The sequence below is a fragment of the Phodopus roborovskii genome, unplaced genomic scaffold, assembly GCF_943737965.1.
Source record: "Phodopus roborovskii unplaced genomic scaffold, PHOROB, whole genome shotgun sequence".
In the NCBI taxonomy this organism is placed as follows: domain Eukaryota; kingdom Metazoa; phylum Chordata; class Mammalia; order Rodentia; family Cricetidae; genus Phodopus; species Phodopus roborovskii.
The window spans coordinates 22,068,018-22,644,733 of NW_026126549.1; the positions used below are offsets into that span (position 1 = coordinate 22,068,018).

Here is a 576,716-nt window from a genome sequence, read left to right on the forward strand (position 1 = left end):
AAAGGAGCAGAACAGAAAGAAGCGCGAAGAGGTGGAGGTGTGCCCAGGCAGAGGGGAAAGGCGGGGCCCTTGAGGGAGGAGAGAGCCGAGGTTAAAGAGCAGGAGAGGAACCCTGGAGGAAGTGGGAAAGGAGTGGGAGGAGATAACAAGTAGGCAGAGGAGAGGCTAGGAGCCCGCAGGCAGGAGGGAGGGCTAAAAGAGCGGGAGAAGGGGCGGGATGTGGGGCGTGGTTGCACTGCTACCCCGCCCCTCCCCGCCCCCGCCCCCGAGCTCTTCGCGGCGCTCTGCAAATATGAAGAGACTCTGCCGCCGCGGCAGTAGTGGCCACTGCATCTCCAAGCTGTGCGCGCCGGGGCGGGCCTCGGGAGCGGGGCTGGAAGCCAAAGGACCGGGGCGGGACGCGAAGAGGCCAGGCTGAGGTCCGGAACCCCGCGCGGACCGGGGCCCGACGGCGCCGAGGGAGCGCGCACCCCGCAGTCCCGCGCTGCGCCCACCGGGTATGGGGCGCGCCGCCGCCTGAGGCCCGGCCTGGCGGGTGCCCGCCGGGAGCTGCGGTCGAGGAGCCGAGCGCGCCCCGCACCGGAGTGGTCCGCGAGCGCGCGCGGAGGGGACCGAGACGGACGACAGCGAGGCCCAGAGGAGCCCGGAGATGTCGCGTGTGCTCTGCATCCTGCTCGGATATCTATTCCCAGCCCTCCTGTTGCACGGTGAGTACTAAGGTGGGGTGGGGGGATCAAGTCTTTCCAACGTCCTCAGACGATGAAAAGAGTCGCGTTCCTTCACTGAGGACACAGTACGCCTGCCCGCCCGCCCGTGTGCCCAATCCGGTGGGTGCTTAGAGCCCCTTTCCCTCAGCAGCGCCTACAGTAGTTTTTGCTGCTGCAGTGTTCTTTCTGGAAGGATGCAAACCTCGCCCAGACACATTTTATCTCTCACATCCGTAGCTGCACGGCTGATGGAAAACTTTTTTATTCACTCTGTGGGCCTTTCCAGCTGTAAACTGTCACGAAATCGCAGGCGTTGCGGTCTCTTTTCCACCGCTGTCAGAGCGCAGCAGGGGCTCTTGGTGAGGTCCTGGCCTTTACGAGACTGTAAAGAGAAAGCTGTGATGGTTTATAGGGAGGACACGTCTCGCGGGTGTTTGTCTGCCGTCTGAGGACTAGTGTTTGTAGTCTGCCTGCACCTTGGCTCCTCGTTGAAGCTTACTGTGCTGCTGAGTTCTGGGCGCTGGGGGATTCTTGGTAGCGGGTGTCCTAAAAGCCAGACTGAAGGAGCTGCACGCCGAGGTCCCTTGTGCTGGTGTGGGAACATTCCTGTGCTGCTGCTTTGCGCTGGTTCTCCAGCCTATAGAAAGACCTTAGCCAGACATCTGCGCTCAAAAGGAGTTCGAGAAACTGCCCAGTGCAGAATATGACAATTGCATTGGCATGTTTTATGACAGGTGGTTATTGATAATTGTGACCGGCAGTTTGGTCATTCTGTTGTCCAGGGCATTGGTCAGACACCTGACATTTCAGTGACTTCACAGTTCTCCTTTCTTAACACTCACTGAAGACACCCAAACTTGCAGCTGCAGCCCCCCCCCCCACCCTCCGGAGACTCAAGGGAAGGAAGCTCAGGCTTCTGGGGTGCTATTTTCTTTGTAGCCCAGCAGGGACAGCTTTCCAAGTTCCCCTTAAGGCTTTATGAACCTGCCTGCCCAATTGATTGCCAAGGTGTACACTGAGCCCCAGCCATCCCAGCATCTTAAAAGTCAGGATGGAACGCTTGCAGTTCCAGGGCAAGAGAGAAGGTATAATTATAGGGTTGGACTTCTAGGCCCATCTGCTTAGAATTACAGAGCAGTTTTAATCTTTGGCTGAAACATGAAACAAATCAGAGCCAATGAGCAGATCAAACAGCAGCTGCCACACACACAAGAAAAAAGACAAGATGAAACAGATAAAATTGCCCTGTTGTTTAAAAAAAAAAAACCTGTTGTAATGTCTGTAGAAAAAGATAGTAGTACTGTCAAATGAAGAATTACTTAAAAGTTTCACATCCATAGACTATTTTTCATGAACTCATTGCCGGTTGAGCTTCAGGAACCATCTTCACAATTACTCTGTGGTCCCGCTCTGAGTCCCTTTTCCAACTGAGGTGGTAATAGCTGGTAGATTTCAAGAGCTTGTGTATACATGTGTATCATTTGGTCCAATGTAGCCAGAAATCTCCCACATTTAAGTCAGGAGTCTGTGATTACTCCCTGGGATCTAGGGAAGTCTCCCCAGTGGTTCCAGGAGATGAACAAGACAGAGGGAGTAACTGCAAGAGACAGCCTGAGCTGTGAATAGGAACAGGGCCAGAGAGCATGTATGTGTGTTTATGATGAGAACTGAAGAGAAAAAGGGAGGTTTGAAAAGCTTTAATTGGACAACATGGATAAGCTGTTACAAAAGTAATACAACTTCACATTGAGGTTACAATGATGCAATTATTAAAGCAAAAGTTGCCCAAAGAGCTACTTAGATAGGGGTTTGGTGGGATTTGGCACAAGAGGCACAGGCAAGTAGTTATTCAAGTTGCAAATGCTTATGGTCTAAGAGAGGTTGGCCATAAGTAGTAAGGATAGTATGAGGTGCCAGGAAAGATTTGAAATCCCTCTCTGCCCCACTTTTTATGTGATTGAAGTATTTTAACAGACAACAGGTATTAATCAAATTAACCCAAGACAGTGCTTGGTAAGCTGTACCATTTGAGAGTTAGGGATCTATCGGCTTCTAGAAAGTTATATAGCAAAAGCTAGAGCCTGCTCAATTATACCTTGAATGGGTTAATGATTTCTTTCCTGATATGTAGACATGATGTGCTAACCATGTAATACCATTTTATTATGAAAGCAATTTTGTAGATAAAAGCAAGTGCTGAATGGCTCTAAATGTACTTATAGCAACTTTAATACATTTCAGACTGCATGTATAGATTTGCATCATGGATAAGCAAGGTCAATGAGAAAAATCAGGAGGATTTCTGCAGGACTCAAGCCAGGATACTGGCGGCAGTGGCATTATGTATGGGACCCAGCATTTGTTCAGATCATAGTCACTTCAATTTCAACTCATTAGAAGTCATAAATCACCCCCAAATCCTATCAGTGAGCAAATTAGCTCTCACGGGACATGAGGCTTTTGACTTTTACTCTTTTATACAGCAATAAATGTAGTTCGAGACCCAAGTTCAAAGTGTGCACAGAAGTATGCCCATCAGTCTGCTTTTCTCCCCCTCGGATTCTGCAAACAACTGCACCTCATAATCCAAATAAAACCTCTTGAGTGTCACAAAGGTGCACAGCTGGCAGCTATCCATTATCACTGTGTTCTTTGCTTAGATGAAAAGGCAATAAGGTACACATGTCAAATTTTAGAACTCATTCAGCCTAGACACAGACGAACAAAGGTGTGGAGAATAAGCGGGCTACACTGACAGTACAGCCAGCACACTTCCACAGGGGAGCAGATGTTGGGAGATGGCGGTTGTTTCTCAAACACTATTTACTTTAGTAGACTTCTTTGACTTCTCAGAGATGTGGAGACCTCTTGTAATCCTTCCCTTTGATTTAGCTTATTCTATCAGATGTTTAGGGGCTGAGGGGATAGTTCAGTTGGTAAAGGGCTTGCCTTACAAGTACCAGGACCTGTGTTTGATCCTCAGAATCTACATAAGGATACTTGAAATCCCAGTGCTGGGAAGGTGGAGGCAGACATATCCCTGATATGTCTACTTGAGTAGGGGACTAGTGAGAGCCTGTATCAAAGAGAAAAAAAAAGTGATAGAGTGTGTCTGAGGCCTGACACTTGAGGTTGTTCTCTGGCCTTCACACACAGGAATACATCCATGTGAGCTTGCACACACACATACACACACACAGACAGAGAGAGAGAGAGAGAGAGAGAGAGAGAGAGAGAGAGAGAGAGAGAAAGAGAGAGAGGAGAGGGGGCTGTGGACTTTTAAAAACAGCCAATTAACAAACCAGTGCTTAACCAATATACTTCAAGAAAACATTTAAATGGAGCACAGTTGAGATCTTTAAAAATGCCAGTTTTTACCAACTAGGTTTTGTAACAAACATTTTCTCCCCTGTTCTCTCCCTTCTTTGTCATCGGATGGAGTCTTGAAAAGGATCATTAGGTATTTGTACGCAGTAGGGGGCAAGGACCTTGGACAGATGTTAAATATGCTCTTGCTAATAAATAAACTGACTTGTATCACGTGTGGCTAAGGAGTTCTATGAGGTCATGTGCATCCTTTCCCCCTAAAAGATAAAAGAACTCAACATGAGTGGGTGATGTGACCATGTGGCTGCATGCTGTTTGGGGACACATGACAACTGATACCGTTAAAGTGAAGCATAAAACACTTAAGAGCAGGGATGGAAGCTGGTATGGTGGTGATGATGCATAGATGCACAGGGCATGTGGAGCAGATGTGCCGTCAGCAGGACTGCAGTGACCACACAGGAAAGCACCTGCCACCTTCTGCCAGGACCTGGCGCTGCTGTGTCATGAGTGTAGGTACACAGACTATTGCTGGGTTCTCCCCAGATTCAGGGTGTATTATTCGGGAACATGGAGCGGTAAATATCTAATTATGAGAAAGGATCTGTACAAGACACCAGTAAGTGCATTCTGTTCTGTAAGTGCTCTCCAGTTTTGTTTATTCAGCTAGCCATTGTTCAAAAGGTTTATTTGTGAGTCCACTGCCTGTGTGTGTCACTGCTTACTGGGTAAAAGAGCTGAGGAGGGGCTTCCCCTTTTCTTGAGAATTCCTGAGGAATATCTAGTGGTATAAAGAAATGACTCAGAGAACCCAGATCTAGGAGGTGACACGCTGTGAGTCATTGAACTAGTCTGCTTTTGGGAGTCCCACACATGTACCACACAAACACACACACACACACACACACACTATTGTACACAGATAAATAGACACACATAGCCACAGGTGTATATATGGTACAGATATCATAGCTACCTATGATATACACACAAATATCACCCACCTACACCACAAACACCACATACGAACATGTACTGTAAATACATACCAAACATATGTCATGCCCATATACCATATACATACATATACATGCATATATGCTTGCACAAACATATATCATTTATATGTGGTACACACACACACACACCACATACATACAGAGGACTTGGCCATCTCAGTTCAACCTGTACCCAAAGGCCTTTGTAGGTATTAAAAGATATCCACTAATCAAATCATTGTAGCCAGAAATGTGAAATTTTCACTTTATTTTTTTTTCTAAAAGGTACACACAGTGTAAGAGTTTCTTCCCTTTTTTGTTTGTCATTGAAGAGAAACTCGGAACAAAAGCAAGAGTGTGGTGTGCACCAGGGCCCGGATGGTGTTCAGCCGTGCTACTGTCTGTAGCACACATTCTCTTATTCCAGGACCTGGGAGCTGTGCTGGAGCTTATCTCCCCGTATCCACTTCAAAGCGCGCTTTACAGTAATGACTGCTCGTTTAATTGGGCAGGGCGATTTCATGGCTAAGTAATTACCTGTAGTTAAGTTAATCAGTCTCATTTTCTGTATCAGTGCTAGTGCTGACTTGAGATACTGCACCCCTCTGATTATCGAGGCACACACATTATGTAAAGTAGGGAAAGCTGCAAAATGAGTTTTGAGAAAAGGATCCTTCAAAATCCTCCACTCAGAGACGATATTGCTAATGTGTTGACATTGCAGTTACTTACTTTTTAAAATTAAGTTTTAAATATTAAGGGTATGTCTCTGGAGACTGGTCTGACCAAAAATTAGTTCAAAAAAGTATTGTTTCCCTGTGAATTTTACACTGTTTTATCTTAAAAAAAAAAAAAAAATGACTTAGAGGATTTTACTTCCCAGTTGGTCTACATAGGCACATGGAAACCAGAACCTATCTATATAATTTAGTTCTTAAAATGTTATTGAAAACTTAAGGATTTGGATCCATATACTTTCCATATGTCTACAGTGGACTTGGCATATGAACCAAACACATGGTTGTCATTTAGCCCTTTGGTGAGTAAATGAATGTTGTCTCTCAGAAGGTAAGCAACCACTGCCTCCTTCCCTTCCCATCTCTTCAAAGGTCTTCTTTGGTTTCTCAGTCACCTGGCTTGCTCCTGAGAGCACCATGGGTCTAGGAAGGAGATATATGGGTGACAGTAGAAGCCCCAGCTTCATCCATTTGAATGCTCTGCTAGGTACCACCTTCCAAGAATGTTACCTATGCTGTCAAGTGATGTAAACAGCTGGGCACTTCGGCTTGCTATTTAGAACACAAACTTCAGTGTAAAAGTAAACCTTGTGCTTTCCTCTCATTCAAGCAACTCTGGGTCTCACTTGCTGGTGTTGGGTATTCTTACTGAGTAGCAGATGGCTGTGAGTATGATGGTGGATATGATCACAGCAGAATCTAAGATACCTGGGTGTAGCAACTCACCCACCTGTGGGAGTGTTGTTGCTCTTGCATCAGCCCCTGTGCACACATGTGAGCAGTCCCTACAGGATTCTGGTATCTGTGTAATATTTGGAAAATGATAATCTATAAATGCTTAACCTCACAGAACTTAATTTATTTTCCATAGGTGAACAGTTTCCTTGCAGACTTGCACATTTCTCCTACCCTCACATTCCCTCAAAAGAAAATATGCTTTTGCCATAATGATTTTATTTGGGTTCAGGCCATGCTTGAGATCATTTTCTGGAGAAGTTGTTGGATGACTGACTTACTCAAATTTCCCCTGGATTGGGAACAGTGATGGGAGCTTCCCTGTCACTGGGCACTCTGGCCAACTGTTCATATATTTCCCTTAGTGGTAACTAGTGATTGACCAAATGAGACAACATGAGAAGTCAAGTGGTAGGCAACCATGAAGGCCCCTGGGTTGACCAGATGTCTAAGCCTGGGCTCTTTGACTGGCCCATCAAGACTATGACTAGAAAAAGAAGTGGTGAAGTGTAAGGATGTTGGCTTTAGCATCTCTCAAAACTGAAATGGTTATATCAGATGGACTTCTGGTTCCTAGACCTTGAACAAACAGAAGTAGCACTAGAAAGAAGACCCTCCATATTTTTCACATAAACCAGAGATGGTTTTATTCCCCTACACAAAGAAAGAAAACAGACACTAATAGACTTAAGACATGGTATGCCCCTCAAGGGTTCATGTGTAGGAAGCTGTAAAGCGATGTCAGGTTGTGGATTTTAAAAGGTGAAGCCTAAGCCAGGCTGTGATGGTACATACCTATAATCACAGTTTCTTGAAGGCTCCAAAGATCAAGGCCAATTTGAGCTATGGAGTGAGTTTAAGGACAGATGGGCAACTTAGTGAGACTCTGTAAAAAAGTGACAAGAGGGCTGAGGATGGGATGTTCCCTAATCAAGCACTTGCTTAGCATACAAAGCAAGCTTAGCATGCAGAGCTTGCAAAGCTCTGGGTTTGATGTCCCCAGGATTGCACCTCTTTCTGTAAGTAGGTCCTTTGGTGAGGTCTAATGGGAGGGGATTAAGTCACTGGAGGCATTGCCCTTGGAAAGAATTAATGCTAGTCTCAGAGAGTGAGTTACATTCTTCCAAAAGCAAGTTCCTGTAAGAGCTCTTGGAGCCCCACCTGTTCTTGAGTGTATTGCCATCACAATGCCATCAAGCATGCTATGAACCAGCACAGCCACAGCCCCCAGCAGAGCCAAGCAAAAGTTAATGCTATACTCTATACTCAAAAATAAACTTAATTAAAAAAACTTTCTAGCTTCAGGTAGCTTGAGAAATAAATTTATACAGGTATTAACACACACACACACACACACACACACACACACACACACACACTATAAATTCACTATCACACTGTTGAGCATTCTCCACCTGCTGATCATCTGTTCCCTGGCTGACCTGGCTGCCTCACCAGGTTGCTAAGCTGTGTTCATGACTAAGAACCACATAGTAGGCTGCCAATTGTCTCCTACTTTCCAATTATTTGCACAATGGATTTTTACTTCTTTTATCACTGGCTAAAAACACAACCATAACTTTCTTGCTCTGCATGAGTTTGTTCTTTTTAATGGCCCATCTAATTACTAAACCATCACTCCTGCCTCTGCCTTTGAACCCCTGGCTTTATCCCCAGAGCCCCCTTAGTCATCTCTACCCATATCCTGTTCAGACCTCCAAGTCAACAAAACTTACCTTAATTCCTATTTGTACTTCCTCACTCTAAAACACACAAACAGTTAATAGGTTTGTTAAGATGAGCAGAACTCGTCAACAACCATGTGCCTGGTGCTATGTGTTGCACTCCCTGCTCTCTTCTTTGGAATCATTGTAGGATACTGGCTGCCAGCCCCAGTGTTTGCTCTCTTCTTTTTAGGATCATCATAGGATGCTGGCTGCCAGCACAGGCTTGATTCTGAATACTTGGTCCTCCTCGGAGCGCAAAGGGAGGCCAGCTCGGGACCACCATTGTTTTTACTGTTTTGTTAGGATGGAGGTTTTGAGATTGGCTTAAGAGTGTTGTTATTACCTGGAATAATAGTGCTAACAGTGCATGAAATGCACCACGCTAAATTAGACCACGCCCAAGAGGAAGAAGCAGCATTGTCTGCTCATTACACACAAGTGGGATGAAGCTCAGAGAGGTTGAGTCATTTGTGTGCGTTCATAAGCCTAAAGCATATTTCACCAATTGCAAGATGCCCTCCATCCCTTTTTTTCTGCTTAAAGATCTTTGTGGTGAGTGTACAACGAACAGCTGATGGGAGTCTCAGTCTCTTTGGTCCACAGGTATTAGTTAGGAAGAGTAGTGGGCTCTGCCACTGAGCTAGACTCCTGATTCATGACATTGTTTTGGCCTGTGGCGACTTGGACAGAGCATTCCTCTTTTCCCCACCCTTGTTTCCTGTGTGTGTACCTTGTACTCCTTGTTTTGAATTTAGTTGTAAGTAGCTGGTTTTGAAAATCCACAGAGTAAACTATTGAGTCAACATTCACGCTTTCTCTCTATAACCGGCTGAGAAGAGCCTGAGAAGAAAACCACTGTAAAGGGTAAACAAGTCTTACAAGAGAGGAAGGGGGTGTTAGCTTGTCCTCAGTGGGGCAAATATTTATCGTGGGAAGAATGACTGCGATTCTGTATTTTCTCACTCAATATGACATGGTGGCTTCAAAATGTGGATACCCACAAAAACATAATGATGTGTTTGTATTTTGTGACCAAGACACATGAACAGCAAACGTTTGCCACCAAAGGCCAGGATAATTCCAAAATCTCCTTGAACTGATAAATGTCAAAGCCATCTGAGGCTGCTTGTGAATGATCCATGGGCGTTCTTGAAGTATTATGTCATTGTTAAATGCAAGTGTTTTGTTGCTGGTAATAAAATAATGATGCATCTCAACCACCATTGAAGTCTTGGGTTGAATAAAATCCTGCAAGTGGCAAATCCAGTTTTAAACTCAAGCTGCCCAGCTCAGGCAACTTCAACAACCCCCCCCCCCTTCCCTTGCACTCCTGGCTTTTATTAGCAGGAGTTTATGAGAAAGCATTCACAGAGTGCAAAGGAGTTTGCAAATCAAATTTTAAAATATAACTTGGTCATCATGGAGATGTTGGCATTTTTATTGAATGCTAGAGTCACATTTCAAACAGAATCTTCTCCAGCTCTCGTGCCTTAGGACTTTAATTAAGATCTATTTGAAGCCAACCACATTATAATTGATCATATTATTGACCCATCAGATAGCAGATTACATTATATTTCATTCTTTGATTGGCTGACAAGGGACATGCAGGAATGTTCAGTGTCCTCAGGATAATTATAACTGTTGAAGTTGGTAGAGGTATGACGAATGGCACTTTTGTCCCCTATATTAGTTCACAACCAACTGACAGATCAATATGGATGTCAGACAAATAGGGACTGAATGATCAGAATTGTGATAAATATTCCCTGAGCATACATAGTGTAGATGGTGTTTATCACAGAGCAGCCAGCAGTTCACTCCTAACTGGTCAGACTTTCTACCTGGCCCAGTGCCACATCTGAACAACAGCAGGGCAGGGGCCTCACTCTGTCTCTGTCTCTCTCTGCTTCTCTCTCTCTCTCCCCCCCTGTGTGTGTGTGTGTGTGTGTGTGTGTGTGTGTGTGTGTGTGTGTGTGTGTGTGATGTTTTGTTAATGGGGTGGTTTGGGAAAGAAAGCAATGTCTGAGTTCAGCAAGCTCGCTTCTTCCTCCCTTGCCCAGGCCACCCATCTGGGAGAGTACATGTGAGTTGGGAAGTGATGCTAGAAGCATCGCTGCATCACTGGAGGAAGCACCTTCCCTCCAAGAAAACCTAGAAATGGAAGCCCTTGCTTCATAACTATGACTGTGAATAATGTCACGAGACAATTACCCATGTTTATTACTGCCTGCAAGCAGCTCAGGCCAAAAGCAGTGGTCTGAGCCTTAGATTAAATATCACATGTATACCACATGAGTAACTTTTGCCTCACTGTGATCTGACAATGGCAATGGAGAATACTTTTATTCTGGCTCCTTCTTTCAGTTTCTGTCTATCATGTTGGGGGCTGCAGGGTAGAGTAATGCAGTTCATGATGGTGGGAGCATGTGACAGGGGCTTTTCACTTTACGTTGGTCCAGAAAGCAGAGAGGGCAGTAGCACCAGGATTCAGGCTACAGCCTTCTAATGCCTGTCCTCAGTGACCTACTTTTTCCTGCTAGGCTCCTGAATAATGCCACCAGCTGGGGAGCTATCATATCAAACGATAAGCCTGTGGGGAGACATCCCACATTTAAAGCATGACATATCACCATCACCTTAGGTCAAGAATCTCTCACTCAGGTTTTCATTAGTGCCCATAGATGCCTCTGCCTGGTGGCTCCCAACTGTGTTTAAATAGTGCTAATGAGTAGAAGTAGTTTCTCTGCCAACAGTGCAGCATTTTACAAAGGGAACCCTCAGAGCTCATACAGAGACATAGGCCTTCTAACTGCTGGGAATATACACCAAGAATTCATCCCATCCCCTGAGTGTTTGAGCCACTGATATCTGAATAGGCGCACCTTGCAGGTTTTAAGGGTGGCACCCACAATGGCCTTGACACCACCTGTTGGGCTTTACCTCTTAAAAGGTCCAGCCCCTCTCAGCATCAAGTCTGAAAGCCAAGATTCTAATTCATAAGCCCTCAGACAAACCACAGCAAGGGCATGCATTGGAGTCTGTGGTGGCCAGAAAATATGTGACTCAGTATAAGCGTATGGGAGGCTAGCCAAGGAGCAGATCCCAGCCAGGAGTTTCAGAGTTGCCCCCTGGCCCCATCTCTTTCTATCTCTTCCAGGCTATGTTTTCACTGATGTTGATCTCATTACTCTTTCAATTCCTCACCTAAATATGTCAGTCTGTGAAGGCATCTTCTTGATACTCCCCCCTTCTACTCCACCCCTTCTTTTTTAGTGCCTCTGGAACAACGTTTCTCAACCTGTGGGTCGAGACCCCCTTCAGAGGGTGGAACAACCCTTTCTCAGGAGTTGCCTAAGACCATCAGGAAACACGGATATTGTGATTCATAACAGTAGCAAAATTAGAGGCCACAAAAATAATTTTGTGATTGGTGGAGGATCACTACAACACAAGGAACTGTATTAAAGGATTGCAGCGTTAGGAAGGTTTAGAGCCACTGTTTCAGACCTTGCCTCTCTGAATTAGCCCTGTAAGGTCCATTCAAGGATCTAACCACACAGATGCTTGTGAAGATGCGAGAAACAGAGGTGAATGCACCCGCACTCTGTCTGGCTTTGCAGGGAACTAGCTGGGTGGCCCCTAGCAAGCAAGGCTCTTGATTCTCACAGGCCTCGGTTTTCCACCTGGGAAATGATTTCTGGGAGTGTTCCCCACTTTGGCTCAGGAATTCTGAGAGAGTGAGCACTATGTGCAGCCTACTGGAGTAAGCCCCTCCCAGCTAGAAACCCAACTGTCCACCTGGCTCACACCTGCTGCTGTCTCTTGTGCTTACTTCCTGCTCTTGTTTTTCAGGGCTGGGAGAGGGCTCTGCCCTCCTTCATCCCGACAGCAGATCACATCCTCGGTCCTTAGAGAAAAGTGCCTGGAGGGCTTTCAAGGAGTCGCAGTGTCACCATATGCTCAAGCATCTCCACAATGGTGCACGGATCACTGTGCAGATGCCCCCAACCATCGAGGGCCACTGGGTGTCCACAGGGTAAGAGCTGGACTTGAGATAGGAAGGGGAGAGAGCAGTGTGGGAGTGACATCCTTAGGAAGACCCTCTGGTGGGTTTAGTTGCTGGCTTTGGGTAATATACAGTGACTGAGAATCAGGCAACTCTTGGAAATTGTGGTTGGTTAAGCAAACAGAGCTAAGTAAGGGCTGTAGAAATCTCTCACCAAAAGCAGCAATGGTATCAGCACTGCTAGCTATACAGTATGAGTGAATAGATCCTTGTTTACTGAACTCTATGGGACCACTTGCATATAAAGAGAAACCATTAGCAAGTGAAATTAAGCGTCTGTGTTTCACCAACCCTGAAACATGACTGCAAAGCTTCTTATGGTCTAAATATTCTCGCCATATTCTGGTAACTTAATCTAGGGCTTCAGGGCGCTGGGAGTAAGTTAAGAGCTGCCTCCTCTAGCCAGTTCTTAGATTCTTTGCTGTGTTGTGAAGCTGAGATTAATCCCAGTTTGAGCTCTGGCTTATCTTCCATTAGAGCTTTTAAAAATAGCCTAGAGGCAGATCAGTGATTTTCTTTCTATCCATTAAATTGTTGAGCATTTACAAGGCTAACTGGGATCTGATGACTCCACCCTGAATACAATTCCTGGGATATAGATAGCAGCCTCTAGAGACCTTGGGGGAAATAACCAAACACGTATGGACATAAGAAAAACAAATCCTATAAAATGATGACATTGAGATTTTTTTTTCTAAAAATGGGTCTCTTAAAATAGCTGTGATAAATTCTTTGCATATGAATTTTAAATGTAAAATTATAACCTGAAAATGGTTCATTTATTAGGTGTCTGCTATGGGTCAAGCAGTTGTGTATATTTTGTATATATAGTGGTAACTCAAGTAGACTTGGTCCCTATTGTCAGAGACTTTTGCAGAGGGACACAGAGAGGCAGGGCTGGGATGACCGCAGGTGCAGAAATGGAATGTGACAGAGCCTTAATTTAGGTGTCCGGATGGGCCCTGAATGTCTAATTTCTTCCTGTAGAGAAACTAGCAAAATTATGGCTGGATATACAGTGAGCATGGCCTGACCAGCCTGGAGACATCACTGATCCCAGTCCTATAACCTAACTTCCCCAGGGTGGCTCTAAGCTGTTTTGTCGAATAGTTTTGTTTGTTATTGTTGTTGATCTGGGGTAGGCTTTTTCTTGTTGGTTTTTTTTGTTTGTTTTGTTTGTTTGTTTGTTTGTTTTTGAGACAGCTTCATGGACAAACTCTGGGCAGAGTGATTCAAGGAACCCCTTCCCTGCACTGGTACAGGCTCTGCCGTATCTGTATGGATTGATCACAAACCATGTGAAAATATCCCTGAGCCCTTGAGCAGTTGTGCTCTATAGACCCAGCTCTGTAGTCACAAGTTTCTGGCTTGGGAGCCTAACATTTAAGGACATTTCCTCTTTGTTGACCAACAAAAACCAAAGGAATCCTGGTCTCTCTTATTATGTTAGCTTTGCTCCTACTTAATTGCCTCTTATTTTTTCCCCACCAAGAGAATAATACTTTTGAGTGGCTAAAAGGGAAAACTTCCATTTCTACCATTCCAAGATTCCATTTCAGAACAAAGGACATCTCGTACCACCCTAGACAAGGTCCATTATTTGAAGTGTTTGTGGGTCTTTTTGGTTTGCCAGGTGGCTGTTCCTTGTATAGACCAGCAGAAAATTTGTCCCCTTTTACGGAGAAAAGGGAACGTCCCTGTGAAGCCACTTTTTTCCCTCATATACAATGAGTGACAAACTCTTAGATTAGACTTATTAGGGCCAGTTGGGGAGGCTACATAGCCTAGATTCATAGTTAAGCCCTAACACTTGCTTCTTTCGTGAACTTGTATGTATTTCTTGTGCCTCAGTTTTGTCAGATGTGGATGGTCATCATACACAATGCCTAGGATGTGAACTTCCAATAGATTAAACAGTTGTAAAGGACATGGAAGGCACTGTTCTTACTGCAATGACTTTTTGTGCCCTTATTCTCTTACACATGCCATTGGATTTACTCAAGATTTGCCTGCTCTTTTCTTCAACAGCTGTGAAGTGAGGTCAGGGCCAGAGTTCATCACAAGATCTTACAGATTCTACAACAATAACACCTTCAAGGCCTACCAGTTTTACTATGGCAGCAACCGCTGCACAAATCCCACCTACACGCTTATCATCCGAGGCAAGATCCGCCTGCGCCAGGCATCCTGGATCATCCGTGGGGGCACCGAGGCTGACTACCAGCTTCATGGCGTCCAAATCATCTGCCATACAGAGACAGTGGCTGAACAACTCAGCCGACTGGTGAACCGAACTTGCCCAGGCTTCCTGGCTCCTGGTAGTTCCTGGGTACAGGACATAGCCTATGACCTGTGGCAAGAGGAGAGTAGCCACGAATGCACCAAGGCTGTGAACTTTGCCATGCATGAGCTGCAGCTCATCCGTGTGGAGAAACAATATCCCCACCACAGCCTGGACCATCTGGTAGAAGAACTCTTCCTGGGCGACATCCACACTGATGCTACCCAGAGGGTGTTCTACCGGCCATCCAGTTACCAGCCTCCCCTGCAGAATGCCAAGGTACCCAGCTCGCCACAGAGCCCTACAGAGTTTGCATCCCTTTGATTAAGTAAACCAGGTGGCCCATGAAGCATGTCAGAGAGATCTCAGGGGACCTGAAGAATGTAGGGTTCTACCTCTTAGAGAAAAGCAGTCTGGAATACTGGGAAGTGACATGTAGCTGGGAGTTGGGGTTGCCACCCACTTGTTTTGTGTTCTGGGAAGTAGTTGTGATGCTCATGAAAAAGTAACTCTGACATCTCAGAAGCTCCTCACAGCCTATAGGACAGCATGAGGAACATGAGGGGGTACCATGACAACCATGTTGGGAAGGCCTCCCATCAGCAGCACACACCCCGACACTAGAAGCCTCCTGAGACATGCTGTAAAGACCCTCTAATCTACTCAGGAGACAGGTGCCTTCACCATCCATACACTTGATGGGTTTCAGTGCCAACACTTGATCCAAATCCCTTCCGGACCCAAGTTCTTCCCATTTTTTCAAATGACTTGGAAAGCCACTGTGATTAGAAGGGCGATTGAAGAGGACACGAAGCAATTAAACCTAAGAACAGTTTTTATTATTGGAGTTGTGCTCTAGTAGTATTCACAAGTATCTCCTCCCCCAAGCTCCAAATCATGTGAGCCGGTGTGCAACTCATTCATTTCCACTCAGCTGTGAAGTGTGCTGAGCTGGGGGAGCAGACAGATTCAAGCCTGTTGGAGTGGTCAGGGGATTTACTCTGTAGCGTCCCCCAGCCATGCCAATCGGCCTTGGTGGAGCAAAGCCAGGAACAGTGGATCTAAACACTGAGCTAGGAATGGTGGGTCTAAACACAGTGACTTTTATTCATTTTTAAAGTCTTTCTTTTTCTTTCTTTTTTTTTTTTTTTTTTTTACAATTTTTTATTTATATTACTAACAGCCTTGTTTTGCACATCAATCCCAGTTCCCTCTCTCTCCCCTCCTCCCCTAAAGTCTTCTTTATAGCATTCATTTGAGTGTACTCATCACCCATCACCTGTCAGGCACTTCTCTGCTGGAGGTGGTGCCGGGCCACATTTCTTTCCACCTGCCATTGTAAGCTCATGGCATGGGGTTTTATTAAATAATCATTTTTAATGAAACTGAAAACGCTGCTCTGTGTGCAAGGTGACGCCTCATGGAGGGCCAGAGCCCCCAAGCCCAGGACTCTACGAGGCTGTGCCTGTTCTGTTACCCCAGACCATTATGGCAATCTGCCAAGCAGGCAGAGCCGTCGTCACCCCTTTCATCCTTTCCATGGACTTAGCAATGAGCAGCAAAGCAGCTGTGAGCCGGGCATGTAGGCTCATGACTAACCCTAGCACTCAAGAGGCTGAGGCTGGCGGGGTAGCTGAGAGGGCTGCCTGGGGTGTGTAGTGAGATAGCCAGCCTGAGCTACAGTATAAGGCATTGTCTTGAAAACAAACAAAAGTCCAAAGGGTTTGGGCTTGGGGGCTCCGGCCCTCCCTGGGGCATTATCTTGCATACAGAGCAGAATTTTCGGTTTCAATAAAGATGATAATTTAATAAAACTCCATTAGACGTGCTTACAATGACAAATGCAAAGAGTAAAACCTATCCCACCGATAGTGAGGGGTAGAGTGGCTATCTGCCCCCCATCTGACCTCATGCCACTGTCTGCACGCCCAGGGCCTGTTTCCTTGCCAGCATGTGCCCACTTAGGTCCTTTGATGTCTTAAGCTCCTTTTAAATGCCAGAAGGAGGAGAATTGTTTCTTGTTTCCTGTCCCCCCCCCTCCCCTTCCCCCCTCTTTCTTACCTGAGCCTGTCCTCCTGCAGTCTCTGCTGTACCTCCAGGGTGTGTGTGTGTGGGGGGGGGGTCTCTTGGTGAACCTCTTACCAACTGGCCAAGGTCTAGGCTGGGAGAGGACCCCTTCCCTAGATCAGTGTTCCTCTCTAGTCAGGGCCTGGCTGATTTGTGGCTCCTGGGGGTGGGGAGGGGTGTCTTCAGAGCCAGGTATCACGACCTGGCATGGGATTTTAGAGTGACAGGCATGATGCTGACCTTCTCTAGGGGAGTATTAATTTTTAATAGAGTTAAAAGATTTTCCTAAACTCTGGATAAGTTGGAAAGCATGTGGAATTTGGAAATGGGAGCCAGTCCTAGAACACAGCTGTCTTGTTGGCATCAGCTAGGGTCAAGCATGCTTTACCTGACCCCTTAGAGCCCTGGCCTTCTCTCCTATGCAGTGTAGGGACTGTAAGGATGCTGTGTATGCTGTCTCCTTGGGCTGGAGAGAAGAGTCCTGCTGGATGACAGCTCCTGGAGTAATGAGGGTCACTGGCCTAGCCTGAGAATGTACAGGCACTCTCTGATACCTGCCCTGAGATACTTCCTCCTGTCTTCTCCTCCCTTCTCAAGAATCAGGCTCTTCAAACCTCATGTCTGGGTCCAAGATTCCAGAAACATGAAGTGTGGAAAGAATTGAGGAAGAGATGTTTATACAGAATATACTTCATAAAAGGGCCAAGGAAGGGGAAGATGGGCATGTTTAAGGTGATCTCATTTGCATGAAACCCATAATTGGAGAAAGGGAGGAGCAGAGGATGTGAGTTAGGGGAACCTAGCATGAATTCTGAAGAAAGATGGAGGTGGTGAGCCTGAGATTTCCCTTAGGTGCCTTCTGTAATTTGTACCATGGTCTTGTAGAATCTAAACATGCAAAATTAAAATTCAGCATGAAGCCCTGCTAGAAGTCTAAGGAACGGTGATGCTGTGGATAAAGCTGTAGCGCACTGAGAAGGCGGCTTAGGCTTCGCTGAGCCCAGAAGACCTATGCTGTGGGACCACAGTGGCTGCAAGGATGGTTGCAAGGCTGTGAAAGACCTCAGGCTTGAGCAGCAGAAAGGGCCCACTCTTCTCTTGTTGTCCCTTGCCTTGTGTGCACAGTGAGATGCCCCTCAGGAAGTTTTTCCATCCTTCCCTAAGACAGCTAGGAGAAAAAGTGAACGGACTTGGCCAGCATCTTTCTAGACACTGGACATGGTAAAGTCCAGTTGCTTGTGCCCAGGGGACATTCCAGCAGCAGGTTGTCTGAGCTGCTTGTGGCTGTCTGGCCCAGCACAGGAAGCAACCTGGAATGAGTGTCTTCAAACAGTATACACATGTCTATGCAGGGGGGGGGGGGGATCCAGAATCTCTAGCTTTGAACTCTTTGCTTCCCCCTAATTGCTGGTCCATGGAGACCTGCCTGAAAATTCATTTAACGCTAAATTGAGTTTGAAACCACTAGTCTTAGCCCCTGTGGAAACAGGATACCACGTAAAAATAGAAACTTCAAGTCAACTTGTTTTTCTAGGCTTTAGACAGCTTTGCTGTGAGGCTCTGAGTCCTTTGGCAAACAAGTGCTGTTTGCAGACTCAGGTGTGCAGGGAGTTCTCTTGGCTGGAAATTGGCTACTCTTCATTAAGAAAAATCAGGATGGCCTAAAATAACCCCCAAAAAAGATACTCCACGTGGGAGTTGAACCCCAGCACAGCACTGCCCTCTGCCTTGAATCACTAGAGCCATGTAGTTGGAATGTACACCCAAGTTCAAGTGCAGTGATAGGCTCAAATGGTTATTATAAGCAAATAATCACCAGAAGCCTTAGAAATAGCAAGACTTTGAAGCGGGTGGGATTAGTCATTCTCCAGAATCCTCCATGGATCCATCTACAGGATTGTAAATCAAAAAGCAACCCCCCCAGGCATTGTGGGTCTTAAATATTCTGACCATGTAGCTGTCTTGGGGTGGGGGGAGGACAGCACCAGGCCTTCACAACACCTGACCCCCATGAAAGAAGAAAAAGGCAAGATCTCTGACACACTATCCAGTTCTACAGAAACCATGCTGGGAAGCAGCATCAGTTTGTAATTCAATCTCGTTTGAGAATAGTAGCTTTCTACAAGGTCTTGGCTTTTTGTCTACATGGTGTTGGTTCTAAGACCCCACAGGCATTAAATGACAGCTCAAGCCCTGTGACGTGGTATAGTGTGGACATGGAAGATCTGTATGCCTCCCTTGTACTTAAAACCATCACAGTATCTGAGACAATGTGATTCTTTATAAATGGCTGGTAAACTGTATCCCTCAGGATTCAGCAAGCTGAAACACTTGTAAGTTTAGTACAAGTGCAGTGTTTCCCCCTCCGTATTTTGGTCTGCATTTGAATGCATCCTCAGGTAAAAGCCTGTGCATGGAGGGGGCTGGCTGTATGTGATTAGGACAGGTGATCAGTGGAACTTCCTGGTATTGATGACATCAGAGGGACTGGAGCAGGCTCTGTGGGCAGTAGGCTTTTTCAGCCCATTGCTGCTGCAGGCTAGGTTGGTTGTTAGGTCTTTGAGCATATGCTGTGAGACTCCTGGGTAAGAAGGCAGCACACTGGCTTAGGGAAGGGTTGGAAAAGGGAAAGAAAGGGCACTGCGGGGATGATGAGAGATGGATGTGGTGATACAAGGCCTCAGGTTTAGAGAGTCATGGCCTGAGATGGTTTCTCAGGCCATTCTTACGTAGATTTTCCTAAAGAAAATCCTTCCCACTATTGAGGCAAGGTGTTCTGTAGGCCGCAGATGCTTCACTGTATATGCAGACAGAGAGCTGGCCATTGGGGTTTCTTGCTTGGTTTGACATGTCACACCGTGGCTGTGCTGCTGTGCCCTGATTGCCGATATCATCTTGTTATTTCTTGACTCCTCCGGAGGATTTTTGGCAGACAAACAGGCATGCAGGGTTGCGTTATTTAAGGAGTTAGCAAGCTAGGAAAGATTTGTTGTTAGGGACAATGCAAGTGGTAAACATTTCATCCCTTAAAAGGCAAGAACACTGAGAGGCCAGAGTGAAACCCCCAAGAAGCAGGAAATTGGCCATTTGAAAAGTATGTCTGAGCAGCTAAGGGAGAGAGGAGGGAAGCAGGCCAAGAAGCTTCCTCCGTGGACAATGGCATCATCTTGGCCCCTTTAAGGGATCAAAATGAGCCAGTGTTCATGTGTTACCTGAGTGTGAATATATTTATTTCTTACATTTATTTACTTCATGTGTGTACACATGCAGAAATTCAGAGCTTGGCAGGAAGTGTACTTATCCCCTGACCATGTCCCTGACTCTGGATCCAGACCCAGGAAGAACACTGCAGGATGCTCCCCCCACAGATAGCATCTCTCCACGTGGACAAATATGATGTGACTGCCATTCCTTACAAATCTTGTGACAGCTTTGTCCCAGTCAGTCTGTCCATGGGGAGCCTCATCGGGCCCAGCAGTATTCTGCTGGGTAACCTAGAAAATCTGAGGGGGGAGCTCTCGGGTCTTAGCCTGAAAGGACTAATGCCTAAATGGATGCTCACATGAGATTGTCTGCAACAGAAATGTCACCCAGCACATTGCAGACTGCTATTGTTAGCAGAACTTTCACCATAGGCTTATGGCTACCATGGCTTATTTGTGGCTATTCTGTAGGAGAATCATGAATACTTTATTTTTCCCCCAATGGAGCAGAGCCCTAGGAAAGGAAGTTTCCATCATTTACCCGCACTTCTCTCCTTGAACAAAACCTTTAGCCAAGAACTGCTGCTTTGAAGACTTGTGCTTTGTCCAGCCTGCTACTCTAATTGATCTTTCACAAGATCTTCTCAAGTAATTTCTTCCATTCTGGGAAGTCCATGGAAACAAGTGGGCACTGTCAGCAGATGCTGTTGACCAACCCTCCCGAAATAAATGTTGGCAGGAAATAGGAGAAGCCTGAAGAGCCCCCATCAGTCATCAGCTCCAGCGTCCTTTTCCATGGGGCTGTAATCCTTGTTGAGGGGACATTTTCTGTTTGCAGCAGCTCAAACCTGAGAGCCAAGTAAGATGAAGGCAGCATGCCACAAGCCCCAGGACCAAATTAGAGGCCTGAGTTTGTGAGGTCATCCGGCCTAAGTTATTTTCTCTCTGCACCTTGGTTACCTCAGCTGGGAGCTGTGCTGGTGTTCGGTGTTCTCACTGGGAGGGTAGAAAGCTTGAGATAAAGATGTGCTTGAAGGCCTCTGAATCCCAGGGTCTCTTTATACACAAGTTGCAGTTCTTGAACCCACTGCCCAGGAGCAGTGTGCAGACCAGGCACCCCCTGCTCCCTCCCTGCCAGCAATGGTTTGTGCTAAGGAACCACAAGTTCAATTTCCATTTTTAACACCAGTTCTTCATTTCACAGGACACATGTATCGGGCTTATTTCTAGCTCCAACACTCTTGAGTTCAGTCTACACCCCAGCCCTGATGCAGAATGGAACCAGAGTCACTTACATGCCAGACAAGTACCCTGCCTCTCCACAGCACCCTAGGTCCCTGAATTAAAGCTTTCTATAGTGGTTGCAAAGAATGGCAGCAAGGAGACACCTCCCAGCTCCTCTGATTTAAACTTTCAAATCATGTGTATCCAGAAACCCTGACTTTAAATAGCCCTTTCTAACGTGGAGGGAAACAGAACCATACACAGTCCAGTTGGTGAGCTGAGGGACGGAGATTTCTCAAGTGTAAAGCAAATGCAATTCAGTGGTGCAAATCAACTTTCTTTGGGAAAATCTCCATATGCAGTCTTCATCCACTATTCTGAAGCTCTGTCATTAAACTGCCCTAGAAAAGGAGCTGTAGAGCAATATGACATGCAGGCTTTGCATCCTACTTCTGTGAAGTTATTGCTATAGATCCCTTTGATTTTCAATCATTCCAAAGAGTGTAAGAATTTAAGAAAACAAGTTTTAAAGCTTAATTCACCTTACACACCCATGACGAAAACCATCAAAACCATCACCTTGTTGACCTCTTCCATGGAGGCCAAAAACCTTGCCTCTGCTTATGACATCTTTGCTTGCTTAATGGTAACTGCAAAGTTGCTTCAAAAAGGATAGGGGTGGGCAAAAGAGACCTTTCTCTAAAGAATTTTCACAAATAACAGGTATGCACTTTTTGCAAATCGTTAAGGAAGTATAAATTTAAACCACAATAGGATACCAAGTTGCCCGTTGGGACAGCTGTTACCAAAGCAGGGGAAAAGTGGAAAATAAATCTTGGCAAGGATGTGGGGGAATTGGAACTCTTATAGTTTGCTGATAGAGATGTCCAGTGGCGCAACTACTGCGGACTCAGGCTTGTTTCTCCAAATAGTAAACACTGGATTACTGGATGCTGGAGCTATTTTACATCTAGGTGTATACTCAAAAAGACTGAAAGAGAAACGCAAATGCATTGTCATTCAACCTTGGTCATGGCATTATTCCCAGCAGAGAAAAGGTGGGAAGCAGTCTAAGTGTCTATGAACAGAGTAAGTGATCAACGAAGCGTGTCTCTGGATGAAGTGATTAGGCCTTAAAACAGAAGGGCTTTCTGAAACATGCTACAACATAGGTGAGCCTAGAATACATTTGCTAATGTCACAAAATGGTAAATGCTGCATGAGTCTCCTTCTAGGAGGTCCTTAGTCATACTCAAAGACAGAAAGTAGAAGGATGGTTGTCAGGGACTAGGAAACAGGGGGAGGTAGATGGAAGTACATTTCAGTTAGGACAGATGAGAAGGTTATAGAGATAGAGAGTAGTAATGGCCACTTAACCACGTGACTTACTTAATGCCACAGAACTATGCACTTAAAATTTACTAAGATGGTTGGTTCTGTAACCTTTTTAAAAAGCCACAATAAAACAAAAACAACCAGTATAAGAATTTGGTGGTACTGGTGCTTAAGAACACATGAACCCAGATCCCTTAGGCCCCACTGGCCCAGCCTGCTTTTTCCTTCTGCCCAATTGAAACCCTTTATTTACCTCAGGGGCGCCACTCATCTGTGCCCTTCCCTCACCCAGCCTTTTCCTGTTGAACTAAAAAGCATTGATCTTTAATGTTCTTCTGTCAGCGTAGCGCTTTCCCTGAACCAATACTGGTGCTGGAGGGGGAGGCATATCTTTTCTGAGATTGCGACTTAACTTCCTAGAGAGGCCAGAAATGAAGGAGGCACAGTGAGTGGATGTCCCTAAATTCCCAGTATATGTAGAAATTCAAGTTGTGGAGGGTGGGATGGAGAAGCAGTAGAGGCTGAGGTGGATGAAAGTCAGTGATTCAGAACCTTGTAGGGCCTTCGGAGGAACAGGCGCAGTAGGCAGTGAGCATCTTTGCTGTGGAGATGAGTGCAGGGAGGGGATTCCCAGCTCTGTGTGGACCATTGGGGACCCTGTGGGTCCGTACTCTGACCCTGACTGAACATCAGCTTCTGATGCCTCCTCTTTCTGGAATGTGGCAGGCTACCTGTGGGTACTTTTGACCATCTTGCTTTGACAGTGCCTCGGTGTCATTATGAATCGACTTCATGCTAATTGTGGTAATATTCTGGCATAGTCTGCTCTGTGCAGGAGCCCCCAAAGTATATCTTGTTTATAGACATCAAGTGAACATTCCATCCTGGCCTTTAATTGTCAGAACAACCTGTTTAGGGTGAAAGCTGTGGAACCTTCTCCTGGCAGCTTACTGAGAGGACACAGCCTGTCAGAGATCAGGTCGGGGTTCTCCTTTACTTCAGTTTGTACTTTCCTCCCTACCGTGAACCTAAAGGACTGTGGCACGTGCAGGTACACAGACCATTGCCTTAGTCTCCTCAAGTGTGGGTGCTGAGTGAAAACCGCCTTGCTCGACCAGTTCTCTCCAGCAGCAGTTATGCAAGTGTGTATAACAGTGACCTCTGTGTAAGTGAGAAAGTTGAAGCCTAGGGGAATGAATAGCTTGTCATGACTACCAGCTGTGAGGCAGGCAGTGGGCAGGTTTAGGCCTTCAGGGTCTGGCCAGAACCACCCTTAACTGCTCTAAATCAGCACTGCTTCCGATGGGCTATGTACTTGTTGTCTCCCTGTGGTCAGCTTATCACAGTCTGGAGCTTAGTTTCTATTCTCCCATGTGTCCAACAGTCCTCTGCAGGACGGCCCAGGCCAGCAATGCACCTGGACCCTGGGATAGGGACGACTTGGCCTTCCCTTTAACTCTGCACCCCTAGTTATCACACCATCCGGAAGCCGCATATCACCGGAACAAAGGAAGCAGTCTCTATTATAAGTTGTAACTAAGGTCATTAATAGATGAAAAAGGTCACGTGAGAACAGGGTTCCCCCTTAATGGGGGTGTGGAAGAGACAGGTGGCAGCCACTCCCACACCGCCTTCCAAAAAGGCAAGCTTGTCAACATTGCCAAGTCACGTGTATGAGGGCAACAAGCCTACCTTGGTGAAGAGGTGAATTTTTGATTTCAGGAAAAATGCTGAGAAGTGTTCCCCTGCCCTGGACGGTGTGAAGGTGTGACTGTGGGCCTGGATACATACATGTGGGCTGGGTGGGAGTATAGGGCTGCAGGTCCCAGTGAAGTGAGCCTCTGTGATTAGAGGGCTGAAATCAAAGGCTCTGTGTGGTCCATGCTCTGTTCACCCCTTCGGCCTTAAACTGACTTGGAGAAAGTAGAACCATGGAGAGGAGCCTGGGTTAGAGTTATCCTGTGGGTTGGATAAGAGGCAGACTCATGGTGCTGTACTTAGGACCAGTTGCAACTTTCTACAGCCTAAGGTCCACAGTAAAGCCATGCCCTCACTTCCAGGAGGCATGCCCTGTGGAGTGTTTTAGTTGGTGTCCATATCATAGACATCAACTCTGATTACCCTGCTTGTCTTCAGAGCTGGCAACCCAAACCTCTGGCTTTAAGTCACAACTGGTGTGAGTATACATTCTGGCACACCCCATGCTCCACTCTCTGGACACCAGAGCCTGGCTGCATTTGATTTGGGGGTTAAGTGATGGTGTCCTGAGTGTCTAGTCTTAACCCCCCATTTTCAGGGATATACATGCATACTGAGCTCATGGGAAAACTAATGTCTCCAAATGTCGTTTCTTTGCTTCAGAACCACAACCATGCCTGCATAGCCTGCCGGATCATTTATCGCTCCGACGAACACCACCCTCCCATCCTGCCCCCCAAGGCTGACCTGACCATTGGCCTACATGGGGAATGGGTGAGCCAGCGCTGTGAAGTGCGTCCCGAAGTCCTCTTCCTCACCCGCCACTTCATCTTCCATGACAACAACAACACCTGGGAAGGGCATTACTACCACTACTCGGACCCTGTCTGCAAACACCCCACATTCACCATCTATGCCCGAGGCCGCTACAGCCGTGGTGTGCTCTCCTCAAGGGTCATGGGTGGCACAGAGTTTGTGTTCAAAGGTAAGTCTACTGCTTCTGCTTCTCACAGCATAGCTCAAGAACAACTCTGCAACATTTCTGTTAGGGCAGAACCTCAGAAAAAGAGTATCTTTGCTGCTTGAAATGCTGGGAATGAAGTTAGAGCCATGACTTCCTCAAAGCATCCTTGGAAATACCATTTGAGCTCCTTTCTGCTCAGAACAGACTAGTACCCGGCATCCACATGACACTCAGGAACAATGGGACCAAGCCATCACATGGGCCACTGTAATGTGAGTCAAGAATGCTACTGCAATGAAACTTGACCACTTCTCTGGTAGCATCAAGCTTATTGTGTGATGGTTACTTTTCCTAAATGGGAAATACGGATCAGGTGTCTGTGACTTCTTGATGCTTGGAGTTGTTACTTGCATTCTGAGCTGGGGCTGCCATGAGAGCTTGTCCCCAAGAGCATCATGGGGAAAAGTTCATGCTATGCACTGGGAAGCTGGGATCAGGAGGCACCTGCTCCTACCACAAGGGAAGTCTTGCTGCTTTATTTTTAAATTTGAATGTCTATAATACCAAATAATGAGGGTAGCTGGGTCACTGGGTGGCCACTGTAGTGTAGCACTGGGGGCCAGTTAGTGTGAGTTGTCTGTGTTTGCCTACAGGAAGTCCTGAGCATAGCCACCTCCTTTCACTAAGGTAAGGAACTTTGCTCTTGTACACTGGCCTTGTAAACTTAATCTGTCTTTTCACCCCAGATCCCACTGTGTTATAAGCAAAATGTAGTCCCTTAGGAGGACTCCAAGGGTTCACAAAGGCTGGGGCTTGTATTTTCTTCACATTTTTCTTTGTTTGCAACCTAATTGCATTTAGATGCCCAGCTGATATTAATCTGTGAAAATGCTAATTCAGATATAATATTTGATGTGAAACCTTCCGGATAAGTTGCTCTAGCCCTTTCTATGAAACGAGGGTACATGCACAAAACCTGTGCACATACTCCTTGTACTTTACAACATTCCTGATACCTAATGTAGTATCATCAAGGTGTGTAGTTACATTGTGACTGCATACTATGAGCTGGCTGGCTCTATTTGTTATGACCACCGTTCAGATCAGCATATGAAACTTCCTGCCAGAGCCTGCTCTTGTGATTACTGTGGTCAGCTGGGTAAGTGATCAGGTTGTGTTTTAAAAATAAAGCTTTGCTGAGGCTTTATTTGTTGTGTGTCTGCCTCCCAAGTTGTCTCCCTAGAGTCATGGACATCTCTCTTTTCCACAGTGAATCACATGAAGGTCACTCCCATGGATGCTGCTACAGCCTCCCTCCTCAATGTCTTCAGTGGGAACGAGTGTGGGGCTGAGGGCTCCTGGCAAGTGGGTATCCAACAGGACGTGACACACACCAATGGCTGTGTGGCTCTGGGCATCAAACTACCTCACACAGAATATGAGATCTTCAAAATGGAGCAAGATGCCCGGGGCCGCTACCTACTGTTCAATGGGCAGAGGCCCAGCGATGGCTCTAGCCCAGACAGGCCTGAGAAGAGGGCGACATCCTACCAGATGCCGTTGGTGCAGTGTGCCTCTTCCTCACCAAGGGCTGAAGACTTGGAAGACAGTCGAGCCCATCTGTTTGGCAGGGCAGCAGGGAGGACAGCTGGGCCCCTGTTGCTTACCGCCTTTGCCTGCCTTTGGACTCTACCACACTGGAGCATCCTCCGATAGAAGACATTTTCTCAACCGAGACTCCTTACCATTTATGACTTTCTTCACACAGAGAAAGGACATTGATTCTTTTGATGCACTTGAATGCCTGATGTCTGCCATTGCCTTTCCCCTGTCCCCTCTTCCAGCCTCTGAGTCATGAACAGTGTGTTTGAAGTTTCAGCTTTGAATTTCTTCCAGCCTGATCCCTGGCCTAAGAACTTCATAGCAGTGATTGCACTTTAAGTCTGCAGAGAGTTGGAGCTAGTGGGTTTCGGGGTGGCAGCAAGGGTGGCAGCTGGCTTCTTACCTCTGTCCTCGCACTCCTGTATGTGTCTCTGAGCTGAGCTTTGAAGATGAAAATGTCAAGCTTCTGCCATTGCTTCTCTTCTTTCTCCAAACCCCTTTTGTATCCCAAGTTTTCGACACTGGAATCCAGTGAAGAGTTGGCTTGGGACCACCATCAAGACCCTGTGTATTAATACAGAAACAATATGGGTATTGATATGTACATAAGAGAAGATGCAAGGTTCAGCTAAATCATTGTTCCTGCCTTAATGCCAATCCACACTTTCAGAAATGTTGGGTAGAGAGGGGTCTATAAAGCCTCGAATTAATTTAAATTGGGTTTACTAGCACTGGTTTTCACTTGTTGAGCAAAGATGCATGCCATATACTTGGTTTGGTGATGCAGATTATAGCCTGCTGCTTAACCCTCGGAGTAGACTGGTCCAGTTGGGAAATTCAGGAAAGCCTCCCATTCCAGGCGGTCAGGAGCAGCGGGGCTAAGGGCAGCTATGGTGTGGTAAATGCTTTAGGAGTGATAAGGAGATCTGTGGCAGTTTTCTCCAGGCACCCGGGTCTTGGCTCACACTGTGGTGGGGTGGGGACAAGAAGGCCACCTCCACCCTGCCATCTTCATACATACAGAGACAGAGCTTTTCAGTGCTCTAGTCCCTTACTGGTGAAAGAGGCCAGGATGGGATCCATGCACACTGGGGACCCACTCTGCTAGATGCCACCTCTGTGCAACATGGAGTCTTTGTGAGAAGTCACTCTGTTATTAGACACACTGACTTGATGTGGCTTCCTCTCTGCATTTACTTGGTTCTGCCCCAGCTGGAAGTTCCAAAGCCATCCTAGTCAGAGCTAGCAGATTCACAGTCGGTAGGAAAGAAGAGGGTATGGCTGCCCATTCCTTTGTGTGCTTGCAACCGGTGCTAGAAACACCAAGTGTTATTGCTTCCAGAGACCTATGCAGGCGAGTGGTGAGAAATAGGAAACCTAGATGTGACTGAAGGCACACATGGAGACCACGATCCAGGAGAAGCACCAGTCATGAATTTAAGAATCCACTTTATGAAGCAGTAGTGTTCCGTGTGGTGTTAAGTTATAGTGATGGCATGGAGTACCAGAGTGCTTTATATTTAGATTATATTTTAAGTCATGGTGCATACTTGAGGGGGGTTATCCAAAAGGAAAATACTAACTTAATGTCTACTAAGTTTAATAAACAAAGAATTTGGAAGTAATCCCAGGAAGTAATATGTCTTATTTGTCGGTTTAATTAATATTGATACTGTCCTCAAAGTGAAAACCTGTATTGGCTCTAAGACACTTCATGGCTTGACCAGGGGATGGGTTTACAGCCAGTCAGTTTACTGCCCCCCTTCCAGACTCAGCCTATTTCTCCTTAACAGTATGCTCCATATACCACCCCAAATGCATAGATACTAACACATAACAGAGTATATGCATGATGAGTCTACGTGAAGTTCGTGTGAGAGAAATAATAGCCATCTATTCATGACTCGCCAGCACATTCAAGTGTGTCGCTATATTTCCCATGTGCATTCATCTCAGATTGGTTACATCATATTCGCTTCAATAGGATTTCTAGAGTAAGGTCCTGCTGTAACCCACAGTGATCGTGATGTTATGCGATTTCCCGTGACCTTTAATCCACAATGGATTTCTAGGGCATCCAGGCTGGAGGGTCAGACATGACAAGACTGAGATCCTTGGTCTGCTTGCTGTTTACTAGATTTGCCTTGTTTTAATTCTGCGCATGTGATGGAGTGAGCACCTAGGAGTGCAGGTGCCTGCAGAGTGTAGAGAGATCCCCTGGGGCTGGAGTTACAGGTGGTTGTGGGCCACCCGGTGTGGGTGAGAGAAACTAAGCCATGCTCCTCTGCAAGAGCAGCACATGCTTTTATCCTCCAGCTCCCATTTTGTTAAAGACAGTGTCTTACTATGTGTCCCAGGTTGACCTTGAATTCAAGCTCCTTCTGCTTCTACCTTCTAAGTGCTGGGATGACAGGACAGTCCTGCTGCGCCTGGCTTGGAACAAGATGCCTTCTGAGGAAGGTATGACTGACTCTAGAATATTCCATTTATATAACAAGTTTGAAGTACACCATAGATAAGTGCTCAGGACCTGGCAGGTCTCCCTCTCAGTCGGTGTCGGGTAATTCTGCTTATAAATTCTGGATCTGGGGAAAGTCATAAATCATGGAAGATTCTTGCAGACCTCACTGGTCAGCTGTAACTAGGCTTTAGGCCGCTCCTGTAACAGAACACGAGATTAGATGATTTCTAAAGAATGCAGGTTTATTTTGGCTTGCTGTTCTGGAGACTGGGGAGTCTGAAATCAGACAGCTGCATCTGAGGAGGGCCCCCTGCAGCTCCGGCTTGGCAGCAAGCAGCACACACATTCAAGGCAGAGCATAAGGATGGACTTGCTTTATCCAACCTGTTCTTCTGGCAACAAATCCAGTTTCTTGAGATTGAAACCCGCCAAGCACAGAGTCAGTCCATTCATTATGGCTCCACCACTGACCCCCACATCCCAACCCTGCCACACTGAGGAATTAGGGTTCCCAATCATAAATTCAGAAGACACCATCAAAGCATGGCACCAGACTTCTTGCTTACTGCAGAGCATGCTGGGAAGTGTCAGAAAACAGGCCCTTGAGTTGACAGTAATATTTGGATGTAATCAAGACTTCAGACTCTAAAATTTAAATTGTCCCCACCCCAGCTCAGAAAAGAAACAGTTGGAGTCTCTCCTTCCACAGATGGAAGGGTCTGTTTTCTCAGACATGAGGCAAATTAGAAGTGGCCAACACAAAGGGAAACAACTAGTGTTGTTGGCATTCCAAGATGTCCATGATGGCCTACAGAAACAACCTGTGGGTCTTGGTGCTTCTGGTTCAGGAAGAACCTTCAGGAACCCCAGCATCTCTTTTACCATATCTTGAATGCATGATCATGGTAGCCAACACAGACCTTGCAATATTTTTGTTTTGAATGCTGTGTCCAATCCCTACAGGATTCTAGGCACATGGCACTGGGCCTCAGAAACCAAAAAGGAAACTTGTCAGACATAGGGCACCATCCCAAAGCAAAATGGAGAGGAGGACTGGATTGACACAGAGCAAGCAGAGCCCATGCAGGACACCTGCATGTTCATGGATGCCTTCTGAGGAAGGTATGACTGACTCTAGAATATTCCATTTATATAACAAGTTTGAAGTACACCATAGATAAGTGCTTCCATAAGACTATGTGGGCACCAAGAACAAACAAAGGCAGTTTGGGTAAATGCTCCCTACAGTCATCTAGATTCTAGAGGGAATTCATGAGCATTCTTCCTTTACCTATAAAACCACATGTCTAAAATCCCTACAGGGGCCAAGAGTGCCACAGTCTTGCAAATCAGTCACTGATTATGAGGGTAACTCCCTTTTCACTCATTAGCCTACTTACTTGAAGCTTCAGCTGGAAGAAATAATACTGTCTTAGAAAGAAAAACCATCAGGGAAGCTGTGGCTTCTGATTTCTCCATCACGGAGTTCAATTCCAAAGAACCTCATAGAAGATGTGATGGTACCTCCAAAGGCATATAACCAGACACACTGCTTCAGTTATGGTGTCTATTGCTGGGATGAAACACCAAGACTGAAAAGCAAGTTGGGGAGGAGAGGGCATATTTGGCTCACACTTCCACGTTGCTGTTCATCACTGAAGGAAGTCAGAACAGGAGGCAGGAGCTGATACAGGAACAATGGAGGGGTGCCGTTTACTGGCTTGCTTCCCCTGGCTTGCTCAACCTGTTTTCTTATAGAACCCAGGACCACTAGCTCAGGAATGTCACTACCCACCATGGGTTGGGCATTTCCTATTGATAAGTAATTAAGAAAATATCTTACAGCTTTGCCTACAGCCAACATTATGGAGGTTATTTTCTTATTTGAGGGTCCTTCCTCTCAGATGACTTTAGCTTATGTCAAGTTGACGTAAACCTATTCAGTTCACCCACCTGCACATCTGTTCTCCCACCTGCTCTTTAAAGGCAGTTGGAGGACCTGGCTAGTGACTTCTCTTTCCCAAACCAAACCTATGGTTTCCATGGACTCTGTCTGATCTCTGTTTGCGTTCCCTATTGTCCATGGACTCCATAGGCCTACACTCTGTGAAACGCCACTGGGGGGATTTTGACCCCTTCTGTTAAGGCACCAAGCAAGTTTGTGAGCACAAAGGGCATCCTGGCTACCCTAGCTCTGCCACCCATTACGGCTTAGCATTCACTTCTTGAGCTTTAGGGGCAGTAAACACTTTGCCCTGGCCAACAAATAGGGGATTGCTTCAGACTTTTTCTTATTTGGACAAGAAATAAAGCAGTGGGCAGTTGTGGCACATGCCTGTAATCCTAGCACTTGGGAGGCAGGTGGATCTCTGTGTGTTTGAGGCCAGTCTGCCCTACAGAGAGACGTCCAGGACAGCCAGGGCTACACAAGAAACCCTGTCTTGAAAACTAAAACCCAAAACAATAAGAAACAAAAACAAGAAACAAGAAACAAGAAAGAGAGAAACAGGAAAGGAAAGAAGAAAGGTAGGTAGGAAGGAAGAAGGAAAAACAATTGTTGAGGGATGTAGCTTAGTAGCAGTGTGCTTGACTGACACATACAAAGTCCTTCTGGGTTCAATCCCAGTAACAGGAATAGCAGGAAAAATAAATCCACTCACACCATTAAGATGAGAGTGCACTGGCAATACTTGAGTGGCCTTAGTTAAAAGGAGCTTCCTGCCAAGCCTGATGACCTGAATTTGATCCTGGGACCCACATGGTAGAAGGAGAGGGCCAACTGATCTCCACACATGTGCCAAGTTATGTACACGCCCACACACAATAAATAAATAAATAAATGCATACATATTTTAAAATCAATGACAGAGGGTTAACTAGGAATTTGTATTTTCCAAGGACTTTAGGCACAGAAGGCCTCGTCTTTCTGCAGCTAATGGGACAAAATAAGTAAGACAATTAAAAGTGGGTCTTCAGAAAACCAAAGTTGTGGTGAACAGGTGTAAGCCTAGTGTTTCTTTACAGATTGTCTTCCTGTCTGCTAAGCAAGCAGATCAGACTCTCATAGGCTGGGAGTGGTGTGACAGAAACTTTCCTTAGATCAAGGACAGAGACCAAAATACTGTCTCCTCAGAAAGAAAAGGAGGCTGCTGGTTGACAACTGGTGGGAAAATGGGAAGGAATCGACTACTGTTCCCTTTTATGTATGTGCACTGTCTAGTCAGGCTCGGAACAGTCAAGAGCATGAATCTGGGCTCCATTGTTGAAATCCGAAATTTCTTGGATGAAAAGTACAACTCTGCCCAGGGTTTGGATGGGGACAGGTGTTGCTCATTCTGTTCCTGTAGCTGAAAAAGAATGAACCCTTAAAAGAAATGATCTTGAACTTGTTTCAATCTTTGATTCAGCAAGGCGAAACACTTAAAGACAAGGAGATGCTAAAATGCTTTGGATGATGACTGTGTTTCTGAAAAAAGAACCATGTAGAGGGAAATGAGTTGATCTGAGTTATTCAGCTGCAGGAATGGATTCTGGGTTATACAAACAAATAGGGATGTCTTGGAGTGCAGTAAAAGGCATAAATAATAGAAAAAATAAATAAAGGACTTTTAAAGTAATTTCTTTCCAAAATATATGGCATTTTATATTGGCCCCTTCCTTGACTATTATTTATTTATCATGAAAACCACTTAATGATGTCATAGAGGATTTTGTAAACATGGAAGTTTAGACTTCGTGAAAGATTTGCTGAAAGATGAGAGATCATTCTGATTTCTCATCCAAGGCCTTTCAATAGCCAAGAAAACAAAGTCTCTGGTATGATATGAGGCATTCTTAAAAGATCTGCCTTTGAGTATATCCCAGCACACTCCACTATTCATAGTAAAGTTTAGCCAACCTCTGTTTTTCCTTATTAGCCTAAAACTAAATGGCAGGAAACACCCAGAGGCACCAATAACACTTCAGGATTTCGTGCCAGTTTAAAATTGAGAAGACAGAACTGTGCAGCTCCTTTCTTAGTACTTTGAAAAATTCCATTGAAATGAGAGATAACACACTTGAAAGGCAAACAAGTTTTTTTCACCAATAAATAAAACATCAAAGTGAATTTTGAGCCCCAAATCCAAGGAAGTTATGTGCATTTTCAGCATGAATTATCAGGGCATATGAATTCAGATGATCAGCTGGGTTTAAACCCAGCAATTCTTCCCTGCTCCCAAACAAGCTCTCACCATGGGAACAACACAGACAAAAATTAGGCCTTGCACTAGTCCAAATTTTTCTTTTAAATGGTCTTTGTTTCCAGTCATTTTTGCAGACCATGGTGAGGCAATATGTTAACTTTTCAGTTTCAATTCACTTGAGAAACAGCAGGATTTTTTGAGAAAAGGGTAGTGATTGAAATAATTAGGAACTACATAGAAAGTTGGAAGCCCAAGACAATACATCTAAGGACAACAGAGGGCACCTGCTTTCCTGACTTTATGATGTATAAGGAGGAAGCATCATCCAAGGCCTTTCCCTGGAAATTGTTTTCCCTGGCTGGTCTCTGAAAAGATCTGGAGGAGCTGGGTCCATTTTCTCCATTTATGTAGTGCATCTTCCATGCTCCATACATTTAGCTTTCTAGGCAAGTAGTAGAGGCAAGCATGTGCCAACCAGATAAGGTACTTGCAGTTGAGCCTGTCAACCTACCTGAATTCTAATCCCCCAGGCCCTCATAGTAGGAGAGAACAAACTGGCTCATGTGAAATTATCCTCTGACTTCTACAGTGTACTGTGGTGTGAACACACACACACACACACACACACACACACACACACACACACACACACACGACACAGAAAGAGAGCAAACAGACCTGTGTGAATTTGTGTTCCCCCTTACCCTGTCCACACACAAACACACATGCACACATACTAATCAGCAACTACCAATCTGCTTTCTGTTTGTGGATTTGCCTATTCTAGATTATTTCATCTTTTCTAGAACTCTTATCCTGTTTTGTATGGAATAACGAAACTTGGATTGATCTCGGGAAAAAAAAAAAATCCCTGATGCAGAAACTACCTTCGCCTGAAACTTAAGGCCTTGCTAACCGTCTGAATTAATTTTCATAAATACTTCATTACATGTGCAGAAGTATAGAAGTGTGGTCTGTTCCCTGTGTTTATGAATATCCTTGGGTGCCTCACCCACTTAACTGAGTCTTAAAAACTTGAGTTTTGTGAGTTTGAATGCATTTTGGGATCTTTTTTCTTTAACCAAGTCTACTTTATAGTATTCTGTCAATCTGTCTGTTACAAAATGACAACATCTGGAAATAGGACATCTCTGTGGTCATTAGATACATTAGATACACTTTTGATACATGGAAAGGAACATGTTGTCTCAACCTGCAATTCTACAACTTTATTACACAGCTCTATGGGGGATGCTCATTCCAAAATTTTTTTAACACGCAAGGGCAAAAAATAGCTATCCCTCCCCACTGTACATGTTAGGTCTGTGAGAACCTTCAATCATGCTGTCACCCAGCTGTTATTTAACAGAGGACATGCGAAGGTTCAGGTAAGCGAGTCCCAGATGCCATGAATTCTAAGATGCCAAATATTCTAAAGTTTAAACAACCGTTTGGGCAATTATCCTCTCATTTTTATAGGACCAGTGTGAAGTAAACTTTCACTTCTGAAGGGCAGAAGATGTGTAGGAACAAAAACAGGATAGCACATGGGAAGAAAGCTTGGATTCCATGTGTTTCTACTGATACCCAATGTGGTGATTCTCTAACTGATAGATGATAGCCAGTGCCAGCTGACATTACTCAACTCTCTAAGGCGTCTTATTTTGCTTAGAAATGGAGTTATTAAGAAATTCTTCTTTCTCGTGGGCTGAAATCAGTTTGTTTTTACCCATGGCCCTAGTTCTGTCCAAATATTAGCCTCTTCTTCCACTTGGTTAGCTTTCAAGTAACTGACTGTCCTCCCCATCCCCATCCTTTTGGAGGTGGAGCCTTCAGCATTCCTTCACGCTTTCCCAATCCTTCTTGGACACCAGTGCTTCAAATCCCTGCTCTGTTTTTGTTTTCCACTCAGTGCATGACACACCATTACTGTGCACGCAGGAGGCAGTGTAAAAACTGCAGGCTGGTAACGCTGCCTCCCTGTATAGCCCAGCTGTTCAGTGTAGCCCAAAAGTCCACGCAGCAAAGTCTTGGTCCTCAGGGGGAGCTTTTCGAGGTGATGGAATCTTGAGGAAATGGGGATGAGTAGGAGCAAAGGTATGTCACTAGAGTTCTTAAAGGACAGGCTTGGAGGAGGGACCAGGATATTCCTATATCTCTTTTGCCCCCCTGATGGCAAAGGAGCAATTTGTGCCACGTGCCATTGCTAAGGCTGGACTGCAGCAGGGCCAATGGAACAGGTCACACTGACCATGGGCTGAAATCTCGAAAGCCGTAAGCAGCATCAGAGTCTCTTTCTAAGTTGCTTATGTCAGTTGGAGTAACAGAAGGCCAATTCACACGTTTTCCTGAACTGGATCAATTCTGAATAAATAACTGGAATAAATAAGTGACTGTTCCCAAGATAAGACATTACATTTTATAATTGTTTTTCCTTAATGCTTCAAGGGCAAGGCTGTCTCTTTGATGCAATGTGATCTAGAAATGTAAGAATTCACCCTCAGCATAAATCTGAGAAGGTTCAGCTGGGGGGGGGTGGCTCAGTGGCAGAATGCTCACATAGCATGTTCATAGTTTTATGTCCCATCCCAGCAAACCCATATCCCCCACTCCTTGTTTAAAAAGAAGAATTTGGGAAGACTCTGACTTTTTGAAGAGGGAAAAAAGTCATGCATGTAATTCTGATGTCATGCACATAGCTATGCTGGCTATTCGAAGACAACTCCAGTTTTCTCCTTGTGTCTAGCATTCGTGGGATACATTGTTCATAACCCACAAAATCAGGGCACATTTCGTGATGGTTTTTACTAAACTGTTTTACCTTTGGAAGACTCAGCCCTAATGGAAGCTTGCAGAAAGTACTTACTGCAGTAGAAGGGCTAGATGGTAAGGGAAGATGTTTGCTGTCTTTAGAGGGTTAATGGAGCCAGGGACACTGGGGTTTATTTCATGAAAATGAGGTAGTTTGGGGGTTATGTATCTCCTAGGAAGATCAGCACCCTGGAGCAGAGGAGTGGGTTGTCAACTCAGCTTCTGCTTGTCCCTTATTCTTGGTTATTTGTATGTGAATGGCTGACCATGTTCTTGGCTCCCATCCTCCTGCTCTAGCTTGGACTGAAAGCTAAATCATTTGAACTCTTCAATGTGTGATCAGTGTGTTTCTTTATTTACTTATTTATATCCGACTTCATTCCAAAAATGGCCCAAGGCAACTTACGGAAATACCTACAACTCAACAAGACCAAACAGTATAAAAATAGCCATGTACATCTGGACAATCAGAATGGAAGGCCATGAAAATAAGAACAATCCAGATGTGGCCTTGGTATGCCTTAACACATGCTGTCAAATAGTAAGCTCTAGCGAGAGGTGAGTCACGGCCAGTGCCAAGCTCTCTGGAAGCAAAGTGGTAGCGTGGCTGAACATTTCATGAGACTTGAGGAAGTTAGTTGCTCCGGGGGAAAGAGTAACTGTTTCCAAGAGCACGAAGAGGTCTCTGTCTCCCTTGGGAAGCTCATTGAACGAAGAACAAGCCCTTGTTTATTTTGGTGTGTTCCATTCCTATCCAGGGACAAGCAGGCAAAATGATCTTTTCAGGCCCTAGAGGTCACTGTCGGATAGCTTTTGGGAAATGGAATCGGGATTATCTTCCTGTGTGTATCCCAAGCATGGAGGTTTTCGGTGGTGTTTACAGCTCTGGACTCATCTGAAATTAGCCTTCACTGGCCCATGGAGCTTCAGAAACTGAGCTCCTCTTATTTTTGCACACCTTTGATGTACGTGGCTTTTATGTTGAAATACTGCACTCACCACCACAGAGCTCTTTCCCAGGGATTTTGTGTAGCAGAATTCGACTTTCATCTTTCAGTTAAATCTAATTAGGAAAGTCAACTGGAGGAACTTCCCATAAAGTGGGATGTTATTATGTGCTAATAAAAGGCAGACTGGTAGAGCAAGTCTCTTGGTTGCACAAGTCATAAAGCAAGGTCTCGCTCCCTTTAGAGAGTCTAATTATCTGTCTCTGAGCTTTCATGTGACTGGGGCATGCTATTATTAGGTGTCAATAAATACTCACGGGATGCCATCTGCATGCAGAGTGTGCTCACTCTGCTTCATGCGTGCCTGACATTATGTTTTGGCTGCTTTGGCTAAGCAGCTCCAGGTTTAAAGCCCTAACCTGCTCTACCTCTTTGCAGTAAAAGCAATTACCGTGTGGTGTCCAGGTAGAAGGGTACCCACTTTCTAAAAGTACCCACCAAATGTCTCAGAAGGTTTATATGTGGAAGGTAGGAAGCATCTGCCTGCTGCTGTTCTCGTGGGGTCCTAATGTGGCTATTCCTGGGGGGCTTTGCTGTGGACATTGAACTATATAAGCATCTTCTCTTCCTGTTCATTCCTCCTCTATCCCTCCTGCTAGCCAGCCAACCCTGCTCAGGTACAGTGGACCCTAATGTAGTGGCCTTGGGAGTCAGAGAAACATTGAAGATGGGAATTCTTACTTCCAGTCACATATCATCCCAGTGAGCCCAGGAAATGACAGACTTGCAGACAGAATTCCTTTGGCCTCTCTCCTCCCCAACCTGCCCTCTTTATTCAGGTTGCTTTCTTCCTGAACACAGAGGGACTGTTAAAATCTTTCCTCTAAGCTAGCCTCTCCTCTGAGAAAGAGACGCCTGCTCCTCCTAATATAGGTTGCATGTGCATGTCTGCATTTTATGTGTGTGAGTGTGTTAGTGTCTTCCTGGTGCATGTGTTGGTCAGTATGACCTGTGTATCTGTATGTGTCTGTGTGTAGTATGTCTGTGTGTTCTGTCCCCATGTGTTTATCACTGCAGCCAGCATGGCTTGGTCTTGGAAACATGACTAGGGCAATGGAGGAATGAAGAGAGGACAGTCGCACAGATATGTGCACAGGAAATCTGGGATCAGGTGCATCCTGTCTATGCGCCAGTATGCGACGACCAGAAGATGTAGCACTTTTATTCAGTACGATACAGGAGGAAGGATGAGCTACTCTCCATGGGAGGTCTCTGGAGGGGAGCAGTCTCAGGCTGTCAACATCCAGGAAGAGGAAGCTGTTGCCAATGCTTTCTGTACACTCTTTCAACATTCACACATGGAAGGCTTTGCCACTTGCCTCAGCCTGACCTGGGGAAGGCTTTGCCAGTTTCCATGCATCTGAGACACTTGGGTCCTTGTCTATAATGCACATCCACCCAGAGTTTCCTCAGCTCCAAGGTTTATTTATGAGTATGTGTGTCTCTATGGTGTATGTATCTGTGTGTATCTATATGGCTTATGTGTTTCTGGTCTCTGGCTGTTGTATGTGTCAGATGTATATCTATGGCTATGATGTATTCTGTGAGTGCCAGTGGTATGTTTGCACATATATTGATATCTAGTGTGTGGCACATGTCTGCATGGTATATGTCACTGTATATACACATATGTGTCTATGTGGCATGTATATACCTGTGAATGTTTGGTTTGTATAGGTGTATATACTTGTATTTGTATGCTATGTGTTTGTGCATATATGTCTATCTCTTTGTGGTATGTGTGATTGTATGCTCTATATATGTGTCTACACACATGTAGACACATAGACATGTGGTTTATGTTGGTGTATGCATACATGAGGCTGTGTGGTATATGTCTCTGTGGGGGTATATGCATGTGTGCATGTGCGAATGTTTCCTTCTCTGCTTGTGTACACGTGTCAGTGTAGAGTATGTTCATTTTGTTGGGTTCAACAGGAACTTTCTTGCAGCCTTTTCATTCATATAGTGACCTAGGGTCCCCATCGAGGACCTAGTAGATGGTTCCTTCTTCACTATGCTATGTCATCCACTAAAACACATCACAGCATTTGCAAACAAACTCTGAAGAGTTACCTGCATGTCCTTTGTGGTCCTTACTGTGTGAGCTGAGCCTTCTGCCATCAAGGACTTACTTCTTTCTTTCTTTCTTCCTTCCTTCCTTTCTTTCTATGTAGTCAAAGTTTTAAGAAACGCCTGAATCTTTCCTAGAAATACTTGCAATGAAGGAATTAACTCAAAATAGACTTAAAATAATTCCTTTTGTTCCCGTTCTTAGCATAAAATGCAGCCTCACAATAGCCACACGGGAAGAATGATGTTCAAAAGGAATGAACACTAAGCCATCTGGTTCCCTAGCAATCCCAAAGCCCTGATTCAGTAAGAGCTGATCTACATGAAATTAAAGTTATAGGATATTATGAAATAGAATGGGAGCATGAACAAATTTCATCAGAGTTCTGGCAAGAAAACTAAAGAACTTTGACTTCCAAAACTGTCTTGCAAGTCAACGCAAAACATTCAGTTCTGTGAAAAATATATACTTTTCTTCAAATATGAACCTTAGTTTAATCCTGGATCCAAAACTACTGCTGGGTGTAAAGCAACCTATAAAGTCCTTTCTATTACTTAGTGCCAGCATATATGTAAGAACCAGAGAAAAGAATCTCTCCTGGGGAAATGTCACAATCTGGGCAGCAAATGTCCTTGGAGTAGAGTCCCTAACAAGCCAGGGAGCCAGGTTCCAGGTGCTGTCAGCATCACAGAGCCAGCTGATCTTTCCAGAAGCTCATGCTTACTGGTCTGTGACTACAGCTGACCTCTGAGAACCAAAGGTGCTGACCCAGCTGACCTGATGGAGCCAGTCCTAGTTGAGTGGCCTTCACAAGGTGGAGCCTCCCCCAGGAATGTGGTTGTGGAAACCATGAAGGCTGCTGAGCCCTTTTAGAAGTGAACTTTAATAAAGAGGAAGCAAAGTGTTGACTAGACAGTCCGTCTTGACTATCATAGCCATATTCTGTCAATCGCTCCATGAATCCTTCATTTAAGTCGTAGTTCCAATTATTAACTCCAGTATCAAAACCAGCAGTTAAGATTCTACAGCAGCAAAAGCCACAACTTAAAGAACTCAAGGTTAAAGGATGCTGCGGGCTCTTCACTTTGCACCTCAAGGTTGGGGTGTCTCCCATTCACCTACAGGAATAGCACTGGTCACAGGGAGGGGGAGGTTACAGGAACCCACTTAAGTAGAAACCCTTACCAGACAAGTCCACAAACCCGATGGTCCTGTGTAGTGACAACACACTTTCTGCTTAGATGGAAACTGCCTACTCACTTGTCATTGTGTGAAATAAACTTGGCAGCTAGCTGGAAGCCACCTAGGGGTGATGAAAAGCAATGAAGAATCCTCTCATGTTAACGAGGCTCCTGGGAGAGCAGAAATGAGCTTTGTCCATACACCAGGTCAGGTAATGCAAGCCAGGCCAGGAGGGATGATGGGGATACCATGCAGTGAGCCAGAAAGGGTGAGGTACAGAACACGGATAATGGGTAGGAAAGGCAGGTGGAGACCTTGCTTCTGAGTGGGAACAGGTGGTTTCTTGGATTCCTCAGGCCAAGCTATGCTCTTAGACAGGGAGCAAAGGACAGGTGCCTGGCTGGGTGTGGCCATTCTTCACATGAAGTCTACCTGGGTGACTTTTCCCTTCTGGTCCTGCTGTTTCAAGTTCTGGTTTTAGCTTTCCTCCCCTCTTTCTCTACAGTTCCAGGGGATCAACAAGGAAAGCAGTCTGCCAGAAACTATGTGTTCTAGTAACCTGCGGATCTTCAAGCTCCCACCTTAGGCCAGGGGCAAACTATGACTGAAGAAAGTCCTTAAGCAACTAACTGCCCTGTCTTCCCCACTGGCCTTTAGGCTGCGTTACTCTACCTCCAAAAGCCCACTGCTCTCTAATGTTAGCCCTGATCCACTCGCCACAGCAGGATGCAGCGCTCAGGGTTCCATCAGAGAATGGCTTAGGGATAAGAGTACATGCAGACATTTGGTGATGTAAAGAGGTTGACGATGTTATATAGGCGGGGGTCAGGATGAAGGGTCAGTATAAGCAGTGGCCCAGCAGGTCCAGAAGATGCTTTGGTGGACTGAGATGGGCAGTGGATCCGCTCAGAGGAGGCTGGAGAATCAGCATGTGCTATCTTAGTACTCTCAAAGCTCACACACCAAGATGACTTGATGCTCTAGTGTTACTGTCATCTCAAAGGGCCCAGAGTGTTGCTATTGGAAATATCCCCTGAAAATCTGTGCTCAAAAGATCAGATTGCTTGGGGATTATGAGGACTGGGTGTCTTGAGAGCTTCTCCACCAGGCTGGTGAATTGCTCCTCACCCCTGTTCCTCACAGGTCTAGCGTCAGTAGCAATGTGCTGTGATCCCACAGGCTCATTCAGTTGCCTAGTGAGTTTAGGGAGGCAGGGGGATTTGCAGGAGACAAACAGAAACAGCACAGGCTCTGGCTTGTGTGCGCTATGAAGTTCCTGGAACGCTGGGGCGGCACGATGTTAGCTTAGGCCACATGTGTTCCGGGGCTGTGCCAGCAGTAGCTGATCTTAATGGCTCTCCTGCTCCTGACTTTATTAGGCTGGAGAGGATCTGTGATCCCAAAGCTCGTAAACTCCCACATCAGGTGCAAGAGATTTCAGTGTCCCAGAGAGCATAGAGAGGACTCAATGCCCACTTGTCTAATGAGGCATCTTAGGGAAAATAAGAACAGCAATAGTGATGATGGGTGGGGAGCATCCACTGTGGCGCCTAGAGGCATTATTTGTAAAACTGATAGAAAACTTCACAAGACAGGTACTTTGCCTGTTTACCTAGGGCTTGGCAAATTACCCCACTGCTCGGAGGCTTAAGACAGCAGTTTGTTGTCGATCTCATGGCAGTGTGCATCAGGAATTCAGAAGAGCATGTCAAAAGAGAGCTATCAGCTAAACGTACGGGACCTCCGCTGGTATGGCTGAGGGCTGGGTTTTGAGGAGACAGAGGTTATCGGCTCTCTCTGACTAGATAGCTTCAACCTTCTCCCACTTCTGTCACCTCAGAATAGTAAGACCAGTTGAGGTTCTAGGGGCATGTGTTTCCTCTTTCGAGATGGGAAGTGAGATGAGCGTGTGCACCAGTGCTAGGTTTTTCAGGATCCCACTGTCACTTCCTCCTGGCGCTGCTGGTCAGTCTCAAACTCCAGGTTTCAACAATAGTGCACAGAGTTTCTGCTTTTCAAAGGGAGGCGTTTCTGAGGCAAAGCTGAAACAGCTTTCCAGTACTGTGATGAAGTACCAGAACCTGTAAAATTATAAAGAGGAAAAGTTCACTTCCGTTCATAGTCTCGGAAGTCTCAGTCCTTGCGGCAGCTCCTCAGGGTGGGGGCACCCAGTCAAGAAAGCATCCGGGTTGCTTCATGGTGGTGGAGAAACCAAGAGAGAGTGGTAAGAACCCCAAGATTTCACTCCAAGAGCTTGTTCTTAATTCGTCCCCACAGCACTACTCCGAGGACCACGCCTGTGGTATCACATGGGCCTTTTGGGGACATTCTGGGTCCCAACTCCTGACCTCAGCTCACCATGTCATCATTTTTAGTTTTCCTGGTTTGTAAAAGAAAAAAAAAATGGAGAAATCAAATAAAAACACAAATCAAATGGTGTATACTATGAGAGACTCAGGTGAGGGTTGGGAGTATGACTCACCAAAAGTATACGGCCCCACTCTCATGAAATCTGCATGTTTGGCTTAAGAAGAGCCATTGAGAGCTTTCCTGTCTTTCCCGTGGAACCTAGAACAAGGCCCAGTGAGTCAGGTTGATGCCTTCTTCCAGTAACTACGTAAGTGACTTACAGCAGAATGTGGTCTAGCCAGTGTACCTCTGACACGGTCAGCATTTCTCTTCAGCCTGAGAGGTTGTTCAAGGTAAGAGAAAGGCAGAAATACAGAGAATGCAAGCAGAATGCGAGCGAATGCAAAGTACCTGGCTCGGGGGCACGTTTCTTCCCCCGGAGGACCAGAGTGTATTTACATTATGAAATAAGCTGGAGTCCAATGGGAAGCCCTTGTTATTATTAGATTTCCTCCCGAGAAGGATTTATAAATGAAAACACAACTTGCTATTTTAGTGGTTTGTTTTTCAGGGAAGAAAAACCCTTTGCAAAAACAAATGTAAAAGGAAAAAGGCTTGGAGATGTGCGTTACAGAAAAACATCCATTTCGAGCGCTTGTTTACGCTCTTGGTTTCTTTGCTGAAGCCACCTTTCATCTTCCGATTGTTGGGGCTGGAGAGGAAGGGCTCTCTGCCTTTTCTTTTCCTCTGTTCTCCAGCTCCTGAAAGCCTCTTTCATTCATCAAGGACTGCAGTTCTGAAGGCACGGGCTCCTCTGCTGTGAGCTGCAGGCTGAGAGTGCCACCCAGAGGCACAGGCTGAAAGTGCTCAAGCTTTGAGCACTGGTGACCCGGGGCCCTACTAAGCTCTTGTGCTGCTGGCTGCGTCACCATGCACCTTCCAGCACACAGCCCTGAGCTGCCTTGACCCTTCTTGACTCTCTTGCCACACATGCCCTACATTGTACTCTGCCTCCTCCACTCTCCAGGAGAAAGGGCGTGGTTGTTGCTGTGGTAACCTGCCACATTTTTACAGGCCCTGAAAAAACGACATATCCGAGTAGATGTCCACATACAGGTCCCTTTATTGACATTGGTTAATTTCTGATTGCAAACATGGAGAAAAGTCATGACAGTGCATTCGAGGAACCTTCCAAACATCAGACTCACGGGAATTAGATCCAGCTTGACAAAGGAAAACCTGAGCTGCTTTCCTAGCAAAGAGACCAAGTAGCCTTCTCTTTCCTTGCAGCAGAAGGGCCTCCCAAGAGGCCCCAGCCTCCTGCTCCCACTCCAGTCTCACACACAGGCTGCTGATTTTGCTCACAGTCTAGAGAACTCAAGGGCTCAGGCCATGGCTGCCTTCGGGTCTTTACTGCCCAGTGAGGAAAGCAGTCACACCTTCACCGGCTTCCTCACATCTTCATACCTGCTTTACCTTCCCTCAAGCACGCTGTGTACATGGACTTACTGTGTTTCCTATTTGTATGCAACCCCAACCAAACCCTTTTCAAGCGAGAATGTCACCTTCACTTGTAAAGAACTGGGTGAGTATTTGAGCCTGAGATGTTTGCAGCTATGTCCCCGAGCCAGTACAGCTCCAGGCCCAAACAGCTGCACACATCTGCAGAGTGGATGTCTCAGGAAACGGGCTGAACAAACCCACTTCATGGCTCTGATCCCAACAGATTCCAAGATGCATTCTGGAAGCAGCTTTAATTTGGAAGATAAATGTTACTTTTGAAATATCATTCATATGAGATAGGAGTGATCACTTATTTCACCTTTGTATAACAAACAAATGCCTATGCAATCGTGTGAATATATTGTCTCGTGTAGAGGGTTTTGATCAGGCTGAAGTCCACTTCACAGGTGGATTTATAGAGTATGTTTTACAATGATACCATACAGAACCAGGCTGGTAGCTAAGTCAGAAAACCTGTTAGGTCTAGCAAAGTAGCTAGCTTTATGTCTTTTATCACAGAGGGGACTGCTTTCCTTAAAGCACTTGTAAGACAGAGCTCTGTAACTACCCATTTCCGGTGCTCCCTCTTTGTACAGATATCCAGTTGGCAGGCAAATATTCAAAACTGAGACCGATCGCTTTTACGAGAATTCCCAGTAACAAATTCGCAATGTCTCAGAACCTAGATGCAATCCAAAGCAGCCACGACCTGGTTTGCTGTGGAGGCTTAAGACGTGTGCACATTGCGCCACCGTGTGTTCACTATTGGGAACTGCAAAAACTATAAGGTGGGAAGGGGTTGGGGCCTCTCTTTGCATCATGGGCTTAAGACGTTGGGGCCAGTTGGGGTGCAGCTTCTTCAGCCAGTTGATGACTCATTCAGTCATGAATAATAATAATTATGCAGTTATAATGTATATTGATTTTTTAAAAAAAGCATTCCGCTGTTGGTCCAATGAAAATAAGCAGTGGTTTTATGTGAGGTGAGTTAAACTACTTACTCAGTGACAGATTATTTTAAAGCGTGTTATAATGCATCGGGTATAGATTTCTGAGTCGGGTGCTTGTGAGCTCACGGATTAGTTGCGTGGCTTTGAGCAAACTGCACAGCTTCTTAGCCTTTGTCTCTGTGCCAAAAGAGGTAAGGGCAGTGCTCCTGATGCACTTGGCAGTGTGCTCCTGGCAGATGGTTACCATCCAGCATCCGCGTCTCCGCCCCTCCTCCCTCCCATGTGGGCCTCATGGGTTTTCACTGGTGGCCTCTATCAGGAGTCCTCCGGGTCAGTATGGCTCAGAGCGCTGCTTCCACTTTCCATAGTTGGCGTGGACCTGTTTGCATCGGGGGTGATGGTGGTGGTGGTGGCAGCTCCATTTGTTCACACGGGTCTGCCCCTCTTTTCCGAGCAGAGAGGACAAACGGGCGCATAGTCTTCCTCCCCGCCCATAAACTTTCTCCTGGTCCACGCACGGCCTTTCTCCTGGCACACAGTCTTTTCTCGTGTACCCTTTTTCTCATCTCTCTGGTGGACAGGATGCATAGGAGAAGGAAAGGGACGGAGGCAGACCCTTCCACAGCAGCATCTAGTCACCTTCCTCCAGGTAGTCCCCTTTTCCTCCTAGGACCTCCCAACACTGCACCATCTCCTTGGAGAGGGACTTTCCATATTCAAACCATAACACTATGTCCCAACCCCTCAAAGCTTATGGACATTGCACAATGCAAAAGTGTATTTAATCTGTTTCTAAGAAGCCCTCCAAGTCTCAACAGTCTCAATATTGTTTGAAAGTCCAAGTTCAAAGTCCCCTGCAACTCTTAGCTATGATGAGTCTGTACAAACTTAAAACAAAATGTTCAGCACACAAAGGGTATCACACAGAGGACAGATTAGAGCGGCAGGGGTAAACAATGGGGAAGGAACTGGCAAAACAGTATGAATTCCAACAAGGAAGACAGGGATTCTGTAGTTTTACATCCGGTATCAGGAACCCATGGAGCTGCCCGCATTTCACTGGGTTTACAATGGGTTTAAGCAACGCCCCCTGCCCAGCCCAGCCCAGCCCCCATAGAGACCTTGATGCTTGGATTTTCTCACTGCTTAGGGATTTTCTTAGCAGATATCCCAGGGCCTTCCTATTCACACACATCCTGAGGCCTCTAAGGCATCAGTTTCATCTCCTCAGATTCACACATCATGCTATCACAGGCTGCCTGCAGGGCGTTGCCAGCCCTCTTTGGCAGCCCCCCTTGACCCTGAAACTCTCCCAACAGCATATTCTGCCCAAGCCTGTAGGGCCAAGTAGCTACACACGGAATTTCCTAAATCTGTGAGCTGCAACAATTCATCCGGCTCTTACATTTACAATTAAATATTGAACTAGGAACTGTTATGTAATTTCCCTGAGAAAATTAGTCTGCATAACAAATAACAAATTTACAGATAAAGGTTTGGAGTTAATGAGAATTTAGGAGTTGTTCTTAGCTTTCGTTGAAATAAAACCAATGCCATCCATTGATTTATTACTTTTACAAATAGTCTCAGGGAGATTAATATGAAGAAATCCGTCTTGTAGAGCCACCTGCCCAATGCTTCCTCCACCACTCCAACTCTGGACTGCACGCACTCCCTTTGGTCCCACCCACATGGGCTGATGGTCATCCCAACCTTCAACGCCCAGGAACTTTGTGTCATTCTTTCACCGTTTTCTCACACACTCTGTTCATACTTTTGTCAAGGTCAACCACTTCTCCCTCCCTCCAGTCACCATATGGCCTGCCACTACCATCTGCCTCTTCCCTGCTCTTATCTTTGAAGGAATTTTCCGAACAGCACCTTAATTCCCCTAGAGCAATCTGTTGGGGATAGGGAGTGAGGTGTGGCCTCTGCAGGTCTCATGGTGGGGAACAAACACACCATCTGCAGAACTTACATGGGAAGGAAGTTTTATTGGAGAAGGGAAGGGAGTGGAGGAAGGAAGAGAGAGGGGAGAGAAGAGAGACAGACAGACACACACACACACACACACACACACACACACACACACACAGAGCTGGGGCGGGGAGAAGAGACTGACAGAGATCTGTTTGCCTCCTTAGGGAAATGGAGGGAAGGGGAGAGCAGAAGTGGGCAGTTTGCCTCTTAAAGGGACCTCTGCACCTGTGCACAGAGCCAGGGTACTGCCTGTGATGTGCAGAGGGGCAACACACTGTGTCAGCCTCCCAAGGGGTGGAACCAGGTTTGCCTGGATTATTACACAATCCTTACCTTATTAGTCTAGGGAGAAGGGGGGGGCAGGAGTGGGATATTTGTGTCAATCCTCTAGTGTCCCCAGGCAACCTCTTGCTTTCTTTATTGGGAATAGGAATTATTATATATTGAATACATTTTCCCAAACAAAGGGAATGTTTTTTGGAACACATAACACAAAGTCTGTTGTGGCTACCTTTCTCCTTTTCACACCTACTTTGCTGATGATGGAATAAGGATATTGTGAATATTGTCTCCCTTGTGGTTCACAAGACTCCATGAGGGCAGGCAACACAGACCTTGCTTAACAACTGTGTCCCAGGAGCACAAGACTAATTAATGCTTTAAGCAGAATTGAGAAATAGGAAGTAATAATTCAAAATGTACAAAGGGGCTGGAGAGGTAAGCTAAGAACACTGGCTGCTCTTCCAGAGGACTGGGGTTTGATTCCAGCAAAGCAGCTCACGATTGTCTGAAACTTCAGTTCCGGGAGATCTGACACCCTCTTTTGACCTCCATGAACACTACATGCATATGATGAGCAAATATTCACACAGGCAGAACAGCAATATATGTGGACCTCATCACATCCCTAACTCCTTCTATTTCATTAACATTAATTTGGGGGCACATTCTATCAGTCTGTGTCAGTTGGCTTTTATGACTGTAACAAACTACTTCAGATGCTACACTTAAAAAGAGGTCAGAGGATTCAGTCCTCAATCTGACAAAGTAGCCCCTTTGCCTTTGGGCCTCTGGCAGCAAGTGGTGGCAGCAGGAGCACGTAGTAGGGAAAGCCATTTGATTCATAGCCTGGAATGAAAATGAAGGAAAACATGGGTTCCCACTATGTTCCTTGAGAGTGCTCTTTCATGGTTGCCAGCCCCTCTCTAGACCCCACCATCTAAAGGCTCTACCTCCTCTTGACATCACTGCTCTGAGGATTGAGCCATCAGCACGCAGGCCTTGGTGACAGTCTACTTGGAATTATTCATCCCAGGTCTGTGGTGAGTCAGAATCCAGGAACAAAATATTGTGCTGCATTTCTGTGTTCCTACCTCTTGCTTTGACAGAAGTGACAGCCACTTGGTCCCAGACTCTAGGACTTAAGAAACCTTTTGTTAAGACTTTTTGTCTTCTGGAGATGCCACCCCCACATAAGAAAGCATGTAACTGTCATGGTGACAAAATACAAATGTTGGAGATGTTTATTCTGTGTCCAAGGTGAGGGATAACATTGTGGTGACAGGAGCGTGTGGACTAAAATACTGTTAACTTCTTGGTGGCCAGGAAGCAGGGGGAGGCATGTCAAGATATAGCTCCTAGGGATCCATGACCCACTTTCTCTAACTGGGCCATGTCTCTTTTAAAGTTTCCAAACCCTTCTACTATAATGTCACTATCATGGACTAACTCTCAATACATGAGGTTGTGTGTGTGCGTGTGTGTCCAAACCAGACACAAAGCTAGATAACCTAACAGAGATGGTATCTCATATGTAGGTAGTAAGGCTACATAATCAAATGCAGAGGTGTCCCATATGCAGGGGGTACTACAGACTAAAAGAGAAGTAGGAACAGGTAGACAGGAGTCTTATCTTAGTTACTAGTTTATTGCTGTAAAGAGACACCATGGTCAAGGAAACTTGTAGAAGGAAGCATTTAATCGAGGGCTTGCTTAAAGTTTCAGAGGGTTAGTCCATGATTATCATACTGGGGAACATGGCACCAAGCAGGTAGCATGGTCTTGGAGCAAAGCTGAAAGCTAAATTTGATCCATAGGCAGGGAGAGAGGGGGGGGGAGGGAGGGAGAATAAAAGAGATAGTAAAATAGAGAGAGTAAAAGAGAGACAGACAGAGAGAGAGAGAGAGAGAGAGAGAGAGAGAGAGAGAGAGAGAGAGAGAGAGAGAGAGAGGAGAGACTGACCTGGACTTTTGAAACCTCAATGTCCACCCCAGTGACACACTTCCTCCAACAAGGCCACATCTCCTTCAGCAAGGCCACACCTTCTGATCCTTCCTAAACAATTTCACTAACTGAGAATGAAATATCCAAACATATGAACTAATGAGGACCATTCTCACCAAATCACAGGGCCCTAGGTCAGTTTAGCCTTGTTGTTAGAGCATTTTTTTTTTTCCCCAACAGATGCTGGTTGACTGGTAGATAGAGTGGCAAGGCTATTTGGAGAAGCTCTTTTGATTATTGTTACTTTTTATATTTTTGGTTGTGAGCCTAGCCTTTAACCGGCTGAGCCATCTCTCCAGCCCTGATTATTATTATTTTTAAACAGGAAGTAGGAGTTGGTACTCCCCACCCAAATAAGTAGGGAGTAGTCATTTGACTGAGGGGAAGTAGCATCTTTGCTCAGTGGCACTCAAGTTCTGCCAAGGTTTGCAATCGTTACAATGAGTAATGTTAGTATGCTGGTTTGTTTCCTCCAGACACCCGCACTTGCTCAAGAGCAGGAGGCCTATAAGAGGTGGGAAAATTTGTTTCCTCAGGGTAGGAAGGAAGATGGAGGGAAGAGTCCGAGAACACTTGAGAAAGTGTGACTATTGGAAGGAGCATGGAATTTAGGCTACCAAAAAAGACGGACAGTGTGGGAAAGGGCAGAGGCCAGGGAAATAGGAAGAATCTATCGAAGACCAGGAGATATCAACACAAGGGGTATGGGAAAAGATGGCAGGAAGTAGGAAAGTGGGCTGCTAAAGTCGACACCACAGAGAACACAGTTATTGGTTATTGGGGTTACGGATACTATTCTGGAAATGGTTGTCCTCATTAGGTTTCTGTTATTGTTACTATAGAGAAACAGTCATAAATTGCAAGACCAAATAGGCAAAGGGGATCTGCAACATTCTCGCAGCCTGAAGAAGCCGGGAGGGAGGAGGGCTTTTTTTTTTTTTTTTTTTTTTTTTGTTCACGATCAGTTGAGATCAGTACTCAACACACACTAGCTGCTCCTTAAAGAATTTGTAAAGAACGCACACACACTCTTTTAAATACCCGACTACACCCCAGGTAAATCCCCATCAGGCCAGTTTCGCAACACTGCACTTACGCACTGTCCTCCCCACCCCGCCCCAGTTACCGGCCACCTTCGCCCCAGGAAGTTTGAGCTCTTCGCTTCCCGTAGGCGCCCTTCCCGGCTTCCTCCGCGGCGTTCCCACGCCGACGCTCCCGGGGATTGCGGCGTTCTGGACTGCTTCCCTCTTCGTGTCAGCAAACGACCAAGGCAATGGCAGCCCAGAAGATAAACGAGGGGCTGGAGCATCTGGCGAAGGCAGAGAAGTAGTGCGTGGAGTTGTCGCCGGGCTAGTGACCCACGTTTCTTGGCCGTGCGCGCGGGCGGACCGGGAGGGAGGGCCGTGATGCTGTCCGCGCCCGGGGCGGTGTCTTCCCTTGTGGGTCAGTCCCCTGCAGTCGGCGGCGCGGGCCAGCGCCTCGGCATCTGCAGCAGGTGCCCGCATCACAGCCTCGTCTGCCCGGCACCGGGTCCCGAGGGGTTGCGGCCGCTCTGCTCCTAGAGTACTTGCGGGCTCGGGGGTGGCCACTTTATTTCCTTTTCATGACAGCCAGAAGTGACCCCATAGACGAAATCGCCCGGCGGAGAGCCATTGCTAGGAGACAGACCCTGCTGCCCACATGCGGGGGGTGTAGACTAATTCTGGAAACTCTCTTCCTTAGTCGTCCTAATCTCTGGGGGACAAGGTCTATATTTCCTTAGTCCTGTGTGAGTGACTCAATAGTCATCCAGCTGTACTGGAAACTGAGAATTCTTCTTATTCCTTTGACACCAACATGACCCTCCCCCACGTCCATGAATTACAACATACATATTTAATGATTATTGACTGTAAGAAATTTCTTAGTACACTGTTAGTTAGGTGCATCATAAACTAAGATCTTAACAACTTTCCAAAGTAGTAGTCTTCACTTTACAAAAGAGGAACGGAGGCTGCCAGAAACTTCCTGGAGATCTGTCCAAGGCTGCCCAGCCGAACAGAACAGGATTACGAAGTGGAAACCCACAAGCTCTTCCTTAAATACCGCATTGCCTCCAAACAGTGGCTAGGAAGGCCAGCTGTCGGTGCAGAGGGTGATCTCAAGAATCCGTTTTGCTGGTGGGATCAAACATAAAAGAACAGAGCATGAGCTCTTAGCCATAATGAAGTTGCATTATGTGAACTTCAGGGAGAAGAGATTGGCCCCCTGAATTAAGGGCCAGTTGGAACCAGAGTAGCATCCTTTCCGTAATGGCTTTGTTCTCATGACAGCTGTGTATGGAGCTGAGCCTTTGGCTCCTAGGTGTCTCTACTGGGATAAGAGTCAGGATGGGGTCATAGATGTGGTTGGTGGGTAATGTATTGGATTCAGGCCTAAAGGGTGTTTGAAGTTGCTCTAGGTAGAAGAGTCAGTGGATGGCAGGAAAAATGGGTCAGGAGTGTAGGAGAGGTAGTCGGATTTAACTCTTACTATTTTGGTGGCAATAGCTCTCATTACCACTTTTTTTTTTTTTTTGTCTCAGGAAAGTTTTCTTACTGAGTCTTAGAACAGAAGCAGTCAAGGTTCCAAACAGGTTAGCCATCAAACCGACATTAACAGGGCCTTTATTCCTAACTACTGATGCTCTGCTGCCTACGGGTGATCTGTAGTTCTTAAAATCTCTCCAGTACATTGAATGATCATGTCTTGTTTTTGGATAAGACTTCCAAAATCACATTACTAATGGGTGTAATGGGTGTTTTTTTGTGAAGGGGCAAAGAGTTGGAATTTTGCTTTGCTGCTTATTTCCTCAGTTTTATAGATTAGACATTACATACAATTGAAGGATTTTGTTTTTCCAGGAGATAAAATTCTTCACAAACTTGAACATCTGTTTACACATTTAAATATTGTTGCAGTATATATGCATGTGCTAAGTGTTAAGTTTACTAAATAAATTTTACAGAGAAAAGTAACTTCAGAGGTAGACTCTGGGTAGTTGGTACATAGGTCACAGGTACTTCTATGGACCTGTGAAATGTATAGGGCCCAATCTCTCAGTTGCCCCTGAGTGTTATATATAAGCAGGCTTTCACTAGTTGAGTTGAAATTTAGAATAAGATGGTGTTCAGCAATTCTCAGGAACACCCCAAGTTTGAGACCTACTGGATTAGCTTGAACTGTGAGTTTGAAGTTATTTTTAAAATAAAAACAAAATACTGCAAAGAAGGCAAGAAAGATAAACAGTTACAAGGGGTACCCTTTGCTTTGGCTACTAGGCCATGGTTAATCCTGAAAAACCTCTCTCTCCTCTTTCTCCCTCCTGCTCAGTGGTGGCTGACTCTCAATCAGCCTTTGGTTACTCCCCTTGCTTTTCCTCTGAATGTTGTTTCCTTAAGCCTCTGCAAACTCCTCAAGGGATGCTGTGATCTTGGTATAACAGATACTCTTGGCTCTTTAATTGTACTCTCCCTGGTAGCCTCTCATCTGCAAAGGGCAGTATACTTACTTACTTCCAGGTTCTCCAGCTTGTTAAAGCACATGTTGTGGCACCCTCCAGACAGTTTCTGCCTGCGTTGATCTGGATTGGATAGTGTTGATGCTGCTGATCTGCAGACCATGTTTGTTATATTTGGGTGATATATAGGCATTTCAGAAGAAGGAAAACTCCATTTGTGGTGGGCCAGGGATGGAGGAAGAGATGAGGGTGCATTTATTGTGAATAAGTCTAGATATAGTTGAAAAGGCGGAGGGATCTGTGCCTTTTTTTTTTTTTTTTTTAATAAGAAATGTTTCTCTTTCGTTCTAGTCTGAAAACTGGTCTTTTAAAATGGAAGCCAGACTATGACAGTGCCGCTTCTGAATATGGAAAAGCAGGTATTTGTGACTAGAGTCCTCTTGCTGTTTTGTGTGGTGTTAACATAATCCAATAACTTTGTGTTAGCATAATTTCAGCGCTTCCTGTCAGACTTTACAAGTTAAAACAGAAAAACACAGAAGAAGAACTGTGCAGGCCTTGGCACATTCCTGGACTCACTCTTTTCAGATGTGTCGAGTGCTGAGTCAGAATCTGGTCCATGGTCTTGACAGTAGACATGGAATAGTGAGTGTCTGTCCAGCTGTGAGCATTTCGTCTGTGGGTGCCAGCTTCATTCATGGGTATCCATAAGTGTTCCTTAGTTCTGTCTTAGACTTGTACTGTTGAATAAAGAGTTTTCTTTCAGTTTTTAACCTAGTCTCTTTGGAGGATCCCTGCATATCGTGTGTTCTCCCACATTAATGTTTACAAGCTTCATTTGAGAATCAGTTAAGCTGTATATGCACATTTCAGTAAATGAACCTGCATATAAGTATAAACTATCTAAAATGTGCAGCAAAGGGAATTCATTGCAAGTTTAGTGTTGTATTAACGAATAATATGATGGCTGTGAACATCTGTTATCATTTTGGTATAAAGTAATACAACTTAATTGGATGCTGGTGAGATAACCCAAAGTGAAGGTGCTTGCTGCCGAGTCTGATGGCCTGAATATAGATCTACGTGGAGGGGTCTCAGTCCCACAGGTTGTCTCTGCCATCCTGGGCATGTGTGATAAAAATTTAAACGCCACATACTTGAAGTTCCTCAGGCATATTTTCATCTGAGACTATGTTATTGAGTATGGCTTTGAGATCTCCTGGAGCAAACACTTTTCACCAAATTTTAGTTTATCTCAAAAAGAAGCAAACAAACAAACCAGGTAACTACCGTTATTATATGCAGAGGGTTTATTTTCTATTCAAAAGGAAAACAGAAGTCTTTAGTCCTGTATTTAAATATTCCTTAAGCTTTGTTTATTGCATTGTGCAAATTGATTGTACTTTGTATTTAAAGATAAATTTGTTTGAAATCAAACTTTATATGGATTTTGTGAGACACTCTATGGTCTTTTTTTAAGACTTTTTTTTTAAACCAGAGATATATTTTTCAAGTTCGCTCTATGAAGGAAATTTAACAGCTTGCTTGATGTCTCCAGGACTGTGTACTGCTTCCAGCAGTAAATATTCTGAATCAGGTCTCCTACAAATTTGTCCTTGTTTGCTTTCCATAAGAGTATATGCAGAATAGAGCCAAGTGGAGGAATCTTTATTAAAAAAAAAAGTAGGGACAAGCACAAATAGAAGTAGTTGTTTGTTTTCCACACTTGGCTTAAGAGTTCTCTGAGAGTGTGTGTTTAAGAAGTAATAGTTGAGGACACCTATCCAGAAGGGAGGCTGAGGCAGGAGGGCCTGTTCAAGTTGGAGGTCATTCTAGGCTGTTTAACTGAGTTCCCAGTCACTGGGTAGTACATGTGTGGAGACCCTGTCTCAGAATGACAAAACAAATGAAAGATGCCACTTTTCTCAAGTCAGTATGCTTCTTACTTTTCATAATCTACCCTTGGTGACTTTTCCAAAGACTGCATTACTGTCTTCCAGGGTCATCCTGATTGCTTCACCCTCGTGAGCTTCCCTTGTAAAGCAGCCAGCAGTATACGTTAGCCCTTCAAGAGTTATAGATAGCTAAGTGAAAAGCAAAAGACTGGTTGGCACTTAAAGACTGTGCCCAAAGGGAAGCTTTATTAGAAGACTGATGTGTTGATTGGGCTTCGGTTTGTCAGTAATGCAGTGAGCTGGAAGAAAAGAGGCTGGGGAGTGAGGTGCTCCCTTGGGTGGAGTGAGTACTAGAAGGAGCACCAATGTGTGGCTAGAAATAAACAGTGAAAGCCTTAACAAGCTTCTAAGAGTATACTCAGAAAGATTATAAGTTGCTTTAGGTAAAAGTAATATTTTACACTTCCATGAGACTCCCTATTTGAAATTACTGTATTTTGTGATATGTCACATATGATGCAGATTTAGGTAATGATTCATTTGAGGGCTGTTAATGATGGAAATAGAAGGTCTTACTTTTTTTTCTTTTCCTGTTTCAGCTGTTGCTTTTAAAAATGCCAAACAATTTGAGCAAGCAAAAGATGCCTGCCTACGGGAAGCTGTTGCCCATGAAAATAATAGGGCGTATCTTTTTTAGCTTTAAACAGAAATGGGACAACTAGATTTTGACACATTTTCCCTGTTATAAATTCAGTGTTTGAGGTAAAATGTTTTGCAGTTAGAAAAGGATGAACAGTGTGTGTGCTTTAAAGCCCATGGGAATACTCAGTGAGTGTCCCTGGCTGGGCATGTGTTGGTGCAGGCAGCCCCACTGGCCTGTTATTTCCTACTGCTCCTGGCTTTGTTGACAGGGATTTGTCCTGAGGTGGAGATTTATAAACATTCTAGAACGAAATGTTCTTGGTGTATCTTAAAGGCTATCGTTTATACATGTCCATTTTACACGCAAAACGAAACCTTGTCTTAGTATTCTTGCACTTCATCCTGCTGATGTGTAGTAGTTTAAAGGTCTTTACAGTGTTTTGTCAGTGTTTGGGTTGTAAGGGCCATTAGCAGCGCTGGGCTAATGTAACCGGGTGGACCAGTGACTTAGTTAACTGTCTCTGGAAAGTAGATCTCTGGAAACCATTGATTTCTTCTTTTTTTCCTTAATTTTGACATTGTTATATCCATTCAGCCTTTTTCATGCTGCCAAGTAAGTAATTTGCCACCCATTTTTTATGTGTTTGCAGATGTTTTAAAAGTTGGTGTTTTGCTCTGTGTTTTTAAATACTTATATTAATTTAATTAAAATCATTATTTTCGTTTGTTATAGTCATCAGCCAAGTGTCTCCTAATTCTAAGAAAGATTTTCAAATTAAATTCTGCATAATACTTTGCTTGTGAAAACATAAGTGACTTGGAAGTCATTTTCCTTCCTTTAGTTATTGGTTGCTAAGTGCCCATAGAAGAGATGCGAGCCTTCTCCTTTTGTGGAACACATTTATTTGTTTGAAAACTTAGAATTGGGATTGTCTTTTAGCCTTTCTGAGACAGACTTAATTTGGCTGAATAAAATAAATTCAGTGTTTGATGTTCCTAAGGTACCCTTGCTCTATAAAGTAAATGAATAAAAGAGAAAGCAAGGAAGGACCTCCAGTGTGGCAGATGGGTCTGGTGTGACATGCTATGCTTGAGCTCCTTTGTGCTGCTCAGTTGCTGACCAGCATCTTCACAGGTTTCTCCCTGTTTCTTCATTAAGGTCTCATCAGAGACATTGTATTCTCTTTGCAGAGCTTATGAGCAAGCTGGCATGATGTTGAAGGTTAGTAATACTGTATCAAAACAGCCATGGAGGTAAAGTGAATTAGCAGACCGCCCAGGTAGAGTCATGTTGCAGTTGACAAGTTTCCTCCCTGTAAAGTCAGAGGTGGTGAGGGTTGTAGGAGTGGAAGCAAAAGCTATGTCATGATATCTTGCCTGGGGTAGCACTAATTGGATCCATAGTGAATATCCTGTGGCAGTTAAGATATTGAAAGTGCCACGTGCAAGGAACCGTATTGGGAGGGAACAGGGAAGAGCAGGCTGTAGGCACTGCAGCCAGGACAGAGGGAGCTGCTGAAGACAGCTGCATGAGCTTTCCCTGCATCTGAGAAGTGGAGGGATATAGTCTGTATATAGTAAAGTTTTACAAGGATGTTTGTTTTGTTAAATTACTTGTAGGTTATGAAAAGGAAAATTAGCTTTATAATTTTTTTTGGGTTTTATAATGTCAGGTTGGAGTCAAGAGAGTCCCAAACTAGTTATTGCCACTTATCTTACTCCTTTTGAATGGGATAATGGAATATTTTGATCAATATGCCACAGTTATGCTTCTTTATAGGAGGTTAGGGTTACTATCCTGTTGTAGTTGTAGTGAGATGTGTGTGTGTGTGTGTGTGTGTGTGTGTGTGTGTGTGTGTGTGTGTGTGCGCGCGTACGTGTGTGCGCGTACATATGCCAGAGCTCAATCTTGGGTGTCTTCAGCTACCCACTTTGTTTATTGAGACAAGCTCTCTGGTCTGGTGCTTGCTAATTAGGCTACTGGCTGACTGGTGGTTCCTGGCATGCACCTGTATCCACCTCCCCAGAGCTGAGATTACAAACACCTGTCATATGTTGGGCTTTTTGTTGAGTTCTAGACCTAGATCTCAGACGGTACCTACTCTGTATTGCTGTGTGTATATCAAAACATAAATATGTGTAGGTAAAAAAAATTGAATTGTTAAAACTGCACTTCTTAAGTTGAGACATATTGTGCCCCGTGCTGCATACTTTTCCTGAAGGAGATGCAGAAACTGCCTGAGGCTGTCCAGCTGATCGAGAAAGCCAGCATGATGTACCTGGAGAACGGCACCCCTGATACAGCAGCTATGGCTTTGGAGCGAGCTGGAAAGTACGTACCCACAGCTGTTGTGGTTTCCCTGGCTTTGCAGAGGACTCCTTTTTCTTGAAAAGTTCTTTAAGAAGCAAGTTTCTTAATTCTCACAAGTTGTCTTCTCTATCTAATTCAGGCTCATAGAAAATGTAGATCCCGAGAAGGCTGTACAGTTGTATCAGCAGACAGCGAATGTATTCGAAGTAAGTTAGAATTTCATTTGTTTCTTTAATTACTCCTAATATTTTCATTCATAATATATAGGAAAAGAAAAATGCAGTGGATTCTTTTTAAGTTTTTTCTGTATATACAGCCCAACTCTGTTCCTTTTTTCTTCTAGAGGATAGTGAATGGGCTAGCAACTTTAGTGCTACCGTCTATTGCTTTATGCGGTTGTTATTGAAGGGCAAGAAGAATTCCACATTAACTCTGCCGACACTCCCTTTTCTTTGATTCCTCCAGAATGAGGAACGCCTACGGCAGGCAGTTGAACTTCTAGGAAAGGCCTCCAGACTGCTAGTACGAGGACGAAGGTATGGCTCTCAAAACTGTATGCCTATGGGTCATATATATTTTGAATCTATATTTGGGACTTGTACATAACCTTGGATCTAGCTTATCTACACCTAAACCAACAATGGGAAAAATGGGCATCTTCTAAAGAGTAGGCACATGGAATGTAAACCTGTTTTTCTGTCATCTAATTCCAAAATGTGTCATGCTGCTGTTGCCTAATAGTAGCTCAGTAGAGTGAAAGAAGAGTTTTTTCGATCTGCTCTTGCACTGCCTTGTGTTTCTCTGGATAAATGACAGAGGCACCCTAAATACCCATGATACTTGAGTTTTGCCATTAAGTGGGTCGTTTTAGTTACCCTGTTTTGTTTTGTTTTTCTTTCCTGTTTCTGTGTGAAGTTAAAGATGGTTCTTTCAATTTCTGAGAAGAATTGTGTTAGAATTCTGATGGGGATTTCATTGACTCTAGATTGCCGTTAGTGGGGTGGCTGCTTTCATAGTAGTAATCCTAGTGATACATGCTAATGGGAGGCCTTTGCATCTTCTGGTGTCTTCAGTTCTTCAATAGCTTAAGGTCTTTCACTTGCTGGCTTTGAGTTACCCCAAGGTATTCACGAACACACGTGTGCATGTGTGTGTGTGTGTGTGTGTGTGTGTGTATGTGTGTGTTTGTTGTGAAAGGTACTGTTTCTCTTACTTCTTGCACAGTATATTTGTCATTTGTATATAAGAAGGCTACTGATTTTTTTATGTGTTAGGAATTGTTTAATCTGCTGTAGAAGTTTCCTGGTGGAATTTTTAGTGTCTTTTATATACACCATCATTTACAAATAAACATATTTAACTTCTTCTTTCCCTGTTTCTGTCCCCTTGATCTCCTTTTTTGTTTTATTGCCCTAGCTAAGACTGTAATTACTGTTTTGAATATGTGTGGAGAGAGTGGACATCCTTGTCTTTTCCAACTTTAGCAGAAATGTGTTGAGTTTCTCTCCAGTTAGGTTGCCGTTGGCTATGGGCTTGCTCTAAATTGTCTACATTATGTTGAGGAATGTTCCTCATATCCCCACTCTCTCTTGTACTTTTATCATGAAAGGGTGGTGGATTTTGTTGAAGGCCTTTTCTTCTAATTAGGTGGTCATATGGTTCTTGTCTTTCAATTTGATTAATACAGTGGTTTATATTTATTGATTCATGTATATTGAACTATCCCTGCTTCATTGGGATGAAGCCAACTTGATCATGGTAGATAAATCTTTTTCATATGTTCTTGGATTTGGTTTGCAAGTATTTTATTGAGAACATTTACATCTATATTCATAAGGGGTATTGGCCTATATAGTGGCCTTATAAAAAGAATTAAGAAATATTCCTTCAGTTTCTCTTTTATGGAATAAATTGAAACATATTGGCATTAATTCTTTGAAGATCTGAATCTTCTCAAAGAACCAACTCTTCCTTTCATTGATTCTTTTTATTGATATTTTCCCTCTTGTTTCTGTTTCATGGATTTCAGCCCTGAGTTTATTGTTTCTTCTGTCTACTCCTCGGGTTTTATTTCTTGTTTTTCTAGAGCTGTCAGGTGTGTTAGTAAGTTAATAACATGAGATCTCTAGTTTTTTTGATGTAGTTATTTAGTATTATGAACTTGGCTCTTAGAACTGCCTTCATTGTGGTCTATAGATTTGGATATGTTTTGTTTTCATTTTCATTCACTCCTTAAAAGTTTTCTTTCTTTTTAATTTTCTTCTTGATTTCTGTCTTGACCCCGAGTTGTTCAGTTCCCATGAGATGTCTGTTGTTTTTCATTCCCACTTTTAATCCATGGTAGTGAGATATGGGTAGGCTGTTGTTTCAGTTTCCTTGTATCTGTGGAGATTTGCTTTGCGGCCTTGCATACTGTTAATTTTGAGGAATGTTCCATGAGCTTCTGAGGAGAAAGATTCTTTAGAGTTTGGGTGGGATGTTCTGTAGCTTGTCTGTCAGGTCCATTTGTTTTATGCCATTATTTAGCTACAGTGTTTCTCTGTTTAGTTTTTGTGTGGATGATCTGTCTGTTGGTGAGAGCTGGGTATTGAACTCATTCACCTTCACTGTGTGAGGGTCATCATGTGACTTTTACCTCTGGTAGTATTTCATTTATGAACCTGGGTGCCATTGTGTTTAGTGCATAATAGATTTGTAATGTTGGATTTCTTCTTTGATATGAAGTGTCCCTGGTAGAAAGTGACACAGAGAATGGAAAGCTAGAAGGAAAGCAGTATTTTATTTTATTTTATTTTTTAAAGAATGTAGGATCTAAGGCACAAATAGTTCCATTCAGAAAAGCTAGACTTGTGCCAATTTTTTTCTTAGTTTTTACTTTACCTTAATTTATGTGTAGGAAATAATTTTCATTATTGAAATTCTATTTACCAAGTTCTCATTTAGTAATATTTAAGACTTTAAAGAAATTTTTATTTTATTAAAATATAATTACATCATTTCCCCACTTCCTATCCTTCCTCCAATCCCTTCCATATTGTTATCTCTGCTCTCTCTCAAATTCATGGCCTTTTTTTTCTTTAATTTCTATTGTTTTTTACACACAAACACACACACACCATACCACACCACACCCAGAGGCAAAGAAATACAGCCTACTGAGTTTAGTGTTAGTATATTTTTTTTAGAGCCGACCACTTGGTATTGGGTAACCATTTAGGGAATTCATGTTAGAGTAAAATTAACTCTTCCTCTCACAGCAGACCTTAATTGCCTGTAACTCTTTATCTAGGGGTGGGGCCCTTTGAGTTTTCCCCTTGCATATAAGCTTGCTGACTATTGTTATTGTTCAGTCTTGTTTAGACAACCCAATTTTGTTGTTGTTGTTTTCAGGTCAAAGCCAATATTATTAGGGTTTAAAAGAGAAAAATTCCGGGGAATGCTAGATTTAAATCTCAGCAGCTGCCTAGAGATGCCTTGCCTGCCATTCTGCTGTCTGAGTTGCTATTGTGGCAGGAGGAAGGGCTTTAAAGAAAGAATAAGAAAGCCCAAAGTATCAGAAACTTGGGTTCTGGCCACCATCTGGAAAAAAGGAAAATTGCACTACACACCTGCTCTGTTTGACATCTCTTTTGTCTTTAGGTTTGATGAGGCTGCACTGTCTATCCAGAAAGAAAAAAATATTTACAAGGAAATTGAAAATTATCCAACTTGTTATAAGGTATTCTTTGAATTTGTCTGGTTTGGCTTTACTTTAGATAATTTTACACATTAGTATAAAATATTTACTCTAAGATTCTGTGTAATTTGTTTCTATAAAATAGTAATTTATAGTCTTGTGTTTCTGATCATGACAACCTACCTTCCTTATAATAGCAATACTCAACAAAATACAAAAAGTATTTACCCCACACCATGAACAGTAAAGAAAAATGGGTGGCCTGTGGAGGGCACTGAATGCTTGGAGAAGCCACCAACTCAGGAGAGTCCATCCCTGGAAGTTTCTGTTTTCTATGCCCTGAGATGCCCCTAGTCATGGTACTAGGCAGGAAAGACTGCAACTAAAGCGCCAAAAGAGACTTCCTCCCTGAAACTGGAGGGATAAGGGAGTCCCCCCCCCACACACACACACACACTTGGTTAAGTTGAGCTCTGGTTGTGGATCTGTAGCTGATGTGGTTCCAAGGCATGGCTGGTAGACCTGGCAAGGGGAGCCAAGAGAGCAGGGACAGATCGCAGAGAGGAGAGTGTGGGAGAAGGGCATCCCCTATGTGTGTGATTCATGCACATCTTGGCTATGTTTGCCTGTGCCAGACCCAAAGTAGGAGTGCCAGCTCTGAGAATTGAAATAAGACTAAAACCACTAAGTCTCATCCTGCCCATGAAAGTCTGGTGTATAGGACAGACCCCAAGATCAGAACAAAGAATTCAAGCAGGTCAGACTCCCACCCACCAGAAGTCATCTGTAGTCTGTGTGAACCTAGGATGGTGGAATGTCATTAAAACATCACACTTTTCCTGAGAATTACAGCACCATATGTGGTGTGACATAGTTACTGTAGCTGTTTTACAACAAAGGCAAACACAGGTGAATGGAAATGAACTGTCTTAATATAGAAAAATACTTTTATAGATGCTGTAAGAGTGAGCCATTTGAAAATTTTGAGACATAGTATCTGAGACAAATTACTAGATGGAATTAAAGTTATAGCAAGACAACTGATAATAGTTATTGTCTTGTAGTTGCAACAAAATGCTCTGACAAAAGCCACTTCAGGAACAGAAATTATTTGGGGATCACAGTTTGAGAATACATGTGCTGGGGCAGCAGCTGGTCGGTCATGTTACATCTGCAGTCAGGACACAGGGCTGTGATTGTGCTGCTCTCTCTCTCCTCTCTCCTCTCTCTCTCCCTCCCTCCCTCCCTCCCTCCTTCCCTCCCTCCTTCCCTCCCTCCCTCCCTCCCTCCCTCCCTCCCCTCCCCCCAGTCCAGGACCTAAGCCTTAGAATGCTGCCCCCTGCAGTGGGCAGGTCTTCTCATCTCAGCCTTATAGAAACAGTCCCTCTCACATGGACAGTCTCTGGAAACTGCTGAAAAGCTTGTCTCCTATGTCCTTCTGAATCCTCTGAAGTTGATAATTAGTATTTACCTTCACAGCTACGACTCAGTGATACTGAAGACCAGCGTAAAGAATATACGAGGGTGGTTTCAGTGCGTTGTATAGACTGGGCACCGTAGTGTATATCTGTAATTCTAATTCTGCTGAGGCAGGAGGATTGTGAGTTTGAAGCCAGCCTGGACTGCATTAGTAGGTCCTGTCCCAAGAATCAAAACAACACCACCAAAAAGAAAAAAAAAAAAAAAAAATAAATTAAAAAAAAAAAAACAACCAGAAAAAGTAAAACGCTTTATGAAGAGCTATTCTCCCAGGAAGTTGTTATCTGTGGTATTCTTCATCTTCTAAGCAGTGCCATTGTCCCATTGTCTCTGTTATCTACAGTTTCTGTGGTATCTTTTTTCCTAATATCTGAAAATTTCAGGCTAAAATTGTAGAGTTACAGGTCTTCACTGTTTTATTCTTTTTCAACATTAATCGCATATAAATATTTGAAAGAAATTCTGTGAATGTGCACTGGCTGCATTCTTAGACTTTGATGTAAACAGTTTGCCCTCTGGCCATTAATGCCAGTGTCAGCAGGTTCTGGTTAGAGCAGACAGGCTCAGGCCTGTCTCACCTTCAGTGTCCCCAAACCCCTGTGGAAGTTACTGTAGAACTTGGTGTGTTTCTCATGAGTGAACTAGTGCTCTGAAAATTAAATTCGTTCTTCTAAGTATTCCAAGAAGGTGGATATGAAAATAGGTATTGGTTTGCATCACAGCCTTCCCTCTTGTTTCAGAAAACAATTGCTCAGGTCTTGGTTCATCTACACAGAAATGACTATGTGGCTGCAGAGAGGTGTGTCAGGGAGAGCTACAGGTAAGGTTTGGCTGTTTTCACTGAGCAGTGTTGACATTCCTTAGACAAGTTTTGTTTGTAATCCATGAAACATTTACAGACCTTCCAGGAGATAAGACTGCATTGCAGGGCTCTTTGTTGTTGTGTCTCTTGTGTGTGCCCAGCAAACCTGCACTGCAGAGCTCCAGTTTTACCAGTTGCTTTCTTACATTGCTCTCTGAATGATTTGTCAGTTACCTTTGCCTTTAAATGACAACAGCAGCAAAAAAGAATTGTGATATGTTGCAAATCAGGTTGAGGCATTTTCTTGAGGGGTCATGAATAAGTATTGGTAATTTATTGTGGGAGTGTCTTGAGCACTATAGGGTTCCCAGTGGTATCCTTGGTCTCCACCCTCTGGTTGCTGATAAAACCCCAACACCTCTAACTATCAGAATGTCTGTAGACCTGCTGGGGCAGTTATCGCTGGTGAAGGAGTCTTAAGGGAGAGCTCAAGTGTGGTTTGTGCTTCCCATAGCATTCCAGGGTTTAATGGCAGTGAAGATTGTGCTGCGCTTGAACAGCTGCTGGAGGGATATGACCAGCAAGACCAAGATCAAGTGTCAGAGGTCTGCAGCTCTCCCCTTTTCAAGTACATGGACAATGACGTAAGTGGGCCTTTTGGGTTAACCTTCCTCTTGAAATGATTTTCTTCCTGCAGACTTGTGAGTTTTCTACCTCTATACCTGTATTTTGCACATCAAAGTATGCTCATAGAGGAACCAGCCAATCCAGGTGAACGTCACTATGTTTAGGTGGTGTGTCTACCAAATGCTTTCATGACCACTTACTTGCTTCCTAGTTTGGTTGTCATGTGCACACTATAAATTCAGCCCCATTTTTCACATCCTCTCTGCTGCCCTGCTTCTTGGTTTATCCAGTTGCTGTTGGGCTCTCTCTGAAAGAGGCCCTCATGTATAGCTGTAGGCCTGTGGGCATCCCATGTCTGTGATAGCTGTGTGAGACAGGCTATTAATTTATCATCTTCGAGTCTGACCTGTAGAATGGAAAAGTTCAATTTGTCTCCTAGACTATTGTGAAGAATCATCTGGTCTTCAAATGAGAAACATTGGATGAGAATACATCCATATTATCTACAATTCCCAAGTTAGGTGCATAATTGATACACCTACCACTGTCAGCAGGTCTGTCGAATCATGATTCCAGAGCATTTCTCTCAAAATTCTGGTTCATGAGAATGGATGATTAAGTTCTGGTCTTTTAAAACTTCTGTTTATTACTCTGTGCATGTATATAGTATGTGTGAACACAGATGCCACAGCACACATGTGGAGGTCAGGACAGCTTTGTGAAGCTGCTTTTCCTTCTGTCCTGCTATGGGTCCTGAGGATTAAATTGTGCAGCAAACACTTTCAGCCACTGAGCCACCTTGCTGACGTCATGCACATGCACTTCTTTCCTCTAAAAGATTTTTGCTTTTAATTTTTGTGTGTATGAGTGTTTACCTGCATTTATTGCACCACATGTGTGCCTGGTGCCTGCAGAAGTCAGAATAGGGTGTTGGATCTCCTGGAACTGGAGTTAAAGATGGTTGTGAGTCGCCATGTGGGTTTGGGAACTGAACTCAGATTCTCTGCAAGAGCAGAAGTCCTGACTACTGGGAGCCATCCCTGCACTCTCACCCTTACCGTCATCCACCCCACCCTCACCCACCCCACCCTCATCCACCCCACCCTCACCCACCCCACCCTCATCCACCCCATCCTCACCCACCCCACCCTCATCCACCCCACCCTCATCCATCCTCACCCTCACCCACCCCTACCCTCATCCACCCCACCCTCATCCACCCCACGCTCATCCACCCCACCCTCACCCACCCCACCCTCATCCACCCCATCCTCACCCACCCCACCCTCATCCACCCCACCCTCATCCACCCCCCCACCCTCATCCACCCCACCCTCATCCATCCTCACCCTCACCCACCCCTACCCTCATCCACCCCACCCTCATCCACCCCACCCTCATCCACCCCACCCTCACCCACCCCACCCTCACCCACCCCACCCTCATCCACCCCCCCCACCCTCACCCACCCCACCCTCATCCACCCCATCCTCATCCATCCTCACCCTCATCCACCCCATCCTCATCCACCCCCACCCTCACCCACCCCACCCTCATCCACCCCCCCACCCTCACCCACCCCACCCTCATCCACCCCACCCTCACACTCATCCACCCCATCCTCATCCACCCCACCCTCATCCACCCCATCCTCATCCACCCCACCCTCATCCACCCCCCCACCCTCATCCACCCCCCCACCCCTCACCCACCCCACCCTCACCCACCCCACCCTCATCCACCCCACCCTCATCCACCCCACCCTCACCCACCCCACCCTCATCCACCCCACCCTCATCCATCCTCACCCTCACCCACCCCACCCTCATCCATCCCTACCCTCATCCACCCCTACCACTGGCCTTTTTATAGTTAACTCATGCTAAGACACTGTCAGGATTCCAGCTTTCCAGCTTTAATAACATATCTTACTGTTGACAGTATGCTAAGCTGGGCCTAAGCTTAGTGGTCCCAGGAGGGGGTATCAAGAAGAAATCACCAGCAACTCCCCAGGCCAAACCTGATGGAGCCACCAGCACAGCTGTTGAGGAGGAGGAAGACGAGTATTCAGGAGGCCTATGCTAGTACCCTGCCTGCAGAGGAGATGAAAAGATGGGAAATCCTGGCAAGCCCTTTCATGGGATTAGGACTCATCTGTGGACATCTGTCATGGAGATTATGATGTTGAGTGTTAATACATGTCAAATTTACTTTGCCATCTTTCCACTCAGCCATTGTATCTACTACCTGTGAATCACCGTCCTTTCCAGTGTAAGAGTGGAAATGAGCAGAAAATAAGTCATATTTTAATAATTGATTTTCAAATGTATAGACAAATTATATTGTAAACAAGACAGGAAATAGACATATTTACTCTTTTCTCTTGGGTTCTTGTAATTTATTGTTAGGTAATTTTCATTGCATTTTATTTAACGTTGCCTCTAAACATGATTTTTTTTTCTTTTTGTAAAAATAATTGTTTCAAAACTGGCCTGGTTTTTCCCACTATCTTTCTGTGTTTTCACATGGTACCTATGCATGTTCTGGCTAATGTTCTCACGAGCATCCACAGAGCCCAAAAGAGAGGCAGACAGCAGGTCCTCAGCATGGGTGTTCCAGAGTCGCCCATGGTGATGGTGCATGGTTACACCTTCCACCCTTACAGGGGTGACAAGATCATTGATGATCACAAAGCTGGGGATGTAGTTGTCACTCTTGTAGGCGGGTTAAATGAATATGGAATATCAGCCCCAGATTTGATGTGCTACATGAAGACCTAGGAATGGCAGTTATCTTCCCATCTTGTCGGTTTGGTTGCATTGTACCCATAGCCTCAGCTGGCATCATGAACCATGAAGCAGGACAAAATCACAGAGGGGAAACCTGAGATTCTCTTTTTAGGGAATAAAACATAAGAATAAAAAGAATGCTTGAGTGGAGGGAGGGCTTGTCTCATTTGAAAAGGAAATTTAGCCATCACCATGTTAGATCCATTTAAGTTATTGAGTCTTTTCAGAGACAAGCTTGGAACAAAAGCTTTATAATATTTAGCTCAGTGTGTGACTACAAAATGTCGAAGGCAATATATTAAAATGATGTTATAAATATCTTCAGCCCTCCCCAAAGCATTGTCTTTTTTCTTAACAATAAATAAGATGGCAGTGTTCAAGCCATCCAAAATGGGATTAAGACCATTTATGTATCCAGTATGACAAGTAATGTTCCTGTCAGTCTGGTATGCATGCATTTCTTACCTCCTCCAAAATAATTTTTATTTGCAGTTCATCAGAGTAAAAAGCCAAAGAGGGTTTTGAAAGACATACATTTAGGACTGGATTAGCAATCTTTTCATACCTCATAAATTTTCCATGATTATTTCCTATTTGAAGCATTCCTCTTTTTGCCCTGTATGGTTTAGAGCCATTTCATAATCGATGTGAACGGAAGAGCTGCAAGCAGCAGCAGTGTGTACTAGGCGGCAGTGCTGACTGCAACAATTCTGTCACCAAGGTCACCACTGTCTCCTTATGCACACCTTATTTGCAAATAGTATGCTTAGTTTTGCTGGATTTCCAAAATCTAGGAAAAGCATCTTTATGCTACCAGTCCTAGTGGCAGATGTTCAACAGACTAGCATCTTCTTCCAGGTGTGCTTGAGAGAGTGTGGATGTCGTTGTGCAGTCCCTGCACAGATTACAGGTCTGATGTGAAACACTAATGTAAGTTTTATACTTTCCACTAAGTTACCTGCATAGTTCTTTGGGTTTCAAGTCATTGTCTTTAATTGCATTGAAATTATGAATAAAGCTGTATTTTGGCATTTTTATTTAAAGAGGAAACAGGTATTTTGAAGGTGGCATCCATGTTGTGTTACATTTAGATCCAACCACAAACATTAGTGCTTACTGAAGCAAATTAGCACTTTTTAAAAATAGATTTGGCTGTACTCAAAGGTTACTTTAGACTATTGTATGGTCCGTGATATTTAGTAAAACCTTGTAGTGGTCAGTTGTACTCATTCACACCATAAACAAAAAAAGGAATCATGAGTGCATTGTGGATCGACATTGTAGCTCAGTTTTAAAACAACAGGGAGGGGGGCCGTTATATGGTTATGCCTCCTGCCAGTGGGCACCATCGTGCAGGATTTAGAGCTCATTATATGTTGGAGTGTTTGTTCCATATATACACATTTTATTTTTCTGCCCCCATTAAGTCTTTGTTCCTGAGAGCTTAGTCAGACATGGAAAACTTAATGTTTACAACAACAAATGTTTCCCAGAACTCTAGCATCCTCCCTATGAAAGTGAAAGTCTGCATGAATATGCTAGAATCATCTAGTGTTTAGTTATTATATAGTAAGTGAAGTCAGTCTACAGAACACATTTAATATATTGAATTTGTAAATATGCAGAGTATGGTATTTGTGTATGGAATCTGTGCATTATCTTATTTTTCCAGCTTTTTGGTGAGTAAAATATTAATTTGTTTATTAATAGAAATTAGAGGATTGCTTCTGAAGAAAGATAATTATGAAAATAAAACTCAAGACTATGAATGTTTTTAGTCTCCTTTGCTTGTTCACTCTCCTCAAGGACACGTTTTCTTAATTACTTAACATTATTTTAGTTATCTTTTAGAAGAGCAACAGTATTTTATCTTTCTTCAATTGTTTTTTTACCCTGTAGGAGCCAGGGACTTTTTAGAAGTTACTTATATTATTTGAACTCTTAAAAATACCAGTCATTTATGTGCTAGCACACTGCTATAAGGACTGCTCTCTGGGGAGGTTGAAGACTACTGAACACCATCCAAAGGAAGAGGTCAGATGAAGTACATGCGAATGGTATTGTTTTGCAATTAGACTTAATTAGAATGTAAATTACTAATCGGGTTTCACCTACAATTAGCTAGATGCTTGTTTGCTATACAGTTTTGTCCCTAACTCTGAGCAGAAATTGATAATATAATTTGATACTTAATTTTTGGATAAGTTGTAGTAAGAGAAAATAATCCAGAGAGATTCTTGGACTCTGATTTTATGTTTCTTGGGATTCAGTGAAGTGTTCACTGCTTTTTGGTCACCAGAGCATTTGTAGTCCCATGAAATGGCTGAAACATAATGGGTGGCCATTGTTCTTATGTGGCTAGTAACAGTAAATGTCCCAAACTGACTTTAATTTGATGGTTTAAAGGCATACTAAGTTGAAAGGAAAAAATTGAGGCAAACATTGATTTTGAAAATGGGACACAATCCCTCTCCAAAGGAGTGTGTGTGCGTATTTGAATGAGTAATGGCCAGTAGATCTTTTGCATTGAAAGAATGGATGAATTCTTATATTCCAGGGTGATAGAATTAGAGAGTTACATATACATATTTAATTAAATTCTCATAAAGCTTAAGATTTAAGCCTTTCTTGTATTCCCTAATCTCAGTGGGCCTAAATTGTAGTTTTAAAACTCAAGTTTCAACTCAGTAAACCCCTAACTAACCTATGATGTTAACACATCCACCTTACATGTAGGAAACTTGAGTGTCAGATTTTCAAAACCTGAATTTAAATTCTCAAGCGTAGATTATCAAAATGATTATAAAGTCCATTTCTGAAATTAGAAAGCAACATTGGCATTGAACTTGACCTGCTTTATCAACATGAAATGCATGTTTTTATACCTATTTAGGTAAAGTCACTAAAAGTTGCCAAAAATGGAGAAAAAGCACACAGTCTTGGGAGTTTTAGAATGCTGTTGGGCAGGCAACAGTGTCAGATGAGGTGTGGCCCCCCTGTGGGAGTGGCTGCAGGCTGAATGCACTTCCTCACAGGAACACGTGACCTTCGATCGCTTGCACTCCGGTGCCACTTCCACAGGGAATACCAAGCTCCTACCTTTGGGGTCGAACGCTGTTAAATATAAACCAAGTAAAAGAACAGTGGGTCTGGAAAGGAAGCTGATATAATTCCCTTCGGAAATGAGGTTAATTAGAATGAATAGGCCTCAAGGCCATGGTCAGGCCTTGAAGTGGGAGAGAGAGCATTAGACAGAAATAACGCATAATTATTATATAAACAAATGCCAAGCCAAATATGATGGGACCTTAAAGGGAAGGAGAAGTTTCCATTTAAAACCTGGAGGGGGCTTCATTAAGAGGAAACAAGACAGGGAAAGAAAGAGAAGCGCTTGAGAGGGTTGGCCAAGGGGGGGTGGGAAAGCCAGGGGTCCTTAGAGCCCCTCCCCAAGCAGATCTCTCGAGGACCCTCTGGATTAATCCCCAGAACAGTGAAGATTGGACTTTTATGAAACCTTTTAGAGATGGCAGGAAGTTCCGTGTCACATATGTGATTTAGTTCCTTCTAGCATACATAACATGGTGGAATGGAATCATGTGCTGTTTAGGGACTGCTGTTAGTCTACAACAGAGACAGCCACTTAATTCTGCCCCAGACAGAGCTGTGTAGAAGTCAGGCTCGATCTCCAGGCTGTGGGATTCAGCCTTATAAAAGTGGTCACTGTCTTCTAGGGTCAGACCCCAGGTCTAACAAACTTAGTTTCACAGTGCATTGGGCCATGCCCTATTAACAGCTTTTCCATTAATTTTTTATTTTTTTGTTTATTTTCTATAATCAATGCTTTGTAAATTTGGAAGAACAAGGTCCTGTAAGAACAGATGGCAATCTCTCAGTACATAGTTTGAAATAGCTTTATTGCCCAGTTGGTTTCTGCATCGCTTCATACTTCATGGATTTTTAGGACATAATTTAGTAGTCATTGATGAATTCAATCCAGGAGGCAGTGTGTTGATCTACTTAGTAGAACAGCTGCCCCTGCAATGTGATAGTCACATTTTATAAAGGCGGACTTCATTAAAAAAAAAAAAAAAAATCAGGAGGGGACCATGTTATTCTGCAATAAATAATTCCCAACTCTGGTTTCATCCGATAAAGATTCTTATTCCTGCCATGTGTCTGCCACAGATTACCTGGGAGTTCTGCTCTTGGGACAGGGCAGGTGAGCACCATGGGTCAACGTGCCACAGAAACGCGGAGAGGACCTGAGTAATCTTGTACCTGGAATTATTTGAATGAGGATACCCCACCACCACCACCACCATGGGCTCACACATTGGAATACTTGGTCTTCAGTTGGTGGCTGTTGTAGAGAGGAGTAGGAGGTGTGACAGTCTTGGAGGAAGTATGGCACCTGGGGCAGGCCATCTTAAATCATTCTCTCTGCTTCCTGTTAGTGGATCAGGATAAGAACTCTCAGCTGTTTTTGCTGCCAGGCCTTCACACCACCATCATGGATGCTAACCCTCCAAAACCATAAGCTCAATTAATGGATTCCTTTTATTAGTTGCCTTGGTCATAGTGTCAGCACAGCAATAGAAAAGAAACTAAGAAAGAAATCAGAGAAACATCACACTTTACAGTAGCCACAAACAACATAAACTATCTTGTTTACCAACAAGTGAAAGACCTATATAATAAGAATTTTGTGACTCTAAAGAAAGAAATTAAAGAAGATACCAGAAAATGGAAAGATCTCCCATGTTCTTGGATAGGTAGGATAAATATAGTAAAAATGGCAATCTTGCCAAAAGCAATCTACAGATTCAATGCAATCCCCATTAAAATCCCACAATTCTTCACTAACCTTGAAAGGATAATAATCAACTTATATGGAAAAATAAAAGATAGCGAAAACAACCCTGTACAATAAAAGAACTTCAGGAGGCATCACCATCCCTGATGTTAAGCTCTACTACAGAGCTATAGATCTGAAAACAGCCTGGTATTGGCACAAAAATAGACAGGTAGACCAATGGAATCGAATTGAAAATCCTGATATAAACCCACACTCCTATGAACACCTGATTTTCAACAAAACAGCTAAAAGAATACAATGGGGGGAGGAAATCATCTTCAACAAATGGTGCTGGCAAAATTGGATGATGATGTGTAGAAGACTGCAGATAGACCCATGTCTGTCGCCATGCACAAAACTCAAGTCCAAATGGATCAAAGACCTCAACATCAATCCAGCCACACTGAACCTCTTAGAAGAGAAAGTAGGAGGTACACTTGAACAAATTGGTATAGGAGACCACTTCCTGAACATAACTCCAGGAGCACAGACACTGAGATCAACAATTAATAAATGGGACCTCCTCAAACTTAGAAGCTTCTGTAAGGAAAAGGACACAGTGGACAAGACCAAACAGCAGCCCACAGACTGGGAAAAGATTTTCACCAATCCTACATCTGAGAAAGGGCTGATCTCCAAAATATACAAAGAACTCAAGAAACTAGTCAACAAAACACCAAACAACCCTATTTAAAAAATGGGGCACAGAACTGAAGAAAGAATTCTCAATAGAGGAAATCAAAAAGGCTGAAAGACACTTAAGAAAGTGCTCCACATCCTTAGCTATCAGGGAAATGCAAAGCAAAACAACTTTGAGATACCATCTTACTCCTGCCAGAATGGCTAAAATTAGAAACACCAATGATAACTTATGCTGGAGAGGATGTGGAGAAAGGGGAACACTCCTCCACTGCTGGTGGGAGTACAGCCATTTTGGAGATCAGTATGGCAGTTCCTCAGCAAAATGGGAATTAGTTTACCACAGGACCAGACAATCCCCCTCTTAGGCATATACCCAAATGATCCACATCCATGCAACAAAGACATGTGCTCAACTATGTTCATAGCAGCATTATTTGTAATAGCAAGAACCTGGAAGCAACCTAGATGCCCATCAACTGAAGAATGGATAAAGAAGATGTGGCACATCTACACAATGGAATACTACTCTGCAGAAAAAAAATTACGGAATCTTGAAATTCGCGGGCAAGTGAATGGCACTTGAAGAAACCATCCTGAATGAGGTAACCTAGTCACAAAAAGAGGAACATGGTATGTACTCACTCATATATGGATTTTAGACCTAGAGCAAAGGATCACCAGCCTATAATTCACACCACCATAGGAACTAGAATACAAGGTGTATTCTAAGAGATTCATATAAAGTCCCTCACAGAAGTAGGGAGAGAAAGTCCTCCAGATCACATGGGAAGTGGGGGGCGGGCAATGAATGGAGAGAGAAGTAGGAGAAAGAGAAGGGGAGGAGAGGAAAGCACATGCAACTAGGAAGATTGAGTCAGGGTAGGAATAGGAGTGAGAGAGAAAGAGACAGACAGAGAGAGAGAGAGAGAGAGAGAGAGAGAGAGAGAGAGAACGAACATAAAAGGGAGCCATTATTGGTTTGAAGAAAAAACTAAACCTAAAGAAAGGTCTAGAGACCTACAAGACTGCCACCAACTAACAATTTGAGCAACTGTGGAAAGGCTACCATAAATGCCCTTCCTGGATAGTGAGATCAACAACTAACTTATTCACCATCATGAAGCCCTCATCTAGTACCTGTCGGAAACAGAAGCAAACACCCATAACTAAACACTGAGTTGAACTAGAAACCAGATGCAGAGGGAGAGGACAAGACCAGGTTGCAGAAACACATAGAGACAGCTGACCTGAACAAGGAGGAGCTAACGACCCCTAGACTGATAGCTGGGAATCCAGCATGGGACTGACTCAGACCCCCTGAATATGGGTCTCAGCTAGAAGGACTGAGCAGTCTAAGGGACCTCAGACACTGGAACCAGGATGTATTCCTGGTGCACAAAAGGACCTTGCGGACACATCCCCCATGGAGGGATACTGCCTTAACCTAGAGACAGGAGAGTCCTAGTCCCTACTTCAAATGACTTGATAGATTTATATGACCCCACCTGGATGGCATTGCCCTACATGTTGAATGGGGGTGGGGGGGATGGGAGGGGAGAGTGGTCAGGGTGCATGTGAGGGGGCAGAGAGGGTAAGAAGGAGGGAGGGAGGAAAGGAGAGGGGGGAGGGAGAGGGAACTGGGATTGACATGTTAAATAAAAAAAGAATAATAATAAAAAATTAAAAAAAAAAAGAAAATAAGATGCACCTGAATTGCATCGCTCATCTGATCATGGAGGGCCAGTTGTCAACTATCTGAACACACAAGGGAGAGCCTACTACAGTAAGGACTACACAATCTACGAGTGTCTTGAAACATTTGTGATCAGTTAGAGTTAATCTTTCCTAACTCTCATGGGACTTTATTGCAATACAGAGTGATTCCATACATCTTCATGTTTAGTCCTTCCTAACTATTTTAGGTGACTAGACAAATCCAGGGTAATTGATACTCTGAATGTTTTCAGTGTTGATGTAAGAGTATAGTGTTAGCAAGTTCCAAGACTGAGGCTTCAGTACATTATTCTCAGCTGCCCTTTGGACTATATCCAGGTTGGAATAATTTATCTGTGACTCAGATAGATCATATACCTACCAGGAAGTCCTTTTCTTTTTCTGAACTTTTCCAGGCCTTGGCTGTAAGCAAAGCAATTTACATTCTTCCCTGTGATTTTCGGCCAGGTGTCTGCTCTTGTCACTGTTTTATGAGACCCAGTTCCTGGGAGCCCTGTTACATGGGCTGGACTGGTATTTGCTGTTGTCTTCCCTGGAGCTGGCCTGAGGTTCGTTGTCAATAATTTCCTTTTCCCATGGACTTCACCGTAGCTGTTCGTTAGCTGTTCGTTATGAAACACGGGTACCCACTAACCCCTACCTCTCAGGGGAGAAAGCAGAAACTTATTTCTGAACTGTTTCCATATCTGTTTTTCTAGAAGAGGGTCATCATAAAATGATTTACAAAAAGTAGCACATCTGGGAAGCATTATAAACCAAAGGGTTTCCTAAAGATGCCGGAGCTGCACCAAGAGCATGTGCACAAGCTCTTTGTCCAGGGAGAGAAGCTAGAAGCTAGAGTGATAGATTTGAGGGGCTAGGCTTAAGGAAGTAGCAGCTGAATGTTTGTGTAAGAATAATAAACAGCAAATATAACATAAAAAAAAGAGTATAGTGTTAGAACACAGGTCTGCCCCTTTAAGACAGTGGTCAGTCTTAAGGTTCAGATCCCACAGTCTGAAGTTATCAGGGCACTCTTTTTCTGAGGCTCACTTTGGGTCAGAGAGTAAGAAGCTGTTCCACAGTTTCTAAAGCTCCTAACTTAAGACCCAAACCTTACCTGGCTTTTCCATGCTCTTTGCCTTGGATGCTATGCCTAACTAGATCATGTAATATAAAAACTATCACCCCCAAGAAATTATAATAATCAAGCTTACCCTTTGTGGATTTCTCTGCAGGCGATAGTGTGTGTGTTATTTTTCTTTTTTTTAAGGATGCTGTCTTTCTCCCTACCCCTCCTATTCTCACTTTTAATGAAGTTCCTCTCCAGTTTTAAGGGAAGCCTTCACTTCCCTTTAAGGCCTCCTTTATGTTGGTAGATTTCCTGTTTTGTTTCTAATACATCCCCTCTTATCTTGGGGCCTGATCCTGGTATCAAGGTCCCTTTTCCTAATAAACCTCATTTCCTGAAGGGTGACAACATGCCAGCTTTTACATCCCCAAACCTGCCACTCTGGTTTTTTAGCAGAGCATGGCCCCTGAAGGTTAAAAATTTCCTGGGCCAGCCTGGTCTATATAGCAAGTTCCAGGCCAGCCAAGACTACATAATGAGATACTGTTTAAACAAATAAACAAAATTTCCTGGAAGAGTCCATGCTGAGAGATATCACACAGCCAAGAGAGGATCTCAGGCATTTGGATTGAGGAAGGGGAGAAAGAAGAGGTCACACTGGTGACTTCTCCATTGTTTCTGATCGTTCAGGCTCAAACCCTGATATCTGACTCCCGATTTTTCATTGATAAAAAATAATTGGATTCCCGGGGGAATCCGCACTAATTCTGCATAATCCTTCCCCAGGAGAGGGTTTGGCCAATGTATATCCTTATGCAAGGTGTTTTGATGAAGTGCTGCCACGCCCTGCTATTAAAATTTCCATGTCCACTACCTTTGCTTCCCCTTTGTGAATCACTTGGTGTCCTGCTGATACTGTCCACGGAGAGCACCTGCATGACAAAGGAAATTAACAAGAAGTGCTTTCTTACCTTACTTTGATGCTTGGTATGCTATACCGAAAACACCCACTTTTCCTATTTCACACAAAGGGCAAACATGACAAAGAACACATAAACAGATTACTCTTCAGGTCTTGACTTTGCAAGATGTGCTTTATTTCAGGCAGCCCTGAACCCAAAGTACACAGGAGTGGTTTTTGACAGATTCTAGCCCATTCAATGATTCTTCTCAGAAACTTTATTTTTAATATCGAGTGAAAAGTATATTTCAATCATAAATTTTCATGCTACATCGCTAATTCATGAAGAGGTTGTGTTTTCAATGACAATAATTTAAGAAAAGACCATTTTTTTATTTCCCCAAGCTTAATATACATATTTCTTTCATAATTACGAACTTAAAAAAACCCGTCTTAGATGTAAAAATGTGAATTGGAATATGTAAACTCTTTGATAGGCCTGAAAAACAGCAAGGAAAATGTCATACTGGAAAAAATCACTGCCTTAAATCATGGAAATGGGAGGAAGCATGTGAGAGGGTGGGAAGAGGCAGAAGGAAGAGCCTGTGGTCTCAGTCCCTGGAGTTACCAAGCCGAGATGTTCCCATCAGGCTGGGCTGACCGCTGCTGTCCTTCTGTCTCTGGCACAACAGGAGCCATCTGAAGCAGAATGGTCACCGCAGCCTGGGAGTAGTTACCACCTCAAAGCACGAGTCTATGTAGTTGGTTCGCTGAGCGTTGCTCTTTTGTTTTTGTTTTCCTGAGAAGTCACTGGTGTTTAATAGAAAGGTTTCTTCCTAGTCTTCAGTTGAGATAAGGCAGTAGGAGTATAGCTAATGTTATCTTTTTGCTTAGGATGAGGCTGTCCTCCCACCAGCATCTTCTGGATCACTGGTCCAGTCTTTCCCCTTGAAGCTTGGGCAGTGCTGCTGCCTCCTATTGCTGTTGCACTTCTGGGGTCACGGGGCTGAGGTCTCACAGGGGTCTCTGCTCAGCAGCTCCCCGGTGGTGGTGGTGGGAAGAGCTCTGTGTTGCACTTTGACCATGATATCTGGGAAGGTGAGGTCCCCAGAGAGTAAAAGTGCCTTACCCTTGTCTCTGAGTGAAGGGAACCTACATGAACCTTTCACATATTCGATAAGAATGCAAGACACTGTTGACTGAGAAAACTCTAAGCAAAGAGCCCTGATTTCAGAGAAATGAGAATATAAGAACTTCAACAGTGTCTTCTGCTAGGTGGCTTTCATGACAAAGAAAATCAACTTCCTTCAGCCACCTGCCAGACAGAAACAGTTGCTGCCAGACTAGAAATGCTTAGCTCTTAGGAGAGTGTTGTGCTTTTTCTTAATTAAAAACAAAAAAATCCATATGTTAGCTCCATCTGCAGTCTGGGTTTTCAGGTATCAATTTGTTTTTTCTCTAGTCCACTTGATCATAGTTTCTGGTGATCGATACAGGAATATCAATTTGGCATAGAGATCTTCTTCCAGCTCCAGCTCCCCTGTCTCCCGGACTAAAAATATATCTGTGCACAACTTCAAAATTCGATCCACATTTGGAAGCTCTTCAAACATGATAGAGTGAGAAATCCCACTGAAGAATTCACGAACAAATTTCCCAATTACAAGGACAACTGATGCATATAATCCCATGATACTGAAAGAGATAACAAGGAGAAATAGTGTCCCCCAACAATTAATATGGTTAGGAATACATGTTGGCTACACTGTGATAAAATGCAACATATTGGGTAGAAAGGTAATTGCATTGCATTGCACATGCTTTTTTGAAAGTAGCTTTGTCCCCTTTAACAATCATGTCTGGAGGTCTATTTTAAATAATGGCATGCTGGATGCAAAGTTCTTTCTTTCTTTTTTTAAAAATGAGGTGAATTTTGAAAAATGTAACATGCTGTATTTGTATCTTAAGGGGGATAATGGATTGGACTGGATTGTGATGTTTAGGCATCACAAGGTAAGGAAGTTGTCTAAATCTGTTCAAAACTGTGGTGTCTTATTTGATCCATTTACTTAGGGCCAGGAAGCAACCCAAGACAAAGTTTGGTGATACTACACCAAATTTCATGAAACCATGTCATAACAAGAAGGCACAAAACAAAGGGGTCTCCAAAGGCTGTGTGAGTCACACTAGGCATTTTGATGTCTTTGGATCTCTTGGCCCTGTGTTTTGAAATGAAAGTGCTTTGTGACTTTTAACAGTGTAGAGACACAACCCAACTCCTAGGAGGAAAAAGTCTGCTGTTCCAACTTCATAATACTCAGACAGTATAACTACTAATCATTACATATTTTCTTACCCATAGCCAGCCAAGAAGCCCAGACTCGGGGGGCTGACTTTGTCATTGAAGACCACCAGCTCCAAGGCTTGGGAACCCTGATTGTATATCCTATTTCCGGTCAGGTTGAGGACCCACCATTCACTATTGGATTTAGTGACATTTTCTCTGAACAAAATGATGGTGATATTCATGAAATTACTTTCTGGAAGAGGAGAAAAACAAAATGAACACAGTGTGAGAGTCTCAGGATTTGATGCAAATTAGAAAGAAGTTCCCAGGTGACAAAACCCAGTAACATATGTAGTACACAATTCCAGAATGTGAAAGATACAGGGGCATGAGAGGCAAGTGGAGAGGAAGTGGGCACTAGGCATTGCTCAAATGAGAATTTAGTCTCTGTTACACATATGTAAAACAGCCAAACCACAGAGAGTAACGGAGGGCCCGCTACCTAAGTAGCTGTGCTGATCACCCAGAGAACTGAGTGCACATAAATTCCTCACCATCGGACTTCAATGCAACTGATCATCTATATTGCCAGCAGTTAGCAAGTGTTTCACCAGAAGAAAGGCACTTTACCAGGTGGTGAGGAGTTGTAGAATGACATGGAATAAAGTTCTTTATTTTAATGGGAAGAGACTGTATACACAATTATGGTTATGTGGCAACTACCATAAGGCCAGCGTCATCAAGGTCTATTCCCTTGGAGAGAGCCACTTCTGGGTGATGGAGTCTGTAACAGCTTAAAGAAGAAATGGCAGGAGCACCAAGTTTTGCTGGTTCCAGTATGTGGAGGGAGTGAACAGAGACATTCATTTTAGGAAGGATTGATATCAAGAAGTTCTTCAAAACTATGCCACCTGTTATTATTTATTTGGGACTTTTTGGTAATAACTATGGTTCTCAAGGCCAGAGACAGTCACAAGGGGACCATCTGGCCCTGGGTTCAGGGAGTTTCAGGTTTTGATCTAGTTCTACTGAGTATGTGCTCAGACATGTCACCCACACCTCACCATCCGCTTATGCTCCACAAGTCTGGGGTGACATCACTGAGTGTAAGGAATGGAAGGGGCTATCAGGTAGGAGGAAATCTCATAATGCTGCAGGATGGGAGACAAAGAGGACTGGGAGTGGGTGTGGGAACAGACGTCTAAAGTGGAATAAAGGTAAGATTTTCACAGTTCTGAAATGGCTTCTCATTCTTACCAGATAGAAGTTGCTTTATAGGCTTTGAGTTTGAATCACTGGGTGCCTTCACATAGTACGGGTAAATCTTTTCTATTGTCCTGCATGTTCAGAAAACAAAGAGATGAACTTTAGTTGTTTCCACATCTAAAACTGATGTTTTTGTCCTTATAGAAGACAAAGATAAAAGTCCTCATACAACCATATGACATATAAATATCTTAATATATAGGATCTTGTTATAACCACAGCTCACCAAAGCTGAGAGTCAGTCAATTCTATCCAGACATACATGTAACTCATGATACATACAGTTTGGGAGTAGCTGCTGGCCTTTCTTATATGTGTGACCTGTTAACTGAAAAAATGACGTTTTGTCTGGCTAGGATATTTTAACAGTTGTCTTTAGCAGTGAGTTCATTTCTGACTTTAATTTTTTTTTATTTCAAAAATACCTACAGTCAGGAGGAGTATCTGGTGAAGAGTGAGCACCAGGACAGAGCATGTGACCTGGACCCTAGGTTTTGTTTGTCTCCTGGTAGTTGCTTGACTCCATACTCTGTTCTCTCATCTGGGAATGATGGAGAGTGAAGTGCTGATGATCTGTAAAAGTCCTGAACATCAGGGATTCACGAAGTTCAGGAGGACTAAGTATTCAAATGACTGGGTCCTAGTAAACTTCATGTTCAGTGCATCAGCAGGAGTCCAGGTCAGCCTGGACTAAAAAGCTGGAAAAACAGCCAGGGAGCGTGTGGGCTATTCCATCAGTTTTGGATACGTATCATCTTCCCTCTGTGAACCTTATTTATCTTATGTCAGTTTGAAACAGAGCACCTATGTAGTATGTTTTCCCCCCACCAGTTTTCTGTCATCCGTTGTCTTCCTGTCTCCCCAACCCATTCAGCCAGTTTGACATTCAGCTGCCCTGAGACAAAAGCCATAGGAGGAAGGGGTCTGTCCTTGGCTTTTGATGATTACAGTTAAGAGCAAGGTTGGTGCTAGGCTGGGAGACAGAGGCAATCTATGAAGCCATTTGCAGCCCACTTTCTTCCTTTGGAGGTGAATGGTCTCACTGGGTACCAGGGGCAGGCAGTAGACATGTTGACAGAAAGCCTGGATCATTTATGTGAAGTCCTTGTCCTACACCTTTAAGTCAGTGACCTTCAACATGTCTAGACATAAGGGGATCAGCACAGTGACATCCCAGTGGATGAAGATGGGGTCTAGTGACTGAGGAAGAGAGCTGCTGGCATTGGTCACTGAGAGCGGGAGAACACTGTGTCTCAAGGAGGAAGGACAGCAGGATGGCGCTTCACCATGGATGGAGAGTGTCCCTGGAGTGACCCCCACTATCATTAACAACATACATGAAACTACAGGGAAAGTGGATATACAGCCCTGGAACTGATAATGGGACCTGCCAATCAAGGTTCACTTTCATTCTCAAACAAGTTGGATTATTTTATACGTCTCTACAGGAAAACCAAGTGACAGCTTCACATTCTGATGAAAGCTGTATTCACAAGAGTTACACAACTTACACTGGCGTGTTTGAACTCTTTGTGTCATTGCCGGCGATCATTTTGGCTATGTTATTTCGTGTTTCATTTGCAAGAGGGAAAGAAAGCTTATCGGTTGCTATTTCTGCCTTTGCACCCAGAGTCATATTTCTGTGAAGGAAGGAATAAGAAAAAAAAAATCTTAATGTTAGCGATGGTTCTAAAGTCTGGATTTCATACACACCGACTCACTTTAGGATTGTATTAAGTTTTCAGTGAGTCCAGAGTTTTCCATTCCAACCTTCCTAGACACCTCGACTCCATTTCCACCCTCTTAAACAGTCAAATTAATAAACACTAAGGGAGGCCTCAACCCCATAAGACAGAATAGAGGAATCAGAGTCTGCTGGCCAAGCAGAAACAGTCCTGAGGTGTTCATAGGAATCTCAGAGATAATTCTTATGTAATGTCAGTCTCCATGGTAACAATCAGACCTGTGATTTTGAAAACCAGGTTTAATCTGAAGTTACCTTCCTTCTTGTTATGGTTTGGTGGCTCTTCAGAGCAAAGGATAAAAGCCAAGTTTTTGGCCACTGGTAGAAATTTTTGTAATTGAGGGATCGGAGACATTAAGGAGAAAATAGGATTAGAGGAAGCATTCTGAACCTGAATGACCTTTTGGAAAGAGAACTTTTAATTTTCATGTGAGTTCACTTTAGATTCTAAAAATTCCTCAGGACTTGTCAGGATTCCTTCATTTTGCTGTTCAGTTTTAAATAAGATTCCACTCTGTTCCACTCTGGGATACTCCTGCCTCCGCCTTCTGAGTACTAGAATTACAGGTGTCAGCTATTGTATCTTAAAAGCCAGGAGTTCAAGTGTGGCTTTAAATGAGCCTGCTGGTAGCTTCCTGGGCTTCTGGTCCTCAAGACTATGATAAAGGAAACTAAGTAACCATGTTGTGTTGTGCTGAGGTCCCCAAAAGCGGAAGACTAAAGCACTGGGTGAAATGTCAAAATGCCGGAACTTTAAGACATATTTAGTTTTTCCTAACAAGGCCAAACTTGGAACCTGTGCTCAGGCTGGGCACTGGTGGGGTGGGGGTAGAACCTCAGTTGGCCCGCCTGCTTGTACCCGAGGGCAAATCTCACACCCACACAACAGACCTCCCAAGGCTTCTCCAGTGGGCCCCCCCCCCCCCGCCTGCAAACAATGCTCAGACCAAACTCCAACTTTAGCTGTGCACACCTACTCCATATATTTCCTAAACCATTCTTTCCCTTCTCTCTGTACTTTTCTGTCTCACTCACAGAATTCATTACTGGCCTCTCTTAAAACAAAACAAACAAACAAAAAAATCTAATAAAAAATTCTTAGTCATTGGTTCCTAGAAAAGCCATATTTCATAAATGAAACGTGAATTTTAGCATCAAAGGGAAGATGGTGTCAACAGGTGCTACTGTTTGCTCGCCCAGCCTAAGGTAAGAGAGTAGGGTTAGGGAAGGATGCATGGAAACACAGTAACTACCTCTGAATACTCCATGAAAAAACAACAGAGAAGCAACTATTGGGGTCGGTGAGCTCCTGTATCATTTTCTGCTTACTGGGAGGGCTGATGGTCCACAAAGAATTTGAGTTTCCTTCCAGTTCAGCTACTGTTATGTCTTCTTTTTCATAATTCTCCAGAAATTGCATAGCACCCTGCATGCACACAAATACACACATGTGAATGGATTCTACTCACAATGCTCATAAAGGAAGCAACTGATCTTTCTTTTAACTGTTTTTATGATGAAGTCTCCCTAGGAAGGAATGCTAGCTACATGATGCCCAGGCTTTTGGTTTCAGAGCATGGACATGGCAGCTCCAGTCACATGCCCAACAGCTATTCAACCGCATAATTCACATCATGTTTCTGTTAGCATCAGGTATCTGTACTGGCCTGCCGTTGGGGGTCCTGACAGGATACATCCTCAGCTGCAGTCACTATGAGCATCACCTGTGCACATTAACTATGTTCCATTTTAAAAGGGCCCTGCCCACCTCCCATCTTCCTCTCTTTCTTCTTCTGTCTGTTCCTCTCTCTGTGTCTCTTTCTCTTTCTGCTTCTCTGCCTATCTTTCTGCCTCCCCCGCCCAGCCTCTCTTTTCTCTTCTGCTGCTCCTGTCTCCAGAGGCTGGTCTCCCACCCTCCTCCCCATCATTTTCCCATTCACTTTCCCCTAGTAAACCCCACCACCTAAGCTCTGTCGAATGGTACCACCTTTTAAATTACAACAGTTTCCCCATTGCCAAGGAATCCATGCACTAAGGAAGCACATCACATGTTCCTCATGGGAGACAAGATTGAATCCATCCAGGCCCCCTCCTAAGGGATGCTGATTGCTGAATTAGCTTTGCTAGTATAGACTTTTGGTGATGGTATTAAAGAGAAGCATCTGTTTGCCTGCTCTGTTTTCATGAATTAAAACTATCATCTGTGAAACCATTTTATGATGAAAATCATGTTATTATCTTATTGGAATGTGAACAATATAGAAGCAAATAGCAGCAGCTACAACTCCACCACCAACATACTACTACTACTATGGTCTTATGTAATAAGGGGCACGTTTCTCTTGGTTTGACATTTTAAAATGTAATAGTCTGATTCTTTTCCCATTTTCCATCCATGTTTTATTTGAGAACTTGTCATAAAACTCATAGGATTCTTAAAGACATTTTACAAGAGAAATTGCTTAGGAAATCACCAGTTAAGATAATAAATCGTGCAATGTAAATATGGTTAGGAGTGCAAACCTTTTCTCTCAGGGTGACTTCTGGGGAAACCAGTGCCAAGCATATTCATGTAATATGTTTGGTATGATTTCCTTCACCAAGCAGTTTTTATAACACCCAGATCACTTCAGTTTCTTATATCAAAAACAATGTGCTCTTAAGTGAGTACCCACCTGTTGCTTTCCCATATTAATTTCTTAATTCAAGAGTCCCAGAACAGGCAGGCCAATCAAGATAAACATCAAAAACTGTATGCATATGTTTAAATGAATAAAGACCTGTTAAACTTTCATTAACATGTCCCAAATTAAATTTGTGTTTGCTATCACTTATGTTATCAAAGTAGCTGATGGCAACCAAAGACCTTAGAAAAAATTCTCTTCTCACCACCAGGGGGCACAGAAAAGCTATCCAGCTGCCTGAACCAGCAAGCCAGCCTACCTGGCAGTCTCCCTAGAGTTCTTGTACGCATTTACTTACGGTGTTGGTGGTGAAAGACTTTAGGAATGCTCTATACTTTGAATTGTCCATAACTTTCAGCTGGCTTTGCTGGGCACTCATTGTGAAGATAGGCTACAAAACAAAGGCACAGGGCATAGTCAGCACTACACTGTACCTCCTTGCATTTGGGTTAAAGTAAAAATACTTCATAGTTAGGAATGACTGATTCCCTGAAGGCAGTTGGCATCAGAAATCTCTTTTTATGCAGCGATGGGGATCAAACAAACCCAGGCCCTTGCATATCCTCAGCAACAGAACTTCCCTGTCACCAAGTACCTGCACTTTCTTTTATAATATATCATGTGTCTGATCATCAGTGAACATTTAGATAAAACTCGGGCATCAGCTGCACAGTGGCAGCATATGTCTTTAATCCCAGAACTCTAGAGGCAGAGGCAAGAGGATCTCTGTGAGTCTCAGGCCAGCTTGGTCTACAGAATGAGTTCCAGGACAGCCAGGCTCCACAGAGAGACCACATCCCCCACCCCCTCCCAAAGCAAGCAAGCAAGCAAACAAACAAACAAACAAAACTGGCATCAATAACCATCACTACAGGTCCTAGTCAGGACTCTCATGCATGAATACTGCAGTAGGAAAGGTTCCAAAATGAGCGGGAAGCTAGATTACCTGATACCCTCCCAGGGTGATTGTGACTGACACATCCAAGGGCTGGTTGATAACCCCTGCGACAGATTTGATCAAAGACATGAAGAGTAGTGGAAACCACACAATACAGATGAGCAGGACAATGATCATGCCACCCATGCCGTACTTCACCGCTTTCTTCTTCTTCTGGCCCCGGGGCTGGGGGTATCTCTACAATACAGGGATTCAGAAAGATTCAGCAGCTGCCCCAGAGAAGGGGGAGGAGGCAAGATTGGGGGGCTGGGGAGTGCTTCCCCACAGTCCTAAGGATACAAATTCAGTCCTGATTCCTTGGAATTGAGGTGTGAAGCTGTACCAATGCCAGAGAGGCCCCTGAAACTTAATGCATAGCATACACTCTCAAAGACCGTTTTCTGGTTCTTAAGATCTGTGTGTTTCTGCAGTCAGGGACTGACAAAGCCCTCTGAGTGCTGGACATGGCTTATGAGAGGAGAGGAGGAATTCACGTGGTAGGATCAAGAGCCAGCACAGGGCTCAGGCTGTATCACTTCTGTTTGTCACACCATAGGCTCATTAAGTTTCCCCCAAGTGTGGGAGACAAGTGGGAGGCCTTGCCTGAGTGTCCAAGGTATGTAAATGTTACCCTGTGAAGCCCTTCTCCCTTTCAGAGTTACAGATTAGCTGACACTGTGGCTGGGGCTGGGTTTGTCCCCTCTGATACTCACGTTGAAGTTTAGTCATTACAATGAGCATAAAGAGGTGACTACAGCCTTGAATGAACCCATCTGGAGATAACATAGTGACTAGCTATCTTGAGAGTTGTTCTGCTATGAACGCCAGTCCAGCTGAGTCTCTTGTGTTTTCCTTGTCTCTCTATATGATGTCCTGTACAACCTGGGGGTTTTGCCAGCAAGAAGTCTGTTACTCCATGAAGTCTGTCACCCTCTCCATGATGAAACAGACTCCTAATTTACCCTATCTGCATTCCCTGATAGACTACGTGAGGTGAGGATCTTTCAAAGGGGCTGCCAACTCTTTATCCCTGGCTACTTCCTCATTCCTTCCTAGGTAGCTCAGTGCTTTGTTCCTGGAAGACTGGAAAGCCAGAGTGCTGTTCCTGTTATATACCTAATTAGTTTCCTAGAGCATGTTGGGAAGTGGCCACATGGGGATCAGTGGAAAGTTGGCACAGGAGCTAGAAATTCACTCTCTTAAGTTCATGGCAAAGCGTTGCCTTCCAGGAAATTGTTCTTGCTTTACAGAGTGCATTATAATGATCTTATCACAGAACTTCCAACAGAAAACTATAAAGAGGCACTTGGGTCTCCATGTGCTGAGTACTGGATGGACTCTGCAGAGAGTTGGGAAGGCCCTGGGGAAAGATGTGGACCAAATCTGGGGCCAGGGAGGACACATGAGAAAGAGATGTCAAATTTCACATGAGCTTATGAAGGAGTTAGACCAGGAGAAGTGAGCAGGAGTTTTCAGAGAGTAAAGAAACTCACCAAGGCCTTAAAGTACCCAGCAAACATCCCTGTGACAGCAGAGATGAGACGTGGATTGGGGCAGGGGACTGTGGGGCAAACAGAAGAGTAGATGCTCCCTTTGTCCCCAGCCAACTCACTCTTTCCACTGACTCATTTAGCAAAGTCTCCCTTCCTCCTGGTGAGTCTTCTGTCTCAGGATCAGCTCTCTGGCAAAGTACCTGTTATACTTGTGCTTACCTTGAGATAAGTTATTCACATGTGTGCCTTTTCTGCAAGACCCATGCTTTGGGGCTTTGCATGCTGTAGCAGTTTGGGCCACATAGATGGTGCTTAGGAAGTGTTTATGGCAGATTGGAAACAAAAGCCAGAGACTGTCATTCTTCCTTTTATAGCCCTTTGTAACAGGTTGTTCCAGCCACTTTGACTTACCCATGCCCTGGAATCTAGGCTGCCACGCAAAGAGAATGTGGCCTCAGTTCCCCAGGGTTCTGTCCCTGACTCCCACTGGATGTGAGGCCATTACAAGGGTAAGCCTGGGCTTCTTTGAGAATAAGGGAAGGCATCATCCTCCCTTCCTGTAGATCTCACCACTGTGGATCCAGCCAATGGCAGATTAGAGAAGGAATTGTGGGTACTATTTTTTGTTCTAACCCACTCAAGAATGCAGCGTGATCATAATGTTCACATGCTGTCAGGCATCATGAGTACCATAGAGATGATTTAACAGTGTGGGAGGATGTGGGATGTGTGGGGTCTGTGAAAATACTCTTATCTCCAGAACTGTGAACCACAAATAAATCTTTTGTCTTTTTGAGTTGACTTGTCTTAGGTGTTTAGTTATAGTATCAGGAACCTCACATACAGAAGTAGACTTACTGTCTTCATGGGGCCTTCAGTATTTATTGGAACATTTATATATTTGTCTTTTTGTTGGTTTATTTCTGACAAATATCATCCTAGTTTCCTATGATTGTCTCAAAAATCCACAAAGTTAAAAATAGCTGTTATTTCTGCTTCTTTTTATGTGAAGCAAGAGATTCTTGATTCCTCCTAGTGTTCTCATGTGTACCGATTTCTAGGAACTTTGTTACCCTGGTTGCTACTCTGTATCTCTTGGCATCCCTATTTTCCCTTCTGGTTGAATGTAGTTTGTCTTTAGAGAAACACAATGAAGGCATTCTCTATGCAGTGTTAAAAAGTGGTGGGACCTTTGCAAGACATCTGGGTCAAACAAGGAGTCTTCATGAGTGTCCTCAGTTTTCAGTGAGGAATGGTCTCATTATCATGGCAGGTTGTCCCTTCTCCTTCACCACACCTACTTTTTTTCTTTCACTGCTTTCTCACCACCCATAGTGAGGCAGGAAGTCAAACAGATGCTGCCCTCTGGGGCCAGGAGTCAAAATCAGTATCTTTTCCTTACAAATATCCCCATCTCAGGTGTTTGTTACAACAACAACAAATAGACTAAGGCATTCTGTCATCTTTAAAAATAAGGACAAGAGGCTGTAGAGATGGCTCAGTGGACTGGCTGCTATTTAAAGACCAGGGTTCGGCAACTGTTGGTAACTCCAGTCCAGGGGATCTATAACCCCAGTCCCAGACACAAACCTGCAGTTTCCTGAGGATCACATCGTATTTCCAGGTAAAGAACATGCTCCACACCCCCTGCACAACCCTAGCATTTTTAGGGGCTTCCAGTTGTAGTTTACTGGAGTGCAATCCCACCAAAGGCTTATCAGAGCCTGCCTGCAACTTCACTCATCAAAAAAGAGAAAAGAAAAAAAATCATAGCAGCCTCCTGAGATGGAACCTGAGAGCCACCAAGAGAGTGCACATGGCTAATGCCAACTGGCTGCTTTGTCTGTCTTTAGAGGAGTACACATGTGTGCGGACTGGTGTCGTTAACTTCCTTCTGATTGCTTTTCTTGCTCATAGCTCTTATGCTTAACCTATATTAAAATATCTGTGACAAAATCTCCACCTCTGCTTCATGATAAAGTCCTGAAATTCTCTTCAGCATGGAAGCCACAGCTTCTAGTCTGGCCTGGGCTGAGATCCCTAAAAGTTTAGGGAATTCTTGAGCAGCAGGGTGGAGTCATGTCCCTGTCTCCTCATCCCAGACATGTCTCAGCTCCTTTAGTTCCAGAAACATCATGAACAATGTACCCCTGATGGACTGGAGGTCTGTCTCACCACGGGGAGCTGGGAATGCACACTAGACATACCCATTAGAAGAGACTCTTTGAAAGATAGCATCTCTGAAGTGAGACAGGAAGACATATTCCACTTCTTGGCTAAATTGGGTACCATTATACAAGATACTCTGGTTCCATATGATAAACTTTTAGAATACCCAATAAAGCTAATCTATTCTGAAGCTTACTAGTTACCTAGAAGAGTAACATTTTCTTTTCTTTCTTTTAACAGGGAGGTTTTAAAATGCTTATCCCTCCTCTAGAGGAAAGAGGATGGCGAGCATGAGTCCACACTGCCCAGCCAACCCTAATTTTTCTGCACTTGGCTCCCCCTACTCCCCCAGTGAGCATTCAAGCGTCACTGGGATATGTGTCAACACATCTCTTCTTTCAGATCAATTACAATACTATTGCCAAAGGAAGAAAACATCTGGATGCTGTTGCTGACCATGGCAAAAGTGAATTTAAAGCTTCCAACCCCAGCGGGCTGGAAATCAATACTGTATTTATAGCTCATGGCAGGCTTCATCCCCTCCTCCATCCATTTGACCACAAAACATGCAGAATCTGCGTTAATCTTGTAACCGACCTGTGCTCAAGAGCGGTGGACAGGAAGGAGGCACTTTCATGGGCTCTTTACCTTTTCTGACTCTCGCCAGCACTTTAAGATGAAAATGTGTGCATAAATGTCTTCCACACAAATCCAGCTGGAGAGGCTCAAGGTCGTGTCTGTCCACACCCAGTCCATCACAGCCCGCAGCTCTGTCAGAAATGGGACCAGGCGGAACCTGCCGGGAACCACATTTAGATAGACAATTACAGGATGGTCACTTTGTTTACCTCACCTCTGGAGTTTATGCAACAATTTGTTTAAAACACCATGAGTTTTAAAAAACTCTCAAGGCAATCTTCACAGTAAAATCCAACTGCAGGTTGTAACTGACTGGGATTTCATATTAAAAGTTGATTCTGTTTCTTTCACATGTGTTTGTACTGTAAAAATCAGTTTAGCAGAGGGCTGTTTGAGTTCCTTTGGCTTTGTTGATGGATGAGTCTGTATCAGATGAGTATATATCTGATAAATATGAGGGCAAATGGGGATGGGTGTGGGGGGAAGCAGAGGGACCAGGAATGTCACTGGAGCCAGAGAGGGGACTCATGATCACGGGTTTGCTAGGTTAATGAGGCTAGCTGCTTTCAGTTTTATTGGGGGAATGGGCTAGCCTAAGCTCCAACAGGCTCTGAGAAAAATTCCAAGTTCTGTGAATGACAGAGATTTTTCTCCCAGGCTGGGGAAGTAGGCTGCTTCTAGGATCACCCACAGAAGTTTTGTTATCACTCAACACCCCTGGGAGGGGGCACTATTTCAGCTCTGCAGATTACATATTCTGCCAACACCTAGGACAAGCATCAGGCCCAGGACTGGGGTGGAACATGTGGTTGATTACAACATCTGAATGCACTCAATTCCTCTCCTGAACTGTCACCAGGGCTCAGGACTGGTGCCTTGGAAGGGCCAGCTGTGCCTAAAGCCACCTTAACTCTTACAACATGGTGTAACTTTGGGGGGATTGCAAGGGCGTGCTATCATGGGAGTCATCGCATGCAAGAGCTAATGCAGCTTGCTTGATGAACTATCAGAAACAGACTTCTTCATGAATGAACTCACGGCACACGAAGAACGCCAGAGATATTCTGGAAATGGTTGATCGAAGTCATTCTGTTTTACTATATTCAGAAATGTATTAGGACTTAAGGGTTATCTATGTCTACTCTGCTCCTCCTTTATTGCTTGGAAATTTCATAGGTGCATATCATGTGTTTTTATCCAATCCACCTCTCATTCTCTCCCCTATCTGCCTCATTATGTTTTCAACCCAACTCCATGTGCTCTGTTTCATTTTTGAAACCGGTGGAGTCCACTTAGCACAATCAATATGAACCTGTGTTCAGGATCATCTACTGGAGCATGGGTAGCCTCCCAGGACCCACAACCTTAAAATAAACTGAGTCTCAGTCTCCCAGCAGTCATCAATTGTCAGTAGCAATTCAGCTAGTGTGACACATCCTTGTTCCAAGATGAGATTTTCTGTTTGGACTGACTGACTTTATGCAGGTCATGGTGTAGTAACTTCCTTGCCGTGTCCGGAAAACATTGTTTTGTTGTAGTCACCCCACTGCCTCTGGCTCTTAGGATCTTCCTGAAACCCACTCCTTCAATGGCCCCTGAGCTTTGGGAATAGGGGTAACCCCACTTTTTAATCCCCAAACATTATCATGGTGACTAGGTAAGTTACTAAAATGAAAATTAACCCAGTGTGGGTGATTCTAGGGCAACTTCCCGGCAGGCATTCAGTGATGACATGTGGAAAGATGCTTAAAGCAGGCAACTGTGTGTTGCCAGCACTGCAAGAGTTTTTGAGAACTTAACACCCATGCCTTCTCTCTCTGTTGCCTCCTTATGGAAGAAACACAATGCCTCCCCACTGCTCCCGCTCCATCAGTGAGAGACAAGGCAGTGAGTGTCCTCACCCTTGAAACAAGAAGAGGTTGACGTAGTTGTAGCTCTTTGTGAGGAAGTTTCCGAGCACACGCGTTGGGTAGCCACAGCGGATTTGATAGGCAGACAACCCAAAGTACACACACTTCACAAAGTACCAAAGCTGAGCCACCAGGTTCTGGCTGAACTTCCTAAAAGGCAAATTTATGGAAGGTAAAAGAATGGGACACCTTTCTTGCACAGAAGGCAACAGTTTAGAATAAAAACCAAACCAACTTCCCCTCTGCCACTTAGGACAATTCCACAGAATTCTCTACCTACTGGGTTACTCCCAAGTCAAAAGGTGGGGTAAGAAAATCTAACAGTTAAAAAACAAAAAAAAGGAAGGCAAACCTCTGACTTCTGGAATGGAGAACCCTCTATGCATTATTAACATTTAGTTGATAATGCTGAGATTACATTAAGTTATTGTTGAGTGAATCAGTCAATAAACATTTCATACATATATGATATAGGTGCTCCAGTCCACATTAAAGCACACTCTTTAAGAAATTACTCTTTCACTTGAAAGGATCCATAATTTGGAATACATAGCAGGAAGAATTCTGAGATACTTTCATGTATCAGAAAAAGATGGATAAATTCATCAGCTGCCTGCTTCATCACATTTGGCTTGTTCCTTTGATTTAAGGCATTGACACTATTAAATATTTATAGGAAAGGTTTATTATATATTTAAAGCTAACAAGTAAGATCCCCACCATTCTTCCATCTCTAATATTTGTACAGAATTGCTGCCTTACTCAGTCACATGACTTGAGATATGCTCTCCTACTATGCATGGCAGGATACAGACGTTACCAGATTTTTGGGTGCCTTCAGGGTGATAGTTGCTTATTTATTTAGATTTAACTTTAGATTCAGAAAAATCCTCCTGATTCCCTTTTCCTTTTAAAGTATTCACAGTCTCATAGTTTATTGTTATACAGTAACATGGGACTCAAGGGAAAGAGTCAGAGGCCAGATACTCTGATGAGAGCTATAGCCACTCACTGTTAGGGACACTTTGGATTTCCTCACTACATGTTTCATCTGGGCTAGTTCCCTTAAGTGGTGCAGAAATATTATTAGCCAAGCCAATCTATAGATTGTTCATATGACTTCCCTTAGGATGACTGCTTGGTTTGGCCAGAAAGATTAAACTTGCTATCAAACAGGAGGCTTTCCCAGGATGCATGGGGATGTTTAAAACAGCAAGTCACAGTTAGAGGAAGCATTTCCAAAGAGATTCCCAGTGTAGCATTGCTGGCTTGGGAACACAGCTGTTCAAGCCAATGACAGAGAGATAAATTCTTATCTATTTCATAAAAAAATAAGCCCTGTTACATGGCCTGGACACGTCCACATCCATATTTTATGGACTACTTTTTCTATAACCTAAGATAGTGGATCCATTCTGTTTAAAGGTATCTGCTTTGTTTTTCTTTTATTGATTGACTGAGTTGTTCACCCATTAAGCACGAGACATGTTTGAGATGGAACTGTGGGTTTCAAAGACCATACAGGAGAAAAGAGAGAATTTTGGGTGGGGGAGACTTGGGAGAAGGGGAAGAGACTTTGAGGTACTAGAGAACTCAGCTTACTGAGGATGTTTAGGTCCACATCCTATTCTAGATGTCAGGGGAAAACTAGTAGCCACCTTTAAGCCCTGTCCCTAGCAAAGGTCAGCTGCCTTATTCTTGAAATATAGTCTTGCTGTATAGTACAGGTTGGCCTCACACTCATGACTGCTTCAGCCTCCTGAATGATAGGATTACCATGTTCTCCAGCTTGCTTGGTAGTATCTACCCTTTATAAACCATCTCATCCCAACCCTTGGTCTATTTTAACCATTACCCATAGTTGTTCTGACAGAAACAACATCATAAATCATAATGGGTCTTCCTGGTCCCCTTCATGTGCTTTTTGAACTCCATTATCATCCCGGAAGCAGATACAATCACTTTCCCATTATCATCCCCCAGTATGTCTTTGAACCAGCTGAATAACCCCCACTTCTCATATGGCATCGCCTCATGTCCTCTCCCCCTTTGAGGGGTGCACCTAAGACCAAACTCAGTTCTCCTTGACATCTGCTAGGTTGTATAGACAAACACAACTCAAAGGTCTTTGGTCTGCCCTGAATCTGAAGTTGTCACATCTCTTATTCTGAATCCTTTGTTTCTGAAAACGTGGATGAAATACAGTTAAGGTACCCAGGAAGACAAATGAATTCCTACACTGCCTCTGGAATAAAATTCCCCGAGACCTTTGCCTTTCGCTGTTCTGCTGTCCCATTGGTTGGCTCTCTGTGTGGGAGACCTTACCTCTCAGTCACACTGGGTAAGATGAAGAACATCCAGAAGTGAATCCCAAACACAAGAATGACCTGGAAAATGACCTTGCCCAGCACAGTCTTCCTGAGGTAGAGTGCGCGGTCCACCACCATGGTTCCAAACTGAATGAGAACCATCACCAAGAATGGCCCGGGTACCTGGTCTTCTGATAGAGAAGAGGTGATATCTGCCGCTGCTGAGTGTTTCTGGGGAGGAAAGAACAGACTAAGCCTGAGTGGCAGTTCCCAAGATGGAAATCTGTTCCTCCTAGTCAGTGGATGAATGTAGACTCTTGCCCCAACCTACCCCAAAGGCCCAGAAGCCAAAGACGATGATGATGAAGTCCACAGTGTCAGCCAGGAACATCAACACATATACATCAGTCACAGCACTGTAGTCTGGGTGGATGAGGTCATAGAAAAACTGCCGAATGGGTACATATATTTGTAGAGTTCTGCAAGACAGGTCCACTTGTTTCAGGAGGGCAGGAGGGGAAAATGACTGACACCAATCTAATTCCACTTCTCCTGCTCCTCTTTCTACCCAGGTCCCATCTTCCATGACCTTAACATAGGCAGAGTCCCCTGCTCAAGGAGTACGGATGAGTTTACTGCCAAAGCAGGCATGGCCTGGAGGGTGCCACGGCTCTTCTCTTACTCGAAGCATAACAGAGTGGCATAAAGACCTAAAAGCCAGGCACTGGGTATGTGGCTGTCCCAGTCTCACTATTCACTCTATATGAGCCTGTGCTGAATTCTCTCTGTTTCAGCCCCATCCCAGAGGAGGATAAAGTGAAGGAGCCCATGAGGGTGCCGAGACCTGGAGGGTTGTATCTGAGCATATATCAGATGTATCCCATCTCTTCTGATTTGGGGTCTTACGCCCATCATGTATCTCTCTGCTGCTCTTGGCTTTTGTGTTTTCTTTCTCTGCCATCACCACTGTGTCTACAAGCCTCTCCCATATGTTCACTGTGATTTGGGTCCTGCATTTAAATCAAAGCCCCATTTAGGTGCTGCAGGCTCTCTGGGTCTGAGTCTGTCTACTTAGGGATGGTCCTTCCTTGGGTCACATTACAATCCCAGCTCTGTTGTGTTTTTCTCCATGTTGGTGCTTGGACATTGCCTCTTCGCATCACCAACACGTAGAAGGACCCGTGAAGAAGGCTAGGGTCCAACTGTAGGACACTGAATAAGTAGGCTGGCCCTATGTTACCTAGCCCCAACTCTGGAGGAAAGAGGGCATCATGGCTCCCATCCGATGTGAACCTCTTGTTCCTCTCTGCCTGGCTGGGCTTTCAGAAGCAATGCCTGAAAACTTACAAAGTGAACCCTTGACATATGCACTCATTCACAGATGATTTCTAAAGCAATAAAGTAACCATGGGTCTCTTGGGTCACTTTATCCTGTCTTAATAAAAGGCTTCTCAGTCTTCACCTCTGGTTTATAGGAAGCCATTGGTACCAGTCCCCCATTCAGAGTGCACAGCCCATATGCTTCTACTCACTTCTTTATGGTAAATGCCTTTGCTTTGATTAAATGCTCCTGAAGTTTTTCCATGTAAAGTTCTCTTTTGCTTTTTTGTTTAATGCTCAGAACACTGCTTCCTCTCTGGCTACTGTTTCGGGTGCTTGTGCTACCTAGAAAGAGTAGAAAAAAGAGAGAGAGAGAGAGAAAAAAAACCAGACTTGAGTACTAATAGTGAATCTGTCAACAGAAATCAGTTTGGATGCAGGGCTGGGTTTCTCTTGCACCAGAGGATGCAAGGCATGACTGTTTTTATGAGTGACAACTGAGTGTTTAGGAAGCAGACCTCTGCTATCATGAGGCTGGAATAGATCTGTGGGTTCATACCCAGTGGGTCTTCTCTGCATGTAGCATTAGCTCAGGAAAAATGAGTGGGAGAATAGCTTTGCTTGTGCTCATTAGGTCTCAGCTTATCCAGATAGCGAGCAGGTCATGACTCAGGCTTATTTTCATATCCTAATTTCTCTAACTGTAAAACCAAAATGACTTGGTCTCCCAATATCTGCCTCAAAAGTAGGTCATGAAGACAAATACATGAGTTCCGGAGAAGCATCAGACATGAGCCCATAATTACAGAGGCCAAATTATTTCCAAATAGCAATTTTCTGATCACACTCAATGTTTAGTAAGAAATTAACAAGTGGCTTAGGACATAACTACAGTTTTGTTAAAAGTCCCCAATCGAACCTGATTCTTGTGGTACATGCTGGTAATTATAGTTATTTGGGAGGTTGAAGCTGGAGGATTTGTAAGCTCAAGGCCCACATATGCTACAGAGTTTGAAGCTAGCCTGTGAAATGAAGGTAGACATATCTCAGAATAAAAACCAGTAAAACAGAAAAGGGTAGTGCATTTGCCTAGTATACAATGTGAGAGAGATCCTCACATTGGGTTCAGTCCCCAGTAGCCTCCTCCCATTAGTAAAAATCTAAATCCATTTTCAAAATCTGTTACGATTTATATCCTACTTAGAAGAGGTTCTATAGATGATGACTAAATTATCATGTGCCTTGCATTGTGTGCTGGATGCCTTCCTCTATTGCCTGAAACCCTGGTCCCTGGATGGGCTCATACATCTTGAACAATGTAGGGTCTGTATGATGCCAGAGAGTGTTTTTTCCATATTACAATATTTTCTCTTGATTGCATCCACCTGCTCCCCACTCTAGAGGCAGAGGCACCAGAAAAGAAGACTGTCTGGGGCTTATTTCAGTCTCAAGGCCATAGAACAGATACCTCTTTTGGACCTATTTGAAGAGAAGCTGGACCGTGGGGAGATCTGGGAGCTGTTGCAGGAACGTTTTCTCCGGATGGCACCTGGCTGTTCTGGGAAGGTCACATGCACAGACTCCACAGAGGCAGCCAGGTTGATGGACTTCAGTGAGTCTGAGGAACCTCTTCTGTCATGATCAAGGGAGAGCTCATCATCAGACTCCTCCTTGTCTGTGCCACTGTCAACAACGTCATCTTCATCCCATAAGCCATGACACTGAGAAGCAGAGAAGGTGACAGCTGAGGCTGGTATCTCAGGTGGCCCAACTGGCTAACTTTCTGACAGTATTGATTCCAACATTAAATCACTGAAATTGGAAATCCAGGGAGGCATGTCTAAGAAAGCTTCCACAGAACTGTGTGTGAGTATTAGGAGAGTGGGTTGTTGGTAAAAAAACAGTTTGTATAATTAACTAAGACAAGGTAGGTAAAGTCGGGAAGATAGAGTATGGATGAAGTGATAGCTTCTTGATTTGTCAGAACCTTCCAGGACATATTTGAGTGCTTGCTAGAAATAGCCTTACTACCCACTTACTAACCACAGGTGAACCCAACCTTAGCTTCCCACATCACAGGTGTCTGCACTTTGTAGGATGATTCTGTCACTCTTGGAGCCTACATGGTGAGGTGAGTCCTGGTTTTTCTCAAGACTCAGAACAAAACTACATATATTCTACTTGAAATTTGTTGACAAGGTGTAAGGAAGGTAAAGATTCTGGTATCTACTGCACATCCTGGTTTATGCTGTAAGAAAATGTGCTAAAGAGCTGTTAAAGAGGAAAAAAAATGTACAGACCAGAAGTCTGAGAACCCCTTGATCTTTCTGGAGAGAGATCCTGTTTGGACCACACATGACCTGTGTGTAACATGGTTCCACTTGTGTGTGAAGTACCTCAGTGAGCTCCTCCCCTGAGCCCAGGATACTCTATTTTTATATGTATTCCTCAAGGTTTGGCCTGTTCCTCCCTGTGAGTCATCATTAAGAGAACAAGGAAGCTGAGCATAGTGGTACATGCCTGTCACCCTATAAGTCAGGAGGCTGAGGCAGGAGGATTATAACTTTGATAATAGACTGGACTACATAGTGAGTTCTGGACTAGCTCTGAACTTTATTCTAAAAAGGACCTGATAAGGTCTGATAAAGGTGTGGTTTGATTAAATGAATTACACATTTAAAGTATTCTGGAAAAGGAAGCAAGATAGAAACAGAAAAAAAGCAAGACTGACAAGCACATTGGCTCTGAAATGTAAGCTTCATAGTGATTTTTACATAGTTATAGTGGATTGGCTTGTTTCTGTTAATAGGTTTTTGTGATTTACAACTTGTAGTACATGAGAAGAAAAATGTCCACATGCCTGTTACAAAGAAGGCAGCAGATAGGAACAAATAGAGAGACCTTGGAACACACAGCTCTACATGAGACATCTCCATCACATCCCTCCTCTCAGAACTCAAGGAAAGCTGCTTAAGGGGAGGCAGAAGGAGTGGGAGGATAGAGGGGATGGAGAACACCAGGAGGCAAAGACCCCCTAAGACAACTGAGCAAAGTGCTCTGAGCTCACAGAGACAGAAGCAGCAGTCACCGGCTCTACATAGGTCTGCACCTCTGCATACATATTACAGCTTTCTTTCAATTTAGCATTTTTACAGGACTTCTGCATGTGTGAGTGAGTGGGTCTCTGATTCCTGCGCCTTCCCTTGAGGCTCTTTTATTTTTCTATTGACTTGTTCAACTTAAATTTGATGGTTTTCATTTTATCCTTTTTTGTTTGTTTGTTTGTTTTTTGAGACAGGGTTTCTCTATGGAGTTTTGCAGACCAGGCTGGCCTTGAACTCGACAGGGAACCACCTGCTTTACCACCCAGCTTCATTTTATCTTTTTTATTTGTTATGTTATGTTGTTATCTTTTAGACGTCTGTTCTTTTTCTAATGAGAGACAGAAAGGGAGTGGATGCAGATGGGAGAGTAAGTGGGGGAAAGAATGGGATGGGGTAGAGGGTGGGGAAACTGCTTTCTGATTATATGAGAAAAGAATATGTTTAATAAAAGGGAATATATGTATATACATATATTATATACACATACACACTGGTGGTGGTAGTGGTGTGTGTGTGTACATATAGTGGGGGGCTGTCGGGGATGTATATATAATAAAAGAAAAGGGTAAGAGTGACTGTGTCTGGGATGAATTGCCGTGCAGAGGTCTTCCTCAGGCCACGGGGCCAACAGCTTCTTCAATAGCGATATTCTATAGGCAGGCACAGTAGTCTGTGGCTTGTCCCAAGATGCCTCTTACTCCCAGCTGTAGCTTCATGATAAGAGACTGCCTGGTAAAAGCAGTATCCCTAGAAGATGGGCAGGGGTGATGGGGAAGAGAGACAAGGTGTTGTCTCTGTTCTCTATTGCTCTGACTTGAACTAGAGCCGAAATGGCACCGCATCTCCTTCAAGCAGTGCTCTGCAAAAGCTGGTCCTCGCTCAACCCTGCCATTGGGCCCACAGCCAATAGCTCTAGATCTTCAGCAAAGTTGCAGACAGAACTCATCCACATGAGGGCAATGAAGTGTTAGCACCAGGTACCTTCAGAATGGAGCGGTGGAAGAACAGAGCGAGCAGCTGAATGAGGTCGTAAAGGACATATCCCTCTTTCTTCTCCACTCCTATGATGTTCGGGGGAAAGTAGGGCTTGTCCTTGTTCAGTTCCAACTCCTTGTTCCAAGGAAAGAAGCCAAACTGGAAGAAATATTTTACTACAATTGCCACCTACAAATGGATGATAGAAATAAAAAAGTCATTTCTTCTAGGAATAGCAGCACATAGTAATGTAAGAGTTAAGAAAACATGCCTGATACACAGTTTCAGAGGTAGAAAGACTCACAGTTATATAAAATGATGTATACTTACTATATAGGACTATCTTAAAGCTATCGGGTTTAAAGTGTTGGTGGTACGTTTCTCACTTCCAGGAGGAGAGCAACACAGTGTTATTAAAAGTATCAACTACAGCAATGCAAAGTCATTGCAAAGTCATCACATCACTCCTGTTGACATTTGAATGATTGGTCATTTTCTGCTTCCGAAGAGGAAGTTTTTATGTTGACTTAATTATACATTCAGTTATTAAAACAAGGAAGTTAGGGCAAACTTGAACATGAATATATTTATATATTATATAAAGCTTTAATTTGTAAATTTTTCTGAAACACCATGCACTTGTGGGGAGTTGGTGAGGTTCTATCAGTTTGTTCTGGTGTTGAGAGGAATGAAGCCTGGTCTGCTATTATGCAGTTAGACATCATTTCTTTTCTTTTTTTTTTTTTTTTTAAAGACAGAATTTTAGCCCATAAACTCCAAAGAAACCCTGAATTTCTTTTCCAGGTACCCCTGCTTCTCAGAGTGCTGTGATTACAGGTGTGGGCTACCACACCTGGTTTATATGATGCTGAGGACAGAACTAGAGCTTGCATGTGCTACACAAGCACCCCTCAGCTTCACACCAGGAAGGTCTGATGCATAGAGCATTCTCTTTCCTCCACTGTGTCTCCTTCCACACTAATCTTTAAAACATCAAGGAACAGAAAGATTTCTCCCGGCTTGTTTCATCATGTGCAGCATGACTCTTGGGTTTCTGCACACAGTTCAAATTATATAGGGAAGGAATGTCAACTGGATCTCTCATTTACTTTATTCTGAGACAGGCCATGCAGCAGACTGCCCTACCTCAGTATAGACGATGGCCATCATCCAGAAGCGCCGGCTGGGCCTGGGCACAGATAGCATGGCCCAGAGGAAGATCAGAATGGGCAGCAGGAGGGTGATGATAGAGGCAGAGATCATGTGGTTGAGGATGATCACGAAATAGCACACCATTTCTGAGCGTGCTACCAGAGTGTTGTACATGGCATAGAACAGCAGCAAGAACCGGGGCTGGTCCACATAGAATTTCTCAGATTCTTCAAGCTCATCATCATGGAACATCCTGTTGACATAAGCACAATTGGACACTTGTGTCCACTTTTTCCAAATCAATGACTTGCCTTTATGATGACCTCCTGCATTGGGTATCTACACATGCTTCATACAGGTTGATTATTTTTTGTTTAAAATACTTGGGAAGTGTCTGAGATGTTGAAGGCCTTCATATCTTGGACTATTAAATTACATACTGGAAATTGTTAGATAGTGAAATCGAGTTTCAACATACAGTTAATTAGTGCCTGGACATACATATTCATACAGCCTGTGAAGATCATTTTACAGAATATTTTCCAATGGTTTTATGTATGCACAAAGTTTAATGGCACAAATTCATGTATCTCCTGTGCTATGTGGATGCTTTTTGAGCTCTTATGGATTTCAGAGCATCTTGGGTTTTCAAATTAGGAATGTTCAACCTGTCTTAGACCTTATTACAGACAGGGGTATGAACACAAATGTGACTGGATAGCTTTTGCTGAGTCAGTCACTCAGTCACAGTGGTGTCCCAGGATTATACGTTTGCCTTCTATGTCTAGGGCTTTGTGCATGTGTGACTCAAGTACACATTTGTGATAGTTCCCAGCTAACACTGGGGCCCTGCTTCCTTCTCTTACTTGTTCATCAGCAGCTCACTGGCTGTCAGTTCATGAGTCAGGGGTGGTAAGATACTTGACTCCAGCTTGTCCGTACGACTGTCATCAGGGCTGACCACCATGTGGTTCTTGGCCCCGGAATCATCTTGGGAGGCAAAGGACAGATGCTCAAAGCTGACAGCCTTGCTGTAGGAGGGCGGGGCCTCCACATCACCATCATCTGTGGAGAACTGAGGCAACTCCTCATCTGGAGTGAGGCTGACCTCCTCTACCCCTGCTTCATACTCTGCCGCATACTCCTTGTCTTCTGCATCATGGAGCTCAGACTCCAGACCCTCTACCACCTCCTCCTCAGCTTCAGCCTCCACCTCCTCAATGGTTTCTGTCGTCCCTTGGCGTGAATACAGCATGGTGCACTGTGTGGGCTCACTGTTAGGAGAGAAGATGGGCAGAGTACTTGTCTTAGCATTTATACCAGCTTGAAACCTGTCCCAATTGTTAGGACCTCAGAACGCCCAAGTAAAAACCTCAAGCATGTGAGAAAAAGGAAATGCCCCCCTTTTGTGTAGCCCATCTGTTTTATTCCTTCCAGAAATTCACTCCCGGTCTGCAGAAACTGCAAGCAGTAGCCCTTCCAGATGCAAAAGTGGACAGTGAGCATGGCAACCTTCCAAACTAGAGCAAGTGACACGCCTTGCAAGGAGCAACCCAGTTTATGCATAGAAGTGTTTAAAATAGGATCGATATTCACAGCCATGAGCTCCAGGTTCATTTCCAAATCAGCACACATTTAGCATAGCATACCTACCTCCATCATTCCTTACAGAAGAGAGCATACGGAAAGGAGAAAGCCATGCTTGATTGTTCCGTAGGTTTTTGACCGAGATGTGTTCTACTCTCGGTCCTATACAAGGGACCTGCCCAGGTCCATTGAGGATGACAGAATCCATCAGATACTGGCTGAATTCAAAAAGCACATGCCTTAAAAATCCCTCTTCTTGTTGTTGAACTCTTCATTCTTTTCTCATCCTTTGCCTCATTCTTATTGGGGTAAGCACCTTTCCCACTGAATCCTTACCTTCTCCCTGGTTCTCAGACACTTCTCATGAGTTCTTGGTCTTGCACATGAGGCCACCTATTACTGTCTGGTCCTAGGGTGGTCACCTTCTCAGCTGCCTGCTCTTTCATATTTTCACAATCCAACAACTCTCTTTCTCTTCCCCCCTCTTTCTTTTTTCCTTCATTCCTTTCATTCATTATTTCATTCTTTATTTTATATGATACATTCTTCCTGTAGTTTCCTCTACATACATTTCCCTACTTTTATTGTTGGTGCCTACTCTGGTTGCCCTGTGCCTTTTCTCCAGAGCTTTTCATCTTGTTTCTAGCTTTTTCCTACCTTTTCCTGTCAAGCCCATGCAAGAAAGGTTAGAACAGAAAACAAAGCAGCCATATCGAATTCATTGCATGCTGAAACCCATAGCATGCCTTTTCTTAACTGTTTGCCCTCTGAAGAGGAGATGAATATTTGGGATCTGGTGAATGACAGTGTGTCAGATTCTGAAATACATACTGCTGCCTGACTAGCATTTGTGAGGAAGTAGGCTCCACAAACACAGAGCTTCTCAAATGCAGGATACCAGTATAGACATGTCAACAAATGATGAATGAATGGTTGACACACCTTCTGTGGTATCTTGTAACTGAAGAGTGCTGGATGACCATGCAGGCACTAAACATGCTCAGGGATTTGGTCTTAAGTTTGTAAATGGCCCCCTGTCCCTCAACAGAAGGCTCTAAGAATGATAGCCCTCACCAAAGTTGCTAAGACTTATCTCAGTAACACACAGCCTGCTAGGAAGCCATTCGATTGACCAACACCCCAGAGAATGTTCACGTCATGGGAGTCAGATAAACATTAGGTCTAACTTCCAATGTGACTATAAATGACAAGCATAGTCTCCAAGGTCACCTGAGGGCTTTGAAGAAGAGTGGGTCTTCAGGACTCTTCAGAGTGGAAGGATATAACAAGCTTGTGCCTGAAAGAGGATGTCTCAGAAGGCAAAGCATACTATTGCTCCTGCAGGGTTCCAGTTCAGTGGACAGTACCATAGTGTTAATATTCAACTGCCAGCAAAAAGAAAGACACCACCTCTGTCGTGTGAGACCTGCAGCGGTCAGGATGGAGTTGCCTTTGACTTGGGTTATTTTCATGCCAGGACGAACACAGTATACTTAGAGTCCCTGGTAACAAAGCTACGATTTGTTGGAGCTGGGGGAAGGGTTTTGCAGTTGTATGCAGACAATTTCATTTCTAACTGAATGTTGCTTTCTGACAGGGTTTAACTGGAAAACTTAAGCCCAGAACAATTCTTTCCAGACAAGGTAGATGGCAGTCTATAAAGCTGATGCAGGGTTCTACATAACGCTCTTTTCAAATCCAATGGTAAAGTATATTCAATTTTCCGTTATATCTACATGCCAAATACAGACAGATTTATTTTACATTAACTGAAAATGGCTATATTTGACAGATTTTTTCCTAATATATATTGATACATATGTTACATCAAATATATATCTTTGAAAATGGAAAGTGAAAAATATTTGAAAAATGGAGAACAACATTTCCAATCAGGGTTTTGAAGCAATCCCTAACAGATGAAACAAAGGTACAGTTTAGTTCATGGGGCGTTGTTGCCTTGGAAACAATTTTGTCAAACAAAGTGCTATGGTTGTGCATTCTGTTAGTCATGCAAATTCTTAAAATCAAAGCAAAAAAAAAAAAAAAAAAAAAAAAAAAAAAAAGGAAAATTGACATCCATCTCATGAACTTATATTTGCAGTGACATCCACAGGGAAGGGGTGTAAGGTATGGAACAAAGCATGCACAAGTTAAGCACCTTGATACTACACTGCCACTGTCAGCTGATGAGGAAGACATGTCCATGCTGAACATTTTACGGAGCCTAGGCCGAGCACGCTCGCTTGTTTTAGGAACGGGGTCTTGTCCATCTAAATCATCAAGGGTGGACTGCCTTGAGATCAGCAGGGTTGCTTCAGTGTAGCAGCTAGCAGCGCAAACAGTTACAGAAACACAGAGTTAAAACCCAGTGGTGCACCAAGTCACACAGGGACAACTGACCAACACACCGCCATGCGGCAACCACACACAACAGCACCACCGACAGATGACCGTGGCAGCGGGGGCTCCAGGACAGGGAAGGACCTGTTTGGCAGGATAAATAAACAGAAGAAACTGGAGTTGAAAAAGAAAACTGACTGGCTAGGGATAAGCTAACAAATGGCACTGTCTGGGGGAGACACAAAGCAGAATAAGGACAAGACCTAGGAGTCATCTTACACAGTTCATATCTTGTAGCTTTGCAGCGCAATTGATTCTTTTGTGACTGAAGAAAGTATGGTTTCTTTGGAATTGCAAGCCCAAATCCATGGAGATCATTTCTCTAGTCAACTGCACATGCAGAAATAACTGCATGTACAATTCGTAGAAAAAAAAATTAGTTTTGTAACACAATCTTCAAAATGAGAGCTGGAAGCTCAGGAATACCACCACAGATGGACTCTTCCACTTTGTTTTCTAAGTCATATGGACTGAGACAAACCAGGCTCCTTGCATGAAGAAGGGACATAGATCTGCTGTGTAACTAGACATCAACCAACATAAAAAAAAAATACTCAAACCAACAAATTCTAGCAATGCCTGACATATTCTATCTGTTAATGTTTAGCTTTTACTAATTTTTATTCCAGATAATGCTTCAAGTTTGGGCGGGTGTTCAAGGGAGAGAACCCATTCACTAAACCCCTCCATTCCTGGCACCCAAAGGAACTGCCATAGTGGAGAAGTAGGGAGATGCTTCCATGGAAGGGACACAACTTCTCGGGTGGTAGATTTCAAATGACAGTCACTCCTTTATATCTGGGTATGGTCTTCAGAAAGCTGTTAACACCGTTTGCAGTAACAAAAGCAATGATAAGTCACACACTGGATTTTACCAGAAACTATTGGAAATCTGCTCCCTATCTGACCCTGGATTTAAAGGATTTTCATCAAAGGAAATGTATATTCATCTGGTAAGCTGCCATTCTGATTCCATGTACTGTTGTCTTATGTGAAAACTTTGTGGCACAGATGTTGGGACAGAGGCTGTAAAGGGAACAGGCCACACTGTGGCCATTCTTACTGGAAGAGTGTGGCCATGTGGTCACCAGACCTATCTGCCCAGATATTCAGGTCTCTGAGGAATCTTCTCTGTGACATGCTACCTCTCCCTAGTGCATGGGTTCCCAGAGATTGTAATGGAGATGGATTTCTCTCTGAAAACAATGAGTGTTGCTCATCCACTATGAAGGACAAATTTGTTGATTCATGAACTTGGCATCTCCTTTTATATCATGTTAAAAATGAAAATCAAAATACATTACAGATGATAATGACTCTGGCTTCTCATGCATTACTGATTGACAGTTTTATAATTTTGCAAATATTTTAATTTTGTTCTCTAAGAACGTGATCTATAAGTATGATATCTCATGACTCCCAATTTTTGTTCTGGTGGTGGTTTTCTACTAAGATCATATTTAAAGGAAGTTGCTTGATTTTATTTGAACTGGATTTTTCTTTGTAACCTATTAAGTTTTGATTTATAATTGTTTAATTTCTTAGTTGAACATATTATAGATCACTATAAAATTAAAATAGGAATCATGTCTGTCAGTATTTTTTTTTATATTTTATATTTTATTAATCTTTTTTTATTCCTTTTTTCAAAGTTTGGTTCTAAACCAGCTATCCTAAAACAGGCTCATGTATGATATCATGTAAGTCTATAAAAAAACCCTTAAGTTTTATGGGAAATTTATTCATATATATCCTCTTTGGGAGATGACAGATGACCTCTTCAAAATTCAAAAAACGTGAACATTGTTATCCACTTTCCTTTTTAGCTGTCAAATGTTGGGATCCAGGTAACAAAACTCGTCTTTTTAGATAATAAGCAGAAAAGGAGGTAAGAAGGAGACACCGAAGAAACACTACAAGTCACATTAAGGGACAGTATATCTTGAAGAAGAAAAAATGAAAAGGAATAATAAGTTATATATTGCACAAGTATATAATTATATTCTTCACTGTGTGGGTGGGAATAATTGCAGTTGACTATGAGCATGACTTTTGCACAAGTAAACCAGATTGGTCTGAAACTTTTTAGGCATCGAAAGCAATAAAAATGTAGTTTGCATTAGATGGACACATGTAGAGCAGTGTGACCTGAAGCTGTGGAGCATTTTCAAGTGTTAGGAAAAATGAATGAGAGGAGGATGGACTGGTGAAGCATATACGCCATCTGGAAATGTCTCTAGAGAATTGCAGGGTTCTTCTCACTTCAGTGTTCATCTCATCCTGTCATCCCCATGAATTTTTTTAATGGCTGTTAGTTATCATTTGGTACTATGATAAGCAGTGTATTTGTACACAAAGATTTTCTTACTCACCTTCATGCACCCCTGCATAGGAAGCAGCATTAGTCAACACTGAGAGGGTTCAGGGCATCTACACATGCCTACCTCTTCCACCTTGGCCCTGGCAAGGCCACACACATCTGCATACTCGTGCACATCTGCCCTGCAGGCTTCACTAGCATCATCATCGCTGTTACTATGATGGCAGTAGGTACTAAACTCAGTGTCTCACTCAACACTGATCTGCATTGTATCACTAAACCATGTTCTCAGCCCATCTTCCCTGATGGAGGGAGGAGTTACTGTGAGCTAGACTCACATAGGTAAGCACTTGATTCAGGATACAGAATTTAATTAGTGGAGAATGATTGCATTTAAATGCTTTGGTCTACAGATGTTAGGGAGACTTTCTGGAACAAGATCAGAAAAGAGGATTTACAGCTTCTACCCAGGGCAGACATTATGGTTCACAAAATGTCTAAATGAACTACAAAATAAACAGCGAGTTTGTGCTTCAGCAAAACTTGTGAGAGAACAGGAGTAAAGCTTCCCTCCCACAAAGACTTCAGGATGGTCTCACAAGACACATAGAGTGCTAGGAATGAATTGAAAGCTGTCATTGACATTGCCTCTTTATAGCTGTTGCTATTACTAGTAGTTTCAGAAATTAATGTCTGAGAAAAGTGCAAAAGTATGGGCAGAAAGAGAATGGAAAACAAAGTTTACTTCTATGGCACTTTGTCTCCTAATAATTATTTTATTCTGGAATTAAAAGGCATCATCTCAAATAGGAAATAAATGGTTGACCTTGAAACCCTAAGAGGAGCTGGTCCAAATATTTCCTCTTTTCATTTGTGAATTTACAGCTTTAAAGTAACTGGACTATTCCCAAGTTAAGGAAAATATAATCTTATTATTTCTGAAAAGACCTTAAAAGATTATCTATTTGGGAAGAGATGAAAGACTATGTCCATGAATAGTTTTATCTACACAAAACCAATATAGGCAAATACACACAGACACACACACACACGCACATTTAAATTAAGCAATCTATTTTAAAACTTGAGTCTTTACATATTTACATATGTAAATATGATATATTCTTTTGTGTGTGTGTATGTGTGTGTGTTTAAATAAAACAAATTATTTTTCATACCATTAGATTTGGGTCTGTGTCAAAGGCAAATACAGTGAATGGCTTGCTGTATTTGAGTATCTGTAATTGGTTAACTCAAATATGACAGTTCAGGGACAGATAAGAAACTATACTCCAAAGTAAGAAATTATTTATACACTTCTCTTCAATGAGTACAGTTCTGATTTTCAGAATTTTTGTTTGTTTATTTTCATCTCTGGTGGCAATGATTAAATTCTGGGCCTTCCATGTGCTTTGTAAATAAATGGCCAACTAAGCTACATCCTCAGTCCCTTTGATTTTTAATTTCTATTTTTGAGTTTGGTATGGATACCCTTCCTACCTTTTATACAGGGTGAAATATAGTCAGCATTTGTGAAGGAAAAATATGGTTGGCAGCCACTGTGCCTAGTGGGTGTGTGAATTATGAATCTGGGGCCATCTGAAGGTCTACTGTGATCCTCAGTAGGCAGAGGAGGAAATGGCCTTGTGTCACAGAGCCTTCTCAGATGAAATCATGCAGGGGATGACTCTTATTTCTATTTGCTTGTTCTAGAATTGAGTTCATGGTCTGGCCTAGAAAAGGGGTTGTTTTAGTTATCTTCAGGGGTATAGTTCTTGGCCTATAAGATAGTTGCATTGTGCGGTTCACCCAGTTCAGATACCCCCCTGGACACTGTCAATTTTCTTCCCAATACAGTGATTTGGGATTAGTCAGCCCTATGCAATGGGCAGTAGTGATCTCGAACGCCAGGCTGCAAAGGCTCCTGAGGATTTCCCTGGTAGATAGTACACTTGCCTGGAAGGAAGGGAAAGACATCAAGAGACACACAATGGTGGTACACAACTTGGGTTCTGAATAGACCAGGGTAATTTTAGATCTGGTTCTGCTTTTACAGACTTAGGCCACACCTTTTAGTCACATTGTAGTTTATCTTTGTCTTGGCAAAATATGAATAATAATGGCACATGTCATTTTATACTATTTTAAAGAATGAATCAAAGCTGGCTTCAGCATGTACTCTGATTAGCATCGAGTCACCTGTTGTCTTCTTGCGAACAATGCATGTGTGATAACAAATCTAGAGAAGAGATTTTATTCTAAACTTTGAAGTAACAATTCTGAAAGGACAGGATCAGTGATATCAAGAGAAGGTAGTAGATGCTAGAACAAAAGATAGCTTGGGGAGCAGCCATTTTGAAAGGCAGTAAAGTTGTAGCCCAACACAACTAGTAATGAGTAAGATCCAAACATGATGAACCATTCTGATTTGCCTGAACCCTATAAGCCTCTAAACTGTGCAAGTTATGTGGACAAGTACTTCAAGCTGTTCACTGTTGGTGTCTGCTTTTACCCAGTTCATCCTAGAGCAAGGCAATATTCCTTCAGCATCGCTGTATGGATCTGTAGGGCCTAGAACACTAACCCTGTTCTTGGTTAACTTTCACTTCATTCAATCACTTCTCACATTGGCTGACATCTACCTCATTCATAAAAACAAACCCATTGTTGAGAAAGTGAAATACCTGGAGATACTGTCATGGGAATCTAAGCTATCCATCCTGTGAGCTGCCTGGGCCCTGGAGCCAGCTCCAGGGTGCTCGTCAATCGTGTCCAGTCCCGATTCTCTGGAAAGGTTCATGATGTGGTTTTGGTAGTACATGTGGATGCTTTCCCGTGTTGGAACATTGCCCTGTGAAAAAAGGGACATCACAGTGGTTCTTAGGAAGGAACTGTCAGCAGTTCTCAACACAATGGACATCATCACAAAAGGCCTCATGAAAGCACTTGTTAGAACAATGCCAGCCGTTCTCAAAACTGACAATCTTAGCACGTGCATACACCTACAGTAAGGACTGATGAGATGCTAGTTAATTTAGGGATTAATGTCAGGTCATTTATAGTCATTAGTGTTAGTCAATATTACTAGATGTGATCTTCATTGTCAACCTGACTGAATTCAGAACCACTTAGGACAAACTTCTCAGCATGTCTCTAAGAACATTTATAGAGAGGCTTAACTGAAGAAGGCAGACCACTTGTTAATGTCAGCAACATCATTCCATGGGCTGGGATCCTGGACTGAATAAAAAGTGAAAATAGAGGAATCCAGCTATGCTACATAGGTTTGACATACGATATAGTCAGCAGAGAGGAGGGACCCTCAATTAAGAAAAGTTTGGCCTCTAAACAAGTATTGTCTTAATTATTAATTGGTAGGGAAGGGCTCAATCCATTGTGAGTAGTACTATCCTGGGGCCGTGGTCCCGGGTTCTATACAAAAGCAGGCTGAGCAAGCCAGGAGGAGCAAGCCAGTAAGCAGCATCCCTCCATGGCCTCTGCATCAGCCCCTGCTTCCAGGTTCCTGCCCTGTTTGAGTTCCTGCCCTGATTTTCCTGGATGGTGAACAGTGCTGTGAAAGTGTGAGCAAAATATACCCTTTCCTCTCCAAGATGCTTTGGTCTGGTGTTTCATCACAGCAATAGTAGCCTTCATTAAGAGACCAGCAGAGTAGCAACATCCCCCCGCCTCTGTCTCTGTCTCTCTCTGTCTCTGTCTATCTCTCTCTTCCTCTTTCTCTGTCTCTCTCCCGCTCTCTGCCTCTGTCTCTCCCTCTCTCTCTACCTCTGTCTCTCCTCTCTCCCCTCTGTCTCTGTTTCTCTCCCTCTCCCTCTCTGCCTCTGCCTCCCCCCATCTCTGTTTCCTGCCTGTGATGCAATGTGACCCCGCCTTACTCCCCCACTGCCACGGTTCCCCTGCCATCACCATTCTATCCCTTCAAGCTGTAAGGCAACCCTCCTTGCATCCTTGAATTGCTTTTGCCAGATAGTTTACAACAGCAAAAAGTAAGGTAAGTAATATGCTGGGTACGAGACTAATTTTGCTATATTCCAACAATTTCCAGAAATTAGTTCAAGCTTAGTGTAGAAAATTATCAAATCTGTTTTCAATTAATTTCACCTAGGTAATTTATTTTTACTATTAGAAGTGATTAGGTAAGAGCTGGTGAGAAAGATAGGATTTTATTTTAGAGTTTCAGGTAAGGCTGTCTTAAGTTTCAATTGCTGTGATAAACACCATCTTCTCTCTTATACAACCTAGGATCATTTACCCTGGAGTGGCATCGCCCTCACTGTGATGTGATGTGGCCCTCCCACATCAATCATGAATCAGGAAAAGGCCATTCTGATGGAAGATCTTCTCATTTGAGGTTCCTCTTCCCAAATATCTCTAGCTTATGCCAAGTTGGGGTTGGAGCAACAGCAGCAGCAACAAAACAACTAACCAGGGCACAGGTTGACAATTTGAAATCCAAATGCTCCCACATTTGAACCCCTTGAATGTGGACATGATGCCAACAGGTGTGAAATTCTATTCAATGGCTCCTGTACAGTTGCACTTAAAACATAAGCACACTTGAAACAGTCTAAGGAATTACTTTCAGGTCATGTATATGATGAAATAGAAGTAAAATTTCATGTCTATCATTTGGGTTCCCTCCCCAAGGAAGGTGAAAAGATTTCAAAATTGGGAATTTGAAACTCCTCTTGGCCCATGCATTTTGGGCTGGGATGTACAGCCCAAACGGACTTGTCAGCTCTTTGAAAGTAGCAAGTAGCAAAAGGAAGGCTGGTGACAGCATTACCTTTTTAATCTCTCGGGTCAGCATACACCTTTCAATCCTCAGAACTGTGGATATATCGATATGTTCCCTTGAGATGGAGTTGAGCCACGTGGTGAAACTGTCCACCGTGGCCAGAAATAGAACCCAGGTGAATTTCAGAATATTAAATATCCTCTTGATGATATTATCTAGGCAGAAGAAGCATGACACAGTTAAAAGGGCATGGGACACTACCAAGATATGTACTACTGTGACACTGTGAGGTATACCAACCCCAGAACTGGATCTTGCAGGATGTTCCTAAGGTGGACTGGGCTCCTTTTAGAGACAGAGGGGAACTAAGACTAAAGTACCTGTGCAGTCTACACATCAGTGACAGAGCTAAGCCAGATTCAGGTGGTATTTGTCATGTCAGCTATAACAGGTCTCCAGACAGTCTCTCAGGGTTCGTGGGGATTAACAGGACCCCAGAAAATATCAGGTACCATGGATGGTCAAGTCCTTTACATAATGTTAATTCTAACTATATCCTATGTATGGAATATGCCAGCCTTCATAGTTTGAGCCATCTCTATATAACTTTTAATACTTGCTACTAGGTGTACTTTAGGAAAGTGGTTGCTACACTGCATTATTTAGGAGAAGACAGAAAAAGGGCCTAGGTACATTCAGTACACATGAATATTTTTCTCAAAAACATTTTGGTATGTGGTTGGATGAATCTGATGCATATGGAATCTACACATCTAGAGGCCTGACTGTAAGAAGTAGTAAAATTAGAGATTGATATTCAAACATTCACCTAGGATAAACTCAAGAATAGAAATAGTCTGTGCCTATCTCATGGGGCCTTTGATGCTTTTCTACAAGTATCTTAGGATTGTTTGTAGAAACTGTTTACTGTCCATGCACTTGTACTTCAGCCAAACCATCATATCTTTTGTATAGCTCACTCCACAGACTGTGTGCTCATGTGCTACCGGCTCATCTTCCTAGGACAATCAGATGAGATTTTACATTAACAACAAAACTCCACACACGAGATCCATCATCTCCAGCAGAAGCCCTGGGATTGCTAGTGTGGGTGAGATTTGTCCTGGACTGAAGACCCTGGAGAGCTGTCACACAGCAGCTCAGCTCAGAGCCCAGTTGTGTTCAAAATGTACACACATCTCCCAGCAACTCTGTAGCGGCTACAGTTTAAGACCTTTGAATACCCAGGAAGATTGGAGGAGGTTTCACAACTGGTGACTTCACCCTTTGGAACATCACTCAACTTTAAAAAAGAAGGAAACTTTTGAAAACCACCAATGACCACAGAAGACACTGTGTTACACCAAATAAGCCAGGTGTGGAAAAACACACACCAGACGGTATCACTTATACTTGGAATCTAAGCTAGTGATACGTGGCCATGGTACATGGCCAGGGAAGGGAAAGACTGGAAGGAAGTGGGTGAAGGTAAGCTTGCAGTTACATGGGAGAGTTATGTCTAGAGATCTGCAGATGACAAGGGATGGTCATTAGTAATTCTATACTACGCTGTAATTTGCCAACAAGCAGACCTAAGGCCCTCTAACTGACAGGGAGGCTGACAGACAGGTTTATGTGCTGGCCTATAGCAGAAACTTTGCTATGCACAGTACAAAGAAACTATTTGTTATATGCGTCTTATAAATACAACGAGGAAGAATCTGAACAGGAGGTCCTTCTGTCTGTCTTAATCATCTATGTAAGCTGATGGCCTCTCAATCACTTGCTAGCTCCACAGGCCCTTTGCCTACTGTGATCAGCTGTGACTACTGAACAGCCTATCTTTGCTCCCCACTAATCTCCTCTGTGATTTAAAGGCCACAATGTGAACCGGAGTTTGGCTCTATGATGAAGGAACAGACCTGCTCTGAATTAATTGGTCTAGGAAGAATGGCAAGTTTACTTCTGGTAAGGTATTGCTCTTTTCAAAGGCTCAAACAAGGAATGGGGCCTCCAAGTAAATGGCATACCTGATGACATGATCCCACACTGTAAATGCTTATCAAAGTATGCATGTGTATCATTATTCTCAGTTAAAAAGATAAATTTTTTAAAAGGTCTATTCAAAAAAGAAGAAGAAGAAGAAGAAGAAGAAGAAGAAGAAGAAGAAGAAGAAGAAGAAGAAGAAGAAGAAGAAGAAAACGTCCAAGCAATTTTTTTTCATGCTCTTATTCTGATGGCTTCTATTCAGCACCAGCCACAGGCACATACTTCAAGGACCTTAACAACCAGATAGGGACCCAACATTTCATTTCACCCAGTGGTAGAGAGGCTGGGTCTACTCTCAGGAGTCCTTCTCCGCCTCAGCCGGAATGAAGTTCCCAGGGAATGGGATTGTATTATGCAGTCTGGGTCCAGACTCAGTGTTGCATTCAGTACTTTGCATCAGACCTTCATTACCACATGTGGGGCAGTGCCATTTTCAAATGCTCATAGCTTATCTCTGTCTCGATTCTGTTACCTGGTCCATCGGATTTCTTTTTGATTGGTCCATCCTCTCGTTCATCCCATTCCACTGGACCTGCATTATACATAATAAAAGATGTTTCATTATATAGTCTTATGCCATTTTTATGACTTAAGAATATTCACAAAAATTTGCCAGAACATACAATTGAGAATAACAAATACAGCACTGAATAAAAACAATGGTAATGAGGAGTTTGCCTCATTAAATATTAAAACTAACTCATGGTTCTTAAGCACAAAAGCACGCTTGACATAGAGAGTCAGAATACAAACCAAATCAATTATATCTACTCCAAAATAGGAGCCAATAGCTTACTGCTGCCTTATTTGTAACATAAAGAGGTTTTAATAACCAAGTAGGGCTAGCAACATTGCTCATCTATCCAGCTGTATGAAAATATCTCTCAACTGCACAGAGTAGTAAAAATTCAAGACATGAGTAAACACATTAGGGAATGCAGGACATTTGCTTAATATTGGGGGGGGCAGAGACTTTATTTAGTGAGATATTGACTTTAAAAATATCAGAAATTTAGGCATGTTTTGATATCAAACCAATTTCACATTGTCTAGAGAGTCATGTATCACAAACTCAATACAAACACTGAACAGAGAAGTGTAATTATAAATATACCACAGGAAGCAACAGAATGGCAAAGGACAATTATAGCTGTATGTGGACCTTAAAGTTGAAAGTATGAATTATATAGATAATATAAAGTTAAAAACCGCCAAGATCATTAGGCATGGATTAAACTAAATTTCAATGAAAACACAAGTTATCTGAAAAAAGTCATCAAAAAAAAAATAATAAAAAGAGCAGTGAAGGCCTTAGTATGAAGCTATAAGAAATATACCTTTCTTTATCTGACATATTGGAGTATAAATTATTAAAACTCTATGGGGAAAAGCTATTAAAATGTTTAAGGCATATTTAGTCTTTCTACTTTTGAGAATCTATTCTGTAAGAGCACATGTTACTCTTAACTTCTGCTATACTTTTAAATGCATCCATGTATAACTAACTCCATTTGAATTTTTTTGCAAGGATGCCTATTTTAGCATTGTTTGCTGTAGTAAAATGAGAAAGCAATCTTTTTGTCCATTAATGGTGAAATAATTGAATAAATTATGCATATCTGTACTATGGAACCTTTTATAGCCATTAAAAGTCCCAGGCAGTTTCATGAATAGTTAATTGGAGAAATGTTCATGATACATTACTAATGAAAGTTCAAGATGCCTTTGTGCACATGAACTCAATTCTGAAAAGTTAACAAACACCTTGACTTGCAAAAGGGGAGAAAGCCAGAAAGCCAATGCCCCATTTGAGTAGGATGATTTTTTTCTGAAGACTGATTTGTGTGTGTGTGTGTGTGCGCATGTATGTGCACGCACACACACCGGATTCTGGATCTCTCTCTGTACCACTTGGCTTGTTATATTGAGTGCAGATTTAAGTCATCTTTGCAAAACAATCAATACAATGCAGTTAAAGCCACCAAGAGATACTGGGAGAATGAAGGTAAAAATGAACACATTTTATAATTAGTTACATGAGAAATTTTGATTTTTTGACTTTCTTGATTTCATAAGGAATCCATGATTACATTATATTTGTACAGAATGAAACTAGAGCAGATAAACTCAAGGGTCCCTTTAGTCACATCATTTAACTTCCACTCTCCTAAAAAGCACCCACTGTGATTAATACACAAAAGTGTTTTTTCTTTTTAATCCTTCTCTTACATTTAAGCACTATAACCCATTCCTGTTTAAAATGTAAAGTACTAGGCTGAAGTACTTGGGTTTTCTTTGTTCAGTTAGTGGTTTTAAGTAAGTGCCTGCTGTTTTGTAAAATGCTGTTTTTCACTAAATAATATGACAGAAAACTACTGATTGTATTTGTACAGGCTAGTTTTATGCCAATTTGACACAAGCTAGAGTCATTTTGGAAAAGAGAACATTAATTGAGAAAATGGGGACAAGCCTGTGGCACATTTTCTTGAGCATTAATTGATGCAGGAGGGCCCAGCTCATTGTGGGGTGATGTCACCCCTCGGCAGGTGGTCCTGGGTATTGTAAGAAAACGGGATGATTGAGCCAGGAGGAACAAGCTAATAAGCAGTCTCCATAGCTCCTGCTTCCTTCATCAGGCTCATGCCCTTTATCTTCTCAGTGATGAATTACAAGCTGCAAGGTAAAATAAACCCTCTCCTCCACAAGCTGTTTTCGGTCATGGTCTTAATCACTGAATAGAAACTTAATTAAGAGAGCAGTCCATAATACATCGGTAACATAATCCCTTCGAAGTCTTCAACTCAATTAGATTGAAAATCCCATTCTTGGCATTTGGTGTTCCCTGCAACACTTCCTCTCTGGTGCAGAGGCCGTGGCTGCTCCCTGCCCAGAACTCACCCTCCCCAGATCCTTTGCGTCTTCCTTTTTCCTCTTCTCTTGCCAACTTTTTTTTCTCTTTCCTCCTCTGTCGGAGTGCTGTTTTAGGATCAGTAATCCAGGCTTGATAGACGAACTGAAAGCAGAAAGTCCAATTATTCCCTAATTTTTAAAAGTATCTTCAAATGTAAATGGACCTAAGCCAAGCTTCTTTGATGTAAGTTTTTTTTCCTTACAAGTATCGATTTCCCTGCTTATGTTAAGTTGATTTTTGCTGGTATACATTCTTTTTTCTTGCTTGTTTGAGACATGGTCTGGCTGGCCCAGAATTGCTTCTGCCTCCCAAGTGTTGGGATTAAAGACATGCACTGGCCACAGCCATTTTACTACTCTTCATTTGCTACTGTAAGATGTCATATGTAAACAGATGTGGGGACATGCTTCACTTGGCATCGAAGATGATCACGACATAAATTTGGGTAAAAACAAACCATCATTTCCCTGAAACACCAACACCACAGAACTCTTGCTTTGCTGAAGCCGGGAGGTCTTGATAAGCAGCTTTAGAGGAGTTTCTCCCACCACAAACTTCTTAGTCAAAAGAAAAATGCCACCTTTAATATTCTTATTTGCTTGGGGGGGGAGGGGAGTAAGTTTTACATCTTTACTACTCTTCTAGTAGTGGTTACAAAAGAAGCTATGCAGATGGATGGGTATTTTTAAAGGAAAATGTCAGTGTGAAAGTGAGATATTCCAGGAAAGCAGAGAGGGAAAACTGGTGCCTTGGGTTGCTTTTTGTCAGATGCATTCAAGAGCTGAAGACAGTCACATCAACATTTTACAACCAATAACCAAGAAGGAGCCCTTTGGAACAATCCACCCTCCACATCCCCCAAAGCATGCAAAAACAAACATTAAAACAAAACACAAGACATGATACATAATATCAGCCCTCCGAAAACCATAAAGGCAAGCAGGCATGCTTAACATGCAACACCCGGATCTCAGGGAAGCTGGGTTTTCCATTGTCAAGATAAGAGTGCACATGGGGCAGCTGTAAACCCATATATTGTCATTTTATCTTAGGTTATTTTCATATTTCAGAAAATTTTGGGAAACACACCATGGACAGATTGGCATTCTGATGGCACTAGAAAGGAAAGATTCAACTCTTCTACACATGGAATGTGAGGGTACAGGGTCCAAGAAAGAACACTTCCTTTTCCTCAGTGGTAGAAATCTGAATTTTATAGGCAATACACACAAATGTAAAATTGGTATTACTTCTGGATAACAATTCTAGGAAGTAAACATCTCATATTATGCTAAAGTGTACTTTATGAAACTTGGAGATGAACTGATGCCTGAAAGGATCAAAGCCAGGACTGGTGGGTCTTTGCTGATCATGTCAGCTTGGGGTATAGCCATTTATATCTCAAATTTAGGACATTAAAAGGCAAGTTTGCACAATATGGTTTGTTTGAAAAGAAACAGAACTAACAAGTAAGTGTTCGGGTTTAAGAACAGCATAGGATGACATTTACTTCAAGAAAAGTGTTATACTACTATTGTTTGTATAAAATGAAAGAACTCCAGACAGAAATTTAAAGGTGATAATTTGTAAGTGTAGCAGGTGCACGACTTTAGGACAGCCTTTGTTCTGAAGGGAAAGCAAACAGCTGGGAGGGAGAGAGGAGGGCCGAGAAGGGCAGGGTGAGCAGACTTTAAGAAGGGCAGGGAAGGGATGCCTGGTCGTCTGACATGGTGAGGGAATCTATAGACTCTACATCCCCCAGGGGATGAAGCCCATCAGTGTGCTCTTGGTGAGAGGACATGCTGGTCATGCAAGTATAGGAAGCAAGAAGGTGCAACCAACCACACGGTGCATCGTTGAGTCCTTATTCTCAGGCAAAGCTATCTTAAGATCACCATTTTGAAAAAAATAAATATTTTAAAGTTTCAGACATTTGCAAGAAGGCCAGTTTTGCCTTCTCCTATTTCAGAAAAGGGCTCTGGCCTTTACCAAGTTGAGAAATGGAATACTTTTGCTGACCTCACAAATTATGATATTGCAGCTCTAATTTTCACCCAGCTTGGTGGCTTGTCTAGGGAGCTAGGCTCTAGCTACATCAGCCAGAAGGAAGAAGTGCTTGAAAGTATACACAACAAGTCTGAAGGCTCAGTTAATAGTCACTGCCATGAGTGTGTTCTCTGACTTTATCTTAAAGCTTATTTTTATTATTAGGGGAATGAGATTCGCTTTTACAAAAAAGGCCATCAAGCAAAACCGTATATGTCCTTTTAAACAGAGAGTGCTTCATTGGAGTGGAGATCCACTTGAAATGATACCATTTTATAATTTATCCTCTAATGATACTGGGACCCAAAAGTTCCTTTACACTATTATCATCATTTAATCACCTTTAGCTTTAATCAGGCTTTTACTTTAATAATTTTTAGGTTATGAGTTGAGACACTTATATGCATTCATATTTTTGGTTGTGAGCCTAGCCTTTAACAGCTGAGCCATCTCTCTGGCCCTGCTTATATGTATTCGTAAAGAAGCAAAGATAAAGTCCCCGCAGAAACAGCAACAGTGACTATTAATTAAAGTCGGCCTTCCGGAATTCAGAATGAAAAGCAGTTAGAGGGTTGGCCTCTGAGGCTCTAGGTAGACCAGCAATATGACCTCACCTGGGAGCTTCAGAGACACTGAATTTCAGGTCCTCAATGATCAGTGGAACCAGACTAAGCATGGAAAGAGATCTCGGGAAAAAGACAAGGTACACTGGTCTCTGTCACTATCCCAACTGTTTGCTTCAAGGATCATCATATCATAATGACCCAAGAGTTGTAGAGCTCACTCCTGACTGAGTTTGGAAGAAAAAGCATACTATGAAATACAGAAACATAATTTCTTCTTTGTGATTTTCAATAATGAAGTGAATATGATATAGGCAGCTGACGACATCCACTATGTATTAGATGAATGAACAAGTGTATTGTTAAACTTTATTGAGAAGCACTGTTGTGCTCTGGGAGTGAGCAGCTGGAAAAGGGATGTGCTGGATGCAGAAATTAGACAACTGGGTCCAAATTAGGAAGCCAGAGACTAACTAACAAGTAGCTGAAAAGGGTTGGGGGGTTGCAGAACCAGAGGAGATTTTTTTATAGGCTTATTCAGAATTTCTTACCAGCTTTCTGAGAAAAAAATTAGTATATATGTTTTACATGTTTTACTCACTATAAACTAATGCATGCAACCAGATGTCACCCTTTTAAAATGAGATGTAACTCACGCAAAACTATGAGAGATAGTACATGTGCATCTGCATTTTCTCTTTCTATGTATAATCTCTGGTGTCTCCTTTTAAAAGTAGTAATATGACAAGAAGTCTGGTTCCTAAGAACTCTTTTTTTTTTTTTTTTTGAAAACTTAGTTTTTTACATCCATATGATATTTTCATTGTACAATTCATAGAATAGAGAAAATGTAGATATAACAATGTTTTACTAAATTCTATGGAGCAGAGAGTCACACACTACACATCAGTAAAACATGAAATACCTTTGCAGCTCTGATTAAATACTGAAGAATAGTTTTGGGAAGTTTAATGACAGACTTTGGCAAGGCTAAAATGGCTGATGCAAACTTCCCAATAGCTCTCTACAAAGAAGGACAAAGCAAGAGTAATTAGTAGAAAAAAACCCCAAAAGTTAACAACTTAAAATATGATGTCACATGAGTTCGTCTCTACAATTAACATCGAGGTTAAAACATGCCAATCATTGAAGCTAGAATAAAATGTGCTGGGTTTATAAGTTAGGAAAAAGAGCACACTCAGTCATAGCATGTAGTCCATAAACACAGTGAAGATGGTCCGTGTTCTCTTCTTTGTTGTACAATGAGTAGTGGTTAGCATAAAATGCATTGGCTAAAAAGTAAGGCTTTTAAGTCATTAGTATTTGGCAAGCACCCTCACTCATGCACACAAACATGTCCCCAAGCACACAGAAGAGCAATGGAGACAGCCAAGCAGCACCACACCAAAGAAACTCCACAAGTCATTTGGTTCAATGTCATCAGGAAGACCAGGTATGTGAGTTTGTCCATTTATGAAAGTCTGTCTGTCTAGGGAACAGTGCATGGCCTTACCATTGCCAATCATGAAATGTTGTGGACGCCTTTCTGTACATTCTATACTATGACAAATGTAACTGTTCCAACCTGTGGTCCATAGGTAGGAGAAAGAAACATGTGCACAGAATTTATGCCCTATGCTCTGACAAGGCTTCATCTTCAAGAAGGATGGATTGCATTCGGCCCCCACTAACACTGTGTTGGCTAGAGCTGAAATTAAGGCAGCAGGTACCTGAATAGAAAAAATTCAGCTGAAAAAGATCAGAACAGGGCTGAATGTTTAAAGGTATTATTTAAATAGATTCTGGCATCATTAGCAATACAAACGAAGCTAATTTCAAAATCCAATGTAACATTTAAATGATCATTTCAAAGAAGAGCATGTGCTTTACTACATAATCAACTCCTTCACACAGGGCAGGGCCGTGCATCCAAACAACCAGAACCAATGCTGAAGAAGCTGTCAACTTGTAAGAGAATTTTTTTGTTTAGGGCATCAAAAAATGCTTCAGTGTCAGGGATGAAGTGCTGGCCCACACCCTGTTCAAATGATGTGGTAAGTACGACATTCCTGAGAGGGAGCAGTGCTGTAGTTTGATTAGAAATGGACAATTTCAGATGTCCATCAGCAGACTCTGAGAGCTGTATCACAGGACTACAGAGAAGGTCATCTGTGTCTGTAAGCAAGACTTCTCAATTAAAAATACAATTGCAGCGATTCTAACTAGCCAAGGGCATCAGGCATCATTGTCCGCATCTCTCTAGTTACCTGAAATGCTGACTTCCGTGGGGGTTCTTCATCTTCCTTCTTAAGTTCTTCTTCTTCCTCTTCTTCACTATCCGTTTCAAATAAATAATAGTCTCCACTCCTGACCACTAAGCAAGACAAAATATTTGCTTACTTCTTGAAAGAGACATGAGAAGCCTGGGGGCTTATTCATGAAATGTCCCCCCTCAAGACACACAGATGGCCCTCAAGAGGCCCACAGCCAGAGATGTTAGCAGGAAAAAACAGATGAAAAGAACCCACTTCATCTAGTGCTATATGGTGCTGACATGGCTGGGTCTACAGAGCATGAGGCCTTGTCTGTGCCATTTATGAGGCTGGCCTCTATGGGGTTGACCTGGCAATTTCTTCCATCTTCACCGTTTTAGAGGACTTAATCCATTTGTCATGGAGAGGCCAAAATATTTGAAAAACCTCGTTCCACAATTCATCAGTTTTGGTCACTTAGACAGAGGCCAAAGTGAAGTGGAGTATTTGGCAGGGTGTGTCACAGACAAACCAACCAGGGCAACACAGGATGGAGATTGGTGCCACTAGTCTCCACTTCACTTTATACTGTGCAGACCTGGCTTCTCCACATGTGACACATGAGGCAACATAAGACAAGACATTTGAAAGAGTTAATAAAAACAAACAAAATAAAATAAACAACAACAACAACAGCAACAAATACATTGCCACAAGGAGGAAAAGGGTAGGCAACATCAAAAATGAAAACAACAATATCTATTCTGACTACTTCTACATAGCTATGGGACTGACTGCGGAACAGCAGCCTTGGTCCATAGGGTTTGGCTCTGTCATGCTTCTGGTCAATAAGCCATTCCTTGGGAGCATAATGAATACCAAGGAGAACTATAATGACCATCAGGGACAGAACACAAACAGTATGGCCTGCTTCTGCCTCATCTGACACTTGTCCTGCAAGAAAATATGTCTGTGTCAGGAATGCTAATAGAGAAATCAGAGATGTCTAGAGACTTAGAGACACTTAGAAAATTCAATCTTTGTATGTTTGAAAACATTTAAATTTAATAGAGAAAGAGACTCACTTCTGATGCTACAATAACTGTTCCATCAATGTGGGAAAGCATACACATGTTCTCTGACTGTATTTGGGATTTCAAACTGCGGAGGCATCTCAGGGGTGGTGAGATAATGTGATGTCTTAAATTATGATTTGGACTTATACCCCACAAGGTAACCAGTTGTGTGAATTTCACTAGCTATGGTTGCAGTTGAACAATTTTGTCTACAGTATCAGATGACTCCGAGCCTTCGTTCAGGAAGATGCGGAGTGAACAAATTGGGCCTTATATCCTTGAACAGAAGCACTGTGATTTGTTATTCATGTTTTGAAGAAAAAAAACCAGGCCTAGAGTATTGGGTCCAGGCCTGAGGGAATCAATGCAATTCAACAGAAGGCAGTAATAAGCAAGAACAAACCAAAGTCACAGCATCACATTTGACAGTGAGGAAGACCATGAAAGGAACGCCTTCACTGAAGCTGAGAGATATTGCAGGGAGGTCTTGTGGACTCTACATCACATGGTCATTTGGGACAAACACAGGGCATTCATTATAAGATGGAACATTTTACCCTCATTATAGGCACTGAGATCAATGATAGCTGAAGTTGTATTCAATCATACCTTCTATCACTTTTATTCATATAGGTGAGCCCAAATAATTTTTCATATCAAACATTGATTTTATCACTATAATATCACCATTTTATTATGTAAACAAGTGCAACTGGTACATTCAAAGAAATTGAATTTTTATAAGTATCTTAGTACTTCACAAAGCACTGTTGAAACAAAACTAGGAAAATCCTTTTCTTTAGTGTGTGCTGCTAATAATAATTTTAAAAGTTCTTCCATGTACATTAGTGAACATTGGAGATGCACATCTTTGTGCACATACACAAATCACAGATGTTTGTGTCACTGATAAATTACTTAGCATGAAACGAATCTTTAGAATCTCACCACTCACGTCCGCAGAAACTTGGCTCTTCAGGTATATATCAGTAAAACAAGGTTAGGTGCTAAGGTCGGATGGAACTGAATCAGACACACACTATCATTGGAAGGAAGGTATTATTGAACAGCAATAATGCAGTCCTGTGTGCGTGCATAGGCTTGGAACTAACAAATTTGTCACCACAGCTTACAATGGCATGTTGGCTTCTGACCAACAATATCAATAAGGATCACCATCAATTGACACTGTAACTGTATTTAAACTCAGCATCTCTTATAAGCTATTTGAAAATCCAGCCCTGTCATTTAATAGATCAGTCAGTGGCTTCTAATAACATTCTTCACAATCTAAAGATATGTTCTGGAGCAGCAACAACTAAAAACAGTCAAGGACACATCCTGTCCCCTTTTGTTCCTTTCAAACTTGGAAAAGAAAATATGTTATACAGTAGAAACTTAGCACCAAAGTCAGAACAGGATTCCAAACCATGTGTTACAGACAGCCCTGCATTATTGCACTGTAACATGTTGTAACAAAGCACACAGAGTTGAATACTAGAAGAATCTGATATAATGAGGGTGAAATGAATCAGAAAAATCTAAGGCTATTAACCATCACAGGGAGTTAAGTTGTCACCAATGTATACAGTGACTATCAAAGACCATATCCAATTCTTTTGAAATGATTTAGATGCCAGAATGGAGAAACCACCACAGCGACCACAGTGGGAATTTACCCCGCTGAAGAGCAAAATTCAATGTGAAGTGATTTCTGAAATGGATAGGTCACTCTAAACTTAGCAAAGGCCCTTTAAAAACAGGGAAGTAGGCACAGTTTACTTGTGACTTGATAGAATAGGCATTCAGTGCTATTCAGTGTTGTTACATTAACTAGTGTGCCAGTGAACCACAGAGGACCCACACTGGATTTCAACTTGGGCAGAAAATTAAATGCAGTTTGTTGTAACTCTCTCTCTCTGTCTCTCTCTCTCTGTCTCTCTCTCTCTCTTTTTCTTTCTCTCCTACTGTTGAAATTCACTAAGGGTTAAATCTAATTGAATCCAAAGATACTAAGCAAATTTCAAATGTCATGCCATTTAAATCAGCTGGAGTGAGAGAGGCCTATCGACTACAGGTCACTGTGACACTCATAACTCAGGATGGAAGCTGGGATTTACTTAGTTTTCTAAAGGTTTCCTACTGGCAGGGCTGTTCTCAGCCACGTGTCATTTTCCCTGTCTGATCAACTAGTTGTAATTATGGGCGTACAGTAGAAGACAAAAACAGCTAAAGATACTACACATTATTTTCAAAATAATAATTTTTCCCTCTTCCACCACATTAAAAAAATCCAGAAATACTACATTATAATGGGTCATTTCACTATAAAGCCATTGACCAAGGCTGACCTCTTTTTTTTTTTTAAAAAAAAAAAAACTAAGCATAATAAATATAGCCAATGATGTCTGTACCCACACATCCATTTTTATCATTAGGAAGGAGGCACATTGTAGTTTACGTGGCTAGCAGACTTCATTTTCCTGGTTTTGCTACTAGTTGGTCACATCTGAGGCTGTTCTGCATTCTGGGCCTAGGTGTTTGGGGTATTGATTGTTGAGGAATCATATTGAGGTTAGGAGGGGTTAAAGTACAAAGTAAATGCATTTTAGGTTATCCCTCATCTTTATATTGAACACACTCCAAAAACTCTTAGATGCAAATGAAATCAAAGCTCTGTTTAGACAGGGAGAGAGACTCATGAACAGCCAAACCAAGTGCCTTACAAAGGGTCACAGACACTTAGAACAGAGCAGCCATCCTTTGGAGTCCTGTGAGGAGACAAATTTATCCCTAAGAGCTTTAAACCACACAGTGGATAGGAAAAGAACTCTGGGCCACAGATTTAGATAACACACTCAGTTCTTTGCCTTCGGGGGTAATTCCCTCTATATCACAACTTTGGCTTTCTTTAGCCAGAATGCTAACTTCTCTGGCAGATTTGATACATGGGGCCTGGAGGCCCATTAGCACTGCTGTATTCTTACACTCTGGCCCCCTATCAAGTCACAAGGGTCAAACCATGCATGGGACACACAGGTCATGGGAGTCTGAATTCTGGTCAAGGATATAAGGGTTAGAATTGATGAGATTGGAAGAGGATCAAGAAAACCTACTGGAAGCATGATCAACCCAAGGCCGCCACCACTGCTTTTTTTTGCCCTTGGCTTTCTGTTTGTCTGCTTCTCCTAAAATGAAATATGTCCAGATATTAATTCTTAGGAAGGGAGCACACACGTTTTGAAAACCATGTTTAAAAAGAAAAACTCAATTGTCAAATCTAGGTAAATTGCAAAAACACATCAGAGGTCAGGAAAAGGAAGTCTACTAACTATACAAGTACTCATGTACTAACAGTCCACTGCAAAATGTTAACAGTACACTACATGTTCACTTTCTTCCTAGGATCCGAGGGCATACATAAGGAAATATTAAAAAAGAAGTATTTCTTTGTCAAACATGCATCATATACTGAATTTTTTTCAGTAAATTATCATGAAAGAATCATTGCCCATTTTAAAGAGTCACTTAGTGGTAAATAAGTCATTTAATGTACCAAGAACAAGAAATAGAACTTTTTCTTTTGATTACTTTAGTACATGATTGGAAGATAATTGTTGCTAATGAAGAGATTCTAGGAACTGGAAAGAGACCATGCATTATTTTTCTATTGCCTTAAGTAGGAAAGCATGCAGGCTCCTACAACAAGACTGTTAGAACTGTAACTGAATGAATCTATAACTAAATATAATACATTGTATGTGTCACAGTAAATTTCATTGGAATGAATAACAGCTGAAATTTGAACTATGAATATGCACAAGCGACATAAAATACACATGCATATTTAATTTTCATATCAAACTTATGGAAACCAAAAGCAGCAGACCTAAAACTTCTTACCCAAAGGAACAAGTGGAGCAAAAATCATGCCAATCTCTTTAGGAACATGTCTGAGCTAAACCAGACCGTGTTCTTGAAAGGTATCACATTAAAGAGTAGATGCTTGCAAAATTGTTCATTCACTAAATATGCAATAAGGAGACCAACATATCCATTCACCATGGGAGAGTGAAACACCATGAGACCATTCACAGAATGGAAACGAATGACATTTTACAGCCCTACCAACAGCATGCTCCTATCAGGTGTCAAAACACTCAAGCAGAGGAAAATGTGACATACTTTCATCATCTTCTTCTGAGAGTTTCTGGATGTCCTGGCCTTCCCCTGACTCCTGGGTCAAGCTCAGCATCCTCTCCTTACCCTTTTTGTACTTTTGTTGCCGGGCTTTGATGCGATCCATCCTATAAATAAGGCAGCGTTAATAACAAGAAGAGTGCAGGCACAGTTTTGCCAGGGTCACCACTGGGCTCACATTGTTGTCCAAATATCTGAATATATAGGCAAAGCCATCAGTTTACTTTGAAGTACTTAAGGGTTATGAGATCACACACACACACACACACACACACACACACACACACACACACACACACACACTATCCATGTAATATGACCAATAGTCATGATGCTAAGATTTAGTATGAAGTCCTTGATATCTGTTCTCATGTTGTATCAAAACCAGTCTGAACACAGCATATTATAACCAAAGGCTTTATATAATTTTTTATATTTCATTTATTCTATGTGAATTGGTGTTTTTTTCTCTGTGCATGTATGTATATGCCTCAAGTACATGTCTGGGGGATGCAGAGGCCATAAAATAGTTTTGGATTTATTGACGATAGAGTATAGAGGGGTGCTGGGAATTGATTCTAGGTCCTCTGGAAGATCAGCCAAAACTCTTAAGTGCTGAGCCATCTCTCCTACCCCAGCTTTGCATTCGTAACCAAATAAGAAGAGTCACAGGTCTCACTTATGGGAAGTAAGAGCTCATTTCAATGCGGCCCCATGTTTATTCTTCCCTAAGTATGAGCTAGAGGAATAACAACGGTTGTAGCACACTGCATGCACACTATAATTTGCATACACACCTTAGGTTTGTGTGCAAACAATCATGCCATGGAATAACATATACAAGGAAATACCCTTTAAGGGAAGAAAAGTAAGAACTGTGTTCACGATGGAATGAAGCTGCTCTTCCAAATTCAGGGGACTTTCCTGGAAGGGTGGGACAGGGCTTCCATTTTCTTGAAAAAGGTATCTAGGATTCAAACTCCATGGCTACTAGATTCTAAATGCTAACACTCAAAATATAGATGTGTGCCAGTCCTTAGAAGTTCTAGTCATTCTTTTCAATTGAAGTCTCAAATCTCCTGAGTCCTGTTAGCCTACCACTGTCCCATATGGGATGGTGTGGTAGGAAAAGCACTCTATCAAATTGGGAAGAGCTGCTCATATCAGGTTGCTTCTAGTTACAATGGATGGACCCTATGTGTCAGAGTTTGGGCATTTTCCTGAGCATGCATTATAATTGTAAAGGATGCTTCTGAAGCCAACTCCATATTTATTTCCTGGACTCAGAAAGGCAGTGAATCTACTCCTAGTACTTGGCTCTTAGTCAAGATTTTTTTTTTTCATTAGTCTATCAATCCTTATACCTGCTGTGTGCCCTGAATGACAGCAAATAGTTTTAGAGAACTTAAATGTCCAGCTAGGGACTCTAATGGGAGATGTAATTCTGAAAACATGTTTCTCCTATTGGTTAATGAATAAAGCTCTGTCGGCCAATAGGAAAGCAAGATATGAGGGAATAGGAGTCAAGGAGGATACTGGGAGATTTAGTAGGGAGAGTCTAGATGTAGAGTCTTGAGAGAGAAGAGGTCCAGACCCTCCCTCCGGTAAGATAGAACATGTGGAAACACTTAGATTAATAGAAATGGGTTAATATTTAAGACGGAGGTAGCCAATAAGAAATGCTAGTAACAGGCCAACAGCTTTATATCTAATACAGCACCTCTGTGTGTTATTTGGGGCTGATGAGGCTGTGGGACCAGGCTGGAAGGAAAACTACTAGTAATAAAATGGCTCCTACAATGTGAGTACTAAGAGCTTCCACTTTAATCTTAACAGAAGCTTAAGAAAGGATTTTAAAAAGAAAATAAAGAGACAAACAAGTATGCCTGATAGCAGCATTTTTCTTGGTTGGGCTCTGTTTTGCTAGAGACAAGCAGAGATTTGCACGGCCCCTTTAAGGGAGGTTTCCTGACTCGGCATAAGCAGCAAACCCTGCTAACAACTGAATGGTGTGTACAAGAGAAGGCAATGGCAGTGATCACATCTTCAAGCTGGCAGCATGCTGCTTAATGGCAGCATTGACCAAGATTACCACTCAGTGCTGGTGGTAAATGTACCCCAGCCATCTTGGAAAGATGGCAGCTAATGCAGCTGTGGCTTTCGTTTTAGCAATGTTGTTTAGCAGATAAAAGATAAAGATTTACAGTAAAGACAGATTCCGAAAAAGAAAAAAAACCTCTAATGCTTTACAGTGTGTTTTAAAATATACGTAGGCTTGGGAGAGAAAAAAAGATACAGGATAAAGTGGTTTAAAAAAGTAGAAAGAAAGAGAGTAGCTGGGTGTGATGGCATAGTCTTTAATTCCAGCACTCGGAAGGCAGAGGCAAGCAGATCTCTGTGATTTCAAAGCAAACCTGGTTGGTATGCAGAGTGAATTACAACAGGCAAAACTTACACTGAGAAACTCTGTCTCTAAAAACAAACAAACAAACAAAAAAACCAAAAAAAAAAAAAAACAAAAACAAAAATAGAAGTAGAAAAAATATAGTAATAAAAAAGCCACATGAAGATGAAAAGCATACAGAGAGTCTGGATACTGTATGCTAGTGTGTTGTTTTTGAATTGCTCAATTGCTAAGGAAGGAACAACAATTGCTACAATACACTTGATTATCAATGCTGCTGAATTAATCCAACTTATATAATTTAAAAATGCTTTGGCTTCAAAATTTAAGTCTGAGGACAGGCTACTGGGGAAAAGAATTTCTATTTTTATTTCCACAGAAAATAAAAAGCTGTGTATTCCTTCCAGACTAACATGGTTTGATCAAGCAAGACCCTTGAAGCAGTGTCCCAGGTGATCTAACATTCAAAACAGCTGGGACAAGGCAGCCTTGCAGACCACTACAGCCAGGATTTATGCATCTTCTTAGGATCCTTATGACAGTGACCCCTACCAGCAGGAAACAGTTTGGAAAGAATGACCCCCAAATTCTCAAATATTGTTTATAAATGTTTTTTTCTCATTTAAATGGGGTTGATTATAAGTGGTTAATGATCACAACCAATCTCTTTTTAAAGGTAAAAGGGGATTATGATATAGAAATTAATACTTTGTTTTAGAATGGATTTTCATTTATTGATAAAAATTTAAGGTCAATTTTGTGATACGTATATTTCTCCTCTTGTTTAGGTATTGTGTTTAGATTATAGTCACCTATAATAGTCAAAACATATAGTTATGTTAGTATTTCTAGATATACAAAGATATATTTGAGATGGATAAATATTCTTCAAACCTTTCAAAGTCCTACAGAATATGGCATTGAGGTTTAGGATTTTTCTTAACAGTGAGGCACATCTGTTCCTGGCAACACTACCTATGTCAGAAAGGAAGATGGACATTGAAGAAACTCGTTATGGAGTTTACTTCCAATATGGCAAGACTAGCCAGATACTGCTCTTGCTTAGACTGTTTGACTTTATGCTGTATAAACTGGACATGCAGGACCCACAGAAAAGTGACTGCTGAAATAAGATGGACAGTGCTACAGATTTCCTGCTTTATGGAAGAGTCTGCCCGACATTCTGCAGGACATAGAGAAAAGTGACTCATAAACTGCCAATACAGGTGGACAGTTTAAAGTTTCCTGCTTTGCTGAGAAGTCTGCCAGACACACTATGGCCTATAGGCTAAAGATGGAACATTACAGAAAAACTTTGGGTGACTGACCAGACAAATTGTCTCTGTCATTTCTAGAGTTTATATATTATCCTTCTGTGGTCTTTAAGGGAGTTGAAGACATAGTTATGCTTATAGTTTTCTTTAGTTATGATTAAAGATAAGTTAAATATAAGACTTTAGACTCACAAAAATAGAATAGGTGATGGAATATTTTCTTTAAATCTTGCTAAATGTTAATGGACTACATATTGTTAACTATAATTCTTATTTGACAACTGTTATGTTATATATTTTACTATGTTAGTTAAAACCCTTCTTTTTATTTTAAACAGAAAAGAGGAGATGATGGGAGATACCATTCTGTAAATATGTTTCTCTTATTGGTTAATAAGTAAAGCCCTGTTGGCCAGTAGGAAAGCAAGATAGGAGGGACTAGGAGACAAGGAGGATTCTGGGAGAAGTAGTAAGGAAAGATAAGAGATCCAGACTCTCCCTCCGGTAAGATAGACCACGAGGAAACACTTAGATGAACAGTAATTGGTTAATATTTAAGAAAGAGGTAGCCAATAAGAAACACTAGTAGCAGGCCAACAGCTTTATATCTAATACAGCGTCTCTATGTGTTATTTAGGGCTGATGCTGCTGTGGGACCAGGCTGGCGGGGAAAACTATTTGTAATAGGACTCTGAACAAAATATGTGAATATGTTGTATTTCCCTACTCTTTCCCAAGATGGTGGCCTCCTCACACAATCCTGCTAAACTGCTTTTATCTTCAGTATAGCAGCGTTAGTGTCTGGTCTTACAGAGCAATCAACACTCAAAACACAGGTGTGTACCAGTCCTTAGGAATCCCCTTCACTGTTAGAAAGGGATACAATTTTCAGGGGTCTGAAATTCCCAAGAGCCAAGAGAGGATATCCAGACAGAAGAATGTGCTTACTGTCTCTTTAGCTGATCCATGGACTTTTTCTCTTCCTCAATTCTTGCCTTTACAGCTTTCACAATTGTAGCCTGGAAAAGTTCGGCCCCTCTACAATAAAATTGGGAACACAGAACAAATCAGTATTCTTGTGGCTGTTCATCTTTTCCTGAAAATGATCATTAAAGATCAGAGGTCATGGCGTCCCTTCTCTGGAGCTCACAGAAGTTTCCTGGCTGAAGTCACCCAGTCCTTCTGGATGAGTGACTGAACAGGAAAGGAATAGCCCCTTGGGAGTTAGTGAGGTGTCTGTCACCCTGGGCAGCCAGTGTAGAGAAAATGCTTTGTTTCTCAAACACTAAATTACTTCAATTGTGTGTCACACAACACTTATCAAGTGACTTTCACTTCTAGTACAAAACCTAGCTTCAAGCTTCTAGATTTCTTAGACCAGTGGTTCTTTGCCTTCCTAATGCTGTGGCCCTTTAATCCAGTCCCTCACATTGTGGTGAACTCCAACTATAAAAGTATTTCATTTCTACTTCATAAATGAAATTTTGCAGGATAGTCTTAGGCAACCCCTGTGAAAACACATTCAAACCCTAAGGACCAAAAAACCACAGGTTGAGAACTGCCTTCTTAGGGGGATGTTGGCCATAAGGGAAGAAGTCACTCATTGTCTCACACCTCACACATACCCTTTCTACTGTCATTTTTTTTCTTTTAGAACAGGGAAAGGAGAAGAGTCTTCTTGCCAATGGCATGCCTTATGTGGGGTTTCTTCCTTGATTTCTTGCCCTGCCTGAGGAATGTACACATTTTTTGCATTTCTATTCCTACAAGCATTCTCTCCCCTTTCTTCCCCTCCATCTCTCTCTGCATGTGTGTGCTGCATGTACATATATGTGCAGATCCACCTGCCCATGTGGGTATATGTGTAGGCCAAAGGTTGATATTGATATTTTGATATTTTCCTTAATCACATTTCCACATTATTTATTTAATTATATGTGTTTGTGTGTAAGTTTGTGTGGGGGTGAATACAGGTATCTATGGAGGGCCAGAGGTGTCAGAGCCCTCCAGAGTTACAGTCACTTTTGAGTCAATTGGCATGGGTACTGGGAATTGAACTTGGGTCCTTTGTAAGAGCAGTATGTGCTCTTAACTCTCCAGACCCTTTCCATTATTATTATTATTATTATTATTATTATTATTATTATGATGATGATGATGATGATGATGATGATATGATGATGACAGGATCTCTCACTAATGTGAAACTTGTCATTTTGCCTAGATTGAATGGGCAGCAATTTATATGATTCTGCCTGTCTCCAACCTGCAGGGCCACATTAAAGGCACACAATGGCACACTTGCATTTTCAGATGGATGCTGTGGATCTGGAATCAGGCTTCCATGCTTTTGCAACATGCACAATACTTACTGGGCATCTCTCCAGACACAGGTATTCTGATTGCAAACAAACACACTAAAGCTCTGCTAGTCTGAGGAGTGAAGAAGGCGTTAGGTTCCCTCCATGTTTTCCTCTGTATACTCAGTCACCACTGTTCACGTGCAGCCATATAAAAGCCTTCCATGGTGATGCCACTGTAGCTGTTCCCCTAGCCCTCTTCTCTAATTCTGCTCATTCTTTAGATTGCTTCTTGAATTGAAGGCAGACTAACTCATGCCATGAAATTGCTCACACACCCTTGGCTCTCATGGCCACCCAAATGTTTCTTACATCACACCCACTAGTGTCTGAATATCTGTATCATGGTGAAATTCTTATGCACAAGTGACAATGTTGGGAAGTAGAGCCTTACAAAATGACTAACTTATGAATGGGATGAATGTCTTAGTTAAGGCCCAGGAAGTCTCTTGTCCTTTCTACATAGTGGAATGGCTAAAGGTTCTCATTAGACACCCAATCATGGCACCTCAAGACTTGTCTTCTAACTCCCAGAATGGTGAGGGCTGCATTTATGGTATGTGCTGTCTGCCTGCCATACCATACTTTTGTCATGGCAGCCCCAAAAGTCTAAGACAATCCTACCCCACTCTGCCATTTTTGAAAATGATGTCCTGGGGGACAAACAATAATTTTGCTCATAAATCACAGGATTACTATTTTAAGTTAAATGAAGTCACTGCTCACCTATATAATGAGGGTAGTACATGCCACAATGCTCCTTGAATTTAAGACAGATCCCTACTATGTCCTTTCTCTATGTGGCTCCAACTTAGGTGACAAAGGCTTGGATCACATTCATATAAATAAACTTCCTGGCAAGGCAGAGGAGATGAAATCTAGAGAAATTATTGTCATAATCACATAATCGCATATGAATGTATGTATGAACCTTAATTTCAAACTCAGAATTTGGTAATTTCAAATGGGAAATTAATGTAATGCTTGCCAGATGGTGAGAATTATGGGTTCAATGCTGTCTGAGCAAGGCTGGCTTCTCCAGACGAGTACATGCATACTCAGCCACTGCCGCCTTCATGCAGTGGCATGCCTGTGGGCTCTCCATAGCCTTTTTTAAAATCTAAAGAGAAGGGCAAAAACTGGAGGAAGAATGGATCCAAGGAGATAAATGTGACAATGTGAAGTGGCTCGGAGGTGTGAAAGAGACTAAAAGGAAGGGAAGAGAAAGGCAGGGTAGGGTAGAGGGCTAGAGAGGTGCTAGGTCCCATAGCCTGTATTTGAGCTTTCTGAGAAACTACCACACCATTCTCACAACAGCTATATCAATGTACATCCCTACTATTAATGTGTAAGGTTCCTTTTTTATTTAATTATCCTCACTTGCACCGAGTTTTTGGTATTTCAATAGTAGGCATTCTCATATAAGAGTAATGATGCCAAATTATAGTTATTTTATTTGTATTTTGCTGATGAATTGTGAAATTAAATGCTAGTTCATAAATTTTTAGGGCATTTGTCTATATTCTTTCTTTTCACTCCACTTTTCCCTTTTTGCAATGTGTGTATGTTTGTGTGTGTGGGGGGGAAATGTCAAATGTACTCTACCACTGAGTTGAATCCCAATCCCTATTCATATGCTTTCTCTTGTGTTATGTCTGCTCAGATCATTTGTCCATTGTGTGAACCATGGTCATGGAATTTTTTGTTAGGACTCTATTTTAGATGCAGGTGTCAAGTGCTTTAGGGAATGGTTTTCCTTTTCTCTTGTGTTATGTCTGCTCAGATCATTTGTCCATTGTGTGAACCATGGTCATGGAATTTTTTGTTAGGACTCTATTTTAGATGCAGGTGTCAAGTGCTTTAGGGAATGGTTTTCCTTAAGGGAACTCTAAAACATCTTGTGCGTTCTTCAAGCAATGTCAGGTAGAAAACATTGAGCATTCTTATAGGCGAGTTGTTGGTGAAAGTAGCCTGACCCACCTGGATGCAAGGATCTGGGAGGCTTTTATGTCAGCCACGACATGCAGAAAATAATAACTCATGAAGACTCTTCTCTGAAGCAGGAGGAAGGCAAAGCAGATGCTGTCCCAGATGATCCCTGCCTCCCCGCTGGGCAGCTTGCATTTCGAGTCATCTTCAGCTGTGGCATCAAGCAGGAGAGAACCCACATGGAAACGAACATCCATTTGCATCACTGTTCTATAAAGTCTACAGAGCCAGGTTTGGGAAATCCCACAGGTACAAGAGTGGAATTCCAATGGGCTGACTTATTTATGAGCTGACACTTCACAAGCAAACCTCTATGCCCCTCAGCATAAGGGAACCCCAGTGAGCTGCTGACACTACGAGGCATAGGGAAACCCTGAACATCCCTTCTTCAAGGACTCCCCATCAGGGCTACGGAGAAGCAATGGCTCAATGATAGATGATGCTCTAATATAGAAGAGTCCTACCTAGGGTCAGCTGGTTTGATTATGAACACTGGTTTGTCTATTAGCAGGGTGTGGCAGCACATCTATACTAAGTAGCAAGTTGTAGATAGTAGTTACATCCTCTGCTAAGGACAGCCTGATTTAGAAGCCACAGCCAAAGAATGCAATTATGTAAGTAGCCTTTGGAGCATTGTAGAAGCACACAGGTGACATGACCTGTGATTCTGAGCTGAGGCAAGTGGCAGAAGGAATTTCCCAATGTTCCTGTGGGAAAAATCATCCTAGATATCCCAGGACTCTTCCCAGTTGGTTTTCTGTGCCAGAAGCCCCCTCAGCTTCTTGAAGAGAGAAGGTCCGGAAGCCTGTGGTGCCCTGAGGACTGACCATTCTAACCGGGGCAACTGCAGCCTTGAGAAGGCAGCTGGTATTGTTTTTAATCCTCTTGGAAAATGTATGTGGAGGTACCTGTACTGCACCAGTGTGGCAGGGTATTGGGGAGCCCCTTCTGTGAAAAGCAAGGCACCACAGAGTATAGCTTCATATTTCCCATCTCAGGGAGGGATTTATCTCATTTCTTTGTGTCTCCCTCTAGGTTTTAAGTCAGAACAACACAGCTTCCCTTCCTCTTCCATATTTCTTCTCCCAAAGGGTCCTCTCATACTTACGCATTTTATAGCCTTTCACCGTGCAGGCAAGGCTGAACGCTTGGATCAACCAGCAGCTGTTTCTCACAAGTGCACTGATGTATCCGCAGGCTCCTATCTGGAAATGAAAGTAGGAAAGGAAACCTCAAGCTCTGAATCCAGAAAAACAGATCTGATGACTAACAAGCCCAAGGTGCAAGAACTCCCTAGAACCCAGGCCAACTATTCCATAAGGGGCCTGTAGTATCTAAAATACCACCCTCCATTTCTAATGCATAGAGGAAGCATTAGCTGCTCATAGAGCAATGTAAATTCAGGGGGAATTCCTCCCAGTGGGAATGGAAAGGGTCTCTAGTGTGATGCACTGCCCCTTACAAAAACTGGACTACTGTAGGACATGCCTTGACTCTGTGGGTAAGACAAGGACTTTCATTAGAGTAGAATGATTTTCTCAGGGTCACATGACTCAAACATATACTGCTCCCCAGAAGATCACTCCAAATCTAAGCTAAAGGATAGTAGAGTTCTTGGGGCTGGTACAGATGATACATGGCCCTCACATTCATAGGTCCAAACATCCTGGGAATTAACCAACCTTGGATAGAAGATATTTGGTGTGGGGGAGGACATGTATTGAATTGATATACATTATTCGCTGCCATTATCCCCTATACAGTTCAGTAGAGCACTCATTTGTGTACCAGGGACTTGTAGTGTGTATCTATAAGTTATCTGGAGAAGATGGAAAATGCACAGGGGGATATGAATGGGCGCTATGCTAATACTGTGAAATACTAGGCAGCTGAGCATCTGAAGTCTGGGAGTCCATGGAAGTTCTGAAAAATAATCCTTATGAGAAACCAAGGGAAGACTATGTGCTCTGCAACTTGTTTGGCCAATCCTCTTAGTGAAGAAGTCTTTTCTGTGGATTGGCATGTAGTTCTTCCATAGTAATGAATTTCTTTTCTTTCTTTTTTTTAAGGATAAAAATTTTATTTTGACTCACAGTTTCGGAGATTTCATTCATACATATACATATACATACATACATACATACATATATATATATAATTTTTTCTTATTTTACATATGGCTCCCAGTTCCCTCTCTCTCCCTCCCATGCCCCCCCTGATACTCCTCCCATTCCATCTCCTCCCACTCCACAGGGAGAGTGATGCCTTCCAGGAGGTCTCAGTTAGAAGGCCTGGGCAGTCTGAGGGACCTCTGACAGTGAAACCAGGATGTATTTCTGGTGCACAAAAGGACTTTGGGAATAATGAATTTCTTATGCCAAGTTCCAATCCCTAGCTAGGTAGTGTAAATAAACAGTAACCACTGCAAATCAACACACAAATGCTATTGGGCAAACTGTGCACATGGCCCAGGATGGTCAATTAGCATTATTTCCCAAGGGTAAACTTTGCACATGGCCCAGGATAGTCAAATAGCATCATTCCCCAAACAGGGGTTATTCAGCTCGGAGTCTGCAGTCCTGGAAATGAACATTTCAAACTAGGCTCTAATCCCATGCCAGAAAGGTTTTCTTTTCTTTTTCTCCTGGGCAGGGACTGACCTCCCCTTTAGTCTCTAGAGAGACGTTCTTTTTTTTTTTTTTTTTTTTTTTTTTTTTTTGTAGATTTTTAAAATTTAAATTATTTTGCATACCGATCCCAGTTCCCTCCCTTCCATCCTCCCATGCTCCCCACAAACTCCCCATCTCATCCCCCTTTTGCTCCCCAGGGAGGGTGAGGCCTTCCATGGGGGAAATCATCCAAGTCTGTCACATGATTTGGGGCAGGGCCTAGGCCTTCCCCCATGTGTGTATGCTGAGAGAGTGTCCTTCTTCCACCTGACAGGGAATTCCAGAAAACATCTCAATTTGTCTCACATCCTACAACTCTCTCTAGACAAAAGAGTTCACTTCTGATGAACATGATAAGATAAGGCACCCAGGTGACCCCAACTCAGTCATAAAAGGGCTACTTCATAGTAACACTATGAGAGATGGAAGCTTGGGATTTTAGATTTTATTTGTTGAGCGCATTGACTTCCATCGTGTAACCCTGAGATGGGAGAAAGGAACGGAAAAGGTTCTGTGTAACATGGCCAAACCAGGAGTGGCGAGCAGGCTCTGAAGCCTCATGTGGCAGTGTCTGGGCTGGGGCTTTCGAGTCATGTGAGAGGTTGAGGCTTTTAAGAGCCACCAAGGGGACTGCCATTCTTATACTGAAACCAAGAGCTCATTATTGCAGTGGGAGCCACTTACTGACAGTATGTTTTTCATGGTGATCACAAACACGTTGTATGCAATCAGCCAGTCCCAGTAGCGTAGGATGATCTTGATGGGTTTCAGTAGCAAATCACCCCCAAAGAGCAGGAAATAGAAACAGGCCACCAAGTAACCCATGCAAAATATGCTGATCCTGGTTGTTCCCGTGATGAAGATGATGGTGAGGACAAACCAGAAGAGGTAGCTGAAGATGATCACTTTGGACATGTCCAAGTAAGACCTGGAAGACACACCCCAAGCAACGCAAAGGTGATTGCAGCACAAAGAACTCCTCTTTGAGAGGCACAAACCTCATATTCAACATCAGGCTGTCCATCGAAGCATTTGGCAAAACATGCTGAGGTCTTTGCATACCACTGCCTGCTGCACAGGAAACCCCTACACCAACAGTATTAGAAAAACAGGTAAGCTGGGAAAGCACCATGTGTAAGTGTGCTTCTTATCATCTCATTTGTGACTCGTTTCTCACAAAATAAACATTTCCTGGGCCAGGTGGTGGTAGTGGTGCACACCTTAATCTCAGGAGGCAGAGGCAGGTGGATCTCTGTGAGTTTGAGGCCAGCCTGGTCTCCATAGGGATTTCCAGTCCAGTCAGGACTGTTACACAGAGAAACCCCATCTTAAAAAAAAACAAAAACAAAAACAAACAAAAAAACAAACAAAACCCTGCCCCTGCAAAAGAACATTTCCAGCCTACCACTTGAATATTCAAAATTCTTTGTCTTTCTCTGGAAGGCATGAATAGTTATATGGAAAAAAAAAAATGATTCCAAGATACAGGTGCCTCCTGCCCGGCAGGAAAGTGAGCAATGAATTACACTCAAGGAACTAAAACGTATTATTACATTACAAGAGATACATACTGGATACAAAGATTTCGTTAGAAGTGAAAACAAACCCTCCTCATAGATGGAAGATGTTTCTGGATGTCACTGGGTTGATGCAAGGCTCTTTGGGGCATTGTCCATCCACAGTGGCTTTAGTGATGACCGGTGAGACTGGAGTATGGGGCCCACGGTTTTCTATGATGATTAGTAGCTGTGGAAGCTTCCAGAGCCTGGGTCACTCTGCAGGCAGCAGGTGGTATAACTGCTGCTCAGGGCTCAGCTCTGCTTCTCTGAAGCCTTGCTCTGGAAGCTTTTCCTCTTGGGTTTTAGGGAAAGGATTGGGGAAGACATTCTGGATTCACGATTTGTTTAATGGGCTGCAATTCTGTAGGAGTTGATAAATAATCTCCATAAAGTGTGGTCTATTTTTGACCTTGCCAGCAGCACTGGGAAATGGGATGTGTCTTAATGTATCCATCCATAAGTGAACTTTTGACATGTACTGATCTTAAGAGTAAAACAAAATATGCATTTTTTTCTGAAATTGTAATTATAGCACTTCTTTAATTGTCTAAACAAAGCAGGAAAGCCATATTGAGGATTAGCAACCTGCTAGTTTCTCACACAGATACAGTAGAATGAGACAGTTTGAGCCCCACCAGAGGTGGCTGGAGGTGCCACTCTCTTGTATGGCTCAATATAAGTAAAGCACTTGGAAAGGAGTCAGACATCTAAACAACTGGGCTATGGAAGCTAGTTAAGTTATGCCTATATATATGCACTATATAGGCCCAGGAATATGCATAGGAAATGTGGACTCCCCACCACCAAAAAAATCAAACAAAACAAAACAAAAACAAACCCTCAAAACCACAAAAAACTCAGAAGAGCCTTTGCCCTTTATGCGTACACTTTAGAAAAGCAGATAAGGCAGGCTCTTACAATGACAATGCCAAGGAGTATGTGATGCATGTCACACATCTCCCCAGAAGTTGGGGTCTCCACATAGGTGTCCTGTGTACCCCCATTACATTCCCTTTGCCTCTGTCCACTTCTTCCCAGCAGTGGGAGAGGGCAGACATAACCCATGAGCCTAGAGGCTGGAGGATCAGACCTCGATGTTAGGTTACTACACCGTGGCTGAGGTGAGTCTAAAGAGCTTTCCAGGATGAGGACTGCTGGGGAGCCTGACACCAGGCAGGCCTCTGGATGAAACTAAGTCTGGAAAACGCACAATACTGAAAGACTGCACCAAGAGACAGACAGCCGGCTTACATCAAAGCTCCCAGGAGAAGCACTCAGAAAGCCAAGACTAAGTGTCACCTGACTGGAACGAGGGGGAAGGCAGAGTGCTGGGAAGGGAGCCCACACAGGGCTCAGGGAGACACGACATAAGGACAGAACCACACAGGCCAGCTCTGGGGGCTTCATACCTGAGGCTCCTAACCACACAGGTGAAGAGGAGAGACTGGAGTGGTGAGGAGGGTCGGGGATGAGGGGTGATGAAGACAGAAATAAGGAGGAGTGTGATGAGGAGGAACAGGGATGAGGGGGGACGGGGTGAGGGGTAATGAAGACAGTAAGGAGGAAGGGGTGTGATGAGGAGGGGTAGTGAGGAGTGGATTGCTGAGAAGGTACAAGGGTAAGGAGAGGGGTCGGTTAGGAGGGACAGGGGTGAGGAGGGGTGATAAAGACAAGAGATGAGAAGAGGAGATGAGGAGAGCAAGGATGAGGAGAGATAAGTAGTAAATAGCAGAGGTGGAGTTCGAGAGAACAGATGAAGGGTCAAGAAAATAGAGGAAGAAAGAGGGAGAGGGATAAGAAGATGGACAGAGAAGGGGGAGGCGGGAGGTAGATGAAGGGGTGGAGAGTGTTCTTGCTGGAGAGCTGCCTACTGGTATTGTTGGGCTAAGGTGTTTTCTGTTGGAAGAAGAGATTGGGGCCACACAAGACATCGTGCCGGGACAAGAGGGACACATGGGTGTAACTCAGAGACTGATCTACTTTCCTGGTGCTGCACTAACAGACTACAGTAAAGGGGCAGTTTGAGTGACATTGCACACAAAGACCGCCTAGAAAGAGGTGACGCTTCCATTACCTGCAATGAATGAAATCTGGTACAGGGTTATGCTGGCTGAACGAGGCTGCATCAAGGTTCATGCAAATCTCAACATTGTCCCCGGCCATGATGCGCACAGCTGCCTTGTTTTCATCCTCAAAAATCTGTCGTTGTAAGGAGGCACAGAGCAGCAGCATGAAGTCATCTGGCAAGACAGAAACAGCCACCTCAGGTTCTAAAACACCACACACCACCACCACATGGCACACATGAGCCTTAGCTCCTAAGTAAGCTGTGTCCCCAAAGAGCATACTAGCTTCTAAGGTTGGGACCAAGTCCCCATTTCCTGACGCCAGCAGGGGACAACAGAGGGAGCAAGATGTATGGAGGGCTAGCAATGGTGGCATCTGGATGCTGCCATGTTCAAATACTAGATGCCTGCCTGCCTCCATGAATCTTGGGGTGTGGTACATTTCACCTACCAGTGCTGAGGAAGCCACCAGAGCACCAGCTCATTTTTTCATGGGGCTAGATGTAGGCATTTCTGTTCTTTACTCTCACCAGCTCCTTTCCATTTGTAAACAGACTTTCCTCAGAGCTCACACTGAGCAGGTGGCAAAGGAAGTAGACAGCTCATGAAAGATCATGGACACAGCCTTGAGCTGACTAGAGCAGACCTCCCGGCTAGGTCTCTAGGCTGCTAAAGGTACAGGTGGTTTCCTTGTTTTTTAAAAAAATCCTCCTGAACCTTCTGCAGTAGGGGAGTCACTATGGAATTTTCCAGGAGACTGCCACTTCTAAGTGTTTTGGAAGTGCTGCTCCAACCATCCATCTTCAGTTGTCCTGGAAGGCCTTGTACGCAGCTCTCCTGTGACTGACATCTGTGGGCTCCCCATCACTGCCACAGCCCTGTCTCTCATTTTGGTCTTCCTGCCATAGTGGCTGGAAAGGGAGCCAACCTGCAAAGTTTCCTCTCTAATATACTTTGCAAGGGAGCGGTGTTGGGAAGTGAATAAATTATTTCAGTGTTGATTTATTCATTTTGCAAATGGAAGTGAGCAAGTAGAAGCTATTGGTGACTTAACATTAATACACAAGACAAGCTTCATATAATTCTGAAGTTCAGTAGAGGAACAAAATGTGATAATAGCTAACATATGAAAAATAAGGAACAAATATGAGGCCAAATACCTACATCCTGTGATACCACAGCAGAAACACTTACAGACAAGAAACACAGGGTTGGGCCGCACAATGAAATCCGGGAAGTACAGCCACTTGATGATGTTATCATTGAAGTTGGCACCCTTGAATCTCCACGGGTAATCTGCAAGGGGTAGGGATGAGCAGGCACAATCAATTTCCTGGTGCATCTCTACCTTCTCAGTTGTCCACTGGCTATGGCTGTGCTAAGAGCAGATTCTCTAGGCAAGGGCTCACCTCGGCAGGGGGCAGGTGGGATGCCAATGCAAACAAAGTACTGGAAGGTGATGATACAAGCCAGGAAACAGCAGTACTTGGGCCAGACCTCAGCAATGGCTTTTCTTCTGCGTCGATACAAGACACCAATCAGCCAACAGGCATGAATCATGGCATAGAAATCCATCCGCTGTCCAATTACATTCACTGACATTAAGAAACAGGTCTGTATAAAGATGTTTAAGAGACAAGAAGGATTGGGCTTATCAGAAAGGAAAGTGACACCAGAGTCCAGCATTTCTCAGTCTGTCTGTATGGGTCCCCAAGGAGTCTTACCGTTTAGTGTCTTTTGTCATGAAAATAGAAATGCTATATGATTACTTCTGAGAGGACTAACTGAACCTTTCAGAGTAACAGCTTTATCAGTGGCAAGGATGAGAGCTATGATATCCTTGTGAAAATAATCACCATTGCAAATTTGGTCCATTAATTCCATTATAGATTACCATTATAGAATTCTACTCTTCCACTCACTTTACAACTACTCTATAATTCTATGATCACCATTTCAGGTTGCAAAAGTTCTCCTCATAGTTTATATGTTCAAAATGCACAACAAAAAAGAAAATCTATTATATTCTTAAGAAATTGAAATGATAGTGAAGATGTGTTTAGATGGCTCAGGAGACCTAGGGACCATGTGCATTGCTACAGAATAGGATACTGACTCCTGGCCTTTGAAAACACAAACTTAAGCTAAGCTGACCAATCAGCTTCAGTGGCGTTGTGAATATGCAACAGGGATGTGTAGTGAACCTTCAATGACCAACAAGCCCAAAGAAACTATTTAAATTTTCATGAAAAGAAATCAAACACATGAACAAGAAAACTCACCTCTAGGCCAAACTTGTAGAAGAAGTAGTTTATAAAATATTTGGCACAGTTGACAAGTCCATCATCTAGATGTAACCTTGTGATGTCATGAAAGATAGTTTTGGATACTGGAGCAGTTAGGTTATTTCGACCTCGATAGTACTCCTGATGGCGGTAAATAGTAACTTCAAAGGCCAAAATAGCCAACATCAGGAGGTTATTCTACAAACAGAAAGTGAGAAAGCACATCTATGTATGCTAAAGGTCTTGTGATTCAGTACTTCTCAGCAACTATAGCAAAATACCGTACTTAATTCTTGATACCTAAAAAACAATGTTATATTATATCTCACCTGTACTCAATGTAGTATTGTGCCTATTTCTTCATCTTATTTATTGAGGACCTACCTTTCTTGTGAATGGGACTGACTACTGTGGTAACAGGATCCATCCTCTCTGGGTATAAGACTGGATTTTCTACTGGCTTGCTAAATACATGCCACATGCTAAGGGAACAGCACCCAGATCCCAGAGTACAGTCTGACCTTGTTTGCAACCCTTAAATGCAAAGTATCACAGGGACATCTGGGAAAGGCACTGATCTATGAGACAGGAAGACAGAGAGTGAACTTAACACCTCTGTACTCTGGCATGGGGGCGGTATGATGAGAAACAAGCTCAAGATGGAAAAGTCCTAGTCATAACAATAGTCATGACAAGAGAGTTGACACATGGAAACAGGTGACAGAGGCCATATCTCAGACTTTCCAAATATCAGGTTGTTTTATTTGACAACCACTTGGGCAGTAACTATTATAGAAGATCTAGAAATTACAGAATGGAGTGTTTAGTACATTTAAAACTCTTGGGTGCCAAGTGCAGTAGAGATTTCATCTTTAAGTGTCTTGTCAGCAATCAGGACAATGATTAAGGTTGCTTGAGTTACTAATCAAAGTAAAATGTGGAAGAATGTACAAGAATCTCAATGGTTTTGTTCTCATTAAATCTCTATGATTACTTTCATTCAAAATATGCTATATGATTTTGTAATGTAAGTATGTCTCCTTTTTTAAACATCCAAGAAGCAGAAATTAATAGCAAGTACTGCTCTTAATGCTATTATGCCTCATTCTCAGAAATAATCACTATTGACAATCTGGTAGATTTTTTTGGTCTAGTGTTTTTCTCTGTTTCTAGAAAAGATAATGCTGTGCACAGCATTGCAATGTTCTCCTTTTCAAACACTTAACTTTACATTGTGGACTTGCTTCAGTCTTGATGCGCCCACCAACTTCGCACTTTAACAGTAACATGAGGAGCTAGTGAAGGTATTTCAGTGAACTGAGGGCAAGTTGCTAAGCCAAGTTTGTTTCAGCACAATATAATACTGATTTTAATATCTAGTCATTTTAGACATCCGCTAAGAAGACAAAGTCACCAATAGAGGGGCTAGGAAGCATCTCACAGTGGTGGGAGAGGGACCACAATCCATAGCGGTGCAGACTCAACAAAGCCTTACCCTCAGGTAGACGAGCAAAGGGGAGGACTTCCTCAGGCCGACCCACTCGGTGGGATCAACCGGGGCACTGTAGAGAAGAGACTTGTTCAACTCGTTAAGGGGTATGTTGGTTTGATTTTCATTGGGCTGAAAAGAAGAGAAAGTGGGGTGACAACAGCTTGTGAGATTGACAGTGTTCAGAGTGCCCCCTTCAGCTATGATCTGTGGGGTTGGGAGGTGAGGGCCCATTTCAAGTGAGGAGGAGACTCAGGTTAAGAGCAGCTTTAGGTCTAGCAAGGGGCCAGAACAGATCTAATGTGGGTAAGGTGATGTAAGCTAAACAGAATGCTCTTGGTGTGGAGACCCCCCTCAAATATTTCCCCTGATCCTCTTAAGATCAGCGAGGAAGGACCCCCAACTTTGAGGCTCACCAAGGAGCAGTTGACAGAAAAGTTCTCAGGCTTAATGGTTTGCAGCTGGTACAACATTTTGCAGACGATGATCACACATGTCCAGACAGTGCAGACACTAGAAGCCACTCGGCGGAGTTTGGCATATGGCAGAGCAAATGCCCAAGAAATCAAAAATACATAGTTGAACAGAGACACCTGGAAACACAAAATCAGAAATGGAGACAGAAATGCATGGCATGGCAAGACATTCACAAGACAGGACAATGTGATTCCAGTTCAGCAAAAACTGGCTGAGTTCTTGTGTATAAGACACGGTCCTAGATGCTAGGAATTCCAAGGATGTAGAGGAGCTGTGTTCTTGAACTTGTAAAGCAGACAGGCATACAATCAGGTAGTATCAATATAATGTAACAGTAGCTAAGTTATAGATGTTTCTGGGCTCCTATTATAGCATCCTGAAGGGTCCTCAGTCCAAAGAGGGGATTGACAAAAATCTAACACAGGCTGTGGAAGATGCAAAGCACACTCAGGGTCAAGGATACAGAAACAAAGGAGGTAATATGGTGAGGATAGGTCACTGGGCTAGTTATAGATGAGGATGGAGATGCAGGTGAAAGTCAAGCTTTGGCTCATCCCCTTTGAACCATTGAAATGGCACATGAACTCACTCTGCAGGAAACAGACCTTATGTCAGAGAGTTTGAAGGGAAGATAAGTACCACAGAAGTAAGGAGGGTAAAATGTAAGGGTTAGGCTAGAGGCCAGAGCCCAGATCTTCAGGAGCCTCAGAGGTGTAGAGTTAGGGATTCCATGGTTGCATGGGATCCTGTGGTTCTATGATAACATTTAAAAAAAATCCATGTGCTGGATTGGAATAGGAAGTAAAAGTAGCTTGACTTGATGCCTGACTAGTTTGAGCATGGTAGATTAAGTGGAGAAAGTATGAGACATGACAGACATCCAGTTATTTTGGGAAGTCTGAGTGGGTGAAGTACCAGGGCTGAGATTTGAAATGTCATGAATACACTGATCTAAGGGTAAGGACGATGAGTTCAGCTTGACCCTTGGCTCTGGGCTGCACATGTGCTTCTCAAGCAGACAGATGTCCACAAGTCTAGTCAGTCTCCATAGATCTCAGTTTCTTGAAGAATACAGAAGCACCACTATCTTATTTAGCCACAAATCATATTAATTTATTTTGACACACTCTCAGGGATACCCACTATAAAGTTGAGTATGTACTAGGTACCAAGCTCTGTGAGCTTTGAGAGAACAGGCTCCAAATCTAGCTTTAAAAGTGGAAAAAAAATTGAGAAAAACATGAACAGTAAGGAACAGCATATATGCAGTATGCTACTCTTCTCCTTACCCAATTGTCACTACTGAAGGCAAATGCTCTCTCTGAGAATGAAGTGCTGAATTGATAAGGTAGAAAGATATGTTGCCCTAAATTAACCCAGGGCAAAAAAAGATGCTGTTCGTAAGAATAGCCAATAACCCAGCAAGTGCTTGGACATAAAGCAAATGTCATGTTTTATCAAAACATTCTGATCCATGGATTGACTCTTAGCCAAAGGTGGTGCAAATTTGCTTGTTAAAGAGCAAATTGTATTAAAGGCATTTACAATGAAGTAAGCCTCATATTTCTGTCATTGTGTGTTTTAAAGACTCTTAATATAAAAGTGCATGTAATTTGCACTGAACTTATCATTTTCTAAGTGATAGGTAAAGATCATAAGTCTTAATTCCTAACCTGGTTCAAGGTAACAAATGTCCCGAGGGTTTCCCTGCCCTCGGGAAGCATGTAGAAAATGCTAAATCCATAAACGTCCCAGACAACATCACACTCATGATGATGTACTACTCATCAATGGGAGCAGTGGGCTGCAAACAGACCAATGTCTCACCATTTTTGTGTGTAGATGGGCAGTCACTGGGCTTCAGAAGTGTATGCACTTGCCCCCTAGATGGGGACTAGGCAAAGTAGGCTGTGCATAGGGCCTGGAGCTAAATGGGGACACAGGGAAGAGACAGAGGAAGAGAGGAGCCAGGAGAGGGGACAAGATGTGCATCACAGGACATGGTCACCAGTGGGAGGCAAAAGAATAGGGGTGAGGAGTTTTTCCAGGGAAGGTATTTTTATAATACCTCACAAACAGGAAAACGGGTTCAGCATTGGGAGCTACTTCATTCAACAAATGCCATGCCCCTCACTCCACACTCCTGTTCTCCTGCAGCATCATGATCTAAGGAGGCTGTGAGCTCAACATCTCCTTGACAAGAATCTAGTGGAATGCTCATCAAAAATGAATCCATGTTATATATGTGTTTGTTTTTGTGCCACTGAGTGTGTTTAGAGGCCAGTAAGCTAGAAAAGGACCAGTGAGAGAGGAAAAATGAGGCTTTAAGGAGGGGGGCTTAGGGAGGGGACTAGCACATATGTGACATGAAAATAGAAGGGACAATACTGGAGGAGAATGGTACAGGGGGGATGGAGGCCAGGGGGATATGAAGGGAAACAGGTGTGGGGGAGAACAGTTCAAACAAAATATGTATAAAAATGACACAAGGAAACTTGTTATTTTGTATGCTAGTTAAGAAAAATATATAAAAATCAATAATAAGAACAAATGGAATGTTTGGTCTGCAAACAATCCAGATGAGTCAAAATTCCCAAGGAGATGCTGTTTGTCTCTGTGTGTAACAAGCTTCTGATTAACCAGGGTCAGGGGCAGATTTTGTTGTCATAATGTACTTTGCACAAAACACATCCTCCATGTTTCCCATGTGCCAAGCGGCTGGGAGTGTTGTGATGGAACTCGTCAGAAGTTTTAGGCAGTAGGTTCTTGACCTAGGTTTAAGATTTTGAATTGTAACCATCCAGGGAAGTTATAGGTCTACAAAAATGACTGATCCTTGGCTAACATCATGTGCTCAAAAGCTATCGGATGAATAAACTGAAGGAACATTTGTTTCTCCACAGTGAATATGAAGGAACTGTTGATGGAATGATGATCCTTTTCTTTATAAATCAAGCATACTATCGGTTCCACACCTTATGAAGGTAGCAAGTGAAATGAACTTGAGTAAAGAGTTCATCATCTTTTGGAACCCAAGTCTACTCCTTGGCAACACAAACTGGAAGTTTATCCCTTTCCTCAAAGAGAACTTTGGGAGATATATGCCCACGTGGTGCAGAAAACCAGCCCACTTCACACATGTCAGAAAGCAGCCTTTTCTATATGGCTGAATTAAATGGAAACTAAGCTTTCTCCTCCTTTCTCTTTCCCCTTCTCTTCTCCACTAACCTTGGCTCCTCTGTATAATAAAGCCTATCTATTCATATATGTCTTAGTCCCTGAGTGCAAGGAGCATCATAATACGAGTGCCACAGATTTTCAGACAAAGGGGATGAGGACCTGCTGTGCTCTGTTCAATCTGGTAGTACAGCAAAAAAAACACTTGCCTCTTTCACAGTCACCCAGATAATGTATGACGAGACAATTTTGATGATGTGCAGCTCCAAGATCCACCACATAAACACCTGCAACTTATGAAAATACTCCAGGAACTTTAGGAAGAGCACAGTGAGGCGGTCAATCACCAGCAGCCACTTGTTCCTTAGATCTGCAAGGCAGGAAATACAGCCAGGAGCATGGCCATTGTCTGTGTTATTAACCAGAGCATATCTTGTCACTTTCAGGATGGAATGAGAAGCTGCCCAATAGTCAGGGGATGAGTTCTTTGAAGCTAGAGAGGAAGTACCCAAGATCTCCCTTCCATGCCATGCTGCTAATCATGAACTTAAGTTGAAACACAAGGGACCATGTTATTATATGCCTTATAAGTAAATTTGTGCAAAGAGTTTTGTCTTGATTGACTTCTAAGACTGTTAAAAAACCTTCATCAAGCACAGAGGCAAATAAGTGGATAAGGCTCTTCAATCTACTTTAATAAGCCTGCCTGTCAGGTCTGCTATGGGCAGAGACAGCTTGTTCATCCTCAGAATCAGTATGTTTTCCTAAAGTGTGATCAACTTCATGCTAATCATCCTCTTTGTTTTTAGATTTATTTATTATGTATACAGTGTTCTGTCTGCATGTATGCTTGCATGTCAGAAGAGGGCACTGATTCCCATTATAGATGGTTGTGAGCCACCATGTGGTTGCTGGAAGAGCAGCCAGTGCTCTTAACCTCTGAGCCATCTCTCCAGCCCCTCTAATCATCTTCTTGATCAAATAAACCATTGTACATTTTCTACTTTAGGGACTCAGACCAATATAGCCCTGTATGGGTCAACCCCAATGGAAGCCACATAATCTTGCCTTTTCAATTCTGGACTGTGTTAACCCATCAGAGGGAGCTGTAATGTGACTGTCCTTGATCTGAACATTTGGTAAGGTTTTAGTTACATTTAAAAAATGCTTTTGACTCAGGTGGACAGTCAACAGAAAGAACATTTCAGAGGTGTGTACAACGTGGAAGTAAGAGTGAGGAGGGAGTTTTGATAGGACCCTTTCAGTAAAGCCCAAAGTCCTCATTAAAGTAGCATAATGAAATCCTAGCCTTAACTACTTGTCAGGCAGAATTGCAATCCAGATGTGAAAAAGGCATCTGGTCCTTGCCTTGGGTCTTCTGAGATGAGTTGGAGAAGGTAACAAGGGTTCGGGACATGCCTTTAAAAGTAATTTTCCTCCTACGGCAGTTTGATTCTCTCCTTTTGTACAGCAGAGACCCAGCTAAGACATGCATAGCATTTCCCACATTGCCCCAGAGGCAACACCCTCCCCCTTTCTAAGAATTATGACAGAGACCAAACTCGCTACCTTTTGCATTCTCTGCCAGACAACATTTCTCAATAACCATGGCCACTCTACTCTATTCATTCCTGGTTATTTCTAAAAAGAAAGCTGGGGGAAAATCTACTGACTGAAGATGGAACCCTTAAGTCAGTGCTGTTCAACACACTTCAGGGCACTAGCCTAAAGGAACAACTATGCAACTGCACACCACCTCTTGTAGCTCCCACACTCTGAAGTGTTGGACCAGAACTAGTAATGTATTCATGATGATCATTTTCCTTGACAAGCCTCAGAGCACCTTTCCCAAGAACGAGTCTCTGAAGTGACATCTGGGATTGTCAGTGGTTCTGTGCAGGGGCCTATAGCAGGACAGATCCTATGAGAGTTCCCATGAGCAGCAAAGACCAGAACACACTCCTCTGGGTCTCCTCATGGACACTCTGCCTATCATCATGAATTCTTAGCCAACTATCTGCTCTCTTCTCTTTAAGTTAGATGAAAAGTAAATTATTGCAGTAATTAGAATATAAATACTATCACGATAGCAACAAAAACTACTCTTCAACTTGTATTAGACTGAATCACAGACATGTCTTTTGGAGAAAGTCATTCTTGTCATTTATGCTGTTAGGGTTACCTGAGGTTTCTTCCTCTTCTGATTCCTCTTCCTCCTCCTCCTCAGACTCATCACTGTCTTTTCCTGGCTCACCCTTCTCTGCCTTCTTGGTACCTTCTTCTGGCCTCTCCTCCCCAGCCTCTACCAACTTCTGCACCTCAGGCTTATCCAGGCTGGTGGTCATATTCATGACGGCTAAGTCTGGGAGGCTTCCTTCAGGGTGGGCCAACCTGTGGGCAGAGAGCAGTTGAGTAAGAAGAGGAAGGTGCTCCAGAAGGTGCAGTCAAGGGGCAAGTAACAGAGGCCACACCAAGGCTAATCAGTACGTGGACAAAGACCCTGTGCCGTGAGCATTAGCTTCTCACCACGTTTTGTGGGTTTGTTTTAAGTTCTTTCTAAAAACAAACTGTCAACTCAGCTTTGCTAGACTTTCTTATTCAGGTTCTAGTGATTGGTCAGGAATGAGAGCTATTGACACCTAAACTTGACATTTTTTTTTTCCTGGAGGAGAAAATGGTCAGAGTTTAGGATGTAGAAGCATGAAATGGCATCGTGTAGTGCAAGCATTTCATGGCTTCACAGGGGGACTTACTCATTCTGGTGGATTGGTAATTTTTTCTTGATGCTGCTCAAAGTAATTGAGATAGAAAGGAAAAAAAGGAGATGAGAACAGAGGAATTATAAGGATGTCAGAGATCACATATCATGCTATATATCATCCATCCACTACCACATAGGGCTATGCCAGGTGCAGTGATGACCTAATGCCAAGTGCATTCCAGAATGGCACCAGTAGTTTTCGTCCACTAGGTATTTAGGCTTAGCAACTGATCCAGGTGGACAGGATGGTTGGTTTGTAGGGGAGAAGATTTATAGGCTCCCCACTCAAATGGCATCATGCTCTTTTAGTAAGGCTTCGAACCATCTTACAGGAATCGTGTCATTCACAGGTTACCTAAGTCTTTTCAAATTATTAAATAATGTATGCTCTTAGTCAGCCTTGGCATTGGCTAATCTCATGCTACTAGCTGATAAAGCATGTGCAAGGAGAGCCACACACTTTCGGGAGTGGTTATGGCATCTGCATCACATCCCGTCTGTGGACCACTGATGTGAACTGTGGATGGGAAGCTGCAGGAGATTCTGTAGGAGCCAGAGCCAGAGCAAGAATGCAGGGGATCGGGATTTACTGCCTTGACAGCAGCCAGGTCCCATAGTTTACTTCATAGCAGACAGCACAAGTGAGGGCTTTGTCCCACACTGTATTTTTGAGACAGAATAGTATGTTGCTCAGGTTGCTCTCAAAACCCCCAGGTCAATCGATCCTCCCTTTGCCACCCAAGTGGCTGAAACTATGGGCAGGTACAATGTGCCAAACTTCTTAATTGCCTCAAAAATGGGAAGTTCTTTATTCCTATTCAGGTGAATGTTATGAAAGACACTGTAAATGATGCAGTGCATTTAACAAACATGTATTATGGAAATGCTAATCATGTCTTCCAATTGTAATAATTATTCTATATATGTCAACCTGGTTATGACACAATAGACAATATGCTGCTATAAACCGGATTGTAGAATTTCACAAAATTAGCTGTTCTGAAATTTGGTTAATTTCCTATCAAATAAGAAATTTGTCTGGATAAATTCTAAGCTATGTTCATTGCCAGAATACTTGAAAACACCTATAGTTTGAAGGCAATGCTGTCTTAGGACCATGTTGCCCTTGGGCTTTTAGAGAGTATCATAAAAATACATTTTCTTTAACAGGGGTCAAGCAGGTAGATTACTATATGCCAGGAGCACACTGCTAATTTAAGACAGAAAGTATCTGAGGGGAGTTCAGCCTAGGGGTGTGGCTGGGATGGGGGTGTGGCTAGGAATGGGGGAGTGGCTGGAGATAGGATTATGCTGACATCCTACCCTAGACTTAAGCTAGTTAACTCATATTCTCAATTACTGGAAAGATGATTAGTTTTAAAACTGCAATGATCACTTCTCGTTTCCCTCCTCCTCATCCTTCTTCTTTTAAAGAAATACTGTGCATCACAACATCAAAGACATCTGTCAATCCATCTGTCAGGGCTCTGCATGACATGTTTGGGTGTAGCAGCAGTATGGGGTCAGAGTTGTCAGTATACACTTATTCTGAAACTGCTGCAGCCCTGAACTATTTAAGTAGGACGGTGTCTGTCTTTAGGACAAAGACTTTGGTCATTTATCCTATGGAATGGTGATCTTGGATTACATTTTAAAGATAGCATAAACTTTGAACTGACAAGACAACTTTCTAATAATCCTTGCTATTTGTGGGATGAAACTCCTAGTTATGAGACTGCTGCTGGGGTCACTATTGAGGCCACATAAGAAAATGTCTACAGTAAAGATGGCTCCAAACTGCTTACCATATCTAGGGCACATAAAGTAAATGAAGGAAGGAGAAGAAGATGCTGGAATGAGTCTTTTGGAAGTAGTTCTACACTGACTTCTGGACACTTCTATATAAGAGCTCTGGGCCAGGCAAAGTTGAGAGCAGAAGGCCTCTGGGCTCTGCAACTCATGTTTGCTGCACTCTGATTTAATTCATGAGAAAGGGCAGAGGGACATTGAGGTAGCCTCTGGAGCAATGTCCCTTTATGTCTTAGGATCAGGGGAAGGAAAGGGGAAGAGAAACGTGCCAGAGCTTGTTAATGCTCTGAAAATTTCATTGGCTGTTTTCTTTCATTATACATTCAGGAGAACATGTGCACATGAAACACACATAATGAAAACATTTTCAAAGCACAATTGGGTGGAGCATGTTGTTTTAAAAACACCATGTAATCTTTTCAGCTCTGTCATTTTTATCTTTATTATATAAGAAGAATGCCAAAAGCCTGGGGTTCAGGAGACAGAAAGCCCAGGGAATCCCCAATGGGAAGAGTTTCTACCTACGTGGCTTGGCAAAGTACTGGGCCTGCCTCCTTAGCCTCAACCTGCTCATCTGTAGGATGGAAACAACTGGGATATTTTGAAAATTAGGGCGGTTTCTGTGGATGGTTCACATAAGCAGTAGTTACGAAGGAAACATTTAAGGCAAAACCCCATCTTCTAAGGAGAGACTTCCATGCTTGGGTGTTGTCTAAGTTCATCCTAGTGAAAAATCAGGGTAAAGCATGTGCTCTTGCAGGGTCCACTCAGTGAAGGCCAGGGGAGAAGATGCTTCTGCTGCCTGCCTGTCTGCACATTTAAGAAAATCTCTCTCAAGGAAAATGTCCAGTGTTTCTCGAGGGCATGTGTTCTTCACACTTGCTCACTGTCCTGTGTGTGGCTCTTAACCACTGAAAACACGGGGCTCAGGATTGAAGGAAGTGACCTCCGCTACACACAGCAGCGTGAATGTCCTCCAGAAAACTGATGTCACTTTGAGCCAGAGAAGCCCACTTTGGGGAGATATTCCCTGAAACCTCAGGCTGCAGAACTCATAGTGCTTGTCATTCTTTTCCGACCTCATAGAGCACTTAATGTCCAGAGGACAGGCTTTTATCTGGGACCTTAGATAGATGTGAAATGGTTTCAGGAAGTCTTCCTTCTGCTTCCTGACAACAAACCATTTCACCCATCTGTCTCCACAGAAGTTCATTTTTTAACCTCTTTATGTTTTCTTTTTTTCTTTTTTAGTTGTCTTTGTGTACTTGTCTGTCCATCCGTCCATCCATGTGTGTGTGTGTGTGGGGGGGGTTGTGAGATTTACACTCTGAGGTATGGGCTCCTCACTATTAATTTTCGAATAGTAGTATTTTTACTCTGCTTGCCCTAACAAAGCAGATGACTTTCGTCACATTTTTTAGTCCAACTCTTTCATTTAAGAGCAGTACACACACTGCTCCACCTGTATCATCATTTTTATTCTTGGTATGTATTCTGTGGGACCCTCTAGAAGGCACCAATCTTGTTGTCAGCCATCTCTACATTGTGCATTTCCACATGACAGCTCAGTAACTGTTAGTAAGGGCACTTGCTTCAATGAAAGAAACTGTGTGCCATGAATGCCAAAGAGGTTTACTTTAGTACTAGGACTTGCTTTGAGAAGTTGTATATTAAACTAGTTTCCATTAAAGAAACTGGAAAACTGGCCATTGCAAAATCCCTTAGCCCACTAGTCTAGAACAGTGGGCTATTCTAACTGGAATGCGTGAAATATACATTGCACAGGTATAAGACGTGCCTGAAGTTAGGAAAGAGATGCACTGCAGATTTGTAGTGTTCACAATATTAGTGGCATCTGGAGTGGTTTTACAGAACTAACACAATTTCAAGAATATTGTATTCACATAGAAACAGCTGATCTGTGAATTTAGCATCACATCTTACATGTATGGTGTCACACTGATTTCTCTGAATAGAATCCAGAGAGGTGGTTCATTACTGAGAATATATAACTGGGAAAATACTCAACTTTATATTTTGACAATTTTCCCACAATTTAATAACATTAGTCTATATCATTTCCCAGTGGCTCAGTACATGCTATTTTCTTTTATCACATATTTTGGGTAAGGTAATATCTATTTTGAATGTAGGTATTTTGTATGTAGGTATAACTCTTTTTTTTTCAAATTTACAAACTCACTTTCCTAATTACATTTTTCTCCTTATAAAACAATATTGAACTTAAGAATATGTAATAAAGAGATCATTCTACCATTCTAATAGAGTAGGGAATTCTATTAAAATGTAGACACATTGTAAAGGTATTATGAAACATGTTTTGAAATGCCAGTCAATGTATTTGATTAAAGTTTTCTCTGGGGGGGTATGCTAGCCTTTCTTCTGGCTTTCTCCAAAAGTGAGAGATTCCACTGAAAAAATAAAGGTAGAGATAAAGCTGGAATATTTGGGGATTTAAAATATTTGGGGCAAGTCTGAATCTTGATATGTATCCCCCAATAAAACAAGTGATGCATGCTCTATGAAAAACATCAGAGAGCTGTCTTTTGTTTGGACACGGGCATTAAGTAGCTGGTAAAGATTCCCAATTAGAGCGTATCTTTCTTATCTACCCAGTGGCTATACCTGAGCTGGGATTGTTTTTTTCTCATACTAGCTTCCAGCAGATACCAGACAGCCCTTGTACAATGCTTAATTTTATTTACTCAGGTAACACCCATCATAAGGGAGGACCATGTCTAGTTATGTTATTTGTATTTTCTGTGGTGTGGGGACACATACTGTGTAATCTATGAATAGAAAAGATACTTCTTTAATATTTTGATATTTCTCATAGAATTGCATTTGGAAATTGAGTTTTTAAAGACCACATACCGTGGCCATTTTCTTTCACTCAGGATGTACCTACCAAATATCAACTAATGAGTAGGGTTGAGGGTTCAGTGATGGGACATCTCCTGTGTATGGCAAAGGACATCTAGACCCAAGAAGACCTACACCTAGCAAAGGAGATAAGACAAGCAGGGTTCTGGAAGGAAAGCTGACAAAGTGCCGCAGGGATCTGGAGGGAGGGCAGACAAGTGTCAGCAGGGTGTTGGCATTGATGGGATTGTGTGGAGCAGGCAGTTCTTGAGCTGAGCTCTCTCCTTAATGATCAGTGAGGTGTAAACCTCTCAGAAAAGCCGTGACCAAATCCTACCAAAGACCAAAATCAGTGGGACGTATAAATCGGGACCCAAACCAAATACTGAGCACCAGCTGAAGACCCTGGACCACCTCCACAGCCACTCTGCAGCACCATCAAAATGGCTTGGTTTGCAAAGTGCATCCACAAGCATACCTGGGGCCACCGTCCACTGTCTGAGGGCACCACTTTACTTTATATGGCAGTAAAAATGTTTAACATGTGAAGAAACATTTTTAAACAACAAGAAGAGAGAAAACATCAACATACCCACCTATTTATTATTAGATACACGCGGCCATTGACTTTGGCATGGCTACGCCAAGAGATGGAAGCACAGGGATGCAGTGGGAGACAGGTGGGAGAGAAAGAGGAGAGAGTTAGACAGAGGCAATGGAGTACGCTGTCCCTTAAGCTTTAGGCACGTGTGTCATCACCCACACAGATTCTGTGCCTTGTGGAAGAGTCCAGGCAGCAAGACTAAGGAGCGACATGAAGTCAGACACACACAGGAAAAGTGCTCAGAGACCACATGTCCATCCAGCCTCCTCCCTCCCATCTCACAGACTTCATTAAAACAGTAGTGATGCTTAACTTTGAAGACACAGGTTACCAAAGAAAAAACAGAAGCTGAAGGATTAACTTCAGCTCCTTTGTCACATTCTTAAAAAAATTAAAGTCAATATATTTTCTTTACAGTCTTTAAAATGTAAGCTAAAATGTATTTAGTATTTTCTAACATGAATCATAGATACTTTGTAATGACATCAAAGTAATTAAAATGGCTCTTAGGACACTCTTGTTACATAATGTGTATTATTTTTCTGATATGTATTATCAGTTAGTAAGTAAAATGACATTTCTGAGATTGCCCTCTGAGAAATTATAAGTTTTTCTTATATATGAATATAATTTATTTTTACAATTTTAACTATAACTTCTATAAGGACAAATACAGCAGATTGTACTTCATGTACAAGTGATGATTGTCTATACTGCATACACATACACTCCAGAGTTGTATAAGACAGGAAGAAGTCAATGGGACACCAGTAGGAGCCATAGTGCTACAATCAGCAAGTACAGTGAGTCCATTATTCCCCATCTGAAACCAGTTTTCACAGAGCTCTCCAAAGCAAAGGGGTAAGAGAAGGACAGCAGGGAGGTCAACCCCAACTCTGAACATATTCGTTTTTCATCTTTTAGATTTTAATGCAGTCATTGATTAGAACTCAGGACAAAAACTTACTGGGAGGTGAAAATTATCAGTAAGAAAAGTATAATCAGAGAGAATTTTTAAAAGATGATGTACATACCAAATACTCAAATTCAAATTTTGTGACTCTCTTATAGAAAACCCATAACCCATAACACCAAGGTTATTTAACTTCTGGAAAACTGATTTTTTTTTTTTTTTTTTGCCCCCTGACCTGAAAGTGAAATCCCTCCTCCCCTCCCTTTTCGCATATGCTTAAGTTGTCCTGGAAAGGTCACCACTCCAGGAATGCTCAAGGCTTAGCCATACAGGAAGAAAGGACACAGTCATCTGGGAGGGGTTAAATTATTTAGGGCTGCTGTTTCTTACTGAATTGACAAGCAAATGTTGAATTGCTATAGCTGTAGGAAGAAGACAACATGTACTTATTATGGGCAGTAATCCTTGCCAGAATCTGCATAATATGCATGGCAGTATATTTATATTTCAAGGGAACTCTGGGCTACATTCAAATTTCATATACATACTCAGTATACATCTTTTTTTCAGGTGGTGTTTTACTATTGTGATGAAACACCATGACCAGAAGCAACTCGGGGAGAAAAGGATTCATTTCCCTTACAATTCCTTTAAGAGTTCATCAATGAAAGCAGTGTGGGCAGGAACTCAAGCAGGGCAGGAGCCTGAGGGCAGGAGTTGTTGCAGAGGCCATGGATGGATGCTGCTTCTTGGTTCTCCATGGTTTGATCAGCCTGATTTCTTATAGAACCCAGGAGGACCAACCCAGTGATGGTCATACCCTCATTACTGGTCCCTCTCCCATCAATTCAATCATTAATTAAGAAAATGCCCTCCATGCTTGCCTGCAGCCTGATTTCAGGGAGTCTGCTTTGTGTCTGAGGGTTCTAGCTTGTGTTAAGTTGACAGAAAATTAGGCAACACAGATGATTATTCTGGTAGAAACCTGTGTTGAGCTTTGATCTGTAATCTGTAAAACTGTGGTCCTGAAAACATTTACTCTTCTGTACAAATTATATCCCAAATCCCATTTAATGATGCATCAGAAAACCCAGACGTGTGGAGATGATGGCAATAGTGACAGAAAGCCTCTACACACAGGAAGATATTTTAAAAAGAAGAAAGTTCTCATTGAAGATTAGAAAAAGCTTTAGGACAAAAAAAAAAAAAATTCAAGTCATCATTAGCAATGAGAGCAACAGTTACCTCTCACAAATGAAAGATTCCTCTATCCCCCTACCCATTTTTGTTTATTTGTTTTTTTTTTTTTTTTTTTTTTTTTTTTTTTGGTTTTAATTCTCTTTGATGTCTACGTTAGCCTTGAACTTATGGCTACACATCCTCCTTTGTTTGCCTCTCTAGTGATGGGATTATAGACATGGTCCACCCATGCCAAGCTTAAAATATATTTCTATATTACTTGAATATGAGTCTTGAAAATTTGCTGAGCATACTCAAATTAAGCATGCATATTGTCATAATTCTTGTAAATAGTTTTAGCTATAGTTATCACATCAATGCCAAAAAATGGTTAACTTGTGATATTTTCTAACAACTGTAAATTGTCACTGAGGGTCATTTTACCCTCAACAAGTTGTCTATGGAATCTTCAGTTCTAACAACTACTCATTGTCAAATATAGATTATCACTGAAGAACATAGGAGAGTTTGGGTTGCCCACTCTATCTCCACAGGGACAAGTTTGCATGGAGATCATCTCATAGGACATCTTGTGGCTCTGCTGCTCCCTGAAGCAAGGTACTAGGGCAGACATTCCAGAGACAGGAGAGGTGGCTTCTTCCATTTTCTCACCTGTAGATGGTGTTGTCTTCTTTGCTGGGGATGGACTTGAGGTCTGTGAGTTCCAGGAACCGGTCATGGAAGTAGTGGAGGTGTAGGATGCACACCAGCAGAAAGGAAGTGGGGATGAATATACGTGTGAACAGTTCTGCCACAGTAAACTGCTTCAGGCCAAGATCCTCAAGCCTGGCAAAGAAGGCAGAATGGCAGTGGTAAGCTCTCTGAGGCGCTACTGACCAGCCTCTCTCTCACAAGTCACAACAGCCATTCTCTTTGCTTTCATTACTTACAACTCTCTCCCTACTGTTCACACCAATCCAACTAGCCCATCTCCACAGCATTCAGTAACAACTCATTATAGCTGGATTCAGCAGCCGCAGCTCTGTCCTTGTATCTTTGGAGTATTAGTCTCCTTCTAATAGTTTTGGGGTCAAAGCAACACACATTTCTGGCTTGCTCTTTGGCACCACCTCCTTCTTTGTACTATACATAGCAACTGGATTCCATCAGATTCAGTTTGGGGGCCCTTTTCTTACACTCTTCTTGGTGGACCTCATCATTCCCTGCAAAGTTACCTACCCTTTTGGTTGCCAAAATGAAAATGCTTAGTAACATCACCATGATTTACTGTGCAACCAGGCCCACATTTCTACTGGACTTCAGATTCAGCAGTGGCCTTGGCTTCCTTCTTTTCCTTGGCATAGCTATTCTCCACTCTGGCCTCTCCTGAACCATTAAATGATGCAGACATCTGCCTTGTGCAAAGTTTAGACACCAGGAAGCACCCCCTGGTTCCTAGTATGCTCCTTAATGCTTGTTTCACCCCCTAGTGCCTCTGTGTGTCACACACACACAACCATTATCTGTCGCTTCCTTCCACATCTTCTGTGGAGGACCCTGTCTTTCTCACAGGACAGTTGCTAAGTGCCTGTGATGTGACTTTGTTTCTGTTCGCCACAAATCACATTCCCTTAGCTACTCAAGGAATCTTTCAAGATTTGAAGAAAATTCCAACAAGAATAAAATACAAACTGCTTGCTGTACCACAGCCTGGGCATTTGTTGTGCCCAGCCACCTCTCTTGCTATCCTCTCCCTTGCTCTCAGAAGGGGAACTTCTTTTCATCTCTCCAAGGTCAGCTGCATCTTGCCTTAGGGCCTTTGCATCTGCTATTCCTTCTGCCTAGGATGCTCTCCCACATCCTAGACTCGAAATCCCATTTTCCTCAAAAATGTTTGGTGTCTGGGCATCAGGTAGAATTTAAAAGACATCTCTACAAAGAATGCTGAGAGCACCACTCCCTTTATGGCTGTCTGTAGCACTCCAGCAGCCTAGTGTTTCCTTCATAGATTACCGGAAGTTTTTAATGCCCCTACATGCATCAAAGTAGATTGCTTTTGGGCTTCCCAGGCTTCAACTCTCTTTCTTGTTTCCTGTTGTATCCTTGGCACGGGACAAATATTCAACACACATTTATAAGGAATCCCCGTGGGTGTATTTGTCTAATCATACACAACCCTTTTCTTTTATTCTTTCTCTTTGACACCTCTGCCTTTTCAGATCAAGACCCAGATATAGCTAGATTTCTAAACTAGTTACAGAGATTCGTAAGAGAAAAATCAGAAGATAGCACTCTGCTGCAAGTGGTGGTATGCAATTGTGTCACTCTTGGGCAGCAGCACAGCAGGAATATTTTCCCCTGTGTCACCAATTCTATAGAGTCTAAGCCTAGACACAGGGAAGAGGTGGATAACTCAATCCATGAACTTCCCATGGGCTGGAAAACTGCTATAACCTGGGCAGCAAAGGGCATGGCATTATGCTAGGCAGCTGTGTTTCACATTGGATAGGCACTAGAAATTATCTCATTAAAATGAGGCTGAAGAATCCTTTGCCTGCCAGCCAGCCATCATGGAATCTTCACCACATTTCAAGCTCAAAATTTGACAAAGGGACCATAGCAGAATGGAGCTCTCTAACTTGCCTTTGAAGACACCAGAAGCATCACATTTTTCTAAAAATTTTCACTGGGCTTTCAGGAACAACATGCATTGGGAGCGTCAACATGTTTGCCCCCTTCCCACCCCATCCTAGGCACAACTCTCTTACTTTTCTTTCTTTAAGCCGGTCATGTTTTGCCACAGGCCTGGGAAGTTCTCAAACTGGTAGGTGTATATAAAGATGAGCACCAGCATGGTATAAATGACCACTGACATCCAGAAGTATTTCAGAATTTTCCTCCACCACTCATAGTGCACCTGCAAGTCAGACATTGGAAAGCAAAGGAAACAAAAACAATGGTTGGGAAAAAGAAAAAATGTCTCATAGATGGTGTCTTTGAAATAAAGTCTATTTTAGTTTTACATTTTTAAGGTTCTTTTTGCAGTTTAGTTGTGTTAACAGATGTTAGAATTCCAGTTGAACTGGCCACAGCCAACTGTCTTTGCATAAGTTGCTGGGTGTCACTGCTTCTAGGTACTCTTCATTGAGCACATGTTTTGCAGAGTTCCTAGACAGTAGCAGAAACCTCTCAACACATATCATCTCTAGGAGATCTAGGGACGGTGGCCGTCACATTGTTTGCTTTTTACAGAAAACTGCACCCATTTTGACATTCAATATTTCATTTAATGAGCAACACTGTGAAATAATCATCAGAGCGTCTATCATACCTTGAAGGTATTCAAGAGTTCATCAATTTAACATTCTCTCATTTTCACATATAAAGAACTCTTGCTATTGTCATTGTGTTAGGTATTCTGTTAGATGCCCAAAAGAATATTATATTGTTATTCTGGCCGATATCTTTGGACTCCCTTTTCATATCACTTCAACATAAGTTTTTGAAGAGGCTAACTCATTTTAATATGATTAGTGCATGCTACAAAAGCTCTTGCTGTCTCCCTTTTCTCTGTCTCCCCCCACCCCCTCCCTACATACACACACCACACACAGTTTCTTCATCCCAAAGCCTACAATATGAGCAACTGGAGAATCCTTAATTACTTAAGATTATCCACACATTGCTCTTAGATTACTAAATGTTAAACTATGATCTAATTACAAAGAATATTTTTCAAATCAAGACTTTTGGGAAAACTTATGAATTTTATTGCTGTTTTATAGAATCTAAAATTTTAAAATAAACCTGCCTGACGTAGTTCTAATTTTTAACTCTGTCATGGGTTTTTTTTTTTTTTTCACTTTTTAGTGCAAAGGATAATACTTGATAGTGGATGCTTATATGAAATGCATGGCTTCAGAATGGCTGTTTTAACTGCCTGGAAGTTTATTGAGATGCATATATATAGACTTTGGCTTTTTTTCTTTTTTTCTTTTAAATATTGGTGTGTTATTTTTTTCTGCTAGTCCTTTACAATAAAGTTTATAAATGCTATTGAAGGGTAGAATATAGGATTGATATACATAAATACCTAAAAGATTATTTTAAATTTATTGCTGTGGATCAAAGGCTATGAACATTGACTAAATAGAAATTTTTTAAAAGAGAGAGAGAATACACTGATTGTGTCATTCTTGACCTTAGGATTCTGAGCTTCATCAATCACTCTCTATCATATGGTCATCTCTATGGAGAGAACTGTCTGTACTGGTGGGTCGGGTGTGAGAATGGGAAACTTGGCACATGTGTTTACCTACCTGGTACAAGGCCACACAGAACAGAAACAGCACCATGTAGATGATTTTGTACATGACGATTTTCCCCTCAAAGCTGACAAAAAAGAACATGCCCCCGCAGACGTAGATCCAGTACTTAATGAACAGGGCCACCACCAGATTGCCCAGCACCTTCATGATGTCCTGGTCATCATCTTCTTCTACTTCTTCTTCCTCTTCCTTCTTTAGCTCATGCCTTTCTTCCTTTATCTCCTCTTCCTCTGCCTTCTCTGGGGGCTCTCCTTCTACTTGTATATCATGGAGTTCCTCATCTTCTAAATAGAAGACCATGTCATTAGTCCTGGCTAACAGCCATGCTTTGGCTATGGATGTTGCATGTGGACATGGAAGCATGCATTTTCTGGTTATTAAATGATTTTAGATGGCTCTAAAATATAAGGTAACATTGACAACTAACTGACAGTTTTTATAACTTTCTTAAAATAGTGTATATAAGAGAATATTTTATGCTCATTTCTCTGTAGCCCCTTTTACATTTTCAGTATTGAGGGTCAGACAGTAGAAAGATAAATGTGTAACAACAGTCAAAAAAAAATCACACTATGCTGTCATTTCTGATTCTAGTTTTTCATGGCTCCAGACAACATAAGCCAGATAAGAATGAGACTGATACCAGTTGTCTTAACTAACTAAAGGCATAACAGTTAAGGCCAAATACAATTTAGTTTAAAATAAACTGTAACTATTATTAAGATAAGTGTAAATAATTTAACAGCTTGAAATGAAAGGAAAAATCAGGAAATTATGTCAAAGTTACCTGCATTGTCTTTCCAAAGGTACCTAAAATTTGAATAATTCATTCAAGAAACCAATGGATTCCCAGAGAGAGGGGAGTACAACTGAAATGGGGCTTCGACTGTTTATTCTAAATTATGCATTCTTTACTAAAACTGAATAATTAATCATTGTGCTGAATAGACATTCAAGCTCAGATAGACAAGATCAAATCTTCTACAGTATTGTTGCTGAAACAAGAATCATTGGTCAGCCTTAATAAGAACTAAGCAAGCAACATTAGCTGGTTGGTGCTGGGTTTCTCGTGGTTTACTGCACTAGGGTTGCCAGCCCAGCTTCTCCTACCTAACTTCACATGGTGACACTGAACGTTAAAAAAAAAGAAAAATTAGTTTAGTTTTAATTATTTTTGAGTGTGACAGGAGGGTGTGTGTGCATGAATGCAGATGCTGGTAGAGGCCAGAAGAGGGCAGCAGATCCCCAGAGCTAGAGTGACAGGTGTTGCCTAATGGTGGGTACTGGGGAATTGAACTCATGTCTTTTGCACAAGTAGAATGCATTCTTAACCACTGAGCCATCTTTCCCGTCTCCATACTTCTTTAATATAATATAATCCATTTTATAAACAATAAACATACTTATTCACCTGCTTGGGGAATTAGAATGCAAGTTCTCATTTATCTGTACAGAAAGACCAAAGCTAAAGATATTTTAATAAATCACTACTCCTCCCTTTCTCCCCGCCCTACCCCGCTTCTTTTCTGTCATATTTTTAAAAAGCCAAGAATTTAAATTCAACAATGTGAGGTAGTTCACTGGTTCCAATTCCTGTTAGCAGTATGCCTTCACAGAAACTTTCTCTGATATTTAGTGTTGTCTTCGGTTGAAAGTCAAACAACACACTCAGTTCCCAACATGTGTTCTCTAAAAGTTTCTTTCTGTCTGCAGAGGCCAGAAGGGGCATCAGATCCCCTGGAACTGGAGTTCCAGGTGTTCGTGCTGGGAATTGTAGCTGTGTCTTCTAGAAGAGCAGCCAGTGCTAAGTCATCACTCCAGTCCCCCCACTTACCACCTTCTTCAAGTTCCTGACTTCCAATCTTGACCTCAGACAAAAGTGCTTCCTTCTCCTGAAGGGCCTTCTGCTCTGTAAGATGTTGCCTCAGGAGCAGCCAGAATGTGATAGTGAAGAGAATCTGAGAGCAGAACAAGGGAGGGGGAAGGTTAACAGCATTTACATTGCTTTCTCCCATGGTTGTGGGAGCACAGTGTGCAAGCCTCTCTAGCAATCCCTGTGCATGTGTGCATCACTCACACACTAGGTCATGTGTAGCACTGTTGAAGGCCCTGCGGAGATGAACAATTTCTACTTAACAAGAAGCCCCTGGATTCCTTCAAGGTCAGTGTCAGAGACTGATTTCTTCTTAACAGTCAGGCCTTGATAGAGTTCAGTATGTCTTGTATAACAGCCCTTTGACTCTTCAGTATTCCTTGTTTTAAAGATTCCACAGATATGGTAAAGAACATTTCATGCCAGAAAATATATCGGTTTGTTATTCCTATTCATCTTGCAGTGGCTGAGAAGGAATCCTAAAATCACCCATGTTTACATTAACCTTCTCTGGGGCTGGGGAAAAAAACTACAATTCAAAGAGCTCCTTTCTCTAGAGAATATACTGCCTAGCACATAGTAGGGACAGTTTTGGTCTTAGTGTTATTGAACTATGTTTCATATATCACACAACTTACTCATTTCAAGAGTACGTGTCAAAGCCTGGGGTGTAGATCAGTACATTTTTAAGTCTAGTGTGTACATAGGTAGGCTGGATACTTAGCATGTATGAGGTCTGGATTAGAGTCCTAGAACCTCCTGGGAACGATCTACTTAGTGGGTTTCAGACTGCATCCAGGGTTGCACAAACACTCCTGAAATCTATTTTGACATCTTTTTATTACCCTCCCCAGAGCAGCACAATTTCCATCATTCCTTCCTTTCATATATTAGTTCTAGATAATGATTAATTTGCTTTTTGTTTGTACTTATCTATATAATGTGGGCATTTAAATGGAGAGAATTACACAATTCTTCTGTAAATGACTTATTGGTGTAATAGGTTTAATAACATTATAATGTGTATACAGTTCTTCATTCCTTTTTGCTTTTATATTAGGGAGCAGCATCTCATTTTATAAAGATACAAGCATCTGCTCATGTACTCTTCAGTTGAGGACATTTAAGTTGCTTGCTTGCCTGCAATGGGTAACATTGCTATTGACATCCATGTAAGTTTTCCCCTGTCTCCGTGTTGCCCATCTTTGGCTGTGTGTTTAACTTTTGGGGGAACTGAAAAATGTACGCTTTCCAAAGTTGTTACACCCATTTCCACACCCGCCAGCAGCGTGTGACAGTCCCAATGTCTCCACATCTCAGTGACATTTGTTCATATTTGCTGATTCTGGACCTCTCAGTGGATGGATGTGACATGATGTCTTGAGGTTTAGAAAAGGTTTTCAGTAAATATTTGCCAAGAAAGAAAAGAAAAAATTTATAAGCTAAGAATGAGTTAGTTTTCATTTGCATCATCACTGACTTCACAAAGTCATCTATGCCAATTATCATTTTCTTTCAACTGAAATCCATGATAGTGATTCCTGACAAGCACGCAGAGACAAAAAGAGTCAAGAATTGGAGGACTGGTGCTTCAGAAAATTTGACATTACATTTTGGAAGTTTCTATTACGTGAACTGTAGCTGAAAACTAAAAAGAACCTTGTATAGTTAACATGTAGTCAGGGGTTAGGAATAATTAGGAGCATATGGGGTCTTTTCTAAAGGGAAGAATTTGAGAGAGTCTGGGAGTAAGAGTCAGATTTTGGCAATGCTGCCAAATGTTCAGCCCGGACGTCCTGAAGTACAGCTCTTTGAGGTCAGAGGTCACATACTTTTCTTCCTCATTTTGTGTCATGCTGACTCAAGCTATACTCGCGAAGTATGTTGCTAGTTAGCAGTATTTATTTGTTTACTTGTTTAGTTATTTGTGGGTAAAACAGATAGTAAAGATGATATTTAATCTTCTGAAATCAAAACCATTAAAGTGTTTCCAGCAAATACATATGCAATGAAATGATGCAGGTGAAGTCAGGACAACAAAGAAATAAAAAGCAAGTGTTATATCATTTCTGCTGCTAACAATGCTTTTGGAACATAATTAGTAACCTGTCAGAACAATTCCCCAATTTCTCTATATATTTTATGTTGCATTTCTATTTCACAATACTATTTCTACATCTACTGATACAGGAGAAACTTGAAGTAGTACAATTGAGGCTATAAAAAACTTACTAGTAAACTTTGGGACTACTGAATTACACAGACTATATATAATTACTATTATATTTCAAGTTACAAAAATAACTCACACTGTACTTTTTTTTTTTTTTTTTGTAGAAAGGCTGTCATATCTAAGTAAAAACTAAAAGCATGGTGTCGTTCATGTTATCTAAGTCAGGCTTGTTAAACTTTTGATCCCAGCTTCTTAGGAGGCTGAAGCAGGATTGCAAATTCTAGCCTCACTTGGGCTCCAGAGTGAGTTCAGCCCACTGGGCAATGGTATGGCTCAGTCACAAAAACAAAAAGCAAAGGAAGGGCCAGAGAGGGTAGCACAATGGTGAGATCATTGGGGTTACACTCCAGTTCTGAATAAAAAGAGAGGTGTCTAAACACTGTAATTCATGTCTAGGCTCTGGTATTTTTATTCCTAAATCATTTAGAGGTTATTTTCATGAAACTTTGCTTCTGGTGATTGCAATCATTATTGCTGTTCTTTCTTTCCTGTCTCCTCACTCATTTACCTTTGAAGCAAGCTCTCCTGGTTTTTTCTTCTCTAGAAATCCCGGGACCTTCTTAATTTCAGGAAGTTCAAAGCTCCATATGTACTGCAATACCAGCAGCAGATTCGCATAGACAACCATGAAAGGAGAGCTGATCATGGCATATTTCCTTCTGTTGCGTATCATCCAGAGAGTGCATGACCAAATCAACAAAACAAATGTCAGCCAGCTGTGGTAGGTGATGCTCCATGCCTGCAGAGCCATGGGGACAAAGGACAGCTGTCAGTACAACACACTCTGGGGAATTCAAAGTTCCCTACGCAGAAAAGGTAGTGACATTTAAGTTAAGGGAGACCAATATGTGGATGATGGAGAGATCCCAACCTGCAGGCAGGGAAGGGAGGAGAGACACTGGCTTTGTGCTTCCTTTAGGGCGATCAAAGGCCTTTCAGGCTAAATCTCTTTACCTTTACACTACTTTGTAATATGAATTTCTTTGTTTTCCTCAATAATTTAGAGTTGGTGATTAGTTACGCCCATGAATGAGTGTGGGCTACAGCTGGATGAGAAATGGGAATCTTGAGGACCAGAAGTAGACATACATGATAAAAATTAGAAAGTTTACTTGAAGAAACTGCATATTAGTTATCTAAACACTGAACAACCAGGGCAAGTTGACAAAAGGCTGACGGCAACTTCTGTCCTACAAAGATAAAATAGTGGTCAGATCCTATGGGTAAGTGACGTCTTTTCCTTGTTGCCAGAAAGTTCTCAGAAACTGAGGAGTTGATATCTCAGTGGCAGCTGGCAGAAGAGCTGCCCATCAGGTTCATGGATACTGTCAATTCCAGGAAACCTGCGACCTGATTCTGGACTCTCTCACCCTGTCCTCTTCCGTGAAAAGGCCCTTTGAAATGTATTCTGGATATGGTCGAGGCTAACTGAAGTCAATCCCATCCCCAAACCCAGAAATCACCAAATCATCCCCAGGCCTGGGAGGTAGCATTAGTTTGTTTTGACTCTGGAAAACTGACAAGAATGAACTGAAATGAAGGCCAAAGGAGACAAATATCTCTCCTCAGAAATTTGAAATAAAGCACAATTTCCTTTATAAGTGAAAGTTATTTTTATTGTTTAAAATAAATTAGGGATAAAAACTGTTTTTAATCAAATTATGTTAGTAACTTATGGCTACTATTGCCTGGATTATTATCATGACAATATTATCCTGTAGAAATAGTATCATTCTCAGTACCTCATTTAACTGAGATTCTCCAAAATTTGCCATATGCTTGGCCACAAAGCAAGTTTCAGCAGGTACAAAAAAAAAAAAAAAAAAAAAAAAAAAAGAAAAAAAAAGTGGAGAAAAGAAATAATCTCCTGTATCTTATCATCTTATCACATCACATGAATTAAAGCTAGATTTCAACAATAACAGAAAGCCTACAAATTCCGAGAAACTGAACAACTCTCTAATGAGTTACTCCCTGGACCAAGGAAGAAATAAAAAAGAAATTAAATACTTCCTAGGAGTCAATGAAAATGAATGCATGATATACCCAAACTTATGGGACACAATGAAGGTAGTGCTACAAGGACAAGGAAGGTTCATAGCACTAATTGCCTTCATTAAGGAATTAGAGAAGTCTCATATTAGTAACTTAACAGCACACCTGGAAGCTGCAGAACAAAAGGAAGCAGACACACCCAAGAGTAGTAGACAGCAGGAAACAATCAAACTGAGAGCTGAAATCAATGAAGCAGAATCAATGAGAACAATATAAAGAATCAATGAAACAAAGAGTTGGCTCTTCAAGAAAATTAACAAAATAGATTAAACCCTTATCCAAACCAACTAAAAGGCACAGAGAGATTACCAAAATTTAAATAAAAAAGAAAGAAAAGGAAATGGGGAAAAAAAGGGGGGGGGTTCATAACAACAGAGAATCATTCCTCAAAAACCTGTACTCCACATAACTGAAAAATCTGAAGGAAACAGAGGAATTCCTTGAAAGATTCTACTTGCCAAAGTTAAATCAACACTAGAGAAGCAATTTGAATAGACACACAACACCTAAGAAAAATAGAAGCAGTCATTAAAACAACAACAAAAAAGCCTAGGGCCAGATGGTTTTAATGCAGAATTCTACCAGATTTTCAAAGAAGAGATAATACCAATATTCCTCAAATTATTCCACAAAACACAAACAAAAGGAACATTGCCAAATTACTTCTGTTAGGCCACAGTCACCCTGATCCCCAAACCACACAAAGACTCTACAATGAGAATCACAGACCAATTTCACTCGAACATTGATGTAAAACTATTCAATAAAGTACTGGCAAACTGAATCCAAGAACACATAAAAAAGAACCATGATTAAGTAGGCTTCATCCTAGAGATGCAGGGATATTCAATATAAGAAAATCTGTCAACGTAATCCACTATATAAACAAACTGAACAAAAATCACATGATCACCTCATTAGATGCTGAAAAAGCGTTTGACATAATCCAACAGTCCTTTATGATAAAGGTCTTGGAGAGATCGGAGATATAGGGACATACCTAAACATAATAAAGGCATATACAGTAGGCCAATTGCCAACATCAAATTTAATGGAGAGAAATTCAAAGCAATTCCACTAAAATCAGGAACAAGGCAAGGTTGTCCAATACCTCAATATCTATTCAAGTTATAGCTATAGCAATAAGACAACTAATTAAAGGAAACCAAGGGGATACAAATCAGAAAGGAAAAAGTCAAAGTATCATTCTTCACAGATGATATGATAGTATACATAAGTGACCCCAAAAATTCTAACAGGGAACTCTTATAGCTAATAAACACCTTTAGTCAAGTGGCTGAATACAAGATTAACTAAAAAAAAAGAAAATCAGTAATTCTCCTATATACAAATTATAAATGGGTTGAGAAAGAAATCAGAGAAACAACCCCCTTTACAATAGCATCAAGTGATATAAATGATTTTGGTGTAACTCTAACCAAACAAGTGAATGACCTGTATGACAAGAACTTCAAGTCTTTGAAGACAGAAATTGAAGAAGATATCAGAAGATGGAAAGATCTTCTATGCTAATGAATAAGTAGGATTAGCACAGTAAAAATGGCCATCTTACCAAAAGCAATCTACAGATTCAGTGCATTCCCCATTAAAATCCCAACACAATTCTTTACAGGCCTTGAAAGAACAATAGAACAATATTCAACTTCATATGTAAAAGCAAAAAAAAAAAAAAAAATCCAGGATAGAAAGAACTTCAGGATGTATCACAATCACTGATTCTAAGCTCTACTATATTGCTGTAGTAATAAAAACTGCATGGTATTGTCATAAAAATAGATAGATATTTTAATGAGATAGAATTAAAGACACAGATGTAAATCTTATGGACACCTGATTTTTGACAGAGAAGCCAAAACTATACAATGGAAAAAAAGGAAAGCATCTTCAACAAATGGTGCTGATATAACTGGATATCTGCATGTAGAAGCATGCAAATAGATCCGTATCTATCACCCTGCACAACACTTAAGTCCAAGTGGATCAAAGACCTCAACATAAATCCAGATCCACTGAACCTGACAGAAGAGAAAGTGAGAAATAGCCTTGAACATACTGGCCCAGGAGACAACTTCCTGGACAGGACACCAATAACACAGACACAAAGGTCAACACTTAATAAATGGAATCTCATGAAACGGAAAAGTTTCAGTAAGGCAAAGGACACCATCAAGGACAAAATGGCAGCCTACAGTATGGGAAAAGATCTTCACCAATCTCATATCTGACAAAAGGCTAATGTCCAAAATATATTAAAAACTCAAGAAACCAGATGCCATCAAAGCAAACAATCCAATTTAAAAATGGGGTACAGATATAAACAGAAAATTCTTAACAGGAATCTCAAATGCCATAGAAACACTTAAAGAAATGTCAACTCCTTTTGTCATCAGGGAAATGCAATCAAAATGACTCTGAGATTCCATCTTATACCTATCAGAATGGCTGAGATAAAAAAAAATAAGTGATGCTGGAGAAGATTTGCTGGCTCCATTGCTGGCAGGGGTGCAAACTTGTACAGACACTTTGGAAATCAGTATGGGGGTTTCTGGAAAACTGGGAATCAATCTACCTCAAGACTCAGTGATACCACTCTTGGGTATATAGCCGAAGAATGCTCAAATGTATCACAAGGACACTTGCTCACTTATGTTCATAGTAGCTTTATTTGTAATAGCTAGAACTTGGAAACAATCTAGAAGCCCCTCAACTGAGGAATGTATGAAGAAAATGTGGTACATTTTTTTTTTTAACACAATGGAGTATTACTTAGCTGTTAAAAACAATGACATCAAGAATTTTGTAGACAAATGGATGGAACTAGAAAAAACATCATGCTGAGTGAGGTAACCCAGACCCTGGAAGACAAACATGGTATATACTCACTTGTAAGCATAAAACAAAGGATAACTATGTTACAATCCACAGACTCAGAGAGACCAGGTGATAAGGAGGGTTTAAGAGGGCATGCTCAGATCTCCCTAGAAAGGGAAAATAGAAGAGATTTTGTGATTGAACTTTGGGCAAGTGGGGATGTGAATATGAGAGATCAGGTTGGGGGAGGGGAAAACTACTTAAAACTGGGGTATTTCTGGGTCAGATAAAAGCTTGGCACAGGGGAATCTTCCAAGAATCTACAAGGAAGGCCCCGGGCAAGGCTTTTAGCAACAGTGGATATGTGGCTTGAACTGGCCATCTCCTGTGACCAGGCGAGACTTCAAGTGGAGGGAGTAGTGCAACAACCCAGACACATGGCATTTTACACAGTCTGTCCTGCCTGTGGGACATCTGGGGTAGGAGTGGCCTAGAAATTAAGGTGTTGGCCAATCAATGGCTGGTCTAGTCTAAAACCCATGCCAGGAGAGTGAATCTAGCCTGACACTGCCTGGAGCACTAGGACCCATAGGCTGGGTGATCCAGAGACCTAAGATAGAACCAAACATGACAAGATGAAGAAAAATGTCAAAGTAATGATGCCTAATGATATTCTGCTGTACTCATAGATTGGTGCCTAGCCCAGTTGTCACTGAGAGGCTGATTCATCCAGCAACTGATGGGAACAGATGAAGACTCAACCAAACATTAATTGGAAATAGGGAATCCTGTAGAAGAGATGGAGAAAAGACTATAGGAGCCAGAGAAGTCAAACACAACTAGAAAACCAACAGAATCAACTAATTTGGGCTCATAGGGACTCACAGAGACAGCACCTTCATTCAAGGAGTCTGCATGGGACTGACCTAGGACCTCTGCTTACAGGTTATGGTTGTGTAGCTTGTTCTTCTTGTGGGACTCCTAATGGTGGGAGCAGGGGCTGTCGTCTCTTACTCTGTTACCTGCTTTTGGGACTCTTTCTCCTACTTGGTCACCTTGCCCAACCTTAATACATAGGGAGGTGCTCAGTCTTGCTGAAACTTGATATGTCATGTTTTGTTGATATCCATGGGAAGCCTGCCCTTTCCTGAACATTGTTTTGACAATGGGTCATTTTTCTATTAAGAAAAAAAAAAAAACCTATACTAAAAGTGGCTGCATGTAAAGCTATGTTTCTTTAAGAAACAGAACAAAATTGCCTAGCTTAGAGAGTGGAGGAGAAAAACAAACAAACAAAAAACCAACAACCTCAAAACTGCTTTTATGGGTTTGAAATCAAAATTGTCAGTTGCATTCATAACATGTTTGATACTTAACAGTTTCCAGCTTGCTGAGGTTAAAAGATGGATGTGCAGCAGATGGAGGGAAGCAGTCAGAGGTGGGGAGAAGTAATTCCATTTAAAGAATGGGCTTGGGAAGCTCCCAGTGAATACTTTTTTTATTCCTTCCAGCCACGTGGGGCAGTGCCCTGCTAGAATCTGAAACCAACTTACATACAAGCTCATGCAGGAAGCACCTGGACTGAGTTTCTCACTAAAGTTTCCGGGAGCTGATGCCATTCTACCATCAGCACTGTACATTTGTACAGTGCTGTACTCCTCAGCACTGTTTCCACCTCTGCTCAGGGTCTGCAACTCTGTATCCTAGGCAGGCTAGAACTTTCAACCCTTCTGCCTGCCTGTGTTCCACCCAGCCCTGGCTCTGTGCCCCCAGTCTCTCTCTCTCTCCATCCTGTCATCTCCTGTCATCACCATCAGTAGTACAGAGTCTCACCATTGGCCATAGGATTTGGAGGAATTATACTTTAGATAAGGGTATTATGTTTCTAAAAAGGAATCCTTTCCTCCAAGATAGTTTGCTTTCAGGGAAGAAGGATGTTGGAGCATCCTTTATCTTCCATGTATAAGCCACGGGACCATTTTGAAGCTGTGGTTTGGAGATGGAGGTGAGCAGAAGCATTCGTGAATGGAAAACTTGCAAAGAAGCTCGTAGGAGCCAAGGGATCTGGGTGCTTGTAGTGAATACAGGCAAATTCTCATCCACATCTAAGATAATGTGGGACTACTCCCTTCTATGACAGAAGTAAAAATAGCCCACATCAGCCCTAAATACCCTTAATATATTCCAGAAAAGCTACCCTGTGTGTTCTTTTATGTTAGCAAATAGGAGCCAGTTAAACCTGATAAGTCAATTTGAGACAAACATGTTAACATTTAAAAAGAAGGTGAAGTGAAGATGATAAAATTTTGGAATCTATAACATTAAAAAAATCCCCACAAAAAATTAACGTACCCAACCAATGTCTGTCACGGTCTAGGTAAGTCTGAAGTCCTGACCCTGGTGAGAGACTTGGGGTCTGAACCTACTGTGCCCCAGAGGCCCCTGCGCATCCTTACCATCATAGCAATGAGGGCACAGATATAACTTTGCTTCATGATGAACTGGAATACGGTGACCATGGCGTGAATTCTCACACTCTTCTTTTCTTCCTGGCTCCCTTCCCCTTCTGAGCCTTCTTTCTTGTCCTCATCTTCCTCTTTCTTTTCTAGATAGACAAAGACTTCATGTGACTAAGTATGCATGTCATTGACATTTATCACAATGTCAACCTCCACACTACATCACATGGTTTGGACAGATTCTTCTGGTCTAGGAAGTGTTTCCAGCTAATACAGCCTTTAGAAGTGAAACAGATGCTGTGAGTACTGGTTGGTGGAGATAACAACCCAAGGGATGCTGAGGAGAAATGTTCTACTGCAGAAAGCAAAGAGAGATCCCTCTAAGATGGTCTCCAAAGATTCCATCCTCTGGTGTTAATGATTCTTTCTATCTTGTCCCTTTAAAAGAATACTCTTGAAGAGGTGGACTGTCATTTCTCAGATTCAGTTTGGTTTTGTTTTCGTTTGTTTTGTTTTGCTTTGCTATGTTGTTGGGGCATGGGCCTAGGGCTCAATGTAAGCTAGGCAAATGTCTGCCAGTGAACTACATTCCCAGCCAAACAGATTCAGTTTGATAGGAATGTGGCTTTCATTTCAGGCATCTTCTTTCAACAAACCACTATCTTTCTTTTATAGAGAAACCATCTACCATGTTGTAATTTCCCAATGGACAGGCGGAGGTAGCCAGGAGCTGATGCATCCAGCTGGCAGACAGTTGGAAAGTCTCAGGTCAGTATCAGCTCCAAAGTGGGGTTAGAAGAAGATTCTGTGCCAGGAAAGCCTCCAGATCAGATGGTAGCCTCAGCCACAGGAATGACCAGAACCTGGTGACGGACCTCACACCAGAGGATCCAGCCTTGTCACACACAGATACCTGACCCAAAGAGACTGTAGAGTACCAAACACTGATCTATATCAGTAAGATGTTACTTTTGACTTTCTTGGTTAAATTAATCATGACACATAAGAATGAGGCACAACAGAGTTAGACTATGTGAAGAAGAACAAAACTACAATGACTCAGTTTCTTCTACACAGGCTGCAGCCTGGCTGTTTGGACAGTAGTCCAGTGTCTTTAATTTCTCCAACATTACAATTGGATGAGGCTAGGGTTAAGAGTAAACTTCATGCCCAGCAATAAAAGGATAAATCAAATGGATCTGAGAATTAACAACATGCTAGGGTCTTGGTATGATGTGTATGTTCCTTACTGAATACTGCAGGTTATGATTTAAAAATTGCTCTCTATGGTCTAGAAAAATTCTGCTGTCCAGGTTTCAACATGCAGTTCCATGACACTTGCTCTGGGTTGCTAGAGAGAGCATCTGTGGCCAACAAGTATTCAGATCAGATCACCAGGGTCTGTCTATGAATGACCTCTTTCCACTGCTCTAGTGGTTAACAGGGAGAGTTGTCTGCCTTACTCTCTTTCCTCTCTCTCCTACAGGCAACACTTGTCTTCTTTTCTCCCCCCTCCCTTTAAAATGCCTGTGACTGGGCACTGTGCCAATGTTCCGAGACTCTGCTTTATGCTACGTCTCCCCTCACCAGGGGTAGAGGAAATCAGCCAGCTTTCTCTATTTTAATGGACTGAAAAGAGCAACCCCTTTTTAAAAATTAACTAGAAAAATTAACTAGAAAAACTACCAGCCTTCACATTAACAACAGAAAAGCCAGCATGTAGTTGAATAGGCAAATAGATATAGACATAAATGTGTGTGTGTGTGTGTGTGTGTGTGTGTTTTGTATGTGTATAAAACACCTACACATAGGCTTAATGCTATAAAAAGTTAACATGTTGCCAGGTGAAGTTACTCATGCTTGTAATCTCAGCTCCTGGGAGGTACCTGCAAGGGAATTACTATAAGTCCGAGGCCATCCTGATCTACATGCAGGACAGACAGCGCTACACAACAAGAACCTATTTCACAAAAGTTAGCATGCTCAAATTCTTCTTTCTCACATTTAATTTTCCAAAGCTCCACCCCCCCCCACCCGGTCACTTATTTTGTGTGAAAGAGTCAAATGTGAATAAAACCATGCTGTTGTCAATCGCGTTCTCAGGAAATGAGCTTAACTTTACTGATCATGGATGGCAATAACCTGTCTTAAAAACAGAGACTGTTGCAAGAACTAAATTGTACACAAACAACAGGAAATGTTACCCACTTTATGAAAGAGAGAGTGGAGCGCAACCCTGAGCAGATCTGAGGGCATTACCTGAGGACTCCTCTGAGGGCTCCCATCGGTACTGGGGAGTAGTGTACAGGTCGGTCTTGGCGGGACCATTCTCTAGGGGCAGACTGGGGTGGATGGTGTGGTAGTCCACAGGGTTGCCGTTCACAGTCACCAGCAGGCCCTGCGGGAAGGACCAGGAAAGAGGACAGCAGTGATTGCTGTTTGGGCTCTCTGTAGTCACTCCTTTTCCTTCCCATAAAAGCTGAACCATTTAATACATCTCCAAATATTTTTATCAAGATGGATCCTATGTGATCTCTCCAAATTTGGTCTCCACAGACCAGTGACAGGGAAATGCATATCCAATCTTTCTGCACTCCTGCTACAAACCATGTAGCAGACTCTGACCTCACGATAAATACAAACTCCTGTGAAAATCTTGTGGAGCCCGTCCTGCACATCTTCCAGCCATCTGCCTAAGTGGCCCCTCCATACCTTTCCTGGGTATCCACCCTGGTCCCAGAACCCACTTGCTTTGCACAGGGCTAAGCAAATGTTATCCTGGTCTCAGACATCCCAACTGCAGGGCTGTGGTACCTTAAGTGCAAATACTTGGATATTCTTTGCCTCATATTTATCTGGCATTATGTATTTGAGACATAGATATTTGTACAGACAATACTTCCCATTTATGTAATAATTAGCACAACTACCAGATGGGAATGTTGTAAAGACAGACTAGTCAACAGGGCCAGGAATGATAACTTGGTCAGTAGGGTGCCTGCCTTTCAAGAACAGGGACCTGAATTTGATTCCAATAATCTATGCAAAGAAATCCAGGCATGGTGTCATTCCCTTGTAGTCTCAGAGCTAGGGAGATAGAAACAGTTTCACTAACCAGCTGGCACAGACTAAAGAAAGTTCCAAGCTAGTGAGACACACCACTTAGGAAAATAATAATAATAATAATAATAATAATAATAATAATAAATAGTTGGGGAACAATTCCTGAGGAATAGCACACAAGGTTGTCCTCTGGCTCCCATACTCACACACACACATATGAACATTTATCTGTACATGCATATGCACTTATACATACATGTGCAACCCACAAAAACAGGTACACATATGTACACACACAGATACACACACACACAATGGCAATGCTTCAAATAGGGCTTTTTCAAATTATAAATATCTTTTATGTATTATATTCAGCCTATCATATAACATGAGTCAGATTTTTTTAGAGCAATAAAGTAAATACAGTTTCTGGGAAAAAAAAAACCTGAAAAACTGATGGGAATTTATAGATAGTTCAATATACTTAAAAGATCTAACTCCACTTGTCACATTTAAGTCACTTACATAAGCATAAATGACAATTCTAAGGATATACTAACATCAGATGGTTTGTAGTCATCTTGGGTCATGGATAAAAGCTGTAAAAAGCAAGGCGGACAACATGTTAATTGGTAAGCGAAAAGCAGTCTAAAGTACATCTTCATTTGTACATGTTTCTAGACGTAAACCCAGCCTCTTACTAGTGGGATGCTAGTATGTTAGAAGGGCCATGCAAAAGACAACAACCATTAAACTGGATATCATCGTTTATCATAACCATTTCCCAACTCTGATGTTCAATTATACAAACAGATAAGCAATCATAATCCATGAGATTGTAAACACTGATATAGACATGGTGAGCTCTGCTCCACAGTGACCTTAGAACACTCTGTGTTTCTCCTCGTGACTTTATCCAGACTTTGTATATGGCACACTATTCAGATGTCCTGTTCTCTCACGCAGAATGTTAAACACACACACACACACACACACACATTTACTTCAAGGTTAATATTTAAGAAAACTAATGTAGTCATATAGTCATATGCTGCTTAATGACCAGGCACATTCTGAGGACTGTAGTGCATCATTAGGCAACTTCATTTTTGTGTGATACGATAATTATACTAACCTCAGAGGTACAGCCTAGTCCTCTCCCAGACCATAGGACATAGACCACCATTCCTAAGCTACACACATGACAGCATGCTACCACCCTGAAGACTAGCCCCAGTGAAAACACAAAGATCATTTATACATCTCAAATTAGAGAAGGTGCTATGAAAACATGGTATGACAGGTCATAGAAATCTATCTTTAAGGTGCTCTTGTTATGGAGTGTGGAGGACGAGATGGCTCTGAGGGAGCCAGCAAGGGGCAATAAATGCATATAATGGCCTAGCATGCGAGTGCACCTTTTGTGGAATCTATAAACACTGCACACTAAGGCTACACTAGCTATTTTAACAGTGTGATCATAATATATGAACCATATTTTATGTTGTGATACTGTAAGGCTGTAAGAATTTCTAAAGTCATTATAATCTTAAAGGATCAATGTACAGTATGTGGACCATCGTCATGTCGTGTTTGGCGCCTGTTCATATTGGCTTGTAAGGGATGTTCTTAGGAAAAGCTGGCTTATTTTGTTTTCTGTGGATGTCCAGCATTAGCAGTCTACAATCACCACTATATTTGGGGTCCTGGCTTTGATTTTGCATCAGGCATGATGGCTTCTTAGCCATTATGCAAAGATCAACATAAGAACAGGAAAAATTGTAACCTTTTCTCCCTCAACAGGGGGTTGGGAGCCTCAGGACCCCATGAGACTTAATTTGCCCATGGTCTAGCTATCCTGTCACTATTATTTGGTGAAATAGGCAAGATAACACCTGGGAGACAAGGAAACCTCCTGGGTATCTCAGGCATGATGCCTGTCCCATGGTGCACCACACCTGTGCATTTCATCTGCCCTATGGTGCAACCCACCTGCCCCATGGTGCTGTCCTTCCTCACATTAGCTTCTCTGTTTCTCACTACTCAGCATAAGATGCATTATTTACATAACCGCCTAAGTCACGTTATTTACATAAGTCAGGAGCAATGTGAGCTGACCACTGGTTTTGATCCCCACATTCAACAAGGAATGCAGATGCAGAAAACTAAATATGAAGTCCAGTGTTCTTGCTCCGTGCCTTACTTTTCTCTCATCAGTTGGGTACTGGGTTGCATACCACAGGCTCCGCCTCCTCTCTGCTGTGTTCTGATTAGAACTGCAGTCCAGGGTGCCCTCCTCTTCCTTTGCCATCTCATCCTGCACCTGAAACACAGAGTCGTGGGAGGAGCTCTGCTTCTCAAAGCACATCCACAAACTGTCAGCCTTTGCCCCAATGTGTTCAAAGTTAGTGTATGACAGATAGGGTTTGATCAAAATAACAAATACTGTCCTAAAATAACAAAATATTTCATATGACCATCACTATGGAATGTAACTATTCTTATAGGTAAAAAGCTAGTCCATGCTGCTTGACAGGAATGTCCTAATCTCCAAGTCTCACAGAGGGCTCCATAGGTACAAGCCTTCTATCCTCAGAGGCCAGACATGTCAGCAAATATAGGAATACAGGGTTGAATGGTCACTAAGACTAACTTCCATGTCAAACTTAGGCTTGAATCCGATCTGTACCATCCAGTAAGTGTGTGATGTCAGAACACTTATCTCTCATGCATTATTTCCCTCGCCTGTGAGACAGGCATAATACTCACTCTTTAGTTATTTAATGGGTGGGAAGAAGGATTCACAAAATCAACCAGCATATTGCCTCTTGGACTAATGAGTGCAGACTAAAAATTAATCTTTCATTGTTGTTGCCAACTGGAAACTGTTGCAGCACACGCAGGTGTCGTGATGGGGAGCTGGCATTGGTGGGGTACTACCTATGCTCACTCAATACTTGTAGCATTACACCAGTAAGTGGAAAACACTACAGTGTTGCTGAAATTGCGTTGAGTAGATGGTTGGTAGTGACAACCACATGTCCCAGAGACTCTAGGTACTTTGTAGATAAGATTAGGAAACATTTCTAGATTCTTACAAGGGGCTCTTGCAGCCAGATGCGGATCAGCGTGGCCAACGTGTAGTACATCACCAGCAGGAGGATGGGGTTGGCATGGTGATACCAGGATAGCTGTGGGTTTACTATGATCTTCCAGGTGCTGGAGCAATCTGTTTGGATTATGGATTTGATTCCAAACAACCTGTTCAAAAACAAAGAAGTGTGGATATTTGCAGTCAACCATGGCAAGTTAACACACTTGAGAGTAGATATAAAGCTACACAATGACATAACATGTACTGAGACATTGCACACTTTGATAAGTAGGAAGGAGACAAGAAGAAATGTTAATGTTTTGGCAGGTTAAAGCTGGGCAGGGAAGAAACTCAGAAATGATAAAGTGAGATCAATCTCACCCCTTATCCCATCTCCTTGGAACTCTTAACTTCCCGTATCTCCAAAGTGGTGTTTCCCTTTTGCTCCACAATTTTATTTGAATCATAATTTGAATTTTTCTTAGTTACTTTGGTGCTAGTTAAATTTTGAGTTCCTCTGAACAGGGAATGTATTTTATCATCTTTCAGGACAGGATTTATGAGCAAGCATATGCAAATGAAGCAAGTGCACTAAGGGTTAGGTGATCACAGTGTGGGAGTAGAGACTAAAAGGTGGTAATGTTCCTGGAGAGATGGCTCAGCAGTTTAGATCACTGGTTACTCTTTTAGAGGACCTGAATTCAATTACTAGCACATACATGGCAGCTCACAACCATCTGTAACTCCAGATCCAGGGGAATACGGTGCCCTCTTCTGGCCTTCATGGGTATTGCTTTCATGAGGTGCACAGATATACATGCAGAAAACAAAACAAAAACAACAAAACATCCATACACTTAAGATGAAACTTTAAATGGGGCGGGGAGTAGAAGGAAGGAAGTCAGGAAAGAAAGGGAGGGATGGAGGAGAGAGAGAGAGACAGAGACAGACAGAGAGAGAGAGAAGAGAGAGAGCGTGTTTGTTTCCAGGAGAGAGAGAGAGAGAGAGAGAGAGAGAGAGAGAGAGATTGTTTCCAGGACTGCAAGTACAATTTCCTGAGACATGCTTCTGTTGCTTAGAACCTACCCTTGTCACATTCATATGTAAATTTGACACTGTATTAGTCACAGGATCTCTATGTTCATTCAAAATGCAGATTGTGCTAAATCCTGACATGGCTATTAGAAATTTACATTTTAGTTGCTGATCAACCCTATCAAAATCATGGAATTATGGAATGCCATATATGTGATAACATGCTAGTGAGGTCAACTAAATAAACAAATATTTCATTTCAGGTCAGACATGGCATGAATAATTTCTCAGTGCCAATATTATGGGAACAAATATTGAACTTGGTCAGAGTTCTACAGCTCAGACATGAAAGCCAAATATTGTATAGTAGAATTTCTGTGAAATTTATTTTTATCAAATTCCAGTGATGGGCAATTTGAGTTTTTCAAAGTTTAGTAATTAATGATGTACTTTGAAAGAATAACTTACTTGTATGATGCTTGTTAAAATTTGAAATCATTTATTTTAATTCTAATTTCTACTATGTAGCTTGACTGTTCCTGATTACATAATGGGAAAGTGTGCAAAATATGTCTTTATATGGGATGTTGAGAGTATGACATATTGATGCCAATAAAGGGTTGGATTTTGCATATGGATGAGTTCCACCTCTTTCTGTTGTTTTTACTGATCCTTTTCAAATATTTGCTCATTTCTATGTGTATAAGTGCTTTTCCTGCATAGATGTATGTGCACTATATGCATGTCTGGCACCCAGGGAGGACAAAGAGGGCATCAGATCCCCTGGAACTGAGGGTACAGACAAATGTGGGTATCATTTGGGGGCTCAGTATCAAAATGGGGTCTTCTAAGAGCAGCTGGTACTCTTAACCACTGAGCCATGTCTCCAGCCCGTTTTTACTGTTTCTAACAGAAATTACTAACTTCCTTCCTTCCTCTTCCTCCCCCCTTCCTTCTTTTTTTCAGATAGGCTTCACTATGTAGCCTTGGACGGCCTGGGTAGATCAGCCTTGATGACAAAAATCTGCCTGCCTCTGCCTCCCATGTGCAGCACGATGCCCATCATGTGTCCTTTCATTTGGATCAGCATGCTCCACTCATGTGTGAGATCATCAAATACCACATGTTCTTCTCTTATAACCACGACCCCCCAACCCATACACACCCAGTGCTGTGTTGTCTATAACAATGAAGGGCAGCAAAGGGCATTGCTGAACTCGGGTTTCAAAGAAGCAAAAGGAAAATTCAACTCTCTTCAGTTTCACCTACACAAATTGATTTAGTACTTCCTATAGTAAACTTGCTTTATTATAGATCTTTTTTTCCTTAAGTCTGGTAGGAAACTTTTATTAAAATTATATCTGAAGTAAAAAAAAAAAAACACATTGAGTCCAGTACTCTAAAATCATATTGGATTACATCAATATGTACAAATAATACATACTAATTAAGAGAAAAATAAAACATATAAGAAGAAACTCACAAATACATGTATTTATGATTAAATCAAAAGGTGATAAAGTATTATACTCCATTTAGAACCTAAAACTTCCTGAAAATGTTTTTGCAGCCCTAGTTGACAATGCAGACTTCTATAGAAAGTACATGGAATGAAAAGCTCATCTGAGAAGCTGGATATTTTGGGGTTAACCTGAGTAGGAGATTTCAACCTCCCAGGCCGCATCCTTCAGCTGGAAGAGGCTTCATCATCCTTAGCTTAGGCCTGGTTGGCTCCATCAGAAATTCAATAGTAGCTCCCCACAGTACACACCAAAAGCAAAACTATTTCATATCACCACCAGTATTTCATCCCTTCCAGTCAATACCATGACTTACTCCAGGATTTGCACATTTCTCCACCAACACTGAAGAATCTGACTCACAGTTTGATCTGTAGTGCATGGGCCTCAATAAACAGGCAAAAGTCACAGAATGGTTTCTCTAACTGTTGACATCACTGCCACAAAAGCTGACAAAAGCAATGTCTGGGAGGAAGGGTTTACTGTGGGTTATGTTTCAGAGCATGTGAGAAGGCATGGTGAGGACATGAGTGGCCACATCCCCCCGCATCATGGTCGATCAGGAAACATCAAGCTCTAGCCAGAAGAAGGCCTGGGTTAGAACCCCCATCTCCACTGGTCTATACTCACCATCTGGATCACATGTCCGTCCCAATGGTTCTATAGCTTTTTAAATACTGCCACCAGATGGAGACCAAGTATTTAAACACAAATATGTTAGGGTCATATCAAACTCAAACTACAAAATATGGTTACAGACTATCCATTAATTATCCATTACTAGAATTTTGATTTTTAGCAGGGTAAATAGTGTAAGTCATATTCTCTCTCCCTCTCTCTGTCTCTGTCTCTCTCTCTCTCACTCTATCTATCTCTCTTTCTCTCCCTCTCTCTCTCACACACAAGTATTATATACTGTAGTAAATGTCTGTAGATTGACATGTGCCTATAGGAGGGCAGGAGTTATGACATGTGTCAATCTGAGTTATCTAACACTTAAAGGTTACAGCACTTAAAGGATTATTTCCGTTTGATCTGGCTTGTTGCATTTTAATATTGGGCATAGCTCCCCCTTGAGGGTAGAACAGTGTCCAAGTTGCTTCAGGAACTGAAGGCCTGGTGCAGTGAGGGGACATTCTCACTTGGCCATGGCATCTTTTCTTTGGATTCAAGAGGTCTCAGTGAATTTTGAGTTCTGTTGTCTTGAGGACATGCCTCCTGTAAAAAAGGTTTTGTGTGCAAACATATTACCTGCATTAAGACACTAAGGATAACTTATATCATAGAAGTGGTCATGGTTTTGGGAGGAGTAGAGACTAAGGGATGATAATGTTTCTTCTTTTGAGAAAGAAAGGGAGAATGTTAAGGATTCCCACAGCAGTATCCAGAGAAATACCACTACTATGTAAGGCTTTACATCCATGAATTTTATCATCTTCGTTTGGAAAACAAAAATATTCAGAATAAACACAACTATCAAAGAACTGTCATTTAACATGCATCTTGGGTCACAAGATTCTTGCAAACAAGAATCTTGCATTCCACCCTTTCAATGAACCCAAAGTAAATGTATGTGTTAAGAGTAGGCACTGCCTGCTCTCCTCTATTCTTCCCCTGACTCAATCTTCCTGCTCCCTCATGTTCTCCTCTCCCCTCCTCTTCTCTCCTTCCCTAACTCTCTCTCCCCTCCCCCATGCTTCCAATTTGCTTGGGAGATCTTGTCCCTTTCTCCTTCCCTAAGGAACCATGTATGTCTCTCCTAGGGTCCTCCTTGTTTCTTAGCTTTTCTGGCAGTGTGAATTGTAGGCTGGTAACTCTTTGCTCTATGTCTAAAAACCAGATATGAGTGAGTACTTACTGTGTTTGTTTTGAGCCCATTCCACATAGAGGGATACTCCCTCAGCCTAGACACATGGGGGAGGGCGTAGGCCCTGCTCCAAAAGATATGACAGACTTAGAAGACTCCCCATGGAAGTCTGCTCCCTGGGGAACAGAAAGGGGATGGGATGGGGGTTGGTGGGGGAAACAGGGGAGGGGAACTGGGATTGACATGTAAAACAAGCTTGTTTCAAATTTAAATAGAAAAAAAAATGAGTCAGCCCTGCGTAAGACTATCTGAGAGTCCAGGTGCTTTGGGCTGGAGTTGTCTTGTTCCTAAGAGTTTCATGTGCTGGGGTACTGATTCGAATAGTGTGATGATGTTCAAAAGCAGATCCCTCAGATGGGACTGTGGGACCCTCCATCTCCCACTGGCTTCTCATTTGTTGATGTGACCTCTCCCACATACACTCCAGACATCTGCCATCAGTCCTCTATAGCCAAGCCATGGCTGACAACATCCTCTCCAATCTCTAGAAATGTGACCAACACATTCCCCCTTTTCTTCATAATATTAGAATGCTTTGGGTGTTCTGTTATAGTAATGAAAAACTAATTCACCTGGCAACAGATTCAAATACCCAATTGAGACAAAGTATGAGCCCACCTGGCTGATCCTCTCAAGAATCCACGAGGGTACTTTGATCAGAGAACTGTTCCCTCTTTGTAATGCAGAAGGTGATACAGAAGCAAGCAGGTTCTTCCATCACATTCTTTGGATCTGCCTTCCTCCATAGGCCCCACATCCTCACGGCTGGTCCTCATGCTCTGCAGGGCCTCATCCCAGATGTCTGCTCATCCATAGTCCCACAGAGAAGTTATGTTGCTCACTGTGCCTCTAAGGCACCCTAGCATCTGATAACACGCTGACGATGACCTGACAGTATGTTTGTCTCTACTTGCACACAGTGGCAGATTTATGTGTAAGCCACCACCTGTTTTCAGGTTCACTCAGACATCTGCTCCATCTCCACTGGAGCCAGACCACATGTAAGAAACACTAGTGCTGTTCCTGCCCCCATGTTTCAAACGTTACTATAACCGTGAAAAATACTAGCATACACTCCCATGTCCACTGTGTTTACAGACACTGTCCAGAAGCACAAATTTATTAATATTCTTGGGCAATTAATACCCAGAATGTTTTCATCCTGTAAATCTGGAACTCTAGCCAACCAACAATCCCCTTTTGTCTCTTTCCCCAGTCCCTGGGAGCCACCATTCTACTTTGTAGTCTAGGGAACTAGATTCAGTCAAGAGGGAGCTAATTTGCTTTCATTTTTCTTAAAGTTTCAAACAGCTAGATCGTGTGGTGACTCTGTGTGCACTCTTCAGAGCATCCATAGCACAGTCTGCCAGAGTGGGTGCACTGTTATAATTCCCATCCCAATGCAAAAGGCTTCAAAGTCTGACTACCGGTCTGTGTGTGTGTCTGTATGTGTGTCTGTGTGTGTGCCTGTGTGTGTGTGTGTATCTGTGTGTCTGTGTCACTGAGTATGTCTCTTTGTGTGTGTCTGTGTCTCTGTGTGTGTGTATCTGTGTCTCTGAGTGTGTCTCTCTGTGTGTGTCTGTGTCTGTGTGTGTGTATCTGTGTGTGTGTGTGTATCTGTGTGTGTGTGTATCTGTGTGTCTGTGTCTCTGAGTGTGTCTCTGTGTGTGTATCTATGTGTCTATGTCTCTGAGTGTGTGTCTGTGTATCCTTCTATGTGTCTGTGTGTATTTCTGCATCTATGAGTTTGTGTCTGTGTTCTGTATGCGTGTGTGTTTGTGTCTCTGTTTATGTATGTGTGCATGTTTGTGTCTCCATCTATGTGTGTGTCTGTGTTATATATGTGTATCTGTGTGTCTATGTGTGTCTGTGTCTGTGTGTGTGTGTGTGTGTGTGTGTGTGTGTGTGTGTGTGTGTGTGTTGAGAGTAGCCATGCTGGCGGGTGTGAAGGCAAAGCCATGCTGGTGGGTGTGAAGGCAAGACACTACACTTTTATCTTTTTCTTCTCAAGAGTCTAGAGCTCTTTATGACCTTGTGTCTCGCAGGAAGCCATTACGTGAGCATTAGCTCATGAGAATGAGCAAGTGTGTAATAGATTGATAAAAATCTAAGGCAAGTGCTAAATCCTCTAATGAAGCCAGGAAGCATAAAATGATTACTTTGGGACAAATAATCCTCCAAAGAAAGCATGTATTAGTCTCATGGCAACCTCTCATCTTTTGAAATCAACACGAAACTGGATGGAGAAAGAGAGGGAGAGAAGCAATGGAGGACAGACAGCAGCATCACATCCAAGATGCAGGACAGAGGCCAAACTTGGAAGAGCGGGTGTTCCCTTTAGCCGATCATGTGACCAGGATGCCACTCCTCACACTGTCAGATGTCTAGTGTTCTTAGCCATTGCTGTTCTCGTCTTAATATCTTCTTTTAGGAGACCTAGAATGAAGTTTTCTTGCTCATATATCAAATTCTCTGCCCACAGACATTCCCATTACCAGTTCTGCACTTGTAAAATAGGAGGCAAGACCTGAGAAGCATGCTCAGAAATATGTCTCCAATTGAGCACCCTCTATTCGTTGTGACCACTCACTAGGTATGAATTTCTTCTTGCCTTCTTTGCTTAGAAGATACAGCTCTGGGACTGTCTCCAGATTTCTTCTTGTTGCTCTGAGTTATAAACCTTTCTTCAGTCCTCCAAACACTGTCTTTGCACTCATCCACTGCATTCATGCTCAAAATGTATACAGTCTTTTCATTTATGTAATTATGCCTAGTGATGTGTAAAGCTAGTACATGTAACAGCTGCCACCCATAACCTTGTGGATCCTGTCATCCATACATAGGAAAGAAGAAAGCTGTAGAACAAAGAACTATTACCCATTTAAAAAGACCCTGCATCTGCTGTCCTGGGGCTGGGTTTTAATCAAGTTTGTTACTCTATCCTGATACATTTGTAAAATATAACTAAGTGGTCAGTAGAAAACCCACTACGTATTAGGACATTACACTGATACCAGTGATCCCATACTATGGTGTAATCTTTACATGCTTTCTCTATGTGCATGTTTTACTTGTTGAAAAACTGTTTTTGAACACACGGGCCGGTGTTCACCTACTACTTTCAGCAGCAGTGACTTGGAAAATCCATGAGTCCCAGTCAGGCTGGGTTTGGAAGTATCTTGTTAATGCCTTCCTCTCCATCCCTCACTGCAGTTGCTTCATTCCAAGTGATCAGTGAGGCACAGTCAAGGCTTTTAAAAACGACCACGATAAGTAATGATGGCGATTAAGATTCATTTTTTTCAGTGGAGATGCTTACAATTAATTTTGAGAAACACTTAATCAGATTCCTTTTTGCATTGTCCAAGAATGTGGTCAGATAGCTAGTTCTAGAAGCTCTCATTTAGAAACTCTACCCCACCAAGACACTCACTGTTTTTTCCAACTTGTGGTGGTTTGAAAGAGGGTACCCCATAAGCTCATATGTTTCAATACTTGGTGCCTCAGTTGGTGGAACTGTTTAGGAAGAATCAGGAAATGCAGCATCATGGGAGGAAGTTTCGGGGACAGGCTTTAGATGTCAAAGCTCAAGCTATTCCCAGTATCTTCTCTGCCTGGTCGTTATGTCCCAAGATGTGAGCTCCTAACTGCTGCCCAGCACCATGCCTCCTCCTTACTGCCATGATTCCCACCATATATGATCATGGACTCACCCTCTGAAATTGTAAGCTGCAAATAAATTATTTCTTTTGTCACCTGTTTTAGTCATTCACAGCCATAGAAAATTAATTAAAATACTCTTGTCCCATGTTCCCGAGAAGCACAGAAAACCAGGGGCTGCTGGTCTAACAAAATCAGGCCTCATGGAAAAGATGGAGAGACCCCAAAGCAATTTCTGGCACCTTCTCCCTACTTGTTGTAAGTGTATCTGGAATCATAAGGTAGGCTGGCTAAGCTGCTCATGCTTGCCTGCCTTCTGATTCCTAGAAGAACATATTAGAGAAGCCAAGAGACAGCCAGCAACTGTAAGTGCTATAAGTTTGGATTAAACTAATATTCACAAATCGAACTTGGAAATTAATATTGATATCTAAATCCAGATAAATTGGTGGTTTTAAAAGTCTTTTGAAAATTAGCTTGCTTAAACATCTGTGAATGTTTTTAGATGTGAAAAAGCCATTTAAAAATAGTTATCTTAATATTGGAATAATTTAAAGATAATAAAACTTGTTAAGATCCCAAAAGCAGCCAGGATATTTTATGAGTTCAGTCATTATCAGAAACATTCATTCAAAACCAGAGTCCCACACAGAACCAAGCTTTGTAAGAATTCACACCAGTGCTCTGAAATCTTAGTTTCTTTCTTTAAAAAAGATTTATTATTTTCTATTTATTATACACACACATCTCTGTTTAATTATGTGAATGTCTCTTGATGCCAGAAAAGAGAAATGGTTCCTGTGCAGCTGGAGTTACAGGTGGTTTTGAGCCTCCAGACATAGATGCTATGAATCAAACTCTGTAAGAGCAACACATGCTCCTAGTCACAGAGCCACCTGCAGTCCCAAAACTTCACTTTTAAAACAGGAAAAGGTCCTGATAATGTATGTCTTAGCATCTCTATATCTCTGTGTGTGTGTATGAGAGAGAGAGAGAGAGAGAGAGAGAGAGAGAGAGAGAGAGAAAGAGGGGGAGGAAAGGAGAGAGAGACAGAGACAGAGACAGAGAGAGAATGAGAGTTTTCTTAATGGTTTTGAACTTTCAGATTACCTGGCTTTGAAAAGGCTGGAATATTTGGCCACATAAGTGGGTATGAATTGTTTCACATTTTAGAGATTTCAAACAAACTACTGTAATATAGCTTTGTTTTTTATTCCCTTCATAATTACTCTGAGTCCTTAAATTGTCTACTCAAAAATGAGAGATTTAAGAAAAATCATTATCTATGCTTTCAAATTCTCACACACTGTAAATGGCATGGACATGCCATCTGCGACCTAGTAATGTGGAGAAACTCAAGAAGATCATTTTCCCCTTGTGCCAGGTTTAGTACTTTTATCTAGATTGCTGAAGTTGCAACAACACAATATTGAAAGCAGACTGTGGGGAGAGACAGAGGAAAGGAGGGACATTTAAGTGAAACCGACAAGTGTGGGTGGACAATAGTCTGCCCAAGTATTTGAAGACCCCAAAGAGACTTGCCACCTACGTCAGTGATTGAATGGACAAGACAAATACAAGGATTTAAATTTTAAGGTAGATGTGACAATAGGAACAATGTGTGTCAGGAGACATATAACTGCACACTGCCAGACTCGATTGGCATTAGCTCTTGCCACCCTTGATTCTTCTGACAGCATTAAGAGAAAAACAGAAACCTAGGGACATAGCTACCTGTTGCCATTACTCTCTCCCTCTCTTCCTTCTTCCTGGACGTTGTCCTGAGTTTGGGAGGTTGGCATACCATGTTCATTGACATTTACCTTGTGTTTGTTACACATATATTTTTTTAAAGTAACTGTTATGCATGTAATTATTGTGTATTTACAGATAATGCATATGAATTTTGCATGTATTTAACCATCTATATGTAAAAAATTGCATTTGATTGAGTATATTCTTTTTGCCACTGAAATGCACACAAAGGTGTCTTAGTTAGGTTTTTTTTGGCTAGGATAAACACCATGACCAAAAGCAACACAAAAATGGAACATGGGCTTCTCTCCAGTTGAATCTGGAGATCATGCATTAAGTGGGGTAAGGGGATTTCTAGCTGGTTAGCTAATGACAGTATTATAGTCTTTGGCCATAGACTAATAAAATATCCCTAGATAAGTGGGCCTTTGCAACCCATTTGGGTCCCCCTCTCTCTGGTACTGAGAACTTATTTTCCCACTTTATTAAATCTCAATGTCTTGGGTGTCCATCTTCTCTCTTTACCTACTCTTTCTTTTCTGTGTTACTCTCAATAAGGTTTGACTTTCAGCTCACCTACTCTTACAAGTATCCTTAGTGACCAGGGGCCCTGGAGGCCCCCTCTGCCATAGAAGCACACAAGAAGTCAGCCACAGACGACCTCAGACATTGCACCTCACCTCATTCCAAGCCTGCCATCCCTTCAACTTTGACTCCCAGTCTCAGGACCTGTGAGACTAGCTCGTGTAGAAGCCATCTAGTCTAGTATTCATGTTAAATGACATCTCAAATGGACTAGCTCTGAGGCTACACAAATGACTCCTGAGTTTTGGTGAGGAGTTGGAAGACAGGATGGAAAACAGGCATTCCATATTTAGAACATTGAGCAAGAAGCCACTAAGGTGTTTGTCATCAAATACAAAAAAGATGTAGCTATAAAGCCAGAGAAGCCTTCCAAATGTCTGTTTTCCATAGTTCTAGCATTCTTTATGCCTTTGTCTCATTAAAATATGACCATAATGTTATGCTGGCAATAAGCCTGTGGCTAAACTTAGCTACACAGTGAAACTCCTAACCCAGTTATTCCACGGATCATTTACAGTCCAGTAATTTTCACTGAAGCTCAATTCTGACCAGCATATCTTCAAAATATGGTCCACTTCGGAGAGCAAACAGGAGTCTTTGTATGAGTTTCCATTGTGAAGATCGCTTGTTTACTCTGGTAGCGCAACATTAGAAACTCACGCAAATGGACCTAATCTGTCAGGGCCACTTCCATTTCCATTGGAATCTAAAAGTGAACTTTGGATTTAAGGAGTGGTCTGTGATGGTTTTCCCACTTAGGTATTGAATTGCAAATCCCCACAGTGCAGAGGAGCCCCTCTCAGTCAGTCCATGGACTCACTCCCCTCACCATCCTGGCTATGTTCCTTCCCTTTAATGCTGGAATGTATGACACTGAGTCTCTTATATTTTTGGTTATGAGCCTAGCCTTTAATGGCTGAGCCATCTTTTCAGCCCAACAACGCTGAATCTCAACAGGAAATAGTAAAGCCATTGCCCAGGAGGCAAACAACACCTTGCCATACTTACTGGACGGCCAACTTAAAGGCTTATGGATCTACTTCAAATCATGAATATGAGCTTAAAAGAACACAAGCTGCCACTCATTACATGACACCCTCCCCTACTTTTCTTGCCAAGACACAGAGCAAAGATCACATGCTTTGAGGAAAACATTGGAAACTAGCAAGCAGTTCATGTGAAAACTATGGTTCATCTGTTATTAATCTCCATACTTTGTTGGTAATTTCTAGGTTATGTGATGTCATGTACAGAGAGTAACACCACAGGACCTGACATATGATATGTGCTCCAAAAATTCTGGCTACTGCTGTTCTGAGTATTATTGCTGTGAGGGTGACATAAGCTTGGCTTATGCTGGCACTGGTAAACAAGAGTCTATATGGGTCCCATTTAAGATGAATTTGAGAACTATACTCCCCAACAGAGAGATTGTATGTCTCTTCATAATGTCTTTACAGAGATGCTGAGTGGGAAGTTTGGGTTGATGTGTAGAATTATGAACACTGTAATTATGTCTTACTGTTAATATTATGCTGTTCCCAAAAGTATATTAATTTCATCTTGTCACTATAATCAAGGAGAGGACAAAGAGTCACTGAGAGTGACCACAGTTGCAGACAGATTTCAGCCAAACCTTTTGCTGTGGTCTAGGAGTACTCTCAGCCCTTCAGAATATGTATGTCCATTGGGCAAGGAAATATTCTTTACAGAAATGGTCTGCAATTTCTGACGCCAAGAGGAAAGGGACACAGAGGGGACGCTCCATCTCATGGACAAACAGGGAACCCAAGAACTGGTACTGTGGCAAGATTTGACCTCTGTGACAGTTATCCAAGTTTAGAGCAGGGATGGGCTTGGGATTCAGGGGAGCCCCCAGGGCAAAGCAGGAGCTCCTAGAAATTCTCTCAGCTATATCCAACTCTGATCTAGTTTGCAGAGACCTCCATCACCTTTGAAATGCTAGGATGAGCGGCAAGGGAGTAAATGGCAAGGACTTTCAGTTGTCACCACCAGCCACAAGACTTTCCTTTTAGAATCTTTCAGAACCAGTGGTAAGGGCTGTCAAAGCTTCCCTGATCCAAAATTCTGAAACAGAAACAAAAGGCCAAAAATCTAATTGGCGGTGAGTGCCACAGAATGAATTTGTGATTATGAATTAAATCAAGGACCCACTTTCAGAAAAAAAGTGACTATTCATTCACAGAGAGCAACATTTCAGATTGCAAACATCTTACAAAATTTCCTCCGTGTTAGGCAAATGGCTCAGTCAGAATCAGACTGGAAACACTTTTAAGTAATCTTACTAGAAAAATTCTCTTGAGTTCCATGGCATTCCACTGATTTGAATATAGTTCTACCTTTCCCATTTGAGTTTCTGGTACTTTAGCCTCCTGTTAACCCACATTGCATCATACTGAAAATGCAGCCAAGACCAACCCTTCTTTTTTCATTAGTTTCTTACTTAAACTTTAAACATGTTTCCATGTGTGTGAGAAAATGTTAATCTGACAGATTTCACACTACACTGTTTTTGCAAGCTTGGAAAAACTTTACACTGAGCCCCCTGGGATCAGCATCATTCCTTTGAAGTTTTTAAAGGTGCATACACACATCTTCACTATTCTCCAGTTTGATGTAATTTTATGCTACATTTGCGAAACACTGCTTTATAATAGCATTCTGTCCCAGGGACAATTTTGTACCTGACAGAAATGTTCCATATTCAGGATTACTATGAACAAATTAAGGCCATTTGGAAATGTTTTCTACGTAACTATTACAGGCATTAGCATTATTTGTAAGAGCCAGAACTTGGAAGCAATCTAGAAGCCCCTCAACTGAAGAATGGATGGAGAAAATGTGGTACATTTACAAAATGGAGTACTACTCAGAGGAAAACAAAAACAAAAACAAAACCAATGGAATCTTGAAATTCTCAGGCAAATGGATGGAACTGGAAGAAACCATCCCGAGTGAAGTAATCCAGTCACAAAAAGGCAAACATGGTACGTACTCACTCATATACGGATTTTAGACATAGAGTAAAGGATCACCAGTCTACACTCCACATCAGCAGAGAAGATAGGAAACAAGGAGGGGAAGAGAATAAGATCTCTGGAGCAAACTGGAAGCATGGGGGGAGAGGGAGTTAGAAGAAAGAGAAGGGGAGAAGAGTAGGGGAGAGGAAGACATGAGGAGCAGGAAGATTGAGTTGGGGGCAGAATAGAGGAGAGCAAGAAAAGAGATACCATGATAGAGGGAGCCATTATAGGTTTAAAGAGAAATCTGGCACTAGGGAAATATCCAGAGCTCTACAAGGATGACCCCAACTAACAACCTAAGCAATAGTAGAGAGGCTACCTTAAATGCCATTCCCTGATAATAAGATTGATGGCTACCTTATATGCCATCTTAGAGCCTTCATCCAGTAGCTGATGGAAGCAGAAGCAGACACCTACAGCTAAACATTGAGCTGAACTCCTAGAATCCAGTTGCAGAGAGGGAGAAGTGATAAGCAAAGGGGTCAAGACCAGGTTGGAGAAACCCACAGAAGCAGCTGACCTAAACAAGGTGGAGCTCATGCACCTCAGTCTGATAGCTGGGAAGCCAGCATAGGACCAATCCAGAACCCCTGAACGTCGGTCTCAGTTAGGATGCCTGGGCAATATATGGGGTCTCTGATAGTGGATCAGTATTTATCCCTAATATGTGAATGGGCTTGGTGAGTCCATTCCACATAAAGGGATACTCTCTCAGCCTAGACACACAGGGGAGGGCCCAAGCCCTGCTCCAAATGATATGACAGACTTTGAAGATTCCCCCATGGAAGGCCGTGCCCTCCCTGGGGAGCACACAGAAAGGGGATGGGGTAAGGGTTTGGGGATTGGGGGTGGCAGAGTAGGAGGAGAGGGAGGAGGAACTGGGATTGACTTGTAAAACAAGCTTGTTTTAAATTTAAATTTAAAAGAGGGGTATCACGGTAAATAAGGATCAGGATAAACAAATAGGATCAGGATAAACAAATAGGCCGAATAGATGTTTATTCAGGGAGAAATAACTTACAACCTAGACAGATGAACACCAGGAAATTCAACCCGATCCTCTCCTGTCCAAGTCACGCCAGAAAGAGAGCTCCTTTCCTGGCCCCCTCCGACCTCCTTCCACAGGTCACTTCCGCCCATCGCTCCACCCCCCAATGGGTGTGGTCAGTGCCAGAGAAGGACTATCTCACTACAGAGGGGGTCAGAAACCCCATTATAGGCATTATTTCTCTGATGTTACATCTAGGACTCACAAGAGTTTACACTTGGTGAGAGCATTTTAAAGTTAGGGCTTCTTTCCCTGTGTGGATGTTCTCAGCATGGGGAAACCTGAGACATAAGTGAGAAGCAGGGCGCTAGGGGCCTGTGACCTTCCATGCTCTTATGCCATTTCTTGCATCTTCTAGGGGATACCAGACACAAGGCAGGATTTGTAGACATTTCTGTTACAGCAGGTGGATCTCTGTGAGTGTGAGACCAGCCTGGTCTACAATAGCTAGTTCCAGGGCAGCCTCCAAAATCACAGAGAAACCCTGTCTCGAAAAACCAAAACAAACAAACAAACAAACAAATAAATAAAAATGAAAATTTCTCTCAACTGGCTGCAATGTCATTATGAGCTTACGTGGCTCATTTTCAAGTCTTTGAGTGTGGATGAGAGATGATGTGCAAACTGGAAAGAGAACATCAACAGCAAAGCATGGGGCATGCTTCTCCATCAGGAGCTGCATGAGCTTCTCATGACAACATCTGCATTACTGCTAGAACACATGCCGCTCTGAGGCTCAATGACAAGTCAGGTCTCCTGGCTGCAAGTCAGGACCCCATTTAAGTGTCACCAACAACTCCACACCAATGCATTTGAAAATATACACAGAGGATTCCTTGAAAGACATAAATGACTGAAACTTAACAAGTCTTATAGCCATAGCAGAGATTTAATTTGGGGGTGGGGGTAAAAATCATCTATTAACAAAAATTTCAAATCTAAATGCCTCAATAAAAAAAAAAAAAAAGACAACAGCTATTCTAATCATCGAAGAGAAAATAATTCTCAAGTCATTTCATGAGGTTAGCATTCTCAGTTCACTTTATGAGGCTACAATTATTTGGATAACCAAACCAGAAAAAAGGGAGCCAATAATAGGAAACGATAGAGCATTGTCTACTATAAATACCATTGCAGTTTTGCATATACCGTGCCTTAAGTTCTCTAACCTCCCACCTCATTATCATGTCTATTCTAAATCATTTTAAAAGGAAAACTATCTATTTACTAATACCACACTTAGAGAAAGTCACTGATCTTATCAAATGTTGTTCAGTTTCTTAGCTATCTTGGTATATAGAAATTCTCAGACACCAACCATAGAGTGACAGGGGTCAGAATGTATTTTAAAATTGACAATGACCTTTCTTAGGAAATAATTTCCTCGTGTATTATCTTATTCCATCATGGCTGCCTCTGGGTTTGGAATTCAGAAAATCTATGCTTTGTGTCTGCTGATATATAAAAGGGCTAAAATACTAGGGTTGGGTAGGGACACTGACACACACACACACACACACACACACACACACACACACACAGAGAGAGAGAGAGAGAGAGAGAGAGAGAGAGAGAGAGAGAGAGAGAGAGGGTTGAAACAAGAATTGGGAGCCCAGTGTGCAACCTTGCAGGACCCAGGGGTTTTCACAGCCCCAGAAGACCAGGAGCCAGGGTGCACATTGGGTTACAGTAGCCCATTGCAGCAAATGCCAAGAAAAAAGTTTTCAGAGAGGAACTGACCTATAAATATGTAAACTCGCATTTATCTGTGGAGAATGTCATTCATTTTCCTTTGGCTCCCATTGCTCGTCTTTGTGATGAACACACACAAACATTGTCTAGGACCCATAGACTAATTAACTTAACCACTAAAATGATTATCAGTGTTTGTTTACAATTGTGTTCCCTGACAAACTGCCAGTGAAACAGTCCTATAGATAGATTAGCAACAGGACATGCTGACTGCTGTCACAAAGGGACAAAAAAAGTGCCGATAGCCTTGGGTTTAAGTCGACATTCCCAAGCATTAAAATGAAACACTGGGTTCTTTTCACATAAAGTTTTTGCCAGAATGAAAACTGAGGTGCAACCGAGTCTTTATTTGCTGATTCAATTTACTGGCCCTTAGATCCAAGGAATGCAAGCCAGGCATACACAGTGATGCCAGCTGCAGCTGGAAAAACCTGGATGTTCTACCCAAAGCAAAAGTCCAGGCTCCTAGTAGAGAAGCTCATTGCATTCCTTCATTTTATGAGTGCACTCTGCTTCTTTACACCAGGAGAGAAAGATGCACACCGCGGGGCATTTATTTTCCCTTTCAGGTAAAGCTATTTTAAACAACCCCACAATAGGATAAAGAGCACAAGTGAGTGACACTGAACTTTTAAATGTGTGTCCTTTAACTTTTTTCTGGCTTGTCACAGAGGAAGCTTGCAATGTTGGCATCCCAGAATTTGCTGCTTCTTTTGTTTACATGGCTTTAATGCTGACATAAACAAGGGCTTTTCCTTCATCAAACACAATTCATTTCCTGATCATGATTTGTTGAGCTAGCAGATAAAGAGTAACAGCATAAGTCACTGTGGGTTCATTTAATTGTGGAATTTTCATGAGGGTGACCCAGGATCTTTCCTGTTGCTTCCACTGATTGATTTTTCAACTGTAGTTTAGGATAAATAAAAAAGTAACAAAAAGAAAACAAGAATCGAGTAAAAGAGTCCAACATTTCTAGTGAGTCTGAACAGGCTAGAGAAAGTTCAGAGGACTGGAATGAGTTATACAAACAGGGGGAAAGTTCCAGAGTGCACCTGGTGCTTTTTCCCAGAGATGAATGTTCACGAAGAGGATGGAGAAATGAAGGCACAGGTTCTGATCATCCAGCTGGGAGGTTAGACTCAGATAGCCCACTCCCCTTTCCATCACCCAACCTATCTCAAAACCCGCTGTAGATAACTCAGAAAAAGGAACAAGAGGTCAGTCCAACAGCACACACAGGCTGTTTTTAGCCCAACATACTTTAGAGATGATCTTCCTTGGAAATGTAGAGATGATCTTCCAGTACCATGGTCGATAATTTACAATGACCTCACAATAGGATAAAAAGTGCAAATGGCACTGAACTTTGAAATGTTTGTCTTTTAACTTTTTTCTTGTTTGTCACCGAGTAAGCTTGCAATGTTGCCATCCCAGAATTTTGTTCTTTTGTTTACATGGCTTTAGTGCTGAAATAAACAAGGGCTTTTCCTTCATCAAACACAATTCACTTTCTGATTGTGATTTATCTAGCTAGCAGATAAAGAGTAACAGCGTAAGGCACTGCTGATGTCCTCAGTAAGTACAGAGAAACGAAGCTCTGTACATGCAGATGCACAACGCACTTACAGAGCTCCCTGATTATCACAGCACAGCAGCACGCTCCGGTTCTCCCACATGCATCCTTGTCTCCTACTCTGTGCCTTCTGCACTCTGAATGCTGGGTCTGCACTGGATAGAAGTGGTCCTGCACTCCCAGATTCCTAAGCTTGGTGATCTTCACTGCTGGAGATGCAGGGGCATCTCTGCATGTTGCCTGTATATTGGAGCTGGACTTGATATCAGTCCCATCATTTTAGTTCTGCTGTTGCTTCATCTCACAGAGCAGAAGGTCTCCGAGGATACGTCATTCATCACAAGCTTCTGTAGGAAATTTCTGTAGCCGGGTTAACAAGTCTAATGGGACTCTCTACCAGTAGCAGATGATACATTTTTGAAGCATTACTTTGCTCATCATAAATATAGTCATCACTGACAAATAATGAATCCTGAATTTTGCTTAGGTCACACCACCACTATGTGCACACATGGAAACAATCTCTACCCCTCTCCTAATTGAATACCATGTCAAACTTCCATACCAACCCCGGTCTCTCCCACACATTCCAGCCATCCCTTCTGTATTTCCTGTTGGGTAAAAGAAACGGTAATTTCCACTGTAAACTGGATGAACCTAGAAGGAATCCAGCGATCTCTTGGGGCTACTGGGTTAAATGGCAGGGTGACCTAAAGAGGAATGGAATCTAACAGCTGTGTTACACAGAGGCATGGATTTTAACATGACACATGCATGATGAGAGAACCATAGTTCTTCAGGTTAGCATAGTTTTGTTCCAGACTATGGGAAGTTCTGCACTTTCCAGATGGACCCAGTACTTCATAGTTCTGTGGAGACTTTCCTCAATCAAGAGGACCAGGGCTTCAGTTGTTCACCATGAGTTTGGCTTTGAGTAAAAGCTATGCAATGTTCACCATGGCATCATTTATGACAGCAAAAATGAGGAATAACCCTCACGGTCAAAACTCAGGAATGGACCAGGACATAATAGCTGTGTAACCAAGCATGTTGCAGCCTACCAAAAAAAGTTCATTTTAGGAGAATGTTACCCAGCCAGGAAAATAACAAGCAAGAAGTATGGTATGTTACAAAACATATGAACAGGACTTAAAGTTTGTTTATTTTAAAATTCTATTTATATGTACATTGAGAATAATTCAAGATACCGACCAAAAGAAATCAGCAAATTTATTTTGGAGAGTTAAAATTCCATTTCAGAAAGTGCTTAATTTACTATTTATTGGGTTTTCATACCATGAAAAAAACTTTAATTACTTTTTTTTCTGAAAATAAAGGTGATTACTACCAGACTGCACACTTGAACATTTAAAATAAGATAAAAACTGTTTTTTTTATCCTGGGACCAACTTATCAGGAATGTGTATACAAGGGTTGGAGTTTTGGTATTTATAAAAAACAGTGACAATGCCCTTCAAGATGATATCTGTCTGTCTGTCTGTCCATCCATACATACATCCATCCATGTCACTGTTAGTCTCTAGTTTGGTATCTTCAACTTAGATCTAATAATTTTAGTGTTAACAATAATGCATTGCAGTGATTCTAAGGGAAAAACTACTGTCATAAATTTAATATCCAAAGGATACAATGTAACATTTCATGATCATCAAGTTGGGAACAAACACTATTTCAAGGGAGTTTACTGTTGCCATGCTTTGTCCTTTTTATATACTGATGAGCAACATAACCTGCATTGCTGTAAGAGCTGAGAATAACAGACCTATCTACAAAGTATCCATAATAGAGCATAATTTTAATTCTGTGGCAGTTCAAAACAAGCAATATCCATACCCTGTGACACTACTATTACATTTGCTACAGGATAGCAAACCATGGCCCATGGGCCAAGTCTAGTCTATTACCTGTTCTGTTTCATGTGTGGTTTAGTATAGTTAATACATTGTAAATTGTTGGAGGAACTCAAAAGAAAAATAATATATTTTAAGAAACATTAAAATGATACAAAACTGAAATTTCAGTGTCCAGACACAAAGTTTTGCTAGGGCATGGTCCTATTGGTTCTTTACATCTAGTCTTGGCTGTTTCACCATAGTACAACTTCTCCATATACCTGTGACAGAATTTATGACTCATAAAACACAAACTGATCCTTTACAAACAGAAAAGTTGTCAGGGACATAGATGTGTCTTCATGCTGGTTGTACATAATCTTTATTTCCCACCACCAGCCTCCAGATGGCAGAAAAGAACCTAAACCAGGAGGAAGGAAATTTGCTACCCAACATAGGATGTTTACATTTCCAATTAGTCATTCTCTAAAAAGCCAGTCTTTTCAACAGTACAGAGTAGTTTTATATATGTTCAATAAACCAAAAAATTAAATGGCTAAAAGGAACTGAAGGATTAATTTAGCTCACTGCTAATGTCTGTACTAAAGTTTAGCTTTTATTCACTCCTACCCAAAACAAATATTATGCAATATGCACCATTAAAGAAACTCCTAAGTTTTAATGTGTCTATATTGCATATTTCTCTTATTAAACTGAATTACAGTTCTTAAATTTACAGGTTAATACCATTAGTTGAGCCAATTGGGTTTGTCATTACTGGAGTGCATGCTTGTTGAGTATGCATGTGAGTTTGTGCATGTGCGTGCCTGTGTGCGTGCGTGTGTGTGTGTGTGTGTGTGTGTGTGTGTGTGTGTGTTTTACCAACTCTGTTTTAACTGAATGTGTGTAAATGCTATTAGGTTTAATAGCATGTGTTAGTTCTGTAGGGACACAAACACAAACTAGCATTTTCTTTATACATGAATCAATGGGTCTATACATTATTCTTCCTAACTGCTACCATGTGGTAACCACACTGGGTGGCAGATTGCAGACCTCTGTTGCTGAGTTGGTCATAATATCCAGGGTCTTTTTTAAGACAGGTTCCCCATTTCTCAATGAGAGAACAATACTGAGCCACTTTCAAGGGGTGTAGCAGAGACAGGAATTTTGGCTGCTCCCATTACTCATGTTCTCAAATACCTTTTGTGTTCCCCTTTCTTTCTGTAACTTTGAATTGTGTACTTTTGACAGAGAAAGAACATAGGAACAAGACAATAGATAACTCCATACTGAGCATGCAAATAATACTTTCTACTCCCTGTGTTGTTTTTCATAGTCTGTCATTTTTGTTACTAAACCATCAAAACAGAACATTTGTGACGTTTGGATTTCATCACAACACTTCACCCTTAAACGTAGCACCTAGAATAATGACAGCCTCATACTTACAGATAAAGAACTAGTAATAAATCTAAGAAATGAGCCACAATTCCTTAATATCCACTAACCACAGTGTCCTTAACTTAGCCCTGGTATATTTCAGGGACTCACTTTTAGCTTAACATTGAGATGTCCTGCACATGCATCTAGGTGTGCAGTCCTTTAAACTAGACTTGTTCTTAACACACTCTAAACATGATTAATTTTTATCAAAACTAAACTGATTTTTGAATAAAGAGCCACATTCTGGGTTTTTCTGACTGTTTTCATTTGGGGAAATTTGAATTATTTCTGAGCTTTACATAGTTTGTAGTTTGGAGGTCAGGTCTAACAGCTGGACACCAGGACACTATGTGCCTCAAGCACTGCATGGCACTAAGGTCTCCTGATGTTGGGGAGATATATATTGGTCCATTGATGAAGGTATCAAACACTCTGTAAATTGTTTCCCTTTGCAATTAGAGACATCTGTGAGGCAACAGCACAGATGTCTTCATCCCTATAACACTTAAGGGAAAAAATTTGGGCTATGGCCAGAATCAAACATTTCATTTGGAATGATAAAGAGTAACTTTCTACTCCTTTCATTTCATTTCATTTCTTTTCTTTTCATCAGCTGCCACGGTCCTGTAGGGCAGTTTTCCCTTTGAACTGAGAATGGCCTAGAATTTTCCCAAAAGTTAAAATAAGTTGTATGTTCTTTGATTCCAATTATCACAGTAATGAGTTGGCATAATAACAATGTTCAATTCAGGCAAATAGTTATATATTTCATGTCCTCTAAAATCCTGGATTCCAGTATTTTTAGTTTTCTGTGTTTCTACTGTCAGTTTGCTATTGTTTCTGATGCTTGGTTTGTCACGATATATTTGGCCTGTGAGGACTTTGTCTAGCTAGATGCTGTAAAATGTTTTTGTGTCCTCTGCTCAGACTGCATATCTCTCCTGTCTGCCCCTTCCTGTCCCCAATGCCAGCAGCACCTTCATCCCAGAATATCCCCCTTTCCTTCTAGACTGTGTTCTCAGTAAAACTGCAGGACTAGACTGCTTCCCTTTGCCTACTGCACTGACTGGCAGATTCACAAGGTATTAGGAAGGCTGAGAGGGTTAGCGAAGGAATGAGGCCTTCTTCTGACACATTGATGCTTTCTCCTACCTTGCATAGTAGTCATTGGGTGGAACTGCTTCTTGGAAGAACTGAAACTGGTACAGATAAAGTCCAATCAGGTGCCCAGCAGTGAAGATTGCCAGTAGCACACAGAGGCAGCCGAACAGCAATGGGTCAAAAGTCCGACACCAGGACCACCAGGTGCACAGACCCAGAAATACAAAGAAGTACACAGCTGAGGTCAAGGATGGCAACATCATGCCTGAGGAGAAAAACAATGCAGCCATGACAAGGACTGGACATTTGCTTGCCAGTAGTGAATGCACCAGCTGGAAATGATGTGAATTTTCTTCATGTGCTTTAGATATTGATCAAGACTTAAACACTATTAACCAGAATTTCTCCGTATCATCAGAATCCTAAATGCCCAATCAATTATAGGAAGAAGCCACACATAGACTGGGTAATGTTATGAACTTATTTAAGACCAGCAGTGAAGAAACCCTGCCCTCCCATTTGGGCTGAGGAAACACCACCTTCTCTGACCAGTAGAACTGAATATGCACTTCAGTATTTTCCTTTTCTAACTTGACCTCCAAGTCACAGGAACATATATACACTCATTCCAACTTTTCTCTGTGAAGATTACTTTGTAAAGATGTGTGAGCATTTGTGTGTCCTCAAATGCCTATAGGTGTCTGTTTTAGTTGTGTGTGTGTGTGTGTCCTCACTCACATACTTATAGGTGTCTATTTTATTTGTGTGTGTGTGTGTGTGTGTGTGTGTGTATGCATGAATGTCTATTTGCATGTGCATGTGTGTTCTCACATGCCTATAGGTATCTATTTTGGTTGTTTTTTTTTCTTGTGTGTGTGTGTGTGTGTGTGTGTCCTCATTCATATGCCTGTAGGTGTCTATTTTAGTTATTTTTGTGTGTATGCATGTAAGTGTGTGCATGTGTGTATTTGTGTGTTCATATTCAGTCACACGCCTGTGGGAGTCTACAGATGTCAGAAGAAGGCATTGACTAAGTGAAGTTAGAGGTATAGGTAGTTGTGAGCCATCTCCACCTGATGTTGGTGCTAGGAACCTAACTTGGGTCCTCTGAAAGAGCAGCAAGAACTTCTAACCACTAAGCCACCTCTCCACTGAGCTTGACTAGGACTGCACGACCACAGTACTGGACTTTTTTTCCAGCTAAAATTTATATAAAAATAAAAACAAAAAAACATTATATATTATAGACAGTATAGCCTCATTACAATTTTGTTCTACCTGGTGAGGCAACTTATTTATATGTAGCATAAAGCGACTTTATCAGGGAGTTTGAACAGTCTTCTCATTAAAATATTGGGTTTTATTTGTAGAAAACTTATATTTCCCTCTTGTTTTTTTTTCCCTACTAAAAGGAAGTTATTTCACCTTTGCAACTTTAGTCTGAGTGAGTCCACTTTAAAAATTTCCCAGTGTGGTCCGGCAGTGGGAAGGAAGGAGGGGAAAGGTTGAGATAGCATTGGATGACATTATTATGGAATAAGCAGAATGTGGCCAACATTTAAAGGAAGTTACTCTCTGTGGAGGGAGATTGCAATCTAACTTGGGAAGAAAAACTGTATATCCTCGAGAGTTAAATTAAGATTTCAAATACTCCATGATGTAAAGATACTGTTGGCCCTGTGCACACACAAATAACTAATTGCCAACAGATCAGAGTTCAAAGTTTCCAGGAAGAGAAATAGCTCTTATTTTAATCTAAACATATAACATGGGCCCACTTAGATATGGAAAGGATGATCTGGCAGAGATTAGCAGTCTCTTTTGAAAGCTTCAAGACCGGAAATGGACAGGAGCAATGAGGCCCAGGTGGTTTCCCAAATGGCTGGCTTTACAAGGGTCATGGTAGTATGCTGAGGCCCAGGAATCCATTGTTTTCTTCTTTTCCTTTAATCCTGACCCGTGACTATCTCAGGGTGAAGCCACTGTGCGACACACTCACCTGAGGAGCCCAGCAGGATGGTTACCACGACCTTGCCTGCCGTGGTTATCATGTTGCCAATAAACTCCTTAAGCTTGGAGGCAACGGAGGCAAGCCTGCGGAACATTTTCAATTTGGTGCTTTCTTCCAGCTCGTCTTCCATGCCCTCTTCTCCATCTAAGTCCTCCTCATAGATCAGTGCCTCCTCTGAATCCATCTTTTCTCCTCTAGCCTAAGGAAATGAAAAACAGAGAAAGTGGCAGTTCAAACTTCTGCGGACCCATGGTTCCTACCTAGTCATTCATTCGGGTTAGCATCACAATTCAGTAAAATAGCCAGTCTCTAGGTTTCTTGGTAGCAAGTCCTAACCACCCTGATCATCTCAAAATAAATACACAGATGATATCCCCAACTTAGGGTTCCTAGTGCCATGCCATGGTCCTGTGTTCCCTGACTACACCCATTCTTTTACAGGTAGAAAAAAACTGCCAGGGCCAGTAACTATCTTCACTATGGTCTCTCTGGATGGGCTGATTTTTTCCAACTCTAGCCTGCTCTGCTGTTGGCTGGTTTTATGGACCCACAACCCACAGGAGCAAATTAGGGCAGAGGTGGGGATGGGTGATGATCAGAGCGCTGGAATCTCTCTTCCTTCTTAAGCTCATCTTTGTTGGTCATTACAGGATTTCTGGACTAGGACAGTGGTCTTGGGCTGCTTGGCCAACAGTGCTGTGGCTTCCTGTCAGGTTCTTTGAGATGCCTCTGTGGTGACTGGATCTTACAGAATTCAGTACCTTGGTACTGAATATTTAGGGATAGAGGGAGAAGCAGACAACAGAAAAAATATGAGTTTCTAGGCACCATTTTTAACTGAGAATGTAAAAGGGGTTTTGACTGTTTTTAAAGACTACATAAGGATTTTTTTTCTCATTAGAATCATTCCTTAAAGGGGTTGGGAGTTTTCAAAGGAATCATATACAGAAGCTATCCTCAAAGACAAAATGAGTCTGGCCAAGATGAGGGACACTGCATTGGCCCTAGGCTGACTGACTGCATGCACTTGGCCTGGATGATTAGAGCATCTGGCTGCGAGCCAGAGAGACTCTCAGCCTGGGCACACATCTGGGAAGACAGTAAAGCCTGGATTCTCTGTTCTTCATGCCACAAGGTCTTTCCTGAGATGCTCAGCTCAGACACTCACAGAACTCATTCATGAGGGTCTGAGTTCACTAAGGAAGATGGGCCCTGGAGGGTTGGTACCAAGGTAAGGACATTCTGGGTGGCTTGGAACATTCAAAGACAGTTTGTTAGCAAGGAGAGGACAGACCATAAGGGGCTTGAGTTAGCTGTGTAGTAAAAAAGGCTGGAAGGTACTCCTCTACCTGACCTGATGCAACAACACATGAACACTCACATATCCATGAATATTCATGTATATACCCCACATACACACATGCACATCTCTCAATCAACTGTGTGTATGCCTATAGGCACACATACTCATGCACAGCCATGTATATATCCACACAGATACACACACACACACACACACGCATACACACACACATGTGTGCATGTGCATCCACACATACAAACATATGCACCCCCCTCTCCCCAACAGGATTTAATCCTGAGCTGACAAAAGTCCATACATGTAAAGGAGGTTCTTTGCCGTTTCATGACATATCTACATGAGTTCTGCATCTACAAATTCAGAAGCCAGATTAGTAACATCTGAAAACACTGAGGCTGTATAGAATGTGCAGTCTTTTCTATTGCCATTATCCTTTGAACAGCTATCTGTGAAGCACTGATGTTTGGTTGGGAAGGTGTGCATAGGTCCTGATGCTTTCACAAAAGGGACTTGAACAAGTGTGAATTTGAGCATCTTCAGACCTCTTGTGGCAGCCAGTAGATGAGGGTGTTTATATCTTTCCCTGGACAGAAAGAGGAGCTTGCATTTATTCATTAACATGATTCATCCACACAAGATCCAGTGTGTCTGAGAGTTCTGGTGAGAGCATCAGTTATATACTCAGAAGCCAATAAACCAATAAGCAAGATAAACATCCCAAGATAAGGGCTCTTCAGAGAGTTAAAGTGGTTTGCAGCTATTGTAGGTTCTAAAGTTAGGGAGACCCTCTCTGAAGAGGTGTTACTTAGACTAAGATCTAAATGTCACAGAGTCATCAGCCATGTGAAAGTCCCAGGAAAGTGCATTCTGAGCAGAGGGAAGAAGCATTCAAAGCCTCTTTCTGTGCAGGGGAGGAGAGTTTATCTTGTTGCATGAGTGGATGTCCATGGCACAGGTCACAGAACTCGATGATAAATGTGAGGCAGGAGGGGCCGAGGAAGGGGGGAGTTAGAGGCAGCCTAGTATGTTTACCTTTAACGAAGAGAAGGTACAGCTAGGAAGAAAGCAAATGTTCTTTAGGTCACCCTCCCTTATTTTCAAGTTCAGCTCCAAGATACTAATAAGGTTGCTAGCACAAGTTTAAAGTGAAAATGGGAACTTGGAGGGTCAATCTGGAGTAAATTGTCCCCAGGACAATCTTTCAGATGCTGTCTACTTAGGCCTACCTTTCCACTCATACCCATATGGTTTGCCTAGGAGCATGCCATACTGAGAAAAGGTTGGGAGCAAGAATCCACAGGTTCTTTTTATCTCATTTTCTTGTGGATATACAATCTCCAGCCAGCCCATAAGACCTCTTCCCTACCACAGCAGATCTGGTTCTCATGCTAGCCCTCCCTCTTAACTCCATCACTCTACAAGCAGAATCCATCATGGGCAGCTTCAAGATGATGCCATCTCTACTGATCACAGAAAAGGAGCTTCCCTTCCGACATCAGTTCCTTAATCACCACCACTACCACCACCACCACCACCACCACCACCACCACCACCACCACCACCTGGGAAGGAAGTATTAAAAAAGATCTTACTACACTTGGAGGAGTGAAAACATGGTAGGGACCTCCGGAGTAACAGGAAGAAACACATTCATAACTTGCATGATAGATGTCTCATTATTCCATTAGAGAATGGCTAAGATGTTGATTAAATCAGAGCAGTCTGCTGCTCACAAGCCTTGGTGAGTTCACACAAATGCCTTCTCTTGACCTCTCGGACACAGGAAAGAGCATGGGAGGTTTAAGAGCACACCAATGCATTTCATGGCTCTAGATTCCCTAGGAGTTTTACACCAGCTTCTCTGAGGCAAATTCTCTCAGTCATGGTCAGAGCTGCCACTAGTCACATTAGGGAGCATCTTAAGAGACAGGACTTTTACCTCATTAAAGATTCCTCTGCTGACCTGTAAATTCTGGGGTTTGGCAGGAGAAGTATGTTTACTAACAAACAGCCTTGTTTGTTGGAGAAATCTGGCACCTTATAGGGACATGACTTGAACTCCATCTTGAAGCAAACAAGGAGCAAGCAGTAGCCAACACAGATTTATCTCCTGTGATCCTTAAGCCACCTCAGGATTCAAGTAGCAGGTGAACCCTTTACAGTGTAAAATGTCTAATAAAATCTCTTAGAGAATTATTACTTTTGTCCAACATAAACTTATTTAGACTTTTATGCCCTTTACAAAAATGTTGATTTTGACAGTAAGTCCTTGTCCCCGTGACAACATGGATGGACTTCCAGGACATTGTGCTCAATGAAACATGTCAGTCCAGAAAGACCAATGTGACATGAGATTACTTGCTTATGGATTCTGAAAGCCAAACTTCAGAGTGGAGAATGAGGATATCAGTTGCCAGAAGCTGGCCAGGTGGGCAGATGCAGAGAAGTCGTTGGACAGAGAGTATAAAATTTCACTCAGTAAGAATGTGCTTTGGTGATCTATGGCATTCCAGAGTGTCTATAGTACTAATTAATAAGTATTTTAAAATATATAAAGAAGGAATTGAAAGTGTCCTCAACATAAGAAGTAGTCATAGTAATAGATGTATCAACTAATTAAATGTATCAAATAATTGTATCATTTGATCATTCTACAACTTATCCATATATTGAAACACCACATTGTACCCCATAAATAACTGCAAATATTACATGTAAATTGCAAGTAAAGTATAACAGTACTGCTGAAAGGAAAAAGTTCCTGATTTTAGCTGTAGAGGTAACATGTTAGGGTGTATCTTTCAGTGCTGTGGACATGGTCTCCTTCCAGGACATCTGGCTTCTGCCCCTGAGGTGGCATGTCCCACGGGCTGTCCTTTCCCACTAACTTTGACAAAGACATAGAACTACTTTTGATAGGACCTGTGCTGCTATCTTTCTCACCCTCAACACCATATGATTCCATCTAAGGGCATAAACCAGAGACTATCTGGGGACCATCAGGCCAAGAGCTCGCCAGGCTTCAGCCCAGACTCACTGAGTGAGAATTTGCAAGTTCCTGGCAGGGAACATCAAAGACTCTCTCTTATCAGTTCTCGACAGCCATCTTGGCTCCATCTCCTGGCTGCTTGAGGCCACCAGCAGGGGTATCTACAGTGCAAATCCCTTTTTTAAGATTCTATTCTCTGTAAAAAAAAAAAAAATACATTGAAGAAATGCATTTCTTGTGCTTCTTCAGGTTCCACTGGAGCCTTAGCTGCCCCCCCAACCCGGAGCTTCTGCTGCAAATAAACTCATAGATGCCTATCAAAGTCACATGGAATAAGCCAAAAGGTCTGAGAGTCCAAGGGAACATTTTCCAAAGTGTCACCCTTGTTTATGCATTATTTACTTTTTAAAGTTAACAATTTATCTTAACAAAATGGGTTCATCTCACAGAAGAGTCCACAGACGGGAGAGGAAAGTGCTGTGACTCATCACAGAGGACAAATAATCTCTCCTGTGATGGCAAGAAGAGAGGCAGGGGCAGAACAGCTGGCGTGCCAGCACCTACGCTACATCCATCTGAAGCAGTGACACATTACACACAGAACTTTTTATTCCGTCACTGGCCTTGCTTTGGGAACATTATTTTCCCACTCGGTAAGAGCGGTGTAAGTCTCCTATCTCGTTTTGAAAGTGGGTGCCAATGTTTCTTGCAACCCCTTCCAATAACTGTGGTAGTTTAGTAAAGTCAGGAGGACAACTGAGGTCCAGGACAGGGGCCAGTTAGGTGGCAGAGGATCTGTGGGAGTCTACAGATATTCCTGCTCCTGAGACTCAGTACCTCTGGGAATATTTCTGACACTGGGAGAGAGAGAGCTCCAGGTTAAACTACCAAGTTAGAGAGGACAATGGCCTGAAAGAGTACCTAATATCATTTGAGAGAGAAATGAACAACGGTGATGGACTAAATTAGATTGGCCATTTATTTTAAAGGAATTTTCCTTTAAGTTTTTCTTTAAGAAATCACTTACTAAAGCACAATAAAACCAAACCAATCGTCAGGTGTTTAGACATGTATCCTGCCACACACACCATGAGAACCACTCAGTATATCTTCAGTGTCAGGTATTACTAATATTACGGACTGACTTGCCTATTTTCCCTCCTGGGGATCTGCTAAGCATAGCTCTAAATGCTAACCCCGGGGCACTGAGAGATGATGGCAAGAGCAGCACTTAGAGAATACTTGATTCCTTCTTGGAACCCATATTACAATGTGTGCTCTAAAATGCAAACCAAGCAATCATCTTTTGGTCTCAGTTATGAATGTGTCACAAAGTCAAGCAGGACTGCAATTGCTCTGGAACTAACAGATTTCCTTTATTCCCCATCCACACACACACACACACACACACACACACACACACACACACACACACACACACTTCCCCATCCTCTGTGCCTCCATATATCCACCCATGTATCCATTCCTTATTCTAACCAAGCACTCCATTACCACTCCCAGTGGTATGCATGGGATGGGTTACAGAAGAGAACCTGCTGTTGTGTGTGTGTTTTGGTGTGTGTGAGGGATCAGGTAGGAATGAGAGAAAAGAGGATTCACTGCCTGAGACAACAAGTAGACATGATTAGAAAGAGAACCAATTATTGAGGAGCAAAGCAGAAAACAAAAGGCAATGCTTGTTAGATATTATTCACATGGCCTGCCGCCACACAGTAAAGGGTATGATAGGCAGGAGACTTTGGAATGAGCATCTTCTTCAGCCACAGAAAAGCAACCATTCAAAACAGACTGCTTACATCTAGGTCCATCCCACCATGGGTCAAAGCCCTAAGTACAGAAAGACCCAAATCTGTGCAATCAGTTCTGGCCCAAGACTCTCTGGGTGCTTGACTCCCACTGTCTTATGCTCTGGACCACTCTGTCCGAACTTCCATGTGAGCATGCCACATGCTCAGAGCATGCTCAGAGGACTGGGAGTTCCCTAAATTCCTGAACTTGGCCTTCAGGAGCTGTGAAGAGAGTCTCCTGCTGTACCACCAGAAGCGGCAGCGTTGTGTGTCTGGAACAGCCACAGACAGGACATTTCTCTCACTACATGTCACCAGGTGTGAGATTTGCAGGTGCCTGGGCAGCTGCCCAACTTCTTGCCACTCTGAACAGTTCCATGTGGCAAATGTCTGCTAGAAAACGCAGGGCCTAGGAAATTTAAAGCCAGTGACTTGGGATTAAATCTCCAGTTAGAAATGAGCAAATGCCAAGTGTCTAATTAGAAGGTGCTAGGAAAATGATTAATTTCTCCCATTCTTTGTTTCTTATTCTAGATTAAAAAAATAAATAAATAAAATCATGATCCAAACTTCAAAGCCTCTGGTGAAGGCACAGCTCAGACACTCAGAGGAACATTCTGTCTTGTCTGCCAAAACCTTAGTGTCTTGGCAGCCTGAGGAATGATGGGTGCTAGAAGGCAACATGCAGGTTTTGAACTTAGCAATGAACAAAACACATTAGCAGGAGTCTAGAGAAACAGGCTCAATTTTCAATAGCACTTTCTGGGATATAATTCCTTCCTTCCCTCTCTCCCTCCCATCCTTCCCCTATCTTCCTTCTTTCTTTCTTTCCTTCCTTCCTTCCTTCCTTCCTTCCTTCCTTCCTTCCTTCCTTCCTTCCTCCACTATCTTCCTTTTTTCCTTCCTTCCTTTCTATTTTTTTCTTTCTTTTTGAGACAAGGTCTCATGTAGCCGAGGCTGGCCTTGAACCCCTTCCTGATCCATCCACCTCCACCTCCCAAGTGCTGGGATTATAGGTGTACACTACCACACAGCCTGTATGGAATATTCATTTATATTTTATACATTTTATGTATAAAATGTGCCTCTTTGCTCAGGCCAAATTATGATTGCACTTTCTATTTGAAAAAAAAAAAGCTTCTGTCAGAGAATTAATTGAAAATATTACTTTCTTAAAAGCAAGGTCTCAAACCTTATGAAATATGGAGAAACAGTTATAAGTACAGAAATCAGCAGGTAGGACATTTTAGTGATACCACGTGCTGTCTCCTTGCATAGTTAAGCTTTTCTATACAATTTGCTTTTCATGATGCAACTCTTATTATTTGTTTTTGTTTTTTAAGATTCCAGGATGAGAATCTTTCTCCAAGGGATGATTAGCAGATATGCTTCTGAATAAAAATGAACACATAAGCCCTCAGACACCCCACTCGGAGTCTTTTCTGCATGTGAGGAGGAGGACCTCTAAGACAATGCTTCCCAATAGCTAATGTTATCAGTGGATCAAGAAAGCTCTAAGTGCTTCTAGGAAAAAGTGCTGTGTTTGAAAAGGAATTCTCCCAGGCACCAGAGGATTAATCTTGCCATCTCTCCACCCAAGAAAAACAAGGAAGAGACAATGCCAGCAGACACTATTCTCTTCTGTCTTCAGAACTAAACATTCTAGCATGCACAAGCCAAGATTTGGAAGTAACAGAAAGTATGCAGGGTCCTTCAGAAGTGAAATGAATTTCTCTGCTTACTTTGGCTATATGTTCCAATTCCTCTCAGGCTGACCCCAGACTGTCAAGCCAGAAGTATTTCCCTAAGGGTGAATCCTCAAGATTCACTCAGCACCCTTCCCCTGTCCTACCCATTAGGCTGGAATGTGCTGAGAATGAGCACTAATATCTGAATTAGTGGCAAACAATTATCGATACTTTGAATAAAAGGGATTAACACTATATGTATGTATGAATATGCATGTATATACATGCATACATATATCTTGCGTATCTCTTCAAATCCATTTCAAACATGACAGAGTTGTCACAGGCCTAAGTATGACAATGGGGTGAGATCAGCATGGAATTGATACATGTGCTTGTGCTATTCTTTCTCCCTTATCAGAGGTCCCTTAACTACAACCAACCCTGCACTGACGGCTACACACATTCCTCATTCTACAGAAGTAGCACCTATTCATGACTTTAAGTCCATCCATGTTGAGTTATTAGTGGCACAGAGGGATTTTTCACTGAGTCAGGTTGATTTAGCACAATGAATATTAGGTTTTTGTAATTCTCAAATCAGAGAAAAAAATAAAGAAGAAGTAATTTTCTAAGCCTCCCCAAATAAGTATACACTGTGCTGTGTGCTACTGATTCAATACTTCATTTTATAGTTGCAGCAAAGACATAATGTATGACTAATATTTTTTGGTGCTGCTGCTGAGCTCAGAGCTTTAGACATGTGTGTCTACTGAGCTATACCCCAGTCTTCTAATACCACTTTATAGAATAAGAAAGGCAGTACTTGTGTCCAGTATTACCCAGCCACATGTTTTAGCCTCTATGTCTGCTCTCAAAGATCAGTTTCCCACAAATATCCTTTAGGCCCTATGTAGAGTGGGGGGAGCACCAAATATAGCCTTGTCTTTACAGATACCAATAAAGAAAATTCTAAATGGGCAAAATTACAGCTAATGTGCTTACTGCCACAAACCAGGGTGCTTTGGGACAATGATTATTTAATCAAAACATTTTCAAAACTGCCATTCCCTCTTAAAATCACACCATCAACAGGAAGAAAAATATTTCCCTGTTCTATCTGGTTTAGACCTGAATGAGAGATTTGCTTAGCAGCCACTCTGCTCTAATTTCTTTTTACACTTTGTACCTTTTTTTTCCACCTTAAAATATCAGAATATAGATTGCCTATCTTTAATTCATAAGATTTTAGGAAGCAATAGAAATCCTAATTTTCATATTATAGAATTATATTCCCTCCATATTATTTTGTTTGTATTAAGTACTTGTGGCAATTTCCTGCTTATTTGTGCAGTATAAAAACCCTTTACTATAATCCAGAATTTTCCTTCTTTGATGCATGCATGGAGAATGTCCCTAATGTATGCAAAACTTTCTGCCAGATCTTAGGACTGAATTATCTGGTAGACACAGTGCCAACTGTCCAAACCAAGTACTTCTGAATAGTTCTTTTCTTTGAAAGTTTTATCTATTTTATATAAATCTGTCAACTACTTCTTAAATTGTTGCCCCTGCCCTCACAGTGCGCAGCCTTTAGAACAGGGCCATGCTCTGAGGTGAGTTAGGAGGGCGTGTGGTGGAGCATGTGGCATGTACCCTCCCAAGACACAACCTCTAACATCTCCTCATCTAACAGGTGTCCCTTCATTCATTATATGAATTCTCTTACCTTTTAAGGTAAATCTTTCTCCCTTTTGGTGTACTGTAAAATTGCTTGATTCAAATACAAGAAGGAGGTGGGTAAATCGAACAGTTACACAGCCACACCTCAGGGTGAAATTGTACAGGCTGGAAAGTTCATGGGGTAGGGCAATTAGGACCACTGTTTCTTCAAAAGTTATTGTGCACTACTTCTCAAACATATTCTGCAATAGTGAGCTGCAGAGCACGTGGATTGTAACGCTGGGGATGACCACCTGATACAACACTAGGGCACAGTGAGGCCAGATGATCATCTGGGGTGTTGAAAGCACAAGCAGGCTGTTCCTGACACCACTGTGAGTCCATCATGCACGAAAGATGGCACTCGTATGCCCATCACCTGTGTCCTCATCACCAAGGTATGGGTGTGAGTACGTCTGCCCAGCAGTATCACCCAGGCTGCTCTGTACAGCAACAATGCTCACTTGTGCCTCATGAGCTGGGGGCCTCACATCACTCTACATGCAGACTCCACACAGTCACAGAGGGAAGGCCCTGGGGATCAAAGAAGAAAGATGCAAAGAGTCACACTTACCAATTCTTCATTTTCACAGTCAGAATTAAATTGGGCTACTTCTTCCGTGTCTGGTTTCTTAACAATGTTTCTACAAACCAGCCAGATGGTCAAGCTTGCAATGAACATCCCAACGTCAGGCACAAACACCCTGATGCCGTTGCCGGCATCAGCTCCCTTCAAGCTGTGAAGGGAAGAAGACAGGAGGAAGTTATCTCACATCTGAATGGTAAACATCTTATTGCATACATCAGTCTTCTTAGTGATTTAAACCCCTAGGTACTCATTTATGGTTACCAGAAAGCTCTGCATTGGCTTCAGAGTCTTCCAAAATCTCCTGAGATGTAGGCAGATCCCAAAGTTTCCTGAGGGTTTTAGCACTACAAAGAACAGAGGAGCTGTGGGGGGGGGTACAATCAACCCAAATGGACCACTCCAAACATGCAAATAAATCACACTAACGTTACACATGTACACTAAAATGCCTTTGTTAGTCATCTGGATGAAGCAATTTAAAACCGATTTGTAGTAACTGCTAGAAGACAGTGTAAGGTAAATATAAGTCAAAGCCAGAAGGAAAATAGGACAAACGAAACAAAACAAAACAAAACCACCTCAAGAATCTTCTAATCCAAAATCTTGCAATTATTTTTGTATTTAACTATTTTTTGCCTTCTACATTGCTCCAAGAAAGGTTGATATAGTGTATTTATTATTTTTTAATAGTAGAAAAATGATGTTCAGCTGATGAGGAGAAGATTTGGGGTCAAGCCCAAGCCTGACAAGAAGCAGCTGCTTTGCAAATTCCCACAATCCCCCACTCTCCTTCTGTGCCAAAGACATCACACCACTTTCTTTCCTTATCACATTTCAGTGAAATGAGATTCTAGGTCATGACTTCAGAAAAATAAAGACGGATACATATGTATAAAATAACGTGGATTTGGTTGTGAAAATATAAAACTCCTTTTCACCAAAGTGAAGTCATATTTTGAGACAGCAATATGCACTGCTATTTGATACTCTTATGCTTACATGCCATAACCGAGATTCTGAAGCATACAGGCTGTAGATAAGAGGAGAAGGTACTTCAGTTGGAAGAGAAGGACGAATCTGTCTGGGAGCATCATCCAGATGCTGTGACCTTGGGGCATGTCCAAGGGCAGTGAATATAGGAGTAGACGTTGGCATACTGAGATGCTAGCTCTGCTGGCCAGCTTATGCTTCAGCTAACAGGTATCTAGAAAAGCCCACACTGCTTTTTAAAAACAACTGAGGTCAACAGCTACTCATAGACTTGCCACACTTTTTGGCACATGCCACAGTCCAGGTCAGCCCTTCCAGTGTAAAGGATGATAAAGCAGCATACACCCATCACTATGCAGGCATGTCACACACTAGGAACACATCCTACTGTGTTCTGATCACGAAAATGTCAAGGAAGCAAGGGTGTTGGGAGAACTAATGAATTGAGTAGAGTCAATGAGTTACAGGCAGTGATGCCAAGACACTATGTCAACGAAGCAAGTGTGATGTTGAGTGGGGTCATTACAAGTGGAATTTTCAAAGGCAAGTTAGGCTTTTGAAGACATTTGCCAGAGAAAAAGTTTGGTCAGAAACATGAAGCAAAAGGTAGGCTGATGGATTTGCATATTACATAATAGTGTATGTGATTCAAGCAGTTATCCCTTGGCAGGCAAGGAGACTGTTCCATGTTCCATTGGTTGCTTGTGCATATTCAAATCCTTGAGTTCAGTCTCCTATGTAAAACTATGTGGTAATCACATATAACCTACACATGTGTTACAGACATCCTGTTTGCATAAATCAGTGAAATTAATGTGCACTTGTCAAGAAAATGTTAGCTTAAATTATGCTTTTTCCAGGGTACATGCCAATGACCAATTTCACATATGAAAATAACTATTTAGTTCATCATCTTAAATAGCAAAGTATTTCCTTTCCAATCTTTTAAAGATTACAGTGATCTAATCTCTTCATAGAGAACTATGCCCCTGAAAAAGGAATTTTAAAAAGCTACCAATTGAGACTAATCTTCATAAACAGTAGAGAAGATTAAATTACTGCATGTTCAGAAAATATACTATGAAACCATCAGTGAAGGGAACGTATGGGAGGCCAACGTTTACATCTATGAATCTGGCTCACAAATAAAACGGTGGTATAGCAGGTGGACAAAATGCAGAATGTTTAGACATTCATGACAAATGGGCTGGGCTGAGTGACAAGTGAGTTTTCTAAGGTTTTAAGCCTGTTATGATTTGTGATGGACAGAAAAGCCCATCTTCAGGCTGTGTGTGGTGGGGCATGACTTCAATCCAAACACTCCGGAGGCAGAGACAGTGGGATCTCTGAATTTGTGGCCAGCCTGATGTGTGTAATTATATATAAAGCTAGTAAGGCCTGTCTTTAACATGCTATGTTATTTATACTACTGAGAATTCCCTGTGAAGAACACATCTGGAATACAAGAGGTTGACTACTTTGACTTGGAAGGTTAATGACCAACTTATAGCTTAATGCCCATGATCGTCTGACTGACTCTCTAATCAGATCCCACTTTCTTGTCCACACCCAGAGAAAAGGCAAGATGGGTAGTGCTCATAGGCTTTATTTTATCTCATAAAATGGCATTTAAGGTTTTCCCAACTCTAAAATGTCCTTTTGACTATTTAAACCCAAAACACAGAAGAAAGAAAATGCAGAGAGGAACAGGACAGACAAAGAAAAGTGGTATTTCAGCATCCAGGAAAGGACACCTACAGAGATGGTGAGGGGTGACCAGGCTGGGGCTCGGGCTCACTGTGGAAGACATACTGAACACTGTGCCACACCCTGGGTACCATCACCAACATAGAAAAAGAAAGCCCACAAAGATCAATTCCATTCCACACAGCTCTTCTCAAGGAGCAAATCCTCTTGTACAGTTAGCAGAAAGGTCAACTGCAAGTAAATTGTGGTAACACAATTAAAACACCACATGGCCATCCATTAAACAAATGAAAACTGTCAAAATGCTTTCACATAGTTTTCTAGTGAAGTTCAAGCACTATAAATTGCTAGTGTACCATTGTATACCTTAAATAGGGCTCTGTATGGTATGTGCTACCACTGAGTGGCTTTCGGTGACATTAAGAGCAATGAAATGAATGCATATCTAATTACAAAAACTTACAAAAAGGCTGATTCTCTCTCTCTCTCTCATGCACAAACACACACACACACAGAGAGAGTTTTTAAATTTAATATTCATTTTCCCACAGATAGCTAAGTCACATGTAGCAGAATAATGTATTTGATGTGAATGGGGGACTTCTTAAATTAGATTTACAACTTCTTTCAGTATTCAAGTCAAGGGCTTCTATAATTAATGATTCATTTATAAAAAGCAACAATTGCTTCGTTTCTATCAAATTGAAACTAAGCCCTTTTTCCCTACTGAGAAAACAGTCAAGCCCAGGGCTCTAATTATCACAGGGGATAAATTGTGCCTCCACCATCTGTATACTGGAAAGCTGCAATGCTTCTTAAACACCCAACCCTCTCAGCTCACTGTTACAATGCCACTGTGTACACACTTCATCCTCACATCAGTGTGCTGCTGGATTGTCACATGTCATTTAAGAAGAGACTATTGAAAGGAGCTGCTGGTTCCTTGACCTGGATCAAGAGACTCACGGCTGTGGAGAGGCAGATGCAGGGCTCGGGGCATTGTCACGTTTTTTTATGTGTGTTCTGCTCATCTGGAGTGTGCTGGAGCTACCTGGCACCAGCACTTGGCCTCTCAGTGGCCCTGAGAACACTGTCCTAGATCACTGCCAGCTTCACATGAACCTTGTGAAGATAGCACATCCTGGGTACTGGTTAATGCTGCAAAGCAAGAATGTTTCCAAGTGTGACCAGTGACTGCATGCTTACCAGCACACTACAGATGCTGACAAATCCAAGCACAGGAAAGAAACAGAAGCCAAGCAACAACAGTGTAATCCAGTCCCCTTACTCTGTGTCTCTCTTGGTAAGATCCTTAACAGGACTCCCTCCAAATCTGTATCCTCCAGCTAACCTTTCAGCCTCTCTGAACTGTCTACTCCCTGGAGGCTCTATGACATCTTTTGTCCGTGACTACACTGTTTAATTGGTGAAGATGCTGGGCCCACTGGAGGGAGGCTTGTAAGTATTGCTGATGGTAACCAGAAATAACAGTCTCAAGGTTGGAAAAATGCTGCGGCGTTAAGAGCACTGGCTGTTCTTCCAGAGGACCCAGGTTTGATTCCCAGCACCCATATGGTGGCTCATAATCCTCTGCAACTCCAGTTCCAGGGGATCTGCTTCCTTCTTCTGACCTCTGTGCAAACCAGGCTCATACAAGGTGCACAGATATATGTTCAGGCCAAACATCTTTACACGTAAAATACTGAAAAAGAGATTAAAAATAAGAATTCTCAACTGTTCAACCACACTGGTAATAAGCACACTGTCATTTCAGACTCAGACATCCCCCTTTTCTTCTACTGGTGTACTGGCCATCTCGGTAAAGATAAAATTAATTTTGTTGAGATACACAGAGAGAGGCAGCAGCAGAGGACATAAACACTGGGCCAGAAAAACTAAAAGTCTTTGTGTGTGACTCAAATATAACAATAACAAAGTAATCATCATGAACTCTAGAATACAAAACCTCAAACTGAACCCAATTCCTGCTAAATTAACTTAACAAATGTGTGTGAATGTCTGCCATATCACAAGAACTTTGGCAGGCTCTGCACTGACAGTGTGGAGGAAGACAATTGTTTTTCCAGAGCAGGAGAGTCTGAGAAGGAGGCAAATTCTTAAAAGTCCCAGGAATGGGGTGTGTGTGTGTGTGTGTGTGTGTGTGTGTGTGTGTGTGTGTGTGTGTGTGTGTGGTGTTTGTGCAGTGCTCAGAGGGCAGCATCAAATGTTTCCTATCTCACGCTACAGCTTATTTTTTTGTGACAGGGTCTCTTATTTAACCTAGAGCTTGCTGTTTAGTTTAGCTACACTCCCTGGTAAATAAGCTATCAGGATCCACCTGTCCTTGCACACTACACCACCAGCACTGGGGTGATAGATGTGTGCTGCTGTCATGAAGTTACTGGAGACTCAAATTCAGGTCCTTATAATTATGTATATTTGAACATGTGTTGCAGTAGACCAAGATCAGAGTGTACATCTTGGAGTAGTCATAGTTTAAAAAAAATTGAAAGCCATTCTCTGGGGAAACTCTTTCCTATTTGGTAGGAGGCTCTGGAGGGGGGAGAGATGAAGATTCTACGTTCAAATTTCTAAGGACTAGATGTGTTTCACACGGTAGACTTCTCAAACCTCCAAAATCATGTGTTATGTAGCATGGGAGGTAGAAAGCGGGTTATTGTTCACTCTCTCAACCACATGGGGAGAATATCCATATTCACTAAAATTTTCTCCCCTAAATGAGCAGGTGAGTTTGGGTCAAGTCAGATTTGCCATCAAAAGTAAGGGCAAATCTTCTAGTTTTCATTTGAATTTTGAAGTTGCACGTGAAGGATATAAAAGTCTATACCTAAGTTAATTATATCTAACGAATAATAATAATGAAAAAAATATGATTGATACTGCTAAAGGAATAAAACAGTGTATGACCAAAACCTCACTGATGGTTTAATTGTCAAAGGTAAGAAAAGGGCAGCACTAGAGACTGAAATCAAGGTAAAATGCAGGTTGATTGTTTTACATTGATAATAACTGGAAGTCAGCATTAGCATGATTGGTTATTTGTTTCACACTGATAATATACTTGATTATTTGTTTTGCATTGATAATAACTGGTGGGTAGCATTAGCATGTACTATAGGTAGTTACTATCCTAAAGATTTCTTTTAAAGGGGATTAATCCTCAAGGGTTAAAATCTAATGCCATTTGACAAACATATATTACCTATATCTCAGAATTTGAACATTTAAAATATGTTCATGTACCCCCCCAACCCCGGGTCTGTGCTGAGCCACCCTTTATGTGGAATGGGCTCCCAGGGTCCACTCCTGTCCTGGATGAATGCTGATCCAGAGGCCCCATAGATCGCCCAGACCTCCAAATGACACCCACGTTCAGAGGGATCTGGGTCAGTCCTATGCTGGTTTCCCAGCTATCAGTCTGGGGTCCATGAGTTCCCCCTTGTTTAGGTCAGCAGTTTCTGTGGATTTCTCCAGCCTGGTCTTGACTCCTTTGCTCATCACTCCTCTCTCTCTGCATCTGGATTCCAGGAGGTCTGCTCAGTGCTGAGCTGTGGGTGTCTGCTTCTGCTTCCATCAGCTACTAGATGAGGGCTCTGGATTGGCAGCTAAGGAGTCTCCCTGCTGGGCTGCCACTGCTTGGGGTTATGTCCCTCACTACTGTGCAGGCAGGGAGCTGACTCAACATCAGCCTCAGTGTTACACTAAAGTATGTAATGAAAACAAAACAAAACAAACAAACAAACAAAAAACCTGGAGAACTACATGATAAAGCAAACCCTGAAGGGTAACCTGGCAGAAAACTGATGCTTGCTCTGAGTGAACACAATTTTTTTTTAAAATACCTGCATATCACAGCAACAACCAGAGCCATTCCAACCTTTCTTGGATTAGAACTCCAAATACAAATACATTATATAGGATAAGGATACTCTTCCCCAACCAAAGCAAAAACACTTTCGAGAAAAAAAAAGAAGTGCTTTGAGCCATTCCATTGGAAAAGAAAAATGGATGAACTTCACCATGCAGACCAAGGCACATGTGTATATCTGGCCTCCTTAACATCTTGGATGTCATACTGCTGTCATATGAGCAAAATTCAAATAGGAACTCAATTTAGATAATAATTAAAAGTAATTTTTACTTGCTTGTTTTATGCTTTCAACAATTACTTTTAGAATTACTTTTCAGTAAATACTTTATTTTGATCACTGTCATTAATCACATAATGTGGAAACTGGGATCCAGACAAAGAATGGAAGAAGTTATAAAATATTAACCGTGGGCCTCTGTGTGAATGAAGTCAGTCAATGCCTCCTTCTCTTCACATTGCATCACCTAAGCAGCTAGTGCATCTTACTCAACGTTCACACTTGGGAGCCTGAGATTTGCCTTCTATAGAGCTCTAGAGCCATTTCTTCACAGCTGAATGGTGAGATCTTTAACACATGGGTTGAGAGCTGACCAAAGGCACATATAAGAAGACCATTACCACTGCATCTGCTTAAAATTGTTTATTTATTTAGATACAAGAGCACCACTGTTTCCCCCTAGAAGTATCTCCTCATGGGATGTTCCTCAGAGGAACGCAAGGGCATCTCATAAGCTTTCAGGTGGCAAAAGGTCAGTGACAACACATCTGCAAGGAGGAAGCAAGTGGAGTGTGCTAGCCTGTTACAGATGTTTAGTGGTTACAGATTTATTAGCCTTGTCTGTGCACTCTTGTTAGGGGTTCTCTTGGCCAAGTATCACTGTAGCTGTAACCAGTGAACTTTGCCTCTTTCACTAGAGTGGAAACTCTGGGGTGTGTTTTTGAAAACTGATCTATTTGTTGCAGATTTTCATTTAATCATCGCTCAAGTTAAACTATTTAAAAAAATAATCACACATGATCTCGAAAGACATCACAATGAAATACGCTCATCTGTGTTTCTTATATACTTCATAATTTATTGCGGACATAATTTATTGCTATGACTTCTATGGGTATTTCCCAGGGTATGACTGAAGACCATCTACAGGTAGTATAATTTGGGAGGTGACAGAACTTTCAAGAGGCACAGCACAGTGAATTCCTTTAGATTACCTGGGGAGAGCCTCACAGGTATTATTAGGTATTGCTTTTTCTGCTTCAGTTTGATATAACACACACACACACACACACACACACACACACACACACACACACGCACACACACACCTACTTTTGTTTGCTGTCTTCCACTTTACCAAAGGCCATGCTAACACCACTTATCTCCCTGCAACAATATTTCTATACCTATAATAAGAAATATGTCTCTATGTGTAATGAGAAAATAACACCTACAAGTCCTCTGTTCTTATCATTCTTGCTTCTTAAAAGAAATTCCAATGAAGGCAACAATTTAAAATAGTACCTTTGGAACTGTTAATAGTGATATTAAGTCTCTCGAAAACTCTAAATTAAAAATATTGATTTACCTTAGTCTTTAGATCCTTTTGTTGTCACTGACACTTTAATGGTTGGCTGAAATTATCAACTTGACACAATTAAGTCACCTGAGAAGATAATCTTCCTAATTCATTATCTGCATCGGTGGGGGGGGGGTGCAGGGGGCCTTTCTTACTTGTTAACTGATGTGGAAAGACACAGCCCACTGTAGGTGGTATCATTTCCTACCTTAGGATGGTTCTGAACTATGAGTAAAAAAACTGGGCTGACCCCAAGCAAACAAGCTAGCAAGCAAGGGATTGTGTATTTCTCTGGTGACCAGAAGTCTAAAGTTCCCCCTGCAGTGACTAGTTTGCAGCAATGGACTGTAACTGCAAGTGTGAGCTAAAAATAAATCCTTACTCAAAAAAAAAAAAAAAAAAAAAAAAAAAAAAAGCTCATGTAACAGTTGACACTTTTTCTGTTTGGTATGTTTGCATATGATAGTTAGACTAGCCATACAGACAATGCATTCAACCTTGGCCTCTATTAGAACCACAATTTTCTCTTTAAAAAATAAGATGTAGGAGATATGGAGGTCTTTGTGGAGCAGACAGGCACTAGAGGAACGTGGGATGTAATGCTGAGCACAAAGGCTTGTCCCTTCAAGAGAAGGAATGGAGAGCCTGTTTTCTACCGAGAAGGCTGCAGTGGACATGCTTTCTCGCCTGATGAACTGTGTGCAAGCTGTGTAGCTGGTGATTTCCTATGCTGAACTCTTCTCCAGACCCTTCTGGTAAACTTGTTTTTCCCAGTCAATCTATAGGACCTATCTTCATGGAAAGTGTCACATATACTTTACAAAGAATTTCAACTTAATCACTTCTGCTTTGTATTTATTTAGCTTGCTTTGCTCCTCAAGGAGAGTTTGTGTATGCTTTGTCGTGCTGTGGGACTGGGTTGAGTTAATCATCACAAGGGTAGTTTTCACCAGATTGTTCTGTGTTTAAATATGCCTTTAAAAAACCACTTAGGTTTAGACTCCCGAAGTTTAAAGCAACATGTCTCCTGAGTTGCTATGGGTCAAAGAGATATCACCACCCCCCTACCATACACACACACACACACACACACACACACACGGAAAATTATCATTTCCAGGGAACCTTTGCAGATATTCCTGAGCTCTCAGGGAAGCCTTAAAACATTAGTGTGTGAAGGGACATAAAGTCCATTATTGCACTCACAGAAGACTAGAGCAAAACAGCAAACTCTGATGAGTGGCTTTGGAGCGATGGAGAAGATCACCCAGAAGGGATAAAAAGGAAGAGGAAGAAAAGCCAAACCCAAGACAAGGTAGAAATAAAAAGTGAACAAACACTAATAGTCTGAACCTAACAAAACCTCAGGACAAATGGAAGGTCTTGGACAGGCCACAGCTGTGATGTGAACCTGTTGAAAATAACATTGAAATTTTAGAAAGCACAGGAACAGCATTATGACCATAGTCAAAAAGTCACTTTCAAAAAAGAAATAAAGCCTAGAGGTCCATGAGCCTTCCCCAACATCTCAATAGAAACTGCTGCTGGCTTCCTCCCCAGGGAATTTCCTACTCACAAAGTTTATGCCAAGGATAAAATTAACAATGCTGCATGTAGTGGGAACTGTTGCATTTGTGAATCATTTTACTTGGAATTCTGGGAAATTGTGTTTTAACAGTTCAAGGTCAATGGCAAAAGGACTGAATTATAGTTTGTGCCTAAGATATTGGGAGACTTTCTGCTAAACAAAGATTTGTTATTTTTATAAATTAATAAAAGATAAGCACTCCTAGAATGAGCCAAGGTTATTGCAATTCATATGCCTTTATCTTTGAACTCCCATACATTTCCAGCCTAGTTCCAAGATGGGAATATCTTCTCTAGCCTGGCCACATTTATACTCGGACAGTTCAAGCCCCACATACCCATCTCTTCCCCAATGAAACAGGAACCTTCCCAGTTCACCAAGATGCAAACTGCTTACTCAGTCTGTCCTTTGATTATAGCCCAACTCTGCTTTTGCCTGCATGGCCCTCAGAGATTCAGTCCAATGCTAGGTACCCTGCCTTGTCCTCTTACATTCCCCCAATAGTACAGTGGATTTCTCTGGATTCCTTAAGACACAGGATTTGAACTACTGATTCTTCATAATTGCCTCTCCCCTCAGATACCTCAGATGGCTTCTGTTGGCCCAGAAACATGTGCCTATGAAGTGTTTATGGACCATGTGCTATAGACTCCTTCTGGCTTGATGGGCAGGGCAAGTCAGTGGCCTTGTGACCCAACTCAGTGACTGTATCAGAGATTCTAACTAGGACAGGGTAGCAGGATACACTGCTGCTTGGTGTCATTCAGGAGCAGGCAGGGCAGCAGAGCAGCACAATTGTAGGACTAATTGTGACAATGCCTGCCCCATGCAGAGGAAGAATAGATCTCTGCACTCTGCACTGGGAATGAGCAGACTCTGCAGCACTGTAAATTTCTCCCCTAACTTTTAGGCAACAAATAGAATTGGTTTTGCTATTTGTAGCCCCCCCCCCCCGCAATTAAGGGAATGACTGTGAAAACATACAATATCCATCCCTGTAAGAAGGCAATAGCGACTTTGATTGTGTGTCCCAGAAATAGTGACTGAGCCAAACAGAGAAAGCACACAGGCCTACCAATATTTTTCTTCAAGAAATTAAACACCTGTTTTATGAAAGTACTGGACCATCCAGCAGCCTGGGGCAAAGCCTGAGTTCTCAATTTCGAATCTCCAAGGGCCAAAGTCTCCTCATTCTCCTTGCATTATGGTCTGTGTCCATTAGTGTTCCAATGCAAAAGTGTTAGTAAATTCATTGCAATAACCTTCTACCTCTTATGGAATCTGATTATCTTTATGGAGCTCTAAGTAAATAAATTCAACTGGTCAGAACAGAGTGCAGGGGATTTCAAACCCAAATATTTCTCATGATGGCCCAGTGAAAACAATCCCTTCTCCCTTTATGGCAAGCAGATCAATATGTTGAATCTGGCACAAGCCCTTGCAGGCCTGTGAGGCTCCGCTGTATCTTAATTCAATGCTTGAACTTCCCTGTGCCACTGGTGTGTGCACCTATTGGTGTTTTCCATCTGCTCCCTGAATAGTGCCCTCTCAGGCTTCTCACTACTCACACAACGAATAGGGGATGCTTGCATTCCACTGAGGGCTCTACTCTGCTGTGTGCATGTCCCGAAAGGATCAGGCTACGGTTGGACTTTGTTCTGTTGTTTGATAAAGCCTCAAAGAATATCAGGTTATATTTAATTAAAATTATACACAATTTATATATGTGTATTTTATGTTTATATATACACACAAACACACACAAATCTTGAAGAAAGTTAAGTCATTTGTGTTAACAATGCTGCCCACAAGAACCATAAACTAACAACAACAACATCAAAATAGAAGAAGGCACAGAAACCTTCTTTTAAATGATTGCTCAGAGAAGTCCAAATGACTGCCAAAACAATATAGTTATAGATAAAGCTCTTAGTTTCTCTTAAAGAGTTGAGGGTAGACCCTTATTGCTAAAGACACCACACACATAACACAGGACTTGGATGATCTGAGCTGATCTGAAAGACTTTCCTGTGATACAGCTTCCATAGTTACAGAAACTACTATGTAGGTAGCTTAGAGGGAAGCAATTAAATAGTCCTACTCAGCAACAACATCTACAAACCATGGCATGACAAGATATGCATGTGTAATAGAGATACTCAAATACTGATGGCAACCAAGAGCTATCTAAATGGATTCAATGTCCAGTAAACAGGAGGAAAATTATGCCTGGTACTGGAAACCTACCAGTTTTCGGGATAAAGGAGGGTCATGGAACTTAGAAAAGAATCTACCACCCACACTTTGCTAGACAAGCACAATTCTTTAATCAATAAGTCAATCAATCAAATCCTCCACCTTCTTTTTGTTGTTGTTTTGTTTGTTTTTTTGAGACAGAGTTTCTCTGTATAGTGTAACCAGGCTGGCCTCAAACTCACAGGGATCCACCTGACCCTGCCTCCCAAGTGCTGAAATTAAAGGAATACATTACCACCACCTGGCTCAAATTTTCCATCTTTAAAGATTTACTCTGGTATAGATGATTCTCTCTGAGATTTACCCAAACTCTACACATACTTCTGAGTATTAAGAAAATGCATAAAAGTCTAGTTGGCTGGTTGTTTTATATGTCCTTCGTATCATGATATTGTACAAAGTGTTTATAGAAGAGGTAACAACTGTACTTAAAAGAAATATATACACAGTAAAAATCAGTTTTGATTAAAAAAAATCACACACACAACCACACATACCATGAAACCAGAGATGTTTCTGAAAGGCTTCAAGGATGAGCTGATAGAAGGAAGATACTACAATATGGCATGAAGGCTGGGAGCTCAAGACAGAAATTGGGACTAGAAGGGATAGAGTGAGAGCAGAAAGTGCTCATGGGAGGAGAATTTACTGGAGAAATGGTACAGAAGACCTTGGATATTAGACTGGATGTAGGAGTGAGTGAAGTACCAAGTGAATGTGTATATTGACACAAGCCAACCATGTCAAGGACCCCAGAGCCCCAAAAGGATGGAAGGATAAAAAAGCCTTTTCCTCAGAGATGAAGCTCAGTGGGAAACAGCATAGACTTCCCTTCTGATCCATTAGTGGATGTTAACAGTATATGCAGAAAATGTTTATCATAACTTTCTTCCTCCTGAATGTCCACAGTCTGAAAACTGCTCCAATACAGACACCGTGTCCCTACTGAGATTAGCTTAATCCGTCCCCACGTCCAAATGGACAGCATAAACCCTTTGTTTACTGGCAGAGTAATCAATAATCCTGCCTCTGATTCAGGCAGGCTGTATGCAACAGCCCAGCCTCTCTGTTCACTCTTTATAATAAACAGGCTGAGCAGGGTGGCAGAGCCAAACAAAAGCCACGCGATCCCAGCTTTCTGTCTGTTTTTGTCTTTTCTTCATTCCCTCATTGCCCAAATCAGGTCTGTCCTTGGAGCCATGCTTGACTCTACAAATGTGGACATGGAATTAAGTCCAGAGGCAAGCAAATGACCCACTTACAGATGCATTTAAGTTTTCCAAAATGTCCCTCTTGAACAAGGAAAGGCTACATGGTATTCTCAGGAAAGGAGGGCTTGATCTATGGAATAATAATAACAACAACAACAACAACAACAACAACAACAGGTGTGTGGAAAGACAAGCCAGGGTCTGGAGTCCTTCAGACACAGAGAGTTTTCTCTTCCAAGGATGATAAGCAGCATGGAATAGGAGGATGCCAAATGGTGGGAAGGAGGTATGTCCGCCCCACACTCTCAGAGTACAGCCTGGTGAAGCTTTCCTTGGATCTTTTAACCAGTGAAAGAGCAATAGCTGAGATGGACATCATAGAAGACAAGAAGGAAACATGGTATTTAGTAGTCATGGAAGGTCTTTTTGTCTCCCCTACCCACTACCTATGGCAGGAAGCCACAAGGCTACAGGTCTGATGATGTAATTGTTTGTTAGGCGGTTTGTGTACATTAGGTTAGTATGAAAGTGTAAGCATGTGTCTGAGAGGTGGATCATTTGCCACAATCTTAATGGAAAACTGACCACTCCTATTAATGGCAGCTTCATAGAGGCTGCTATTTTTATGGGAGTAAAATGTCTTTGTCCCTAGATAAGATGTATCACTCAATGATGGAGGCAAAGAGGAACTATTTTATGTTAATGAGAGCCATGAACGATCTGGTTGCAGAATATACATAGAATGCAGATCAATACAAACACAAACTCTGAGCTTGTAGGTATGCAACTATCAACACAGTTCTCCCTAACACTGCCTTTCCTAGACCCCACGCTTCAGTTCTATCCTGCATCAACCACTGCTTGCCATCTCATGTTTTCTATCCAGTGTGCTGCTAACACCCAGACTTGAACTCCCTAAGGGATATGTTCTACAGCTTGTCTGTTCACACCACTAGTGAAACCCGAGCCACAACAGGGCATCTCCAGTGCATGATGTGGTGCCAATGTAAACACCGGGAACTCTGCTTTAGTTCTGACCACTGCTATTTATTGCCTCCAGGACCCCAAGCTAAAGTGACCCAATCTGATAAAGATGGAGCTTAAAAACCAGGAGATTCTTTTCTTCAGGCATGTTTCAAAAGAAACATTTTCATTACGGATTACATTTTTTTTTTTCTAAAGAAAAACAGATCATTTTACCAGATGTCTATTAAGGGAGATCCCTGCTGGGAGGAGTGAAGGTCAAGTTGATTGTTTCACAAGCTGGTAACTAGAGTTCTAGGTAAAACTCAACATTTCAAAATGTAAATCACCTGCATTGATTTTATACACATACACCCCCCCACACATATTCACACTCACACCACACCCCCCCCACACACACTCAGAGATAGGCACATACAGAGAAAAGAGCAGAATAGCCTCTCTCCCTCCCTCCCTCCCTTCCCCCCCCCCCTCATATTCCCTGAACAGAGTCTCTCACTAAGTCCAAAGCTCAATGCTTCAGCTATGATGCTGGATGGTTGAGCTCTCATGATTTGCTTGCCCCACCTTCTCCCCTCCTACCCATCATACTGTTCCTGTGTACTAGGCTTTTTATAGGTCCCCATACTTGCAAGGAAGTCCTCTTATCCACTGAAACATCTGCCTAGCCCCTACTCTACCTCTGCACAACAGGGATAACCCACCAAAGCCACAGGTAGCCTCATTATCCAGCAAAGTGCTGCGAGATAATGGTGAGCGAATGCTAGATCTCTTCTGGCCATGTTGAAGCCCACTGTAGTAGTTTGTTTATAACTGGCCTCCATAACCCCATAACCCCATAATCCCATAGAGAGATGGCACAATTAGGAGGTGTGGCTTTGTTGGAGTTGGTGTGGCCTTGCTGGAGGAAGTGTGTCATTGTGGGGATGGGCTTTGAGCTTTCATATACTCCAGATACCACCCAGTGTGTTAGTTGACTTCCTGTTGTCTGCAAGATGCTGCAGTCTCAGCTCCAACAACACATCTGCCTGCGCACCATCATGATCCCTACCATGATAATTGACTGAACCTCTGAAACTCTAACTGAGCTCCCTCAATTAAATGTTTTCCTTACAAGAGTTGCCGTAGTCATTGTGTCTCTTCACCACAATAAAAACCTAAACTAAGACATTTATTGGCCAAATTCTGTAGCCAAATACTCTGTGCAGCCCTGTCAGGAAGCCATTCATTCATTCATTCATTCATTCATTCTCTATCCATCTGATTAACTAGCCCATGTGGGTACTGAGGTACTAAGATTATTAGTCTATCTTAGATGATTAAGGATTTTCCTGTGTAAAGGAGGAGATGCAGCCTCCTCAGAGATAGAACCAAGCTTCTGGATCACGTATACCTACATTGTGAACAATTCTAGGAGAACATGTGTTCATCATAGCAGGCTATTTTTGGTGTTTTATTTTACGTTTAAAAATGTTCTTTCAGAGTGACAAGGTGTTTCATTTCACAATTCTAAGAAAGCATCAAATAAAACAATGTTAACAATGATATCATCTGTGTCTGGGAGTGATAACACACATTTACTGAGAATAAAGCCTTGAATTTTAAGTGAAAATGGGTAAGAGATCAGTAAAAGCCTGTTATTTTTAAACAGGCAGCAGTCAGCTTGACCTAAAAGCAGGAACCTGTCATTCTGTGGGCAGGCTGCTGGACTCCGGGCTAATTACCTGATGAATTTTTATTTTTCTCAAATGAAATCTGCAGCTCCCTTTGGAAGGAGAAGACATGCCTAGACCCTATTCTGATCCTACTGTGGTGCCTTTTGCTATCACTTTTTGGCCTTTGTCCCAAATGGAGTGTGAGATGCAGTAGCAAATGCCTCTTCAGGTAGAAGCATTTAAAACCCAGGACACAGTTGTCCAAGCCTATTGCATCCTACTGAAGCACAAGTACTACCATTGACACTTGACAAGGATGCATGCTCCTCTGCAGTGTTCCATTGTGTCCAAGTGAGAACCAGACCTTTGCTGTGTTAAGAATCTGAGAATTTGGGCCATCCTAGTTCACAACTTGCTTAGAATAGGGAGAGTACAATTGATTTTACTCTGTCACATCTGTCTAGCATAATTGTGACTAGGCTGGCAGATGGCTATGCATTATAAATACTTATATTTATATCTATGAAAATCTGTACATAAAAGCAAGGTTTTTGATTGAAACCCAAATATGTTAAGTATGTTTATTCTATATTAACAAATAGAGTTGACTCTTGATGTATAGATATTAATATTGTAATATTTCAGAGGACAACCAACAAATCCAGGCTCTCCAAAGGCTGGCGATGAAGAAAAGAAGCCAGAAAGGGTGGTGGGACACTGATCTAAATAAAGAAGATATTTAAACCAAGAAAAGTGACATTTTTTAATGGGATCAGGAGATGTAAATATTGATTGGGCCTTCAGTGATCCTAAGACTCACATGAAAAAAGGATCAAAAGATTCATGCAGAGATTCCACGCTGCATCCTTCCTCATTCTTTGTGGGGTTGGCCACCTCGCCCCCATATCCTTAGACTCACTTCCTTGATATCCTTAGTAATTAACTATGAGAAGTTACAGAAAACTAAATTTCGATGGTGCTAGGGGAGGAGACATGAGTATAAAGAAATAAGCCTTCAAATCTGCTTATGAAAATGGTAAAGTTGATGCTGTCACAGTAGACCTGGTGAAGTCTTCTATTACTACTGAAGAAGCAATGAAGTATTTTTAAGCACACTATTACTTCCTTTCTATGTTTTGAGTATCTCTGTTGGCTTGGTAAGTTAAATTAAAAAAATGGTCTAGTAAAAATATGCTTTTGAAACAAAATAAAATTAGAATTCCCTTTCTCTGATTCAATGGCTATGCCTGTATTGAAGGTTCTATGTGGGATGCCTCATGCCTTTAGGAGAAAGCCATTTGCTACGTCTGCCCTTTCATTTCCAAAGGCAGGTAGCTCGGAGGAGCAGCACTGACCAGACACTGCTATCACCTTCCTGATGCTACTAGGAGTCATTTTCTTTTCTTTTCAGGAGATGCCAGTGTTGAAATGCTTAGGATTAAGTGACAGGATCTTAGCATTCTCTTAAAGCCAGTAGGATGTAGCTTTTTTTTTTTTAACAATAGGGAATAATCAATATAAATACAAACATTTGTATTAAAACAAGGTGATGAAGGCAAGAGAAGGTCAACTCTACTTGCTAGAGTTATAGAGCTCATCTTTCGGACTACTTTGTGGTCCAAGACGAATTTTCACACCTATACTCATTTTTTTTTTCTTTATTTCTCCTCTGTGTAGAGGTGGGCATTTTTCTTAAAAATCTTATTTGTAGTTTATGTTTTTTTGTTTTTTGTTTTTTTTGTTTGTTTTGTTTTGTTTTTTTTGAGACAAGGTCTCATGTAATCCAGACTGGCCTCAGACTTGCCATATATCTGAGGCAGGCCTTGAACTACCAATCTTCCTGCCTCTATCTCTCAGGTATTAAGATTACTAAACAAGAATTTTACAAAATAAAGCTCTAACTTCGCAAAGACCATGAGGCTCAGAAACATAAAATGACATCATGTCCAAGGTCACAAAGTCACATCAGTAATGGCAAGGCTATTGATTCACAATGGAAAAACCACTTAGACATAAAATGGGGACAGTAGTGGCTAAATGTGGGATATGCTAATCCCTGCTTACCTTTCAAAGCCAATCTGCCGGAAGGCCTTTTCCCACGTTGAACCTACAAGGTAAGGAGACCACAGTCAGCACACTCATGGACTGAGTTTCACTCTGCTGCCTCACATTTCCATGAAATGACTTCCTCCCTCAAAGTCATCGCGCTCCCACATCCAGTCTGCAGATGACCTTTTGCATATTTTGTTTTCCCTTTCATTTCATGCTTAATTAATAATACAGTGACACATAGATGATTAGATGCCTCACATCAAATATTCATCATCCCTTTGTAATGCAAACATTCAAAATGCTCACTCACAGCTATTTTGAAAAAATACAGTAAATTATTGTTTGGTTGAATTAAATACTGTGTAATGCAACATCAGAGTTTATTTCTTCCATCAAATTGCAATTTTGTACTTGACCACTCTCCCCAACACACCCTCTCCAGCTTTTAGTAACACCATTTTACTCTTCTTCCACGAGATACATTTTTATAGATGTCACAAACATTACAAAAGCAAAGTCAGACAAATAAGATTACATCAAACTGAAGTTGGCAAGCAACCATAGTCCAAACAGCTCAGTGTGGACAGTTGGAAAAAATGTGAGTACAATTCTCATTAAGAATAATGTAATAAAAAAAATAATGTGGTGAGGGCTGGGAAGATGGCTGGATCCTTAAAGTATTTGCTGTGTAAACATGAGAACCAAAGATGGGACCCATACAGCCCACAGACACGCTAGCTTTTATTAAATACTATTCTGGTGAACACTATGCATGTGTTGAACTTAAGGATTTGTGATAACCTGCAGTATTTTTACATTTTTATTTTAGTCATAATGGCAAATAGCCATCTACCTGGCCCTCAGTTTGTAAGTTGTCTATGCACCAGCTGATAACCACCATAGATCATGTCCAGTTATTTACTGATGCTTTACAAGCACAATTGGAGAGTCCCACCTGGAGTCTACCAAGACCACTAAGAAGATGTTCACACGTGTGAAGAAACTTTTCTGGTACTGAAGTCACTTTCTTGAGAAGTCTGCTTTATTTCCAAATTGCCACAGAAATGTCCAGGAGCAGGTGGGCTTCCTGAAGAACGGGAAATCACACAGGACCAAGGGATTCCAGGGGTTGTCTGGATTAATCTCAAGAGATGCTGCATTAGTCTTGAGACTTATGCACTGCATAGGACAGTGCTTCACCAGGAGCCTGAGTCTACGCTAACTGATCACAATGGAGTGTTTTAGATATTTTAACAGACTAAATTTCAGAGATGAGTGATAGACTGCTTTAAACCAAATTCAGACGTATTTTTTGGAATGATATCACTGGAGTACAGCTGAGTTCCAATTTGCTTTTTGAGTGGGATTTAAGTCTAACCAGGGCAGAAATTTCTCTTGACCCCCAGCCTAGAGATGTGGCCTTCATCTAAAGAGCTTCCTTTCTGTGGATGTCATGCAAGATGATGGAGCATCCTTATCTCAAAAATTCTTGAAAGAGAATGATCTACTCTAGAAATCCTACCAGTTCAGGCAATGGTGGCTAAAAGCCAGGTGCTTGAGCTGGCTGCTGCCTGGACCACATTATGAGGTGGGAACAATGATTCCTGTCAGAGGGCAAAGCTGATGGTCAGGAACAAAGCAAGGATGGGTAGCAGTGAGGTGATGGTGAGAGGGCTTATGTTATTCTTCCTGACTTCTGCTTCCAGTGAAAACCAAAACACCTTAATTCCCCTCATTTACATCATTTTTCCAGATCTTCTCCAATGTATTCTCAGTTTTTTTCCTCCTTTTAATTCTAAGCAAACCTTTTTCCTAACTGATTTCACTATTGTCAAGGGAAAATGTAATTGATTTTGAACATGTAGCTTTCACTAAGAAACAAGGCCTAAATAATATTTGAAAAATGCAAATCTAATCTAACAAGCATGACAAAAATCATAGTTTTGGGCTCAAGACACCCAGTACTCTTTGAAATAAATGTGGTTAAGCTACTGGTCTGTGCACCATGGAGACGGTAGAACGGCCAAGCCACTGGCCCATGTACTGTGAAGATAGTAGATGCTTTCTATCTGTTTCCAGTATCTTGCTTTTTACATCACAGCCTCATTCACTTTCACTATTGGTACTTGATCACCATCTGCATGTGCTAGAAATGGTCTGGATACATTAAAATATGGTTTCTGCCCTTGAGCCCCAAATACATTGGAGGTTTGGATTTTTATGTCCTTGGTGAGCACTTAGTCATGATAAAACAAGAAATTCTCAATAAATGGAACAGACATACCCAGATCCTTTGGCACAAAGGATATTTTTGGCAGCTCATTATGCAGTTGCTGAAGAATTCTTTTAAAGCCATTAGCCATGGTCTATGGCAGTAAGCTGATATCATTAGACTTTGCCAATGTAGCCCCACATGTCAAAAACAGCAGAGAAAACAAAAGCACATGGCCAACTTCCTGACTGAACACTTTTCCAATGAGATTTACAGGGGTCCCTCACCTGTGGTTTTCCATGCTGTAGTACCAGTAACCCACAGTCATCTGTGGTCTAAAATATTAAATGGAAAATTCCAGAACTAAATGGCTCACACATTTTAAATGACTTTCATTAGAGTAGATTGCCATAATTATTCTATTTTATGAGCTGTTATTGTCATTAACCTTACTGAATCTCTTGTAGAAATACACTTTATTGTAAGTATGCATATAAGAGAAAACACATATTTGTAGGGCTTTGTGGCATTTTCATTTCAGCGTCCACTAGGAGTCTTGGGACATGTCTCTGCAGGTAAAGAGGATCACTACCCCCACAGAGGAGTCTAAAACAGGCTATATTTCCTAGGAGAAAGCCAGCAACACAAAGAAACTCCTAGCATACAGAAAGGGAGGAAATTCATAACAGAGTATTTCCTTTCCGATCTTGGTCAATGAATTACGATTCTTCGCTTTCAAAAACTGCCTGTTAGTGCACCAACATCCTATTCAACAGAATCATAATCTAGAGTAGAAGACTGGAGTCAGGCTGGAGTCTGATGACATCCACTTGAGAAGGAAGCTCCAATATCTGGCCTGTGTATTTCCTGAGTAACAATACTCCATAGCACCTCTAAGCTGACTCTCAGGAGTTAATTCCTACAGAATATGGCCATACTGTCTCCCCAGAAGACATGTCAGCTGTTGCTTCTTACATGCAAAGAATGCACTACCGTTTATTCTCATCCTGCAACTCTGTCTGATTATTAGTTTTTTAAAACTTATATTAGTTTATTTGTGTGTGTGTGGTTGTGTAGTGTGTGTGTGTATGCTTGTGGGTGCATGTGTATGTGTGTGTATGTGGTGTGTGTATGTGAGTACATGTGTGCACATGTGCATGCGTGCTCTTACCTGCTGAGTGATTTACCAGCCCCTTATTAGTGAGATCTTATTTTTTAATAGATTCTTTTCATATGGTGTATTTTGATTATGGTTTCTCCACCTCCAACTCCTCCCAGATCCACCCTACTTCCCCACCCAACCAAACCCACATCCTTTCTCTCTCTCTCTCCCTCCCTTTTCCTTTCTTTCTTTCTTTTTCTTTCTTTCTTTTTTTGTTCATTTCTTTGTTTTTCCTTTCTTCCTCCCATCCTCTCTTTATCTTTCTTTCTTCCTCCTCTCTCTTTTCTTTCTTTCATTAGAATACAAATAGCATCTAAAATGAGGATAACAACAACAATAATGATATAGTAGTAAAAACAAACAAACCAAAATTGAACAAAATAGACAAATGAACGGGGTGGGGGGAGGGGGGACAAAAAAAAAAGAAACACACAGAGACTCTAATTCTCAGATTTACATACACAGAAAATCCATAAAAACAAAAGATTAAAAAGAAAAGATAAAAGAAAAAGTTCCCAAACTAACGTTGAGTTCATTTTGTGTTGGCCACTTACTGCTAGGCATGGAGCTTCCCCTTAAATGTGGTTTATATCCCCAGCAAGACTCTGTTGGAAAAATAAGTTTTCCTTTGTGAGTGGTTATTGGTTGGAGATGGCTTCTGGGCTAGGGATGGGGACCTGTGTCCACTTCCCCTCTCAGCACTGGAACCATATCTGGCTTAGACTTGTGCAGGCCCTGTGCATGCTGCCTGTCTCTGTGAGAGTTCATGTGTCCACCAGCTGCACTGTGTTTAGAAGGTTTTGCTTCCTTAGCATCCTTCATCCCCCCCTGACTCTTACACTCTTTCTGACCTCTCTTCCACAGGGGTCCCTGAGCCATGAGGGGTGGAATTTGATGGAGACATCTCATTTGGGTTGAGTGTTCCAAGGTTTCTTACTTTCTGCAGATTGTCTGGCTATGGGTCTCGGTATTAGTTTGCACCTGCTGTAGGAGGAAGCTTCTGTGATGGTGGCTGAACAAGTTACTATTCTAGGAGTATCACTGAATGCTATTAGGAGTCATTTTATTGACCCTTTAATTGATGTTAATTTCAAATTTGAAATATTCTTTAAAAATGTCTAGTAATCCTTTAAAGTGTTTGTTTTCCTGTAAGTTAACAACAAAACAGCTAAAATCATTATACTCTACTAGTATACACATTAGCTTACACGCATTAGCTAAGTAAATTCCCTGAACATTCAATGAAGTCAGAACTACTAAATTCTATCCTATGTTCAGGTGAGAAAACTGTGGTTCAGATTAATGCTAACTTCACTCTGCTTGGTCAAATGTCAGGCACTGTATTCAGGTCACAGCTACTTCTTTGACTGCTTGGGTGCTTATCCCAAACTTGACTTGTTGTTCATTAACCCCAGAGCTATATTCATGGTATTTGGAGGCTGGGTCTTAGGAGGTTATACAGATTAATGTGAGTGAGGTACCCCTAGTGGCATTAGTGGCTATTGAAGAAGAGAGACAATGTGAGGGGCTCTACTATGCTGTGAGGCGGATCCTCTCAACAGAGGATTCACCATGCCACTGGACTTTCAGCAGCAGGAGCTCTTTAAGCTTCTATTCTAGAGTTATCCAGTCTGTGGTCTTCAGTTGTAGAAACAGCATCCTCTTTGTTATCTTTCCCTTGTTCCTGTTCCTATCACTATCTCCCACTTGTTCTGGGTATGGGATTCAATTTTTTGCCCTCCTTTGCTCTCTGGATCTGACTATTAATCTTAGAAGAAGGATGTGGGTAAGCTATCTCTCATCATTCCTGTCTCTTTCCTTGATTCTGTTCAATATTTAAAAATGCACATCAAGGTCTCAAACGTATAAATAAATGTCAGTAAAAGTTCAAATATGGACATGTGTCTCCTATAAGATGGAACCGGACTGACCATCCTCCCCACCCCCCATTGGTATCATTTTGAAGCTGTAGAACTATATTTGAAGAGGGACATGGGCATTCTAATGACCACTCTGCTTCCTCAGACAAGTCACTCATGGGTTCTGCTCTTTCATATGATGATCAGAGGACTTCAACACATTTTTATTCTTTCCATAAATGTTACTGTCAGAAAAGCAAAAAAGCACCATCTTTGCATGTATATGGGAGCTCCCTTCATTACTATGTCTCCAGACTGATTCTTTTCATCTGCCATTCTTTCATCCAATTTCATTACCCAAGTAACTGTTTTCCTTATAGTTTCAAGATGTAACAGAAATACAGTGTCAGACAAAGAAAGCACATATTTCTTCTAGTTGAGTGGTTTTATACCAAGCAGGTCTCAGACCCTGAAATAACTTGAACTTAGGCCCATCTCCATTCTTTTTTTAAATAACTAGCAGAAAAGGAGCAATAATCCACAAAGTGATGGGTTTTTCCAGCATACTCCTATAAAACAGGAGTATTTTCTTATACCATAGGAGCTTTCAAGCAGGCAGACATGCCACCTGGCACACAACTTAGTGAGACTGAGCTCAGGTATCAGGAAATTATCCGTATGCAGGCTCTGCCACAGGCTTCATTCATTTCGTTTTTTAAACTCTTGAAAGGAAAATATTTTTAAACCTAGTTTTTAAAAAATCCAAAATTTAACCATGAATAGAATATGGAATTGTAAGACGAAAGTAGAATTTTCTTTAATTTGACCAATTGTGTCATGCAACGTATTCTACAATGAGATACAAATATTTCGTTAAATAGTGGATTAAAAACAATCTTTGACTTCTGGTTTTAAAAAAGAATTTAACTGTCGGTCTGAAAGGCTTCCCATTGAACTAGTTATAGATATAAGGAAAAGACATACACATGCACACTCACACACACAGGGGGTTGGGGTAAGTATACATCTATTTTTAAGAAGCATCTACCAGAACATTGATTTCACTGAACTATGTAACTCAAATTCTAGTATTCTTTGTATGTCTCCCACAGAAACCAAAAAATCCACCTTCCTTAAAGAATGTACAAATATATTTCTTTTCTTTCCTTACTGTCTTCCTCTAATTTAAAACCAACTTTTCTGAAGGGAGTTAGCTATTGACCTTCTTCCAAAGATATTATGTTTTGAGGAAGCCACATTCGTTTCTCATCAATGTCATCATCATCCTTTCTTCCCTTGACCTCCTCTTTTCACTGCCTTTTACATCCAATCATACACCCAGACACAATTAGGCAACAGTAGGAAAGTATGATTGGGGATTGATAGGCAGGAGGGTTCCCATGGTATTACATCTTTTGAGAAATAGTGTACTGGCCAATAAGGAAGTTATAGGAATAGTTATGGTCTGACAATTTCTGGCAACTCCCCAACATAAGCAATGGAAACAACCTAAATGTGCATCAAGTACAAGTGTATAAACACACAATTTAAATGCAGTGGCCAGTATGTAATTTACATTTTTATGTTGACACAAAGCAATGGGAAAACTTAGACTTACAGTCTTTATGTGATTAGAAAAATTATAGTTGACATGTTGTCACAACCTATTCAAGCCCATGATGTTCCCATGACTTGGGGCTTTCTGTTCTTTATGCATCTGCTTCGGGGAGAATGTTTACATTTCTTTTATCACAGAATGGCCCAAAATAGAAAATGGAGAAAATCCACAACATTTAGAAAGCAAGGCCAGAGAAGAAACTCAGTTTTTAAAAGGGAGGCACAAGAATGTGAAGGAAGGCGGCTTTGAGGAATGAGAGACCAATTGTAGAGAGAGGTTTTCATGTCTTTGGGGCCTCAGAGGGAGACTAGTAACTCAAAGAAATGTAGGGAGAGGCCAGGAAGTAACTCTCTGGTAAAGCATCTGCTGGAGCAGCATCTGACCTCCAGGTTCCATCCTCAGGTTCCAAAAGGAAATGAAGAAAATTTCAGTGGAATTCTGGAGAGTACAGTATGAAAGATTAGTTTTCAAAGTGGTACAAAGTTAGAGGAGGAAACAAGGGCAGATTTCTGTTTTTAAGGTCAGGTTCTACAGAGGTGTGGAGGGCGACAGAACAAGCAAGATGTTGATGGGACCACTTAAATATGAGCAGGGATAATGGTCAATATGGGCCATCAATGTGATGTCTAAGCATCTTCACAGTCAAAGGGAGTGGAGAAGGATGAGCCAGAGAGGAAGGGGAGGGGGGTGCCATTTCTCATCAGTAGAGAGACCTCTGACTTGTCATGGACATGGGACAGAGAGAAGAGGGTTGTGGTAATATGTACTACATTGTGATACTCTAAATGCAACAAATGGCAGGCAGGGAGTTAAGATCAATCATGCAGAACAATGAGCTATGTGTGTTACATGAAGAAGGCCTCTGGTGGATTGCACATTTGAATAAAAATTGTTTTACAAAATCCACTGATTACTCTTAACAAGGGAGCATGATATATAGAGAACCAAGATGAAGCAAAGTAAGCCATGTTTCAGATTATATAGAAACACCCTAAGTGGATCTTTACTGTTCAAGCTTTGCATGCTGGGGCTGCTCCTGCACTGCCTCCACAGGACACTCTAAAAGCTACCTTAAAAAAAAAATCAACCTCTGATGCCCATTTGTAGATTAGCCTTCTGCACATGTCTAATGAAAACTGATGAAGACATTTCCAGTAACTGTAATTCCACTCATTTCAAAGCCAGGTGCACGGGAGTTTGATAAGTCTCTTAAGTATTACACATACTTAGAAAACCAACTTCAGGTTTTTACCACACTTACCATATGGTGCATGAGTTCTCAAACAGACTTGGAATTCCAAAGTGCCTGCATGAGGCTCTAATGTGCTTGATCTTATGTGAACTCCATGAGATGACTTGTGATAAAAATGTAATGAAGTAAAAACAGATGGGCAAAGAACTTAATAGGTGAAAATACTAGAAAGTGTGAATTACCACCTTTCCCTGACTGTTCTTTGCAGATGTTCTTCCTTTCAGGAATGTAGGCAGGTCATACCATCCCGAAAACTCATGAGCAACCCTGACCTAGTCCAGTTTATCAAAGGGAAGACTGGACTCAGGGAGAGTCCTTGTGGAGAAGTCTCTATGATGGGCATCAGGAGCCTTGCAGTTTTGATCTTGTATGATACAATATCTTTATGAGTTCATATCCACATGTACTTAATATTTTTAGGCCTCAAATATAAAATGTTTCAGAGGGCATTAGTGACACAACTTTCATTATACCCTTCACTGGTTTATGACTGCATATGTCTTGAGTCACAAGATGAAGGTGACACCCTCAGTTTCGGTACCAATGTTCTCTCAACGTTGTTAAAGAAGTAAGGTCCTGAAATTCTGGCAGGGAAGATGACAACAATTCAGCCCTTAAGGAAAGTTAATTTGGCTTTGCATCCACATGCCACATTGCTATGAGTCGGCCATCATATTGGGACATGCACTACAGCTTCACAAGTTGGTCAAGGCATTCCTGAAAGGAGGGTCAGCACCCTCCTTGTACAACTCCAGCCATGTGGTATCTCACACAAAGTAGGTTATAGAGAAAAAGGACTAACACAAGGTTCTTGAACAGTATTTTTTGAATGTTTATTTTTACTTATGTATATGTGTATGTGCCTGGGTAAGTGTGTTTTATGTACATTCTGGTACCCACAGATGCCAGAAAAGTGTGTCAAATCTCCTGGCGCTGAAGTCGCAGGGTTGTGAGCTGCCCTACATGGGTCCTGGGAACTAGACTAAAGTCCTGTGAAAGAACTGCAGCATTTTAATAGCTGAGCAATCTCTCCAGCCCCCTCAGCTAGTATTTTTTTAAGACATGCTAATTTTTATTTTATATGTATTAATGCTTTGCCTGCTGCATGTAGTGTCTGTATGTGCCTGGTGCCAGGGGAGGCTAGAAGAAGGAGACAGATCCCCTGGAACTGGAATTGCAGAAGGTTGTAAGCAGTCATATGGGTGCTGAAAACCAAACCTTGGGCTTCTGTAAAAGCACCAAGTACTCTTAATTGCTGAGCCATTTTCTAGCCCTTAGCTAGTATTTTAAGCGAATAATACTACAATATGTTTAGTGACCCACAACCTTAGGACATTAATTGTTCAAAATAACTACAGTCCAACTTCCTATCTTAATCCTGCATTGTAACCACACACACACACACACACACACACACACACACCACATTCTTAAGCAAAGCCACTTATCAAGGCCTGTATTTAAAAAAAGCCTTGTCATAATTTATTTGTATTATAGCATGTCACTATGCTTAGAGGTTTCAGTTGATCCACATTGTGTCATAAACTTTTCCTTTTGGTTTGTGTTTGCCAAACTCTCCTAAGATGCCTTACAGGAAATGCACAAAAAGCCTCACAAGGTCAAATCCATAAACATATCACTCAAGTACATTTAAGTTCTGCATAAAGAGGAGCTCACCAAGCTTACAAAAGCACTCAGGCTGGTGTCTACGAGGTCGTCCTCCACATGTAAACATGAGTCAAATCTTGGAGATCCTGTCATTTCTAAACCAAAAGAAGCTCTTCTCTGCCAGCTTCCTGTGTGTTACAATGGAGAGGACACTGAGGAAGTGAATGGAGGCACAAGCTTGGCTAATGTGTCCTAGAGAACAATCATATCTGCTCAGTCGAAACAAGCTTACATCCGTTTGCGAGAAGAAGAAAACAGAATAAAAGTATGTTTGCTTTTGTTATCTGTGCACTGTTACAGAGCTCTGGATTTCAATGGAGATGAGTTCTTGGTTTTTTCATCAGGTAAAGACTCCCTTATTAACATCCATTCAGGCATCTGTTGCAGTTTGACAGTTATCTGGTATGACTGTGACTTTCTTTACATAAATCACAAATTCCATATTGTCAGTAGCATGTGTCACATGTGCCCATTTATAAATCACAAACAGAGCAACATAGGAGACACCAACAGCTGGAAATGTTACAAAAAAAAAACTAATAAACTCATGACCATAGTTTTGTCTAGCAATATCAGCTTCAGCTTAGCTTTCACTTCCTGACATGAGTCAAATTCAGACAGAACCCCACAGTTCCGAGTTATCAAATGGGGACTCTAGGTTATTATAGATGTCCAATTTTAATGTAATTGATAATAGCCAATCAATGTATTAGCTAATTATATGTACAAAAATCTCATTTTATTGTACATCACATATTTAAACAACGTGATTTCACAATTGTTTTCAGTCCTGAGAGCACTGTCCATTCCTCAAGGATTAATTCTATAATTACCTTAATTAGCTTTGCTGTTAGCAGTTAAGTATCACCACTGAGTAGACTGTTAAGGACTACTGTGGACAGTGACACTTTGCTGAACCAATAGAGGTGTTCAGCAATGGAGAAGGGAAATGTGGTGTGTTTGCCCAACAGAACATTAAACAGCCACACAAAGTGTGAAATGACACTTGGCTGTAAATAAACGTGAAATAAATCAAGGCACAGGAAGACAAAGTCCTCATGATCTCATTCATATGTGGAATCTAAACAAGCTGAGGTCATAGAAAGAGAGGGCAGGAGTGTGCTACCGAGACATGGAGAAGAGGAGAAGCAGGGATGGGAGAGATTGATCAAGAGGATAGCCACAGTTAACAAATATTGTGTCGTGTAATTCATGGGAACACGGTCAGGAATGTGAATCTTACCATTTTCTAGAGAATAGTTCATCAAGATAATCATGCTACATAATAGGTATATACATACAAGAGATGAATGATGGGGGAGTAAAGATAAGAGTCAAAATGCAATAGTTTATGTAAAAAGGGAAGCTCTTGTATGCTGTTAAAAAGTCCTCCCCCGTCTCTGTTCCTCCCCCTCCAGACTTAAGATTGGGGATGCACTACAATCTGAATTGATTTTTTCTGATGTCTTTCATTCATTCTCAGCCACACCCACGGCCCAAGTTGACTGGTTGGCTTCTTTGGAGTACGGGTTTCTGTCTTTCAATCATCAGGACATCTTTCCTAGCCAGCTTCATACTTTGGTTCAGTTTACTTTCCATCTGCCTTTGAGGACAGGGAACACTGCTGGTTGGCTGCTCTGTAGCTGGATATCCTGGAGGCTGGCAACTGCTTGAGGTCTTCTCAGTTTGGTTCTGAGGATCCACATCTGCATCCTGGACTTACCTGTGGTCAGGGTCATGACCTCATTGATAACTCTAAATTCTAAACCCCAGGCCTTTCCCATTGAATTTCTGATTGTTACTCATTTATGATGTACCACATAAGTGAGTTTGATGGTTACTTTAAATGTTTACTTGACAAGAGAGTCTTAGTGAGGGACTGTCTAGATCAGGTTGGTCTTTGGACATGTCTGTGGAGAACCCTTGATCATATTAATTGAATTGAGAAAACCCAACCATGGTGGGTGGCATCATTCCTGAGGTTTGGGGTCTGGCATGTGTAAAAGTAAAGAAGGCAAGCTGAGCAGTAGTGAGCATGCCTGTATTCACCTCCTCTCTCCTCGCCATGAACGTGGCTAGCTGTTTTGAGTTCTATTGCCTTGACTTTGCTGTCACTGTCAACCTGGAATAGTGAACTCAAAAATCGTTTTTCACTTAAATTGCTCTTTGTTAGAGTGTTCTGTCACAGCATCTGGAAACAGAACAGATGGGGCTTATTTCTGATGACTGTATCAGAAGAAGACCTGCTCAGTCAATCAGTAGAAATAGCCTCAAGCAGGAGGCTGGGAATCTGGTCCCAACAAATGAAGTGTAGAGGAAATATGGGCAAAACTTGTAGCCATCTTGGTGAAAGCCTCAGAAATCAGACTCCACTATATGCTAGATTGTGCATTATAACCTTCTGGTCCTCTACTGGGAGGAAAAGAACAACTTAAGTAAGAACAAACTGATAACAGGAGTTGAAGGAGGGAGGACTCCTGGGTCATTTTCTCCATGCCCAGCAATCCACACATCCCTACCCCCTCTCTCCAGCAGTTCGTACAGACCTGCACAGCCAGCAGGAAGACCAGAGTAGCAAGCAACAGTTTTCAACACCATAGATCAGAAAGAATGGCTCACAAATGACTATGAACATGGTAAAGGAACACTTCTAGATGGGGTCCTCCTCCCTCCAGAGGCATCTTCCCTAGCTAGCTGTGGTGGTGTACTTGGGTCAGTGGAGAAACTGAGGCAGGAGGAACAGCCGAGCTGAGGAATTCAAAGACAACGTACTGACTTCCTGTCTCTATTAAAATGGAAGGAGGAGAAGGGGAGGGAGAAGAAGAGGAGGGAGAAGAGCCTGGAGAGAAAAGACAAAAATCCACTACTTGCCATACAACCTTCTTCCAACCTGTTTGTGTGAAGGAATGCCAGCATTTGTATGCTGCTGTTTTTTCCCCTAGGAATCAGAAGGAAGGAGAAGCCTGTACACTGGTCATGGGGTCACACACACACACAGGCCATAGAGGCAGGCTGAACACTTCCAGGATGTCTTTCCTTCGATTCTACTGCTCTCTCTGGACACAGCAGCTGCTTCCCCCAGCACTGGCATCACAGTCGCCTTCCAACCTTCTCAGATGCCACAGGTTCTTCCAAACATCTTCTTGAAAACCAAGACCTCTTATATCGTGGGCCCCCCAAAACATACATGGGGGCCTCTGACTTCTGAAAAGAGCGATAGCTGAGGATCAGTTTCCAGGGAAACAGCCCTCTGCAGAACACTCAGAGATGAGGGCCCTCCCAGGTCATTGGATAAGAGCCGAGGTAACATAACGCAGCTTGCAACAGAGGAGACTTTACTCCACACCATGCTTCTTACTGATGAATTTGGGAATATTATATCCACATACAAGGACGTCTGACTCATCTCCTTTCCTCCACACCATGCTTTCTACTGATAAATGCTGGGAATATTACATCTGCACACAAGAATGTCTGACTCATGTCTTGGCACATAGCAGGGTCCCTGAGGTGTAAATGTGAAGCAGGCCAGAGGCAATCAATACACATGTAAAGACTGAAGTGTACTTCCAAGTGACTTAAAAAGCCTCCACACACAGAGTGAATATTTTTCAAACATGAGGTATTAAGTACACACAAGATGGAAGGTGAGTTTTCCAGTCCCTCTAGATTTGCAAGAGACACAACCATTTGTAGCTCACAGGCATTTGGATGGTGATCAACTACAAGGAAGGGGCTTTTTTTTTTTTTCTTTTTTTCTTTTTTTTTTTACTTCATTTTACCCTCTGTACTTTTCAAGTCATGTCAAAGATACAAAATTGCATCTTTAGGGGCATAAAATGAAGACAGCACTTGCCCAAGTCCCAAAAACTTAAATAGTGATTAATTCATTTCGTTGAGGTAAGATTAACCCTATATTTCCTTACTGAGAATACCACACAATGGCACACTTGCTCTGACTTTTCAATCTGACACTATGGCCATTAAGAAAGTATGGACAAATTCTTAGTATTTATTTTCTGTTTCTTTTTATTTAAACTTGAAACAAGCTTGTTTACATGTCAATCCCAGTTCCCATACCCTCTCATCCTCCCCTGTCCCCCCAGTAACCCAAATTCCATCTTCTTTCTGCTCCCCAGGGAGGAGTCTTCCATGGGGAGTCCTCAAAGTCTGTCATTTCATTTGGAGTAGGGCCCAAGCCCTCCCCCATGTGTCTAGGCTGAGGGAGTATCCCTCTATGTGGAATGGGCTCCCAAAGTCGATTTGTATACTAGGGATAAATAACTGATCCACTACCAGAGGCCTGATAGATTGCCCAGTCCTCCTAACTAACACCCATGTTCAGGGAATCTAGGTCAGTCCCAACTGATGAAAGCAGAAACAGATACCCACAGCTAAACACTGAGCCCAAATCCTGGAATCCAGTTGCAGAGAGGGAGGAGTGATGAGCAAAGGGGTCAAGACCAGACTGAAGAAACCCACAGAAACTGCTGACCTGAACAAGGGGGAGCTCACGGACTCTAGTCTGAGAGCTGGGAAAATAGAATAGGATAAATTCTTTGATTAAAAACCAGTATCAATGTTTTCTAGTCACAGATAGGGAGAAGAGAAACTGGACTAAGGAAAAAACCCAGAGGGCTTCAAATCAAAGATGTCTGGTGAATTCCAAGTCAGGGGTCTGGTGTAACACAAGACAAAAGAAACCCCACCCTCTTGCCTGGTAAACAGATAGCAATTTTAATAGAGAAACTGAGGCACAGTGCTCTGCTCTGAGCAGAGTCTTGGGGAAGGCACTCTCTGAATACACTCACTTGATCCATCATGTAGATTTCTCAATTCTACCTATTGCTGCTCACTTCTATTCTGAAAGGAGGGGGGCAGAATTTCACTTCATGCTTTTAATCCCAAGTCCTCATAGTCCATACAAATGCAAAGGTTTATTGTTCATGAATAGATGTCCTAAAAATGGAACACATAACTTAGGCACATATGTCTATCCCTATCACCACATATTCTACAATCCTGCAGATTTTCCTGGACCCAACCCTGTAAGCCAAAAATCCCCATCATGTATCAGTGACTTAAGGAGATTTGTGACTCCCTTCTTTTAAGCAGTTGTTTCTCCCTACCTTACTAAGCAGCATGTATCTTCCCAGGCTGTAACTCAGAGCAGAGGAACACGAGGGTTGGCCTGTGAAGGGGGAGAAGCAGTACCAGGGAATACAAAGCCTGGCATGGTATGTCAAAGCCAAACATTCCTCTGGCCCATTCATGAAAAAACATTAGCACCCCTCTTTGGATGATGGTTTAGTTCAGATGCATTAGCAGGCAGATGCAGAAAGGATGCTATTTGTCTCTGTGCTCACTCAAAGAGATTTACAGCCCCACACTAAGCTTTAGCTGACTACAGTGTTCACTTGCAGTGAAAGGGTATCTGCATGCTGGTCTTATGTAAACACAGTGCTCCCTGCAGCTGCTGTATAGATTACAGCACAGAGAATATCTGTGTGCATGTGAAAAGCCCAAACACTTGAGCCTGCTACCCTACTGAAATGTAGAACTTAATGAAATGAAAAGTTCTGGGGAAAAACGAGTGAGCAAACTGCTAATGCCCACAGACACCAAGACACAATACTGGATGAAGGGGGCGTCAAATGGTCCATTCTGAAATACTGTAGCCGGATGGAAATTATTTTTTTCCATCTTCAAGTGATAACCGGATGTTTAAACAACAACAACAACAACCCTTTCTTGCTGTAGGATTAAACTAAACAATTTTTTTGTATTTCACAAGTTGCACTGGGGACCATTTCTATAAGGTTTAGGCAGGAAGCTGGCCTGCAGCCTTTGTAGGACAGGGAAGGAGGCCGTTGCAGGGGCCTGACTTCCTACCCTCCCTACTCCATCACTGCTGTCTCTCAGGGCAAACGCCACTAGCACCTTTAGTTTTTCAACTCCCGTGTTTAAGGGAGTTTGATAAAATAGCACAGGCAGATGGGGTTTTCCATTGTACATGGGATCTTGGATTTACAGAAGGCAGGGGTGCAATCTCAGCCCGTGGAAGATGGGCCGAGCAGTAGTACTTATAGGACCCTCTCGTCACCATGGAGCTACATGACGCAATCACAGTTGCTATATAGGGGTCTTTTTTACCTTCTAGAGAAAATGGCAAGGGAAAACTTTTGTCAAAATTGAATATTGCTGTCTCCCTTTGTCCACAGGGGTACTGTCCAAGACCCTCCCAATGGCTTTCTGAAGCTACAGGTGGCACTTAACCCTATATATGCTGTGCTTCTCTCTAGACACATATCCCTATGACAAAGTTCCGCTTACAAATTAGACTCAATATCACATTTAAAACAATAGTAAAATGTCTTAGGGTTTCTATTGCTACATTGAAACACCATGACCAAAAAATCAAGTTGGGAAGGAAAGGGTTTATCCAGCTTACACTTCCACATTGGTGTTTGTCATTGAAGGAATTCAGGACAGGAAGTCAAACAAGGCAGGATCCTAGAGGCAGGAGCTGATACAGAGACCATGGAGAGGTGCTGCTTACTGGCTTGCTCCCCATGGTTTGCTCAACCTGCTTTCTTACAGAACCCAGGACCACCAGCCCAGGGACAGCACCACCACCATGGGCTTGGGCCTCCCCCATCCATCACTAATTGAGAAAACACCTTACAACTGGCCTCATGGAGTCATTTTCTCAGCTGAGGCTCCTTTCTCTCTGATGACTCTAGTTTGCATCAAGTTGACACACAAAGCCAACCAGTACAAGTAATAAAATGGAACAATTAATAACAACATCCTGTAAGAAAACTGTTAGTATCACTATTCCAAACAAAACAAGGCTCATGTGAATATTGCATCTCAGTAGCAGATGTTCCATCTGATGACCTAGATGAAAGTTACTAAGTGACTACTGAGTATCCAGCTTACTCAGCATGAACCCGCTAGGCAGAGGGATCATTTGTGATTTGGGCAACATCAGGCATTATGGTATAAGATTTCTTCACTCCTCTCAGAAAGTTTCACAATTTAAAACTTATAAATAAAATCTTCCTGTAATTCCCTCTTCAGTATTTTTGAAGCATGTTGACCAAAAAATACAAAAATGAAATTGGATAAGGGGAGAATAACCACTATGTGCAGCTATTAAAGGCATGGGTTTCAAAAATTCCAACTTAAAGGGCAAATGTGTCCTGGGTCTCCTTGGAAGTAGCTCAGAGATGCTTCTTTTGATGTTTCTCAGACCTTTTAGCTTAAAATAAATGAAAAACTATTACCTTAAAATCATGACATCTCATATTCCCTCCACTAGACTATAATGATAAAACCAGAAACTCCTGACACATAGCTCTCCAAAGATCAATCTTAGGTGTGGATGACCACCAGTAGCAACTGTTCTTATCTCTATCTAGATGTGGCTGGCCACCAATGGCAACTGGTCTCACCTCTATCTGAGGTGTGGAATACTCTGAACAGTAACTGTTCTAATCTTTTCTCTACTTGTGTGTTACCTAGTTATCCAAATATGCATGTGTCTACGATTGTAATTTTCCTATTTTCAAGTATCTTTTCTTTTGCAGAACCAATATACATTAATTTAGATATTAGATAATAATTAATCCTATCATTTAGAATTGAACCACTACTTCTAGTTTTTATTTATTTATTTATTTATTTATTTATTGTTCTTTCTCTTTATGGTGTGTGTGTGTGTGTGTGTGTGTGTGTGTGTGTGTGTGTGTGTAAGGGAGAAGGGGGAACAAAGAGTTCATATATCCGCTATGTAATGGACTTCCTTTAGCTTTATACACTAAATCTGTTAGGAGCATATCTTCCTAAGAGGTGCAGTGTTTTTAACAACCACAAAGTGTTCCTCTGAATAGGATGCTTAGGCTATTTCTCCCTTTTCTTCCCCTCCTCCATTTCATTCTCTCTCTCTCTCTCTCTCTCTCTCTCTCTCTCTCTCTCTCATTTATTTCTTGAGGTTGGAAATGATGCTGAGTGTTGAAGTCCTACTGTGCGTCCTTAGACACGACTCACACTAATAACAAGCCATAGAGTATGTGCGGTTGTGACACTAGCTTTTGTAGAGCTATACATATACATATGGTCACCATATCATATGCATTCATCATGTACATTGAACCGCAGCCATTTGGAGGCATTTGATTATTTCTGTCCATAAAAACAATTCCATGTGACTCAACAGACTATACGTATCACATGATGTTTGGAGAATCTTCACCACACATCATGATAAAGCCACTAGTAATTTCTCCTGTTTGTATATATGAAGCATGTACCCAGGCAGAGCATGCATGTAGACCCATGATGAGCAAGCCATGCCTGTCCTCTGTGAGTACCTCCCAGCGTAGAAGAGATGCTAAGAAGATAAGTAGTCCCCTACGCATTGCAGAAGTTCTAGAAAATAAAAGAAAAGAAGTAGTCTTTGTTGGTGACAACCAGGGAAGGGTTTGTACGCACAAGTCATAATTGGGCCAAGACATTCTAGGTAGAGGCGGGTACTAGGTGAGGACCGTGGTGGCAGAGGGACCAGCCATTTCTTGTAAGAACTCACAACATAAAAGGTCAACACTTGGGGGAACTGCAGCCAGGGAACAGTGGGACAAGTTTGGAGGTTGCAGGAGTGCAGTTAACTTTGCCTATTTATTCCATAGGCCCAAACCACCTTATTTCCCCGTTAACTAATATCTTTTGTTGCAATGTTAGTAAGACAGCCATTTTTTTTTTTTTTTTTTTTTTTTTTGTATTTTCACAATATATTTGCTGTTTAAACTTCTTTGAGACTGATTGCTGGTCACCATATCACATGAAGAGTGGGAGTTCTGAGGTACTACACAGCAAAAGTGACTGCAGTTACTAGTACATTTTTAAAAGCTGGGGGGGGGAAGATTTTAAAACGACACAAATGTTTTTAAACTGATTCAAACACTGCATAATATTTATATGTACGTATATTATGTGATATCCCATTAAGATGTACAACTTTAATGTTTTTAAGAATCTATTGGACTTTTAAATTAAAATGAAAATTTGGAAAAAAATGTGAAAATGTCTTTGCAGTTGCCTGTTTTTAATCGCTCCTCGTTGTCCTAACAGAGTATCCTTTATGAATGTATTCTATGAATATATGCTTAGATTACTAATGATTTTTTTTATTTTGCAATGTGCTTCTCTATAGGTTAGTGTGTGTGGTGTGTGTGTGTGTGTGTGTGTGTGTGTGTGTGTGTGTGTGTGTGTGTGTATGTGTGCATCTAACAGACAGATAAATATATATACACACACACATTGTGCTGCATACTACAGGGTCCCACTATCACAAGAACAAACTATTTTCCATTTCCTTATATTGAACTTTTGTGGCTTAAACAGTCATATAAAGACTTATTTCATGTGTGGTAATGAAGGGACAGAAATTAAAGTGAACAGATAGCATTAAGTAACTGTTCAAAACCCCAAACAAGTTCTGCCTATTAAAATCATGTACATTATTGAGGTCCCACCAAAGTGTTTTTATAAGAAAAACTGAGTGCCCTTTTAAAACTCTTGTGACATGGTGGGAGTAACTGCTGTGATTGTTCTAGTACATGACTGAGGAAGAGTGCACATTGTCACCCCTTGCATCGAAGAGCAGGATTGAGTTCTCACTGCTCAATCCTGGAACAGAGCAGATCCAGGTCAAAGGAGAGGCTCCAGAACTGTGCCTGGGTCCCAGGAGAGGGCTCTTGAGTCCACTGGCTCTCATGGCAAGTATACCACATGTCAGGAGGCATAAGAAAGAGGCTTTGTGAGCTGAGTCCCACACTAAGTCAGGCAGGAAATCCATCTCAAATTCCATTTGTAAAAAGCTGAGAACATTCGTTAACATGGTAAGGAATTCTGAATGATTTTATTTGAGTGTTAGACATTACCAATGATTGTGTGTATTTGTGTGTGTGTGTGTGTGTGTGTGTGTGTATGTGTGTGTGAGAGAGAGAGAGAGAGAGAGAGAGACAGAGAGAGAAAGAGATCTCCACTGGCCATAGCAAAGAACACTAGCAAATAATTCCCCAGAGCCAGTGGTTTATTCAGACCTCTCAGATGGTACCTGCTGTGACAAGGACTCCATCCTTTCCCTGCCCCAAGATACCCTCTAAAGAGGTAGGAAGTCTTTTGTTTGTATTTTGTTTTGTTTTTGTTTGTTTTGTTTTTTGTTTTGTTTTTGTGTGGGGGGGGATAAATATTTTTTAATTTAAATTTGAAACAAGCTTGACTTACATGTCATTCCCAGTTCCCTCATCCTCCCTTCCTTCTCTATCCCCCCCCACACCTATCCCATCCACCCCCTTTCTGCTCCCCAAAGAGGGTGAGGCCTTCATGGGGGATCTTCAAAGTCTGTCGTATTTGGAGCAGGGCCTAGACCCTCCCCCATGTGTCTAGGCTGAGAGAGTAACCCTCTATGTGGAATGGGCTCCCAAAGTCCATTCTTATACTAATGATAAATACCGATCCACTACCAGAGGCCCCATAGACTGCCCAGTCCTCCTAACTGACACCCACATTCAGAGGTCTGGGTCAGTCCTATGCTGGTTTCCCAGCGATCAGACTGGGGTCCATGAGCTCCCCCTTGTTCAGGTCAGCTGGTTCTGTGGGTTTCTCCAGCCTGGTCTTCACCCCTGTGCTCATCATTCCTCCCTCTCTGTAACTGGATTCCAGGAGTTCTGTTCAGCAGTTAGCTATAGGTGTGTCTGTTTCTGCTTCCATTAGCTAATTGATGAAGGCTCTAGGATGGCATTAAAGGTAGTCATCAATCTCATTATTGGGGAAGGGCATTTAAGGTAGCCTCTCCACTGTTTCTTAGATTGTTAGGTGGGGTCATCCTTGTAGATCTCTGAACATTTCCCTAGTGCCAGATTTCTCTTTAAACCTATAATGGCTCCATAATAGAGGCAGTCTTTATCTTAAATGCTTTGCCCTTTTCCTTTATTTACTTTTTATTTAGTAAGTCACTATACAGCTGGAACTGCATCTTATTTAAAGTATTTGCTGAGCACATACAAGGATCTGGGCTTAGAACCACAAAGTAAACAAACAGTCATAAATAAAAGTAGTAACATGACACTATGTGTCAGTCACCAACCAAAGTTTTGTTTTATTATTCAAGCCTGTCTCGAGATAGGGAGTGTTTCTCTATCCATTTTATAGATGTGGGAACTGAGGCCAACCAAAGGTCCATTGATCTACTTGGCCAGTTTTCCATGGTATTAAGCAAGAGAGCCAGGATTCCAAGGCAAGATGTGTGGCTCTAACGTGTGGCACTCGAAGCAATACTCGTTAGACATTTACTTCTCTGGTCAAACTGCTTTATGTTTGGGTTCAGTATACTGTTCTGCATCTGAAAAGATTATAAGGGTAGTTTTGCTGGGTTTCTCCTAGGGAACAGCATGCACTCCAGACTCTCAAAGACGCTTCTTGTCATACTCATGAGCTCACAGATCATATGCTGTTGCTGGCTAAAATACACGATTTGTTTCTCTTGTAAGAAGTGCATAGGAAGGAAGGGGATGGTGTTCTGATCTCAGAGAACATACTGCAATGGGTAGAGGAGGAGTCTGGGGCTGACCACTCCTGGACAGCCTTGGGAGACATGGAGAGAAATGACAAGAGGCAGACCCATTCCCTTCAGAAGAGCTACCGGACAGAATCAGATGAATACTTCGTGAGTACTCAAGGAGAGACTTTGTTAGGGGCCGTGTACATGGAAGTGCGGTGATGGATGAGGTGATATAAAAGCCCCTTTGAGCTGCAAGCAAAAAAAAAAAAAAAAAAAAAAAAAAAAAGCCTGCTGATTCTCTGTAAAGGAAAATGAGATTTTTTTTTAGCATTCATAAAAGAATGGGAATAGTGGGATGGGATAGTGGGGTCACTACTCCAGAGCCAGGGCTCTTAATTCTGCTGCAGTTGTAAGAGGTCATGGTGACTAAGCTGTGCCCCTCCCACCAGGGTATGGAGCCTAGCCAGGGCTGCTGAGCACCCCAGTAACAAAGATGACCAGGCTCCCCCACGCCAGGCTCAGCCTGCCCAGCCCACGTGGAACTCAGCAGAGCTTGAACTTTTCAGTAGTCTTTCCTGTGACATATGAGGAAGGTTTTGGCAGTGGTAATAATGGGAAGTAATCCACTTCAACTGCTAAGCTGAAGATTCTCTTTTCTGTGTGCTCTCACTGGTTGGGATCTTTGGAAACAACTTCGAAATTCACTGCAGAGGGCTCACAATTTCACTTTTTTCAGAGCAAGAGAGTTGATCTGCTGCAGTGCCTCAGCCTGAGGGGCTGCATCTGTGGACCCAACTGTTGGTTTTCTAGAACACAAAGTGCTACTTCTGTCTTCAGGCACGAGAGCCTTTCCCTAGAGTCTTTTTGTCAGAGTGGATCTGGCATCAGAGAGTGCAGAAACTGCAGCCTCTTCATTCCCTTTATTCTTTAAAGCAAAGCAAACTTTATCACTCACAGCCCTTCACTGATCTCCCAAAGGCAGAGTTTGCTTAGCAATGTGCTGGAGAATGGACTCATTGAGATTTCTTTTCAAAATATTCTTGAAAAGTTTAACGTGCAGGGGCAGGGGATGAATGGAAGTCTCAGAACACCTCTGGGGGTGAGTGGAACACAAGCAAGCAGGCAGCAGCAGGCTTGTGATGCAGTGCTGTCCATAGGAAGATGTTCTGTACCATGGCCCCCTTAATTCCTCTAAGGTGCAGTTCGGCTAACTTCTCCTGGCCAGAGAAAGCTGAAGGCACAAACATAAGCTGTAAAGCTTTTACCTGAATGCAGAAGAAAGAAGCAGATGCAATCATCACAGGGCAAGTGACCAAAAGCAAAACCAGTGAGATGTACTTTTGCTAGAGAGAAGAGAGAGAGGAGAGGGAGGGAGGGAGAAGGGAGAGAGGGAGAGAGAGAGAGAGAGAGAGAGAGAGAGAGAGAGAGAGAGAGAGAGAGAGAGAGAGACACTATGTTCTACTGGGTTCTGCTCTAAAAGCACAATGGCAGACAAAGAGAGCAAGCATCCCTTCCCTTCCTGGGAAGCCTCTCTGGCAGAAGCCTGCAGGGAAATCTCCCCAGGTTCTGAGCATCACCCAGCTTCTTCCTCCCTGTGAGGTCATTATCCAGTTTTCCAGATTGGTTTATTTATCTTTTTAAAAATATTTGGGTTATGTTTGCTGAGACAAGGTCTTTTGATGCAGCTCATGAAGTCCTGGAACTTGCTATGTTGCCTACCTGGCTGGACCCAAGTTTACAATGCTCCTATCTCACAGCCGCCTCAGCACTGGGGGCAAGTGTGTAGCCACCACACCCTTGATAGCCCAGAGATGTGAGCAGGTCCTAACCTTATGTTAGTATATGCTGTTTCATCTACAGTGACAACTCAAAAAGCACACGAAGAGCCAGTTGACTATCACAAAGAGAGATGAGTATTTAGCTGAAGAATAAACTGTTTACTAGGAAATTACATGTAATGACCAGGGGATGGCTCACAGTTAAACACTGCTCCTCAGAACAGCCCAATGGAGCCAGGATCCCGTGAGGATGAAGGAGGGGTGATCTCCAAGGGTAGTGCTTACCACAGGCATGAGGAGGCCTGGGAAATTCCCTTCTGATTTTGGGCTGTGCATCTTAACCAGGGCACTCAATACCTCTTGCAGATTGTACTCCTCAGGCAGTCTGTTCCCATGACAATACTGTCACCTATCTTCAGCCAATCACATTAGTTGGGAGTTTTGCATAGGAAGTGGTTGGATTTTGAGTACTGGCCATTTTGCTGAGTGACACCCCTCTCTCTCAAAGGTGTTGTTTGGATTGTGGTAAGTAACATCACAAATAAAACAGTCCTTTAAGAACTGTTTTAATACAGTTGATTGTGACACAAACAGTGGCTTTCCAAGAGAAGACCAGAGATATGAAAAATGGCTTTCCACAGTAAGTTCTATATAGATGACTAACAAGTAGATCTCACATACACAGGCCATGCTTTACTTTTAATAAATAAGTTAGCACTGAAAACTGAATGTAAATGTCCCATTTTATAGGGATTTAAACTTCTCAACTCCTCCAAATAGGAAGTAAAGCAGTCATGGGCTAACAGAAAGAGGGCCAAGTTTGAGATCGGAGGACATGTGGTCTAATTGTAATCGAACACAAAGACTAGCACTGATGGTGCCTGCAAGCCTGGGCTGTCTTCTTTACTGTTGCCTTTCCAGAGCATCCTCATTCCCAGTGTTACTCAGCCAAGCTGAAATAATAGCGGGTAGACTGCTTTGTAAAAGTCTGCAGAAATAGACAGCATAAGGACGTTCATACACTAGACATTATTAGGTATTAATAGAAGCAAGGGCTGACCACAAGCTAACACCTATTTTAAGCCCTGGCTTCTGCCAACATTCAGGGCCAGACAGAGGAAGGAAGGGCTCGTAAATCAGTCTCCTTGAGAAGACTCTTTAGGAAGTGGATGCAGATTTTGTATTTTTAACTTTGGGTTTTAATTAGTCTTGCACAATTCCAAAGAGTGTTAAAGAAAATATTTAGGCTTTATCTACAAAGAGCAAACTATTGTTCTGGAAGGTGGCAATAAACATTTTGAGTCTCCATGATCAGAAAAGGAATTGTGGGTGAGCTTATGCAGTAATTCATTTTGGACAATAGAGATTTTCCATAAATCAAGTTTCTAAAGCATGAAAGAGACAATGAGGCAACAGTGATTGATTCATGCTTTAAGACAAGCTGCAAGAGAAAATGCCCGAAGCTGGGAGCTTTGATGACTTTTAGTTTATGCTCTATTAAAATGTTTAGTTCAAACCACTGCTTAGCTCATGGGCTTTACGTGCATTTGTCCCAAGAGCTGGAACCAAAGAGGAGAACACAAAAGGAATTTCTGCTACATGCCATGAAAGTTATACATGTGTAATGGGAACTGTATACACGCCGGAGTCTCTAATCAACTCTAACAGTTTGGGCAAAAGCAGTGTGAGGTACATACGTGCTTTCTGATTTTCATCAAAATCTGCCAGCTATCTGCCTCAGAGATACAAAAGTCCAAAAGGGCAGACCAGCATTTCCTAGGAAAATACCACATTTTAAAAGAAATATTGGTGCTTTCCCTAGTTTTGTCATAGACACGGAGGTTTTTAATCCATTAAAATAAATGTTTAAATGAGTGTATATCAGTGACATGTGTGGTACTCAAGATGTACAGATTAATAAGCAGCTGACAGAGTCCCGGCATGAATTAGTACTAAAACTCCAGTGTGTTCTCCCAAATAGACCGGATCATTAGCAACCAAGCAATACAAATCAGCAATGTCACTGGGTCTAGCCTTAGTGTTCAAGGATGCCAAAACAAGTGTGCTGTGTGCTGAACCTTCCAGTAGAAAGCTTTGGTGTTCCCCACAAACATTTCATACAGGATACATGTGAAGTCTGGAATCTTATGAAGACCACAAGGCAGGGCTCATTATTTACTTGTGCCTGTCAGTAATGCTCACATATCCAAAGAGATGTGTTTTCATTGCTACATAGTAGTGGAGTTGTAGAAAGAAAACATGGGTTTAAGTTTTCTTTAAAACTCAAGAACTTTTGCCAGTTACTAAAAACATAACCTAATTGAAATATATCAACTGTCTTGAAATTTAAACAACACATCCATCACTTCCATTTAGAGGCATTACATCCAACTAGATTGCTTCCCTAAACAATAATCTTAAGTAAAAAAAAAAAAACAAAAAAAAAAAAAAAAAAAAACCACAAGTTAAGTATAGTTTTTTTGAGAGGTCATATCAATGCATTAATTACCCGAAAAGAAAGTCAAGCATTCCTGAATGCCTAAACCTGAGTAGACTCTAGAAACACCTGCCTTGCTCTTGTCATGTTAAGTATCCAAACACTGTACCAGAAATGCTTACTGAGCCCAGCAGGGAGCCCAAATAGAGACAGTTAAATGGAGGTGAAAGCCTAAATGGTAGCTCTCAACCTACCTACAACATTCACCACAAAATGAGCCCACCATGAAGGAAACTGCAAGGCAATTGACTAGCAGAGGCAGGAAGACACCTTGCCCAGGAACTCATGTCCAGACACAAATTTGCTGCAAGAATACACACAACACACATGATCTGAATGGCGGGGTACATTCTATACACCAAGACGTTATCTTACCAAAGTCCTACTAAGCTCTGAGTGTTTCTCTATGACAAGTTTCTCAAAATGAAAGATGAAAGCAAAAAACAACAAAACATCTAAGAATCTAAAGTAACACAACTGGAAGTCAAAAGTACCTGCTAAGACTGAAGTCACTGGAATTAGAACATATGATGTAGGAAACTTGTTACATTTACATATTTACAAACATGTAAATATGGAAAATATTAAAATGGCAGGAGATCTTTAAAACAATAAAAGAAAAAGTCCAAAAATAATTTGAAGAATATGAAAATATAAATAATTAAAAAGCATAGTCACTATTACCAACATTGTTTTGGGCACAAGGAGATAGGTGACTAAGTAATTAAAGACGGAAAGAAATTATCAAAGCATGAAGGACAAAACCCCTGGTCAAAGTTCCAAATCAAAAGAAAAATCAAAGTATTATTCAAGTAGAAGCTATATACACATCTTCCAGCTTTAACTAGAGATGTTCATTATTTAATGTTACCATGGTAACCCAATGAAACACAAACAAGACTGAATGAAAAGAAATGGGCACAGATCCATGCATCATAGTAAAAGTCAAAAGCACTAAAGACAATGTATCTTTAAATTAGCCTGAGAGGAAAATGAGACTTTGTAAAAAGGCAGAAAAATTAGCCAGGACACAACCCCAGAGGCAAGAGTACATGGGACATTAACTTTAAAATCATCTGAAAATGTCCATTTCTTGGCAAACGGTAGTTAGAAGACTCAGACCCACTCTCTCACTTTAATAATTCAAAATTAACAAAGAGGCAAATATTAAATATTTTTTTTAAAAACAGTTGCTCTTGAGCCACAGATGATGGTGGTTCTCTAGATTGAAGATGACAAATGGAGCAAATCTATCATAGGCTCAGATTCCTGTCACAGATGGACACCATTGTGGGAGGTAGGGAGGTGAGGGAAGCCAAGCAGTATCTTGGAGGCTTCCTCAGTACTTCAAGGACACAGGGCAGAGAATCCAGGGGACCAAAGATATTATATTGTACAGGGAGGTGTCTCAGTGTGTAGTGGATGGTGGAGAAAAGCTCAGAGACCTGTTTATGTGACTAAGCACACAAGACAGGAAACCACTGAACCTGAAAAAGCTGTCTTAGGGTTTCTATTGCTGTGAAGAGAAACCATGACAATGTCAACTCTTATAAAGGAAAACATTTAATTGTGGCTGGCTTTCAGTTTTAGAATTTAGTCCATTTTCGTCATGGCAAGAAGCATGGTGGCATGCAGGCAGACATGGTACTGGAGAAGGCACTAAGAGTTCTAACTCTTGATCTGCAGATAGCAGAAGGAGACTGTGTACCACATAGCTTGAGCATATGAGACCTCAAAGGCCCACATCGACTGACTTCCTGTAACAAGGCCTCCTGATAGTGCTATTCTCCATGGGCCAAGCATTCAAACACATGCATCTGTAGGGACCATTCTTATTCAAACCATCACAGAAGCCCTGAAGAGATCACACAGCAGAGTACCCACCCTACTGACAGGAAAAGTAATGCTTCATTGCCACCAGCCTAGAACTTTCGAAAGCAAGACTTCAAAGAGTTAAAATGTCCCACTCCAAATGAAGCTTAAGAGTGTGTTCAGGATACAATAACGTCTCCCCCCCCCCAAAAGTTAGAACTATGCAAACAATGCATCCAGTTGAAGTTACCTAGGAAAGATCATATTAAATGCTCTAGACTACAGAGGGGCACACTGAGATTTTGAAAATGTGGGCGCCTATTCAGTCATATTGTCAACCATCACATATTTTAAAAAACTATTTGTTAGTTTTGTTAGAGTGGTGAGACTTGTTAGAAGGTCAGAGACCTACAATTAAAATGTGTGCGGGTATTAATGCAATCACATCATATTATTATTATTATTCTCAATCATATAAATCTGAACTATTTTATTTTCTGACCCTAAACTCTTTAATTATTAAATCTTATTCACAATACATAATTAATTTTATCACATTAGCATTTAAGCATACTGTATGGATTCTTTAAAAATGTATTTCCTTGGCTTAATGTAATCCTTGCCAAATATTGCTACTGAAACAACAGGTTCTAAATTTGCTGCACTGGTGATGATTTTAAGGTGATACATTTGAATGGCTGCTCAGAATCCATGTGTTCATCACTGAGGGTGAGGACTGTGAGAAAGTGGTTTGAGACAGAATAGAAATCCCTACTGAGTACTGTGAAAAAACACAGGCAGATTTTACTGTCGAAGGGGAAATGGTCTATGACTGACTACAAATCCATAGTTGATTCCTTCTTTAAACTTCAGAGTGAGTCCCACTACAGCTCACAAAGACAGGATTCCCTGGCCCAGTGTTAAGTCCCTACAGAAGCAGCTGACCTTAGGTGATTGCTACAACTTACATGCAGACAAAGCATGCAAACAAGTGGCATGTTACTGCAGGGATGCACACTCGGGCCCACTTTCACACCCCCAGGCAGGCATGGGAAGATATGGGAAGATGTCAAAACCTATCAGTAACAGTCACATTGGTAAGAAGGTTGCTTTGATGAAAACCACCTATTATCTACTCCAGAAAATAGAGGGAATGGATGTTTACCATACAAGACCACAAGCCCTTAAAAGAAAGTTCAATATTAATACTCTGAGTGCTCATACAGAGACAGTCTCATATTTGGTAGTAAAAATTGTAGTTGCATCCATTTTGAGATAAAATGTCCAAGAAAGTAATCATTAAATGTTGAATATTTTAATTGGCTCATAATTTTAAAAAACCTAACATTTCACCCTCATGTCCTGAAATTTTGTAGTGGTTTAAAGAGACACTAGTGCAGGCTATGAGGGATGAATCTACTGTCCATCTGCCCTGTATAGCAAAGTGCAACAAGCTCCAGTCTCATAATACCACCCTCACTGTGCTCAAATAATGCTCAAGGAAAAGAGGCTGAGTTGAAAATACCCTGGTTCTTAAGTAATTTTCCTAGTGACTATCTAAGGACTATATTTCATAGCCCAAAGGTGACAGAAGGGCTATAAGCACCCCATTGCCACTCTCCTTAGTCCATGAGTAGAGAAAGTAGGCAGAAGAACAGAACTCCATTTTCCTCACAGGAACTGGCAGCATTAACCCTGCCCCACACTGTCCTGTTGCATCCAGATTAAAATAAATATAAGAAAATCATGAACCTGGCCATAACTCTGAGCATACTCTGCAGGGAAGTCACTGTACTCACATGGTGAACAAAACCAAGTGAGCAGCCAGAGGCTGGAGCGTGGCATCTTCTTCCTGCATCCAGACCTGGAATTACTGCAGATTTCCTAACAGGAAGGAAGACACATTCAGGGCACTGATACTGACATGGTCTGGGATGTCTCTTTCATTCCTTAGTTTGCAACCTCCCAAATGACTGTCACTGATTATGAACCTAATAGGCAAACACAAACAGCTTTCCCACAGAGTTGAAAAGGAAAGATACATTCCCAAGGGTTTCACACACACATGCACACACACACACACACACACTCACACACAAACACGCACACACACGCACGCACAAACATGCACACACACACATACACACTCTCACAAACAAACGTGCGTGCACACATACGCGCGCACACACACACATTAGATTAGGAAGAATGAAGCAGTTGAGATGTTTTTCTTCCATCAATCTTAGGAAAGTTAAAGGAAATGTTACTTTAAAAAATTGTTAAACCATGATTGAACTCAGTTTGCATTGGTAGGGGTTGCTAATGATGCTAGTTATGCCCACTTGTTGTGAGAGTTAATATTGCGGAGAGGTGGCCAGTTATGTTTAACTACAGCAAGAGGGTTAGGAAGCAACACATATTTATTTTCCTGTTGTGAATTAGCATGGTCTAGGGATGGTAGGTAGCACACTGATCATGTTTTCACTGGAAAAGCTGTGAGTTCTATATGCCAGTCACCATGCTTCAAGTAGAGGGCATAGAGAAATGAGGGAGCTGCACATTTCTCTGGAGGAGTCTATAATACAGAGAAGAGGCACCATAGACACAGACTAAACACAAGCTTGAATGACGGGAAGGAAAACAAGGACCGAGGGAAAGAGACTATGGCAGAAAGTATCTCACTATCTTTGGTCATTTCAGCTGAAATATTTGGCCACCATACTGCTTATGTCCTTAGCTACTTTTTGAACTGGGAAAGGGGCAGTTCTCTGCACTTACTAAAATTTAATCTATTACCCACATGTTGACAGGATCCAGGTCTGTGTCTCTAGTCCTGGGGATCAAACCTGGGGTCTCCCATGAGCTCAGAAAGTTGCTTTACCCCAAGATGCAATTGTAGCTCCTGAAGCAGTTATATTTTTCTAAACCATAGATCCCTTTACAACACCATTGAATGGTCATTTCCACTTAATAGAATAAGACTTCTTACATTGTTGAAGCTGTTTCAAAGAAGAAGATTTAACTTGACCTTCACAAGAGTCTGAGGAAAATAATCATGACCTTGAGAACTTGTGGTTGGTTAAATGATGAAGCAAGACCAGAATCTCCTTTTTTGACCTCTCCTCATCCACCAAAGCCATAGCAAATAGTCAGGAAACCTCTAATTAGCTGTTGTCACTGATACTTCTTTAAAAGGTTTTATTTTTAATTATGTGTGTATGCTAACAGATGTTTGTATATATAAATGCAGATGCTCACACTGGACACAAGAAGGTGCTAGAATCTCTAGAGCTGGACTTGCAGGAAGTTGTGAGTCACCCAAAGTGGATGCTGGGAACAAATACAAGTTTTCTTTTAAGAGCATTAAGTGCTCTCAACAAATGAGCCATCACCCTAGCCTAGCCACTAATTTTTTTACTGATTAGCTACAGTTTACACATGAAATTAAAAAAAAAAGATTTGTTGTATTTTATGTGTATGGGTGTTTTGCATACATGTATGTGTATGCACCACCTGTATGCTGCCTAAAGAAATCAGGATAGAGTGTCAGATTCCCTAGAACTTGAGCTAGGGGTGGTTGTGAGCTGCCATATAAGTTTCAGGAACCCCACCCAGATCTGCTGCAAGAATGGCCAATGCTCTTAACCACTGAGCTATCACTCTAGCCCATTTATTTTACTATACAAATACACATTAATAAATATATTTGTTGGAAAATATCAACAGTTAATTGTGAGTGCACAAGCATGGGCACAATCATTTTAGTATGATATTATAAGAACACATCTGCATATTTCCTTCAAGTTTTACTCATTATCTGGTTCTCCTATTGATTTCCACTGACTTTTAAGATTTAATAAATTTACTGATTTCATTAAAATTATTGTGATGTTTTAGTTTATCCTTCAAATAAACACCATGACTATTCTATAAAGAGAGGAGAAGAGAAAGAGAAGAGGGGAATGGAGGGAAGAAAGTGGAAGAGAAGAAAGGAAGGATGGCAAAATGAAGAAAGAGAATGCAAGGGAGGGCTGGAAGATAACTTGAAGAGCTTGCAGAGAACAAATGTCCCTTCATTGTATTTCCAGGGAATTGAAATACGCAGGCTGGAACAGAAAACTAATTCTAGAACTAGAGCCAAATTACTTCAGACCCAAGGTTAGCATTAGTACCTGCTGACAAAAGGGCCTTGGGGAAGAGGGATGTCTGGGTTTGGTAGTTAAAAGGACTATAAAGAAGAAATCACTGAAATTGTTCCCCTGAGTGGCCTGGCAGCCCCCATTTAAAAAGCTCTGTGGAGGCCATTTAGTCTGGCTTGGATTCTACTTCTCTTGTTACCTGGTACCTGAGAACTCTGAGGCAAAGAAGGTATGAGCCCAGCGCAACTCTACTTCAGTATTTTCCTTCATTCTGCTCCACATTCCTTCTCTGTGTAAATGACTTTACAGAGGGTGGGATTTGGAAGTAAATTAAACACAAATAGTACCGTGTGTGAGGAAGAGGTCTGCACAAACAGGGACACCACGTGAGAAAGACTCCTGCTTCTATGACCTCCTCATAAGAAGTTCTAATTGGGGTTGACGTTGGTATTTCAATTTCCTACTTTTCCGGATATTTTTCTAGGTAACTGTCTTAGTCATGGTTTCTATTGCTGTGAAGAGAACTATGATCATGGTAACTCTTACAAAAGAAAATATTTAATTGTAGCTGGCTAATAAGTCCATTGCCATCATGGAGGGAAGGATGGTGACATGCAGACAGACATGGTGAAGGAGATGTAGCTGTGAGTTCTACATCTGGATCTGTAGGCAGCAAGAAGAGAGAAAGACTGGGCCTGGCTTGAGCATCTGAAACCTCAAAGCCTGGCCCCAGTGACACAATTCCTCCAACAAAACCACATCTACTCCAACAAGGTCATACCCCCTAACAGTGCCACTCCCTATGAGTCTATGGAGGACATTTTCAATTCAAACCACCATATTAACTATTACCTTTAAAATATTACAAAGCCTGTTTTCATGGATCTTCTGTATTTCAGAGCTTCTGCTCCTTGAGAACAAGGTTTTGTGGTTTAATTTTTTGTTTGTTTGTTTGTTTGTTTAACTTCCATATTGACCACATCTGGAATGGTACAGAGAATTTAGTGAGTGACCAGTAGATTGTAACTGAATAACCATGAGTGGTGTTTTGCAAGGATGTTTGACATCCTTTGAAAGGGTATTCTTTTTCTTTTCAAATTCAGTTTCTATCACTATTCCATAGATTCAGATATGAAACTTTGCTTGATTGAGCCACCTGGGAATAAATTATCCCATGAAAAGCCTTTTCATAATCCAGATCCATGATTCTCCTCAGCCTCAACATCTAATAGTAATAATACTCCTTAGTGACATGTTACACGATCAACATACCAAAACGAATGACCTTTTATACATTAATAACAAACTATCTGAAACAGAAATTAAGTAAAGAATCACATTTAAAACAGCCTTAAATTGGACCTACTTAGTAGTGAACTTAATCAAGGAGGGTAAAGATATGTATGCATCCTGCAAACTATAAAATATTCATAAAATCTGAAGGACAACTAATATGAAGTTGTCATGTTCATCCTTTGTAAGCATTAATGTTGTTAAGATGCCTGCATTGGTTGCTGTGGTGGATTGAGTAAAATAGCCCTTATAGAATCATATATTAGAATACTTAGGCACCATGAAATGGCACCATTTAAAAGGATTAAAAGGATTAGGAGGTGTGGCCTTGTTGGAGGATATGTGTCACTGCCTGTGTGTGGACTTTGAGGTTTCAAAAGCCCATGCAAGGCCCAGTCTCTCTCCCTCTCTCTCCCTCCCTCCTTCCCTCCCCCCCTCCTCTTTCTCTCTGCCTGTGGATTAGGATGTAGCTCTCAACTTCTCAGCACCATGCCTGCCATGCCTTCCACCACACTCCCTGACTTGATGATAATGGATAAGCCTCTAAAACTGTAAGCAAGCTCTAACTAAAGTTAGACTAGATGAATCCACATTAAAGAGCTACTGTGCTTCATAGCTGCATATTAAAAAATACTATACTTTATTTCAAGTTGCTAAAAGATTTTAGCAGTTCTTACCACTAAACCTAAGTTGGTGAAGTGATGTGTATATCAGAACCCTGATTAATCGGTGTATGATGTATCCACAGATCAAAATACCCCATTACGCCCTATAAGTAAACATGATTATTTGATAATTAAAAAATACCAGAAGAATAACACCAGCACTTGAAAGATGGAAGGATAACAAGAATGAAAATTCATTTTAGGATATATAAAAAGCTCAAGGTCAAGCTGGGCATCATCAGACACAATTTATGAAAAGGTAAATAAATTTAAATTTGTTTCATCTTAGTAGAAACAAAAATTCTGCTTTACCCAGAAGCACATACAAGTAACATTTAAAAATATAGACATAGTTTGGTATGAAGTTAGTCTCTGAAAGTTTAAAACATAAACACAACTATGCACTCCATGAATATTATATATCATTTTATATCACTGAGTATGAAATACCACTAATCCCATCACCAATGAATTATATATTTGAAATTTTGTCATTAATGAAAATTTTACTGCCAAGACTCAAAGACAAAAACTAAAATTCTAAGTATAAACTAAATGCCAAGTACTGTTGATTGATTCTGTTATAGAGAAAAGAAATGAGCATGTCCTGTCAACAGACTCGGTGGCATTTATTCTTATTTGGGAGATGGAGATGTCTCGTAAGACACATCTCACCACCACACTGACTAAACAGTTAAGGTAAAAGCTATGACTCAGCTGTTCTAAATGGCAAGTGAATCTGTCTTTCCATTTTCAAAGTCTTCCTGTTACAAAGGCATCCTTACTGCATCCAAGTCAACAGAGAAACCTAAATAGTGCTATAGGTACTCCATTGCTACCTGGACTGTCTGTCTTTATTTCAATGAAAAAGAATCAAGATTCTTCAATAACGATTAACTATTTGCATTGAAAGAAATGTTACATGTTCATCAAACTATGCCAAAAGGTCACACATTGATAATACATTGCAGATGACATTGACATAAGAAATTAAGGGTATAATGGTATAATGGTAATGATCAAATTGGGGTAAACCAAGCTTTTCATCTACTCTGGAACAGTTTCCATCATAAGACTCTGTGCTTGGTTTTGTAGAAATGTAACTGCTCTTCTTTATATGAAAGTTATGATATCCTAAACATGCCATCTTGATTTAGTATGCACATTTAATATTAGCCTTGGTTTTATTCCAATAACTCAGCTGGATTCATTTAACGAATTCCAAATGTAACTTAAGGACTCTCTTTATGTCATCATCAACACTAATTCTGTCTGAATGCTACTGTTCCTAAAGTCTCAAGTCTCTTCATTTAGCCTCTAAAAGTATTGAAAATGAAAGGGATATTCTAGTAAATCCTAACATGCACCATGTATGAAAAACAGTCTTTGGTGTTAACAAGCAGCTATTACAATGCAATAAATGCATTTTTATAAGTATATGATAACCATGCATTTACTGTTTTAATGAACTGTATAGCTAGGTTATTTTACTGACTATAAAAACTATTCCAATTCTAGTTTTAAAATTATATTATCGATAATATCATTAAATGAGTGTTAGCCAGCCAGATCTTTTGACACAATCTTTTGCAGTTGGGACTGTGTCTTTTTCCCTATTCCTAAAGTGTTAAAAAATGGCCTAAGCTCTGAAGACTGTTCAGTTTGGTAGAAGAGGTCATTATTCTGAGTCTATTGAAATTTCAAAGCAAGGGAGCTTATATATGATGCAATCCTCTGGAGATTCTTATTGACTATGCTCTTTCCATGGATCATGCTAAAATGGCAATGACAAAGGCAAGCGGGTACTTTGCTTTTATGCTGATGAACCAACAAAGAAAATTCCAGTTTAGTGTTAAAGATTTGCTCATGAATAAGAAGGGCAATGCTCTTCCAACCTGAGGTGTCAAAGTCAACAGCTAGATGGCTATTGTGTCTAAAGGGAAATCAACTTGAAGAAAAACAAAGAAGAAAATTACAGGATTTTCTCTTACAGAATCCAATAATAAAAATATCTGGGGATATTTTCACCTTATAATATCAGCTTCCAGCCATGTTGGCTTTCTCTAGAGAATACAGTTGTGAGCGAGCAATGTAGTCTGTGGTAAGTCATCAAAATGCACATCTCATCTCATAAATCCACAGGGGCTCAGAACTAAAGCAACAAATGACCACAGGAGTTAGACAACAAACCTTACATTATGGGACAACACTAATAACCCAAATTGCTGCGGAATCAGACATGGTGCTTCCTTTCCCAGCTTTCCCAAGTTCCTGGTGTCCTCTCCACAAATTCACATGGTCCTGTTTGGTTCTTCAGTCTAGGTCTCATGGTCAATGATCACACAGAGTTTACAGTTGCAGTGTTTCAGTCCATCTGTCCATCACTTCTGGTAAGTTTGTGATGTGCCCATCTCTTTTGCTTTGTCCAGCTGTGCTCTACTTCCCTTTCTACAAAGAAAAAGTTACTACCTTCATAGACAAATTCTCAGCAGTCACCCTGAGACATTAGGCATCATTTCAGTTTCATGGGATGTATATTTCCATCCTCATGACCTATTTGTATGGAAAGGCCATGCTTGCTAAAGTCCTATTTATCTCCTACATTCTTACATTCCATGTGTCCCTGTTAGCAATACAAAGGGGTTTTCCCCACCAAAAACTGTTATTTAAGTCATGAATCTGTCATTCAATCATGAAATCCTATCATTTATAAAGTCTTAAAATATTAGAATTGTATCTGGGCTATACACTTGCTCAGAAACTTCCTTCTGGGTACAAGTAAACAGTAATATCATTAAAAAGAGAAGGGCTAACTTGATAAATTGGATAGCTTTTAAACAGTGACATTTCCCCTTTGGATCAGAAGCAGCATTTCTGCATCTACTTTTAGACATTTGCTAAATACATATTAAACTCAGAGTCAAGATATTTATCTGATATATAACATCTGGAAAATGTGTTTATAAAAGAAAAAGAAGAGGAGGAGAAGGAGGAACAGGATTCTTTTGGGGGCATTGGTCCCTCCCCACAAATAGAGAGCAATGTAGCAGTTCTTCTTATCTACAGTTTTATAGTCTATAATACAAGTTACCTGTATTCAACTGCCAGATAAAAATGTTAAATGGAAAATTCCTGAAATGGAAAACTCAGAGGCTTTAAAATATACCATGTTCTGCCCTTGTGACCACGAACTAACTTGTTGACCAGCATGTCCATGAGGTATATTAACCACCCACCAGTTATAAAGCTGCCATCTGTCACAAGATTGATCTTCATGCCATCACATTGGCCATTTTCAAATACCTTTACTAAATATGGCTTCAAAGAACAAGAATAATGATGCTGGCAATTCTATTACAGATTGGTTTTTTATCTAGCTCTGTTTTGTCATTGATAAAGACCCTCTACTGTCTAATTTGTAAGTTAATGTTTACAAAGAGCATTGCATATATGTTTAAAACAGCATGCACAAGATTTAGTGCTCTCTCCAGTTTCAGACATCCTATGTGGCTCTTAGAACACTGTAGGCAAGGAGGGCAGTCCTGAGTGAATGTGTGTTGTTAACAGGGGTATGGCCATCTCAAGGACTAAAGTCTTGGACTAATAGGAACAGCAAAGTCGCTCCCAGGGTAGGCTCAGGAAAATGACAAGTCTTATCTCCTAAAGTGGATGTTGATAGTATGAGCAGAAAATGTCTACCATAGTTCCCTTCCCCACACTGCCACAATGTTTACTGCCTGAAGACTACTCCCCAGCAGAGACAGTTCCTATGGAAACTAGCTAAACCTGTCTCCTGCCCAGCAGTAACCTGTCCTCCCATTCAACTATGCACAATAAGCATGCTGAGCTTGCAGGGTGCTGAGGCTTCTCTATCAGAGTCCAATATGTTTCTCTTTCTCCATTCTCTCAATGCCTTGGTCAGGTCAATCCCTGGAGCTGTGCATGGACACATCAGACTATATACTCTAAAAATAACAAGGGTTATGGTATTGCTATGATTTATTTTCACACTGACCTCATTCATATCAAAACAAAATCATAAAAGACTTACAAATTGAAATTAAATCAAGCTTAGAAGTAAATGGCATACTACTACCTTGACAGAAGTTAGTTAGCTTCACAGTTTTGTACTGAGCCACAAATAGATACCATGGCTCACTTAAAACTGAAGGTAACAGTCCTCACCTCTAGATGTTAGCTCATGGTGCTGTTATTGGCATTTGAACTCCTCGAAGACCTACATTTGCTATTTTGCTGTGGGTTTTACAAGCTTAATCAGAATCTTTTCCAAGAAGAATCTCAAATTTAATGTTACAAAAAAAAATGTAGAATGGGGGTTGAAAGAAAAGTGATTGAAAGTGGCAAGAGAAAAGGGCCAAGTCATGTGGAAAGGCAGAGCCCTCAGAATTAACCACAGAAACTGTTAAAGCCAAAGGTTTGGAAAGATGTATTACAAGTTCTGAAAAGTCACAACTGCCAAACTCATACTATTATACCCAATGAAACTATCTACTAAAATTGAAAAAGAAATAAAACCTTCCTATTACAAAAACAGACCAAAGGAATATACTACCAGGAAGTCAGTTCTACAGAGAATAGTGGAAGGAATGCTTCAGACTGCAGAGAAGGAAAAACACTCTAAAAAGAAAACAGGAGGAAAGTACACAACACCAGAGAAGTTCATCAAAACAAGCCTAAGAAAACACCACAAAATGAACAAAATCATGGGAACCAATACACACATTTTTAATGCCTCTGAATATGAATGGCTTTGGTTCACCAATAAGAAGACACAGATTTAGACTGGATATAAAAAGAAGGATCATTTTACCTTACTTTCAAAGACAGATAATACCACTGGATGAATGGGAAAAGGTATCCCAAGCAAATGGAACTAGGAAATAAGCTGACACTGTACCCTAATATCAAACAAAATAGATTTCAAACTAATAGTGGTGATAGACTAGACATAAAGTTCATGTAACATTTAAGACAATATGACAGTTCTCACCATTTATGCACCAAACAGTTACACTCATTTTCATAAAGCAAGTATTTCTAGATGCGAATAGAATACATCAACAGTGGGGGATTTCAGTGTCTCGCTGTCACCAATAAAATAGTAGCATCATCCAGACAAAAATATAACATCAGAGAAATACCAAAGTTAAGTGAAATTATAACTCAAATGGACCTAACAGATGTCTACAGAATATTGCATCTAAACACTACAAAATACCTGTTCTTCTCAGTGGCTCATGGTACTTTCTCAAAAAAAAAAAAAAAAAAAAAACAAACAAACAAGCAAGCAAACAAAAAAACAAAACACATAGTATGACATATAAGAAGCTTCAGCAAATCTAGAAAGGTTTAAACAATATCTTGTATTCCATCTGACCACAGTGGAATACAGTTAGATATCACCAAGGAGAAAAACTAGAGAAAGCACATAAATTCAAAAAGATTAAACAATGTACTTTTGAACAATGAAAGGTGAGAAATTAGAAGGAAATAAGAGAATTCCTAGAATTTAATGAAAATTACAATAAAACAAAGCAAATTCTACTATGGGGCAGAATGAAGGCAGTTCTATGAGGAACAGTCAACATTGTAATTTCCTGCATCAAATACTTTGAGAGATTGCAAATAGGTTAGTGATTCACTTTATTGCTGTGGACAAACAATAATGAATCAAACTTCAAAGCAACAGACAGGGAGAAATGATTGAGATACAGAACAGAAATGGAGTTGGTTCTTTGAACAGATAAGCAGGATAACTAAATTAACCAAAAGAAAGAGAGAAGGTCCAAGAAAGAGAGAGAGAGAGAGAGAGAGAAAGAGGGAGGGAGGGAGGGAGAGGAAAAGGGAGATATTGCAAAAGATACCAATGAAGCCCATTTTTAAAAGTAATAAAAATACTTATTTCCACTAAATAGAAAACTTCTTTAAAAAAGATGTGTTTCTATATGCATATGATCTACCAAAATTAATCCATGATGGATTAAATAATTTTAACAGACCTTACCCTGACGAGTTCATGTTAAACATGACACAAACTATGGTTTTTGAAAAAAAGGGACTTTGAGAAAATGTCCACAACCAGATTGCTCTGTGGGCACTGATGATTGATGAGGGAGGGTCCAAATTACTTTAGGCAGTGACATATACGTGCTTGTGGCCCTGAATGCTATAAGAAAGCAAGCAAGACAAGCCAGTAAGCATCACACATCCATGGTCTCTACATCAGCTTCCACCCCCAGCCTCCTGACTGAAGTCCCTGCCCTGGCTTCCCAGGATGATGGAGCATGACCTGAGTCTCCTAAGGTGAAATAAACCCTGTTCTCCTCAAGTTGCTTTTGGTTATAGTGTTTTTTTTTTCTCAGCAATAGAAAATTAACGAAGGCAGACCTATAGTCAGAAACAAGATTGAAGCAGTCATAAAATCTCTTCTAGCGACAATCAAAGGTCCAGACAACTCAATGCAAAATCTTACCAGAACTTCAAAGAAGGGTTATTAACAACAATACTCAAATTATTCCATAAAAATTAATAAAAGGGTGGGTCTCTAGAATCCTTTCATGAATCCAGTATTACCCTAATACCAAAGCCAGACAATGGCCTCCACAAAAAGTACAGCAGAAAGTCCCTGATGAATGTAGAGCCCCACAAAAAAAAAAAGTCACAATAAAAATACTGGCAAGCTGAATTCCAGATCACATCTAAAAGAATTATTTGTGATGATGGAGTTGAGGGAGCTGGAGTGGGGGAGTGGGGGTAGATAAGATCAAAGTACATTGTATACATGCAAAATAAACAAATGACTTTTAAAAGAAGCATGAAATGTAACAAAAGTTATTAATCAAGTCCTTTTACCCTGATTAGAATACTTGTGGTTTGGCTTACGGATGCTTTGTTCTTATTGCTGTCTTTATAGGAAGAAGATGGAGAAACCCCACATGAAAACTGGCAGGCTCTGTCATCCAATCTTACCCCAGTGAATTGTTTCCTGGGCTCTTGGAGAAGGATTTCCCTGTCAGGTATAATGATACAGGTCCACAATGCCAGTGCTCAGCTCTATCTATAAACTAGTTTCTAAAACCAAGCCCCTCCAAAAAACATTCATTTATAAACCAGGGATTACATACAGTGTATTAAAGAACAGTGGAAGGTAAGGAAGTTTGACACAATTGTCAGCAGTGTCCTGCATGTGTGCAAACACTTAGCTAATAACCCAATCTGTGAGGATTCATTTATATACATGTATCTGGCAATTTTACAGTAATATTTTAATATAAATAACCTTACATATTTTCATATTCTGCACAGGAATCACCAGGAAAAAATTAAATGTCTCTAAAAATAAATTAAAATATGAATTATACAGGTAAGTAAACCCTAAAACATAAAAACAGGAGAACTGTCCATCTAAATGGTCAAGCTTCTACTTGTGGAAGGGTGGTCTCATCTGAGAACCCACAAACACACACTGGTCTTTAAGGAAGTCTGAATAACAGTTAAAATTGTAAACATTTTTCTGGAACATTTTAACTATACTTAGTTCGATCTTAGTAAGGGCTTCCATGATGCCCTTGAAACATCCTTCAATTGTACGGTAAATTGGAAAACACACAGTTATGGTTTTGCGCCCTCTGTCTATAATTTGAGTTGGAGTTTGCTCCCATACCACACAGACTGGCCTTAGTGCTTTTATTGTAAATAATTTACACCAGTGATGCTGAATCATGAAACTGAGGTCAGGGAAAATGTTATTTAAGCAAACAAAATCAATCCCAAATCACTTTAGACTTCAAGCCCTGTGACTTATCTGACAAGAGCTGGTGGGTTTGATGTGGGAGCCGATGAGTATTGGGGATGACTGCCCCACACTGGGAGCATCCCCACTGCCCTGAGCTCATGACCCTCCTTGCTGGAGCTCTTCTTCCACCAGGATAGCCTTTCTCTCCTTGTTTTGCCCAGACCAAAAATGGCAGCCAAATATCCTTTATGCAAAGAAAATAAATACCAAGTAACTTAATCTGGTAAATACTTTTAAGAAAAATCAAATATACTAAGCACATATTTCCTCCTGACCTGAAAAGGGGAGACAGGGAACTATGAGAGCAGTGGAGGGCAGCAGTGATAGTAGGGTGCTTCTGGACCACACTTGGTCCAAGGCAGCTCAGCTGTTCTCATCCATAGCTCAGAGGGAAGCCTTGGTGGCAAGGATATCACCAAAAAACTGGTCACCAACAAAGCATGGGACCCAGGCCTAGAAAGTCCCAAGTCCTAAGCAGCATAGTGAAACTGTCTCAAAATTAAAAGTAAAAGGAGGCTTAGGGATATGTCTGCCCTTGTGTGCACAAGGTCACAGGTTCAATACCAGCACTATACAGTTTTGTTTTGTTTTGTCTTGTTTTGTTTTAAAGAAAGTCACTAAAACTCATCTTATAACAGGTACATTTCCTATTTAGTTGATTTCAAGTGGTTGCTTCACTCTTGTACAATGATTGGTATAAAATTAAGTGCCAGCCACCACAGTAGCTCAGGTTACCAAAACTGAATAAAGCATGAGAGTTTGGACCTTCCATTCAGTAGTGTTTTTTAGTAGAACAGGCCATCAGTGCTCAGACAGGGCAAGGGTGGTGATTGGTACTTAGAGTATTTGGGGACCTTAGAGGCATCTGTGCTTATCTGCCCCAGGGATCATGAAAGTGTCCTGGAGAAGGAATGGCAACTTGTCATGAAGGGTGGACACAGAAACAAAACACAGAAATTTGGAGCATGCTTGACTGGGTAGTGGGAACCTGGATAACACAACTACTAGAGGAAAGAGACACAGAAGCACATGTTCTTGGCCTACAGGCATCCTCACATTCTCACCATCCATCTATGTGTCCTTTGTAGAAATATTTAATGACAACTCAAAACTCTACCTGAGACTGAACAGCTGTCTATACACAAGGAAGGCAACAGAGATGCTGCAAGACCAGACAATAAAACTGAGAACTGAGATGCAAACAAAATACATCTGGAATACGGTGAGCAATCATACCTGAGCAATATTGCCATGTTGATTTAGAGAAAAATCTAGCACTCAAAAGATGCTTTACAAACTTACAACACGAGTGTGCATGGTGTTCACACACACACACACACACACACACACACACACACACACACGAGAGAGAGAGAGAGAGAGAGAGAGAGAGAGAGAGAGAGAGAGAGAGAGAGAGAGAGAGGTGGCTGGAGGGGGACAGTGCTGGGTATGAGGAAACATGAGAAAGAGTAAGAGCAAAGGTAACAAGGCCTGCTTGAGCATCAGACTGTGTTTGAACTCTTCAAGTACACCTTACTTCAGTGTGAGTGATAATGACATTCAAAGAAAGAGATCTTATGTTGAGGTAGAACACAAATCCAAATGCAAGCTAGGATATCTTTTCTTTCAGGGGCTTAGAGGTTCTATCAGGAAATAAACTTGATGGTTTCATTTTTAAGGATCTGTATGATTTTTAATGGGTGTGACAGGTTGTAACTATCATTACATCACTGTTTCTGTCACTGAAATAATCACTGAAAGGGAAGGAGGATTTAATCTGCATCTGATTTCAGTGGCTTTGGTCCATGGTTAGAATGACTCCCTTGTTTCTGGGCCATGGTGACACAGAGCACAGTGCCAGAAAGACATGGCAGAAGAACATTGCTTACCTCACTGGAGCCAAAAAGCAGAGAGAAGGAAAATCAAGGGGAGAAAGGACAAGACACATCTTTGTAGAACAAGACTTGAGCATCTTCTACCAATGAGTCCACACCTCTTCCCATTTCCCAGAGCTACCACTGTGCTGTAAATCCACCCAGAGATTGATCCATTCATTAGGTCTAAGTCCACAGGATCCAATCACTTCCCTAAAGCACATTCTGAACCATAAACCTGTGGGGAGCTTTCATATCCAAACCATAAGAGTTACCAGAAAAAAAGAAGTCTCAGCCCTCCATATTGGCATCAGTCAGGCCCCAACTATCTCCCTTGGCAAGACACCCTCAGCCACAAAGAACAATGGCCAGGCTGAACATTCAGCAGACAGTGAAGAACTTTATGTAGAATGATCTGATACCACAGCTGTCTCAAATACCCCAATGACTTCAGGGTAATGAAACAATGATGCTATGTATATTTGGGAAACCATCACTGGAACCAGTGGCTCAGGGGCTCATTCTTCAAGAGATTTCTCACAAGATGCACCAGCCCATTGTCGTTGGTTATTTGCTTTACATTTTCAGGAATAAGCTTTTCTCAATTTCTCAGGCTTCAAATCTACAGATCCAAACCAAGTACAGACTACAGGATCCTGGGTATAAGCACTGTGATACAGGGCTATGGCTAGAGCCACCAAACAGAAGATATCATGGAAAATGTGGTCAAGGAGGGATGTAGATGTGGTTCATCTCATCAGACTGCAAACAAGAATGTCTCTGTAACTCTGAAGGGGAAAAGATAATCTCGATAACGAATATCAACTGCCAAGCAAATAAGTTACTTGCGACTATTAGCACTCTAACTAGTGTTAGTGCATAAGCTTACCTGTCTGTTTGTGTAACATAACCCCCAGAATATAAGTAACCAAACACCCAACTATTCCATAAAATATTTCTGTGGAAGTTAAGCCTCAGAGCATCTGATACTATGCACTCTGGACTCCTGAGTTAATTCTGGCTTTTCTCCTGATAAAGTGGACCAACATAACACATTCTCTGTCTCTGGGCCCTACTTTCTCCATTAGCGATAGAGCACTCTACCATCTTTATCATTTAGTTTAATTTAATCTGCTATGTAATCTCTTTAAGATACATACAAAAGATTAAATTAGATGATGTAAGTGATAAAGTAATGATTGACTTAACAACACTTCCTCCCAACACTTCTACCTTTTACTTCTTTTTATAGAATTTTCTAATATGGAAAGAGCAAGAAGTGCTGAGTCATCTGCTTATTATCTATTTCTCCGAGCTGAAGACATGGTCTTAGTGGCAAGCTTTGAGGCAGATGAGAGAATGAAGGATTCTAAAGGATAAGGATACTGACATCCATACCACACTCAGTGTAATGGCCTCAGAGCAGGAAGAGTGAGGGTTTCCAGATATTCATCGATGAAGAACAATAGAAAATTCTGGAATGTGGGTAGAGGGTTACATTCTTGGTGGTTATGGTATGTGTGAAAATTGTCAAAAACAACAAAAGAAAATCAAAATAAACTAAAAGAAAAAAGGATGGAAGGAAGGAAGAGGGAGGGAGAGTGGGAGGGAGGGAGGAAGAGCACATGTGCATACACGTGCGTGCATGCGTGAATTCACACACACACACACACTCACACAGACACAGACATACACACACACACACACACACACACACAGAGTCTGTTTTGTGTTAGCAACAACTCATGGGCATGAAACCTGCCTTGAAAGCAGCCCAGAGACACCCTCCTGGAGAAAACTGATTTTCCCTTTCAAAGCATAAATCAATTGCAAATAACTTCTTTGGTAGGGATGGGACTTTATGTCTTCTTTCCATTCTCAGTGCTAGGATTATGTCTGGTTTGAATATGCTATATTCCTAAGCAGAAAAATAGTAGTAGGTTTTCCCCTTGGTTCATGACCTTGGTAATCGCAGGTTCTTGGAGACTCTAGCAACGACTTGTATGGGTTCTATCTCATGGATTGGGAACACAGAGTTACTAAAAATACACATTCTTTGAGTGAGTGAGTGAGTGTGTGTGTGTGTGTGTGTGTGTGTGTGTGTGTGTGTGTGTATGTGTGTATTAAAAGCTCTAGTAAATTTATTAACATTTTTTATTTATTATTAGTTCTTTGAGAATTTTATATAATGTGATTTGGTCATATTCACCTCCTCTCTTGCAACACAGCATAGAGGAACCACAACTTTGGGGTATAGCAGAATTAATATGAAACAGGCAAAAATTGTCATAGACAATTGTGCAGTGCCATATGAGGTTCATCATTTTCTAATTTTATTAATGGATCTGAGTTTGTTCTAGAATCTTCAAGTCTTGTGTGATCTTGAATAATAAATATCTATTTCTGTAGTAGTGTCAACAACAGCAGATTATTTTTGATAAGCACTAATTTATAGTCATCAATATAGGCTGATTAATTCAGCCTTCTCAACAACAAACGCTATGGCAAGTGTACCCAGCTTAAAGTGGAGGAACTGAGGCACAGAGAGGCATAGCTCACTGTCATCTATGATTATATTAAACAGTGTAAAAATTCCATATTAAAATTTCTCATATAGTAAGATGAGACATTCTATTTGAAGCATGCCATGTAAGTTTTTTTTTTTTTCTCACAGAGTAGTATTCCATTGTGTAAATGTGCCACATCTTCTTTATCCATTCTTCAGTTGAGGGGCATCTAAGTTACTTCTAGGATCTTGCTATTACAAATAATGCTGCTACAAACATAGTTGAACACATGTCATTGTTGCATGGATGTAGATTATTTGGGTCTATGCTTAAGGGTGGGATTGCTGGGTTCTGTGGTAGACTTATTCCCATCTTCCCAAAGAACCGCCATATTGATCTCCAAAATAGCTGTACAAGTTTGCACTCTCACCAGCAGTGGAGGAGTGTTCCCTTTTCTTCAAATCTTCTCCAGCTTAAGTTGTCATTGGTGTTTCTAATTTTAGCCATTCTGGCAGGAGTAAGATGGTATCTCAGAGCTGTTTGCTTTGCTTTTCCATGATAGCTAAGGATGTTGAGCACTTTCTTAAGTGTCTTTCAGCCTTTTTGATTTCCTCGATTGAGAATTCTCTCTTCAGTTCTATACACATTTTTTAAAATAGGGTTATTTGGTGTTTTGTGACTAGTTTCTTGAGAGTTCTTTGTATATTTTGGAAATCAGCCCTCTATCAGATGTAGGGTTGGTGAAGCTCTTATCCCAGTATGTGGGCTACTGATTGGTCTTGCCAGCTGTATCCTTTGCCTTACAGAAGCTTCTCAGTTTGAGGAGGTCCCATTTATTAATTGTCAATCTCAGTCTCTGTACTACTAGAATTATGTTCAGGAAGCAGTCTCCTGTATGAATTTGTTCAAGGGTACCTCCCACTGTCTCTTCTAAAAGGTTCAGGAATCTTGAAATTTGCAGGCAAATGGATGGAACTTGAAGAAACCATCTTGAATGAGGTAACCCAGTCACAAAAAGAGGAACATGGTATGTACTCACTCATATATGGGTTTTAGACATAGAGCAAAGGATCACCAGCCTATACTTCACACCACCAGAGAAACTAGGATAAAAGGAGGAATCTAAGAGATTCATACAAGGTCCCTCACAGAAGGGGAAAGGAACAAACTCTCCTGAGCATATTGGGAGTGGAGGGGCAGTGAGTGGAGTGAAAACTAGGAGAAAGAGAAGAGGAGGAGAGGAAAGCATGTAGGACTAGGAAGATAGAGTCAGGGGAGGAATAGACAAGAGAGAGAGAGAGAGAGAGAGAGAGAGAGAGAGAGAGAGTGCGAGAAAAGAGGGAGCCCTTATAGGTTTGAAGAGAAAACTGACTCTAGAGAAATGTCCATAGACCTATAAGACTGACCCCAACTAACAACTTGAGCAACAGTGGAAAGGTTACCTTAAATGTCCTTCCCAGATGATGTGATTGATGACCAATCCCCTGAACATGGGTCTCAGTTAGAAGGCCTGGGCACTGGAAGGGACCTCTGACAGTGGAACCAGGATGTATCCCTGGTGCACAGAAGGGCTTTGGGAGCACATTCCCCATGGAGGGATACTCCCTTAACCTATAGGCAGGAGGGAGGGCCTAGTCCTTACTCCAAATGAATTGACAGATTTGGGTGACACCCCTCCTGGAAGGCATCACCCTCCCTGTGGAATGGGGCGGGGAGAGATGGGAAAGGAGGGTGGTTGGGGGGCATGGGAGGGAGGAAGAGAGGGAAGGAGGAAGGGACAGGGAACTGGGATTGACGTGTAAAATAAGAAAAATAAATAAATAAATAAATAAATAAATAAATAAATAAATAGTAAGTTAAACGCTACTCTGTGACTACAACTCCAATGGAAATGAAGACCAGCATTGACACAGCATGGGCCCAGGGCTTCACTCTGAGGGTTGCTTCCTCTCCACAGGATGAACCCCTCAGCTCACTCTCTTACCAGGGTGTGGGTTTTGGCTATAAAAGTCATATGCACTCATTCCAGGACTAGCAACTCTAACAAGGAGGAGTTGCAAGAGTCCTTTTGGTCTTACTTCCGCTGGAGCCTACTGATAACAAACTTGTCTTCCACTGGGATTTTGTCAGCTGCTACCCAGAATGCCCTGAGAAAGACATGGGTGAGTGCATGAATGGAAATCAATTTGCCTCAGTCACCAGGGACTGAAGGAATCATTACTTTTCGACACATCTGTCATTACATATGTACTTAGAAGGCATGCATATGCCCACATGCACCTAGACAACTGCAGGTGAGTAGACATTAGACCACTGTTGACCCTGACATGGAGTACCAGAGGAAAGCCACAATTTTGTTGTAGGTTTTAAAAATTGTTTTAATGGGGGTAGGGGGCACCTGCAAACTCCATCAGGAAAAGAAAGGGGCTGCCTATGGCATCTAAGTCAAGAAAAAATGGAAGTAGGGGAAGGGGAGTCGAGAAGGACAGAGCAAGGTTCTCCAAGATGCCACTTCCAGTATTCCAGTAGCTCTTCTAGTGACGACAGACAGCAGAAAATGACTTACAAGAAGCATGTTCACTTCCTCTGTATTTTACCTCCCATTTCATCCACATTAATTCTTTCATTCCCATCATTCATATATATAAAAATCAAAATAAAAGAAAAATTCCTTTGGCAATATTGTTATTTTCATCATCAGATAACCACATGGCCAAGGGTACAAGTACAACTAAAGTGATTAATGATTAGCAAAACCCAGGTGAAGTCTGTAGCTATATCATTGGATGACATGTCAATGAAGACCCAGATGTGGGAAGTGCATATAGATACAGGTGCTTCTCTGTCTCATAACCAGCAGGGTGGGATGATGTCACTCACCCACATCAACCCAGCAGTCTTACTGCCATAAACAGTTGCTTCATCATTTGGGTCTCAGTGTTAAATATGTTGTCAGAATGGAACATGAGAGGAAAACACTGCTTGCTTGTGGGCCAATTAGCATGTCCTCTTCGAACAGAGAAAACAGACCATAAGGGGACAGCAGATCCATCTATTAAAAGACCCAAAGGCAAATACACAGACAGATAAGAGAGAGCTCTGGAATGAACTCCAGACACATAAGTCCTTTGGGACCAGAAATATCCAAAGTCTAACTGGAGGCTTGACAGAAAGAAACTGTCCCAAACAACTGCTAAATAGGGAGTTCCAAAAAGAGGGGAAGAGTAAAGACCTCAGCTGATCATTATTAAAGATTCCTGCTCAGGTGCACAGCCAGGGGTGAGAACTTGCCTGGCAGTATGAAGCCTTGATTTCAAACCTCAGCACAGGGTTGGGGAGTAGGTGCTGGCCTGGACGTTCAACCCAGATGCATGATATGTGTTTGTGAGGGAGTAGGTGCTGGCCTGGGTGTGCAAATCAGAGAGAGGTGTGATGTGTGTGTGAGGGAGTAGGTGCTAAGGCTGAGTGTACAGCTAAGCTGTGTGGAAAAAGTGTGAGAGGGAGTAGGTGCTGGCCTGGGTGTGCAATTGAGTTTTGTTAGGTGTGGGTGGGTGGGCAAATACTAGCACAGCGTGTGCAACTCTTTTGTCCTCGAAGAGCCTATGTCTTCATCATTACATTTCCTGCCTCTGCAATTACAGTACATTTAGCTTTGTGTTTGTACAAGAAGAGAAAGAAAGTAGAATAAACAGCCCTACAGGCAGGGCTTGGCCAGCTAACCAGACCTGCCATTCTGTGTATGAAATGATTTGACAGCACTCCTGAGTAGGAGGAGCCAGGAATGAAAGCTCCTACTCACTGCCTCAGTTGCTGCAGATGCCTTCAAAGACCACAGCTTTCCAGATCCACAGCTCTGCTAGTCTTACAGATATGGTTCAATAATGATACAGGATCCATGGGATGCCCTCATTGTAGATGAGAAAATCCTCTCTGCAGTGAGGAAAAACTGTAGTTCCTGGAACCAAAATGCCATGATCTCTAGTATCGTAGGCTAGTAGATGCCCTGTGGGTAAGCTTCCATATGTAGTTATTATTATCAGAAAATTCTCTTGCATAGTTTTGAACCTACAATGTTTCTTTCCAAATTGGTCTGGCTTGGAAATTTCACTGACATAGCTACATATCTACCACAGAGTCAGACACAGTTCTTCTGTATAACCGGCAGTGACATAATCAAAACCAGACCCACATTTATTTAAGTAGCATAGTTCGGACAGAATGAAAATATTTTAGTTAGTGCTACAACACTTTGGGGGGAATTTTACAGACATCTCCCCTGCCCCCCTGATCCTTCACCTATATGAGCCCTGTTTGGGGTGGGGGAGCGGTAGAGAGGAACAGAGAGAAGGAAGGAAGGAAGGAAGGAAGGAAGGAAGGAAGGAAGGAAGGAAGATGGAGGGGGAGAGAGAGAGAGAATATTGTGTTTTAATTCTGTACAATGGCACCTTTAAGAAATCTGCCAACCAGAAGAAAACAAAACAAAAACAAAAACTAAATAGTGGTGGTTTGAAAAAAAGAAAAAAAAAAACTCTTCACTGCTTCCAGTTAATATTCACAGGACTTAAGGAGGGAGGAGGGCTTTCAAGGGCTCAATATTTATAAATGCTACTGTTGTCCCCCAAACTCGTGTCTTGGATTACTAAGAGAAGAAGGGAGCTTTTGCCATACTGGGGTGAGGATATGACATTAAGGTACAGAAACAAGTCATTAAGAAACAGAATTAAAACACAGATGTGAGCACCTGGTGGTGTGGGATTTGAACACCACTTGTTGGAGAGATTTTCTTCTCATTTACTTACATCTTGAAGACAGAGGAAAGTATTCATGGTGTGTATCACTGATGATGAAAAAAATTTGTCTTCTCATTTAAAATTTGGATGTTTAAATCAAAGACTTTGTGTTAGCAGCCCTGACAATAAAACCGTTGCTCCATCTACTAGGCAAACAGTCATGGCAGGATGGAAAGCCTATGTCCCCCCCCCAGCCTCACACCCTTTTCAAGAGTCTTGGTAATTTGACCATTAAACATTCTCCAGGCTTTCACCTCATCTGTGCTGACCCTGGAGACTAAACAAGTGCAAATCTCTGAAGTTCGTGTTCCTCTTTTATCCCTTTTCAAGAATGTATTAATATTAATGTTACACAGGAAACCGAACCAACACAAACCTGCACCACCTGATGAGCCACCACTGGTCCAGGAAGCAGCAAGATATTTCAGAAGAAATTTATGACATCTATAAATTCACCTTCAAGGTACCTATGGCTGGAAGAAAATAACTCGAGTTTTAAAACTCAGTCTTTAACCTAGTCCTTTCCTATTGGTTAATTCATCAAAAAAAAAAAAAAAAAAAAAAAAAAATTGGAACTTCAAAATGGAACGTCGACGTGAATCCAAATAAGATTCAAGTTGGAATTTAGTTTCTTGAAACTGAGTTTGCTATTATAACTTCCATTTGTTGATTCTTGCAAAGGAAAGTCTCATTAGATTCATAGACAGGTTATACTTTAGAGTGGCTTACACACTGATAATAAATGTCTCCAATGGGGACATAAGAATAACCTGGGTATTGAGAAGCCAAACACTTAGGAAGTGGTGTGAGAGGCAGCTGTGACCCACAATAATGGGTGGCCAAGGAACATCAAAACATGAGAGGAAAGAGGTCAGTCCTCACAACAGCAAGGAGGTCTGTTCTCCCAAATTCTGCCTGGGAAATAGGGGCATGGATCGATGTCACTACGGTCTCACTTACTTGAAGCAGCCTTGCCCAGGAAAGAAGAACCAAAGCAAGAGAGGGGGGTGTGTGTGTGTGTGTGTGTGTGTGTGTGTGTGTGTGTGTATACCTACAATTCATACTATGGAGGTATGAATTGTAGGTATACACACACACACACACACACACACACACACACACACAAAGTAAACACATTTATTAATGTAGAGAAGAGAAAGTTGTCATTTCATGTCACATTTTATGTCTTTGTACAATCATAGGAAAGCATCATTACAGGTAAATACGGAAATACCCAGACAGAGTCCAAACAAGACAGTGAGTTTTATCTCATAAACAGAAGCACCTGGTGAGTCTTCTATGTCTCTCAACATGACACTATTTGCAAAAGGACATTGGCAGATACCTTTCCATGGGTATGTAATGTCTTCAGGAATGAAAATTATGTTTTTAATTATCATTCTAAATAATTGCCTGAAATTTTTGAATATGCTAAAAAAAACTCCTCTGAGTTATATATTTAGGTTGGATAGATTTATGGTGTGTGTATTACATACTAGTTTAAAGAAAAACAGCCCTATCTTAAAATACAGATTTAAAATAAAAATATGATTTGGGCAGGAATTTCTACTAAAAGAATTTTGAACCTAATAAATCTTTAGTTCTGCAAATGTCTAAAAGTTGTAGAAAGAAGGCTAATGAATAATGTATGACTATAAAATCCATCACAGAATCCTACACAGTATTTAACTTAACGACCTTTGATACATGAAAAATCCTGATCTTTTTATTTTACAGGGAAGGTGTGTTTACTTCCTAGTCCTTACTCTTGTACTTATGAAAGTTCAGGAAATTTCAAAGCCACAAATGGGTTCCTCAAAGAAAAACTGACAAGTCAAAACTGTTACTAGAGCCTACTTCAAATATCTCAGGGTCTGTTTAGTTTTAACTGAAAACACATGGATTGGATCCCATCTACTTGAAATGGTTACATTTTTTTTTTTTTTTTGAGATGAATACAAATTCTACTGAAATTGAAGTATGATTTACTTTGGGGTGATAACAGTTGAACAAAGTAAATATATTAACTTTCTCATACCTTAAGTTTACACTCTGAGTAATACATTTGCTTCCTTATAAACCTCAAGTGCAAAATACCCAGTTTGAAAATAAACAGTATGCTTCATGCCATTTCTCACAGATATAACAAATGCGATACTGTGCTTGGCACAATCAAATCATGTTAATATTGCTAAATTTCTATACTGTCCTCACAGATCGGCTATTCCTGTCTCACAGCTGAGTTCCAAGGGATCTATGCAAATCCAGATTTTAGATTAATACAAACAGCTATATTTTACAATCATTTAGGATCCCAGTATCTCACAAAAGTTGGAGATCCACTGTTTGACTCATGGTCTCATTTTCCTTGGCAAATCCTACATATAGACATTAATACACACACACACACACACACACACACACACACACACACACACACACACACACTATTCTATACTAGATGAGCAAATGACCAAAGTTACAATGAATTCTGTAGTGCAACCATGTCATAGATCCGTATGTATGTGATGACAGGTGGATCCATTACACGCACACCCTAGGGAAAGCACAAGGCTAGTACTCACAGTTGTAAGCAGGTGCGATGCGGTGCTGTGCTTCCAGGCTGGCCAGTGTGATGTGGAAAACGATGTGAAGCAGCAGGAAGGAGAGGCTGGTGATGCACAGGGACAGCAGCAACCGCCCCGTGTGTCCTAGGGAGGAAGCATCAGAGCGTGAGGGAGTGTGCACATGCTGCCCAGATGCAAGCCCCAAGACTGGCTCGAAAGTGAGGCAAAGCAATTCTTATCTTAATTATAAAGAAGACATCTTGTTTCCTTTGCAATATTATATAATTAAAATTCACTATAAAGGAATTCTTGCTTTCCTGTTCATTATAGGGCATTTTACTGTGGGTTAGAAACAAGTGCTGGATCATAAAATTGTATCGAATAACACTGCCAGCATAGAAAGGAACCATAACCTTCTCCTTATAGAAGTAGTTTAAGAAAGTAAATATAAGAAGAAAGTAACCTAAGACATTTTACCAAGTTATGATAACTTCAAAAATACATAATGATAATAAGAAAACTATATATCTATTTCACTTATGAGCATGGACATAAATTACAAAGCATGTTAACCATGAAATACAGTAAAATAAAGCTTGTCATATTTATCAGAGTATAGAGCAAGTAGGTTTAGCACAAGAAATCCATGTGATTCACATACTAGTAGAATCATACTAGTTTTCTTTGGTACCACAAAAGAAACATTTTATAAGTTTCAAAAGCATTAATGATTTCAAAGAAACTAAGAATGTAAGGAACCATTTATAAATGTCGAATAAATTAACAACTGAACAAGCATCTTCTTTATGGTGGTCACTTAGTCATCAACCCATGGATGTCAAGAGAATGAATGAGGAGTCTACATGCCATCACTGCATGAGTAGGCAATGCCATGAGTAAAGGAATTATTAAGTGTCAATGACAAGGATTACATGCTGATAGTATGATCAAAAGACTGCTTTCCAGACGATGAGGATCAGTAGCTGAGTCTACATACCAACTGTGAGGAGAAATATGAGAATTCAATAAGGCACAATAAGATACAAAAACCACTACAGGCCCTCTACATCAGCAACTGCAAAGGTACAAAATCAGATAACAAGTTAGTTGGCAATCAAAGTTGTTTTGTAATGATTTTGTGAGCATGTCAACTCAGCCCAGACAGAACACAATTATTCAATTAAACACTAATCTAGGTCCTGATGAGAGTTTGCAAAGTCACAAAGTTCATAGTAAACTGAGGCTAACACAGAGGAATATTCTTTATCACCTGTCAGGCTGAGTAACACAAAGTATGTACAGAAACGTTCCCTACAGTGAGGAGCTTTAGTCCAAGGCTCATGAACTTGGGCTGCCCATCACCTCTCTTTGACCACCTACACTGAGGATTATGGACTTTCTCAACCAGTTTATACAAGAAATTGTGAAACCGATTTTTTGAAATAAATCAAATGCAGGAAAACATGTGAATCATGTGTTCATAGATTTCCTATGGCATTACCACTCTTTGATTGAACCTTGGCTAATAAAAATATTTAGAAACTAACCTAGTAAAGAGTTTACAAGGCTTTTGTGGAAGTATAAAATGATTGAATATAGGGATTATTTACATTCACAAAAGAGATAGTGTATGATAAAAGACAAAAAACACAAATTTGCCCTACATTTGGTCTGTAAATCCAATGAAATTTCAAATAAAATACCAGAAGAAACCTAAACTTCCAAAAGCCACATTTCAATACATATGTAAAAGGAAGTTAAAGTTTTCAATATTGTTTAAATATTTATTTAACAGTGAAATTATACCACTTCTGTCAGTTTTGGGAAATAAGTTCAAAGGTGAATGTTATTTTGGGTCAGCTGGAATTAGAAAAGTGGCTTCGTCCCTTGTAAACTTCTCTGAGAAATTTCTGTACAGACTCTCCCATTCCTTTCTCATGTCATGGCTTCTGTGCTGATTGGCCACACAGAGCAAAGCCCTTTGTTAGAGACAGGTGGAAGATCAAGAAAAGTGGAGAATTCTAGGAACCAGTGGCTTGTTTCTGGTCAAACTAACCCAACATGAAGCTGCCTTATTTTAGTATTTTCATGTCTTCATTAGTTGTCAATGTTTGTATACTTGTCAGTATTATTGTGCACCCATGTACATGAAAGACACAGATGTATGTAGAGGCTCAAGATGATCTTGGGTGTCTTTCTCTTCCTCTATTTTCTCTGAAATAGGGCCTCTTACCAAACTTGGAACTCCCAGCACCAGCCTTACAGGATCATGTTACCACCACTGACTTTTTCCATGAGTTTTGTGAAATATTTGTTTAACTATGCAAAGATGTGTTGCATTTGTTTACCTATGTAAAAACCTGCTGCATTCATTTATGTTGTGGAATATTTGTTTAACTATATAAAAATGTATTGCATTTGTTTAATTATGTAAAGATGTGCTGCTGTTTTACCTTGCCTGCCTAAGGCACCTGATTGGTCTAATAAAAAGCTAAATGGCCAATAGCAAGGGAGAAGGTATAGGTAAAACTTTTAGACAGGGAAAAGTAAGTAGCAGGAGGAATTTAGGCTTGAGAAAGGAAGAAAAGGAGAAGATAGGGAAACACCAGAGGCCAGGCAGCCAAGCACAGAGGAAGCAGAAAAAGTAGGACATATAGAATAAAAGAAAGGTAAAAAAATCCTGAGACAAAACAGATGAATAGAAGCAGGTTAAATTAAGTTAAAAGAACTAGTGGGACAAGACTAAGCTAAGGTTAAGCATTCATAGTTAATAATATCTCTGTTTATTTGTGAGCTAGCTGATGGTCCAAAGAAAATTCCAATTACACTACACATGAATACTGGGGTTTCAAACTCAGGTCCTCATAATCGAGCTGGCACTTCCTGATGGAACCATTCCAAGCTGTGTTGACTGATATTTAACAACAAATTTATTTTATTGTAGCTTTGGAAAACAGAGCCTCAGATCAAGCTGTTCTCAGAGCATCTTCATCAAAGGCCTCTCTCCTGGACTGTGCCTGACCACTTTCATATCGTGAGCATTCTGAGCTGGCACATCTCTCGTATGTGCATGACTCTGCAAATTTCCTCCCCTTATAAGGACACCAGTGAGGCTGGATTAAGGATCCATTCTAATGACCTAATTTTAATTGATGTTAAATCCATGAGTGTGGGACCTTTCCCCTAAAAAAAGTCACATTCTGATGTAGCAGAAATAAAACTTCAAAATATAAATTTTTGGAAGAATATAATTCTGCTCTAAACAGTGGAAATCCACATCTTATCTTTGATGTTAGAGGGAAAATGTTCAGCTCCTTACCATTAAGCATACTGTTAGCTATGGCCTTCCATGTATGCTCTTAATCCAGATAAGAAATTTCATTTAAATTCACAGTTTCAGATTGTATTTTGCTAAATACTATCACTGTGTCAGTTGAAATGTTAGGTTTTTTTTTTTTCAATTTTTTCTTACTGATGTCAGGCATTCAGAAATTGGTTTTGGTAAGAATGTGCCTAAAATCTGGAATCATCTGATGATATGTCAACTCATAGAAACATGAAGAAATAGGGCATATATATAAGCACAGGCAACGGAGGTAACTTCAAGACAATTTCCAAAAGCAACTGAGCCACAAATGGACCAAAAAAAAAAAAAAATCAGTAACCCATCGCTGAGATGCCACACTCCATATGTGCACACTACTTCCCCAACCATCAGGATGCCAAAAAAAAAAAAAAAAAAAAAAAAGAAGATATTAAAAACTAACAAAGGGACTGAGTATCTAAGTGGGAGAGTAGAGTGTTTCTAAATAAATTTTATCCTGAGTTGTAAACAGAGTTTTGCTTATTTATATTAGCTTTCCTAAAATGGAGATCTAAACAAAACAACCTTAAACTATTGTTGCTTCATAGATTCCATTCAGGAACTGGGTTTTTAAAATTACTTTCTTATTGGATTGAAGGTCTTCTCCATGAGATGGAACCTACATCTGACACTGCTAAGCTGGCCAAGAACCTGAGATTAGATATGTCATGAGGTGGGGGAAAACAACTACTATTATTCTATATTATTATTCTGCTAAAGAAATATAACAATAAAATGACCCTTAATAACATACTTCTACACCCACAGGTCAGTACATAACTCAGAGCCTTACTGGAAAAACTTCCTCTTGACCTAGATGGGAACTAAGCCAGATACAACTGATCAACGTGCAGAGAGTGAGAGACTTTGGGGCTCTCAGACCTAAATGGGATGTCTTCACCAAATCTGTCCACTTAGGGCTCAGGCATCTATGTGACAGGGGAGATGGCAGGGAGTGTAAGAGCCAGAGAGAGTGGGTGACTCCAAGGAAACATTGCCTTCCAGGTATAAGAAGAATGATGCATATACGAATTCATAGAGACTGTGGTGGCATGAATAAGGCCTGCACATATTCAAACCAGAGGGGACCCCAGGACTGAGAGGGAGAAGTGAACACAATCTCACACTAAATGTAATCAATGGCATTTTTGCAGACTCTTTGTCTATTTTTTCTCTGTTTGGGAGATATATATATATATACATATGTATGTATATATATTTGCCTTATTGGTCTTTTGCTTGTCTATTTTGGGTTTCCATGTTTGGGGAAGGGTTCTTTTGTTTGTTTCTTTGTTTTTAAAGAAAGAGAGGAAAAAATAACATGTAGTTGTGTGGGTGGAGATGACTGTGAGGAATTTGGGGAGGGGTAAACATGATAAAAACATACTATATAAATTTTTTCAGTTAAAAAACACAAAATAATAAAATAGTTATAAACTTCACCCCTCCTTTATTGTATTCCTGAAAGAAACGGGAGTGGTATCATTCCCTTAGCCAACATTTCCAGCTCTCTGGATTCCAGGTGTTTGAGAGTAGCAAGCACATAGGGAAGACCCTAGGCTCTCCAGATGTGCCAGTTTCCTTAAGCTGACTTTGAAATATTCCACTTACGAAGCAATCTCAGCCAAAGTCTCTGAAATTTTTAAAGGGAAGCCTTGGGCCTTATGGGAACTTTCCTTCCCGAGGAAATGAAAACTGCAGTATTTTCATTGTTATGGGTTTCCAAGTACAATCATGAACCCAAGGCCAAATCTGGAAGTGGAATTTTAAGAATTTGGAATCTTCTGTGGCTCATTCTCAAGGTGTTATGTTTGTGATTTATTGAAAAGCTATATGGAATGACTATTCAATTTTATATACCCAACATTTACAGAAAAAATCTTGAGAAACAAGTTGTTATATTAGAACTTTTCATAGCATGCTGTATAAAGAAACACATGAAAAACACACAAGTTAGGAATGAGATTGGATATAGTCACCCACTAGCTGGAAGAAGATACCTCAGACTAGGCAAGCTTCTAGGTCAAGCACATGGAGCTGCTAGCACCATGATTTCAAATGATGGGGGTTTCATTGAGGCCAAGCTAATAGCAATGGGAGAGACAACGCTTGACTCCATCTTCAACACTCCGAGGCCATCCTTCAGCACACATCAAAAGTTTGTGTTTTGTTTTTGTTTTCTTTTGGTGAAAAGAGTGAATCATAGGAAAGCTGCTGTGAACAATGCAGGAGTGAGCAGAAGGAGGGGTGGCAGACTCATTTCTCCAGTTCTCGCCACCTTCATGAGAAGGCAGCGATTCCACTGTGGGCCTGCAACCCAGCCGTGGAATCCCCACCAATCCCAGCTCAGGTCTCCATGACCAGGATGGACTTTGAATTTTATTTTATTGACATATTATTGAAGAAAAAAAAGTAAGTTGCTCCCCTGTCCTCCTCTCTTTTTATGCCTTATTACTTAATACCTTAAAACTAGACTCACTTTATTCTATCTGCTTGTACATAGGTATGTGTACCACGTGTGTGCCTGCTGCTCACAGAGGGTAAAAGAGGATGTCAGGTCCCCTGGAACTGGAGTTCCCTAGACTTACAGATGTCCATGGGCCACCATGTGGGTGCTAGGAACTAAGCCTGGGTCCTCTGAGAAAGCAAAAAAAAAAAAAAATGCCTTTAACCACTGAGTTGTCTCATCAATTCATCAGTAACTTTTTAAAGTATTAGCACCTCTTCTAAAATCTGTTGCTCAATGAAAGGGATACAAATGGTACTCTTGATACATAGGGGAGTGAGGGTCAAGGACCATGGGAAGAGCCCTGAGGGCTGCAGTGTGATATGCCCACATTTGGTTCTCTGCTTCCTCTGAACCTGCCATTTCCTCTTGATTCACAACATCCTTCCTTAAAAACTGACACCCCACCCAGGGGTCCGGGGTCTTCTGGTCTCTTGTGGTGAATAAAGTTGGTGGAATTCTGACACTTGGAGCTATGTCCCTGTCATATTAGCTGCTATCCTAGGTTGGGTTACCTGGAAATAGCACTGAGATGGAGATTTGAGTGCAGAAGTTTCCCGTAGACATCTATACTTCCTGACATTGACCCATGGGAAAGCTGACACCTGTCTGTATATAATCTAAACTGTCATTCTGAGGCTGAGCAAGAGGCTACTGTCAACATTGTTCTTTGTCTCTTTGGCCATGAAAGAGATGCCACTGCCACCCAACACTGAGAGGCAGAGTGACCCATGTAGGATAGTGAAGAAAACAGCACTGACCCAGGAGAAATCAACTGTCAAAATCCATATCTGCTGGAGCAGAGGCCCGAGCTGATTCTTTGGGAGCTAAATGCAGAATGGTCCTTCCAAAGGGTTTAGAATTGACACAAAGGGAGTGAGCTGCTCCATCCCAGAGCTGACCAGAAAACAGAAGCATGCTGATGTGAGAGAGTGTGATGTAGGCAAAGCAGCTTCCTGCAGGTAAAGATCACAGGGGAGCAACTCTGATATGAACGGGATGGATCAGACTCTCCTGGAGAGGATAAAGGGAGGTGGATGTGGTACACGACAGAGTCATTGAGACTTTCTGGTCTAGACATGGATTGGTCTCAGGTAACATGTGAGCATCCTGAAGACAGGAATTGCCTCCAGCACACAGGCACAGGCTTAGGAAAGACTCATGGTCCCATCTATAACTGCTGCTATAGTCGGAATAACTGTTTCTTAAGGGACCATGAGTTCCAGTTTGACACTACTGGGAGATGATGGAACCTTTAGGGAACTGGACCTCATAGGAGATCCTTATATTTTTAGAAATATGTTTGTCATGGGCCCTCAATAGAAAGCAAAGGGACGAAGCCATCCAATCTTGGACTCCCAGCTTTCTGAGTTCTACAACCCCACCTACGGTGGTTTGAATAACAATGGCCCCCATAGACTCAGATTCAAATGTCTGGTCACCAGAGAGTGGCACTGTTAGGAGATGTGGCCTTGTTGGGTTGGGTGTGACTTTGTTGGAGGAAGTGTGTCACTGGGGGTGGGCCTTGGGGTTTCAAATGCTCAAGCCAGGCCCAGTGTCCTACTCTCTCTTCCTGCTGCCTGCTGACCCAGATGTAGAACTCTCAGCTACTTCTCTAGCACCATGTCTGCCTGTGTAACACCATGCTTCCCACCATGTTGACAATTGACTAATGGACTAAATCTATGAACTGCAAGCCAGTCGCAATTGTTTTGCTTTATGAGAGCTGCTATGGTCATGGTTTTTCTGCACAGCAATAAAACCCTAATTAAGACACCACCACTCTTTATAGACAGCATCCAGTTTCTGATACTTTGTTACAGCAACAGAAAACAGTCTAAGACAAATACTGAAATAAATTTAAGCTGAGTTTCTTGAGATTCTCAAAGGAAAAAAAAATAATATCCTAACCTGTGAACAAGACATTTCTTTATAAATAGAGATATAGCATTCCATTAAAAGATGAGTCACAGACATAAAAATATTTTTATTTCATCATTTAAGCAGATAAACTAAGGCCCAGATTAGCTAGATAAATTTAGTGAATTTGATATTGCTAAGTTGTTAATCCAAAACACAGAACATAGCAACAAAAATAAATTTAAAATAATACTTAAGAAACACAGAGGGAAGAATAAAAAAAATCAGTCATGCATTTGAGAATTCCAGGAAAGCAGCAAGAACAATGGGGAAAAATCTTGATCTTTTAATTGTTTATCTAATGATTAGTTCATGGTATAAATATATTGCTTTACAATGACCATGTGCTGGGCATCTTACCCTGCAGACTATGATGTTGCTAGCATGGAGCAAGACCATGTAGTCTGATAGCAGAGCAAATACTAAGTGAACCAGAAAGACAGTGACACTTAGAAACTAGACATGCACTGTTGCTTGAAGTTGATCAAGAAGAGCTCTTGCAAAACAGGCATACACACTGAGTGTGGGCAGACTGAAAGATCTGAAGCTTGCCACAGACCTGGACATTCTAGATTCTTAGCTTTGAGGGCCAGAAGTGTTTCAGGCTTCATGGGATACACTCTGTTGATGGTGCTCAATGCTGGGCTTGTAGCATTTAAGGGAAATCACGACTAATACATGGGCATGTTGCTCATGGCTGTTACTATAATTTGGATTCTGAACATCATCAAAAACCTTGTTGTTGAAAATGTGCAATGTTCCAAACATTGAAAATGTCTGAGGGGGAAGCTAATGGAAGGGTATGGAGCAGTTAAATGGTGGAGCCTGAAAGGTCAGTAGGTCATTTAAGGATGTTAATGAAGGCAATAGTGGGACCTTGTCCCCTTCCTTTTCTTCTCTTTATTTTTTCCCCAGTACTTTCCTGTCATGATGTCTTACTTCACACAGCCCGAAGCAACTGGACTCATCAGTCAGAACTGTGAGCTAGAAATCCCCTTTGTCTGTACAGCATAACTATCTGATGTGTTTTGTTAAGAGCCACAGAGAGATGACATAGTTATGGTTCAATAAAATCTTCAACATGCTTCCATGTCATAAAATATTTTACAAAACATTTAAATTAGTTTTTGTGACACAAAAACATTTGTGAATGTAGGAAGCTTAGGACTGGTGGTTGCCATTTGCTGGCCATTTTCTGTTAGTACATTTACAGAAAAAAGAACATTTGAAATAAAAAATGTTTATGAGAATCCATAAATAGAAAGGTCTGTATTTTGATATTCAAGAAATTTCCTAGTTGGCATCCCACTGACTCCATAATAATGGAGATATGTTCCTGTTCCCTATGCCCTGCCTCATTTGATCAGGTCATAAACTCCCTTGTTCCTGTTTATATATATACTGGTCAGCTCCCTGAAGATGACCATGTGACTTTTCACCTTCTCTAATTTCACCATGTCCAGAAGAAAACTACAGTCAAATCAGTTCTCAAACATATGCTGAAAATTTAACATTCTAAGGTAGTTGGAAATTTTGTAGAAATATATTAGAGGGCGTAGAAGGGCATCCAGATATAATGTATCAATACACACAACATGGTGTAAGCATACTTAAGATTTCTGAAAATACAAACTGAAAACCAAGTCAAAATGGATAATCTAATTCCATATTGAAATATAGTGGCTTTCCTTTTATGTTCTCATGGCTTTGTGGTGTTTGGTCGAACTTCAGACAAAAGGACTAAGAGGAAATAACTGGGGTGTTTACTAGGTACTGCTTTGAAACATTCAGACTGGAGGACTGACCTTACCTCACCTCTGATACTAGGATTTCACAAATGTCCCAGACCTTCTGCCCCCTATGTATCCTCTCTACTGCATTCACAACACTCATACTGCAGAGAATGGCCACTTGAGAATAAAAGGCTGTAGTCATTTTGGGGAATAGGGGATAGCTTAGAAGATGAGATATATAGGCTAATATTCCTAGTTGCCTTAGGCACCTAGGCTAAGAAGAAAGAAGAACCTTCAACATAAAACAGTGAGATGAGTTTGCTTTGGTGATGAACTCAAAATCATAGCCTTAAAAAAAGGTATTCGAAGCATGAGAGCCAATTTGTGCATTTCCTGAGGTGGTCATCCTGCAAGTTCCTTGAGGGAGGAACCCTGGTTACCCTCTGGATACTTATAGTACAGTGTTCTGCACTTAAGGGATCCCATTAAATGCTCCTGAAGGGACATAATAAGAACCGAAGATCACATACAGGAGGAAAAATGGTCCCTGTGTGCTGATTACGGTATGTGTTGGCAAGGCTGTGTCACATTAAGCCAACAAGAAGAGCTCTTCTTTCTTGTTATTTCATTAAGCCATATTCGCCAAGTCCTATGCCAAGGGACCTACAAATGAAAACGAATGGGTAGAAGACAATTAGGAGCCTCTTCCTTTCTCAGCAGGCGTGTTCCCTGTGGTGCATTTATACAGCAATTAGCAGATGTGCACTGCACAGGGATGTCTTGAAGTCCCTTCAGGAAAACAATGACTCGGACCCTGAAAAAGTTTCCTCCCTGATGCACACCATTCTCTTAGGTTAGGTATAGCATTGGCTGTCTCATTTTTCTCCTCCTTTCACTTATCTTTCAAGACCACTGGTTCAATGTTAACCACTTGCCAGGCACAACACTTTGCATAACAAAGAATGCATGCCTTCACTTTCTTGTGAACCAGGACCAAGAGGCCCAATTGAGGGCTGCATGAGGAATACCGGGTTCCAGGACCCAGCTCAGAACAGTTCCTGTCCAGGGGAGATGGATCTTGGGCACTGCCACTGTGCTTTGGGCTGCCTTCTTTATCATCACCTTCATATACATGTTCACCATGATGATGACATGACAGCTTCACTAGCTAAGAGAAGGGACTTTCTGCTTGATTTTCCCACAAGGAACACACCAGGTTACTATGACTAACTGCCTTGGGACCAATTGTGTTTATTTTCGGTGACCCTGGATTTTCCTCTTGTGCTGTGGAAGCCAGTTCAGGGCAGCTGCTGGTCAGCACTGTGTTCTGTTCCTTGTGTGTGCTCCCAAACAACTGGGCGATGACTCATCTGCCAGGGAGACTCCCGGAAAGACAAATGGTCCTCAGCTTCTCTCTATCATGCCCCAGTAAAGCAACCTTTTAATTAATGGGTCCATTGCTATAGTGATATTTCCATCTTTAGTGATGCTGGCAAAAATACAACTCAGTTTCTGTTTCCAGATCTTCAGTGCCTCTCTGTTCTTTGTATAGGTCTAAGATTAGATGCCCTCCTTTAAGACTTTCCACAGCTACCAAGGTGAGCTGGACACGCTTTCCAATATGCTGGATCCTAGTTCCCCATTCTGAAAGAGCTGCTACTGGTGGTGTTTCTCCTCCTCCTCCACCTCCTCCTCAAGTATCCACATAGAGGGATACTTTCTCAGCCTAGACACAGGGGAGAGAGCTTAGGCCCTGCTCTAAATGATATTGCAGACTTTGAAGACTCCCCATGGAAGGCTTCATCTCCCGGGGGGCAGAAAGGGGATGGAATGGGTGATGGGGGGACAGGGAAGGAAGGGAAGGTTCAGGATAAGGATTGATATATAAAACAAGTTTGTTTCAAATTTTAATTTAAAAAATATCAAAGGGGAAAAAAAAAGAGTGCGGGGCTTAAATAGCCTGGAGATCTTTTATAACAGGGAGTTCAGCTTCCAGTCAGATGTTCCAACCCATTGCTCAGGGTCAGTCAAATCATGTGTGAATTGTAAATGGTCAACAAGTAGTTCTGGGTGAGCTAGTGATAAGAGTTTTTGTGTAATGGAAGGCCAGGACTGGCTCAGCAGCTAGGCATGGGGGAAAGCATAATGCCTTATTTTTTTTATTGGCAATATACACAGCCCTGACTTTTAACATGACTTCTTGGGTATTTAAATAGAGTAGCAATATATCTAGAACAATGTAACCATAAATGTGACAGATACTGAAGTGCATCCCTTCTAAAATGCATATGTCCTAATGCTGGGCCCTTAGAATGAGGCTGTATTTGGAGAGACAAGGCAACAGGAGGCCCTATGGAGAGCCCCATTCCAGCATCAATGTCAATCTTCTAAGAAGAGGACAGGGGTCTGCTGACACAAACTGAGGACAAGGGGATTCAGAAGAGTCAAACCTGTAGTCACCTGGCTCTCAGATGCCAACTACAGAGCCACAAAAATATAAACGTGTTTATCATTGAGTTTAAGCCATTTTATTAGAACAGAACAGAAGGTATGTGTGCAGGTACTACACAAAAAGCAAGTGATAGTTAGAAAAAAAGTCTCTAAATTCTCAAGATGCTCGTGATGGGAGCTGTCATTCTGTAAATATGTTTCTCTTATTGGTTAATGAATAAATCCCTCTTGGCCAATAGGAAAGCAAAATAGGAGGGACTAGGAGACAAGGAGGATTCAGGGAGAGGTAGGAGGAAGAGTCAAGATGTAGAGACTTGAGAGGAAGAGGTCCAGGCCCTCTCTCCGGTAAGATTAGACCATGTGGAAACACTTAGATTGGTAGAAATGGGTTAATATTTAAGACAAAGCTAGCCAATAAGAAACACTAATAACTGGCCAACAGCTTTATATCTAATACAGTGCCTCTGTATGTTATTTGGGGGCTGATGCGGCTCTGGGACCAGGCTGGTAGGAAAACTGCTCGTAGTATGTATGCTCTTAGCTCAGTAAATCATCAACCAGAGCATGTCAAAGGGCTGGTGTCTTCTGTTCAGTCACTGAAGAGTGAACACCCACTAATCACTAACACATGTGATACTTGCTGTGGCTAAGCTTTCCATTAAATCACATGCAAAACAAAAGAAACAAAAGGCCAGCAAGCCTAATCACTCTCTGCTTTGGATTCCAATGGTGTCAAATGGAGTGCCAGGGAATTTTCGGCACGTAGTGCATATTCAGGGGGTGACTGGCAGACCTGACTGCACAGCCCTCTGAAGGTCACACCTTTACCCATACCCAGAATGCCTTGTAAATAGAGAAGCAAAACATACTGTACTGCATCGGAAGCAAACCTGAACAGCACCTTCCAGTCACAGGGGTTTACTCGGATGTTTATTCAAAGACAGTTTTCTCTGAAAACAGCACACTTGTCCTGAATAGACGGAAGGAAGTAAAAACACCCATAATCACTCGTGTAACATCAAATAACAAGATCTGAAAGCTGTCAGTCAATTCTCTCCCTTCAAGGCCAGTTCTTTGAGGATGGAGCCCATCTCTATCTTGTTCATATTCCCACATTTATTGTAGAGAAAGACTGGGCCTACAGTGAGAGCATAATACTTATTTGTTCATAGGATAATTATACAGTGTATCAACATCTTCCCAGTGAATCAGCACACAGCTGAAATGTTAGACAAGTTTTAAAATGCATCAATTTCATGGGTTCCTTCATCTCTTGCTTGTAAATCTGTAGCACCCAGGCACCATATTATGTGGTGTGTGAACATAGAGGGCTTGTCTTGTAACTAACTATAAGGTGTTGTAACCCACCCTACACACAGAGCAGAAAATGAGCCTCAAATGATCACAATGCTACAATATCTTGGAATTCTTAAAGCTTTCCTCCCTCTTTGCTCTCTTAAATTTATGACTACATATTTCACATCTATATTCATTCAACTATTTGACCCAGATATATTTAAACTTGATCATTATTTGTTACTTTTATGTAAAGGGTCCTAATTCCACTAATTCCACTAAGTTACTATACATTTAAATTTAATGAGTCTAAGATTATATATCAGCATAAAATTAGCCTAAACTGACAATCAAAACAGACTGTACCAGACTATTTTTTCTCCAATAAACTGAAACATAAATACACATTTTAACTGAGAAATAATTTCCATAGATAATAAAATATTGTTAACACATATATTTAAACAGTGTTTATACATTCAATATGCTAAGTATTTTACCTTAATATCTTAAATATCTTAAATAGCTTACATTCTATTTTAAAACAGGTACAATACTTTGCTATGATCATGGCTATGCGTTTTGGTGTCATATTCATTATGTAGCACTCAAACACTATGGCTTCCCAAGAGTTAGCCTGGAAAGCTCCTTCCACACCTTTAACGGGAACACCCACCTAACAACAGCAATAGCTGCACTTAGACTTGAAGTTTCTAAGGAAATCCTGTCTTCCACATTCCTTTATGATGTACATTCAGCCCAAAGATAAGTATCTAGTCTGTTGAGGACAAGCAGCTCACCAATCATGTTTACTGTCCTTGTTCTTCTGACCAAAAAATGAGTTTGGGGGGAGAAATTAGCTACTTGTGCTTGGGTTGTTTTATTTATTAGAATGTTCAAAAAACATTTTTGACATCCTCTCAAACTTCCTGAGAGTTTTCATTCTAAACACTGGCTGGTGTTTGCCTACAATGTCTAAAATGAAAATCAGGAATAGTCACTGCATGTCAAGTACACATGACATGCAGCAACTCAGCCCTTCGTGATCATGACTCATATCTGCAGAGTCAACCTGCAAAACCTTTCACAGTGCTCTGCTACACTTCAGATCACTTAATAATTAAATAGATATCAGCACTTGTGTGGGAAATATGTCTGATTTTCATTGTACACTCTTGGATGCCACCCAAGGTAGTGATTTCCATAGAGTTTTGGAGCTGATTACATGACAGTATGAAATACAGCATTTCTTTGTGTGTGTGTGTGTGTGTGTGTGTGTGTGTGTGTGTGTGTGTGTGTGTGTGTGTGTGGTATGTGTGTATGCACCTGTATGGACAAATATATGCACCTGTGTGCACCCCAAGGCAAGAAGAGGGCATCAATATTTTATTCCTTTCAGTTAGGGTCACTCTCCGAAGCTGGAACATATGGGTTTTGGTTAGGCTGGCAGCCAGCAAGCCTCAAAGATCCTGTTCTCTCTATTCTGCCTCAGTGCAGTGGTTACATGTGCCAAGTGATACATGTGCCAAGATTGTGCTGGGCTTATTGCCTGAGCACAGGTGTACACAGTAGCCTCCTTATGCTCTTAACCACTGCACTGTCTCTCAAACTCACTTGTAGCATCTTTAAACCAGAAAATAGAATGCTTTTTTTTTTAAAAGTGTATGGACCAATGGGTCTTAGGTTTGACTATAAACTAGCACTGATTATGAAGGTAAGCCTCCCTGCCTCTCTTCCTTCTCCTGGCAGGGTTTTATTATGTGGTTCAGGCTGGCATCCTTTTGCCTCAGTCCCCCTTGTGCTAGGCTTATAGACACACACTGCTGCCCTCAAACTCAAAGCATTCTTTCAAGATATTAGCTATTTTGCATATTCTAAAATTTTCAAATTAAACCTTTCATTTCTTCATTTATTTAGTTTCCAGAGCCCATGACTATGTTTCTTTACAAACTATTCTGATGATGTGATTAGTGGATTATGTGTGATGGGGAGATCTGCCAAGGTTACCCAGGTGGTCAATGGAAAACACAGCATACTTAGAAAGAGGAAGGCAAGCAAGGAGACTAGACCATTCACCACTGATTTGGAAAGCAGAAGAGTGAGAGCCTTAAACACAGAAAGCTAATGGGAACCAAGAAGTCACATTCTCCTACAACCTCCTTAAGGAAGAACCCCAGTTCCTGGTTGTAGACCATTTCAACTGCAAACCTACAATGACTATCAGACAACACATCATCAGGGCTTAACCCAGTAAAGTCATAATCTGCGACATGTGTCTAACAACTCCTTTATCAATGATCTACCAATATTTGACATTGACTTTATTGTTCTATTAAATCTAGTCAAAAGTTAGCCACATACCAGGGAAACACACATTTAAAAGACACACATTTGGGAAGTTGTGAATAGAGCAGATGGACCAGCTACTGTTGGAAAGGGATCTGTAGCCTTCTAATTCATTAGGAGCAGTTACAGTCCCCCTGGGTGAGCTGATATGCAAGCTGATCAGAAACCTAGCTGTCCTTTCAAGTGGTAACAGGGGAAACCTGAAGGCTAGGAATGTGCCAAAAAATGCTATCAAAGAGCCAGAGTGGTACTAAAGGCTCTTTCCATCCTCAAATGTGTGATTCCTTCTAAAACAGATGTCACTCAATAGGAGTTCCAATATCCTTGGTCAACGTTCTACTGAAAAGAGCTAACAGGATTTCAGGGCAACACAAATTAGCTCAAAGCAACAAATGGAACAAAGAAGTTAAACAGTGATTTATACACTAACATGGAACACATGCCCACTTCCTGCTATGGACCTTCAGCTCCTCCACTGAGTTCCAGCACCCTTAGGTGCTTAGTGATGCCCACAAGAAAGACAGGTATGGGTCCATCCCGTACCTGGTTCCTCAAAGGCCTAGCGGGTCCTTATCAGGGCTGGTGTGCCTGTTGCCTCCCTCATATGCACAGCCCCCAAACCTTCCTAAGTTCATGAGAATCAAAAGAGAATATGTCTATTGAGAAGCATGGAAAGTCAATCCCCATCAACACAATGATGTTTGTAAAATCCTCTGTGCCCTGTAAGGTAATGTGGAAAAGTTCTAGGGATCAATAAAGAATAGATGGTTTTATCTTAAAACATGGTAAGAACTGAGTTACAATATTTTAACATGCTGGCTGGGTAATGAGTGCAAGGCTCCAAGTTCAGGTCACAGGCAGTGGAGTCTTGCCACCATGCTCACTTCCATTTGAGTATATGCCACACGTGTGTGGGTGCTTGCAGAGGCCAAAATAGGGCATTAGATCCCCTGGAGATGGAGGAACGGGTGGTTTTGAGCTGCAAGATCTGGGGTCTGTGAACTGAACTCAGGTCCTCTATAAGAGCAGTGCATGTTCTTAACCACTGAGTCACAACTTTTAATGAAGATGGTGTCTTCTTTTATCCACATGTATGAGAATTGCACATATTCACTGGACTTTGTCTTAAAGTCACCATTGCAAGTAGCTAATCTTTTCATTCTTGACATTAAATGTTATTTCTACTTTTCCTCACTTTTCAAAAACAACTGTTTCTTTTCTTTTTTTCTTCTTCTTTCTGATGCTTAAGTATAGACTTGGATGGGGAGACATTGTGCTATATAGTTTGTGTAAGAGTTCCCTAAAGACCCATCCAGATGTTGAAGGTTTGATTCCCCCACCAAAGGTGCTCCTGGAAGTGATGGAACCCTTAACAAGTGACTTCTAGTGGGAGGTCTTATGTCACTGTGGGTGTGGATTCTATGAAGTGTGAGAATTCAGCCCATCATCTCTCTCTGCCTATTTCCCTCCCACTTCCTCTCTCCTCTCTTTCTTTCTTTCCCCCTAGACACAGACTTTATTCTATATATGCCCCACTATGATTTGCTTCTCACCGCACGCTCTGAAGCAACAGAGGCTAGTCCATGAATTTCCACAACAGCGAGCCCAAACAAAACTTTCTTCATTCTGAAGTGATTGTCTGAGGTATCTGTCACAGCAACATAAAGCTAACACACCCAGTGAAGCTGAAGGAAAGCTCCAATGAGGCCACAAAGTTGATTGGTCAAGGTTAGAAAAAAATGTGAGATTAAAGATGCCAGGCACTCAAGTACTCAAGTGTAGACAGAACCACGTGGCAAGCAGCTCAGGAGAGCCAACCATGTGAAAGGCTCTCTGGATCATGGAAGACATGAAGTTTTTTACCCCCAGATTTGAACAGTCTAAATTTTAACAAGATGGTCTACCCTGAAGGCCACTGTGTCCTTGATATCACTAGAGGAAGAAAGGGCAGTTTGAAGGCAGAGTATAGAAAATCCAACCATCAAAAAGAGAGTTCTTCAAGAAAAGTCTATTGGTATTCTGCACAACCAACTGTCTGATGGTGCTGATGTTCTAAGGACAACTGATTCTCATCAGAATGTATTTAATTACAATCAAGTCATTTGCGAAATAGGGATGCTTTTCCACTGCTTATGTTCAGGGCAGTTTATCTCTTAATAGATGCATGTAATGCCTATCTCTGTCCTCCCAGGGCTAGAAAGCTTGCTGTAAACTTTTCACTCACTTCTTTTCTTGGGAACCACAGGATGAGTCATGAGCATCCTAATGGACTAGTGTACTACAAACAGAAACACTCCTCTCTCTGCCTGGAACATCTCTTCTCAGCATGGCATTCATGGACTTCTTTCATTCTACAATTCAACAACAATCTGGTTATCAATCTCAGGCCATGGTACCAGTCCACTAGTTTTGAATTTTGGATTTGTGTGTGTGTGTGTGTGTGTGTGTGTGTGTGTGTGTGTGTGTGTGTGTGTGAGTGCTGCATAAACTGGGTGTACCAAAATAAAATAAAATGATTTACTATCTCATTGTTCTACCAGGCTAGAAGCCTGCAGTTATCAGTAGAGTCATGATCTCTCAAAGGGCTTGTGTAATGGCTAGTTTTATGTCAACTTGACATGAACTAGGGTCATCTGAAAGAAGGGAACCTCAGTTGAAGTAATGCTTCCATAAGATCAGGCTGTAGTGTATTTTATTAATTAGTGGTTGACATGGGAGACCGACCCATTTGTGGTCCTGAGTTCAATAAGAAAGCAGGCTGAGCTAGTCACAAAGAGCGAGCCAGGAAATAGCACCCCTCCATGGCCTCTGCATCCGCTCCTGCCTCCAGCTCCTGCCTCCAGCTTCCTGCCATGCTTGATGTCCTGCCTTCAATGCTTTTGATGATGAACTGTTCCATGGAACTGTGAGTGAAATACACCCTTTCCTCCCTCAAGTTTTTTTGGGTCATGATGTCTCATCACAGCAATGGTAATCCTAACTAGAATAGCTTGGTCACTGCCTGATTCTCTGAGTTTCTGATGGTTGCAGGTAAGCATTGGCTTTCATGAGTGCCACTGCAGTCTCTGATGTGGTCATCCTGTGCTACATTCAATGTGTGATCATATGCATATGCACTCATTCACATCCACTCTCCCGTCCTGCAAGCAGAGCCTTTACAGTGAGTCAAGGGAACAGTTACTGCAGTGTGACTCTATGCTCACCTCAGCCCATCTGCAGAGACCCCATTTCCCAACAAAGTCCCTTTCAAAAGTCCTGGGAGCTGGGCCTTCAAAATCTTTTTTTTTTTTTTTTTAATTGAGGGGCACAGTGCAATCCATAGCAGAAACCTCAAACACAGTATCTAAAATAAATCTATTCATGCTATTTCTTCCCAAATACTTCCTCATGTTACCACACCCATCCATATCCAAAAATTCAGGGATTTTTTTTTGTACTTTGGAGCTCGCATCTAATCTCACTGACTCTCAACTCCACTCTGCACTTTTATCCATCCCTTCTGCTTTCTTCGCCATTAGATGGGAATCAGGGAAGGCCACAGCCTGTTAATATCTTCCCATGCTTACCAAACACTTTTCACACAGCAGCCAAAAAGCTCTTTGGCAGCAAGAGTCTTGCTGCAAAACCCCTCTGTCAAACTCTTTAGGGTTTCTTCACCACAGAAATGGAATCAGAATCCCCCAAATCCTGCTAGGTTTGCATGTTCCAACTTGACCTTAGCTCATTGTCGCTGTACCCTTTTAGCATCTCTCTAGATCACTAGGTGACTCTTTTTCTACTGCCTGTTACTTACATGCTTCATAACCTGCCAACTTCATACCCTTGATTCTCAGCATGAGTAGCTGCTTTCCCCCTCTCTGTTTCAGCTTGGATGTCTCCTCAGAGAGACCCACTTCTGGAAAGCATCCCTCCAGCTCTTCTCACACCAGCCTGGGAGGTTCTGCTCTGGATTCTCCTGTGGGTTTCACAAGGACGGTCTTGCAGTGTGCTCCATGGAGTGGAGAGCACTTACTACACTGTCTCTAGACACATGTATGGAGCCACAGAATTTATGTCTGTATCCATCAGGATGTTATAACTCTTGGAAACACCTTTGCTTACTAAGGATCATGAGGGTGCAACATCATAAAACAGGAAGTTCATCAGCATGAGGTCTCCGGTCCCGGACCTGATTGTACCTCACACTGGCACAGCAACTATCTGTGAAATTAGCATACAAGGTTAAGGCCCCCTTGGGGCTGATTTTATTTTTTCTCCATCTGATCCAGTACAGATTTGTCTTTCCTTTCCCTCTTTCCTTCCTATCTTTGTTCTGTAATGGGAGATGGGAGTAGAATCCATGCTCTCTCTCTGTCTCTGTCTCTGTCTCTCTCTCTCTCTCTTGCTTCTTTATTATATTATTATTATAATTATTCATTTAAATTTGAAACAAACTTGTTTCTCCTCCCCAGGGAGGATGAGGCCTTCTATGGGGAGTCTTCAAAGTCTGTCATATCATTTGGACCAGGGCCCTAACCCTCCCCCATGTGTCTAAGCTGAGGGAGTATCTCTCTAAGTAGGATGTGTCCCCAAAGTCCATTCGTATATTAGGGATAAATACTGATCCACTATCAGAGACCCCATAGACTGCCCAGTCCTCCTAACTAACACCCACATTCAGGGGGTCTGTGTCGGTCCTGTACTGGTTTCCCAGCTATCAGACTGGAGTCCATGAGCTCCCCCTTGTTCAGGTCAGCTGGTTCTGTGGGTTTCTCCAGCCTGGACTTGACCCCTTTGCTCATCACTCCTTCCTCTCTGCAACTGGGAATCCATGCTTTTATACACACTAGACAAATGCTCTGCCAGGGAGCAATAGCCCCAGGCCCTAGTTTTTCTTTTCAAAGAGGCTTCTGTGAAGCAAATAACAAAGTCAACTTTAATCTCCCAGTTTTCAAGTTTGGAATTGGGAGAGTCATTTGAAGAAGACAAGCCACAGCACATGTGGCCCCTGGCAAGAAAAGACAAAATAGGAGAGGTCACTTTTAGAAGATGAGATTTTGGTTTCTAATTATGTTGTAAGCAGTTCCGTGATTTCTAATATTTGCCCTCAGTGTTTCTCTGATGGGTGGCATTAACATCCTCGAGTCACCACCACAGCTCCAAGGCTCTATTTCCTTTGCTGACTCCAAATGTCCTCACCAGATTCCCCACAAGAACCGTTTTGCTTGGCTTACATGGAATTGGCATGTGGAAAGTAACCATTTCCCATCATTAGTTTAAGTCAAAAAGCAAAATTAGTTATTACTAACTTGCACATGCACAGACTAGTCATTTGCCTGCCTGCCTCTGGCACAGATGAAGTACTGTTTTTTTTCTGGGAAAATAAACTCTCACAACTCTTATGGTTATGAACAAGATCATGGTGAGCAACTGTTGTTCAAAGCACCTAGTAATTGCAGAGTACGGTTCTGAAGACATTAAAATTTCTAGTCTCTAGCCACTGGCTAACCACGTAAATATAAGTTAGCTTAAAGGCACGGGATAAATGACATTTTATACTGCACAAAGTGAGTTTTTATTTTTCTAAGCAATTAACTGGCCTCACTCATAAACTCCTTTGTTAAAACCTGAGGCCTCGAAGGCAACTATCAGAATACCCAATACTGGTTGTTTTACAAAGAAGTTTCTTTCCTGCCACCCTGTGCCCTCTTATCCTTTAAGGTATCTCTGGTCTGCTTCCAAACTAGGCAACTCAAAGCATAAACATAAACCTGAAGAGGGAAAAAAAAATCAAAGAGATGCAAAAGGTATAAAAGGTAACGAACACCATTGGGAGCAAGAGCTGCTCCGTTACCTGAAGCAAGCGCCTGGCTCAGCAGAAAAGCAGACATTTGTGGCGCCACAGGAGGAAATAACTTGTCTGAAGTGAGTGAGGGACACAATCCAAACCTCAGGTCCTGTGGGGCGGCAGCATGATCGTCTACAGGTCCACAATGAAAGAAACTCCATCACTCTCTACCTGTCTCCCAAGCCATGCTTGCTCCCTCAAAGTCAGGGTCTACCTCTGTGGTGAGGGCCCCGGGGCTGGGGATGTGGCTAGTCCCTGGGGAATAATCCACCTGGCCGTCCTGGGTGTAGTGTCTGTGTGGTACTCTCCCTTCTAGGTTCCTGTCTCTTCCATTCTGGAGAAGACATTTCATTCCCTTCAACAAAAGCCTCCTGGACATGGAGACCATGCACGAGAGTTGCTGAATGGCTCTCTTCTCCTTGCAAGGGCTTCTTGAGAGAATTCTGTTCACAGTGGTATTAGGATGGGAGTTGACCTTCTCCAAAAAGGCCTGATGCTCTGGCCTCCCCGAGACAACTTCCAGGCTCCACACTGTGTTCTGTTTGTGGTTGTTTTGTTTTGTTTTGTTTTGTTTTTGGATGGAGTCTGACTGTGTAGTCCAAACTGACAACATGTCATGGTTCATCTTGCCACCTCCCCAACTCTGGTACTTCTGACCCTGCTAGATCTTATGGGAAGCAAGTAAAGCAGATATCAATATCACTTGTTTTATGTGATATGTTTACAGGTTGAGGCAATTTCTGATGAGACCTGGGTCAGAGCTCAGGCTGCCTGAATGTATATAGAAGGGAACATAGGGGCAACTGCATTCAATGCTGGTCACCTTATTCCCTTATTCCTCACTTTGGACAATCTTATCCAAAAACAAAAAACAAAAAAAACAAAACAACAACAACAACAAAAAACCTCTGCACAGGGAACAGGAAATGCCTTAGAGAAACCAATGGCTGGACTGTGTAAGGGTGGGTGTGAGATCAGCTGCTGTGAGGACACACAGCAATTGGGGCAAAAGTCAGTGCCAGTTTACAGGGCTCGGTGAACAGAAAGGAGCATCTCTAGCTCACCTCTAGGTGAAGGTGGAACTTGGAGCTAAGGGTGGCTGGAGTGACTAAGGACACTGTGAGAAAGCCATTGCTCTGGGCTGGTCTCTATCTATTGTCCATAAGCAAGAGCCACATCAGCCCTCAGACACTGGCTGCTAAGGGGACCACCCAGGCAGAGCAAAAGGTGCATGCCACTCTGTGCTGGCGGGTGTGGGGGACTTCTGGGGTGCAAGGTGCAAGAGGTTACATGGGGAAGAGGGAGATTAAACTGGCAACAAAACAGGAAATGTAGTCATTTACAATTTAATTTTTGAGATAATATAGGCCTTGCATGAGAGATGTTCCTAACAGTCATCTGGCTTTGTCTTCAGCTTCACATTTTATTTGGATGAGTTTTTCCCCTGCATTTTTAACTGGAGAAAATTGAATTTAAATAACAGTCTTAGGTAATGGCTTTCTGGGTAAATGGGAGTACGATGGGGTTCAAGTTCCATTCGGGGTCTTCTTTCACAATTATGCTGTGCAAATGAATGTAACAATCATTAACCTTAGCTGAAAATGGTCATTCACAATTTCTCCAGCACCATGAGACCTTCACAGATCATTTAGAGGCCAGCTCAGTGCTGAAATTGCAGCTTATGGCTGGATAAGTGCTTTTTCCATTTCAGGGGTTTGCATTTTACAATTTTTTAAAAATAGCAGGATAGACTCAAATATAACCATTAAACATAGCAATAAGAGTTTAGTAAGATATTAACCCTGTCAGGTATATGGCTGTAAAGATTTTTCCCATTCTGTAGGCTGCCTCTTAAGTTCAATGCCGGTGTTCATTGTTGTTCGGAAGCTTTGCAGGTTCACAAGGTCCCATTTTTCAACCGTTGGTCTTAATGCCTGTGCTACCAGGGTCCTGATCGCCAAGTCCTTTCCTGTGTCTGTAAGTTCAATTCTAATTCCCTCCTTTCTGTTCTATCAGGTCCAGTTCTTATATTTATGTCCTTGATCGATTTGGGGTTGAGTTTTGCGTGTAGCTCCTTCCTCCCAAGGCTCAGGAGTCATTATGGAAGATGCAGCAAAAAGACTTTAAGAGCCAGAAACGATGGATGACGACAAGGGAAATGTTTTCTAGACACAGCAAGCCAGTTGCATGTACGAACTCACAGTAGCTGTGACAGAATGCGCAGGATCTGTACAAGCTCAAGCCAGACCAAATATTAGTATGGCGTAGGACAGATGCGAATGAAGTCTAGATCTTTCCTCATAGGCACACCTGGGGTTTGTCTTGTCGGTAATTTTAGATCCTGTCAACTTGAGAATGTTAATCGCCACAAACACCTACTGATTCACTTCAGAAAATACACATCCAAGGCTCCAGTGCCAAGAGTATGTTTGGTATTGGGAGTAAGCCGAAAAGGTTTCAATAAGATGCCAGGCAGCATGGTACCTGGGTTCTATGGCACCATCCATCATGAGCTTGATAGTCATTTACTTAAATAATTGCAGAAGCATTGTATTCGCTGTGAAAAAAATCCCATTAACTTGTAATAACCTCAAATTAACTGGGAATTACATTGATTTTTCACAGTCATGCTTAAAATTTGGTGTAGACCTGCTTTGTATTCACGCTGAGACTGATCTGAACTTGGCTCGCACAACAGCCCCACTGGGCCGATTTCCTGCCAAGTCAAGCACATCATATCCAAGAGGGAGCTCTGGCTTTTCTTCCAGCAGCCCTGCTCCAGCTAAACTCTCAGACGGAGTCAGTGTGCACCACCTCCAAGCCAGCTGCTAAAACCTGAAACCAAGAGCTTTCCCTGAACGTCCCTAGTTTCTCCCTGTCACATATCAAATCTGTCTGTAAAGCTGATGATTTCTCTTCTAAAACAGATTTGGAAAGAGTGTTCATTTTCCTTTGTGCTGGTTCTATCAGTTTCCTCACTCCAAAGGCCTCCCAGCCACCACACGAATGCATACGTGTGTGTGTGTGTGCTCGCGTGTGTGCGCGCGTGTACACGTGAGAACACACACACACAAATGCACATACACACACAGAAACACACATGCACATAACTCAGATGCCTGCTTATTATGTGTCTGTGTGTAGGTATGTGTGCACACAAGTGCAGGTGCCCACATGCCCATAGAGGCTAGAGGTTCTGTGTCTCTCTGGAGCTGCAGTTACAGATGGGTATGGATCACCTAACAAAGGTGCTAGCCACTAGGGCAAAACTCAGATCATCTGCCAAAGAAGCACCTGCTCTTAACCACCTAGCGTCTCTCCAACCCCTCAGGTGCATTGAATACCAGCAATGCGGACCTTCTCCACTCCCCCGTGAGCATCTCTTTAATGACTAATAGAAGGACTATCTCACTACAGACTATTGCACTTGGAATGAAGGCTAATGTCAACAAAGGAGGAATAAAAAATGCCATTTGTGGCAACATGAAAAAAAATTGGAGGGGACACTGTGTTAAGTGAAATGAGCCAGGATCACAGACGAAAATACCACAAGTTTTCACTTAAGCTAAAATAGGTTAATATCACAGAATCAGAACATAGAATTCCGGTCACTACAGGCTGGGGAAGGGAAAAGAGGGTGTTGGAGGGAAGTTAGTGTCAGTCTCAATGCAGGAATGAGCCTTGGGGCTCCATAGGATAGCTTTGCAAACACAAGGCTGGTCAATAGAGTATGGAAATCATGAAAACTTTAACTTGGAAAAGGATTCTGAATGTACAATAGCTACAAATTAATTCAGAAGAAATACACAACAAAACCAGGGTGTCTCTGGAAGCACTAGCCTGGGCTGAACGGCAGGACTCCACTCAGCCTTGGTTCTGAACATGTAACATGATATACTGTACATGCCCTCATGTACAAGCATCCCCATGGATGCTTGCTAAGACACTCATCTCCAACCTGGGACCGGTGTGCTATGAATTACAGTGTCTTGCTGTACATCAAGTTTTCTGCTTTTACAACAACATAATGGTTCCATCATAGAAAACCAAGACTTTTAATATTTTCCCAATGTCATTCCTTGCCAAGTACCAAATTGGTTTACCTTTGGATTATACTGTTAGGATGTCTGATACCAGAAGCAGCCCTAAGACTTGCTGTCCTAAGTTTCACAAGAAAATCGTTTTCATGTGGAATTAGACCTGAATTTCCAACAATTTCTGAAATGGCTATTGACACATTTGGGCTACTTTGCATTATGTGATTATTTATGCAAAGCAGAATCCTCAGAGTTCATGATTATAAAATCAAAACACCTGATCAATTCTTAGAAACACTGAAGATGCTCCACATCAGTCACCCAAGATTTAACTTCTTATGTGAAAGTCAATAAGCACATACATGCCTTCAGATTGGAAATGTGCTTTCTTCGATAGTAGATCATAATATTATGTATATATGCCAAAGATCATTTTAAAATAATTTTCTTTATAGTTTTCATTAAACAATTGATTCCAGTATTTCTTTTATATGCTTAAATACCCTGGGTCACAAGGAAAAACTTAGAAAGCACTAGTTTACAGGGGTGACTATAGTCACAGGATTGTATTATAAAGCTTATGAAAAACTAGGGGAGAGGAATCTAAAGTTTTCCAGGATCAGGGAGAAGATACATAAGGTTAGAGTTGAGAGAGAAGGTTCTAGAAGCAGCATAAGCCACATTTCTATGTGTACAGCCTGAAAAGTTATCAGAAAACCTGACCCTAGCTTTTATAATTAGGGCTCAGTTTCAAAACTGATATGTGCAGCAAAATGTCTTAGCCAGCGGACCGCTGTGAGACCCACAAGGGACAGTGGGCCAGCAGAGTTAGGGACACCCTAACCAAGAGCACTGCACCTGGATCAGGCACTCGAATCTCTTGATGGCAACAATGCCTTCAAAAAGACAAGAACCGAGAGACCCTGGAACACCAGTCCAATATAAAAAACATTAAAAAAATAAACATTTAAAAAGCGGTGTTCATCAGCCTGGTTTGAGTCTGACACACTGTTTACAGGCATCGAGTTGTCTGTCTGTACCCCCACAAATATGCCCCATGATTATATGGAATATGTGCCGACTAGAGGTTTAAAAGGAGACGCAATAGGAAACAGGCTCGAAAGCTGAAGGTTTTGCTTCCCTCTCCAGGGTGCTTTCTCCTCCTCTCCACATTTCAGCTCTCTCAACCCTCCTCCCAGAGACTGTCCTTGCCCCTCTCCTATGTGGCAGGTCCCCTCTCCTACATAGCACCTCGGGATGGTCACTTCTTAGTGACATGCTTCTCTGCCCTTCACACCTTGGCGAGGCTTTGAGTTCCATGAGCTCTAGAAGCCCTGTGTCAAGAGGACCTGGCTTGTCAGGCTCAGATGGCACTGTCTGCTTTTTGATTCATGAGGACACCAATCAAGGCCTGGGGCTATCTGGTCTGTATATGAAAACAAACACCTAGAAAAAGGCATTTCACTTAATAATAATTTTTAAAAATAATACTCCAGTAGTATTACTACTCCAGTTAGTATTCCATTCACCTACCACGTGTATTCAACTCTGCTCTTAGCAAACTTTAGGGAGCAAGCTCACGGAGGTTATAGCAGTGAGGGGGACAGCTTGCCTCCCTCACTCTTCTTCCGTTGGACCATCAGGACCTTACACAAGGTTGCATGTTTGTCTCCAAAACATAAAAGAAATTCACACATCATGACTTTTAAAACGAATCTTCATACTTAATTCTGACATTTCGCATGCTTAAAAAAGCAGTGGGCTGGGCTGAAGAGATGGCTCAGCCATTAAAGTCTAGGCTCACAGCCAAAAATATCAAAAAGTAGTGGGCACAGCTTGAATGTTTCTTGCTTTATTTTGTTTGAGCCCATAATCTCTTGAAAAAATAGGGAGAGAGGAAGGGAGGAAGGGAGGGAGGTACGGAGGGAGGGAGGGAGAACTGGGATCGACATGTAAAATAAAAAATAGCTATATTATATAATTCTGGAACTTATACTACTTTGATAATGTTAACAGTACTCATAGATGTAATGCTTAAATTGATGTATTTACATGTTTTAATTTTTATCTAAGAGTAAAGTTAAGGTATTTAGCCTCCAGACTGACGAAGACACTAAAACTCAACAAACGCTAAACACAGCATGTCAGGCTTTTAGATGAGTCAAGAGTTGTCCACCCGTTGCTGTTTGTAAGCCATAGTTCTGGGAGAAGTGAGAACAAGTGCTAGACTGTTTATCAACCTATGAGTGGACTTTCATATCTTATAATCTGTTTAGCTTCATAGATACATGGCAGCTGAATGCCAAGCCAACCCTTATCCTCACCATCAGACAATAGTCTCTCTCCCGCTCTCTCTCCCTCCCTCTCTCTCTCTCTCTCTCTCTCCCTCTCTCCCTCTCTCTCTCTCTCTCTCACACACACACACACAAAGTGGGCTCTAACGATACTGAAGAATGTAGTAATACTGATAAGTGCTACCATCACTGATGACTTTCCATGTGTCAACACTTGTGTTTTATGTATGTTTTACCAATTATCTGATTTCATTTGTGTGAACAACTTAGACAGTGAGATGCTTCTGTGATGGCCTAAAGTAAAACAACAAATGAGCACAGTAGACAGCCTTATGTCGTCCCGTGGCTCACAGCCCTCTGACCTCCACAGTTTAGGGATATATCTGGAACAACTGTGTTTGCGAAGCCTCTTAACTCAGTCACGGAAATATCTGCAAAGGTGTAAATGGCTCTGACAGCTGCTGGACATTCACTGTACATAGATGAAGATAACTGTGCCTCCCCGTTCTGTTCTCCATTACCGGAGAATACAGACTTGGGGGTTCCAGCCACTGAGTGTCTCATGGACCAGAGATTCTGGCTGGCACATGTTCAGTGACCTAGAATTCTAACAACCCTGGTCTTAAAAGTACAAGGGATAAATATAAATACTTCTGTGATGACTCTGAAATATAAAAGTGACAAAGCAGCTGTGAAAATTCCTGAGGGATCTGGCCACTTGTACCTGTCTTTGCACAATGCTCCGCCAAGCATGCATTCTCCTTTCCCAGGACAGTGAAGTACAATTTTAAAGGTGTTGCTTGTACAACAGATCTATATCCCTGAACCCGTGTGTGTGTGTGTGTGTGTGTGTGTGTGTGTACATGTGTGCAGATCTAGAGCAATCTGAGGTAGAATATTACTCATCCCAGATTGTCTCAACTCAAATAACTAAGACATCTGCTGGACTCTGCCTCTTACATAACTGGCTGAAGAAGTAGATTATTTGAGTGACTCACAGAGAGCAGAGAGCAATGGCAGGGGCCTTCTAACTATACACAGTGCCAGGTACACACAAAAAAAGTAGATGGTGCTGATTCTGCCTCCCTCTCTGGAAGGTCAAAAAACATGGGGAGAAGAGAATGATGAAGCAGTGTGATCAACAGCTTTTTGGGAGAGGGAGAATAAAAATGGTGGCTACTTTAGGGAGGTCCTGTATGAAGCCCGCACCGCACAGAATTGAACACTCTTTCCACGTGACAGATGTGTGGCATTCTAGCTTCGTTTTAATGATAAACAAGTCTCTGTTTAGAGGCACAAAGTGAATTAGCACAGCCCTCAGGATTTGATTCTAGGCTTGCCTGAAATCTAAAAACACTAGGGTTTCAAGACAGGCCTCTGGCTGGTGGTGGCAGGCCTCTGTGAGTAGGGAAGGCTTCCCCTGTCCATCTGCTACAGAGACAGCAGAGCTCTACATGCCTTCTCTCTATATATGTTTGCATTTAGAGTGTGATTACCATCTATGTTAGCAGAATGTTGACATAGAGAAAGCAAAATTTGGACATGGTTTTTGACAGTACACTGTAGAAACACTTCCCATGGTAAATGTTTGACTGTTGGAAACTGTCTCAGATGCTCAGCATCAAAATAACAAGAAGTCGGTCTCAGAACATAAACTGTATGAGAACCATACACAAAGAATCCACGCTGGAGAGGAAACCTTTTCGTTCAGGTGAGCCAGTCACAATGCTCTGGCTGCTCTCTGAAGAAGTCAATTTTTGATTTAAAGTTTGTGTGCCACTGGATAGGCCTTAATGGGCTTAGGATGCACCCGATAACACCACATACAGTCACTGAATGTTGAAAATGTCCACGCCTGGAAAACGTTCATTTCTTTCAACACCCCACCATAGATAGTATCTGCAATCTTCTGTCCTGCAGAGTGTTAACAGAGTAACCGACAAACGTAAGCCAGCAGTTTGCTGAGGTGAACCAAAAGGGGAAAACGCTCATATTCCTTTATTAGGAAACTTTAAAAATCCAGTAGTTCCTATGATCCCTCTTCCCTCTGGGGGGTGGTGGGAAGTGGGGAGGTGGGGGGTCGGGACAGGGCAAGGAGGGGAACTGGAGTTGGAATGTAAAATGAAGAAATAAAAATAAAAAGAAAGAAAGAAAAGAAAACAATTGAGTAGTTCCCATTGTGCTTCGTTTGGAGGAGTCTGGTTTTCCTCAATGCTGGGTGTGAAAACTCCTGATTTAGCCACTGGTGTCTGTGCCCACTGCTGCACCAAGCACATGGCATCTACTAAAGTCAAAGGTTCCTGTTACTCGTTGGGACTCATAGAGAAGTGATATTATTGCCTCCTCGCAAACCTGAAGAAAGGAAATATTGAAGTGGCTCAGTGAACAAAAACATTTGATACATGAGCCTGATGACTTGAGTTCAAGACCTGAAGAAACCAAGATTCATAAACAAAACAACACAACAGAAACACAAGCAGCTGGGTGAGGTGGTACACATCTCTCATCCCTGAGCCATGCTGACTGCATGATGAGAGGTGGAGATGGGGAGCTATCCTGGAGTACACTGCACAGCACCACTGAGAGAGGAAGGAGGAAGGTATAGCAAGTCAACTCACTCTAGAACAGTGGTCCCCAACTTTCCTAACGCTGTGACCTTTAACACAGTTCTTCATGCTGTGGTCACCCCCAACCATAAAATTATTTCATTTCTACTTCATAACTAATTTTGTCACTGTTATGAATCAGGGTGTAAATATCTGATATGCAGGACATCTGATATGCAACCCCCAAAGGAGTCTTGAACCACAGATTGAGATACACTGCTCTAGAAAACAGTGTAGCCATGCCTGTGTGATGTGGATACTACTTAGGGAATTAGTACTCTAATTGAACACATACTGCTCCCTCAGAAATGGGAGCTCACAGGCCTCCTAGTGAGAAGAGCCAGCAGACCAAATACCTAGAGTAGAAACAGGAAGCCCCTCTTACCTCTGAAGAAAATGTCCTTAGGTCACTAGAAATTAATATCCTGATGATTAAATCACTACCCTACAAAGCCATCTTTGGAAAAGATGTGCTAGATAAATGGTACACATAATGGTAAACAAACCAAACCCAAAAGAAGAAGGTAATTCCAACCCCAAGAGCCCAGACATCCTTCCTCCAGTGAGCATCCATTAGTACCCAGATTCCCACTGTTTGTCAGAGGGCTTGTCTTGGTCTGGTTTTTGCTGCTAATAGCACAAAATCCCAGCCTGGGCAAGTTACAAACAAAAAGGTTTACTTTGGCCCTGGGTCTGGTTCAAGGCATCTGGGGAAAGCAGATCGGCTGCAACGTGTTAGGTGAAAATAAGCTGCACCCAGTCACCATTCGTGAGGCTTCATTCAGTCATGAGGACAAGGCCTTAATGGCCTCACTTATTGGTCTCACTGCTTCGTAAGTCATGGTAGGGATGAAGTTCCTGAATGAGTTTTAGGGGTGCCCAGATAGAGCGGGACTTGAAGTCCCAACCCCTGGCACTTCTTGTTCATTCCCTCTGGAGAAAGGCCAGTGGCTGAGGCAAGCTGGCTCCCAAGAAGGGGCTCTTAGCCTGCTGCACACTGGAATCATGTGGCCTCTTCTGGAATAAGGGACTTTTCTGCCTCTCTTCCTGGGACTCTGGTCCAGGTCAAAGTTCATGATCACTGCCACACTCCCACAGGAATGAGAACCTTGGCAGCCATCAACAACACTCTTTGTTCTCTCAGAAGCCTTAAATTCTACTGATGCCAAAGGTAACAAAAAGTGAAAATGAAAACAAAATCCAGCTTTGCTTATTCACAGCAGCTGGGGATGAAGAAGTGGGTAGTGAGGGCGCGGAGACTGGCCACATTCCTGAGAAAGTTAACCTCCACTGTGAACCTTGGTACCCAGGATTCTGTGCATCCACATCAGGTAACACTGTCAGAAACTGGAACTAATCTTACTCAAGGCAAAAGGGATCATTAAGAGGGAAATACAACTGAACGGATCTGACAGCTCCTTGAGACTGAATTATTTTAATAACAACAAGCATCTTAGAGGCAAATAGAAGCACCCCTCTGTCCTATCCTTGAAAATCGAGAACGATGATTAAAACAATCTCATAATCGTATTACAGTAAATAGAAGCTGCTATCGAGTGCAGAGTTGGAACTTTTAAAAATATTGTTGGCTTTTAGCTTCTAAAATAAAACCTCGTGCTATGGACTTCAGTTTGTAACTCTTTCCACAGAGCAGTCACATATGTACCACAATTCATAATATCTATTTAAAGACTGTGTACTAGAAAACGCGACAAACAAGAGGGAACAGGAAACAGATGAAGGTTTTATTGGTAATTTATCAGTCTGCAAACTGCTTAAACTGGAAAGCCATTACTGAGCTGTCCCAGCACATATAAAGAGGGAATGCAGTCTTGAGTGATAAAATCCACACTTAATAAAACCGAGCAATCAGGGTACAGTTAGGAGTGCTGGGCTGGGAACTAAGTGGGACTTTTAATTCTCCAGAGGCCAGGAGAACTTGTGATGGACTGGAATGAGAGAGAATTTGACAAGAAGTTTGTTAACTGTGCCTTTTTTGTTTGTTTATTTGTTTGTTTGTTTGTTTCTGAAAGGCTTGTCTGTCCCAAAAACCCTCTGCTTATAGGTGCACTGAAGATAGCAGGTCCCTCCCCAAGCTGTCTGAACAGCATGGCATTGAGGAAGATGGCCTTTGTGGGTTTCTTCCAGGATTCAGTTACAGACTAGAACACTAAAGCTTTAAAGAAAAAAATAACTGTATACAGCAGTTTCTTAGACGCAATAGGACACACAAAGCTTTGGGCATTCCCATCTAAATAAGCTTGTTAAACACTAGTTGTTTTCACAAGAAATAAAAAGTTTGCTTCCCCCCCCAAGACAGTGCCCCTTACCAGCAGGAAGTAGTTTGGAAAGAACGACGCCCAAATTCCCAAATATTGTGTATAAGTGTTTGTTTTCATTTAATTGGACTTTGTTATATAAAATTAAATAAAAAAATTATAAATAAAAAAAAAAGTTTGCTTCCAAGTTTGCCTTTTTCCAAGTCAGTAAATGTCCTCTTAGTAGGCACATGCACAAACACACGCGCACACACACACCCACACACACACACAGAGAGAGAGAGAGACAGAAAGACAGACAGACAGACACAGAGAGATGTTTAAGCGAGGTATGAGAGTGGCCCTGTCATAGTTATCTTTCATTAGATGCTAGTGCTCTTAAACACACTTAAGCCAAATCAGAGTGTAACTTTCTCTGGACTCAACTCAGTCAACACAACCACTATAACTGATAGCTATCCACATATCCACTCGCTTCTATGTGTGAATTGCTTGCAGGAGAAAGCCACAAGCCTTTAAACTGCTTAGCTGAGCAGTATTATTTCTAAGTTGAATTTTCCTTCCTTAAAGTTTAAGCCAAGATCACTCAATGGCAGGAAGTAAAGAGGAAGTTTTCCCATGGCAAGTGTAAGTCGGAACCCTTATTCAAGGAATCCCAGCCATTGCAGAGTTCTAGATCCAAGGCAAGCCCTTTTGTTTACCTATCCTTTGTACAGTACCCAATGGGATCTGTGAGTTAGGAGTCACTATACAAGCTTCCAGTGCACACACTGACCACCACCAAGGCAGGTGGGCACTGGCACAGGGTAGCAGGAGGCAACATGGTAGTTAGGGAAGAACAGAACATGGGAGGTTGGAGTACCAAACTGCTCTGCTGCTTGCTTATACCAAGTGACCCCATGAAGATTATGCTAATGACCCAGGTTACAGCCTCTTTCCCTGGTAGAAATGCAAATGTAAATAAATTAGCAAACACAAATAAGATTATCTCCATACTAAGAAGAATAGGAAATGGGCATTGTGGCTTCAAAAACACTAGAGCCTTGACCCAGTTTGGGAGTCACGGGAGTCTTTAACCAAAATAACTGACTGGTGGGGGAGTCATTTGTCTTTAAACTAAATAACCGAGTAAGGGGGTGGGTGTTCATGGCAAACCTAATTTACAAAGTCAGTTTCAACGACCAAACACTCTGCCTCCTTTGCTGAACCTGAAGCAAAAGGGAAAGGAAGGGAAAGTGGGAATGCAGTGAAATAATAAACAGGAATTCATTAGCCTGGTGCTATCTGAAGAAATGACCAGACAACAGCAACTCAGCAGCTGGTAACAAAGGTAACGCGCTGGCTATTAAAGGAGGGTGGGGGCAGGGGAGGCCAACAGCCAAAGTGTTAGAGACCTCATCTGAACAGCTCTCTTCTGAAAGCCGTCTACCCAGAGGAAGGTTTGGGTTGCAGTGGTGCGTGTCTCCACGCAGAAAATGTCTGAATTCTCTCAATTTCCTCACCTCTCCCTTCACTTGCCTAATCCCACTCCATCAATTAGACTTAATTATGCCCTCTGCCCTCTATCTCTCTCTCCCTCCCTTTCCATCAGCACCCTCAGGACTGAAAGCCTATTAAAGTAAAATAAAATACTGACTATGCTAAGACCCACCTCAGGACATATCACCCTGATAAATTATCATTTAAAAAGCTCCTTCCAAGCACATACACAAAGGCTGCTATTTAACTGAGAGCTGGGACTGGCTTTACATCAGCTGTACTCCATCAAGTCTAATGTGCCCAGATGACATCCACTTGGGAGTCTGCGAAGACATCCGGAGCTTTGCTGGCTGTATACAATCTACAACAAGGTCTTAGTGTGGACTATGCCAAACCAAATTCATAATCTCCACTAGCTCCTCCACTTTCATAGCAAATCTATCTCCTCACTATAAGTCAACAACTTCTAGCTATCTATGCTCTTATTAATGCTGAAACGTCTTACTTATTCATTTATCATTATGTTAACTGTAATGTCATAATTGGATTGTTAAGTTTTTGAGTTCACAGATATTGATGTATTTTAGTATGTTCTATTATTTTTAGTACTGTTCCAGGCAAGCAACCATGCCTCAAAGAAGCCTTTGGAGACATTCTAAATATAAGATATGGCATATCCAAAGACCCAACTTAACAAACCCTCCAATACAGGTAGAGAAAGTAATGAGTATATTTATGGGATGATAATTAAGATAAAAGGAGCATCTTCGGTATTATAATGCATTTCTGGGTTGTGATTAAATCAGTAATGTAAGCTGTAGTTTTCTGGCTATTCATTGGCAATGTAACAGTTTGGGGCCCTGAATGCTGTATAATTTCTGAGGGTTGTTCATATAGAAAGCGCACAGTTCAGTGTCTGGACATCTCCACATCTAACCACTTGTTAACACAACTGGAGTGGCTATTTTCCTCATGAGTTCTCTCCTCCCACTCTCCCATATTTTCATTTCACCGTTACTTGAGTTCTGGCAGAAAAATCACTTTTCTCTCTGATAAATGGCTTTTCAGAAAACTGAATTCTATTAGTCTCCTTCTCGGGGAAAAAAAAACTTACTACTTCGCAATCACATCCCTAGGTGATGCCCACTACAAAGGGTCTTTTAAAATGATTTCTTCCCTACCATTATGAAGAAGAACAAAAGGGTTTGAGGATCTTGAAAACATCACAGATGAAACTGTTGTGGACAAAATGGCTCCCTCTGGTGGAGACAAAATCCTTTGCCTAGAAAAGGAGTCAGCAGGAACCAGAGCCCCAAGACCCAGGCAGGTGGGAGAACACTCTACATCTGGATTCCTGAATGGTTTGGATTCCAGTCTTACTGTTAGAAGCACCCAGCAACGTTTTAGAGCAACCTGCTTGGGACCCCAAACAGTGAGTGAGGTATACCAAAAATCATGCAAGGTCTGGAATCCAGAGATGCTACCCTCCAGCCACAGGTAGAGTGTACAGCATGACTCCTGACTTCTCCAAGTCCAACCACAAAAGAGAAATCACCATCAAAGGTCAAGCTCAGGAGCTGTGGAAGTCCCTGCAGATGGGAGCAGGGAATGATCTTGGGAGGCCAGGCCCTTAGATCATGAATAGACAAAGACACGATTTCAAAGCAAAAGCAGAATTATGGAATCCATCCTGTGTGCCAGACAGCCACATCCATTGTTTTCAAAGGTCAGTGGGTTTTAAACTAAATAGCCGGGACTGGAGGAAACAGCGATGTTAGTCATTGTTTATCTTAGCATATTATCTCCTCACATCTGTGGTCTTCAGTGTTTGGATTAAATCCGCTCCCGTTGTTCCACTGTGTCAAGGTTATGGGTTGTCTTAATGTGGGAAAATACAACAAAATGATTGTTGCTTTAAGACTTCTTGAAAAATGTAAGCACTATACTAATTTGGAAAGCTGAGTGAAGAATTCTGTAAGGAATTAACCAACTTGTTATCTTTTTAACCTAACTCTCCAAAATAACAGCATCCCCTCACTTAATAACCACGATAATGCGTAATCCAGCTACATTAAAAATGCTATTAAAGATGAGCAGAACATGGCATTGTTTTTGCCCATGACAGCCATGACCCAGCTGCTGTCTAGAGATCCATTTTCCCTAGCCACTGAACTGCTAGCATTTGTAATCAACTGCTCTTCTTTTATACCCTGTTCTCTGTTTCACACCTCTATGAAAGAAAGATGCCGCTACTCCACAGCAGTTTGTGGAAGGCAATAAAGGACATGTTCAAGCCATACTTCCTCTTAATTAGGAATTAAAGTCAACCGAGCATGCCTGAGAGTGATATTGAGATATGACCCACAGGAGGATGGACGCTAGGTCTCAGTCTACCTCCTCCAAGCCGAGGAGGCATGTTCTCAGAGAGGCAAAGCCACATTCCCACACTTATATCCCTGCTGCCTGGGGTCTGGCCGTATGCCCTTTTTACATATAATCCTACTGACTCTTGACAACTAAAGTCCAGGCAGCCAGTGTGAGCAGAGGAATCTTTGATCTGCCAATGTAAGCTTCTTAGGGCTCACGAAGAAATGAAAACAGTCAGTACCCTAGATACAGAACAAGGATACCTGTGCAAATCTGCCCAAGGCTAACTAGCTCAGGATGCAGCCCAAGGTGGGACTGCAATATGAGGCAAGATGACATGCTTGGGTGGGTGACATTTTATCAGTTGTCCAAGAAGAGGCTATCTGTCCACTAGGAGCACCCCAAAACAAGCCTGCTTGACAGGTAGTTTGCTCAGGTGCACAAAGCAAACAAATAGATACTGCAATAAAACCCACAATATTCTGAATACTTTGGCAAATGACACTAAGTAACTCAGGCTTTCAAATATCACAGGGACTTACCAACCCCTTAAGACCAGTTAAGTAAAATGAGAAATAAAAAACATTTCTTCAGGGAAGAATTTATTAATAAATGAAAAATTGTATCAGTAAACTCAGACACCTTAAAATAGTTTAGCCAAATCAGTGCTTTAGCATAAACAGCAGAGAGAAGATGTTCCAATACAAGTTAGATTAGCTAAGTATCATCCAGCCTGATCAAAGTGTCTTAGTGTGCTTTGTAGTTGATATATGGTATCTGTAGAATGAACAGCTGCTAGTCTGGACAAGTATCTTGCAGTGGGTTGAAGAGTGATGCTTACAAATGTTTCTCTCCTGAGGCCCAGATTAATCCAAACAAATGATGATTTGAAAATGAAGGAACTTCTTTATCCTATGCATCCATATGTGGTAGCAAACACACACACACACACACACACACACACACACACACACACACACACACACACACGGATCAGACAAAAAATATAAGGCATGTAGTCTAAAACATGAATAATTTATACATTAGCATAAATATGCTCCATGAAATCTGTTACATCATTATAGTAAAATTTATTAAAGTTCAAAATGCAAGCTTAGTTGACCATGCACTATTTTATACAGGTGGAAACCTTATTACAGTGAATAATTTATTATCTATCTTTGGAGATGTTTTTCTTCATGTAAGAGATAAAAAAATGATTGAGTGAGAGAGATTGAATCTATGGAGTAAAGAAGAATTGAACATAAGAAAATGTCATGAAATTCACTGGCTAGAAGTATCCATTTTCTCCAGAAACTAGCCAGAATACTGCACACACTTCCTGAACAGAACCTTACTGTAAGTGAAAATGACCTCACCAAAATATTAATATTGATGTTTTCCAACAGTCATGCTAACATTCCTTTCAAGTCTTTTCATACTTTATATATTCAAAATTGGAGCTGGGCCTGATGGTACAGACCTGTAATTCTAGCTAATTGGGAGGTTGGTGGAGGAGAATTACAAATTCGAGGGCAGTATGGGCAATTTAGTAGACTTGGTCTCCAAAAACAAAGCCAAAAAAGAAGTAAAAAGGTGTGCTATGGACACACCTCAGTGATAGATCAATTACATACCCCCAAAACTGTAAGAAGAACAACAAAGATACAGAAATGTAGGGGAACACTGTACCTAGGTAAGCTTCTGTTTACCAACTATTCTTTGAGGTATTGTTGCACATTAAAGGAAATAGTGAAAGTAAAATCATCTTTGTGGAGTATAAAACTAAAACTCTGTCTTGGTTACTTTTCTACTGCTGTGAGGAGATATCATGACAATGGCAACTTATAGAAGAGTTTCTTGGGGTCTCACAGTTCCTGGGAGTTGGTGTCCATGATCATTATGGTGGGGAGCATGGTAACAGGCCGGCCGGCACAGGACAGGGACAGCTAAGAGTTTGCATCTCAGTCTCCAAGTGTGAGGCCGAAAGATAACTGGGATAGCACGAGGCTTTTGAACCTCAAGCTGCCCCCAGTAACACACCTCCTCCAACAAGGCCACACCTTCTAATCCTTCCCAAACACTTCCACCGGTTAGGAACCAAACATTCTAATACATCCCCCTATTGGGGCCATTCCCATTCAAACCAGCACAGTCTCATTAGTGTTGAATTAATAATAACTTAAGCATTAAAACTATAAAAGCAAGTGGGAAATCCAAGATGATGGATGGCAGATAAGACCTTCCAGAATCTCTGGGAAATTAATTGAGGAAAACTGGATAAAAATTTCTAGTCTGATGGGAGAGTGAAAGATGGAAATTTAAAAAGTGGAACAGGAGAAATGCAGTTCATGTCTGGAAAGTCGGTGCAATCTGACAGCTCCCTGCGCCCAGTGAGAGAGGGGTGTATGTGAGCAGACCCATGCTTCAGAAAGAGAACCTCACAGCTTTGCACCACATTCTCAGTAACAAACATTTTAAAACAGCATCAGGAGAAAGGGAAAACCCAACAGGAAAACCTTTCCTCTAGGTACTTGGCAGGAGCAGCAATGGGGCCCTATCTTTTTTACTTATTAATTTTTTTTTTTAACTTGGGAAGGAAAGGGTTTACTTCATCTTACAGCTTATAGTGCACCAAGAAAGGAAGCCAAGTCAGGAACTCAAACATGGATGAAGGAACTGAAGCAGAGGCTATAGAGGAATGCAGCTTGCTGGCCTGCTCAGTCTGCTTTCTTTCTTCTTCTTTTTATTGAAATGGATTTTTTTCATACAGTATATTCTGATTAGTTTCCCCTCCCCCAACTCCTCTCAGTCCCTCCCCATCTCCCTTCCCATCCAGATCCCCACCCTTTCTGACTCTCCTTAGGAAACAAAAGGCATCTGAGGAATAATAATGAAGTAAAATAAGATAAAACAAGGAAGTCAGAATAGGACAAAACAAATAGAAGAAAAAGAGCAAAAAAATAAAATAAAATAAAAACCCCACAAGAAACACACATAGATGCAGAGACATATACATATACATATATATGTGTATATATATATATATATATATATATATATATATATATATATATATTCACATACAGGAATCTCATAAAAAGGACAAAACCAGAAGCCATAATATACACATATTAAAAGGGCTGAAGCAGCAACAGGATGCCACTGCTGAGTCAGCAGCTGGGCAGTCCCAGACATTTGGCACCCTGCACTCTTACAAAATGCACAGCTAATATGCAGTACTATATAGTGACAACTGGACAGCAAAATACCTTTAGTCTATAGGAAGAAACCTGATGTCAAAACCATGCACAGAAAAGGCAAGTTGGAAAACTAGTCAGAACCAGAGTCTTCAGAGAAACACAGACATGGATTCTAACACTAGGAACGACAGCCTAAAGATGGATGCCAGCATCTATGATTAAATCTCAACCTCAGCAGCATTTACAGCTCAACCATTGAAGAAATTCCCAAACATTTGCAACCTGGACTGTAAACAACTGCCTGTGCATCTGGGAGCCTGAGAAGTAGTGCTGCAACAAGCAATCAGACATTAATCTACATCCAGGAGCTGAGCCACATAGCATGAGCACCAAGCCTGCATAGCATGGGCATAGGAGAGCTGGCCCGGCTCCTCACCAGCCCACTGCACTGTGGTGCAGGCAATGATATGGACATAGGAGAGCTGGTCTTCTACTGCTCTGTGGCTACCTCAAGGCTCTCCTCAGCTGATAGTTTCTGGCATGGGTGTAGGTAAAGAAAGACTCATCCTCCATTGGGAGCTGGACACCAGGAATTTGAGCATGCTCCAGTGAATATATGGACCACAAAAATTGACTTGGGTTTTGTTGTTGTTGCTGTTTTAGGGGAGTCATGAGGAATGGGGGTGGTCATGGGAAGACTGGAAGGTGAGCCCAATAGGGACATATAATATAAGAGTCCCAAATAATCAATTTAAAAAAATTACTAATGTCATGGTAATGGCATCCAATGAGAGTGAATTAGATGAAATAAAAGAAGAACCACAAACTCTAAAGAGAATCTAAAGCAACACAAACAAATAGTTGAATGAAATAAGAAAGTCTATGAAGGATAGAGAGAAATACTGAAAAATACTAGGAATGAAAAATTCAATAAGACAAAAGTTAAACTTGAATTTAAAAGCCCAGGGAGAGGGGCTCAACAATTAAGAGCACTGGCTAATCTTCCAGAGGCTCAGATTCAATTTCCAGCAGCCACATGGCAGCTCTCAACTGATTGTAACTCCAGTTCCAAGATATCTGAAGCCCTCTCCTGGCATCTGCAGGAATCAGGCATGCATGTGGTCCACAAACATATATCCTGGCAGAACATTCAAACACATCAAAATAAATATATGTACTTAAAAGCTTGGAAGAAAGTCTACAAGGACTTGAAGCAAGGAAAAGGAATTCAAAAGTGATGGTATAATAAGTAAGAAGGCACAAATAGGGCATTTCAGACTTGTGTTATATGACAAAAAGACCAAATCTATGCACCATGGGAATAAAAGTAGAACTTCACGCTAAAACCATAAATATTTTCAATAAAGTCATAGCAGAATTTTTCCAAAGTCTAGGAAAAAAGGTGTCCACTCAGGTACAGAACATTTAGAACATAAAAAACAGTATAAAAAATATATTGATGAAAAAAGTACACTGAAATGTTCAAAAGAGAAATAACAAGTCAAAAATGTAAAGCATAGTACCTCTCAACAGAAACTTTAAAAGTCAGGAGCTTGGAATGATGTACTCATCCTCTGAAATTGAACTTCCAATCAAGTCTACTATGACATGCAGCAAAACTATCCATCATAATTAAAAGAGAAAGAAAATACTTTTCATGATAAAAGCAAGATAAAGAAATCTATGACAACTCGACAGAAGATACTTGAAAAAAAATCTTCAAACTGAAGTCAAAGATAAACGCAACCTCTAAGCTACATTTTTTTCAAAAAAGTGAACAAACAAATAAAAATCACTGGAACAGTAGCTATGCAAGTAAGGAAGTGGAAAACACTAAACACAACAAAGTCAGAGAAATTAATACATAACTCTCAACAACTCTGAATATTAAGGATATAAATACCTGATCAGAAGACACAGATTAGCCTCCAAGAAATGCATTTCACCATTAAAAATAGACACAGTCTTAGGATAAAAATATGGAAGAAAGTCTCTAAGAAACAGAACTAGAAAACAGGCAGGTGCCACTGTTCTAGTATGTGACAAAACAGAGTTAAAATAAAAATTAGTCAAAAGGGATAAAGGTCATTTCATAGTGATTAAAAGAACAATCATGAAGGAGAGTTTACAATTCTAAACATATACACCAAATTTTATAAAATGCGTACACATAGAGGTGAAGACACAGACGAACACCAGCACAATAATAGGTTAATTCAGTACTCCACTCTCACAAATACAAAGGTTAATTCAACCACAAAAATAAATAAATAAATAGAGAAAATGAGATGCAATTTGGAAAGGAAGAAATCAAAAACCCTTATTTATAGATGAGAGAAATGATGGATGGATGGAAAGATTAACCCACAAAGACTCCACCAGAAGACTCTTGATCTAATAAACACATTTAACAAAGTAGGATGCTATAAAACTAACATACAAAAGGAAATACCTTTCCTATAATCAAGTAACAAGAATGCTGAGAAAGAAATCAGAGGAACAGTCAATAGTCTTTCTATCCATAAGTAGTAAGAATGCCAAGAAAGAAATCATAAGATCAACTTCACTCAGATTAATCAGATAATACCTTAAAACAAATGGGACATATGTCATACCCCATCCCCCCAAGTCTCAGGAATCATTGAAGAAGAAGAGAGAAGAAATGATGGTAATAACCAGAGGCAGTAGATGAATATAGTGAACGGTGTTTTCCAGATACAAATTAACTCTCAGTGATTAAGACAGCATACACAAGATCTGTATTAGACAAGTCTATTCAAAATCCCAGCATGGAAGATAGAAGTGATCAGGATATCCACCCCAACAGAGGAGGTATTGTCAACTTATGGCCACTAAAGAAGAATGCTGACTCATCTTCCTTCAAGGATGCAGACCCCAAAAGATGGCCATTATACAGTAGATGGCCCTATACTTGCATACATACTGGCAGCACTAAGTGGACTCAATATTGGTTTGTTTAAGAACACACGAATTGTGAGTAAATAGTAATAGAAAGGATAAAGGAGTAGTTGGAGGAGGGAGGATAGAGCTTAAACAAAACAGTACATGCACACACATGAAATTCTTGAATAATTAAAAATTACCTGGAAATTAACCTAATCAAGGAGGTAAAAGACCTCTAATATGACAACTGTGAAACATGGAAGAAACTAAAGAAGACCCAGAAGATCAAAAGCATTCCCCTACTGATGAATTAGAAAAGACAAAATTGTGAAAATTACATATAGTACTAAAAGCAATCTGCAAATTAAATTCAATCCTCATCAAAATCCTAGTACCATCCCTTACAGAAATATGAAAAATACCTTAAAATTAATAGGGAATAACAGGAATCCCAGATATCCAAATACTCTTGATTAAAATGAAAAGTGTGGGAGGTAGTTCCTCATTCCAAGGTATACTACAAAATCATAGTGATAGAAATGGCATGATGCTGATGTAAAAACAAACACTTGGTCAACAGAATAAAAAGGGGACCCAGGTATAAACCCAAGCAATTATAGCCACATACTTTTTACAAGAATGTCATAAATATACATTGGAGAAAAAGTGTCATTATCAACAAAGGGTGCAAGGAAAACTGGATATATAAATCCAATAGAAAGAAGCCACATTCTTATTTCTCATCCTGCATGAAAACTGACTACAAAGGAAACAAAATCCTCAATGCAAGACCTGACCTCTTAAACTATTCAAGGAAAAGATAAGGAGAACATTTCAAGAGGAAGGCACATACAAAGACATTTTGAATATGGTAGTGATTGCTCATAAGGATAAAATAAGGGTAAAAAAATGATAAATGGGTCTTTATGAAGTGAAAGAGCTTCTGTACAGCAAAGGAAGCAATTAGCCAAGGTGAAGAGACAGACTAGAAAATGGGAGAAAATCTCTGCTAGCTGTGCATCTGACAGATGACTAATGTCTAAAATATACAAGGAACTAAAACACTGACTAAAAATTTCAAACAACCCAGTCAATAAATGGGCAAATGACATGAACATAATATTCTCAGATGAAATGCAAACATACAATAAGATTGTGAGTCATTGCTCCACCTCATTAGGCATCAGAGAGAGAAATGTGAATAAAAGCCACATTGAGATTCCATGTTGCCCCATCTAGAATAGACGTCATGAGTAAAATAAGTATAAGAAATGCTGGGGAGGAGAAAAGGCAACTTAGACACTGCTGGTGGGAATGTCAACTAGTCCAGCCATGGTGGGAACTAATATGGTAGTTCCTTAAGATACTGAACACAGATCTACAATAAGGACTGGTTATACGATTTCCTTAGTATTTACTAAGGGACTCCAAGTCAGCATGTAACAAAAACACTTGCACACCAGTATTTCCTGCAACACTTTTCACAACCAATGACTGGAATAAACAATGAAATGTGGCATCATAAACATACAATAGGAAGAATTAAGGAATGTCATTTGCAGGAAAATGTAGTGAATTAAGCCAGTCTCAGAAAGGCATATTTAGGGGGCACAGTGGTGTTTGTGCTCACAGACATGGACTAGGGGAACCTAGAATGCTAAACACACAGGGTTGTTCCTTCAAAGGAAGGAATACAGAACCTTTTTATTGTCCAGATATATTTTCTAGCCTGGTGACCTGTGTGCTATCTGTGTGGCTAGTGACTTTATCGACACTGGATCCTCCTCCAATTCCTTATCATAAATTTGTTTTTTCTTTTCCCTCAGTCAATTGCAAGTCTGTTTTTCTCAGTCAATCTATAGAACCTATTTTCATGTACTTTATGAGTTTTGATGTCATTGCATTTGATCTATATTTAGCTTACTTTGTTCCTCAAGGGGATTTGTGTTTGCTTTGTTGTGCAGGTGGGACTGAATTCATAACCACCAGAATAATTTCCAACAAATTGTGCTATGTTTATATATGCACAAAATAAACCACTTTGTGTCAGACCCCCAAAGAATGACCCAACACTGGCTACTGGGTCATGTTGTGACTAACTTCTTTTTTGCCTCCTGTGGCTCATAACTCTATTGTCTGTGAAGGTGGCAGAGATCCCAGCAGACATTTAATATATATTTTATTTTCAGTTCATAGATTTTAGATACACAAATTTACATATGTACATATGATATCAGTGTAGAAGGGAAGTAGCAGAATGAATGAATGAAAAGGGGGAATAGATTAAGGTGGGAAATGAGGTAGACTTACGTGGTTATGGTGGGGAATGAGGTATACCTATATGGCAGTTTGAATGAGAATAACCTTATAGGTTCATATATTTGAATACTTGGTCCTTAGTTGGTGAAACTGTTTGGGAAAGGTTAGAAGGTGTGGCCTTATTGGAGGAAGCATGACACTAGGGGCAGCCCTGAGGTTTCCAAAGCCCACAGCATTCCCAGCATGCTCTCTGCTTCCTGCTTGTGGATCAAGATGTGATCTTTCAGCTGCAGTTCCAGCCGTCTACCACCATGCCATCACTCTGCTATCAAAAACTCTAACCCTCTGAAACCATAGCCTTTCTTCTATAAGTGGCCTTGGTTACTGTGTTTTATCATAGCAATAGAAAAGTAACTATTATAACCTACAATTTGTACTTGTAGGGAAGTATCCTCTTACTATACCATGTACCATTTAATACAAAGAAAGTCAAAAACAAAATAAATATAATAAAAAGGCAAGTGAATGTTTCTTTCAAAGCTCCTTGTACATACCAGCTCTGTGGTGATACCTCATTTAGACCTGATTCTTAAGTTTAACATTTGAGACCTCCTTAATATAAACTTAGAAGACAGTACTAAATGCAAAATGGAGTCCATCACTAAACAGAAAGCAGATATCATTGGATGGAGGGTCTTCCAAGACATGTTACTCTATGCTTTACTACAATACGACCCTTCTGGAAGGAAATTCCAAACATTTGTTAAGTAATATGAAGTTTCCCTCTCTTTCTTCTATCTTTTACATGTTTTACTGACCCTCAACTTCTAGCAGAAAACAAGTCCTGCTGACTTATAATATGCACAGCTGCTCATGGGTGGTCTACTGTGAACAGATTTAGAGAGCACTGAGTGGTTGCTTAGAGGAGAGCTAGTTCTCACAAGCCTCTAGCTATGTTCCACTGACCTGCCAATGCTTATACAGTGGTTACTGTGTGACTTTGCCTAAAGGAACCTTATTTAATACTCAAAGGTAAATCACTGTCTACTTATACTCAGGTATAATACTTATACTCAGGTATACAATGGGTAGCAGTACCTCACATGGGGGTCATCTTAAAATATGACATTATCTTAAAATATGATAATGTGAAAAATATGGCACTTAAGAAAGTGGGTTTTCACCTTGTAATACCCCAACAATACCACAATATAAATACCACAAAATATTTTTATTTTACCAAGCAACCATTCCCTAATTTCTTATCTCCTTCCAATTAGCCAGCACCCCATTTCCCAGCAAAAGCAGCAGGCAACTCAAATTTCTGTGGTCTAGGCACACCTGGAAGTGACTCTGAAGACACTTTCAATATTGATTAGAAGGTTACAATCTAAATTTAGCAAGAAGATGAATTCACATACACACATAATTTAGCTGTATTTAGACTTCAAAATATCTTCTACAGTTAAACTTATTACCCTAAGGTCACTCACTGCACAGTGAATTTATAGATTATGGTGGCTACTTCTGTTTCTTTTTTGTTGTTTAGCAATTTCAGCTCCCAACATGTTCAAACATATCTGTCACATAATGAACAAACTGACATTGTATCCAGCTCCATTAATGAATATTAAAAACCTGTCTGTGCTAAATTGTCTTGTAGATGAATGCATAGGGTTTTATGCACTTAATTTGTGCAGAATATTATACACAACATCAAAAAGTGAGCAAATCTCTGGCCCACAAATATTTTTAAATTTCCCAGGCAACCACTCACCAACCACTCATCCTTCCAACTAGCCAGCCTTCCCTTTCCCAGGGACAAAGCCCTACCACACCCAGTTTTCAGAGACCAGGCTCCTCATCTCCTGCAGTACATGCACTGGCCTACACACAGCCTTTGTAAAAGCTCTGGCTGCTGAATATTTGATGAATAGCATATGCTTCGAAGATGGATCTACTCCTGCCATTTGCAGCCCAGGCAGCACCTTGGTACTGTTCTGTGTTTGATAAGATGGACTAGGCAAGTGTTAAAAAGTATTGTTTTCATGAAAAAAGGTGATAGTGCAACTTACCTTACTGACCATGCCTAGTTGTTACAGGACTCTGGTAATAAGTAACTAGCCAAAAGCATGGATAGCTAACACATCACCATGGGATGGGGAAGAGGACACAGTACAACACAGCAGCAAAGCAGCTGGTCCTCACCCCACTGCCTCTGATCAGAGTTTGCTGTGGCTAGCTATGCCTCACCAAGGAGCACTTCTGCTCACTTATTCCACCTATAATGCTCCAAGAGCCAGACCTGGCTCCTTCTAGCTTTCAGTACCTAAGGAGACAGCTATTGCTCATCTAGACCCCTTGGTCCTATGTGGATCAGATGCTCCACGGAGATCAGTACAGCTAGACACTGGCCTGCAACAGGATCTACTAGACTGATCCAGCCACGATGATGTCAGATGTGTGAACTGAAGGGGAAACACTCAAGGATGTTGAAGAAGGTGGGGAGGAAAGGTCTTCTGAGGAAGATGAAAGAAAATTTCCCAAGGAGAAGTTTGAGAAGCAGCACAAGGGGCCTCGAGGGAGGCTAAGGGAATCCTGCGCATGGTCATTAGACAAAGGTAGGAGTCTTTTTTCAGAAAATGTTTATCACTAACATATATTCCTAAAACACTGTGATATTTGCTGCATGGCCCAATCACCTTATCACTGGACTCCTTAATATACCAGGTTATGCAATTCTAAGCCAAAGCATTCATCTTTGGTCAGTAAAAGAAGAGTCAGAATTCAGCTTTCACCTAACCTTTGGATAGAGCTCTATGTAGAAGGTGGCCTGTGTTGTCATTGTGCCTTACAGGGTTCCCAGGAATCCCATGTTACTGTTTGTCCTTGGCATCACAAGATGATGTTAGCATGTAAGAGCTACTAAATTACCAATATAACCATGAAAAGAGACCAAGACATAGTGTTGGAAACGATGCTTTAGTAGACACATATTCAGGGCCAGTAATTGGAGGGAAGCCAGTACGGAGAGAGGAAAGGTAGAATGAGAAGTTAGGGTGTTACTAAGTATGGCAAAAGTACCAGATGATCTCACAGAAAACTCTGGGGTTGAATCATACAGAGCTGTCCCAGAACTGGGCAAGGGGTATGATGGGACCTATAGTAACCATTCATGGAGATACAAACCATACCCACAAGCAGAACAGGAGAGCCTGGGATGAGGTAGAACCTTTCACCATAATTGCACACACAGATGAGCCTTCTGCTGCCAACACCCCAGGCAAGACGGATGGCCAATGCCTGGTTCTTAATTAGTGAGGGATCTGGGCAAGTATGTACTACAATAGGAGTGAAGGCATTTCCACCAGCAACTGGAGAAGAATTTTTCCAGCCTCCCTTGCATTTGAAAAATTTTTATTTTGCACATATGGTATGTCCCCAGGAATACTGTGGCAAAGGTGGAAATGTTGATATTTAATTGTGACATTCATTTATAAATTCCCAAAGGAGCCTAGATAAAGGCTGGGCAGACTTCTATGGAAGAAAGAAATAAAGACATCCCAAAGCCTGAAGCTTGCATGTGGTACTGAAAGCATATTCTCATAGCCAGGTCTTGTGTCTATAAGGCCTGGGACCCTGGATGGGAGTCCTGAGAACTCTCATGGTGGCAACTTCTAAGTCTGAGTGTACAGCTATTACAATTTGGATTAGTGTCCTCTCTGGGCCTATCCATTGAAGACATGGTCTGGTCCACAATACTCTCCGGACTTGGTGGGAACATTGGGAGGTGACAGTCTATTTGATGAAAAGTTAGGTCCAGGGGCCCTATACCTTCCTGTTCCTCTTCCCTCTCTGCTTTCATTAATGAACAGTTTCTTCTGCCACACTCTTAACTACCATGCTATGCTGCATCATCCCGTCCCCACTCCCCAAAAACACAGTCAGCCCTGCACTGAAACTTCTAAAGCCATGAGCCAAAATAAACCTTTCCTGATTGTAAGTAGATTATCTCAGGTATTCCGTCACAGTGAGCTGACTGACACAACAAATCCTAATAGAAGCCATAGTGGTGAATATCACACACTGCACTTTAAACTGTGATGGCTCCAGTCCTAGGCTGTTAGGAGGTACTACTCCTAAATACTTCAGAGTACATAACATTGGCAAAGTGAAGTGCAGAAAATGAATGCAAGCAAAATTAAGAATGATGAAAGAAAGAAGGAGGGCCTGGCTCCAGAGCTGTTAGAACGAAAGGACTGTGACTCCACTTCCAAGTCACTTGCACAACACACTTATGATGCTCAACACCCAATGAGCCAAAGCAAACAAACAAATACGTTTTATACCAGCATGTGTTTCTGCTTAGTACTGACAACTTATACAAAATAGCAGTTTAGAGGTCAATCATTGTCTACGTATGTGTTCTAATGCAAGGAGAGGGCACGTGTAATATCTATACTTATTTTTAATGCTTTTTTTTTTTTTAAAAAAAATAGGAATCTACAGTAGGTAAGGAATAACTCACATGGATCTGTATTATTGCATTGTTTATATCAGAAGCACTCCTCAATGAATCAACTCTTTAGACTGTCAGCTTCCATCATTATTCAGTAGGGAAAATGTATAAGTATTAAGGATGGACTGTGTAGAATACTTGCCTCAGTTCTAGCACCTTACCACCTGCTTGACCCTCCTGTGATTATAGTTAGCCTGATCTGAGAGTTCAGCGTAAGGCTTTATCTTGAGAGGTCATTCCACATTCATCTGTCCATGTCTAGTCACATGGATGTGTTCAAGAGAGACTGCACAATTAACACATCCATCCTGGCTAATGAGAAAATTCCAACTTAGTCTTTTGCAGGATTTGAAGCAAGTTTGCTCAAAGCTGAGGTGGGGGAGCAAAAAATATGTAAGTAAATCAGTCACCTTCAGTAGAATATGCCTAAATGGAAAATAAATTTTTAAAGCCAAAGGAGAGCCATGGTTCCTTCCTTGGTTTAGGCTGTAAGTGCTCCACACTAAAGGCTATTGAGAGTCACTTATGGGCTAACTTTATGAACGGGAATGAGGATGTGGGATCCAGTTGGAGGAAGAAATCACTGGGAGCACGTCTTTGTAAGTTGTATCTTAAAGCTCCCACTGGCCTCCAAGAAATAAACGTCCTCCTCTGCCATAGCATTCACCTCTGTGATGCTCTGCCTTCCAACAGACCACAGACAGAAAAATCCAGAAACCTGAAGGCAAAAGAAACCTGTCCTCTTTTGAAGCATTTCTCTCACGCATTTGGTCACAACAGAAAACCAGAAGCCTCATTTACAGCTATTTTCATGTCAACTGAGCACACATCACAGCTCTGGCTCGTAGCCACCTGTGAAGCTGTGATTAGCAACTCTGTGTAGGAACATGCCAAGCTCTCAGCAGACACAGAAGATGGGAAGCTGAAATTTTCAATAGTTTGTCCAACAAAGCAGAGCCAACAGGTGACAGGCCTGTACTGTATCCTGAGCTGTGACCTGCTTACTTCCTCCCACAAGGCCTGGCCAGGGAGATGACAGGAAATGGCTGTCAATGGCCAAAGTATCACACTTTGAAGGATAGATCAACAAAGGGAAATCAATTCAAATGAATAATACACTGTAATCAGAATGGTTGGTTCATTTCATTGATACCATTTAAGCCAAATAAAGAAATATTTGGGGCTCTCGGAATCTATTCTGTAATCATGCAATAACACGACCTGCTGTTTCCTGAACCAAGAGTTATGTTGCCTGAAAGTCTGTCTGTTTTTCTGCATGCCAAATTCACAACAATAATGGGATAATAACATGCCCCAAACTACAAAAGGGCAGAAGACCTAAACATTCTCTAATTGATTTTTAAAATGGAGACATGAACTTCTAACTAGTTTGGTTAGTGTTTTCTTTGGTGGTAAGCTAATCTTATTGGCAATGAAACACTTACTGAGTATTTTATCCAATTAAATATTTTTTTGCCTTTTGGTTTATTATGACATAGTAAAAACATTGTAATAATAAGCCTAATGGTCTAAAGACTATTTATAACAAAAACCAGATGCAGGAGTGTTTTAAACTATCTGCTACTATTTCCGTTCTGATGTCTAAACACAGCTTTACAAGTTACAGACCTCTTTGCCTCTTTAAGTAGGGAAACTGAACACCATTTTTCTTTTTGCAGGGTGCTGTTAGTATTCTGGCTAAGTGTAGCCTGGGTCAGAACCTTTGGATAAGATATTTTTGGTGTATGTGTCGGGGGAGGGGAGTAATTTATAAGATGAGTACAACTTCCTACTGAAGTAGGGCTCGTACTCAGGGCTACATTCAATAAAATATGCTTTTCTTTTTTATAACTTTAGCTGAAGTTTACAAGTACTAGCCAGGTGTGCTGGAAATTCCACCTGCTTATGAAAACAACAAAGCCCTTCATATTTTCTACCCTAGTCTACCACTCCTCCCTTGCCAAGTGCTGTAAGAGATCCCACCAAGCAGGAAAAATATCAGTAATAACGTTAGGGTGTAAAGGTGAGTAAATGGAGTCAGAACAACCACCATCTTGGTCCAAATAATAAAATAAGATTCATTCAAAAAAGTAAAGTTATTCAGAATTGTTCCAAATAAGAAGGTAAACAAAACCACTGCAACCCACATATTTTGAACAAACAAAACCACAACAACAACAAAAAACCTCCTCAGGTAAAGCCTGCAAAACCTGGCATTACACAGTTCTGGTGTTATTCCCTTGGCAACCTTACTGACATTGCCAAGGAGATGGGCTACTCAAGTCCCTGCAAGACCCCCAAAGGCCCTGTGGGTCAGCCACCTCTGGGCATGAGGTTCTTGTCAGAGGGGTTCAGTATTGGGGTTCATCGTCCTTTTGGGTAAGAAATTTATGAAAAGAGTTATTAATGGTGTAGACAGACAGACAAACAGCATGGTAAGGTTCTGAGGAGAGTTGAAGTCTGTCCCTGTAGCAGGGATAGGATTCTTTTTTTAGAGGTCTCATAGGAAAGGGCAGTACATGTCTGTGGCCAGCCTACGGGCAGGGATACTGCATTCTAGGGAAGGGAATCTTGTTAATGTGTGAATTAGAGGACTCAGGGAAAGTGAGGAGAAGGGACACATTTGCTTAAGATGAACCCAGTTCACAGAGAGGAATAAAACACCCCTAGTCCTCTGACATCTTGGTGTCTGGTAACTTGAGTTCTGTAATCTCCCTTAGGGAAGAACTGGGAAACCAACCATTCTTCAGGAATCCACACACCTTGAGATTCTGTTAGAAGACCAAAGATTCTCTACCAGCGAGGTTCTCATTTCCTTTACAGAAGCTGTGGTTACTGTGAGAGAGAACAGCTGAAGGAGGTGTGCATGGCCAGCTCAGCTCCCGGTCCCAATCCTAACGCATACACCTATGCCATCACAATGAGTATGGTCTTGCTCAAGACGACAACTTTGTTCTTAGAAATGCCTTCAGTAATAGCCAGCACTGTCCCCTAATATGTGTGTGTGTGTGTGTGTGTGTGTGTGTGTGTGTGACATACCACTTGATGCATGAATTAATCATATGATGCTTCTAAGATGTTCTTGCAGCAGAAACCAGCTAATGCTGTGTAGGACATGTCAGCTCCTTCATCTGAAGTATCTCTTTAAAAAGAACTGGTCCCAAAAGATAAATAAATCTTCTCCAAAAAGAATGAATAAAAGTTATCTATCACTTTAGACAGTGAGAACACATGTGAAAAAAATAACTTACTGGAGAGCCAAGCAAGCAATTTCCAGTGTACTGTAAATATCACACTACAGGTGGATGTGTGTCTCCTCCCTAAGCTGTGGGCACACACATTGCTGATAATATTAGAACTATCATGTACTAATCAAGAGTGTCTGGCACATGCAAATGGAGATGAAAGTTGTCCATGTCACTTACTAACATCCTCCAGGAGAACACCAGCCCCCCAGGAAAATCCAAGCTGGACCTTGAGGACAGTGCTTGTCTTTAGTGGTTCTAGAATCAGCTAGTGCCTCAGGATGCTGCCTTCTCACTTGGGGATCCCACATGATAACTTGCGTGATCACATGTATCCATCCATTCAAGCATCATGACAGTACATGTGTTTGTCATATATATCAGCACTACAGCTCTCATCCAATGAGCAGGACCCTCCAGACACTGCTTTGTACTAAGAACTTGGTCCCTTTCTTCCGAAATCATATGGCTCCTTTAATAACCAGTTTTATCCACACCCACTCTGAACACTACCCAAGTCAGATTCATTTCACAGGAACAGTGATTTGCCATCACAGTTTTCATCCTCTTATCACTAGAAAAGTGCAAAGGTGTACCCTGAAATCACCTTAGAAAAATAATAGCATAGTTGTGGTTAAATAGGCAGTTTCCAAAAACCAGTTACACTGAAAGCTAGCCAGCTGCATAAAACCCAGGGTGTGAAGGGCCACTTGAGTGAAATACCACTCTCTCATCACCTTTTCATCCTCCACAAAACTCAGCACAGTTGATTAACATCTGTTGAAAGGCAGATCCAGCCCCACTTGATATGACAGGGTGTCAATGTGATATACACAAATGCCATCAGTCCACACCAATATCTATTACAATAACCTATTGAAGAATAGGCTCATCGTGTCTTTCCAGACCTGTGTTCTCAGAGCCAAACAAGCTATCAGCCAAAAAGCTTTTGCTAACTGACCAGGCTTCCTTCTTTCCTTCCGAAATCCCAGAGGACTTAGTCCCGCCCAACCATGAGTCAGAAAACCATAGAGGCCAATAGCCAGGTCATGCACACAGTGTACTGGGCTTGCTGTCAACCCACCTGGGACTCAGCCTTCACCTGCAATATAGATCTGTTCTAAGTGTAGGGTTTCTTTTTTTTACTTATTTGTTTTATTTTATGTGTATGAACATTTTTTCCTACATACATATATGTGAACTATTTCTGTCTCTGGTGCCCTTACCAGTCAGAAGAAGGTACTCTAGTTACATGTGCTTGTGACACACCATGTGGGTGCTGGGAATTGAACCTAGATCCTTTGCAAGAACAAGCTCTCTAAATGGCCAAACCTTCTCTCCAATGTCATGTAAAATATTTTTAATAAAACAGCATATCCCCCAGGAGTTTAGTGTGAGAATTAAATTAACTGATACATGCAAATACTAAGATGCATTTGACAGTCCCAATGGCTCTCTATTAATAGGCCAATTAGCCTAAATATTATTAGATATCTTAAGGGCAAAACATTAAGGAATCTTGTAAATCACTTAATTCTTTGCTGTTATTTAAAAGGAACTAAATCTTTCAGTGAAGATTAGCAAATGAGAAAGAGTTCTACAAGCCTTATGTTGGGATCCAGAATTACCCTGACACTGTTACAAATACTGCTGAACTTCAAGATACTGTGTTTTTGAGTACTTGTCCCAGCCTTCTTTCAAACCATGTTTTACCACTTATCTCCCATCTGAACAAAATACAAATTATGTTGACCAATACAGAGTCCTTGGGATAGACAGTATAAGAAACCTATTGTGTGCCTGAATGAAGAATTTAGTGCCACCTAAACTTGAAACACTGGGCCATGTGTTAGAACTATTAATTAATTAGCACTATTAAAGAATTTAATGGAGGACTGTCTCAATCCTTAATCCAAAGCACCCTGTTTATGAACAGCAAGAAAACCCTCATTTCCTCTCCTCCAGTATTACATGCTTAAATAAAACAGCCATCATTGTAATTGAATGCATAAAACATTTTAGCAGACTTGATGTCTTCAATTACTCACGACTGTCTGATTCTAATTAAATTGAAAATAGCAGAGTCCTGTGGCCTTTTGTACCCTTAGCTTCTGTCTCCAGCGTACCTGTGTATGCAATAAGCTATTTTTGCTGTTATAGAGACTGGTATGAGTATCTGTGTTCACAAACACTTCCCAAGCACTAGCCTCTGAGGTAAAGCCATTCATTCTATGAACACTGTCTGGTTGACTCCTCTAGTCCAGGCACAACAGTAAACTTATCAGTGTATCCCTGCTATCTTGATATTTATTTACAAAGCCCCCCCCAAACCACATCAACATAGGATAAAACATAAAAGTCCAGGTGACCCTTCCTTCCTGCCTAATGCTTGCTCAGTCTCCAGTAAACTGCTTTTCATTGCTCAGTAACTTCTTATAGCTATGGTTAGAAAAGTATTTTATCCGTAATAGAAGATGTCAGCCACTTTAATTTTAGCAATGTTGTTGTTTAGCAAATAAAAGACTCGGGGCAAGAAAAAGATAAAAATTTACAGTAATACATATTAAGATAAAGAAAAGCCTCTAAAAACAGTGTGTTTTAAAATATATGTAGGCTTGGGAAAGAAAAAAAAAGAGGATAAAGTATTTTTTTTAAAAAGGAAGGAAGGAGGAAGGGAGAAAGGAAAGAAGGAAGGAAGGAAAAAGCTGGGGGTGGTGGTGCATGCCTTTAATCCAAGCAATCAGGAGGCAGTAGCAAGCAGATAGCTCTGTGATTTCAAAACAAACCTGATGTACAAAGTGAATTTCAAGGCAGCAAAAAGTTCACAGAGAAACCCTGTCTCAGAAAATAAAAAACTAAATAAGTAAAAGGAAAAGAAATAGAGTAATGAAAAAATCCACATAAAAATGGAAAATATGCATAGACTGGATACTGCTGTCTTTAAAATGCTTGTTTGCTGAGGAAAGAGCTACAGCTGCTAAAAATACATTCAATTATCAATGCTACTAAATTAATCCAACTAATATATTTTGGAAATGCTTTGACTTCAAAATTTAAGTCTAAGGACAGGTTACTGAGGAAAAGAATTTCTATTTGTGTTTCCACAGAAAATGAAAAGCTGTAGATTCCTTCCAGACTAACATGATTTGATCAAGAAAGAACCCCCTCCCCCAAGCAGTGTCCCAGGTGATCCAACATTCAAAACAGCTGGGACAAGGCAGCCTTGCAGACCACTACAGCCAGGATTTCTGAGTCCTCTTAGGATCCCCAAGACAGCACCCCCTACCAGCATGAGGAAGCAGTTTGGAAAGAATGACACCCAAATTCCCAAATATTGTTTATGAATATTTGTTTTCATTTAAATGGGGTTGATTATAAATGGTTAATGATCACAACCAATCTCCTTCTAAGGTAAAAATGGAATTATGGTATAAAAATGAATACTTTGTTTTGGGATGTATTTTCATGTATTGATACAAATTTAATGTCAATTTTGCGATAAGTATATTTCTCCTCTGGTTTAGGTATTGTGTTTATATAGCTTATTTAAAACTGTAATGTATAATTATGTCCTACAGAATATGGCATTTAAAATGGTTTAGGGATTTTCTTAACAGTGAGGCACAACTGCTCCTGGCAACACCAACTGAGTCAAAAAGGAAGATGGACATTGAAGAAACTAGTTATGGAGTTTCCTTCTAATATGGCAAGAGATGGACACTGAAGAAACTAGTTATGGAGTTTCCTTCTAATATGGCAAGACAATCCATTTGGGCAAGATACTGCTCTTGTCTGGACTATTTGACTTTATGCTATATAAACTGGACTTGCAGAACCTACAGAAAAGTGACTGCTCAAACAAGATGGACAGTGCTACAAGGTTTCTGGTTCATGGAAGAGTCTTCCAGACATTCTGCAAGACACAGAGAAAAGTAACTGACAAACTGCCAATACAGATGGACAGTTTAAAGTTTCCTGCTTTGCTGAGGGGTCTGCCAGACACACTATGGCCTATGGGCTGAAGATGGAACATTACAGAAGAACTTTGGGTGACTGACCAGGTGAGTTGTCTCTGTCATTTCTAGAGTTTATATACTATCCTTCTGTTGTCTTTGATGGAGTTGAAGACAGATAGGTATGGTTATAGTTTTCCTTAGTTAGGATTAAAGATAAGTTACATATAAGACTTTAGACTCACAAAGACAGGATAGATGATGGAATATTTTCTTTAAATAATGCTAAATGTTAATGAACTAAATATTGTTAACTATAGTTCTTATTTGATAACTGACTTATTATATATTTTACTATGTTAAAGTTAAAACCCTTCTTTTTATTTTAGACAGAAAAGAAGAGATGATGGGAGATGTCATTCTGTAAATATGTTTCTCTTATTGGTTAATGAATAAAGCCCTGTTGGCCAACAGGAATGCAAGATAGGAGGGACTAGGAGACAAGGAGGATTCAGGGAGAGGTAAGAGGAGAGTCTAGATGTAGAGACTTTAGGGAAGAAGGTCTAGACCCTCTCTCTGGGAAGATAAGACCATGTGGAAACACTTAGATTGATAGAAATATTTAAGACAGAGCTAGCCCATAAGAAACACTAGTAACAGGCCAACAGCTTTATATCTAATACAGCATCTCTGTGTGTTATTTGGGGCTGGCTCAGCTCTGGGACCAGGCTGGTGGGAAAACTGCTTGTAATACCCCATGAATTTGAAGGGCACACTAAATGGTAAAGAGCTGTTGTTTGAGAAATCCAGAGTGAGAAACGGGGTCAACAGAAGTGGCTTGTGGCTGCAGAGGGAAATAACTGTGAGCTCACACTCTGTAAGTGAATCCCATGTGGCTATAACCAAGTATCAAACATAGGCAATGATGAATAAAGAAACTTATCTGGCTCTGCCTCTAGAGGCTCCAGAGTCAAGACCATGCTCCTTGTTGCTACATGGCATCTGGTGAGTCTCTGTTGCATCAATCAGCAAGAGAGAACATGCACACCAGACCAAGACCATGCTTTTTTAGCTGCATGACATCTGGTGACTATCTTTCCACTGTATCATATAGCAAGAGAGAACATGCACATCAGACCACAACAATCCTTCTCTTCTCAAGAAGCTAGTAATGGTGTCACAGGGCCCCCACCTCATGACCTCATCCAACTTTAAACACCTCAACACATCAACAATGCATGAATTTGGAGATTAAATTTTTAGCACACAAACTTTGGGGAATACAATTGAACTATATCAATGACAATGATAGATTAAAGTTGCTCTGTATGTCAGTGGAGAGAGGCAAGGAATTATAAAGGTAGGGGAGAAATATACATCATCCTCTTGGAACTCAATTATAGCCACTTTACCCAAGAGAGAAAAATGAAAGATAGTTAGCATTGAACCAAAGAATACAAAAAGATTAATGGACACACAGTGCAGGCTCTACCCTGATACTACCCATGGGCACATAACAGGGAGATGACCCACTCATAGCAGGAGCATCCCAGGCAGGTATGGGACAGAGGATGAAGATCTTGCCAGAGATGAACCTCTCAAACACTGGTGCCCTTCTGGTTTCTACTGACAATGGTACACATGGGAAGAGGCCTAATTTAAAATAATATCCATAATTTTAGTTCTACACTGACTGGTCTAAGGCACATTGGGGCATTCTCATCTCCAGGGGAGTTGCTACTGCCAACAACTCTGTAAAATGCTTAAGAGTTTCATCCAGGCATAGGGGAGTCTCAGCCCACTGAGGAGTATTCAGGAATAATCAAAAGGAAAAGATACTAAATGCATCACCAAGGTTTTCAAGTTCAAGCAATACCATGAATTGGTGGGACCAATAACTCCACAGGCATTAATATTGATAAGAATAAAACTGCCTCATAGGATGGTAAATAAAAGTGGAAATAGAGAAGTGGGGGGAAGAGGTTTCTGAGCAAGTGGCATTTGAAGTGAATCTAACTATGAAAAATGACCATAACTCAAAAGCCAGAGAAATGCATTACAGCCAGAGAGAATTAAAGCACAGCACAATGGTCTGTTTGTGCTATAGTAACAAAATAGCTGAAACCATGCAAGTTATAAAGACTATTTTTTTTCTTAGAGTTCTAGAAGGCAAGAAGTCTAAGAGCATGACACAAGCATGTGGCCTGGCCTGTACACTGCATGGTAACACTATGGGGGACCTGCATGAGAAAGACTCATCATTCTAGAAGGCCCACCATAATGTCCTTCATTGTGGAGCCCTTATTACCAGTACCTTTTGAATATTTGCACCTTTGGCTCTATTACCATGCAATTGTATTTCAGCTTGAACTTTGGAGGGGACATTTAAACCATAACATACAAAGTTTGACAATTTAAAACTACATACACAACTGGTGAGATAGACCAGTAGTTAAGAGGTTACCTGAGTTCAATTTCTAGAACCCATACAGCAGTTCAAAATTATCTGTAACTCCAGTTCTAGGGGTTCTGATAACTTCTGATCTCCATGGGCATCAAGCATGCACACAGTGCACATACATACATACAGGCAAAACACTTATACTCAAAGAACAAAATTTAAAAACAATAAAAATGACTAAAATGAACTGCATGGATTCTATGCCTAACTACTGTCTGTGGGATGGATTTACACTTTGTTAAATCTCTATCTATTCATTTATCCTCATGGAGCCTAATAACCCCAACCAACGTGAATATCTACTTGTTAAGGGGAAAACTCAGGCACATTGATAACCAGTTGAGTTCATCTCAGGCTGTGCAATGCATTAGTGCCTGCACCCTTGGACTTCAGTGCTGGGCTCATTGTCATGTTTAGTCCTCAGCTTCCATATGGGCTCATCTGCTAAGCGCCCAATCCTCCAGCCTCACCTGTGCCAGCTAAGTGAACATCTGTAACAATATGCCTAGAACCTGAGCCCCAGCTCAACCAGCACCAAGAGAAAATGGCTTGGCAGTGCATCTGAAGCCACAGCTGGCAGGGAGCAGAGAAATCAGGACTGTGCAGAGAGGGTATTGGACGGTGATGGGCTGGAGCTGCTATGGTCCCCAGAGACCACCTATCCTTTAGGACTCTACAACACATACTGGATAACCATTGGATCCAAACTGCCCTGGTCATGGGGAGAAGTCTATATAAGGTGACTCCCTTCAGCCATCTCAATGGGTCTTAAATGCCCCCAATGGGACATTTGAATTGGGCCCAGGAGCTGATGAAGGCATTGCCCCTTGTCAGGAATACTATAATAATACTGCATTAATAAAATCAATTATGTCCTAAAACATTAAAATGTCTGTCCTTAAAAAATAGTTAGGGGCTGGGTCCCACAATCCCCTTTGAGGACATGTTCTCCGCGAAGAGAGTGCCCCTATCACATGTGATGTTATGTGTTCAGCCCAGTACTCTGCCACACATAAAAGTGCCAGGGTGATAAAACTATTCAGGGACACATTATACACAGCACATGGGGTTATCTCACTAGGGAGAAATGAAATTTATACAGTCAGAGAATTCTTGAGTTTGAACCTAAGTCTGCCCTGAAAAGCCATGTTGCTCCTATGACAGGTACACAGCTTGAGTGCACGCACTCCATGCAGGACCTCATACCAGCTAGGATTGTTTACCCACTTTGCCTTTATACACAGTCTCTAGAAATTTATGAATTTTGAGCCTAAAGATCAGAAAAAAAATCATGTAGATTACATAAACAAACAAGAAGATGAGGTTATGTTAACACCAGTCATGTTTCCTGGTGCTGAGGTGCAGGAAAGAGGAAGATGAAACACACCAGGATGCAGCTTCCGGATGCTGGTGTAGCGATTTCCTAATGAACCTGTTCTTCCCTTCTCTCCCGATAAGACCAGGATCACCAGACACCTGCCTGCTTCTCTGTGCACTGACCTTGTAGCTTTCATTCACAGGATGTCTGCATGAGTGGAGGATTTGTAGTTTCTGACTTTATGTCGCATGTACCATCTTCCTGTTAGTGACAGGGCCCAATGTACTGGGCCTTTCCCAATGAACACCTCCAAAATAGTTGCCAATTTAGGATTATTGACTAGGGAAAAGGGAGGAAAATTCAGGGGTTGTTACCCAAGTGTGAAGGAAACTCTGGTTACCTGATCTCACAAAGTCTTTGCAGCATGTGTTTCATGCCCTGGAACAGGAGTTGTCTGGACATTATAATCATCTTTCTGAGGCCAGAAACCCTCCGTTGAACTCTTCAGGGCAAGGTTATGGTGGATGGAGTTCCATAAACATTTGAGTTCATTGTTGGAAAAGGATTTGCTTAAACTTCTGTTTCTACAGCTTTTCTTAATTTGGTAATTCAGAGATACAGTGAATATAAATATTCTCTTGGGGTCAGGAAAATAGGTGCAGCATCTGCAGCTCTAGCTACTAGAGTGAATGTACAAAGCATTATTTAAATTCCACAATCAGGGAGGAGAATAAGTCATTTGCCGTTCTTTGCACACCATGGTCTCTGCTCTTTCTCCCAAAGAGTCCATCACTAAAAAGGCAGTCACCACCAATGGCCTTTCCCATGCCACTGAAGGTCAGGACAAAGCTAATTCCCTTTTCCTGTCTTGGAAATACACAGCCGTTTCACTCACCTACAACATTTGGCATGACCCCTGTTTCTTGTAATGGCGATGTGTTACAAAAACAGTTGATTTCATCCAGCTCCAGGGAATCTTGTTTTCATATTTGTAGAAGAACTTCAATTACACATGAGCACAAACTGGGAAGTGCTACCTAATTAGATCCTCCAAAAAAAAAAAAAAAAAAAAAAAAAAAAAAAAAAAAAAAAAAAAGGCTACTGTTCTTTTCTCTGCCTAGCAGAGCAATGAAGAAGGATCTAAAGCCTCCCAGGAACCTGCTGTGGATACTATCTACAACACAGTTCTGCTGCCACTGTGTATTTGAGGCATTTTAAGAAAACAAACAAACAGAAAAAAAAAAAAAAACCTCAACTGATGAACAGCAAGGAATTATGGAAATCAGGCTTCCATTTGGTTGGTTCTCCCATGAAAAGTCTGCAATGGGCCAGATGTTGCTCTGCTCTTTTCAATGACCATGCTCTCCCCAATAACACAATATTCAAATGCATATGCCAGTTTTGCCATACCACATGCCTTATTTTTATTGACAGTGCTCTGAGTTAGTTTTCATTAACCACAGATCTCCAGACTTTCTTAGTAAGGTCTACTCAGTAAGGAACTAATGTGGAAAATTCCTTTACACTGTGTGAATATATATCACTGTGATTAGTTTAATAAAGATGATGACTGGCCAATAACTGGACAGGATAAGGTTAGGTTGGAGGACACTAGGAAGAAGAAGGGCAGGATCAGAGAAGTCACCAGCCAGAGGAAACAGGAGATACATGATGAAAGAGTGGTAATGCTCTGTGGCAAAATGTAGATTAATATAAGTGGGTTAATTTAAGTCTTAAGAGCTAGTTAGTAAATCTGAGCTATGGCTGAACATTTATAATTGCTATTACGGCTCCATGCCAGTTATTTGGAAATCAGTAGGTGGGAAAGAAAAGCCTGGCTATAAACTCACATAGGGAGAATGGCTATGTAAGTAACAAAGGCATGTGTATCCCAAACAGATTTGTTCTACTCTACCTGATAGTGATTACAACATTGGGCCCCCATCTCACTGAAGAAAGACAAGGGAATCCAGAAGCATATCCAAGCCACATAACTCTGCTGTGCAGTCATAAAGGAGCTTACCTTGCATCGTCGCTTTGGTTGGTTCTGAGAACAGAGGAATGAGCAAGAGGTAGATAAGGTAGACAAAGGAGAGCCCATTGTATCGGAATGCACACGCTGTGATGGGAAGAGAAAAGGGAAGAGAATGTCATTAATAACCACAGGCTAAGACGACAGCAGAATGTGCAATGGTATCAAACAGCACATGGCTTCTCTACTTCACCTGCTAAAGTCAATCTCAAAGCAATAAACAGGGTTGTGTGTGTGTTCACCATTGTACTGAGTATGATGTGAAACAGAAAAGTTAAAATACCAGGCCTTTGCTCTTAAATCCTAAGAATGAACTTAAATTTAACAGTATAACTCCACTAAAATTAGTAAAATAACTTGCTAATAAGGACACAATATCAAAATACATATAAGCAGAAAAATGTTGGGAAGAAGAAGTCTTATAAACAATTGAAGTCACATTGTTAATCAGAATTAAAACTGACTGTTATGCTGTAAGATGTTTTTCATTAATTTAATTGGACCCATAAAGCAAAAATCCATGGTATATTTGCCAAATGGGAAGAGAAAAACATGAGAAATCAAAGAAAAATGATCATGAAATGACAGTAAGAGTGAACAAAAGATCAGAAGGTACTGGTACTCTAAAACAACCAGAAAACAAAGAACAAAACAGCAGCAGTTAAGTCTTACTTATCAGCAATTACCTTAAACATCACTGCATTAAATTCTCTAGGCAACGGTTATAGACAAACAGATGAATAAAGGAGGGGTCAGGTTGGCTACATATCATTTTCTCCTCCCTTCCATATTTAATCCCCCGCTCTCAACTTCAGCTCTATAGCAGCCCACCTCTTATGGCCTGCCCTCTCTGTCAGCCCAGATCTCAAGTGTATCATACAGCTTTCCCTCCCCAACATTCCTTCCCTCCATTCATCTCTTTGTCCCAGCCCTCAGTTCCAGCAAGCAATCCCTAGGAACCCAAAGGCCACTCACTCCTGCTAGGGAAGCAGGTAAACTCTTCACTCTCTCTCAGCTCCTCCAAATCCAACCCCAAGTGTCATGCCCAGCTCTGTGATAGACCACTGGCTGTGGCCTCTCATCACCCTCTGCCCCCATTCCCAGGGGACTAAACACACACAGGAAAAACAACCTGCTTTCCTCCCTCCTAAGGCCCTCCTCAGCCCATCCCCTTCCTAAGTGTCAGCTTCCAATAGCTAGCAGAAGCCCAGAAAATTTCCCTACCAAGCAATGCACAGCCACCACACTCTCCTAAGAAATAGAGAGGTGACAAACACCAAGGAAGAAAACACCCACCCAACAAAGACAAGACCTGACATCAGCTCCTAGAATTACAATCAGATGCCCAGACACCAGTGTAAAAACACAATCTGTAACAGTCAGGACAGTATGTCTCCACTAGAGCTCAGCAACACTGCCACTGTAGGCACTGAGAATTGCAACATAGCTGCAGGCCAAAGACATTAAAATAGCCTTTATGAATATGACAGAGGTCCTTAAAGAGGAGACTGACCAATCTAAAAATTTTGCACTTCCACCAGCAGTGGAGTAGTGTTCCCCTTTCTCCACATCCTCTCCAGCATGAACTGTTGTTGGTGTTTTTGATTTTAGACATTCTTTTTCTCCCATGTAAAATAAAAGGATATTTAATATTTCATAGCCACAAATATTAGTTATTAGATTTTCTGTTCACTTCTTATATTAATTGCCTTTTACAAAATGCTAAAAGATTGCCACTGTCTATCAGGTTATTGCTGACATTTCTTTTCAATTACATGATACTTATTTCATCCATAATCTCCTTGCACATTTGACATGCATAACCATAGATGTCACTTAAAATTTTGACATAATTATATTTATAATAAACAAATTATAAATTCATTTTTTACAATTTTTATAGATCAGGAGACAATTCATTAATATATGCCACAAAAGCTTTCCTGACACTTAAAAAATATGACTATAGCAACAGAGAAGATCTAAAGAAAGAATGTCTTGTTAAATTATAGTAAATCATAATATATCTGATAAAGGATAATTTTCCTGACTATAGAACACATTAAAAGTTTTTACCCTGTTATTACAAATTTCATTAAAACTACTTTTTCTGCCAGATACCCACACAGTAGCAAAGGATATTCTCACAAGAGTGATCTTTAAATTATGACTCTATCTGTATATTTTAAGTTTCCTTGAAGCATCTGAAAATTTCTTTGAAATCAGATAAAATTATCTGCAAGTGTTTGAAACATTCAGATTGCCTTATGACTATGAAGGAGACAAATACATAACTTAATATATGACCTTGAATCACACTTACTAATTTTGTTTTGAACACTACTCCACTGCTGGTGGAAGTGCAAAATTTTTAGATTGGTCAATCTCCTCTTTAAGGACCTCTGTCATATTCATAAAGGCTATTTTAATGTCTTTGGCCTGCAGCTATGTTGCAATTCTCAGGGCCTACAGTGGCAGTGTTGCTGAGCTCTAGTGGAGACACACTTCTGTCTTTAGGTTGGTGAAAAGGTAAAACAAATACGGTAACTGTGATTTTAGCCATTTTGACAGGTAAGATGGTATCTCAGAGTTGTTTTGATTTGCATTTCTCTGATGGCTAAGGATGTTCAGCACTTTCTTAAATGCTTTTTGGTCATTTGAGATTCCTCTACTGAGAATTCTCTATTTAGTTCCATACTCCACTTTTTAATTGGATTATTTGGTATGTTGGTGACTAGCTTCTTGAGTTCTTTGTATATTTTGGAGATCAGCCTTCTGTCAGAGGTGGGGTTGGTGAAGATCTTTGCCCATTCTGTGGGCTGTCCTTTGCCTTACAGAAGCTTCTCAGTTTGAGGAGGTCCTATTTATTAATTATCGATCTCAGTGTCTGTGTGTTATATTTAAGAAGCAGTCTCCTGTGCCAATAAATTCAAGGGTACATCCCACTTTCTCTTCTAAGAGGTTTAGTGTGTCTGGATTTATGTTGAGGTTTTTTTTATCTATTTGGACTTAAGTTTTGTGCATGGCACAGAGATATGAATATCTCTGCAGTCTTCTACATATCAGTATCTAGTTATGAAGCACCATTTGTAGAAGGTGCTTTCTTTTTTCCATTGTATAATTTTAGCTTTTTTGTCAAAAATCATGTGTTGGTAGGTGTGTGGGTCTTCAATTTGATTCCATTGGTCTGCCTGTCTGTTTTTGTGTCAATACCAAGCTATTTTCATTACTATAGCTCTGTAGTAGAGCTTGAAATCAGGGATGGTGATGCCTCCTGGAGTACCTTTATTGTACAGGGTTGTTTTGGCTATCCTGGGTTTTTTTGTTTTTCCATATAAAGTTGACAGCCACTTTGGAAATCAGTATGTCGGTTTCTCAGGAAAATGGGAATCAGTCTATCTCAAGATCCAGCAATTCCAGTCTTGGGCATGTACCCAAATTATGCACATTCATAACACAAGGACATCTGTTTAACTATGTTCATAGCATCATTATTTATAATAGCCAGAACCTGGAAGCAACCTAGATGTTCCTCAACTGAAAAATAGATAAAGAAAATGTGGTACATTTACATAATGGAGTACTACTCAGCAGGAAAAAAATAAAACAAAACAAAAACAATGAAATCTTGAAATTCACAGGCAAATGGAAGAAATCATCCTGAGTGAGGTAACCCAGACACAGAAAGACAAACATGGTATGTACTCACTCATAATTGGATATTAGACATAGAGAAAAAGATTAGCAGTCTGTAATCCACAACCCCAGAGAAGATATGAAACAAGAAGAACCTAAGAGAGACATACATGAACCTCCCCCATGCCCCCAGAAGGGGAAAGGGACAAGATCTTCTGAGTAAATTGGGACCACTGGAGGGGGGGAGTAGAAAAAGGAGGGGAGAAAGGGTGGTGGGAGGAGAACATGAGGGAGCAGGAAGTCGAGTTGAGGGAGCAGGAAGTCGAGTTGAGGGAAGAACACAGACGGAGAAAAGGGAAAGAGATACCTTAATAGAGGGAGCCATTATGGGCTTAATGAGAAATCTGGCACTAGGAAAATCTCCAGGGATCCACAGGATGACCCACACTAAGAATCTAAGCAATAGTGGAGAGGCTACCTTAAATGCCCTTTCTCTATAATGAGATTGATGGCTACCTTAAATGCCATCATAGAGCCTTCATCCTGTAGTTGATGGAAGCAGAAGCAGAGATCCACAGCTAAGCACTGAGATGAACTCCCGGAATTCAGTTGTAGAAAGAGAGGAGTGATGAGCAAAGGGGTCAAGACCATCCTGGGGAAACCCACAGAAACAGATGACCTGAGCAAGTGGGAGCTTACAGGCCCCTGTCTGACAGCTAGGGAGCCAGCATCGGATTGAACCAGGCCCCCTGAATGTGGGTGTCAGTTTGGGGGACTGGCAATGGAACCAGTATTTATCTACTTTGGGAGCCCAATCCCTATGGAGGGCTACGCTCTCAGCCTAGATACACAGGGGAGGGCCTAGGTGAGGAGGGAGGAAGAACTAGGATTGGTATGTAAATTAAGATGGATTTTGATTTAAATAAAAATTAATTAAAAACAAAAAAAGAAATATATAAAAACACAAGCAAAAGTGGAAGGAAATGAATGAAACAGTTCAAGACCTGACTTGAAAGTAGAAATAAAAACAGTAAGGAAAACCCAAAATCAGGGTTTGAAGAGGGAAATTGGGAAACAAAAATTTAGAAAAATGAACAGAAACCTCTGAGGCAAGTTTCTCCAACATAATTAAAGAGAAAGAAGAGAGAATCTCAGGCACTGAAGACATTTTAAAAGAAATGAATACCTCAGTCAAAGGAAATATTAAATCTAAAAAAAAAAATCCTCGCACAAAACATTCAGGAAATCTGGAACACTATGAAAAGAGCAGATCTATGAATAATAGGCATAGCAGAAGAAGAAACCCCTGTCAAAGGCACAAAAAATATTTTCAACAAAATCATAGAAAAATTTCCCTAACCTAAAGGATATGCCTATCAAGGTATAAAAAAACCATACAGAATACCAAATAGACTGGACCAGAAAAGAAATTCCTTAGCAGGCAATAATCAAAACACTAAATTTACAGAAAAAAGAAAATATTAAAAGCTGCAAGGGAAAAAGACCAAGTAGCACATAAAAGCACACTTCTCAATGGAGACTCTAAAAGCCAGAAGGGCCTAGACAGATGTGCTGTAGATGCTATAAGAGACCACAGATGCAAGCCAAGAATATTATACTTAGCAAATTTTCCAATCACCATTGATATTCCATGGCAAAAGCAAACTTAAGCAATACCTATGTATGAAACAAACTCTACACAAGGTGCCAGAAGGAAAAGCTAAAGAGGTTAACCACACCCAAAAAAAAAAAAAAAAAAAAAAAACCAAGCAATAAATAATCCCAGGCTAACAAATCAAAAGAGGAGAACACACATATACACACACCACCAACAACAACAAAACCAACAAAATAACAGGAATCAACAAACACTGCTCATTGGTAGCTGTCAACATCAATGGTCTTAATTCACCAAGAAAAAGACACACACTAACCTAATGGATGCAAAAACAAAATCCATCTGGTGCATCCAATAAACACATCTTGACCTCAAGGAAAAAGAATGTAAAATGATATCACAAGCAAATGGACTTAACAAGCAAACTGACATAGCCATTTTAACATCTGACAAATTATACCAAACCAAAACTAATTATGAGAGACAGGAAGGACACTACATACTCATCAGAAGAAAAATCCACCAAGAGGATACTGTGGTTTTTTTGTTTGTTTGTTTGTTTTTCATTTAAGATACACTATTTATTTTGTTAAAGTCAAGCAAGAGAATCTATTGATATGTGGTAAGCATCAAGCACAAATGGGCATTTTTGCCAGGGGCAGAGTTCAGGGTAAAGCCACAAGAACTGACCACAAGAAGGTCAGTGTGCATACAGAGAGCTCCATAGTTATGCCCATGCCAATGCAGGCCAATGACCAACCATTAGCATCAGATTGTTTCTTATGCAACAATATCACTATTCACAGACATATGTACTTGACTCTCTGGAGTTCTTGGGTCCCTGCTAATCAGATATGGAACAGGCAAGCAGGGAATGGACAGGAAAGTCATAATTGTTATGTGATTGAATGCAAGCATGCTAGAGAACTACATATTGTTCTCCATAACAGACAATCCTGGAGCAACACGAAAAGGCAGGTTACCGACAAAACAAAGTTCCAGTATGCACATTTTACACACAAATCATTAAAATGTTTACATCACTGTATTTGGGGATAAAGAACCACAGGTAAGTAGCTTGGTGAAAATTAAAAACAAAACAGCCTACAATTCCTCGAAAAGTTTGTGAACAGCCAGCATCACGTTTTCTGACATGACCCACGTTGACAGCAAGGGATGACCTGGACTTCGAAATGTAGAAGTAGCTTTGTCTAATAGGAGTCAACACTTTTGCAAAGATTTTCTTCCATCTGACAGCGATAGGCTGTCATCAAGGCCATGCAATAACGTCTATGCAATAAACACAAAGGAACCCAAGTTCATAAAAAACAAACAAACAAAAAAAAAAACCCTACTATACCTTAAATCACATATTGACACCCACACACTGATAGTGGTGGATACCTCACTCTCACCAAAAAACAGGTCATCCAGACAAAGACTAAACAGAGAAAAACTGGTAATAAACCAAACCACATAAATACCAACAAAGAAAGAGATTACAGACAAATTTCCCTTATGGACACAGATGGAAAAAATAGTCAATAAAATACTTGGAAACTGAATCTAAGAACGTATCAGAAATATCCACTGTAATCAAATAGGCTTCATTTCAGAGACACAGGGATGGTTCAACATATGCAATCAATAAATGTAATTCACCATATGTGAAAGACAAAACCCCATAATCATTTCATTAGATGCAGAAAGGCCTTTGACAAAATCTCAAATCCCTTCATGATAAAAAGTCCTGGAGAGATTAAGGATACAAGGGACATAACTCAACCTAAAAAGGCAGTTTAAAGCAAGCCCTTAGCCAACATTAACTTAAATGGACAGAAATTCAAAGCAATTCCACTAAAATCAGGAACAAGACATGGCTGTTCACTCTCTCCATACCTACTCAATATAGTACTTAAAGTTTTAGAAACAGCAATAAAGAAAACTGAAGGAGATCAAGGGGATACAAATTGGAAGAGAAGTCAAAATATTATTATTCATTAATGATATGATAGTAAGTATAAGTGACTCTAAAAATTGCCCTAAGAAATTCCTAAAGCTGATAAAGAATTCTAGAAAAGTATCCGGATACAAAACTAACCCCCAAATATAAGTAGCCTTCCTATATACATATGGAAAATGGAATGCAGAGAAAAAACATCAGGGAAATAACACCCTTCACAATAGCTTCAAAAAGTATAAAATATCTTGTGGTAACTTTAACTAAGCAAGTAAAAGATTTGTGTGATAATATTTTTAAGACACTGAAGAAATCGAAGGGGCTATCAGAAGGTGGAAAGATTCCCTTTGCTCATGGATTGGTAGGATTAATATAATAAAAATAGCCATTCTATAAAAATCAATCTGCAGATTCAATATAATCTTTCCATCAAAATTTCAATGGAATTCTTCATAGCTATTGAAAGAGCAATTTTCAGCTCTTTCAACACACACACACACACACACAAAAAAAAAAAAAACAAACAAATTTTACTACAGAGCTATAAGAGCTATAGTAATAGAAGCAGCATGGCATGGTATTGGCATAAAAACAGACATGTTGATCAGGGAAATATAATTAAAGACACAGACATAAATCCACACATCTATAGACACGTGATTTTTCAGGCACCTGTCTGGGAAAAAAAAAAAAAAAAAAGAAATGGTGCTGGTCAAACTGGATGGCTGCATACTGAATGAAAATAGATCCATACTAATCTCTCTGCACAATACTCAATTCTAAATGGATCAAAGACCACAACATAAAGCCAGATACACTGAACTTGATAACTTGATAGAAGAGGAAATGAGGAATCGCATTGAACTCATTGACATAGGAAAAGACTTTCTGAAAAAGCTCCAGGCCCTAAGATCAACAACTAATACATGGTATCTCATGAAACTGAGAATCTTATGCACAGCAAAGAACACTCTCAACTGGACAAAGTGGCAGTGTGTTGGTGCAGCATATGTTGGTGGGCATGTAAACATGTGTGTGGGCACTTGGAAGCCAAGGGTACCTCTCCCTGATTAATATTCTCCCATTGTTTTTGAGACAGGGTCTCTCTGGACCGGAATGCATCACTTCAATTAGATTAGATGGCCAATGAGAATGAGCTTCAAAAATCCCATTGTCTCCATGCACCCAGCACTGGGCACATGTGTTGTGGCAGCTGGCTTTTTCAAGTGGCTGCTGCGAATTTGAACCTGTCCTCAAGCTAATGAAGGAGGCACTTCATCAACTGAGCCATCTCCCAAGGCCCTTAAATGTTTTTTGTTCAATGTTAGTACATACCATATAGCTATGTTACTGAATTTTATAAATTTTGGGGTCAAGAGGAAAATGAAAGTGACCCGTGACCACTTTAATAGCCATTCACAGAGCATCCCCTATCTGTCTTTCTAGAAGTTTGCAGCAGCATACTCACCCTGTCACCTCCCAAAGAACAGTTTCTCTGTAATAGAGCCTTAGCATGTGACTATGTGGGCAGAGTAGCCAAAATGGGGTTTGTGGCCAGCAATCTAGTTTGAGTCATCACAAAGTGTTGACCTTGGCACCATAGCATGTCCATACTGTGCATAGCTTTCTCTTAGTTAAATGTCAAGGCCCAGGGGAAGGCAGGCCCACAGCCTCAGACCCCTCCATGCACCCTCTATTCTCCACACTGGCCCTTCTCAGAACATGACAGCAAATGTGCTGTATGTGCCATACTGTGCCTTGTTTCACAGCCTCAGCCTGTTGCAGTTCATAACATTCACTGACGAAGTTTGCATGCTGACAAAGAGTCCGTGATTAATTCTGGAGATGAACAAAAGAAGCCTACCTGAGGCTTCTCACTTCATATCCTTCAGTCACTGCCTTAGTCAGGGTTTCTACTGCTTCCATGAAACACCATGACCAACACGCAAGTTGGGAAGAATGGGTTAGGCTTACACTTCCACATCACCATTCATCAACAAATGAAGTCAGGACAGGAACTCAAACAGGGCAGGAACCTTAAGGCAGGAGCTGATGCAGAGGCCATGGAGGGTCTTATTGGCTTGCTCCCTGTGGCATGCTCAGTCTGCTTTCTTATAGACCCCAGGACCACTACCCAAGGAAGGCACCACCCACAAAGGGTTGGGCCCTCCCACATCAATCACTAATTTAAAAATATATGTCCTACAGGTTTACATACTGCCTGAACTTATGGAGGTATTCTTAACTGAGGTTCTCTCCTCTCAAATGGATTTAGCTTGTGTTAAGTTGACATTAAATTACCTGTCAATTACCATTAATTACAGTGTAGTCCAAAGAGCTCAAGAAGAAAACTAGGATAACCCAGTTGAGTGGAGAAATAAGGTTTTAAAACCAATCTTGGCAAGCCCTACTATGACTGTTATGTGGTGTCTTACTCCCTCCTCCAGAGTGCAGGCTTGCCTGATAATACTCCTACTGAATACAGTAAAAGGTCTTGGATTCCTTGTTGAGATGCAAAAGGATTTTGGCATCTCCTTGGCTGCTCATCCTTGTTCATTCAGATGGAAGCCAACTGCCCTGAGTTGAGTTGCCTAAAAAGAGGCTCATATGGTAAGGGAATTAGTGCTCCCAGCAACAGCCATCCTCAACCACCAATAGCCCAGATGTAGTTTATAGTCCAGCACTGTCCGTCCTGACTGCCACTGAACCAGATGACCCAGGACAGATTCTCTGAATCCTGGATCCAAGAAAGGATCCTGGGTTTGTTGCTTGAAAGACACTGTTGGGCTAATGTCTACACAGAAATATCTAACTAATACCTAAACTCAAAAAGCAAAAACAACACACACACACACACAATCTGAATTTCTTTCCTTTGTCTGAAGTAATCTCATTTGAATATGATAGTAGCCAAATTGTTAGATGTACCTCTTCACTCCGAATGTGGGAAGAGGCAACTCAAGAGCAATTTAAGCTAGTTTACGAAGGCATAAAAAGCAATGTCAACATGAGTTATCTCCATCTAGGACAAAATATGCCTTTGAATTTGGCAATAGGGCACATTCAAGTTTGAAAAGCCTTAGAAGTCAAAGCGGTCTCCTTTATCAAGAGTGATGTGATGTGCCTGCCCTTAAGACTTAGAGATGAGGCACATTTGTTAGCCCTAATGGGCCATCACACTGTGGCTGCATAGTGTTCTCACAGCACCGTATCCTCTCAAGGGCCCATCTAGACCCATGTAGGCCTGTTCCTGCGTCAAAAATGTTGCTGTGGACAGAGCAATAAAAACACAGATCAAAGTTCTCAAAGACAGAAAACAATCATCTTTCGGTAAGAATGTCATGCGATCTCCTGTCACCCTCGCTATTTTAACTATCCAAAATGATAGCAAGGTTTCTCTAGAAATGTTATGACAGTAATCTCTCATTTTACATAAGGACGTTGTCAGGCTTAGAGCTCGAGCGATTAAAAAGCAGCTAATGAGTGAAGTGAGGTGCCCTGCAAACACCAGTCCTCCCCCTTGTGCCGTAAACATTTCGGCTTACCTCATTAATAACTTTTAGTTTCTAAAAATAAAAGTTAGCCCCTGGTTATAAAATCTACAAGTAGAAAACAAAATGATATATTGCACTTGGATGATTTATCAGTACAGAAAGGTGAAAAATCTCCTGCAAATATGGAATTGTTTAGATGGCCACACAATGTTTATGAAAACACACATGCTGTCATATATGGATGATAATTTCCCCATTTATAAAACATGACACCAAGAAGTCTGTGCACACTTTAAACCAGCCTTCTACAGTAGTTCCAAACCATCCTTTTAAGCTGTAATGTCAAAGCTCAGAGCTCTTAGAGCCAAAGGCTTTCCCACCACCCTCCCTTCAGCAGAGGCCAAATGACATCTCACCAATGGCCCAGGAAACGGGGTCTGATATGCTTAGAAACGCTATTCCACTGAATAGCTTCTCAATGCACCAGGGGGCTGGCTTACTTCACCAGTTGCCAACGCAGCACCAAGCAGCACAACATTAGAAAAAGTGTCAAGTGACAAAATAGTTCAGTCAACTCAGCCTTTTGAAAGGCTGTCCTCTCAAAATGTGGTTATTAAAAAACATCTTTAGAAGAGGGAGGAACAGCTGCAAAGTATACACAATGAAACAGGAAACAATTTAAACAATCGTAGATTTCCCCCCCCCCCCCCCAAGGAAGCCAAACTATCAAAGAAACAAGAGACAGGAAAGGGGCTGTTATGTCACCTGATTCATTGTCTATTTGTGTGAAAGTCTTTTCCCTATTTTGTGTCCGGTTCAAACTGCAAGTATCTCAAGAAGGGATGCTCTGAGAAGGATCAGACGGGATGCACTTCTTCCCCCTCCCCGACAACTCTGCGGCCATCGCAGGTTAGCCCCAGTGTTTCCTCCAGGAAGTTACAAAAGCTACTACTTCTTCAAATGAAAGCTGCTCCAGTCTTAGTACCATTCAGCAGGACCAAGCCACATGCTCACCACTATCAGATGCATTAGATTCTGTATTTACACCCCAAAGTACCCAAATACGTGACACAAAGTGATGAACAAAATATGTTCAGAGAAGAGTGTGCACGCTCTCGTGCTTGGGCACATGCTTAGATTGTCTTTACATTTTAGTCCAGGTATAGGTGACAGCTGTTGGAGTCATAATAAGGGGCATCAACACAACACCGAACCTGTCAGCCATGCACTTCTTTGGGCTTCAAAAATTGAACATACTATAGAGTACATAAAGTTTACTCAAGAAATGGGCTTAACAAATGGAATATTAAGGAAAAGCCCGAAGGAGAAACACAATCCACAGGAAACAAACGCCAGTAGCCTCACTACATGAGAAAACCATAATCACTACCCAGACTACTAAAAACAATTATTTAAAGAAAGACCAGGTGAAAGCGTCCTACATATAAAAGAAAAAGTATTTGATTTGAATGTTTTACCTTTTCAAAACAACTTGAGATGCTATAGATACACAGATGGTGGAAATTAGAATAGATAATACTAAAACAATTTGATTGTGGGTGGTCACAAGTTTAAAAATTCACTGCCTCTTTTTCGTTTTGTTCACATTTTACATTTTTTTCTTTTGTGATTTTTTCATTTGTTTTTCTGCTGTTGGGGGGTTGTCAAAATAGGATATTGTCTTTTAAATTAATATAAAAATGTAGCATTTTATTTTCTACTTCATATTTGTGTGTTTATGTTGAAATTTCTGAGCTTATCACGATTAAATAATTTAAATGCTAAAGAATAACTACTTTTTATTGTTTAAAATGCTTTATACCACTCACTTCTGTACATGTGTGCTCACATCTTAAAATTTAAATCTAAAACCTTATATTGAAGTTTAAGCATATTGAAGCTGCTAATTGTCTCATTTAAGAGAATAAGACTATTAGCACGGATGTGGTAGCACAAGCCTTTAATCCCAGCACTCAGGAGGCAGAGGCTGGGGGAGCTCTGAGAGTTCGAGATCAGCCTAACACCAAAAAGAAAAAGAAAGAGGAAGAAAGGAAAAAAGTAGAGTGGGAAGAAAGGGGTTTATTTTACAATAAAGCCCTGCACTGAAACCTACAGCTCCTGGGTCTACTAAGACAAAATCTGTTCCCATATCACCAGGACAGGGACTTACTGGAAGGCTAGGCTGGGAGAAGGGCCATCCTGGACCTACTCTCTTCTCCTTACCTAGGCAATTTCTTCTCAGTTGAGCAGGTGAGTCAATGTTCACAGCCTGGGAGGCTGTAGGTTAATGTCTCCTGGGCTCATTCACTGACTCAGAAATCACTAGCCGTCTTAGGGTACAAATTTGAAAAGTTCCACTTGGTCCTACTTTTATAGAGTTCGACATTTCACAAAACAATCTACATGTCTCTCCATGCCTTTTGATTTTTAATTGTCAATTATAATATGTTATTATCCATATAGAGCCATTATTGTGTAAGAATACGTGTCCTTGATCCTTGTCTTCTTTTGGCATTTTTAGTCTTCAAAATTTTGAGTCCTTTAGATAGTCTGGATATTAATCCCATTAGATGAGCAGTTGTAAGTATTTCCTTCCACCTATAGATGTCTTCCAGGTCAGTTACTTCCTTTTACTCTATAGAAGTGCTTTAGTTTGATGTGGTCCCGTTTGTCGATCCTTCTTTAGTTACCTGTGCCTTCGAGATCCTATGTAAGAAATAGTCACTGCCTACACCAATGTCTTCAAGTGTTTGCCCTCCATTTTCTGATAGTAACATCCTAGCTTTCAAATGTTGTGCCCATTTTGAGTTGACATTCATGTACAATCAGAACAAAGGAGCACATTCTGTTGTTCTCCATGGTGGGGGTTTCCCCAGGGCCACCTTTGAAGATCTGGAAACACTCATCACCGTGAGTAGATTCACGTGTACTGAATGCATGGGTCAATCACCACGCTCTACCCCACAAAGACTAAAAACTTTAAAGCTCAGTGGGAGACATAACGATTTAAAGCACTCTCCAGCTTCCTAAGACTTTGACCCTCATGGTTGTGGCACCGCCCAACCATAAAATCATTTTGTTGCTACCTCATAACTGTAATTTTGCTACTGCAATGAACTGTAATGTAAAAATTTGGTATTCAGGATATCTGCAATGTGGACTTCAAAGAGGCTGCGATTCACAGGTTGAGAAACACTGATTTAAAACCTATTCTCTTTAGGAATAAAATTATTGTAAGAAAGTCTAAGCACATTTACTTTTTAAAAAGAGATTTACTTAGATCTGTATTCAAGTGATGCATGTATGTGTGAGTATATGCTGCATGAGTGAGGGTGCCTGAATAAGGCAGAACAGGGTATCAGATGTCCTGGAGCAGGAGCTTGTGAACCAGCCAGCAAGGATGCTGGGGACTGATCTCACCCTCTGGAAAAGCAGTGAACTCTCCCTGCCATCTGAACCATTTCTCCAGCCCCAATAAATAAGTTTAGTTTTTACAACTTTTAAACTTGTTTCCCAAGTTTTTTAAATTAAATCAGTGTTTACTATTAATTACACCTTATTTTTAATTGCTCTTCTATAATTTCCCTCAAAACTTGTCCTTTTTTCCCCAGACATATATGCAAATTCACTCTAAAGTGAATTTTACATCAGTGGTTTACTGTAAAACCCATGGTACGGCCAAAGTCTATGCCTTCACATCTCTTAATGTCACCTTCTGTTTCAAAGCTCAACTTTATAAATGCAAAGAAAGTTCAGCTTTATAACTTGTCTTCCCCCAACATGATTTAGCCTAACAGGTTGAATGACTGGATTCCATAGTTTAATGTATAAAAAAACAGCTAAATATTTGCAATCTTGCGTGGCTTACCTTAAACTAAAGTAGAACTTGCCATTTTCATTTTCAGAAATCAGAAGTCCATTTAAATCCCATTTGAGCACTCATGCCCAGATGGATGCCTGCCATGTGTTCATCCCTGAGCCCCTGAGACAGCTGTGGAGAACAGTGTTGGCAGAGGCTAGGCCGGCCTCCTTCCATGGGCTTTCTCTAAACGGCAGTGGAATTTCAGTAGAGGGATTCATTTATGGCCCACCACTGTGTTCACCTTCCAAGGATGCAAAAGACATAGTTTGCTGCAGGCTTTAGAATGTTCTATATTATTCTTGGCAGCACCCTCCGTGGACTGATGTGTGCATTAGAATGGGGGGGGGTTCATTCTGCTATCTATGAAGTCATATTTCTCTCATCTTCAGCATATAGCACTGCTCCCTCCTGTATTTTTTTTTAAAGATTCATAGCTGCAAACTGAAGAAACTACTGTTTTATCCTTGCTGTTCTCTGCAGTGTGTTTCCTGCTCCATCCTTGGGATACCCTAGTGTCTCAAGCTGACATAAGAGCTATTACTTCCAACTCTTTCTGCTGTTCCCCCTCTTTATGTGTGAGCTCAGCCTTCATCTCCATCTGCTCTTGACATGGCACTAAAGAGAAACAGCTTCTGCTTTTGTGGAGCCCTTGCTACCAATACAGCATCCCAAATGACGATGAACTGGACAAATGCCTCAAACCTGGCTTCTCTGCCGGTCTCTTGGATGGTTCTCTGTCCACTCAGCACCTGTCATCTCTGTCCACTCAAGAGGCACACCATGTGTCTTACTGACAGTGGTAGGTAAAAGGACCCCTTACAGTGAACAAAGCAATGAGAATTTAGCTTACCCATCTAACATCACCGTGTCCTAGGCTGCCTCAGCCTTGTGATTTTGTGTGATCTCCATTCCTTTCAATATATACTATATTCTCCTACCTTGAAACATTACGACAGTTTAAATATTTCAGTGCAATGCTTTATCCAGAAAAGTCAAGGAAGAATCGCACCACAATTTCGTCCCAGTACAGATTCACATCAATTACTGGACTAGAAATCGTTGTTGTTGTTGTTGTTTTTGTTTGTTGTTGTTTTTTACTCCTTAACCGATAACTAACAATTCTTAGATCTCATGTTTCCAGACACGCATGATGTTTTCTGCTTCTCGGCCCATTTCTGTGACTTGCATTTCACTAGCTCATGCATAATGTTTCCAAACGTTCCCTGAGAGGTGTCAATCATTTTCCACCAAAAAAAAAAAAAAAAAAAAAAAAAACAAGTATAATGCACAAGCCACTGAGACCATTGGTTCTATGGAAATCACACACAAATTGAGTCATGGAGGCTAAAGCACCTGGAAAGCTTTCTCCAGAGAAGTCACCTAACCCTGCAATTCTTGGCCTAGCACCTGTAAAAACCAATCAATACTATTGCCCCCCCCAGCTCCATTTCCAGCCAACTCCATTTGTTGCCTCCTCCCCAGACATACAGATCTCTAGGCTGTCGGCCACTTTGAAAGAGGGGCTGTTTCCTGTTTATTACTCTATTTCCAGTTTCTATTCCAGGCTCTGGACATAATAAGCATTCAGTAAATATTTACTAAAGTTTAAATAATTTCTTGCCTCTAATTTCTTTCTTCTTTGGCCTGGACTGTCCTCTGCCCAGCGATACATCACAAATTCATAAAAGCTCAGATGCTTGCCTCTTCAAGAAAAGCCCTCAGAACGTCAATAAAGCATTTTCTGAGTTGTTGTTGTTTGGATTTATGTTTGTTTGCTTATTTGTTTGTTTTTGATTTTCAAAGTCTCTATGCCTAGTCATGGGGATGATTCAGAAAGGATTGCCATTTAATGGAACTCAGTGCCACAGTTACAGAGAATGGCTGTTGCCATGGAAACGAACATGGAAACATCTCCACACTACAAAACTGAAATAAAGTAGATTGCAAAGTTGTATATCATTTGTCAGGCCTATGACGTCGATACTATGAATATTCCCCACTTAAAGGAAATGAAGACTCAGAAATAATATTTAATTCACTCAGTTTCAAGGCAAAAGGACAGTTAATCCCAGTCAGACTGGCTCCATAGTTCCTTCTTGTCTTTCCTCTCCTCTGCCACTTGCTTTATAAGAACATATTGGAGGATAACTAATCTTGGTTGTCATCTTGGCACACCTGGGAAGGAACCTCAATAAAGGAACTGTCTCCACCAGATTGGCCTGTGGTCCTTTCTTCTGAGCATTTAGGCATTTTGTTGATAGCAGAAGGGCTCAGCCTACTGTGGGCTGTATCATTCGTAGGCAGGTGTGGCTGGGCTGAATGAGAACCTGGAAGAGAGCCAGTAAGAAGCTTTCCTCCATGATTTCTGCTTCAAGCTCCAGCCTGAAGTTCCTGCCTTGGTTTCCCTTAATAATAGACTATAACCTGTAAGGTAAAACAAACTCTTTCCTCCCCAAATTGCTTTTGGTCATGATGTTCATTACAGGAACAGAAAGCAAACTAGGACAGCAACAGACATAGTCTTCATTAACACACTCAGACTATTAACATGGAAAGATTAGAGAATGGAGGAGTTTTTGATAACCTATGAGCAAGCCTCAGGCAAGAGAATGGTGGGGGCCCTGAGTGTGAAGTTGTGGCTGTTCACACTAGAGTGAAGTAGACACACCCCTCTGTCGGGATCTCCAGCTCTGTTTTCATTTTAGTTTAAAAAAAAAAAGAAAAAAAAAACTCTCAAAACTAGACTATTTTAGTAAATTGCATCAAAATAGTTTGTCAGTAAAAAAATCAAATGGAGAAATCTACTTAAGATTTCTCATTGAACAGCAAAGGGAAGGAAATATGGTACTGTAACTTCTAAGCCTCTTCCATTAGAACAGATGCCATGTTAAGGTTGACACCTTGCTTTAGTTTGCTTAGCTCTTCCAGGGGAGAAATAAAACCTACAAAGCAAACATTCTTCGTTTTTACTTTTCAGAAAGCCAAAGGGCTGCTTTTCTTTTTCTTATTTTTCTTCTCACTATCATCTGGAACACATTAATTTTGTTGTAGTTTGCCTGGAATTACAATCTTGGAGAGGGCCTGAGAAGAGACTTTGAGGGAGCCTCTGAGCATATGTCTAAGGAAAACTCAAGTGACTCGAGTTGACTTTGTTTTTGTCTTGAAGTTGTAATTCCAGGTAATCAACAACAAAAATTAACAGGTTCCAGATGTTAAATGGAAAACAAGGCAAAGGACCCTAGCAAGCCATATTTAACACAGAGACAGGAACAATGGCCAATGTACTTGATTAGTACAATCTGTAGCACAATGACAATCAGGTGACACTGTCAGGCACTCTATTGATAGATGTGAGTTTGTTCTTCAGAATTCTCAGGGTTTGCCCAGCTCTCAACACAGCTTGGGCTCCACTGGGTTGCACACTGATCTTGCCTCTTCATACCTTACCAACAGGTAGGGACTGTCTCCTGGCTCAGCTAAGTGTAAGGGTGTCAGAGACTAAGACCATTGGGAGAAACAACTTCAATGTTCTAACTTTATTTCATGTCCAGCTTCACAAAGCTTTATTGTAAGATAGACAAGTTTCATCACATCACAGCTAGGGCTGAATTTCTCCTTTAAAAAGAAGTGTATTTATTTGGTTGTTGCCCTCAGTAAATTCTTCAGGCACAGTGAATGAAATCCAGGCAAGTGGCAGGAATGCTCTGCTCAAGGAGATAATAGTGTCTGTGGCTTCAGAGGTAGACACAAAACAGAGCGATGAAAGACCTAGTCTACACATGAAGCTCATAAGAGGAACAGACCTGTGGACACTGACACAGGCCATACTGGGAGCCATGATGACTTCAGCAGTTATCACAGAAATCAAAGTTAACTCCTATGAGGTAGGGACCATGATCACTCTTCTCACAGAAAAAGGAAACAGGAAAGGAGATGTCGCATGACCACAAAAGAACTAAAACTGGGGCTGCCATCTAGAACTCAAAGGGCTCTTTTTTCTTTAAATTAGCACACACTCATTTAAAAATTAATAGGTTTGGTGTGGTATTTTAACTCCTGTCTCCAAATACAAGACTTTCACTCTGTCCTTGCTTTCAATGCATTATTCAGTTCCCTACAAAAAGTCTCCTATTCCCTTCAAATGTGTTGGGAAAAATCTAGAACCGAGCCAAGCCCACTTGTTAGCCCCCAGCCCTTCAAGAGCCTGCTAATGCCTTGAGGGAGGGGTGGTCTCCAAACACACAGCTTTTTGGCTTTGTCTTTTAACTGCTAGTTGACAATCTTTCTTGTCTTGATGATGATGGGTTTTCTACTCAGCCTCCACTGGGTGCCTTCCTCTTTCTCAGCTATGGCTTTAAATTCCTAGACACTGTGCCACTGGCACACAGAACATGCTACTCTACAAAGGAAGGAACAATGTGGAAGGTAAAGATGTGTTTCTCCTGACAGCAACAATAACAACAAGCCCTAAGGATTTGTTCAGGAATCTGATAGGGTTACTCTACGGGACAGGAGCTATAATATCTCTCTGCACCTGCAGCATCAAGTACAATGTCCTGGCAGTAGGGTATCAGCCAACACATATGCTACAACTGAATTGACATGACTTATAAAAATAATATTTATAATATTATATACAGATCCTTAATTAACTACTAACATACCAACAATGGGAAATATTGAAGCTATTGGTGTCATAAAATTTTATTAATATGGAGTTTGCTCTTAAAATACTGTTTATTCCAGAGTACAAGCTGATCCTACATTCAAAACAGCTGGACAAAACAGCCCTACAGACTACAGCTAGGATATCTGAATCTTCTTCGAATCCCCCAAGACAGCGCCCCTTACCAGCAGGAAGTAGTTTGGAAAGAACGACACCCAAATTCCCAAATATTGTGTATAAATGTTTTTTTTTTCATTTAATTGGACTTTGTTATATAAAATTAAATAAAAAATTATAAATAAAAAAAATTGATTTCAAAAAAATACTGTTTATTCAAATTTGAAAATCAAACAGAAATTTGAATCAAAGGGTAATGAGATTAAGTAGAAAAATATATAGAAAAATTGTTGATATTAATTTCTAGTAAATATTCTAAAGAGAAAGACAGCTATAAAAAAAAGCACTATATGTTATGATAAGGGATCTTGGCTTCTCCAGCCAATTTTTCTATTAAAAATAATGTATTTATGTGTATGAGTGTTTGTATGCATATATTCATGTCTGTGCACCACACGTGGGCCCGGCGCCTACAGAACCCCCAAAACAGCACTGGATCCCATCAAACTAGAGTTACAGTTGGCTGAGTCATCTCTCCAGGTCTCAGACTTTCTTACAATTAAAAGCAAACTCCAAGTAAACAATCTAGGTTTTAATGGAAAGAGGTGGAAGAGTTGAAAGCATCACATTTAAGTGAAGCAGCTTTACAATTGTTCCTCCATATCTAAGGTTTTCATCGAGGCATTTTTAAAATTTCATGTGCTTCAGCTAAAAAGGAGCAGCTAATACCATGGATAGAATGATAGGAAATCAACTAAAACCCTTTCCCAGGGTCTGAATGTTTATATGCCCTACCACAAAATCCATATACTGAATCATAACCTTCAAAGTGGTAACAGTACTACGTGGAGTAAATGAGGGGTGGTTAGTCTATACAAATGCTACCCTCCTAAGTGGGATTAGAGCCCTTACTGAAGCACCCTGGAAGGTTCCCCTGCTCTACCATGTGAACATGTCCTCTATGAAACAGGAAACAGGCCTTCATTAGACAATCTGCTGGTGCTTTGGTCTTAGATTTTCAAAAGTTTTGTGAAGAAAAAAATTAGTTGTCTACAAGATACTCCTCTATGAAACTAGAATACGCAGTCACAACAGACCTTCAGTGCCATAGAAACCCAGAGCGCTACTGCAACTCAGGTGTGCAGGCACAGCCATCTACTGCCTCTGCCCCTTGCCATCTCTGCCCCTTGTGACCCAGGGCTTTGTTTATCTGATTCTTGATGGCGACCACATTCTCCTTCCGTAAACAAATAAGATTACAGCATATTTCTCAATGGAATCTCCTTGCATGCAGGGGAGACCAGGTTGGTGCTCTGGTGAGCTTTATGAACAGATAGGTCTAGTCTCCAGTTTGCTGATGTGCTTCCAACACCTTTCCCTCCCCCTCACCACTGCCAGTCCCACCACACTGTCCTAAAGTGTTCTATTCACAGATTCTTGTCAAGAACAGATAAAACTCTACAGGGGGGTTTCATCTGCACTCCTGTCTATCCAGGTGAAGGCCTTACCTTTCTCTCTAGGAGGCCATTCCTGCTTCTCAGTCAAGGTGTAACAACCAAGACAGCCCAGGATGGCACATCTTGCCTTCCCTTCCATCTCTCATTGTTTCTTAAGTCCTCCAGCAACAGAGGCTCAGCAATATGCTGAGTCTCTTACTGTGGCTTCTTCATTTCTGTCTCTCTCTTGGTCTTTCTTGCTCCCTGTTTTTCCCGTGAGAGTCACTCCTGTATCTCCTGCTAGAAGTTACCACCATCTGGTAATACACTGGGAAGCATTTTCCCTGCCTGGGACCTCCATGATTTGGACAGAACTCTACAGACTTCCAAACCGTGGCCCAGGCTTTTCCTGTACCAACTGTAAGCACCTGAAGACCAAAAAAAAAAAAAATAGTGTTCATTTCACACCTGTTTCCCTTCAGCTGGAGAGAAAACCCTGAACCGAATGCAAGTAAATAAAATCCTGGATCCAGAAGGATAAGAGACACCTCCCACTTTGATACTGTTCTAAAAATGGTGGTGAAACAAAGTACACAACACATGTTCTCACGTGAGAAATTCAGAAAATTCCCTGTGGCTTTCCACGCTCTGGGTTTCTATATCAGCCAATACCTCACCTCAGCAACTCAGGCTAAGAACTTTAAATGAGGAGGCGTGCTTTGACTGAATTTAATGGTTAGGGTTTCTATGCTCTGAATGTTTTATTCATTGATCCCTAACAAAATCAAACTATCCATTGTTTTCTTTACCAATTATAATATTTCTTAGCTACAAATAAAGGAGGCAGTCACAGCCTAATAGAACACTGGAGATAAACTCATGCCAGATAATGGACAAGAGGGGACCATATTAATTAGAATTATCTAGAATTAGGAAAGGCTAAAAAGAACATCAGAACAGTGGGCTAACAGTGGGTAGTTGGTAATTGTTCCTGATGCTCTCAGAGCTTTAATTCATATGACTTTGTCATGAACCTCAAGGATTATTATAGTTCAAGAATACTTCAGGAAATAGGACAGTTGACAATGACCCCAATTGTCTCTCTGAATATAATTCATTTTCATTTGGCTCTAACCAAGAACGCTTAGCAGGATAAATGAAAAGTTTGTTACCGGGTATGACTTAAAATATGTTGGATTAAGCTAAAATGGAAGAATACAATGTACAGTCAAACATTCTCAATTGAAAAGATATGACTGAACTAAAGATATTATTCATTTCCCCAAGAGTCTAATTGGTGATAGCAGCTCTTGAGTTGAATTACCAAGGGTCCACCTCAGCTCCCAAGATGTCTTCCTGTCCCAGGACACAGGAAAGAACAAGAAAAAGATAGCACATAATAATTTGACTAGAAAATGCTTTGAAATGAGATATGATATTTTTAAACTTGTATTCATGTGTTGTATTATATGTATTGGGTGCACACATGAGCACATCATGGCACTCATGTGCAGGCTAGAGGAAAAATTTCAAGAGTCAGTTCCCTCCTTCAATTTTATAGGTGAGTCCTGGGGCTCAAACATAGGGTATCAGGCTTGGCAGCAAGGACCTTTACCTTTTGAGCCATCTCATTGGCCCCTGAATGGGAGTTACAGGCTGGTTAAAGTCCCCTACCATAGACTGGCCTGTCTGTACACTCCCTATGCACACACTCCAGCTTAACACATGGACTACTGAGCTAACTGCACGTGGATGTAGAAGGATAAAGCATGCATATCCTTCAAAGTGCCCTCTGAAAAGGAATGCTTTTCACAGGTCCTCAGGAGTTGGAAAAGGAGACTCTGCAGTCACCCAGGGTATAAGGAGGTAAGTAAATCCCTACCAGCTCGGTTCAGTCCCTCCCAGCTCCCACCCACATACCTCATCAAAGGCCAGGCCCATTAGGTTGCAAAAGAAAAAATCATTTTCTCCAATGGAGTCTCACTAACCACACTTCAAGGTAGGCCCATGACTACTAATAGAATTCCAATACAAAATCAATGCTATTTTAATAGACTTTTTTGTTTCATATTGCTTTGTTTGGGTATTTTTTTTTGTCTTACTGGTCTTTCTTTTATTTTTTTTACTCTGATTTCTTTAGAGTTGATTGTTTACCTGTTTGTTTTCTAAAGAGAAAAAGAAATGGAAAAGAATTGGGTGTGTGGGGAGGTGAAAAGAAAAGAGAATCTGGGAGGAGTTGGAGAAGGGGAAACCATGGTCAAATTGTATTATATGAAAAATGTTTTCAATTAAATAAAAAAAAGTAAGACCACTAGCAGTCAGTCGTGTGAGAAGAACCAACTGATCCCATGAGTGATGTTCTCTCAAGGGACAACATAACAATGATAAAGGAACCTTCCAACCCCTCTCCTCACTAGAGTGTACAAGAGTCACAATAGGAATTCTGAAACCTGGTCTCATGGTATGACCCTGCCAGCCCATGTTCTTGTGAAGGAAGACTGGAAGGGGTAGCGGGAAGCATCTCCATCTGGACACCATGGACATTGCAGCCTCTAGAGTAGCTCAGCAGCCACAGGTGCCATCCATCCTGTATCACAGACTTTTAGTCACTGCTCTTTCCTGGAACAGATGGAACCTGACCTTACAGGATCCACTGACAGATCTCCCCCAGCAGAGTAAATACCAGGGAAGAAAGGGGAGTGGCAGAGAGGAGAGTGAAGAGTAGAGGAAGAGGAAACAAGAAGGAAGAGAGAACAGGAAGGAGACAGGGAAACAATAAATGATTTGCAAAAGTAATGAGGGGCTGGGGGTATAGATCAGTGGTAGGGGCCCTTGACTCATGTGCATGAGGATATAGGTTCAATCTCACAGAAAGGAAGGGGGAAAAATAGGAAGGTGGAAGGGATGGAGAAAGGAAGGCAGGGAGGGAGGGAGGAAGGGAGGGAGGAAAAGGAGGGACGGAAGACAATTTTTATACTTGGCTTCCATCTTGGAAATGTAAATGAGTAAGAACTCTCAAGGCAAGAGGCACCATTTGACAGGATCTAATGCTTTCCAACATCCACAGGACAGACTGCACAAATGCTTCAGAGATCTATTTCCGACCTGAAGGGTGAGGAAGTCACAGGAAAGGAGAGGGCACGGAAGTCAATTACTTCTAGGCAAGCTGCCCAATAAGTTGAAAGTATAAATACAGGCAAAAAATAGAAGCACAGCCTCTTTATCTTTCCAATCAGGGTTTCACAAGCACACCCCACTTCCTCTCTCAGGGTAGGTGCAGGGCACATCACTCTTAAAGAGTGAGCACTGTGCATTTGCATTGGGAGAAAAGCAGAGCTGCAGAGAAAGCAGCATAGGCATGGGCCTTTGGGGATCAGGATACTGATGTGCCTGGGATGGCATCACTTTAGCCTCTGTTTGAAATTGCACAAGTCTTCTCTATTAAACAGATGGAGAGAATAATAAAACTACAAGAATAAAATATTTGGTCATTAACAAATTATTTTTACATGGGACAATTATTCCAAGGTAGGAGTTTATTTAGTGAACAATCATTTAGCAGCGATTCATCATGTGGTGAATGTTTCTGATTCTGTCGTCTACAAAACAGAAATGAGAAAGCTACAGAGAGCGGGGACGTTAATAAGATGGCATGAGCATGCGTGGCACAGGGCTGGTCCACTGTGAGTACCATAGAAGGGCTCATTCTCACAACACTAAGGGTTACAGACCTGCTAGATTCCGGGTTTTTGCATTCTGCTCCCCAAATTAGGGGCTAGCAACTGTACCCAGATTTCCAGGAGCAACAGTCCCAACTCAAGCTATGAAGCAACCTCACTTCTCAGTCACCCCATGGACACCACACCAACAAGTATCTTCCATTTCAATCCTAAAGCTTAGTATTTCATGCAGGTAAGAGGTAGATCAGTGACCTCTCTGAGCTACTATAAAGCATAGTAAGTATCCCGATAAAGGACTCTTGGAGAGCTTTTGATTTGAGGCTTTATTTCACTCTGAAGGATACTTAAAATGGCGTTTTCAAGAGTGTCGGGTACACCTGGGCCATAGAGACAGTGGGGACTCCAGCACACATTTGATTCGGCAGTCAAGAACACATCATCACAGGCACTGTGTAATAGAAACAATGAACCGGAAGTAACCACGAGGAAGTGGCTTGAGGGCCTATGAAGGGAAGCCATGCTGTAGCACACTAGTCATCCATGCGAGATGCCACTAGAATACTTATGAATAGGTTGTTCAGTAAATAGAGCAAATTTCAGAACATACTTCAATTTTGTTATGATTTTTGATAAAAGCTCAAGTAAGGATGCTTTAAAATACTAGCAGTTGTCACCACTCTGCTGTACAAAACAATTGATTTGTATTACAGATCTGGACCTATATTTGTATTCTCTAAAATTAACATAATTATTTTCAGAGCCAGGAAGAGAGTACTTAATTTAAATTTGTTATTAGTTTCCATGAAGAAAAAAAACATATTTTACCCAACCAAGAATAAATGTGATGAGGAAAGGCAATTTGAATTGAACTTAGTAGAAACTGAGTAGAGTTTCTAACCCCAGGAAAGAGGTTAACAAATGAGGTTCAGTCCTGCCTTTCAGTAGGTTATGCATGACAAGGGTAGCAGCTGAGAAAAATGTGGCCCTCACCGCCCACCTTTCTAGCCACACTATTCGCATCCCTGTGCAATGAGAGCATAACAGAGCTCATATCTCAGGCTTCTCCCTATCAAACTCTGCTCACAAAAATATGCTGTCTATGTGAACAGGTTATCCTTTCAAGCAAACCACCCTTATCAGCCCAAGGCTGAGCAAGCCAGAGAGAATTTTATTATTGGACAATTTTCAAACCAAATGGTTTCTGGCAGCCCCGTGGCTTTATTAGCTTTACTTACCCACAGTCTTTGTTACAGTTGCCTTGCTGTGAAGAGACACCATGTTCAAGGCAACTTACAAAAGAAACATTTAATAGGAGGCTTGCTTACAGTTTGAGAGAGTGAGTTCATGACCAGCATGATAGGGAGCATGGTAACAGGCAGGCAGGCAGGTAGGCAAAGCATTGAGCAGTACTTGAGAGCTTACATCTGATCTACAAGGAAGGAGTAGAGAGCAAGAAAAACCACCTGTCAAGGTCTTCCAAAACCTCTAATTGCCCTAATGATACAACTCCTAGAGAAAGGCCATACCTCCTAATCCTTCCTAAACAGTCCACCAACTTGGTACCAAATATTCAAATATGTGAGTCTATGGGGGAACAGTCTCATTCAAACCACCACACCCTTAATGATAACTTTGACACAATGTTGTGGAGAAGATTGTTAGGCACCTTGCAGACATTATCCTGGCATTTACAGAAGCCCCAAGCCTCCTAAGTAAGAGACAGCAGTTAACTTAGAAGATGAGGTAATATAGCCAATGCCGTCCCCATGACAAACATTGATCATAATAAGTAATCTTGATGAATATCTGAAATCACTTAATACTCACATTCTTGTGGCTCCAGCAACCTAAAAGGCTGAAGCAGGAGGATTCCTTGGATTCTGGACCAGGTATAACCACAAAGGAAGAAAGGAAGGGAGGGAGAGAGGAAGGGAGGGAGAAGAGAGGGAAGGAGGGAGGGAGGCAGGGAGGGAAGGAGGAAGGAATGAAGGAAGAAAAACCACTTACTGCCAGTGTTCACAACTAAATGAACAAACAATAACTAAATATGATTTCACTGTCATTTTAAGACTATGAAAATCCAGCAAGAGAACAGGTTGTGCTGATGAGATCATATGATGGGCATTCTGGATAGACTCTTCCATAAAAGTTTTCCTTCCCAGGTCCTAAGTAGTAAGAAGATTGAATTTTCCTTGGCATTCATTCCGTTCACTCAATGTCTTAAACTATCTTAGAAGAAACTTTTGCAGCCCTTAGCATTGTAAGGCTACATCACAGTCTTCTCCAAGCTAAGTACCATGGAAGTGAGATAGGTATGTTCTCTGCAGCTAGACAAACAGCTGATTATTCAGCATTGATGGGATCAAAATGTCTCTGCCTTGTAAACATTAGCCTTCAAATTTAGGAGCACTTAATAAAACACCCCACGAGACCCAAGGATATCCAGATGAAGAGTCCATAAGGATCTTCTCAGCTCTGATATGCTTCTGAAAAATCTAGATCTCAGAACCATGGTTCATGTTCCACCAACACTACACCACCTCCAGCCTGGGGACCAGTGCTGATGCTCCCCCACCATTCAAAGTCTCCTTTTGCATGTGGAGGGGACATGTATATGTTCCTATGATGGGTGTTTGCCACTTGGAGTCAGCTAAAAGAGCCACTAGCCACTGAGGCTCACGAAGAGTAAAACATCTGCCTTCCACATGTAGATCAGAAATAAAAAGCACAAAGTTGATGTCTAGACATTGGCTTCCTTCCTTTTATTCTTCTTTAATCCAGTGAGAAATTGGAAGAAATAATGCTCCTTCCTTGCCAAATGATGGCAGGAGCTACTCTGAAGGACAATCTTCATGATGCTGGGCTTTGGTGTCATGGAGTGCCTGAACAAGAATATGCTATACACCCTACTCTGACCTAACTTTTGGGGGTTTTATATTCTTTATTTTTGAGATTACAAGATAGTGACATCATTTCCCCTTTCCTTCCCTTCCTCCAAACCCTCCCTGCTCTCTTTCCAGTTCATGGCCTCTTTTTCCATTAATTGTTGTTATGTGCATATATGTATATATACATACACGCACACACATACATACACATAGTCTCTCATTGTGTGTGATTTTGCTTGTATATATGTTTTCAGGGATGATATTTGGTACCAAATAACTAAATTGGTATGCCCCTCCCCGGGGAAGACTATTTGTCCCACCCTCAGCATTCCTCGGTAGCTAGCCTGTAACTCTTCGTGTACAGATGAGGCTTTGTGGCTTCCCCCTACCCACTCAACAAGAGGGAAATCATGCCTGGTACTGGGAACCCAGCTTTAGTTTTAAAGGGATGACACTCAGCAAATGGAAGCAACTCACCCCTGATCTGGCTAAGCTAGAGCCCAGGTCCTGTTTCATCTTTCATCCTCAGAATTAAATCATGTGGCCAAGAATATTTCTGAACAACGTGAGAGCCGTAGGAAATTCATGGCCTACGAATAAAAATTATTTTATTCATACCAAGAAAGAATCACAAAGGAGAAAGAAGTAGGCACAACCTATTTTGTGGTTTCTCGAGCTGGATTACCCTCCACTTGAACCCCTCAATGGAACGCCTGAATCCTAAATCAGGACCCGTTGGGAAGGTTTTATCTAAATAGCTCAGCAGTGAAATGAATTGGCCTCCCCTTTCCTCACTGGTCTCCTTGACTTCCAAAAATAATACTCTGGCCCAGCTGTTCGTTTATTTGTAGGTAGTTGAAGTAGAAGATTATAAACTAAATTCAGATGCTATGAGGGAGAATTGTCAACTCTTCCAAGTCTAACACTGAGAAACCTTTCTTGACTCAGGGCCTGGATGAAAGGCTTTGGGTGCAGTGCGGCTTTGACTTTGTGCTCCACTGACTGGAAGGAACGGAGAAGCACACAGACTGTCCTGAAATGGCTCAACTGTAAGCCAAGCCAGCCAGTGCTAGCTCCCACAGCAGGCTTACAGCTTCCATGTGGCAATGCATAGTCCCATCAGAGCCCTAAAGTGAAGAAACCTCAGGTAAGAGCCACATTGCCTGGGTCAGATGAGCAGTCAACCTGACTGCAGCCAGGCTTTGGCTTCTATGTTAAAAACATTTGGCATCTGTGCTGTTTGCTTGTTGTGCTCAGTCCAAGGTCAGTATACATACAAAAGCAGACGCCAAAGGAGCTCACAAGGGCCTGACTCTGGGTGACACACCTGAGAGTCACTGGGACAAACACCTCACTGTGCTAAGGTCCTGGTTGCTCTGTGACAAAAATCAAGAACCTTTTCTAAGGATTGTTATGACCACACTGGTCCTATGAGAAGCAGGAAGTGGTAGATTTTTCTATTTCTCATATTTATGGTTTATTTACTTTTTCTCCTTTAGCCCTAGCCTCTACAGACACAAACATAGGCACCTCCATTCTGTCTTTCAAACAAGATACATCTCAAAACTGAGGAAGGTATAGACACCACAATATGACAAGGCACAGCGAGTCACTTGTGAAGCCCAGGAAGATGAAAAAAGCCATCAAAAGACCCATCCTTCATGAGTTCAGTTATAAGAAAAATCAGAAAACCTTGACCTTATGGATGCCGGCGCTTAGGTCTGCAACCTCTACTTGTAGAAGCGAGCTGGTAAGCAGAGTTTACTCAAACTGTGGTAGAAAAGTTTTAAATGTCTAAAGCCAACCCAGAGTTTTGCTGATTAATTTCTCTAAGACAAGTCAGTGGGAAACAAAAGTAGCTAGAAATCTGGATCCAGCACAAAACAGCTCTTTTAGATACTAGGCAAATATAATCCTGACTTGCAAACAGTCCCCACTCCATTTTCCAGGGACAAGTGTCAGCAAACCAGCTCATCAATGTCTGCCCTCAAGAAGAGAACAGCTGCTGCACCAGTATTGCCACACTTTGTAGTTTGGGGGTGGGAGGGGCTGCAAGAGCTCAAAAGAAGACTGTTATACAACTTAGAAGCCAAGATTTCAATGTCCATCAAGCGAGTTTATTTGGAGTGTACCTTTCAGGAATGTATTTTGGCAACTGGTTCATTGTGGCAGCCAAGGAAGGCGGCTACAACAGAGCAGTGTGTGCACTCCAATCGTTTCCTTATGGACAAGGTGGACTAGAACCAGATGCACCTGGACCACATCTACAGTGTACTGTAGAGTAGGTATTGAGGTGCCAGCCCTCCATCAAGAAAGCAGAGGGTGTGGTCACACACCCTGCACAGCATAAAGAGACCAGAAGTTGCATAGGAAGAACAGGAAGGCGCTGTCACGCCATTACACAATAATTCACCACTACCCTATGGTTTTTTCTGTATTTTCTTTCTGTCACAAATCTACTTCAGTCCTTTTTAACACTATATTCTTATTGTTTTATCAGTAAGATAGTTAAGCACATTGAAACCCTGTAACAAGGAAAACAGATACAACCAAAGAGAAACCCATGTTTTCTTCCATGTACTTCCTTATTTGTGGGCAACAAGGAGAAACATGAAGCTCTTTTTTTTCACCCCCTAGTCTTCTGTGATGATCTTTAACACAATAGCAATTATAATTAATATCATATCATTGTAGTATAATGTATTAATTATGACATGCTAATTTCTTGGACAAGGATGAAGTCATTATGAAAGTACCATCCAGTATGTATACTCCTAGAACACAATTTAAAGAAAAAGTAGAGACAATGGTAAAGATCATGTACCAAGGATGTTAAGTTACACATTATTTACAACATTTAAAAATTATTAGTGAACTAATATTTAACAATGTAAACTAATGACATCCCAGTAATCAATGATAGATTATCATAAAGAAATTACTATGTGTGTTTTCCCCAAATATGGGTAATTGACAAGATCTCTCTCTCTCTCTGTCTCTCTCTCTCACACACACACACACACACATACAGAGAGAGAGAGAGAGAGAGAGAGAGAGAGAGAATCTCAAAATGTTAATAATTGTTATATTTGGGCATTAGAATTATATATTTCTTCCTATGCATCCTCCTTATTTTCCAATATTTAAAGATTTTTTTCTTTTTTTCTTATTTTACATATCGATCTGTTCCCTCTACCTCCCCCCTCCCTCCCTCCCATATCCCCTGGCCACCCTCCCATCTCACCCCCCCTCACTCCATAGGGAGGGTGATGCAGTCCAGGAGGGATCAACAAAATCTGTCAAGTTATTTGGGGTAGGGACTATGCCCTCCCTCCTGCCTCTAGGTTAAGGGAGTATCCCTCCATGGGGAATGTGCTCCCAAAGTCTTTTTGTGCACCAGGGATATATCCTGGTTCCACTGTCAGAGGTTCCCTTAGACTGCCCAGGCCTTGTAACTGAGACCCATGTTTAGGGGGTCTGAGTGGATCCAATGCTGGCTTTCCAGCTATCAGTCTGGTGGTCCATTACTCCCCCTTGTTCAGGTCAGCTGTATTAATATTTTCTACTAAATTTTCAAAACTGAAAAAATTCATAGAAGAAGGTTTCTCCACACTCAACATTTGATTCCATGTTCTACAAGTCTGTAACTTAGATTCCAGCGTACACCCTTCTAAGTCAGGTTCCTTGTGCAAGAGTAAACCTATGCTTCATACAAAGTTTAAAGTGCATTTTAAGTTAAATGATCTAGCATTTCAGGATGCGCATGTGTGTGCATGTGTTGATAGATTACTTTTAAAGACTGACTGGTTTACATAGTTCCTATGATTTATTTAACCAATCTCCCTAAGCCTGGTTTGACATTTCACTAGCCCGTTTTGAGTCCTGCACTCACCAGTCATACACCCATATCTCATACTTGTGTTTATATCTGCTGCTCAACCTCCTACTGCATTATAGAGTGGGCATATTTTAACATTTTAATAGAGAATACCACACCGCCCTCCAAAAACAGTCAGAAAACACAAGCTCCATACAGAAGTCTTGGCAAATATCATAATAAAACACATTACTTTGTGTGCTAATTAAAAACCTAATTTAAAAAAATAAAAGAAGTAAAACTGAGAACAAAGTCCCTTGTCAAATGCACCCTCACCAATAACAACTCAGCCCATTTATTTTTGCCATTTATTTTCTAACGGACAAAATAAGGTATCTTGTCATTTTAATTTACATTTTTATTAATAGTAAGGTTTATTTTCTTTTTCTGTAACTTATTAACAATCTCTAAATACTTTTGTTGTTTTTATATTAAGTTTGGATTTTTAAAGGGACTTCCATTTATTATATAGCATACCAGACAATTTGAACCAACTCATAATATAATCCACAGAGTAAAATATCTATATAAAACAAAAAATAATCTGCTTGAAATTAATACAGGACTAACATTAAGTTGGGATATTTTAAAATGCAAGAAAACAATTTCAGATATAAAGGGAAGCCAAAGCACAAATATGCTGCTCCTGCCTCCTCAATAAACATATGTGAAGCTGTATCATGCTCTGTAGAGAAATCTGGGAAAGAAATTTAGAGCTGGAAAACATTTTCTGCGATTACACACAGAATGAGGTTTTTAATTGAATAGATCCATTGCCCTGAATCCACAATAATTTGATTCCTTTACTAAAATGATTGGTTTCAACAAATTGTTCCATTTGACTTTTTCCTCCCATTTGAAGGCGTTTTTAAAAGCAATAGAATTAATTATTACAAAAATGTTCAAGAAATGGAGTCAAAAGTCATGAAACTAATTGACAATTAAGATGATAAGAGCACTGAAACTCAGCCAATGGCAGAGGAGGTCAACCACATGTTAAAAGCCTGCCCACACATTAAGAACTGCAGTTTACACCATGTCAAAAGGCCATGATGCTCACTGTGGTAGTCTGAATGTAATTGGTTCCCATAAGGGTTCCCCAAAAGGGAACAGCACTATTAGGAGGAGTGGCTTTGTTGGAGTAGGTGTGGCCTTGTTAGAGGAAGTGTGTCATTGTGGGGGTGGGCTTTGAGGTTTCCTATGTTCAAGATACCGCCCAGTATCTCAGTCAACTTCCTGTTGCTTGCAAGATGTAGGACTCTCAGCTACAGTTCCAGAGCCACATCTGCCTGCATGCTGCCATGCTCTTCACCATGACAATGGGCTGAACCTCTGAAAGTTTAAGTGAGCCCCACCAATTAAATGTTTTCCTTTTAAGAGTTGTCGTGGTCCTGGTGTCTCTTCACAGCAATAGAAACCCTAACTAAGACACACACTTTGATTCTTTTTCAAGCTGTGCTCACTGCATCTCCCCTTTTAGGCTACTTCAGTGGCAGCCTTGAAAACTGGGGGTCATACAGCAAAGAAGAAAGACAATGAATTAACTCCAGGAGTTCCTGGTGGGCGGGGAGGTATTCCCAGCTTTGATGGTATGCCCTAGAGGTTCCTAGATTCAGAGTAGAATTCAAACCCTTCATAAACCTTATCCAGCTAAATGGAAGCCCACACTATTCCATCTTCATCCCATTCAAGTTCAGTCACGATGCCCTCAATGAGACAGCTCAAACCCTTTGCCAACCCTCTCTAGTCCTCAGAAATATTCCTGAAAATTCCTAATCCCATTAAGAATCAAGAACTCAATAGGGTTATCAGAAACTGAAACTACATGCAAGTCCCCACACATGACCCACATGGACCATGACATGCTCTTAAACAGAAATGAATGAGGGTTTCTTCACCTGAGGGTGATGTAACTGTTTTTATAAGGAACCATTTCATACAAGCAATATCAAATATAAAATGCAACTATTTTATGTCTAAGACTGTTGATAAAATATTTATTTCAAATTATATCTTGTTTAACAGTGGAATGTTTTGAGCAAATGGACCCTGAAAGTTTCATTATTCTTAACAAATAAAAATATATTTGATACTTTAAAAAAATTGTAATACATTTTATTTTGTGTGGGGGGAGGGTACAAACAGAGGTTAGAAGACAGTGAGAATCTGGTTTCTCCTCCTTGTTGGCCTCAAGGATCAAACTCAGGGTGTCAGTCTTTGCAGCAGGCACATATATCCACTGACCCATCTCACTGCTGGAAGTCATCATGAGCTATATAGGAAGAGCCTGCCTCAAAAACAAAAATAGTAAATGAGCATAAAACCAAAAATCTACACTCAGTAAATGGGTTGATCAGATTAAACTATTTTATATATGAAGCAGGGGCTGATGAGATGGATCAGTGGTGGTTTCAGTTCCCAGCACCCATACAGCCTTCTGTAACTTCACCTACAGAGGATCCTGACACCCTCCTCTGGCCTTCATGAGCTCTGCACTATTGCAGAATAGTTGTTTAACTTGCAAAAGTGTGTTGCATTGTTTTAAACTATGTAAAGATGTGTTGCATTTGTTTATATTTCAGAGTATTTGTTTAACTATGTAAAGAAGATGTGCTGCATTTGTTTAACTCTGTAAAGATGTGTTGCTTTTTTTGCCTTGCCTGCCTAAAGCACCTGATTAGTCTAAGCTGAATGGCCAATAGCAAGGGATGAGGTATAGGTGAAACTTCTGGGCAGGGAGCATAGGTAGGGGAAAGAATTTAGGCTTGAGAAGGAAAGAAAAAGAAATACCAGGGAGATGGCAGGGACCAGACAGACAAACACAGAGTAAGCAGGGAAATAGAACATACACAATGAAAGAAACGTAAAAATCCCTGAGGCAAAACACAGATAAATAGAAGTAGGTTAAATTAAGTTTAAAAAGATAGTGGGACAACCCTAAGCTAAGGCTAAACATTCATAATTAATAATATGTCTCTATGTCTTTATTTGGGAGCTTGTTATTGGCCCAAAGAAAATGCCAACTATACTGCACACAGGAAGAGAACATACTAACATGCAGGCAAAACACTCATTCACATAAAATACAATAAAAGCCTTTTTAAAATTTTTAACAATGTGAATCATACTAAAATGTCTGAAATTTATAAGTAAGTTGAACATCAATTACTAAGTCTACAGCTTCCAGAGCATGTAGCCTCTCTGCACAGAGTCAGTTAAATAATGCCAGCCTCATAGTACAAATCCATAGCCCCACATCTCCCTCCTTGTCGTCTATCATCAGCACACTTATAACTGGGCAACATCCCCCTATGGCCTTCCCCTGATATTTTTTCTTAGTGATTGTTCTAATACTAGTTTATTCATTCCTAACCAAGGGTCAATGGCCTGGATAGATACCTGACCTCAAATCACTCATCAGAGTTCGTCCTGGGAGAGGAGGCCAAAGCTACAGCTGAAGAAGTAGATTCAGTAGCAATTCAGGGAGACACTAAACCTTAAAACTTGTGGGAACTTGGAAAGTAAGGAGGCTGCTAGGAAAGGATAAAGAGATGGCCTTCACACAGGGTAAGGAACAATAGGGAAAGAAAAGGACCACCCAACAGTCCTGACTATGGCATACTGATATTCTACAAATTTCTTTCCTTTGTGTAAACTAACTTAGAATCAAGAAGGCCCTTTGGATTTATGTTGGCCAAAATTATCTTTATGCTTTTGTTCTATTCATTAAGAAGAGATAGGTGCTTTAAATAATTTATATAATGACCTCGTGACTAGTTCAACATGAATATTCTAGATATATAGAGTCACAAGGTCTTTGTCACCAAGGTTTGGCCTCAGATATGAATGTGGTAGGGTGTCTGCTTCAGCAGAACCTACTGTGTGCCTGCCATCCCTGCATGTAATGCCTCAAGCAGTCAAGCAGAAACTTCTGACAGACACTTGAGTATGTCACCTGTCACATTGGTGGCAAATATTTGGGAGATCATTCATGCTTATAACTATTGTCACCATTACCACCACCACCACCCCCCACACACACACACAGCCCTCATAGCACAGGTAAATCACATTTTCAGCACCACAGAGTGGTTAGAAGCTATCTTTTCTCTAGAAGGGCTCAGATATGCTTCCTATCAGCTCACCGTCAACAAAGAGGCAGGGTTTCAGCCATGAAGCCACAAACAAGCAGGGCAGGTAAGATATCAACCTTGATGCTGCAAATCACTAAAATCATGTGTGGTGTGTAGTCATAGCACTTCAATGCCTTCTCTTTGGGATCCTCCTCCCTCGTGATCTACAACTTGGGAGTGGAGGCCAGATCCTAGGACCTAGGTCTGACCTCACTCAGCCAGTGCAGCCCCTTCCCAAGCATAATGGTTGACACAAGGGTCCCAGAGGAACCATGGCATGCCCTCTCCATAGCAATGGAAAGGATAAATAATCTTTATGGAAATCACCAATTCTGTCTATTAATGACCTCCTCTTTTTGCCATTTGGCAAGAAATGGCTTTATAAAGAATCATAATGACAGAAGAAAATAGGGCCACAGAATGCAGAAAAGTGAGGTCTAGATGCCTGGACATTGCCATGATTGAGGAAGTACTAATTAATTAGTCTATTTTTATTTGTTAATCAAGACTTGGTTTTGTTTCTGAAAGTTGTAACCAAAACCCATGGCTACAACCCCCAAACCAATAAACCAATATTGACCCACATTCCATTCATCAACCAGTGTTTTGGCTGGAAATGAAGTTGAAGATCAAACTTATTCCTTTAGCCCACATGTCACACAAGCGGACTATTCTAAACTGACTTAAAAGGGGGTGTATCACTCTTGATGTGGGCTGATGGATATGAAATGGTAGCTTGTCTTAGAAACACATTTTGGCTAGCAGAAGCTTCATCTCACAACACACTTCCACTCTCGATCCATCCATCTCCCGATAAGTAACTCCAGTATCTATAGTTCAATGTCCTCTGCTCATTTGTAAACCTGAAAGCTCTGAAGCACAATTAGATTAACCCTCATCTGGAAAAAAAAACAGTGGCCTATTGGGCCACATCTAGTTCCAAATAATCTAGTCATTCTTCATCAGGGTTATTTGGTTGATTATGGTAGGCATGAAGAACCATTTCCTTAAGACATTCAAGATATACATACTTATTGAGAGAAGGGATGCAAGTCAATATTATTGCCCTGTATGGAAATTAATTGTGAGACTGAGACACATGCTCACAAACGCAGTCAGCATTCTTAATCTCATTAGTATTTTATTTTCATGAAGTATATAAGCTTCCTTATATAAAACCCAAATATGCCAGGGTATATCGGTTGCTGAACATTAGAAATTAGGGGGAGGGACATGGAATTTAAAATAAGCAAGTGAAGGTAGGTAAGCATTTGGATACAATACTAGCACCTTCACTATAGAACACTTTTCTGCTTCTCTTCAAAGTAAACCACTCACTCAGTTACATTCATTTTTGCAAAAGACGTCTTAGAATGTTATGGCTATGATTCTATGGGCAACAATTGGCAGATTTTGCCATACCTGTTCTATAATGTGCCATTTATTACACTCCGGTCAATTGAAATTCATGTTTAATGACACAGAGACCAAAACATTGGCCCTGTTTAAACTTTGTAATGTAAGTGATGATATCACTAAAATTTCCCCATGGCTTCCCTTCACATATTGCTAAATATTAACCTTGAGCTAAGATACAAGTGGATAGAATCACAAAGAGTCAATACTAAACCCTACAGCCAAAACCATGTTCCCTCCACCCCTGCCCCGGGTTGCTGCAGACCAGGAAGAAGTCAGAATGCATGCTTGTGGCCTGACAGTGACATCAAGGACAATGTGACTGAGTAAACTCACACTTCTTCTATCCGTCTGCTCTAAACCTACATACAGCACCATAGATTTGGGAGATGATCATGCTAGGGGTATTAAAAAATTACTGTGATGAAATTAGAACATTGACTTGATAAAGGCCTTAGGACCTGTATGTTCCTAAAATCACTGAGAGAAGGTTCTCGTGGAATCTGTATCCAGTGAACAGTACTCAAGAGCTATGTATTGGTTCAGGGTAACATGTGAACCAAATAATTTATGCCTCAAATTTAAAAAAAAAATTATATTTCCAATCTAACAAGAACCAGATTTCATGTGCAAAATCCCACAAGGAAAAAATGTGATTAGAAAAATACACTTAAGCACAAAGTATTAAGAGCAAAAATGTCACTTCACCTTAGAGTTTAAAAGAGTTGCATGTACAGTCATCCTTTGGTGTCTACAGGGAATCAGTCCCAGGGGGTCCTACTAAAAACAAACCAAGGATGACTAAGGTTCTTACATTCATTATAAATGTAAATCATGTTCATTCTAGATGTAAATTTTAAAGAGTTGTCTCCAGCTCTGGCCAGCTGACCTCCAGAGGAGGAGCCCTCAGAGGGCCAACTGCCCACCATTTGGATTTACTCTATCACCAAGATGCAGTGTGTATTGCTTATCCTGTTCTGAATATAGGTCTGGGCACTGAGGATAATGTACATAGCACAGCTGGTTAGTAACAGATCTCAGGGCCAGCAGGACCATGCTCCTTCTACTCTGGCATAGTGCCACTCAAATACATCAGTGAAACACACACAACACCAAAGGAAGTGTGAGTGAGTCACATGGGTTTCATCTTATACAGGAACAAGGTCCGTTTTCCATGGAGAGAACCCATGTCCCATCACAACTTCTCTACCAAGGTGGGCGTAAAACCTAGCACATCCACAGGGGAAAGGTGACATCAGAGCAGGAGAGTCATGCACACCTCTCTTAATGCATTGAGTCAACAGTGAGAGCAATCTAAACCGTGCATCTCCACAGCCCAACAGATGTGCAGCTGGGCTTTCACCAGCATTTTATGGTTCACATGGTCAGTGAAGGGGGTGAAAGGAGTCTTTGGCAAATGGCACTATGCTGGCAAACTGTCTTAGCAACCCTCTGTAAGACTAAAGGCATTCTTAGTTGGCATGCGCTTGAGTGTCCCTGTTCCTGTGGCTATTTATTAGGTGGGAGAAGTCTCCCACAATTTTAAGACTCAGAATCGGGTGCAAGAACCAATGCATAGCACAGCAAGGTGATGTGGGCAAGAATCAGCCAGTTCTTGATAATAATAAAAAATAATAATAAGATGCTTATATTTTGATTTATGGGTATTTTACTTTCTTGGATTTCTTTGGCTGAAGTTAGATCTGGCTTTATAGATTATGTAGGACAAAAATTATTATCCATCAGGAAGAAAGTCAGAGAGCTAGAACTGAAACAAATCTATCACTTTCACGGCACATATAGAGGAAACAATGTCCCACTTGCCACCATTGCATGGTAGGTGAACAGTGTGATAAGTTCTAGGAAAGCAATTTGGAATCTTCTCTCTGTATTTCCCTGAGAAGCATGCAGGTGAACAGCTTAAAAGGGCAATCTCATTTGAATTCATTCTTAGATAAAACAAATCCTTCTGTTAGGAATGAAAAAATTGAAAGATTGACCTGGCCAGATGGCTCAGGAGGTAAAAGCATTCGACAAGGGAACCTGATCTGGGCTTAATCCACTCAAAAATGAAAAAGAGACTTAATGCCCCAAAGTTGTGCTCTGACTTCCATATATGTGCCTTGGCATGTGTGCATCTACAGCAACCCATGCCAAAATACACACACACACACACACACACACACACACACCACCACCACCACCACCACCACCACCACCAACAACAACAACAATAACAACGACAATAGTAATACATTTGTCTTTTTAAAAAGAATCACTCCATGTGAAGCACTGATCCAGCATGACTTATAGCTACCAGGACAATAGGACTCATGCTGAAGCAGTCATGAATTTGTTTAAATCAAGTAACTCACAGAAGTTCAGTCTACTAACTGGTCCATTTCAGGGTCCTGACCTCTCTTCAAATCAGAACTTGTGACAATGAGGAAAGTGATTGTTGCTTCATGTTTATAGGAGATGCTGGTTGAGTGGAAATGAGCAAGAAGATTCAGTGTGTTGACCAGATGATGCAGCCCACCAAGGCTGCCTCCGTGACTCCTGATGGGCATCCGGATTTGCTCCTGACTAGTAGCAGGCTGCTCTGTTCCACAGGGGCATATTCTTTGGAACACAGAGTGTTGGCTAGAGTTAGTTTTAAATTTCGATTAATTACCAGAATATCAAAACCCATGAGTGTGCTGTTCTGTGCTCCTTCCATGCCCTGTGCCCACTCCAAGGCCTTTGGTATCGCCAGGTCCCTTTCTTACACTTGAACTGTCAGTCTGAAGAAAAAGGCACCTTATAGATCTTGGAAGGAGGAACGGCTGAGCCCTGGGGCTATAGAGAGCCACGCTTGGCATCCAGGCTGCAGATCTCTGGGATCTGGGGGAACTCCCCTGGGGACAGTTAGAAAACTCCCAGCACCACCACCTCATATGAGCCCTCTATGTTTGGAATTTGCAAAGAGGCTTTGTTTTCCTGACCAACACCTGAACTGACATGAGTGTAGTTCTTATTTTTTAAAAAATTGACATTTCCTCTTTTTAAAAAATTAATAATTTATACCACCTAGCAGAACCAGGCTTCCACGGTACGTGGCAGCAGTATGCTGCTGCTTTGGGAGCTTCATGAACAGTCCTTCAAAGTTTGAGCCAGCTGGGCTATACACTAGGACCATACGTCAAAAAACAAAACAGGCTGGGCAGTGGTGGCCAACATCTTTAATCCCAGCACTCAGGAGGCAGAGTCAGCGGATCTCTGTGAGTTTGAGGCCAGCCTGACCTACAAAGTGAGTTCCAGAACAGCCTCCAAAACTACACAGAGAAAAACTGTGTGGAAACACACACACACACACACACCACACACACACACACACACACACACACACACACACACACACACCAGGCTAAGGATATAATTCAGCGGCAAAACACCTGTCTAGAATGAATGAAGCCCTCCATTCAATCTCCCTTTACCACAGAACAAGAAAAAAGTAGAAGGATTGAAGAGAGGGAAGGCAAAAGAAAAGGAAGACCAGAATTCCAAAGGTTGTTCACATTTGTGTATATTTATTTATTATTTTTATTTATGTGTATAAGAGCTTGGCCTGCGTGTGTGTCTGTGCAACACCTGCATATTGGTAACTGTGCCATCCAGAAGTGGGTGTTGGAGCCCCTGGAACTGGAGTTACAGACTTCTGTGATTAGCCATGTAGGTGCTGAGAATAGAACCAAGGATTTTCAGAAAGAGCAAGCAGTGTTCTTAACCTCTTTCCAGCTCCATATCTATGCATACAGTTCTAGCTCAAATGGTTGTCTAGATATTTTGTACCTATGGCATGGAGTATTGGGATGTCTGCCAAGTTAAAGGTGGCTTTTTAACTGCGCTTTCTAGTTGTTCACTTGGAGTTTGGGGTATCAGAAGGATCCTTTGAGATTGAAAAGAACGCCGACAGTTATTGACACAACCACATTGGCTGACTGGAATACTTTTAAAGAGGTGCCAACAATACTTTACCCAAGTAGACCCAAACCACCAGAATATAGGTGTCATGTCCTCAACACATACGCCAACTCTAGCATTTGAGCATGCCGTGGTACTGAGATCCAAGCATCCCAATGTGACCTGTATCCTCTACACATCCCCTGAATTCTCATGGATTGGCCTTGCTGTAACTCTAGAAGCCATGGTAACAATTTGTCCATGGTAACAATTCATGGGCAGGATCTCACTGTTAGTATGAAAAGTCACATACTTAGTCATAAAACTACTTTTTGCCAAATGAACTACAGAAGTGAATGTAAATAACGTCTAAGGATGATGGATATGGCTTCATACCTTCTTCTGTGAAATGCATGAAGCTTTGGGTTTGCTAGGAAACCTGGATCTCATCTCCCATGAAGACAGTTCTGGGACAGACTGAAAGATATGACACACATGGGGAAAAGTTCTGTGCCTGGAACCGTCACACACAGCCTCTAGACTACTGCATTCCTAACTTCTACCTATTGTCACCTCAGAAGCAGATCTCTGTGTTTAGACCTCTAGGGATGCAAGACACTGTACTCACTCATTTTTGTACCTAACATGGGGCCCCACACAGTGTTAACCTGCATGAACACTTGACTTCAGCTGTCTGATCCACAAAATGACAAAAGCAAGCATTTGCTAAAGGGTGGGGAGGGGAGGCTGTGCTCTGTGCTTCAAGAAAACCACCCACCGCACTTCTGCCTCCCAAGAAACAATGGACTATAAAGAGTCCTTTTCACCAGGCAACTTAGGGGACTCGTTCACATACAACAGATTTACCAATGCAGAGCAGACCTGGCCTCCAACTACTGATGTTCAGCTCATAAATTGCCAGCTTGAGCAAATATAATTGCCTGCTTGAGCAAATATAATTTCTAAAGATTTGTCTCCTTTTATTTTATTTATGTGAGTATCTACATGTGTGTAAGTGTATCATCTGCATGTCTGGTGCTATGAAGGACAGAAGAGGCCAGGTCCACTGGGACTGGAGTTACAACAGTATGTGGGTGATAGGAGCTGAACCTGGATCCTCTCCAGGAGCTCTTCATCCCTTGACCAAATATTGTACTTGACAGAAGAAACTACCCAAAGACTATCAGATAGGCTACCTAATCCTTAGCACTTTCTCTGTGACATGGAAGCTCTCGAGGCCACCTCTACTGCCCCCACAATGTGACATGGGGAAAAAGATACAAAAGAGAAGAGACAATACTTGTCTGATTTTCCTGTCATGCAAATGGCAATACAATCATTTCAGACATAATTTCTTTATTCCACCCCTTTGCAATATTCACCATGCTACTACCCTGACTCTAATAAAATATTTAGGTGCCAATAACCCTAGAAAAGCCAAGACTGACAACCTGGCTGATGAAGAGTGGATGCTGTTAAACCAGTGTTGACAGACACTGTTTCCTGTACCTCCAGGATCTTATAATGTACCTTAAGGGTTGGTGAGGATGTTGTTTCTTTCTTTTCCAAGAGACTGAAAAAGACAGGTGTCTTTTTCATGCATATGAAGTCACACTTATGTGCCACCCAATGATGCCATTCTAATCAGGAGAGGTGGGACAATGTTACTTCCCTGAGTGGCTAGGAAAGATGCCCAATGCCCACAGCTACGTTACACTTGTCAGGAAGAATTAATATATAAAATTTTATCATCTAATCATAATATGTCACAAAGAGTGAAATAAGTCTAGAGGGCGTCCACATGGTTCAAGATGCTCAAAGAGTTTTCCACACCTTGCTGAAAATGCCAGCACTTCCTCTAATGTAGCTTTTAGCTCCTACAAATGGAGAGCAGAGGAGGAGTTCGTGGCTATGAAGTTAAATGACCATGAATGCTGCCATTTCCTAAACCTAATAATAAATCAGGACACACATAAAATTTATAACCACTAAGTTATCTTGTAATTTGCTGTTCTGTCTTCACCAGAGAAAATGATAATAGGTTAAGCAAATGTTTCTTACAAAATATTTATGACCTCTGAAATTAGAGTAATTTGAATCTAGGTATTTAGGAGGAATGCTTGGTTGTGGACAGCTAAATGTGTTTTCTTCAAAACAGAATTCAGAAATAAATGCTCCCAATTCAAAAGACTAAAATAAAACTAAAATGTTCACTTACTAGATGACCACCAATTAAAATTAAGTTTTATAAATGGATATTAAGATTAAAATAGCCTGCCAGGTGGTGGTGGTGCACACCTTTAATCCCAGCACTTGAATTGAGATCAAGGCCAGCCTGGTCTACAGGAGCTAGTTCCAGGACAGGCTCCAAGGCTACACAGAGAAACCCTGTCTTGAGGAAAAAAAAAAAAAAAAAAGATTAAAATAGCCTGCAACAAAATAACATTAAAGACACACTTCAAAGAATGAAAGTCCTTGTATCGATTTCTCTCTGTTCCCATTATACTTTGTAAATCTTTTTAAAGTCAAGAAGGATAAATATTAAATTAATGTTTAAATAAAAATATTTGAAATAGCTAAAATGTCCAAAATATGTGTTCATGAGGTCTGAATTTACCTCATGACAATAGTATATAGCCACTGAAATAATAAATATACAGACTGTGTAGTAAGGTAGAAATATCATTATGGTATCATATTAGCAAAGAATAATAAAATTAACATACATATGAAGTCCTGGTTAGCAATTTAGACATATTCTAAACCATTAAATATAGATAAGTTTTGTTGCTTTGATGAATAAAAAAGATATACTTTTCAGAGCTCAGGTAAGCATGTGTAATATTGTATGTGGCACATATTTGTTGGATGACTGGATGGCTGAAATTCCAAGAGGCAATATTTCAGTCTGGGCTGCAGTTGAAACTGTGTGTTATTCAACATGTGCCTGGCTGACAGAGCCACCTTAGATTCAACCACATGACTACTCCTGTTCCTCTGGAGTCATAAAGCCACTTGATAAAGCCCCAGGAGGAATGAAAACAATGACTTAAGCAATTAGTTCCAAATTCTTCCTGAATTTGATGCATTTCTTAAGTCAACGTCTTTTTTGTCAGGCCATGTGATACAATGTCTTACACAACCGACCAGAATCCAAAAATGCCATCTGAAAACACCTAGAGGATATAAAACCTTACCACGCAAGTCTTTACAGAAATGAGCATAATGGTTGGATGCCTCACCCCCACCAGTCCATTATACGGGTCCCCAGAAATGGAGTGTCACCTGCCCTCTGGATTCTGGCAGTGCTTTGCTCAAGTGAAGTTCCAGGAAGAGCCCTTGGAGAGACAAAGAAGTGGTCTTTCCAGATAGAGGAGTCATAAAAACTCAACCGGAACCCAAGCCCTTGATGTTCCCCTCACAATGAATGAAACACTAGAATCCAAACACCAAGGCTCTGTTTTAAGCACTAGACTCTGCTAAGAGGCACAGTCAGATTTTCTACTTTGAAAGACCACTCTGTCAGAAATGGAGGAAATATATTAGGCTTTTACAAGACTTGGAGCTAGTACTTGGTTGCCAAATGTATCCTGGATTAAAAATTAAAAACTGATATCTGAAGACTGTGTTCTGTTCTACCTTTTCCTGATGTGTGACCACACAATAAAAATACCTCTTAATTTTCTGAGCCACCCCCCCCCTGTAAAGCCTATTTTCTCATTCCATTTCTTCAGCTGTGAATTCAAAAGAAGTGTGTTTATTTCACAGAGCATCAACAACTAGTAAATAATTCCCACAAACATTTACACACACACACACACGCACACGCACACACGCGCACACACACACGCACAATGCCAAGCCCTACGGTTTACAGGTACCCTGAGTGGAGATGGAAAGACTGAAATAAGTCAGTATCAACCCCAGCCTTCTTGAAGTTATAATGGAAAAGAGCCTTAATACGGTCCATCAACATGGTCCGGCACATACAAGCAGCTTCTTCCAAGTCATGAACACCACCACAGTGGCACAGTGTTACAATTCTGACCATGGTACTTCCACATGTCAAGATGCTTGAGGAAGGAAACAAGCCGTTCTTGTCCTAGACAACTGAATGACTGTTTACCAGACAAGTTGCTGCTTACTTCTCGGAACAGCACACTCCATTAACTCGTAACTGCTTCCTCAAAGTATCTGAGGAAACTAAAACACGTCCAATCTCAGTAAGGACTGGCCTTCAGGAACGAGCAACCTGACATAAGGAAGTCATGGTGCAACCATCGAGAAAGAAAGGAGGAAACTTCAAAGCAAGAATTCGAGCTCTGTGCTGGAGAATGAGCTTAGAGCCCAGGAGAGAGCCACATTCTAGCTCCAGCTGACTGTGACTTGGGATTCTCTCTTTCAGCACCTGCCAGTTTTCCCCAAGTGTTGCAATGTCCCTGCCAACATTGGCGCTCATCTGCTCGACTGAATGAAATGGCTAGGAGTGTGAGATAAGATAAGCCAAGACCAACAGAGGGAGCATTTGTCACATCCCTGACTCTGGGGCTTCCCATGTCATTCTTTTACATAACTGCAAAAGGACACTATAGCCTCCGGGAAGAGGAGCAGACACATACATGACCAGCCACTGTCAGTGTCTGTGTGCCAAGCCAGTGTTCATTTCTGAGCACCATTTACTTTTTTGTTTTGTTTTGTTTTAAGTTTTGAGTTTATGGCTAGGAATGTAAGCCAATCCCTGGTGTGGGTGTGTCCAAGTCTTCGACATTTATAGTACAACATGGTCATGTTCAACGCTCATGCTCAAGCATCATTCGGTCGTGTCACACAAGCAAACTGAAGAATAAAACACGTTTTAAGTAAATTCACGATTTTGTGCAGGGTGGTGGCATCCATGGCTCCTGGCCACTCATGGTAGCACTGTATGAAGTGTAAGTTGCAAGTTCTTATCTAGCACATGCTAATCACACATGTTCACATGCTCTGCCACTGAACAACCCCTGAGACCCTGTGTTATTCTTGAAATTTAGCAGCCAAGTTTTTAAGACACTGAGCACAAATAAGTGATAGCTACATTTTCTCGGTATCCCTACCCACTGCAGGGGGATAGCCCAAGAAACTGACCCAAACAGCCTTCTACACAAACACTGGCCACTTTGGTTTAGACCATTTGTCCCCATGCTTTGATATCCCCAGAGATGTCAACACTGTTTAGTTGTTAAATGAAAATTCCAGTACCACTTATGGGATGAGTTGTGAGAGAGGTTCTAGAGCCACAAAGCAATACTCACTATTGCCATTGTTCCTGACTGCTTGCCAGAACTAAGTTATAGGACCTATTGCTAAACACATCACACATCACATTTACAGAGCATAGAGACATAAAGATGGACCTGAGCTAGAAGCTTCATCTCTGCTGACTAGTTCCATGTGGTGCTAAGCAGGCTGCTGATAATCACCAGTTTTGTGCCCGGCGTGCTGTAACACTGACCTGCCAAGCAAGATGTGCCCTCTGATGTAATAGTGGCATGAATGTTATCAAGGTAACCAACTACTTTCTGACTGGATTTGAAGCCCCCACCACAGGAACTCATGCCTGGTAGTATAATCCTGGTCAAAAACCCGTGGCTGGGAACAATTACTGTTATTATGGTAAATGAACATGCTATCGGGCTTCATCATTATCTTTTTTGTTTATATCTACACATCAGTGCTGCTTTCAGTTTTAATCAGAGAAGTTTCATTGTACCATGATGATTATTAATGCAGAAAGTCATAACTTGTCTGAGTGCTGGGAACAAACACCTATTGCATGTTCATCCCTAAATAGAACATCTACAGCATGACACTTGGCATTCACAAAGCATCTCAGAAGAGGGGTCAAAAAGCATGCAAGAGCAGAAGACATAAAGGATGCTGTGACGTGACACTGACATTGTACTCATGACCTCACAACAGCAATGGTTATCTATAAGACCTTTGCAAGATAGAGTCTTTCAACGTTCTGTCTTTGGTGGTCAGCAGTTTCTTGAGGCCCAACAGGTAGCTGAGGGGCTACTGGCAGCTAATGGTTCTCTGGGGGATGAGAGGCATTTTCTTCAGTGGTAGAAGAGCTAAACAGCCCATGTTCCAGCAAAGAACTCTTAACCTATGATCATGTAAGCAATCCTAGTTAAACTCGTTGAACAACATACAAAAATGCTAGAAAGCAGGAGGCCAGGGGAATTGGGAAGCAAGAGAGCAACAGGAGTGGAAGACAAGTAAGAGACGCACAGGGATGGATACCATCAAAACACATTACATGCATGTATGGAATTGTCAAAGAAAAACTTTTTTAAATAATATTAAAAGTCTATACAAAAGGAAAACACAAAGATTGTAAAAATTCAGGGTCCCTAGAAATAGTTGCTTGGGAGGAATGGCTGACAGCTGACTCAAAGGGATCAATACCGAGCTACAGATATCTGGATCAGTACTGGCTACTGACACCACAGGCAGAATTATAAAACACTGTTTCAAATTGATCCCTATCTGCGGTTTAACTTTTCAATAGAAAAGAAAAATCGGGCAAGTGAAGAGATCTCTTATGGTTCTATTAAGGAATGAGATTAAAATGAGGTGCCAACAACTAAATTGGAAATACACAAATAAGAAATGTAGTAATACTTAGAGGCTTTCACCTTAAGTTTACTGAAAATTGTTCAACTTTTTTTGGGGTGGCAGCCAGAAAAGAAACCTAGAAAGCAGGAAGATCCAAAGTAAGAAAGAGATAGGAATCAAGAAAAAGCCAGGCATGCCTTTCTTTTGACATCTGAAGTAAACAAAAGCAATTGCTATTTTAAGGAAAGTACTAAGCGCTTGCAGTCTCCCATTACTGTAGTGTTTTGATGACTGCTGGGAAATGTATATAAAATTCAGGAGGGGGAAGGGAAAATTGACTCAAGCCAGAGGATGATTTTTTTTTAATGATAAAAGGAAATGAAACTGCTGATAAACTATTAAAACCTAACTTCAATTACATTTTGATTAAGAAAATACTCTTCACACATATTGAAATTTACTAAGCATTGTGACAGTGTGACACACACTACAGACTCTCCAGAGTTTACTTGGCCAGCATTCTTCCCTCAAAATATACCACTATATTTAAAATACACATTTCAGGACTAGACCTAACCCGAAAATCTAAGTAGGTCTATATTGGTTTGATCATCCCAGTGTTGTAGTAGTCAAATACTATCTGTGATTCATTCCCCTCTATGTAATAATCTTGAAACCCCCACCACCCTGCCTCTACCTACCAAGGGCTAGGATTCCAGGTGTATTCCATTACACCAGGCTTGTATCCAATTTAACAAATGTTTGTAAGGACTGGGTCCCATCCTTTCAACAAACAATATGGTAGAACATTGGTACACCAACACTTGTGTTTGGTTTGGTTTTGGTCTGCTTATTTTCTTACAGTTCGGGCTATCAAGGCTAGTCTCTTGCATGTGGTTGGCAGGCAGTATTCTACCACAAGTGTACATCCTCAATCCATATGTGTGTATATAAATATATACATTATATATTTGTTTGTGTAACTGAGCCAGAATATGCTATCTAACTTGGGTTAGTCTTGACTCCACCACTCTCCTACCTCAGCCTCCTGGTAAGTGAGATACATCTGGCTGAGTGTGGCATAAAAACAGCATAAAACATTTCTAACTGAAGTCTGGAGAAGAGCCTTGTGAAGAGAATGTAGTTAGGTGGAGGTCACCACTTATGAAAATGTCAACATCACTCTGAAGAAATGCAATAGCCAATATGGTGCTGCTTTGACTATTATTGCTAAATAGGTTTGGAGTTACTAATGAATACTCCTAAAACTAGAGATCTCAAGAAAATAGCAACTTGCAAGAAAACATCTCTGCTATGGTAAGCTCTCTTTCCACACTTGTAATCTGACCTGTAATTCTTAATCATGGCTGAAAATGTGTGGCCAGAGCTGTATGTCATGGCAGGGCTGTCTGGCACGAAAGTGACAATATTGGCACTAGCTATGAAGGTTTCTTCTGCTTAACAGCTAGAGTTTGGGCATCAAGTCCAATGGGAGGAGTCCAGATGAGCCCAGTGAGCAAGTGCTTAAATTTAGTCTGAATGAGGGGAAGGAGAGGAGGGTAGGGCCGTAAAGAACAGAGAGTACACACTCCAGACACTTCTGCATTATCTGTGCAAACTTCCCAACACTTCTAGGGGTGACAGACTTACCTAGCAAAAATCCCAAGGTCTGAGGTATCATTGTAATGTTACACTAATTAAACCCAGCATTTTACACTCAAAAATACCCTGTCTTCAATAAAGTCTTTCTTAGATAAGTCTATGTCTATTAGCTCACTTGCCCTCAGTCATTGCTACAGCAGTTTGGTTTTCTTGTATAACCGTCAGCTGTGGATGGTGAAGTCCTTTATGTCTGCAAAGATACATGCTATTTATTTTAAACCAAATTTGATCATGCAGTTTGCTGTACTTTCAGCGATCGCTGGCAATGCATAATCCACGTGACTCGAGACTATCAAAACTAAATGCCTCCATCAGAATGTCCCTCCTTAATAAACTGGTCTGAAAAATCCTCACTCAAATAGCTACATGATTAAAAATAAATTAGCAGTTCCCAGCCTTTTCTTAAGGGCAGGGAAGGTAAGATGGCCCTTAACAGAACAGAACCACTTCAATTCCCAAATTCTTCTGTGTTGGATGTGGAATGGTAATTTATAGCCACACCCTTCCCAGTCAAAAGCAATAGGCATGAATAATACTGTGAGCATCATGAACATGATCTATAGATGAAGCCATTGAGTAGACACAGTCACGTGGCTCATTATTAATGGATTCCAGAGTTGCTCTTTAGACCACAGTAGGACCCTTCCCCAGGGACTACATCAGAACCAGCTGAAAGAAGCAAGCAGGAGGTCTGGGGAAGAAGAGAAAGGAGGTAAGACCATTCAGTCATGCACATAATTATAACTCATGTCCATTGTGTTTTGGTTTTTAAAAAAATCACCAGCTTGTTAAACTCTGCCTTCTTCCTCCTTTTCTCTACCTGTGGCCAAAACTGCTGACCGAAAGTATCTGACCACAAGAGAAAACAGATCGATGTGTGTGGTTCCAGAAGAGCTGAAAGCATTTTAAAAAATAATATGCACTTCAAGGATGCTACTCCGGTCAAACTTCACATTATCAACCGGGTTTTTTCCTTCTCTGTCGACTGCATAGCAGGTAGCAGATATTAGTTGCTACCACAATTATCTTCTCATTGATGAAAGGTACAGAACATAAATTATCCTGTTGTGAATTTTATAGTCAGGAATTTGGAAACTAGTAAGTAGGAGAAGCTAGACTTCACCTCTATATCCAGATTTCAGATATATTAAAAAGAAAAAAAAATGAGGCTGCGGGCCCACTTTCTCAGAGCCTTTGATGGACAGCTACACTGCTATAATCCCACACAATCTTTTCATTTAGGAAACCTACAACTAAAAAAGATGCCCTAAATGTCTGCTACATATTAGGACGTTCAATGCCAGGATTCTAACAAGGATCATAAGTAATGTAAAGAATAGTCCTAAAAACACAACACTATGATGAGTATAAACAAGGCACCATGTGAGACTGTGCGGAGAATGTAATGTGTTTTGTCTGGGAGTTTTAAAGAAAAAGAAAAGATGTCACCATTGCCATATTGTATCCAAGGTAACAATGAGCAAAGCTATGGGACCTTCCAGTGCAGTGCAGCACCAGGCTTGGCTTTCAACAGGCTACGTTCCAAACTTTATTATGCTCTAACTGGCATAAATGTTGTCTGTCCATGAACTGCATTGCTCTTGGTGAACAGGTCTTCAAACTGGCAAACACATGTCCTTAACTTATAACAATGACACAATTCAGTCTAGAATATTAAGAGCCATTATATGACGTCACCATTCAAAGCCCTTGGCATTCCGTGTCACTGAAACCTAAAGCATTCCTGGGAGCTTAATGTCATCATCCATTCATTTTGCAGATGAAGTATCCAAATTGCAGAGATGATCCATAACTTGATTAAGGTCATACATACATCTGCATTAAAAAGCCAGATGTGTGGTCACACAACCCAGTTTTTCAGCCTATGCAGAATAATTCCAAAAGAAATTTGAAATTCTGGCAAAAAAATCAGAAACCATGAGCAATAATGACTCACATGTTTGATTTCCTGACTGTAGATCCAGCTCCAGGAAAGGTTTGTCACTTTCTCTGTTGGGGATCTTCATAATGAGCCCCATTAATATACTGACACCTAATAGTAACCTGATATATAGATTACCCCACATTCACCTCTTAGACTTGTCTTATCCCCCTCATCTGAAGTGCATCCAGGATAGACAATAACTCACACTGATAAATGTGCAATGAGTAGTCATTTTATCACTGCCCAAACATCTGCACTCGAAATGAAGAGACCTGTTTTTCAAAGGTAAGAAAGGCAAAATTCAATTGTAATGTCTCCTAGCAAGACGCCCCCTCCAGTCCTTTAAGCAGTGTTGGGTGTGAGAATTGCTCATGCCTGGGAACTGGCTGCAGCTCTGACTCTGTTTCAGCAATTCAAGCTACACTTCTCACGTGACCAAGATATCCTCCACTTAATATAGACCGAGTTGGAAGTTATCTGTGTAATTCACTTAAAAATCACCATGACCAATGGAAATTGTAGACCTCTGTGGGACAGTCTCCCATTTCCCATTTGTCTCCATTCTCCATCAACAGAAATAATGTCCCTGGCCTTCCATGGCTTTGGCACTGTCCCCTGATACAGTGAAGTGTCCCCAACTCAGAGGCAGCCACATACTCTCTAATTTTGTAATGTACAGAAGGACAAGCATTGGACTGTTGACGTAAGATGGTGTCTCACATCTTCCAAGTTTGTTAACTAATCCAGACTTCTTCGTTCCCATATGAGAAAAATAATGTTGGCTTTAGATAAGTCCCATTACACTGGGAAAATCTGTTTGGACAATAGGACTCCAGAAAAAAAAAAGCCAGCCAGTACAAGGCAGGAATGAGAGTTTCTGTGGATCCTGGGAAAGCCATGTTGAAGGTGGGGGAAGACAGCAGTGATCTGACTGGTTTGACTGAGGTTCAGGCAAAAGGAGACCTGAGCTACAAGGGAAGCTGCAAACCTGCTCCTCCGAAGAATGGCAACTGGGGTGGTGGTGCTTTGAGAGACTCAAGGTGTACACATCAGCTGTACACAAGGCAAAGATAGGAAAAGGCTAAGAGAGCTTGAGGCTCTGCCTCCACAGGACCCACAGGATGCAGAATTGTTCACACCTGTGGACCAGGATGAGACAGTGATGACACAACTAGTCAACACTTTTGATCCAGGCACTTGTTGGGTGGGATTTGCACTTGCCAAGCAGTATTAACAACAGGTTCATTGCAAATGTATTGGTCAAGGAGCCAAGGGCCCCCTGGATTACCCACTTGATCTAGAACCCATGAACAGCAGAGAAGCCTGCAAGGGGTGGGGAGGGGATACTTGGTGTTAACCAAGATGTAGACTTTTGAGCTTGGAACAACACAGAGGGTCAATCACCTCAGTTTGGGTCACGGAATTGATAACTTTCAAAGAGAAGTATCAGAAAAGTTCTTAAACCCCAGATGACTGATAAAATCACACCAGTCACTGACCAGCTGAAAACACACACACACACACACACACACACACCAATTCTTTCTTATACAATGTACTTAAGATTTGAAAGTTCATACACAAAAACACGCCACTGTGTGCATCCACTAATAGAATCCAACTTTCATGCAGGTTTGTTTCCAAAGCAGAATTTTAAAACCAGCAGGTAATAACCACAAAGCTTTAGCATCCTACCACAGGGGAAGGAAAGGAACTGAAGACAATGAAAATACCTTAAACTAGTAAACTGTGTAATAAGCTCTACTTTGGTTCTAGAATGATCCCCGAAGGTCTAGATATTGAAGGCTTGGCCCCCAGCCTAGGGAATAACTGGGGTTAGTGCAAGGATGTTTAGTAGATGGAGGCCTCTTTGGAGGAAGTTAGGCCAATGGGACCATGTCTTTGCAAGGAATACAGGAACCCTGTTCCTCCCTCTCTCGCTTCCTGTTTCCTAGCCACCATGAAGTGAGCATCATTTTACACGCCACACATCCTTCTGCCACAGGAACAATTGAACAACAGGACAGAAATAGAAACCAAGTGAGTTTGTCATTTGAGACAGGAAGCTAATTAAAGCAGTTTCAAAACTTTTTGAAAATAATAAAAAAATATCATGTCGTCGCAGAGGACTAGTGGTGTGGCTCAGAGGTGGAGTTCGTGTTCAACAGGTGCAGGCCTCTGTTTCACAAAATATTGATCACACGGTTGAGCAACATGTGCTGGGTCCCTTAATCATCTCCTCCGTGATAACCAGTTCAGGATTTCTGAAATTATTCGAAGCTCCAAGTCACTGGCTCTCCCCACATGCTGCTGTACACTTACATCTCCTCCTCATTTTGATTGTGCCTTGTCATGATGGGTCTGGTGAGCATGCGAACACTGAGAAATCAGGCCTGAAAGCACACTATTTTTATTTGTGTGTATGGGGCTTGCTCCCGTGTACCTGATGAGGCTAGCACAGGGTCTTCGGTTCCTTGTAGCTTGACTTCCTGTGGGTGTGGGAACCAAACTCCAATCCTTTGGAAAAACAGGGAGTGATCTGAATCACTGAGCAAACCCCCCAAAAAAATATTCTTAACTCTTACCAGCACAGTTAACCCTCCATCTAAATAGAACATTTTATTGATTTTATTTGCTTAATCCCACATTAATCTGTAAATCTTACAAAATGTAATGTTGTCTAATACATCTCACACACAAGTTGTCATCATATTGTTATAACTTGCTCTTTTTTCTAAGGCTTGTTTTCTTTTTAATTACGCGTGCGTGCATGCGTATGCACGCACATATGTGTGCAAATGAGTGTTGGTGCCCATGGAATCCAGAAGAAGGTACTGGGTCTCCCTGGAGGTGTATTTACAGATGGTTGTAAACTGCCCATGTGGGTGCTAGGAACCAAATTCTAGTTCTTTTAAAGATCAGTAAGTGCTCTAAACCACAGAAGTATCTCTTTAGACTATTAATTATTCCTAAATGACTACATATGCTTATACTGCTTATTCCAAGTTCTCTTAAATATTTATGCAAAAAGATTTATAATAATATACACATTGCCACTATGTAACTTGAAAGATGGTTAACTCTTAGAACTACAAAGACCACAGATGAAAGATTCACACTAAAAAATAAAATCAGATCAAATATACTGTGTACATACTGTCTTAAAGACAAAAAACAAACAGTAACCATCATTGGAAGAATACTTTACTTAATAAGAGGATTGGTTTCTAAAACACTGCTTTACCATGTTGAGAAAACCCTGGTTATTTAAAAACCCTTCCTGTCACAAACATGCTAATCTTTGTGGCTTGACACTACAAAGGGACTATGTTGCTTTGCTCTGAATCCTAGTCTTCCCATGGCACCCAGTGGCCCAGATCACTACCTGCTGGTCTGGGAGTTCTGAGTAGTCAGGCCAGCTCTCCTGATTGGTTTCATGCATGTAATGCAGCATCCTTAGTTTACTAAGCATGACACAGGTGATTGGGCACTCTTACCCAGAAAGCAGTGTTCCTGACTCTGGTTTACAGGAAGAAAGATGAAGAAACCAGTAAAAACAACAAAAAAAACGACTCCAGAATCATATAGAAAGGGCCACAGGCAGGGCATGATCAGCTGACAACAAACATGTCCTCACCCAAAAGTGAAGACCAAGGCAATATGCTAGTCTCTATCTATGACTAAACACACTTCCTACAAAGCAAGGTACCCACATAGAAATCCAGCCCCCACATCGTCAGTGACAGCCACCCACACTCATCTGGGTTGAAGTATTTTGTTAAGTGTCTAAACCAGTAATTCTCAACCTGTGGGTCTCGACCCATGGTGGGGTTCAATGACCCTTTCATAGGAGTCACCTGAGACCATTGGAAAACACAGAGACTTACATTAAGATTCATAACTAGCAAAATTAAAGTTATGAAGTAGAAATGATAATAATTTTATGGTTGGGGGGTCACCACAACAAGAGGAACTGTATTAAAGGGCCATAGCATTAGGAAGGTTGAAAACCACTGACCTAAGCCTTTCATATCTAGGAGTAATTGATAGTCATAAACAGGCTGAAAAGATGTGACCAAAATCAAAAGAATTTTAACTGCTTTTGATGACTCCTTCAGCTGCTAAAACCCCTGCCTCAGGGTTATGACAGCAGCAATCAGTAGGCCATCACAAATCACATAGCAGACTCCTAATGAGTAAACAATAAATAGCTTCACTTGCAATTTTTGGACTATGTACAGTGTGATTTTCAAAATGATTTCTAACAGTGGAAATCTGCTACAAAAAGAAACATTAATAACTACAAGCACACACATATCAAAAGAAGCCACAAATTTAATCCACCTGTTAGTTCTTGTTAACTTGGGTCAAACCTAGACACACCTTAGAAAAGAGATTTGCCTCTGTTAGACTAGCTTGTGGCTTTGTCTGTGAAGCATTTTTGTAAATGCTAATTTATGTGGAAAGGTCCAGCCCACTGTGGGCAGTGCTATCCCCACCACAGGTGAGCCTGGGCTGTCTAAGAAAGGTGGCTAAGTAAGTCAGTGGGCATGAAGCAATAAGAATTTTTCCTCCATGGTCTCTGATTCTGCTTCTATGTCTAGGTTCTTGTATTGGATTCCTCTCTTGACTTGCCTATATGACAGAATTTAACCTGTAAGCCAAATAAACCCTTTCCTCCTGCAAGTTGCTTTTGGTCATGAAGTTTGTCACAGTACCAGGAATCAAACTAGGTAGGACAAATCCTAATCCTGTGATAATCTCAAGTCATTTGTCTCAAGAAAAGTGGGAAGGCAACAGTGCACAATGCTTCTGTACTTAGAATATGTAAAGGTCCTGGATATAGTCTTCAGTACTGGAAGGAAAATAAAAAGCATGGGATAGAAATTGGAATCATACTGAAAGAAAACAAGCATAAAATATACATGTAGAGTACTCACCAGTGTTCAGCTATTGCTGCAATTACTACACATTGCATATTATAGAAGAATTTTGTTGTTCTCCTTTATGTTGTGCACATAAAGGAAGTCAAGTGCTTAGCAAGCAGTCATAGATAATTCTGGAGATATCTGTCATGTCCGGAGACTAAGAAGCTGGACACATCTGTCAACAGATGTTCATTGTGGATGGAAAACAGCATATCCTAGTATAGTCTGGTTTATTTGCTAACATACAACACCTGCACACAAGAGGCCAGGCATCACTTATCACTTTCCTTTTAATTTCTTCAATTATAAGACAAAGCTTAAGTACTGGGCTAAACACAAAGGCAGATCTTTTTCAATATCACTCATTAGTTGAAAAGAGTAGGGGACTTTTGTAGGAAAATGTCAACATCCTGGAAAGAAGGGGGTTTAAGGGAAATGTATGTGAGTTTCCATAATAGGTAGGCTTTGAAGGCTGCCTCACCCAGATATAAAAATAGATGGAGAAAATGCAAAATCGATTCTAATGGCAAGCAGGTCACTGTGCTCTCCAAGCCCAGGATATTAGGGAAATCTGAATATTTGATTTAGTGGCACCTTGGGAGAAAAAAGACCTAAAAACCCTCAGTAACCTTGAAAATCTCTATTTCCTGTAGAGGAGAACTATGGGCTGAAATAAGGTGATGTCTATCCAACTTTCCTAAGAGTGTAGTGATTCAAGGTACCACGCATCTCAGGACCTGGGTCATCTTTCCTAAGTAGCAGCCAATGAACAGGGGACTCATGGTGTGAGCCTCCCCTGATTCTCTTCTCTCTGGATCCAGAGACTTCTCCTTTTCCATCTTCCAACATCAGACTTTGGGAGGCCTGCAGAAGTCACACACTATAGGCTGAGCTGGGGCACCAAAACCTAATACCAAACATGTGTGCACACACACATTCTGAAGTTAATTCATATCACCTTGCACCCTCACATAACATATATCTGAGTGTATTCATAAACTAAGCACTACACTCATATATCCACAATTATATTAGCATGCTTCCACATCTCCTTAACCTACAGAGGTGCAGGAGTGCAGAGGAAAGAGTAAAACAGGGGAGGTGGCCTCCTCAAGTCCCCTGGGCTGACTCAGCTGTCCAGGAAACTTGCAAGGAAGCGGGATGGGGTCAGGGATGCTATTCCTGTGGCCCTGCGAGTCCAGCTCCTCCCAAGAAAGTCCCAACCTCAGAGCAGACTCCATCTGCATCCTGAGATGGAGCCAACCCCTTGGCTCAAACTCGAAAATCTGGACACTGCAGGGAGGGGTTGTGAAACAAAGAGGGGGCATGGAGGAGCTGGGACCACAGCTTTGGAGCAGAGCCCTTGCTTTGCCCCAGGCCCCCTGCAGCCTTCGGACTATGGCACTTTCCTCCAGGGTGCATTTGTCCCACTACTGGGCTTCATAGTGCATCATCAAAGTCTAGTGGGAATGACTCTACACTGTGACCTGGAGAAAAGGGGGCAGTGAGCTGGGTCCTACAGAAGTCCCAACCCTAGACAAGTGGACAGCCAATCAAGGGAACATTCCCTGCTGTCATTCCAGAGTGAATCCAGATGGTTGTAGGTGGCCACCTGTTTAACTCTTCCAACAGCCACTGCTGTCCCAGGCAAGAGATTAGACAACCTAGAGCAGTAGGCAAAGATAGTGATGGAGCTGGCCGTGTGCAGGGGAGAGGTGAAAGGACTGTGGGACAGAGAGGCTGCTGACCCACGGACCCTCCTCTTAACAAACTAAAAGTGTCTGGTTAACTGGGGAACTAGCTTACTTCCAGTTAACAAATCCAATTGGCAAGGTGCTAGCTAGGTGCATGAAAGAACAACAGGAGACAGAAACAGTGACATCGCCTATGTGCCACCCAACTAAGGAAACCTTTTCAAAATTGCTTTCAAAACGAGTAGAGAGAAGTTCACATGGACACTGATGGAGCTACACTCCTCCAGCACATCAGAACAATGACCCTGCATAGAACCTGGGAATTCACAGTCCAGGTCAACACCAGCCTGTGGGCTTGGCTGCTTCTCTCCTAGAAGCACCTCCTGGAGTGCCTTTCTGCTTACTCCTCTCCCAGAGTCTTGTTTCCTGGCACCTAAGTCTCCCAGAGGCTACTGGCTACAGTTGTTACTCCTGCAGACATCCAAACTCCAGAACTCCAAACTCCAAACTCCAGATTTCAATGACCTGAACAACAGATTTAGCACCATTGTAACCCTGGGGCCCTAACTCTGTCAAGATACAAAAACAAACCAAACAAACAAAAGCAAGTTTCCTCTTGTGAAAAGGCAAGAATCTCTTTGTAAACACAACTTGGTGTTGTGCTGTATTCTAGTGGGGGTAGAGAGAAAGCTCAGTCATTTTTAGCACAAGGATTGAATGTGACACTCAGTGCAAAAACATTCAGACTCCTGCCCTCCTACAGCTGCTCCAATCTTAGGTCCTGACACCTTCTCCTAACTCCCTAGAGCCACCTAGGAGGACGAGGTGCACCTTTGGGAGCTTCAGTGAGGCTGCCCAAAAGTGTGACTTAGATCCCACTTTCTAATTCTTTAAACACCTGGAGAAAGGCGACAAGACAAGTGTGGGATTCGGTCTGGGGGAGCTCTACAACCTCAGCACCAGCCTCTTTTGTTGTAAATAGAGGCTGTTGTGTAGGTAACACAGAGAATCATCAAGGCAGCTCCTGCTGCTTCCTGGTATTTTTGTTTTTCTTTTTTTTAACTCCTAATTGGCATTGTTCGTTTCTTCATTTCTTCCTATTTGGTTGCTGGAGGAGAGATGCCCTGAGTCCCTTCTGGTTGTACAATGTTCTGAGCATCTAGGGGCTCTGGAGAGGGTGCTGATGATGGTGGTGGAGGTCAGTAGTGTTCTAGCAAAGTCCGGTTGTTTGACTACAATTACTTTCCAGCCCCACTTAGCATCCTTTATACACACATCAGTACTCTGACTAGAGACTAAATGCAACAGAGCGGGTCCCCACAGCTTGCCAATCCTGGCTACCCCAACTGGCTACAAAAGACTCCGATCCTGAGCCCTAGATCTGCAAGTTAGAGCGCTGGCTGCCACACTCCAGACAGAGCATATCTGAAACCCCTGCCACAGATTGCACAGCTGGCTCTCAAGAACGAATACTGGCGCCCTGGTCCCCTTCTGTCACCTCCATGAGCACACCACACTCACCTACTGCCAGGCAGATGGGGAGCAGCAGCCTGAAGATCAGCCCGCACACCACTTCCGAAGCCATCCTGTAGTGGGTCCTTGCTAGTCCGAGCAGTAGGGCGACGCTCGGGGGTCCCTAGAGCTGGAGTTTCAGGCCCATACCTGCCTAGGGCCTCATGGGGCCGGCGGCTCCTAGCCACCCTGGCATCGCCTGGATTGGCGCAGCGCTCTCCGCCCCGAGGGCGCGCTCGACGGGCTGGACTCGCGGCTCACTGGGCTCTTGGCAGCCACCTAGCCAGGCGCCCGAGCCCCTGCGGTCCGCCCATGAAGTGCGGAATCGAATCCAGAGGCAACTGCTACAGGGGTCTCCTGGGAAGGAGCCAAGGGAGGGACACTCTGGAAGTGGTGAGGGATGGGGGCGGCGAGAAGACCTAGGAAGCTAGCTGTCTTCTGCCTGCTCGGGAGGCGGCGTTCAGGGACGGCCAAGAGTTTCTAGCCGAACCCCCCCCCCCCGAAACCAGCGTGTCTGGGCGGCGCAGCCCGGGCTCCGATGCCCACGCGGACCGCGGCGCTCCCGGTGCGCTAAAAACTGTCCTGTGCGCTGGAAGCCGCCTCCTGCAGCCCGGGCCTCAGGGCCGGTAGCTGAGCCCGCTGCTCCGCTCAGCCTCAGCGCCCCCCAGCTTCAGGCCAGGGCGAGCCCGGCGCCAGCTGCGGGGCGCGCAGAACCATCCCCGACACGCCTGGATCGCGCTGCCAGCCTGCCGGGATGTGAGTCCAGTCCTCACCGCGAGGAACCGTGCGAGCCTGATCAGGGGCCAAGACCCAGTCACACAGAGCGCCGCACTCCCGCCGCGACTTCAGTGAGAAAAGAAAGCCCAGGAACCGTGCAGATGTCCCGGCGTCCCCAACCAGCAGACAGCCAAGCAGCCTCTCGGGAGCCACACAGCCCCGGCTCCCCGGAGGGCGCGCGCTTCTCCTCCTTCAATGAAACTTTGCAAGCTCTCACTCCCAGATCGGCGTGTCCCAGAGCCAATGGGAAGGCGGCTCCGAGTGGCGCCGAGCCCGCCCCTGCGTGCCTGGAGAAGTAGGCGCTGCTCACGGACGACTTGGGGGCGCGACTCTTCTGCACCCTGAGCTCAGCAGGAGGTCCCGCCGGGTGGGCTGTGTGATCTTGGTTCTCACGGAGCTAGCGGCTGGGCGCCACTGCAGCTGTTTTGTTGGCTTCTCAGACTAGCAGCCCTTCACATTTTGTCTCTGCCTGAGCATCTTGCCACCCGTCCTCGTGTGGAGGCCATGAGCCTAACACCAGAGAATTACTTAACACCCAAGGGAAAATGTACAAACCTGGAGGGATATCTGAGAGCTAGGATGACTTGTCAGAACTATCGCCTCTGCTATTAGCTGGAACTGATCAAGAACCCAGATTCATCCAGAACCTTGCCCATGTCTTAGCTAATAAATTTGCTACTCTGAATAGATTCTGGGTAATCCTGGGTCTTTTTCAGATTGAGCGAGGAAATTCAGATATGCACCTATGTTCGGTATTTTAGGAAACTCATTTTATCATGGTTTTGCTTCTTGCTTATTGGTATTCTCAAGAGAATGCTGTTCATATGATAGTGCTCCAAATGGCCTCCTAATAGCCTTTCCTACTAATAGCCTCCACCTCCAGACCTAGTCAAGTCTGGTTCTAGATAGGAGACTCCTGTGTGCCTAAATCTCTGGTTTCATATATAACAATGGAGTCTTTTTGTTGCATACCCAACAGTCTCGGGACCAGGAGGTAGGTGATCATGGATAGCACTCAGGACAGTGATATCTGAGTGGTAGGAAGCATTTGATGTCACCTCCCCAGCAGTATTCACAGCTTCTGCGGGTTGTAAAGGTTGGAATGGTCCAACTAATGGGGTGGCTCAAAAGAAAGTGGAAAGTTCTTGCTTCTTAGATACAAATATCCTGTCACTTCAACCTTATAAATGGCTCTATATCTACTGAGACATAGTAAGCTTAGTTCAGGCGCCTTCATCGATTATCTAATGTAGAGAAACTTAAAAGCAGTGGAAAGCTTGAGATGGTGCCTAGTAACTTAGACCAACCGTATGTGCCAGCATCCTAAGGAAATCCCACATACACGCAAGAGTCCCTGAATAAGGCCCATATCTTATTCCGTATCTTGTGCTGTACATAGCAAGGAATGCATCTTGCTTTCTCTGAATATTTTCCATGCTCCTTATGCCTTTACTGAACCTTTCCTTGAAATCACTACTTTGAGATGACTACCTGGAGACATAGCAGGGCCGGCAGAGGGCTTGCCAAATACAATTCTTGCTTTCTCTGCCTCACTGGCTACCAACTAGGCTTCCAATGTCTGCCCTGAAGAGAAGTGTGATAGAGGTACTCAGTTCTGGGTATAGTTGGAACTGCCATAAGAGTTGTGTGAAAATCCTAATAGGCATCTCCACACTCCCAGAAACTCTTAATGAGTCTGGAATGGGTCCACACTACTTGTATTTTTAAGGCTCTCATGAGCTTGGGTATACATACAGTCAAGTTAGAGAACCAATCGCTGACTTCATGTACATATCAGAACCCAGAAGCTTGCATCCAAGGGGATTTTTCACATCATCATCATCATCAAACCAGATCTACCTGCTGGGGCTGAATTTCCACATAGACTGTCTGCTCCATAAATATCAATAGCCAGTAAAACTATTTTTACAACTGCTGTTTCCACTCATCATCTCCCAGACCTTGGGGAGTAGGGTCTGCTGTCTAGACCATTATTTTTCAAGGACCCGCAGTCTCTCATCATATGATTCCTTCTTCAGGATTTCACTTGCGCCAGGGCTTTCACCCTGTGCCCTGAATTTGCCATACTAAGAAAGAAGATTAGCCTTACACAGCACTCCCAGGTATATTGTTCCCAGGCTGCACAATTAGCACAAAGAAGGGAATATACTCATGTCTGGGACTTGACTGGTAAATGCTGCCTTTGTCTGGTTGATATTGAAGATTTGGGAGCTTGACTGCTTCATCTAGAAAAAAAAGTAAAATAATAAAACCCTTCTAATGTAGACTGCTACAAAGAAAAGGAAAATGTATGCAACGCTTAGAGAAACCAGGATTCAGAACTTCTCTCTCTCTCTCTCCCTCTCTCTCTCTCTCTCTCTCTCTCTGTGTGTGTGTGTGTGTGTGTGTGTGTGTGTGTGTGTATACATGCGTGCGTGCATGTGTGTATGAAGATTTATTTTTTATTTTAGGTATATGAGCATTTTGCTGCATGTACATATATGCACCACATGCATGCCTGGTGCCCAAGAGGGCTAGAAGATGGCACCATATTGATGTTTAATAAAGATCAGGAGAAAAAAATAGGCAGAATAGATGTTTATTCAGGGAGAAATAACTTACAACATAGACAGATGAACACCAGCAGGTTCCTGGTCCCAAGGATGCCTCCGGATGCACTCCTGTCCCCGTTCTGCAAGCAAGAGAGCTCTCAGAGCCCCCTCCTCAGACTTGGTTCCCCCAGGTAGCGTCTGCCCCTGTCTCCACCTCCAATGGGCATGGTTTGTACCACAGCAAAATGTCCCTTGGAATGGGTGTTATGAAAGGCTGTAAACTGTTAGTTAGGTGTCTTCTGAAAAAGTAGCAAGTGCTCCTAATTGCTGAGCCATCTCTTCAGCCCCATTAATATTTTTTTTTTTGAAATTTGGTTTGGTGCTGCACAGATTAACAATGTCATCAGAAAAACATTATCTTGAAGATTCTAAAACCACAGAGTAAGTCAGCATCCAGTACATCATGTCTGCTTATCCCACTATCCACTGTGAAGAAGGGATTCAGTTGCTCTGCAGAAGGGTAAATTTAACATCTGAAGCACCGCTGTAGATGCAAAGCTCAACATGACCCCCCATTGACTGGAGCATCTTCAATTACCTGTCTCCTCAGACTCCAGAGGATCTTTTCCTTTCTGATGCTCAAAAACTTTCTCACCAGTTTTCCAAGCCACTTCTCACAGACTAGCAAATATTCCATAGAGCTAAATGGCAAGCCTTCCAGAAGCAACGCTACAACATATAAACACTCTGAAGACTTCTGTTAGTCATCAACACCCACCTCTGAGTGGTCATGAGCTTCTATATCACAGGATATACCTACAACAGCCTGAAATATATGACTTGACACATACATACATATATATGTTGTAAATGGGTATGTCTATATGTTAGTATATATATATGTGTGTGTGTGTGTGTGTGTGTGTGTGTGTGTGTGTGTGTGTGCCAGCATCTGTAAAAAGAAAAGTAATCTTCATCCCAGATGTTAATTTCCTCTATCAATCCAACAGGAAATGCTCTTTCTCAGTCCTACCCTCTCAGGTGTTCTGTGAGCATCTTCAAAGGTCCCCAGCCAGGGCAGCTATTGTCCACAAGGTAACTTTATTAAGTGGTGTCTCTACAGGGAAAAATGAAAGTTGTCAACCTGGCATTTTCTTCCGCCAGTGAATCTTGCCAAAATCCATTGGCGCCACCCAGCCTGTGGAGAATGTGGCACCCCTTGCCAAGGGAAAATGGATGACTTCTCACACTGATGATGTGTTTTCCTTACTGTGTACCAGTGTTATATTTTAAAATACCCGTTGCTGTGTTTTCATGATAATTGCCATTGTTTCTTTAAGGGAAAGTACCCATTTGTAAACTTGTTCTGTTAAGGACCACACAGAGTTTGGTTTTTGAACTTAAGAAACCATGGGGTCTGACCAAGCACCTATAGCTGAAAAACACCAGTTGCATTTTTTTTTTCTTTATTTTAAAAAAGATTGTGACTGCACTGAACAGATACACACTTCTTCCTTGTCGTTATTTTAAAATAATGCAATATAATGCTTATGATCTGTAGCATTTTAAATATCAGGAGTAATTTAGAGTAAAGCAAGAAATTGTATATAGTTCACATGAAAGTACTATGCCTTTTTATATAAAGTGTTTGGAGGTCGTCAGATTTTGCTGTGCATGGATGGGGCTTAGAGCCAATCCTCTATAACTACCAAGAGGTCACTCTGGATTGTGAGGCTACAATTTTTTAAGACAAACAATTTAAAATTTACAACTGCAGTATTTTCCAGGTCCTCAACTTTAAAGACCCAGACAGTCTCTAATGAAACGATTTGCAGGAGACATACTCCTGTTCTGTTCTGCTAGGAAGTCACCCCACAAAGTCTCCACTGAATAATCAGCAATGCAACCCTTTCCGTCTGACATCTGTGCAAACTTTCTCCTGGGTCCGCATAAAATTCACATCATGGCCTTTATTATAGTGTCTGATATAATTCAGACCCCAAATCGGAACCTGATTGCTGATTTTGTGTCTGTTCCTCAAGAACTTTCAAAGATCATCCGCCTGGCAGGTGTGTACACTATTCTTCCAACTAGTTAGTAAGCCTCAAGGCAATGGTCCCATATTTCATCTGTAAAGTGGACTACAAAACAAATACTGCTTTCAAATGAAGTGTGTTTTACTAGCATCCTTCCATTACTCCATTACACACACACACACACACACACACACACACACACACTTGAGATTTCATCAGAAAATATACATTTGTTTTGTAGTAAAATAAACACATAAGAAAAAAGATTGTGGAGGAGGTACAGTTCGAAAGTTGGTGACTAGCCTTGGGCACCATAGGCACCCAGGTGGCCTATGCTAAAATATGAAAAACACCATTCATTATTTACGGTCTGCATCATGAGTAGATTTTATCTTGGGGTTGCCTGGTTATACTCTGACTGCTCCTGAAGTTTTGGAAGGGGCTGTCAGTTATAACATCTTTTTTTTTTTTTTTTTTTTTTTTTTTGTCCAGAATAGCTTAACAAAACCCTGAGAACACTTCATAAGAAGGTGCTGGAATTTGGGAAATAATTTAGCCATGAAATGTAATAAGTTCATATTTCTCATTTTCTATGCAATCACAGAAACAGGAAAACCCTGTGTGCCCTTGTCTTACTGCAATGTTGACCAAGTACATGTTTCAGAGTGATTAGGATCCAGGTATAATGATCTGAAACTCTGTCTGGACACCTTTAACAGTCACAGAAATGTTAATATTCCTACTAAAGACAGGCTTTTTACATGCATTGATCCTCTTAAGAGATTTAGCTATGTGTCAGCATATGAGTATGTACAAGGCCAGGAATGCCTTGTTCCCAGTTAATAACTACACTAACATTAGCCTCTGACTAGGACATGCAAGCGCCCTCAGGAACTGTGAAGGTGGCCTCTTAGGAGCTTCTTTGACTTCCTTCCCTGCACTGCCACCTTTTGGCTAAAATATTTTAAAGTTCTCTTACCTTTAGAGAAAGCCTGCAACTAGATACACTCAGCAAGCATTCCTGGAAGCCAAAGGCAGGCTGATGGGCTCTGAAATATAGCAGTGGGAAGGACCAACACGGTCTTTCCTTCTTAAAGTGGCCGTTCATTAACGACAGACCGACATCTACCAGTAAGTATAAATAATTAAGTAAGTAAAACCTGTATGCAAAAGTATCAGGCATTAAGGGGAAGTGTAACAAACCAGAGGGGGACTGGAGGAGTCCAGTCTCTGGAGAAGGTAGGTGATGTTTCTTGCATCTTGCAGAGTGACTATGACATTATCAGAGAGTTGCTACATGAGTGCCCACACTACGTCCTGTTCCTCATTGTAAAACAAGATAGGGTCAGCATAGACACTGATTATTTGTTAAATAGATAAAGAGTTTGTCTAGATGAGGAAGAAAAGAACATTTCACAAAGAAAGAACAGACAGCACCCCAGAATCCCTTGCCATGCAAAGGTCCCATGCCCATCCCCCTTCAGCAGGCAAGGGTCGCTGTGCCCCTCCTCCCTCATCAGGCAAGGGACCCCATACCCTGTCTTCCTTGCATTATTGCCATCAGCAACTCCAAGGATCATTTACTCGTTTCTAGTGTGGGACAAAATGTTTTTGCTTATAATCTACTAACAGAGTTGGAAAACCTAAAAACGTAACAGTAAACTGTGCTACAAAATCAAAACTCATGACCCATCTAGTGTATGCCTTGCTGACAAAAAAACACAGATCTTGCCTCAAAGGGCTTTAAGGATAGTTTATCTTTGAACCAAAGACAATGACTATGACCTGAGTACATGAATCTCAGGTTCCTCAAATAACATCTTCCAACAGAGAAGTAGTTTTATGTAGCTTTTACAGAAACCAAAAGGAATCATGAATCAAGGCATTTTCCAAATGCACTAGGAGCATCAGATGGGCAGATTACAGCAAAGCAAGGGAAGGTTTAAGTCTTTGATGTCATTTTTCAGTGGCAGGCGGTGAAAGCCAGTGATCTGCTAAGAATGCATCACAAAGTTTGTTCTCAGTAGTCAAAAGGGCATTAGATCAGGCATGGAGGTGAGCAATTAATCGCTCACTATTTGGTGGACTAAAAAGAACTCTGCAACATTCCAACTGTCTCAGCCACAGAGTTCTCATCCATTTCAGTCAAGCTGCAGTATCCTCAATGTTAAAATGCTGCTCATTTCTTTAAATACAATCTATGCTCTTTTCCAAACCTTGAGTTTCTAATATTACATATCCCCAAAACACTGACAATTTTAAAGTCAGTATGAGATATTTGCTCTCCTATCTCAGTTGAGTCCAGGGGCCTACATAATTTGTAGTCTCCCTACTGCAAAGTAAAATGTGTGTCCTTTGTCCAAATAGCAGGAATGCAAGTGTAGCTAAAAACCCTAAACTATAAACTATCTTTCTTTTCATACAGGGTTTCCACAGCTTCTTCTCTCCCTCGCTCTCTCTCCATCTTTAATTGTCATGTTATTTTGGTTCATCATTTCATATTTTTCCAAGTCCTTAAATTTAGCATGAGTTTCACCATGCACCTTTATATTCCACCATGCCAATTTTAAATGCAAGATAGTTTGACTTCCATGAAGTGTCTTAGCCAATGATCTATTACTATAGAGAGACACCATGACTATAGAAACTCTTTATATGTATGTATGTGTAATTTTTTCTTATTTTGCATATTGATCCCAGTTCAATCTCCCTCCCATGTTCCTGACCCCCCCCTCCCATTCCATACCCCCCTACTCCACAGGGAGGGTGATGCCTTCCAGGAGGGATCATCAAAATCTGTCTATGCCCTCCCTCCTGCCTCTAGGCTAAGGGAGATCCCTCCATGGGGAATGTGCTTCCAAAGTCCTTTTGTGCACCAGGGATACATCCTGGTTCCACTGTCAGAGGTCCCTTAGACTACCCAGGCCTTCTAACTGAGACCCATGTTCAGGGGGTCTGAGTCGGTCCAATGCTGGTTTCCCAGTCAGGCTGGGGGTCTATGAGCTCTTCCTTGTTCAGGTCAGCTGTCTCTGTGAGTTTCTAGTTTTCTCTTCAAACCTATAATGGATCCTTCTATTATGGCTATTATGGTATCTTTTTTTTTTTTTGCTCTGTCTATTTGTCCCCAGCTCAATCTTCCTGCTCCCTCACATTCTCCTCTCCTTCCCTTCTTTTTCTCCTAACTCCCTCTCCACTCACTGCCCTTCTGACTCCCAATATGCTCAGGATCTCTTATAAGAGAAAGCATATAATTGGGGTTGGCCTACAGTTTCAGAGGTTTAGTCCTTCATCAGTGTGGCAGGGAGCATGGTGGCACGTAGGCCGAGACGGTGCTGGAGAAGGAGCTGAGAGTCCATATGGATCCACAGGCAGCAGGAAGAGAAAACCACTGGATCTGGCTTGGGCAGACCCCCAATGACACACTTCCTCCAACAAGACCACAACTCCTAACCCTTTCAAATAGTGCCACTCCTTAAGCATCTAAATGCGTGAACCTAAGGGGTCATTCTTATTCAGACCAGCACAGTGGCCGCTACACAGATGTACATTTTGTTCTCAACAAAAATAGCCTGTGTGTTGCCTGAACTATGTGGTTATTTTGCTTCCTGATAGAGTCACATTCTGTGACTTCTCTGACTTCAATCACTGATAAGTAAGAAAGGGCTGAAAGAGAGTAGAACTAGAGCCTGTTGTTGTCCCCGCTCTTTCCAAGGTCTTTACTTGTGACATCAGTAGCTAGCTAAGGAGGACAGCAGTTGGTGAGAGACCATGACTCTTGAGAGGAACACCCCTGACTCCTGGCCTGTATCTGGGGTGATTCTGTTTCAAAGGGAACATGCTGTCTCCTGGGGCAAAGCTGTCACCACTTCTCCCCCATTGTTGGCTACAGATGGTGTGCTTACTTGGAGCTACCAAGCTCTATACAATCTGGTGCCACACCACTGGAGTCCTATGCATGCTTTATCTAGAGTCAAACGTGGATGCTGGGGCAGCAGAGTATGCTGTTATCTATGCCTGCTCTGTTCATGCCTCTGGCTGCAGTGAGGGGGTGCTCACCTGTGCACTGTGTGTGGAGGAGAACAGAGGCTACCTTTGGATATGTTCTTCTCACACTCTTCACCTCATCCTTTGAGACTAGCTGGCCAGGGAACCCTTAGAATCTTTTTGTCTTCATTGTCTAGATCTGGGATTCAGAAGCAGACTTCCACGCCCAGTTTTTCGTTTGGGTGATGGGGATCCAAATTCAAGTTCTTATACTACACCCATCTCTCCAATCTCTTAGCGTTGTGATCTTTAAATCTTCAGTGATAACTTTCAGGAGTTCTATTCAATGAATTCTGTTACCGTTATGTTTGCTCATGAAACTCATTACTGTGAACAGAACTGTGCATTGCTTGAAGGCATTTCATTAGCTCAGTATCATCTAAGTCAAACTCACTCATGGTGCTGTGTGCATCAGATGTGAACCCTAGTTATTTATTTGCATGTAAAAAAACAAAAACAAAACCCTTTTCTCCTATTTGAACCTTCAAAGTTTTTTAGCTTTGGGTGTTTTATGAGGAGAGCTGTGAACTTTAAATAAAGCTGAACCTCCAAGAAGAGCCCCAAGAGACCAAGTGTGACTGAAGTTGAGACTGAGCATGGACCACATGCTGACTTCAGGCTCCCATGTACACTTCAGTGTTACCTCCCTTCCTTGGGTATGGTCCTCCCCAGCCCCCAAGATAAGCAGGTGGAAAGATGTGATTGTGCTCTCAAGAATTACCAGAGATGTAGGTACTATTGATATTTGTCAATGTAAGCCAGTCGGGCACAGGTGTGACGGCAGTCCTTTTTTCATTGAAGATGACCAATGATAACTGAGCACACTGGCATCCTTCATTTGCATAAGTGAGCCTGAGTGGGACCTGGGCCAGGTTTCCTGTGTGTGAGACAGTTCCCTTCCTTTGGCACTTCCTGTAGTGATGTGGCTTATCCTCCCTGGTTGCAAATTGCTTGTTTGCTTGCAGCTTCCTTTTTGCTTTAAATTATTTCCTAGTAGACTTTTATGCACACGAATCTAAAAAAAATCTTTTGGAGGACATGTAAATTTATTTCTCCAAGATGAAATGGACCACTGGCTCTTAGCATAGTGTCCCCTTTAGCTACACAGTTCTTTAAAGGTTTACACCTGGTAATAATCCCATAAACAACTTATGAGAACTCAAGCCACTCCATCTTCACCAAGTCTTGAGGTGCTTTTACTTTTAATACAAAATACCAAGAGGTCTTAAACATTGGGTTATTTTGATACCCATAGTAGTTACACTGAAATCTAATCCTATCTTTGTAAATCACACAGGTCCAGAATCATTTTGTGCTTCTACTCCAACATATGAATAATTGTCAAGTTACAAATACAGAAATTCTATAATTTATCTAATCTGATAATTATGCCCATATGTTTTAACTGTATGTGTATAAAAATATCTTACATAATTAATGAAGTCACACTACAACTTAGCATAAGGGCTATCACTAATGAGCTATATCAATTACTTCTTGAAATTTTTACTCATTGTGTGATCTGGTGAAATAATTGTTGTTATGGAAACCTTCCTACATTTTTTTTTCATTATGAAGAACACAGTGGCAAGGGAGATCCAGATGCATTCTGGGCGAAGCCTTAGACCATCAGGCTAAGTTCTTTCCCTAACGATTACTTCTCCTCATTCCCAATTAACATGGTGCCTGTGTCATGGAGGCTCATGGGTCCGTCAAGGTCTCACTGCTAGTATGAGGCAGAGGTAAGAACAGACCCTAGACAAAGTCTTTCCATTGTCCTACAGTACCTCTGGGACTGCAGGAAATGTGTCCAGTTTAGGAACTGTTCGTATCCTATAGGAAAGGTGAACTGTGGAGCCCCCCCATTCAATAATATACATAATACTGACCCATATTCATACAGGGGTTCTTGAGCAAGAGGGTTTTTTATTATGTGTTTGTGTAATTTGTTATTTATTTATTATTTCTGGAGACAGGATCTCACTATTTAACCCTAGCTGTCCTGGAATCTGCTTTTTAGATTAGGCTGTCCTCGAACTTGCATATTTCCACCTGCCTCTGCTTCTGCCTCCCAAGAGCTGATATTAAAGTACTACACCTGCCTTGTTGTTCACAGGGTCTGGGGGGTGGGAAAAAAACAGAAGAAACCCCAGGAATGGCTACAGATACTTGGTGCAGAATCTCTCCCACCTGCCACAACTGGACTCATCCGGTGTTATTTGACCTAATTATCTTTCTCTAGATTCTATGGCCTGTGGAGTCAAGGCCACTGAACAAGCTATTTTGTACTTTGTAGAGAACAGTGTGTGTGTGAGGGGTCCTAGGGGACTCTGTGTTATAATTGTGTGTTTAAATCCCACTCTGGACACTAAAAACCGAGTGATCTTAGGTGGCTTACTTAAAAGTTTGTGTTTTGTTTTCCTTAGATTAAAAAAGGTGAAGTGTGTCAGAGGGAACAGTGAACTTCCCATCTCTCTGGAGAGCAAGGATCCAGGCAGCCACCTAAGTAAAGGGCATGGGGAAGGGAAAAAGCAGCTTCCTCAGTTTCCCAGCAGCACTGAGGTGGAGCCTCGGAACAGCCATGGCAATTCCTGCCTTTCTCTGCTTCCTTTCTCCTAAGACAGGTTTTCAGACATTATCTCATTAATATGCAAATCATTCCTGGGAGTTCAGTAGGAATGCAGCCAGAGGAAAGGTTCCAACTCACCACTTCACTAAGAGACAAAGAGGGAGAGACTTTTTCTGCAAGTTGGCAAAACTTCTGTCCAGACGACACTGGCCTCGAAGTTGCAAACTCAGAACATGCACTGCTGATTCCTCATGCTTTTAAAATAAAACATAGCTTTAGCTCTGGATCTCTTAAAAAGAAAAAAAAAATGAAAGTGTTTGAGTGGCCTGGGAGGAATGGGTGCCCTCAAAAGTGAGGTGAGTCACCAGGGAAATTGGGACCTACTCTTGGATTTAGTTTCCCACGGGAGGTGATGGTGTGATACATGACTGTGGTTCTAGAGCCACTGAAGCATCATGATAAGGAGGTCAGAGGTATCCAAAGTTGTCAGAAATAACTGTAACCAAGCAAGGTGCAGAGTCAATGTGATCTGTCTACTACAATGTGTTCTGGGCTTCAAAAATGAAGATGCCACCTACAACCAAAGTATTGAAAGAATGAAACAATGTCTGCCAAGGACCAGACTCTGTGTGACTGAGAGTGAATCAATGTCCACTCCCATTACCAGTGTGGTTCCTGAAGAAAACATTTCCATCCACCCTCATCTCCAGGCAGGCACAGGAAGGAGGTTGTAAAGTAGGTTTCCCCCGATAGAGAAAAGTTGTTGGGATGAGGTTCAGCTAAGTAGAAAGGAGGGCAACTTCCACAAGGTTAATGAGGCCTGCATTTCCTAGAGAAAGGTCCAAGAGGAATTTTGAACAAATGATTGCTTGCTGAGGGAGGCTCCTGGAGGAACAATGGTATGGGAAGGACAGGTGAGAAGGGAGAAATGGAGAGCATGCTATTTGTCCTTTGGTTACTGGGTCACCTGCCACAAGCTACCCGGGCTGTGTGCTGGGATTGTGGCTTCCTGCAGAGGTCACACTGTCCTACAAGGAGCACAGCCTCAGAGCTAGGCATCAGTCAGTGACCTGGCAATGGGCCAAGGCCAGGCACCAGGACCTTTTCTATGCCAAGAGAGTCTCTCTTAGGCCCTGAGGGAATAACAGGGTGGAAATGAGTTGATTTAAAGGGCTTGGGCAGCTTTGTCTAGAGTTTGATCCTCTCACAGATCAACAAAAGGACCCTGAGGGAAATTGAAGACTGGCTTTGTCTCAGGCCCAGTTCGCTAACTTCTGGGTCCCTTGCCGCTTACCTATCAATTCCCAGTCTTCTCTGTGCACTCACCTTCTGCACACAGTGCCCTATCCCACAGTCTCTTACACAACCCTTCTGTCTTTCTCCTGTATTGCCTAAAGAAGAAAAAAGTCACATGTCTAGACCAGAATCAGAAAATTACAGCCTGTGGGCAAAACTGAGTCCGGTCTGCTGCTGTTTTCATGATACAGGTTTCCTGGGACACAGCCAGCTGATGGTGGACATGCCACTGTAACAACAGAGTTGAATTCACTGTTGCATAGGCCAAATGCCTGGCTCTGGATCAATGCTGTTTATCCTCCCATAATTGAGTGCCCATTTCTCTCACTACATCAAAATATGGTTGAAGACAGAGTGGTGTTTCTTCTGTCTTTTTTCTCTCATCCACTCTAGTGACTTTAGCAAACACAGATCTCCTGAAAGCAAATTATCAAATTAAGTTCTGTAAGTCGGCAAAGAGTTCCAATTATGGTGCCCCAACTGTGTAATACACACTGTACCAGGAGCTAAGAACAGCAGGTCAATAAACTGTCTCAGAGTCTACTCCAAGGAATAAAAGAACAAACAAACATTGATTGACAGCTACCTCAGACTGGCTTCTTTACAGAGAGAAGACCAACTCAAGGCATCAGTCATACAGAGAAGCAGCTGAGGAGTAAGGTGGAAGTCATAATTTCAAACTGGTCAAAATAACAGGCTTTTAAGAAAATGAAAAAAAGCAAGGGGAGTCACAAGTCACTTTGGAGAGAAAGACCAGGACACTGTGATGCTCTTTATCCCTCATTATTATTATCGTTGTTGTTTTTGTTCCTTCCCCTCTTATAAAAAAAAAAGATAACACCTACTTGAATTGGTGAGGTCATAGAGGAAGAAAATCAGGGGTGCAGTGCCTGGTGAAGCACACGTGTTCCTGAAGGGAAGCTAGTTGGCTAGTTGAGAAGAGAAATGGAGTCAGCGGAAGTAGGAGGGTCCGAAGGAAGATAAAAATGGGTGAAGATGATTAAAATGTATTGTGTACATGTTTGGAAATGCCATAATGAAATCCATCACTATGTATAATTAATATATGCCAATACACATTTTAAAAGAGAAAATGCTAAAACAACGAAATTCTTAGTTTTAGTCTCATCTACCTCAGACTCATACGGAACAGAAACACACTCTGATATTTAAAATGGAGAACTATAGGCAGGTGTGGAGCCCTTGGTGGGAGCCATGACTTCTGAGCACCTGTACTCAAGTGAAGAATGACTGTCATTTGAATGGTGAGTGGAATGAGAGTGATAACTGTAGCCATCTACCCAGCACATGTGTTACTCCATGTTCCATGCTTCCCCTGTGTCTGTGCTCATTCAGACATCGAAGACATCATGGCACAAGCACTGTCATCCTTATGTTACCAACAATGAAAAAAGAAAACCAACCGATGGCACATAATGTATCAAGGAGGAAAGCTGGAGTCTGAACAAAGATCTGCAGGGATTAAAACTCCCTGACCTCTGACTATATAATCTAGACCATATCCAACCTAAGTGATGGGAGATGTCATTCTGTAAATATGTTTCTCTTATTGGCTAATGAATAAAGCACTGCTGGCCAATAGGAAAGCAAAACTGGTCAGACTAGGAAACAAGGAGGGGTCAGAAAGAGGTAGAAGGAGATTCAACTTGTATTAAACTTGTCCCAATCTGACACATTGATCACTTACCACTTCCTTTTCAGGGCATGTGGTAGGATTGCACTTCCTGGTAGTTGGGCAAGTTGTTCAAATTTGTTCTGGCCAATGGGTTGTGAGTAGAGTCTTAGCAAGAATGATGTGTGTGTTTCTAGGTAGCATATCCGGTTGCTTGTATGAGCTTGCACAGCCCTGCTTCCTTCTTTGAGATCTTCAGTGATATTCCTAATGTCTATGTTAGCATGTGTCCTTACACACATGTAGACTTCAGTTAGTCAATAATGCACACAGTATAAAAGGGAGAAACAACTTTATTGTTTGAGTAACCTAACCAACCAAAGTCTTTCAGTAACTATAGAGATAAAACTTGGGGGGGGGAGGGAGGAATGGAATCAGTCCTGGGATGACTCTGTGTTTTCTGGTGACATTTTCTAGATAGTCACTGGCAGAATAGCACATGAAAAAGAAAGACTTCAAGTAGAATGGGACCTGTGGTTTATGTGGGCCAGAATACTGGAAAAAAAAATAAACTGGAAAAAATAACCTCTAGAAATCTGCATACTTGAGTCTCCTGTTGACTGTTAACCATGCAGACATAAGACAAAATATTCCATGAGAGTGAACACAGTGCCATCAGATACTGATGAAAGACTGGAGACATTATATGCTGACTAGCCACTGTGAAGAGTGATGATCCAGAGATCATGACTAAGCAAGGGTTAGCCTGTGCCATAGCCACAGTGGAGTGGTACAAATGGGCTCCTTCACGCCTAAGTAACTTCACTATCAACTAAAGCTCAACACTTAGGAAGGACAAACACAAAACAAGTGTTTGACAAGGGAAGGCTCAAAGTATCTTAGTAAGTTATAAAAATCCTAGATGTAAAACAGCAGTAAAGTCTGGTACAACATCAAGAGAAATAGCAGCCCAATGGAAACAGACCTTGCCATGAAGGTGATGATGTCACAGTAGGCAGGGACTATAGTTGCTCTCAGCAGCAGTTTTTCAATGAAAAGACTCAAGTAAGAGATTGGATCACCAGCCCCAAAATCTGTATCCAAGGAAAGTTCAGGATCAGATGGTTTCATTTTTGAACCTACCAAATAGCTTATGAAATGAATTAGCACCAGTCCTTTCACAGGATTCCATGAAACTGAAGAGGAAAAAGTGCTTCCTACCTAAATCTACAGGGCTAGTGTCATTCTGATATTAAAGTCATCCATGTGATACCATAAGGAAATGAAATGCTCATAAGAATTCTAGGAAACTGAACCCAGTGTCATATTAAAAGGAGTCCATGTAAGATTTATGTCATGAATCACAGGTGGACTTGGACTTGGCATTTTACAAAAAAGTCCATATTAAATGCCACATGATTAAAGGACAAACATGACCCTAATGCGAACAAAGAGAAGACTATTGACAAAACCCAGCATCCTTTCATGTTTAAAAATACAAAAAGATCAAGACTATAAAGGAACTTTTTAAAAACTTATTAAGTATTCTAAGAAAATGCTACAACTAACATTGCACTTACCAGTGAGATGCTAATCACACCACACTCTTTCTCTAATCAGTATAATAATAATAATAATAATAATAATAATAATAATAATAATAATAATAACTTAAACTTGAGCTGTTGGAGGTTCTAGCTTAGGTTAGAAAAGAGAAAGACTAGCAAAACAGACGGCCTAATTGAAAAGGATGATACAGAATGACCTCTGTTGCAGATAGTACATGATACTAAGAAATTCCTTAAGAACTAGGAGAATTAGGGGCTGGAGGGATAGCTCAGCAAGGCTAGGCTCACAACCATAAAGAACTAGGAGAATTAGTACAACATCAACACATAAAAATCAACTACCCCTTTAAACACTAACTATAAAGAAAGCAAAAGTGAAATTAAGAAAACAATGTCATTGATTGTCATTGATATTAGCATATACATCAATGAAAGTAAAAATAGTGTCCTAATTAGCCCTGTCAACTTCACACAACCTAGAGTCATCTAGAGGAACACCTCCATTGAGGAATTGCCTAGATTATATTGGCTTGTCTGTGGGGGATTATCTTGATAATCAATTGGTACAGGAGACCCCAATAATAAAAGAACAAATAATAAAATTGGAAAATAGCAACAGATCTGGATAAACCTTTTTACCCAGAAGATAGCATAGGTGTGCATATGAGAAAGCCATCTATACCATAAATATGGGATGACCATATTTATAAAGATGGATAGTAATAAATATTGGGGGAGCTATGAAGAAATCTCTTCAATGTTACTTATTAGTAGACAGTGCCTATTCTGAAAAGACAATTTGTAATTTCCTTCAATGCTAAATACAAGCTACTACAGGAACAAGCAATTGCCCTAGGCATGTGCTCAGAAAGAACTAAATGTTTATCTTAAAAACTGGTATGTGAACATTGATAGAAACATTATGTGTAATAGTCCCAATGTTCATCATTTGATGGGAAAGAGCACATCTGTCCATCAACTCATGAATTCTTGGAGTAAGACATTATCTAGCCATTAAAAGCAAAGTGTTAATATGTATATAGTGGGTGCATCTTAGTAACACTAGGGTAAGGGAAAGGCAACAGACTGAAAAGATTGCAAATTACATGACTCTATTGTTATATAATGGCCAGAATTAGGTTGTTTGCAGGCTCATATGTTTTAACACCTAGTCCCTGGCTGTTTCAGAGGATATTATAATGACATGGAATAAGGTAGAAAAGATCAATTATTAGAAATTGATTTATTTAATGATTTATATAAACACTACCTGTTCTGCCTATTTGTCATGCCTGACTACACTTGCTGCCTGGATCAGAATGACTTGGAGAAACAGCTGAGACAATGGGCCATTGCTCTTAACAACCTGATAACTGCCAGGCACACTTTTGTAAAATCTTGCTTGTTTGCCTGCCCTACTTTGTGGTTTTAGAGCATAAAATGAGAACACAAACCAGACCTGGCATGGAAGGCATTTCAGAGCTGTCCAGGTTTCAGTCCACTGTGACATCTCTCTTCATTCTCACTAATGTCAGAGAGCTTATTCCACAAATATTCCTGCACCAGGGCAATGCTTGGGAAAGGAAACGTGCATGCAGAAGTGGGTCAATAGCAAAGGGTCTTTGATGGGTATAGCCTGGCTCTGCTTTCAGTCCTGTTTACAGCTTCCTGGGGAAGCATGATGGCAAGAGCAGAAGCTGCCCACTCCTTCCACCTAAGGCTTAGCCACTTCTGACACCATGAGAAACAGAAGTCATGAGCCTAAATAAATCCTGAACCCATTAGGTCATACATGTTGGGTAAAACACTTGACAGCAACATAAAAAGTAATACAGAAACTTGGAATTAAGAGTAGGGTCATTAGAAAAAGTCACTGGAATGATACAGAGAAGTAATTCCAACACAACCTCAGCCACACAGGTCCCTGGTCAGGAGAGGGAAACAGTAAATTAAAAGGTACTAAAGAGTTAGACTTCAAGTGTAGGCTGCATGAAATGAACATCCTTTACTCCCCAGAAACAAAAGAGCTATCCAAACCAACAGATGTGTCACTGGAACAAAGAAACATGGAAAAGCTAGACAACAGATCTCTCTCCCAAATCATAACTCCTAAATTTCAAACTGAAACAGGTAAAAAGTCATATAGAGATTTCAAAAGTTTTCTGGTAGAGATGATAATGACCTAAAGGAGCTTACACACAAGCCAAGGGATTTAATCCAGGACCTAGAGAAGCAAGTTGGGAAAATAGAAGAGTCAGCAAACTGGGGGGAGATAATTAGCACCGTGGTTGTAAAAAGCAGCAACACAGAAGAAAATAGTCAGCAAGAAAATTGATATTGTGAAAAAGAAACAAGGAGAAATGTTTAAAACCTCAGTGACTGAAATAAAGAACACAGTGGAAAGAAACAACTGTAGATCAAGCAGAAGAGAGACTATCAGGGATGGTAGACAGACCAAGATGAAAGACTACATTCAAATATCAGTAAAGGAAAATATTAACAAAGCATGCCCACAGTGTCCAAAAACTTTAGACTACAATCCGGAAACCAAAGATCCATGAGCTAGAGGAAGGTGCTGAGATAAATGTTAAAGCCACGGAGAACCCAGTTATTGGGATTATAGTAGATTCCCCAAATCTAGAGAAACAAATAGACAAAAAGCACATCAGATATTAAGATTCCTCAAGTAGACATGATCATAGAAGAACCTCTTTGCTATATTACCATCAAGATGTCAAACAGGTAAAGCAAAGAGACAACATTAAAAGCTATAATAGAAAAATCCCTACAAAGGCAGAAGTACCCTAACTCTCACCAGCAACCCTCAAAGCTAAGAAGGCAGAGATTATTACATTTCAAGGCATGAAAGAAAATAAATGTCAGCTGAGATTTCTATAATCAGCAAAGCTATATTTATGGAGAAATAGATGTCTCAAACAAGCCCAGACTAAGGCAGTTCATGGCTACAAAGCCAGCTTTGCAGAAGATACTAAGAGTAATATATACACAGGAGACAGAAAAAGTGGTCTCAATGATGAGACCACAGAAAAAGAACAAGTTTCATGAGAGGAAGAGCTAAACAAAGGAGATCTGGGGAGTAATCTGTTATATCTAAGACATTAAGCCAGCAAACACATGATCCTAACAGGGAGAAAGTAAAAAGTTAACCAACAAAACAGCAGCAAAGTCACAAGAACTACTAAACATCTCTCTATAAAACCTGAAATGTAAATGGCCTCAACTCCCTGATGAACAGACGCAGACTGGTGGACTGTATTAAAAGACTAGGCCTACTCTCTGTATCTCCAAGACAAACACCTCATTGGTATAGGTGCCCACACATTGAGAGTCAAACATGGAATGTAATCTACAGTGACCAAACCTGAAAATGAGCTGGTTTAGTTATACTGGTGTCTGATCAAGTAGACTTAAACAAAAACTAGTCAGAAGAAATGGATAATAGATATAATCCATCAAGAAGACGTAACAAATGTACATATCTATACATCAAGCATTGGGACTCCCAATTTCATAAAGCAGGCACTAATACATATGAAAAGTAAAATAACCCCATTATAATCATAGTGGGTGATTTCAGTACCCTACTCACCTCTTAGACAGTTCAGTACAGCAAAGGAACCTCAGAGCTAAACTACACCATAGGTCAATTGGACTTAATGGAGGCCTACAACACAGTCCATCAAACAAAAACATTCTCCTCAGCAGTCCATGGAACCTTCTTCAAAATATACTAGATCACACCTTTGATTCTAGCACTCAGGAGGCAGGTGGATATCTATGAATTTGAGACCAGCTTGGTCTACAGAGTTCTAGGATAGCCAGGACTGTTACAAAGAGAAACATTGTCTCAAAGAAACTGTGTGTGTGTGTGTGTGTGTGTGTGTGTGTATCACAATTATTTTTAAAAATACACAGGAATAAACCTAACCAAGAAAATTAAAACCTCTACTTTGAGAACTCTGCGACACTGAAGAATAAAATTGAAGATAGCATTGGATGAAAGACATTCTGTGCTTATTGGACTGGGTGAATTGACACTGAAAAGGCTACATTATTGAAAGCTATCTACAGAGTCTATATAATTCCCATCAAAATCCCAATGACATTTTTCATAGAACCAGAAAAATAAAATCCTAAATTTTATATGGAAGCACAAAAGACTCTTAATAGCTAAAGCCATTTGTTGCCAAAAAAGGAATGCTGAAGGCACCTCAACATATTACCTGAAATTGTATTAGGGCAACAATCACAAAATAGCATGGGACTGACACAACAACATATATACAGGACACTGTCATGAACAGAGGATAAAGACATGAATCTACACAGTTACACATCATTTTCTGCCAAAACTGTCAAAACTTCATGTTGGAGAAAACACAGCCTCTAACAAAGAAAGCTGAAAAAACTGTGTAATTAATGGAGAAGAATGAACCTAGGCCCATTAAGGGTAGTAACTTCCTTTAGAGCAAGACCCTCCTCTGCGAATGGTCTGGGTGGTAGAAAAGCAAATAACTTGAAATATTTTCTTTCAAAAGAGCAATTCTTGAGAAGCTAGGATCTTGGTGAAACTTGCTTCAAAACAGTGGCTTCGATAGTGTAATGGTTTGGAGGAGAATGGCCCCCATAGATTCATATATTTGAATGCCTGTTTTCTAGTTGGACTTATTCAGATGGATTAGGGGGTGTGGTCTTGGAGGAGGTGTGTCACTGGGAGTGAGCTTTGAGGTTCAGCAGCCATGACAGACCTAGTCTTACTTTCCCTTTGGGAGACTTGAAGATCAGATGTGAGCTCCCAGCTAATGTTCCAGAACCATGCCTGTCTGCCTGCCTCCATGCTTCCTGCCATGATGGTCATGGACTAACCTTCAAAAACTATAAGCAATCACCCAATTAAATGTTCTCTCTCATAAGCTTTCTTGATCATGGTATCTCTTGACAGGAATAGAACACTAAAACAGGATGTGTCTTCTACAGACTGGCTGTGCAGATTCTAGGAGGCCACTTCAAGTATGGTCCAAAGGGATCTGGCTACATCCTGACCTAGGAGAAAAATGCAGTGTCAAGTTATGCTGATTTTCCAGGATATAGATTATAACACACTGTGTGAAATACTCAAAGAGCTACTTTTTAAAAGAATAAATAACAAAAATATGCATAATAACTTCAAATTCAGGTGGCATGAAGAGCTGGAAAATAAATCACATTGTAGAATGACCCCATTGAGCATGAAACTCAGGTATCACAGAAGAGTGGAACACATTTCTGGGAGGGATGCTACAGAGTGTAGCTCAAGGGGGCTGGGGACTGTCTTACTTAGGGCTTCTGTTGCAGCAAAGAAACACCATGACCAAAAAGCAAGTTAGGGAGGAAAGATTATATTAATATACTCTTTTACATTACTGTTCATCACCAAAGGAAGTCAGAGAAGAACTCAATATGGCAGGATCCTGGAGGCAGGAGCTGATGCAGGGGGGCTGCTTAATGGCTTGCTTCCCATGGTTTGCTCAACCTGATTTCTTATAGAAACCAGGGCCACCAGCCCAGGGATGACATGACCTACCATGGGCTGGGCCCTCCCTCATTAATCACTAATTGAGAAAATGCCTTACAGCTGGATCTCATTGAGGCATTTCCTCAGCTGATGCTCCTTCCTCTAATGACTCTAGCTTTCATCAAGGGGGCACACAAACCCAACCAGTATAGACATCCCACCCAGAAAGGGCATCATCTATCAATGTCCACCAGGGATCCTAGGCTCAACTGTGTCACTTTCAACAATAAGTAAAACATGTTTTAGAGATTCACCTTCAGTTGCCTGTTTTTACTGTTAACTAATTGATCTTTATTAGCAACTAGTAATAATTGTACAAAGCAATGACATTGTCAGATACATGTAATCTATTTTGATCCTATTCACTCTCTATTACCCTCACTTGTTATCCCTTCCCCCTCTTTGTAGCCCCTTCCTTTTCCTTTTTCTCAAGTCATCTCCCTTTTACTTTCATCAATACTATCAAAGAATTAAATATCTGATACTTAGCTACATTTCATACATGTACATCTTAGTTTGGGGCATTTTTATCCCTCACTACCCTCTCATCCTCTCTCTCTCATCTAAAATTCTTCTTCCCAACAACCCTGCTCTTTTGATGTTTAAGGATTTTGGCTCTATTATCATTGTTGTTGTCATTATTATTATTCACTGAGTTTAATTAAGGTTGCATTCATGAGTGTGAGTGAAGGGCTATTTACTAAAACATGAACAACTTATTAGTGGCTATACCACTATGGAAAATAACACTCCCCTCCTCACTCTTTTCTCAGGCTGGCTTCAAATCCCCAATCCTCCTACCCCAGTTTCCAGAGTGCTGGATTTACAAGCATGAGCCAACATACTGACCCAAATGACCCTTATTCTCAGAAAATGAATACTGAACTATTTGAGAAGAAAGTTTCTTAAAATTTGCTATTTATTTCCAAATTATTAATAACAGCAAAGTGTTTATATAAGTGCACATGTGCATATGCTTGTGTTTACACAAATATACCAAAATATATTATTATTTAGAGGAAATATATACGTTATTATTTGAATCTGCTTGGATAAGTGCTTACTATATTTTCAACACACATACACACAAATTTAAGTTTGTAAAGACTTCAATTTCTCCTTTAAAGACTGAATCATTCTAAAGTAATACTTCTGATACAAACACATTGGAGATGGTCTATCAAACTTTAAACGTCCATATGTAGGGCTACTTCCTTTCAAGTCACTAATAGGTAAGTGATAAACTATTTATGGGATTCAATTTTCTGAGGACAATCTGACCCATGAACATTTAGAGTGAGGAATTTGAAGGACAGCGAACAAAACTGTATGTCATTCTCTTCTGCATCTCCTGTATAGACTCATTCAAAAGTGTTTTTAACATTTAAGATGGCTCCTAGGTCTCAGCCATAGTCCTGGGGAAGAATCTGGTTCTCAATGCTCTCTAAATGTGGTGAGGCAAAAGCAGGCTTCTTTTGGAAAGCTTAGTGATGTCGGTGAGATTTGTGAAGTTCTGTGAGTCTGCAGCTTGGATGGGCCTCGTGTTTTGGTTTGGTAATTGCTGAGATGTGGTATTTAATGACATATTTTTATAGTTCTGTAATTGTTTTATGCTCTTCTGCAGCCAAGATGAAAATGAGTAAAGCATTTTTCATCTCTATTTTTTCATCCCTAGGAAAAAAAATGAAACAGTACAGCTACACAGGAACCATTGTAGTAAATTAGCATTGGTCTTTACTCAAATGAACAGAGACAGTAGACCATCTTGGCTCTGAGACTGCCTGGCTGTGAGGGGCTCACCACATTCTGGCATCACACCTCTTCCTCTTCTTGCCCCATCTCTCTGCTTTCTTCTCCCTTCATTCACAGTTTATTTAATCTACATTCAGTCTCTTCACAAATGGGTACCAGGCAGATAAAAGCCATGGAAATTGTCCCATGAACACAGCATATAGGAATAGGTATTTCTGGGAGCTCAAAGGCAAACAATGCCTGGGACACACAGATTGTAGCAGCAAGATGTTCAACCTGCTCCTTGTCCCCACCACACAGACCACAGTGAGGATTCACTCCATGCACACCCCTGCTGCTCCATCCCTACCTTTCCTTTCTCACTTTCTCTTTTTATAAATCATAATTATCCTATAGATTTAAAAGTACTGTATGACATTTTGATACATGTAAATAAAACATAATGATCAAATCAGGGTATTTAACACATCTGTCGCTCCCTGCATTTGCCATTTCTCTAAGAACACCCTAGCCCACTGGCTTTCAACATGTAGGTCACAACCCCTTAAGAAGTCCTGTACCAGATATCCTGCATATCAGATACTTGTATTATGATTAATAACAGTAGCATAATGACAGTTATGAGGGAGCAACAATATAATTTTATGGTTGAGGGTCACTATAGTTTGAGGAACTGTGTTAAAGGGTCACAGAATTAATAAGTTGAAAAACACTGTTTAATCATTCTAAAATACACACTCTAATAGTGTTACCCATATTACATACTCCTGCACACCAGAATTTATCTCTCTGTAGCCCACTCCCAAATCTCTGGTGACACAAATTAAATCTCTGATCCTCTTTCCACTATACAACAAAGCTAAATAGATTTAAAAGGGGGAGAGTCATTACAACTCCCAGTTTCAGAGTCCATGGTTAGTAGGCTCCATCATTTCTGGGCCTGTGGTGGGGCAGGAAGTGTGTGATAGGGCAAGCTTGTTCACCAAGTCATGGCCAAGACAAGAAAGGCTAGACAAGAAAGAAGAAGGAAGACATTGGAGCCTAGAGCCCAGATATACTCTTCAAATGCTTACGCATAGTAACCTACTTCTTCCAAGTAGGCTCTGCATCCTCCAGTTTCCACACCTGTCAATCAAACACCAGCTGGGGATCAATCTTTCAGTTTGCAGGACTTTAATGAACACTCCAGACCCAAACTGTAACATTTAATGTGAATGATATAATGAGGAATCTGTATTTCTGTGTCTAATGTATCCTCTGGTGTCATCCAGGTTCCCACAAATGACAAGGTTTCATCTCTGCTCACTTGTCTCTTAATTCTGTATCTTGGCAAATGTGGTGCAACAAACATGGGAATGTAGTTGTCTAACTTACTGGTTGACTTCATTTTCTTCAGATACTAGTCAGTGGTTCACTCTTGGCTTATACCATAGCCCCTTGTTTGACATTTTAAGGAACTCCATCCACTCTGCCAATGCCATTCCCAGTCAATCGTGCACAGCAACATGCCACCAAAAGACACATGCACAGTATACGACATCATAGATACTCGAATGAAAGACCATCTCTCTGTTGGCTCTGTGTCTCTCCTTCAAGGTCACTGGACTACTCAGCTTTAGTCAGTGACCAGCCTAGAAACCTCAGGCATGAAGAAATCATTGACACTGAAATGTCCCCAAACTTCCCCACGGTTGTCTAAATTTAGAAACAGATGCATAAAACAGCCACAGACTACTTCTTCAACCTTACTTACTCTTTTACTAGCATACATCAACTGCAAAGCAAAGTTTGCACTGTAGCCCTGTTTGCAGTTCAAAAGAGATGGAGGGCATGAGACAATGAGTTCCTACCGCATGGGCGTTGGAGGCCTGTAATGCAACTGTTGGAAGACAGGGTCTCTTTTCATAATAATTCACACCTGCAATAGCAACTCATAACTTACAGCTGTTTCTGAGACATATCTTGGCAGGAGCCTCCTATTCCAGAACAGTTATTATTAACTGTCCCCGGGAATGTTTGTGTTTCTTCAGCTATGCCACTTGGTAAATTCCATGATAATTTGGGAAAAGCTGCTTGCCTCTCCTGTAGGCTCTCCAGAGCAGTATCTGAAGCGATTCTGTGTGACTCAGACCATCCCTTGGTCCCTGCAAAACACATCAGAAGGCCGCCCAAAGTTGAAGAAAGCTCAAGAGAACCATCAGGTGATAACACATTTTCCTTGGATTAGCAGTCCTGGAATACCCTCTTACGTGTCCGGGTCAGGCAATTCCCTGTGGAAGCATCCAGCAGGCACTGCAGCTTGAAAAACAGAAAAGCTGGCTTGCCCCCAAGGAGGAACTGGAAAGGTAGCAAGACCATAGAGCCATAACCAGGCCTGTTCCTCCCTCCTGCCCTGCTCTTTGATTAAAGCAACTGTAGCATGAAAAAGAGCCCTGGGTGTTTTTCTGTTCCTCCCCAAGCTTGGCAGTTAATTAGTTAATGTCAGGTGTCTCTCCTGTGAGCACTCTTGCAATCCCACAGGCTTGAATCCAGGGGCCTTAGCATATAGTAGGCGCACAACAAGTCATGGTTGAATAATGAGTGTTTCATGGAGGACTTTGCAGGCACTCGGCACTGAAATCACTTTGGAGCAGCTACCTTGTGACCAGCACTATATTCGAGAAGTGTTTATGTTTTCTCTAATCTTAACAATAGCTCTGCAAGGGAAGTTCTCTGATCTGTGGTGGGGAAAGGAGGCTTGTCAGAGAATTAGGCTCCACCAATGGGCATGATCACCCCCAATATCCTCAGGGAGCTTCAAGAGAAAAGGTGCATGGGTACACACTGCAGTGGAGTGACAAATCCCAGCATCAGTCAGCATTCCGTTTTCTGAAGGTCATGGTGGAGCTGGTCACTGATAATCTGGAGGTGAGAATGGAGAGAAGAGCAAGACAATGTTTAAGAGTCATGAAGGGCAAGTAGCGGGAATGGGTATAGAAAAAGTGCATGGCTAGCAAAGATATAACAAGTCATATAGGCAACAAAAGCCACTCTTGGTTGGAGGTCAGGCTGCCTCCAAAGGCAGGCCAGCTAATGCTCAGAGCCTCCAAGGCTACCAAGAGGGTTATAGAGAGGGGTGAGCCCATCTGACGTACTGTCCATAGGGATCCTTCTAGTAGTAATGTGTTGTGGAAAATAGCTCCTATGAAGACATACAGAGGAAGGTCTAGGTAAAATCAGAATATGAGTGGCTATGATCTGGAGGGCCAACATCTTTAAGCAAAGAGCAAAAGTGGAAGATGGCTTCAAGCCCTGGGAGACTCGGTACTCAAGTCAATGTTCAAAAGCATTAGCTATCCCTTGTCATTTCATCATGGTTTCCCTTCAATTGGAATAACTAGGAGAAGAGATGCAGAGTAAGACAACAGACTGGCTTCAGTCAGGGCCTGTGCTATGCTGTGACCCAGCAGAGGACACATGTGAACTACTTCTTTGTCACATAGAGGTGTGGTAGTAGGAGCTTTCCTGGGTAAGAGCCTTTGTATGTGAGAAGCATGGGAGTTTTCCCAAGTCTGGGGAATGTTAGGAAGAGGTGAGTGTAGGCAAAGGGGGCACACTGTGTTCAATGCAGTCTTGTCTGTAGCTCTAGAGTAGCATCCCCTATAAGGATCCTCTTGTTGCCCTAGCACAGGAGCCTGATTAAAACAGCAAGAGGAGTTTGTCAGCATCCAGTACAGCTCAGGAGACATCTGGTCACCTTCCAGCCTCTTTTTAGCATCTACTTTGGATCAGCGACAGCACAAATGTCCAGCTGGAGTCAAAGACCTGGGTTTATAGGGTATCTACTGTCCAAAGAATGGGAGAGTAGTTATGGTGTGACTTTTTCTCCAGTCAGGATAGTCCTGCTACAGCCACACATTTCCTCCGATTTATCATTGTTCCAGACAAGAGAGTAGTACATCCCACACCAAAATGTTGATGGAGGAGCAAACAATCCTAAAGACCATTTGTGGTCCATTGCTGACAATGCCAAAGGATGACAGGCCTTGTGAATTGAATGAGAAAGAAAGGAATGAGATACTCCTTTTTATTCTATAAGTCTTGGCCATCCCATGTTTCTGTTTTCTTTTGGAAGCCATACTTCTTTCCGTTTATCTAAAGTAAGACAATGAATGGGGCTGACTGTAATACAGAGAAGCCCTTGATGACAGCAAACCTGGTGCTTATAGAACATGAGACCCGGGGAATACCCCTGGAGAATCCAGGGCAACATGACATGGGTGGGCAAGGAAGCTAGGACTGAACATCTCAAGGAACTTCTTGCTTGGTTTATAAAGCAGGATTCTATATGGAAAGCTTCAACCTTAGGTTGGTGACTCAACAGGGGTCAAAACCTAGTGAGTGTAATGATTGATGAACCTGTCAAGCCCATAGCAGCTTCTGGAGTGCTTGGACATTGGTCATTGTCACTGCATGCTAGGCAGGGGGTGGCTGAAAATCAGCCACCCCCTGCTACCACCATGTGCTCATTTATCATCCAGACTTGCTCAATTTTAGGGAAAAGAAAAAAACAATAGTGTTTCCAAAGGATACAACGTTTCTTAATGTTACTGTTCAAGGCTTAGCAAAACATATTTCATAGACATAATATATACCTGTGCACATGCATATACACATGCTTTGTGTTTGTGTGTGTGTGTGCATATGTATGTGTGCATGCTCCTGAGTGTGCGTGTACATGTTATGTGTGTACATGTTTGAGTCCCCCCCCCCGTGTGTGTGTGTGTGTGTGTCTGTGTGTGTGTGTGTGTGTGTGAGAGAGAGAGAGAGAGAGAGAGAGAGAGAGAGAGAAAGAGAGAGAGAGAGAGAGAGAGAGAGAGACTGTGATATTCAGAGGACTGAGAGTGCCAAGAATATACACAGGGTCTCAATAACTGTATTGGTGGGTAGAGCAGTTGTAGATGTTTCGCAAAAAAAAAAAAAAAAAAAAAAAAAAAAAAACACCTCTGAAAGGGATCTCCCCACTGAAGGCTTTGGTTGCTCCTTTCTGAACCTTAAGCCCATGTTGATATAGCTCATGCTATTTTAGAAAAGTCTGGGCTTTCACATGTGTTGCTAAATGAATCACATGCACACAGATGTGATCTGTTCTGGAGGTCCAGTCCTTGCTGAAGACCAACAGAGTCAAACAAAGAGCTCAGCAGATGACATCATCCCCTTTGGCTGAGTTCTGAGAAGCCATTGCTCGGGAACCAGAAGAAAGGAGAGCAAGAGTCTAGGAATCATTTCTTTCCTTTTCACCCTGCTCCCTAATTACACCCAATCTGAATCAATTCTGCAAGACTAAATTGTCTTAATCTTATAATTAGGAGTGTATTGAAACAGCAGCCACTAAACCAACCTAAGTGGAGCTTGAGCACATGACTGAAAAGGATCTCAGGTCCATGAACCAGTCCCAATTATTTCAAACCACAAATGACTATAAGAAATACTTTCCATTTCCAACACACACACATGAAAACACAGATGAACTGTTACTATCTGGTATTTATCCCTGCTGAGTATGTAGTCTATTTGTTAGTTTTCTTTTTTATTGATTGGCATTTTAGTTTGGGTCTGACCCATGAATAGATTTAGGAGAAGGTAAGTTCCACCCCACAAGTTTGTTCTAATGGGCACTTACTCCACACTGTTCACTGTAACAATCACCACTGCCTTCATACTGCATTGTTTAACTCATTGCACTGACTGGAATTCTTAAAGCAAATTTCTTGCTCAATTCCACTCACACAGATGTCTGGGGTGTGCCTCAGGCCACCTAGGTCAGAGTTTAGCTTCTCATTATCTTCTGATAAAGCATCAAAGACATATGAGTGGTTTTTTACATTTCAGACATTTGCACATGCTATGATTAATCAAATGAATAATGAAGGTCACTGAGGCAGGCAGTCTTGGAGAATATCAGATATGAAATGAAATTTAATATCTGTCTCCATCAGCACCTGTTCTTCTAAGTTGGTTCCAAGACTCAGCGCCAACTGAAACATCCACAGGAATTCAAGTCCCCCGTATGGAATGATGCAGCATTGGTAGAATTGATACCAACATGCTATCATTTGGGGAATAACACTAAGATAAAGCCTATACATATTCACTAGAAATGTATGTTTTTAGTAGATTATACATATTTCCCTTTGAAGAGACAACCTTGTGTTTAACATTCTTGGTTCCCTTAGTGCTTATGTGTAAACACAAGAACCTCCATGCATCACACAACTTATATTTGTCATGGGCTTCCCTCTTAGTCAACACACCAGAACTCCAAATATGTTAGTGATTAAATATTAAATCAGCATCTCCCTATATCCAACTAAAAAAGTCTTTTGGCGTTATAGGAAAATATTCCCTTGCTTTCCAAAGAGAAGGCTTGTGGAAATGCTGTCTAGTCAAGAAGTTGGAAAGTGGGCAACAGAATACAACTGATTTAATCAAGTCTTGCCCCAAAGACTAACATGGGTGGTGGGGTGTGGGGGAGAACAGCCTCATCAGCTATGAAAATAATAGACCAGTAGGAGATGCCTCACAATTTCCAAATAAATCTGTGACATGTCACCAGGAACAGATGAAAGAAAAAAGAATCACTATAGCTAAAAGCACAGAGCAAACACTAGTTATTCCCCTATGTAACTCACAGCTTAGAAGAGAAGGAAAGTTGACTCAGAGTACATTTGGGATAGTGCTTAATAATCTGTTGAACATGTTGTAAAGTTTTATACATTGACAAAGAGACAAAAAGAAAACCAAAACACTGCTTTGGGTGCCTCATGCAAGCTTTTCAAGTGAAGGAAAGCCTGGGAGGTGTTGATGTCAAGTGTCTTCCTCTATCACATTCCACCTCAGTTTTTTCCAGAAATTTCTCTCACAGATTGGCTGAACTCTTTAGCCCAGGGTGTTCCAGGTTTCTGCGTATCTCCACTCCTCTAGTGCTAGAGTTGCAACAGGTCTAGCTTTTACACAGATGCTGCAGATTTGAACTCAGATCTTGTCCTCGTGCAGCAGATATTTGTTAACTGAGCCACCTTCTCAAATAAACAAATCTATTGCTTTACAAGCTCATCATAATAAGGCATATACATCACATCTTATAAATATATACAAAAATTCATAAGCCACTCAAATAGAATGACCAGTTTAAAATAACACATTCACTGCCTGCCTCTATAAACCAAGTAATAACATTCATCTTCCATCTAACTTTATTAAAACCATAAATGCATAGAGTCAGCCTTCCCAAAAGTCTCTGTCCACCCTTTAAATTGTGAATCTCTATGTGCAGAAAACCGTTCATTTGCATTACTTGACTAAAAGGTTTTACGAGACCCAATGAGCTGGGTCATCATTTTGGAAAGCATACAGTAAAAGAAAAGTTAACCACAAGATGCAAACTTGCTTTTAAATTCACAGGGCAGTTTATAAAGGTTACTTTTATGCTCAGTGCAAATTGAATCACAAAAAAGTCAATACATAAGAATATACTGCCTTTGTTCGATGAAGATTTCTGATCCTGTTCCAGTTTTCTCTATAGACCTCTGCAAGGTCAGCAAAGCCACACAGCATCCAGTTCTGTGGAGCCTTGTGTCTGGGGACAGGGGTGATGAGAATGAGGATGGCATACTCAGTAATCTAAGAAAAGCTTCCTTCCTTTGGCAGAAAGCATGGAGGGCTGTGTGTTAGAAAAAAGCCATTAGATAGGCAGGCTGTTTGATGTCTTTCCTAATATATAATATCTTGGAAACCAACATTCTTATATTTAGTGATGTGTCCTCCAAACTGCTGCTAATACACAGTATGAATATAGTTCCATACTTGGTTCGTACAGGGAAATTTAGGGGACATTCTGAATTTCTTAGTGTAAGAAGACAGGAAAAAGAGCACATTTGAGCATGTCTAATAACTCTTCATATTTTCTTCCTTTTTAGGTTAATTCATCATTTTGCCAGACTCTTAAGTTGCTGACTGACTACCTCTATACCAAGTCATCCCAGCAACTGATGGAAGCAGATGCAGAGACCCACGGCCAAACACAAGGCAGAGCCAGAGGAACCTCACAGGGAAGGGGTAGGAAGAAGGGGAGGAGTCCATGACACTATGAGGATATGGCCCACAGAATCAACTAAGCAGGGCTCATAGGGGCTCACAGAGACTGAAGCAACAAACACAGACCCTGTATGGGTCTGAGCTAAGTCCTCTGCATATACATTATAGTTATAGCTTGGTGTTGTTGTGAGACTCTTAACAGTGGGTGTGGGAATGTCTCTGACTCTTTTGCCTGCTCTTAGAATCCTTTTCCTTCTACTGGATTACCTCATTTAGCCTTGATTATGAGGGTTTGTGTCTAGTATTATTGTAACTTGTTAAACCATGTTTTGTTGATGTCCCTAGGAGGCCTGTACAATTGTTCCATTGAAAGCCCACATTTATGGGTTTTCCTTCATTGCTAGTCTCTATGGATATTCTATATTAACTATGGGCTACAGTTGCATATAACTACTGAAATATACCGAGAAAATATTTAATTCATATCTAGTAATGTAGTTGAGGAATCACTAGATTTAGAGCCCTAGCCTACAAATCCTGATTACCTGGAAAAATAATGGCCTCTCACATAGTCTATTTCCTAATTCCTCAAACTTGTGAACATATGTCAAATGGCAATGCAGAAATTGATGTTTGTAATTGGCCAACCTTAAAATAATGGTATTACTGGGTGATTTCAAGGCACTCTCAAGGACCCTTAAAAGGCTGCAGCTCAGTTGGTAGAGCACTTAGATAGCATCCAGCGAGCCCTGGATTCAATCTCTGGCATCATATAAACTAGAAGTGGCAGCATACTGAAATCCTATCACTCAAGAGGTAGAGGTAGGAAGATCAGAAATCATCATTGGTTACATATTTGAGTTTGGAGCCAGCCTGGGTTGCGTAAGACCATGTCACTCTCAAGAAAGTGATTGAGAGAAATAGAGACATACAGACAGACAGACAGACAGACAGACAGACACACACACACACACACACACACACACACACACACGGGGGGGTATGGAGAGAGAGGGAGAGAGAGACACACACACAGAGAGAGGACATAAAAGAGGGAGCCAATATTGGTTTGAAGAGAAAACTGAACCTAAAGAAAGGTCTAGAGACCTACAAGACTGCCGCCAACTAATAATTTGAGCAACCGTGGAAAGGCTACCATAAATGCCCTTCCCGGAGAGTGAGATCAACAACTAACTTATCCATGGAGCCCTCATCTAATACCTGTTGGAAACAGAAGCAAATACCCATACCTAAACACTGATTCGAACTAGAATCCAGATGCAGATGGAGAAGACAAGACCAGGCTGCAGAAACACATAGAGACAGCTGACCTGAACAAGGAGGAGCTAATGGGCCCCCATACTGATAACTGGGAATCTAGCATGGGACTGACTCAGGGCCCCCTGAATATGGGTCTCAGCCAGAAGGACTGAGCAGTCTAAGGAATCTGAGACAGTGGAACCAGGATGTATTTCTGGTGCACAAAAGGACCTTGCGAACACATCCCCCATGGAGGGATACTGCCTTAACCTAAAGACAGGAGAGTCCTAGTCCCTACTTCAAATGACTTGATAGATTTATATGACCCCACCTGGATGGCATTGCCCTACATGTTGAACGGGGGTGGGGGGATGGGAGGGGAGAGTGGTCAGGGTGCATGTGAGGGGGCAGAGAGGGTAAGAAGGAGGGAGGGAGGATGTGGAGTAAAGGGAATACTCTTTCATTGGTGGTGGGAGTGCAAACTTGCACAGCCACTTTGGAAATCAATATGGTGATTTCTCAGAAATTTGGGAATCAATATAAATCATGACCCAGCTATACTACTTGCTTAACTATGTTCATAGTAGTATTATTCATAAAGAGCCAAACCTGGAAACAACTTAGATGTCCCTCAACTGAAGAATGGATAATGAAAATGTGGTGCATTTATACAATTCAGTATTACTCGGCTATTAAAAACAATGGCATCAGGAAATTTGAAGGCAAGTGGAGGGAACTAGAAAAAAATCATCCTGAGGGAGGTCACCCAGACCCAGAAAGACAAACAAGCTATTGTACTCACTCGGAAGTGGATATTAGCTGTAAAGGATAATCCATGCTATAATCCACAGCCCCAAGCAGGACAGGTAACAAGGAGGGCCTAAGAAAGGGATGCATAGATCTCCCTAAAAAGGGTAAATTAGATGATTCTTTCTGGGTATACTTCCAGTGGGTGGGGATTGGGACATGAGAGATCTTGTTGCAAGTGGGTGGAGGAAGAGAGTAATGAAAGAGATATCTTGATGGTGGGGAATTTGGAGATTGGGTAGAGACCTGATGCAGGGGAGACTCCCATTAATCTATGGGGTTGACTCCACCTAAGACTCTTAGCAAAGGTAGATGGGTAGCCTGGACTGGTCATCTCGTGTGGTGTGATCAGATTGTTGTCTGCCTTAGTTGTCATCAGAGAACCGTCATCCAGTAACTGATGGAAATGGATGCAGAGATCCACAGTCAAGCACTGTACTGAGTTCATGTAATCTTCTTGAGGAGAAGGAGGACAAATTATACAAGCAAGGGCATGGTCAAGGTTATCACAAGGAAACCCACAGAGGCAACTAACCTCGGCTCATAGGAGCTCACAGACTCTGGACCAAGAGCTAGGAAGCCGACATGGGACTGACTTAGGCCCTCTGCAAATGTGTGACAATCATGTAGCTTGATTTACTTGTGAGACTCCTGGCAGCAAGGACTATTCCTCATGCTTTGGCTGACTTTTGAGAACCTATTCCTTATATTAGGTTGCTTTGCCCAGCCTTGATATAAGGGGAGGAGCTTGGTCCTGCCTCATCTTGATCTGTCAACTTGTTGACACCTATGGGAGGCCTGCCCAATTCTGAGCATAAACAAACAAAGGAGAGGTGGATGGGGGGCAGAGGGGAGATGAGGGAGAGGGATGAGAGGGTAGGAGGTGGGGAAAACCTTGGTCAGGATGTAAAATACATGAATAGATTTAATCTAAAAAGAAGAAGAAGGAGAAGGAGGAGGAGAAGAAGAAAAAGAATCTGGGTCATTGTGCCCTGTGTACATCTTAGTTTTATCTCAGATAGACCCCTCTGAGAGTGTCTGATTATACAACTGTACACTATTAAGCGTTTTCTTGTTTAATCCACCATGCTTGTATTAGTTTGTTACAGCAGTAGTAAGCAACAATGCAAGCAGTAACTCCTAGAGGCAAAAATTACAAAAGTTCTACTTTCTAAAAAATAAATGGGCTCCGTTGGTACTGCAGGAGCCCTGCAAATGCCAAACATCATGGCATATTAGATCCTTTCAGTTAGTAGAACTCAGTATTTAACATATGGGCAACAGGGTGTTTAATCCAGTAAGGCCAGGGGCACGAAGGGGTCAGACACCAGGAGGATTGTCCATGAAGACAAGCAACATCTGCTCTCATTACTGTAGTCTCCACATATCCTCTGAACACGCACAGTAAACTTGTCACTGGTGAATGTCATCTGAGCTTAGAACATGACTGTATTGCTCCTTGGAATTGAGAAAGGAAAGAGTCCAGAGGGGAGATTTTACATGCCTTCAGGAGATCAAGTTTCTTAGTATTGTACTGTTAAAAACATACCAAAGACACTGAAGTTAGACCATACTCCAGTCTCCAAGAAGAAAGGACATCAGTTGGTAAAAAATACAGTTGCATGCAAATGTTAACTTGGCAAAGTCACTGCCTTTGGTCTTCCCATCTTTCATCTTGATGACAGACCATCTTGGCTTGACAGGTTTCTGCCTTTTATCATAGCTCATATGTGAGCAAAGATTTTGAAGCTTAAAACATTACAATATGGTAATACTCATCTGGATCAACTTTCATTCCAAAATAATTTGTGGTGACTACATGTCATAATTTTACGGATTTAGTAAGTAAATCTGCTAAATATAATTTTAGCAGACTCTCTTAAAGGGCTCAATACTTTTTTTTTTTAACTAGAGCAACACAACTTTTTATGAGCGGTTATCTTTAAGAATGCATGTGTGTGTATGTGTGTGTTTGTGTGTATGCACCCCTAAACTTCAAATACAACCTGCTCACTCTGCATCATCTTTAAAAGAATGTATTCAGAACTTGTCTCCATTTTGCACCCTTAAGAGTAACATCACAACACACCATGAAACTTAGTTTTTGATAAAATTTTCTTTTCAGAGTGATTTTGATAAATCAATGAAACCTCTGGGCTGGACTATGGCCAGTGGCAGATTATCTTTCTGATTAACAAATTACTAAAAGCTTCGGTGTCTGTATTTGAAAAGGAAGAAGAACTTCTTGGATATGACCGTTTCCTCCACAGGGTCGCTTTCCAGACCTAAGAAGTGGCAGAAGCAGAAACATTTTAAATGAGGTAAATCACAGTATGTGCCAACAACTTCTGACCTCTTCTCCCTAAAATTTGCTGAACTACACATGTGTATCCTCTCTGCCAGGATTCAGGGCATGCATACTCTCTCTGAAATGATTCTATTTCTAAAAAGTAATGCCTATATTTTTTGATTGTTAACTTTCTTCTCATAAAAGTGGGCACATGCATGTACATACAGAAGAAAAACCAAATTGCACTAGACACCCAACATTTTTCTACCAAGAAAGGAGAAAATAATGTCTAACATATAGTTACCTTTTAGGGAAAGAACACATATTAATGTGAGGTGTGCAAACTGCTAATAGAACAGAGAGAGGGGATTTCATTTTGTTGCTTGTCCATGGGCAAATTAGGGCTGATGGGGAGTGGCGAAGCCTCAAGTCCTCCTTGCTGGAGTATTTTAAGAGCAGTGTATAGTGGGAGGGAAGAGAGGTCCCTGAGATCAACACCTTTGGCCCTGAAAATATAAGCCCTGCAGACAGTTTGAAGGTTTAAGAAAGCAGATCTGACTCCTGTGTGATATCTGCTTCCATAATGCTTGCATCAGAGAGATAATTACATATGGAAACCATTGTTTACCTCATCTTGTTGTGAAAGAAAGAATATTGCATTATAAGATAATTATGAAAAAATAAAGAAGGAGGCTTTTAGTGCTCAAGTCCAACGCTCAACTGCAGTAACTCTAGAAGACAAGAAGAATAAAAGAGCCAAATGCAGCCTTGTCAGCAGCCGCAACACTGTGTAGAGAAAAGGAAAATGCACCATGATGGGAAAATCCTCCCCCATGGAAGCCAGACATCCATCCTAATACAAGGTCTCATGTAGCTGGCGTGACCTTGAACTTAGGATCCTTCTAATTCATTCCCTGGATGCTGGGATTACAGGTATGTACCATCATGCCTAACTTTAAGTGATATTGTAGGTCAAACTCTGGAATTCCTGCATGCTAGTCAGCCATTATACCAAATGAGTATACATTTCCAGCTTTAGATATCATAACCTTTGGCATTGAGATGGTTTATCTCAGTTGTGAACTTTATGAGATCTAGAGACATCTGGGAGACGAACCTCTGAACATATCTATGAAGATTTGTTTTGATTGGGTTAACCGGGGTACAAGTATCTGCCCACTGTGGGTGGTACCATTCCCCTGGGTTGGGATTCTGTACAGTATAAAGAGAAGAAAATGAGATGAGCACAAGTACCCATTGCCCACTGCATCTTGACTGTGGATGCATTGTGACAAAGCTGCCTTCTCAAGTTCCTGCCACCATAAGTTCTTTGCCATGATGAACTATAGACTCTCACTGTGAAATAAAATAAACCCTTTCTCCCATTTCCAAAAGCTACTTTCATCATATCACAGCAACAGAAAACTAACCAAGACTGACACTAACATATCTGTAATGTTTGTCTTTAATTTAAGCAGCCTGCTAATCTGTTATAAAAAAAAAAAAAAAAAGGCTGGCAAAGCCACTGGTAAAGGAAGCTTCATTATCAGTTCATCCTTGAAATCTGCACGTTGAATAGATGCATATTAAATGAATCTGTATACATATTTTTAAAATACATTTTTATAATTAGTATCTTTGCACAATGATTTTTTTCCAAGTAAAGTGGTATTTGTGATTTTTCAGACACTATGTCCAGAAAGTTGATTCTACATTCTAGTTCAGTTCTTAGTAATAACTCCCCAAGTGTTGATGTCTTAAGTGAGGATTGTATTAAATACAGGTGATCTTATTTTAGGAAGATTTTGTTCTGAGGTATAATGGGAAACCATGGGACTGTCATATTTAGAATCTTCCAATGTGTGGAGAGGGGACAGCTCTGTCACTTACTAGAACCTTACTTTAGGGCTGAAACATTCACAAACTATCATCTCATCTCCAACAGTAGCCACTGTAAGGTACAAGGTCCCCAGCTTCCTTCAACCTTCTTGACATCAGTCATTCACATACCAAACCATTTCTATCCCTGGGAATGTCCAGGGGTCACACCATTTCCTGTGTTCCCATTTGGATCCCTCCCCATTCTTTCTAGAATGTTCCTCACTTATGATACTTTCTCTGTCTCCTTTCCTAATTAAATATCCTTCATGGATCTGCCAGCTACATACCAACATCCTTGAATTTCTCCTTTTTGATGAATCACCTTTTTTATCCTTTCTTCCACTTGTCTTTGCCAGGCACATTTAGGACATTAACTCTCCACCAGTATTTCCATCCCTCCATACCACTACCTGGAGCCCAGCAACTGCCCACTTTGGGAAACATTAACACTTGTCTGAATCAGTGAACTTCAGTTTAGGCTCTAGGCTATAAGCTCCCATGATGATATCTTGGGTACGTAAAACCTTGTGTATTCCGTGACTTGGGGTGGAGAGATCCTTCATACCTACTTGTCAGACCCATTTGATCCATATAGTCACACAACTCCTTATGTATCTTTTCATTTTCTTTCAGCCTCCTTGAGTATTGAGGAAGTAACTTGAGTGCACAGAGCAGACTTTGGGATGTTTTTAATGGGCAGTGTTGATCTCTGTCATCCTCCTGACTTGCTTAGAGTAAGTATGGATGTAGGAAGTGTTATGTATCCAATCTCACTTGTAATTTCCTGTTTGTTTCTGTTTCCTGTTTTGTCCTTTTTTCTGTGACTTCTTGTGTTAGTTTTGAAAGATTCCCTCCAGTTTCACTGGCTCAGAGTGAATTGCTTGTACTATTTCTTATTGGATTCTCTGTGGGTGGCAATGTATTCAGAGAACTTATTGCAGGTTTTAGGCACTGGAGCCTTCCCACTCTTGAATGAAGGATTGAAACCTCACATCTATTTCATTCCCACTACTTTCCCAAGTTTAAAAGTACACTCAACTCGCTTCAAGTATTTCCACTATATATTTCAAGGCCAATATAAAATATCATTTTTATTTGTGCTCCAATCATCAAACCTGGCTCAGAAACTCATAAGAAGTAGTTTCCGTTGTAGTCACCATTGGTTTCTTATGTACTATTTTTCCCCCTCTTGAGAGTCTAAGACCTCTTACATACCTTTGTGTTAAAAAAACAAAACAAACAAAAACCTTCCTTTGGTAAGGTAAATTACTAAAAAGTTCTCCTATTTTTACTTTGTCTGAAAATGTCTTTATTTCCCCTAGTTCATAAAGGATAGATAGCATTGTTGAATGTATCCATCCATTTCCTGTTGCTATAAGCACATACCTGAAGCTGAACATTTACCTTTAAAAAAGAAAAGGTTCACTAAGTTCTCTGTTTTAAAAGCTAAACATCCAAGGTTGGGCAGCTGTATCTGTTTGACTCTAGAGAGCATCTCCTGGTGAATTGCACTATGATGGGGAAGATGGAAAGAAATGGGATAGTTGGAGAAAGGGCTACACCTAAGATTCCCTCACTTGAAGACATCCACTCTCACGAGAATGATACGGAACTAATCCACTCTACTGAGAAAGTACTGATACCCTCATGCTGTGTCCTCCATCTGACCCTGACCACTTTCTATTAGATCCCACCTCCTCAATACAACCACAATGGGGACTAAGCATGTTGGATGCTGGCCTTTGAGGAGAAGCCACATCCAAACCACAGCGGTGGGGCCAGTATGTACAGTTGGCAGGTCCCCCTGGCAGCCCTTGAGATGTACTTGCCAACTCTTTCTGGCCTTCCTTTCTCCAGTGTGTTAGCCACTCCTACCATGCTGCTGATCTCCCAGCATGACATTTTTCTCTGCCTTCTTCTGAGTTTTCAGATGTTTAGTTATGTTGTATTTTCGTGTGGATGTCTTAAGAATTATCCCATGTAGGCTTCATTTCCTTGAGTCTGTAGACTATGTATTATATCTTTTGAAAAAAAAAAAATGGAGGCTTGCTGCCATTATTAATTTAAATACTTTTGCAGCCCTATCATCTTTTTCTTCTTTCTCTGGCATGCAGACTATATGACGTGTGCTAAATCTTTCATTGCTGTCATGTTTAATTTTATTCTGGAGAGAGTAGAATTCACGTCTTTTATTGTTGTTTGGTTTTCTGAGACAGGGTCTCTCTATTCAGTCTTGACTGACCTGGAACTCACTATGTAAACCTGGCTGACCTTGAACTCACAGATATCCACCTGCTTCAGTCTCCTGAGTGAAAGAATGAAAGACACATACTACCACACCCAGCTTTTATGGTTCTTTATCTCAGCCTCTCAGTAATTTTGAATTGGTTCTCTTTGATCCTATTCAGAGGTATTTGAGAGATAAAAAGAAATACTCCTGTCTCCTTGAGTTTTCTGCTCTGGATGACTGGAAAAGGAATGATCCCTGGTTTTTGTAAACTGGGGGTGATTGTCATTTAGATTCTTCTTTTGTTTGGATTCTTCATCTGCATGGTTCTAGTTCAGTCAAAGGAAGCTTCCTCAGGGGGTACAATATTAACTGTGCTCTGTTGAGGACTTGAGAGCCCCTACAGACCTCCAGGAGAGCACTGCTGCATACCACGAAATACAAGGCTCTGTGCATTAATCAGAGTGACACAAACCAACTGTGTAGCATAATTTCTATGTTTATGGTATAATAAGACCATTGCTTAAAGTTAAGTCTCACAAACGAGCTGCCAGACATCTTCAGATATTACCCCAAAGACAGTGACCAATGCTTTTACAAACCTCTTCCTAAGTGGAAGTAAAAGACTAAGTTATAGACTTTATGTTTATGTCTTTTATTCATTTTAGATCAATATTTTTTTATGAAGATATCCACTTTTTCTAGCACCATTTGTCAAGTAAACTATTCTTTTCTCAATAAACTTCTTTGGTAATGTTTATTAAAAATCAGGTGAGGTCAGCCTTGTAGGTCTCTGGACATTTCTCTAGAGTCAGTTTTCTCTTCAAACCTATAATGGCTCCATCTTTTATGGTATCTCTCTCTCTTTTTTATTTCTCTTGTCTATTCGTCCCCTGACTCAATCTTCCTAGTCACACGTGCTTTCCTCTCCTCCCCTTCTCTTTCTCCTAGCTCCTCTCCACTCACTGCCCCCTCCCAATATGCTCTTGTTCCTTTCCCCTTCTAACAATCCGAGCAACAGTGGAAAGGCTCCCTTAAATGCCCTTCCCTGATAATAAGATTGATGACTAACTTATGCACCATCATAGAGCCCTCATCTAATAGCTGATGGAAAAAGAATCAGACACCACAGCTAAACACTGAGCCGAACTGGAATCCAGATGCAGAGAGGGAGGATAAGAACAGGCTACAGAAACCCACAGAGACAGCTGACCTGAACAAGGATGAGCTAACAGGCCCCTAGACTGATAACTAGGAATCCCGCATTGGACCCACTCAGACTCCCTGAACATGGGTCTCAGTTAGAAGGCCTGGGTAGGCTAAGGGACCTCTGACAGTGGAACCAGGATGTATCCCTGGTGCACAAAAGGACTTTGGAAGCACATTCCCCATGGAGGGATACTCCCTTAACCTAGAGGCAGGAGGGAGGGCCTAGTCCCTACTCCAAATGACTTGACAGATTTTGTTAATCTCTCCTGGAAGGCATCACCCTTCCTGTGGAGTGGTGCGGGGAGAGGGGGGAAAGGGGGAGATGGGATGAGAGGGTGGTCTGGGGGCATGGGAGGGAGGGAGAGAAGGAGGGAGGGAAAGAGAGGGTACTGGGATCGATATATAAAGTAAGAAAAAAAAATCAGGTGAACATGTATACAGCTATTTCAGTACTGTATTCAATTCTGTTAATCTATCATATAGTAAATTGATTGCTACAGCCTTTTAATCACATTTTAAGTAAAGCAGCGTAAGTCCTGAGTTTTATTCTTTTTTTTTTTTTTGTCTGTCCTAAGTTTTTGCCTCTTCACATAAATTTTAAAATCAGCTATTTTATTTCTACCGATAAGCATTCTGGGATTCTGGCCAGGATTGCATTGATTTTATACATTGGTATAGGAAGAATTGAGTTTGAGCGGTGACCTCACAGGTCTACCTATACATTTATGTCTTTAGTTTTCCTCAGTGATGGTTTTGATTCCTGTTTGCTAGAATTTTGAAATGTTTCCTTTTTATTGGAAATAGGTAATTTTCATAAATATAGTCTGATTATGGTTTCTCCTCCCCAGTTCCTCCGAGATTCTTCCCACCAATCCTCCCATCTTTAACATTTGTATTAGTGAAGGATATTTGTTTGTAGTTCTTATTTGTTTTGATAACTTGGTTCTGGAGAGATAGTTAATTGGTTAAAAGTACTTGCTGCTTTTCCAAGTTCTAGAACCTAAAGCTGTCAGCTTACAACAGCCTAGCTCCAGCTCTAGAAGAGCCAATGCTTTCTTCTGGCTTCCTTTGACACTGGTACATACATGGCACACATGTGCATTCACTGCTTTAAAATGGAGTAATGTTGATATTATACAATAATTTAAAAAATAGCGCTTGAATTTACATTTGTAAAGATTTTTTTAACTATTATTTGTCTCTTCAAATTTGATAAAATGAAAATCCAGTATGAAGCTCCACAGCCTCAGGGTGACTGTGCTGGCTGCACGGTTCGCCGAGACACACAGACTCTTTGGGTCTAGCTAGTTTTGGTGTGTGATGCTTATTTTATTTGCAAGTTTTTCAATAATGAAGTTTATCAAATTTTAATTTTTAATAAAATTAGCCAATAAGAACATTTGAGTTTAGGAATTTTTTTCAACTCTGTTAATTTACAATGGGATTCAATTGCTTATTGTCCATGCTGCCAACATTATTGATTTTTTTTTCAAAAAATTGTTGGTAATTTTTCCTCAAGCCCATTTCTCACATGGACAAATGTTACACACCTTCTTTTCTCCCTGTCTGAGTCTGAAAAAAATGGTTGTCACTTTCATTCAATTTAAAATTCTTCCTAACCCCTCTTCTTCTTCCCACAGGCTAATTAATATTCTACTTAGTTTCAACATTTGGGGGATATATTTCCAGATTTTTTTTTTCTGCTCTTGACTTTCAAATTACTTTCCAAAATCATGTTTTTCATGATTTGGATCCTAGAATATGGCCAATCTTGGCAAGTGTTCCATTTGGACTTCTGAGGACTCTACCTGATTGATACCCATGAGTTAAGAGGAGCTCCACTCTGGCTATTGAGAACAGGAAATGCTCCCACCTGCTGTTAGCTCCACCTGGATTTCTTCTTTTCTTCTTTGGGTGGTTCTTTGGGTGTGTGTGGGGGCGGTAACCTTGAGTAGTTTCTTCATGTGCACATAGTGGTTGGTGTTCAACAGAAAGCTCAAGAAAAGATATATATTCCTGACATGCTTGCACTTATTAGGACTGAGCAGAACTTCAGGGTGAACATGTAGTGCTGCCATGTGAAACTCCTTTATCTAGATCCTGTTTCCCTATGAACTCTAGCTGCTTTGCTCTCCCAAGTCTTCAATACCATTACTCTCCAAGACCACCTGGGCTGCTACCTCTCTGTGAAGCCATCAATCACAATGAGGAGAAACTGGACTCATATCTGCACCCAGTCAGTAGATGGCAATAGTCTTGTCCTTTGGTATCTACAGGGGATTGGTTCCAGAACTTCCAGAACTGTCCACATGCAAAGGTATTGATGTCTGGTCTATAGATTGGCATGGTATTTACAGGTACACATATTTTCTCTTCACTTTATTTCATCTCTAGGTAATGCCCAGTGCAGTATAAACACTATGTAAATCATTCATACATGCTCAGTATTATATGTTTTGTTGCATTTTTGCTTTTGAGACAGTCTTGAACTGTAGCACAGGCTGCTTTAGAACTCACTATATAACCCAGGCTGCCCTTGAATGGTAATTCTCCAGCCTCGGTCTCCAGAGTACCACTATATATCTGTTGTCTTTATAAATTTCTCTATTGATCCCTTAGTTAAATCCATGGATGTGTGCTTTCGAAATGCTGAATGTTGACTACATCTTGTTTAGGATAAAATATAGGAAAAAATTCCAGACTTATGGAGTATATTTTGGGGAAAAAAAAGATTATTTCAATAAATATTCCCAATTACTATAGATATTCTTCAACACCAAATCTGACAAATGATTACTACAGTTTAACAGTGTGGTGAAGAATTTGTAAACACAGCAATTAAGTATTGCTTATTCATCAAAAGCTATGAATCTGTCTTTGACTTAAAATGAGATGTATCTACATGATTGTATTTCCATCATGGTTTAAGCATCAGGAGAATATCAATCAAAGATTTGTGGTTATTTTATAAATCCTTCTACATTCCATTAGACATAATTTAAAATCTTACTTGTACTACAGATCTCACTATAAATTCTTAAATCTTGAAAAGTTATTGCATAGCTCTTCAAATTTCAAAACTGATAACATTCACTTAAACCTTTTAATTTTATCATTGGTTTAAAAAATATAACAGGATAATCTCATTAGAACTTTTAGGTCAGACTTGTCTAAATAATTAATGTTCATTAGGTGTTCTTTGAGTACTAGTTGTACTACAGTACCCAGTGACTGAATGATCTCTGCATAGGGCATGTATATCCTGTTTCAGTAAATGGTAGATCACTCCCCATTTCATTACACAGAATGCTAGAAAGACATGGACTGAGCACAACTGTGAGGTAATTAATTAGTAATGAGTGTAATTTCACATATATGTAGGTGAGATTGACATTCTTCTATTTTAAACTATAAGGCAGTGACAATCACATTAATGACTAATGCACTACGCAAAAAGCATCTTGTTTTGTTATGAAAGTTCCTTAACTTCACAGAAACTCCAAAAGTCCACCATTGCAAACGCCACAGTGGTACAGGAAAACTGGGCAGGATTGTTGTCTGGGGGCACTTGAGGCACAAGATTTCACTTTGGGTACAGCAGACTGCAACTTCCTTTTACCATATCCCCTAATTTCTCTATTCCCTTTTGCTTGTTATCATAACACCTAGGGACACAGCTTGTTTCTCTTTGTGTTCAGTATTACTCCACTGCATTTTCCCATTAGAGCTCATACCATTCAACATTGCATCAAGCTAGGGTTATAGGAGCTGAATCATTTTGTTTTCAGAGTTACAAACTTCAGCACCAAAGGTGAATTAAACAATTTTCAAATGGTGTTTACTTTCTTTCCATCCTCAAGCAAAAGGAACAAGAGAAAAAGGCTAAACAAAGGACATCCAGAACCAAAGAGGTTTTATGTTGCTCCAGTAATTTTGACAGACACACTATCTTGCCAGAAGTTTGATCTTCTGCCACTGGCTACTGCCAGGTCCCAAGTTCCTATGTGTTATGTCACTCAGCATTATGGCTGCATGGGAAGAAGATGCCTTTGTCTTGTGAAAATATGTACCTCCTTTCAAATTATTTTAAATCATGACTCCCAACAAGCAGTAAGTTCAGTGAAAACAAAATATTTCCATGAATATCTAATCGATTTAATTACTTCCAGTGAAATGTATAAAAGATGAATCACTTGAAAACTAATGTTTTCACTACCATGGGTTTTATAACCATGTCTCCCTTTTATGACCTGCTGGTAAACCCTGGCCATTCCACTCAGAGCTCACTGTGCTGATCCCGGAGCCTTCTAGTTGTGCCCCTTTCTGAAGGTCTGCATCTTATTGAGATGGATCTCAAGCCAATAGCAATATTGACCTAGACAGAGGCATCTTTCTTTTTTTTATTTCTTATTTACTAATTCTTCTTCTATTTACTCATCTCATATATTACATCCTTACTACAATTTTCCCTCCCTCCTTTCCCTGTAGCCCCTCTCCCCACCTTCTCTCTCCTTCAGATCCACTCCTCTTCCATTTCCCTTCAGAAAAGATCAAGAATATCAACCAAACATGGCATAACATGTTACAATAAGACTAGGCATATATCCTTATAACAGTGCTGAAGTGGCAACCTAGTAGGAGGAAAAGGGCCCCCAAAGCAGGCAAAAGTGCTCCAGAGATAGCCCTTGTTCCCACTGTTAGGAGTTCCACAAGAACACTAAGCTATGCAATCATAACATACATGCAGAGGACCTACGTCAGACCCATACAGGCTCTCTGATTGCCTACTCAGTGACATGGGCATCTTTCTGTTGAAGAGTTTCAATGGTTATAATGATCTTCAATTTTTTTTTGTTCACTCCAACAAAAGATACTGATGCCCCCAAGAGCAATAGGAATGTCCAGCTTGGGAGAGGTAATACATCAGCAGAATATATCTCAAAACACCCAAGATAGAGCCTTCCAAAGCTGTGAGCTAGACAGCTAGGGTAACAGGACATGAACAAGTTAGAACACAGGAAGGAGTGATGGTGCTGCTTAAGAAGAATTGGCTTCTTCTTAAGTCATTATTAATAAAACTTCAGTGACTGGAAAGCAATGATTAACTGTGAGCCATGGGCACAATGGGGGTATCATATGTTAACATGCATGCAGGAATTATAGTGGATATATGTTTTCAATTGCTTTGGGAAAACATAAAAATAAGGTTTTGGTCAATAATTCTGTTCATCTGGCTAGTGTAATTGATTCTTCCTTCCACTCCTTTCCGCTATTCCTGTGACTGTGGGTCTACCTGGGCAGCCCAACATGCTTTCCCTGTCTAAAACCAGCTGTTTAGGAGTTTTGATTGCATCTTAAAGTCTTTCCAGACTTTAAGAATTGGAGGGGACAAAATGCTGAAGACACTTTGTTAGGTTCATGCATATGAAGCTCCTTTGCAAACCACATGGCTCTAGACTAGCCCATTAGATTCAATGAGTTTTAAGTTTCCTTGCTGTAAGGTGAATTAATTAAGATGTAGTCTATAGAGTTGTCATCAAAACTGGATGAAACTACCTGGGTGAAGTGCTTGTCTTGCTAGGTGATAGATAGAATGAGGGTTAATGAATCCTGTGATTGCTAGTAAGGGCAGCAGTGTTGTACCACTGTGCACAGAGCCTAGTAGGGAATCAATGATGCAGTTCTCCTTTCTCCCTGTGCCCCTGAAGGGTTTTCATCACAACACTTAGCTTTTTGTATCAGGTCTCTTTCTGAAGGAAGAGTCATTGCAGTCTTGGAGTCTTGGGTATCTATTCCCCAACACAGGGTGTTGCCATTGGCCTGTGGACTACAGTTGTGTAAAATAGAGCCATGTGATAGAGGTTGAGAAGCTGTGAGGAATGATGCAAACAGATCTGCTTTATACCAAAAATTGAATTAAGACAAAAAGGGCAATTCGTCAAAAGGATGTAACAACCCTAAATATTTATATGCCTATTAAAGCTTTGAAATAGAAGGAGCAATAATTCAAACCTGCAAGAAGAAAGGCAAATTTACATTTTTAAGTTGGAATGTCCAACCCTTCTTTCAGTAATTGAAGGAACAAACAGAAAAAATCAGTTTTCAATATAGGAAGCCTAAACAACACTGAATCAACCTGACCTAACTTGCATGTCTTGACCAGTCTACCCAATGGCAACTGAATACATTCTTTTCATACACACAAGAACATTAGGGCATGTTCCAAGATAAACACCATTTTATGTCATAAAATAAGACTCAATAAATTTGGATAAACAGATCCAAGTCAAACAAAGAATATTCTGTAACCATAATGGAACTGAATAAAAAATTAATAACAGAAAGATCTCTGAAAAAATCTCCAGATTTGGGAAATGAAAGAACATGCTTTAAATAAACCATGAATCAAAGAAGAAATCAAAAGAATGACTGAAAAAATACTTGGAACCAAATGAAGGTGAAATATATCAAAATAAATGAGATATTGTTTAGGCAGTATGGGAGAGATGTACAGAGCCACTTTGAAAAGCACAAAGATATCAAAGAAATGATCTCAACTATGACTAAAAAAATAGAAAAAATTAAATTCAAACTAGAAATAAATATCAAAACTGAAATAGTAAATGTACTACTAGGTGGCCATCACACAACCAAATAAGGCTAAGGACACATGTCACAGAGGAGTGGGAAGCGATCCTGGAAAAAGCATCTCAGGAGTGTGCAGCAAATTTCAGGCTTTGAAGCTCAGAGCTTGAACTCTGTGGTGCAAATATGAATTATGTATGTGAAAGCAATAGAAGTTTTAGAGCCACTGGTGACACAATTAAGCTGACCCTTCAGGAACCACACTTGTGATAAGTGTGACTCATGATAGACAACTTCAGGACCGGATTTTTAAACATGTAAATCATGGTGGTAGAAAGGGAGGTCAGAGTCAATAGGTGTTATTGAAAATATCAACAAACTGGCTGCTTTATGGAGGCTTCAGCAGAGGCCTGGTAAACATGACCCATGGTGCTGGTCTGGATACCTGGGGAAAAGTGAGACTTCTAATAGTTGAGTTGGGAGAAGTTGTTTGGTTGGAAGAGTGAGTCAGTTATGTAATTGCTGATTCACCAGTCAGGCAGTGACACAGGGGTAGCTGGTACCAGATGGTAGCTGGTCACAGACTTCCAGTCTGACAAAGCAGATGTGTTCTAAGCATGAATCTTGGAAATGTGGGCTCAGAACCTGCTTTCTTCAGGCTCATGGGCGGCTCCAGTGCAGTGTCCATCATCGACTGGATTCTCAGTGTCATTGACAGGACACTTCTGCTTAGAGTGCCTGTGTTACCAAGTTCACCTCCAAGTTGCAACTGGACAACATTTTTTTGGACTATTTCACATCTAAAGCCGACGTAGTGTTCTCTGCAGCAGCCATTTGCTCAGCACAGCAAATATGTGAGATCAATGTGAAGGCTTATTCTGTTTCCCAGGCCTCAGCATTTTAAAAATTCCTATTATTGCCACTTGTTTTTATCTTGAAAATGTTGTCATAAACAATTAAAGCTAAGGTGCATCTAACCACTACTTATAGATCTAACCACTACTTATAGATCTTAGAGAAACAGAAATCTGAATGGCTCACATACTACACATTCTTTTGAAATGGTCCCAGTCATCCATGAGTGTGAAGGGAGTGAGTCTGAATGACCAGGTACCCTCTCTGGAGATTCTGTCATCTGTCCACTGGTGAGTGTGTATCCCTGGGAGTGTGCCTGCTCTGTAATTTTTCAAAGCATTGCTTTTGTTTCTGTCTAACATAAAAAGTAAGTAAAACATAAAAAGAATTATAGTGGCAAGCCCCAGAGTAATGGATAAAAATTCTATTGGGATTCATACAGCAATCTTCAGGTCAGTCTTAAGACATAAAAACAGCTCTGCATATGGACAACACAGCCTTTTAAGAAGCAATATAATGATGAGCAGTGGCACATGTTGGACTCACCTGTTTTATTCCCACTTAGCAGACTGAGAAAACAAGCAACTTTAACCTTGATACAAGCCAGGATGTAAGGCCCACACAGCTTTGAGATGCTGCCAGTGGGTAGCATTTAACACAGACACAGAATCAGAGACAGTCTCTTTACCTTAACACAACCAAGCCGTCTTCCTTAAAACTTCTTCTTGCCTTATCTACAGAAACCCTTACATATCTATAAACGGATACATACAAGGCATCTTGTTCTACTTCTGTTTTGTGGTTGTTGTGTTCAGATACCTTTAGGAGGAATGAGTTTATTTCAGCTTGCAATTCCATGTTACAGTCCTTCATTATAGGCCAGACGATGTGAGATAAGCTATAATATATACATAGAACACATAACCTAAGGCAGATTTTAAAAACTAAGTTAAAAGGCAAATAGCAACACATACTATATTAGTAATATGTTATATTACTTGTCATGATTTATCATATATTTATATTATATGGTTGAATACACGTGTATTGTGTTTTCTTAGGAGCAAAGATTAGACTTTCCAGCTCTTCAATTGAGCTACATATCCAAACCTAGAACATATTTTATAATTTGATAATAATTATTATAAAAAAGATTATTAAATCTTTTCTGGACCTAAAGGGAAGAGTGTTTTGTTCATGTCCTAACTAACTTTTATTGTCAATTTGACATAACCTAAAATAAGGTAGGAAGAGAAATCTCAATATGAAGAATTTACTTGACCATATTGGCTGGTGGGCATGTCTGTGCAGGCATTGTCATGATAACTAATTGATATGAGAAAGTGTGCTGGGGCTGGAGAGATGGCTCAGCCGTTAAAGGCTAGGCTCACAACCAAAAACATAAGAGAAATTGTGCTGACATATTATGATCTAATAAAGCCACTGAAGATCAGAATGCAAAGTCAGCCACACTAGTCAGCCATAGAAGCTGGCAGTGGTAACACACACCTTTAATCCCAGGAATCAGGAGACAGAGGCAGGTGGATCTCTATGAGTTCAAGACCACTCTGGGCTACATGAAAATGAATCAGTCTAAAAGAGAAACAGAGCTTATGTCTTTAATCCCAGCACTAGAGAGAAGTATAGAAGATAGGAGTCAGGCATTTGGGATCTTGGCAATTAGTCTCCAGCCACATTGAGGACAGGATCCCCCTTCCAGGCTTGGTAGAAGTAAGAGCTCTCTGGTGGCTTGACTGTTTTGCTTTTCTGCTCTTCAGCTTGAACACCAATATCTACCTTTGGGGTTGTATTATTCATGCTACAGGAAAGCCCATCCCACTATGGGCTGTACCATTTGTAGACAGATGGTTCTAGGTTACAAGAGAGTCAGCTGAACATAAGAGAGTACACCAGCCAGCTTCAGTTCCTACTGGAGTTCCTTCCCTGACTTTCCTTAATAATGGATTATGACCTGGAAGAGTAAGCCAAATAAACCTCTTTCCTCCTGAATTTCTATTAGTCATGGTGTTTTAAAATGTAACAGAATGAAAACGGAACACTGCATGGTCAAAAGAACTGGACCTTAGATCCCAGCAACCATGTGGCATCCATGTAATAAATGCCACACACCTGTAGCCTTAGCTCTGATGAGAATAGAAACTGGAGAATTGCTGGGGATCACTAGCTTCCAGCCTCACTGAAAATACACCAGCTCTCAGAGTCCATCTCCTAGCCTCTGCATGCATGTAGAGGTGCATGGATACCACCCCAACACACACACACACACACACACACACACACACACACACAACACACACACTTATACATTCACAGACACATACACACAAAATAAATGAATTTTTATTTAAAAAACACATTTCTGAGATGTATATCATGTTATAAAGGGGCAAAGAAATTTGGAGCAGGACTTCACAGTAACCTTTGGTGAATGGAGATAGCTGGAGCTTGTCTAAGGGAACTTGGACAGATCTGTAATGTTAAAGGAAATTGTATACATATTACTTGGATAAATAATTAATAGCTCCAAATTACTATAATGATAAGCTTCATGTGATACACATACTATATGGAAAGCTGGATGGGGCCAATGTGTTCAATAGAACATTGTGGATCTTTTTTCAATATTTATATATTTTTCTTAAAATGTCTATGTAACTAGATACTTTCAAGTGTGTGATATTGTTCATTAGTCCAAATGTAGGGTAATGACAGTATAATGTTTTTGTGAGTTTGTTGGGGACCCATAGATCATAGTCAGCATTGTCTAATTCAGTGACTCTCAACCTTCCTAATGCTGCCACCCTTTAATACAATTCCTCATACTGTATTGACCCCCAACCATAAAATTATTTGTTGCTTGTTTCATAACTAGAATTTTGCTACCATTATGAATCATAATACAAAAATCTGATATACAGGGTATTTTATATGTGACCCCCCCCAAAGGAGTCATTACTCATAGGTTGGAAATCACTGGCCTACTTAGATGTGAGGTCTTCTGAGCTAGGGACCAGCATATCACTTTTGTTTCTCATGTCTATGTGTGATGGGTTTATCATAATCTGCTTCAGATTACTCTTCCTGAGTTAGTTCTTTGAATTTCCATGTCAAAGTACAACATTTCCAGGCCAGTTCATCTCACTAATCTCAGAGTTGGATGATATGTAACATCCCGGCTAGCATACCAGTAAGCATGAACTGATGTTGCACCTGCCACTTTCAGCCTATTTTGATACTGGCCCTCACTGCCAGGTCCAGATAAGTATCTGAGCTCTGTCTGTGACAAGCCTTTAGACAAGGTCATCCTGCAGTCACCAAGGTCAACCATTCCTTTGTTATGAGCAGGTTTTTCCTGCTGGCCTGGTCCCTCAGCCACACCATCCCCAAATAACACATAGAGATGCTGTATTAGATATAAAGCTGTTGGCCAGTTACTAGTTTCTTATTGGCTAGCTCTGTCTTAAATATCAACCCATTTCTATTAATCTAAGTATTTCCATGTGGTCTCATCTTACTGGAGAGAGGAACCGGCCTTCTGCCCTCTCCGTCCTCTATCTTGAATCTTTCTACCACTTCCAGAATCCTCCTTGTCTCCTAGTCCTGCCTATCTTGCTTTCCTATTGGCCAACCATGCTTTATTCATTAACCAATACGAGGAGCATATTTACAGAATGACATCTCCCATCACCATTCCATCCAAGAGAGATATCTCACACATGGAGTCTTGAATTAGCAAAAACTATATTTCTAAATCTATGTAATGATGACTCATATTTCCAAGCTTTCTATTATGTTTCCAATATTATACAAGCCAAGAGATACTAACATGGAGATTTCACACAAATCCTTCACCCTCACACATTTCTTTAGCATATATTAAGCTCCCTGGATGAATAATAGCTTCATTACTGAGTGAAGAAACAACATTTGTATTAAGATGACCAAAGCCAGGGAAGAGGGGAAACCATGAGCTCTGAGGAAACCAAAATCCTATGGCATTCTACTGCTGCTTCATAGCTTCTTGAAGCAGCAAAGGACAGATGTTTTGAAAAGACCGGGACTCTGAGGCTCAGCTAGGTAATCTGGTCTTGTAGCTGAATTGGTATTAGCAGTGGCTAAAAAGACATTGCAAAGGTCTATGATCCAGGGTCACAGCTAAGAGAACAGCACTTAAATGCATATGTGGCACATGTCATAACACATCAAAGACACTGTCTGTGAAAGGTGGCTCTATATTATATGAAAAGACAAAACAAAAAAAACAAAAATGCAATAAAAAAGGTACATGATTGGATATCATGGGTACAGTGCAGGGATGTGACAAACACAATGATCCTATTGGACAAAGGCAGATAGCTCTGAGGGATACTTTGTACCCCACCCCACCCAGGCAACCCCAGAAAACAAAGAGCCCATCATCTTAAAGTCTAAGAGCACAAGGCACACGAGAAGATGTTCCCAGAAACAATAAAATATTTGTACACAGACTTTTTATTGTTAAGGAAATACCTTTGTAAAAAAACCCCATAAAATATGCATCTATGAAGAAAGCTATTATTTCAATAATTCATATTGTAGCTTTTTAACCACAAAAGTTTATTGTATTTTTCTCTAAGTTTTATTCTGTCTCATTTCTGAAGGAAAATATGTGGTGTGGTGTGCAGGCTCTCAAGGCAGAATCAAACCACTGCACTGCTCTGTCTTCTGGGGGAACTTAGTTGATATTTCTGTTCCTCAGTTTATGGCTGAGGAAAATAGGAATTAAAAATAGAACCTAATTCATAAGCTTCTTACAGGCATCACGCAAGTGATATATTGTGAGACACCCAGCAGACTTCAGTGGTCAGCTATGATACCTCTGAGTAGAACAAACTCCTTGATCTGTCAGAGCTCTATTAGAGGACCAGTTGACAGTAGTCACAAATAGAACAGGTTACTGGATACCTCAGATCCTATAAAACCTAGTATTGACTGATACAATCAATCTGTAAGTCTGTAATATTTATAAAAATGTGATGAGTACAGATTAATCAAAGGGCAAACTTGATCCCTCATCCTGTCTTTGGGTTGATTAAATCAGGGAGGGGGAGGGATTACATAATCCCCCAGCCATGCAAACAGATGCCCAACTGCACTTATGTAAAGGGAGACAAGGAAGTTGGGCAGACTTTGGGAACACTGATCTGTGATGAAGACAGGCTACTGCCCCATCCTCAGTGGGGATTTGTCAGAGGATGACATGGCTAGAGAGGTTGAGGGGTAGAGTATGTCTGCATTGTGACCTTACAATGTGAGAATAGGACTGTATTGAGGGTCTAATGTGAGCGCAGGAGAGATATGCAGGGCCCAACAAGGCAGGACCTACCTGTGTGGAACCCATGAAGTCAGAGAAAGGATTCCAGGTTTCTTTCTAAGATGAATGGCAAGCCTCTGATGTGTATCATGATCATGAAAGAACTTGTTCTCAAGATACCTAACTGTGGGTCAAGCTACTTCAGTCCTTCCTCTCTGGTGCTCACAGTCCTAAGGTATATAGGACATAGGAAAGTGAAGGCAGGCATTGGGATGGCAGCTGAAGGCGAAGGACCCTCAGTTCTAGGGAGGAAGCAGATGGCAGTTCAGCTAGCTTCAGAGTTAAAGGAGGAATTATTTATGATTTATGTAGAACAAGAAAATGGATGCAAAGAATCAGATGAAGAAATGGCAACATGGTAAAGACAAAAGCCCTCACACAAAGCAAAGTCCTCAAGCCAAACTTGGGTAGCAAGATCATCTATGTCTTCTCTGTTATCTTAGTGACATTTATACCCACTATAGTCCATCCATAAGGCAGTCTGGACAGAGTACTCCTCATCTCTAGACCTCTTCTCACAATACATCACTGAAATACATGCTAGAAACACTGGCCAGACACCACTCCAGAGCCACAAGGAATGGCTCTACTGTCAAGCATGAAGGCTGTCCTCCAATGCCAACATTCCCATCTGGGGGCCATTTGCACACCAGGCACACCATGTCTGAGTTTTCTAAAATGTGCCTATTTTTCATGCATAGTGACATGGAAAGAACTGCCAATATATGCTCATAAGTTCAGGCCTGTTATAAAATGTGCCACATTATTGCCTACGTCCCTGTGTAAATCATTTTCCCATCGCCATACAGAAATACCTGACACCAACTACTTATAAAGTAGAGAGGCTTTCTTCAGGTTAAGCTCCTAGAGAGTAAGCCCCAAGGTCAGGCAATCACATGGTTTTGGGCTTCTAGAAAAGACAGTGTATCACATTTCAAGCCAGGAAGCAGACAGAGACTGAGAAATCAGGATCTCACAAAGTCCTGTAAAGTTAAACTGTGAGTGATCTAAGGAACTCTGTAGGCCCACCTCTTAAAGGACCACTGCACCATCCTGGGGAAAAACGACATACAAGTTTGGGGGGGCATGCATGTTACACACAAACCAAAGCATCATCACCCCAAACCCAGGTCAGCACTTCCTGAAAAATGTGCAGGCTCAGGCAGACCCTCTCCAGACATCTGTTAGAATCTCCAAGTTGTCTTAGTCTTTGAAAGAACACACTCAATTTTCTATAAGATTATTTTGGGAAAGGGACTGTAAACTATATTTTCACAATCCCAATGACAGAAAAGAAATGTGCTCAAATGTGTTCCAAAAAGGAAGAGTTGGGGATTGCAGGTCACATTCAACTCTCTCGGTGACATCATCTGTGTGGCTACTGGCCATGTCATTGTCCTATTATCTTGTACTCCCTTGAAGGCAGTGTTGGTAGCCGAAATAGTACTTTCTGCAGTCAAGGCAGTCCTCACAGACTGTTGACCAGCTTCCATTGGTATTAATAGGGAGAAGGTAGCTGGTTAAAATCTTGGCTCCATCAGGACAAAATTGTATGATTTTTGGGTAACATCCTCATCTACAATCTGGGGATAGTTTTGAATCTTCATGGACTACTGTGATCATTAAATGCCACATGTAGCAAAAAGTATGTAGAACATTTCTGAGCTCATCAAAAGTGAAACTCCAATACTGACCACTGTATGTCACATATGACACATGTGACATACACATATGTACTCATGTGATCTTGTAACAGTTCTGTGACACAATCAGAAAATCAGCCTCATTTTACACAGGGGAGAAACTGGATCTCAGGCAGTCTTGGCATTGTGTGGCCTTTCCTGGGGAGATGTGAGCAAACATATTCACCCCACACAGCACTGGCAACAAAAGACACAATACCACATACATATAGATTGGTGAACCAGTGAGTTTTACTTGTGATCATGTGCCTTTTACTTAGCCCTAATCCTTCTTAGATCACAACAACACAGGAGTGAATTAAAATAAAAAACTCATGTGGACTCATTATAAGCCATTAGGAAAGTTTCTGCCCTTGGGAAACTCCCATGAGCAGATCTGGGAGTGCTTGGAGTGAATGGCATGTCTCACTTATGGCCTTGACTTTGCTGGTGGCTCTCCAGAGGATGTGCAAGCTCTGCCAGAGCTGTCATGCACAGCATCACCCCAACGGATTCTCCTCTAACAATCTCAGTCTAACCATGGTGGGTTTGTTGCTGAAGCTGCTAGACTGTGAGCATCACTACCCTCCCTCTGCTCAATGCAAGGTAGGACCAGAAAGACCTAGCCTCACCTGCGACCTACTACTGAGACTACTACTAAGGCAGGAAGCTGAGAAACCCAGTGCCTTGTACTTGCTAGGTATGTCCTCTATCACTTAGCCACACCCAGAATATGGAACTAATTCCTTCTTCATCAGTGTGTTAATTCTTTATTAGTAATAAAATGTTACACTTTTCAAAAATGTGTCCCCCAGGAAAATGAAATAAACATGCACTGAAGACTTTTATTTAACTCATTAATTTAAAAAGAAGCCAGTAAGAAGTCAATGGATAGTTCAAAAAAACATCCAATATGTTAAGCACTGATCAGATGTTAAAAATGTACTTGGAAGGTAGGGCAAGAGGATTGTCCTGAGTGAATCTGAGGCCAGCATGTACTACAGATTGAGAACCGGTCTTTAAAAATAAACAAACAAAAGAAGGCTGGGTAGATACAAAACCGGCAAATGTCCAATGAGACCACAAACAAAGCAAAAAAAATTTTTTTCTAGTGAAATGTAGAAATTGCCCCATCAAATAGGCTATAGAAAAATTTTTTATTATTATTTATTTAGTTTTTCTTATATTATATATAGAACCTAGTTCCCTCTCCCTCCCTCCCATGTCCCCCACCACCTTCCCATCCCATCCCCCCTCCAATCCACAGGGAGGGTGGTACCTTCCAGGAGTGGTCAACAAACTCTGTCAAGTTATTTGGAGTAAAAACTAGGCCCTCTTCCTGCCTCTAGGTTAAGGGAGTATCCCTCCAATGGGGCATGTGTTCCCAAAGTTCTTTTGTGCCCTAGGGATACATCCTGGTTCCACTGTCAGAGGTCCCTTAGACTGCCCAGGCCTTCTAACTGGTCTGAGTTGGTCCAATGCTGGTTTCCCAGCCATCGGTCTGGTGGCCCATTAGCTCCTCCTTGTTCAGGTCATCTGTCTCTTTGGGTTTCTGTAGCCTGGTCTTGTCCTCCCTCTCTGCATCTGGATTCCAGTTCAGCTCAGTGTTTGCTTCTGTTTCCATCAGCTACTAGATGAGGGCTCTATGATGGTGCACAAGTTAGTCCTCACTCTCATTATCAGGGAAGGGCATTTATGGTAGCCTTTCCATTGTTGCTCAAATTGTTAGTTGGGGTCAGTCTTGTAGAACTCTGGACATTTCTCTAGAGTCAGTTTTCTCTTCAAAAACCTGTAATGGCTCACTCTTTTATGGTTTCTCTCTCTCTCTTTTCTGTCTTCTATTCCTCCCCTGACTCAATATTCCTTGGAAAAGATCTTCACCAACCTTACATCTGACAGAGGGCTGATCTCCAAAATATACAAAGAACTCAAGAAACTAGTTACCAAAACACCAAATAAGCCTATTTAAAAATGGGGTACAGAACTGAAGAGAGAATTCTCAATAGAGGAAATAAAAAAGGCTGAAAGACAGTTAAGAAAGTGTTCAGCATCCTTAGCTATCAGGGAAATGTAAATCAAAACAGTTCTGAGATACCATATTACTCCAATGACAACTTATTCTGGAGAGGATGTGGAGAAAGGGGAACACTCCTCCACTGCTGGTGGGAGTGCAAACTTGTGCAGCCATTGTGGAGAGATCAATATGGTGGTTCCTCAGGAAAATGGGAATCAGTCTACCACAGGACCCGGCAATCCTACTCTTAGGCATATACCCAAATGACCCACATCCATGCAACAAAGATATCTGTTCCACTATATTCGTAGTAGCATTATTTGTAATAGCAAGAACCTAGAAGCAACTTAGATGTCCCTCAACTGAAGAACAGATAAAGAAGATGTAGCACATTTACACAATGGAATACTACTCTGCAGAAAAAAAAAAAAAAAAACAATGGAATCTTGAAATTCACAGGCAAATGGATGGAACTTGAAGAAACCATCCTGAATAAGGTAACTTAGTCACAAAAAGAGGAACATGGTAAGTACTCACTCATATATGGATTTTAGACTTAGAGCAAAGGATCACCAGACTATAATTCACACCGCCAGAGAAACTAGGATACAAGGAGGATTCTTAGAGATTTATATAAGGTCCCTCACAGAAGGGGAAAGGGACAAGATCTCCTGAACATATTGGGAGTGAGGGGGTGGGGCAGTGAGTGGAGAGGGAGCTAGGAGAAAGAGAAGGGGAGAAGAGGAAAGCATGTGGGACTAGAAAAAAATTTTAAATGCTATTATTACTTCTTACTCAGAATTATAAGACAAAGAGAAAACCAAATTCAAGCTTTAATATAATATTTGGTGGTAAAAGTTTCACAATAAAGTCTCCCTTCTTATGAATAAATCCATCAAAAATGAACCTAACTTGAAAGTATTGTAATGCATTTTACTCTCTTCCAGTTTGCTACTACAAATCAAAAGAATGAGGTTCTCTTTCTGAAGACCTGCAACTCTGTATTTGCTTGGATTCCATTTCCCCTCTTAGTTCATGTTTTAAAGCAATGGCTCTCATTGCAACCTGTCTCCTTTGGGGGTTGAAAGACCCTTTCACAGGGATGGTACATCAGGTATTTACATTAGGGTCCATCACAGTAGCAAAATTACAATTATGCAGTAGCAACAGAAGTAATTTTATGGTTGGGGTCACAACAACATGAGGAGCTGTATTACAGGGTCACAGCATTGGGAAGGGTAAGAACTGCTGTTCTAAAGGAATCAGATGCTTTGAGAAGATGCCTCTCTACAGTCCTGTCAGCTAAGTGGGCAGGGACACAACCCTCAATTGTGCCTGTGCTTTCGAATGTTAGTCCTACTCCACAGAATCACTTACTCTGCAGAAATTTCTTCCTTCAAACAAGATGTTTTGATCACGTTTTCTACCTCCCCAAACTCTTCCCAGATCTACTCCCACCTCCTTATCTACCTAACTTTATGCATTCTTTATTTTTCTCTCAACCCTTCCCCAAAAGAAACAAAACTGAAACCAAAATAACAATGAAAGCAAGAAACAAAAAACCTCTACAAAAACGAAAATCAAAACCAACAGGCAAAATACTAACAAAACAAAATAATCCAAAACAAAGTGAAATGAAACAAAATGCCACAAAAATACCATTGAGTTTATTTTCTATTAGCCAAACACTCCTGGGCATGGGGCCTGTCCTGAAGTATGATTGATATACCAGTGACTTTCTATTGAAGCAAGCTGAATTACCCTTTGCCAGCTGATATCAGTTGCCAATAGCCTCTGGGTTATGTGTGGGATCGTGTGTCTTCTTCCCCACCTCAGTGCTGAGACCCAGTCAAGCTTGAACGTGTGTGGAACTTATGCATACTGCTACAGTCTCAGTGAGTTCATATACATATTAGTCCTGAAGCTTTACCACTACTGCCCAACATTTGTGCTGCTGAAAGGTTTTCTTGCATGCTACCAAAGGAGAACAGTAAACATCAATATCACCCTGTGACCTACAGGAATGACCTGCCTACAAGATATACTGGTACAATAGTGGCACACAAGTTATGGGAGTAGTCAACTACTTTTTAATTGAATTTAAGGCCCTTTCCAAGAGAAGGAACCCATATCTGATGCTACTAAAGCATTCAGGAACCTGAGACTGGGTTAAGTCATGGGTCTAGGCAGAAACCTAACGCTATCATTATGCTAAAGGAATGTAACAATAAAATGGCTTCTAAAGATATACTGTCATACCATAGATCTTGCCTTACTCAACCACATCAGTGAAGTTTCTTCTTGTAGCAGATGGGTATTAATGCACAGACTCACAACTGGACAACATGCAGAGAATGAGAGACTTTGGAGCACTAGGTCCTAAATGAGATGCTTCTATCACATTCCTCCTCTCAAGGCTCAGGGAAGAGGATGCAGAAAGATCCTAAGAGCCAAAAGGGAGAGTTGACTCTAAGAAGACAGTGTCTTCCAGACACTTAAATGTTTTCAGACATTTTTGAACTTGCAATTGTAAAAATCACTTCTTAGAATTCCTCAAAGTATATTGCACTAAAAGTGTTAGTCTGTTATTTAATTTTCTGTGATACTTGGACATTGCAATTTAATGTATTACTGACATCTGATACCAAGAAAATATTTAATATTCACATAAAGCCTGCTAAAGGCCTCTCCAAATTACAGACACCCCTTCCATAGAAAGATTTTTAGTTATTGCTAAGAGTCTTGCTAAGTGGCACAGGCTGGTTTGAACTCATAATCCTCACAATGCAGCCTCCATAGTAACTGGTATTTCAGAAGTGTGCCTGCATGCTAGTTTTTGATGTTTTTGTTTGTTTGCTTGTTTGTTTGTTTCAGTTTAATGTTTGGGTTTTCTTTCTTTCTTTGCTGTTGTTTCATTTTTATTTATTTTTTTATTTTGAGACAGTGTCTTGCTATGTAGCTCTGGCTGTCCTGGAACTCACTATGTAGACCAGATCGGCCCACCTCTGCCTCCAAAGATCTGGTATGTGCTGCCATGCCTGGTTCTCGGGTTTTTTCCTCTGACCTCCACATGTACACTATGGGATTCACATGCTCACTCCCTAGCTGACACACTCACTTAAATACAAATAAAACCAGATATTAAAATAATAATAATACAAGAAGAAGAAATCGTAGGAAGAGGAGACAAAGCAAAGTACACAGGAACTCTGCAACGCTCTGTATACTGAAAACCTGGTGAAAGAAATACATTTTTATCAGAGAGTACTGTTGTTCTGTGAATCGTGCTCAGAGCTGATTATATATTCATAAGCATATATATGCCTATTTGTAACATTTGCTAAGAATTAGAAAAAAAATAAGAGGTTGAATAGAGAGAAAGAGATAAACTACATTAACAATCTTGTCGGAAAAGGCAGTCCTTAAAAGTGAATGCATTGTATGCAAAGAATATTGTGGTGCAGTGGCTGCTGACAAAGCATAACAGACTGGTTTTGTCCTTTGAAAACATTTCACTGGACATAGGGGTTAATATGGTGATTAAATTTGTATATCAACCTGACTGAGTCAGAGGGAGCCCATATATTTGGTACATTTGGCTAGACAAAGACATTGCTCAGGGGGTTGGGGTGGGGAGGTGGAAGGATGTGGAGGATTGGTGGAGGAAGGGAGAGCAAACAGAGAGAGAACTGGGATCACAACCACGGGTAGTTAATGTTATAATTACTCAACAGATAATTATGGAACTTCAACTACACACCCAGATCTGGGATAAAAAGGTGACTAAATGAATACATTTTTTTGATCCCATTGAATTTTGAATTAAATGTGGCATCAGTAAGCAGCTCTTTCTAATAGAGTGAGGGTAATGATGAGACCTCTCAGTGTCAGGAAAGCCATTATCAAAAGGCTCAGCCTGGTCTAGGAGGGGGCTTTGGTTATAACTCAGGGACAGTCCTGATCAGCATCCATACAGAAGAATAACCACCAGGCTTGTATCTATTCAGAGATACACTGAAGGGTTTTGTGGCATTTTTCCCTTATGGCATTTCCTTGTCTGAGCCAGCCTGCATGTGACTGACTCTCTCTGGGGAGAGTGGCTTCTTGAGAGCGGGTCATTTCTGTGCTTTTGTGTGTCCCTAGCAGCAGCTCATGTCACTTGGGGATGGCATAACCATATGAATTTAGTCAGAAAGTGATCAGTGATAAAGCCCCTGCATGCCACTTCAGGAGATTGGTCTTTTCCATGTCACCTACATGTCACATCACCGTAGGGAAAGAAAGTTAAAAGGTAGAAAGGAAGAGGTCTAGCACTTGCTCAAGTTGAGTCAGGTGACCTCTGGTACAAAGAGACTTTATCTGAAGCATGCCACACTGCTTCCCAGATCCATTTCCACAGGGAGGTAACAAGGTAGTGAGTGCCCTCTTGCCAGAAATTTACTTTATGTGGCTTTACTCTGAGGGCCCATTATCTTATCTCCATTAGTGGGAGGTCAACAGGACAGCCCCTTTAGACATGATGTCCTCATCCTGCCTTGTGGCTAGGGACTAGAGATTCCCTTGGACAATGTGGAGGTCAATGCCAAGTTCCTGGGAAAATAATAGGAAACCACAAAGATCTCCCAAGGTCCTGAGACTAAACAGAGTGACTCACAGGGTCGAGTTTGTATTCAGACACCCTACCCCACCCCCAAGGCTCCCTTAGCACCTCAAGGAGTCATTCCTTTCTGCCCTCCTTTATCAAAGGCTATTCTAATGCCTGAACAGTGATTGGTTTCCCACTGTTATGCCACGATGTAGACTTTTATTTTCTGGCATGCATTGGGTTTGGATTAGTTTTATAAGTTATAAAATACTAATATATACTACTTGTGGCTTTAGAGTACCATACAATTTTTCTAAAGAAAAAATAATTTTAGGCTCTTCAGTAGGATACTGTCTATGTTTATTATACTGCTAAATAATTCTCTAACCTTTAATGGGGAAAATGTAATAGATCAAAATGTTCTAAATCCTAAAGTACACTAGTAACAGTAAATGCCAATTATTTGTGTGTTTATAACATGTGAACAATTTTGCCAGGAATATATTTACATGATTTTGCATGTTAAATGATACCGCAACATACATTAGCTATATTTACATGCTGTAAGTAAGTTTCTGAAACAAAGCCGTTGGGCTTAGCATACCACTAAAGTTCCCGAGGACATCTATAAAACTATCAAGACGCAATTTATAGGAGAAAATGAAACACAAGTTCATTTCCTAAAGACAAGCAGAATTTGTCCTATGTTCAAAGGGAAAAAAGATAGGCAGGCACCATGGCAAGAGAATTTGAGGTGCCGGGTGGAAAAGAGTAGCGCCGCAAAGCAAATGCCCCAACATGAGCCATGGAAGGCATACTGAGCACACTTAGCCATTACACAGTCTGCACACCCCAATACTGAACAAAAGTCACTATTTCTCCCCTTACTGAAACTTTTGTGGAGAAATCTAACCTCACTTCTTTTCAGAACAAAGCTACCATCTGCCTTTGTTTGATGTATGTGCATATCCACTGCTTTTGTGCAATTTGAGAGAAATAATACTTGGGAAGAAAACTTTTCGCTGTGTATAGGCTACTATCCACTTCTGTAAAAACAAAACAAAACAAAAATTAAAAAAAAAACACAAAAACAGCAACTTAAGTTAGGAAAGGTTTATGCTGGTTTAGAGAGTTCCACCACAGGAAGGATTTGGTCTTTGGTCACATTATACCCTTAGTCAGGAAGCAGAGAATAAAAAAAAAAAAGAGGCAGTGGGCTATAGAACCATAAACGGACCCCTATTCTGCCCTGCCCCCAATGCTTTGACTGACAGTTGCAGAGTCTCATCCATTTGTGGCTGGGGAAACATGGCTACACTTCACTGCAGAAGGAGAGAGTGAAGGAGGCGCCCCAGTCAGGACCAGAAAGCAAAGGGCAACAGGATCCAGGGGCCAGGCTCCAATCTTCAAAAGCCTGAAACTTACTTCCACCACTTGGCCCCTGATCTCCTGCAGCTTCCACAGCCTCCCCCAAACAGTAACACCAGCTTGGAAATAAGTGTTCAGAACAGGAGCCTGTGGGGGAACATTGGGACACCTGTGTGCGCTGAGAATGAGTCAGAGGAGATGGGTGGATAAGCAGGTTTCTACATTACTTTGCTTAAATATGTATCAGACAGTTGCAGTCATCAATTCAGTTTTTCTCTGAACATACTAAGAAAAAAAAATTCAATGAGTTTACTATGAGACTTCCCGTTCATGGGCTTTGTTCCCCTAAATGAGCCTTTATGCCCTCTCCAACACCTTCCCATTGAAATACACTCGAGCAATCTTAGAAACCCTTAGTGCCCTTTTGTGACAAATAAGGACATTTGCCTTGGATAAGAATCAGGGAATAACATTTCATTTTCCCCTATGGGGTTTGTGATAGAATTAACCCATTAATAACTATTTTAGTTACAATCAGCTAATGTGTTAGATATATCTAAGGCAGTATTTTTCACCATAAGGTCCCTATCTCTAATCCACAAAATCTTCTTCTTCAAAACCCACACTATGAAGAAAGAGACTTGACAACCACCACTGACCTTCCCTTGTAGCATTGCATTGAAATTATCATCTTAGAAACGTAAGAAATCTTGTACCGTGTGGCCCTGATTACCTAGCTTAACCTAAGTTAGCATTGTTCCTCAATCTCCAAAGCTAATATGCTATCTGTGAGCTGAACAGGGTTCCAAAAGTCTAGCCAAAATTTCTACCAAACCTACTCCCACTCAACCAGAAATGCTGCACACAGGTTAATGCCTCTGAGGATGGACAAGTTGCTTTCAATCCAGTCCAAAGTCTGTCTAATGGGCTGAAGTTTCCCAGTCACAACATTTCCCCACATACATGTCCCCTTCTTACTATCAACTCGGGTCCCACAGCTCCCTCAGGTCTTCCTCTGCTGTCCTATAGAGCTCTTCTGTGGTTTATGTGGCGCTCTGTGCCTGCTCCCCCTACTGGGAGCTTCTGGGACTGGTGAATTAAAATGGGTCTCCTCATCCTCGTGTGTGAGTTGTTTGTTTGCTCTTCCTCTGCTATTCGCTTAGACTCTTCCCCTGATGCAATGGTCGAAATACATGGTCACCTTACAAAAGGGAATTCTTTCGTAATGCTCGCTACTCTTCCATAGGACATGACTTTAATTCCAGGCTCCCACAATAGTTGGCTCCAACTGACTATAACTCCAACTGCAGGAGATCCAGTGTCCTCATCTGGCCCTCTTCAGGTGCCACACATGTGGCATGTACTCAAACACACATGCACTACATGTGCTCACACACAGAGAGAGAATTTAATAAAATAAAGTGGCATTACTGGAGTTTTCCCCACTAGAATTAGTCTCATATATGCCTACCCACAAAGGACAAATGCTTCCTTATATTACTGAATAAAATATTTTTGTATAAAAATTAGCAGGTTTGATTTTCTGAAAAGTATTCTCTGATTAACAACAGAAAAGAGAAAGATTTGGAGAACATGGAGTTTAAGAGCAAGGGATGCAAGCCAGAAAGATATCTCAATGGATAGAGGGGATCGTGTGAGCTCCATCTTCAAATCCTACAATGTGACAACAGATACCCTGGCCTCTGTACACACTGGCACATACATGTCTACATGCTATCCCAGCCTGTGCTTCTGCACATGTGCATGTACAGATAGAAAGAAAATAAAACAAAGGAAATATTTGAAAAAGAGTAAGGAACTTTAGAAAATCAAAATAAAATTCAGCCAAGACGAAATAGACAGCCTTAATTTTATACCTGGGTCCATGGAACTTCCTGGAGCTGCTCTGAGCACACTAGATCTGCCTATCCATTCTGGACCACCCTGAGTCCTTGCCTTCCTGATCTCTGACCCCACCTCAGGGCCCCTGCCTGAGGAGAGACCTTCTAGAGAGCTTGGACCACCCAAAGCTACAGACATTGAAATTCTGACCCACCTACGTGCACCAGGGGAGTAGCAGAGAGAGACAGAGACAGAGAGAGAGAGAGAGAGAGAGAGAGAGAGAGAGAGAGACCCCACCTGCACCCACTGGAAGAAGCGATGGAAAGATGCAATACAAGAAAACACCTAACAATAGAAAGACAAGCATGATACCACCAGAATCTAGGGACCCTACACCAACTAGACATGAACACCCCAAAGCAGATAAAGCAGAAGAGAATGACTTAAAAAAATATCTTCATAAAAATGATAGAGGCCTTCAAAGATGATGTGAGAAAATCCCTTAAAGAAACGGAAGAAAACACAAACAAAAAATTGAAAGAAATAGAGGAAAAGACCATGCCAAAAATGCAAGAAATTAACAAATCTCTTTAAAAAGTAAGGAAAGCCAAGGAAAAAAACTATCAAACAGATGAAGGAAACAGTTCAAGACTTGAAAACTGAAATAGAGAAAATAAAGGCAACACAAACTGAGGGAATGCTAAAAATAGAAAAACTGGGCAAATGATCAGTAACTACAGATGCAAGCATAACCAACAGAATTCAAGAGATGGAAGAGATAATCTCAGGTGCTAAAGATAAACTAGAGGAAATAGATTCATTGACCAAAGAAAATCTTAAGTCCAACAAATCCCTAACACAAAACATCCAGGAAATGTGGGACACCATGAAAAGGCCAAACCTAAGAATAATAGGCATAGAAGAAGGCAAAGAAGTCCAGCTTAAAGGTGCAGAAAACATATTCAACAAAATCATTGAAGAAAACTTTCCCAATCTGAAGAAGGACATGCCCATGAAAGTACAAGAAGCATACCAAAAACCAAATAGACTGGACCAAAGAAAAAAGACCCCTCCGCACATAATAATCAAAACACCTAACATATAGAATAAAAAAAAATAATATTAAGAGCAGCGAAGGGAAAAGGCTAGGTAACATATAAAGGCAGATCTATCAAAATGACACCTGACTTCTCCATGGAAATTCTCAAGGCCAGAAGGTCCTGGATAGATGTTCTATAAGTATTAAGAGTCCACAGATTCCAGTCCAGGCTACTATACTCAGCAAAACTCTCAATCACTATAGATGAAGAAAACAAGATATTTAATGACAAAGCCATATTTTCACAATACGTATCTATAAATCCAGCCCTACAGAAAGTTCTGGAAGGAAAACTCCAACTCAAGGAAGTTAACTATGCTCACAAAGACATTGGCAACAGATAATCCCACTTAACCAGAACCCAATGGTAAAGCAGGGCAAATATATTCATAATACCACCGCCAACAACAAATATAAAACAAACAAGCATTAACAATCAATATCCTTACTTTCCCTCAACATTAATGGTCTTAACTCGCCTATAAAAAGACACAGGCTAACAGAATGGATACAAAGACAAAATCCATCCTTCTGCCACAAACAAGAAACACATCTAAGCTTCAAAGACAGACATTACCTCAGGGTAAAGGGTTGGGAAAAGATATTCCAATCAAATGGACCCAAGAAGCAAGCAACTGTGCTATCCTAATATCTAACAAGTTAGACTTCAAACCAAAATCAATCAAAAGAGATGAAGAAAGTCATTTCGTATTCATCATAGGAGAAATTCATCACCACAAAGTCTCAATTCTGAACATCTAAGCCCCAAATATGAAGGTGCCCACATTCGTAAAAGAAACACTATTAAAACTCAAAGCTCACATAAAACCTCACACACTCATAGTGGGAGACTTCAACACACCATTATCACCGCTAGATAGGACCACCAGTCAGAAACTTAACAAAGAAATAAAAGAACTAACAGATGTCTCAATTGGGTTTAGCAGATATCTATAGAACATTCCATCCAAACACAAAAGAATATACGTTCTTCTCTGCTCCACATGGAACCTTCTCTAAAATCAGCCACATACTAGGCGACATAAAAAAATCTCAACAGACACACACACACACACACACACAAATTGGAATAGTCCCCTGTATCTTATCAGACTACCATGCTTTAAAGTTGGAATTCAACAACAACACAAATCGTCGAAGCCCTACAAACTCATGGAAACTGAACAGTATGCAATTGCACCACACCTGGGTCAAAGACAAAATAAAGAAAGAAATTAATGACTTCCTAAAATTCAACGAGAATGAGGACACAACATACCCAAACTTATGGGACACCTTGAAAGCAGCACTATGAGGGAAGTTCATAGTGCCCATATGAAGAAAACAGAGGATAGTCACATTAGAGAATTAACAGCACAACTGAAAGCCTTAGAACAAAAAGAAGCAAAGTCACCCCGGAGGAGTAGATGCCAGGAAATAATCAATTGGAGGGCTGAAATCAATAAAGTAGAAACCAAGGAAACAATACAAAAAAAAAAAAAAATCAATGCAACAAAGAATTGGTTTTTCGATGAAATCAACAAGATAGAAAACCTTTATCCAAACTAACCAAAAAGCAGAAAGAAAGAACATGCAAATTAACAAAATCAGAAATGAAAGGGGGAACATAACAATGGATACTGAGGAAATCCAGACAACTTTCAGGTCATACTTTGAAAATCTGTACTCCACAAAATTTTAAAATTCAGAGAAATGAACAAATTTCTAGATAACTATCAATTACCAAAATTAAATCAAGAACAGATAAACAACTTAAATAGACCTATAACCCCTAATGAAATAGAAGTAGTCATCAAAAGCCTCCCAAACAAAAAAAAGCCCAGGGCCAGATGGCTTCAGTACAGATTTCTACCATAAATTCAAGGAAGTGCTAACACCAATACTCCTCAAATTGTTCCACACAATAGAAACAGAAGGTTCATTACCAAACTCTTTTTATGAGGCTACAATCACCTTGGTACCCAAGCCTCACAAAGACACAAGTAAGAAAGAAAACTACAGACCAATATCCCTCATGTACTTCGATGCAAAAACTCAATAAAATACTGGCAAACTGAATCCAAGAACACATCACAGAAATCATCCACCATGACCAAGTAGGTTTCATGCCTAGGTTGCAGGGATGGTTCAACATACAAAAATCTATCAATGTGATCCAACATATAAACAAACTAAAAAAGGAAAACCACATGATCATCTCCCTGGATGCTGAAACACCCTTTGACAAAATTCAACACCCTTTCATGATAAAGGTCTTGGAGAGATCAGGGATAACAGGAGCATGCCTAAACATAATAAAAGCAATATACAGTAAACCAACAGCCAACATCAAACAGAATGGAAAGAAGCTTAAGGCGATTCCTCTAAAATCAGGAACAAGACAAGGCTGCCCTCTCCATATCTCTTCAATATTGAAGTTCTATCTAATGCTATAAGACAACAAAAAGAGATCAAGGGGATACAAATTGGAAAGGAAGAGGTCAAACATTCACTATTTGCATATGATATGATAGTTTACATAAGTGACCCAAAAAACTCTACCAGGGAACTCCTACACAGCTGATAAATACCTTCAGCAAACTAGCAAGATACAAGATAAATTTTAAAAAAATTAGCAGCCCTACTATATATAGATAACAAAGGGGCTGAGAAAGAAATCAGAGAAACATCACCCTTTACAACAGCCACAAACAACATAAAGTATCTTGGGGTAACACTTACCAAACAAGTGTTTGGTATATAGCTATATAGCAAGAACTTTGTGTCTTTAAAGAAAGAAATTAAAGAAGATACAAGAAAATGGATAGCTCTCCCATGCTCTTGGATAGGCAGGATAAACATAGTAAAAATGGCAATGTTGCCAAAAGCAATCTACAGATTCAATACAATCCCTATTAAAATCCAAGCACAATTCTTCACTGACCTTGAAAGGATAATAATCAACTTTATATGGAAAAACAAAAGATCCAGGATAGCCAAAACAACCCTGTACAATAAAGGGGCTTCAGGAAGCATCACCATCCCCAACTTTAAGCTCTAGTATAGAGCTATAGTCCTGAAAACAGCCTGGCATAAAAATAGACAGCTAGACCAATGGAATCAACTTGAAAATACTGACATTAACCCACACACCTACAAACACCTGATCTTTGACAAAATAGCTAAAAGTATACAATGGGAGGAAAAAAGCATCTTCAACAAATAAATGGTGCTGGCACAACTGGATGATGTTGTGTAGAAGACTACAGATAGACCAATGTCTATCACCATGCACAAAACTCAAGTCCAAATGGATCAAAGACCTGAACATAAATCTAGCCACACTGAACCTCTTAGAAGAGAAAGTGGGAGGTACCCTTGAACAAATTGGTACAGGAGACCGCTTCCTGAACATAACTCCAGTTAGCACAGACTCTGAGATCAGCAATTAATAAATGGGACCTCCCCAGCTGAGAAGCTTCTGTAAGGCAAAGGACACAGTTGGCAAGACCAAATGGCAGCTTACTGACTGGAAAAAGATCTTTACCAATCCGACATCTGACAGAGGGCTGATCTCCAAAATATACAAAGAACTCAAGAAACTAGTCAACAAAACACCAAATAACCCTATTAAAAAATGGGGTACAGAAATGAAGAGAGAATTTTCAATAGAGGAAATCAAAAAGGCTGAAAGACACTTAAGAACGTGCTCAACATCCTTAGCTATCAGGGAAATACAAATCAAAACAACTCTGAGATACCATCTTACTCCTGGTGTTTCTAAAATTAGAAACACCAATGACAACTTATGCTGGAGAGGATGTGGAGAAAGGGGAACACTCCTCCACTGCTGGTGGGAGTGCAAGCCATTGTGGAGATCAATATGGCAATTCCTCAGGAAAATGGGAATCAGTCTACCACAGACACTGGCAATCCCTACATCCATGCAACAAAGACATGTGTTCAACTATGTTCGTAGCAGCATTATAATAGCAAGAACCTGGAAGCAACCTAAATGCCTCTCAACTGAAGAACAGATAAAGAAGATGTGGCACATTTACACAATGGAATACTACTCTGCAGGAAAAAAAATGGAATCTAGAAATTCACAGGCAAATGGATGGAACTTGAAGAAACCATCCTGAATAAGGTAACTCACTCACAAAAAGAGGAACATGGTATGTACTCACTCATATATGAATTTTAGACATAGAGCAAAGGATCACCAGCCTATAATTCACACCACCAGAGAAACTAGGATACAAGGAGGATTCTTAGAGATTCATATAAGGTCCCTCACAGAAGGGGAAAGGGACAAGATCTCCTGAACATATTGGGAGTGAGGGGGTGGGGCAGTGAGTGGAGAGGGAGCTAGGAGAAAGAGAAGGGGGGAGAGGAAGCACGTGGGACTAGGAAGATTGAGTCAGAGGAGGAACAGACGAGAAGAGAGAGACAGAGAGACAGAGACAGAGAGATACAGAGAGACAGAGAGAGAGAGCATAAAAGAGGGAGCCATTGTAGGTTTGAAGAGAAAAATGAACCTAGAGAAATGTCCAGAGACCTACAAGACTGACCCCAACTAACAATTTGAGCAACAGTAGAAAGGCTACCATAAATGCCCTTCCCTGATAATGTGAGGCATAACTTATCCACCATCATAGAGCCCTCATCTAATAGCTGGTGGGAAAAGAAGCAGACACCCACAGCTAAACACTGAGCCAAACTGGAATCCAGATACAGAGAGGGAGGACAAGACCAGGCTACAGAAACCCAAAGAGACAGCTGACCTGAACAGGGAGGAGCTAATGGGCCTCCAGACTGATAGCTGGGAATCCAGCATTGGACTGACTCAGACCCCTGAACATGTGTCTCAGTGAAAAGGCCTGGGCAGTCTAAGGGACCTCTGACAGTGGAACCACAATGTATCCCTGGGGCACAAAAGAACTTTGGGAGCACATTCCCCATGGAGGAATACTCCCCTAACCTAGAGGCAGGAGGGACACCTAGTCCTTACTCCAAATGACTTGACAGATTTAGATGACCCCTTCAGGAAGGCATCACCCAACATGTGGAGTGGGGGTGGGTGGGAGGGGAGGATGATCACAGGGCATAGGAGGGTGGGAGAGAAAGGAGAAGGGAGTGAGGGAAGGAGTGAGGGAGTGAGGGAAAGGGAACTGGGATTGATATGTAAAATAAAGGACAATAATTTTATACCTGCTTAAGAAATCAAATTTGTAGCTTAAAAATTATTAAGAGGAAAATCCTATCCAGAGATCAATTCAGGAATTCCTAGTCCTTAAGAAGTAACCATACCACTTCTGTACAGATTGCTGTAAGAAATAAAAGCGAAGGGGACATTTTATTTAGTTTTGAATGTTGGTCTCCTTTGAGACTTCCTTTTTGACACAATTTTTTTTTAAGGCATGTTGTTTAATTTCCAGGAATTTGGGGGATTTTTCCTGTTACTACTGTGTTAGAGTTCACAGAAGTCTAACATAACTACTGAAATCCTGAGCAAACCTCCCATGAGTACACAAATGTACTTAATATTATGTGGGTGCATATTTAAGAACTTCAATGTCATTTTAGCTTTTTTATTTCATGGACCCTGAAAGCTGTTGTGAAGACCCCTGATTTTCACAGTGGTTTGGTTAGCCATGGGGGGGGGGGTTTGGAGCACAGGGGTGGCTTTCCACATTAGGTTATATTTTGAGTAACATGGGGGCACTGGTATTCAGGAAGCTGGAGAAGAAGTTGACATTGAGAAGGCTAGATAGCCTCCTGCAGGATGCTGAGATCTGAAGCAGAACAACCAGTATTGGAAGTCATGGGAAGGGGGTCACAGAGATGTATTTTCTGTGTGTCATGGAGGAGAAGATTGATGTGCAATGTGATGTGCATGCGCTGGGCTTATTGCATGCACTAGGCTCTCCTGAATGCTGCAGCTGGTGAGGGGCAGGGCTAGTTCTCCCCCTCTGGTGACCCTCAGAGCAAGCTCCCTTGTCTGTCACAGGTAGCAAGGGTGTGGATGGGGCATCTTTCCCTCACCTATGCCAATGCATAGCAGATAAATGGGGCATGGTCAGCTCTCCTGCTCTTACATCCTCAGAACCCACTCACCTACATCACTGCCTGTGAATGGGTACTTCTAATACCTTTGTTTGGTCACAAACAGCCTTGGTATCATACACCTAGGCATATTTATGAGCCCTCTCTTTTGTGGGATTGGAGATAAAATTACATCTATAATGATGGAATAAATACCCAAGTATACTTTACTAACATTCATACTGCTATTGACAATTCAAGCTATTTTACTCAGTTTCTGGTAAAACTACAAACCACACAATGTTTGACTTAGTGGGTCAATCCTTATAGGTGTTATTATGGCTCTAACAATGGAAATGTCCAGCCCTTGGTTACAAATCAATGTCACAATTTCCCCAGGTGTGTTCTGGACCCCTATAGCACTGTTCAATCCACCCTTGAGCCTGGATCTGGCAAACACAACTGTCTATAATTCTATAAGCAGTAAATCTTGCAGTGTTGGTGGAAATACCATCTAGTCTGTTATAGCTCAAGAGCCAACAGAGAGCAATTTTTTTATTGGCAATTAATTACCTCCAGCTGTGGGAGAACAAAAGAAAGAACACTCCATCTCCGAGCCTCAAATGAATATTCTTCCTGCCCTTGGGGTGTAAAGTTTATTTTGCTTATGTGAACTCCACAGAACTGTAAAGGAAATTAAATAGTATTTAATGCAAATGTTCACAGCTTCACAGGAGAAAAGTGATGCTCAGAATATATAAATAACATGTCCAAGGTCAAACTTAATGTGTAGTCCATCTAAAGATTTAGTGTGTTACAGTTTTCTTAGGTGTTTTCTCTTTCCTTAATTAGAAATGCTAGAGAACCACTTGTATGGTACAGAGGAGTGTGTGTGTATCTGTAGGAATGGCCATGGGATCCTGAAGAAGAGTATGTATTCATACCTAGGTGTGGACATGGGATGGAAAACGAGATCATCAGTATAGCAGGGATAAGTATAAAGCCCGCAGAGCATTTCAACCAGTAGATACACATCATCTAATCGCATTCAAGAGGCACTGGAGAAGAGAACAAAATGGTCATTCTGAGTTATTGCACCATAAGTTCTTGTAGAGATGTAATATTATGAAATAGACAAAGTATGAGTTGTTGGAGAGGAAACCAGACAATAGAGACTGAAATGCCCCAAGGGCAGGATCCTTGGTTCTGGTAACCACCACACATTGCACTGAAGTACCATCATATTTTAGGTGATAAGGGTTAATGATGTAAGCGTTTCACTAGACATCATGCTGTTAAGGTATCAGAAGCAACTCACCTTGTCTTGAAACACCCTTCCTGGGTCCTGCAGTTCTCCCACTCGCTGGGAATCTGATTCCTGGAGACAGACAACAAAGGACAATGTGTCTTCCATTTACAATGTCTCTTCCAGCAGTGACTTGGCAGCAGCACAGTTGAGACAGGAGATTCCTCAAAGGGCTCAATGCCAAGCCTAGCCTTTTCTCTAGCTTAGATCCACTATGAAATTATGCTAAGTTATGTCAACACCTCTCCCCAATTTTCCAAGGACTCCTCCGCAAAATGGTAATGGTAATAACATGTATTTTCTTGTGTTCTTGATGGCAAAGATTTATGAGCTCTGAGCTCAGAGCTATGAAAAATGTTCACGGTTACCGTGGAGCCACTGAACAGCATGTGTTCACTACATGGGCCAATTGGGACGAAACTTCATCTCTTTAGGACCATCCCACCTCTACCCTCTGCTGTGGCACCTAATGCAGGATTCTCTATGTCCCATAGATCATAGAAGCAATGCCTTGGGCTTCTTTACATATACACACTTAAGTGCCACATATGCTTCCATGTATCCTGTCTCATTCACATTCTCCACAAATACACACGTTTCCACACATCCCATAGCACATTACACTCTCACACAGTTTCACACATCTCCTACCATATGCACACTCTCATACATACTTTGACACATCTCACAGCATATGTACAATCTCAAACATATCATGTACATACGTTACACTTTAGATAGTCATAGATACTACACAAGCCTCACAGCAGCATGTACACATGCGTCTCTCATTCATATTTCACATTCACACTTTGTAAATGTTCTTATATATCATCCCTCTCTCTCTCCATTTGTCTTTATATTATACAAATAGAGCATTGAATCATGGCTGACACAGTCCATCCATGCTCAGCTCTTCTCTGAGATTTTGTAAATGTGTCTCCCATGCTCCTAATTAGGTCCTGGGTAACTCCATTCCACCCTTCAGGATCCTCCTCAGGCTGTTCAAGTTCCCTGCAGTGTCATAAGGAGCTTTTCCATGGCCTTCCACGAAACAAGATGCATGTCGTGTTCCCCAGAGCCCCACAGAAGTGCTGGAATTGCACTCCACTGTCTGTGTTCATCACTATAATATCTTCAACTCAATAAAAATAACATACCTTTTGTGACAAAGAGATCAAATAAAGAGTAATGACTGACTGAATGAGTACATAGGGAAATACCTAAGAGATGTCATAAAAATCTAACATGGTATTGCTTTAATGAGAAGTCTCTCAGAAGGGATGGTTTGAGCAATTTATCCAACATCCAGTGAAAAGGCAAGCCCAGAAACATCTTCACATTAGTACTCCCTCAGGAACATACACACAGACACACAGACATGAGTAGACAGATAGACAGACAGACACATTCACACATATTTGCACACATACATCTCCTAACACATGCATGTACTATCCACTACACACACACACACACACACACACACACACACACACACACACACACACACATTCCCATCCTCTCACACAATAATCCATATGCTCAAATTACATGCCCTACACACACTCCTTAGTGGCCATGGGCAAAACGTTTGCCTCTGCACCATGTAATGCATGGCACACAGATGGCTCCACTGGTAGTCTAACCCACCCCACTCTGCTCCAACACCATTGGCAGCCACTGCTCTTGTGCTGAGATATGATTGCAGCACTCTTTCTTTTACGTTATTGACAAGTTCCTCTGTCACACGCTTCTCACCTCGGCTCCTTGTGGAACTCTGTATTGAGAATTCTTACTTGAAGTCTCAAATGAGGGATTTCACGTGTTCCTTTCTTGGTAAATATTCCTACTTGGTAATTCTTACTTGTCAGGTCTAAGAAACTCTTCAGCCAAGAATCATGCATTTGCAATGTTCTTACACTCCAACCTGTCTGTTTAGGTATGAACACTCGCCTCCCTCAAACATTTAACTCCGCCTTCCTGGTCATTCTCCACACAGGAGGCCTGTCTCTTACACCTGCTCTACACTGCTGTTGTCTAGTGACATTAGAGATATCTGAACTTTCAAAGGATGTTTGATGATGGTCACACATGACAGAATCACCTGCTCATGAAGCTAAGTGTTTCTGCTGTGAAGCACAGATTGACTATGGCACAAACTCATCTTGTATTCTGTAAAGAAGATTCTGGACAAAGATACTGGGACCTTCAGAGACTGGGTAGGGGAAGGGTTGGCTTCAGTCTCAATGGAGACCAAATAGCATGGTATTGGGATTTTGTGTCTGCTGTCTACTTTCAGGTTCAGGGCGTTTACCATCACCATAGTCACTGTGCACAGCATCACCTGCTTTTGAAATTAAAGCCTGAGAGGGACTCAAACTGGACTGACACTCATACTTCTTTCCCCACTGTAAGGAGTAGGGTTTTTCCTCCAGCTGACTGGTCTGGTCCCGCCGCCACACCAGCCACAAATAATACACAGAGACTCTGTATTTGATATAATTCTGTTGGCCTGTTACTAGTTTCTTATCGGCTAGCTCTGTCTTAATTATTAACCCATTTCTATGTATTTCCACGTGGTCTCCTTACCGGGGAGTGTGGCAGGCGTCTGGTCTCCCCAGTCTCTCCATGCTGACTCCTTCTTAACCCTTCCTCTTTCCTCCTTGTCTCCTAGTCCCTCCTATCTTCCTTTCCTATTGGCCAACAGTGCTTTATTCATTAACCAGTATGAGAAACATATTTACATAATGGCATCTCCCATCACCCCATAAGATTCCTAAATTGTTTGGTTTAAGAACCTACTTGGGGTGTGGGTGTGATGCCCATTCCTGAACAAATGAACAATGATCAAGGTTATTTTTTAGCATGGTAACTATTACAACTGTCATTAAATAAAAGAGGTTGATGGAGCTTGTGTTAAAAATCAGAAGTAAAACACTTCTTTCCTACCATGCACAAGATACTGGGTTCCATCTGTAAAGGCACATGTGCACATGCATGCACACACACACACACACACAAATAATAATAATAATAATAATAATAATAATAATAATAATAATTTTTAAAAACTTAAATAAGGTATGGAGTAGATCTGTGATTCTAGCACTTGGCAAGATAATTGAGAGTTCAAGGCCAGCCTGTCTTACATACAGAGTCCAAGGATATCCTAGGACACATAACAAGATCTTGCCTCAGAAAATAACAAAATAAATAAGCAAACAAATAAACAAATAAAACAAAGGGGTATTGGGAAGGGCAATTTAGGAAGGAGGGTGGGTATAGATTTCCATTGACCTTTCATCATAGTAGCTGTCCATGTGCATAGGACAAAATAATGTCCTCTCCTGTATTTTAGGGACATCATCACGTGCATTGTTGGTTATATTTTGTCTTCTTTCCTAGCCTCAGTTTATACCAGCCTCTACTTACCATAGTAAACATATGCACACATATGATGACTTGATGTGCAAGGCATCCATTCCCACTGCACATCAGGACAGATGTCTTAGCTAACTGTTGGCTTTTATCACTAAGGGACCCATTAGCACAGCCAGTGGAAGAAGTTAATTGGGAAATGCAAACCTTTAATCTGGAGACCAATTAGACACTGTGTCTGAAATCTCATTAAGTCCTTACTGTATGGAAAAGCTGATTCCGAGATTCCTTTTGCAGAGGGTTCCTTTTGCTGAAAAGCCACTAAGGTAACAGTGCTGGTGCTGTCTTTTCATTTCTCTTTTAATGGTGGAACAATTGCCACCAACTCTACACAGTTTTCCCACCCCAACTCAGAGAGAACCGAGGCAGAATTTTTGACACTGGCAGAACAATGAATGAATAATGATACACAGTGAATGAATTTAATTCATATTCCATTGTGCTAAGCCATTCATTTTTTGACTGTAGGATTACATCCTTTGTTATACTTCGTGATGAGTAAAAAATGCCCCCCCCATAGCCTCAAAAATTGGAATAGTTGCTTTCTGGTTGATTGTGCTCTCTGGGAAGGTTATGGAACCTTTTGGTGGTGGAGCCTTGGTGGAGGAAATACACCATTAATCTTTGAGACTGTCTAGCTTTGTCCCTACTACCTACCTATTTGAAATTGGGGTGAGGGCTTTCAGCTTCCTGTTCCAGCCTCTTGCTGCCATACCTGCTCTGCCACATGATTCCCCCTCTGGAACTATAAGCTAAATTAAACTCTATCCTCTATAGGTTGTGTGTTATAGCAACAAAAGTAACTAATATGTGCAGATGGAAATCTTATAAGATCAGTGGTTCACATGGTAAAGCATGAATTGGGAGGAACTGTATTAGTGAAGAAGAAGGAGGAAGAGAAGGAGAAGGAGGGTCCCTAACAGGAGCATAGTCTTATCCATCCACTTATTTTCCAGAAATGTAGACAATATCATTTTAGGAGAGAGTCTCTTCACTTTAGGAAAACTTCTCCCTGGTGTGTGTAAGGGGAAGGCCAAGGGATCATTTGGAAAGCAGACTTTCAGTTGGATCTGAATAAAGTTGTTCTTTACTGGAGGAAGGTTGGGCTTTTACACAGGAAGAAACTGAGGCTTCCTACTAGCTCTGTCAAACACTGAAATGACATCTATACCAGGTACATGCCATTATCCTACTTTTCATACCTGAAGTCTCCATGTCACTCCTTTATTAAGAATGAAGAAGCATGAAGATACTGGTCCCATACCCTATCCAGTCACAATAGGCCCTTTATCTGGGACAAATCCAGGCAGAAGAGCTCAGAGGAACTTCAGAGGGAAGCCCCGAATGAAGGCTGTGAGATGTTGGCTTGAGTTCAGGAACACCCTGAGTAGATAGAGTAAGCTGGTGTAACATACTTGTGGGTGACTATGGGAACCTCTGCCTACCCCCACAGCCATGCCTGGAAGTGTGGCAATGGTTCTAAAAAGGAGGAAGTTGTTTTTCAGAGGAATAAGAAGAAAACATGCCTTAGCCTTGGCTTAGCTTTGAAGGCTAAGAATTAAAAGTAGAAGTACACCTTGGCCTTGACTTTAAGCAAAGGTGAAAAAGAATATTGTCACTTTCGACACCTAAGCAGTGTTGCCTCTAAGTGGGGGAGCAACAACGACCAATTTATTCTTTTATAGGGGGCACTATGAAACAGAAAAAAGATAATAACACTGCAGCTTAAATGTTAAACTAGCTACTTTGAAATATAGACTACTGCATGGCTACATACAATGTATAACATAGTCATTCTATTATGTAAGATAGCACAAGAAATTTCTCCTTTAGAATCTTTGTTTTGTCCCTGTTGGCAGGGTTCTTCCCAAATCTCATGTTCTACTCACTCTGATGTGTTCGTTGTACAAGATAGGCTGGTGCTGAAACTTCATACATTCATATAATTATGCATCAGTTTTAAAAGATAATCTATAGACAGAAGACACACATTTTGACACTGTGGCACCCCACAAAGTCTGCAAAGATGTCTGTCTGTGTACAGTGGTCTCTACAGCCATGTCTTTGGTGCCTCGGCCCACCCAAAAACGTTTCAGTAATCTGTTAGGGATGTACAAAAATAATTTTACAAAATAATTACTACTCAAGGACATAATTATGCTTTCATAACATCTTAGATTTTTGGGCCATACAGAATAAATAATTATACTGATAAAGGGGCTTAAAAATATTCTTTTTCCTTTTGGAAAACTGAAAACTCCAGATTCCTCAATCTCAGTCTCAATGGTCACCATCCATCGACTTCTAGGATGAATGTAAAATAGTCAAAATGTACTAGAAGATTAGAATTAGTATTAGGTGCATATCTCATGCCCAAGCAAAGATTCAAAGACTGCATTTTATTAAAAAGAATTTCTCATAAGCACAATGCTGGTAATCACCCCTGGACCCATGTATCTCTAACACCACAATGTCCTAGCTAAGCCCCATAGTAAAAGGTGTCATGGGACCTTGCAACAGGGTAAAGATAATAGAATTCTACCCAGATATACTGGTACACAGCTGTAATCCTAACATATAAGAGGATAAGGCAGGATGATGTCAAGTTTAAAGATAGCATAGATTACCTTAGGAAGACCTTATGTGAATGTGTGTGTGTGTGTGTGTGTGTGTGTGTGTGTGTTAGAGACAGATAGGCAGGCAGAGACAAACAAGAGAGATTTTCTTGGATTTTGACCATTGTCCTTATACATATGTTTCATTTTATAAAACAGACACTTCAAGATAGACTTCATGGCATTTCAGATCTTAGAGTCACTATATATATATATATATATATATATCAGTCTGAGAATAACATTTCTTTATAAGTGGTCTGAAATCTTGCACTACATTAAATCTTATTTTCTTTGAAATTCCCTGCATTTTATTTCATCATGGGGTCTTGAACCAAATTTATTATGGGGATTTAATATTGTAATTGAAAGTTATTCATTTGTATTACCAAAAACAATTTGAAAAAGAAAATAAAATCCATGTGTGCTAGCCAGAGAAGTATGTGGATGATGAATGGAGCCCTGCATAGTGCTTGCCCTCAGATACCCTCACTGTGGCCTTCTTTCAGCCTTTTCTATCTCCCACTAATAACACTTAAACATCAATGATAAATTTTGATTCTGCATGAAAATATTTGGTGTTGCCCATGAATGCCCAGAAGGGAATGTTCACCATGCTCTACACTCAGCTTGTCTTCATAACCCTTTATAACCAAATGCTTGACAACAATGGCAAAGCTAGAAGACATGGTTGTCATCTTCCCACTGGTATCTTCAGCATGTCCCTAGTATACCAAACTCTGGGAGAACAAAGAGGCCCAACATATGCCCAGTGAGGACATGGGTGAGAGCTGAGACCAATACAACATTGCCCTTTCTCAACCAGTACTGAACATTAAGTACAGGCCTCCAGGCTACTTCCAATTCTTTACTCTAAACTCTTCCTCCCGAATTTTCCCCTCCTGTTATTTCCTGCTGTTTTTAATGCTCCATCTTGTTCAGGTCTGTACACTTGTATATTGACAACTTCATCTCAATACCAATATCTGAGCACACCAGAATCCAGAAGCATCAAAAACACTCAGCCTATAAGTCAAGAGAGTCTTGACTGTAGCAGACTGACATGTGACCTAGAATAGTGACCTAGAAGACAGAATTTTGAGGAGGATATGACACCCACCTGGTTTCCAGGATCTTATGTTCCCACAAGTCCCAGCCCAGAGACCAGATTCCCATGCTTGCTGTGTGAGCAAAGAAAGAGCCTTCATCACCATTTGCCTATTGCTTTCTTCAAAGCCATGTTTCCAGTTTGAAAACGATTGAGACGATTCCCATAGATGCTGCATTGTTACACTCTGTTAATTCAGTCTGTTAATTCATAAGGTCCAGGCAGGAATAATAGGCAAAACAAGACCCCATTGATCACATGAATGATATAGCAAGGAGCTGTAGAACAAACTGAATAACCAAGCTAGCATCTCTTCCTTCCTCCCATCTCCTTTATTCCTTTTGTATTCCATGAATCACATTCATCCATTCATGCATTCTTCTCTCCATAATTAAGCATTGCCTGGGTTCTGGAAACAAATCTCCTGATTGTCAACCAAGGATCCAGCTGAGAACACATCTGGGGAAGAAAACTGCAAGTGGAGGAAGCAGCAAATTCCCAAACACCTGAAGATGCAATGGTCAGATGCGGGGGGGGGGGGGGGGGCAGGTCACAGAGCTCATCTGAGGACCTCAGAGTTTTCAGGTGACAAGCTGTGAAAAGGAAGGATGATGGATGATGTTATACAGCTTGTCATTTACAGGGCCATTCCACCTACTGGGTAAGGACCAAGCCAGAGAAACACTGTGACCAAACATCTAGTCTAGCTGTAGTGCTTGTGCTCTACCAGGATGGACACTGTAGGCAGACACAGAGAAGCTCTTCAGGAGTTCCTCTCGGGCAGCTTTTATATCCTTGGTGTTTGACAGTGGCTAGGAGAGAGGCAGGAGAATGGCAGATATTAACAGGCAGGTTTACTGTTGTCGAAGGATCCAACCAGCTATTTTCCTTGTGAGTCTACAAAGCCAAGGCAGCAAGGGAAAGTCCAGCAGTTGCAAACTAGAGTCAAAGTGTCCCATCCCCTAGCCTTGCTTCTTTACCAGAAAATGAACAATAGGAGAACCGCTGACAGTAAGAGCTTAAAGACTCATACTTTATAGGAATGTGATCTTAACCTTGCCTAATCTTCTAGTGCTTCAAGGAGAGGAGGTGTCTCGTTTGTCTCGGTGCCATTCCCATCACACTTTATAGCATCCTCATTTTTGTAACCTTTAAATAGATTCTCCATGTTGAATCACTTGTTAACACTATCTACAGTGGCATACCATACAGGATGGCCGAAGGAGCTGGTGATTAAAACCAAAACCATGAAAACAAAAGCGGCACTGTTTGATTTTGTGATTCTGTTTTTATTTTGCAAAGTGCAGTGAAGAACTTGGCTAGCCTTCAGGGATGGAGGGTGCTGATTAACTTAGTTTTCTGGTTAACTGATGGGAAAACAAACAGGAAAGAAAGTTGCCAGTGCCTCTTTGTTAATAAGCAAGGCATGCAAAGAATTAAAACCAAGCCTTTGCAGAACAGGCTGCACCATCTGCCAAGCATTGACTAAAAGAAGGACCTACAATCATAAAGATGGATCTTCTGCTTGGAGAGTCCCTCAAGGCCAAGAGGAGAGTCATGCTCTGGAATGTAACCATCTAAGGAATAGGACCTAGGTCTCCAGACTCCTACAGACAGAGTCATGATAGTGACCATCACTAGCCAGCCACAGGGTAGACAGCTGGCTTCCATTTTCACTAACCTACCCTTGGTTGTTTCTGTTTCTCGGTTACTCAATGTCAGTTAACCTTGAACACCTGAGTCTGGAGGCCACACAGAAGAGCTGTGTGATCAATCTCCCACTGGCTGCTCTAGAAAACTACAGTTAGCTCTGATGGACAGGTCGTAATGACAATTGTTGACTCTGTTACTTTTCAGGTTTGAAAATCAACTGTTGTTGAAACTAATGACTTTTCTTTTGGGACCCATGTGTCAAAAACTACATCTCAGATCGTGGTGACCACACCCTTTGAACATGCAGCTCAAAGAGGCCACACACTTTGACTCTGTGTGCAATAACCTCATGTAGGAGCCTTAAGTCACCTTGCTCCTTTGTCCCATCAATACCCCAAACCTAACCCCTAGGACAGCACTGAAAACCTGGGTCTGTCCATCCATCAGTATGCTGTGTGACCAACGAGCTGGTATGATCACAGAATTGCACTCATACTTCAAAGGATCTCTAGAAATACCTAGACATACGAATGGTGCCTAGAGGTGGGGTGGTAGAGATAGTGTTAGGAAGTAGAAGGAACACTCCAGGGAGGAAGGAGGGAGCTACAAGAGCAAGAGTGATGGGGATGGGGAGGACACACTAGATAAGTTTTCAGTAAAATTAACTGCTTTCACTGAACTAGGTAACTAGAAATCTGGACTATTTGTCAATGAGAAGAGACCCTTCCAGAAAAACATATCCCAGACCTAGGGTCTTCAACTGACTTCCCAGGTTCCACCCTACTCCAGGCTTTCCTGTGGGTTCTTTGGTTGTGAAATTGGCTAACATATCAGCCTGAAATGTTTTGCCTATGATGACTCACACCCCTGCCCTGTCTTAATCCCCATTTCTTAGGCTCTCTCACCAAATAAACTTGGTCTCAGTGAAGGGTTTTAGACCAGAGCCAAGTCATCCAGCAAACACAGGTCTTTCCCAGAACTCCTGTTATTTTAATAATTTAACTCTCATCAGAGAGTGCTGTCTGACCCTGAAAGCATTCTAAGTGTTTGGGGTTTTGTTTTGTTTTTTCCCCAAGTGACTGAGCTGCTCCTTTGTTCTCAGTAATCATTCAGCAAGGAGGGCTGCTGAGCCCAGGGATTTGGACATTGGAATAACATTCCTTAGCTTGAAAGCAGGGACAGGAGCCACCAGGAATCACAGCTCACACCCTCAGCCTTGTGGAAGCCATGGGCACAGTTGAAAGGGGACAGAATGTTTACAGTTTGTGGAAATTAATGAAAATTCCCCCAAACAAGTTGCAAAGGCATTTGCCTACTGCTGAGGAAGAAACTTCAGTTTAGGAGGGCTGGGCAGTTGAATTAGATGCATATGCATTACACTGGTTGATGCAGGGCAGGAACACAGCATGCATTATTCATGCTCACCACTTCCAGCAGTTTCAGACTATGCTGGAGAAGCAGAGTGACAGACTTTGCTGACCAGTGCCACAAACATCTGGCATTCTGCAGCCCTCTGCTCCTCAAGGACCCATCTTCACCCAGAATAGAACGGCACAAGAATGTGTTCAAGATTAGCTTTTACAATTATTTTTCATGCTTAAAGCTTTAGAATTTTTACAAGAAAATAAGTGAGGATCTTTTCTTCCAGGCAGCCAACTGGAGACACTTTATTGATTGACTTGATTCCTAATGAGCAGAGGAAACAGTTCCAAATCGGTTTTGTCATCCAGGCGTGTTGCCTTTTCCCCTGAACTTTCCTTGGTCAAGTTCTCGGTCACACAAATTAACTATTATTTAAGAGTAAAGAACAAGGCAAGAAAACTGATCCCAAGAATGGAACATACAAACAGTAAGTGGAATATGATGTTGGTAACTATTGACTGTGTTTGGCCCTTTGGACAGCTCAGAAGGGGTCTTGGTGAAGTATTGTGGGCTGTTCAGAGACTAAATTCAATCTCAAGGTCTTGGGTGTGAAGCAGCCCTTTTATAACTATGTCGCCTCACCATTCAAGAGGATGTAAAAACAAACAAACAAAAACCCCTGAAACAGACTCCTTAGCAAGAGACAATATGCAGGACATGTACCAAGACAGGCTCTGAAGAAGAGGAAATAGCCCCCAGATTGTGAGAGTAGAAAGGCTTTCATCACTAACAACAACACAGTGCCTACTGGTTGAGAGTAAGAACTTGTGACTTCCCAGAAATGAATTATGACCCCAACAATAGACACTTCGGTCTCATTTCTGAATAGATAGAAGAATATCTGTTATATAAAGCTTAGAACAGCTTTTTTTAGGATAAAAGTCTTCTAAGAAATAGAAGTACTTGTTGCATAAGCATGAAGACAGTTCAAATCCCCAGCATCCATGTAAAGCCAGACATTGTAGCTCACATCTGTAATCTCAGCTCTCCTATGGTGAGATGGGGGATGGAGATGGGGGGGGGTCCCCTAGGAGCTCATGGACCAGCCAGTCTCATCTATGCAGCCATATATAATAAAATACTCCATCACAAACAAGGTGGAAGAAAAAGACTGATAGCTGAGATTGTCCTTTGACCTCCACACCTATACTGTAGCACATGCATGCCTGCATGCACACATACATGCATGCATACATATACACACACATAGAGACGTCATGCACACGAAGATGAAAAACATCTTTCAAGAAATAGCCTAATCACTGTGAATACCATGAAGCAAACAAGGAGCTCCACACATGAGTTACAGTTATCAGTTACTTCTGTGTTCACCGTCACCAGACTGCACCGGCCAAGCAGGAAGCCCAGGTTCCTGAGGTCTGTGCTGGTTTCTTGCATTCTTAAATCACTTTCTGCTCCTCTTCATTGAGTTGTGCACTTTATGTTTGTGCCCTGGGAGAAAAGTCTGTGACTGACCCTTTGCATGGCCTTCATGCTGCAAGTAAACAGCACCCAGCCTTCCTGGGGAGCAGAAAAGGGATGGGCTGGGGTTTGGTGGGGGTGTTAGGGGAGGATGGGAGGGTGAGCAAACTGGGATTGACAAAGAAAATAGAGAAATCTCTACGTGAAAACATTTAGATTAATAGAAATGAGTTAATATTTAAGACAGAGCTAGCCAATAAGAAATACTAGTAACAGTCCAACGGCTTTATACTAATACAGCATCTTTGTGTTATTTGGGGCTGATGTGGCTGTGGGACCAAGTTTGTGGGAAAACTGCTTGTAACAAAATGGCACCTACAACATGGGATAAGAACTTCCACTTAAAATTAACACAAGCTTAAGAAAGGATTTTTCTCGAGTGTGCTCTGTTTTGCTAGAGATAAACAGAGACTCCAGCAGCTCCTTTAAGGGAGATGCCCTGATTCAGCATAAGCAGCAAACCCTGCTAACAACTAAATGGTGTATAACAGAGCTGGCAATGGCAGTGACCACATCTCCAAGCTGGCAGCATGATGCTGGATGGCAGTGTAGGCCAAAGCTGTGAGTACAGCGCTCACTGCTGGCGCTAATCGTACCCCTGCCATCTTGGACAGATTGTGGTTAATACAGCTGTGGTTTTAATTTTAGCAATGTTGTTTAGCAGATATAAGCAGATAAAAGACTTGTGGCCAGAAAAAGATAAAGATTTACAGTGAAGACAGATTCAGGTAAAGAAAAACCTCTAAAGGTTTACAGTGTGTTTTAAAATATATGTAGGCTTGAGAGAAAAAGAAACAGGATAAAGTGGTTAAAAAAAAAATAGAAACAAAGAGAGTAGCTAGGTGTGGTGGTACGAGACTTTAATTCCAGTACTTGGGAGACAGAGGCAAATAAATCTGTGTGATTTCTAAGTGACCCTGGTGTACAAAGTGAATTCCAGAACAGGCAAAAGTTACACAGAGAACCCATGTCTCAAAAAATGAAAAAATAGAAGTATAAGAAATAGAGTAATAAAAAGGCATGTGAAGATGGAAAGCACACAGAGAGTCTGGATACTGTACGCTATATTGTGCTGTGTTTGTATCGTTTGACCTCTGAGGAAACAGCAACAACTGTTAAAAGAAATGCTGCTGAATTTATATATTTTAAAAAATGCTTTGACTTCAAAATTTAAGTCTAAGGACAGGTTACTGGGGAAAAGGATTTCTATTTCTGTTTCTACAGAAAATAAAAAGCTGTGAATTCCTTCCAGACTAACATAATTTGATCAAGCAAGACCCCCCCTCAAGCAGTGTCCCAGTGATCCAACATTCAAAACAGCTGGGACAAGGCAGCCTTACAGACCACTACAGCCAGGATTTCTTCATCTTCTTAGGATTCCTATGACAGCACCCCCTACCAGCAGGAAACATTTTGGAAAGAATGACACCCAAATTCCCAAATATTGTTTATAAATTTTTTTTAATTTAAATTGGGTTGGTTATAAATAGTTAATGATCACAACCAATCTCTTTTTAAAGGTAAAAAGGGGATTATAGTATAGAAATGAATTCTTTGTTTTGGAATGGATATTCATTTATTGATACAAATTTTAGGTCAATTTTGTGATATGTATATTTCTCCTCTTGTTTATGTATTATATTTATATGGCTCATTTAAAAATGCAATGTATAATTTAGTGCAGATTACAGATAGTTACCTATAATAGTAAAAACTTATAGTTAAATTAGTTAGATTTTCTAGCTATACAAGATATATTTAAATGGATAGGCATTCTTCAAACCTTTCAAAAACTTACAGAATATGGCATTTAAAATGGTTTAGGGTTTTTCTTGACAGTGAGGCACAACTGCTTCTGGCAACACCACCTGTATCAGAAAGGAAGATGGACATCAAAGAAACTTGTTATGGAGTTTGCTTTGGATATTGCAAGATTAGCCATTTGGGCAAGAAACTGCTTTTCCTGAACTGTTTGACTTTATTCTGTATAAACTGGACATGCAGGACCCACAGAAAAGTGATTGCTGAAACAAGGTGGACATTGCTATAGGGTTCCTGCTTCATAGAAGACTCTGACATTCTACAGGACACACACACACACACAATGACTAACAAACTGCCAATACAGGTGAACAGTTTAAAGTGTCCTGCTTTGCTGAGGAGTCTGCCAGATGCACTATGGCCTATAGGCCGAAGATGGAACATTACAGAAGAACATGTGACTGACCAGGCAGCGAGTTGTCTCTGTCATTTCTAGAGTTTATATATTATTCTTCTGTGGTCTTTGAAGACATATTGTTATGGTTATAGTTTTCCTTAGTTAGGATTAAAGATAAGTTACATACAAGACTTTAAACTCACAAAGACAGGATAGATGATGGAATATTTTCTTTAAATCTTGCTAAATATTAATGGACTAAATATTGTTTACTATAGTTCTTACTATAGTAAGTTCTAACTGCCTGATTATATATTTTACTATGTTAAAACTAAAACCCTTCTTTTTATTTTAGACAGAAAAGAGGAGATAATGGGAGATGTCATTCTGTAAATATGTTTCTCTTATTGGTTAATGAATAAAGCCCTGTTGGCCAATAGGAAAGCAAGATAGATGGGACTAGGAGACAAGAAGGATTTGGGGAGATGTAAGAGAGGATTCAAGATGTAGAGACTTGAGAGAGGAAGAGGTCTGGACCCTCTCTCCAGTAAGATAAGACCACGTGGAAACACTTAGGTTAATAGATATGAGTTAATATTTAAAGCAGAGCTAGCCAATAAGAAATGCTAGTAAAAGGGCCAACAGCTTTATATCTAATATAGCATCTCTGTGTGTTATTTGATGCTGACATGGCTGTGGAACCAGGCAGGCAGGAAAACTGCTCATAACATATTGTAATAACAGCAAGTGAGGGGAATATTGCAGCCATCCACAGGCTCTGAAGAAAAAGCATCAGCTCTCCCAGTTGGTACCAATGAGGTCTCACTGGGCCTCCCTTTCCTCATTTGTTTTTTTTTTTTATCATTTTTAGAAATGTATTTATTTTATGCATATGAATGTTTGCCCACATGAGTGTTTGTGTGCCACATGTGTGCCCAGATCTGAGGAGCTCAAACGAGGGTGTTGAATCATCTGTAACTGGAGTTATAGATAGTTGTGAGCTAATATGTGGGTGGTGGGAACTGAATCTGGGCTCTGCAAGAGCAACAAGCACTTTTGCAGCTGAACCATTTCTCCAGAACCTCACTTAGATCATTTGTAAACTGGAGATGGAAATAAATCACCTATGTTAAATAATCCTTGTGAGAGTAACAATACACATATATGTCAATCGCTTTTGAGACTCTTGGAAAAGAGTTACCGTATAGCTCAATGAAGGAGTGCATGCTAAACATGTAGTACACCCTTCTCCTTTCGTTGATGGTCCAGAAACTACAATAGTTCAAGAACAGACCAAGAATTTGTATAAGGAAAATCAACTATCCATACTAATAAGCCTCATAATGCTGTTTTCAGAATTTGTAAGGGCAAAAACTGAAGCCAGATGTGTACTACACAGCAAGCAAGCAAAGGCCCACAAATCCAGCTCAACTCACTTTACAGCCCTGCTCACCCAACTTTCACTGTCAATGCACATCCTTCAACAATAAATTTTATCCATCCCATTAAAATAAATTCAATACGCATTTGGCTTATATCTGTGGCATAAAACATATGTGTAATCATAAAGCCCAGTTTAACTTAGTTTATCAGGCTTAGAGACAGGCAGGTAAGTGGGGGTAGGAAGTTAAATGAAGTGGTTAAACTAAGAGTGTGGCTTCTAAGAAATTAATAAGATGGGATGGGAGATGTCGGCTAAATGCTTTGAGTTGAGGTTGGTGAACACAAAAAGTTAAAGAAGAAATGGTCGCAAACCAAGTAAGGTATAACTCATAGAGGGCCGAGGATGAAGCACAGCAGAATGCTTTGTCTAGTGGGTGAGGCCCTGGGTTCAAGCCCCAGCACTTTGTGCACATGCATGCATGAACACATGCACACATGCATGCATGCACGCACTCGCACACACACACAGACACACACACACACACACGTGGAAGAATGAAGAAGATACAGTGTTACATAATTGAATAGACAATTTCCCCCCCTGTTGGTTGGATGTGGATGCTGGGAGAGCTGGAGAAGGTCAGAGACCACTTCAGCTCATGAATCCTGACATGACTCCAAGGACTCCCAAAATGAGATAAGTGTCCTTCAAATACAGTAAAGAGTTTGAGCAAAGAGCAGAATTTGCAAAGCAAAGCACACACTGAGAGTTGTGTCTGTATTCAAGAAAGCCCAGGGTCCCCAGAGGAGTTAAGCATGATAGAAAATAAGGCCTGAAAGTGAGTGAGTCTGGCACAGCTGTAGGGCAGGTCTTGGCTACGGGGTTGCATTTAGATTTATTCTCCATGGCTGTAAGGGTTGATGAAAAAGTGGTATGTTTGGACTTCTGCCTGGGGAAAGTGCTCTGATGTCTCCAGAAAGACTGGGTGTGGCAGCAGTGGGGAGTCTGAGGTGGGCTGAAGTCTTGTGAGGAGGAGGGCTGGGAGAAGAGGCAAGTCTGACCTGCTGTTTCAGGGGAAATTAACTGATGATTGAACAAAGGAAGTGAATGGGATATGATGAGGATAGCTTTAGGGCAAGCATCTGGGAGGAGTCTGGAGCACTTTTCTGAGAAAGAGGAATGGGCCAGCAAGAGTTTCCATTCCGGAACCTCAGTGGGCAGAGAAGTGGCAGCAGCTGTCACAACTCACAGCTATCACCTCGGACAGAGTCAGGTCCTAAGGTGGCATTGGAGGGACAGTTCCCATAAATGGAGGAAGATGTGGCTGGACTCGGGCTCATGCTGAAGGGCAGAGAGTCACACTTCAGAGAAGGCAGTCAGTATTGCCTCAGTGGGAATGATCTGGAACAACAGAGATCTGACAAAGGAACAAAAAAAAAAAAAGGAAGCAGAGCCAGGTGTTGGTGGCACACACCTTTGATCCCAGTACTCGAGAGGCAGAGACAGGAGGAGCTCTGTGAGTTCAAGACCAGACTGGTCTACAGAGCTAGTTCCAGGACAAGCTCCAAAGCAATACAGAGAAATCCTGTCTTGAAAAACAAAACAAAAAGAAAAACAAAACAGAAAAAGGAAGCAGAAGGAGCCATTCTGAGGGTTACACCAAGAGAGAGCAGCCAATGAAAGCTGGAGCAAACATGAGAGATGGGCTGGGGCGGTGGTCACAGGGACAGAAGAAAGGACTAGGTTGAGTGGTTGACTGCAGAGAAACTTCAGGTTAGACCTGTAAAATACTAGTAGAACACAAACAAATAAAGCTGTGAAGCTCTCTTCAGTTGTGTCAACTTAAGAAGAAAATAGCAGGGCTAGAGAGAGATGGCCCAGTGGTTAAGAGCACTGGCTTCTCTCTCTTTGAGAGGTCCTGGGTTTAATTCTCAGCAACAACATGGTGGTTCACAACCATCAATAATGGAATCTGATCTCCTCCTCTCTCTGATATCCTCTTCTTTCATGCAGGCATACAGGAAAATTACAAAAATACATGAATAAATAAGTATTAAAAAAAAAAAAGAAGAAGAAGAAGAAGAAAATAGCTCTTTACAAACAACTCCAGAAGGATACTTGCTTTGCAGATGAATATGTCAGGGAAGAATCAAACAATTTTTGAAGGGCACACAGCTTAACCTAAACAAACAGTAGTGTGTAACATATTAAAAGGTTAGACCTGTAGAAAATTATAAAGTAATCTAACCATTCCACTTCTTACTTAGCTACCTGTCCTTATAAAGTGGATTAGCTTACACACCATGCATATGTCTATTCAGACACTCTTAGCATTTGCTATTAAGGTGCTGGGAGAATGGTTCTTTATGTCTTAGTCTTTGGAACATTCTGCTCATCTGTTTGAATTTTGAAGGAGTAAAAATGCTGGCAATCTGTTGCAAATATGGGCGTGCTTTTATAAAGAACGACCTACAGAAAGCACGCTGGTACTTCTGGGCATTTAGTAATAAAAAAGAGTCTAAAGCAATCAACAGCTGTGGAACTGGGGAGCCTGCATATGTGCCTATGAATTCCAAAGGCCAAACAGGCTGAGTCAGGGAGAATTCGGCGCCTCCCTTTGCCTTCCTAATGAAGGCTTTTAAAGTACAGGCGTGGTGTTATGAATGACTGCTGATAATCGGTGTTCTCAGCAGAGTATTTGTTCTTAACTACTCTTCTACTGCCAAGGAGCACTCCAAGGCAGCACTTTAAATCATGCACTCCACAGGAAAATTGGATGCACAGCCTTCTGGGTTTCTCATGCAACTAAGATCATGCCTGGGGGAAAGCCAACTGCAGAGGTAGTTTTCTGCCTGTCGGCTGGAAAGTCCCACTGAACAAAAAGGTCAGAAGGTTAGAAAGACAGACTTCAGAGAGAGACAGGCAAGTCTTCTTGGGTGCATTACGGTCATGGGATGCCCTGACCCCAGCTGGGCTCAGGCCAATGAGCAGCAGGACAACAGGGCTGGTCTCCCTCTCATCAGCTTGACTCCATTGCTTTTTCTCACAGAAGACCCACTGTAAATATATGGTAATTTGACTTCAACTCCTGAAAATACCCCTTGTTTGGATTCCATTAGTTCTTATTTAATTAAATAGTTCTAAATACCACTTTGATTTTGCCAAGCCTTTAAAAATATTTTTTTTTATTTTTAATCTCACTCATATCACATTGTAGAAACAAATCCACAGGCTGTATTTGCCAACTGCAAACAACCTACCAAGTACCAGAAAAACAGAACAGTTTGATCCTAGGACATTAACCACCACAGGAAATGGAGTTACGCAGGACTAAAGAGGTGCCTTGCCAGCTTCCATGAAGGCAGTTTAAGCACGCAGTTTTGCATCGTGTGTATGCACAACCCTGAGTTCAGACTTTAAAGCAGAAAGTTGGAAACTACAGCATAGTGTCCATAAGCCTAGAAACAATGGTGAAAATATCTCAGCAATAAACTTGAAGCCCAAAGGCAAAGAATTTCTTCACAACTCAAGAATGAGAGATGGTGTGTTACTTAGATTTCCATCACTATGGGAAAAGCCTGGGACAGTCAGTAAGGAGAAAGGTTCATTTGGGCTCAGGGGTTTGGAGGTTCACAGGCATTTGTCAGGGTGTGTGTGTGTGTGTGAGAGAGAGAGAGAGAGAGAGAGAGAGAGAGAGAGAGAGAGAGAGAGAGAGAGAGAGAGAGAGAGAGTCCCCATTCTCTTTAGGGCATGCTTTAAAAGACCTGAACTCTCCCCACATGAGACTTCATCTCTTAAATACTGCAACTTTCCCTAGTGTCAAGCTGGGGACCAAGGCTGAAGGACCTGTAAGACACATTCAGTATACAAACTATAGTAAACAGCGAAGGAACATCTTCCTCCTCACAGAGCCTGTGCCCAATGCAGTCAGGGAGAGGTAGAGAAAATGAATGTGTCAACACTATTTTGTGTTGGTTCAGGTCTGTTCACTGTTTGTCTAGGGCAGTGTTTGACACACTGTTTCTCTAAAGGTGAGAACTAGTTTTCTTTGCAGGCATGGCAACAGTCCAGTTTGCCTCCCAGGTGCAAAAGCAACGATGTAAAATACATAATCCAAGAGCCTACCTATCATTATTGAAGTTTCATTTACCAAATTAAGCATCCGGCTTCCTTGCCACCTGCCACAGTATGTCAATCATTAAATGGCTTCGTTCTGCCTTTCATACGTTAATTATTAACAAGGGCATTTCCATGAGCACCTGGAGCTGAACTTGGAGCCTGTAAGATTGATTGGCTTTACTGGGACAGACATTGAACTCAGTCCTCCCTGGGAGATGGAAAGCCTTGCAATTTTATAGTTCTCTACTGAAATCTAACCATTATTACGTCTTCATTCAAAATCTTTTTATCAAAGATTCAGTCCAGTTATGTGGGAACAAGAATTTGAAAGCAGCCTCCAGCTGTCTGCACTTCCAGTCATGCTCCTACTTCTACATGTAACTGCTTGTTTTAGGGTAAGCAACCAAATTACTTCACAGACGTACAAAATATTTATTAGATTTCCTATCCTGTACTAAAAACCTGATATGATTTATGGTGAACTTCCAGGCAGTACAAACTTATCTTACAATTAGAAAACTAACCACTATGCACTATTGGTTCAAAGTTGGCCTTACAGAAGAATCTTGGGGCTCTTTAGTTTTATAAACTAGTTCTGCCTCAACTATTCAGCACTGTTTGAAATTATTGCAGTTGTCATTTCTCTGTTTCTTAAGGCTTAGATTGAATGCAAGTTAAATGTTTCTTTCCAGGAAAGGAGAATTCAAAGCTTAAGAAACAAACAAACAAACAAAAAAACAAAACAAAACAAAACAAACAAAAAAAAAAACCTCTTGAAACTAAGAAATTTACTTTCTTGGGGATGGGGAGATGGCTGCACGGTTAAGAATACTTACTGCTCTTACAGAGGAGCTGGCTTTGGTTCTCAGCACCCACACCAGGAGACTCACAGTCTCTTGTGACTTTACTTCCAGAGAATCTGATGCTTCCTTTCTTCTGGTACTATTGATGCCAGTATGCATATAGTACACATAAGTACACTCAAGCACACATACACAAGAAATAAAACTCAAGAGGCCAGTGAAAAGGCTCAAAAAGTAAGTGTACTTGCCACTAAGTTTGATGACCTGAATTGAGTCCCTGATCCCACATGAACTCTGGACCTACAGCTTGGAGCCTCCATGGAACCAAACTAGGCCTTCAAATGTGGGAGACAGTTGTGTAGCTTGGGCTATCTAAGGGGTCTCTGGCAGCAGGACTTGGATCTATCCCTGGTGCATGAGCTAGCTTGTTGGAGCCCATTCCCTATAAGGGGATGCCATGCTTAAACTTAACACAGGGGGAAGGGGCTTGGTCTGGGCCTAACTTAATGTGCCAGACTTTGTTGACTCCCTTCCATGGAAGCTCTTACCTATTGGGAGGAGTGGATGGGGGATGAGCTGGGGAGGGAGAAAGGGGGGATGGAAAGAGGGGTGTGAGGGAGAACTTTGTTTGGAATGTAAAATGAAATAAAAAAATTAAATTAAATTGTTAAAATAAAAAAAAGAAACTGAAATTCTTAAGTGTCATCTTAGTCTATTTGTCTTTGTGCAACTTTTCTTTGAGGCTCAGGCATATCCAAAGGAAAGTTGCAAACTAAGAGATAAAGTTCTTAGCAGTCTGGAAATACCCAGAGAATCTACTCCTACTTCTCATTTCCATGAAAAACTCAACTTACCGAGATAAAGGCAAACTCATCTCCATTTCTTTAACCCATATTTAAGGAGTTCCTACTTACTTTTAGTTTTATGAATCAACTTGCATTGATATCCGGTAAACAGCAAATATTCCTTTGGAATGGTTAGTAAGGAATATATACTTTAAAAAGTAACAGCCAAGAATATATACCCATGACTAAAAAGACCTATTAAGGAATGAATGGGTGAGACCTGGATAGGTAGGTCATCAGCAAGTATAAAAAGAAAAATAAATGAAAACAGTTGAAGAGAAGCACAGGGTGATGGAAGATGTCATTCTGTAAATATGGTTCTCAGACTGGTTAATGAATAAAGCACTGTTGGCCAATAGGAAAGCAAGAGAGGAGGGACTAGGAGACAAGGAGGAAAGAGGAAGTAGGGAGGAGGGGTCAAGTTGGAGAGGCTGGGGAGACCAGATGCAGGCATTCCCTGATAAGATGAAAGCACGTGGAAATACTAGATTAACAGAAATGGGTTAATACTTAAGACAGAGCTAGCCGATAAGAAACAAGTAATTGGCCAACTGCATTATATCAAATACAAAGTCTCAGTGTGTTATTTGGGGCTGGCGTGGCAGCAGGACAAGACCAGCAGCAGGCACAAAAAACGTTAATCCTTACAACAAGGTGCTTTTTTGAGGACCCAAGTTCAATTCTTAACATGTGTTGAGTGGCTCATAACTGCCTATAACTTCTGCTCCAAAGGCATCTGAGACTGCTAGCCTCATGCAGCTCCTTTATTCACAGTATGCATACCCCACAGACATACACACATACACACACACACACATGCACGCACACACGTACACACACACACACACACTTTAAACTGTTATTTTAAAAAGAAATAACAAAATGAAATTGCCTCACTCAACAAACACTAAGGTGAGTTTCTTGGTGAGTTTAAAGATGTGAGCATCTTTAAAATGCTCACATAAAGTAACCAACACCCTGTTTCAGGGAGACCATGTCTTCTCAGCCATCTCACTAATTTCAAGAGAAACTTTCTCCAGTTTACACACTCTAGCAAGTCTATGGGAAGCATCCTTTTGCATGTCACAGGTCAAATTGTCCATGTGAATGAGAGTTAACATTAAATACCACTTGCTTAAAAGACTTGTTGCTTTTGCACCCAGATATCTTGAGATGGGAGAATGTCCAATGACTCCCAGAGGACCAAGTCCTGTATGAGAAGTGATCCTCCTCTGAGCATTACAGAAAACACATAATCTTCCAGTAATGATTACATTTGAATGGCTCACTGACATCTTATAGATAAATAAACAACACAGTGGAAGAGCAGAAAGGTTAACACCATTCTCTATCTGTCACCCAAGCAGGACCATTCAAATTTAGACAATGAATAGCATCCCATCTACCATGGAACATTCCACAACAGACATAGAACCCTGAGGTAGCACCTGAGAATGTCACTGGGCGTGAAAGAAAGGAAGAGTACAGTGAGGTATGGCGGTAGAAGGTTTCAAACCTGGAAAGGCTTGAGGTTTAAGGCTGCAGGGACATGGAACATCTGCCATGCTTTGGACACCCCATTCTCCCCTTGACTATGTGGTTCTTCTCCTACAAGAAGAGGTTAAACCAAAAGACATTTAAGGAGTTGCTCAACATTCTTAGCCATCAGAAAAATGTAAATCAAAATGACTCTGAGATATTATCTTACTCCTAGCAGGATGGCTAAAATAAAAAAACACTGAGGATAGCTTATGCTGGAGAGGATGTGGAGTGAGGGGAACACTCCTCCATTATTGGTGGAATTGCAAATATGTACAGCCACTTTGGAAATCAATTGAAAAGTGGAATCAATCTACCTCAAGACCTAGATATTCCACTCTTGGGCACATAACCAAAGGATGCACAACCATACCACAAGAACATTTGCTTAACTATGTCCATAGTAGCATTATTTATAATAGCCAGAACCTGGAAACAACCTAGATGCCCATCAACCAAAGAATGGATAAAGAAAATGTGGTACATTTATACAAAGGAGTATTACTCAGCAGGAAAAAAAAAAAATGAGATCTTGAAATTTGTAGGCAAATGGCAGAGCTAAAAACAAAAAAACAAAACAACAACAACAACAAAAAACATCCTGAGTGAGATAACCCAAACCCAGAAAGACAAACACTGTATGTACTCACTCATATTAGACGTAAGACAAACAATAAACAGGCTATAATCCACAACCCCAGAGGAGTTAGGTAAAAAAGGAAGATCCTAAGTGGAACCCACATGGAGGGCCCCAGGAAAGGAAAACAGTTAAGATCTCCTAGGTAAACTGGGGGCATGGGGGATAAAAGGTGAGGAATGGGGGGTGGGAACATGAGGGAGGTAGAAGACTGAGTTGGGGGAGGAACAGAGAGGGAGAGCAATGAAAGAGATAAGAGAGAGATCTTAACAGAGGGAGCCATTACAGGATTAGGGAGGAGCCTGGCGCTAGAGAAATTCTCAGGAATCTACAAGGATGACCCCAGATAAGACTCCTAGTACTAGTGAATAGGGTCTCTAAAAAGGGCCATCCCCTTTAATCAGATTAGTGACTACCCTAATTGTCATCAGAGAACTATATCCAGTAACTGATGGAAGCAGATGCAGTGACCCACAGCCAAACACTAAGCTGAGCTCCTGGAGTTCAGTTGAAGAGAAGGAGGAGAGATCATGTGAACAAGGGGAGGGGGGTCAAGAGCATGATGTGAAAAACCACAGAGACAGCTGATCCGAGCTAGTGGGAGCTAGCTATGGACTGACAGCTGGGGAACCTGCATGGGACTGAACCAGGTCCTCTGAATGTGGATGACAGTTATGTGGCTTGAGCTGTTGCGGGGGTGGGGATGACACACGTGAGTTGGGGGGGGGGTGCTGGCAGTGGCACCAGGACCTCTATCTCAGGGGCATGAACTGGCTTTTTGGAGCCTATTCCCTGTGGTGGGATACCTTGATGCAGGGGAGAGGGGACTGATCTTGCCTCAATTTAGTATTGAGTCCCCAAGGAGGCCTTATTTCCTCTGTGGAGTGAAGGAGGAAGAGGCAAGAAAAGGGGGTGGAGGGGGGAACTTGGATTGGTAAGAAGGTTTTTAAATAAAAAAGACTAAAAAAAAAAAGGAGGCTAACTACTGAACAAAGAAAAACGAATATCTACTTCATTAAGAAGAAAATCTATGCATTGGTGGCATAGTGGTGAGTTTAGCTGCCTTCCAAGACAAGCTATGCTATGACTTCAAGTGCCTGTCAAATATTTTACAGCCTTTCTTTCCCTACTCTCTTTTAGAGGAATGACCCTAAGAATACAAACACTATAATTTTATCATATATATGAAATATAAATTTTCAGTGGTGATCAAGGCAACATAAAAAGATGCGGTGAGCTGGAGGAATTTAAACTGAGAGTAACAGCATCTGGAGGGACACTCTCGAGTTGAGTTCAGGGAGGATAGACACTAACCACGCATGGGCAGGAGTTCAGTTAACACAGTGAGGCACACCAAGAAAATGAAAGCAATGTCTTGGAATGTAAAGAAACAAAATGATCACCCAAGACAACAAATGTAGCAGTCATCAAAGCTTGTAGAACTGTGTACTTGACAATGGAAAGAAAACAGAAAATTAAAAGCCAGAGGATTATATGATTAATTTGTGTAACTGCAGCTTTCAATTGCTATAATGAAATACCTGAGATAATCAGCTTATAAGTTGTGCTTTGGTTCATGGTTTCAGAGGTCCCAATCAGGGCTGACTTTGTTACATTGCCTTTAGGCCTTTAGTGAGGTCATGGTGGACGTATGTAGAAGATGGGAACTCCTCACCTAATAGCAACAGAGAAGCTGTCATAGTTAGCATTAGTTGTCAACTTGACACAGCCCAGAATCACCTGAACAGTGACTCAACTGGTCTGTGTGCATATTCATGGAGGAATTGTCTTGATTGTTAATTGGTGCAGAAGCTTGTAGTGGCACCATTCCTTGGGCAAAGTGGTTCTAAGTTGCTAGACAAGCAGAGAAAACTAGTTGGGCATGGCCTGGAAGCCATCTGGCAAGTAGTGTTTCTCAATGGTTTCTGCTTCAAGTTCTTGCTTTAATCCCTGTTCTGACTTCTCTCGGTGATGAACTATGACCTGGCTGTACAATCTAAATAAACCCTTTCCCCTTTCTCCTCTAAATTGCTTTTTTTTGTCAGTGTTTGTTGTTGTTTTGTTTTTTCACAGCAACAAACAGAAACTAAAACAGAAGCGCATGGAAAGGAAGGTCTGGGACACCAGCATCCTTCCAAGGGCATACCACTAACAACAAGAAAACTTCTTTCCACAAAGTCCCAACTTCTAAAGGTCTGTCTACATCCCAGTACACCATAGGCTATGGACTAAGGGAGGTAATCCAAACCCAAGTTTACAGCAATCTCATGATGGCTAAAGAGCAAACTGGTGGGGAGCAGTTATCACAGAAATGTATTGAAACACGAGAGTACTTGTTCTAAGGTGGCGGTGACAGAAATAAAAAAGTAAGTAGAATCTAGAGCTGTGGGAGGGAACAGAATGACACAATCTGCTTTGAGGTCACCTGTCCCTGTAGTGTCCTGAGGATTTTCCACATGGCTCCTCCACTGGTCAACGTTTCTACCATTCCTCAATAATCATCCTGAGATACAAACATTTAACGGGTGGGAGGGTGTGGGGGGGCAAGGGAGATGTTTAAGATCCAAACTACAACGATCAGTAGTTTTTTCCAAGAAGCTTATTTTGGCTCAAGGTGAGGTGCTTGGATCACATCTCAGCCCACAGTACTATCTAGAAACATCAGTGGCTACAGCAGTTTCTTTGGCTCTGGGGGTATGAGATTTAAGTGACATCACTTTGGCAGTGGACTGTGACAACATCACCTAGAGAAAGTAAGGACCATGAATAACTTTGAGTCTCTGCTTATACATCCATTGGGATTCAATCACAATCAAGTGGCTCTGCCCTCCACCCTCATGTCTTTACCCAGCCAAAGTACCATGTCTCTGAGTACCATAGCAAGATCAAATTCCCCCTTCATACTTCACAAGTGAGGTGAAACTTCAGTATTAGTTTTGGAGGAATAAACCATATTACACCCAGCAAGAAGGAATGGCCGCCCTAATGTTTTCCTAGCAATTTCCTATTACATTTGCTTGCTGCCCTTAATAAGCCTGATTGGTAATAGAAAGTCTCTCTTACTTTTTAAAATTTTTTCTTTTATTCTTGAGATTATAGTATAGTTTATGATCTAATAAAGCTTACCTGAAGATCAGAAGCAAAGCTAGCCATAGCCATAGAGGCCAGGCAGTGGTGATAACACACACCTTTAATCCTAGCAGCCATACTGGTTAGCCATAGAAGCTGGGCGGTGGTGGCACATACTTTTAATCCTAGCACCTGAGAGGTATATAAGACAGGAGCAGAGTTTCAGAGCTGGCAACTGGATTTAGCCATGTAGAGGATAGGGTCACCTGAGCCTTGGTAGAGATAAGAGCTCTCTGGTGGCTGGCTGCTTTGCTTCTCTGATCTTCAGCTTGAACACCAATATCTGTCTCTGGGTTTATGTTATTTGTGCTGCACATATGCACACACACACACACACACACACACACACATACATGCATATATACATATACAGCATACACACACACACACACACACACATATATATATACACATACATACATACATACACATACTTAAAACCTTCTGGGTCTGTATAATGTTACCTACATGTATGTTTCAAGGGTGACCACCCTGAACATATGTCTATCTCATCTGGTCTCAGAAGGCTAAGCAGGAATGGGCTTAGGTCTGCATTTATGTGTACAGTGCTCTCTGGAAGTATTTTGGCAGCCAGTATTCTCTGCTCATACTTGCGATGCATATGGCTAATAGCACTGCAATCGACTACACTGGGCAGGCCTCCCATACCAGCTTGGCACTCACCTTCTCAGGCAGTAGATTGGTACTCAGATATTAATACATCCTGATCCAGGGGCAAATCTCCTGCTGCTTCCACAGGCAGAACAATCATATAAAGAAAGGGAGGACATATTCTCTTGGTAAGGTGGTTATCTAAATTCTTCCATTCTCCTTAATCTCTAGGGAAATCATACTGGCAGATGCTAAGGAATAGCTGAGCCAGAGCCTTTGGGATTGTGGCACATTTTGACAGAGAACTTCTATAAAGGGGAAAGGCTCAAAGAGCTCAGCAAGAATTTACAATGATTTGATCCATATCAATTACTCACACACACCCCCAGTGCACTGTCATGGACAAATGTGTGATGGATGCAAGGTCTTCCTGGTAGGGAGATGCCCAGAAGCAGACCAAAGGAGCCCTCCTCCACACTGCAGGGACCTTACCCCACCCATGAATGTTCTCCCCTGAGTTTGTAAATATGAACAATCTTTTAACATGGTTTGCCTGGTCCCCAGGCACCTCTATCCCAGTAACCTTCAGTGTCTACAATCCCCCCCCCACTTCCATCCTTGACCTCTGGCACACGTTCAGTCATAGACTACTAGAGAACCTATGTTGGAGCGGCCAAGCAACATCAAGAGGATGGGCCAGTGCTAGGAAAGAGCTCAGATATGCCTACAGAGAAAGAGACACAAGCTGAGCAGAGCATCCAGGAAACATCCATGAACACACAGCTAAGGGGCTGGTTTGCAGGTCTTACAGGTGTGTGGCTCTGGGCTGTGAGGCTGTGATATACATATGGCTCCAGTGAGATATTCCAGTTAGATTGCTACCTGAACACTGGGCTAAAGCCCAAATTAATATAAATGATTATGAGCTCCCTTGTACGGCTGGGTCTGAGCCCTGAGAAGCCTGCTGAAAAAGGTCTACTTAATAGATGATTGTTTTGTTCTGCTCATTCACTCTATTGCCTATCATTTGTCTTAATTCTCCCCTAGGTGAGATGCTAGGAATGCAGCAACGAATGAATACAGACCCAACATTCCCTCATAGAAACAAGATGTGATAGAAACAAGAAAACAGGCCAACTCAATTTGAAGTTAGGTACATATCTAGCTGGGCCTCATAGGGCAGGATGAGAGAGTTGATAGGTGAAAGGCCAGGCTTAGCTTTGGGAACTCAGAAATTATGCCTGAGGTACTGGTTTCTTGATGAACTCCTGCAAACTCCCATCCCAAAGCCAACGCTTTTCTATGTGGCCTGCCTCAGAACTCTCCAGAATACCTCAGGCTTCATTCCAGGCAGAATTTGTCCCCTTTGCTGTAGTTCATTATTCAGTGAGTAATGTGCTTGCTTTTCAATGGATGCCTAACTAAAACCCTTCCCTCCTTTTGAACACGTTTGGTGTTGAGGCTTTGGAAGGTGATTAGGATTCAGTGGGTAGGTGAGGTTATGTGGGCAGAGCCCCAAGAGGATGTGTTTCCCTTAAGAGTCTGTGAGAGCTACCTTTACCCTTTTCTATTCAATTTAAGGATACACAGAGATGTGTCCACTCAGGAGGTGGTTCCCATCAGAACCCTGACATTCAGACACCCTGACTTCACAATTCCAGTTCTCCAACACTGTAAGAAATATTCATTGCCTATCAACCACCCAACCTGTGGCAACTGAATACAGCAGCCAGGCTGGTTGAAATCTGAGCCTCGGAAAGAGGATGTGGTACCACCATCACTGAATACTTGAAAAGCTAAGTACATGGTCTCCAAGAGGCCACAGCATGTGCCTGCTGCAAACTGGATGACAGTGTTTAACGTTCTCACATCCAAGTTCATCTTTATCTAAAACTAGCAAAGCTGTGCCTTCTCACCTCCAAGTGTGTTGCTCACTGACAGATGGCTGGCCCAAAGCATTCATGCTACCTGGCTGGTTCCTTTTAGCTTCACAGCTCACAAAGAGATATCACCTGCTTTGTGCATGTGCCTGACTTTTATTGATTATACCATCTTCATTTAATGGAGGTTCACAGAAGAAACCATAGACTAAGGAAAATGGTCATGATCAATATCAAGAGAAGAAATTAGAGATGTTTAACTCACCTATTGAAAACTATGCTTGCTGTAAGAATAATTAATTACTTCATTTCTATGACAAACTTTAGAAATTTCTCTTCCATTTAAAATACAAAATGTAGATGGACCACAGAATAGTAACACATTTATTAATGTTTAAATACACTAAGAGGATGTTTACAGAATTTCATCTATACTTCTCTCCTTTTTTAACTTTCTGAAGGAACACTAAAAATAGCCTAAAAGCACTGCACAAATCAGCACCCTTCTATCAGGTAGGCAGTTCCTCCTACCCTCTGCTAGCTGGCTTTAGCTTGCCCCTTCCTTACACCAGCCTCGCTGTCTACATCAGCAGCTAATAAGGCAACAAAACCAAGTCTTCAGTAAAGCATGGGTGATGGGAGATGTCATTCTGTGTATGTTTCTCATACTGGTTAATGAATAAAGCACTGTTGGCCAATAGGAAAGGAAGATAGGAGGGACTAGGAGACAAGGAGGAAAGAGGAAGTAGTAAGAAGGGGTCAAGATGGAGAGTCTGGAGAAAGCAGAATGCCGGCTGGCTCCCCGGTAAGAGAAATACATAGATCAGCAGAAATGGGTTAATACTTAAGCAGAGCTAGCCGATAAGAAACTAGTACCGGGCCAACAGAATTATATCTAATACAGAGTCTCTGTGTGCTAATTGGGGCTGGCACGGCGGCGGGACAAGACCAGGCAGTGGGCAGAAAAACCCTACTCCTTACACATGGGATCCCTAAGAAGCCTTCCCTTTCCTATTTGAGGCCCCACAGGTTCAAGACAAACCCTCTGCTAGCCTTCTGCTTGGTTCAGGTCAAGATCCATGATGGGTCTGTGAAATCCTTTCTCTGCTTTAGTTCTTAGTGATTTGTCATCCAAAGTCTTACCTTGTTCTGGAAGGAAACCATGTAAAATTCTCACATCTTATTTGTTTCCCTCCTTACTTATTGGCTTCCACCCAATATAAACCTCAGTCTTGATTGCCTCCACCTTTTGGCATAAGTTTACAAATTCCCAAGTGCTGTGCATCTAGATCTCTTTTTCCTGTGTTTATCTACCTGACCTTAAAGGCAGCAGAATTCACAAGAATCTTGGACCCCCATCTAATTTTCTTACACAGAAATTTATTTTTGCTTTGAAAAAAAAATGTGGCCTTGAGAGTCTCTATAATATTAATAGAAATATAATGATATCATTGATCATTTTCAAGTATATAGTATGTGATTATTGTCAGTGTATCCTGACAGACACTGGAAAAGCAAAAACAGAAATCTTCAACAAAGGTTGGCTTAGATCTCAGTGTTGCAATTTGTTAAATTTCCTCTCTGCACCCTGTAGAGAACACCATGATCCTTAAAAAACATACCCCAATGCATTCTATGTGTTGCATTTACACTGACAAGCATAATGTGAGTAAAAAAAAAAAATCTACATGAATGCAGTGTTTGTTTGAGATAGAGCTGGCAGTTAGGTTTTGCAGAATTAACACTACCTGAAAAAGTAGTGCCTTGGCAATGAATGCTCATATTGTACATGTAGTACAAACCCACCACATGCCCTACAGTCTATAAATATAACACAGGAAATTAACATAAAGGCATTTGTGAAGCAAATGTTTATACATCGTTATCCTACTGAATAACGAGACTTGGCTTCATCCCTCTAAATGCTAGAGCCAAGGGGGCATTTAAAGCCACGTGTTGCCTTCTCTAGTCATAGGAGGGCAGGAACGAATACAATCTCAAACATATCAAGAGAAAGAGTTTTTTCCCCCTGCCCTAATATTTATTATCATTCCCAGTGCCCAGAAGCTGGGGATCAGATATCTGGCCAGATTTGGACTCAGGGCCACAGAAGAGCAAAATTTGCCACTGCCTGAGATCCCTTCTACACACAGCAGAAAGAGATAAAGATATCACTCAAAAGTAGGCTTCCTGTGCATGTACAGGCTACCTGATACAAGGCACTGCTGGATACTGTCAGTTGAATTCAGCCTGCCCTTTAGATATGTGATGATAGGACAAATGAAACTATTTTAACCATGCTGGTACTTTAGTCTTGGTGGCTGCCAGGACTAAAGAAGGTAAGTGTCCATCCATGTACAAGAAATGAAAGGTGAGGCCCCCTAAATGGAGATTTAAAAGCTGGGAACGGAATGAGGGTCACCACGCAGGACAACCCAAGTGCATAAATTATCCAGGCTGCATATATGAAAGCATCTTTATCTTACTGTACAGTCTCCCAGTTTAACTCATTTTGTGTTGTTGACAACAGGCAGACACCAGTCTGTCCCCCTGTGTGACATCTCTGGAGAACGTCTTAACAAGCCCCTTATGTTTTATGAGTTTTGGTTTCTTATCCACAAACCAGGCAGCAGATGGAAACATTAATTACTGAATTTGACGAGAGATCTTTGCAGGGGTTTGTCTGTGAGGAAAGTGGGAGTGTCTCCCAGCTGTCCATCAAATGTAAGAGACCATTGATTGTAGTGTACAGCCTTTCTAAGGAAAGCTATATAGCACCAGTTGAAACGAGAGAAGCCACTGAGAGATGCAATGTTACTCCATGGAGGTGTTAAATGTATACATAACTTGGAGCTGGTGAAATGTTTTGTTGCTGGTGCCACTGCTGTCCTTTGTTCATCAGACCTGCTGTCCAGACACGTGGCAAACTGCATCTGTAAGTCTTCTGTTCTTCCGCTAGACCTGTGGCAATGGAGTCGTATTCACACATGCATGTGGTGGATCAGAGCCGGCCAGCCCCTGTGCTTGCTGTGTTTAAGAACCAGCGAGAAGAACTAACAGACACTGTGAAGTCAGAACCAACCCTCCAGACAGCAGGCACCAGTGCAAGGCAGAATCTTGGAGAATCCGACCCAGGAAATCCCCAAAGATGACTCTTTTGTCTGCAAACAGGTTCCCTAAACTCAATCCCTGCAAATGAATATCACTTGCCTAGTCCATTTCTATTTTCAACAATAACAACAAAAAACCCATGCAAACATGCTCCAAATCACAGACAGGAGCACACTATGAAGGAAGAAACAAAGGATGCTGGGAAAACCCAGAAGGAAGTGGTCACTGGGGTTCACATACTTTGAAGCAGAGTTTATTCTCCACTTCCTCCAAGAGCCTTAACCCAACTCCTGCCCCTACTTTAGGGATGACTCTGTAGGAAACTCTCTCTGGGGCTGAACTTATCATTTTCCCTGAAACCCACTTCCTAAAGTAATCAGGACAGCTATTGTAAACAAAACCAAAAATGCCCAGACTGAAGGACAGCCTGTGTGGGTTGTCCTCAGTGACTAACTCAAAGGGCCCAGGCTACAGGCCCAATGCCAGCACCCCACCCTTGACTTCCACCTTCTGTATTTCCTTGGCCTGCAAAATCTAAACTGTCCACCCCACAAGGGACAGGAATTGGCTCTTCATCCCACTTCCCTCTCCAGAATGCCTCACATGCATAGATTCCACCTTCCTTTACTTCTCTGGCATCATTTCATTTGTTAAAAGCTCCAGGAGAGCCCACAGCTGAGCATGCTCTTCTGAAGATGCTGCTGTAGATCCTGTCCACCCAGTCAAGCTGGAAAGGTCATCCTCAGAGCCCCAAAAGGCTCAGGCCATGATATTCTGGTCATGAAAACTAGTTTACTTGGTGGGGAGGAACAAGGCTGTAGTTCTGGGCAAGGGAATTAAACACAGGGCAGCAAGCTGTACTGTAAGAACAGGAAACGCGGTGGGGGCTGTGAGTATTTCAAAACTCTCTACCTGCAGGTGTTAAGCAGGTAGAATGTCTGTCTTTGTGTGAAACCAGACTGGTCCCATCCACTGTGCCAGACAATTTTCGGTCATTAGGACAAGTACCTGAAAACACCCATTTTTAGGAAGGAAAAGCTTATTGGAGCATTTGAGTCCAGTCCACAGAGCCTTAACCCTATCACTGATGAGTTTGGGAACTAGGTCAACACAGGACTTTCTCAGAGGCCCTGATGAAAGGACAAAGGGAACATTAGCTCTGTGTTCTTGTCCAGGAATGGACATGGCCACGTCCATCTAAGGATGGAACCAGTACCTTATAAGAGTCAATGTTATGTTTCTGGGAACATGACTCTTTCCCCTGGGCTGTTAGTTGTCAGTCCTTAGGCAGCTGTGTCTGAGGTATCCTGTGTTTTCTTTGCCAACACTATCCCCTCTGCTGACCTTGCCATTTTTTCTACCTGCAAATAGTATGTAAGATAATGTACTTTTAAATAAGCTTGCTTGGCATAAGTCATCAGCTTATGCAAGCCCTCCTGGTCCCATGTATTGCTTTTGTCTTCTTCATTTCTCATCATCTTTAGTTCTCGTCCCTGGGCACCTCATGGTTCAGGAATCTCATTCGTGCTGCTTTGGGATATATGAAGCTATTCATCTTATAGAAGGCCAAAAGAAAATACAGCAAGAATAAAGGGACAGTGTCCCAAAGTGGCCTTCTAAGACATACCCCTTAGTGACCTAATTTCTCCTACTAGTTCCTACTGCTAACATTTCCAACAGGCCCACACAGCAAGGGAAAAGTCCTTAGCATGTAGGGTCTTTATAGACAGAACGAAGATCCCACCAGCAACCACCACCCTTGAAGCTTGCCCTTCCCCTTGAGTACACACACTTTGATGGAAGAGTCACCGTTGGCAGGTAAAAAAGCTCAACTTTGATATTGAGTCCTCTGTAAATAAATGCACATATTTGAAAACTCAAGAGACTTGAAAGAACTCAGAGCACACTGGGAAAAAAAGACCTATGTAAACAATGAGATTAGGGAGTCTTAAAGGAAATCCCAGAAATTAAGTCAGAAGGAAATCTGGTTAAATATAAGTTAGTATTGAGATAAAACTTATTCTGTGCATATACTATTCTAAAAGAAGAACTCACAGAGAAATGAAAACATCAATGAACAAAATAAAAACAAGTACAGAGATACTGGGAACCAAAACACTGGCCCAGAGCAAAACAAAGAGTTGGAAAAAGAGGAGTCAATGTTGACTTTGTTTTGTGTTGGCCATCTGCTGCTTGGCATGGGGCCCTTAAGAGTGGTTTGGATAGCCAGCAGATGAGACTCTATTGGTTTCTTTTGTTAAAGTGGAGGTAGCTGCTGAGTTACAGATAGGTACTTGTGTCTGCTTCCCCTCTCATCTGGCTTAGCCCTTGTTCAGGACCTGTGCATGCTGCCACAAGGGCCAGTCCTGTTGAGTCTAGAAGGCCCCATTTCCTTGGTGTCCTTCATCTGCTCTGGCTCCCACAGTCTTTCTGCCTCCTCTTCCCCAGAGTTGCCTAAGCCCTGCAGGGAGGAATGTGTTCAAGACATCCCATTTAGGACTGAGTATCCTAAGGTTTCTCACTCTCCGCACATTGTTCAGCCCTATCTTTCTTTCTTCCTTCCTTCCTTCCTTCCTTCCTTCCTTCCTTCCTTCCTTTCTTTTAATTAAAGAATTTAATTCACTTCTACTTACTGTGAGTACTGTTAGGGTAGGAATCATATCTGCCATTTTACCACTTGTTTTCTAGATGACTTAGCGTTTTCCCATCATTCCTTCAATACTATCTCCTTCTGGGCCCTGCATACATATTCTAAAACAAAACAAAAAGTGGTTTACTAAGAAAATGGGTGTATCAGTTCATATGCTACTTGCAATGTGTCTCTTTTGATTTTCCCATTGAATTATCAATTGGGGGAAGGTAATAAAATTAGTGAATGCAGACTATAAGACAAAATAGTTTTTCAAATTATTAGGAAAATCAAGAAGATTCAGTGAGATTGGGAGTGTCTAAAAACAAAGTCTTAGGCTTGAAGAAGCAATAGACAGCTATAAGTCTGACGGCCAGAAGATAGGAAGGAAGTCTACCAAAAGCCACAGAGGCAGAAAGACTTGGCCTCATAGCCAGTGCTTGTCTGGTGTTAGCTGATGCACTTTGATCTACCCGACTCTCCCTAACAATCCATACTATGTTCTCCCAGCATCTCCAGAACATTATTCACACAGCCCACCCTCCTTGTGCTTCCTTGGGAAACATTTCCCTCACAGTTTCTCTGCCTCCTCCTAGAGTTCATTAGAAATGAGCTAATAAACTAGCTGTAATTGTTTACTGACTATAACAGCACAATGCAGGGGACAAGGAACTTTATAATGAAAGGACACCTCCCCATGACATTTCTGTTATTATCATCAGGAAGAAGATCTGTTCTTCAGGACACCCTCCTTCATCCAGCTGTAGCAGCTGCTGTGCCATCACCCCAGGTTTACCCTGCCACAGCCCCAAGGATCCTTGTCTGCAGTATGATCTCCCTCTCTGCAATGAATCCATGAACCATCTCTATCTCTGTCCTTTACTGACATTTGAAGTTTGGCACTGTTGGAAAGAAGTCTGGGCCCTCCAGGCCCCAACTCCAAAATGTCTGAAGGCAAATTCTAGCAGTCCCAAGAAGTCCGCCATGGACATGTCTCCTTACTTATAAAAGTATATATAAAACCACCATATATAGAACAAAAGGTAACTAAGACCACTTCCGTTGGTGGTATCCATTGCATTAATTAAATCTCATCTAAAATAAGCTATCTGTAATTCCAAACATGGTGGAAAGGTTAGATTCAAGTGATTCAAATTCAAAAACTAAACAAAAACATTCATCCTTGGCACAAAAAAAAAATGCCTGAAGACAGGAAGTGGTTGCCAAAAGGTTATTTCCTCTTCAAGCTATCAGATTCTTGATATTCATAGAAGACAGTATTGAGAGGTCATTTCCTTCTGAGAGCCTACATCAAAGAAGATGAGTCTAAAGAGTTTCCAACAGTGCTGAAACTTCAAGGATGCCTGCACTTCTTAGTTATTTTTAACATAATGGAACCAGGTTAACACACAATAGTCAAGGTTGAAAAGTAAGTTAATAATATAGCGTTACTTTGCTACTATATAGAAACGAGTTTCAGGATAGCGGATTAGGAAAGGGACAATTACAAAGTTAAAGTAATCATAGGGAGGAATAACTAGGCTTAGAGTTTGAATAGTTTAATAAAGCAGAGCATAAGTGAGTGACATCTAAAAGTAGAGGGGATGGGAAAGACACCTAGAAGTGGGTGGGAGAGGGGAAGGGATGAGTCTGTAGGTCATAGATGGCCTATGATTCCCATAGGAAACTCAGAAAGAAAGATCAAGTACATGACTGGCTACCCATTTAAAACCCTAGAAATTTAAGCAAGAGACACAGATGTAGCAAAACACAGTATATAGTGTCATCCAAGGCAGAGAATGCAGATACAGACTCAACACAAAGGTCTAGAGTTTGATGCAGTGAATACATACACAGCATCCTTTGGTCTTCAGAGCATCATTTGTGGTCCCTCAACATGTTTTATACTGAACTTTACAAAATATGTTCAGTAGTGATATTCTCAATGACATAGTAAGACTGTGTCTTCTTATTTTAAGGAACTTTGATCATTCTGGTTCTACAGGATTCTTCTTATCTTGAGTGATCTTTATTAATTAAGCTAGCTTAATTAATTAAGCAAGACTAACATAACTGTTTGCAGTTATGGAGATGGTTTTGCTCCTTGTTATAACCACTATTTGTGGTAAATTAACAATTGAAGTGTGATTAGTATAAAATAAGATACCAGACTTTTAATTTTTCTCTTTCATTAGTGGGCTTTAAAAATCATATACAAAGATAACTATTGTATTATACATGGAAGAGTGTGTATTTTGCAGAATTATCCTATTATGCTTTATTGCATATTTGCTTTACACTTTAGCCCATACACATTTACACAGATGAAGCAAAAATCTGAGATCCTGTTTACTAAGATGTAGAAGCAACATTCTTCTCTAATGAACAGCAATTGAACTCCAGGCCATATTTGAGATGAATAGACAGCAAGATGAGTTCTATGTTATCCTGTTGCTGCACCATCTGCCAATCAGAGCAAGGGCCTATTTGAATTAAGGATGACAGAACATTAGTAATAAAATCCATATAATGTAGTGAAGGTGGTGATGGGGACTTCAGAATGTTACTAAGTCATGGGAAAGAGGCTCAGCCTGGTCCAGAAAGGCAGGGGTCTTTGGTTGTGACCCAGAGAGACCACATGCCTCAGTTGACCAGGACATTCCAGACTATTCTTTATGGTAGAGGCTACTGTGTGTTCAATACTGTGTCTTTGTGCTCTCAGACATGCCCCACATTGGACTAGATAGAATCTGCCTGAATCAGCCTGAGAGTCCCAGCTGGGTGTTTCTCACTGGGAAGGAGTAGCCTCTCAAGGACCAGAGTCATCTCTGTGCTGCTCTATGTTGCTTAGGGAGGTCACAATGACAAGAACAGTCAGTGAACCACGGTACACCTGTTATGTGTCAAGTAATGGCATCCATATCCTGTCCCCACCTCCACACATTTCATCACCTTGTTTGAAACATAAAGGTCAGAGAGGAAGCATCTGGGCATTTGCTCAAGTCCAGATACATGGCACCTGGCACAGGGAACCCTGACCTGGAACATTCCATTCTGTTTCTATCAGGCCAGCAGCTGGGCTCTGGCTCTTACCAAGTTTCCTCTGCACAGCAGCTTTGGGCAGCTCAAGGGTTTAAGGCTCTGAGGGGCTAACCTTGTCTGTACACATCCCTATAATATCTGCAGGTCCTGGTCCTCTTTAGACAGGGTCCTCATCCTGCCTCATGGTCAGGGACTGGAGACGCCCTCAGAAAATCTAGAGATCAACTCCAAGTTCTTAGAGGAAAAAGTCCAAAAACTCCATGAAGCTATCCAAGGTCTGCAGACTCCATGGAGACAGCATCAGTGTCTCCTTGCTAACCTTGTGTTTCACAGTCTTCCACCTCCCTGTGCCAAGCCCTGGTGTTCACAGTCCATGGCAGGCAGAATCACCTCTTTTATGGTTAGTTAGTTAGTTAGTTAGTTAGTTAGTTAGTTAGTTAGTTAGTTAGTTAGTTAGTTTTCCTGAGACAGGGTTTCTCTGCTTGTATCCCTGGCTGTCCTGGAACTCCTTCTGTAGACCAGTCTGGCCTTGAACTCACAGATCCAGCTGCCTCTGCCCACTAAGTGCTGGGATTAAAGGCATGTGCTGCTGCCGCCTGCAGTATCACTTCTTAAAAAGATTGCTTTATCTAAATCTACTGCCCATAGTCACATGTGGCTCATGGAGACTGTCAGGCAGTGAGAGTCTACTTTAGACTCTCCTTTATGTTGGGTGTCCATCCTGTTTATAATGAAATAAAACTCAGATTTTTTTTTCCATAAAAAGAAACTAAGTTAATACAGTGACCCTTCTCCACTGGCTGCTGAGATAGCCACTAGGTTTTGGCCATTAAAACCAATCCCAGTGTAATGACTGAAGAAAGTGAAATGTATCTAAAACATTGTTGCTCATAGAGGAGAGATTTTTAAACAGGTCATGGTTAGCCAATCCTGAGGATCTTAAGTGAGAGGTCACTGAGGCTTTGGTCATCCCCAGGGTCCACTTGGAAGTTTGTGGTTGCAGAGCCTTAGTTCTTTCCCAGTGGAGCAACCCTGGAAAAGAATTGAAGAATTTATAGACTGGTCTTTTAAATCTCTGTGCCCTGAGAGGCAAAGATGCAAGCCCATGCATTGCTGTTCTGTCCCATGTACTACACTACCAACATTTCATACTGAGTTTGTGCTTTTCTCCAGGGTGTGTATCACATTCTTCAGATACATATTCCTAGTGTACAGATGAACCTTATCAGCACTTATGTTAAGCTCTAGTTGTTCTCCAGAAAGCTGAGAGTGTTTCTCATAGGACAGCTTTCTAAACTCAACTCAGAGCTTTCCCAGCCCCTATGTCAAGTAGTTATATGCAACCTTCAAAAGCTCAGAGAGGTCTACAAAGTGTATGATCATTGAGACACTGGCCAGGGAAAAGCACTATCCTAGACAGGCTAAAAACACAAGTTTCTCTTTTGCTAGCTTCAAAAATAATTGCCGAGTTCCTGCAAAAAGTCCTCTGGGATGCGAAAATCACAAAACTCCCAGAACCTTGGGAATCTAGAGCAAAATACTGGAGGGCAAACTTCCTAGAGACTTGAGTTAAGTTTGTGAGAATTCAAGATGGGACATGGTTCATCCCAATCATGTTTGACATTAAAAGATTTACGAGGGTGGTGGGGGCGAGGTCCTGAGAATGGAAGACCCATAAGACTGGAATCTTAGATGCCAGAGAATAGAGTCAATGACACTTTAATTCCTGTCTGTAGTGTCCCCACCCATTTCTGCACACAGGGTAGACAAAGTCGAGGGAAGAATTGTGGAGTTTTCTTGAAATGAGAGTCAGGAGAGTCCTAGATCCTTCCCTTGGTGTCACCCACTCAGCAGCTTTAAAAGCACACAGAAAAAGGAGTATGTTCACTGAAAACCCAAGTTTATGCTTCTCTTTTCTCCATTCTTCTGCCCATCCAGTCTCAGGCTCAGGCAGCTGGTTCTCCGCATAGCCTGGGAGCCTGTCTGACAGCCATGGCAATGAGAGTTATGGGGTCTTATTCTGGGAATGTTACAGATAACCCAAGCTGACTGGAATTATTGCTATTCAATGATGGTATGTATATGCAATAGTTGAGTAGTCATTTGTGCTATCTGGAATACTATGTACCTCCATTTGCAAAGCATCTAAGAGTAATCACTCCATGAATCCAAAGGTTATTATTGCCCATTGAGGGCATTCTGGGTCCAGAAATAAGCAGTCTGCAAGAGCTTTGCTGGGTTTGGTAACCATTGGGAATTTTATTTCTTTCCATTTTCACTTGGTTTAAAAAAAAAGTGGTCACAGTTCTTTAATGATAATCTTTACTGAAATATTCTTATCTGTTAAGATAAGGCTAATCGCCTTGTTGGAAGCAAGGGAAGGGCCTAGACAGTCTCCATCCCTTATCTGAAGGGGTCAGATGACTTGGTTGGGTTTGCTTTAATTAGCACTAGACAGTCATTTTTGTCTATTTATTACAAGTTGAGAATGAAATGTTAGAGATTAATAAATCCTTCTGGCTCCCCTCAGTCAGTCTAAAAGAAACATGCTTCTTTACCGAAAAGTTCAAGTAGTAAATTCTCTTTTGCTGGAAATATTTGTTTGACACAGATCTCAACAAATGGCCTCTACTTGTTTTGTTTTTTATTTTATGTTGAGCTAGGATGTAGATTATTTATTCAACTTTCATGGACTAAATGATAATTTGGTATTAACAGATTCAGACACAAGCTCTGTAGTTAATTAAATAGGAGAGGGCATGTGGCATTTCTTTTGCTGTTGTGATAGAATACCATAACTAAAGCAAATTCGGGAAGGGAAGGTTTATTTTGGCCCACAGTTCCAGTATACACAATGCATCATGGCAGGGAACTCATGCAGGAAGAGCTTGAAGAAGCTGAGTACATTGTGTGTACAGTCAGAAAGCAGAGAAAGATGAATGTTAGCACTCAATTAGCTTTGTACCTGTTATACCCTCCAGGATTCCTGCCCAGAGTGAGATAGGTGTCCCTACAGCAGTTAACCTAATTAAGATAATCCTTCATACCCAAGGACCCATCTCTGATTCTAAGGTTTATTTTATTTTTATTTATATGTATGTGTGTGTGATATTGTATGACTGTATGTGTACCATATGTACTGTATGTGTTCCAGGTACTCTTAGAGGCCAAAGGGTGTCAGATCCCCTAGAACTGGTGTTACAGGCAATTGTGAGCCACCATATATGTACTGAGAATAGGATCTAGTTCTCTACAAGAGCACCAAGTGTTCTCAAGCACTGAGTCATCTTGCTAGCTCATTCCAGGTGATTCCAGATCTCATCAGACTGATAGTTAACTATCAAGTTAACAATTAACACTACCACCACAGAGTGTTTACAAATGATGATTTTGTAGTCATACACATAGCAGTCTTTATTAGTATTTAACTTATAATGCACAGCTAGGAGCTTGATTTTCTCCATTTCAGAGATGTGATACAGAACAAAGAAAGTTGTACAATCATAGACCCAACTGTGGTAATTTGGATGCATTTGGCCCCTATAAGCTCATAGGGAGTGGCACTATTAAGAGGTGTGGCCTTCTTGGAACACACACCTTTAATCAAGACTTGAGGTTGGAAGGAACCCTTTTAACCTGGGCCACACCTTGTTCTGGAAGTGTGTCACTGTGGAGGTGGGCTTTGAGGTCTTTTTCTCAAGCTTCACTCAATGTAACAGTCAGTTGCTTGCAAGATGTAGCACTCTCGGCTCTAGTAACACAGTAACACATCTTCCTGCAAGCTAGCACACTCCCTTTATGCTCCCCTTACGATCATAATAAACTGAACCTCTGAAAATATAGGGGAGCCATTCTCAAGAGATGCCGTGGCCATGGTGTCTCTTCAGAGAAATAGAAACCCTAACCAAGACATTATACAGAACAAAGGAAGCTATACACTTAGAGCCCCAGCCAAGCCTCACAGTTTTAACTGTTTTACCTCTATACCAGCTGAGGGTACATCTAATAACCATGTATGATCATAAAAATAGTGGGCTTTGTAGCCTAGAGAAATATTCTGTTGAATATTTACAGACTCAGCTTTATCTCCCTTGTAGTAATTCCAAGGAGTTCATGGAAGGCTGAATTTCAAATACAGAATGGCCTAAAGAAATATTTAGTGAATGAAAAGGGTCCTTTTAAAAATAATAATAATAGGGTCTGGTCTGGATAAATAGCTCAGAGGTTAAGAGTACTGGCTGCTCTTCCAGGGGTCATGAGTTCAATTCCCAGCAACCACATAGTGGCTCACAACCATCTATAATGAGATATGATGCCCTCTTCTGGTGTGTAGGAATACATGGAGGCAGAACACTGTATACATAATAAATAAATCTTTAAAAATAATAATGTTTTGTTAGTCTTTAGACCAGAATTCACATTTTTATTCTCTTTGAAAAGTTAAAAATATAACTATATCATTTTCCCCTTTCCCTTTCCTTTTTCTAATACCTTCCGTTTTATTAGTTTTTTAAATATATCCTTGCTCTGTGGCTACGATCACTAGCTGCTCTTGCAGAGGACTTGGGCTCACTTCCCATTACCTACAAAGTAACTTGCAACTATTTATAATGCCAATTCAAAGGGATCCAACACCCAACTTCTGACCCCTCTGATCAACAGGCAAATATTGGTACTCATACACATTAATTTTAAAAAAATGCATAGAAGTCCATGAAACTTTTAGACTTGCTCATTTTGAAAGAGAAGATTCTGGCCATAGTAGCACACCACTTTAATGCCAGTACTCAGAAAGCAGAGGCAGGTGGATCTCTGAGTTCAAGGCTAGCCTGGTGTACAGGGCCAGTTCTGGTACAATTAGGGCTACACAGAGAAACTTTGAAACCCTGTATCAAAATCAAAACAGAAGAGAGACAAAGAGAAAAACAGAGACAGAGACAGAAACAGAGAGAGAAGTTCCACTATACATTTTTGCATAGAGTATTTGCTTGCACAAAATTGTTTCTATACAAGGACTTGGTCATACACATTAATGTGACTCAAAGATTTTTTTATAGACTTGATATTCTAAATAGGCCAACAAATTATCTGTTCAATTGGTTAACATTTTCTATATACTTAGTTCATTAGAAAAGTGCAGTTGTTGAGTCTATTGGAAGTCTCAGTAAATTAGCCAAATAAAGACAGGGAAGTTTTCACATTGACATTGCACTGTCATGGGGGTGAGTCTGATGTTAGTGTTGGCATTGGCAGATGGTACACATTTAAATATTCTCTGGTCATCTCTTGGAGACAGTGGCTTAGGAGATATGTTAAACATTAATATTGCATTCCATCTAATAATGAAGATTTGATTGCTGTGGTATAATATTCTATATGAAGATTTAGATTATTATAGGATAATATTCTATTCTTGTGATACACATTCTAAAGCAGAACAAAATTAACAACAAAATTTCACCTTTGAAACATCTCATAAATTAAAAGCTATTAAGCTAAAGCTAAGTAATATCAATTGCAGAGGCCATTTGTTTAATAGGTGTTTTTAAGCAGTTTGGAAGTTTACAGCTGAGTTCCTCTTGAATCCATGTCATCACAATACCCTCCACTGCCAGGGTTCCTTCCCACACAGATGCCCTCATTACCACTAAAGAACCTCTATCTGTATACATCAGGATCACTGAGTCCGCAGCTCACATGAATGTCATTCCAGCTATGAACACTGTGAATGAGGGGCAAGGATAATGATGAGCATCCACTCACTAAAGAGTCCTCACAGGTCTGTAGCAGTCTGGAAGCAGGAAGAGAGCGAGCCACTGGGCCTGGCTTGGGTTTTTGAAACCTCAATGCCCACCCCCAGTGTCACACTTCCTCCAACAAAGCCACAATTCACTGGCTGGTGACTCCCTGGTGACCAAGCATTTGTATCTATGGGTCTATGGGGGCCATTCTTTTTCAAACCACCACACACTCTTCTGGCATCAAGGAGAACACCTACATGGCCCTAAAAGTCTTATGTATTCTGGTTATTAATGTTACCCTCCCTGGCTCACTACAACCACTGAACTTTTAAGTATTACAATTGTCTCATCTTTTCCAGAATATTACTATGCTGGGAGCATACAATGTGAAGGGGTTGGTGTGTTTCATCTAGCAGGATTCATTTTAGATTCTTTCATGTCTTTTCATGGCTTGATCACTGTCTTAGTTACTGTTTCTATTGCTGTAAAGAGACACCATGACTATTACTACTCTATTAAAGGAAACTAAATGGGGCTGGCTTATAGTTCAGAGATTTAGTTCATTATCATCAAGGTAGGAAGCATGGCAGCACACAGGCAGACATGGTGCTGGAGAAGGAGCTGAGAGTTCTACATACAGATCTGCAGGCATCAGGAAAAAAGAGGGAGCCACTGGACCTGGCTTGAGCTTCTGAAACCTCAAAGCCCACCCCCAGTGACACATTTCCTCCAACAAGGCCACACCTCCTATTAGTGCCACTCCCTAGGGCCCTGTGGGGTTGTTTTCATTCAAACCACCATAGTCACTCTCTTCTTTCCAGCACTGACTAATACTCCATTGGTAACCCTCCTAACACCCACATAACTGGGATTATTACTGCATACATGCATCTAAGTTCCACAAAGACTGAGAAGAATACTTTCTCCATCTATCCCTCTGCACATTTATTAGCTACTTTTCTGTTACTGTGATAAAATACCATAACCAAAATCTGAAAGAATTTTGATTTAGAGCAGGGAAGACACGGCCACAGGTGTCAGGATTAGGAAGCTGACTTGTCACATGTTTATCCAGACACAAAAAGTAAAGAGAGCCAGAAGATAGCAGGACAAGGCTATAAACTCTTAACTCTGCCCCCAGTGACATACTTCCTCCAGCAAGGATCCACCTCCATAGCCTTTCCAAACACTGCCACCCTCTGCCAACCAAGTGTTCAAGCACATGAGCCTACAGAGACATTTCTCATTCAAACCACAGCACTACTGACTGCCCAACACAGATGGCAATCATTCTACAGCACTGTACACAAAGCTATATAAGTGTTTCTGTGTTTACAAAGTGCTGAAATGAAACAGAGAATGGTGTAGAAAACTTGTCATTTGCATAAAACAACAATACAATGAGGCTGTCACTTACAGTTGAGCCTGACTTGAAGGATCATTCAGGAATTCTATCATCCCAGCTTTCTATCATCACTGTTCACTTCTGTAGAAATAGCTATTTTCATTCAATGCTGCCATTTCCAGGGCTAAAAGCTATGTTTTAAGTTCATGGAAATTATATTGGCTCAGCAATATTGCATGAGAGAGAGATTGATAACAGAATAAACTTTCTCTTTGTATTTCCTAAGAAGTCTGAGGAGTGTTTTGAAAGTTATTAGAATATTCTTGGCTTTTGAATAGTTGATACTGTCTCTACCCAGTTATTCCTCCATTCAAACAACATTGGTTGCCAACTGGTTTATGGTTTCATTTAGTAAGGTGCAGAAAGAGGCAAATATTTAATACAAAACACAGTGACACACACACCCAGACCATTAAGGCAATGAGAATATCAGAATGTGTTCTATTCCTTATTCTTTGGTGTTGAGTGCTTGTCTTGGAACAGTTTCAAGAAAATAATAATAGAAGGGGTTCCTTAAGGAAACAGATTTGTGAAGAAAAATGATCAAAAGTTCATCTCACTTCCAATACTCAACAAACCATCAATATTAACTAGTTTTATAACAGACAGAATGTGCCTGGGGCCCTCCTTCTCAACATCTATCACAAGCTGTGACTGCCTTGAGTACTTTAAGCAATGAATTGCCTCTTGACACAAATGAACATTATACCTAACATTTGACTTTTTCTATACAAAATAGAATGTAGAGTAAATATGACTTTTATCACCCAGCTCTTGTTTTGAATTTCGACTTTTGCAAACCTGCTATTTATTTATAAGATTTTTTTAGGATGATTAAGTCTAATGAGAGGCCATAAGGGATATATGTAGAATCTCATCAAGATCTGTCATGCCAGCTATATTGCCTAGAGCATTCTGTTGACTTTCTGACCAATGATTTTTCTGTTGCATTCCCCACCCTATTTCTCAACTCAGATTAGCGAATGTGCCCATTTTTGTGGTCCTTTGGCATAAAAGCCAGCCTGTTTATGTCTTTCTTTGTTCCCATCCAATCAACAAACTCTGGCACACTGTTGCCTCACACCCTGGCTAAAGTGACCACTGTTCTTACCAAAGGCTAAGTGACAGTGTTTTCAGTACTGCATCTCCATTTGTGTTCTTTTCCAAATTCTTGCAATGGGTAGTGGTTGTTTGTGGGGAGGAGTAGAGCAGGCATTTAGATGGATAGAAATAGAAAAGAAAGCACCCTTGAGGATATGTTCAATGTTTGGCATGTGACATGAGGTTGCTATCTACAAAGTTAATTCTTGAAAACACAGCATCAAGTCACAAAAAAGAAACCAAGTGAGAAGCTGGCTTATCACATGTTTATCCAGACACAAAAAGTAAAGAGAGCCAGAAGATAGCAGGACAAGGCTATAAACTCTTAACAAGTGAGAGAAAGAGAGAGAGAGAAAGGAGAGAAATGACAGAGACAGAGGGAAGGAAGGAAGAAAGGAAGGAAGGAAGAAAGGAAGGAAGGAAGGAAGAAAAAGGAAAGAAGACCATGGAAATAATCTTACATTTTAGGTACATTTACCTAAATGAATTAAAATACCAGTTATGAGATGTTCAGTGGCTAAGCTGATCAAATAATGAGACTGAAATATATGCTCCCCTCAAGAGACTCACATAGTTTTCAAAACCATGGGTAAACTAGATTGTAAAGCAACTTGAGAAAAAAAATCTCATGTAAACGGTAACCCAGACAGCAAAGGTAGTTATACTCATACCTGAAAACATAGATTGTAGGTCAAAAGATATCATAGGAGCAAAGAAGTCATCATACAATGTTCATGTTATGAAAAGAATACAACATATGCACTCAGCATTGAAATACACCTAAACATATAAAAAGTATTAACAAATGAGAAGTAAATGCAGTACCACAATAGTAGAAATTTTAATATCCACTTTCAAGAATAAATAAGTCATGTAGAAAGGCTATCAATATTGGGCTTAAACTACAATATAATCTCATATTATACATTCTGGTAGGATTTCTGGTAAGAACATGAAATGATAGAGCCACTTGGAAGACAGATTTGCAGTTTGTTACATATGCTTTACCACACGATCCAGCCACCACTCCCCTAGATAGTTACTCAAATAAGATAAACAGTTATACTCATACAGAATCTTGTATACTAATTTTATAGTAGATTTACTAATTTTTTGTCAAATGAAATCAGGATAGCTAAGCAAATTAGGGAATTATGGCATATGCATGCAAATGAACATTGTGCAAGGATTAAAAATAAGATTTTAAGCCTAAAAATTATGTAGTTACATAGAGGAAACTTGAGTGTATACTTGTAAATGGAATGTTTGGTTATAAAAGGCTATGTACTGTGTAATTTCAGCTTACAGCAATCTAGATGAGGTAAACTGCATTGGAAATCTAGGCTTAGTGGTTACTGAGGACATGAGGGACATCGGAGAGGCAAGAATGGGTGAGATGCAGGGCAGACTTTGCACAGCAAACCTATTTATTATGATGCTGTAATTGTGAAAACTTAAACATGCACTTATAAAAACCATAGAATTATGCAGCACAAGGTGGCCCCTTAATGTAAATGATAGGTGCATGTTAAAAATAATGTAATGATTTAGGTCCACTGATTGTGGTAGTCATAGCACACTAATTCTATACGTGAACACTGTGTTAAACTATGATAAAAGAATGGGGTGTATGTAAACTCCATATGATCTGCTCAATATTTTATAAATCTAAAATAGTCTACATATGAACCACACTAACACAAAAATTTCACTGCTTTTGTGTGTGTTCTTACCACATTTAACAGGGACAACTTCTGCTGATATATTCAGGGCAAATGTAGATAAAATGAAGATGATAGGCAAAAGAGAGATAGAGGACGGTCAGGGAGGCAGCCAGAGGAATGTTATCAGGCCCACTCCATTCCTACACAGGGGGCTAATTGGGAGGAGATGAAGTGACCAAAAGTATGGATTTCTCTACACACACAGAGGCTGAGAATATTCACAGCCACAACAGCACCAAGTGTAAAGGGAGTGATCTGCTTGGCCTTAGTAATGTTATAAATATTTCTAGAGGAATGTTCAAAAATGTGTTTGCAATCCAGGATTCCAGCCCTATGAAATGAACATGTCTAGACAGAAGACTCTAAATTCCCAGGTTATCTCAGGGATGTTCAATCTGTCTTTCATTGTCCCGGGTTCCTTCCTAGGAATGCAACCCTTTATCACTCTCAGGAAAATCAAAGCACTCCTGTTGTGTTTGGGATGGGTGTGAACCAGCTTCATCCTCAAGGGGACGTATAGTTGCAGTTATAATAACGGAGTCACAAGAAAAGTAAACTATTTGGAGGTCAAAGTATGACATTCCCTAGCTCCATAGCATTTTATTTTATTTCATTTCAGTGGTTCAGAGGCCAGGACTTTACAGAAACAAGAAAAAAAATCGAGAGAAGATTTATTTTGTCATGCATTTTAAGCCTACAAATTCCCTTCTGTTGGCCGACTTAAGGGTATTTGAAAAAGCTGCCTTGGAATTGATAAACTCTTCACAATATTTTTCAATTTTTCTTAATGACTCCCTCCCCTCTCCTCTTCCGTCTTTCCCCTCTTCTTTGAAATATTTCCAGCCGTTCTTCTTTGTGGCCAGCCATTTTGAGAGGAGATATGGATTTCACAGTTTGTTTTCATTGCCTCTTTGAAGTCAGTATGTGACCAAAGCTGATAGCACCTTCTCACTGAGATTAGTCCAGTATAGTCTGTGGTTTCTGTTCCTTGGGTTTTCTTTTGTATTATAGTTCTAGACACTTCTTGGCATTTGAACAAAGAGCAAAGGCAGGAAGGTCCCCTCCCATTCAGCTCCTCTCCAGAAGCAATCATGAAACACAGGGAGGTCACTCCACAGCTCACTCTTCTGCCCTCAATTAGGAGATGCCATTTGTTACTTAGAGGAAAGGGGCATCATTGTCTCTGAATACACCAGGCCTCAGAGAAGATCATGTACAAAGAGGCCAGGTAAACTGTTCCTGCACTGATGCCCATTGACTTAGATAAGCCTTGGTCCAGGGATATTTCCCCTCAAATCTGCTTTCTTAGTCCTAAGCATAGAAACACTCAGGTGCAGTTTTTCTTTGAGTCTTCATTTCCTTCTGAAGGCTCCTGAGCCATGGAAATTTTATACTAATAAATGGTATAGTTTGAATCATTAATATCACACACAGGATTATCTGTTTAAGCTTTAGCCTCCATCTGGTAGTAGTACTTGGGGAAGTAGTAAAAACTTTGGAAGTGGAGTCTAGCTAGAGGTCATACCTGGGGGGTGGGGGTGTTGCATCTTGTCCTTGGCCTTTTCCTCTGTGTTCTTCTACTTCCAGGCCACCACAAATTGAATGGTGTCTTCCAAATGTTCTAACACCATATTAGTCTGCGTTGTTTGAAGCCCAAAACAATGGAATCAGTCAAATGCAGACTAAACCCTCTGAAACCATGAGCCAAAAATAAATCTTTCTTCCTTTAAGGTGTTTTCCCCAGGTAATTGTTATAGTAAATAAATACATATTACAAAATACATACTTTGCTCATATTGACCTGTTCTGTATTAAAGAAGCCTCAGCCATGAACTTTGCAACCTGTGGGAAAGAAATCGTAGCCCACATACATTCAGCAGTAAGTTACAGAGAGATGACAGACAGACAAATATAAGTTTTTTCATTTCAATCATTTGTAAGTATACAATTTAATGACATCAATAAGACTATTAGTCTCTTATTTTAATTGACAGCTTACAATAGATTTTTTAAATTAGCACTACTGGATCACTCAAATCTTTTCAAGCTTTTCCTGGTGCCTTTTCTATTTGTTGTTTTAAAGAGTATAAATCCTACTATTATTCCATGGTATTTTTATCTAGAAATTTAGTATTGTTTCACCATACATTTGCACAATGGGTCTCAAGAGTGATTATTACGTCTTCCTAGAAGTTATTCATCTTGTCAATATGTAGCTGTCAGTAGTACATTTTGGCCTTGAGTTTCAGGCTGAAGAAAGTGGCCCATTTGTAGCAGAGGCCACAGAATTGGGTCTCTTCCCCTTCTTGTGGGTGGCCATGTGCAAGCAACTGAGCCACATGGGAAAAGAGGGACATCTGTGGAATGAAAAGCAAAGGCGGGTTTTCTATGATTCAACCCCCTGTGGGAGGGCTGTGCTCCTTCCTCCTGGGGTCACCTTTCCTCACAGATAACATGGTCCCCTGCTCTCCCATGTGAGCCCGAGCCATCTTCCCAGTGGCAGGGCATGTGGCACTTCAAAAGACCTGGTATCTTTTCGTCTCCCTTTCATGTCTGCACTGTTTTCAGCCACCAGAAAATTTATTCTATTTTTCTTTTTTATTTCTGCCATTTCTCTCCCAAGATGGTTATGTTCCTTATGGTGTGTTGTGACCTGAGGTCAGGGGTGGAAACCACAACCCTTTCAATGGCAGGCCTTGTTTTCACAGCAGTCATCAGTCTTTGTAACTCGCCCACCCAACAGTCTCCACCATCACCTTGGTTGAATAAGAATTAAACTATACAGTGAGTCATGAGGGCAACAGAAGTGGGAGATGCAACATCCTATTTAACAATGTTGTTTGTTTTTGCACAATGTCTCCTGGTATTGCTAGCTGGCCTGGAACTCACGATGCAACCCAGGCTTGTCTTGACCTTGTGGTGATCTTTCTTTTTCTTCCCACTTGGTGTTAAGATTGCAGGCATGGTCCAGGCATGGCCCACCAAGACTGACTCCTGAAATCCACTTCTTTCTTCTCTTGGTTTTGAAACAGATCCCATATATCTCAGGCTGACTTCACATTCACTATGTTGCCAAGGATGAATTTCAGCTACTGATCCTCCTGCTTCCATCTTCCAGGGGTTGAGATTGCAGACATCTATGCCTATCTATGACAGAAAAGGTACTGTGTGGCTATTGTCCATGTGTGGTTTGTTTGTGGGGCACAAAGACACCACTGATCATATGTGGAGGTCAGAGGACAATGTTGGCTGTGGGTCATCACTTCCCATTTTGTTTGCATCAGGATCTCTTAGTGATTTGCTGCTGAGCTGTATCTGTCAGGCCAGCAAGCCAATGAGTTTCCAGAGAACTGCCTTTACTAGCACACAGGCTCAACATGGGATTCAAACTCAGGTCCTCATGCTTGAGTGCCAAGTGCTTTACACCCATAGAGTCGTTTTCCCAGCCCAGATTCATGTTTTTAAGGAATGAAGCATCCAGCATGGCAGTGCCCAGCAATCCCAGTTGCTTGGGCTTGTGAACATGAGATAAAGAGGGATGTTTTAAGAGTTTGAGTAGAGGGCTGTGGTGGCTCATGCCTTTAATCCCAGCACTTGGGAGGGAGAGGCAGGAATATCTCTGTTAGTTCGAGACCAGCCTGGTCTACAAGAGCTAGTCCCAGGACAGGCTCCAGAGCTACACAGGAAAACTCTGTCTCATAGATAGATAGATAGATAGATAGATAGATAGATAGATAGATAGACAGACAGACAGACCAAAGAGTTTGAGTGGAGTGTGAGTAGAAAGGCAGAGAGCAAGGAAGAACCTTACTTGGTCAGAGAGCTTTTGTCCCTGGCTTACTTTAAAGGAAAACAACTCTTCATTCACAACGTCAGATGCTATCCCCTCCACTCTTTACCTCAGCCTTCAAAGAAATGTCTGTGACTTCTAAAATCTACCCAGTGCTATAAAATGTCCATTCCTATCACACAAAGATGTGGCCACCATTAAATCCTTTGGGTCTAATGGGAGGTGGTAGAGATCAACCTTTAGCTCTCCATCTATGTTTGGGTCCTTCCTTACCCTCTTGTAAGAATTCTCCTATACTTACTGTATAACTTTAGAGATTTGCACCACAAACTGAGAAATCTCCCTACTAAAATTTATGGCTGTGTGTAGGAAGGTGCTTTGGGTCACTTGAGTCTTAGTGTCACAGGTACATGAAATACCTAGTGTGTTAACTTAGCCTTTCACAGCTAACTGATGAAGGCAGCCAGAGCATGCCCTCCTGAATATGCATCTGGGCAGGAAGGTTGTTCTGAGATGGACTTCGAGAGTCAGCAGACATTGTAGAAGCTCTGAACATTAGAGAAGTGAATCTTTTATACAGAAAACTTCGAGTTAGGACGGACAGTTCCATTCGGAAGTGTCTCTGCACCAGGAAGAGAGGGGAATTCTCAGTCATTACAGACATCTCACTAAGGGAGGATGATCCTTTCCACTGTTTACTGTAATTTTGTTTTCTTTTCATTCAGACATGCCCATAATCATCATCATCTTCCTCCTCCTCCTTCTATATGGAGATGGTAATTAAGCCTGAAGTGTTTTCTTGTTTTTGTTTGATACCTAAACCTTATACATTTTTCTGTTACTCATTCCCTAGGTTTCTCCCACATCGCTAGTAGATAGATGTAATTGTAATTCTGTTTTTCTCTTATGAAATTATCCTTTGGGCAGATGTCCCAGTTGAGACAAAGAGTTTCTCATCCCCTCCTCCCCCTACCCAGAGTTCAGTAAGCAGGTGCTTGGCAGCCCTACAGTCCTATGATCAACCATCATAATCAGCCATTCTCTTCTTCATAGCCTAGCAGGAGCCATTTTTTTTTATCAGTGTTATAGATGACTTTACAGATTTTTTCTGTTTATATATACAGATAAAGAGATAATGATAAAGATCAATGCTTTTCATGAACTATCTCATGCTATAAATACCATCTAGCAATTCAACAAACTAATGCTCATATACCCTTTGTTCTGGATCCTCTGTTCCATCATGCACAATGTCTAGTGTTTTACACATTCCACACCATTGTAATTTTATGCTTTGTGAATGACCCAAAGATGTCCTCTTTTCCTTTTATTTTCGTAACTGCTAGAGTATCCTGGGGAGGGATTGTACCTTGACTAATTATCACCACATTGAAAAGGGGATTTCAATATCTCCAGAATATATTAACTTCAAATTGACATCATTATTTATGTTCTTTAGAAAGACTTTTTTTTATCATTTTCTTTGGTTAGTAATTTTCAGTAGGTACTGTCAGAGAGTAAAATATAGGCTTTTCAGTTTAAAGATCTTAATTACCTTATTTTCTGCTTTAGAATACACACACTCACACACACACACACACACACACACACACACTGCTTTATGATTCCTGTCTTCTTATGCTAGCTCTTGCTATCATTCCCTGCCTTCCTGATGTCCTCAGTTAGAGTAAAGTTATGAGACTCACCAACTTTGAACTAACAACCTCTAAAAGTTAAAGCTAAAGAAACCTTTTCTCGAAAACTCCCTGGGTTGGCCCCTGATCCTGCTGCTCCTGTCTCCTGTCCCCATCGAGAGCACCCTTGGAGCTCTGATACACCCCCACCCATCCCCACTGCAAGCCTGCCCCCCCTACCCTGTGCCCTACCCTACCCACGGTCCTGCGCTCTGGTTGAGCACTGGGACAGAAGGTGGAGCCAACAGTCCACCCTACTTCGGAGACTTCTTGGAGCAACTCTGAACAAAGGAGACCTGACTATCCACGCGGGACCACCCGTAATTTCCACCTGCTTGGTCTCTGACCCCACCTCCAGTCCTCTGGTGGAGTCCCAGGCCCCTCCCAGAGATCCGCCTATCTCTGCAGGACCACTGTGAGTACCTGCTGGCATCTTCTACTGGATCCTCATCCTTGACCCCATCCCTGGGTCCCTGTCTGCGGAGAAACCTCCTAGAAACCTTGGACCACACAGAGCTACAGATATTGAATATCAGACCCACATAAGCCCACCAGGGAAGTACCATAGAGAGAGGGGGAGACCCCACCAACATCTACTGGAAGAAGCTATTGGAAGAAGGCAATACAAGAAAACACCTAACAACAGTAAGACAAGCATGACACCACCAGAATCTAGGGAATCTACACCAACTAGAATGGAACACAACAACAAAGCAGAGGAAGCAGAAGGAAACAACTTAAAAATTACCATCATAAAAATGATACAGGCCCTCAAAGAAGATGTGAGAAAATCCCTTAAAGAAATGGAGGAAAAAAACAAACAAAAAAGTAGAAGAAATGAACAAATTCCTCAAGGAAAGTACAGAAAGCCAAGAATAAACAATTGAGCAGGTGAAGGAAACAGTTCAAGACTTGAAAACTGAAATAGAGAAAATAAAGGCAACACAAACTGAAGGAATGCTGGAAATAGAAAAACTGGGCAAAAAATCGTCAACTACAGACACAAGCATAACCAACAGAATTCAAGAGATGGAAGAGAGAATCTCAGGCACAGAAGATAAACTAGAAGAAATAGATTCATCGACCAAAGAAAATCATAAATCCAACAAATCCTTAACACAAAACATCCAGGCAATGTGGGACACCATGAAAAGGCCAAACCTAAGAATAATAGGCATAGAGGAAGGTGAGGAAGCCCAGCTCAAAGGTGCCGAAAACATATTCAACAGAATCATCGAGGAAAACTTTTCCCAATCTGAAAAAGGACATGCCCATGAAAGTACAAGAAGCATACCAAACCCCAAATAGGCTGGACCAAAGAAAAAAGACCCCTCGACATATAATAATCAAAACACCTAGCATACAGAATAAAGAAAGAATATTAAGAGCAGCGAAGGAAAAAGGACAGGTAACATATAAAGGCAGACCTATCAAAATTACACCTGACTTCTCCATGGAAACCCTCAAGGGCAGAAGGTCCTGGATAGACGCTTTAAAAGTATTAAGAGAACACAGATGCCAGCCTAGGCTACTATATCCAGCAAAACTCTCAATCACTATAGATGGAGAAAACAAGATATTTAATGACAAAACCAGATTTTCCCAATACGTATCTACAAATCCGGCCCTACAGAAAGTATTAGAAGGAAAACTCCAACACAAGGAAGGTAACTACGCCCACAAAAATGTAGGCAACAGATAATGCAACTACACCAGAAACCAAGGGTAAAGCAGAACTAATATATTCACAATACCACTGCCAACAACAAACCTAAATCAAACAAGCATCAACAATCAATGGTCCTTACTCACCCTCAACAATAATGGTCTTAACTCGCCTATAAAAAGACACAGACTAACAGAATGGATACAAAGACAGACTCCATCCTTCTGCTGCATACAAGAAACACATTTAGCTTCAAAGATAGACATTACCTCAGGGTAAAGGGTTGGGAAAAGATTTTCCAATCAAATGGAAATAAGAAGCATGTAAGAAGTACGGTTTTTCCACCTGCCACCGCTGGACTTGTCCCACCGCCATGCCAGCCCCAATTAAGGCACACCGAGACTCTCTATTTGATATAATCTGTTGGCCCATTACTAGTTTCTTATTGGCTAGCTCTGTCTTAATTATTAACCCATTTCTGCTGATCTATGTATTATTCTTACCCGGGAGCTGGCAGGCATACTGCTCTCTCAGGCTCTCCATCTTGACTCCTCCTATCTACTTCCTCTTTCCTCCTGGTCTCCTAGTCCTGCCTATCTTGCTTTCCTATTGGCCAACAGTGCTTTATTCATTAAACAGTATGAGAAACATATATACAGAATGGCATCTCTCATCAAAAGCAAGCAGGCATAGCTATCCTAATATCTAACAAGTTAGACTTCAAACCAAAATTAGTCAAAAGAGATGAAGACGGACATTTCATATTCATCACAGGAGAAATCCATCAACACAAAGTCTCAGTTCTGAACATCTATGCCCCTAATACAAAGTCACCCACATTTGTAAAAGAAACACTACTAAAACTCAAAGCTCATATAAAACCTCACACTCTTGTAGTGGGAGACTTCAATACACCACTCTCAACACTAGACAGGACCACAAATCAGAAACTCAACAAAGAAACAAAAGAATTAACAGAAGTTATATCTCAACTGGGGTTAACAGACATCTATAGAACATTCCATCCAAAGACAAAACACTATACCTTCTTCTCTGCTCCACATGGAACCTTCTCAAAAATCGTCCACATACTAGGTGACATAACAAACCTCAACAGATACAAGAGTATAGGAAGAGTCCCCTGTATCTTATCGGACCACCATGCTTTAAAATTGGAATTCAACAACAACACAAATAGCAGAAAACCTGCAAACTCATGGAAACTGAACAATGTGCAATTGTACCACTCCTGGGTCAAAGAAGAAATAAGAAAGAAATTAAGGACTTTCTAATATCCAACGAGAATGAGGATACAACATACCTGAACTTATGGGACACCTTGAAAGCAGTGCTACGAGGGAAGTTCATTGCACTAAGTGCCCATATGAAGAAAATAGAGGATAGTCACATAAGAGAATCAACAACGCAACTGAAAGCCTTAGAACAGAGAGAAGCGAATTCACCCCGTAGGAGTAGACGCCAGGAAATAATCAACTTGAGCGCTGAAATCAACAAAATAGAAACCAGGAAAACAATACAAAAAAATCAATGTAACGAAGAGTTGGTTTTTTGAGAAAATCAACAAGATAGACAAACCCTTATCCAAATTAATGAAAAAGCAGAGATAGAACATGCAAATTAACAAAATCAGAAACGAAATGGGGAACATAGCAACGGACACAGAGGAAATCCAAACAATTTTCAGGTCATACTCTGAAAATCTGTATTCCACAAAAATTGAAAATTCAAAGGAAATGGACAAATTTCTGGATAACTATCACCAAAATTAAATCAAGAACAGACAAACAACTTAAATAGACCTATAACCCGCAATTAAATAGAAGCAGTCATCGAAAGCCTTCCAACCAAAAAAAGTCCAGGGCCAGATGGATTCAATGCAGAATTCTACCAGACATTCAAGGAAGAACTAATACCACTACTCCTCAAACTGTTCCACAAGATAGAAACAGAAGGTTCATTGCCAAACTCTTTTTATGAGGCCACAATAACCTTGGTACCCAAGCCTCACAAAGACACAACTAAGAAAGAAAACTACAGACCAATATCCCTGATGAACATCGATGCAAAAATACTCAATAAAATACTGGCAAACCGAATTCAAGAATATATCAGAGAAATCATCCACCATGGCCAAGTAGGATTCATCCCTGGAATGCAGGGATGGTTTAACATACGAAAATCTATCAACGTGATCCACCATATAAACAAACAGAAAAAGAAAAAACATATGATTATCTCCCTAGATGCGGAAAAAGCCTTCCACAAAATTCAACACCCTTTCATGATAAAGGTCCTGGAGAGGTCAGGGATAACAGGAACATACCTAAACATAATAAGAGCAATATACACCAAACCAACTGCCAACATCAAACTGAATGGAGAGAAACTTAAGCCAATTCCTCTAAAATCAGGAATAAGACAAGGCTGCCCTCTCTCTCCGTATCTCTTCAATATCGTACTAGAAGTTGTAGCTAATGCTATAAGACAACAAAAGGAGATCAAGGGGATCCAAATTGGAAAGGAAGAAGTCAAACTGTCTCTATTTGCAGATGATATGATAGTTTACATAAGCGACCCAATAAACTCTACCAGGGAACTCCTACAGCTGATAAACACCTTCAGCAAACTAGCAGGATACAAGATAAACCTCAAAAAAATGAGTAGCCCTACTTTTTTCAGACAACAAAGAGACAGAGAAAGAAATCAGAGAAACATCACCCTTTACAATAGCCACAAGCAACATAAAGTATCTTGGTGTAACGCTTACCAAACAAGTAAAAGACCTATATAATAAGAACTTTGTGGCTCTAAAGGAAGAAATTAAAGAAGATACCAGAAAATGGAAAGACCTCCCATGCTCTTGGATAGGTAGGATAAACATTGTAAAAATGGCAATCTTGCCAAAAGCAATCTACAGATTCGATGCAATCCCCATTAAAATCCCACCACAATTCTTCACCGACCTTGAAAGGATAATAATCAACTTTATATGGAAAAACAAAAGACCCAGGATAGCCAAAACAACCCTATACAATAAAAGAACATCAGGAGGCATCACCATTCCTGACTTTAAGCTCTACTACAGAGCTATAGTTCTGAAAACAGCCTGGTATTGGCATAAAAAATAGACAGGTAGACCAATAGAATCAAATTGAAAATCCTGATATTAACCCACACACCTATGAACACCTGATTTTCGACAAAACAGCTAAAATTATACATTGGGGCGAAGACAGCATCTTCAACAAATGGTGCTGGCACAATTGGATGAGGGTGTGTAGAAGACTGCAGATAGAACCATGTCTTTCGCCATGCACAAAACTCAAGTCCAAATGGATCAAAGACCTCAACATCAATCCAGCCTCATTGAACCTCTTAGAAGAGAAAGTAGGAGGTACCCTTGAACAAATTGGTATAGGAGACAGCTTCCTGAACTTAACTCCAGGGGCACAGACATTGAAAGAAACAATAAATGGGACCTCTTCAAACTTAGAAGCTTCTGTAAGGCAAAGGACACAGTCGACAAGACCAAATGGCAGCCCACAGACTGGGAAAAGATTTTCACCAATCCTATATCCGACAAAGGGCTGATCTCCAAAATAAACATAGAACTCAAGAAACTAGTCAACAAAACACCAAATAACCCTATTAAAAATGGGGTACAGAACTGAAGAAAGAATTCAATAGAGGAAATCAAAAAGGCTAAAAGACACTTAAGAAAATGCTCCACATCCTTAGCTATCAGGGAAATGCAAATCAAAACAATTTTGAGATACCATCTTACTCCTGCCAGAATGGCTAAAATTAGAAACACCAATGATGACTCATGTTGGAGAGGATGTGGAGAAAGGAGAACACTCCTCCACTGCTGGTGGGAGTCCAAACTCATACAGCCATTTTGGAGATCAGTATGGTGGTTCCTCAGGAAAATGGGAATTAGTTTACCACAGGACCCGGCAATCCCCCTCTTAGGCATATACCCAAAGGATTCACATCCATGCAACAAAGACATCTGTTCAACTATGTTCATAGCAGCACCATTTGTAATAGCAAGAACCTGGAAGCAACCTTGATGCCCCTCAATTGAAGAATGGTTAATGAAGATGTGGCACATGTACACAATGGAATACTACTCTGCAGAAAAAAAATAATGGTATCTTGAAATTCGCAGGCAAGTGGATGGCACTTGAAGAAACCATCCTGAATGAGGTAACCCAGTCACAAAAAGAGGAACACAGTATGTACTCACTCATATATGGATTTTAGACCTAGATCAAAGGATCACCAGCCTACAATTCACACCACCAGAGGAACTAGGATACAAGTGTATTGTAAGAGATTCATATAAAGTCCCTCACAGAAGCAGGAAGGGACAAGTCCCCCAGACCTCAGGTAAAGTGGGGGAGGACAGCGAATGGAGAGAGAAGTGGGAGAAAACGAGGGAGAGGAAAGGAAAACATGTGCGACCAGGAAGATTGAGCCTGGTTAGGAATAGAAGACAGGAAAGAGAGAGAGAGAGAGAGAGACAGAGAGAGAACATAAAAGAGGGGGCCAATATTGGTTTTAAGATAAAATTGAACATAAATGTCTAGAGAACTACAAGACTGCTCCCAACTAACAATCTCAGCTTCCGTGGAAAGGCTATCATAGCCCTTCCCGGAGAGTGAGATCAACAACTAACTTATCCATGGAGCCCTCAACTAATGCCTGTTGGAAACAGGATCAAACACCCATACATAAACACTGTGTTGAACTAGAACCCAGATGCAGATGGAGAGGACAAGACCATGCAGCAGAAACACATACAGACAGCTTACCTGAACAAGGAGGAGCTAATGGCAACTAGACTGATAGCTGGGAAGCCAGCATGGGACTGACTCAGGCCCCCCTGAATATGGGTCTCAGCCCGAAAGACTGAGCAGTCTAAGGGACCTTAGACAGTGGAGCCAGGATGTATCCCTGGTGCACAAAAGGACTTTGCGAACATATCCCCCATGGAGGGATAACTGCCTTAATCTAGAGACAGGAGAGAAGCCCTAGTCCCTACTTCACAGGACCTGTCAGATCTATATGACCCCAACTGGATGGCATTCCCCTACATATGGAATTGGGGTGGAGGGATGGGAGGGGAGGGTGGTTAGAGTGCATGTGAGAGGGCAGAGAGGGTAAAAGGGAGGGAAGGAGGGAGCAAGGGTAAAAGAGAGGGAGTGAGGGAGGTTGGGAGGAAGGGAGGGAGAGGGAATTGGGATCGACATGTAAAATAATAAATTACATTAAAAAATGCTTTGACTCCAAAATTTAAGTTCAAGAACAAGTTACTGGGGAAAAGGATTTCTATTTTTGTTTCTACAGAAAATGAAAAGCTGTGCATTCCTTCCAGACTAATGTGGTTTGATCAAGCCAGACCACCTGAAACAGAGAACTAGATGATCCTACATTTAAAATAGCTGGACAAAGCAGCCTGACAGACTACAGCCAGGATTTCTGAATCTTCCTCGAATCCCCCATGATAGCACCCCTTACCAGCAGGAAGTAGTTTGGAAAGAACAATGCCCAAATTCCCAAATATTATCTATAATTGTTTGTTTTCATTTAAATAGACTTGGTTATATAAAAGAAAAAAAGAGATTAATTTCTTAAGCAGTGGAGGATTGTAGAATATTTGTTTAAGATGCGTTACATTTGTTTATTCTGTGGACTCTTTGTTTAATGATTCAAAGATATGTTGCAAACTTTATGTTGCATTTCTTTAACTCTGTAAAGCTGTGTTACATTGCTTTGAAAAAAAAAAAGAAGAAACCTTTTCTCTATATGAAGTACTTTGTATCAGGCATTGGATGAAAGTTGTGGAAAGCAAAGGAATAATATGTTTACATAAATTTCATTGCCAGGATGTCTAGCAGGTTAAATTATCATTTTCTCCTTCATAATTAATTAGTAGCCTACGGGGAAGATGGATATGGAAACTACAGAATCTTTTTCCCATCTAAAACTTGTCTGCCATTTCCAGCATCTCATGATATGTTTTGCCTGAGTCAACTGTTGACTGAGCAGGTGGTAAAATGGTTCAGACTTATTACGACTTTTTATGCTATCAACAGTTGACATTTTACTAAGAGGGAATAAAGCTTTAGCTTCTTTGGAGAGACATTTCCCTCTGTTTGTAAACCCACCCCCCTTCTGTCTCTCCTGTGAACTATGAATTCTCTTCTCTCCTGTACCCCATGAGTTCTTCTGCTGTATTGTCCCAATCCATGTCTAAAATTTCATTTATTAATCATCAGTCTTTATGAATGATAGTGATATACAATTTCATGTTGTATGCTGCCGCCGTTAAGGCTTTAGTTCATCTTTAAACAGTTGTTGCAAGTATGATCAGAAAAACTTTAAGACAGTTGAAATAACAGAGAATTCTACACATTCTAAATCTGGAGAAGTTTCTCTTTAAGCTTTTGAGATTGGATCAACCTTTTGGTCCTTTCTTCCTTTCACTAATGTCTTGATTTCATTTCTATTCTGACATTGAACATTGGGTCACTTCTATGCCTCACTTTTTCTCAAGCTTTCAGAGTCAAGTGACCCTCCAAGATGCTCACTTATTATATATGTCCTTACACAAACAAGCCCAAATTCTGGTTCTATGGATCTTTGGTGGAACACAGAAGTCACTGTAGAAGTCCATCTCTGTCTTGAGTGGCTGATTAGTGACCAGCCTTTAGAAAGCAGTGCTTGCCTGTGGCTAAGCTGGACTGTAGTCACAATTCTAATAGCTGCCCTCACTTGTTCATAACTCCTCAAAAAGATTTTCATCTCTGATATGAAAGTCAGTAAAGATACCTGTTTGTTCTCTGCTCTCAAATGTCACTGACCAAATAGGTTAAAATAAAAACTTGTTCTAAGTCACAACAGTTTTGAATGATTATACTAGAAAGTTATAATATACATGCAACATAGACTATAATTTATTCCTCTAATCCATTGTGGTTTTAAAAATTATTTGCTTCCCCAAGTCAAATTATTCAATAAGCTTTTATCATTATGCTTAGAATGTGTTTTATATATATGTATATATATATATATATGTGTGTGTGTGTGTGTATACATATATATAATAAAGTGTTAAAGAGAAAAAGGCAGAATAGTAAACATTTTCTTCACCAAAAAAAAAAAAAAAAATAACCATTTTGCACCTAGGCTACACCTTTCCCATCTGCCTTTCTCTTGAAGACATTTTTTGCTGAACACAAAGAGCTCTTTGCTCTTTTTTAAGCTGTAACAGGGAAAATGCCCTGAGTGATTGTTTGTTTCTGCCAGTTGGGTAATTTCATTTGCTGGAAAGATCTGAGCTGTGGATTGAAAATGAGTGGCAGCAATTCACTAGTCAACTACAGTCTTCAGAGTAAAGACCCCAGCACCCAGCATGATATTCATGTAGGCCCAGCCTACTTATCAGTCTGGAAGCTTCAGCTCTTCTCAAGACTCATTCTTCATGGCAACCACAGAAAAACTCCAAAAGCAATGGTGGCAGTGAGGAAACCTGGGGAGGGTTCAAGCCCTTACCTACATGTTTACCAGCTATCAGTCCAGAGGCTAAACTTAGCTATTATGTTAATAGTCTTCCTGCAGCTTTAATAAGCTTTGAGAAAAATCTACTTACAGAGAGAAAGGCTTATTTTGGCTCAAAGCTGTGGGACTCCAGCCCATGACTGGTTGACTGCACTGCCCTCCAGCATTGTGGCAAGGCAGCATATAGTAGGAGAAGCGTGGCGTTAAGGAAAGGCATTCATTTCATGGCCAAAGAACAAAAAGGGATGGAGAAGGTGCCAGCGTTCTTCAATCCTCTTCAAGGGTGTGACCACAGTGACCTAGAAACCTCCCTAGACTCTACCTTGTAAAGCAGTGGCTCTCAACCTTCCTAATGCTGCAAACCTTTAATACAGTTCCTCATGTTGTGGTGATCCCCAGTCATAAAATTATTTGTCACTTCTTCATAACTGTAATTTTGCTACTGTTATGAATTATAATGTAAATTGTAACACAGATATCCTGATATGCCAGATATCTGATATATGACTCCAAAGGGGCCTCAATCCATGTTGCACGAATTCTTTCAGCCAATAGTCTGTGGGGTACCAGCCCCTTCGGGGCGGGGTCTCAGATACTTGTGTGGACTAGGAACAAGCTCTTACTCCCAGTGGATGGAAGATGGTTGGAATGTGGATGGCAGCATCCAGCAGCTAAGCACAAAAGACCTCGGTGGTTCTCTACCTTGCTTTGTCATTTGTGAGTGATTCCCAAATAAATACCCAATTTCCCCTTGTCCTGGCTTTCATCAACTCTATTACAATTGTCTATTACAGCCCCACAGGTTGAGAATCTAAATAATCCACCATCTCCCAAGGGTACCACTCTGAGGAATGGGCTCTTAACATATGAACCTTTGAAGGATAGCCTAGTCACACTATAACATTACATAAATGCCACTGTTTCAGAAAATCTGATGAAGATGAAAATGAAGTTATACACAACTCTGCTACTTTCCAATATTCTGATTAAACTCAGAGATAACAGTATGTGATTTTATTTATATACAGACACTTGTTATTTAACACCTCCAAAATCACTCAATGATTCTTCAAGCTCATAAGAGTCATACTGAATATTAACTATGGTTTTGTCAATTTAAGTATGTATGTTTGGGAGAGAGCTTTCAGAAAGTGGAGGGCAACTAGCCAAGGTAGGAGGGGGAGGAGAGGGTGCCACAGTTATGGGTTATGTTATTTTGTATCCATAAGCATGTGTTATAGGAATCCCTGGGGTTCTCAGATGAAATACAAGCCTAGACTTCTCACCAATTATTTTTTTAACTCTAGCACTTAGGGTGATACATGTGTTCATAGACAGAAGGTGGCACCAGGGTCAGTCTTGGAGGGAGTCAGCCACATGTGATATATGAAAGACTTGGCCTTGTCCTCTTCAAATAGGATATTTTATTCATTTACTTATGTAATTTAAGGAAATAAAACAAAAACCTCATAGTTCTTAAAACGGATTCTGGAACCCAACCTGTACTTAAGAGTATTTCCTTTGTGGTATAAAACTGAACATTTAGCTAAGAAGCAATCATTTTCCAGTAAGTCAGTGTTAGATTGAGTTTTTCTAGAATGCACACAGGCCTGGTTTTTCTGAACCTTACTAAGTGAATATAAGAAATTCATTCCAAAATCCACAACTGTGATGCTAACTTCACTTCCTGTGTAATACGAGATTCAGCCTTGATCATTTGGCGAGAGGATTTCATGGAAGGAGGAGCAGGAAGTCAGAAGCAGTCAAGCATTCCATTCTCTTCCCCCTTCCCCATGTGTCTGTCTGTCTGTCTGTCTGTCTGTCTGTCTGTCTGTCTGTCTCTACTGCACACATGCATGCATGTGCAAGCACACAAGAAAAAAAAACTACAAGGGTTTTGAATTGAAAAGTATTTGGCTCTCGAGTCATCTTTGACTTAAACCACGAATATCCCAGTGTGATGTGGAAAAACACAAAGCTGTGTTATTTTAGGTGATACTCGTTATCTTCCGCGGTCCACAGGGTCATATCATACTCTTGATAAGCTCCCAAATGCTGAGCCTGAGACTGGAGGCTAATCTTTCTCACTACCAAGTACTATTACGATCCTCCCCACTCTCAGCATCACTCCAGCCATGATAAAAGCAAATGAGGCTGGCACTCTGAGAGGTATCTCTGACCTTCAAAGAAGGTCAAGCAGATAGTGCAAAAGCTAGAAATATTTTTGGGTAAGGATGTAAGGCACAACCTTGTTCCCTAAAGCCACTAAAGCACCTTGGGTTCACACAGTTCTGTTTTATTCTTCTTTGTTTGTTTACCAAAACCCAATGTAGTGTATATATTCTCAGAATGCAATCTCAGAATTGAAAACACACCACTTGAGATCATATCACAGGAGATGATCGATCATTTCATAGCTTGTACTTTGAAAAGAAGATTGTGGTGATACATTATGATTTATTAAAGCTTGCCTGAGGATTCAGAAAGCAAAGTCAGCCTCAAGCTATAGAAATCCTGCAGTAGTGATACACACGTTTAATCCCAGCAGCCAGAAACTAGGAGGTGGTGGTACTCACCTTTAATCCTAGGACTCAGGATTAAGAGGTACACATATCTCTGCAAGCTCAAGGTCACAAGAATGATCCAGTCCTAAAGAGAAACAGTTCACACAAAGATGATCTCAGCACCTGTGATCACATGCCTTTAGCCCCGGCACTAGAGTGGTATAAAAGAGAGGGGCAGGGTCTTCAGTAGTCAGTATCAGCATTCATTCCAGCCACACTGAGAAAAGGAAGACATTGAAGTCTCAGGATTCTCCAGCCATGCTGAGGAGAGGCTTCAGACTGAGGTTTGGGAGAGCTTGTGGATCAGCCATTTCAGTCTGAGGTAGAGTGAGAGCTAGTGCCCAGCTGCCTTGCTTTCCTGATCTTCAGCTTGAAGCTTGAACCCCAATATCTGTCTCTGGGTCTTTTATTTTTCATGTTACAGAAGATATTGAATATGTAAAACTTGAGGGTTAAAAAATATTTTACTTTTTTAGATTATGATATACTTATATCATTTCTCACATCCCTTTAATCTCTCCATCACTCCTATATATCTCTCCTTGCTCTTTCAACTTCATGGCATCTCTTTTCATTAAGTATTGTTACATACATATTTATTTTAAAATATATAAATACAACCTGCTCAGTATGTATATTTCTACTTACATGTGTATTTTCAGGGATGACCATTTGATATCAGATAATCAGTTGGAGCATTGTCAGCACAGATGGGAAATTTTCATTTAAACTTAATATGTATATTTATACATTCATTTACAATTACTGTCAGTATTCTTAGGTGGAGAGTTAATGGTATATTTCTTTGCTGTTATTTTTAACTTCCTTTTTCTGTATTAACCCCCCCCCCACACACACTTTTCCCATTCCCTCTTCAGATCACTGGCACTCTTCTAGTCTACTTCTCTAATGTCCCTCCACCCTCCCCACAACGGTCCCTTTTTACTTTCTTGGTTTCTACAGTCACTCCAAGATATAGACTCACATCTGAAGACTTGGAGCTAGGAACCTGAGATGAGAGAGAACATGCAACATTTGTCTTTCTGGGTCTGGGTTACCTCACCCAAGATGACCTTTCCTAGTTCCATCCATTTACCCACAAAGTTCATGATTTCCATATTCTATACAGATTCCATCAAGTATATGTACCACATTTTTATTATGCATTCCTTACTTGAGGGTGTTTAGGTTGTTCTCATTCCCTAGCTATTATGAATAGGGCAGCATTGAACATGACTGGGCGAGTATCTGTGTTGTCAAATGACACACCTTTCATGCATATGCTAAGGAGTGATTTGCCTTGGTCATATGCTCAACTTATTTTTAGCTTCTTGAGAATTTTCCATATTGATTCCCAGAGTAACTGCACCAGTTTGCAGTCCCACCAACAGTGAATGAAGGTTTCCATATCCCCACATCCCCTTCAGCATTTGCTGATTTTTGCCATTCTGACTGGGGTGAGATGAAATCTCAGTGTTATTTTGATTAACAGTTTCCTAATTGCTCAGAACTAAGAACATTTTTGAGATTTTTGTCAGAAGTTTCTATCCTGCCACCAGCTCCCAGATAAACACAATGAGGCTTTTATTAATTACAAATGCTCAGTCAATAGCTCAGGCTTGTTACTAGCTAACTCTTACATTTTAAATGAACCCATTTCCATTCCGTGTTCTAACATGGCTCATGGCTTGTCATCTCATTCTGTACATCCGGCTTCCTCTGCATCTGCCTCAAGACTCCTGAGACTCCTCCCAGTCCTTAGTTTGGTTGTCCCACCTATACTTCCTGCCTGGCTACCAGACAATCAGCTTTTCATTAACAATGAGAGCAACTCTTTTTCAGTGTACGGGATTATCCACAGCAGTATTTCTTAGCTATATTTTTTTTTTTCTTCTTTGGCGAACTCTCTGTTCATAGGTCCTAACCCCCTATTTATTTTGAATTGGTCTTTTTAAAACCTTTGTTTTTTGAGTTGTTTATAATCTGGATATTAACCCTCTGTTAGCTGTATACTAACAAAGATTCTTGCATTTGGTGAACGTCCTGTCTTCTGGTAGATTGTTTCCTTGGCTGGGAAGCAGCCTTTTTGTTTGATAAAGTTCTGCTTCTCACTGTGTGGCCTTAACTCTTGGACAAATGGAATCCTATTCAGAAAATTCTTTTTGACATCTATATCATGTAGGGGAGTGCCTATATTTTCTTCTAGCAGTTTCAGTGTTCAGGTGTCAAATTTAGGGCTTTGATCTATTTGGAGTTACTTCATGTAACAAGTGATAGATATTGATCTAATTTAATTCTTCTGTATGAGGTCATCCAGTTTTCTCAGCACCATCTGTTGAATATGATTTCTTTTCTGCACATTATATTTTTGGCATTTTTGACAAATATTAAGTGACTGGTTATATGTTCATGTTTAGATCTTTGATATTGTTCCATTGGCCTATATGTCTTTATACTGATACCATATTTCTGCATACTATGGTCCTGTATTAAGGAATATATCTGTGTAATATGTAATAAATCTGGCATGGTAATTCCCCAAGCAATGTTCTTTTTGCTCAGGGTTGTTTGGGCTCTCCTGACTCTTTGTGGTTCCATAAGTTTTAGAATAGTTTTCCTGTTCCCATGGGGAATCAATTGGGTACTTGACTTGAGATTGCATTGAAACTGTAAATAGCTTTTGGTAAAATGGTCATTTTCATGGTATTAACTCTACCAATGTATGAGCACAGGATGCCTTTCTTTTTTATCTCCTTCCCCAGCAGTCTAGTTTTTGTTGTAAATGTTCTTCACCTCTTTGGTTAGGTTTATTCATAGATTTTTTTTTTAAATTTTCTTTCAGGTTATTGCAAATAAAAGTGTGTCCATGATCTCCCTCTCTGTAGGTTTGTGGTTGGTGTATAAAAAAAAAAAGCTATTGATGTGTGCAAGTTGGTTCTGTATAATGTCACATTGCTGAATTTGTTTATAGCTTCTAGAATCTTTCTGGTAGAATTCCAGAACCTCTAGTGTATAATATCATGTCATATGCAAATAGGGATAGTTTGACATCTTCTTTTCATATTGTATCACATTGTTGTCTCTTGCCTTACTACTCCAGCTCCTGCTGTAAGCACAATATTGAAAAGGAGTGAGAGAGCGGGCAGTCCTGTCTCATTTCTGATTTCCGTATGATTGTTTCACATTTTTTCCACTTAGGATAATGTTAGCTGTGGGTTTTTATGCATAGCTTTTGTTATGTTGAGCTATGTTCCCTTCAATCCTACAATCTCTAGGACTTTTATTATAATGTTAAAAGTAAACCGCAATGTTGAATTTTGTCAAAGGTTTTTTGACATCTATTGGGACGATCATGTCATCTTTTATATTTAAATATGTTTATGTGGTTTATTATACTTATTGTGACTTGCATAGGTTGAACTATACCATTCTTTCAGGGATAAAGCCAACTTGGTCACAGTGGATAATCCTTTTTTATGTATACCTATATTTTGTTTGTAAGCATTTTATTAAGTATATTTCAATCTATGGTCATCAGGAATATTAGCATGTAGTAGCTTACTTGATTTCCTTCCTTTTTTGTCCTTCTTCTTCTTCTTCTTCTTCTTCTTCTTCTTCTTCTTCTTCTTCTTCTTCTTCCTTCTTCCTCCTTCCTTCTTCTTCCTTCTTCTTCTTCTTCTTCCTTCTTCTTCTTTCTTCTTCTTCCTCTTCTTTTTCCTCTTCCTCTTCCTCCTCCTCCCCTGGTTTAGGTGATACTGGCTGCACCGAAGAATTTGGGAGTGGTCCTTCTGTTTCTATTTCTTAACATATCGTTTAGAAAGAATTGGTCTCTTTCCCATCTTGCAGGGTATCTGGTGAAAAAGCTGAGAAGCCTGACACAAAAGAGTAGAAACCTGCAGGCAAGAAGCCTGGAGGTGATGACCCTGCTGCTGGTTCCCCTGTTGCTATGCAGCCAACATGGGTGACCCCATTGCAGCGGAATTGGCAGCTACTCCAATCTGCTATGGATTCCAGAAAGTCCTTGTACAAAAGGAAACATTCAGCTGCAAAAGTCACGGTTGAAAAGATTGAAAAGGAGAAGGTCCTTGCTATTGTCACAAAACCGGTTGGTGGTAACTAGAATGGTGATACCGGGGTAGTTAAGCTTCGAAAAATGCCCAGGTATTATCCTACGGAAGATGTGCCTTGGAAGCTGCTGAGCCGCGGGAAAAGCCGAGAAGGCTGCCTGCCAGCATCACTCCTGGGACTGTCCTGATCATCCTCACTGGCGCCACAGGGGCAAGAGAGTAGTTTTCCTGAAGCTTCTAGGCAGTGGTTTAGTGCTTGTGACAGGACCTCTTGTCCCTAACAGGGTTCCCCTGCTAAGAACACAAAAGTTTGTCATCACCACCTCTACACAAGTTGATTATCAACAAGGTGAAAATCCCCAGACACCTGACTGACGCTTACTTCAAGAGCAGCTTCTGTGGCAAGCCCAGGCACCAGGAAGGCGAGACCTTAGACATAGAGAAGGAGAAAGACCAGATTACAGAATAGCAAGGCTGATTGGAAAACCATGGACCTGCAGCTTTAGCCAAAGATCAAAGCTGTTCCTCAGCTCAGTTCTCATGAACAGGGATGGATCCTTACAAACTGGTTTGCTAACAACCTAATTAAACAGTTTCATATGCAAAAAAAGAAAGAAAAGAAAAAAGGAAGAATTGGCTGTGGATCTCTAAAATGTAATAGAATTCTGCTATGAATCAATCTGTTCCTGAACTCTTTTTATTATTTATTAAACTATACATTTTCCCCCACTCTCCTTCCCTCTTCCCCTCTCCCCTCCCCATTGCTCCCCATGCTCCCAATTTACTCAGGAGATCATGTCCTTTTCTCCTTCCTAGGCAGATCCAAGCATGTCTTAGGGTCCTCTTTGTCACCTAGGTTCTCTGGAGTTGTGGCCTGTAAGCTGGTTGTCCTTTGCCTTATGTCTAATATCTACTTATGAGTGGGTACATATTATATTTGACTTTCTGGGTCTGGGTTACCTCCCTCAGGATGGTATTCTCTAGTTCCATCCATTTGCCTGCAAATTTCAAGGTGTCATTGTTCCTGAAGTTGTTTAGTTGGAAGACATTTCATTACTATTTCAATCTCTACCATTGTTGTGGGCCTGTCTAAGTTGTTGACTTCTTCTATGTTTAATTTGGGTGGACTGACTGAATCTAAAAAATTCACCTATTTCTTTTGAATTTTCCATATTAATAGGATAGAGGTTTTAAAAATTTTCTGTTGTGACATTCTGAATATTCATGGTGTTTGCTGCAATGTTTTATTGTTTTGTTTTGTGTTTTTGTTGTTGTTGTTCATTTGGGTCCTCTCTTTTGCTTAGGTGGATCAAGGGTCTGTCCTATGTCATTTATTTTTTTAACCAGCCTTTAACCCCAGTCTCCAATCATCCATTCCTGCCTCACACATACATAAGAATTGTAAAAGAAGTACTGACCCCACACAGCCTAGATTTCTAGGCCTGGGTACATTCACAGACTAAAGGATTGGTCTATGGTGGTCATTTTCAAAATTTGGCACAGCATTAAAATGAAATGGTATCCAGGTCAGGAAGAGGGAAATCAGTAAAATATTTTTCATAGAGTGAACTTTGAACTTTCAGTATTAAATTTTTTTCTCCCAGAAATAGCAGCAATTTTGTCCACTTTGATACAAAATGATTAGAAGAGTCTCATTTTTTAATGGAAAAAAAAGAAAAAAAACTAATTTTCAAGAACTATAATTTTGAATGTCCTTGGGGAACTTGGAGTTGAAAGCACAAAACAGGAAATCTCCAAGCTCATGGAAAAATCTGGCAGGGCCACTGAGAATGTGGACCAATGCCTCCACGCTAGGCGATAAACAGAAAGTCAAGAGTTTTTAGAGCCAGAATTCCAGAGAGGATTGGATTTTCCATCCCAGCTCTCCCAGCACCAAAACAGATTGGACTCCCTAACTGCTGGCGAAGCTTATCTTACTGAAGGCCAGCAGAAGCCAAACCAAAGCCCAAAGCCCTGCTGGAGATTCACCTCAAGTGTGGGCATCTGGGGGATGGCTCACTACAATTTATTCTGAGCAAAGAGATGCTTGCTTGTATTATGAAAAATAAACCAATTTGGATTTTCTTTTGCTAGCGTCTCATTCTGTAAATCAGCCTGGCTTTGATCTCAGGGTCTTCCTGCCTCAACCTCCAGAGTGCTATAATTATGAGCTTGCAGCACCATATCTAGCTCTACAATTTCTTTTTATTTTAGCAAGTACTGAGGGATTAGAATAGGAATGACTAGAGTGTTTTATCTTTTAAGCAAGATAAACTAAATATTTGAATTGTAGGAACATCTCAATCAGGGCCTAACGAGATGAATCAGTGGTTAAAAGTATGTTCTGCTCTTCCAAAGGAGCTGGCTTTGGTACCCAACACCCACCTGAAGCTGCTTATAACTGCCCATCACTCTAGCACCAGGTGACGTTTTTGTCATCATGGGATTTTAGTACACCAACTGTGAAGTTGAGAAAAATGAAATAGTACTCTAGTATAAACAATATTAAAATTGCAAACCCAGCATCAAGCACTTTTCATTGTTTGTGATAGAACAGTTAAGAGTGGAAATATTTCTGACTGAAAATGATCTGTTGATGAATTACCTACTGCAAGCCAACCACCCTCAATTTTCTTATTTTGTTGTTTTATGTTTGGGGACTGAGAGGGAAAGAGAAAAAAATCATCTGATTCTTTTAAAGCACCAATCCAACATGACAAAAGTAGAAATTGCTATACCTGATCTCATATGACAGATTGCATTAAAACACAGCAGATACTTCCTGTTACTGAGGCTCCTACTAACTCTCCAATCCTGAGAACTGGGGGTCAAACTGTCATACTTGGGAGTTGTTAGGCACACACACACACACACACACACACACACACACACACACACACACACCACTCCCTTTTCTCACAAGCAAATACATTCACTCATAAAAATGTCTGTGCTGAGGTTCAGAATCAAAGGAGCTCATAAAACTAGCTGAAAAAAACTAGAATTTGGGCACAACAACTAGTGTTAAACTTTTGCACATTAACATTTGTCACAGAAACTGCAAGTACATGAACCAATTTGATTCGCACCAACCATTTGTAAAGTCAGCATCTGTGGGAAGACCGTGCCAGGATGAAAGCTAGAAGCATATGAACAGTCCTATCAGACACAAGGCAACCCCCATTTAACTCACATTTAAGTCACCGATCCACTGAACCCTGGACCAGTGAGGCTACAGGTATTTATCACTGGAGTGTGTCTGAGTCCTGGAGAGGAAACATTTTCACTGACCAGGACTGTCTTGGGGATTCAATTTAATATTAGCTATTAAATGAGAGAATAGAAAACTACCAATGCAAAGATAAAGACCAGGAACGAATAACTAAGAATATGAATCACCCATGGCTGTTGGTTGACTATGCATTAGCAGTAGCCATCAATAGTCAGTAGACTCAGAACTGAAAAGACAGCTACATTAACGGAGTTCCGTGAGCCACTTTGACGAGCATGAATAATGTTTTCAGTTAACAACATAAGTACTGCATCTCCATTATCGGGAGGGATTTTAAAATTTATTTCCTTAAGCATTATTGAAAGCATCTCCAAGCTGGAGAGGTCTGGAGACTTCCGCAGGTACAATAAAGCCATGAATAATTAACACGACTCAGGTTGTCCCTTCCTTTAATATTTCCTCTCCAAAAAAGCCATAAATCACTTCAGTAAAAGTGCATTTTTTTAAAAAATTCTTATCTGTGTTACATCTTTGTATTTCTGCCTCCATGCCTCTAATATGGAGGGATCAGGAAGACTGAGTGTGGGGAAGAATAGAGGAGAGCAAGAAAAGAGATACCATAATAAAGGGAGCCATTATAGGTTTTAAGAGAAATCTGGCCCTAGGGAAATGTCCAGAGATCCACAAGGATGACCCCAACTAAGATTCTAAGCAATAGTGGAGAGGCTACCTTAAGTACCCTTCCCCTATAATGACATTGATGACTACCATAAATGCCATCCTAGAGCCTTCATCCAGTAGCTGATGGAAGCAGAAGCAGAGTCCCACAGCTAAACACTGAGCTGAACCCCTGGAATCCAGTTGCAGAGAGGGAGGAGTGAGATGAGCAAAGGAATCAAGACCAGGCTGGAGAAACCCACAGAGACAGCTGACCTGAACAAAGTGGGGGAGTGGGGGGCGGCTCATGGGCCCCAGTCTGATAGCTGGGGAAACAGCATAGAGCTGAACCAGGCCCCCTGAACATGGGTGTCAGTTAGGAGGCCTGGGCAGCCTGTGGGCTCTTTGGCAGTGGAACCTAGTTTACGAATGGACTTTGGGAGTCCATTCCCTATGGAGGGATACTCTCTCAGCCTAGATACATGGGGAAGAGCCTAAGCACTGCCCCAAATGATGTGACAGACTTTGATGATTCCCCCATGGAAGGCCTCACCCTCCCTGGGGAGTGGATTGGGGTGGGGTGGAGGGGTCGGTCAGTGGGAAGCATGGGATGATAAGAGGGAGAGGGAACTGGGATTGATGCGTAAAATAAGATGTTTCTAATTTAAATAAAAATTTATTTAAAAAATAAAAGAAGAACAAGTGATCTGGTCATAGTATTCATTTCTCTAGGCTTCCTGACCACTGACAGTGTGAGCCACTGTACCCATCATGGTGATAATCCCAAACCATGAGCCAAAATAAACTCTTTCTCCTATAACTCTTGTCAATTATTTGGATGGCCCTGCAGGACACGATGTTCTATACATCAGATACATTGCATTCATTTCACTTACTAGAAAGACCTTAAAAATATAATATAGAAAGAAAATAAGATTGTGGTGAGTAGGGTGGGAAACGGTGTGGGGCTGGGACATGTATGTCAAGGGATATTAAATCGCAAATATTTTAGCTGAAGAAGTGAAAGCAATTAATTTAAAACATAAGAGTTCATATGTTTTATGTTCAGGATTTTTGCTAAATGGGCAGATTATAGATGCTCTTACTACCACAGGTAGAAAGTGGGAAACTATGGAAGATGATGGATTTGCTCTATGACAGTGTATTGGTTCCTTTTCCCCTTGCAGAAACCAAATAGCCAATAAACTCAAGTAAAGGGAGGAATGGTTGATCTTGGCTCATGGTGTGGAGGTGGGAAGAGACAGCAGCAGGAGCTTTAGGCAAACGGTCACATTGCAGCTTCAGTAGGCAGGAACAGAGAAGCGAATGCCTATGCTGAGCTCACTTCCCCTTTTGTTCAGTCGTGGAGGCCAGCCAGTGGAATGGTGCCACCCATATTTAATGTTGATCTTCCCACTCCCACTATCTATTAATCATATGTTAGTTAAGACACAGAGGTAGGCAAGGAATGATTGTTCCAGAGAGCTAGGACTAGCCCAAGATGAGATGACTAGCCTCTGAACTGCAACATTCCGATCTGTAGACAGTCCTGCAGTCATACTCAGCCAGGCATTCTTGGCAGACAGTTTCTTTTCAGGAGCTTTTTCACACCAGGTAGGAATGTGCTTACCTGCAGACAACAGAACCACTCCAGAATACCAGAAAATTAAGCATCATAGACACTTACTTTTCTGTCGCATGAAAGAATCCAGACAAGACATTTCTTATTAAAGGGAAGTGCAATACATGAGGAAGATGTACTTACCAAGGAATTTCACTCACAAATGTCTTCAGTTTTAAGATATAAAATTTGTATAATCACATTAAATATAGATCCTGCAATTAAGGTATAGATTTCCAGACGACCTAAAAAGGCAAGACTTTACCACTGCCCATTAGAAAATATATTAAAGACATAAATTTTTAAAGTAAATAGAGAAATGTAGCATGCTTACACACACGCACATGTTCATAGTATGGTATGTGAGTGAGACCCAGAAGGGCCTGTTGAGTCCATATTAGCACCATGGTGATGGGAGATGTCATTCTGTATATGTTTCTCATACTGGTTAATAAATAAAGCACTGTTGGCCAATAGGAAAGGAAGATAGGAGGGACTAGGAGACAAGGAGGAAATAGGAAGTAGGAAGGAGAGCCAAGATGGAGAGTCTGAAGAAAGCAGTATGCCGCAGGCTCCCCGGTAAGAGAAATACATAGATCAGCAGAAATGGGTTAATAATTAAGATAGAGCTAGCCAATAAGAAACTAGTAACTGGCCAACAGGATAATATCAAATACAGAGTCTCTGTGTGTTATTTGGGGCTGGCGCGGCGGCGGGACAAGACCAGGCGGCGGCGGGGGAAAAACCCAAACTCCTTACAAATGGCGCCCACGTGGCTAATAAGAACTTACACTTAAAATTTAACAAAAGCTTAAAAAAGGGTTTTACAAACAAAAGAACAGAGACAAACAAGGTTTCTTGGTAACAGCATTTTTCTCGGTTGGACTCTGACTTGCTAGAGACAAGCAGATATTCGAGCGGCTCAAATAACTCTACTAACAATTTATTGGTATGTATGAGAGATGGCAATGGCAGTGACCACATCTCCAAGCAGATGATGGGAGATGTCATTCTGTATATGTTTCTCATACTGGTTAATAATAAAGCACTGTTGGCCAATAGGAAAGGAAGATAGGAGGGACTAGGAGACAAGGAGGAAATAGGAAGTAGGAAGGAGGAGTCAAGATGGAGAGTCTGGAGAAAGCAGTATGCCGCCGGCTCCCCGGTAAGAGAAATACATAGATCAACAGAAATGGGTTAATAATTAAGGCAGAGCTAGCCGATAAGAAACAAGTAACAGGGCCAACAGTATTGTACCAAATACAGAGTCTCTGTGTGTTATTTGGGGCTGGCGCGGCGGCGGGACAAGACCGGGCGGCAGCAGGCAGAAAAACCGTATGTCTTACACCATGGAGCAGAGTTCAGAGAAGGGCTTTCCTAGGGGCATGGTAGGATAGTCAGTGGTGCTGCAAGTTTCAAGTCATTAAAAATTCCAGATGCTTAAGCACCTGATAACAGAGCTCTAATTGATATGAAAATAAGAGGGGAACTGCAAAAAAAAAAAAAAAAAAAAAAAAAAAAAAAAAAACAAGACAGAAAGAAACCATCAATCACTGGTGTACTAGATAATTTTAATATCATTTCACAATAACCAATAGAGTAATGGAAATAAACTGAGTAAGACTTGGAGGACCTGAACAACAGCATCAACCAGCTTGACCTAATGATACTTAATCACTCAGTGTGGAATCAGAACTAATTTTTTTCTCAAGTAAATTTAGGATATTTAGCAAGATAAAGTATGTTCCACAATAATTCTTAGTACGTTTTAAAGGGTTCTCCAAAAATCTTCTTTTCACAAGGAATGATTTGATTACAGAAAGACAGAACTATTTTTAAATGGGCAAAGGATATGAACAGCCATGTCACCTAGGTATACATGTCAATGTCATGAAATATATTCAACAAGTTCATTATGGGAGCATAAATTCTAACTGCAATAAGGTATCACTACACATCCCTTGGCAGGCCTGAAACTTACAAGGCTGCAAATATTAGTGTCCGGAGTACAAAGGGCACTTGGGATTCTCATGTAGCTAGTGGAAGTTGCAAATGCTGCAAACCCCTTCAGAGACCTTTAAACACTTTCTAACCCACTAAATGTACATTCAGGATGTGCTGTGGTTTAAATGAGAAATATCCCCCACAGGCACAAGTACTTGAAGACTTGGTCTTCAGTTGCTGTGCCTGTTTAGAAGGTTGTGGACCCCTTACTGGGTGGATCCTTGCTGGAGGAGGTGTGTCACTGAGGGTGGCTTTGAGGGTTCAGCCTTCTCATATTCTCTCTCTCTCTCCCTCTCCCTCTGTCTCTCTCTCTTCCTCTCCCCCCTCCCCCGCTTCCTATAGGTGGATAAAATGTTCCATTCTCATTCAAACTACCACAGGGAAGTTTTTGAAAACTGTCACTCTGGTTTTAAAATGTGATATAGGGCAGGCAAGATGACTCATCAGCTGAAGGTCCCTGAGCCTGAATGACCTGGGTTCAATCCTGAGGACCCACACAGTGAAAGAAGTGAGTTCCAAATGTTGTTCTCTGATGTCCACATGCACAAAATAAAAGACCAAAAATATTTTCATGTAATATTAAAATCAATATAATGTAATAAGATATGGAAATATATGTAATGATTAAGACAAGGTCTCATGAAGCTCAGGCTGGCCCAAAACAAACTGTAGTTGAGGATAACACTGAACTCCTGATCTTCTTTCTTCTGCCTCCTAAGTGATGGGATGAATGTACCATGATGCCCAGTTTTAATTATTAATATTTGATTTAAGTAATCAATTTTTGTGCAAGAAAGAAAGGATAAGTAAAAAACAAAAACAGGCTACAAAAAGTAGGAGCATTTCAAAATATCAATATGGGTTTAGTAAATATATTTATGGATTTCAAGTGCATAGCATATAAATTAGATAATTCTATAACTGGTCAAATAATTGTTCAATAAAAGCATAATAAAAAACTGATGCTTATTTTGTCCTGGGAACAAAAGACACTCCAGATGGTTTAATTCACGTGAGAAAAAGTAACATCTTAAAAAAAACTATTTTAAAAAACAGTTGTGATACAAAAGTTAAATCTTTCTAAACATGATGCTAAATACAGAGACTGTGAGCAAATGAATGCAGAATAATGAAATAAAAACTCAAGTTCCTTGATTTGTTTTTATTTTTGGTGTAGTTGTTTTGCTGTGTTTTGTTTGAGGACTAGAAGTGGGGTGACCTGTAATTTTCTTCCTGCCTCAATCTTCCAAGTGCATTAAGACATGTGTCTCTTTTCAACAAACTTTTTTTAAGAAAAGAAAATGACAAATTGCAAAAATATTTTTATTATAAAAGCCAGAAAAGGAAAGGACCTTGGAATTGAATCAAAATATACATCATTTTTAATGGCTAAAAATAAAACTATAGAAAATTGGATAGTGACGTGATAGACACATGGCCAAAAACTACAAAAAGTTATGGTCAGTTAAAGAAGAAATACAAATATGTGCAAGGTTTTCATATGCACAATTAATGTTTAAATATCCACAGTACAACTGGTTGGACACATGTTTTCAGCCATCTTGGACTCTGTATCATTTACTTTTCTGTTACTATAATAAAATAGCATGACCAAAAGCAACTTGAGGATGGGTAGCCACTGTGGTTAAAACTTTTGATCTCAACATACCTCTCAGCCATCAGCTTAACAGCCATTTGCTTGGACTACAATTCTTTCTCTCCTAGTTTCCTATCTTCTAATAACCCATGATCTCATGGGCCTGGGGAACCTTCTGGAACTCACTGTGAGACAGATGAAGAGTGTCCACCTCTCCTTGAGACACTGGGCACATTTATACCCTGCTAACATGTGTTTAAAAGTCACCATTAGTGTTGATTATAGCATTTTTAAGTTCTTTCATACTCTTTCTGATGCACAAAGATGTTGGGGAATGAGACAGTCAGCTGCCTTATTGGCAGCTGTTAAACTTTCTCTCGCAGCCCTGGATGCCTTGATCTGAGGAACCATCAATCCAGCAGCCAGCTGGACCAAAGCTTATGCCAACACCAGCTCTTCTGAACACTGCAGTTGCTTTAAGCAAATGACACGGTGATCACAAATGATTGCTCTGGCCCCTGTGGGAAAGCCTCTGCCAGAGCTCTTTCAAATATTTTGTACCAGACACATTGCTATACATGTTGTGAACTCTAGATGATCCTGCAAGCATTTCCACCCTGGCCAGAGAGGGGAACAACACTTCCCTTTGTGGCCTAGCAGAGGGACTCCTGTGACTGATGCTAAAGGGACAGTGATGCTAAAGGGATTATGGCAAGCACAAGACTTCATTTTCTTGCAAGGTTTGTTATGATTGGAGTGAGCAACCCTTAGCTGCATGCATGAGCAGACGGTTCCACTCTTGGGACAAATAAGAGACACCCTCTGAGCTGTCTCCTCTCATGTTGCCCAATAACAGACTTCTCTGGCACTGCTAAAACATCACATAGCAAGACCATCTGCTGCACCAAAACTTGAAGATAAAATCATAGTCTGAAATAAATTTTAGGACTGCAAAATTGACCTACTTATATTTGTCCTTGAAAGTAAGAATGAAATGAAAGTACAAATGAAAACATATACTGGAATTAATGTCTGTAAAATGTTATTCATTAAATGAGTCAAACCTGACTATATAAAATGTTCTTAATTTGATGAAAAATTATACAGAAGCTGTTGTTTAAGGTGATGGACAGAATGTTAACCCAAATCTTAGTTTGATTTACAATATGTCAGAAGCAAAGCCTTGATGGACATGTTAACATTGGTGTTGCCAAAATGAATAAAAATGAGAAGATAATGGTAAAATAGTAATAATGTACAACAATAGAATTTGGGGAACAGAAAAGCACCCCAATGGGTTCTACCCATAACTTAGTAGATTGTGGGCCTATTTGAGGTCAAGGGAGTACAAACAAGACAAAATTTACTCTGGTTTTAGGATACAAGTTCACTGGTATTAGAGACCAGAGGGACCAGTTGATAGCACATCATTGGAGATCCTGTTACTGAGCAAGACTGAGAGCATCTTGTCTAAGCTGCTACAGTCTCATAGAATATTAAAAATAAGCTTTGATCCAGAACACTCATGTGCATGTGACTTTGTTAAGGTTGAGGTGAAAGCCATGTCACAAGTGACTGTTGCTTCTGGTATTCCCCTGGCATGGATTGAGATTCCCTTATTGAAGACATGTCCAGCAAGTGGAATGGCTGGGGCAATCCACCATGGGACTGAGTATCAAGAGCTGAGGTAGGTTGTCAGCTCTAATTCATAGAGGCTAGAGTGATGAATTAACAAGGTTGGAAGGTTAAGTGTTTCATTCAAGATGAAGAGCTTCCAAGGCTGCTTAGAAAATCCCTCACCTCTTGTAAATGATTGGCTGCTATAGCCAAACATCATTACTTAATTACAGTGTAACTTTGTGACCTCACCCATAGTCTGCCATCACATGTAAGATGAAGAATGTGACATCAGGAATTAGAAAAGAGACATTTTGTAGGATTCTCTTGGCTATAAATGTTTTTCCCCCATTGAGAGGCTCTTGCCAGCACAAAATAACTTTCTGTTGCATGAAACCAAGGTGAATTTTGACTTGCGTGGAGGCCCTGCAATGATTTTATCCACTCTAGCTATTTTGTTAGGCCATGCTGCCTGGCAACTTGTTATGGGAAGATTTGAGGGGATTAGAGGGGCTATGACTCTCATCTTAGACAAGTCTCTGTCACCTAAATAAACTAGTCACACCACTCACACATTTAGTGGTGGCTCCTGATCATGTACTTTCTGAAAATTCTATCAAAGAATCAACAAAAGTCACCATAATTTTTGAGATATTGACCATCAAATATTCATTCTGTTGATTCTAGTGAAGGAACTAAAACAGAAATAGAAGGAATCTAAGCATAGACTATTTCTCATCTTATTAAGAGACATATTTCCAGCAAGAACAAAAAAAGAATTTTTCAGGGGGAGGGAATATCTCACAATGCTAAAACTATTCCCATGAACTATTGTTAATTGAGTTCTTAGACTCAGGGCTGCTGACCCTACAGCTTCATTTACCCAGTCATTTCCTTGGCTTTTGAGGGTACTATTCTTTGTGTGTCTTTGAGAGTAGATGACATTCATCTCTTGAGTGAACACCATTGCTTAAAAGGAGAATATTAAGTCCCTATGCCCAGGGGTGAGGGTGGGAAGAGGGATCAGATATTGTAATCCCTTTCCTTCCCAGTAGCCCTGTGAGTATGAAGAGCCAATGTCCACAGGTCAACTGGTGTTGCCATGTTACCTTTTACCCTGTCTCAGCTGTGAGGCTCAGCCAGAACAATGTGCTCAGCTTTCTGAGCTGTGCTAAGAGTCTCAACCATCCAGGATGCTCATAGGAGCAAGCAGAGGAACCCCCATTTAACAGTCTATTAGCTCTGGTCCATCTCTCAGCTCTCTTACTTTCTTGCTTCAAAACTCAAAGAAATCCCTTTAGTTGTTTTCGTGAATGTTTTTCCTGTGTTTTCTCTAAATCTTTGCCCTCTGACTTTCATTTTAATACTGTAACCTCACTTTGGAACCTCTGTAGCCTGGATACTTGATCACTAATCCCCATAGTGAGACTCTCTTCCTTTAGGCTCAATTTTCTGGCATCCATAACTTTTGTAACATCGTTTTTTATCTGTGGCCACAGCGTCTTCTCACATGGGTCTTCAGGGTTTGTCCCATTAGAATCACAGCTGTTTCACAGCCCCATATCCAAAGCTAAAATGACAATACTTTCATTTTCCACTCATCCTTCATCCCAAACTGACAAGTAGTCAATCACAAAGTCTTGTCCTTTTCCATCTACAAAATGCTCCATTTACCCAAGCCTCTGAGTTAACTTGGAACCTTAATTTCTGTGGTCTTCTTTTTTATTTGTCTTATCATTTTCAATTTCCACGGCTTCCCTGTAATTCAACTCAAAGGTTCTTGCTTTGCAAAGTCTAAGAATAGTCATCACAGATGTTTCATAAATGAGGCTGGGGTCACTGGTCTAGAGACATGCAGCCATGTGCTGTTGTCTCTTTTCTCTCAGGAACTTCTTACATACAGTTTGGCACAGGTCAAGAACAATTCTTAACCAGTCTCACAATGGTTTTGTTTTTTTTTTTTTTTTTTCTCAAACAAACATAGCTTTTCATCAAATTTACTCAGCCACTCTTTGGACTTGGCATTTATTTCTTTGCTGTAGGCTGTGTTTGAATCTATTTTACTTCTTTAAAATAAACCTGGGACTTTTAAAGTTTGCTTTTTATTTTATGTGTGTATGTGTAAATATGGGTATGGGTATACACATGCCCTGTATGACATTTGTGCCACAGCATGTATGTGGAGGTCAGAGGTCAGTGTTTTGGAGTCAGTCCTCTCCTTCCACTACGGGATCTGGACATTGGACTGAAGTCAAACTTACAATAAGAGTAGAAGAACTAAAATAATGTTTTCTGAGGTTTGATTTTAAGAAATCACTAAAGGACATCAAATCCGAAAATAAAAAAGAGTATCAAATCCAATATAGGTAGACAAAAGAAATAAGAAGAGAAAGAAGGAATCAATGGAGTAGACTACAAAAGGAGGGGATATTGAAACTGGCATCTAGTTCCTTAAAAAGATCAATATAATTGCTAAGCCTTTAGCAGACAGGTCCACTGAGGGTAGAGGAAAAACAGAAGACATATGTTACTTGTATTTATAAAAGAAAAAGAAATCACTATGAACTCACAAATATTCAAATAGCAACTTGATATTAGTGACCTAACATTTATGCAAAATTATTATAAAAGTACAAATCTACAAAATGGACATTATTTTTTTAATTAAATGGAATGTTGATTGAAGAGGTTAAACTAATTATTGGAAGCACTCTAACAAAGAAAGCACTGTGTCAAAATATCTTCCCTGGTTAATTCAATTAAACACATAAGGAAGAAATTTCCAAATTCTTCATAAACCATTTCAGAGAGCAGGTGATGAAGAAACTCTTCTAATTCATCCTATAAAGGGAACATAATCCTGGTAGAGGAGCTACAAAGCTACAAAAAAAAAAAAAAAAAAAAAGACAAAGTGGTGTCCTTCATAACACATTGTAAAATTTTACATATAACATCCAAAGAAGCATATAGGGTGATAATGAACCATTACCATGCAGGATTTTTCAAAGGAGTATGAGTTTCATTCAACATTAAAAATCAAGTGTTGCCAGGCATTGGTGGCACACACCTTTAATCCCAGCACACAGGAGGCAGAGGCAGGTGTATCTCTGTGAGTTTGAGGCCAGCTTGGTCTACAGAGCAAGTTCCAGGAGAGCCTCCAAAGCAATACAGAGAAACTCTGTCCCAAAAACACAAAAATAAATCAAGTGCCATTTGGGGTCTACAAGATGGCTCAGTGAGTGCAGTTGCTTGCCACCAACACTGTTGACCTGAGTTCATTTCCCAGGACCCTTACTATTTACAGAAGGATGGATCCTAGGGTATGATTGAAAACATGAATCACTAATTAAATATATCATTTGTAAAGCTCCAAAGGAGCATGGGAAATAACATCTGATGTGAAGTTTAGTTTCAAAGGGACCTTGAGCCAGCTTAGATCCTTCTACAAATGAAGGAAAAATGCCTATTAATCAAGTTATTCCTCCCACCTCCCAAATGCTAGTAAACCACCTCACACAATTCATGCTTAAGCACACACACACACACACACACACACACACACACACACACACACACACACACACCCCTAGAAGTTTAGAACAGAAAATCACTCAGAGCTAAGCTTGCCTAAAAGGTCATGAGTAATAGGCTTTAAAATAAACAGGATGCAAATGCAGAGATGAGCCAGTGCACATGCTTTGTTGGGAAAAAAGACAAATGTTAAGTGGAGGAGGAAAGATGGGACCCAGATGACACATTAGATTGTGCCCTTCTGGTTATTAAAAAAAATAAAGAGGAAGTGTCCTGAGTAGGGTTTATAAACCATACTCTGCACTCAGTCAGCACACCCACCATTCTACACTGACATCCAACCTTGCAAGGCTGTAAGCAAACCTGCCTCAGGTTACCCCACTAGGCCTGGTTCACCCCTCTAGGTCAGGTTCACCCCTCTAGGTCTCCAGTACTCTTTTACTGAATGAGGATCCTTGTTTTTCTGACAAGGACCCCAAAGATACGCTTATTTTATTCATGTCCAATTTGTTATTTTATTCATGAATACAACTGGGTCTTAAGAGTCACTTGTGTTCTTGATGGCAAAATGATTGAGATTTTCCTTTGTCCCTGAGCACAGCACAGGTGACACCATAGTAACCCAAAACTTACTGATTTAATATCAATAGTTACATAGTCATAAAAATACTCAATTTTTAAATGCCACAACAAAACACTGTCATAATGTACACACTACTAAACTTAAAAATAATACGATTGATTTCAGTTCCTCTGAAGAACACTGGATCCTAAAACATACACACTTCAACAGCTCACTCTGTAATTAACTTTACTGAGTAACAAAGGGCTAGACTTTTACTTATAAACTATAGCTGAAATGTTCAGTTTTATAAAGATCTGGAGAAACATATTTGCTTTGTCCCCTGGTTTCATAGGATATTGGAACAACTTGGCATACCCTAAGGACTGTCTCCCACCGAAGCAAAACAAAACATCCATTTTGACAAACCCACACACATGTCTGGGCATAACTAGATTGGGTGGCTACCTCGGGAGCAATCCCTGCCTCTTGTATCTTCTGACATGTGTGGATATCACCATCATTTCAAGTTACAGTGTACTGAATTATAAGGTCCTTAGGGAAAAAGGATCCACCCCCTCCAATTTTCTCCTTCCCAACTAGACTGACCCAGCCTTTGCGTCTCTCACCTGTCACCTACATGGCTGTTGAAACATTCTTCTTAATTTCTATTCTGTATAAATGCTGAACCTAGATTCTGACACATGCTAAGCAAGCACTTTACCACCAAGCTTAGTCCCTACCTTTGTTTTGTTCTGCTTTTTATACTACACTTCCTAGGCACTACTTGAACTTGAAATCCTTCTGCCTCTCCATCTCTAGAAGCTATGATTCCAGTCTTAATCTCCCAGGCCCAGCTTGGATTGTCTTTCCATGTGTATGAGATGAACCCTCTGTTCTCAACACACAAAACAAACCTCATGCTACCATCTCAACACTATAATACAACTTAAAACAGTCAGCTTGTCACAGCAAAGGTTTATTGTGCCTCACAGTACAGGAAAGGACAGCTCATTGTGAACCCATTGCTTTTAGGGCCCTGATAGGGTGTGGGGAAACGTGACAATAGAAAAAGCAATGCTGGTGACTAAGTAAAACTGTTTTCATAAATCTTTTTAATGCCTTTGACCACTACAATACTATAAAAAGTCCCGGTAATTCTCAAGTTAAGGTAAACTAAATCTCTGTTGGATAAATGTGCATTGACAAAAATGTCTATTTAACAATCAGATGGTATAACCCATCCTATAATTGCTGAGCTCCAAACACAGAAAACTATGAAGGTAATCAGAATTCCCAACAGGGTTTGAAGAAACCTGAGCAGTTCTCCAGGACACTTGCCCATCACACTTTTAGTCAGTATTAGACCTTCTTCAGAACAGGGGTCAAGAACCTGTACACAGAGTGAGTGGTCTTTGTGTTCTGTGGATACCCGTGGTCCACACGTGGTGGGAGATACCATCTTGTCTCCAAACATCTTTTCTATGCACTCATTCTTCAGAGGCTTTTACTTAAATTTAGTACATAACAAATATGTGAGTGCTTCAGATGACAAACACATTAAAAACATAAGTGGTCCTTCAACTAGTGTGTGTGCTATTCTGAAAGGAAAGGAACTCATCAAGGAATGAGACTTTCTGGTATGCCATTAAAACCCTCATGTGCGGTATGTTTTTTAATGCAATCTCTTGCATCTTCCTGGAATAATTTCTTAGGTGTTTGCTCTCAGAAATATTTACTTGGTGCATGCTAATAATCAGAAACAGAAAAGCAGGATTTGCTAAGCTTCTTCTTGAGTTTTGTTTTCTTCATAAGTAGTGAATTAGTGGCATTAGAGATCACTAGATAGACTGGAGAAAGCTGATGCGGATCTCAGTGGTTAGTTAGTATTTGTATTTTAGGTTTCGATCAACATAACTGAGAAACTGAGAGTTGGGCAACTGGCTCAAGTGTCCACAACATGTACAAGTGGTTGTCTGATGAGAACAAGACACACTCTTTCCTCCTGGCAAATGCAAACAGGCACAGAAACTTGAACAGCACTGGCTGCTAATCTCAAAAGCAGAAGCTCGGGGCAAGCTCGTGGCAAAAGATCTGTACACGTGTTTTCCATTACAGGGAAGAGCCTCAGCCACATCACAAACGGGGATGAAAAACAATTAAACTTTCAACTAATATGGTCTGTCTTAGAGAAACTTGGCCTTTTCAGGTTAAATCCTCTTCAGTGTCTGTCTGTCCTTCTGGTCCCTAGAGGAGAAAATGCCCTTTTCCAGAAATGAAAGAGCTTTCCTCTAATCCAAACCTCAGAAAACTTCAGGAGGGGAGAACAAAGTTGATCCTGTCATTGATTTTCTTCTTCTGGAGATTTGGTAGCTTTAGAAGGGTTCATACTCTAGAAGTATACCTTGGGCACTCTCCTCCAGAGAAGTGAGGCAGTGTATGGATACTGAAAACAAACCACAGGTCTCTTTCGGATAATTGAGGTATGAGTTGGTTTACAGCAGCTTTCTGGCAAGCCTCTCTTCCCTATACCACATGATGAACTGTCACTGAGATATCCCAAGAGGCCTAATTGCCAGATACCATCCTCTCATGTGGACTTGCGTCTTACCTTAGACCATTACCCAGAGGTTAGATGAGCATTTCTCAGCCCTTCCAGCACTATCAAGCTAACTCCCCAGGCATCCTGCCCCAATTTCTGTAGCTACAAAAACACTGATAATTTAAGTCAGGCTCCTCAAACGTGGCTACTTATAGGACAGCAGCAGAGGCAGGAAATAGTTTCCAATGGCAAACAACAGATGATACAATTAAGGGCCTTAAAACAACAAACATGTATTACCTCATAGTCTCAGTGGCCATAAATCCAAGGGATAGGTGTCCTCCAAGCCATTCTTCCTCTGGAGGCTCCTAGGGACAACCTGTCGCTGCTCTCAACCAACAGGCTGGGGAATTCCTTAACTGTGGTCATAACACTCCAGTCTCTCCATGATCATGACACCCCTTTCTCTTCTATGTTCATGGGCCTCTTTGGAAGACATTGTGTACTAGATATTTCTGAAGTTTAGATTAAATGAATCCTCTCTAGTTGCTGATAAGTTCATTTTCTTCTCCAGTAATAATCAAAGTTCATCATTGGTCCCATGTCAAGATAGGTAATTGAACCGTTTCCAAGACCTGGAACTTTTGAGTGGCCATTATTCAGACTGCTAGAATCAACAAGAAGCTGCCATTTATTTACCCCAGTCTATTCTTTTTCCACTGTACTTAAAATGACATCTCTCTAGTTTGAAGAGGCCACTATCTTGTTGTGCATGGCTTGCCCTTTGTGCACTAAAGGAGAGAAAGAGTGAGAGTAGCCTCATGTTTTTGCTTGGGAGAGCATTAATCCCACCATGGGGTCTACCTTCATGGGGACATTAATCTTAATCATTAGCCTTCCTAGTCACCTCCCAAATGTCTCACCTCTGAATGTGGTCACACTAAGGTCAGCGTTTCAGACTTTGAATGTGGTGGTGACTAAACATTCCATGTATAACACCTAACTCAAAGCTCAAAGGGGACACTAAAGGGGTGCACAGCTGCAAACCTCGAGAAAGAAAGTCACCTAGAACCCCAGAGTCACTGGAGACATTCCTCCTGCTCCGTACACAGTGGAACTGGCTGCATGAGAAATAATAGCTCATCCCACAAGGATGGAAACACTTTTCCTCCAGGATGAAGATGCTGATCTAGGCTTCCTAGGTCTTGGGTATGAGCAAAACAAACATTTGACAAGGTAAAAGACATATCACTAAAAGTTGCCCACTAAACCCACCAATATTTCCAGCTATACAACACAATCACACAGAAAAAGGACAAATATGTGCAAAGCTACCTTGATGCACAACACCCAGTTCATAGTAGTTCTCGAGAGCCAGCAATGTCTAACTTGCCTGAGAATCCCACACCATCTGCCCCACTTGTCTCTCTGCAGCTTCACATTCATCTGGACTTAATTTGAAACATCATGTAGTCACTCTGCAAGACAATAAATTCTGTAGCAAACTGAAGAGCACTATAATCCAACATGAAGGACCATGTTCTTTGGTGCTAAACTGTCACCTTGCCTCAAAAATGAGCACTACCTGCTGCCACCGTGTTCCCTGAAGAACAGCAATGAACCAAATATAGGACTGTTATTTTCCATCCTGCTCCATTGTGAAAAAGAGAGGAGACTGCACACGTCTATATCAGACAGTGCCTACAACAGAGTTCCTAGTGATACTACCTGAGTGAGAATCTTGGAGAAAGAGACAGAAAGAGATGAACACATGGAAGCACTCAGATCACATCAGAGGCCATCTGAGGCCAGCTGGTCCTGTCGCTGTACCACTAAACTGTTTGAAAAGTGTAATTTGTACTAGCTATGAAGAATTGCTCAGACTCTTATGCACCTTCTGTTTTTATTAAATGAAAAGCAATATACAATTTAAAACTGAGTAAAAAGGGGGCTAGAGATAGCCCAGTAGTTAAGAGCACTTGCTGCTCTTGCAGAGAAGCTGGGTTCGGTTCCCAACACTCACATGGTGGCTCCATTCCTAACTACAGTTACTCCCATTATAAGAGATCTGATACCCTTTTCTGACTTCCCCAGGCACTAGGCATGCAGGCAAAACATTCTTGTACATAAAATAAAATAAATCTAAAAATCCAGAAAGCTTTAAGAGATCCTTCTAAAAAAATAAGTAGACTATAAATAAGCTAACAAAAATAAGTAATAGCAGTACAAAAAACTGTGTATGTTTTCCCTGAAAAATTGTATCTGTACTATTAAAATATGCTGCATCTTGTTTGAAATATATACACCTACCTGCCTCTTCCATGTTAAGATACATAAACTTTTCCCTACTTGTAAGTTAATAATTATTACAGTGTGATGAAGGTGGAATTTTTGAATGTGTGTATGTGTTTTCCCCTCCAAAGATCATGGAGAATTATATGAATATGGAGGAAATAAATTGTAAGCATCACATCTGTGGTGCTCTTCTACTGAGACACACAGCTGGAAGGGGATGCTATCCAGAGAGAAATGGCTACTGTGTTTTAGGAACTGTACGGGAAATGCTACACAGCTTTCAATATCCTGACCTTCAGCACTCTTTCAGGGGCTTCTCAGGGAGATAGTCTTTTGCAGTAAGTGGGTAATAGCGTGCAGGTGACTGGCGTGACTGTCTGCATTTGCACTAAGGATAGCTGCCCACCACAGGAATGGACTGCACTTTTCCCTCACTCTCTCCTCTCCTGGGTGCTTGCTATTAAGCCCTGCCCACCCCACCCACCTTCCCCACAGAGGTACACATTGGGTAAGAGCTGCCTCTAAATGGTGATGACTCAAGGTAACACCTCCTTTAACTGGGGACATAACAAGGAGGGAGGAGCCAGAGAGTCAAGATGTGCTCTCTGGTGGGTCATTCTTCAAAGATCAGAACTAAGGCTTGCCAGTCTGAGCTGTCTCTTTCTGAACATGAATAACTTTTATTTGCCAAAGCCATACATTTTTTACCCCATCCAGATCTTTTAGGAGAGCAAAATTCTAACAAAAAAAATGTCTTATCTGAATAAAACAAGTTTCTTTCTATTGTTGAAAATACTGGGATAATTTTGTTGCAATGTATGATAGTCAAATTATATTACTTAAGAACAAAAACACCATTTGAGGTCTCAAAATAGTAACCATTAAATAAGGTAATATAGAACAAACTATATCTGAAAAACAAATTGGCTTTTCTAGACTATGGCAATGCAGAGTTCTTTATGACTAGTGTTTGTGAATACCCATTTACCCAGGCAAGAAACTTTTTACAGGGAAACATCTCCCATTGAATTAGTGGCAAATTAGCCCCAGGCCTTCCTTGTCAGCCTGCCTGTGCTGTGGTTTTGTGATCATTATTGCCTGCATCATCAATTTGTATTTACTATATTCCACTCTTAAGTGAAAACACAGTTTATTGCATAAACCACAAAAGCCCCTCACTATTCTTCTGGATCCAGCATTAATAATGCATCTTGATTCGATGGTCGTGAATGCAAGTGCATTTACAAACTGCACATTAACCATCAAGGCCTCTCAGGCCCCCAGAGAGCCTACTACCCTGGCAGCCACAGAGGCAACAGAGACGGATCAGATGGACCCTAGCACAGCAGCTGCCCAGTGGCTACCACCCAATAAAATCCACAGCAGTGGCCCAGATCCCCCAGCCCCACAGCAGACACTGGGACTCTAAAGGCTAACTAGGCTGGCTCCTCTAAAGTAGGCATCCTTAATTTTCTCCAGAATGTGATGGATCATGTTGTAGTCATGGGAAGCTGAATACAGCAAGGGAAGCACCACAGACATTTCATTTTTCAGTGACCATATCCGCTGCAAATGAAGCACCCTGTTGCTGCTCCCCTCCCCCGCCTCTATTTTGCCACCTCAAGACAGACTTAATACTTTCCCACAGTAGCATTCCCTTGTTTTTGAGGAGATTTTAAGAGAAAGTGAGAGTGTGACAGATGACATTTCCTATAGTCCTGCTCCAGCTCCCTGCCCCATCCCCATAGTTCTTATGAGCCCTTAGGCATCAACATTACCCTTTATTTTATGCATCATCTTGCTTTTCTCTCTCCTCTCTGCCCCCATATCTCTCACTATTTGCCCCTTTCCCTCTCTTTTTCTCTCTTGTTGGAAAGCAAGGATTTTAAAAATATTTTTTAAATTAAAAGCAATCTTATTTTACATACCAATCTCAGTTTCCTCTCCCTTCCATCCTCCCATGCCCACTACTGAACCCCCCCCCAATCCCACTCCTCATTCACTCCTCAGGAAGATTGAGGCCTCCCATGAGCGAGCAATCATCAAAGTCTGACACATCATTTGGGGCGGGACCTAAGCCCTCCCCCATGAATCTAGGCTAAGAGAGTATCCCTATTATGAGATTGATGGCTCCCTTAAATACCATCATAGAACCTTCATCCAGTAGCTGATGGAAGCAGAAACAGAGATTCATAGGCAAGCACTGAGCCAAACTCCTGGAATCCAGTTGTAGAGAGGGATGAGTGATGAGCAAAGGGGTCAAGACCATGCTGGGGAAACCCACAGAAACAGCTGACCTGAATGAGTAGTTCATGGACCCCAGTCTGACACCTGGGGGACCAGCATAGGACTGAACCAGGTCCTATGGGTGTCAGTTAGAAGGCCTGGGCAGTCTATGGGGCCTCTGGCATGGAACCGGTACCTACCCCTAGTGCACAAATGGGCTTTAGGAAAGCAAACATTTTAGAGGCAGCCGTCTCTGGGGTTGTGCCATTTACAAGCTATTCACTTTGCTAATTTCTGGTTTATCCCAACTTGTAGCAAACCCATGAGTAGAGTCAGAGACATGTCTGTCTTTCAGAAGTCAGGTGGCAATCATTACATGGGTGACAGCACCAGGAAAGTTTTGGATTGTGAATGTATTTCTAAGTTCCAGCTTCCGCTGGCCTTCCTTCTTATGTCCCATTTCTCTGAATAACTTGACTCTATCTGAGACAACACCTTTTCTAGTTAATATTTAATAAAATAATGAATTCTTGCCTTCTTTTTATGTTATCTCAGTCTGAATCAGTCATTTGGAAGTCAGTTGTCCACACCCCATCACTACCAGACTAATCAATATTCCTCCGACCCGCCCTCATGAGGTAATTTATGATATAGCCTGAATGTCCCTCATCCCATTTACACAAAACCCTGCATATCCCACAGCTTCCACTATGGCAAAGCCTAACATCAATACTAGAATCGGATGAAAGTGGTCTCCACTTCCCACCTGTTTTCCTTAGGCTCATCAACCCTCGATCTCTATGGGAAAGTCAAGAACAATAATCATGGGCACCAGTCTAGCATAGTCCAATAGTCTCCCTTCTCTCCCACTCCTGCTTCTGCATCCTGCTACCTCCAGACTTCCTGTTGACTCTAAAGCTCCGCTTCCCTGTCCCCAAGACTGCAAGGACAGCAACCCTTCTGTTGCTGTTCTGTTATGTCCCCTGCGCTGTCTCACACAGGCTCTTCATCAAGCTATTACAGAAAATAGCTTCTGTAGCTAAATATTCTGCAGCCAGACCTTGAGGCCAAGTTAGGAGGAATCACAGCAAACATCAGTTGGAGATTTCATAGCCAGCCATTTTCTTGTTCATATGAGAATTGCCCTGGCCATCATGGAATCCAAACATCAATGTTGGAGAAACATGACAAATATGTGTGATAAAGATGGTCAACCATTCATATTCTAGTCATTTACCTCAAGGCTGCCTTGCCCTGACTGATTTCCAGTTTCAAAATATTTAAAAATCCAGATAAACAAAAAGATCATAATCTCTTCAAGACATCTGTAAAGTACAATAGCTCATCCAGTATGCTGTTAAATATCACCAAATTCCATGGGGCTTGAGGAGTTGAGCGATACACTGGTGATGACATTAGATATTTAACAAAATTATCTAAATGGACTCATGATTTGGAGATACTCTTTATGACCACTGAGACAGCAAAAGCAAAATGGGATGCGTTGGTATTAGTGTGGGAAGAAACATCTCAGTGGTCTTGCTCAACTATTAATACTAACTAATTTAGGATACCTTCACCATGGGCGGATGCATACTGACCATCTGCCTGTAGATGAATTCAGAGTGGAGACCCATCTTGGGCCCCTCCCAGTAAGTTAGTGGGGAAATCACCTAAAGGAAGACAGTATCTAGTTGTCTCAGGCAATTTTGTTTCTCTAAATAATGAATGTCTAAGTGATGAAAAATAAGCCTAAGATGATTTCCATAAGCTATGAGTGGATATGAAAGTGGCACAGAAAGTCTCATCACAAGCCATTTAAGTTTTATGAGTCACATTATCTCAACATCATAAAAGAAACATTTGTGTGGCTGCTTTTTTACATTGAGTGTATTTTAAACAGTGTAAGAGAAATGAAGCTAATGTCCTGCCCCATTCCTTCTTCAAGGAGAGTATAATCTAGCAGAGACTATTTACAGAACACTGGACAAAAATAATCGGCAAACTGAAACATTAGTTACATTAGAAAGACAGGGCTAAAATGTCTTGAGTGTTTGAGACAGAGAAAATACCTTCCTCCTGAACATATGGAATTAAATGGCTGACAAAAATTCGAAGGCATTCAAAGGGAGTTGGGAGCTTGCATGGCAATAGAGAGCAAGCCTAGCAAGCACAAAGCCCTGGGTTTTGAACCCTATCTCCAAAAAGTAAAATAAACTTTGTTTGAATGACTTAGTTACTGTTTATTCCTGTGAAGAGACACCATGACCAATGCAATTTGGGAAGGAGAGGGTTTATCTGGCTTATGCTTCTACATCACAGTTCATCATTAAATGAAGTCCGGACAGGAACCTGGGGGCAAGAGCTGATACAGAGTTCATAGAAGGATCCTTACTGGATTCCTCCTCAGTTTGCTCCCCTGCTTTCTTACAGAACCCAGGACAACTAGCTCAGAGATGGCATTACCCAAGAGTGGGCTGGGTCCTCTCCTACCAATCACTAATTAAGAAAATGGCCCACAGGTTTACCTACAGCCTTATGTTAAAGGAAGTTTCCCCCATCTTTGGCAACTCTAGCTTGTGCCAAGTTAATATAAAACTAACCAGTACACTGAGTTTTATCTTTTCCTCAAATACTTACTTTAAACATATAAGTCAGTGGAGTCTGTTGCAGATTTAATCAGAATAAGTACTGAATACATTTTTGTTCACTCTATCAATGAGAAGAACATTAAAAGTCAAAAAAGGCATCATGGTAAGTGGAATTTTTACCTGAAATTCAGCATGACCCTGGGATCATGACAAAAAGCAATATATAAAAAGAAGAAAAAAGCACATAGATGAGCTTATTTTCATATGATACTATGTTAAACCAACCAAAGTCCTTTAGGACTGACCCTACTGTGTAACTTTAATTCATTAGAATGATCAGATCGCAACCTTCTATCTGTGACACTCTTGAAGACTAAAAATGAGTATTTGGAGTGAGATGGCACAGATGGGTGGTTGAACTGAATCAAGGAAGGTTTTGTTCCAGTTTGTAAAGACCATATGTGAGTCCAGCAGACTGAACCATTCATCGATAGCATCAAGCACAAGTCTGTTACAGATCAAAAACATCCCAAGAGTTCACTTTGTCAACGCTTAGCTCCAGACTGATTACCTGCTGAAAGGTACTTGACTTGTGCAAACTCAGTTCCCTTGGGAGTGGCCTTTGGACAGGAATGGGTGTACACATCGCTTACTGAAGTGAAAAAAATAAAAAATAAAAACCACTGCTAGGAGAACAGAGACAATGGGTATGCCAATGAAGGTATCAGGTACATGTTCAATATCCACTCAGTTGTCAATCAGGGCCCTGGGGAATTGTGGGAGCTGATGATGAACTTAAAGCTATGGTTTCTTAGCATCAAAACCAGAGGGTGCTTATACACCAACTCTCATCAATGACCAAATATCACGTTAAGTTCACAAGTAGTGTCCTTACTGTTGGGCTACACAGGCCAGCAAAGAGGTAGAGGCCATTGTAGCAAAGAGGTGAAAGCCATTGTTGTTAGACTTGGCCTTGGCTTAAATATGGCAAAAGCACAGTGAGCCATGTGGGGACAAACCATTCATGAAATACAAGCCATGGTCAGGGCAAGCATATTGAAATCAGTGGTGCCCCATGTTTGAGAAGGTCATCTTCAAAACTATCATGGGTTCTGTTGGCTTTGTTGTGAGGCCCTGGGAGTGTCTGAATCATCTATTATCCCATTTTTCATATCAGTCTCCATACAAGAACACACAAGGCATTCCTAAACCAAGTCAAAACCAGGAGCAACTCCATGTCCCTGGAAGCCACCATAGAAGTGAGCTCCAACACTCAAGATTCACCCCTTGCTATTTCCCAAGAAGTCCAAGAGAGAAATAAACCACAATGCTGCTCTCTGCCAAAACACATACAGTCATCCTAAGTATACTCAAGCAATTTCAGAGAAAGGACCAAAAAAGCTTAAGCCAACCAAACTGAGAACATCACTCAAAGTAGCCCTAAAATAAATTAATATATCTGGAGCCCATAATGGCTTTCTGATGACTGTCTAGAGATTTAAGGAGAAAACTGCCCTGCTGATATCAATCAGCTGTGGACAGTCTCGGCACAGTCTGCTGCTTTCCACAGCCAGTCCAGGATGAATACATTGTCAGACCATCAGCCATGCTACTTCCCTCAGCAGACACGGCCCCCAGCTACCCTTGGATTGACTGTGTCTGTAGTCACCACAGCTCTTTAACCCTATCACAGACGCTGTGAGACCTCATTTGCCACTGCTTAAGGAGTGAGAGTTTTCATCCAGGCCAGGGATTTCTGAAAAACCTTCCATTTCAAGGAGTATGTTGTTTTGAAATTATGAAAAACAAAACAAAACAAAAAATGTGCCCTCTG

General features: G+C 41.4%; 3 protein-coding genes across 3 annotated transcripts; 2 read left to right on the forward strand and 1 right to left on the reverse strand.

The window, feature by feature from the left end:
* Positions 1–534: 534 nt before the first annotated feature.
* On the forward strand, positions 535–28,299 carry Apcdd1 (APC down-regulated 1). The gene is made up of 5 exons (XM_051201202.1): positions 535–707; positions 12,087–12,270; positions 14,329–14,860; positions 24,772–25,093; positions 26,343–28,299. Exons 1-5 carry the CDS (start codon positions 650–652, stop codon positions 26,786–26,788), a joined length of 1,542 nt encoding a protein of 513 aa, XP_051057159.1. The 5' UTR covers positions 535–649; the 3' UTR covers positions 26,789–28,299.
* Positions 28,300–50,618: 22,319 nt separating this feature from the next.
* On the forward strand, positions 50,619–68,207 carry Napg (NSF attachment protein gamma). The gene is made up of 12 exons (XM_051200836.1): positions 50,619–50,787; positions 53,288–53,355; positions 55,431–55,515; positions 56,069–56,086; positions 56,665–56,695; positions 57,696–57,805; positions 57,924–57,990; positions 58,250–58,320; positions 61,424–61,502; positions 63,680–63,759; positions 64,256–64,385; positions 66,310–68,207. The coding sequence occupies exons 1-12, from the start codon at positions 50,732–50,734 to the stop codon at positions 66,451–66,453; spliced, it is 939 nt and encodes a 312-aa protein (XP_051056793.1). The 5' UTR covers positions 50,619–50,731; the 3' UTR covers positions 66,454–68,207.
* An 8,916-nt stretch (positions 68,208–77,123) lies between these two features.
* On the reverse strand, positions 77,124–407,525 carry Piezo2 (piezo type mechanosensitive ion channel component 2). Its single transcript, XM_051201086.1, has 55 exons — positions 407,159–407,525; positions 348,075–348,170; positions 285,703–285,828; positions 232,622–232,664; positions 214,683–214,845; positions 204,569–204,779; positions 202,621–202,834; positions 180,332–180,494; positions 179,437–179,556; positions 177,794–177,832; positions 176,430–176,568; positions 174,168–174,316; positions 167,333–167,563; positions 164,553–164,676; positions 162,710–163,002; positions 161,159–161,307; positions 159,063–159,236; positions 156,291–156,332; positions 150,424–150,632; positions 148,451–148,611; positions 145,004–145,180; positions 144,594–144,719; positions 143,096–143,296; positions 142,223–142,427; positions 142,008–142,109; positions 140,822–140,987; positions 137,873–138,116; positions 135,628–135,724; positions 134,511–134,670; positions 131,119–131,208; positions 126,478–126,599; positions 125,409–125,480; positions 121,232–121,338; positions 119,890–119,988; positions 116,343–116,457; positions 113,917–113,976; positions 111,444–111,610; positions 109,324–109,490; positions 104,078–104,245; positions 101,196–101,603; positions 100,324–100,582; positions 99,184–99,366; positions 96,567–96,819; positions 95,311–95,443; positions 94,110–94,257; positions 93,795–94,009; positions 91,461–91,619; positions 89,569–89,716; positions 85,268–85,456; positions 84,620–84,712; positions 82,891–83,063; positions 81,405–81,533; positions 79,885–79,964; positions 78,697–78,880; positions 77,124–78,035 (listed from the first exon to the last, which is right to left on the reverse strand). The coding sequence occupies exons 1-55, from the start codon at positions 407,220–407,222 to the stop codon at positions 77,783–77,785; spliced, it is 8,562 nt and encodes a 2,853-aa protein (XP_051057043.1). The 5' UTR covers positions 407,223–407,525; the 3' UTR covers positions 77,124–77,782.
* Between the last annotated feature and the right edge of the window lie 169,191 nt (positions 407,526–576,716).

Bases quoted from the DNA above. Each gene is read 5' to 3' on its own strand.
- Apcdd1 (XM_051201202.1), top strand. From the start codon at position 650: ATGTCGCGTGTGCTCTGCATCCTGCTCGGATATCTATTCCCAGCCCTC. The intron at 12,271-14,328 runs GTAAGAGCTGGA...TTTCTTCAACAG, and splicing joins GGCCACTGGGTGTCCACAGG to CTGTGAAGTGAGGTCAGGGC. The intron at 14,861-24,771 runs GTACCCAGCTCG...TCTTTGCTTCAG, and splicing joins CTCCCCTGCAGAATGCCAAG to AACCACAACCATGCCTGCAT.
- Napg (XM_051200836.1), top strand. From the start codon at position 50,732: ATGGCAGCCCAGAAGATAAACGAGGGGCTGGAGCATCTGGCGAAGGCA. The intron at 57,806-57,923 runs GTACGTACCCAC...TATCTAATTCAG, and splicing joins GCTTTGGAGCGAGCTGGAAA to GCTCATAGAAAATGTAGATC. The intron at 57,991-58,249 runs GTAAGTTAGAAT...TGATTCCTCCAG, and splicing joins AGACAGCGAATGTATTCGAA to AATGAGGAACGCCTACGGCA.
- Piezo2 (XM_051201086.1), bottom strand. From the start codon at position 407,222: ATGGCTTCGGAAGTGGTGTGCGGGCTGATCTTCAGGCTGCTGCTCCCC. The intron at 140,988-142,007 runs GTAAGTGTTTCT...CTGTCTTGCCAG, and splicing joins CAACCCTGTGTTTCTTGTCT to ATGACTTCATGCTGCTGCTC. The intron at 95,444-96,566 runs GTATCTGTTCTA...TACTCTTTCTAG, and splicing joins TTCAAATAGGTCCAAAAGAG to GTAGCACAAGCACCCGAAAC.